A 437813-nucleotide genomic window follows, 5' to 3' on the forward strand; every position below is an offset into this window, starting at 1 on the left:
AAAGTTATGAATAATAAATTTATCTATGTAAGTGAGTTCACACAAATCTTTAGGAGTTGCATTAAATTTTCAGATGGTATTAAAATACAAATAGCACCCAGGCCCGTTTACCTACGTGGTTAAAGCATTGGCCACAGACAGAAGGGTTGAGGGTTTGATTCCCAGTCAAGGGCACTTACCTCAGTTTCAGGTTAGATCCCAGGCCCAGATTGGGGCACATGTGGGAGGCAATCAATCGATATGTCTCTCTCAGGTCGATGTCCCTTTCTCTCTTTCTCTCTCTCTCTCTCTCTCTCTCTCTCTCTTTTTCTCTCTCTTTCTCCCCCTCCTCCCTCCCTTCCACTCTCTAAAAATCAATGGGAAAAATTTCCTTGGGTGAGGATTTAATGAAATAAAATACAAATGAAAACTTCCAGCCCATTCTAATTGTTAATTACAAACTTCAGTGTAGCTCACTGAGGTATGAAGTAGATGAGTTATATAAATTGACCACACAAACAAAACTACAGGAGCAATAAAGAAAAAAACATACACAATACTTCTGCCTTAGGAGTACTATATAATTTGCCTCTGATTCATCAGTAATTCACTCCCTTAAAATTCTAAATACTTGAGAGCCTTGATTACATCTCAAGCAAAATAAGGCTTCAGTAGCAAAGCCTTCACTGATTTCCAAATTTGATTTCTGATAATCTAGTGAAAAAGCTGACTGTGTAAAATACCAATAGTATATTTCACAGATCTAGAAAGAACTCTCCAAAAATTCATCTGGAATAAAAAAAAAACAAAAAACACCCGAATAGCTGCAGCGATCCTGAGAAAGAAGAACAAAGTAGGAGGGATCTCAATACCAGATATCAAGATGTATTACAAAGCCACTGTTCTCAAAACAGTCTGGTACTGGCACAAGAACAGACATATAGACCAATGGGATAGAATACAGAACCCAGAAATCGACCCAAACCACTATGCCCAATTAATATTTGACAAAGGAGGCATGAACATACAATGGAGTCAAGACAGTCTCTTCAATAAATGGTGTTGGGAAATTTGGTCAGACACATACAACAAAAGATGAAACTAGACCACCAAATTACACCATGCACAAAAATAATCTCAAAATCGTAAAGGACTTAAACGTAAGATGGGAAACCATAAAATATTAGAGGAATCCACAGGCAGCAAAATCTCAGATATATGCCAAAGCAATATCTTCACCGACACAGCTCCCTAGGGCAATGGAAATTAGGGAGAAAATAAACAAATGGGACTACATCAAAATAAAAAGCTTCTGCACAGCAAAAGAAACCATCAACAAAACAACAAGAAAGCCCACTGTATGGAAGAACATATTTGTCAACGCTATCTCCGATAAGGGTTTAATCTCCAACATTTACAGGGAACTCATACAACTTAACAAGAGGAAAACAAACAACCCAATCAAAAAATGGGAAACGGATCTAAATAGATACTTTTTGAAAGAAGACAGTAGGAAGGCCAAGAGACATATGAAAACATGCTCAGTCACTAATCATCAGAGAGATGCAAATCAAAACGACAATGTGGTACCATCTCACACCTGTCAGAATGGCTATCATCAACAAATCAACAGAGGACAAGTGCTTGCAAGGATGTGGAGAAAAAAGAAACCTGTGCACTGCTGGTGGGAATGCAGACTGGTGCAGCCACTGTGGAGAACAGTATGGAGTTTCCTCAAAAAACACTAAAAATGGAACTCCTATTTGACCCAGCGATTCCACTTCTAGGAATATATCCCAAGAAACTAGAAACACCAATCAGAAAGGACATATGCACCCCTATGTTCATAGCAGCACAATTCACCATAGCTAAGATTTGGAAACAGCCTAAGTGCCCATCAGCAGATGAGTGGATTAGAAAACTGTGGTACAACCAAAGGACTTATATGCATGCATATAGGCCTAACCAACGGACACAGACAACAGGGGGATGAGGGCATGAGTGGGGGGGATGGAGCGAGGTAATGGGGGGGGGATAAGGACACATATGTAATTACTTAATCAATAAAGCAATTTTAAAAAAAACTGTGGTACATCTACACAATGGAATACTACGCTGTGGTAAAAAAGAAGGAATTCTTACCATTTGCAACAGCATGGATGGAGCTGGAGAGCATTATGCTAAGTGAAATAAGCCAGGCAGAGAAAGATAAATATCACATGATCTCACTCATTTGTGGATTATAATAAACAACATAAACCAATGAACAAAAACAGATCTAGAGACAGAGAAGCATCAATCAGATGCTCAAACCTCAGAGGGAAGGCAGGGGAGGGTGAGAGTAAGGGGGAGAGATCAACCAAAGGACTTGCATGCATGCATATAAGCATAATGAATGAACACAGACAAGATGGGGTAAGGGTGAAGGCAGGACTGGGGGTATGGGGGAACAATGGGGGGATAAGGACACATTTGTAATACCTTAATCAATAAAGAAAAATCAATGAAAAAAAAGAAGTGGGGAAAAAAAGCTGACTGTGTGCCCCCATCACTCTTGAGATGTGCTTATAAGTTTTGTATTGTGGTTTGATGGAAAGTACCATGGCTTTGGAGCCACACAAACCTGGATCTCAGTACCTCTTCTGCCACTTTCTGTACCCTAATGTGTTTGGGCTCATTTTTTTCATCTGTAAAATGGATATAAGAAGATATGTCTTCTATTTTGTGAATAGTAAATGAGATGAAGGATGTAAAAACAGTAGCTGTTACATAACAGGTCTATAAGGGAGGACAAATTCTTTACCTGCTTTAGGCCCCGAACTGGGTCTAAGAAATAAACTGACATGAGACAATAGGAAAAAAGAATACATGTTTAAAGTTTTACTGGTACATGGGAGCCTTCACAACATAATGAAGACCTGAAGAAGTGACCACAGCAGAAATCTCTTATACATCTGAGACAAAGAAACAGTCAACTTATGAAGAATTGGCAAGACAGTGGGGCTTGGGCATGGGTAATAAATTATGGGAAAGTGATTAGAAGATATATGGTGTGGATGGCGATGGCAAAACTGCTAGAAGATAAGGGATATTTCAGTAACTTTGTGATGGTCATTTTGCAATACATACAAATATCAAATCATTATGTTGTACACCTAAAACTAATACAGTGTCATATGTCAATTATATCTCAATAAAATATTAGGAACTTCTATTCATCAAAAGACAACATTAAAAAATTATGAAGGCAACTTTCAGCCCAGAAGAAGATATATGCAGCACATACTATATCTTGCAAAGAACTAATATGTAAAACACACAAACAAGCTTATGTACCCCCTCAAATTTTTACCAAATAAAAAATATTTTTAAATAAGTATAAGTCCCATATAGACACATCACAAAAGAGAATATATATATGGGCATTGAGCATTTGAAAAGGCCCGGAACATCCATTAATCATAAAAAAATGCAGATAAAATAAAATGGGTCTGCCCCACCAGAATGACTAAAATGAAAAGGATTGACAATAGTGAGTGGTGGCAAGTAATACTGTGTAAATAGTGGAAGTCTCAAACATGGCTAGTGCACGTGCACATTGGAACAACCACTTTGAAAAACTTTGGGCAGTTGTCCAAATACTAAATGTATATGTGCCCTATAACCCAAAAGTGCCATTCCTAAATGCATACCCAACAAAAATTAGTGCTTGTGTACAATAATGTTAGAAATGTTATTCACAGTAGCCCCCAGATGTAAACAAGCCAAATGATTATCAATAATAAACCAATAAATTATGACATGTCCATTTAATAGGAATCCACATAGCACTGAAAAATCACTAGGGAGGTTTTATACATGTTTAAATGTTTACTGTTCTGTATTTTTAAGACTTCTGCACCTTGTGGTATATGTTATACCACAGTAAAAAAAGGGAAAAGTATTCAATTAAATTTTCAAAATATCTTTGATATAAAAATACATGTATATATATATATTTCAAGTGTTTCTTTTATACCTTCATAGTGTCCTGTTTTTTGTTTGTTTGTTTGTTTTTTTTTAAATATATTTTATTGATATTTTACAGCGAGGAAGGAAGAGGGATAGAGAGCTAGAAACATCGATGAGAGAGAAACATCGATCAGCTGCCTCCTGCACACCCCCCACTGGGGATGTGCCCGCAACCAAGGTACATGCCCTTGACCGGAATCGAACCTGGGACCCTTCAGTCCGCAGGCCGACGCTCTATCCACTGAGCCAAACCGGTTTCGGCGATAGTGTCCTGTTTTTAAAATATGAATATCAACTAAGAACTTTTATATATCTGGATTAGAATTCATTCAACAATATATCAATATTTCCCAGAGTAAAATCTGTTCCTTATTTTCTATTTTAAACTGAACAATTACTGATCCATTTGGACTTAAATTTAAATTTTTCTGTTGTTGCTCTCAGTAGCTACTTAAATACTCATAAGAGTTTTAATAAATTATGGCAACTTCTGCACTCAATTATTTTTTGAAAGAAAAAAGAAATTGACCTTAATCATTAGGAAAGAAAAAGTGGGAGGGAAGGAAGATAAATAATTGTGACATTAAACACCTCATATAAGAAAGTGTTAGAGTTTTCTAATTAAATATCCAGGAAAGTATGGCATATACTACAAACTATAAAATGATTTAGGTGTATAGAAGGATCCTTTTGGGGTCCTTTGCAATTCTGTGATTGTGGTTATACATTAATAACAAATATTTTCATCCTGATTATTATTGCCAAATATCTATAAAATCTATAAACAGATGACTTAATTTTCATGTTGATCTTCTTAAATTAGTTCTATAACTCTCTGTCTGACCTAATGATATTCTTACCCTCCTCTATGGAATTTCCCCTAACTTTCTTCACACATTATTCATTTTTTTCCCTTTCTTCTTCTTCTTTCTTTTTTTTAAATTTAAGGCAGAAATTTAGTTGAGTGAAAATTGGCAAGAGCCAGTGAACAGGTCCTTTATCAAGACAAAACTTTGCTCCCAAGGGGCTTGAAGCTGTTCAGGATTCCATGCTTGACAGAAGCAATGACAGCATAACTAAACAAACAAGGATGTATTCAGGGAAGCTGAAACCAGATCTTCAAAGAAGATTCAGTGGGTGATTTTTAATTTCTGTGTAGCATTACAGAGCTTAATGCAGAACATATCAAAAACTTGGAAAGGCACTGGTAAGGTCATGAACTTCATAAAAGAGAAAGATTCTTGAGAAGAAAAAAATAGAAGTCAAGAGTTTTATATTTAGACTAGAGGCCCAGTGAACGAAATTCATGCACGGGGGGGGGGGGGGGGGGGGTGTCCCTCAGCCCAGCCTGCATCCTCTCCAATCTGGGACACCTCGGGGGATGTCCGACTGCCAGTTTGAATGTCTAAACTGGCAGTCAGACAACCCTCTCCCAATTCGGGATCGCTGACTCCTAACTGCTCACCTGCCTGCCTGCCTGATTGCCCCTAAACCCTCTGCCTGCCTGCCTGATCGCCCCTAACCCCTCTGCCTGCCTGCCTGATCGCCCCTACCTTGCCCCCCTGCCAGGCTGATCGCCCCTAACTGCCTCTGCCTCAGCCCCCAGTCTGGCCTCCCTCTGCAGGAGGTGACCTGGCAGATCAGGGGAAGGCACCGCCCCCATTACCCTGCAGCTGCTGCCACCCATGGCTGCCTGAGCCTCAGCTCTTGCAGCTGCTGCTGCAGCTTTGTCTGGAAGGACTCTGGAAGACATCCACTCTAATTAGCATATTACCCTTTTATTAGTATAGATTTGGGGAACATTACAACCACGCAGAACTTAAAGAAAACACATGGCCCTGGCCGGTTTGGCTTAATGGAGAGAGCATCGGCCTGTGGACTGAAGGGCCCCAGGTTTGATCCTGGTCAGGGGCACATGCCTGGGTTGTGGGCTCAATCCCCAGTAGGGGGCCTGTGGGAGGCAGCTGATCAGTGATTCTTATCATTGATGTTTCTATCTCTCTCTCCCTCTCCCTTTCTCTTTGAAATGAATAAAAAAAAATCTTAAAAAAAAGTAAACACATGATCTTCACTTTGGGCTTTGTCATTTTACAATATCCTTTGTGCAGTATTTTAACTTCCCTCAACTTTCTTTTACCCACCCTTAAAATGCAACCTGTTTTGTGGAAGATGATCAGGAAAGTGATTCTAGTGGGTAGACGTTTTTATTTGGAGGGGATGGGGTCATGAAAATATTTAAAAATTGAGCATGGTGATGGTTGTACCACTCTGAATTTACTTTAAAAAACCAGTTCACTGTACGCTTTAGGTGACATGTACAGCATATGAATTATATCTCAACAAAGCTGTTCTTTTATTTCTTTTTAAATAAAGACCAGTCTTATAGTCAATTGCAGATGTTTTCAGAGGCCCCCCAGGATTTGCTTACCACATCCCAAACCATGGCTGTGACCCCCAGTTGCTTCCAGTCCTGGTGGATCTGGATGGTGTGGTTTGCAAAGGAGAAGGTGGCAAGAGGCTTGTGGAATTTCTGCAACCCATTCCCGCGGTCTCCTCAAAGGGCACCAGGGCCATTTCCACTGTGCCAGTTCTCTGCTTCCTTTAACCTGTTGGAAAAAAGAATCCTGCATGCTCTGGCCAGAAAGTGCATTCTCTCTTAGGAGGCCCAAATGCTTTTTTTTAAAGGTTGTTTTATGGATTCAAAAGAATAAACAGAGGTGTGGAAAGCTTTTGTTGAAATTCTTTTACACGGTTCTTCCAGTCTCATGGGCAGTGAGCTGTGGCTCTGAATTCATCCCAAAGGGTGTCTTTGGGCAAAAGCACCCAGAACGGCACAACTCCCACAGGATGCCCTACATACTTCGCTGTCAGGACTCAGGGGGCTTGAGGGTGAGCGAGGCAGTGCTGCCAGCACAGGACCCGGGAGAAGGTAGCGCTTTCGGCACTGCCCAGGCCCGCGTGGACTGCAGCTGCACCCGCCGAGGTGGGCAGGGTGTTTCTGCTGTTTTGTTTTGGTCTGGCCTCCACCCCGTCAGACATGGACTCGTGCCTGCACTGAGACTGTGAACGGTTCGATGGTCCTGCTTTTTGGTGGATGGTGGACACACGGCCACCTCCCAGAGACTGGCAGTTAGACACTGGCAGCTTCTGAGCTGCTCGTGGGGAGAACACAGCCCTAGGTCCAGAACAGACTCAGGCATCCTTGGCTAGGAGGCCTCCCCGGGCTAGGGCCACCCATAATTTGGAGGCTGGCCATGCCCTCCAGTCATGGTGGGGGTCTCCTCTGGGGCACTGGCCGGCCTGGGCTAGGTCTGCCCGCGGTTTGAAGGCCCACCATGCCCCCGATCCAGGCAGGGGTCCCCTCATGGTGACCGTTTTTCCCTCTCCCTCAGCTCCCTAGCCTGCTGTTCGGTTATTCATCTGGTCGTTTTGGTCATTATGGCCCTGGCTTTTTATATATTAGGATAAGACTACTAATTGGGAAATACCATTAAAGCAATAATGCCTGGAAAAAAACGTCTTCCTCCACAGGAAGTCCTTTTAACCACCAATCCAGGGCTATTTGGCTGTCAAGCACTTTATTATCCTATCTAATAAAGAGGGAATATGCAAATTGACCATCACTCCATCACAAAGATGGTGGCACCTATAGCCACAAGATGACGGCGCCCAGTCCCCTCAGCCCCGCCAGAGACCCCCAGTCCTTTCAGCCCAGCCAGGGGGGCAACAGGTGCACAGTATGGCCGGACCTGCCCTCAGTCCCCCAGCCGCCCAGGGCTGGCCTGAGGCACAGGCAAGCCTTGGATGTCAGCTGCCCAGCTGCCCAGGGCCACCCAAGGCTCAGGTAACCAGGGCCGCCCGAGGTTTGCGCTGCCCACAGTGGCAGCAGCAGGGGTGTGATGAGGGTGTCACCTTCCCCTGATCGCCAGGTTGCCTCCCGCCCCTGAGGGCTCCCAGACTGTGAGAGGGGGCAGGCCGGGCTGAGGGACCCCCCACTCCAGTGCATGAATTTTCAGGCACCGGGCCTCTAGTGAAATATAATAATAAAATAAATATGGTTCAGGAGTTCTTTATAAGATCCACTTTTCAAAGGTTCATATTGTTGCAGTTTAAAATCTTTCAGTGGAGCCACATTACTAATGAAGTAAGTCCAAATCCTTAGAAAGGCATAGTTGGCCATTGTGATCTCACTCCTGCCTGATTTCCCATCTTACCTTCCACCACTCCACCACCCTACCTGAGTTACTCTATGGCACAGCTCCTACTTTTAGGGTTTCAAGTCCAGCCATGCTCTTCCTGCTCTTTACTTCTCCAAAAAATTAAAAATAGAACTGCCTAATGACCCACTGATCCCACTTCTGGAAATATATCTGAAGAAACCCACAAGGTTAATTTGAAAGAATATATGCACCCCTATGTTCATTACAGCATTATTTATAATAGCCAAGATTTGGAAGCAGCCCAAGTGCCATCAGTAGATGAGAGGATAAAAAAGCAGTGGTACATTTACATAATCAAATACTACTCAGCCATAAAAAAGAAGGAAATCTTACCTTTTGCAACAGCATGGATAGACCTGGAGAGTATTATGCCACCTAAAATAAGCCAGTCAGAGAAAGAAAAATACCATATGATTTCACTTACATGTGGAACCTACTTAACAAAATAAACTAACAAACAAACTCATAGATACAAAGAATAGACTGACAGCTGTCAGAGGGGAAGGGGGTATGGGGGCTAGATGGAAAAGGCAAAGGGATTAAGGGAAGGAGAAAATCTGGGTGATTTTTTTTTAAGTCTCTTTGTTGGAGGGAAAGTCAAAGTGAAGAGAGACAAAGGTCTTAACCAATTAGGTTAAATATGTCAGTTTTGAAATTTTACAAAAACTAATGAATATGTGAATGAACTAATAGGGCCTCTCCCAAAGCCTAGAAAGGAACCCATGGAAGATAAGAACCCTAATACTTAATCTTATTAATTTCACTAGAGGCCCAGTGCATGAAATTCGTGCACGGGAGGGGGGGTGTCCCTCAGCCCAGCCTGCACCCTCTCCAATCTGGGACCCCTCTCACAATCCAGGACTGCTGGCTCCCAACTGCTCGCCTGCCTGCCTTCCTGATTGCCCCTAACCGCTTCTGCCTGCCACCCTGATGACCCCCTAACCACTCCCCTGCCAGCCTGATTGATGTCTAACTGCTCCTCTGCCAGCCTGTTTTCCCCTAACTGCCCTTCCCTGCAGGCCTGGTCACCCCTAACTGCCCTCCCCTGCAGCCCTGGTCCCCCCCAACTGCTCTCCCCTGCAGGCCTGGGTCCCTCCCAACTGGCTTTCCCTGCAGGACTGGTCTCCCCCAACTTCCCTCCTCTGCTGGCCTGGTCACCCATAACTGCTCTCCCCTGCAGGCTTGATCGCCCCCAACTGCCCTCCCTTGCAGTCCTGGTTCCTCCCAACTGCCCTCCCCTGCTGGCCATCTTGTGGTGGCCATCTTGTGTCCACCTGGGGGCAGGATCTTTGACCACATGGGGGCAGCCATCTTGTGTGTTGGAGTAATGGTCAATCTGCATATTACTTTTATTAGATAGGATAGAGGCCTGGTGCATGGGTGGGGGCCAGCTGGTTTGCCCTGAAGGGTGTTCCGGATCAGGGTGGGGGTTCCCTTGGGGTGTGGGGTGGCCTTGGCGAGGGGCCTGTGGTGGTTTGCAGGCCGGCCATGCCCCCTGGCCACCCAAGCAGAGGCCCTGGTATCTGGGGTTTATTTATCTTCTACAATTGAAACTTTGTAGCCTGGAGCGGAGCCAAGCCTTCTGCTTGCTCCATGGCAGCAGCCATTTCTGTTGGGATTTATGTATCTTCTATAATTGAAACTTTGTAGCCTTAAGTGGAGGCCTGGGCCAGCCAGGGTTGCAGAAGCTTGGCTTCCTCCATCGCCGGGGGCAACCCTAGCCTCCTGCTGTTTCCAGCTCCGTGGCTGCTGCCATTTCTGTTTGGGTTTATGTATCTTCTATCATTGAAACTTTGTGGCCTTGAGTGGAGGCCTAGGCCGGCAAGGGCAGGCAGAAAGCTTGGCTTCCTCCATTGCCGGGGAAACCCAAGCCTCCCTCCTGCTCTCTGTGGCTGTAACCATCTTGGTTGGGTTTATTTGCATATTCGCTCCTGATTGGCTGATGGGCATGGCTTGTGGGTGTAGGGGAGTGATGGTTAATTTTCATATTACTCTTTTATTAGATAGGATGGTAAATTTGCCTGTTTCCCCTCGTATTTGTATAGTTTTTTTTCAAGAAATATTTTTAAATCTATTATGTACCTGGCATCATGGACTAACAGGTTAATTTATAGTTTGGGCGAGTTCAGATTTCTTGAAAACCTACTTTAAATTTTTATTTGTTGGCATCTTCAACACTCTTTCAACATGCATCTTTCACATGCATTTAAGCTTCATGGTAAAATTAAAAGCATCACCCTTGTCTTAAGGCAATGAAATGCATGTATTAACTCTATAAGTACAAAATAGTTTTTTAAATAAAATATGTTAGAATACTAAGGGAATGAATGTTGTAGAACTAACTTATATAGGTTAAAAGTCTTGGAATTATATTAAAAGAAGTGGTCATCACACAATGAGGTAAAGGATGGGAAATGATGGGCAAATAAATAAATATATATGTAAATAAATACTACAAAGATAATCTTGTCTGAGCTCCTTACTATCTACATTTGAGGAAACTGAGGTCCTTGGAAACTAAGTTACTTGCTCAAGCATCCATAACTACTAGAGAATGAACAACACTCAAACTGCAGCAAAGATAAATCGTTCATTTACCATGCACTTTTAAGTATCTACAATGTAGCTTGTTAAAAACTGAACACTAGCAAAACCAGTGACATTAATTGTCTGGAATACCAGTATATGAAAGGCAGCTGCAGGAGCCTATAATATTATATTTTTGTACTTCATAAAGAATTTAGTAATAATTATTATGAACAAAACTATACTTTTTAATAAAAATACTTAAGATTAGAATATGAGTTCTGACATATATTTTATTTTTTAAATATATTTTTATTGATTTCAGAGAGGAGGGGAGAGAGAGAGAGAAAAACATCAATGATGAGAAATAATTATTGATTAGCTGTCTCCTGCACACCCCTGCCTGGAGATCAAGCCTCAACCTGGGCATGTGTCCTGACCGGGAATCTAACTATGACCTACTGGTTCATAGGTAAATGCTCAGCCACTGAGCCACAGCAGCTGGGCAATATTTTTTATCTTTTTAAAGACACCTCCTAATTGGGGGCACAGAAATGCTTGTAATGTAGTTAAGTTCCAGCCATTTCCTTAGTGTTAAAATTATTGTACCAAAGTGCTAAATATATTAAAAGTAGAAAAATAATACAAAGTAAAAGAAAAGACCAATAAAAGGAAGTTTGAGAAAAATGATTTCGATTAAGTCTCATCTATAGACTTGTCAGTCATTTTAGAATAAACTATTTGACTTACTAAGTACATGCCAAACTACCTCCTAGAATGTTGAAAACAAAACAAACCAATGCTTTTAAAATATGGCAGGTGCTAAATAAATGTTAGCTATCTTTATTTTACTGATCATTAAAACATTAATTCTATCACATAAAAAAAACATTATAATGGGAATATCCTCTAGCATATCTCCTCCTCCTTTGTTTACTTTATATTTTCTTGTGTCCTTTCAAATTTGGGTAAAGTGAGTAACCCTAACATACAGTTACTATGAGTAACCTGGACAAGACCAGAACTCATAACATTACAGTCAGCGATTCTTTCCCTTGAACCAAGTTGCTCCTTAAAAGGAAGCAAAAGGGGGACATCTATAATACTTCCAACAATAAAGATACGTTGTTTTTTTTTTAAAGAATCTTCTTGAGAAAAAGACACGCATTTCTTCTTGACAAAGTTTTCTCTAGTCATTGCTTATACTGATAAATGAAATACTGTATTTAGTTTCCCTAAATACTGGACATTTTCTTTGACATTAAGGACTCCAGAATTCAGACTACCATGGCTCAGAATGATCTAGATTCTTTCTAAATTCCCCATTTATCACCTACTGGGATATTCCCTCCCTAAGCATCAGTACACTCCCTAAAGATTCTTTTTCAGAAAGCCAGACAAAAGACAACATTTCTATATAAAGAGTTCAGAGCAGAGAAGAAGAAAGAGGGGCTGATATAAAGGCCAGCAGAGAGAGAGAGAAAGAGAGAGAGAGAGAGAGAGAGAGAGAGAGAGAGATCAGTCTATATTTGGCTCTTCCTGTTGACCTTGTTGGCCAAATTGTGAGTTCTAAAAATTGATAATTTCCAATATTATTTGCCTCTTAAATTTTTATTGTTTTCTCTCCTTTTAAATTAACTGTCAACGGGTTATCACTTAATTACACTTACCTGTACATACATTAAAACAGATGTGTGTATTCTAATATGTTCTGAATGTGGGGACAACATTGTCTCACTTTTTGCCTGCTCTAAAATACCAGAGGGAAAGAAGGAAAATCAAAAGTCAGTATGATGCCATATTAATGACTGTTAAGACATGCCCAGTACTGAAGGTAGGTCGGTCAGGCATCCAGTGACTTTGATATTACAGCAATTTAGGTGGGAAAAACCAGAATGTGGGCTAAATTCTTAACCATACATTTTTGCATAATATATGCCAATGAGATATGTGGTATGGGAGGATGAGGAGGAAGGTGAGAATTTGGGAGAAGGAAAGGAAAGAGATATGTGAGGATTCTGTGTGAAGTTAAGGGAGAAAACTTTCCAAAAGGCCTGCAGACTTTGCACATGTTTTGTTGTTGTTGTTTTATAATGTTATTTCTCCATCAAGCAAAAGGAAGTACTTTTCTGGAAAATAAATAAAATCTGAACCCCTCAGAGATTTGTATTTATTAAAGATTACACAGTATGTGAAGAGCAAGGTGTGCTAATATCCTCACATCCTGGTCAAATTTCAACTCTAATAATTTTATTCTCCCTGCCTAAATCCTCTGCTGTTTAAGGGAAGCCATACTTCACTGGGCTTCCTTTTTTTAATCCTCACACAAGGATATTTTTCCATTGATTTTTAGAGAAAATAGAAGGGAGAGGGAAAGACAGAGAGAAACATCGATCTGAGAGAAACACATCGATTGGTTGGCCCCTGCACGCGCCCTGACCAGGGCCTGGGCCAAAAGGAGCCTGCAACTGAGGTTTGTGCCCTTGACCAGAATCGAACCCAGAACCCTTTGGTCTGCAGGCTGAGGCTCTAACCACTGAGCAAAACCAGCTAGGGCTCCACTTCCGTAAAAGCTAATAAAATATGTCTGGAGTTGTTCACACTACGCGATATCATATAATTGTTAGATTTTTAAAAGTCCACAAACTATCCCTCAACAAATACTCTTAATATTTAAGTTGTTAGCATTTTTCCCAGTAATAACATTTCAGATCTTTGTTTTGTTAGTAACATATATTTATGGAGCATCATGATTAGGGAATATACTTTAACAGTATATTTAATGCGATCTTTCCTAAAACAACAGAAAGCAACTTTATACTTTTCTTGTATTTTACTTGGTCCTCTTTGGAATGCTTCTTGGGCTCACCATAGAAATTCAAGAAAATGTCAACTTCTGCTTGCTTCTTTACTTCACCTCTCAGTTGTCAGTTTTTCTGAATTCTCCATTATATGAAGGCAAGACTTAACTTGGCTTGGTTGTAGGAAAATCCAGGCATCTTAGGAGGGTAGAAACTTGGCCCTAATCCAATTAACTTTCATGATAACACCCTTTCAGCTTCATTTGGGTGGTTTTATCTGATAACCAGAAAGAAAGGAACTACTTAAAAACATGTCAGCGTACTATCTGGTTTGGTTCACATGTCTAAAGTGTAAAATTCTATCATCCATTGCTAGGATAAATGTCACATTTTGCAAAGACTAATCTTGTTCAACGGATACACTTTTAAAATGCAAATCTACTTGAAAACCAATCTGATAACAAAGACGTGCCTGCAGAAGGATGATTCAGTTGTATCAATGTACTTGTCACTCAGACCTCAACCCCCCAAAAAATAATGTGATGGGGCTGGGTGGGTGTTAAAAACATGCAAAGTCTTGATAATAGGAAAACATTAGCCACAAAATGAAAAGAAGAAACATTTTTTTTAAACACCCAGGCAAAAGATCATCTAATAAGTTTTTTCAGACTTTATTACATGAGTACAAAGAGACAAACTGTCAATTTGCCTGAGAAATTAGTAAAACTTAGAAAGGTTTTGTTTACTTTGGGCTTTATCATTATTTTAAAATTGAGGTTATACATATTGTTCTGACTCATTCTCAAATGGCATGTTTGAAATTGGGAATATAACTCTTCCTTGCTTCAAACATTGTAGTCCATTTTGTACACTAGTGGGGAGGAAAGGCTTTCTCTTAACTATACTTATAGAAAATGTATTCTATCTCCCCAACATTTCCCAGTTTCTTTTTTTTTTTTTTTTTTTTGCTCCAGAATCTTTATTTAGCTATTTGTGAATATATTATAATACAATTTTACCTGTAAAAACTATTGGCCAAGTCCAATCGCCTATAACTAAAAATGAAGATTATTTTCTATATTCTTTAATAGGACACTTTAATTTAACTATGTCCAATTTTACATAAGAAACTGTTCCTCTGAAAGCTAAACTATTCTAAGATAAGAACATATTTGAAAGTTTGCAAAGTCTAGCCTCCCAAAGCCACACTTTCCTAATTTATTCAACCAGCATCTCCCTACCTCAGAAACCAGATCTACAATAAAGTAAGAGTATTATTATTTGACTAGAGGCCTGATGCACGAAAATCATGTAAGAGTAGGCCTTCCTTCCCCCAGCTGCCCACACCAGCTTCCCTCTGGCATGCAGGACCCAGGATTCCCTCGCAGAGGGAGGCCCCACCCACCCACCGTGATGGCCTGGGCCTCCCTCTTTGGGGCCATCGTGGAGCACCTCCCCACTGATTGATCTCCCTGCCAGCCAGTAGCCTCGCAGCCAGTAGCCTGGGCCTCCCTTCGCAGGGCGATCATGGGCCAACAGCCAGGACCCTGACCAATCGCATCGCACTCGCCTTGGCTGGCCTGGCACCAGTGGGTGTCATAGTGTGGCCCCGGATGGTTGTCCAAATTGCTGTTCCACTGTTTGGCCATTTGGTCGATTTGCATATTATGCTTTCATTATACAGGATATATTGGTCAGGGTAGTCTATTATTCCTAGGGACTTAATATTCTTTAATTATAGTACATTAAGCTCTCTATCCTTACTTTGTAAATGTATAATTAATTGTTCTTCACCTGACTTTACTTACATTTGCTTGACCTGGACTTGATTTTACTATACTAGGTGACAGAAAGAGAAGTTATTCTTCCTTCCTTCCTTCCTATCTTCCTTTCTTCCTTCCTTCCTTCTTTTGTTCTTCTTTTTTGTTACTTACTCTAGTTAAGTAGTCAGGAATTTAACTAAAGGAATTATTTTGTTTGTTTGGTTATTGTGCTTGTGCTTATTTGTTTAGTCTAGATAAAAATTAGATTATATAGACTTGAGAAAGAGGTCATATGTTATTTTTATTATTATGATCATAGAATAACATTTCACCCATTAGCTTTGTAAGAATTTTGTTAGAAAAATTAGCATACAGACTAATAAGTAGCTTTCCATTCCTATACCCATTTAAAATGGAAACCAAAAAAATGTTAAATGAATTAGCTGCAAAGTTTTCTAATTCCATTTTAGAAGATTGAGCAAATAATACTGATATTTTATATTTGAAAGTTTTAGGTAAAGTTAAATATGACATCTGATTTTTCTTTGAAGTCCTAAACCTCTAGTGCCTCAGACAATTCTCAAATGCTAGTAATGTTTCAAATTTTTTTATTATTGACTGAATATGACTCAATGTATTATTTTTTTTGGTGGGGGGGGTGGGGGGGTGGGTGGGAATCTTTGGATTTTAAACTGGACTTCCTAAAACCTAAATATATGAATGCCTAATAGTTGGAATCTTGGTCACCAGGAAAATCAGTGAGGTTCAATATTTTGGGAAAAGGGAAAACATTCACTCATATATTTTTCATTCCTTTGTTGCAAACCTTCTATATGACAAGCCTTTCTTTAGAAGCTGGAGATACAAAATGAAAAATGAAAAATAATATAAAACTGTGAGGAGATTGCAGTCTAGAGAAAACAATATTGTCATTGAATAGAAACTGTTCTCTACCCGGAATATTCTTTTCCACTCCTCTTTCTCTTGACTCCCTCCCCATTTCACGCACACTGCCCCACTTCCTCCTGCACTCCCCCATCCCACTTCCTGTCACCTGTTCAACTCCTATTCCTCCTTCAGGTTTCAACTTAAACCTCACCTTCAGAAAGACCTCCAACTCCATAAACTCAATTAAATACATCAGCTATAAACTCACAATTTTTCCTTATAATTAAACCCAACAATTTTATTATGCTTATTTTTAGAAGTTAAAAGCAGAAAACATCTTGCTTTTTTTTTTTTTTTCAGTGATATCCCTAATATCTTCCACATTTACAGGCCCATGTAAAGTGCTCAATAAATACTTTTTGTGTGTGTGTGGTTAATTCTCACCCGAGGATATTTTTCCATTGATTTTTAGGGAGAGTGGAAGAGAGAGGGACAGACAGAGAGCAACATCCATTTGAGAGACACATATTGATTAGTTGCCTCCTGCAGGAGCCCCGACCAGGGCCTGGACTGGGGAGGAGCCTATAACCAAGGTACATGCCCTTCACCAGAACCTGGGACCCTTTGGTCCATAGGCTGACACTCTATCCACTGAGCCAAACCAGCTAGGGCTCAATAAATACTTTTTGAATTAACAAATAAATAGATGAAGTTCAACATTTCTGAAGAATAAAGTTTATTTATTTAATAAATAGGTTGACTAAAATAGTAAAATAATTTTTAAAGCATAAACTCTTGGATGAGATTCAGAAACCTTTGTAGGTTCCCATTGCTAATACACATCCCTGGTATGAAATTTTGATTCAGTCAAAATATGTGATAATTAAATTAGACATTACTAATTATAGGAAACTAAAGACACAAATATTGAAGCTAATTTAATATCATGCTTGTATTTACAATAAGCTTTATTTGGGGGGAAGCCATTCTCCCACTTAGTCTCATACATAAGGAACTGCAAAAGCCAGCAGCTTCTATGCATTAAGCATGTGTTTTACTATAAAAAGTGGTGTGCAAAAATTTCCGAAAAGAAACATGGAAGCTGTTCCACCAAATTCTAAACATGAGCTTTCCTTAAAACATTTTAAATTTAAATTAGATGAAATAAGCCTTTATGGATGCTCTTCATAGTTAGTGTCTTCAGAATTTTTATTAATCTAAATAACATTAAAGTCTAATCATGCTTTGGGGTATACACAAAAAGACATCAAATGCAACAGCACATTTAAAAACACTCTGAAACATTGCCACTCCATATGCCAGAGGGCATATTGTAGTATAATAGTGAATTGTTGGAAGCATGGTTTCCCTGTAAGATTTTTTTTATACTGTACTAATAATGATATTTAAATAGACAATCTGTTCAAGACTTCTGCCTGCTCAATTATTACACTCTAGTCTAATGTAAGCATAACATATTTATTTCTGTGAACAGCAAGTATTTTTCTGTAGAAAGAAGGCGTTTGTAAGCATTGCCACATGGTCCTTGATGTGTGAGCACAGTAAGACAGTCATTTTTTTAAAATTAGAAAACAAAGGCAATGCATAGACTAGAGAGAAGTAGCACTGAGTTTTGTTATATAAAAATGTTTGGGAGATTTTTACATTGCTTTTTAACTTAAGGCACAGAAGGTGCATGATATGGTATAAAAGTAATCTCTTTTTACATAATAAAAACTCTCTGCCTTAGAGTTGAAAGTATGCCTCTCCACACCCATATACACATATGTGTACATGCACACAAAACCCTTCAGCAAAGGGAAGAAATTTACTAGTTGAGACATTTTAAGAAAATCTGTGACCAATCGCTTGCTGACCACTAAGTTAACTGAGCAGGACTTTAGTAGCCACACACAACAAAATAAATAGACTTCATAGAATGAGATTGGGAAGTCTAAATACACAAACAGAAGTAGCAACAACAACAAACCCTTGGGTTTCAAGATTTCCATAGTTGCCCCATTATATTATTTGAAATGTCCAATTTTCAACATAAAAAATTACAAGACACAAAAAAATAGGAATGTATGGCTTACTTACAGGATAAAAGTAGTCAATAAAAACTATACCTGAGGGAACACAGACATTGAATTGCCTAGACAGGCTTTAAATATTATGAATTTGTTTATAGAACTAAAGGAAGCCATGTTAAAGAATTAAGGGGAAGTATGAGACTGATGTGTCATCAAGTAACAAATATCAATAAATAAGTATAAATTATGAAAAATGAACCAAGTAGAACTTCTGGAGTTGAAAAGTGCAATAACTGAAATGAAAATTTCACTAGAAGTATTTGATATCAAATTTGAACTAACAGAATAAAAAAAATTAGTGGACTTGAAAAGAAATCAATTGAGATTATCCAGTCTAAAGAACAGAGAGGAATAAAGAATGAAGAAAAATAAACAGAGCCTTAGAGATCTGTGGGAAAACATTAGTTGTACCAAGATAGATATAATAATGGAAGTTCCAGAAGGAAAGGAGACAGAGAAAATAGCAGAAGGAATATTTGAAGAAATAATTGTTTAAAACTTTCCAAATTTGATGAAAAACCATCTGCACGTTCAAGAAGCTCAATACAAGTAGGATAAACTCAAAGAGATCAAGACCTAGATAAATCATTATCAAACTGTCAAAATCCAAAGATAAAAAAAGAATTTTGAAAGCACAAGATAAAAGTAACAACATGTACAAGGTATCCGCAGTAACAACATTTGAATTCATGAAAGCCAGAGACATTGTAATAACATATTCAAGGTGTAGAAAGAGAAAGACTGTCAACCAAGAATTCTTTACCCTGCAAAACTATTCTTCAAAAAAATTAACACATTAAGACATTATAAAATGAACAAAATATAAAAAATACTAACAATATGCTTTCAAGCTGAAATGAAAGAACACTAGACAATAATTCTAATCCATATGAAGCTAAAAAAAAAAAAAATAGCACCAGCAAAGGAAAATACACGGGTGAATATAAAAAGACAGCATTTGTGCAATTTTTGTAATTCTTTTTTTCTCCTATTCAATTTAAAATACAGCTGTATAAACAACAATCATGTGACTGCATTGAGGGACTTATAATCTATAAAGATGTAATTTCTAAAACAATGAGAGCACAATGGAGGTGGAGGGATCAGAGCTATATTAAAGCAAAATTTTTGTATACTATTGAATGTAAATCACTGTTACTTAAAAAAAAGGTTTTACATGCTAATGATAAGCCCTAAGGAAAGCACTAAGAAAATAACAAACACACATACACACACACACACACACACACACACACACACACACACACACACACGGTAGGGCAAAAGTAGGTTTATAGTTTGTATGAAAAATAATACAATAATTAATAAATAATCATATAAGAATTAACTCTGTGTTTGATGTACCCACAGCTGTAAACTTACTTTTGCCCTACCCTGTATAAACAAGGGAAATAAAATGTTACATGAGAATATAGCAATTTAACATAAAAACAGGTAATTATTATTAAATTTCATTCAACTTTTTTGCTTAATGTGGTGAAATTAAAACACTACTATTAGGTAAGATGACCATATACTTTATCATCAAAATCAAAGTCGTTTTGAGAGTGACAGAGAACATCCTATCTAATAAAAGAGTAATATGCAAATTAACCACCACTCTGCTACACCCACAAGCCACGCCCACCAGCCAATCATGAGCGAGTATGCAAATTAACCCAACCAAGATGGCTGCGGCCACGGAGAGAGCAGGAGGCTTGGGTTTTCCTGGTAATGGACGAAGCCAAGCTTTCCACACACCCTGGCCGGCCTAGGCCTCCACTCAAGGCTACAAAGTTTCAATTATAGAAGATAAATAAATCCCAACAAAAATGGCTGCAGCCACGGAGCAAGCAGGAGGCTTGGCTCCGCTCAAGGCTACAAAGTTTCAATTGTAGAAGATAAATAAATCTCAGTTCCCAGGGCCTCCACTTGGGTCACCAGGGGGCATGGCCAGCCTGCAAACCACCACAGGCCCCTCGCCCAGGCCACCCCACACCCCAAGGGAACCCCACCCTGATCTGGGACACCCTTCAGGGCAAACCAGCTGACCCGTACCTGTGCACCAGGCCTCTATCCTATCTAATAAAAGTAATATGCAAATTGACCATCACTCCAACACACAAGATGGTTGCCCCCATGTGGTCAAAGATCCTGCCCCCATGTGGACACAAGATGGCCGTCACAAGATGGCCAGCAGGGGAGGGCAGTTAGGAGGGACCATGCCTGCAAGAGAGGGCAGTTGGGGGAGACCGGGCCTGCAGTGGAGGGCAGTTAGGGGTGACCAGGCCAGGAGAGGAGGGAAGTTGGGGGAGACCGGGCCTGCAGGGAAGGGCAGTTAGGGGGGACCAGGCCTGCAGGGGAGGGCAGTTAGGGGTGACCAGGCTGGCAGGGGAGCAGTTAGACATCAATCAGGCTGGCAGGGGAGTGGTTAGGGGGTGATCAGGCTGGCAGGCAGAAGTGGTTAGGGGCAATCAGGAAGGCAGGCAGGTGAGCAGTTGGGAGCCAGCAGTCCTGGATTGTGAGAGGGATGTCTGACTGCCCGTTTAGGCCCGATCCTAAGTGGATTGGGCCTAAACGGGCAGTCGGACATCCCTCGAGGGGTCCCAGATTGGAGAGGGTGCAGGCTGGGCTGAGGGACACAGACCCCTGTGCACGAATTTCGTGCACTGGGCCTCTAGTTATTAATAATTATGACAAGTGGTATATATTGGAACTCTTTCTGACTAACAAAGAATGTAAAGTTACCCTATTTTTTAAGAGAAATGTTTAGGTATTTTGAATAATTTAGTTTGCACTGTATCAAACAGTGTTTGGTATTCATATTTGACAACTAACTCCTAGGGCAAATTAAGCATTATGTTTTAACATTCTGATACAATCTGATTATGAGAAATTACTTTTAATTATTCAAATATGGCCACTACTATTAAGTAAATAGTGTGTTTGATATTGTATTGGCTCTATGGATCAATTTGAGGAGAACTATTTTGTAACTTTCATAATACAGGTCTTCCATATATATTGGTAAACTTACCCCTAAGTGTTTCATGCTTTTCAAGCTATTGTTATCTCTATGTTTTCAACTTGTTTATTGCTAATGTAAAGATATACAACTGATTTTTTATATGGACTTTATATTCTGCAACCTTGATAAATTCCCTTATTAGTTCTAGTAGTTTTTACAGATTTCATTTTACTCTGTCAGATAAGGTTAAGATTTAAAAGTACCAATGTTTACTACTGGTGATGTTGCAGAGAAATTGTATTTGGAAATGTGATTTCTATACATTCTTTAATAAGACACTTTAATAGAACATATTAAAACATGTTTTTGGAAAACATTTTGATAGCTTCTATTAAAATTAAAATATACACATATTTTTAACTCAGCAATCTCAGTACTGGGAATCTATTTCATAGCCAGTATAAGGATATGTGTACAAAGATGTTGATTGCAGCTCTCACTTGTAATGGCATAAAATGACATGGATATAACAATAGGTGAGTGGTGAACTTGTGTTACATCTACCCTTTGTTTAAGCTAGCTTGATTGGGTTTCTCAGACCAATAGGAAAAACCTATTTCAGGAGAGGAATATATAGTAAATAAATAATATTTCACTTCTAGATTTCATAATATATTTTCTGAAAACTAAAAAAATTTAAAGACCTATTACTATCCAGTAAAAACTCCTTTACTCTTTCTGAATCTTTGTCTTGTATTTGTCCTAAAGCTGTGAGAAGTGGTATCCACAGTGTGCAAGACAAGTATTTGTCTCTTTTGAATTTTCATAATGAACATACAACTATGTTTACTCACTTTTTTATTCAATTACCAGGAAACTTTTCATGACTTATTCAATAAGATTTACTCAAATACAACAATGTATTTATTTAACCTATTACTAACATTTAAAAAAACTCTGGTGTCTATCTCTCCTCCATTATTACTTTCTTAAAAAGAAGAACAACAAACGAAAACAAAGAAAACTTTATTATGGCAGGTGATGAGATGACCATGGTTTCCCTATATCTCCTTGTATCACATTCTTTCACACATGCTTTTAGTGTTGGATACAATCTGAAATTATTCATTATATCACTAGGTATCATTTTAAAAGTCTACTTTTGTTGCTCTATAGATTTCATTGCCCTTTGAAGAAATATTGGAATACTTTTTTAATAAAAGTGAAGAGGTATTATGGTCAGATCATCTGCAGGGCCATCAACAGCATGCTAAAGTTATCTTCCAAAGGCTTGACACATGAGAAGACTGATTTATAGCAGATTCTTGGAACAACTACTATCTGGAAGACCTAGCAGAGAGAAAAAAAAACAGAGATGTAAGAAATTAAAAAAATAAGCCACTTTTGCATAGTCATTGACTGCAAAGAATATGCTCTTATAAATAAGTGATTTGAAGCATCCAATGAAAAGGGAAGGTCAGAAGCAGTGACAACTGTCTCAAAGGAGGGCTTAGAGAGGGACACAGCATGGACTGTGGAAACAAGCTATTATTTCTTTTTTTATGTTTTAAAATCTTATAATTATAACGAAACTCCTTTTTTTCTTTATCTAACACCCCTTTGCCTGAAATGTCTTTATTGTGCTCTAGTATCTAGTTCTCAGAAATACTCTATTTCCTCATCTTTTGCTATGACCCAAAGAGTTTATATAAGAATATACTTAAATTAATGCTAAGTACATTCTTAGAGATAATTTCTAGTTCAGCAATCCCAGACTGCAAGGTGTTGTTATAAATACTCAAAATTCCTAGGACTATTCACTGAGGTAACCTTTCAGTCTAATCACTGAAGATACTAGCTTGATTCCTCTGTGAAAGATATATACAATCATAATTTTTTAAGTGTTTTCATACATTTGATCAGTAAATATGATGGCTTAAAAAATTGAAGAATACTTTCTTCAGTATTTTGTAGGTTGCATTTACACAGCTATTCAACCCTTAATCTATTCATAAGAAAAAATAAATATTTACTTTAAATCAATATATTTTATCGGTAATGTAATAGTCACGAAAACAACCTAATTAGAAGTAGTGTTTCTAATAGTAAAATATAGAAAAGCATAATTTGTTAAAGAGGGCAAAAATAAATGAATGAAGGAATGAATAAATAGCAGTTTCTGAAATTCAGTCTTTACACTACCCAGCCTGTTGAGAATGGAATGTACACTGCAAATTTAAAGCGTGGTCTCCCAGAAAATAACAAAATTAGTGAAAAATCTTGTAAATTTGGTGGAGATGCTGTAATCAGGCAAAAAAAAAAAAAAATCACTCTAACCTCAGAGGTATTTTTTATTACAAATTATATATAGGAAATATTTCACCAAGAAAACCCTAAGAAAGAACAACTATCTATGTTATTGGCTTTGGGTTGTCAAAGCAAAGGTTATCCAGGATAAACAAGGGGTGGAGGAGGAGGATTACAATGTGTTTTTTAAAACAGCAACACTGGTATATGTCTTTGAGTCAAACTTGGAATTTCCTCCTCCACACAAATAAATAAGCCAGGCTTTGAGATTACTTCCAATTAAGCTCTTGGTTTAGGCCTGGAGGTCCCTCGCCAATTTCAGATCTGCCTTATCCTTCCAGGGGCCAGCAGGGAGCCCCTCAGCAGGGGAGTCTGGGATGGCACATGCTGACTTGACACCCCTGGCACACTTCTTTCCAGTATTACCCATGGCTACAGGCACAGAGGGATGTGCTGCCATGGATTGACTTCACTCTAAGAATCACCTGATCAAGATCACCTAATTCAGAATTATGCTTTAATGTATTTCTGCATATGCAAGCATACCACAGACAGACAAATTCAACTGATTTCACTTTGCTTCCCCACAAAGCAGTTCTCTTAATGCATTTTCTCTTTTTGTTTATGTAATAACTAGAGGCCTAATGCATGAAATTCGTGCAAAAGTAGGCTTTCCTTCCCTCTGGCCGCTGGCAAGCACCCAGGACCCAGGCTTCCGTGGCAGCCCTGGCTTTGTCCAGAAGGTCGTCCAGAAGGATGTCTGGCCTAATTAGCATATTACATTTTTATTATTATAGATTTCCTCCAGGTTGACTGGGATTTGAGTTTATTATGAATTTTATAAAGTCTCTCAATTTTGTGTTTCTATATTACACACCTTGTGTCTGTTTTTACTGTTGTGGTTCTACACTCTGGATTTTAAAGCCTCAAAGGTAATCATGTTAAGTTCCTGCTCGGCACAGATGACTTTCACTTGAACATGCCAGGCACTCAAAACCCTTAAATACCTTTATATTTAAACTAGAGGACCAGTGCACAAAATTCGTGCATGGGGGGAGGGGTGTCCCTCAGCCCAGCCTGCACCCTCTCCAATCTGGGACATCCCTCTCACAATCCAGGACTGCTGGCTCCCAACTGCTCACCTGCCTGCCTTCCTGATTGCCCCTAACTGCTTCTGCCTGCCAGTCTGATCACCCCCTAACCACTCCCCTGCCAGTCTGATTGATGCCTAACTGCTCCCCTGCCAGCCTGATTGCCCATAACTGCCCTCCCCTGCAGGCCTGGTCACCCCCAACTTCCCTCCTCTGCCGGCCTGGTCACCCCTAACTGCCCTCCCTTGCAGGCCTGTTTCCCCCCAACTGGACTCCACTCCTGGCCTGATCACCCACAGCTGCCCTCCCTTGCAGGCCTGGTCCCTCCCAACTGCCCTCCCCTGCTGGCCTGATTGCCCACAACTGCACTCCCTTTCAGGCCAGGTCCCTCCCAACTGCCCTCCCCTGCTGGCCATCTTGTGGTGGCCATCTTGTGTCCACATGGGGGCAGGATCTTTGACCATATGGGGGCAACCATCTTGTGTGCTGGAGTGATGGACAGTTTGCATATTACTCTTTTATTACATAGGATAGAGGCCTGGTGCACGGGTGGGCCTGGCTGGTTTGCCCTGAAGGGTGACCCGGATCAGGGTGGGGGTTCCCTTGGAGCGTGGGGCGGCCTGGGCAAGGGGCCTGTGGTGGTTTGCAGGCCAGCCACTCCACCTGGTGACCCAAGCGGAGGCCCTGGTATCTGGGGTTTATTTATCTTCTATAATTGAAACTTAGTAGCCTTGAGCGGAGGCCAGGGCAGGCCAAGGTGGGCGGAAAGCTTGGCTTCCTCCCTTGCTGGGGGCAACCCAAGCCTCCTCTTCTCTCCAGCTCTGTGGCCTCCACCATATTTGTTGGGTTAATTTGTATACTCGATCCTGATTGGCTGGTGGGTGTGGCTTGTGGGAGTAGCAGAGGTTCAGTCAATTTGCATGTTTCTCTTTTATTAGATAAGATGATGTGTTAAAAAAAATGACACTTACTTTTACTTAACTTCAGCCACATTTGGAAAAGGAAAAGGAAAAGGAAAAGGAAAAGGAAAAGGAAAAGGAAAAGGAAATTTATTCTCAATCCATCATTTGAATATTATTGTGGTTACTTCTTTGCTAAACTGGTGGAAATTAGTCTTAGATTTGGAAAGAGCAGCTAAGTAATTTATTCCAAATTCTTATCCACAATGACTAGACTATTCCCTCCCCCCAAGAAAAAAGCCACACACACACACACACACACACACACACACACACACACACACACTGTTTTATCATGGTAGGAAGAATGCAAGCTTTAGAGCCACATATTCACACAAACCCTTGGGTAAGTGCATTGTGTTAAGCCATTTAATATCATTACACTTTAGTTTACTTATCTATAAAATGGAGATGATACCTCCTTCAAGGTATGTGAGAGTTACAGTATGATGGATGAACCCTAATACTTGGCACACATCATACACCCAATATATGGGTGCCATTAGCATTAGGAGGGCCTCTTTCTGCTCATTATATAAACAGTGATTAAGAACCAGGCCATGGTATTAAAGATGACTATGCAGAAAAACTTTGGCTTCTTTGGCAATGTCATGGTCATAGGAATTAAGACATAAAACTGTCTTATACTTTTGTGAGACACAGTGAAAAAGAAAGAGCTGGGAGTGCCGAGGGCTAAACATCAGAGCAGTGATGGCTGAATTACACAGTGGGGCCAGATGGTTAAGGGCAACCATCTCCTTCCCCTTCCTAACCCATCAATCTCAGAACCTGTGCCTCTTTGCATGAGCTTTGTCCATTGATGAGGCAGCTGGACTCTCCCACAACAGGTCCCAGTTGGCATATCTACCAATGACTTTCACCAAATAACACTTGTGTCCTGCCTCCTTTCCACGCCTTCCTGCCCTTCCACTAAACAGTAATAAACAACTTTACTATTTATTATTATGATGATTTTTTTCTTTAAGCAAAATATTCTGACATCCCACATATAATTACATACAAACCTTCCTTAAGTTCCACTACTTTAATAATGGTCGTGAGGTGGTTGTTGATTTTTCCTTGAGAGAACTTTACCTCTGTAAACCACATTGCAAAGGGACAAGACAGAACATGAGTCACAGGACACATGGGAACAAACAGCCAGTCATAAAGTCAGACAGCGTCACAACAACTCCAGAGCCTGGCAGTTTCTGGACTTCTAAGGTAGAATTTTTTTTAACTAGGCAAACCACAGCTACTTGTGTGGTTGGTGTGTAGCTAAAGGCCATGTCTCTCCTATCACATGATCTCACAGAGCTGGAGGACTTCCAGTGAGCAGGTGCTAACGGACCCTGAAAACAGTTTTTGAAAGAGACAATAGAGAAGCCAAAAAGACACCTATGGTTCTTATCCCAGAATGAGATGCTTTTGAAATAGAAAGAAACCCAGGTTTCCCAGAAAATTACTACCAAGGGTGAACAGAGATTCCAGTACATGAGCAGGACACCATTTACCCACCATTTATCTTAATTGGGCATCTACTGTGTGCCAGGTACTGTGTACCTCCCTACCTATTTACCTATTTAAATGCTGCTGTTTCTTTAAATCTCAGGTAATCATCACTTAGGAAGGCCTTTCCTGGCCAGGTCACATCCTCCTGTTATGCATGCTCGTAACTATTTATATCTCCTTCACGGCTCTTACCACACTGAATTTTACATTTATGTATGTTCTTCATTGAATAACATCAGTCTCCACTACCAAGTTGTAAGCACCGTGAGAGCAGGGACTGTACCTGACTTTGGTTATCACTGTACTCACAGTGTGTAGCAGACACTCCATATGTATTTATTAACTACTGCAGGTCTTTATGTTGCCTACAATCTTACAGGCTCTTACGGTGATAGCTCAGCCTACTGGGCTTGGGGTCAGCTGAGATGAAGTGAGTAAATATTAATTGGGGAATAGTGCATATTTATTCCTTTGGGGTATAGAAATTACCTATGCCAGTGGTGAGCTGGTGAACCAGCTCTCCAAAAGCTAGCGCTTTAATCCTTTATTAGCCAACACCTTCACTATAAGTGAGAATAAGAACCAGTAGAAATAGGCTCGGTGGGCCCCAATACAGGGGAGCAGAAGTACTGGAAGGGGAATTGGAAATTCACATAAACAGGTTATCTGCTTCACACTTTTTATTTATTTCCTCACAACCTAACCGGCAACTTCTCTTTAGATTTTTGCAATGCCTAGTAGTATTTTACTTTTTTAGTCATGTATTTATGCTCACATTTATTGAGTAATCATATTTGTTGAGAAAATCTATAGGAGCTAGAGATTTAGCTCTAAAACATGGTTAGTTTTAATCACTTGCAACTCTCACACTAATAGGACTAAGAATTAATATTGATTTTGTTTTTGCTAAAAAATGCACCAGAAGCCAATTATCTAAATGACTATTGTTTTCTTAAAAGCATTGAGAGGCTCTATATGCATTACAATATTTCTAACATTTACCAGAGTCTTTGGAGGTTTCAATAACTTCCATGTTAGCAAACCTTTGAGTTTGAAATTGGAATAGGATTGATTACTGAGTACAGCCAATAGCACGTGGAACCAAGTCTAGACTATAGCTGGAGTGAGTGTTAACCTGGTGGACACTACTGGGAGCAAATGAGACCCAGCTCCCAGTAATGGGATATACACCTCCTGGACACACTCAGGGTTAATGCCATACACGGACACAAATTGAAGCCTCTAGCACAGGTATGTACTCAAAAAGCCTTTATTTAATTAACTATAAACTTACATATATGAAGCAAGACCTCTGTAAAAGACCTTAAGGTTGAGAACATATTTTATAATAGATACAAGGCTGAGGCAGTAAATGGGAGCAGATATGACAATAGAGTCTTTGATGTCGATAGAAAGTCAAACTGGAAAATAGTCATCCTTCTGAAGCTAAAATCCACCCACACTGGAAATTGTCAGTAACGTACCCCTGCCCAGGAATAACACATACTCCGACTCGTAAGGCTTGTCTGGTTCCTTTAGTCTCACAACAGTAAGAGGTCAAGGAGCAGAGAGAGGGCAATTTACAGTTCTAATAAAGGCAGGTTAAAATAGGTTAGAATTTAACTGGGCAAAAAATACTGAACAAATGCAGACACCAAAACAGTGAGAAGTTATGCGGCCCAGATTTTAAATGGTCTAGAAAATCATTATCCTTCTGCTATTCTAAATCTCTATCAGGATAACCTCTTGGCTTTGAAATACTTTATGTCTGTTCTGAGGGATTAGGCACTTTCCCCTTTATTTAGTTGCACTGCTTGGCTTGTAATAAAATCTGCAAATATCTCAGTAACCAAATACAATATAGTTGCATCTGCTTTATGATAACCTACTTTTTGGAGTCCCATAAAGTATTGGTTGTTGTTTTGCAAGAAAATATGGAACTGTGGTCATTTCTCAAAAGATGAACATGGTAAAACAGAATAATGGCCTCCATAGATGTCCAAGCCTAATCCCCCGCACCTGTGAATATGATTAGTTGACATGGAAAAAAAGAGACTTTACAGATGTGAAGATTAAGGTATAAAAATATAAATATCAAGGTTACTAGTAAGGTCCTTGAGATGGGTAGATTATCCCAAATCAACTAGGTAGACCCAACCTAGTCACACAAGTCCTTAAAAGCAGAGAACATTCCCCAGCTGAGGGCAGAGTGAGAAGGAAATGTGAATATAGAAGAAGGGTTAGGAAATGTGATTTGAGAAGTCAATCCGCCATTGCTGGTATTGAAGATGGAGGAAGAGACCTGTGCCCCAAAGGAATGTGAACAGCCCTAGAAGCTGGAAATGTATTTTCTCCTGGCAGCTCTAGAAAGAAAGGCAGCCCTACCAACACCTTAATGTTAGCCTGGTGAAACCTGTGTCAGACTTCTGATCTACCTATAATAATAAAAGCGTGATATGATAATTAGCCTGACATCCTTCCAGACCACCTTCCGGATGAAGCCAGGGCTGTGAGGGAAGCCCGGGCCCCAGGTACCAGAGGGAAGCCGGTGCTGGCAGCCGGGGAAAGGAAGGTCTCTACTAGTATATTTAAAAGACATCATATGTGACAAGTAAGCTCATGTAGTGTCAACAATGCATGTAATTAAATTGAATCAATCATAATACAAACAACTATGACAAGTTCGTGCATGCTCAGGCAACGGTAGGTACATTACAATTGTCACCTCACTGACAGTGACTATAGGATTGTAAGATGCATCTGAATTTCATGCATTGGGCCTCTAATCTCTATATATAAAATCCTAAGCGACTGGAAGACCGGGTGACCGGCTGGTAGCTATAATGCACATTGGCCACCAGGGGGCAGACGCTCAACACAGGAGCTGCCCCCTGGTGGAGTGTGTGCTCCCACAATGGGAGCTCCGCTCAGTGCTCAGCTGACAGCTGGGGAGCTCAGCTGCAGCAGTGGGAGCCTCTCCTGCGGACACTCCCCCTACGCGCCCCAGCGGCAGCGGTGGCAGATGCAGCTGGGCCAGCCTAGGGCTCCTCCCCGGCTGCCTGCTGCTTTGCACACTACTTCATGCTGTATGGGATCGATGTGGACAGCGGGCTGGAGCTTGACCAGCTGGCGGGTAAGGCCGGGCTATGGCGGCGCAGAGGTCCACTGGTACCCGCAGGCCAGGCCAAGGGACCCCACTAGTACACATATCCATGCACCGGGCCTCTAGTAGAACCATAAGATAGTACATTTGTGTGGTTTTAAGCCACAAGTTTCTTTAAATTTGTTATAGAAGCAATAGAACATGAATGCAGCCATTATCAAATATATGTCCCAGTGCTTTGCTTACCTGCCTTTTTTGTACACACTTACCTTCACTTTCAATGCTAAATAATATTATACTCTTTTAAAAGACATTGTATGTGACAATTAAGCTCAATACATGTAGTGTCAACAATGCATGTAATTAAATTGAATCAATCATAATACAAACAGCTGTGACAAGTTCATGCATGCTCAGGCAATGGCAGCTACATTACAATTGCTCACTGACAGTGACTATAGGATTGTAAGATGCACCCCAATTTCAGAAATGTTAAAATGCAGACAAATAGAACCTGTGAAATATGGAAGATAAGATCTGTGCCTCCCAGTTTTCCACAATCTCCACCACTCCCTACCACTAACTTCCTGTGTTCACTGGCATTACTGGCCTGGCCTCTGGGTCTCAGGTTTAACCTCTCAGTTTCTTATTTCATACATAGGAAAAATGACAAATACTCCATAGGTTCATAATAAAGTTGAAGGCTGAAATAACATCATAAATATGGAGACGGGTGGATACTACAAATTATGATGCAGATGGCCAAGATGCCCCGAGGCTGCTAGTTAGCAGACTGGAATCTTAGCACCCTTTTTCTCTTTTCCCTCTCCTCCTCAACCCCTGTCCAACTGGGCCTTAGATCTTTCCATCTATCTTTCTTTTTCCACTGCCCATTCACATGCCAATGCTTAATTATCTTAATAGCCTCCTAATGATTCTAACTCTAACTCTTCTGCCCGTTTTACAAAAACAAAGTCTTTGTCTGTGTCTGTCTTTCTTGACAAGCAACTCCAAACTTTTAATGGTATACATTTTAACTGAAAAAACACAATCCCCTTAGCCTGGAATCTGTAAGATAATGAAAAAAGATGTCTTTTTAAAGGCCCACAGCAATGCTGTTCCCTAAAAACACAGCATAAACCCTGCGTGTCTTTACTGACAGTATTCTCCCTTTATTCTTCTATGCATATCTAAGTTCTAGGAATTTGTTAGAATTGAGCCGAAATCAGCTCATTCATGAAACCTTTATCAACCAACTCGGGTCTTGATTGCCTTCTCTGACCCCTCGTATCACATGCCAAATGCCTCTGAATTTTTAACTTATCTAGTACTATGCCCTAAATCATGTAAGATGCCAGTTGTTAATGATCATGACTATATTCCCAGGTGTTTTATTGTCCCTTAACTCAGTTATGTTCACTCCTGTATTGGCAGTTAGTTCACTGATGCATTTCATTTTACCTGAAACACCTTTCCCTTACATGTACACTATTTAAACCCTACTTACCATTCAAAGGTCAGCTCCAGTTTTTCACCTCTTCTAAGAATTTAACCACTCTAGCTCAGGCCATACATATTCACTGTTTGAATCATTAATTTGGACACGAGTTTGCTCTGTGCTATGACTCTGTTTATATAGTTGATGTGTGGAATTCATTGTTTTTCCTCCAACCAAATTTCAAGTACTTCAAGACAGGAACCTCTATCATACTTTTTGAATATTAGAATTCCACCCCTGCCATATACTTGCTGTGTGGCCTTGGGAAAGTCATTCAGTCTCTAAGAGCTCATTTTTTTTCATTTGCAAAATGAAGAAAATGTATGACAATAGATCTATCCAAGTGTCTGGCCCAAAATAAGTCCTCATTAAATATTTATTGTTTGTGTAATATTAGTTTATAAGTTTCTATCCCATCCAATTCCCACCATTCTGTCCTTGTATACATAAAGGCTAGTAGTTGGATTAATTATTTCATCCCTAAACTGATGTAGTTCTAATCTCTGGAATGGTTTGTTGCTCACCACAATGGCCACAACTAATGATATGCTGCCGGAGACAGACATTCCAAGAGGTTGGGACTTTGTTAGTGAGATATTGAAGGAAAACACTGTCATCTTTTGATCCTGAACCTTATATTTTCCACCTATAATAACACTTGCCTCCTTAATAAGAGTTTTGTGAGGTTGAAATGAGGTAAATTATGTGAAAGTGCTTAATAAATTTTATAACGTACAATTAACATGTTATTATTCCAATGTCCTTATTCACAATTTTGTTTTAATTAAATTGCTTTCTCAATTACAGTAAAAGAGGCTATGTACTATTCTCAAAGATTATTCACTTATTCATTCATTCTATTTGTCAACAAATATGTACTAATGTCCTGTTATGGGCAGAGTAGCTGCTATCACAAGGGGATAGGTACACAGATGTAACACATCTACCTTCAAAAAAAACTTCATATGATCCCTTTTCCCTTCTCACTTTTCACCTTAAACCATCCTGTTTATCAACTGAATATTTTATGTTTCTGCACATAAGACAGGATGGGGTGGAGAAAGGAGCTGTATAGGTGACATGGAAGGGGACTCATCTGTATGATCAACTTGTGAGCCACAAGAACTGTACTTACAGTGTAGTGAATCTTCTGGAGATGAAGAGTCTCAGCCCCAGAACACAATGCCAAATTATGAAAACTCCAAACTTTTAAGCATACCACCAAAGGGTATTCTTAAAAAAAAAAAAAAAGTATACCTACTAAAGACTCAGACCACATATCATTATGACTCACAGTAAAATGGTCCTTGGTGATTCACTGCAACTTATTTTTGAAGTATGATAATTATCTTTACTGCTTAAATTAAGCTTTTTTTTTTAATTTCCAAAAACAATTTTTTTAAACCCTTGAGGCTTTGTTGGATTTTTATTCCATTGTTTAATTTAAATAAGATTAAATACTCTGAGTCTTTCACGTCCAACATGAGTTTTGGTTACACTTTGGTAATACAGGAGGTATTTCAAATTTCCATTCTTGATCAGTTTTGGAAAGAATAAAAATATTTTTTAAAATAGCAGGTTAGCTATGAAGTAAAAATTTTAAAGATATATTATAAAAATGCTATTTCAATGTATTTCAAACATTGAAACCTTAAAGATAAGCAAAGGAAGAAAGGGAGAGAAAATTCTATGAAATATTTTCTCTGCCTTTACTTAAACAAGTATTAACCTATTTCAAAACCAATATCAGTTTCATAGTAAATGAGTTTTGACATGTGCATTATTATGGTTAAATTTTGTGAAAATAGCCTGGCCTGAGGCTGGCAATCTTCTGAGATACTAACCACTTCAGATATTCCCACTACTGCATAATGAGTGAATTCATCTGATAGGAGATTGGATGCAACTGAACTCTACACTAAGTAATTGAGTTTATTTTTTTAAATGACTGATTATTCTAAATAAGGAAATAACCTGAAATACTCTAAAGAAAAGAGAAAATATGTCCTCCAAAGACCAGATTCTCTCCTGAATGTGGGCCTTATTCCCCTTAACTACCATGGTACTTGACACATCATAGTTTGCTGTTGCATGTGGTCTTTTTAAATTGCAATGAAATCATAGAAAAATAATCCAAACTGAGAGAGAATATGTGCATTTCTTCATATGTATTTTAACAATGTTATCTGACTTAGTAAGCTGAAAACAGTACTTTGCCAAGAATTTAATTAATTAATTAATTAATATGTATAGGTGACATGGAAGGGGACTCATCTGTATGATCAACTCGTGAATCTTCTAGAGATGAAAAGTCTCAGCTCCACAAAGCAATGCCAATTGCTACTAATTTACACCAAGTGCTTCACCAAGTCACTACTTCTCTGTTTCTTCATGTTTGTTTAATAACTCTTTTATTATTTATGAAATAGGACTTTATAAATACATGGTTTAATCAAAAAGTGTTTCAGATATCTGTACCATTTAACCTAATCAATGAACCAATGAGTTTGGTAACATTACTACTCCTATTTTTCAGACACTCTAATCAAGTCAAGGACCAGGTAGTAAAAAGGCATAAATTAGTTCATTGTATACACAGGACCCTTCCTCAAGAGAAATGTGAATGTGGCCAGAAGGAATTACACATGTACACAATTCAAAGAAATGCAATTCTTCACTGAACACTATCAACATTACATAATTAGCCACTAGACTGGTTATATATATTTATATGTTGTTTAATCAATATATATTAGCTCTTCAATAAGTGCCAAATAGTATTCTAAGTATATTACATATAACTATTTTAATTCTTCTAACAAGTTTTGAGAGAGGTATTATTATTTATCTCATTTTACAGATTAAGAAGCTGCGATACACAGAAGTTAAAGCCCAAAGTACACACAGCTCATATGTGAAGGACCTGGGGTCCAAAGGCAACACTCTGGATTTTAAGCCTCTACAGAGAAAGGATCCTTTTAAACAATCATGTACTCCTGCCATAATTAACGTAGTACTTTGTATTTAGAGGTATTTGTTAAGTATTTGCTGAATCCTATCTAATAAAAGAGTAATATGCAGATTGACCATCACTCCAACACACAAGATGGCTGCCCTCATGTGGTCAAAGATCCTGCCCCCATGTGGACACAAGATGGCCACCACAAGATGGCCAGCAGGGCAGGGCAGTTGGGAGGAAACAGGCCTGCAAGGGAGGGCAGTTGGGGGTGATCAAGCCTGCAGGGGAGGGCAGTTAGGGGTGACCAGGCCGGCAGAGGAGGGAAGTTGGGGGTGACTGGGTCTGCAGGGAAGGGCAGTTGGGGGGGACTCAGACCTGCAGGGGAGAGCAGTTGGGGGGTACCAGGCCTGCAGGGGAGAGCAGTTAGGGGTGACCAGGCCTGTAGGGGAAGGCAGTTAGGGGCAAACAGGCTGGCAGGGGAGCAGTTAGGCATCAATCAGGCTGGCAGGTGAGTGGTTAGAGGGTGATCAGACTGGCAGGCAGAAGTGGTTAGGGGCAATCAGGAAGGCAGGCAGGCAAGCAGTTGGGAGCCAGCAGTCCTGGATTGTGAGAGGGATGTCCGACTGCCCATTTAGGCCCAATCCCAACAGGATCTGGCCTAAACGGGCAGTCAGACATCCCTTGAGGGGTCCTGGATTGGAGAGGGTGCAGGCTGGGCTGAGGGACACACACCCCCGTGCACGAATTTCGTGCACCGGGCCTCTAGTAGAACTATAATAACAGTGAAAGTTTTGGGGTCAGTATAATGTAGCGAGTCTTTCTTTGTAAGCCACTGCCACCAAAGTAAAAGTTATTGCCTTTAACTGATGTTTATTGGGGGCAATCAGTGAATGAAACAAACGGGAAATATCATCATACCTTTCTCTGCAACTTAGAAGTCAGCAAGCTCTCTGAACTTCAGTTTCTTCATCAGTAAAATAGGGATACTTAATACCCTGAGAAAGAAGTTTGAGGATTAGAGATAATACAGTAAGCACTGCAGAAAGTAACATATTATAATCAAACTAGTGGCCCGGTGCATGAAATTCATGCACGGGGGGGAGGGAGGGTTCCCTCAACCCAGCCTGTACCCTCTCCAATCAGGAACCCCTTGGGGGATGTCTGACTGCTGGTTTAGGCCGGATCCCTGTCTGCCTGATCACCCCTAACTGCCCTCCCCTGCTGGCCTGATCTCACCCCCAACTGCCTCCCTTGCAGGCCTGATCTCGTCCCCAGTGGCCCTCCCCTGCTGGCCTGGTTGCCCCCAACTGCCCTCCCCTGCCAGCCTGATTGCCCCTAACCCCTTGCCGGCCTGATCTCACCCCCAACTGCCCTCACCTGCCAGCCTGATCACCCCTAACTGCCTCTGCCTGGGCCCCCACCACCATGGCTTTGTCTGGAAGGAAGTCAGATGTCCAAAAGATGGCTGGTCTACCTGGTCAAATTAGCATATTACCTTTTTATTAGTATAGATAGATTATATAGAATAGGATTGCCTAAATGGGAGGGGAAAGCCTTTTTCAGCAGGAGGAGATGCTCTTGGCAGACAAAAATACATAATCCCTATATCTGGACTGATAGCCAGCCATATGCACTATACTGCCAAACTGGTCATTAAAAAATTGAACCGCTTTCTTACACCTTACACCAAACAGCTGTTGCCCTTAAAACGCCTCCTCAGCCACCACCTTAGGTTCTGCCTTCTCAGTTCACCCAAATTAGGTTCTGATTGGTCGGTTTCTATGCCAGTCAGCGTCAACAGCTCCTCCTTCTAGGCAGCCATTAGCTCCTCACAGTTCACCCAGATTTAGTTCTGATTGGTTGGTTTCTATGCCAGTCAGCATCTCCAGGCCTATCTCCAGGCCTGATCAGAGAGGCGGGGCTGATCAGCAGCTGCCTCAGGCTGCTGGCAATCACGCTGAACTGCTGACCTCTTGGAGAGAGAGAGAGAGAGAGAGAGAGAGAGAGAGAGAGGCGCAGCTGCTGGTGAGGCCCGGAGAGAGAGAGAGAGGCAAGGGCTGATCAGCAGCTGCCACGGAGGCTGCAGATATGACCCTGCTTCTCTCTCCAGGCCTTGCCAGCAGCCGCATTGGCTGCTGATCAGCCCTGCCTCTCTCTCTCTCTCTCTCTCTCTCTCTCTCTGGGCCTTGCTAGCAGCCACGCCTCTCTCTCTCGAGAGAGAGAGGAGTTCAGCCCACTCACCAGTCCCTGCCCACCCAAACCTACTGCATGCACAGCCTGGTGTTCAGTCATTTTGGATGTTACAAACGCTGTCTCTTTATATATATAGATGGTTAATGATAATAATGCCTTTAGTTATTATTTATTTACTTATTTTATTTAATGCATTTTTGTTGATTTCAAAGAGAGAGCGAGAGATACTGTACACCCCCTACTGGGGATTGAGACCTCAAACCTGGCATGTGCCCTTGATGGGAATCGAACTCGGGACCCTTCAATCCACGGGCTGATGCTCTATCCACTGAACCAAACTGTCTAGGGCAAAACTTGCAATTATTATTATTATTCTCATTAGCTTTCAAGCATACTTCTAGTTGATGGAACAAATGGAACTACAATGTAGGTCTTCAGATTTCCAATCCAGCCTGTGCAGACTCATTGCTATTCTCCTCTATGTTATTAGGAGAGAGTTAAATAGCCTTTACACCTATTTAATACCAGCATCATACTTTCAATGCTCTCCATTTTTCAGTTCTGTTTTTAAGCCTGATTGTGAAAATAATTTTGTGTTGTTTCAGAGAACAAAGCAATTTGGTCTTTCTGATTAAGGAACTCTCCTGACACTACATCAGGATTAAATTCACTCTGGAAAGCAGATGTTATTCTATCAAAACCACAGAATGTTATCAGGGTGGTTCCTTCAGAAGACACTTACTGGCACAAACTTACACCACTTACTATCAAACATTTGCCATTTTTCTCTTTATAAGAGTTTATGGTAGGAATTTTAGAAAGTACAAAGAAAAAAGAATAAAATAAAAATCTCCAGAAATACTGTCACTGAGAAAAGCACATGCCTGTGAGGGGGAGAGGGGAATGGAAATTTTTAAAGTACATGCAATATTTCTAATTTGCATTTTATTTCTACAATAGACTTTTTATGTCATTAAATATCCTTGTACAAATCAATTTAAAAGGCTGTTTGAAATTCTATTGTATGGATACACAGTAATTTACTTAACTGAACATATGTTGTTCACAATTTTTTCACTTAATAGGCAATATTGCTGTGAAGATTCTTGTGCACAGATATAGTCAAATTCTTGGGATAAAATTATGGAAGTGAATTATTTGGTCAAAGGTTTTAAATATTTTTAATGCTTGCCAAAGTTTTCCCAGCAATGAATGAACCTTGCCAACAATAAATGTTATCACTAAAAAACTGTCTTTGCCCATTTCTTGTTTTTTAAAATAATACCTTTCTAGGTTTTTAAAGCCCTGTATTTTTTGGTTACTAATGATACTCAAAATGTAAAATATATTTATCTCTCATTTTATAATCTTTTATGTGTGAAATAACTATTAACTACCTCATCACTTTTATATTTATTACTATTTCTGTGCACTCTCTAGGTAGTACTCCTTTGTTATATTTGTAGCAATATTTTCATTAGTCTCTTTTCTTTTGATTTTTAATTTTTGATATTTTTACCAAAAAAATATCAAGGTTTTCATTCATTTTTGTGTAATTTAATCTGTTAACTTTGGCACTAAACTTAAAAATTCTCACCCTACCCAAAGACTGTAAAAATATTTAACACTTGTTCTCTGGCACTTAAAGATTTTAGGTGTCATTTTTTTTCACTTTATTTTTATTTACACTATTACAGATGTCCCCATTTTTCCCCACTTTGCTCACTCCCACCTCCACCTCCCCTCCCTACTGGCCATCACCACACCGTTGTCTGTGTGCATGGGTTGTGCAGATATGATCTTTGGCTAATCCCAAACTTAAAAACATAATATCCCTGGGACCTTTTTTTTGGACCTTACTTGAGGTAGAAATATAGATTTCTACATAAAAGGAGTATATAATATATATTTTATGTCTTTTCCCTCAATGATTAGACACTGGTTATAGGACCCTTTACTGGATAACTATCAATCCCCCCATTGATTTGAAATGCCAATTTATTTACATATTACATACTTATTTTCAGTTGTGTTTATGTACTTTTTATGTCATTGCTGTTTGCTCATTCTTATAATAATTCCACATTATTTTAATTATGGTTGCTTTATATTACTTTTTAAAAATCTCACGAGACAAATCTCTCCCAATTCTTTTTATTTTATAAAATTTCATAGCAAGTGTCACTCAGATTTTCTTCCAAATAAATTTAAAAGTCATTTTAACATACTTTTAAAGCTAAGGATTTTAAATATATGGTAATGGAGGGAGACTAGACTTTGGGTGATGAGCACATAATGCAATATACAGATGATGTATTATAAAATTGTACACTTGAAACTTACATAATGTAATTAACCAATATCACCCCAATAAATTTGATAAATAAATAAAGCTAAGGATCTACAATATTTTATTAGAAGTCTAGTAAAATATTTTTATTCCATAAAGTGCTTAAAATTGCAATACTTTTGATTGGTTGAAAAAAATAAGGTTGTAGATTATAGAACATGCTAGTAGAAAAAGCTGTGAATTATTTTTCTCTATGCCTTTAATTCCAAGATAATAATTTAGTAAAAACAAGGTGTTAGACTCATTTCTACTTAGTCCTAAAATTTTGCTGATTTTCCCCACAATATTTCTGAAAGTCTGACCTATGTGATATAGGCCCAAAATCATGGTATGTTTGAAATAGTGCAATTTATGAGCCAAGAATAATATTTTTAACTTAAAATCATGAAACAGATATATAAGTTCTATGTCTCCTTGAAGATCCAGATCACATTCCCTTTCCTATAGGAAGTCTTCACCATTCTCTCTAGACCTTGGAGTCCTCTCTTCCAATGAGAACTTGTTATATCACCTTTTACTGTGGGAGGACGTGAGTGTGTGTGTGTGTGTGTGTGTGTGTGTGTGTGTGTGTGTGTGTTGTATCTAGCCTCTCTAGCAGATTGCAGACACTCTACCAGCCCCATTCCCCAGAGACATTGCATAGTCAAAATGTGTCTTTCAAGGATCATTTCCAATCCTGTAATTCCCTATTTTTGTTTTGATTTTCCCAAGATTATGCTGCCTATTTAACTGTTGTCATGATTCCAAAACAGTCTGGCACTGGTATTTAAGTACTATAATACTTATTTGATTTAAATTATCACTGCTATTGTAATTAATCAACACTGCCTAGCATTGTGTTGAGGTAGATCACATAGAAATATTTACTGTGGAGATATTTTTTTTTCTTTCATTTCTGGAGAATTTTGAAAAAAGTAGGAAAAGAGAATAAACTTCAACTATAAAATTAGAAAAGGCATGAAGAAGGAAAAAATTTTGATGGGCACAACATGACACTGTATAGCTTTTAATTCTTTCCCAGACATAACCAGAAAGGAGTAGAAAAGATGAGCTAAAAATTCCGTAGGGTAGGCTTAAGGTGCCTATAGGTAGATGTAGGAGAAGTCAAGAGAAATCCCTCAAGAGTAGAAGCACCTAAAATTAACAGAAGCTTAGATGACCAGAAGGCTTACCAACTTATAGGGTAGTCAGACAAAGCCCATAGATGGGATATACTTCTGGCTAACTGGAGTGGGCCATAGAACAGGACATTTAACACCCTAAAAAGACTCTGCAGAACAAGATTTCCCAGCAAGGACTGTACCAGTCCAGGTTAAGCTCTCTCTCTCTCTTCCCTCATCTCTTTGTTGTTATGTTAGAGAAAAAGTGAACTGAAAAAATAAAAATACCCTCAGGCAGCCCAGAGGGGAAAGAATAAATAAGGAGAATACACCCACACTATACTATAGAAGACAGAGTAAACTAAGCTGTCTAAATAAAATACGAACAAGAGGAAATGAAATGTCAGGGCAAGTAAATAAATGAGAGAGAGAGAGAAGGAAGGAAGGAAGGAAGGAAGGAAGGAAGGAAGGAAGGAAGGAAGGAAGGAAGGAAGGAAGGAAGGAAGGAAGGGGGAAGTAAGGGGAGGGAGGGAGAGAGGAAAGAAGAAAGGGGGCAGGAGGGAGGAGAAGAAAGCAAGAGAGAGAGAGAGAGAGAAGAAGAAGAGGAGGAGGAGGAGGAGGAAGGAAAGAAACTATATTAGCAGCAAAATTAGGTGAAGAACCTGGTTTGAAGAAAAATAACAAAGAAACAGAAGCAGATTTTTCAAGAGTATGAAGCAATGTAACAATGTATAGATTTAATAAAAAGAGAAAACTGTCAAGCTGATAAACAACAGAATGAGATGATAAAGTGATTCAACAGCTGGGGTCCACAAATTATAGGTGTTTTTGTATGGCCTGTGATTGCAGCCTAAGATTGTTTTTACATTTTTATTTATTTTTTTCTTATGTATCAAAGTTTTTATTTCAGTGGGTGGGTGGTTTGTTTGTTTTTGTTTTGTTTTTTACATTTTTAAAGGGTTATAAAAAACATAAAACAGAGAATATGTGGCAGAGACCATATGTGGCTCACCAGGAATAAAATATTTACTCTCTGACCCCTTACAGAAAAAGCATGCTGACTCCCGCTCTTGAGAAATGAAATAAATTGAAAACCAAAATTATACCATTATAGATTATAATATCTATAGATCACAATGTATTTATATACATATGCAGATATTTTTTCATATATATGAATGTTAATTACCTGACATTTGTACAAAAAGAAGCTTGAAATATTCATTGTAAATCCAAAAGATAAAAAAGAAATTAAAATAACTAGAAAAATGGGGGACAGAGGTAATTGGAAAATTAGAAAACAGATAATTTACCTAATGTAAACATAACTTTGTCCTTGAAATAGCATCTCAACAAAGTTAATAAAAAAGTTATTAAATGATGTAATTCATCTATATCTTTCTAAAATGAAGGAATAGCTAATCCTACACATCAAATGGACACCCTGTATACTAAGAAAGATTGATACAGATTACCAACACTGGGACATATACTGGTTAAGTCACTGAGCTTTAAGATTAAAGAAAAAATTCTTCTGCAACTCAAGTAAAAAGAGAAGTTATCTACAGGTGAGGGGACAGGGGTCATCAGTCAGGCCACAGGTATCCTCACAGCAATATTCAATACCATAAGACAGTAGAGTAATGCTTACAGTGCTCAGAAGGAGAAAAGATATGATTCGGGAATACCGTACCCTGCAATTTGACATCCAATGTACAGGCATTCTTCAGTGTGAAGACATACAGGGAATAGAGCCCTTCTTGAAAAGCTTAACTTTAACAATAAAAGCTAACCAACTTAAAGGTGAATCAAAACTAAAGACGACATAAGAGTATAGGTAAAAAAGACTGATAATGATCACTAAATCTATTTAAAAGTAAATTTAAAACTAAAAAATTTGGCAAACGATATTTTTTCACAATAGAGTGCAAATGCTATAAATTCCAATAAAGTAAAAGTAATATAAGCGACAAAAATGGAGAGATTGGAGTAGAAGACCTGGAAGAGTGTTAATAACCTTTCTTTCACGGCATGGAGTCAGTTATACACTATCCTAATATGTGTTTCTAATCTCTATTTTTAACCAGAGTGCTCTTGTGGAAAAAGAAACATTTCTCTGAATCCCAGAAATTCCTTCAGTTTTCTTTTGTTTTCTTGTGTTATATTTAGGTCAAATCAAATATAATATTTCTATTTTAAAGATAGTATGTATACTATGACCTCATTCCTATTAAATTGTTTAAGTTCTATCTCTCCATCCATACAACTGCCAACCCATTTATTTATTCATTCAATCATCTTAAACAAATGCAAAGGAAGATGTCTGAAATTATGCTCATCATGAGGAGAGGCAATCGGGAGACTTGTTGCTTTCTACCTGGTACTTTTCTCTATTGCTTAAAATTCATATGTATATGTTACCACGTTAAAAAAAAAACTAATAAAGTCATTATCTTTTTCTGACCAAGTAAAGGATTTCTTTTTTAATTTGGGTAAAATATACATAACATAAAGTTTACAATTTTCGCCATGCTAACTGCACAGCTCTGAGGCATTAAGTTCATTCACATTGTTGTGCAACCATCAATATTATCCATTTCCTGAACTCTTTCACAATCACAAGTGGAAACTCTCTAATCATTAAATAATAACTATTTCTCATTCCACCAGCCCCTAGTAACCACTATTCTACTTTCTGTTCAAGGTTCCTCATATAGGTGGAATCATACAATATTTGTCCTTTTGTGTCTCTCTTATTTCTGTTAGCATAATGTTTTCAAAGTTTATCCATGTTGTAGCATGTGTCAACTTCATTTCTTTTTAAAGTCAAATAATATTCCATTGCATGTATATATTGCATTTTGTTTATTTATCATGGACATTTGGGTTGTTTCCACCTTTTGGCAATTGTGAATAATACAACTATAAACATCGGTGTACAAATATTTGCTAAAGTCTCTGCTTTTAATTCTTTTGATCATATACCTACAAGTGAAATTGCTAGATCACATAATAATTCTGTTTATTGAGGAACTACCATAATATTTTTCAACAGTGGCTACACCATTTACATTCCCACAGCTATGTGCATTGGCTCCAATTTCTCCACTTCCTTGACATTTGCTATCTTTTTAGTTTTTAGGATAATAGTCTTCCTAATGGGTGTGAAGTAATATCTCACTGTGGTTTTGATTTGAATTTCCCAAGTGATTAGTGATGTTGAATATTTTTTATTGGCCACTTATGCATCTTCTTTGGAGAAATGTCTGTTCAAATCCTTTGCTCATTTTTTTAATTGAGTTGCTTGTTTTTTGTTGTTGTTATTGCTATGTTGGAGGAGTTTTATACTGGATATTAATCCCTGATCAGACACATGATTTGCAAATATTTTCTCTATTTTGTGTGTTGCTTTTTCATTCTGTGTCCTTTGTTGCATAAAACTTTTTAATTTTGATAAAGTCTAATTTATCTATTTTTTCTTTCATGCCCTGTGCTTTTGTCTGTCTTATCTAAGTAATAATTTTCAAGTTCAATGTCATGAAGCTTTCCTGTGTTTTCTTCTAAGAGTTTTATAATTTTAGCTCTTACATTTAGATCATTCATCCATTGTTTATTAATTCTTATATGTGATGTAAGGTTAGGGTTAAATTCATTCTTTTGAATCTAAAGTTATTACTTTTAAAAAATTATTTGTGTGTGTGTGTGTGTGTGTGTGAGAGAGAGAGAGAGAGAGAGAGAGAGAGACATTAATTTGTTGTTCCATTTATCCATGCATTCATTGGTTGACTCCTATATGTGCCCTGACCAGGGATCCAACCTACAACCGTGGGCTATCAGGATAATGCTGTAACCAACTGAGCTACCATGCCAGGGCTAAAGTCATTACTTTTTAATAACAGTTATCATCTACCAACCTGACCTCTGACATTGAAGGCTCATGCAGAAGAAAGTGCAATGAGAACCTAAGTGCTTGATGTACCTTCGAGATGTAGTGACCCAGAACTGCCAATGAGCCAGTTTTCCCATTGCTCCCACTCATCACTTCCTGAAGGTTGCTATAGACTGGTACAAGAGCTGCGTTTTTCTTTTTTAAACATCTAAAGGCACCTGTTCTTTGAAGTGGGTGTCAGCTGCAGATGTAACACCCATCATCACATGGCATCTGTTTTTAGCTAGTGGAAAATGCCACAATATTTTACTGACTTGCCACCCTGGTTGAAAGTCCACAAACCAAAATTTCCCACAAGGGATAATTTTTTTCCTCAAATAATTCTTTCTTTTCTATATCAAAAAGCATCTTTTTAGAATTTCAATGTACTATTTTAAATCTCCACGATACTAAATGGAAATAAAGTAAATGGCGTATTTTTAAAATAGCATCTCACATGCCAATTGTCAAACTGGTAATACCAAAAATTCTTGACTGCCTTCTAGCTGGAAAGCCAAATGAATGATCAATTAAAAGCCAGAAACAGAAAACAGGATACATACCACAAAAACGGAATATTACAGATCAATGAAGATGACAAATGTGACCTTTTTGTTAAGTATTCTATCAAAGTTTTTCTTGTTAGTATCAAATGTATTTTTTCTCTGAAAAAAACAACACTATAAACTAAGAATATGTATTACATACAATCAAAAATTTTTTCATGATTTACACCAAATAATTAGTACCATGAAATATTGCTAGTTTACTTATTTCTGGTACCAAGACTGCTATAATTATTGGAATGAGAAATTAGCACTCTCAATTAAAGTAGACAATGGGAAGATCCTGAAAATTTCTTAGTGACCTACCACCTATAAAATCTATTTCTCTCATTCCAAATCCTTGATATTCTGTTCCTCTGCCTCAACTGTAATGCAAAACTATGGTATACACCTAGGCTCAGCTACATTATTTGTGGGGCCCAGCATAAAATGAAAATGTAGGGCTCTTTGTTCAAAAATTAAGAATTTCAAGATGTCAATAGCAGAGCATTAAACCAAGTAGAGGGTCATTCTGAGCATGGAGCCCAGTGCAACTGCACAGGTTTCACACCCATGAAGTCAGCATTATGTGTACTTGTTTCTGTGTTTAGTCTTGTAGGTTTTTGAGAACTCAATTACAGATACAGATTCTCAGATGCTGCCAAGAATCCATTTTCATTTTACCCATAGTATGAACATCTTGTCTGCTTTCTATTGCTGATAGCAGTATCTCCTGGGTGCTTAGCTAACTTTCCACCTTCCATGAATCTATGCTGCAATGGTCCACTCTTCTGCCTTTTTTTCTAAATATGAATCTAGATTTACTGTAATCCATTTAACAATAACCAATATTTAGTGTGTTGGTTTGGGTTACCCCAAATAGTTTAGTTGAAGGGTGCAACCTATAGGGGAATAGAGAATTGATAGAGGGAAGAGAAGGCAGCCAACAAGCAGTGCATTGTGAAGACAGCTATTTCAGTCTTAGAAGTACTCCCCCATGTCCTTACTCCAACCCCCTTCATGGAAGGGCAATAGAGCTATAGTATTTATGCAGCAAATGCTAAGAATAATCAATTAAGGGTCGCTCTTTGCCAGGAGATGATTGTAAATCTTTAAGCCTGATGCATAGGTGGGCAAAATGGTTTTCTACAGTCTCTGAAAAGCATCCTCAAGCTAGGAGATGCACATCTTGGCAGTTGGAATTGGGCCAGAGAATAGTAGGTAGGAGTGAAATCATGTAGGGTCCCGTAGACCGCTAAAAGAACTTACTTCATTTTGCTTTGTTGTGTTGTGAGATGGAAAGAAGATGAAGGCTTTTGAGCAGAGAAGTAATTTGATCTGTGGTGTCACCAATCAAAATTGGTGCTTGCCATATTTTTTCTGTGTCTCACCATACAATAGTAGTAACAGACAAAGGCTGCCTAGCTCTTTTATGTTGCCTATAATCTAACTTCAAAAACAAAACACTAAAAATAGTAAAGTAAACACATGATCACCCATCCATTCATCCATACATTGAGAAAGCCTTTCAGAGTTGAGTAATTCCTGCTGCCTGGCCCCCACTGCCATCTGGGACAAGCTGCTGTGGGGTGTGGCAACTAGGAGAAAGCACATATGAAGGAACATAAGGCAGAATGAGAAAGACAAAGATATCGGCCAGCCTAATCATTGCTGCTTTGCTTTTCATTTTTCCTTTTTTTTTTCTTTCCTTTTGATTTTCTTGGAATATCTATCATAAAGAGTGCCTATATAGCAGAGGTGGGTAAGAACCATTTGGGTATTTATAACATAACTTACAGGCCATACAAAATTATCAACTTAAAAATTAGCCTGCTACATTTTGTCAAACATTTCATTAACTCGCCCCTAATGCCTTGGCAGGGCCAAACCAAATGTTTTCTCAGGCCTTATACAGCCCACAGGCCAGACATTCCCCACCCCTGCTATATATGGCATACCTCATAGTTCTTAACACACAAAAAGTATTCAATAAATGTTTACGGATTATAAAAATCTGCTAATGAAAAAACAGTCATTCTTGCACTGCTGGAATGTATTTCTACTAGTTTGTGATATTTCAATTTTTCATATACTATTGGAGACAAATATATTCAAGAATGTATTATATGATAAAGGTCACTTCTCAATTCAGTGTGGAAAATAAGGACTTCTTCAATATGTGGTGCTGTGAAAAGTGGGCAGTATAATAGAAAAACATTAAGTCAGATTCACCTTTTACACTGTACACCAAGATACTCTACAAATGTGCCAATAACTAAATGTAAACTATCAAATAAAAGATAAAGGTACAAGAAGAAAATTTCTGTGCATTCTTTTTTATAACTTTGGACTTGAAAAAGCCTTTCTAAACCAAGTTTTAGAATGCAGGAACCAAGGTTAAGAAAAAGGTTGACACATTGACTACCTATGAATGGAAAAATACTACATGGCAAAAGGCACCATGAGTAAATGTAAAATCAAATGACAAATTGAGATACAGCATTTGAAATTCACTACTTTAAAGGCCCCTGGATTATTTCTCTAATCTTTCAAAAGCCCCTAGAAATTGAGAAGAAAAGAGATCAACAATCTGAAAGAAAATCTACAGTTCACAGGAAAGGAAATACAAGGAATCCCAACATATGAAAAGATGTTAGATCTTACTCATAACAACAAAAATGCACACTAACACTACTCTAAGATAATACTGCTCACTTACCAGATTAGCAGACCTCCAACAGCAAGCTGGGGGAGAATATCTGTTCATGTATTTTGGGTAGGTGTGGAAAAATGGAGCAAACTCCACAAAGGGCATTTTGGCCAGACTTGGCAATTTGCATCCCACTTCTGCCATTTTTCCCCCTAGAAATTTACCTGTTTATATGTAAAATTCTATCACATTGTTATTGTTTATTAGAGAAAACAATTGTAATGGGGCAAAGGGAACCCAAGTGTCTTTCAAAAGAGAACTACTAAGCCCAGCCAGAGTGGCTCAGTGGTTGAGCATTAACCTATGAACCAGGAGGTCATGGTTTAATTCCCAGTCAGGGCACATGCCCAGGTTGCAGGCTTGATCCCCAGTGTGGGGCATGCAGGAGGCAGCCAACCAATGACTCTCACCATTGATGTTTCCATCTCTCCCTCTCCATAATCAATAAAAAATATATTTTAAAAAAGAGAACTGCTAAAATAAATTAAGATAAATCCAGACAATGGAATACTAGGCTATTATAAAAGCAAATGAAGACAATTTTCTTGTATTGATGTGGAAAGATCTGCAAGATATATTGTTAAGTGAAAAACAAGCCTGGTGAAAAGTTATATAGAATACCACCTATAATGCTATTAATCGTCTATGGGAATAATCGCTGTCATAGCAATGGTTTTCAAAGTGTGGTCTTCCCAAAATCCTTTCAGGGATTCATAAGGTAAAACTATTTTCTTGATATTACTAGAAATGTATTTGCTCAGTTTTGTCCACTTTCTACAATTTGTGAAAGCACATAAGCGAAACTCCAGAAATAACGGAAGCCTTGGACTTAACTGATTCAAATTAATCTGGCTGACATTTCCCTTGCTCTGTCACGCCTGTGCCATTATCAGCGGCATTTAGGTCAGGCTGTGAAGAAATGAGCAGACACTGCCAGGCAAGTCTAAGGAAACAGACCGCAGAAGCAGACCACTTGCTTTTGAAGGCTTGTCCTTTTCACAAAGAAATTTATGAAAAGAAAAAGAGGATCACAAAATAAATGGTCCCAGAAGTCAAGTCCAAAAATGTGTGTCGAAATTAAATTTATCTTTCTTTAGACTTAGAATGGTAAAAAGCAAGCCAGGTAAACAAGGTCTAGGTTATGATAAATAAAAATTTAAGTGGGCAATTTATTTCTGTTTAACAATTTAGTATAGACCTACTAAATACAGGGTTTGTGGTCATTGCTTTGTGTGGCTGGGGACCAGATGCTTGGTCACAAGGGAAACTGAATGAGTGTGGAAAGCCACCTCTACTATTGACAATTAAAAACATATGGCATTTGCTGTTTATAGAATATTTCTCCCTTGTGTGAAATGTTTCTGAACCACGGTCTCCAGGGCACACACTTTGAGCTGTTTTTTCCTGGAGTGGTGCTTCATTCACACAAACTAACCCACATTTTCTTCTGTGATTCTCCATATGACTAATGAAGCATCGCTTTGAGGTTATGATTCAGGGAATATCTGTGACCATGGCGTACATAGCACCGACTGGACCCATACCCTGATTATAAACATGTGCTACACAACTGGCTGACCAGTCCCTGCTCTCCTCTTTTCTTTTCCAGTTTGATTTTTTTAAATGATCTATTTAACTGTAATCGTGTTGTTAAGAAAAACTGTGTTTTCTATACTGGCTCTTTCTTAAGCCTCCAATAAAAATGTACAAGCAATTAGTTCTTCAGGTTCTGCACAGACATTTCCTCAGGAGATAGCCTCAGGCTTGATGGCTTCATGCTAGGCCAGTCTATCAGCTACTGGCACGCCCCAAATGTTCAAGACTCCAAAACTGAAGAGATACTGTAATATATGCCCTCCCTGTAACTTATGATGACTGTTATCCCATTCATCTAACTTATCTATTCTTGTGTAATAGCTCCTTAAGCAGATATATCTATGTATCTATTTACTCACATATACCAGTAAAATGAGTGCATGTGTGTAATTTAAGTTGTAAATGTGTTTATTTTCACAAAATAATGAAACAGCTTAATGAGCAAATGCATTTCAAACTCATAAACTAATATATAGCGCTTTTAAGGGTATATTAAAATATTATTTGTATTTCTTCACTTAAACATGAATACGTGCAATAAACACAAGAATGAATGGATTTCCAAAATTGGAGCCTCGGTTCCTTAAACAGGCAAAATGATTATAGTATCACAAGGACCTCTGAGTTCAATTTCTCTGCAGGCCCCATATCAGATTTAAATAATATTTCAATTTCCAGCATCATTCCATTTTTAGCTCCTTTGTATAATCTAGAATTTAGTAATCTTAGTACAATTTCATTTTAGACATAGTTTTAATACATCTTGAATATTTGTCTGAATGGCTCAGTCAAGAATGGGTTTATAACCTGTGACCTCAAGATGAAAGTTTCTGAATGACAGTGACATTGGCTGGAGGCAATCTAATTCTCATGATGAATATGAACACCTCATTTTAAAATGTGTCATTTGATTACAGGGAATCCAAAGAATGCAAGAACAAGAAAAAAACTAAGCCAAAAATAAAATCATCAATTGTGCTAAAGTTTATTTCATCTCATACAGTAACTGCCTCTTTATCAGAATGATATTGTCCTGAAATGCTCATGTCTATAGTTTACTCATACTATCTTTGGATGTCACATTCTCCAGCAAGCCTTCTGTAAATCTTCTATGTTCAGGGAAAGGTAGGGTGATCCCATCATTACCTTTCCTTTCAGCCCATCCTTCCTCACCACTAAGCTAAAGGCAGAGTGCTGGTAGAAGGTGGGCACATCAAGCAGTGATAAAAACAGTTAATTCTGTGGGACATGTCCACTGTGCTGGTAAGATTAGAAAGCATACAAAATACTATTGTGCAACTTTGGTCATTCCACGTACAAAGGCAATTCTCTTAGACTGGCTGTGCACAAAATAAATATAAGTGGTAAGATTCCATGCTAATAATTTCAAATTTTAATTTTTCTTTACTTAAAATTACATTAAGTAAGAAATTAAAAAAAAAAAACAGCATAAATGGAGCAACCCTAAAAGCAAGAAAAAAGCCTAATGTAATGTCCCTTTAACAGCATTTTTCTTGCTTTTTGAACTAGGGTTTCCACCTTTTCATTTTGTGCTGGGCCTCAGAGATTAGATGGTGTTGGTCATAATTATGCATCAAACAGGGTCCTTTGAAGTCTGAAAAAGTTCAATATCTTCCAGAATGCCTGCTCTATTGAAAGATGATAAATAGATGATAGATAGATAGATAGATAGATAGATAGATAGATAAAGAGACAGATATTATTTATTCATTTTGTTAAAGCAGCCACTATGCATTTCTGAAGTATGATTACTTGATATATCACTTTCTTAGAATCTGCTCACCAATATTCATTGCCTTCATATCATTTCTAGTGTTAGGACTAGGAGGTTTTCATTTCTTTTCTTTTCAATTGTACACCTGTGCTGGGCTTCCTCAGGGGCTCCAGAGCATTTCATCACCACTATGCAATGATGACCTTTAGGGGCAGGTCAGGTGGTTCCTCTGTTCTTCACACTGGGGAAGGAAAGATCTGTTTGTAAAATGCAACAAATGTTTCCTGGGTTGAAGCCAATTTATTTTTGATCTTCATTTGATCTTTATTTCAACTAATCCTTTCCTTTGTGTGATTTCTTTTTGTTGATATGCCAAAGTTCTGCCAACTTGTTTCCTTTCTCAAAAAAAAAAAAAAAAAAAAAAAACCCACCTCATTTCTGTTAAGTTTAACTTAGTATCTGACTTGTTTGCCAAAAGTAAATTAAATCTCCTCTGCCCTAGCACCAACCCTAATCAGGTGAGAAAGGTGAGAAACATATCTTGTAAAAGTAAAGCCAAAATAAACATATTATAGGTGATTGGCTCATGTATTGATCTTTATGGATATGTTTAATGGAGAGGGGGACCAGAATTCTCTTTCTAGTTATTCATTCTGATAAGTAAGAGAAAAATTTTTAGGTGATCAAATCTATAGATTACCAATTATCTAGGTAATACAGGTAACACATTCAGCTTTAATTTGAATTGCCCAGATAATCTGTCCAAGATGCCTATAATCCCAATTCAGAGATGTGACATAAGAACTTGATTGATCCTTCCATAGCCTGCTTTAGCAATCTGGCATTCTGGCAATTTGTGACAGATACTGCAGATTATCTGTCAGCAAGAGCAAAGACCTCTTGCAAAGCTTTACTAAACTCTACACATGCTAAGAGAGACCTTCTTTTTCCGGATGAAACTCTATTTAAAGGTTTGGGTAAAGCAAACTGAAGCACCAATTAGCATTATTAGCTCAGCATTTTCAACATGCAAGTTTGCTTCCAAATACCTCCCTTTGAGCCTGAGTTTGCAAGAGATTCAGATCTCCTGAGTTTCGCTTTGAGTGTCAAGTTCAAGCAGAACCCCAAAGAAACTCAAAGCAAAACCCACTTTGGACCCTTAGAGTTTCACCTGTCTTCTACCTGAAAGAACTACCCAGTGTTCCCTTGAAACTTGACCCAAGTTTGCATGCAATTCAACTGAAATCCAATTCAGCTTTGCTGAAAGGTTTGCAAATCTCCATAAAATGGGCTGTGAACCTAGTATGACTTTTGGGTATCTAAGGAAGTTTACCAAAGTTTCCAACAAACTTCAACAGGACTTTTAGGACCTGGTGAAGAATGGTATATTTTTAAACTGTAATTTACCTCCAGGAAATCTATGAATCACATTTAATTTGCCCCAAGAAATGAGTTATTTCTACTTTGTAAAATTATTTTTCATCTGTGTATACTCTTTTCAATAGGAAAGATTGTGGTTAATTGATGAGAAAGCAGGTGGCTATCATCACATGCTGTTTTCACCTCGTCCTTGCATACAGCACACTCCACAAGCTCAGGCACGTTAATTAAGCTTTGCCTATAAAGTGGCCTGGGGAACCTACACATTTCTAATGGCAAACAGTTGAGATAATCCAATATCTTAGCACAACACAATGGGTTGGAACAGCCTGTCACAGAAGACTAACTTCCACTTTTTCTAATGAAGATAAAACTGCAGCTTACTCTTCTTTGTTCTTCAGGCCAAGTTTCTTCCTCGTCTCATCTCTGCCTTGCCCTCCACCCTTTCCTCTCACCACAAAGCCCTACTTGTGCCTTCCTGATAATCTTCATTCACTCTCCCATCTCTAACCATTTACCACTTTCCTCTTGCTTCCTCTGCATTACCTGCCCCCTCCTTTCTTCATCTGACTCTGCTTAACTTCCCTGATGGGATTTTTCCACTGGCTTTCCACAGCACCTACTTTACAACCGTGTTGTCAATGGGTCTCTGATATCCTTTTCCAAGGTTCCTGTGCAGGATTCCTACTTCCAATCCTGTGCGCTTTGTGTTCAGAGCTGGCATTTTGGGGACTCCTCAAGAGGGGAGGTTGCGCCCCGGCTGGTATGGCTCAGTTGGTTGAGCGTGGACCCATGCACCAGAAGGTCCAGGTTCCATTCCCTGTCAGGACACCTGCTGGGGTTGCTGGCTTGATCCCCAGTAGGGGGTGTGCAGGAGGCAGCCAATGGGTGCTTCTCTCTTACATCTATGTTTCTCTCTCTCCCTCTTTCTCTAAAATCACTTAAAAAAAAAGAGGGAAGGTTGTGAGTGTATCCTCAGTGAACAACACTCAGTGAACGCTCTGCCAGTGAGCCACAGTTTGCAGCAACTGTGGATGACAGAGTGACTTTATTACATAGATGGAAACAAAAAAAGGAGGAAGAAAAACAATATGTAGTGGGAAAAGCATGGATTTTGGAGTCCAATAGACCTAAGTTTGAATAACATTGGCATGATGATCTTAGACAACCGACTTAAACTTTCGGAACTCTGGTTCCCTCACCAGTCTAATGGGGATACTAATATCTACCTCAGAATGTTAAAGGAATAAATGAAATGATGTACCTCATAGAGACTCAGTTCATGTTAATTCTTTACCCTTAATTGTTCTTTAAAAGAAGATACTGCAGCTCACATTTTAGGCTTAAACCAGTATAGGCTGGTGGGAAATTTAAAAAGTGATTATATTTAGCCTTCTCATGTGGTGTAATTTCTCTGTTTAATGTCCTAAAGCGATGTGATAGTTTTGCATTGAGGCACAAACAACACCAGACTCAAAGAATTCTCCTGTTTTCTCATTTGAGATGCATATTCCAAAATTCTCATTTTGCTAGAGCCAGGGTGATTTTATGCTGTCCACTTGGTTTAGAGTACTTGTCTAGCTAAGAAAAATCTTACTAAAAATAGTATATTCATAATTCACATCTGTACATTGCTTCACAAATAAAACATGCATTGTTAAATATTATCTAAAAAGAAGACCAAATTAAAACTTGACAGTGCTTATAATTATAAACAATTTAATGGCATTGTTATTTTTAACATACAGATATTAAAATTAAAAGAAGTTGGCTCAGATCTTTGGGGGTTGGAGTAACAAAGATACATAGTAAGGAATGTTGAGCATAGTTTTTGACTGTGAGTCAAATTAAAAGCTATTCTTTCTGGATGACCAAGGATCTTAATGTCCCGTCCATTCACTTCACCACACAGAGCTTCTAAAACTTTATTTTTCTGCTAATGGGTGCACTTTGAGATAAGTCAGATTCCTCATGGACATCGCAATATCTTTCATATAGTGTTTTCTTATTTTGGTAGATACATAATAATTGGGGAAAATATACTTAATACTACATTCTCATTGCACCTATCGAAGGCTTAGGCCCTAAGCAAGAACAAAATGTCTTAATCAAAAATGAAAAATTCTGTAAATTTTCTTTTGTTTAATTTTATAAGGACATCATACTTAGAGCGAATGAAATGAAATGAATAAGTGTTTGGTGCCATGGAAATTATACCTTACTTTAAAAACTGTTAGGTTTAATTTTGTGTAAAAATTAATTATCTGGCATTGTTTGAATGTGGCTAGGTGAAATGTATAACAATATCTGCTTTCTTAGATTCAGTAGAATTTATAGTAGAAAACTCAAGAAAACATGCAACATATAGAAAAAGAAAAGGTCTCTTGCCCTTAACTTTATTATTATGTGTAGGGTTTACTACATATTTGTGGAATGAATATCATCTACACTAATAAAAGAGAAACATGCAAATTAACCATCACTCCGCTACACCTACAAGCCACACCCACCAGCCAATCAGGAGCGAGTATGCAAATTAACCCAACTAAGATGGCGGCCGGCCATGGAGCGAGCAGGAGGTTTGGGTTCCCCCAGTGATGGAGGAAGCCAAGCTTTCTGCCCGCTCTAGCCTGCCCTGGCTTTCACTCAAGGCTACAAAGTTTCAATTATAGAAGATAAGTAAATCCCAACAAAAATGGCTGTGGCCACAGAGCAAGCAGGAGGCTTGGCTCCGCTCAATGCTACAAAGTTTCAATTATAGAAGATAAATAAATCCCAGATACCAGGGCCTCCGCTTGGGTCGCCAGGGGGCATGGTCGGCCTGCAAACCACCACAGGCCCCTCGCCAAGGCCACCCCACACCCAAGGGAACCCGCACACTGATCTGGGACACCCTTCAGGGCAAACCAGCTGGCCCCCTCCCATACACCAGGCCTCTATCCTATCTAATAAAAGAGTAATATGCAAATTGACCATCACTTCAACACACAAGATGGCTGCCCCCATGTGGTCAAACATCCTGCCCCCATGTGGACACAAGATGGCCACCACAAGATGGCCAGCAGGTGAGGGCAGTTGGGAGGGACCAGGCCTGCAAGGGAGGGGAGTTGGGGGCGATCAAGCCTGCAGGGAAGGGCAGTTGGGGGGGAACCAGGCCTGCAGGGGAAGGCAGTTGGGGGGGACCAGGCCTGCAGGGGAGGGCAGTTAGGGGTAACCAGACCTGCAGGGGAGGGCAGTTAGGCATCAATCAGGCTGTCAGGGGAGTGGTTAGTGGGTGATCAGGCTGGCAGGCAGAAACATTTAGGGGCAATCAGGCAGGCAGACAGGTGAGCAGTTGGGAGCCAGCAGTCCTGGATTGTGAGAGGGATGTCCGACTGCCCGTTTAGACCTGGATCAGGCCTAAACGGGCAGTCGGACATCCCTCGAGGGGTCCCAGATTGGAGAGGGTTCAGGCTGGGCTGAGGGACACAGCCCCCATGCACGAATTTCGTGCACTGGGCATCTAGTAATAAATTAATTGCTGAACCATTCAGCTTAGAAGGTGAAGCTGACCCAGCAAATATCAGGGAAGGGAAGAAGTGAGCTGAAAAGATGGCTTCTCCCACCTTGAAGAAGGTTGAACAGGCCCTGTTGGGACCAGAGGACAGCTAGATAGAAGGGTGGCACAGAATGTGATACAGAGCAGAATGCTAAAAGTAAGGAAGAGATCACACACAGATGCAAAGCATAAATGGGTAGGTAGGAGCAGGCTTGTAAAAGCGAGAGAAAGTCAAGAGCTAAAAGCTATGCTACAACTAAATACTATGGAAATAGGGCAAGTAAGCAAGAACAAAAAAGTCTACCTAAATTAATATTTTAGCCTTAGTTCCTTAATCTTGTAAGTAGCGGTTTGCATTTTGGTTTTACAAGCTGCCACAGAATTGCCTAGATTGCAATAAATGGAGGAATAAGACAGAGTGGAAGGGTGAAGAGAAGGGAGGAATTAAGAGATGATAGAAGAGAAGAAGAGAAAGTATAGTCACCCCCCTTATCTGAATGGCATATGTTCAGTGGATGCCAGAAACCATGAATAGTACCAAACCTTATATATACTGTATGTATATTTCTTATATGTACATACCTATGATAAAGTTCAAACTATTCTTGAAATCTGAGGCCATTATTAAGTACTTGAACACAAGCACCATGATACCTTGACAGTCAATCTGATACCTGAGATGGCTACTAAGTGACTACCTGGTGGGTAGCATAAACAGTGTGGATATGGTGGACAAAGAGATGTGTCACATCCTGGTGGGACAGAAGGGAAAAGCTCAATATTTTATCACGCTACTCAGAACAACACACAGTTTAAAACTTATGAATTGTTTATATCTGGAATTTTCCATTTAATGTTTTAGGACCACGGTTAATAGCAGTTAACTGAAACTGTGGAAAGCAAAACAGATTAGGAGAGACCACTATAAAAGAAGATAACAATATGAAGGGAAAAGGAAATAGACAAGGGAAGGTAAAAATGAAGGTAATAGACAAGGGCAGAAAGGTGGAAAGGAAAGAAATTCCCGAAGATTGGGAGGAATCTTGATTATATCCCCACTGGTCTCAAAGACATCACAGTCCATTGGCTCATTTACTCACACTAATTTCCCAGTGTGTCTGGCCAGGCTTCTCTGAGCTTTATAGCTTTGGATCAGAAATGGCTCCAGCTTCAGATGCTAACTCTGAAATAAATATGAGGGATGTTTCATTATAACCACAAATCCGTAAGAGTGAAATTCAAATAAAAAGGAAAATGAAAACATTATGTTTTGTTTGAAAAAGTGTGTCCTGAGGTCATTATCCAGTAATGATTCATTTTACCCAGCAAGGAAACTTAGGGGTAACCCTTTCATGAGTCACAATCCTTTTCTTGTGGATTTCTTTGTTTCGAATATTTTATTTCTTGGTTTGTTCAACAATATTAATGTCAAGTGACATAGCAAATGGAAATGTAGTTGAAGCCATAACTACACAGGGCATCAATCCTACAGGGTACACTTGATAAAGATGACTAAAATTTTCATCTTCTCTAATTAATAAATTGTTGACTGGTAGTCAGTTGCAATAAAATGCTTCAAATAAATCCTTATTTTCTTTAGATTTGAACTTAGGGTACTGAGTTTCCAGATGTCACCCAGAACATACACTTGGGGAAAAATACAACTTTTCAATAATAGAGGGTAAGGTCAGGTGTATTACCTGCTCTACCAATGCCCTGGACTCAGCAAAAATATAAGAGAAAATAATGAATGAGAGATCTCAAATGAGCTCTCAGAGATCATTGGGAACATAGTTAACCTTCCATAAAACAGTTCTTGCTGCCACTATTGTATTAAAATGCAATACTCTCCCAAGAAGATCATTGTTATAGGCCATTAATGCTTATGTTAATAATAATAATCCTATCTAATAAAAAAGTAATATGCAAATTGACCATCACTTTAACACACAAGATGGTTGCCCCCATGTGGTCAAAGATGGTTGCCCCCATGTGGACACAAGATGGCCACCACAAGATGCCAGCAGGGGAGGGCAGTTGGGAGGGACCAGGCCTGCAAGGGAGGGCAGTTGGGGGCGATCAAGCCAGGAGTGGAGGGCAGTTAGGGGTGACCAGGCCAGCAGAGGAGGGAAGTTGGCGGTGACCAGGCCTGCAAGGAAGGGCAGTTGGGGGAGACACAGGCCTGCAGGGGAGGGCAGTTAGGGGTAACCAGGCCTGCAGGGGAGGGCATTTAGGGGCAATCAGGCTGGCAGAGGAGCAGTTAGTCATCAATCAGGTGGCAGGGGAGTGGTTAGGGGGTGATCAGACTGGCAGGCAGAAGCAGTTAGGGGCAATCAAGAAGGCAGGCAGGCGAGCAGTTGGGAGCCAGCAGTCCTGGATTGTGAGAGGGATGTCCGACTGCCCGTTTAGGCCCGATCCTACCGGGGTCCCAGATTGGAGAGGGTGCAGGTTGGGCTGAGGGACACAACCCCCCGTGCAAGAATTTTATGCACCAGGCCTCTAATAATGATGATAATAGTTTAACTTACTGAATATTGCTATGGACTGGGGGCTATCCTAAACATTTTACAATTTAATACAGCCAATACTGTTCAACTCTAAGTGACAGATACTTATTTTTATTCTCCCTTCTTTTGGTGAATTGATAAGCCTAGACTGATTCCTAGTGAATTAGGTATTAAAATTTAGGTCACCAAATCACAACAACTGATATCAATAATAACTATTGGTAATGTTTAATGTTCAATTCAGCAAGGTGGTAAAAAGGTATGATTACTAAGCTGCAAAACTTTCCTTTAACTGTGAAATAAAGAAAGATAGCTCCTGAAGATTGTCATAAACAGTTAATTGTTTCAGAAATTCAAAACACAATATAGGATTATTTTGAATAAGACATTATAGTAAGAATTTTTATTGAGCCTGCCAGCATGGCTCAGTGGTTGAGCATAGATCTATGAACCAAAAGGTCAGGGTTCCTAGTTTCCCTGATGCTTTTAAACTCCTCAAATCAAAGTAATTGTTACCTATCATCTACCTAAATGCATATCTGACCATTCATTCACTCATCCTCAAATGTCTATTTAGTGCTTACTGTCTACCAGGTCAGTAAAAACAATTGTTGAGCAAAAGAAGATATGCTCTCTGAGCATCATGGAGACATCATGGTGACAGATAGTAACCAACTATCCTTACTAATGCTAGGTTAAAGTAATGTTGAGCGTAGCTTTCTAAACCTCAGTTTCTCCATATTCAAACAAGAGTGATGCAACCTAGCTCTGTTATGAGATTAAAATAAGGTTACTGTTATGAAAAGACCACAGAGTAGATGCTTGATAAATATTTACTTGTTTTTGAAATCAAATGGTAGCAATCTGCCCAAAGGATAGAGCAAGAGATATAGATCAGAAAGTCAGTGACAGAGGTTAAGTGGAGGTAAAGTCATAAGAGTGAAGGAATTCTCCAAAAGAGAAGATAAATCTAAGGATCAAGCACCAGCTCTAGGGATTGGAAAGAAGGAAGAGGAAACATAAGAAGGAGACTAAGAATTTGTAAGAGAAGAAGCAGAAAAAACAGAGTCTACTGTTATTAAATACTAGAGGCTCGGTACACAAAATTTGTGTCCCGGGCGGGGGGGGGACCCCTCAGCCCAGCCTGCACCCTCTCCAATCCGGGACCCCTCAGGGGATGTCCGACTACTGGTTTAGGCCCAAACAAACTGAGGAGGAGATCATTCTAGAGCTGTGGTCGGCAAACCACGGCTCGCCAGCCACATGTGGCTCTTTGGCCCCTTGAGTGTGGCTCTTTCACAAAATACCACGGCCTAGGCGAGTCTATTTTGAAGAAGTGGCGTTAGAAGAAGTTTAAGTTTAAAAAATTTGGCTCTCAAAAGAAATTTCAATCGTTGTACTGTTGATATTTGGCTCTGTTGACTAATGAGTTTGCCAACCACTGGTCTAAACTAATGGAAATTGTGAACTATATTATACTATTTAAATTAATGCCATGTTATGGTTTCATATCTAAACAATGATGTCCTATGATATCTATACAATGATGTGCAAAAAGAGTACTGCCAAGTAGATATTTTTATAGACTTGCTTTCAAAAGCAACAAGAATTACTTTATTAATATATAAGTTGAGTGTACATAAACAGATATCAGACTGCATACTTGAAAAATGTATCCCCTTAAGTAGATTAATTATATTCTTGCAATCTTTATACTACTTTTTGTTTATTGAATCCACTTAGCATAGGGAGGCCAAAGATCACCTTTATCTTAGTCCCCTGGCAACTACTAAAAATTTCAAATCAGCTAACCAGACCACTGAGGTTTTACCAAACATAGTGCTCAAGCTAACGTATGAATATTTTTCTCTGAAAATCCACAGTTATATTCAAGCTGTTTCTCCCGGGACCACATTTTCAATGGCTAACTGAAGTTCTTCAAGTAAATAAATGTATTTAATTTCATTAGTGGTTTCTTTTATAAGAAATACACTATTTCTGCTTAAAAGGAGTTGTTTCCTTCTTTTTGTCCCATGTCCCACCCCCCTCTCAGGGCACAACTGGAGCTTTATCTTCAGTTCTGGGAATCACATTTTGGGACAAACTTTAATAAAATAAAACAGTTCAAAGAGAACGAGACTTGGAACCATTTCACATGAGGGACACTGGAAAAAACTGGGGCATTTGGTTTGGAGGAAAGATGACATGGTCAAGATGTCAGAGAAATGAGTGTTTCACAAGCAGATGGTTATACTACATGGAAACCAAGGAATCAATTGCTAATGACAATGTTTATTTCTGAATTTGTTAAATAAAGATGCCAGTTCTGATCATTCTTCTTTATATGGAAGTTACTTGGCAATGGGACAACTAAGAAAGCAGAGTCTATAAAACTCAGGTTAATTTTGAATCAGGGACTATGATTGGTCAATTCACTTTTTTATTTCCTTGAAGGACCCTAAATTAAATTAAGCAATGATTACAGGGAAAATATTAGAATATTTAATTTTAATTTTTTATTATGTATTATCTTTGCCACAAGATGAATTCCTGGGCCTTGTAACTTATTTAGCATGTGTTGATGAAAGATGATAAAAAACCCTGAATGACCCAAGTATATGGAATAAAGAACTGAGGATGTGGTAGCAGGGTCTCCCCCAGACACCGTTCCTTGGGAGAAAAGGAGCAAAGAGATGAAGGGGGAAGGAAAAAATGTAAAAAGTATCTCTTATATTTGCTTTTCACTGACTTTGTTTTCTAAATTTCAGTTGCCAGCCTTACATTTACTGCTGGCCAGGAGTTCTAAGTCAAAATTAATTGTTCTAAAGAGAGTAAAAAAGAAACAGGAAGAGAAGTGACATCTCTTCACATCCTGAACAAGCCAATTTTGATATTGATAGGGGTGGGGGGCTGATTCACAGTAGGTCAGATGTGATGGGAAGCTATAATGAGACATTCATTCCACTTGTGGTTTGGCTATGTGAATTGTCAGGCCGCAGGTTGTGAGAGTAAGCTGAAGCCTCAGATTCACACCCTTTCCTTTTAACATAAAATGTCTTTCATTGGTGAGGTAAAAGTACATGCTTTTTTTTAAAATAAGGAAACAAGTTTAAGAAAAGAAGGGTGTCAATGCATCTCTTTATCTGAGAATAAGGACAACTGTGCTGGTCATTGGAAGGCCTTTCTGAGGAGGTAACATTTGAGTTGAGCTCAAAATGACCCCCCAAAATCCTGATATTTGAAGACCACAAGAACTTCCTAAGAAGCAGAGGGACTAGTCAGTGCAAAAAAAATAAAGTACTTGCTTCAAACATACAAAACAGGTTACTTTGCTGAGGGAGCAGCAGCTAGTTTCAGGGTTAGGGACACTGAGAAAAGTTGATAATATGACTCACATTATCCCTGTGGCTGTAAAGCCTGGGCCACAGTGGCCACTGAAGGTAAGGGAGTACTATGCTAGGCTCTGCCCAACAGGGAGAGACCACCAGACCTGCACACTGGCTGGATGGGACTCATGGAGATTCTGACTTTTCTAACAGCTTCCTGGAGGGCCAGCTAATACAATTCAGACATATGAGGAAGTTACAACCCATGGGTCAACTTTGACCAGTGAAAGATTGGAGATAGGAAGTAGTCAGCAGATAAATGGCTTGCTGGTCTTCTTCTCTGAGGACCTGTTTCAAGATGTTTTCACCCAACCTTTTGGAGAAGTCCACAATGAGACCAATAAACTGTGGCCAGCCCAGTAGCACAACCTCTTGTATTTGCTCTTCCTCCTTTCTTCCCTTGCCAAATTCCTTTTCCTCTCACTCCAGTTTCCTGGGGTTGCACTCCCTAAAAGAGTTGGTACATGAGCTTTCCCTCAGGAAGTTTTCTAGAGAACCTACTCTAAGATGCATATATTAATTCATTTAATCCTCACAGAAATCTCATGAGGTAAGTACTATGAAAATCCCCATGATATAGATTTAAAACTGATCATAGAAGCTATCTAACTTTCCCAGAGTCAAGCAGCTGGTGAGTGCGTGAGCTGACCTTTAAACCCAGATGATCTCATTCTACAACCTTCCTGCTTTATGGTCATGTAGACACTGGTCATGTTCACGGGCAGGAGCTGCATTCAAGATGGGCCTGCAACTGCTTATACTAGTATGTAGTGAATGAGCCTACTATTCTTTTTTACCTTTTAAAAAATTTTTAATTACAAATGACATTTAATATTATATTAGTTTCAGCTATACAGTATACTAGTTAGACGTTTATATCTTAAGAAGTGATTTCCCACCCTACCTGGTTTGGCTCAGTGGATAGAGCATCAGCCTATGGGCTGAAGGGTCCCAGGTTCGATTCCGATCAAGGGCACATGCCCAGGTTGCGGGCTCGATCCCCAGTAGGGGGCTTGCAGGAGGCAGACGATCAATGATTCTCTCTCATCATTGATGTTTCTACCTCACTCTCCCTTTCCCTTCCTCTCTGAAATCAATAAAAATATATTTTTAAAAAGAAGTGTTTTCCCCAATACTAGTAAATCTAGTACCCACCTCACAGCATACATAGTTATTATAATGTTATTGTCTATATTCCCTATACTGTACTTTACATCCTTGTGATTATTTTGTAACTGCCAATATGTACTTCTTAATTCCTTCACCTTTTTTACCCAGCCTCCAAACCCCCTCCCATCTGGCAACCATCAGTTTGTTCTTCGTATCTATGAGTTTGTTTCTGTTTTATTTCTTTTGTTAGTAAGATTCCACATATAAGTGAAATCATATGTTATTTGTCTCTCTCTCTCTCTCTGTCTGACTTATTTCAGTCTAGGTTCATCTATGTTATTGCAAATTAGAAGATTTCATTTTTTTATACATATTTCACTGTATATACAGCAGTGGGCAAAAGTAGGTTTATAGTTGTGAGTATGCGAAACACAGAGTTTATTCTTCTATTATTATTTATTAATTATTACATTATTTATTTGTATTATAACTGTACACACCTGTATGTACCACATCTTCTTTACCCAATTGTCTATTGCTGGACACTTAGGTTGCTTCCATATCTTGCCTATTGTAAATAATGTGGCAATTAATGTAGGGATGCATATATCTTTTCAAATTACCCAGCAATCCCACTTCTTAGTATTTATCTGAATAAATCCAAAACAATAAACCTACTCTTCTCAGAGAGAATTACCCCTCTCTCCCCACCTCCTAACAGAGGTCATGCAGTTGATTGTTAGGGTCCTTGGTCCATGTTACTAAATTCTTTGTATTGGAAGAGACCGGGCCTGAACAATTAGCTAGTCTTTATTGGCAAATCATTAACCACTTATCAAACATCCATTCTGTTCTGAGAACTTTCCCAGCTACTAGGTATTCCAAGTAATCAGAAATGGCCAAGTAATCTTCAGAGTTAGAGAAACAAAGCAAAAACAGAAAAGTAGGATCGGGACTAGGATGAGGTGAGTGAGGCACTTCCCTCGGGCACAAAATTTAAGGAGGTTCCAAAAAACTCATTAATCCAGAGAAATCATATTTTAATACAATAATTTTAAAAATCTAATTAATGCCAAAAATGGCATGAATAACAAATTATTGAAATTTTAAATGAAGATGGGGTCAGTACCAATGCCCTACCAAGCCATACTGGAGCCTGTGGCAAAAGGCATAATCAGGAATACTGATCCTTTATACAGGACTAAGATCTAGTGGTCTCTCCCTGTTGGGCAGAGCCTAGCATAGTACTCCCTTACCTTCAGTGGCCACTGGGGCCCAGGCTTTACAGCCACAGGGATAATATGAATCATATTATCAACTCTTCTCAGTGTCCCTAACCCTGAAACTAGCTGCTGCTCCCTCAGCAAAGTAACCTGTTTTATATGTTTGAAGCAAGTACTTTATTTTTTTGCACTGACTAGTCCCTCTGCTTCTTAGGATTTCCCTGGTCTTCCGAGCCATACTCAACCCTAGAGTAGAATCAAGACTCTCTTTTAATAACTTCAGTGTATAGACATCACTAATGCACACATTTGAATGCTTTATACAAGGACTAACATGAACAATTACCATCTATGCCCAGCATTGTACTCTCCTATAGCTAGCCTAGAAGCATAAAATAATATTATTCACAATTAAAATTATCTTTACACCCATCTGGTCCCATACATGGTTCTCACGATATTGACTATATTCCCCATGTGTGAAATAATCTACATCTCCGTGACCATTCTGCAACTACCAATTTGTATGGCTTAATCCTTTTACATTTTTTATTTTTATTTTTTTTAATTTAATAAATCTTTATTGTTCAGATTAAAAAAATAAATAAATAAAATTATTTTTAATTATCTCTATCTTTGAAAATAAAGAAACAATTACTATTTTCTTATTGATGATTTTTTTTTACTCTTAGTGGCAAATAAAAAATATAATTGCAGGTGATGGAAAATGTCAATATCCAATAAACATTCAGTAATGTTCAGTAAATGTGGAAACTGAAAAGCCCTAGTTTATTATCTATATTAATAAAAGCGTAATATGCTAATTAGACCTGACGAAGCCAGGGCTGCGAGGGAAGCTTGGGTCCTGGGTGCCTGCCATCGGCTGGAGGGAAGCCCATGTCCCGGGTGCCAGAGGGAAGCCAGTGCTGGAAGCCAGGGCAAGGAAGGCCTACTTTTGCACAAATTTTGTGCATCGGGCCTCTAGTCTTTATATATTATTCTATTCTGTCATAATGAATGATAACAGTTAATACACATTAATTTAAGTGTTAAAATTACAAAACTAATTTAAAGTACAAAACTATATGTCTTTGTATATGCTGGCTTTGAGAGAGTCAGCTGTGAAAATGTCCTTCTGTGCCTATGAAGAATTGTCTTCTGGGTTGGGGGGAAAAAGATTCTTTGAAGGATAAAATTGTGCCTGAATTTTTGTACTGTATCCAAACACATCAAAAACGTTCTGTTTAGGCACAGATTCCCTGCAAGGAAATAGATCTAGGGAAAAGCTGCTCCACTGCTGTGGGGAAGGGGGGCAGTCTGGAGAAAAGGAGGGAAATTCCCAGCTCTGGAAGAGAGCAAGAGGGAATACCCACAAAACTCAATGATAACTTGGCATAGATTTAACTTCCCCTTCCTAAACTTGCTGAAACACTTCTTAAAAGCAAAACACAACAGAGCAATAACAACAAAAAAACCTTCTCTTCTTTTATAACTGAACAACAGTGATAATTGTGAGACAGGTCAGGCTGTGACTTGATTTTTGTAACAGCTTTTGCACTGGGACAAATGGAGAGAAAGTGACTACTATCTTCTCCATCTCATCCAACCAAGTTTTACAAATATGCCACATTGTAGGGACTTTCTTATTGCTCCTGTAGCCTATATTCTGGAAATCCTTTGGCTTTTCTTCACCCCTTTATTTATATGCCATGTAACTGAGTCCCAAATGTTCCAAAGAGATAAACTCCTCTTGTAGTAAATAATAATTGGTGGGAAAGTACTTTTCAATGGGCATTCAAAATGACTTAAGCAGTAGTAAAATTTTGATTATTGGGTTCCTGTGTGCATATTGCAAAGGTTTGCTAGTCAAAAGTCTAGAGCATAAAGAGTAAAATAAATGAGCTTTAATGCCTTTACTATTATGCCTTTAGGAGTTTAGTCAGTGTAACCATTCCCTTGGGTAAGAGTCAGTTTGAGAATGCGCGCACACACACACACACACACATACACTTTTCTATTATGTAGTCTAATCTTCTTAATCCAAGGAGAATGGACTGTAAATTTCATAAGCATTGATTTAGTTATAAAACTTCCAAATTTTCCCACTAATCCAGTCATATAAATATCGTTCTAGAAAAAACTTGGGAGACCAAATTTTAATGCTTTTGTTTCAGTGCTTTTAGCATCCCGAAACAGAATGTTGCAAAGAACCCAAGAACACCATAATACATCTTTATGGTCTAATGAGGATGTGTTTAAAACCCTTGTCTAGATATGTGATAAAGTCTCCAGTTCTTCGGGCCCCTGTTTGGGCACAGAGATCCTTCGAAATTATGGTTGAGCCAAGCATCCAGCTTTCAGAGTGAGCACTGTGGTGTGCGTTCAGTTCCTGTGTTCAAGCTCCATGAAAACTCTGCTCTGTGCAAAATATCAAATATAGTACCTGGGTAGTAAGTAAGTAGTCTTCTAGGTATTTCAAGCCAAAAAAAGAAAGTGAAATCATTTTTCAGGTGTTATACCCTGCATAAACTGACTAATCCAGTTTTCAGCACTGTCATTAGCCTTTTTTCTCCAAGGAAGAAAGTTTTTCACACTCTGAAATTTAAAAAAAAAATTGTCAATTAGTCTCATTTCCATATATAAATTTCCACATATAGGATCATTTCTACCCCCCAAATGATTATATAAAGCATTGAAACAAAGACTTCTCAGCTATAAATAAGGACATTGTTTGGCCTAATAAATACTATGATCTCTGAAACTTTAATTATGTATGATCAATAAATATTTATTTTTTAGTTTCATTCTCATTGGCTGTAAGGGGAAGGAATAGCTACTGTAAACTGGAACACCACTCATTTATTAAATGAAATCAATTTAGTCCAGCCATTCAGCTGATTTATTTTAAAAATCCTATATAATAAAGAGGTAATAAAAATTGACAGTCACTCCAACACACAAGATGGCCACCCCCATGTGGACACAAAATGGCCACCACAAGATGGCCAGCAGGGAAGAGCAGTTGGGGGTGACCAGGCCTGCAGGGGAGAGCAGTTAGGGATGACCAGGCCTGCAGGGGAGGGCAGTTCGGGGGGATCAGGCCTGCAGGGGAGGGCAGTTGGGAGCAACCAGACTGGCAGGGGAGGGCAGTTAGGGGCGACCTGGCTGGCAAGGGAGGGCAGTTAGGGGTGACCAGGTCAGCAGGGGAGGGCAGTTGGGGGTGACCAGGCCAGCAGGGGAGCAGTTAGGCATTGATTAGGCTGGCAGGGGAGTGGTTAGGGGTGATCAGGCTGGCAGGCAGGCAGACGAGCGGTTGGGAGCCAGCAGTCCTGGATTGTGAGAAGGATATCCCAGATTGGAGAGGGTGCAGGCTAGGCTGAGGGACCCATCCCCCCTCCCCACCCCTACCCCCGTGCACAAATTTCGTGCACTGGGCCTCTAGTTTTTAATAAAACCTCACCTTGAAATGATGTTTATATTTATTAACTTTGTCTTAATGTTTTTTACTTCACAGTTATATCTGTATGGGAAAATAGGGAATGATGACTAATGATGTCTGTGTTCAGCCCACTATTCAGACATGACTATTATTCTAGATTAGTTGCCTATCACAGATCATTTACATAAATGTCTGAGGTGTCTCTTGAGGAAGTCTTGTGGTACCCTTAAAAAAATCAGATAAGCATGATAGTTATGATCCAGTTTTTCTTTTTTTAAACTTTAGTGGTCAGAGGAGAGAGGGTTCTAAGTACAGCGCCATAATTTTCCCTCAGTATTTTCCCCTGATCCAGCCTCCAAGTGCTGTGTTGGTCTTGAATTTGTTATCCTCAAAACCTTGTGACACAGAACACAGGAAGAAGAGCCATCAGGAAAGGTGTAACCCAGCTGAGGTGGACAGAAGCCCCTATTCCTGTTTAGGACACAGCTTTGCTGTGATAATTAGGAAACTCCAGACAACTCAGTGCCCCTCTGGCTCCATTAGGAACTCAGCATCCCGGTGCAGTGGAGGCCATGCCCAGTGAACATTAACTGTGCCTGGTGTGGTGACTTCTCATGAGCACCACAGGGAGAGATAGGGGACACGACTGGGTGAGGAGAAAAGCTTGGAAAGGAAGAAAATGACAGAACAGTGTGGTAGCTAGTAGGACATTTTTTTATTATGAGCAACAGGTGAGACTGTCTGAGGGTCATGAAATAATAGGCGAAAGAAAGTATGGAAGACATTAATTTATGCATACATTTACTGCATTAAAATCTTATAAAATCTGCAGGAAACAATGATTGGCTATTTTGATTGCACATTTTGAAATAATCTAGATCAGTGGTCGGCAAACCGCAGCTTGCGAGCCACATGCGGCTCTTTGGCCCCTTGAGTGTGGCTCTTTCACAAAATACCACGTGCGGGCACGCACGTACAGTGCGATTGAAACTTCGTGGCCCATGCACAGAAGTCGGTTTTTGGCCTGGGCGAGTCTATTTTGAAGAAGGGGCGTTAGAACACTCAAGGGGCCAAAGAGCCGCATGTGGCTGGTGAGCCGCAGTTTGCTGACCACTGATCTAGATAATAAAGTCAATTGATTTATCAACTTTCACATTTGTGTTTATGAATTTCAACCTCATGATTATAGACTTTACCCTCTGGTACATTAATGTGATTGGACATATTTCACCATGTGCCATAACTTGGAAAATACATTACTTTACCTAATCCAGCAGCTTTGGGGCACATACTTCTTCTTTTTTAAATTTTTATTTATTGATTTGAGAGGGAGGGGGAGAAAGAGAGAGAGAGAGAGAGACAGAGAGACAGAGAGAGACAGAGACAGAGAGAGAGAGAGATTTGTTGTTCCATTTATTTATACACTCATTGGTTGATTCTTGTATGGGCTGTGACTGGGGATTGAGCCCTCAACCTTGGTGTATCAGGACAATGCTCAACTGAGCTACCTGGCTAGTGCTGGGGTACATACTTCTAATCTAACCCTGTTTTAAAGTAGAGGAACTAATTCGAGAAGGTTCAGCGACTTGCTCAACATCACACAGTGAGTGCAGAAAGGCGCAAACTCTTGGACCCCTGGCTCAGAATCCTGCACTTCTTTCATTGCCCTGCATGACCTGCCAGCTCCCCCAAGGCGACTTGGTGAATCCAGAGTCAGCAGGTGAAAGTTCTGAGGCTGACAATTGGGAAACCCCAAATGGAATCCTCCTGGCTCTTGTTCAGCTCCTCCTTGACCTTGGGAAAGTCATTTAACTTTCTGTTTTATTTCAGACATCTGCAAAATGGGTTGGGTAATAACACCTGCCCCACCCAAACTTACACGAATGTTACCAGGAAGAATTAGATAATGTCTGCACTGTTTTTCTCTCCTTAAAAGAAAGTCCCTATAAAACACAAGGCAGAAATTCACAAGGACTGATGAGATCAAAGCCTGGGGCCATGAGCTGGGAAGCTTTCCCCTGAACAGCCAGCATTTACTGCTCTACACTCTAATAACATTCCTCCCTTAAGATTCTAAAATGATTTGCAGGTAGTCATTAAGTAAATCTTGCTGCAAGGTGCAATTTGCACTATAACAGCCTAAAGCTTTATGAAAAAGAAAGCTTAGGTGGAGTAATGGCAGTACTTAAAAATAATAATCCAGGAATTAGAGTCCTTAGTTCTATTTTCTAGTCACCTACTCTCTATGTCCACATAATACAATTTTTATTTAACTTTTTAGTTTTTCCATTTGTAGCAGCTAAATAGTGTCATTACAAGAAAATCTTCTGGAGGGAGACCCTACGCAAAAATAAAGGAAAACAAATACTCCTAAATATTAGTAACCTTTAAAAGCTTTGGGCAACTCTAAAACTTTATATGATCCTTAGCTTAAACACTGTCTTCTCTCCTCTTTGTTTTGCAGGTTCTTTCCTTCAGAAAGTGGATAAGACCATCAAACCACAAAAGAACCCACTACTGGGCTTTAGGGAATTCATCTTCCCAAAGTGTCAGGATCTATTAACCAGGTCTTGAGATGCTTGCATAATATTGCCTAACCTCGTTTTCTAATGTCTCAACTTGACTGCATTTCATTTTAATTTATTAAACTATACTGGCAAAGTCTCAGAGTAAAATGCTGTGCTATCTTATTTTTGAATCTACATGTTAATCATGTCTAATTGGCCTTCCTTTCCATCTGCACAGGTCTCTAGTCCCCATTTCTAGAATTAGTAGATCAAATTGCCAAATCCAACCCAGTCATGACCTCATGACGTTTATTTGACTTTGCCTCAATATTCTATCAAAGCCTTAAAATGTAAGTTACCAGTGTGAACAAGGACTGCGCAATAAAAAGATGAGTTTCTGCTTTTGTAGTATTTCTTGTTTGAATTCAAACTGTTGAAAAATAAGGGTTAAAAGCAGTAGGGGCCCTGTATTCTCAGGGCAAGACTGGCATAGACTTTCAATGTTCCCTTTCTACACCTCTGAGGTTTACTGGCACTGAGACCAGGGTTGATGGGCACATTAATAAATATTGAGCAGAAGTCACTAACTTCTTTCTCTCGACCTCTCCAAGAGTTGTGCCTGAAAAAAGAAAGGCTCATTCAATTTAATTTTAAAAAGGAAGCATGACTTTATATATCAGTGATGAATTAAATATAATGGAAATGTCCCCCTCCAAAACACATAAGCTTTCTATTTCTGTTCATATTGGTGGCAAGGAGTAATCCTTAAAGTGGGGGAAATAATTCTGAATGTCTCATGAAAGGTGCCCTTTTGACTAAGTGCTTTTCTCTTGATGGAATGCTAAGAGCCATAAAACAGTATGTCTCATAAGTCATTTATTTATACCTTAGTGTGAACGCATTGAACAAATTCTCTGGGCATGAGGAAGGGACTGAAAAGCCTAAAGGAAGTCCGAGGGGCTGAGGACAAACTTTTCTAAATTTTACCTGGATGGGTATTTTCTCATTAATAATGCAGCCTTCATTTTGTCATCCTGTAGCAGTTTCTTTCTTCTGCAGCTGAAATGGCACATAGAATCTTTTCTTTAAAGTCTACACAGGAATTCTGTGTTAGGAGAGTAAGAAGGTGAAGAGGTGGAGGAGGCTGACCCAGAGGTAAGTTTTCCCTCCATGCCCAGGAGGACATGCAGCTAATAGCTTACAAGCTGGCTGAGTTGGTGATGAAAACCTGCAGCAACATGCCAGCGTCCAGGATTCAAGACCCAGGGAGGAGGAGGAGTGCAGAATGTTTCATTCTAATTGTGCCAAGGAGTCTGAACTAAAATAATAAAGTAAGAGCTCAATAACAGTCTAAAATGAACTGAAGCTACTAAGGTTTAGGGAAGAAATAGTGTTTCCGGTTCTCCAGCTATAACAAACTTATAGTTGTGAAGGAAAATTAATGTTTTGTAAAATGAAGACTAAACACCCAAGGCAAAAAGCCCTTGGTTAGTAGAGAAGTGAACTGTGCTTAAAAATATGATCTTGCCTCAGAGGGGAAGAGGGACTAGATGAAAAAAGGTAAAGGGTTTAGCCAAAGAACATAATATGCATAGCCCATGGCACAGACCAGAGGGAATTGGGGGTGGGGGCTGGATGGAGAGGAGCAAAGGCAGGGAAAATGGGGACACCTGTAATAGCATCCACAATAAAAATAAAGAAAAAAAATATGGTCTTGCCTAAGACAAAGAAAATGATCATTTCAAATATATTGTTAGCTGGTTGAAATGTTCTTTGGTTTAGCAAACAATATGATGAGCTTTCTGGAAAAACAAAGGTACACATTGTACATATTGACCCTAATCTGGAACAAAGTTTGCAAATTAAAACTTTCCAAATAATAATACAAATATGCTGGGGGGTGGGGGGGATGATGGGGAGAAGGAAGAGGAGTGGAGGAGCCCTAGAAGAAGACCACCAAGGCAGGAACTTTAGGGCAGGAAGGTTGAGTCCTGAAGTTCAAGGTGATTTCTGTTCCTGGTGTTGGTGCTGCTTTGGGTAATGAAAGAAGATGGGTGATGGCCTAGTAATGAGTGATGACTTGGTGAAGGTAAAGCAGTGTGGACAGACACTAAAAGGCAGAGGCAGCAGGATAAAGAGAGCATGCAGAAAATTCAGCAGGAGTATAAGATGAGAGGTGGCCCTGAGGAAAAAGGCACCATCCTTGGAATTCTTGCTGATCTCAGAGAGAGTACTAAGATTCCCTCAGTATTTGACATGAATGTTTGAGTCATTTTATTTGTAAAAACAGAAAGGAAAAGAAAAGAGTAAAGCTAGAATACTAGAGGACATTCTTCATACCTAGTTTGATCTTGTTGTGTAAGGTGTGACAATTGCTGGAAATCAGAACCTCTTTCTCTCCCAAGACCAGTCTCTCCACTTCTTCAATTCTCAGATTAGGAACCATCTAAAATGGTTGGATTCTGGCCTTGGCCAGGTAGCTCAATTGGTTAGAGTGTCATCTGGATGCAATGAGGTTGTGGGTTCTATCCCTGGTCAGGGCATCCTAAAGAAAAATAATAATTAAAAAAAATAAAAGAAAGTGGTTGGATTCTGAATCTGGGCATAGCTTTCCATAATACAATCTAGTAATCTGGCTCTCTGGGGGGAGGAAGGGCAAAGAGTTGCTGATTTTTATGATGTAAACACACCCGCCTTGGCCAATTTTACACTATAAACTTTGCATTACTCAATGTGGATTGGGGAAGAAGTGTATGGAATCAGGTCTCAGGACCTGGTATAAGTATGCTCCAACACACCACTGGCTCAATCCATTTGACAACAATTCATTCCACTCTGTCACAGGACCAGCCACCTGGCCTTCTTTCAATTCCCTTTATTAGCTCTGCTTCCTCCTGCCTCAGAACTTTTGTGCTTTCTGTTCCCTTTGCCCTGGAAGCACTTTCCTTCCCTTTCACCTAACCAGTATCTACTCATCCATCTGTTTTCAGCACAATTGTGACTTCCTTAGGCAATCTTTCTCTGACCTCTCTGGCCAGGTCAAGTGCCTTTGAAAGGGCGGGGAGAGACCGACTCCATGTTCCTTTTGTTCCATGTCCTCCACCTTGTGGAGTCAGGTTCCCGCCCTAGAACCTCTCCAAGAGCCCAACCCACAATTTTGAATTAGCCAATAGAAATACAAGAGGAAAGTAAGCCGCGCCCTGCCCCCATGTGCAACCTGACCCCGACCAATCAGCGGAGGCCACACTACCTCACCCCTCCTACCTCTCCCAGGCCCCCTATAAATCATCACGTTTGGGTTCTGGGGCTCTCTCTCTCTCCACCTCGCCGCTGAGCCGGTGTGTGTGTGGGGGACTGGGCTCGAGCTAGCTCGATTTAAGGCTCTTTGCTTTTGCATCGGACTCGGCTCCCTGGTGGTATTTGGGGATCACGAAATCTGGGCATAACACCTTAAGTCTGGACTCTCATTGTACCATGCATCTTTCCTTCTTAGAATATGTTGCAGGTATAATTTTATACCCATTCAATTGGCCATTTGATCGATATTTGCTTCTCCTCCCAGATGGGGAAGTCAGGTCCCATCTGCTTTTGTTCACATTGCATAGCCTGGTAAGTAACAGGTGTGCAGCGACAATTTGTTGAATGAATGAGCATCACAGATCATCCCAATCCTAGTAAGTCCATCAGCTGAAGACTGTTCATTTGCAGGTAAAATGTTTAGAGCACAAAGAGTTAATCTTATCTCTCTTCTCATCAATGCCATCCCTGGAGGTGCTTCAGATAAAAACAAACAAACAAATAAACAAACAGACTAAATTAGACTCAATTGAGTGAGAGTCTACAACTTCTTCATCTCTGAAGAACCATGCAGTAAACCAACAGAGATTTAGAAATTATTTTGTAAAATCTTGAGATGCATAACCATGTCTTGTGTGGTTGCCTAATAATGCCTCCATCAAATGACCATATTTTTTCATTCTTTTCTATCTATGCATACCTGCTCAATACTCAGATATATCCAATTAAATTTATTTTAATATGGAAAATAAAAGAAATTGGAACTTTTAGGACCTGTGTAATTTCTAGTTCTCAAAATACTAACATTTCATAATAGAAATTACATTTCATAGTAAATATTACAATGGAATATTTAAATCATGTAGCAACTTGAAAGGTTACCAAACATTTTTTAAACAGTAGCTAAAAATGTATGGAGTGTCTGTGTACTAACTCCTCAGAACAACTCTGTGAAGCACAGAGCAGTTAAAGGAAGTGCTCAAGGTCATACAGCCGGAGTGGTGGAGACTTGGAAGGTGAGCACCCTGAGGCTGAGCCCACGCCTCTAATTACTGATCTCTGCAGCTGAAGGGGAAAACAGCAAATGCAAATTAGGTACAGTGGCCCTTCAGTCAGGGAAGACATAATATAGATAAAGGCATTCAAATAGAATTGGAAGAAAGCAAGAAAGAATTTAAATAGCCATGCTAGTGTTTAGAGGATGGGAAAATAGGTAGACTTTTTTTACTTTTAAATTTTCATTTGAGATTGTTGCATAGCAATTTTTAAAGGATTAAAACTCCAGCTTGGACCTATGAAACATACCCACACACTGTCATTAGCCTGTTGTTAAGGATTCTAAGAGGAAAGCTAGATTGCTGCTTTTTCCTCTGTAGCTGTATGAGATGAGCTCTGTGCCCTTGCCTACTCAAAGTAGTAGAAGCATTTTTTGGCAGTAAAATCATAGTTAAATTTAGTTAAACTGCTTAGCTATGCATCAAAAATCAAGAGTTTCCCATATGCAGTTTAATACAACTTTCTGCAAAGAATCTATTAGGGGATAAAGCCAGGCATAAGCAAAAATTTAAAGAACATTTTTAGAGGCAAAAATACATCACTCACCAGAGTACAATTCCCTTTATTAATAATTCTAACTTTCACTGAGAACTTGCTGTGTGCCAGGTACCAGGCTCAGTGTTAGTTTAGGGAGGGCCATGCATTATTTCATTTAACTCTTACAAACCCCTAGGGTCTACCTACTATTACTATCCTCATCTTAGAGTTAAAAAATGAAGTAACTAGCTCACATTGACACATTCAGGGAAAGGAGGAGCAGAATTTTGAACACAGTTCTATCTTATTTACACAGTTCTTCGAATAATACAAAAAGTTAAAAAGGACATTTTTTATTTGAAAGCTTTGACTGACCATCCATATTCAGGAGGGAACTTCTGCTTTGTAATATGCAGCCACTTTGCTTACTAGGGGAAAAAAAAAAAAACCTCCAAGAAATAAAAAGCAGCAGAATCATAGCAGTAGTTGTCAACTCTGACATAGTCAGATCGTCTGCACAGTTTAAAAAAAAATACTGATTCGGGGCTAGATGAAAAAGGTGAAGGGATTAAGAAGTACAAATTGGTAGTTACAGAAATGACACAAGGATGTAAATTACATCTCAATGGTATCATGATAACTATGTATGGGGCCAGGTAGGTAGTTGAAATATCGGGGACACCACTCTATAAAGTACATGATTTCCTAACAACTATGCTATACATCTGAAACTAATACAGGATAAAATTGAATGTAAACTGTAATTGAAAAATTGAAATTAAAGTAAAAAAAATTTAAAAACCTGATATTTGGGCCCCATCCCAGAGCAATTAAATCAGAATTTCTTAGGGAAGAGGCCTCGGCTTGGGCATTTTTAAATGCATTCTAAGTGCTTCATATGCCTTTTCTACTTCTTCCACCCCAACCATGCAGTTAAAAAAAAAACACAACCCACTTTATTGTATAAGTAAGATAAAAGGAAATTTTTGTTGATGTTCTTAAATTCTTTTTGTTAATAGGCCTAATTTGTAAGTTGATGTGGCTGCTTGTAATTGTTGTTTATTTTATAAATTTATCTAAGCTCTGCAACCAAAGTTCCCTAGTTTCAAAAGTTATACCAAAAGGCAACAGTAGATGGCCCACCTCTCTCAGAAAGAAAGATAAAAGAATTGTGTACGAAATGGAAGGATCAAAACTTTCCTTGTAAATTAGCTTGAGGTAAGGAATGAGAAGAAGATAAAAAGCATGATGAGGAAAATAAGAAATTAGAGTCTTTCCAAGAATAATTGAAGATTGGGTCAAAATAATCACACACACACACACACACACACACACACACACACAAGCTAAGAATGGAAATGAGCAAAAGTGATTCCAGTGTATACAGTCTTGATTGATACTGATAATGAAAGTAGTGAAAGTCTGAACAGGGAAGTTGGCAAACCATAAAAGTTGAGTCCCAAAGTTCCCCCTAATCATGGAAATGTTTTCCCCTTTTTCGGTGAAAGTGAGAATGGAAGATTGGTTTATATGGACAACATCTGTGAGGAAAGTTGCTTATGTCTTCCCCCCGACTGTCAATATGCACCATACAGAAGGGCCAACAGGCCAGAAATTTTCCATTGCATCATCTATTCTTAAAATTGTTTTCATTTTCACTTTTACCGCTTATATTTTACTTCAGAGACACAAAGTAAATATATCACTCATTAGAGATGAATGAAAATTAAAATCTAGCTAAAGGCTAACTTTTATATGGTCAGTCTTCTAAAATGAAGTATTTGTCATAATTGAAATGGAATGTAAGGGGATTTTCTTTACTTTTTTATACAAGTGTAAATCTTAACTGAATAATAATATCCTCCTTCAAGAATTTTTTCCTGCAGGTCTCAGTACATACTCAAGGGATATTCATTTTCATCGAATAGAAAATAACAGATTATTATTTCCATTTTCCAACTGGACCAACTGAGAGAAAGAGGAAAAAAATGATTTCACAAAGATCTTCAAATGAAGCTAATCTTGTCACTCCCAATCCAGACTTCTACTCTAAAATGCCTTTTCTCACTTTACTACCTCTAGGCCAATAAAGATTTGATGTTACATTTTCAATGGTAAGTATAATTATGTCCTAGTTCAAGGACCTATCACAACTAAACGCTCACAGTCCAACTTTAGTCATTCATTTCAACATTTGACCCAAAACTCTGGACCTGTGTAAACCCAGCTACCCACTTAAAGCTGTCATGGGGGGGCCAAGAGAACACATCTTTCCCACAGTGCTTATAACCCAACCCATGACTGAACTCTAAACCACACTAGTAGTAAGATTCTGCCATACACGCGATAGTACATCATCAATTTCCATTTCAGTAAGCCTAAAAAATTGTTGAACTTTAATTTTGACCTACAATCTGGCAGTGTTTGTGCAGTTACAGCCATGCATTGTCCCTACATTAAGCTCTGATAGAGAAGAGACCTTTTCCTTCAAGTCCATTCATTACCAGGACTAGTGAGTAGAGAGAATGGAATAATGTGGTTGGCCACGGGAAGACAACTGTGGCTAAAGCAATGCCAGTAGCCATGGCCATGAGGACAGGTAAACAGTGGGTTACAGCTTAACCACATCCTTCTAGCATGAGGTCACTGCAACTTTGGCTCAGTTCTGCATACAAATAGTAAAGGTCTAGGGATGTGTTCTGATTTATTTATTCTACCTGTGGGTGTCAAGTTACTTTTAATGAGGCTGATTCCCATTAAATGCTCAGATGGGGGCTGGCTGACAAGCCTTTTTAACAGTGCAGAAAATTTTAGCCAGTTTACACAAGTGCTTCTGCAAACACATGTGGTGGTGGTGGATAGAGTTGTCCTATGGTTCATTTAATTCTTGAGTACTTGATTAGTCCCAGTTGTAACTACAAACAAGTACTACTGGATCTACTCCTCTGTACACTACATCTGTGAACAGATCATGTAAGTGCATATTTGGAATTGGTTTTAAATCTTAAAAAATAAATTATTCTGAACATTTTTAGGAAGTTTTAATAAATCCAATTATCATAGCATTTTTCTACATAAAATTATTCTGTTGTCCTCTGTTACCTCTAGAATAATGATTTTCAACCAGTGTGCCACAAAAAATTTTTAAACATGCAATACCTGACTTAGTGGTACTAACCTCTCTTCCCTTCGATTATGAAATAAAAAAGACAACAGCCGACACAACAATAGCTGTCCAGTATGTATGAATCAAAATTATACCTATTTTTTGTCAGGTCAGCAAAACACATTTTTTGGTGTGCCACAGAATTTTAGTAATTAGTTTATGGGTGCCATGAGATAATAGAGGTTGAAAATTTCTGCTCTCGGAATGAATTCCGAACTGCCAGATAAGGAAAGGAGGCTTTTTATAAACCATCTCCAGCCTATCTATCCATCTTTATCTTTTACCATCCTCCCATTCCCCAGAATATACCCTCTTCTCCTGCTACCCAGAACTAAGCATTTCTGAAGTGTGTGATTGGCCAAGATTGCCAGCTGAAGGTCTGTGGACCCATCCATCCTATAAGACATGTTTTGTTTGAGCTGTACAATGTTTAAAAAGATTTTTGTTTGGACATTTCACAGGACGTATATTTACTTGTGAAAAATGGAAGATTCCCCAAGAGTGGGCCAACATTCCTGCATGGCATCAACCTGCTGAAGCAAGGAAAGGGTTTTCTGCTTTCAATGTAACATGAGTCTCTAATTCTCCATAATCCCCACCCCTTTCCTAGACTAGTCATTCATTTTCTTATCTGCCTGGTCCCGCTTGGGCCATGCACTTCACACTTTCATGTTATTCCCTCAAACTAGTGCCTCACTGGGAAATGTTCTGTGTTTCTCTCTGGTAGACTTCCACCAGTCCTAATTCAATGACTCCTCCACTGTGAAGTCTTTTATTTGTTTCCTTCATCTATGATCCCTTATACACATGCTTATCATAGGACTGCTCATAATATTTTAGAGTTTATTATAAGCATCAACTCCCTATACCCTCAAGTTCAAGAATCTGGATCTATTTACTTCTTCATTGCCAGTATTTAGCAAGGTGCTGATAAACTAGTAAGTATCCAAGAGGTTCATGATATAGAAAAGAGTAAACTAATTCCCATGACATTAAAGGAGAGAATTTTTTCTGAGGCAGGCATCATTTGTACCAACAGTGGTTGAAAGTGGGGCAAAAAAGTAGTGTAGCAAAAAAGTTAATACAAGCAGAATTCTTGCTTAAGAACAAATTCATAAAGCAGGAAACATTGTACATATCTTACAAATACAAATAGGTAAATAATAATAATAATAGTGTGAAGGAATCATAGACATGAAAGTATTTATACTTATAGTCTCTAGCTGAAAATATTTTCAACTGTAATCATATTGTTCTTACAATTAAGGAAGGACAATTTCTGGAATTGTTTATAAACCTATTCTTTTACATTATAGAGATAAGAGGTTCAAATTCCCAGATGGGTTGTGGAAGAAAAAAATAAAAACCAGGAGAAAGTAACTTATTTTTCTAAACCTTTTACTAAAGAATGAAGGGGAAGAAAATACTGAATTCATTAGCATCTTAATATTTTGACTCGTAGGTAGACCAGAGTCAGTTATATTTTTCCAAAGCAACAATGACCATTACATGGTTTGTAGATCTCTTGTGCTTGCATCCTAAATGAATCCCAGTAAGCAATAAAAATAGGGAAACAGTTGGACAGTTGTTGACTGGGTGAGGCATATGAAAAGTAAAAATTATTTGCACACATCATAACAACATAACTAATGCTCTGTACTAATAAACAACAAGTCTGGTTTGTGTAATGGAGTCTTCTTTAGTACTCTAAGAGATACACATGCCCTTTTGTATAATTCTAGAGCATTTCCTTTAGCCTCTAACTGAAGTGCTCTGACACATGTGTTCTTACATGCATTTAGATGTTTCCTTTACATTGCCTACTATTACTTCTACTCCTACTTCTTTTCCATTAGCTACATAAAAAGGAAGAAGAAAGAAGCATAGTAATTGACCTAGAGAGACCATTTGCCAATTTTTTAAATGAAGGCAAGGAAGTGTAGTGTCTATAAGGTGACAAGTTTATGTGGGAGTGTTATTTTGAGTGACTTCAAGGAACCTCATATTTTCTGGTATAACAGCAAGTTAGTGGTGTGCTCTTAATTTTGAAAAAAAGTGTTCTTTCTCTTACAAAATCCTGTTGAAGAAATAAAACATGCACATCTAAGTATAAGATACTAATTTCCTCAAGTATCTTCTATGGGGTTACAAAACTCATGATGAAATAACAGCCTCTTTAAACACTGTGTGCAGTATCTCTGACTTCAGTTTATGCCGTTAGAAAGTGCCTGGCAAACATTCATTCTCAATCCCAGGTCCCCCAAACCTTTGCTCTATAAGCAAATAAGAAGTAGAAATGTTAAGAGGAAGCACTGAAATGTCTTATTCTGGGAAGAAGAAAGTATGTCTCCATGTTATCATTCTAAAACATCTATTATCATGGTCAAATCCTTTCCTGTCACCAGTTTTTTTTTTTTAATTAAATGTTTTATTTTACTTGCATGAATGGCAAAGTATCAGCTTTACAGTCTATAAATATTTTTTAAAAACCTAACTTCTCAAATCCATTTTCTTGATCCTAGGGAGTTAAATTGTTTCCTTTGGACAACTAACTAAAGTTTCACCAGGATATTTAAGACATAAAGACATTAGTTATAGTTTTATTTCTGTTCTTTAACATAGAAAAAAATTCACCTTTGACTTTTAAGAAAAAACAGGGTGTTTTTTTCCAATAAATTAGTCAGCATGGGATCTTATCTATCATTTCCCATTAAATAAACGACCTCCCAAATACAATAGTGCCTACCATAATTCAACTTATTTGACAGCATATGCTTTTAAAAGAAAGCTTCATTTTGTTTTTGTAGCTTTATTCTGTGTTTGGGGGTTCATTGCATTACCTGTTAACATGTGGCCCAAACTATTTGCAAATGGCCCCATTTTATATGTATATATCAAGTATCCAAATATAAATCTAAAGGAAATTAGGGATGGTAGCAATCTGAGACTTTTTTACTTTGCCACTTACTGTGTAACCTTAGACAAATTATACATCAGAAGGTGGTTATGAGATAAAGAGAAAAATTTAACAAGGAAGGGGCATTGGAGATGTGGGAATGGGGAGCAGAAATATCAGAGTACACAGGAAGGCCTCACTGAAAAGGGAAATTTGAATGAAGACCTAAAGGAAGGAAGGGAGCAAGTCATGCAGATACAGGAAAGAACATCCAGGCCCAAGAAAAAGCAGGCCCTGAAGTAGGAGCATGCCTAGCATTTTGCATGATCAGCTTAAAGGCTGCAGAGATCGGAGTGGCCAGAGCAAGAACAACAGGACTCAGGTACAAAGCTGGCAGTGGGAGCACTGGGAGAGGTGCAAGGGGATGGCGAATCATACACTTGTCATTTAGGGACTTCGGGTTTTACTCTAAAATGGAAAACCATCAGGTTTTGAGCAGAACTGGACTGACTTCTTCTTTAAAAAGATCTGGCTGCTATGTTGAAACTAGACTGAAGGCAGCCAGTCTGGAACAGTATAATATTATGGATGAGAGATGATGGTGGCCAATAACTAAATACCGTAGTAGCAATGTAGGTGATGAAATGTGGCTACATCCTGGATTTTTTTTAAATTAAATTTATTGGGGTGACATTGGTCAACATAGGTTTCAGCTCTGGGTTTCTATGTTACAAGATCTGTATGTTGCACTGTGTGCCCATCAGCCAAAACATCCTGGGTATTTTTTAAAGGTAGAGCCAATATGATTTCTTTATGGATTATGCAGAAATCAAGGATACAGTAGTCCCTCCTTATACAAGGTCCACACATTCCAAGACCCCCAGTGAATGCCTGATATCACAAATAATACCGAACCTTATATATACTATGTTTTTCCTATACATACAATAAAGTTTAATTTATAAATTAGGCACAGTGTGAGATTAACAACAATAACTAGTAAAATAGAACAATTATGATAATATACTATAATAAAAGTTATGTGAATGTGGTCTCTCTCTCTCTCTCTCTCAGAATATCTGGAATTTTCAATGTAATATTTTTGGACCATGGTTGACCCCAGGTAACTAAAACGGCAGAAAGCGAAACCACGGATAAAGGGGGGACTACTGTAATCTCCAAGTGTTATAACTGGGAAAATGGAGTTGCCATTTACTGAAAAAGGAAAGACTTGAAGGGTTCGGAAATGAGGACCAGGCTTTTAGCTACACGAGTCTGGAGTTCAAGAGACAGATCCAGACTGGAGATAAAATTTCAGAATCATAAGTATATAGAGGTATATAGAATATAGTATATGTAAGAAACTCTAAAGCAACAAGGGGATAAACACCTAAAATAGACTTAGCAAGCAGAGGAGAGGAGAGCAGAGAAAAAGAATATAGAAATGCAAGAGGATGGGTTATGAGGGTTTGCTGCAAGGGGCTTCAGGGTCAAGGGTGTCAAGCACACCTCAGTGTAACAGGAAACTGGCCATGGGGCAGGGCTGTGAACAAAGATGAGCAATTCTGCCTTCTCCTTGCCTGCCAACAGGCCCTGATGATCTCACCTTACTGTTAGTTCTTACACCTCAGCCTACTCTCCATATTCAATGAAGGAACACCTGCTTCATTATTTAATTCTAACTTAATTTTTCAACTGAACAGATAACAACTTACTAGAGGACCTACTACATAAATAAATAATAGTTCTAAAGTTTAGAAAGGGAATGTTTATCTATTTACTTCATATGTAAAGAAAATGTAATGCTTTTGTGAAATTTGGTTGCACTTATTAGGAATCATTCTTATGGATTTTTAAAGCAGGATCTTGGAATGGGCTATGCTCATTTATCACAACACTAGAGGCCCGGTGCACGAATTCGTGCACGGGTGGGGTCCCGCCCACCAATCCCAATGGTGGGCCATTGGGCTGGGCTGGCTAGGAGGAGGGGCCGAGGGCAGATTGGCTGGCTGGCCCTGCCCCCGATCGGGGTGTTGTGGGCCGATCGAGGGCTGGGCTGGCGGTGGAGGGGGAGGCAGAGGCTGGTCAGGCCCTGGATCAGGCTGGTTGGCTGCCACAGTGTGCGTCATAGCCACCAGTCGTTCTGCCATTCAGGTTGCTGGGCTTTTATATATATAGATGGCCTGTGACACACAGAGCTCCTGGGATTTTTTGCTCATACTCTGCTTTCAGCTAACTTTTCCTCCCCACCCAAGGAACTCTGTTCTTGGGCTCTTTTCCCTCTCATCTTGCAGACATTCTCTTGGGGAGCTCAAACACTCCATACCACCACCACCCAATACTGATGATATTGATGCTCCTTATTTTCCACTGCTCTGCATCAAGCCAATCAAAACAGTACCTCACTGGGCATCTCTCATCTTCCATAGGCATTTCAAAAGCCACATATCCCAAACCACTATTTTCTCTCCTCCTTATCCAGAATTACCTCTCCCACAAGATGCATCATCATTTTGTGAAGTCTTCAGAGCCAGAAACCTAGGAGTGACCCTTTACCCCTTTCTCAATTTAATATCCAGTTAATCTTGTTAATTCTACAACTTAAATGTTACTTCCTCCCTTATCCCACGTCTGTAATTCCTGCTTTAGCAATTATGTGTTTCTATGTCTGTGTTCCCTATTAGCCTGTGAATTGCTTAAGGAAGGATACTGGATCTTATTGTGGAGATGACTGGCTAATTCCAGATTTCAGCAGAGGGAGACTAATTGGTAAGGGTGAAGCTAAAGATGTCTGTGACTGTAGCAAGTGGCACTGAGAAGAAAGGGGCTGATATTTTGTAACAGGAGAAAGCATTGCAAAGATGATGTTGGATGGTGCCTCCTCGAGTGGTACATACACAGCCTGCTCTGCCACATGCAAAGATCGTCATTAAATACACTTGAATTCATTAATGAGAATTTACTAAATGCCTGCCATGTAACCAACACCATGGTAAGCACTGGTGAGAAATGAAGAAGTGTTAGGCATAGTCTTCCTCCCTCCAGGAGCTTTTCATCTAGTTGGAGAAAAGAGATGGATGCACAATACATGAAGTGCAGAATTAATTGACTTACATGATGTAGACTGTGTCCATTGAGATTCATAATGAAAGACATCAAGAGTCATTAATATGAGCAGATTATAATTAAAATTTGATCCTATTTGCTACTTAAGATTGATATTTCTTTTGGCTCAATTGAATTGCCTTCAGTCTTCTTACACAGGAAGCGCAATGACATGGATCCAGTAGTCTGCAAAAGTAAAGGAAGGGAGAAGGCGTGCCTGATGTCAATCAACCAAGGGAAACACACCAGCTGATTAAGGAGGGGCATCATTTCACTTTAAAAGGAGCCTCTTGCTTCCTCCTAGGGACTAAAAAAGTCTGATCACTTCGACAGGAAAGGCCACATCGAAAGGAACTGAGAGGTGGGCAAACAAGAGTTAGAACTCCACATTAGAACTTCAATTATAGACCCTACATATGTGTGTTTAAATACAGAAAGAGCACTTAGAGCCTGGTCCAAAGAAACATCTTTGTACGTGAGTGTGATGAAAACAGAAGCTTTCAGTTAAAGGAAGGACAAGAAAGGAAATGAAAGAGAGGTGTCAGGTTTGTCAGCCTTTTCCCTAAGCACCATCTTCAGTTCGCAGTGAGTGCAGTGTAACTCCCCAACAAGACAGAAAACTCATCATGAAACTCGAGCCAGTGGCAAAGCAGAATGAGCAATTTCATAGAACAACAACGGACATGAGCTCTGCAGCAGAACTACAAAAGGAAGAAAAGTTAACTGTTAAACCCCCAACTGTTATGTTCTGCCTGGTTTAGAAAGAACAAAATTTAGAAGCCATGTAGTTTTAACTTTAATCCCCAGATGTAAATGTTTTCCTTTTATAAGCTTGCTTAGAAACTGAACATACTAGACTCTAGGAGATTTTTTTTTTCTGTAATTTGTTGTGCATTATCAGCTATTTACATAATTACTCTAATTAAGCTAGTTATAGCAGTTCCTGTAAATATGTGAAAGATCACTAAAACATGTAATTATGTCCTTATATCATTAATTAAACTATATCAGCTGGGAATTACTGTAAATATGTCTGGAGGTGTCATTAGTCTGTGTAATGGAGACATAGACCTCTTTATTGAACTACAATAAAGTGTTCTGCACTAATAATCCATGTAAGGCACCACTTATGATTTTTAAAGTTCCAGATCTCAGGCATAAAAGAAAAATGTACCTTTCATACCCATATAGTTTGAAAAGCTGATACAGGTTTTAGACTATTAGCAATCTGGGTGGAATGCAAATTGACAAGTGGGCCCAGTTCCCTAATGGCCATTCCTGGAATTGCAACGGCAGGGGGCAGAGCCTGAGCCCCGAGTTCTTCCCCTGGAAGAGGCCCAGCCAAGGCCCATCCTGGAGGACTGCCCCCAGCTGTTCCCTCCTGGGTTCTCCTGTACCTACAAACCATCCTCTTTTCTCAGCGTTGACGTGTGCATAGCTGTCCCAATGTCCCAGCCAAAATACTAATTTAATAATAGTAGGACTGCCAGGTAAGACTGTATTTTGAAGGACACAAACATCAGAAGAATGAAAATCTCAAAGTACTACATTTCTAGAAATAGAATTTCAAACCTTGTGAGCATGATTTGTGAGACTGAGAATCCAGCCTTTTGTCCCTTCAAATCAGACACCTTCTGCCTCCCTTGGAGGCGGGCCCTGCAGTCAGCATTTGGAGGTACTTCAAGCCTTATACCAGGAAACAGTACACTGATTCAGTGCAGAAAAGTCACAAATAGCTCTGCCCGGGGATGGCAAATGGTGGCCACAGCAGCCCTATCAATTCAGAGGATGCTTGTCATGAAGGAAAAAGCAGCTAGGACTGAAAAGATGAGGGGATCCCCAGAGCTTCAGAAAGACACACAGGAAACCCCCTCCCTCAGAAAATAACAAACAGAGAAAGCTTTCAGTTCTTCAAGTGCAAAAAATAAAAGCTTATGACTATAATTCTGATTCTCTTTGGTTTAATGTTTATTTCTGGGGCGAGGAAAACTTTGTTCTTATAGCAAAATCTTACAAAACTTTCCATGTTTTTTGGAAATCAACATTCACATTTTAAAGGTTTCGATTCTTATTTGGCTTTGGGTGATGAACCCACAATGTAATATATAGATGCTGTATTATAGTTATACACTTGAAACCTATATAATTTTATTAACCATTGTCACCACAGTAAGTTTAATAAATTCTTTTAAAATTAAAAAAATAAAGTTTTAATTCTTTGAGGTGGACATTTCTAGGTTTGGGAAGAAAGCACATGATTTTATTTTTCATAACTATAAAATATAATACTTCCATTTGTCTCTAATCTGTGTATGTAGTGGATAACATACCTGACCATGGTTTCATCAAATTCACATTTGTGGACTAAATTGTTATTTAAAAACTAGATTTAAATGAGGACTTCTGCCTTCTATCAACTTCATTCCCTGAGGCAGAAATAAACTCATTCCACAAAATAGCACATAATAATATACCTCATTTTGGGGGTGCACTAATGACTTCATGAATATAATGACTACTATGAAAATTCTCCCCTTAAAAAATAAAATGAATATATTCATTATAATTTATTGAATTGTGAGTTTTCAGAGTTAGAAGCTTTGGAGAAAAGTGACAAATCAACAACAAATAATCCTTTCATGAAAGAAAATCATGCGATTATAATGTGTAATACAGAATACTGGCAATAGTATAATGTAAACACTGGTTTAGAAATTAAACCAACTTTTAAGTATACAGATACTACAAACGCTGTTAGTTCTACTCCCCCATCTTTTCTTCCTTTGGTGAATTTTCACACAGGCTCAGAATAGTTTACATATATAAACTATTTTCCCACATATTCCTGAGGCAACACTGTCTTCGATGTGTTTTGCCATATCTGAGCCCCCACAGTGAGGTGGCCTCAGCAGATCTCTCAGCAGGATTCAGATGGGCAGGTTCTGTCTTGACCTCAGGACTCACCTACCTTCAGAGCAATCTGGTCTCAGGTGAAGCATGGCTCGGGAGGCAAGTTCCTTCCCAAATGAACCCCAGTAAAGGCTGGGACTGGAGGAGCTGTGAAGAGAAAGCAGAAAACTGGAGAGATCTTACTAGTGTTTATCATCCCTAAGGTTGTAACTTGCTAACCAGAGCATCCCAGCAGCGGACATACAACAGTTTCAGAGAAGGGATCTGAGTCTCCTAGAAATATCTGCGGCTTCTCCTTTGCTTGGCGACAGACAAACCATGGTCTCATTTGAAAGCCCTCAGTTAAGCTGTGTGATGCTACCTTCAAAAACCAAGGTTCTCGCACATCTATATTGAGGAGAAAAAGCAAAGTGAAAATAGCATTTTTCATACTGACCTGAAACTTTATTCCTTGTGGCAAGTAATTGCAGGAGATAATCTCTTGGCCAGCCCAAGTACTAGTAAATAACACTTTAGGACAGCCGTGGGCAAACTACGGCCCGCGGGCCAAATCGGCCCGTTCGGCTGTTCTATCCGGCCCGCGGAGCCGAAAGAGTGGAGGGTTCTCTTGCTCTCCCCTCCGCTCCTTCACCAGCAGCAGTGTTAACCTGGCAACGTCGGGAAACACGGCCGCAGCTCCTTCTTCTGAGTGGGCAGATTTATATCCGCCCATTCAGTAGAAGGAAGAACCTCTCAATCTTCCAGAGGCTCCTTGTAATGCCCGCGCACGCGTCCCCCGACATCACCCTGGGAATGCGTAGACACGTTATCGTGGTGATGTAGAGAGACACGCCCCTGGAGAGCACAGTATCAGAGCATTAGCTAAAAAGGAGACCAACAACACTGTTCCCACTGAAGTTGATGTTTTAAAGACCAAAAACCTTTCAACCCAGTCTACATTGCCATCTACATCTACGTCCCGGGCATAATTTGGAAGTTGCACTAAAGAAAATGTTTAATTTACTGTTTACACATTTTGTTCTTTTCTATTTGTTTTATTTTTAAATTATTTTATTATATTTAAGTTTAATTTGAAAGGCTTTTGTACCTTTCCTTTGTTAGGCAATTTTATTTTGCCTTTGCCATCTTCAGTATAAGGTATGTTATTGTGCTATGATTCCTCCATTTTTTGAAGTTTCAAATTATAATAATTAGTGTTTACATTCTTCTTGTTAAAATGTTTGAAATGAATAAAACTATTGAAGTAAAAAAAAAAAAAAGACCGTACCCTTTTATGTAATGATGTTTACTTTGAATTTATATTAGTTCACACAAACACTCCATCCATGCTTTTGTTCCGGCCCTCCAGTCCAATTTAAGAACCCATTGTGGCCCTCGAGTCAAAAAGTTTGCCCACCCCTGGTTTAGGATCACATACCTGGCCACAGAATTCATCTCAGAATATTGGACTACAAATGGAGTCCTTGATACCATCAATGAATTAACACCTCACTTAGGTAGGTAGTTGCTCTCACACAGTAGTTCAAGTGGCATTGGCATGAATGTTTACATTAAGAAAAACAAGAATCTAATATGTAATTTTATTGACTTCAGTTTTGTTGTTTTTTAAAATATATATTTTCTGAAGAAAATTGAATAAAACATTTTACAGCATGCTGAGTATAATGTGCACATTATGGGTACTGTATTTATGTTAGATAGAGATAAGACCTGGGCAAAATTGAAAAAGCCAGGTTAATTCTAGGTTTCTTCCCAAGTCCACCAAATGGGATACACTCACTATTTATCTTTTACTGAATGAGGTTTTTTATTCCAGTGTTTAATCTGATTCTCAACCAAACAAATCCCAACTCAAAACTGAATGAGCACTAACATGTAATAGTTATAAATGGACCAATACGCAATAGTTTGAACAGGAGTGTGATATTACCTTAGGGTTACTGTCAGGTGGACAGGGAAAGTATCCTTGGACAGGCCAGCCTACTGAAAACACATTAGACTGGGTTATGCAGGGGAAAGCCTCATCAATGTCTTCTCTGGTTGTTTTATATTATGGATAACCTAAGCTCTCTACCACAGAACTTTATGCACCTTGTATGGTAATTGCTATACTTCCCTCACTGAGCTCCTTCAGGGAAGGGACTTGTAAAGTTCACTATTGTCGTCAATGCTGCAGGACTGGCTGGCAGCTGCGCTGACCTTCAAGGCATTACTCTGCTGCTGATCCTGCTCCTGCTGACCCTGAGAAAGGTGCTCAAGGTCTTCCAGCTATGCTGCCCCTTGACTGCCTGGGGACCATGCTGGGTGCAGGGGATGGGCCCCGGCCTGCCCAGAACCCAGGAAATGAGGCCCTGGGGAGGGCAGCAGACAGACTCTCTTCTCAGGAGGAGATTGATGAGGTGTCCCAATCTATCATGGACTTTACATATTAAACCCTGAGTGTTTGTTGGCCCCCCAAATAGTAAGAAGATGCTTTATTATATGAATTTGGCCAACACACTATTATAACTGTGAATCTTAAAAATTATTTTCTAAATCTCAGAAAAAAGGAAAAACAAATATAATTCTTTTCTACTATACCAAAGCAACATAAAATTTGTAAGCCACATTGCCAGAGCTGCCTTACATCCTTTTGGTATAAAAGGAAGATCAAGAAGGTATCTAAACAAAACAAAACAGAACAAGACAAAAAAAAGAAGGTATCTAAATCTGTAAATGTAATTAAAGCCTTACCTCTTTTATTTTTGGAATTAACATTGGTCATCTCTGATTATTTGAGTGTTTGCTGTTGATTCCTTCTTCTCTGAACATTAAATTATGTTGTCCCTAAAAGCAAAGCTTTCAGATGTACATGAAACCTGACTACAGTACTACTAGAGCCCAGTTGTTTTCTTTAATGAGTGTATGTCTAATTGCTGCCAAGTAATTCCCATGGCTTCAGGCATGAATCACAGCCAGAAATGCCAATAATTGCTGACCTCAGAAGGTCATATAGCCTTTCTTTGGGAAATTGTTTGGAGTAAATCACACTCAAAATCCCTGCAGAGTTTTGCTTCATTCTATTTGTTGCAATGAGTAAGCCCTCTTAGAGGCCTGGAATTCCTCAACCCCTCGAAAAATGAGTTACAGTCTCAGCTCATTCATTAATTCCAAAAAATTGTAATTGGATTATCTTTCCCCATTATTGAAAAGAACTTAAGAACCTTACCTTTTTGCTGGGGGTTAGGGAAAGGAGCAACGTTTCTAGGAACTTTTTCATAGGCTTTGGGATCAAAAAAGCTTACGTTGAAATTCTGGCTCTAAACTTGAAAGATCATGTAACTTTGCACATGAACTTAAACTTTCAACTGTTTGTTTCCTTCTCAGTCAAATGAAGAGCATATCAGTTACCTGGAAAGAATTAGAATTAGAGCTAGCTTGCAAAGTGCCTGCCATATAGCAAATGCTTAATAAATGATAGCTATTAATCTAGTGTTTCAATTTATAAACTATATTTGTGTTCTTATATTGTTATCCATAGTTTATAAAACCTCTTTTTACAATTTGATCCTCACTTTGATTTTATAGGATTGTGCATAGAATAGGTACCATCTCTATTATGTAGATGAAGATACAGGCAAGATATTAAACATTTTGCTTGAAGTAACACAATCTGTTTAGGAATACTAGGACCACTCAGAGACTCTGACTCCAATCACATACATATTTCTGCCCTCAGAGTACCCTGCCTCCTCTCACTGACCCAGTCAGCCTTTTCATTCATTTAAGCTAAAATGCTAACTATTCAAGTAAAATTCTAATGGTAGATAATATAAATAAAAACTATTGGAAAAAAAGTCCTCAATTTTAGCATTCAAAAATTCTGCAAACCTTATTCATAAGAAAACAATGAGGGTGAGGATCAACAGCTTGAAGACAGCTGATTAATAAGTATCTGATATTAAACAATTCCATGTTCTATAGCCACACTGTCTAATATAGTAGCCATTAGGTACATATAGCCACTGAGCAATTGAACGGTGGCTTGTGTGACTTCAGAATGGAATTTTAAATTTTATTTCTTTTTAATTAATTTAATAATACATTTAAAACCCGATACTTGCTTCAGTTACTGGAAAAATTTTAAGTATGTTTTGAAACAACTTGGGTATGTAAATGGACATTTTATAAATTCTAATAATGGATCAAGTATTTCTGGTGAGAATTTAACACTTGAGTTGAGATGTTCTGTAAGTATAATATCCACACTGGATTTCAAAGAATTACTACCAGAAAACAAGGATGCCAAAAATCCTATATAATAAAGAGGTAATATGCAAATTGACTGTCACACCCTCACAAGATGGCTGCCTATGACCAGGCCAGCAGGGGGGTTAGTGAGGGATGACCAAACAACTGAACAAGCAGGCTGCGTGGGGCAACCAGGCCGGCCGGGGGGGGGGGGGCAGTTGGGGGCAATTAGGCTGACAGGGGGGACAGTGAGGGGCAACTAGGCTGGCAGGGGAGCAATTGGGGGGCACCAGGCCGGCAGGGGGGGCAGTAAGGGGTGACCAGGCCGGCGGGGGGGGAGGGCAGTTAGAAGCGACCAGGCCAGCAGGAAAAGAGCAGATGGGGGCGACCTGGCTGGCAGTGGGGGGGGGGGGCAGTTAGGGACAACCAGGCTGGCATGCAGAGGCAGTGAGGGGTGATCAGGTCAGCATAGGGGGGCAGTTAGGGGTGACCAGACAGGCAGGCAGGTGAGCAGTTAGGAGCCAGCGGTCCAGGATTGTGAGAGGGATCTCGGAATGGAGAGGGTGCAGGTTGGGCTGAGGGGACCCCCCCCCATGCACAAATTTCATGCACCAGGCCGCTAGTGTTATTAATAATTTTTAATACTGATTTGCATTGAAATGATAATATTTTGAATATAGCAGGTGAAATAAAATGAAATTATAAAATTATTACAATTAGGATTGTCAGTTTCTTTTTACCTTTTATAACATGGCCACAAAAACAATTTAAAGTAAATATGTAGCTGGCATTAAACTTTATTTGGTAGCACCACTCAACAGGAAATCCAATTATCTATGTAACTAGAGAAAAGCACAGATAATATCACTTTTCATTTTATTGATAAATTTTAATTTTTGACTGGCCCTAATCTCAGGTTCTTCATTGCTAACATCTTTCAGGGATGCTACTTCCTCTGAAACAGTCAAACAGAAGGCAAGGACGTGTGGGGTGTTTTGTTGAGGTAAAAATGGAAAGATAGGCAAAAGGCCTAAAAAAAATCCTGAAATTGACATAATTCTTTATTTAAAAGCTCTGTTCAATTTAACCCAGTACATCAAACATTTATGGAGTATCTACAAAGTGAAAAGTAACTTGTTACATGGAGATTAATAGAACCCCAAATATTGACCTCTAAAGTGCTTGTCATAAACCATCGCATCAGCATCACCTGAATCCCAGTGAGGCCAGTTGAGTTAGACTCTCTGGATATGTTTACTTAGGAATCTCTGTGCTGAATGGCAATTCTTATGCCACTAAAATATGAGACCTGCCCGGCCGGCGTGGCTCAGTGATTGAGCATCGACCTATGAACCAGGAGGTCACGGTTCGATTTCTGGTCAGAGCACATGCCCGGGTTGTGGGCTCAATCCCCAGTGGGGGGATATGCAGGAGGCAGCCAGTCAATGATTCTCTCTCATCATTGATGTTTCCATCTCTCTCTCCCTCTCCCTTCCTCTCTGAAATCAATAAAAATATTTAAAAAAATATATGAGACCTACTATTCCAAAGGGTGAGAGAGACATGAAACAAAGGTTAGATGTAATTTAAGAATTCTGTAAAAGGCACTGAAGCATTCACAGTGTGCCATGGAAGTCTTTCTCGAGCAGAAGGCCTCCAAACTGAGGCTGGGGTGATGATAAGCAGGAATTAGTCACCAAAGCCGGATGAGAGGAGAGCAGCAGACAGAGGGTCAGAATGAGCAGGGTACCTGGGCACAGATCCTCATAGCATAGGTAGTGACACGTAAGCAATGGACTCTTACTAGCTCATAAGTATGACATGAAGAGTCTTAGATATAATGCTAAGGATTTTGATCTTTAACCTGTAGGTCGGTTGTTTTTTAAGGTGAAGGGGACATTGGTCGAGGTGGTAAGGAAGACACATATAGTGTGATGACCCAGATATACTGGTCAAGAACCACTACTATAAGCAGGATTTTAAGCAAAGGAGTATTATGACCAGGTTTATGTTTACAAGTTTTTCTGTCTGGCAACTATAACAAGAATGGTTTTAAGGAGGCTAACCCAACATCGAGGAGTAGGTAAATGTCTAAACTGAGGTGGTGGTAGAGGGGATAAGAAAAGAGTGAAACTATGGAATAAATTTTAAAGAAGTGAACTTAACAGGAATTTGTGCTTAATTGAATGTTGGAGCAAGAAAGAGTTTAGAGTGGTTCCCCAGGTTCTGGCCTGACTAAAAGGTGGTGATGCCATTCACTGAGAGAGAACACCAGCAAGTCAGCCTATTCCAATTTCAAAACTTTGCTTGGCATGTTCTTTTGAATGAGTCATTCTGTGCAAAACCTGTTGACAGTCTTCAAAAGGCACCAATAAAGCTATAACATGGCACAAGATTATATATCACTCCACAGGAGCTGAATCAGGTATTGCATTAATAAAATCTGTTCCCACATTACATTTACAAAGAAACCTATTTACTATGAAATGCTTTGGGAGTTTTTATCAACATTATCATCATGAAAATTCTGTTATTCACATTCTGAAAGATACCTTTAAGTATATTGCAGTGAGATTTTTTTTCTAAGAAGGAAGGAAGGAAGGAAGGAAGGAAGGAAGGAAGGAAGGAAGGAAGGAAGGAAGGAAGGAAGGAAGGGGAAAAGAAAGAGGAAAGTCACAATAGTGATTGGAAAAAACGTCAGTTCTTACCAAATGAATTTCACAAAGACTAAGAAAGCTTTTCCTTGTTGCTGGAATTAAGCATTCATTGATTTTATGACTGGTTTCAAAATGGATGGATCCTTGATGTAAAAAAAAAAGGAATTCAATATTCTATAAAGATATATTAAAGTAAATAAATGGAGATAAATATGTAATGATAGAGTGGAAAGGGAAGAAATAAGATACAGACAAACAGTGTGTGAAAAAAAGCATTTTTTTCTTTATTGATTAAGGTATTACATATGTGTCCTTATCACCCCATTGCCCCCCACCTCCCTGCTTGTGTCCTCACCCCCTAGTGTCTGTGTCCATTGGTTATGCTTATATGCATGCATACAAAAAAGCATGTTTTGAAAGAAAGTCTGTTCCAGACTCAAGTTGCCAAAAGGACAGCAATCTATGCAAATATTAGAAAGAAGGCACTACTAGTAAGATTAAGCCATGGTTTTGATATAAGGTTATCATCTTTTACTTGAGGACTGAATTGAATCCATGTGAGGTATTCACAATTTGAGTAGAATTACAGGGAAAAAATGTAAGAATGAAAAGTTGGAGGCTACCATAGAGTAGTGGAAAGAACTCAGCATTTAGAATGAAAAAACTGGGTTTCAACAATCCCAGCTCTTCAACTTATGTGCGTGTAACCTTGGCCAAATCACTTCACCTCTCTCAACCTTAGTTACCTCCACCTGAAAATGGGGAAAATAATATGGAGGGGGACTATAGACAGAAAGACAAGAACTACTATAAGGATTAAATGAGGTAATATATGACAAAAGCTTGTTGTATCTCTAAAACCCAAATATAAGACATGGGGGTGGGGGCAAGCTGGGGGGGAGTGTCAGTGGGGGAAAAGGGGGATATATGTAATACTTTCAACAGTAAAGAATTAGAAAAAAACAAATATAAGGCATTATTGAGTATATTTTAAAAGCGCACACATATAACAGCTCCAACTAATCCAGTGGTTCTCAACCTTTCTAAAACCGCCACCCTTTAATACAGTTCCTCATGTTGTGGTGACCCCCAACCACAAAATTATTTTCATTGCTAGTTCATAACTGTAATTTTGCTACTGTTATGAATAGTAATGTAAATATATCTGTGTTTTCTGATGGTCTTAGGCGACCCTGCTAGCAGTTCTCAACCTGTGGGTCGCGACCCACAGGTTGAGAACCGCTGCTGTAGAGCCTAAGACCATCGGAAAACACAGATATTTACATTACGATTCATAACAGTGGCAAAATTACAGTTATGAAGTAGCAATGAAAATAAATTTATGGTTGGGGGTCACCACAACATGAAGAACTGTATTAAAGGGTCGCGGCTTTAGAAAGGTTGAGAAACACTGAACTAATCCCTCATGAACTGTCATCAGCACTACAGATATTTCTGTGTATACTTGTGCTTAAAATCCTGATCCAGGAACTTAGTATGTAGAAAGGTAGACGATACTGTCTCTCCCTTCCAGTTTGTAACCAATAATCAAGATGAGATAAGGCACGTTATAAAATATAAAGTGACAGACATATAGATAGATAAATAGGTAGGTAAGTAAATAAATAGCAAAGGAAGGTATTAAAGATCATATGCTCAGTGAAGGGCAGGAAAGTAGGCATTATCACGGCTGACATGTGCGAGCAATGATTGTGGATTAGGGAAGTCTAAGATAACTTCATGAGAAAGGTTGGGCTTTAGCTGGGCATGAAGGATGGGGCGGGCGGGGGGCACTTATGTAAGCAGAGAGGAGGAAGGAAGGCATTGCAGGCAGGAGGCATGGTGTAAGCAAAGGCCCTGAGATTGCCAATGGTTTTTTAGGGGGAGGAAACAGAGTGAACAGAGGGTGGTAGGAGATAAGGTTGGAAGGTAGGTTGTGTTGTGAAGTAGAATGACGTGCAGCCAGTGCACTCCAGTCAAGTTACACAGGTTGTCTCTAGCCCAGGCCCATTCTGATTGGTCAGTACATGAGCCACCAATTATTAAACACCATCACCCCTGAGGGCAAGGTTGTGTGGGCACAGAAGCCAGAGCAAGCTCAAGACAGGGAATGCCAAGTTAAGGAGTTCAGATCTTATCTTTTCAACATTAAGAGGCCAATTATGAGTTTTTAAACATATGACTAAACCGCCAAAAGTGGTTATAGTGAGATTGATTCAGCAGTGAGGTGAGAATGGGTGGGGGAGAAAGAGATCATAGAGTGGAAAATAAGTTAGAAGCTGTGAAGGTAGTTCATGATGAAGTAATGATAATCTAGAAGAGCGTGGTGACAATGGAAATGGAAAAGAGGCCTATAATGTGCAGGAATCACCTAGCAAAGGGCCCGGGTCTGTCTTTCTAAAAGCCCAAGCCTAGCACAGTGTCTGGCAATGAGTAAATACTGTGTGTTTATCAATAAAAGAAATTATGAAAACATTGTCAGGCTTAGACACCTTATTGTTCTGTTGCTTATATAAGCTCCTAAGTGTTATTGTCATTGTTGTTTCTGTTAGTATTTCTATTAATAAAAATTTGTTATTTTTTTGACTGACTTGGAAAGCTGCCCTTTTACATTTATAACGTACTAGAAGCCCGGTGCATGAAATTCGTGCATGGTAGGGTCCCTAGGCCTGGCCGGCAATCAGGGCTGATCGGGGCCTTCCTTCCCTGGCTGCCAGCTGCTGGCCTAGCTATCCTTCGTTCCATGACTCCCCCTGATGGTCAGCACATGTCATAGCAAGGGATTGGTCTCCCAGTCGAACTCCCACAGGGACAATTTGCATATTAAGCATTTAGATAGATAGATGTGAGGAAGTGTAGAGAAGGAGGAGGAGTTGGGTAAAATAATTGTGAGAAGAGATAGGAGAAAAATAAATCCTGTAAACTGGTTTGAGGACTTTCCCCCAAAGTTTTGAGAAGATAGGACTGTCACTTGAGGAAAAGTTAGCTATTCCAAAAAGCATATTTTCTAAAGTAGAAAGAGGTAAGGCCTTAATCCTTTCAACAGTGTTTTTCAAACTGTGGTTCACTATCTGTAAGTAGGACACAAAACAATATAGGGTTCCTGACCAGGAGTTATTTAGGGTAGAATAGAACATAATAGATCAGATTACATGGTTGGTACTATGAGGTGAGTAGTGTTTAGTGAAACTTTTTTTTTTTTTTAGCTCTGCATAAATATGTGTGTGTTTCTGTGTGTTGAGATGAGATGAAAAATGGGTTTCTTATTGTGAGTCACAGCCAAAAATATTTGAAAACCACTGCCCCAAATACTTTTCCTCAAAGTAAATGAAAACCTGTCAAAATCAGTTGACAAACTACATGAGTCTATCTAAAGAAGAAAAGGCATACACATACACACACACACACACACACACACACACACACTGAGTGGCCAGATTATTATGATCTTTGAATGCATAATAATCTGGCCACTCAGGATAGATAGATAGATAGATAGATAGATAGATAGATAGATAGATAGATAGATTAGAGGCCCGGTGCATGAATTCGTGCATGGGTGGGGTCCGGCCAGCCTGGCCAGGGGAAGGAGACATGGGTGGTTGGCTGGCCTGCCTGCTGGTCGAATTCCTGGTCGAGGGGACAATTTGCATATTAGCCTTTTATTATATAGGATATACACTGAGTGACCAGATTATTATGGGTTCCGAGATCATAATAATCTGGCCACTCAGTGTATAATTTCCTTTGCTCTGTAACAGATGTCTCCACCTAGCCCCTACAGCCAGTCTCACCTTTGAACCTCTGAAGTATTCTCCAAAGTCTTTTCCTTGATCATCTTTCTATACAAATGTATATTAGCAAACCCATTGGGTTGCGCAATTGTTGCCTTCATGCAGATAACTCTTAAACATAGCATTTACTCAGTGTTGCCCTGGTCAAGGTTTAACCACCAGTATTCTGGGGGAAGGCCCTATTTATAGCACTTGCTGCTATTTGTGGTATAAATACTACAGCCTTAGCCCATTGCAAGCTACCCACATGACTTCACTGAACACAGAATTGGAAAGATACACAGATTAGCATACATTACACAGTATTTCTACCATGCAGATATGAACCTCAGGAGCATATGTAATAGTAAAGTGTAGCAAAATAATTAAGAAATTATTAGTTTTAAATATTTATTACCTTTAAATATATATTTAATTGTAGATTTATATAATTTCATTTTTAACAATGTATGTGTCTAACAACTGGCTCACTCTAGTAAACCACTGTCTAGTTCCACCTCTCCAGCAGAGTCTGATCCCACACTCTCTACCACCTGCCGAACAACTCTACCCAGATCTCTTCCATATGAAACTACAGACTTAACATACTGAAATCTAAACTCACTTTCCTCTTTGAATCTCCTTATTGCACACTTCTCTTCCCCTCTTGACTTCCCTATTTCTCTTAATGGTGCCTCCAAGAGCCATCCAATCAGTTACTAATCTTGAAGGTTCTGCCTATGTAATGTTCTTCTGATCTGACCCCTCCTTTTTCATCCCAATTAGGGTTACTGTCCTAGTCCAGAACAATTAACTGACCTCATCCCCTTCATGTTCTTCTCATTCTGATTTATGTGATGATGCTATTAGATTAATTTTTCAAATGTAGGTCTTCCATTACACACACACATACACATACACACTTCTCTCTCTAATCTGGCCTTTAAAGTGCTCCTTGCTCCAAGCAATCAGGACATCTCCTTGTTGCAGTGCTGGGAATATGCCTCGTGGTTCATGACTGTGTGCGTTTGCTCACACTTTTCCCTTACACAGGAGTGTTCTTCCCTCACCATGAAAAAACTCATACCTTATATTCAAAACTCCATTTAAATGGCGATGAAAATATGCAGGTTGGTTGTCATAGGAGTATATAAGTTTATGAGAATCAGGAGGTTGGGAACACACAGAAAATGCAAAATCCAGGAATCAGTAATTTAGTCACTATCTCATATGGAGGCTCTAGGAAACATTGTACTTCCCCTGTGGTTATTACTAAAAGTTTACTGCTAGCCAACATGAGGTTTATCTCAAACCTATGGATTGCAATTATGCACGATCCAGCTGTCTGTCATTCATTAACTGAAATGATCAAGAATTTTATGTGTTTTCACCATTTGGTGTTTACTGTAATTATCTCCCTCTTAATGCTCTGACCCAAATTGTATTGAGGTGGTGGGGAAAGGTGAGCAGTTAGAGACATAGAGTCCCTAAAGCTTTGTCTGTCACCATCATTGATAAAATTCATTCATCTTTGAGACACTGATCACAGGTATTAAAGAGCTACCATATGCTCAGGATTTCTCAGTAATAGAAGCAAAAACGTTGGACTATGTACCTTTTACACATCTTTCTTCCCCAGTGTTCAGAGTAAAATAAAATGCTTTACATGCTTGCTTTCTTGAGGAAAATCAAATTTCAGAGATGAGGCTGGCGTTTTGTAGTAAAGGAAGAAGGAATAGACTGACACGGCCCCGTGATCACTTGGTATCAACTTTCCCGTGGACTTGAGTTAATTTGGGTTAGTGAGAGCCCGAATCCTTAGCACAGGAGAGGTGACAAAGAATAAAGTAGGGGAAGGTGGTGAGAGACTACTGGCAAAGGTAAAAATGTATTGAGCCAGATTGACAGTCAGTGGTCTGGACACCTCTTCCACCATAATCACTTGGGTACTGTCTAAAAGGCATATTCCTGGGCCCTGCGTCAGACCTACTGAATCATTGTCTCCAGGGCGACTACCTGGGACTGCGCATTTTTCATGGCCACACCCAGTGATTCTGATACACACTGGAGACTGAGGATCACTGGTTTCATGTAGGCCTGCAGCCTGGATACAGCTTTTGAGCTTAAAATGATTTTTACATTTCTACAGTGTTGGTAAAAGAGAGGGGGGGGAGAAGGGAAGGGAAAGGAAGGGAAGGGAAGGGAAGGGAAATAATACGGAACACAGCCATCTGGCCCTTTCTAGAAAAGTTTGCTGACTCCTGTCTAGTGCTTTGCAATTAAAAGCCTGTGTCTGAAGTTAGAACTATCCTAGCCCTGCCACAGCTAAAATAACTGATTCAGCAGATTTTTTTAAATTAAGAGTAATGAAAAATAGATAAAGTCATCTAAAAATGTGTGTGTAGTTTAAGTGGAAAAAGGAAATGTATATAGTTACAGTGAACATTCTGCAATGTTTTTGAAAATATATTTTATATGCACAAGAATTTATGGTAACTCCATTATATTCTATCCTCCCATATACTTATCAGGTGGCAATATATCCCAAATTAGCCTAGTAAGAATCATTGCATGTATACTCTTTATTGGACTAAGCTTGCCCCCAAATATATTTTTGTCACACATATGAGGAAAAATGTGAACTGATACCCCAAAATGTCTGGGAATGAAAGTAGTATAAATTCTCAAAACAACACATAGGAAAATGATGCACAAAGGAAATAATGGAATTTGGTATCTTTCCCCTTAAAAGGAGTTTAAGAATCATAGAGCCATTTTAACTCCTAAGAAACCTGGGAAAGAGGCTATGAACTCATTTTGGGAAGGGTTCAGATATTCTCAATGTGGCAGAGGCTCAGCGTTGGGGAATCATGCCAGTTAGATTCATAAAATAATCCCAAAGACAGAATGCAATTCCTTTACGGGTGGTTCCTAGATGTCTGTTCTAGATATTTTTTAAATGTGTTTATTTTTTATGTGGAGAAACTTTGTTAAAGAACCTAGCAATAAATACCGGTTTTGAAAATATATAAACTTACAAGTGACTTGTCTTTCAGAATTGTGAACTGAAATATCTCACAATAATTTTGTTTCAGTGTTGTTGTTTTTCTCACAAAGAAAGGAATGTTTTAATCTTACTAGCAACTGACATTTTTTATAAGAATTTAGACTATATTTCAATTTTTAAGAAACAAAGTTTAAAACACCAGATAAAGTCTTGAAACCTAACATGCTTCACCATTTAATAAAATTATGACTCATTTCAGTAAGAAAATGCTTTTTTAGTAAGAAAAAATGCTTTCTGAGCTAAGTTTGAACTGCTGGGGCACATGGGACTCCCACAAACCCAGTCAGCAGAAGTCTCAAACTCCTATAAGATTAAAGGAAAAATAAATTAGTGTATACAGAGAATGAAAAAAAAATCCCCAATGGTACAAGTCTATAAACGGAAGTAAAACTAAAACTCCCCTAAAATCCCCCAATCATCAATCCTTATAAATGCAGCACTTATCTTCTCCCTTCACTTCTTCGGGAGCCCCTAGTTAAATGAACACGAAAGTTTTGGACGATTTTTATCTAGTAAAACACTAAGCATGGATACCGACCTCCGTATTACAAATTGTTTAACTTTTAAAACCGCGCGTGCAAACGTGGGGTTTCTTGAGTTCTGCTAGGGGAGCGCTGTTAGGAGCCCCGTGGATTTTGCAGGTGTGGGATCCAGCACGCGATCCAAGAGAGGTGCAGGGGCGGAGGCGTGCCGTGGGCGCCGCCCGGGCCGGGCAGCGTGGGTGGGGCCGGGCGTGCACCCGGGTGAGAGTGAAGGGTCTGTGACTGCACGAAGGTGGCGTGTGGGCTCCAGGATCCAGGAGGGGACTAAAAGCTCCGCGGGAGTGTCCCATACGCGAACCGTGATCGCTCCGGCTCCACTCGAAATTTGTGTCCTTTTGCACTAACGGGTTAAATTAGATTTTTTTTTTTAAAAAAAAAGACCTAGCCTAACTTCCTATGAAAATATATGCTACCATCCCTACTATCCGCCACCCCCCCGCCCACCCTCCGTCCCCATTTCCAGAAATCTGAGTTTTAAACCCGGCCTAAAACCCAATCCCTAATGCGGCAGTCGCGCCCCCCTCCCCGCCCGGCTGCGCGCCCATCGCCGCCCCCGCAACAGTGAGTCAGAGCTCAGCGAGCTCTGGTTCTGGTGCCCGGAGCATGCCGAGTGGGAAGGCGGTGGTGTGGCCACCGAGCAGGAGTGAGGCGGCTCCAGCGCGACGTGGCGCGGGCCCTCGCGGCCGGGGCCGAGAAGCGGGGTTTGCGCAGGAAAAGGCGCCGCCGCAGTCCCCGGCCACCCCTCCCCGGTCCTGGGCTCCCCGCCCGCGCGCCGCTCGGGCCTCGGGGCGCGCCAGGCGCAGCGCGGCGGCGCGGGAGCCCGAGAGGAGCGGCGGTCGGGCCAGCCCCGCTGCCCGGCGGGCGGCAGCCAAGGCGACCGTGGAGGCGGCTGGCAGGGCGCGTGCGCACTGCAGGGGCGCCAGATTTGGCGGGAGGGGGAGTGTCCAAGGCTCTTTGTTTGATGGCATCTCTGTTTACAGAGTTTACACTTTAATATCAACCTGTTTCCTCCTCCTCCTTCTCCTCCTCCTCCGCGACCTCCTCCTCCTCCTCTTTCTCCTGAGAAACTTCGCCCCGGCAGTGCGGAACGCTGCTGCGCAGCCGGGGAGGGACGCAGGCAGGCGGCGGGCAGCGGGAGGCTGCAGCCCCTTGCGGTCCCCGCGGCTCCCGGCGGAGCCCCGCGCCCGCCGCGCCATGGCCCGGAGACCCCGGCACAGGTAACGGGGAGCCCGAGAGGGCGGCCGCGGGTGGGGGCGCGCGGGGCGCGAGGCTCCCGGAGAGCAGGTGGGAATTCGATCCCGGATCTGGTGCGGGGCTGTCAGATACTGCGAGTGCTTAGGACCTCTGCCTCCGCAGCAGAAGCCGCTGGAAAGACTGATGAATGGGAGAGTCTGTGCAGGAAATGTGTCAGGACGTCGGGAAGCACTCCGTGCGGCTCGTTTTGCAAGTTGCATTTCTCTGTAGGGGAGAAAAAGCAGCACGTTCCTGCGGGGGAATGAGCGGTGCCCACCAGCCCCTGGGAGCCCACTAGGTCCCTGGCTTGACGCCGCGGCTGTTGGCGAGGGAGTCGCAGCATAATTGCTGGATGCATTACGATTTGTTTGGACTTGGAAACGCCGAGCATATGGCAGATATAGGGGAAATGCCGGATTGTGTAGTAGCTGCAGGTAGTTCATTTAAATTTCATTCATTCTTTATGGAGTCTAAGAAGAGCGTCAGCTGACAGGCGGCTGGAAAAAAATTTTTTTCGGGGAAGGAATGAGTCTCTACATTTGCAAAATTGGTTTAAGCCCTGGCTTTGAAGGCTCTAATCATTATTCGCTGGGAAAGTTATTATTTCTAATGCAAACATTTCACACGCGCCGGCGCCGCACATGTCACCGCGCTTGGGGTGGATGGGTGAAGTCCCCTTGCATTTTGGCCGGACGGAGGGGACAAGGGAACAGAGCGGGAGGAACACACGGGTCCGAACTGTCAGTTGCTGGCGCTCTGGCTTCCACCCGTCCCTGGACTTCCCAGACTGGACGCGCGGGAGCCCACTCAGAGAGGCCGGGTTCGGGGGCTGGCTCGGAGGCCGGCAGCGTTGCCACTCAACGGAAAGGGACAGAGTCGGGCAGCACCCAAGGCGCTGCCGCGCAACCGGGACGCGGTCCCCGAGGGCTCTCGCCCTGGGCTACAGGTTCCTGGCGAGGCGCGCACACGTGGATGCGGCCGAGGTCGCCGGCTCCTCCCCGCACAGTGCTCCCGCCGCCTTGGGTCGCCGGGGCGGAGGAGGGGTGACCGGACCGACCCCAGCAAAGAGGTCTGGGGAAAAGTTCCTGAAGGCAAAGCAAACCCAACCCTTTTTCCTCCGGGTTGTTTGATTTTCTTGTACTTATTTGTCTTTGAACCGGCTATTGCCGGTCCCCGCGCAGCCCTGGGAAGTTGCAAAGAGCGTGGGTGTGGGCCCTGCAGCAGCACCCTCGGACCCTGTCTGGCCGGATGGGGAGCAGCGCCGAAGCATGGCTGGGCGCCGGAGGGAAAGGGAGGCGACTTGAGGGGGGTGGGGGGGGTGCTGACTCCCTGCGCCTGAGCGGGGCGAGGGTTTTGCTCCTTAAGTGGTTTCACCTTCGCTTTTGGGACTGAACAGTAGAGAGCCAAGGTCGCCTATTTTTTTCTGAGAGCAGAAACTGGGAGGAAGTGGATGAGAGCTGGGAGGAGGCTGGGTGGACGCTCCGCGCGGGGAGCTCTAGGTTGTCCCGGCGGGGCGGGGCGGGGCCTCTGGTTCCCTGCGGCTCCCAGGTAGCGGAGGGGTGAGGCGGCCTGGAGGGGCGGGAGCCTTGAACCTGCCTCAGGGGGGAAGAGAAACCCGGCTGCGGGCCCGAAGCCGTTTCTTGCAAGGCCGGCGTCAACTGGGCAGGGATTATTAACCAGGTCAGCGAAATGAGTCTGAACCCCATTTCTAGAATCACAGTAGCGGCCACAAGACACTTCCTCCCGCTCCCCTCCCTCTTCCCAACCCCCAACACCTCTTTTCTTTTTCGTTTCTTTGCACGGTTTGTTTCCTTGACAGAATGTAATATTCATAGTTGTACTCTTGTAACCACACCAGGTCTAGCAGGTGGGGGAGTCGAGTGCATCAAGCCTGAAATCAGCCTTTGAAAGTTCTCTGACTGTTGGGTCTGAGATCTTGTCAGTACAGATGAAGGAAAAGTTATTTCAGGCCCTTAGTAGAAATTAATCATGCTACTTAGGCGACCCGGACAACTCAGAGCAAGGAAATCACATGCAAATCTCAAAGGCGAGCCCCCGTGCCTAATCTATTGATGGACCCAGGAGCGTGTGAGCAGCCCTGGCCTCGCCCTGCTCCCCTCACGGCTTCTTCAGGACCTGCGGAAGTCACACGCCACGTTTCCCACAAAACGTTGCTTTAGCACATCTCTGCTTCTGTGCTTAATTTTTAAGAGGCACGGAAGTCATGGAACCATTATTTATTAGCACTGGAAAGTACCTTAGAAATAGAATCCAAGCCCTTTAGGTAGACGCAAGGAACTGAGGTCCTGAGAGAGAGAGGAAGTGATTTGTCCAAGTCATGCAGCTAGGTGGAGGCAAAACTAGGACTGGCACCTTTGCCTCCAGAATCCTAGTCCTATTTGATGCCTGTTCTCTCTCAACTGATGTTGGCTGCCCCCTATGGGTGGCTGAGTATGTTGCTTGTTTCTGGGAGTTGAACTGTTTTAAGAGAGAAGTTCTGAAAATGTAATCTCCAGATCTCGCCAAACCTAAAAAGTTAAATTGAGTTGAATCTATGGGTCACTTTCAGATTTACTCTGATTATCTTGGTATTCCGGATATTTCACAAGGGTGCCACTTTATTTAGGGGATTTCCAAGGAGTTCCCTGTGAATCTTTCAAAAGATGCTGACCTACAGCTCTGAGCTTCTAATCATGGTTTCATTTACTATGCTTGTATTTTTTTTTATTAAAGGAAACTATTGTAATTATTGATCAGAAATTAAGAGCCTCTTGTTGACACTGCAGAACTTCAGGCTTTTGCTTGAAGGGACAGACACTAAATGAAAGAAATGGTTATAGATTATAAGTACAGTTTAATGTCCTTTTGTGTGTGTGATGCCTTTTACTTTGGGATCACATCCTGCTTGTCAACATGCATCCTGGACCTTCAGATTGTTGCCCCAAGTAATAGTTTTAAATTATTAGAACCTCAAATTCAGGATTTTTGGTAAGCACTTTTGTTTGACTTATAAAGGGTGGGTAATCTATACTTGTAAAATAGTTTGGGAAGACATACCCAATATGAATATAAACTTCCTTTTTAAAAAGAATAAGTTACACTATGATATTGCTTTATATCATTATTTTATTAGTCTCAGTGTTACAATAAAAATTTTATTGAAGTTTTTCAGTTAGTACAATTTTTCTTCATATCTTAATTTGATAAGTAAAAATTGTAAGTAAAAGTAAACTGTGACTGCAAAATTACTCTCATCTATTCAGAATATGATTAATAAACATTAAGTATAGAATAACTTCAAAAGTCATCAAAATTCATAGTTTGGATCAACTAGGTAAAAGAAAAGGCTCTTTTAAAAAGAGTAATGGGTTCTTTTTAAACCCATCTGGAGGAATTCCTTAGTTTTGAATTAGGTACATTTTAAGATATTTCAAATACCATTCAGTCAGAGATTTTTGAAAAAAGAGTTAATAAGATTCTGACTATCAGGTGGCCTAATTATCCACTTAGTCACTCTGGAAACTGAGTATTGTAAATGTGGCCACAAGTTGGATCAACTGGCCTAAAGTTTTGAAGTGTTTGATATTAATGTTATTTACAAAGTAGATCACTTGAATGTTTTATTCTTCCTCAGGTTTTTTAAAGTCCTTTCCTCTTAGATTCTCTTAGTCTTCTAATCTTGAAGGAATGACTATATATTGTTGGGTATATTACTTCCTGAATGTTTTTCTCTTAATAAAACACCCGTCCCATTGGAACAACATAACCGAATTATTTATTGTATTTGGGAAATATTGTTTAAATATTGTGATGTATGCCGAAGATCTTGAGTGTATACTTACATAAAGGACATGGGCTCTCATACCTTTTATTGTCCTTAATATTAAGTTTTAAACCTAAACCTTCATTGGTTGGAAGGTTGCCTGCCAAGTGTGTAACTTGTCACCGGTCTAACAGTAACAGCAGGTTTAAACATGCAGAGCAGTAAGAAAGTGCCAGGTCCTTTGCTGTATCTGTGGAGACCAATAACAGCAGAACCAGTTTCCAATACTAGAGCAACAGAATGCAGAAAACAATCTTGTGCAAGTTTTCAAAGTTTTATCATCTTAACCTTTGAAAAGATTGTTGAGTTTTTGTGGAATGTTTGTAATCCAGTAGTTTAAACCTTCTTGTTTCAGTCTGCATCTGCCCATTTTTTATTTCTGCAGCATATACAGTAGTGATGAGGATGATGAAGACATTGAGATGTGTGACCATGACTATGATGGGCTGCTTCCCAAGTCTGGAAAGCGTCACTTGGGGAAAACTAGGTGGACCAGGGAAGAGGTAACTAATCATGTTGTTAAAACCTGGGGAGTAAAACCTAGAATGTATTAATTTATTAAAAACAAAATTTCAGCTAAACTACAGGTGCTCCAACTCATTGTCAGGCTCTTTGAAATGGTATCCTAGCCTGCATGTGCAGCCTACTCACAATTACCTCTAACCCTCCCCATATGTGCACTATTCCATCAATATCCAACCCTTTCGTAGTTCTTCGAATGTCCTCTCCTCTTAATTTGTTTCATCTGTGCTTCCTGATGCCTATCCTGTTCTTATCCTTTTGCTCCACAACTTCTTACTACTTCTTCATTACCTATGAAGATATCACCTCTTCTGCGAAGACATCCTTCACTTTTCCAGGATGCATCCTGCAATCATTGGACACATGTTCTTATTATTGCTGTAACATATATGCCTCTTCCAGGAGGCGACAAGTCTACTGAGGGCAGGGCTACACATCTGTTCATTTTTGTGGTCCTTGAACCCAGAAGTGCTTAACACAAAGTGGCCTATTAACAAAATGTTCCCTGAACAAATAGATGAATTGCTATTTCCAAAAACAAAACAAACAAAAGAGTAAAAAAAAAAACCTCATAGAACTTGTTTTAATGAATTCACTTAACATTCTTGAAATATAATCTATAGTATTTCACAGAGCCATATACATGGAGATCTGTTCAAAAAGTAATCAATAAACTACCATTTGACCCAGTGCTCCCACTGCTAGGAATACATCCTAAGAAGCCTGAAAGAATATATGCATCCGTGTGTTCATAGCAGCATTATGTACAATAGCTGAGATCTGGAAATAGCTCAAATGCCCATCAGTAGATGAATGGATTAAAAAAACTGTGGTACATTTACCCAATGGAATACTATGCAGCTATAAAAAAGAAGTATCTCTTACCCTTTGAGACAGCATGGAGGAACCTGGGAGTATTATGCAAACATAAGCCAGTCAGAGAAAGACAAGTATCACTTGATCTCACTTATATGTGGAATCTAATGAAGAAAATAAATTAATGAACAAAACAGATCCAGAGACATTGAAACATGCAACAGACTGACTTATTTCAGGAGGAGTGGGCCGAGAGAGATTAACCAAATAATTATATGCATATATGCATGGCCCATGGACAAACAATAGTGCAGAGAAGACCTGAGGAAGGGCTAGCAGTGGAGTGGAGGGGGTCAACAGAGCTGGGGGAGAAAAGGGGACATCTGCAATACTTTCAACAATAAAGATTTTTTAAAAAGCAATCAATAATGGAAGGAGATAAATCTGCTTACCTTTTTTCTGATAGCTTATTGAAAGCTTGATCTTTGTAGGAATGAAAACATATTTAAGGAGAAAATTGTTAATGTATAGGAAAAGTTGCTTTTTTTGAAGTTTCAAAAATTTTACAATTGGTTTTTTTAAGATTTTATGTTAGAATTAATAGTATTGGCTCTTCTGCAGTTTCGTTCCACCCTGCTTCACATAAACCAGAGCTCCTCTTGTTAGGCAGGCGGGATTTCCAGTAAGGTCCATGGGAAATACATAATTTACTTATGGAGATTTTGACTTAGATGTTTCTTAGACATATCGAAGTTCTATTGTTAACACTGGTTTCCTAATTCCCATGTCTGTGTCATACCAGGGATCCACATTGTGTGTGAAGTTACCTGTGCACAAATGTGAGGGTTCTCTTTCACTGGGTAGATCATGCTTAGAAAGAGCGAACTGAAAGATTTGCCCCTGACGTTTGGTGTCTTCTGTATTCTAACAAGTTTGTTCTATATTCTAATAAGTTTAAATTATGCATATCTTGATACAAAAACTAAGTGACTTTTCTTACATCATACATACCTTTAAGTTTAATTAAGAAAAGCAATCTTCCATTTTTTTATTTGTAAGCGGTTAAAATAACTAAATGTTAGAATGGTGGTTGAGCTAGTTCTTACTCGAGATCTTGTCTATTGCCATGTCTAGTTAAATGTCTTGAATCTAACATTGGAGTTCTTTTTTTCCCCCACAGAGCAAAACGTTTAATAGTTGCCATGTTTTAAACATTCAATGAGCCAGTATTATGCTAAATGTTTTGCATAGTTACTTCATGTGATCCCCAAATAACCCTGTTGACATCAGCACTCCATTATATAGATGACAATACTAAGGCCCAGAAAAGCAAAATGATATGATCAAGCTTATACAAATAATTAATAGCTGAGTCAAGGTTCAGTCTTTGGTCTCTCTGACTCTAAATAAATCTATGTTCTAAATCAGTATGTCACATTAATTATCTGTTGTATTTGGATATTTTGAGATATTTTTTTGTGTGTGTGAATTAGGTTATTGAATTGATTCCCCTTTAACTTGAATAGAGTTTTACAGTAAATGACTGATGTCCTTGGATTACCTTTAAATGTCTTAGGATGAAAAACTAAAGAAGTTGGTGGAACAGAATGGAACAGATGACTGGAAAGTTATAGCCAATTATCTCCCGGTAAGTTAGTAATGTTTTCTTTTTGTAAAAGGAAATCTCCCAAAGATTTAAGATATTTTGGAAGAGTATGTTAAGACATTATTTATTTGCTATATATAAGAAGTTGGGGGAGAAATGCCTCATCCATAACCTGTAGTGCATATTACAATACATATAATTGGGGTTTCTGAATCTGTTATTAAAGGATTTACAACATTTTCAAATGTTTGCTTCTTATTTTATCTTTTCATTTGTTAGATCATATAAATATCTTTTCATTTATAGGATACTATAAATTAGCACTCTGGTGATTTGTTATATGGTAGATGACTGACCTTGTGATATTTCCCCAAGCCAGCTTCTTTTAAATTTCCTTTAAAAAAATAGCCATATTTTGGTACCCCAGTTTAAAATTTCTGAGTCCTTCTAGACTTGTTTCCCTCCCCATCCCCTACATCTAAGTAGTGACTAAGGGTTCTGGAATTCCTTTGTCATTGGTCTTTTAATTCTCCTCACTATTCTCCCTTCCCTCTTCTCTGGATGATTACAGTGGCTTCCTAACTGGCTTCCCTACTTATAGCTTTCCACTTTTTTATCCTTTAGCAGAGGGAGCTTCCTAAAATGCAGCTGTACCTTATCTTTTCAAAACCAACAACAGTGACCTGGTTTCACAAATTAAGTGCACTGCCTGGACCTGGCACACAGGGTCCTCCCATATGGCCCCAACATTCAGCTCCAGTTCTGTTTCTGACTTCCTCTCTGTAAGCAGATTTAGTTGAATTCATGTCTGCTTTCCCTCCTCTGGGCCTTTGTCTGGTGATGCCACGTCCTAGAATGTTTTGCATAGTTACTTCATGTCCTTCAAAGTCCATGACAAGAGCTTTTCCGGTCTCCTCCTAAGGAAACATCATTTCTCCTTCTAAAGAGGTTTCTTTTCCCACCCCAATATCATTTTGCTTTGATTTCTTCTTGCATATGAATATGAATCAAATTCTGCTTTCTATTCATTATGTATTTGTCTTTTCCTTCTTATAAGATTACAGGCTCTTATAAGGTAGGGCCTATCTTTATTCATCTTTGTTCTGAATATTAACACTGGTGGCCCTAAATTGAAGCACATCTCTTAGTTGGAATGGGAGTCACTAGAGTGGGTTTCCATAAAAGCTTGACCTTAATATGGAATCCCTAACACAGTGGTCGGCAAACTCATTAGTCAACAGAGCCAAATATCAACAGTACAACGATTGAAATTTCTTTTGAGAGCCAAATTTTTAAACTTAAACTTCTTCTAACGCCACTTCTTCAAAATAGACTCACCCCCAGCTGTGGTATTTTGTGGAAGAGCCACACTCAAGGGGCCAAAGAGCCGCATGTGGCTCGTGAGCCACAGTTTGCCGACCACTGCCCTAACAGGCTTAGTCTTAGTCCTAGGTACTTTCACATGCAACAGACTGAGGTTAAGGTTAAGTTAAATTCATAGCCATACATGCAATATGATTCTCCTTTTGTTCACATGGCAGGACTGTTGCCCTCAGGAGGAAGAACTTATAATTTTAGATGCAACTTTGATATATTCTTTGTATGTTCTTTAGCTGTAAATAATGAGGGATAGGTGGGCTCTCCAAACATGCCCTAGAATGTTCTTGATCATTGTCACTGTATATTATCTATGTATGATTCATATTATAACAAAATCTTAGTGTGCACTTATCACATCATATCTATATGACAATGCATACTTTGTCTTATTTGTCTAGAATCGAACAGATGTGCAGTGCCAGCATCGATGGCAGAAAGTGCTAAACCCTGAGCTCATCAAGGGCCCCTGGACCAAAGAAGAAGATCAGAGAGTAAGTTCCTTCTGCATTGTTATGTGAATCATAATTAAGAATATTCCTCAAACTACTTCCTTGAATGTTTCCCAACTTGAAGAAACAGGTAAAGTGTGCAAACAGGAAGCAGAGGAATTCTATTTCCATATTTTAAATGAATGAAAGCAGGTTTTTAGAAATTTTCTAAAGATCTTGTAACAGAATGATTACACTGACTCATTACATAACATTAAAACATAGGTTATTTTTGTGTTTATCTGAAGGTGATAGAGCTTGTACAGAAATACGGTCCGAAACGTTGGTCTGTTATTGCCAAGCACTTAAAGGGGAGAATTGGAAAACAATGTAGGGAGAGGTGGCATAACCACTTGAATCCAGAAGTTAAGAAAACCTCCTGGACAGAAGAGGAAGACAGAATTATTTACCAGGCACACAAGAGACTGGGGAACAGATGGGCAGAAATCGCAAAACTACTGCCTGGACGGTAATAATCTGTCAAAAAATATATTGATTGGGAGGAATGAGGGAGTGGGTATTGAACAGTCTGTTTTAAATGTATGGTGAGTGAATTACATTCCATCGATCGTGTTTCATTCATTAAACCAGATCCATAGCTTTTAGAACCGGAGGAGATCTTAGAGTTAGTTTATCTGGTTGAGTACTTCCAGAATCCACCCAACGGTGAGCCTTGAGCCAAGTCATTGAACTTTCCTCAGCTTCCCTTTGCTCATATTTAAAATGAGTAATAACTTACTTCACAGGGCAAGTGTTAGTGTCAAGTAAAATACATGTCAAAGCAGATTGTAAACTACAAAACTCTAAACATACAGAAGGAATCTGAACTAGACAGTTTGTCTCTGCTCTAAGTTCACATAGCTGGTTAAGTGACCAGAAGGGCCTCCCTATCATTTTCCTGATACCAGCATTTCATTATACCACTTGGCTTAATTTTTCTCTTTTAAAGAAAGAAATAGTATAATTATAGAATTATCATACTGCTTCCAGGCTTTTAAATAATGTCAGTGTTATCCTTTCTTTCTAATGAAAGAGGCACAAAAATGACCTCATTATGAGGGAAATATATGGAAGCTCATTTTTGCCCTTTTCCCTATTGAAACAGTTATGACAGATTTTTTTTTTGGGGGGGGGGGGAAGCTTACATAAAAATATGTAAGACAAAATATTTTAAATATTTTTGTTCTTGAGCTTTATAATCCAAAAGTGGAAGAAGGGTCATTTCAAAGAAGGCCATGGCTCTGATGGTTTATCTGGTGTTCTCTTGTGATGTTCCAAAGCATTTCCTCCCAAGCTTAGAGAATTCAGGAGGTTGATAAAAGGACACCTTTTCTCCCATATGGTCTGAGAGGATATGCTGTTGATTCTTCTAAAAATTTAAGGGGCGATTGAACTTCCTCTTTCTTTAGCATACATTCCCCACCCCCATCAAAATAGTAAAAGGGAGGCTTTTAAAACGGTTTTTTAAAATTGAGAAACTGTTTTCCTAAGAATTGAAACACTTTAGTAAAAATGCTTTGCCGTTTGAAAATACATTGGAAGTTAGCATTTCTCCCTTCTGGATCCTGTTTTCCATTCTCACCTCTGTCTGGTTACCAGAATAATTTGAAATGGTTTTCAAAAGATGGGAGTTTTTTTCACTCAAAATGTCTGGCTGGTGCTATTGGCGATAAAGAGAAGACAGTGAGGTGGCAGCCGTATCATTATCATTCACCCAACTTTACTGAGGACCTGTTGTGATGTCTGTGTAGCCCCCGCTAAGCCAAATCAAAGGAGTAATTTTCTAGGGCAGCTGGAACTTTAAGTTGTATTACAGTCTTATACCAGTCAGAATAGATATGAAAGGTAGTTGTATTGAAAATACTCTTATCAAGGAAACAAAATGGTTTAAGAATTTCAATATTTATAGAAAACTACAACTCCATATTATGTAATTAAGAGAAATGTATGGAATTTAAATTAGGTAATAGGGAAAGCGTGATTTTAGGAGGTAGAAAAGACTGAAATGATTAAAAAGAAATGACACTATTAGTGGACCAAAAGAAAAGGTCTCTGTTAGGAACAGTTTTCTGTCATTTAACTCTAATCTGAATTGAAGTTTTTGTTTGTGAAATTTGTATGTGATATATTTCTGTGCAGAACTGATAATGCTATCAAGAACCACTGGAATTCTACAATGCGTCGGAAGGTGGAGCAGGAAGGTTATCTACAGGAGTCTTCCAAAGCTAGCCAGCCAACGGTGGCCGCGAGTTTCCAGAAGAACAGTCATTTGATGGGCTTTGCTCATGCTCCACCGTCAGCTCACCTCCCTCCAACTGGACAGCCCTCAGTGAACAACGACTATTCCTATTACCACATTTCTGAAGCACAAAATGTAAGCCATTCCCAAGAATTTTGTTTAACAAGAGAGGTGGTTATTTTAGCCCCAGGTAATAATACCCTGTAGTTGCATACTTTTCAGAGAGCTTTCATAAACAGATCATGGCATAGGTATTGTTCTTCCTGATATGGTTCTGGGAACAAGGGCATTAAATGATTTGTCCATGGTTACACAACTCATAGAGACAGTGTAGGCTACAATCCAAGTTGTTAGATTCTGACGCTGCTTCTAATCTAATTTGGAGTTTAGTGTTTGAATGTGAACTTACTTAACAAGGTCCTGCTGAAGAAGACTGGGGAAATAGGGATGCAGCTGTAGACAAATATTTTTGTCTTCCAAAATGAAAGTGAACATAATATTACATTTAAAGAGCAGATAGTTCAACATTGAAATTCAGCAGATAATTGTAAGTTCCATTTTGGTAGTGATGGAACAGAAATGCCCTAATTTATTTATCCTGTGTTTACCTTCATACTCCAAGACAGGAGCAATGTTTTTTTTATTTTTAATTTTTATTTATTGATTTTAAAGAAAGAAAGGAAAGGGGGGGGCAGAGGGGGGGAGGAGAGAGAGAGAGGTGGGGGTGGGGAGAGAGAGAGAGAGAAGAGAACATTGATTTGTTTTCCACTGACTTATGCAGTCATTGGTTGATTCTTGTATGGCCCTGACTAGGGATCAAACCAGCAACCTTGGCATATGGGGACGATGCTCTACCCAGCCAGGGCTCAGGAGCAGTTTTGTGACACTAATCTCTGGTGTCTCCTTTTATCCTTCTTGGATCAGTGTGATTCCTTTTTCATTTCATGATATTTATACTTAGGGAAAGAAATAATCTTAGTGGGTGGAAAGAGAAGAATAAAGAGAAAAAAAAGCAAGAAGCTTTTATCTTTATATTAACAATAAGAAACAGTGAAATTTACCCAAGAATACAGAGCTCATATGCAAATTCTACGCAAAGCATATTTGTGAAGAGTTTTGACATGTATTTGACTACAGACTTTCCAGAAAGGTCTCAGGTGAATGAACGATCTTAAGCAGTTCTGTGCTATTTACTAAAACTCATATTATCCCCAGAGAAACGTTTTTATTTATAAATAGCTAGTGCCATCAGTTTTTCCCACCAAAACTCCTTTCATGCATTTATGAATGTATTTTAGATGTATCTTTCTCTAAGGAATACTTCCTGTAGGGATCAATGATGAGCACTTAAAATTTTTTTTCACTATGTTGCTTTAGCTATTTAGCCATTATTAAAAGCCTGGCTAAAATTTCAAATTAGAGGATTGTGTGTGTGTGTGTGTTTAATGTTTAGTGAATTTGATCAGTGAACTAATCTTTTTCTCAGTCCTCGAGCAAGACAAGTGCCCTGAAGCATATGTAACCATGAATGATTCGTCCTCTGTTTTGCTTTTTTTTGTGTCTAGGTCTCCAGTCATGTCCCATATCCTGTCGCATTACATGTCAATATAGTCAATGTTCCACAGCCTGCTGCTGCAGCCATTCAGGTAAGACCATTTTAAGGTCATTTCCTAAAGAAACTCACTAGCTGTTTAAGGTACCATTTTTGAGACATGCTTTATTTCTTTCTTCTAAACACATATTGTCACCTGACCAACTGAAGTAAAAAAAAAAAGCAGGGACAAGTGGAGAGGTGGGGGAGCTCCAGCCAGCCATCTACCAGTCTTCACTTCTAGAGTGAGTTTGCTCAGGGATTCTCGGATTCTCTCATATTATAAACAACTCATCAGTCAGCATCCACTTAAGCCTCAGATGTCACATCGCTCTCTTACATCCAGCATAACATTCACGAAGATTTCAACTGTGGCCCAGTTCAGTTGGTATTGGTTTCACAGCCAGGCTTTTTGGGCTGTATGTTCCCTCCTGACTACAGGCCACAACCATTGTGTTTACAGCTTCCATTCAGGCCCTTTTCTTTTTTTTCTCTCTTAACTTTTAATTTCAGAGACACTATAATGATGAAGACCCTGAGAAAGAAAAACGAATAAAGGAATTAGAGTTGCTCCTAATGTCAACTGAGAATGAGCTCAAAGGACAGCAGGCACTACCAGTAAGAATGTCACCGTGGGCTGAAAAGGGAGGAGTGTGGCTTTACCCCAGTGCTCTTCTGTATCTTTTTCCTTCTCTCCTAAATATTACATAGTCAAGACTCTATATATCCATTAGTGACATTTAAACATGAGAAGTTTTGTGTAATAAAACCCAGTTGGTATAAGAATGTTGACTAAATTGGAAGTAGTCCTTTTATGTTGCAATAGAAACTCAACATCTATTAGTGATTGTCATCATTGATTCTTTTTTCTTTAGAAGGACTGGAATCAACTCGAAGACTATCAAAGATAAAATGAATGAAACTATTTTTACAAAGCTTTGTATTTGTATGATGCCTATTCATTTCATTTTTTCTTTATTATGTTTCTTAACCTAGATTTTCATACTTTATTATTTCATACATGATTTGATGCATGTTCAGTGTATACATGTGAAAAAGATGCATATATTCTCTCCATGAATAACATTAGCTGCTCTCTTTTGTTTGCATATGTGAAAGCTATGCGAACCATGACTGAACGTTGACATCTTTTTTAGTGATTGAGCAGCAAACTGGGAAAGCAGCTTGTAATTTGTAACATATGTAGTTAACCAGCCAAGTAAATAAAAGAGATGTGATACAGAGTAGGTATTCTTAGGAGTAAAAACTTTTTTGGTTAAATAATACAATTATTATGTGCTTATGTTAGTTCGACCACTTTTTAACTTGAATGTTTTGCAATTTCTCCTGTTTCGTGGTCATGCTGAAAGGAGACGTCTGTTAATTTGCTCTTCTGCTTTCCTAACCACGTTGATTTGGCACCCCTTCTCTGCATCGGTGCAATCCTTTGCACTGGAAGAGGGTAAAAGCAACAAGAATATGTGCCGAGAAAGGCAACTCTAACTCTTGCATTCTCCAGCCTTTATGTAGGTTAGAAAGAATAGGAGAATTCTTAATTCAAAGCAAACATTTATGGTTCTATTGGAAATTATGTTAATAGATTTTTAACTCCATGTGAGAGTCATGCTTTGTAACATAGTCTCCCTGTTTGCATTTTTAACAAAAGGATGACAATTAAGGTCATCGTGTAGATGACAGACTATACCACTATTAAAAAGCAGGGTCTTGCATTGATAAAAGGAAACATCTTGACAACTGTTTTATAGGCGCAAGTTCTGGATGATGCAACTACTTTTATCTTTCCTCCAACAGCATCTGATACCTTGTGCAACTTCATTGCTAAGTTCCTTCTCCCTTTCTTCTCCCCACTCTTTCTTTATTCCCCCACCACCCCCCCTCCTTAGACACAGAACCACACATGCAGCTACCCCGGGTGGCACAGCACCACCATCGCCGACCACACCAGACCGCCTGGAGACAGTGCACCTGTTTCCTGTTTGGAAGAGCACCACTCCACGCCATCTCTGCCTGTGGATCCTGGCTGCTTACCTGAAGAAAGCGCCTCTCCTGCAAGGTGCATGATCGTCCACCAAGGAGCCATTCTGGATAATGTTAAGAACCTCTTAGAATTTGCAGAAACACTTCAATTTATAGATTCTGTAAGTAGATTATTCAGGCATGTTAATGTTTTTAGAAGGGGAGTGAGGAAACCCATTTCTCAAATCTGCCATTTTCTGGAGCAACTATCATGTAATTAACATATATTAATGTAAAGGTAAAATATTATTTTAGTTTTTGTGTGTATGTTTTTTTTTCAAAGATCTGATTTCATAGGCTACCCAGACAAAAGCTAGCTTTTCACACATTTCCTTCAAAGTGCATATTTTTTAAAATAGTGAAGTTAATGACCTAAAAGAAGAGCTTGGGTTATGGGAATGATGTTTGAGTTATCTTTTATTTTTTAATTTGTTTCATTCTTCGTGTTTCTCTAGAATTGTGCCTTGCTTTTGGACAGCACATTCAGAATTATGTTTGCTCAGAGCTTAAAGCAGTCTTTCAATATATTTGAAGTAGTAATAAGTTCATAGGTGGTGCATGGCTTTCTCCACAAAATATTGATTATTGATTACCAGTCTCAGACAAACCACCTTCAGTGAAACAGACTTGGGTTCATCCCCTCAAAAGCAGACACTCCATTCATTTCCATTGTTTCCCAGGTTAAAAAGCCTTTCTTGTAGTTCAGCTTCCAATCAGTCCCCATCAGACAGGGGGTAAACATTGCCAAGTATGTCCTCTAGAAAAGGGTTTCCTTTTGCTTTGGATTGCATGCAAATGCTAGAGTACCCAGAGGTCCCTGCATCGCTCATGTAGGACCAGCAGTGTATCAGAACAACTGTGAATCCTGAAGATGTTAAACAAGGGGGCCTGGCAGGTGTTTTCTTTGCATTTAGCATCTCTTTCTCAGTGCTGTTTCAGGTGATGGCACATATCATGCACACACTGTCTCAGAGTTCTGCGCCTCCTACATTCTTTCAGGATTCTTCATCATGGTGTGACCTCAGCAATTTCGAACTCTTTGAAGAAGCAGAATTTTCACCTAGCCAGCAGCATGCAGGCAAAGCCCTACAGCTCCAGCAAAGAGAGGGCAATGTGAATAGACCCGCAAGAGAGCCTAGTAAACGCACGTTGAGTGAGGGTTCACTTGGCCCGCTCAAGCTCGTACCGCCTGCGAGGCACAGCACAATTCCACTGGTCATCCTTCGAACAAAGCGGCGCCAGGCCAGCCCCTTAGCCACTGGAGACTCTAGGTCCTTCATATTTGCTGACGTCAGCAGTTCAACTCCCAATCGGTCCCCTGTCAAAAGCCTGTCCTTCTCCCCCTCACAGGTAGAGCACAGTTTCTGCGCAGCTGTTACTAATTTCCAACAGACAATCAAGCCTTAATAATCTAGAAACTAATCCTTTGGAACAAATGACTAATTATTTTTACCCTCACTGATTTCGTTCTGTTGTTGAATCTAGCTGTTGCTAAGTCATACTGCCTCCCAAAGTTCAGTCTGTCTGTATATTGACTGATGATTTTGTCATAATTCTCTCTTTTGGGTGATTTGAAAGATGGTTAGTTGCATGAGATGTGCTTTTATTTCCTCCACTACTAGTGTTTAACATTTCTATCCCTTTCTCTTCTCCCTTCCCTTCACTCCCTTTAAAAATATTCACAGATTTTTCTGCCTCTTTGTTCACTTAACGTGATTCACTGACCCAGGGGTGGAGGGAAGCAAACTATGCTTGGGTTGCAACTAGAAATTTTAAAGGTTCCATTCCATCTTTAAGTGGAAAAGTTTGGTAAGAGGATGAGGGATAAATGCTTAAGTAAAATAATTTATGTTTTAATTTCAATTTCTCAATTATGGCATATTGAGTTGTGCCATAAGATTTTATTAGCATAGTTTTTTGCCAATAAATATTCTTGTTTCATATAGTATTTTTTAAAGGCATGGAAATTATAATTCTTTTCAAAAACTTGTGCTTCTTAATTATTAGAATAATTGAAATTAATAGCTAATTTGGCACTTTAAAACATTTTTCCAATTATGTATGTTGAGTGTTAAGAACAGCTCTAAGTATGAACAAATGTGATGCACTCACCAAAACAATTTATCTTGCTTTTTGCTTGTATTTTCCAAATTGTGTTCTAGATAATATTCATTTTGCAAGATTTTTATAGATGTTCCAGGAAAACATCCACATATAAAATATATAAGTTTGGGAAACACTGATTCAAACTAAGTTAAAGATTGATTTTAATACACTGATGTGCATTGTGAATGTCCAGGAGGAGATTATGATATGTGTGTTTCCCAAATTTATTTTACCTTGGAACTGTTTGAGGAACACCTATTATTTTCCTAGAACATTAATGTTCTGAGAGAGACAGCTTATTATTAAAAAATGTTCCACCTAATGTAAGCCTTCTATAATAATGGCTCAATGATCATTAAAGAGAGACAACAGAGTATAAAAGAAAAACAATCATTACTTTCCCCAAATCACTGTAACACTTTTAATCTTCATGAAGAGTGCATCTTATTTCTTTAATGGCAAATGTCATTTATTGAGAATATTTTCTTAGGATTTTGCAATTTTTCCAGCATTGACCCTAGGTTTTGTTTTTTTGGAAATCAGACTCCAAATCTTGGTGTTCAATTAACATAAAATGATACCCTTGTCCAACACTACATGTTGTGAGCATCTTTATTATTTTATATGGTGGGTCAGTAAAACGTATTTGCTTGTTATCACAGTGTGATTTTTAAATTTGGCTCAATAAAGAATGACTGTTTGATCGAAGTAATTTTTTTCTTCCCATATTTAGTTCTTAAACACTTCCAGTAGTCATGAAAACTTAGACTTGGAAATGCCTTCTTTAACTGCCACCCCTCTCAGTGGTCACAAATTGACTGTTACAACACCATTTCATAGAGACCAGACTGTGAAAGCTCAAAAGGAAAATACTATGTAAGTCCTTGGTTCAAGAATAAAATTATTGATCTTATGTACTTATAGTTATTTAAGAGAATATAGTCTCCAATGTCTCAATATAGTCCCCAGTGTCTGGCATCAACACTGTGATCCATTTGAATGTATATAATGTTATGGATCCACTTGTATGTATTTAATTATGTATATTCCACATTGAATATATGCCCTGGGCCTATTATAACTATCCAGAAGTAGATGGTGGGAGGATAAACTAAATTAATTTTTGTAGTTTACCTCAAATTTTCCCATATATGCAGAGGTAGTTTTTATATAACTTTTCCATTCAGTTTTTCTGTTTGTTCAATAAGGCCTTTTCTTCATTGAAAATAACATTTTAAGCCTCCTTTTCTCTTTGATTATACACTTCAGAATAAGAATGAGAATAGTTCTTTTTAGTTCATATTTTATAATCTTATTTTTTTCTTTTGAAATTTATATAGATTAGGACTGCTTCTGACACCCCCAGTAATAGTATATGATACTAGAGGCCTGGTGCACAAATTTGTGCATGGGTGGGGTCCCTCAGCCTGGCCAGCGATTGGGGCCAATGGGGGGCGGGAGGAGGACGGCTGGCCACAGGAGGTTGGCCAGCTACAGGAGGTTGACTGTGGGAGCACACTGACCACCACGGGGCAGCTCCTGCATTGAGCATCTGCCCCATGGTGGTCAGTGCACATCACAGCAACTGGTCAACCAGTTGTTTGGTTGTTCAGTCGCTTAGGCTTTTATATATAGAGATTATAGGAGTGATTAAGCAGTCATTTATGTTCAATAAAGACTTAACCAATTCAAAGAAATGGCAGAGAACATCAAAATGAGTTATAATCAACCTTTAATCTTATTATTTCCAAGTACAATAAGCAGTTTAAAATATTAACATGTTTTCTACTGTGGGCCCTGTTTTAATAATAGGTGAAATGTATTTGTAAATGACATCAGATCATCACAATGCTTATGATCATTATAGAAACCCAGGGGCAGGCAGTACATGTGTTTTCAGAATGATTGATGTATATAATATCTCTTTTTTAACAATACATGTGTGATTAATCAGCATACCCAATTCCATATCAGTAACAGAGTATTTTATTCAGCAGAAAAATAGTAAATGTAATAGGGAGAGCAGTGTGAGGGACATATGTTCTTGTGTATTGAGCCAACACTTGTTTTCTTTCTAAAGTTTCAGAACTCCAGCTATCAAAAAGTCAATCCTAGAAAGCTCTCCGAGAACCCCTACACCATTTAAACATGCACTTGCAGCTCAAGAAATGAAATATGGCCCCCTGAAGATGCTAGTAAGTGTTTGCAAAATTCTTGAGTTAGTTGGTTTGTTAGTTCAGGCAGAACTTTTCCTCTGATGCAAACATGTCCACTCTTCCCTTCAGCCTCAGACACCATCTCATCTAGTAGAAGACCTGCAGGATGTGATCAAACAGGAATCTGATGAATCTGGAATTGTCACCGAGTTTCAAGGAAATGGACCTTTACTGAAGAAGATCAAACAAGAGGTAAATTCACGATCCTTTGAAAGGAATAGGCTGTGAATGCTGTTCCCTTTGTTCCTTATTGACGAGTCTGCATCATCACTGTGGAACAATACCACTTTTCCTACAAGATTTTCATGCTAGAGGCAGTTCAGAGCTGCGGTCAGATTGCAGGCATGTGGCCTGTCATTTGGGAAGCCAAGCCACTTCTATCTACTTCATGTTTGAACATGCTGGAAAGGATAAAGGAATGAGAAGGAAGGAGCTTTTTACTTATTTTTGTCCCTGGCTACATAGATAGAAAGACTATTGATACATATATATATATATATATATATAATTTTCAGATGTCATGGAGAATTGAAATTAAAATAATAGTATTTTTAATTCATGGTGTAAAAGAAAGGGAATCTAAATTGCAAGGATCAAAGTTTGAGCTTGGTAGCAAGAAACGTTTCTAGCAGCTTAGATATGGTGCCTCTTGAATTTATTTTCATATAAGGATAAGTGATTAGGAGACTGGCTAGACATTCACTCTTTTTCAGCCTAATTGAGATGTAATTGACAAGTGAAGTTGTAAATTGTTTAAAGTGTACAACGTGAGGATTTGATATATGTATATATTGTGAAAGGATTCGTCCTCATTGAGTTAGTTAACGCATCCATCGCCTTACATATTTGCCTTTATAGGTGAGAAAATTTCAACTCTACTTTCTTAGCAGATTTCAATTATACAATACAGTGACATTAACTATAGTTACCATGCTATACATGAGCCTATCAGACCCTATTCATTTTACAGAAATTTACTCTTGAGTAGAACTGTTTCCTGGGAAATTCTGGTTCTAGAAACAACAAAGCACTTCCTGTTTGCTTTTAGGTGGAATCTCCAACTGATAAAGCAGGAAACTTCTTCTGCTCCAACCACTGGGAAGGGGAGAGTCTGAACACTCAGCTGTTCACACAGGCATCACCTGTGGCAGATGTGCCAGTAAGTACACGTCCATGAGGAGATGTTGGTGCACACACGATTTTGTGTGTGGCACGTGGGCTACTGTGGTTTCAGCACTCCTCAATGCATCATCGGAATATTCTCTTGCATGAGTATTTTCTTACCGTTATTACTGTTGAATATAAAGTAGAGGTTTTGTTTATATATTGGAAATAGATTGTATTCCATTGTAGACTTTGTCATTATTTGTTTTCTTAGGATTTGAAAGTCCTTGCCATTTAAAAAATCTGCTGTATGAATATATGTATTTTCCATGAGAACAGAAAGTTAATTTTTAAATTTTCTTTTCATTTATTTGTCTTTTAAATGTAGTATTTCCTTGTTAAGTTGTCACCTGGTTGGTTCTATGTAGCATGTGGCATAGAGCTATAGTGTCTATAGTGGATGCCCTTTAGTGTACCCTATACTGGATTGCTTTGGTTACCACCATTTTTCAAAATAGATTTTATTTTTTTGTAGTAGTTTTTGGCTCACAGCAAAGTTGAGCGGAAGGTACAGAGATTTCCAGAATACACACTGTCCCCACACATGCACAGTCTCCCTCATTATCAACATCCCCCACTAGAGTGATATATTTGTTATAGTTATCACCCGAAGTCCATAGTTTATATCAGGGCTCACTCTTGGTGTTGTAAATTTTATGAGTTTAGATAAATGGTATCCACCATCATAGTATCATACAGAGTAGTTTCACTAAAAATCCTTTATGCTCCACCTATTTGTCCCTTCTTCCCCCTCAGCCCTTGGCAACCAACTGATCTTTTTACTGTCTCGATGGTTTTGCCCTTTCCAGAATGTCATATAGTTGGAATAATATAATATGTAGCCTTTTTAGACTGGCTTCTTTCACTTAATAATACGTACTTTTGTTTCCTTCATGTCTTTTCATGGCTTGATGGCTCATTTCTTTTTTTAGCACCAGTAACCACCAATTTTTAAAGTTTCTAATTTGTAAATGATTGTCCTTTATGATGAATCAAAGCTAGTAACAATTGCTAATATTTTTTTTCAATGTGTACAAAGTGATAAGTACTATTCTAAGAGCTATAGATACATTAACTCATTTAATACTCTCAACATCCTTACAAGGTTGGTAACATTATTTCCATTATACCAGCTGAGAAACTGAGGCACCCGGAGGCTTAGTCACTTGCTCAAGATCATATAGCTAATGAGTGGGGTTCTGGGTTAAAACTCAGAAAGCCTAGTTTTAAATTACATACTTTTAACCATTATTTTATACTGCCACTAATTTGTACCTCTGAAATATTTTTGTGTCAATATATAAAATAAGTAGTTCTCTCACTAGAGATTAGTAAAACTTTCATTTTTAAAGATGTATTTAATAATTCATTTAGCAGATGTTTTCTGAGTGCCTATGTCATGCCTAGCTTTTTTTCTTATTGGTGTTTGCCGCAGTGGAATTAGGGTTAGTACATAGTTGAGTACTCCTTTTAGCTCACTGAGAAGAGAGTTTCTGGCAGATACCTGGATTTTTCCCCACTAATGTGTATCATCTCATAGCAATCTACTCACTATCGTGTCAGAATTGTGTTGGCTTTCATATTATCCAACTTCATTTGAATTTCAAATTATTCTCTTTCCTTTTAGAATATTCTTACAAGTTCCGTTTTAATGACGCCAGTATCAGAAGATGAAGACAATGTTCTCAAAGCTTTTACAGTACCTAAAAACAGGTCCCTGGCAAGTCCCTTGCAGGTAATTACCATTCCAACATTGGTATCTTAAAAGTCATTCCCTAGGGGTGAGGGCTGGGCAAGCCTGTCCCTCCCCCTGCCCAGGGCTGGGTGCAACTGGCAACAATTGAGATGGACTATGCAATCCCAATCAGGACTCCTCTCTCATGTGAGGTGAGGAGGACCCCTGTGAGCTACTGAAGTAAAGTCCACTTTGACAATCAACCAATTAGTCCATTGATAAATAATCAATCCTTTGATAAGAGTTTTTAGACATAGAGGAGAGGTATTTTTAAACAACTCTTGATATAAAAACTCTGTTGTGGCTTAGTGGTTCAGCATCAACCTTTGAACCAGAGGTCAGGGTTCGATTCCCAGTCAGGGCACATGCCTGGGTGGTGGGCTCGATCCCCAGTGTGGGGCATGCAGGAGACAGCTGATCAATGATTCTTTCTCATCATTGATGTTTCTATCTCTTTCTCCTTCTCCCTTTCTCTCTGAAATCAATAAAAATATATGTTCAAAAAATTAAAAATTCCTTCCTGCCACTCATATGAGACATGCTGGAAATTTTTATTAGAGCAGGTTCCCAATGCATGATGAGATGAAACATTTCTTACTGTGTCTGAGACTAAGATCATATATTATACATGTGTCCATATCTCCTCTGCTTTTAAAAATTCTATAAAGTTCATTGGTATAGTTTACTTTTTGTTCCAAAAATTTTTTTTGTTCCATCACTAAGCCATCAACTCAAGCCACTATTTAGAGTTTAAATTGAGTTTGAAATGAGCTAGCTAAAAAAAAATTACAACCTATTTGACTATGAGAATAAGAAAGTCAAGTGTCAATATCATAGGGCTAACCTGTTGTGGACCATCTGCTGCTGGGTTTTCTTACCAAAAGAATTTCTCTTGTAACTCTGAAGTCAGTATGTGTTAGTGAAATACAACAAATTCCAAATTAATCCTGCACCAGATGTAAATAAGAATGCAAGTTTACTCCCCTAAATTATTTAAAGCAGTTCCCAACATTAAATAGCCCCTTGCCCAGCCACCTGCAGGGTGCTCCCCTCCATCTCCCTGAGCTACACAGAGGGGAACCTCACAAGCCTTGGAGCATATACATAACCTGGTTTAGAAGTGGAGGGTCACAGCTGTACTGTTAGTTAAGTGCACTGGTATAGGATGTGTGCTTTGGAGCTTGCCCTTTCTGTAAAGGGCTTTCCCATCTCTGGGAGGCCTTCTCTCTCCAAATTGTGAGTATCTTAAAATTTCCCCTTTTTAATGATTTGTGATATTATTATTTTTCAAGTGATACAAATAATGTAATGCAAGTGATACAGCTGGAAGGGCTCTGGGCACATTTTGATGCTTAATCCGATCAGATTGCTTTCCTGTGGCCTCTATCTGATCCAACAGGCATTGGTGAAAGGTGACTATTGACCGAAGTGTGGATAGGCAGAGTTGGTGCCTGGGGGGCACCCGGGGTGGTTCCTGAGTCACTCGGGCCTGGGTAGGTCCCATGTGCAGAAGATTCAGAATATCACAAAGAATTGGGAGATGACAAAGGGAACGAACTCCACCAGGGCACAAGAGGGACACAGAAGGTGGTTTGGAAGGGTGTGAAGGCAAAGGGAGCTACTTCTTAGTTTCACCTAGCGCTGATCCTGGCTCCAGAAGGAAGATGCCTTCCTTGTTTTTCTTTCCCCTTCCCTTCCTAAATTACTTGGCCCTAGGTTTCCACAGCATAGAACTTGACTACGTGCTATTCGTACATTAAGGTAGATTAAGTTTTGCATATATTTTGTAACTTAGCTTGGGACTCAACCCACATTTATAACAGTATATAAAAAGGGCATTCTGAATTTCAAAAAACAACTATGTAAAGTATACTTAAGTAGTTATGATTAAGGTGAAAACCCTTGGTTATTTTTCTAAAATCGAATCCTAAAACTGTTTGGCATAACCAAATAGTGGTTAACCAAAACCATTGGGTTGAACATGGTACTGATAAAAAATATATGTTATCTAAAATTAGCAAGTTATCAGTACAGTTGACCCTTGAACAACATGGGTTTGAACTGCTCTGTCCACTTATATGCCGATTTTTTTCAATAAATATATAATAGTAGGCCCTATGTATCCTCAGGTTTCACACCCACAGATTTAACCAACCTTGGATCAAAAACAGTATTTTCAACCAGTGATTGGTTGAATCTATGATTGCAAAGGGCTGATCTACACTATCCTATATAATAAAAGCCTAATATGCAAATTGTCCCCTGGGAGTTTGACCGCTCGCTGTGACGTGCGCTGACCACCGGGGGCGGCGTGGAGCATGGTGGGTGTTGGTGACAAAGTGATGGCAGCGGGTGGCAGTGGAGGCACTGCTGGCCCCGATGGGCCCCGATGAGAGCAGAACCACAGCGGGATTGTGGAGCAGGTGGACAGGCTGTGCCAAGCCAAGGCAGGTGCGAGCAGGGCCCAATTGCCCTGCCAATCTCCCCGCAGATGGTGACCAGCGGGGGGCGGGACTGTTGCCCAGCTCCCAGATGCTGGGGGAGCTGGACGGGGGCCTGATGATTCAGGCAGAGGGGAGCACACAGGGGCCCAGGTGCTGTCCAGGGCCCAGAGGTCAGCTGGGACCCGCCCCTCCACGCCAGATGCTCACACTTCGATCTCCAGCCAGGCCTAGGGACTGCACCCATGCACAAATTTCATGCACCAGGCCTCTAGTTTTATATAAAGTACTTGAGCATCTGTGAATTTTGGTATCTGAGGGGGTCCTGAAACCAATTTCCCACGGGTACCAAAGGACAACTGAGTTTTGGAGAAGTCAAAAGTTATACACTGATTTTCGACTGTGCAGGGGTCAGTGTTGCTAGCCCTCACATTGTTAAAGGTCAACTGTATTTATAAAATATGGATTGTCCATATTTTTACATAAAGTTTTTAATGCTATTGCATTTTTTAAAAATCAGTATGGAACCTTATTCTCAGTATATTTATATTTTATTTCAAGAAAACATTACTTATTTTTGAAATTCAAAATTAAGTAGTAGCTCTGTTTTATTAATCTTCTAGAGGCCCGGTGCATGAAAATTCATGCACTGGTGGGGGCGTCCCTCAGCCCAGCCTGCCCCCTCTCACAGTCCAGGAGCCCTCAGGGGTGGGAGGCAACCCGGCAATTAGGGGACGGCAATGTCCCATCACACCTCTGCTGCTGCCACTGCCGGCAGCACAAGCCTCAGCCGGCCCTGGCTACCTGAGCCTCGGGTGGCCCTGGGCGGCTGGGGGGCTGAGGGAACTGTGGGACTCTGGAAGCAGGCGCCCCAGCGGGAAGGGAACTGGATGCCACCATCTTGTGGCTGTGGGTGCCGCTATCTTTGAGGGTGTGGCACTCAATTAGCATATTCCCTCCTTATTGGCTGTGGGTGCCGCCATCTTTGCGACGATGAGAGGGTCAATTAGCATATTCCCTCTTTATTAGATAGGATATTTCCAGCATGTTAACAAGTCTTATCTGGAACTCTAGCAATTCTGACATCTGTATACTAAGATTAAGCCAGCTGTGTACATCCATCGGTGAAGGTGGTATTTGTCAATTCTACTAAACTGAATAACTGAGACCCAAAAGTTAATTTTAGAGTCAATCTTTCTGTCTGCACTATATGGTTTACTGATTTACACTGCTCAAATTTACTTTAATAATCTGTTATAATAGGTAACCAATTCATTTTAAGAAATATTTGTTAAATGAATGAATCTACACACCAAGTATCTCCTTTGTTTTGTGACATGGAGATCTAGCTTCAGATACCATAGAAATATGTGATTTCTAAAATTCTTCAAACTTTTATGATAAACATTGAAAAATGCATCAAATAATTCTAAATATTTAAGCACATATTGCCTATACTTCATATAATCCTAGTTCAACAATATATAGGTTTTTATGCAATTTGGTAATTTTATTTGTTTAAAACAGTGCTTTATCATATGTATCCATTAATAATTTGACCTAATGAGGCAGATCTCTCATGGATGGTATTATTGAACATATTGTGCCTTTGTTAAATGATGTCGCTATTTGATTTAATAGTACTTTATATACATTTAACTTCTATAAACTTTATTTATACTTACAATAAGTCCAATATTAAGTGAGATTTTAGCAATCTCATTTAGCAAACTATTTAGCAATAGTTTTAATTAAAACTATTAAAATATTTACCACTTGTAATAGTGCAGTATTACATAACTATTATCTATCCATCTAATTGTCTAAATAACTTTCCTTAGGTATAAGAATAGTTTATTGAAGACTACATAATTGTGCTATTCTGGCTTCTATCATTTCGGTTTTAATCATTCCTGGCTTTATTATGGCAGTAACACTTTTACAACCAATTACTGTTATTGAGGCCCAGATACTGGGCCTTAAGGTTCAGCTTTTCATGTACATATAAATGCACATGATTATACAGAGATATGTGTAAATACATATGATATCTTCAAACTAGAACTGCAAGAAGCTATGAGTTTAGCATTTCATTGATATATCTCAAACATACATAGAAGTATAAAAATATTCTATGAGTTAGATTTAACAATTACTAACACTTTGCCATATATACTTCATCCATTTTTTATGAAGCATTCTAAAATTCCAGACAATGCAACATTTTGTTCTCATGTATCTCTAAAAGTAAGAACATTTTCATATATACCTTAATACTATGATGATGACGTTATTAACAATACTTCCTTGATATTCTAATTCCTGGGCTATATTTAAATTTCCCCATGAATCCAGAAAAGAATCTTTTTATTGTTTGTTTGATCAAAATTGAAACTGTTTCACACGTTGCATTTGGTGTTTAAGTCTCTTAAATCTCTCTGAATCTTCTGACCAATGCTGTCCAATAGAACCTAGGCCGTGACGAAAATGGTCCCTATGCTGCTGTCATGTGTGGCTAGTGCTTTTGAGGGACAGAATTTTCAATTTTATTTCATTCAAATGGCTTTAATTTAATAGCCACATTTCCTTCCTCTCTTCCTAGAAACCAACCATTTCCCCAAGGTTGGCCATTTTCGTGGGAAATGTCTGTAGAGACCAGTCAGGGTACTAAATATGCCCATTTCTTATGTGCGTTGAGAAGCAATAAACTTTATAAATCAGAATTCTCCATGTACCTCCTAACACATAAACTAGAATGCGTAAATAGCGGCAATGATTAGCCATTATGCACAAATAACAATATATTTGTTGTTAAAATTATTTATGTTGAGTATTTGCCAAAATTAGTTTGCGGCAGCTACATAATCTTATAATTGTTGGGTTTCTTGTTCGTTTTTAAGGTGCTTTAATTTTAAATTATAAAAGCAGACAGGGAATCATAACATAAATGTTCTGAGACATGTTTGATATTTGTGTCTTTTGTGTAGCTTAAAATATGTGAGATTTTCACCTTGGACCATTCTCCTCACGTTGTGTGGGGGTAGAGAATGGAGTCTAAAAGCTCAAAAATGATCACAGTGTGGAAATAAACATTCAGCCTAGAAAGCTTGAGCTGTTCAAAAGTTACCCTGAGAGAGCCTGTGGCGTACACACACACACACACACACACACACACACACACACCCTCCTCGGCAAGAAGAAAAGAGGTGCCTATTTTCCTCAGTATGCTTTCAATTTGCTTTACATTTTTAAATAAATACATTTTACCGCCAAGCATTTCTTAAGATCGACATTTTTATTAGTAGATCTGAAACTGTACTTAAGTTATAAGCCTTCTGAACTTCTGTATTTTTCTCTTAAATTATAATTTCCTTTCATTCCTATTTAAAACCCAAGTGTAAAAGATGTATTCATATGCTTCTTACTCACTCACTTTCCTCTTTTTGGTAACCACAGAATGACAGCCTTAAATTTTAATTTCCTGACTTGGCTTGTCATGGCCTTACTTTTCTAAAAAGTGAGTTTGAGTCAATTTCTCAAGCCATTATAATTTAAACACATTTGCACAGCATCAAAAAATCTTAAAATATTATTGCAAGCAATTAAAGCTCACCTTTTTCAGCTTCACGTGTTTTGGATTGCTCCTATTTTTATATGAATTACTTATGACTTTTTTTAATAGGGCAAAACATTTTTGCATGATCGGCTTTGCTGAGGAGTGTAATAAATTACCATGCAAGCAGCAGGAACCTGGGTTCTCGTCTAGACACCATCCTTTTCTAATTGCATGCATGCCTTTAATTCATTAACCTCTTCAGATCAAAATGCTCTTGTCTGAAAACTAGGACCATGGCACATCCTTCACTCATCCCACAAGGTTGCTGTGAAGTTCAAGTGGATATTATAATGCTTTCAAAATGGCAGCTCACTTGCCAGTGTACATAGGTGGTGTCTGTTATTAGGGAAAGGGCATGTGCAGCCCTGTCCTTAGAAACACAGGCAAGGAGGCCTCACCAACGGCCAGTCTTCTTGCACTGTGGTGTATTATTTCCTCTAGCACACTCTGTCTCATTCCTTGTTCCACTCATGCAGAACTGTGTCAGTGGGTCACCAAAAGAAAGAGCTGATTCAACTGATTCCTGAAATAGAGGTAGTCAGATCTCATTGGTGTTATGGAAATGAAACAACTGATTTACTGGTTTTCTCTATTTTTTCTGTTACTTGTGCTGGCATGTCAACAGATATGGAAACAGTCTGTCTCCATGTGACATCGATCTTTCCGGGCATTCTTTAGTACAGTGTGTTGTCGTATATGTTCATATGCATTTGGTTCTCCCTTTGGGTCACTTTTCCCACTTGTCCTGGCAAGAATTTTGCATAACTGTCAGTAGTACTCCAGCAACCTGCTTTTAAGATATGTTATATAATAAGCCAGTTTGGCGTGTGGGGAGGGAAGGGGGGAAAGGGTGGATAAATGGTGATGGAAGGAGACTTGACTATGGTTGGTGAACCCACAATGCTATATACAGATAATGTATTATAGAGTTGTACCCTTCAAACCTACTTAATTTTATTAACTAATGTCACCCTAATAAATTCAACAAAAATTTTTAAAAATAAATTAAGCAAGTTTGCTGGGTATAGTTTTAGGGTTGACCTGACAAAGGCTAAATGAGTAGGAAGGTATGTCAAGTTCTCCAATTCAGGATGCCCTGACCCAGATATTACAAGATGTGGTGATTTTCTTTGGGTTGGTTTGGTAACACTAGGACATTGAATCTTCCTCAGGCCAGCAAAGATAGACTTACTTTAGAGCAATTTGGCACTGGGCTTAATCTTAATAGTCTGGAACTAATATGTGACTAAGGAAAGAGCTATTCTTCCAAAAATTTGTAACACCCGGGCCTAGGCTATGAGATATAAATGGTTGGAAAATCTATAAAGATGTAAGGTGAAGAGACCCCTAGAGATATCTGGGACAAACTCCAAATTTAGGCAAAGTCCCTGCATATTAGCAAGTGTTAACTTAGGCTTGGATGGGAAGTGGAGGCACTGGTGGATTGGGCAACTTCCTGGGCCTTCTCTCCCCTAACTTTTAGGGCTCTTTACTATGAAAAGTTAACAACCCTGAAGTCAGGGAGAGTTCATTGTTTTGTGCATGTATGCATAGGGTGGCATTTATGCCTGAGAAAAGTCTGGAAACCATTAACCTTATCTTAGTGACAGTTCATCTCAGGTTCATCCTTGACTTTCAAGATACAACTAAATATTTCTTTGTTATCTCTTATAACTGATACATTTTAAAAGCATGCCCCTTTGGGAAGGAAATCTGACTTTTATAATTTTAGCCCAAACTATTTTCTTCAGATGGGTTAAATAGAATAATCAGATCATTCTTATTCATACTCTTTTGGACATCTTTCATATCTGCTTATAATTTAAAAGAAAGACATAATATCATCTCACAAGTTGCTTTGGTTTTTATGACTTAATGCAAATTTCTTATTAGGCCTGCGGATTGCAGAGCACATATCTTGCCAAGGCTTTTGACATCAGCAGCTATTGTGTGAAGTTGCTATTTGAACGTAATGATAATAGTAGTTGTTGTTCAGCATGATGAAAAAACTGTTCGTGTTCTAAATGGAAAATGTGAAGATAATCTGACAGAAAACCACCTGCGGACATGGTCTTGTCTCCTTTATTTCTTCTGTTTTCTGCAGAGGCTCTGAGTATTTATGTAAAGTGCTTTAGCAGGATATCTCAGTGAAAGCTCTGACAGTCTGTTTACAGTTCACTTCTGCCCAGGGGCAGTAAAGGTAGATTATAGGATAAGCAAGGTGACTTGCAGGCAAGAGGAGGAGGATGTGCGGTAGGATTATTAATGTTTAAATAAATCTGGGTAGAGTGACATGTCTGCAATAGTACCATGGGTTAGTAACTTAACAAGAATTCATGTGCACAAATCTGTAATTCTTATCAATTCTTTATTGTAAATGAAACTAAAATTTAAAGAGGGGGAATGAGGAGGATGCTCAAAAATCTACAAGACAGTATTAAAAAAATCTTCTTCCAGCACAAAGACATTTAATCCTTGTTTGTCAAGACTATTCTGTCTGCATGAAAAGTTGGCCCAGGGCCCCAGGGCTTCAAGTTAAGGAGGGAGAAGGAAATAGCACAAGAAGAGGCAGCTGCCATTTGGGCTGTTGGACCTGAGTGTTTCTTTTCTTACCCAAATACTCGGCCTTCTGCTCTCCCTTTCCTGCTGTAGGTGTGGGTATGTGTCCGCTCTGACCAGTTTTACTCATTCATTGCTGTAACAAGTGTTTGCTTTGTGCGCTCACGGTGCAGAAAAGGAGGTACCCGCACACTTACCTGTGGCTTACTGTTCTGCACACAGTGGCTCCTGTACACAGTGGTACTCTGTCCTGGTGTTTGCACTGGGAGAGTCAGGTGTTCCCAGTCGTCTTGCCCTTCTTAGGCCCTGAGCTTCAGGGCTTATATGCCCCTGAAATGCTCTGCTTTCTGGAATTAGAATATTTCTGTCCATTTGATTTATTTCTTGGTAAATTCCATTTTGATTTAAGAAAAGTTGACTGAAAAGTTTATCTCAAAATCCTAGTTTAAAATATATGGTACCGCCGAAACCGGTTTGGCTCAGTGGATAGAGCGTCGGCCTGCGGACTGAAGGGTCCCGGGTTCGATTCCGGTCAAGGGCATGTACCTTGGTTGCGGGCACATCCCCAGTGGGAGGTGTGCAGGAGGCAGCTGATGGATGTTTCTCTCTCATCCATGTTTCTAGCTCTCTATCCCTCTCCCTTCCTCTCTATAAAATATCAATAAAATATATTTAAAAAATAAAATAAAATAAAATATATGGTACCTTCCTTATACTGATCATATTTTAAACATCTGGTCCTGGAGGAGAGCCAAATACGAATAAAGTGATAGCGTGTGGGATACCCAGCAAGAACACAGCCACATTTCAAGTTGAAAATATATTAAACTGATAATACTTGGAATTATATTCTCCTGAACAGATTTTGGGAATTCTGAATTAACTTAAGTATCATATAGCCAAGGATCAAAGCTTGACTTTAACCAAGAGGTGTCGTAAAAACAAGCATAAGACTGTTTCAACATAGTATTTTAGAAATTAATTCTATATTAACTGAAGCACAATTAAGAAGAAATATTCTTAACCAGGAAAAACAGAAACATTCTTCCCTGCTTCTCACTTTTATCTCCATTCTCACTTAGATTCCCTTTCCCTCCATTTTTTGAATGCGCTTTTCAAAATTTGTAGTTTTGGTTTTTGTGTGTATCTTCAGGTAATTTTAGATTTACATATAGGGTATTAGTGTATTAAGATATTTCATTTTGCTACTTCTTCAGACACTAGCTTTGTAAGATCCAAATACTTCAAGCACTGCATAATACTTCATGGTAGACATCCACCATAGTTAAGCTGTTTGCTCTCAAATGGTAGTTATTATATGTCACACTGCTATAGTGACTACAAACGCCAGCTCAAGATTTCAAATTATAGCATTGCATTTTATTTTTTAATTGGGTTTCTTGTGTCAATTTGGTGTTTCAATACTGCACTGGAAAATATTAACACTCAAGTAACTAAAACATGAAATTTGTATGAGAATTATCTATTTGTTCAAAACTAGAGAAACATAACCTATTCATAACTATTTCATAGGTGGCTATAACTACCCTGATAATTTTTGTTTAGGAAAACATTGAAGTGGCTCAGTGGCAGAAGTCAGCCCTGATGCCTGGCATCTTTGTCCTGCCATCTTTGTGATCCACTTCCAGGAAAATATTGCGATAATAATCCACCTTGCTATGTTGTATAGTTCAGGTTACACGTGGAGCCTCTAAGCCTTCAGAGTAAACATGTGTAAACTTGGCCGGTGCCTTTGATGGTGGTGGTGGAGGTGGGTGGCAGATTAGGCAGAAGTGAGAGAACCCAGTTTGTGTCCTATGAAAGTTTGCAAGTTAGACACATGGTGCTATAAACCTTATGTCACTGAAATTTTGTCCCAGCCACTAGATGAAGAACCCCCATCACCATGTTCATTCAGAATTATCATACTTTTTGCTAAAGTCTGATAACTTCGACACCCCAACTAAGTGCTTCTTTCTGCATTCCAAGGCCTTTCTGGCCTGACCCCACAGTTGTCCACTGATAAGAACTCTAATGGAAGCAGCTTCTTACACTCACTAGGGCCTGGGTTCACATTCTTGCTTCATCACTTCTTAGCTGGGTGACCTTGAGGATGTTCCCTAAATTCTCTCTTCCTTTTAAATTGCTGGTCTGTGAAACAGGTGCAGTGTTTCACGTGTGTTGTGTGAGAATTAAATGAGATGATCATGTAAAACACTTGGAAGCATGGGAGTGTGTTGTAAGCACCTGTGAAGGGTCATTTAATGCACTGTATCTCTTCCTCTCACCTAGATCCTCCCACAAAGAGCGCACAGATCTCAGCTCCCGCACTCCTTCATGCTATTTCTCCATCTGGGTTACATTCCTCTCTGTCCAATCTGTCTAAATCCTGCCTATTCTTGCCCTTTCCCTAGAGCAGTGATTTTCAACTGGTGTGCTGCAGAATTTTTAAAACATGCAATACCTGACTATTTAGATACTGACCACTTTTCCCTTCAATTTTCAAATTTTAAAAAATGACACAGCCCTAGCTGGTTTGGCTAAGTGGATAGAGCACTGGCCCGTGGACTGAAGGGTGCCAGGTTCAATTTCAGTCAAAGGCTCAATCCCTGGCCCTGGTCGGGGCATGTGCAAGAGGCAACCAGTTGATGTGTCTCTCTCACATCGATGTTTCTCCATCTGTGTCTCTCCCCTTCCCTTCCACTCTCTGTAAAAATCAGTGGAAAAATACTCTTGAGTGAGAATTAACAATAACAACAACAACAAATGACACAATAGCCATCCAGTGTGAATGAATCAAGTATACCTATTGTTTTGTCAAGTCAGAATTTTAGTAACTAGTTGATGTGTGCCATGAGATGGAAAGGGTTAGAAATCATTGCCCTAGAGTGTTGCCCTGGCAGTTCCTGGGTGTCCCTTCACCTCCTCCGCTGGGCCTGGCACCACACTCCATTCACACTGTTCCGGCTGTTTCACATGTGTTCATTCTGTCTCCTGAAGGGAACATGAGGCTCTAGAAAGCAGAGGCCTTTCTTTTCTTATTCTTCTTCTGTCCTGTGGAAAAGGAAAATCTCTTTGATGTCAATACCAGGCATAGTTGTGCTTTTTTAAAACCATTGGTTTAGATTTGAGTTTGTGTTTCTATTTCCCTCTTTGCACTGACTGCTGGGGAGATCAGGGCCAAAACTGAGGTTTACACTTAGCATGTGCATTGTGCTTCATGGGAAGTACAATTATTATTAATTTTTATACATTTATTTGTAACCCTGCCTTGTCCACTTTTAAAACTCTGTTATCTTGTCTTTATTTTGTGAGCATCTCAGATCCTTTGGGAACTAAGTTGGGCACAGAGAATACTTATTTTGGTTTGGAGCAACACGGAGGGAAGGCAGGAGCCGGGGCTGTGTAGAAGACAGACCTAGACTCAAAGCCATGCCATCGTTTACCCTGGCAGTGGCCTCGGGCAAGTTATCTCCACTACCTGAGTGTCCGTTTTCTGCCCAATTCAGGAGAGAATGAACCCCCCTCATGGGGTAGCAGTGCTGTGCAAGTGAGATCATGTGTGTGAGGTGCCAGGCACTGGACCTGGGTCTGGATGCTGCCCATTCCATCTTCCATGTGCCTTTGAGAAGTAAGCTATCCTGAGGCAGCATGGAGGGACCTGCAGAGTATTATACTAAGTGAAATAAGCCAGTCAGAGAAAGACAAGTATCACATGATCTCACTCATCTCTGGAATCTAATGAACAAAATAAACTGAGGAACAAAATAGATCCAAAGACATAGACCTATGGAACAGACTGGAATCTCAGAGGAAAAGCGGGAGTGGCTGTGTGGGAAGAGATCAACCAAAGAACTTGTATGCCTAATGCATAACCCATTGACACAGACAATAGGGTGGGGAAGGCCTGGAGTGGGGGATGGGGGATAGAAAGGATCAATGGGTCAATGTGGGGGGGAAGGGAATATATGTAATACTTTCAACAATAAAGATTTAATTTAAAATAATAAATAAATAAAAGTAAGCTATCCTGGTAAACAGATATTCTAAATTATTTATTTAATTGCTATTAAAAAACCATATGCCGTGTTTAGTAATTGATGATCAATTCTAGCACTTATAAGAGCTTCTTCTTTCAGAGGACTCACGCACTCACGAGTTTGCTTAATGAGTATGTAGAGCTCACCTTTGGTGTCTGGGGAATTTTTATCCCATTCTTGTCTTTGTAAAATGGCCTAATAGACAAAAGGCACTCAAGTATGAAGATGTGGCTATATCTTAAGATACTGATTGGAGTGGGTTTTTTTTCTCTTAGGTATAAACAATTTCTGCTGGATTCCTGGGTGTCAGAGAGCTAAGGTTTTATCTGACCAAGGCCCCCTGGTGTCCACCACTTGCTATCTGGAGGTCAAAATTCCCTCTGCTGGCTGTGCTAAGATTGGGACTCCATTTGTGTGCTAACGTATGTGCTTCCTGTCTGACCTTGCTGTTGCCCTCTTTTCCCCACCAGCCTTGTAGTGGGGCCTGGGAAGCTGCATCCTGTGGGAAGATGGAAGATCAGGTGACAGCCTCCGGTCAGGCTCGGAAATATGGGAATGCCTTCTCAACCCGGACTCTGGTCATGTGAGACGTTCCCAGACAAGCATTATGGTTTTCAGAACACTTCACTTCGACTTAGGATATGTCGTTCCTCTACATGAAACTTTTCATGAAAGGGAGAAGAACCTATTTTTGTTGTGGTACAACAGTTGAGAGCGGCACCAAGTGCATTTTAGGTGGATGAAATCTTATCAGATTTCACCCAACTAAAAGGATTTTTTTTAAAAAAATAAATAACAGTCTTACCTAAATTATTAGGTAATGAATTGTAGCCAGTTGTTAATATCTTAGTGCAGATGTTTTTAAACATAAAGCGATTTACCTGTATTTTAGAGGATCCAACAGACCAGTATTTTTTCATGATGAGATTTTTGAAATTTTACGCAAAATATAGTACTCCAATATTTCACTTTTCTCAATCACTAAACACAATGCATTACTATAAACATTGGTTTAATACCATGGGACAATTAATCGAGATTGTAAATGCTCATTTATGGTTACTAACATTGGAGGTACACTTATTGTACTAAACCATTTGATGAGATTTTTGTGGCTTGCTTTAAAAATTATTACTGTATGAAATAGTTTTATAAAACAAATTATATTTTTATTCAGTAATTTAATTTTGTAAATGCCAAATGAAAAGATGTGTCTTGCTGCTATGGTCTTAGCCTGTAGACATGCTGCTAGTATGAGAGGAGCAGTAGAGCTTTGGACAGAGACTTGGTATTAGGTAATTGACTATGCACTAGTATTTCAGACTTTTTTATTTTTTATATGTATACTTTTTTTTTCCTTTTGTAATACATTGGAAAACTTATTTGGGAGACTTATGCATTTGTTTTTTGTTATTTTTGTTGTTGTTGTTAACTGTGGTTCATAAAGGTTGCACTTCTTTTTTGGGAGATCTATGTTATTGGTGTCCTACGTTTTGTTTTGAGTTTGGCCTGACTGTTCCTTAATTCAGATGTTATGTGTTTGATCAGCATTCCCCTTGGTTTTGAAGTGTCTGGTCTCAGAACTGCCACACAGAACCTGTGTTTGCAGCTGGGCCAGAGAGACTAGGGTCCGGAGCCAGTAGCTGCCTTAACAACGTTTGGTACAAGATCACTAGCACTGAACTTTTGATACGACAATGTACTTACTGCCTTGTAGTGAAATAAAGCTGTGCCCTTATTTACTTACTTTTGACTTCTGTCTTACTTGGGGTTAGTGGATGTTCTTATACTTTTAAGAAAAGGGAATGAACTCAGAATTCTTTCTTCTGCTAATTTTCGCACCATCTGAACTTCACTTGAAAAAGCCAAGGGTCATTACTTTGGAGAAAGAACAAGAAAACCAAGTTCAGTAGTTCACACATAAGCATGTGTACAATGACAGCTGGGAGGACTCCTGCAGTATCAGCAGAGTTCCAGCGGCATTTGAATTGGGATAATCCGAGGGGAGTTCATTTGCAAGAGTCCTGATACCACGGATATGAGCAAGGCATAGGAGGACTGCAGGAGTAGTGCATGCCTATTGGGTGCCGGCCTGGAGAACACCGCCCCGTGCAGGGCGAGAGTCATAGAAAGCAAGAGGCCTTGAGAGGATCCACACTTTTGGGACCTTACAGGGAGGTCCAAGTGGAATCCCTAACTTTCTTTCCCCTACCCCTCCTGTCTCTGCCATGGGTCCTCCTCATTGACAGAACCAAGCAGAAGTTAGAGGGCAAGGGAGCACCTGGATGTAAGGCAACCGGCCAGCCTCCTAGGGCAGAGCCAGAGGACATTATCTGTCGGGGCAAGGACAGAGTGTCCCCGCCAGTCATCCAGTCCAAATCCCTGTTTTACAGATGAACTTCCACTGGCTGCCATCTCTCAGCTCAGTGTTCTTTTCATTGCTTTACAATATCCCCTGCACATGGGTTTCTTATAATTTCCTGTAGTCACTCTTTTCCAACTCAGACTTTGAATTCTCATATACATGATGCACTTGGTGCTCCTGGAGCCAAGGATTTGTTACTCATCTTCAAGACTGTGTAGTGTTCTTTGATCATATTTCTGATAGGTGATAACATGCCATGCCAGTGTTAGAAAGCGTGTAATATTCATGCACTCTCCAAGTATTTTCCAGGTGCCACTTACTAGCATTTTGGACTTGGTTAGACAAGTCACTGACCTCTCTGTGCCTTGTTTCTTCACCTGTGAAGTGAGTTCATTCTTATAATGAACTCTTGTTAAATAATGCACTATACAAATGTCTGTTGTTACATATGCCTTCCATAACTAAGTGGTGCATATCATGTCATATGTTGAATGTTCATATGGCTGATAATGTGCATTGTCAATTACAGAGTTAAACTCAGTGGTCATAATACAACTATTAAAATAAACTAATGGTAAGAGTGAACTCAGCATTATACAGAACTGAAGTAAATATTTACTTTTCCAACCAGTATGTAACCCAATAACTAGAAACTAAAAACTTAAACTAATAAAAAAGTAGTGTAAATTTATGTTTTATGTACAAATACATTCACATAACACCCATTTCACAAGCATCTGTAAAACATTTATTTGTCCTGGTCATTTTTTTTTTAATCCTCCTGCTTTCTACAGCAGAGATTCCAATCCTAATATATAAAAAGTCAGGGGCCGTCACGACCAAAACAACCAGATGGATGACCAAACAACAGGCTGTATGGGGCAGTTGGGGTTGACCAGGCCGGTGAGGGGAGGGGGGGCGGTAAGGGGTGACCAAGCTGGCAGGAGGGGCACTAATAGATGACCAGGCCAGTGGAGGGGGGGCAGTTAGGGGCAACCAGGCCAGCAAGGGGGACTGTTGGGGGGCAACCAGGCTGGCAGTGGGGGGCAGTTGGGGGTGACCAGGCCGGCAGGGGGGGAGTTAGGGGCTATCAGGCTAGCAGGCAGAGGCAGTTAGGGGTGATCAGGCTGGCGGGGGGGAGGGGGGACAATTAGGGGTGATAGGCAGGCAGGCAGGTGAGCAATTAGGAGCCAGTGGTCCCGGATTGTGAGAGGGATGTCTGACTGCCAGTTTGGGCCTGATCCCAGTGGTCCCAGATTGGAAAGGGTGCAGGCTGGGCTGAGGAGACACCCCCCCATGCATGAATTTTGTGCACCGGGCCTCTAGTAGTAAAATAAATGGAAACAGTATTACTGCTCAGAGAAATGTTACCCTTTGAGTCACTATATGTATAGCTTGTGTCCACATGTGCACATCAGGAGAAGAGGAGAGACACTGAGAAGACTCTGAAGTATCTCCCAGCCACTAGTGAGACTGATAACCCAAGAAGAGACTATGTGCAGTGAGGAACTTTGTTTCTTTAGAAATTATCCAATATTAGAACTGGAAAAGACCTCAGCCATCATAAAGGGCTTATGATAAGGGGCTTGTCATATTGCTTTCTTGAAAGAAAACCCATTTTGGAGCCCAACCAGTCTTGGTTTAAATTCAGACTCTGCTCTTTACGAGCTCTGTGATTTGTAGGACCTTTACTTAATCTATCTAAACTTTGTTTACTTATATTTTACTTATATTGGAGATAAGCTCAGCTAGTGTTGCTCAGTGGTTGAGCATTGACCTTTGAATTAGGAGGGCTCAGCCAGTGTTGCTCAGTGGTTGAGCATTGACCTTTGAATTAGTTTGATTCCCAGTCAGGGCACATGCCTGGGTTATGGGCTTGATCCATAGTGTGGGGCATGCAGGAGGTAGCCAATCAATGATTCTCATCACTGATGTTTCTATTTCTCCCTCCCCCTTTCTTAGAAAAATCAATATATATATAATTTTTAAAGTACATCTCAAGATTGTTGGGTGTTGTGAAGATCATGTAAGCTACTACATGCATTCTTGCATCTTTGTAAAATGTCACAATACTTGTTGATTGGGCAAGTTACTCTGATGACTTACAATCAAAGGAAAAACATGTCTGTTACTTAACAACAGAGATGAATATCCCTATTGGCTGTATGCTAAATTTATTCTTTGTATGAAAACTAACTTTAAATCTAAGTTAGGTCTTCTCAAAATATTCCTAATCATTCTAACATGTATTTAAATATGCGGGGAATATGGGGTATGTTTTTTCTTAAACTTGTTGGTTTCTAATTTGAAAAAGAAAAACTACTTAGTAGGTAAAATGTGATGTGCAGTTCTACTACACATTTAAATACAAGTTTTGGTGCTTAGTTTTTTCCTTTTACCATTGCTACTATATGATAAAAATCTTCCTTAATCACCAATTTTAGAGGATAGAGTTGAGGAAAGGAAGTCAGCTAAAATGCAAACTTCTTTTTTAAATTAAATTTATTGAGGTGATATTGGTTAATAAAATTATATAGATTTCAAGTGTACAATTGTATAATACATCATTTGTATATTTATTGCATTGTTTGCTCACCACCCAAAGTCAAATCGCCTTCTATCACCATATATTTGATCCCCTTTACCTTTTACTACCTCTTCCCACTTCCTTTCCCTCAGGTGACCACCACACTGTTGTCTGGCTTATTTGTTCATTTGGCAAAACTTAATAAAATGAGGTTGACTTGTACACTATCATACATAGTGACTTTGGGAACTGCAGCAAGAGGATCTGAACTATAAGTCTCAAGGAACTTGTTAGTGTTTTGGTAATAAATAGGTAAGAATTCTTTTAAATTAACATTCAATGCAAATGTTCTTGATGCTAATGTGGAAATTGGAGACATTGGCATTTGCCCTGTGAGCCATATTTCTTTTATTCAATTAGTATATGTTCAGCACGCACTGTATGCTAAGTGCTATGTTTGAAGTTGGGGTAGAACTTGAACAACATAGATAAAAAAGTCCTTGCCTCCTATGACCTTATGCTCTGCTGGCAGATACTGGTAAGTAAGTGGATTACAGTATGGTCCTAACAGAGGTAACGGAGACCAAGGAGAGCATCAGATCTAGACTTGGAGAAGCAACACAGGTTTCCCACAGCGCTGGCATCCAGCAAGACTAACAGATGAAACCAAGTTAAAGTAGGGGACAGGAATTGGAGGGCGTAGCAGGGTGAGGTTAGATTTGACATTTGCTGGAGGAAACACATCCAAATACCAGTATAATGGCTTGTCTTATTTCAAATTCATGAGGACAAATTGCAAATGGCATTCAGGCAATTCTGCCTGAGGATATTCTCTAGTGTATTCTTTTCCCCATGCCCCAGACCACATTTTCACACCCCTTCCTCTCACACCTCTCCATTGCAACTCCACTCAATTCCCAGCTGATAACCTCAATTCATTCATCAAGGAGAAAACAGAAGTATTCACCTTCCTACACCAAAGCATTCACAGACCTGCACACGTACTGAAGTCCTTGCCTTCCCTCTTGTTAGCATAGAAGAGCTGCACTCATTGGCCAGCCCTTCCATTCGGCCTCTACAAAGCCATCCCCTTGTGTCCTTCAGGGCCTCATACTGCAGATACTATCTCTTTATCCCATATTATAAATCTTCCTCTCTCTGAAACGATTATCTCACGAACACGGTCTATATCTCCCAGCAGTAAAATATAATCCTCCCTTTATGCCCTATCACCATCATAGGGCTCTATTTATCTGCTCCTCTTCTCAGCATAACTGCTTAAGGGATCTACGGTCAGTCGTGGTCACCACTTTCTCTCGTTGCCTCTTCCTACAGCCCACGCTGCATGCACTTTCATTGCCCCTACTCCACCTTGCTTGCCCTTGTCAGTGTCACCAATGGCCTCCATGTGGCCAAATTCTGTGGTCACTTCTGAGGCTTCATTTTACTTCACCTGTTCGCAGCCTCCAATAGACATGGCACTCCCGCTTCCTTGAACCACTTTCAGAGAACCACTCTTGCAGTTTTCCTCCTTTCTCGCGGCTTCTTCTGTTTCCTACTCCACCTCCTCTTGGCCTTGAAGTGGCTATTTCCGCTTTCTCTCTATATCATTTTTTCACTGAGGGATTTCATGATTGCTGTTGCTTTAAATACCAACTCTATCTTCAGTTCTTACCCCCTTCTGGGATTAGAGGCTCCTGTATCCTATTTCATGTTAATATCCTCCTAACTTATGCATCTGAAATTTAGTCTAAACAAAATAAAATTTGTAATCACTCAATGCTTCTATTTTTCTCATTTGTAGTAATTAGCTCTAATTTCTTAATTATTTTTTTCATTTCTCAAGCCAAAAATGTATCATCTTTGATTTCTCTCTTACACACAAGTACTCAGAAACACCTGAATACTCTGCCTTGAAAATATATTTTGAACATGTCCACTTTTCTTTATTGTCAGTAATAATATTACTAGTAATGAAATAGTATGTATTAAGTACTTACTATATGCTGGGAAGAAGGGAGAGGGAGGGAAATTTGAGAAGAACAATGGTGATGTCTGAGAGGTCAGAATGAGGAGTAACTGAAAGAGAAACCGGGGTGGTGTGGGGGAGATAAGAGACTGGAGAGGGAAGCCCTATAAATGTTCTTCAAGAGTTTGAGCTTTGTCCTGAGAGATATGGGGGCCCATTAAATGGCTTTAGGCAGGGAAATAAAGTGATTAATTTACTCTGGGTTTATATAAGTAGTTTTGTTCATATTTCTTTTTCATAGATAGTATATAAAATTAGACCTCGTGTTAACAGGGCCAGATAATTGCAGAGTCTGAATTTTATACCCAGTTAATTGGATTTTACATAGTACATTTCATACTGCTTCTTAATGTCAAAAGAATGTGCTTAATTCCAGAAAATCTTATTGAAACTATCCTTTGATCTGAAGTATGCAAGAGACTTTTTATGTTTTATAGTATATAAATTAGTACAGGAAGAATTGTTTGCATTAAACACTTTTCTTCTCTAAGAGCAGAATATTTCAACCAATAACCAATAATTTATCCACAACCTTCCTTGTTTTCAAGACCATTGACTTTTAAAAATGTGGCATAAGACTGCTGCAACCATTATAGAAAACAATATGGAGTTTCCTCAAAAAAAAATCAATATGGAACTGTCCAGTGATCCCACTTCTAGGAATATATCTTAAGAAACCCAAAGCACCAATCAGAAAGAATGTATGCATCTCTATGTTCATAGAAGCACAATTTATAATAGCTAAGATCTGGAAACAGCCCAGAGCCCATCAGTAGATGAATGGATAAAAAAGTGTGGTACATTTATACCATGCAATACTATGCAGCAGTAAAAAAGAAGAATCTCTTACCCTTTGAGACAGCATGGAGGGACCTAGAAAGTATCATGCTAAGTGAAATATGTCAGTCAGAGAAAGACAAATATCACATGATCGTACTCATATGTGGAATCTAAGTAACAAAATAAACTGATGAATGGAGAGGATCCCAGAAACATGGAAGCATGGAACAGAGTGTGGAATGTCAGAGGGAAGGCAGGGGAGAGTGGGTGGGTGGGAGGTAATCAACCAAAAACCTTGTATGCATATATGCATAACCTATGGACACAGATAATAGGGTGCTGAAGGCATGGGGTTGGGAGGTGGGAGCGGGCTGGAGGGGGTCAATGGGGAAAAAAAGGGGACATATGTAATACTTTCAACAATAAAGAATCCTATATAATAAGAGAAGAATATGCTAATTATCTGTTACTCCATGAGGCGTAACAACCGACTGCGCAATGACCAGATCATGGATCTGCAGGAGGGTGGGGCAGCGAACTACAAGCGGGCGGCGGAGAGCTATAGGAGGGAGCAGGGCAGCAAGCTATGGGGGAGGGGGGGACAGGGAGATCTACAGGAGGGCGGGGCAGCAGGCAGAGAGCTACAGGAGGGGGGCAGAGAGCTACTGGTGCACGGATTCATGCACAGGGCTACTATTTATAAAAATAAAAAAATAAATGAAAATGTGGCATAATCTTTGATTTGCCTGGTATTTTGTCCATTAAAGAATCATGCCAATATTAATTCTTGAAGGTATCTTCAGCTTTTATATTTATTTTATTTATACTCTCTAATCTAGAACACATTCTTATAGCCAAATGGTTTTCAGACTTTTGGGGGCATTAGAAGCACACTGGGAACTTGCCTAAATGGAGAGTCTTGGCTTCATCCTCAGGGATTCTAATTCATGAGTGAGGTGTAGGCCTAGGAACATTTTAACAAGCTTCCAAATGATTCTCCTGCAGGTGGTCTGAGGGGACCACACTAAAATACCTGCCTTGGGAAAAATCTTTTACTCCCCCAAACCTGTGCTCTTTTTCTAACACTACTCATGGCTTTCAATTCCTGTGGAGTCCATAACTCATTATATTGCCCACCGGTCTATAGAATATTAGAAAAATATTAAACCCATAACTATAAGTAGAGAATTTCTTAACTCTACGAAATCATATGATACAGATCTTAACTAAGGTAACCTTAGCCTTCAGATCCATCTTTTTCTTGATTTTTACAATATGTAAGGAAGCAGAATTTTACACACAACATATCTCTTTATTGATATGGTTTTATTGCACATGATCTATCAAAAAGGAATTTATATCTCAAGAAGCTTAGCACATAAATAAACTAAAACAATGTTTTCATCCAGAAGTCCCTGGTTCTAAACCAGTCTCTAATCAACTTGCAGAAAAACCCTTGTTCAACTCACTTTGCAGCTCTGTGCTTTGGGATGTCTATTTAAATGGAGGAAGTATTTAATCCTGTATACAGTCACAAAGCACATGGAAGTCCTCAAATCAAAGACAAAATTCAAGGTAGCCCTAAGACATCAGAATAGTTAGAATTGTGAGGTTTTCCTGCTGGAAAATATCCTTGGAAATAAATTTGTAAGTTAATAAATTACCTGGAGCCTATGGGGTAGATGTTAAGAACAGAACTAGGATTTGTTTTCATTTGGTCAATTTTCTAAAGAATGTAAATCCTTCCACCTATTCTTTAATGGTCCAAAATACCTAACAAGGAAACATCCTCGCTGTTCCTTCCTTGGTCAGTTTCAGAGTCAGTGCAAGCAGTGACCAAGGGAAAAGGCACACTAGGAAGATGGTCGTTGGGTAAGATAATACTTGTCTTTACTCAAGTCATCTCCAGTCACTTTCCCTCCCCTATTGCAAATCAGCCAAAATGAAAAGACATTAGAAATGTGCTCTGGTTAAACATAGTGCATTGAAGACATGAATTAATGCCACTCCATCAGGAAATTCCAGCAACTGACAATGAAGGGGGAAATAAAGGGCATAAATATGTAAGTTAAAGAGAATAAAAAATGACAGGTAAGAGGTTATTTGCCAAGAACCTAACTCACTTATTCAACAAATATTTATTGAGCACTTCCCATGCAAGGCAGAATTCAACACTATACATAATTTGATACATATAATTTTTGAATTACTAGTAGAGCAATATGGTCTTGGATACCCCCAAAGTACTAAGAAAATGGCCTGTTTCAGATTTGCTGTTTTAATAACTATCTCTTTAAGTCTAACATGTCCTTTTTCATGTTTTAACATTTCTGACATCAGGCTGTATCTTTAACATAACCTGATTTTTATTTGTTTGAAAATTGTTGGCCCTGGCCGGGTAGTGCAGTTGGTTAGGGCATCATCCTGATACACTAAGGTTGAGGGTTTGATCTCCAGTCAGGGCACATACAAGAAGCAACCAATGAATGCATAAACAAGTGGAACAATAAATTAATCTCTCTCTTTCAAATCAATAAGTAAAATTTTAAAAATTGTTATTAAATCCATTGAGCCTTATAATTGATGATACCATAAAATAAAGGAAGAGCTTAGAACTTATAAACATAAATTTCAGAAAGTACTCCTAGCTTTTTATTAGCAATGAAGCCAACAAATGTTCAGCCCTCCACTTTCCCCAGTCACATCAGAGCCACATGCTTAATTATGGGGCATGGGTTGGTGTGCATCCCAGCCGTGGGCAAACTACGGCCCGCGGGCCGGATCCGGCTGTTCTATCCGGTTCTCTTGCTCTCCCCTCCGCTCCTTTACTTTGAATTAATATTAGTTCACACAAACACTCCATCCATGCTTTTGTTCTGGCCCTCCAGTCCAGTTTAAGAACCCATTGTGGCCCTCAAGTCAAAAAGTTTGCCCACCCCTTGGGGGAAATAAGAGATCAACTGAAGGACTTGTATGCATGCATATAAGAGTAACCAACGGATGCAAAACATTGGGGGGTGAGGGCAGGTATGGGAGTGGGGTGGGGGGGGGGCAATGGTAAGATATGTACACATATAATACCTTAATAAAAATTTGGGAAAAAAAAAATAAAGTTACTATAGCAAAAAAAAAAAAAAAAAAGTTTGCCCACCCCTGACTAATTCAGGTGGGAAGCCCATTATTTCTCCAGTGTCTAAACCAATGCCCCACATGTGGTAGACGCTCAAAAAATATTTAGAAAACCCATGAAAGAATGTGAGTTAGCAACCCTACATGGTCTCATCTCCACCTATCCATGTGACTATGGCCAACCACTTCATCTCTCTTGGTCTATGTTTGCTCAGCTATAAAATGAATTTGGATAACCTCAGCTATAGATACCTTTCAGCTCTAACCATCTCTGAGTAAGTGAGGTCATTAAGACATGGAAAATGGGAAATCATGGTGATTTTAGAGGATTGCTCATGAAGGAAATGCATCTGATAATTGTTATGGGCTGAATTATGTCCCACCCCAAACTCATGTGTTGAAGTCCTAACCTCTAGTACCTCAGAATGTGATTGTATTTGTAAATAGGGCCTTTATTTTTTTTAAATATATTTCTTTATTGATTTCAGAGAGGAGATAGAAACATCAATGATAAGAGAGAATCATTGATTGGCTGCCTCCTGCATGCCCCCTACTGGGGATCGAGCCCATAACCTGTGCATGTGCCCTTGGTCATAATCGAACCTGGGACCCTTCAGACCGTAGGCCAACGCTCTATCCATTGAGCCAAACCAGCTAGGCTAAATAGGGACTTTAAAGAGGTAATAAAGTTAAAAAGAAGCCACATAGAGGGACCTAATTCAACATGATGATGTCTTATAAGAGTTTAGGACATAGAGCAGCCGTGGGCAAACTATGGCCCGCGGGCTAGATCCGGCCTGTTCGGCTGTTCTATCCGGCCCGCAGAGCCGAAAGAGCAGAGGGTTCTCTTGCTCTCCCCTCCGCTCCTTCACCAGCAGCAGTGTTAACATGGCAACATCGGGAAACACGGCCGCAGCTCCTTCTTCTGAGTGGGCGGATTTATATCCGCCATTCAGTAGAAGGAACAACCTCTCAATCTTCCAGAGGCTCCTTATAATGCCCGTGGACGCGTCTCCCAACATCACCCTGGGAATGCGTAGACACGTTATGGTGGTGATGTAGGGAGACACGCCCCTGGAGAGCACAGTATCAGAGCCTTTCTGAGGTAAGATTAAGAGCTCTAATCAAACACAATTTTTTCCTGTTCCCACATTCTGTACATCACAATGACTTGTTAATAAAACAACAAAGACTTTCAGCTTTTAGGGCTTGTATCCACTGCAGTTTTTTTTCCCACTGCGGACGCCCGCAGCAGGGAAAAAGACACACAGAGGACATGTCACACTAGCCATGCTGCGGCTGCATTTTTTTGTTGATACAGATGCGGTATCAGTAACACTACCATGGCCACTAACCGCATGTGTTAGCGGCAAAACAAATGCATTTTGTGCTGTGTTTGCTTCTCCCCCTTGCGCCTGTAAAAATGCGTGCTATGGGGCATTTGTGTTAACATGCACCACTGCACATTAGCATCAACGCAAACATGATGGAAACCTGTGTACCCTGCATTAACCCTAGCTGCGCTGCATTTCAGTACTGCACCACACTGCAATGGCAGCACGGCTAGTGTGAACGAACCCTAATTCAGTGGGTTGAACAAAAAGATTGTATAGAAATGTGATGAACTAAAGATTTTATTACAAAATCGCTTAATTACAGGGTTTTAGAAGTAATTGGACAAATGAAAAACTGAAAATCAAATGTTCATATCTAATACTTGGATGAAACTTTTTCCTGGTAATGACAGCCTGAAGTCTTGTACTTATGGACATCACCAGATGCTGGGTTTTCTCCTTTGTAATGCTCTGCCAGGCTGTCACAGTAGGGGTATATATATAAATATCCTGCCATTTCCAGCTTTTAATAAGAAAAACTGTTGCAATGGGCATTTAAAAGTGGCACTTGGTTGTTTTTATAGAGTCCAGTGGATGCAATCTGACATTGATAATGGGCTCTTTCACACTATGTGCACTGTGGCTGTTTTTTGCCAGTAACGGAAGTGCTAGTGGTAACTACTGGTTACCCATGTTTTGCACTGCCCTAGCACCTCCCATACAAGTGTGTCTGGAAGACACAGCAATGTGCTGCTATGTGTGTTACCATAAACAAAGGGCCTGTGTGAAAGATACACAGGTTTCCTATGGAGGAAAAGGGTTGTTCTCTATGGTCAGGGTGTGCCTCTGTCCCATGTCTGAACTTTTTCAGATGATTTTGTTAAATATATATTTTTTAGAAGACCAAAAATGTTATAGTAGAGCAAATTTAATCACTTGTTTTTATACTTTACTGTCTTATTTTAGTAAAGAATTTAATAAGAGAACGGTACTGTTGGTTTTAGCCCAATATTAAACATGAGTGGACCAAAGAAAAGGAAAGTGGACAGTGAATGCGGAGTGTTTAAGAGGGAGTGGACAACAAAATATTTTTTCACCAAAGTCCGATCAATGCCGGTATGTCTGATATGCCAGGAAACACTTGCAGTCTTCAAAGAGTACAATCTCAGCCGTCACTTTGCCACAAAGCATGGCAACTATGCTAGCAAGCAGTCACCTCAAGAACGGGAGGCTACTGCACAGAGGTTGATGGCTAAATTACAGGCTCAGCAAAATGTCTTTCACAGACAAACTGCAATTCAAGAGACAACTACCAAAGCAAGTTTTATGCTATCATTCAAATTAGCAAAAGCTAGCAAACCTCTCTCTGAAGGCGAGTTTTTGAAAGAATGTATGATAGAGACAGCAGGTCTCTTGTGTCCAGAGAGCAAAGGCAAGTTTGAAAAACTCAGCTTATCGCGCAGGACAGTGACTCGTCGAGTGGAACTGATTGATGAAGACTTGGCCAGCAAGTTAAATAGTAAGGCAGAGTTCTTTAAGTTTTATTCACTAGCATTGGATGAAAGTAATGACGTAAAGGACACTGCTCAGCTCTTAATTTTTATCTGAGGGATTAGTGACAATTTTGAAATTACGGAGGAGTTTTTAGCCATGGAGCCACTGAAAGGAAAAACACGGGGAGAGGACTTGTATGACCTGGTGTCTACTGTCATCGAGAAAATGAAGCTACCATGGAGTAAACTTGCTAATGTCACGGCAGATGGATTTCCAAATTTAACTGGAAAAAATGTTGGACTGCTAAAAAGAATTCAGGATAAAGTGAAAGAGGAAAACCCTAACCAAGATGTTATTTTTCTTCACTGTATTATTCACCAGGAATCATTGTGCAAGTCTATATTACAACTTAATCATGTTGTTAATCCAGTCGTAAAGCTTGTTAATTTCATTCAACCAAAGGGACTTCAGCACCGTCAGTTTATTAAGTTTCTGGAGGAAACTGATGCGGATCACCAGGACTTACTTTACCACTCTCGTGTCCGCTGGTTGAGTTTGGGCAAAGTTTTCCAACAAGTGTGGGAGCTCAAAGAAGAGATTGGTGCATTTTTGAAATTAAAGGAGAAGTCTGATGAATTTACTGAGCTGAGTGACAAGAATTGGCTGTGTGACTTTGCATTTGCTGTAGATATATTTTCACATTTGAATGAGCTAAATGTGAAGCTACAGGGAAAAGATCAGTATGTACATGACATGTACACTAATGTGAAAGCCTTTAAATCGAAGCTGATTTTCTTTTCCAGACAAATTTCAGACAAAGTCTTCACTCATTTTGCCACACTAGCCACACAGAAGGAGACCATCCAAAATGGGAAGAAATACAGCAAATCACTGGATGACCTGCATGCAGAATTCTGTCGTCGGTTTTCTGATGTTGAAAAAAATTGACCAGTCACTTCAACTGGTGGCCTGTCCTTTGTCACAAAACCCTGAAACAGCACCAGAAGATGTGCAACTGGAACTCATCGATCTTCAGTCTGACTTTGTCCTAAAGGAGAAATTCAGCTCTCTTGAACTAAGAGACTTTGATGCTTCACTTAATGAAGCCACTTTTCCAAACATCCAGAGGATGGCACAGAAGATACTGGTGCTGTTTGGGTCAACCTATGTTTGTGAGCAGACATTTAGCATCATGAACATCAACAAAGCCCCTCACAGGTCCAGCTTAACTGACGAACACCTCAGATCTATCCTGAGAATAGCCACAACAAAACTAACTCCAGACTTTGATGCATTAGCTAAAAAAGGAGACCAACAACACTGTTCCCACTGAAGTTATTTTAAAGACCAAAAACCTTTCAACCCAGTCTACATTGCCATCTACATCTACGTCCCGGGCATAATTTGGAAGTTGCACTGAAGAAAATGTTTAATTTACTTTTTACACATTTTGTTCTTTTCTATTTGTTTTAGTTTTAAATTATTTTATTATATTTAAGTTTAATTTGAAAGGCTTTTGTACCTTTCCTTTGTTAGGCAATTTTATTTTGCCTTTGCCATCTTCAATATAAGGCATGTTATTGTGCTATGATTCCTCCATTTTTTGAAGTTTCAAATTATAATAATTAGTGTTTACATTCTTCTTGTTAAAATGTTTGAAATGAATAAAACTATTGAAATAAATAAAAAAAGACCGTACCCTTTTATGTAACGATGTTTACTTTGAATTTATATTAGTTCACACAAACACTCCATCCATGCTTTTGTTCCGGCCCTCCAGTCCAGTTTAAGAACCCATTGTGACCCTCGAGTCAAAAGTTTGCCCACCCCTGACATAGACCCACACAGAGAGACAATGTGAAGATGCAAGAAGAAGACAGTCATCTATTAGTCAAGGAGAAAGGTCTTGGAAGAAACCAATCCTTCCAACACCTGGATCTCAGACTTCCAGCCTTCAGAACTGTGAGAAAATAAATTTCTGTTGTTTAAGCCACTCAGTCTGTGGTACTTTGTTATGGTAGTCCTACCAAACTAATACAATAACATTTGCTCAATACCAATAGTATAAGAAGGGAAAAGGAGTTTTCACACTTCAGGGCTCCTTCCATCTCTGTCCCCAAGCCTCATAATGGCTGCTTAAATGGGAGTCCTTCTAGTTCAAAGAAAATACTCTATTGTATCACTTGAAAGCTACTCAACATATGGAAGTTCTCTGTGTCTTACAGCTACTTCGAGTAACTTTACCTAACTCAACTAACCAGCTCTTTCATCATGCAAAAGTCTTAGGCAACTTAAATGTATTCTCTAGCACTCTTGTGGAAAATCCATACCATAGAGCTGGGCTTGGAAAATGATGGACTTTGGCCAAATCTGGCCCACTGCCTGTATAGTAAATACAGTTTTATTGGAACACAGCCTCGCCCTTTCACTTACACATTGTCTATGGCTGGTTTCCCACTATGATAGCAGAATTGAACAGTTGCAAGAAAGACACATGGCCTGCAAAGTCTAAAATATATATTACCAGGCCTTTTGCAGAAAAAGTTTGTGACCCCAACCCTGGAGGAAGAGTAACCAAAAATCACAATAACACTTCTATTATTAGTGGTGAAGATCATGGATTCTTCTTCAATTACACAAACTAATTGAGCTTATTGATTTCTTCATATCCTCAGACCTTTTGTTAGTTACATGCCATGACTGTTTTGTTTGGGAGTTGAGAACACTATTAGGTAAAATCATATATAATTGCCAACATTTGACATATTTTGATCTACAACAAAGGCAACGTTATGTGACTCAACCTAATAATTTGGCCTACTTCATTGTGCTCAGTTTCCATATATATATGCCCAGTGCACGAAATTTGTGCACGGCGGGGGGGGGGAGGGGGGGAAGGGGCGTGTGTGTCCCTCAGCCCAGCCTGCACCCTCTCCAATCTGGGACATCCCTCTCACAATCCAGGACTGCTGGCTCCCAACCACTCACCTGCCTGCCTGCCTGATTGCCCCTAAACGCTTCTGCCTACCAGCCTGATCACCCCCTAACCACTCCCCTGCCAGCCTGATCAATGCCTAACTGCTCCCCTGCCAGCATGGTCACCCCCAATTGCCCTCCCCTGCAGGCCTGGTCACTCCCAACTGCCCTCCTCTGTAGGCCTGTTCCCTCTCAACTGCCCTCCCCTGCAGGCCTGGTACCTCCCAACTGCCCTCCCCTGCAGGCCTGGTCCCCCCCCAACTTCCCTCCCCTGCAGGCCTGGTCCCTCCCAACTGCCCTCCCCTGCAGGCCTGGTCCCTCCCAACTGCCCTCCTCTGCCGGCTTGGTCATCCACAACTGCCCTCCCTTGCAGGCCTGGTTCCCCCCAACTGCCCTCCCCTGCAGGCCTCATCACCCACAACTGCCTTCCCCTGCAGGCCATCTTGTGGTGGCCATCTTGTGTCCACATGGGGGCAGCCATCTTTGACCACATGGGGGTGGCCATCTTGTGTGTTGGAGTGATGGTCAATTTGCATATTACTCTTTTATTAGATAGGATATATACACACTAGTGGCCCAGTGCACAGATTCATGCAAATTGAAAGGAAATTAATTAGAAGAAAGATTCATGCGGTAATTACGTTACTGCAAAAAATTACATGTCAAAATAGTATATATAATATAGTATTATAAAATTAAAATACTATATATTTTAATATTGCTATTAGCCCTTTCTCTATAACAGAAGTGTCAGAGATGAAAGAAAATTAGTAAAATGTATATGAAAATAATATATAAATTGATTAATAAATAAACAAAAACATGATATAAAAACAACAGACATGATATAAAAATAATAAAAACATGATATAGAAACAACATTGATAAAAACAATGATTGATAAATTGATTAATAAACAACAACAACATGATATAACAACAGACATGATATAAAAACAACAAAAACATTTTATAAAAACAAAAACATGATATAAAAACAACAAAAACATGATATAAAAACAAAAACATGATATAAAAACAATATATAAAATCAACATTGATAAAAACAATGACTGATAAATTGATTAAACTTATTATAATATCTCCCTGTATACCACATTAAGAGTAAAAACACTTTCAGAGTGCTTGACTAATTTCCCTTGTGATGAAGTATTTACAACTTTAACTTTAACATCACACACTCTTTGAACTTGAATCAACATTTATTTTTAAATTGCTAGTGTGCGTCATATGTACCGGCCAGTTGGTCAGACAGTCGGATGGATGGTCAGTTACTTAGCCTTTTATAATATATATATATATATATATATATATATATATATATATATATATATATATATATAATTTTTATTGATTTCAGAGAGGAAGGGAGAGGGAGAGAAAGATGGAAACCTCAATGATGAGAGAGAATCATTGACTGGCTGCCTCCTTCACACTCCCCACTGGGGATCGAGCCCTCAACCTGGGCATGTACCCTGACCAGGAATTGAACCATGACCTCCTAGTTCATAGGTCGATGCTCAACCACTGAGCCACACTGACCAGGCCAGTGTGCTCAGTTTCAATTCCATTTCCCCTTTGTAGTCTTCCTACTATCTCAGGAGTTCTCAACCTTGGCTACCTATCAGGTGGCAACATACAAGGTGATGCTTATGCTGTTGGTTCAAGATCCACACTTTGAGAAACACTGTACTATTGCCATCTTCCATGGGCACGGTGGGTGCCTAGCTCATAATGTCTTTCATGAGTGTTTATTGAACATATAAACGGGAGAATTGGACCAGAAGGTAAAGCTGGTAATCTCTCTATGTTAGACACACAGCCTTTGTCTTCAAGGTGAATATGCTCTATGAAGAAATACAAAACTTCAAGGGTAAATATCAATACTGTAAAAGGGAAACAAGGAATACTCGGCAGCACACAGAAATCCCCTAGCCTAATGGTTCCCAGTCCTCTGAAAAAAACCCTTTTAAATTTCATGCTGTTAAGTCCTATCGTCACTAGATCAGCTGGAATTCAAAAACAGAACACTCCATTAGGAAAAAAGATAAATAGATAGAGGTGAGAGAGGGAGGGATGGAGAGAGAGAGAGAGAGAGAGAGAGAGAGAGAGGAGAGAGAATATGCTGTTTAAAAAAAAAAAAAAAAGAAGAGCAAAATGTATTTGACCAGTAGTCAGATTTAGGTTCCTACTTTGGTCTTAACTACCACTGCATTAGTCAGCTTGGGCTGCCATAACAAACTACTACAGACTGAGTGGCTTAACAGAAATTTATTTTCACACACACTGGAGGCTGAAAGTCTGGGATCAGAGTGCCATCATGGTCAGGTTCTGGTGAAGTTTCTCTTCCTAACTTGTAGATGGCCACTTTCTCGCTGTGTTGTCATGTGATATTTCTGTGTTGTGTGCACATGGAGGGAGCAAGAGATCTGTCTTTCTTTTCCTCTTCTTATAAGGCCACCAATCCTATCTGATTAGGACCTCACCCTTATGACCTTACTTAACCTTAATTACCTCCTAAAAAAGTCTTATCTCCAAACAGAGTCACCTTGGGGGTTACAGTTCCAACAAATGAATTTTAAGGGTATACAATTCAGTCCCTAACAACCACTGATTATAAACATAGCCTATTAATCAACTATAAAACTATATTATCTCTAATATATCTAGGATCCTAATACTTTCTAGGAGGAAAGACATGGAGTGTGAGAGATTACATAGCTCACCTCTCTGTTCCTCTCACACACATACAGAGAGCACCTTAGAATAAGAGGAGGTCTCCATTTTTAGTCCTTTGAGTTGATTAAAAGACCAAAGACACAATCAGACTTACTAGTAGGTCTTGTGGAGAGATGAGGGTTGTCTGGGATATCATGGCAGTTGTGCTGGTCCAATTGCCTCAAGTAGCCTTGCATTCCCACAGCTCAGCTGCTGCTCCTCCTGTCCACTGTGGTTCTACAGCCCTTCCCACCACAAGTGCCCCTGCCAAGCCCCCTTTCATCTCTTTTTCAATGGTCACAGCCTCATACTATCTCCATAACCAATTAGGATGACATGATTGTTTTCATCTTGAGCTTACTTTTTGAATTCTTTTCTACAAACTATTATCTGACATTCTTATTTTTCAAGCCAAGGACCAAGTAATCTTGTCCATAGGGAAATCCATAAATAATGTACAGACTTAGATGAAGTAGAATTTTTCCTTACTCTTCACACAGTTGCTTAAATGCCTCCAAAATGTCCTCTTTCCATTCCTCTGATTGCTCCCCTTTGAGTGCTCGCTAGGTAGGTGGTATCTTTCTGTTAACATGTGCTTATCCCCAAATAGGGTGGCTGTGGTTTACAGGGGGAGGAGAAGTCACTGGGCTTCACTTACTGGAGAAATTCCCAGCAGCCAGAGTCAAGCAGCCACAGGACTTCCCCCACCTGATACACAAAAGCTGTTAGCAAACACTGGAATGTGTGGGGCTCCCAAACCGTTAGCTTTTAAATCCTTTGGTTCAATATTTGTATTAAGAGAGTAGAATAAGGCATGGCATAGCATGTTCCGGGTACAGAAAATCAGTGATCGGGATACATGGTAGGCATTATGGCTTGAAACTAGTAGAGGGGCATTTCCAGGGACCCTTTTCCAGAAACCCCCTCCCACGCTCATCCTCCCATGGCACATATTGACCATTCTTCCTTCTAACATCGAACTGTATCACTCTTCTGGGGTTGTTCTGCCTCTTCTTTCCATCACTATACCTGTTTTTCAGTTTTCTGTGTTCAATGACTTTACCCTTCATCTATCTGCCCCTTTGGCAGAGTCACAAGATGGTCTCCTGCCTTCTACATCCCATGAGTCCATGATTCCTTCCATGTCTTATTTTTATTTATATCACAATTGAGAGGGAAGTCCCAGGAGAAAAAAGGAAAAAAAAGAGAGAGAGAGAGAGAGAAAGAGAGATGCCCAAAATATGACTCAGAATTGAAGCTGCAGTAAAGGAACGTTCTCTGGGCCAGTGGGCAAGAGTTGCATTCTTGCCAACCCTTCCTATCAGCAGACAGGCAGTGACTCCATTCAGACTATGCAAGTCATTTTGAAACTGACTACAGTTGGTGCTTTAATTGGCATCCTGACTTTCAGATCATCAGTGGTTTTGTCTGCAGACCCTGGTGCCAAGGTGAAGTGACAAAACTTTGCTCACAAACCAATATTCTTGACAGTTTTCTCCTGGGCTAGTGAACTGTCTAACTAAAAGGTGAATACAGAAGAATTGGTAGATGAAGAGGAATAGGTAGATGGGTAGATGATATGATAAAGCGAGTATTGCAAATTAATGATAGAATCTAGCAGTGAGTATATAAGTGTTTGCTTAAAAAATTTTTTCAACTTTTCTGGATGTTTAAAATACTAGTAGTCACAAAATGTTGGGGGAAAAGATGAACACAATGTCAGCAGTGAGGTTAGTGGTAGATTATAAACACTTGAAAGCTGAGGGTGCAGATAAGACTGTAGAGGTTCAGTGTGTGTGTGTGTGTGTGTGTGTGTGTGATTAAATGACATTGTTATAGTTAATTATCTTCCTACTCAATATTTTCCAAATTAAAGACATTAATGTTATGCAAAAGGAGAAGTGATTAGCATTTTGAAGCCCTTAAATGAAACATACTATCAGATTCCAAACCACTGGTCATTTTTTAACACATGGAGAAAGCATAGGTTTTGGTATCAGATGGGAAAAAGGAACATGCTGTGCCTCTTCCGTGAGGCCAGATTCTCTCTGAGCCTTGGTTTTCTCATGTGTAAAATGGAGGTGAGAAAACAATGAGGGGCAGGGAATTAGTTAAGGTTATAAGGCTTAAGTGTTCTATAAAGAATAAAGTGCCTTATAATATTACTTATAAAAAGAATGAAACAACCTTTTTTTTTGTTATCCAGATGTTTCAGACAAAGGCTCCCTCCCCAGCTGCCACCAAATTTGGCCAATGCTATGTGAATAGCACCACTGGAGCCTTTGAAAGGTTGGAGGTCCAGGATTAAATCCCTTCTTTTCTTCTGAAGCCCCTGAAACGCATCATACATTTAATGGGTGTTTTTTTTTTTTTCACTCTTAGGGGAGAGAAGATGGAAATACAATTATGTGACATACTAGTAACTGTACTTCTTGAGTGAATTACACAAAATTTGTGTGTACCTATCACAGAAAGATAATTGGCACATTATTGAAACAAATGAAATATGTCATGCTGGCAACATTCCTGTGAGAAGTCTTTGTCCCAGATCATTAATTAATGTGGCTACTAAAGAAGAGGGTGGGACTTGGCATTTTAACCTGTCCCAGAAGAGAAATGGAACTATGATAGTATAAGGCAACCCCAAACTTAGTATCTTAAAATGACAGCCGGGAATTATTTCTTGTGAACCTGCACTTCTGCTGCTCTCAGCTGGGTTTCCTTAAGCACCTGAAATCCTGGCTTTGGTTCAGGGTGCTGGGCTTGCTCACCTGGTGGCTTCTCAGAGCTCCAGAAGAACAGGCAGATAGGCACAGTCTCTGGAGACCAAAGCTCAATCACCTCTTTTTTTTTTTTAAGGATGTGTTTTATTATTGATTTTAGAGAGAAAGGAAGGGAGAGGGAGAGAGAAACATCGATGTGAGAGAGAAACATCCATCAGTTGCCTTTCGTACTGGCCCCCACTGGGGATGGAACCCGCAACCTGGGCATGTGCCCCAACTGTATTGAACCCATGACCCTTAAGTGCACAGGACGATGCTTCAACCAACTGAGCCACAGGAGCCAGTCACCTTTTTTGCATTCATTGGTCAAAGCAAGCCACAAGGTCAGCCAAGAGTCAAGGGAAGGGAAAATAGGCTCCACCTTTCAATGGGAAGAGCTACAAAGTCACAATGCAAAGGGAGCCATGTTTGCAGACATCCTATCACTCACTTTCACCCCAGAAGATGCTACTAAAAATGGTCCCTACATCTTCCTCTTTAAAGCAGATGTGCAGCTGTGGACCAAATCCTGTTTTAGGATCGTCCATCAAAGGTGAGAGGCCTGAAACAAAGATATTTTGTGAACTATGGAAAACCAATGTGATAATACCTGAATATCCTAGATAATAAAAGGCTAATATGCAAATTGTCCCCTGGACTGGGAGTTCAACCAGGGGGCTGGGATGGGCCAGGCAACCGCCCACAGCCCTTCCCCCACAGCCAGCCGGACCCCACCCATGCACGAATTCGTGCACCGGGCCTCTAGTTTTATAATAATACTTGGGACAGAGAATAATATAGCAACAGGTAATCTATTGCCTAGTCTCTGAGTTTCTTAATTCCATGAAATTGATGTCTTGAGTTCATGGTTTATCTTTAACCACAATTAGATCTAACTCTGCATTATACATGAAAGAACCTTTCCAATTTGCCAGAACCCCAACATGCATGTTATACTGGCAGAATCTTGATAAATTGCTTCTCTTTAGTTGAGACTGTGACAGACCTGGGAGGCCTGGTCTCCACAGGCCTCACTTCCTGAGCTGCGCTGCCATGCAGTCTCTGGATTCCTTGGCTGGAAATAATCTTTCTCCCTTCTGACTTCCCAAAACATTTTTTTCTTCTCTCTCTTTTGACACTTATGAATTTCTCCATTATCTTTACTTATGTAGCTCATCTTCCTCACGAGATTTTCATGTCAGATCTTTTTGCATTTATCTTTGTATCTCCCATAGCACTTTGTAAAGTGCCAGTTAGATATTGGAGCATAGAAGGCTACTATTTATCTGCACTGGACACTCATGGCTAGCGTCCATTCTGATTGCTCCATTCTGTAGCCATGCTGTACCATTGACAAATGTGCATGTGTGTGGACACACACACACACACACACACACACACACACACACACTTGATTAATGTATAAAGAATCAATGGACATCATTGAATCCATCATTATGGGTTCCATATACTATAAAGTGCTCTCCTATTAAAACATAACTAGATCTTGTATAAATTTTAACAAGCATGATTTTAAATAATTTTTAATCTAACAAGAAAGTAGGAGGAATCTCTAAGTCCCCAACACTCCCAACTCAAAGAAGACAAGATGATGAAGCATAGCAGACAAAATCTAAATAGTAAGCAGCAAGTAACTCCAGAAGCAGAAGTTGCCCCAGGAGGAAATACTCACACCAGCCTTGGAATATGGGGCTTCCATGTGATTTTAAGACCCTCAGAGGGGACTGAAGTGCTTCTAAGTTCGATATGTGGTAGGCATAATTCTAAAGATGCCCCTTCCCCCAAGATTTCTGCACCCTGGTTATGCAATCAAACGCTGGTCCTAGTGCTGCTAGGGAAGGATTTTGCAGCTATGGGTCCTAAGTCAGTGGACCGTAATAGAGATTCTATTGGTGGGCTTGACCCAGTCAGAGAGATTTGAGATGTGAAGGGGACTCACATTGTTAGCAATGAAGATGTAGGGGGTCCTCATAAAGGACCATAAAGAATCATCTAGAAGTTGAATTGTCTCCACCCGACAGCCAACAAGAAAATGGACCCTAGTTCTAATCAATCACAAGGAACTGAATTCTGCCAACCGCCTGGATGAGCTTGGAGAACCTCCAGATAAAGGCTCAGTCCGGCCAACACCTTGACCTCAGCCCATGAGGCCTTGAGCAGAGAACCCAGCCAGGCCCTGCTGGACTGTGCACTAATAAATGGGCGTTGTTTGAAGCTGCTATGCTTGTGGTCATTTGTTATACAGCAGCATATGACTATGTAGTTAAAAGGTGTGACGTTTAAGGAGGAGAGAGAATATGAGCAGTCTGTTCTTGAGAACTGCTTCTAAGGAAAACTGTCATCAGGCAAAACCGAGTTCCAGTTAAGGCCCAGAGATGGAGGCAGCATTCAAGTTTAACGTGTCAAAATGAGAAGCTGGTGTGATTAACAGAAAGATGCCGCAAATTTCATGATCAAATACAGAGTCTTGCTTTCTCTTCTTTTTCTTTTGTAAAATCAAGGGGTATATAAACATACGTCTATATGATATAAAGATAGTTTTTCATAAAGCAGGAGATAACACAGTCTGAGGGAGGTAAAGCTTCCCAGGTTCCAGAAAGTTCCAAAGTTCCCCAAAGGGACACATAGCTACAGCCGTGGACTGTACTGCCATCCTAGAGTGGGGAGTCGGCCAGGCATGAAGACCTTCCTTGTCCTCTCCTGGCTCTGCTCCTACCCGACACTGTGAAAACCCTGCCTTCCTGCCTACTCACCAGGGCCGGGGAACTAGTGCAAAACAATCCCAGAACATTCTCAAATGCCTGCCGTGGGATGTGAAGACGAATGTCCCAAGAGCACCCCTCAGCAGGCCAGGCAGCCTGAGGTCCCACAAGAGTCCCTTCATTAGAGGGGAGCGCCTGAGGGCTCAGAGCAAGCAGTCTGAGGCACAGCTAAGCACGGGTCTAGGAAGAAAAGAGGAAATGCAGGTCCTGTACATGGTGCTGCCACTCTGGGCCTGGTGATGTTAGGCCACGTAATCCTTGTGATACAATATACTGTGTGTGAGGTGGGGGCAGGGCTGCTGTGGGGTGCAGGGCAGGGAGAAGACAACAGCTCTTCCAACGCTCCTAAGAGAAATGTATTGTTTTGTTTTTCATTTAGACACATGGGGGAATTGACAAAAATACATTAAAACAGGTAGGTGAATTGTGCAGCATAAATCATGATTCTATGGATCTTGTACCAGTGTAAACTTCCTTTTTCCTAATCTAAGAAATACTACCATCACTTAGATCGGCTCAATGTAAGATGACAGCTCAATGATACCATCTCTCCCTGTCCTGCCCACTCGTTCTCATGAACTTTCAGTTCGCGTGGACACTTACGCATCCTTGAATAGGAACTCTCTTTGGCAACATACTTTTTTTTTACTTCCTTATTCATTGACTTGATCAGTTGTGATTTCTAAATTGGTCACTGTGTTTATTTGGGGAAATATCCGAAACAAAAGTCCTACTTACTATTTTTCTCAAAAATGTTTAAGAGATTACCCAGGAAGACAAGCACTATTACGAGGAAGAGTAAAAGCCAAACTGTGAGTGTTTAACCGTCATAAAATCAGTCGTGCCCATGTAATTCTAACATAGGTGGGGCTAACAATAAAGAATTCAGGAATGTGAACTTCAGAAATGATATGCAAAGTTTTGAGTACCTGTGCTGTTTTCTTTCCTTATAGAGGGTCTTTAGCGTTTGAGAGCTCTGCAGTCTCCATGACATTAGTTGGGATTTTCTTGGATGTGAATGACAGGAACCCAGTTTAACTGCCTGAATCACACCTTCTAGTCAATCACACCTTGGAGGGCTCCTGAGATGCCTCCAGGGCAGCTGGAAGCAGGGTTTTCTCTGCTGCTTTCTGTGGGTGACTTTCATTCTCTCCAACCACCAGCAGCTCCAGTGCACCCTGACAAGCTTTCTACCTCCCAGCTCCAGGCACAAAAATCTCAGGCAGAGACACTGACCCAGCTGGAGTCCATGCTGGCTCGGGTCAGGTTCCCTAGGAGCAGCCCTGTGAAGAGGCTGTGTGTTCATCTTTCATAATGAAAGTGCTCTCAGGAGAAAGGGAACGGGAGAGCGGGACAGGAAAGGGGAAAGAAACCAAACCAGGGTGCTATTTAAGGTCAACTTTCTGGCTTCAGTCTAATCCTACAGGGAGCTCTGGAGTGCAAATGGCTCTCAGAGTTTGTCCACACACAAGGCAAGTTTGCGGCACTTTCAAACTCCCACACCAGCTAGTCCTTGGCTGTAGGCCACCTCAAAAGCATACATTCCTCATGCTCTGATACTCGCACTTGCTGGCAGATGCTGTGGAAAGCAAAGACTCTCCAGTAGCACAAGATAGGCCTCCAAAGAGAGTCACAGATGTGAGCTCTTGCATGCAAAGCACATCAAAACTCAGACACAGGCACTCAAAATAGATACCCGAGGGACCCGTGCAAAGAACCAAGAATGGCTGTTGCACGTGGCTTTTTGATGATCAAGCATTACTAGTATATGGATCTGGAATCCTCTTCTTGGCTATAATTTATGCTGTCCTCTTAAATTCATCTCTGCTTCAGCCTGTTCATGAGCAAAAACTCATGAAACCCATTTTGGCTGAGGACATCCGATGCTAAACTATTCTAGTCACCTTTTCTCGAGTAGTACAAGAAAGAATTTGTCAGGTTTAAAGAAATCCCATCAAATCCCATCATGATATTTAAAAATATGATTCCATGATTTTAAATTTCATTTCAAAGACCAAGCTAAAATATCATGTTGGTATTATTCTAGAAAATAAAAGACTAAGAAGGGGAGTCGGCACTGCGCTCTATTAGCAACAATAAGTACATGTGTACAGCGGGGCTCGGACAGTTTCAACAGTAATAAGAATTTAATACGTTAAAGGGAGATCTCATAAAATGACCAGGAAGGCAAGCAATAGTGGATAGTGATCAGTAATTGAAGGAGAAAATCCATTGATACCTGTATCACCCATTATATAATACAGTAAAAAAACTAAATATTTTAATTTATAGAAAAAGCGTTGAATGTTTATCAAATAATCAATGCTGAATTGCTTTATTAACCTTAGAAGAGAAAGACTAAATCACAAACTGTCAGTTAATAGACTTAGCTAAAGAGTATGAAAGACTTCATATTTCCAAAAATTAAAAAAAAATCTTCTTTAACCAAAGTAAGAAAGCATATAAAAGGCGGCAAAAAGATGTATACAGAAAATATGATAAACACAGCACCTTCTTTTATACAAATTGGTAAGATAAACAAACAAAATCTATTAGATATGAATGATTTGAACAAGAGGAAGCATAATTAGCAAACAGAAAGACTTAAAATTATGAACCTCCTTCAAAATAAAAAACACACATAAAAATAATGTTGTAGCATAGGAAAAGCTAGAAAAGTTCCAGGACAAGCAGAAAAGGGAAATTGAGACAGATAGTTAAACAGTAGTTTGTGTCCACCTAGTACATCCTCCTTTCCCTAAACCAAGGACACTTAAGAGTAGTTTGCACTTCTCCCCAACCAGAGGGTAAATAGCTTAGATCACCCTACTCTGGGAGACAGCAGAAATCCAATTAGTGCCATTTGCCAACCACACCCAAGACAGACAAGTTAAGAGAATAAATGTCATTTTGGTACATCAGCATAAAAGCTGATAAATATTCTATTGATCTGCCCTCCCCTAAGACCTCTCCTAAATTCCCAGCCTTTAAAAGTCCTGAGAATTAAGGTCCCAAGGGCACTCTCCCTCCAGGGAGCATGCCCATGCCATTCCCTTACCCCCTCTACTCCCCCCACAGTCATGTGTCTCCTGACCTCAAGGGACCCCATGAGACTTGCAACCAGGGGAGCAATGGGCAGTGGCAGCTCCTCCCAGGCTAACCCTCCCCCCCACCCCCCACCCCCGCCCTGAACCTGTCTCCAAAGCCCCCTTTTCTCTGACTTCCTAGTCTAGGCTCTCATGTTGCTTGTATGCTCTTCCTTGATTCACGTTCCTAAGTATATTTTTTTGCTGTGGTCAATAAATTCTTGCTTGCTTTTCTATACTGTCTCTTGATTGAAATCTTTCCCTGAAAAAAAAAAATAAGAACCGAGGTCTCATAGTTTCCCCTGTAACAATAACAATGAGTTTTTGTCAATTCAAACATACCTCAAGCTATTAGGAGTAGCGTGTGGAACTTAATCCACTCATCTACAATAGTTGACTGTGTGATTTGCTACAAATATTTTGGATGACAAGTTAGCACTACATGTATAGAACAACCAACATTATCACATGTCTTGACACAATGATCCCATTTCTGGAAGCTTGGTGTAAAAAAGCCAAAATAAATAAGAAGCAGTAGAATTTATGACAGGAAGAAAGGAAGACAGAAAGGAGGGCAGGAAGTTAAGAAGTTGGAAGTAGGAAAGGAAGAAGACAATAGGATATTAATTAAATTAGGGCACAATGCAGCCATTTGAAATAATATGCCAACTACAAAAAGCAAGTAAAGCAGGGTACATCCTTTGCACATATGAAATTAGCTACTGTGCAAACGTTGGGCATGAATACCATTAGCATAAGAAGGGCATTTTCAAAAGCGAAAGTAGTTGGAATTTGCTCTGTCTTCCAAATGCTCTTTACTGTTACTGTATCTCCCTAACAAGAGCAGTAAAGCGCAAGCAATGCTGAGGAGAAAGCCCGCACAGTCACCAACTCTTCTGGGCCAGCAGGCAGCCCTAGTCTTCTTTGTTCATAGAGACGTGAGAACAGCTTTTCATGGACCCTGGAAGATTCCGGAATAGGGGTAAAAAAGAAAAAATATGTAGAAACAAAACCCCATTTTAATTTACTTATTTCTTTAAGCCAGGAGAGGCCTAAGAGCATCCACTTTCTATATACACATGAGAGAAGATTATGCAGGTAAATGATTATTCCCATATTTCCACAAAAAAGAAGCACTTGATAACATTTCCCGGATAGGGACTGAGTTTTGAGTCACCAATGGGCATTTTGTTGTACTAATCATCACCATCAATAAACAATCAGTCCCTCTGTCGCACAGACCACTACATTGATAGTTGTGCAACCCACCCTAGTGACAGAAGACTTTTTCCTAAGAAAGTGGGAAAATCTGGCCTTGGACAGACGCTCTCCCATGTCATCCATCGCACATTTGTCTGAGCACTTTGGTGCCCGAGTTTGGCCAGAGAGGAGGGGGCAGAGAGATTGCCTGCCCTGCTGGTATCAGGGAACAGGCTTTCCTTTTTAAAGATTAATAACAACATGGTGGAATTTTTCTATTCTTCGATTGTCATTGCTAAGCTTTCCATTGCTATCAGCCTGCAGCCAAAATAAAATAAAATAAAATAATTTAAAAAAAAAAAAAAAGCCCTTTATCAACCCCAGAAACCACGGCTCTGGCTCGGGATCAGTGGGCCGCAGAGTTTCTGAAATGACAACTTTCGGTGGAAAGGTGTCAGAGTTAGAGCCATACCTGCTTTTTTGCCTCCTCAACTGTGAAAAGCTACAAGTGCCTATTTCCTTTTAACACCTAAGCCCCAAGCTACAGCATAAGAAAAAGACTCCTTCTTCCTGCCTCCCACTCCCAGAGTGGCACAACTGTCTTTTTGACATGTTATTAAAATCTTTAAAGTTGAGATGTGGGGTGTGTTTTAGATTTTTTTTTTCTTTCTTTTCTTCCTCTTCTTTTTTTTTTTTTTTTTTTTTTTTTTTTTTTTTTTGAGCACTCACATTGATGGTTTTAGAATATCTTGAAAAGCAGGGTACGATTGAGCTTTCTGAGGACAGCATTCAGCCACATAGCTCTGTCCCTGGTTTCCCAGAATGCCACTGGGCCCTGAGGTGGAAATTCCAGAAAGGAGCTCTGCAGAAAGAGTTGGTTATTAGTTAGCAATAAAAATTTTATATAAATAACTAACTGTAGGCCTTAAAAATAGTTCTAGTACAGTCTGGCAGACAGATCATCTGCAGATCTATGTTGTATAGGTGATAGGATTTGGGTCTTGGTAAAGAATTCACTCCCTTATAGAAACTGATAATAATTGGGACAGTAACTGGAACAGGGCAAGCAAGAGCCCTGACTGTCTCAGTACAGGCTGTGGCCAGGACTATTTAAAAATCCACATACATATTCAGTGAAAAAGATGAAAAATTGTGTTTTATATGTGGAATATTGGGTGCAATTTCTTTTTTTTTAAAAAAATTGATTTTTAGAGAGAGAGGAAAGGAGAGGGACTGATAGAGAGAAACATCGATGTGAGAGCATAACATCAATCTGCTGCCTTCTGCATACCTCTGACTCTACTGGGAATCTAGCCCACAACCTGGGCATGTGCCCTGACCGGGGAATCGAACGGGCAACAGGGTGACACCTAACTGAGCCACACTGGTCAGAGCTGGATGCAGTTTCTTACCTGCTTCATTGAGGCAACCTATTTTTATAAAAGCGCTTTTTTTTAGTTGATTTATTGTCCTTATTGTTTATGCAAATATTTCATAACATAGCAGACATTTTTAGGCAAGAATAAAAATTTCCAGATGGTATCGTGACACTAAAGGGCATTAAAAATGGGTTTAAGAAATCTTTAGGTCCATGTAAAATTACTGCAACTTTAGACAAAAGCAGTTTAGTTGGCAGGGAGTGGCTGCAGGATGTGCCCCTGACAGGACGTCTTGGCAGCCTTTACCGGTGGCTTTTTCACCGAGGGCTGATGAGTACCTGCCTTCACTTGGGACCTTGACAGCTGATACTCCGCCTTTCCAGGCTCCAAATTCTCGCTCCTGGAGCCACACTGGCCAAGCTCTCCATGAAGAGTATCAGGGAAGAGGCCCCAAGAGGCAGGAGTTCCCAGGACCTGCCTCACTTTAGGGCCTGTTTCATGATGAATTTATTTCCCATCTTGTTTATGGTTTTTCCTGACGTAGCCAGGTCTCAGTGTCCTCTTCTGTAAAATGATGACAATAACTCTTATTTCATGGAATGGTTTTGAGGAATAAAGATTTTCAAACGAGTAGAGTACCTGGCACAGTGTATTGCCAATGGTAAGGACTAAACAAATGACAGCTAAAAAGAATGAAAAAAACTTAAAATATCATAATCTGGTTGTGATTAACCAGTTTAGTTAGGAAATCTGATTTATATTTTCCACATGTGATAGGTACAGATCCTTTTACAAATCTGGAATATAGATGCAGTAGGTTCCAATACATACATTTATTCATATGTTATATACCTAAACCTAGGATCCCTTGGATTAATATGGGAGATTATGCAAAACTATATTTTATTACCAGGGTCCATATCTCCTTTTCTTTTCTTTTCTTTTCTTTTTTTTTTTTTCAAATGGAACTTCAGAATCCAGGAAAGGCTTGAAAATACACAGAACTCTATTCACTGATGCCCATGTATTTTCCTATTTATTTGTATTGTATCCTACAAAGTCATACAGATTTTGCAGGAATAAAGGAACAGTGGGAGTGGAGTCCTCCCTTATAAACTCCATCATTCAGGCCTGGTCTCAGCTTGGAGATATGAGAGTTCCACTAAGTTTGACCTCTTTCCTACCCTTCCTGCTCTGCTAACCAAAGCTTATTCTCAGACTCTCGCTGGTAATTTATAAACTTTACAGAGCCTCTGGGGATTTTAAATACCTCATTCTTTGAGGATCATTTTGATATCAAGGCTGAGTTAGATTTTAAGTAAATGAATTCTGTAGTTAGTCATTCTGTGTTTTAAACTCCTTTAGATATTTTATTTTCTCCAGAAAAGTGTTATTTGGTTCACTGGCATTACATTTAAATTATCAATAGTTAATACTTAGAAGAGTGCAACATATAGAATGTTGACAAATATTATTTATTAATAATATATATAATAATTAAACTTGTATTCCTACTTCCTTGAGGTAGTTCTAGAAAGTAAACAGAGGTAAGTTAAATTCATGTTATCTCACTATCTAGTGGGACCCACTTGTAGGCAGAGTTCTATTTCAGTGACTGTGGGAAATCACCAAAAATGTGGGGAAGATGATCCCTGCACAAAAAGTGACTCATGTAAATTAAGAAGGGTGGGGACTTTCAGGAGATCTTGCTGTCCGGGTTCCCTGTTTCTAGGTATGTCTGTAGTTGTGTCACTAAGTAAGGGATGTAGCTCAGTTTTCTCAAGTCTGTGGATTGGGGAACACTAGTGCTTAAGAACCACATAGGACTGCTCTGGAGTAAATGAAGCAGAGCAACTGTGTGTGTGTGTGTGTGTGTGTGTGTGTGTGTGTGTGTGTGTGTGTGTGTGTGTGTGTAAAACACTGGACCATGGTTTTATATAAATACTAGTGTTCAAGAACCATAGGATTGCTCTAGAGCAGTGGTTCTCAACCTTTCTAATGCCGCGACCCTTTAATACAGTTCCTCATGTTGTGGTGACCCCCAACCATAAAATTATTTTCATTGCTACTTCTTAACTGTAATTTTGTTACTGTTAATGAATCGTAATGTAAATATCTGTGTTTTCCGATGGTCTTAGGCTCTATAGCAGTGGTTCTCAACCTGTGGGTCGCAAGGCAGGGCAGAGGCAAGGCCAACTGGACCTACTCCAGCTCCGGCTAGCTTCTAGCTTCTGTCTTATCAGGTAGTCAGGAGATTGCATTCAATAGGCACAGTTTCTTTTGGGTTTCAAAAGAGGAGACTGGTTCCTTCCCAGTTGAAGTGCTCCAATATTTCCCTACTTGAGAACCACTGCTGTAGAGTCTAAGACCATCGGAAAACACAGATATTTACATTACGATTCATTAACAGTAACAAAATTACAGTTATGAAGTAGCAACAAAAATAATTTTATGGTTGGGGGTCACCACAACATGAGGAACTGTATTAAAGGGTTGTGGCATTAGGAAGGTTGAGAACTACTGCTCCAGAGTGAATCAAGCAGAGCAACCCTGTGTGTGTGTGTAAATCACTTGATTATGGGTCTATATAACTTCCAGATTCTTTAGCAAAAGAACTTCCTCTCACCTCTCTGGCCTCTGGCATTAGAATCACCTGTGTGCACACTGCCTTGAATCAGGGGATAAACACCTTAGGAAATTAAAGGTCTGTTTTCACTGTTTGACGGACAGTGAAGAAATGTGTCAGCTGGTACACAGGATTTGGTTTTCTGGTGAGCTCCTTCGTGGGCCCAGCAGGCCTGTGGGGCAGGCCAGCAGCAGGTTCTTCTAGACATGAGGCCTGAGGATGTGGAGGGGGGCACTCCCAGCAAACAAGCGAAGCTTCTCCTAATGAAATGTGACAGTGTTCCTACTGGTGGGAGGCCACGGGGACAGGGCCAAGAGAGGACTGGTAGTTAGGGAAGGATTTGCATAATTACATTCACCTGAGGGGCTTCATTTACCCAACAATGAGTCTCATTGTGGTAAAGCCTGCAGCTGGCCATACTGTAGAACAATATGAGCCATGGCCTTATTCTTCCAAAACAAATGCCTGGACTCTGAAAAATGACAATTAGCATTTCAAATGCTAGACAGCTAAAATAGTACAAAATGTTAGCATGGTGTGTAATACTACAAATTTGAGGGCATGTATTTATATGTGATGCATGTATTATTTCATACAATAGCAGAAGAATTACTATTAATAATACCACATTTACATATGCACTACCTATACTGTACACAGCCTGATTTATATATAAACATATGTACATATATTAAAGTGTTAATGTGTCCATGAACACAGTGAGATGACCCTTGAAGTATTAGTTTTCTCTTGATGTTTGGAAAAGAATGATGTATTAAAGACTTTTCCTGTGTAGGGCACTCTCTGTGTTAAGTTCCGGCACAGTGTCTTTTGTTCTTTGATTCCAAAAGCTTACAAGGGATTTGAGAGATGCTAATCAGACTCAGAGAGGAGGCACTTGATGGAAGAGGCTGCAGGCTCACACACAGCCTTGCTCCATGGCTGGAGGCATGTTTACCTAAGACTCCAAATAGACCGAGTAGAGATATGAAGACAGCAAATATTGTGCCCGGCTCATTTCCTGGTATTGCCCACATTTACATTAAAAAGGGAGGTGCAGAGGGTGGAGGTTGGCTGGTTTAGATGCTGTTCCTTTTAGTAAGCCCAGTAATTGTTATATTTTGTCCCTCAAATTTAGAGCACAGGAAGCAATTCCAAGTGGAGAAAAACCACTAAATGGGCTTGCCTATTCTCAGCTTTAATTAAGTGCACATTTAAGATATAATTTTGTAAGCACAGCAGCATCCAAATTTCATTTCAGCGTTTTACTAGAAAGTAGGGAAATATTGGAGCATTTCAACTGGGAAGGAACCAGTCTCCTCTTTTGAAACCCAAAAGAAACTGTGCCTATTGAATGCAATCTCCTGACTATCTGATAAGACAGAAGCTAGAAGCTAGCCGGAGCTGGAGTAGGTCCAGTTGGCCTTGCCTCTGCCCTGTCTTCCAGAGATGGTGTCCTGATCCTGATGAAAGACAAACATGCTGGCTTTTATATTCCTTCAACAACAGGTGGTGGAAATTACAAGTGAGAGAGACACCTTGCAGCTACAAAAATGGTCACTGCAAGGGAGGCAAGGGTAACACACAATGGCAGCACGATGACAGATGTGCACACACACAGGAAGCCTCAAGAAGACCCGTGGCTCAGGCCACCATCAATTCTCATGACCAAGCTTTGCCCTCCAATGTCTGCCCCATCAACTCACCACCACCCCATCACTAAGGTGAGCTTTCTAAAGCAAAACAACAACAACAACAACAAAAACAAAAAACACATTTCCTTGAAATTCTTCTGGGGCTCATAGTCCATGGCAGTGGTCACCAGGCCTGGTGGCACATCAGAGCTATCTGGGCATGACTCCACCCCAAACCTTCAGACAGGGGTAGACAGACACGACAAAGAAATCTGTATTTATACTTTTCAATTCTTCCAGCTTTTTGGAATCGGAGGTATACAGAACATCCTCAAATAACATAATTTTGTTCAAAGTCATTTCATTATAACAATGATAACGTTAAGATGCCATAGAAACTTAATTCTTGTTTGTATCAATTAGCCTGTGGCAAAATTTGGTTTTGTCAAGTCATTTCGCTTGAAGTCGCAAAACCAAGGGACAATGTTAAATGAACACTTGCTATAACTCTGACTACATGAAGGAACTCAAGCTTCCATGATATAAATTTTCAAAGGAATTTTATTTCCCTCCTAAATTCTTCTGAGGTTTCCTGGGTTAAAGGGGAGAGAGTTCTCGTATTTTCTGTGCTTTATACTCTTCTCATTACCCAAACTTAGAACTCCTGCCTTTGACTTCTTCCTTTGATCAGTTTGGTAAATCTTCCTGACCTGTCTTCATCTCACTTGACCCCAAGTCACCACTACCAGACTGATACTAATTAGTGGATAATTAGTCTTAACTAATGAAGAGAGGAAGACTAAGAAGAGTACAAAATAGGAAACAGAGTAATATTCAATATTAGACATCACTGCTCCTCAAATGACTTGGCCCTTCCCATCATTAGATAAGTAACTGGGTGCATATCACTGTTCTTATGCCCTGACCTTACCTGCCCTCTGCCTCAGAGACCCTTTGTCCCATTTTCTCTTCCCTCCCCTCCCCCAGTTCCACGTTCCTTCCTGCTGTCCACCGAAAGTTTCTGTCCCCCCAAATTCATATGTTGACACCCTAACCCCTAATGTAATGAGTATATATTTGGAGGTAGGGCCTTTGGGAGGTGATTAGGGTTAAATAAGTTTATGAGGATAGAGTCCCCATGACGGGATCAGTGTCCTTATAGGAAGAAGAGAGACTAGATTTCTCTCTCTCTGTCTCTTTCTCTCTCTCTCTGTTTCTCCTTCTCTCTTCCAGGCAGGAAAAACAGCAAGAGGCAATTGTCCACAAGCCAGGAACTGAATGCACTGACACCTTGATTTTAGATGCCCCAGCCTCCAGAACTATAAGAAATAAATGTCTGTTGTTTAATAAATGTCTGCAGTTTTCCCCACAACGTCAGATTTTTAAAATTGCATGTATCTCCCTTGCTGAAAAGCTTTCCAGATGATTCTGATGGAGCAAATCCCCTGACCGTGACAGGGAACCATGGCTGTCCTCTCTGTGGAACATCTTTCTGGGAACATCTATCCATCTTGGAGAGTCCTGCTTACCCCAGAAGAGCCTCTCTGCTTTTTTCCTCCCAGAAGTTTTCTGTTATTTCGCCCAGAGCAGCTTTTCCTTTTGTCACACCATTATACTTTGTACCTATCAGTATGAAAGTATTCATCATGTGGTAATGGGATTTGGGTGTGTCCCTTCAGACTCCCCTACTGGTCCAAGGGCACCTAGAAGACAAGTCTTGCTCATTATGGTGTCTGGAATCCAACATGCTTGGTGTAGAGTGGAGTGTATTGTGGGTACTGAATGAAGATGTGGAATAAGTATGGGTTGGATTAGGAAATTAGGACATCACTGGTGATGGTGGTCATGCCAAAAGAAATACTCACTGGGGACAGCCTACCATTGGGGCTTCAGACTGGGACCTACACCCAAGTGCTTTACTGATAGGGCTGGCATGACAGAATCATACCCACCATCTACTCTCCTCTGGCTGGTGTGCCTCAGCCCAGTGGAAGAATGCCATTTACTAGTACTTATTGATCTATCCAGAGTGTCCAATTTCTGCAGCTTGTTAGCTGGAGGCACTGCATGTTCTAGTAGAGTTCCTGTTGCTGTTAGCTCCTGCCTCCTGAGAGTGGAGCCAGCGGTTGGAACCCTACTGAGTCATTTCATTCCTGTTTCTCTGTGAAGGGTGAAAACCTACCACAAAATTAATTGAAGTACTTTAGGAGGATCATTATTGCCACATATTTGGAAAATGTTCAAAGAGCTCAAGATATTTCTATAAGTACTTCTAACTGAACGTGTGCAAATGGAAGTCAGCACCTCTTCTGGATGTCTTCTCTTGCGTTTCCTTCAATGGGTACATCTAGTTGCCCAAGCTAAAAGCCTTCCTGCAGTCTACTCACAGGTCCTGCTACTGGGTTCACTCAAATAATTAATTCCAATCCTCTGTCATTCATTCTTCAGCCACTGCCCTGCTTCAGTCCATCATCTTCTCTTGATTATATTATTTCAATAGCTTCTTGTCATCTCCTGTTATCTGGTCTTTTCTCACAAGTTTATCCTCCAGATGCCCTCCAGATAATTTTCCAAAAAAAGAATTTTGCTCCCCTGCCTAATCCCTTGCATGTCTCCCTAATACTCTCATCCCACTGGATAAGTCCAGATTCTAGTTCGGTACACAAGTCCATTCACTTCTGTGCCAGCCTAGGATTCTGCCCTTTTTGCTCCATGCCATGCATTAGTCAGTTTCCTAAGGGTGTCATGTTCCATCAAGCTTTCTTGGTTTGCACTTGCTGTTGCTTTATTCTGTGCCTTCCCCACCTTTTCTGTCAGATTCATCCAGATGAATTTGAATCCCCCTCCAAGTTCCTAGTCCTTCCCTGTATAACTGTATACTCCTATATGGAAGCACTTCATGTTCACATGAAATCATTTGTTTAATCTCCCTCACAGGAACTTGACCTTGACTTCATCAAAGGTAATGTGTCATTCATTTTTCTCATCCTGGCATTAATTAAAGTGTCTAGCACTTATTTTGTGCAAAGTAAATGTTTGTTGAATTTAAAGTCTATCAACAGAGACATCAAGAGATCTACCATGGAATAACATGCAACTACTAAGAAGAATGAGTTGGATTCACCCATACTGATTATAGTCTCAGAATGATATATACACACCTCTATTTTTTTTTGTAAAAGGTAGAAAAAATAATTCTACTTTTGTTTTTGCCTAGATGAATATGGCAAAGTGGATGGAAAAAGTCCTAAATGTAATCCTTGGTTAACCCAGCAAAGAAGATTGTGTGTGTGTGTGTGTGTGTGTGTGTGTGTGTGTGTGTATGTGGTGGTGGGGGGTGATTTCCTTTATAGTTAGTTATACAAGTTTGACTTGTCACAAAGAGCTTATCTTGCTTTGTATAGTCGATTAAGGAAAATAAAGTAAATGGTTGATGAATGAGTAAATAAGCTTGAGGGAAGAAGTTTTCAGAAAAGAGAGAATATTGTTACTGTTGTGCAAACCAAAAGAAAATAAGAAGAAAATAAAAACATATAAATGGAGTATGATTATTCACATTGTAAAGGATTCTTCTCTCCTCTGGAAGATCTCTACAGGCTCCTTTTTTTAAAAAAGCAGTTCCATGAAAGCTCTTACCCATTGTTAACATATCATTAACTGTAGTGCTTGGTGGACTGGGTGGGACAGGTGGGGCCGAGAAAGGGACAGTTTTAGGAGTCGGTGCCAATTGAAGGTCAATTAGAAAGGAAGATAAGCTACATTGATATTAGAATGTAATTATCAGGGAAATTATTACATTGAAAAAATTCAAAGGTCACACATTTCTTCTGGAGAAAGGGCACCCAGTGGTTCAGGGAGAAGGAAAAGTGCCTAACTTCCTGGGGTGGGGAAGATGGACAGGCCATAAATGTGAAAGCACTACACTCTCCTGGCAGGTACAGCATCCAAGTCTACACCCCACTAAGAAAGCAAATCCTCTTTCAGTGTCTGCAATTAGTCACTAATGAGGAGAGGTGGGTGGTAGTGGGAGAGAAGAAATCTTTTTTTCTTTAATAAAGGAGATAAAAACTAAATTAGACCTGGCCATTACCATGAAATAGAAGAAACTCTAAGAACACTGTACCATTAGAATGATGTGGGCCTATCTTATACTTTTGTCATTGAAGCAGAGAACAATGAGTACTACTGAGTCACTTTTGGTATTTAATAAAAGAAAAAAAAAGCAACTGAGCTTGCGTTTGTGACTAATCACATGCTTGTCACCAAGGGATAATTAAATTTTTTCTCTACCAAAAGAAAGAAATCAATCTATAGGTCTCTTGGATTCCCACCCACATTTTTATACAGTAAAAATCAAATCAACTTAAGAACAATAAGAGCAGCCTTGAGGGCGAGAGGAAGAAGGCACAGAGTGGCAAGAATACATTTTGACTTCTCTGAATCACATGAAACAGGGAAGGCAGACTTTTTCTGTAAAGAGCCAGATAGTAAATATTTTAGGCTTGCTGTGCCAAGAGATAAAATCTAGAATATTATGTAGGTGCTTTTATAACAAGAGAAAAAAAATACTTTTCCCACTACTTTTTTATTTATTTAAAACTTTTTTAATGGATAGTTGAATTTGAATTTCATATTATCTTCATGTGCTACAAAATAATATTCTTTTCAAAATGTTTTCAACCATTTGAAAATGTAAAAAGCATTCTTAGTTCTTGGGTCATACAAAAATAGGGTGGGCTAGAGTGTGCTGATCCCAGACATAGAACATTGCTGAGTCATGACGGGGTTCGCACTGAGTCAAAGCCCTAGCTTAAGTTGAGTTTAAGCATGACTTCAGAATCCTTCTCAACACAGCAGTGTTGCCAGTGACAACCATAAGTGGTGGGGAAGGGCAGCCTCCCTGCCATGCAGTAGCCATTTCCTTAGTGACTACTCAAAAAACAGTTAACTCAGATCAGCTGGGTTCTCCTTTACCTTTCAGATCTGGGAGCAAGTGACTTAGTCCTCCATCCCACAGGAAAGTCAAAGATTTGGGCTATTCCTCAAGAAGCTTACAGACTTGTGTCCATGAGCAATTGCTTCTGCTGCATGAGGTCAGTTTATGGATTTGCTTCTTGTTTGCACTACCATTTCAACCAGAATCGGTAATTCAGTTATTAGTATCTATATTAATAAAAGGCCCATGGGTAACGCCGTCATGACCAAACGAGCAGTGGCTCTCGCAGTGGGCAGGGTGGGGCACGAGCTACCAGCAGGGGAGAGCTAGGAGCGGCAGAGGGTGGGGCAGCCAGCTGAGGCAAGCAGAAGCGAGTTACTCGCGCACAATTTCGTGCACACTGGGCCTCTAGTTTTAAATATTTTTTAAGACAAACCCACAGATTTTTAGCTGAAGATCTAGGGAGACAATGATGATTAACATGGCAGCAGAAACAGTAGCTGCTCAGCATCAGCATCATAGCCAACATTTCCAGATAGCTGGCTTGTTTTGTCAGATACCTTTCATACATTATCTTATTTAATCTTTCAACAATCATTGGAAATATACTATTTTAAAAACAATTATTATTCCATTTTACAAAAAAAAAAATGAAGCTAAAAGAGATTAAGGACTTTGTCAATCACAGAGCTAGTTATCGGTAGAGCTGAAGAGTCAGCAAACCCAGATGCATGTTCCCCAGCACTTCAAGTGAACATCATCATACATGTTTGTCCTTATAATTCCTTCCCCCATCTCAGACCACCTTATGGAGTATCGTGGCTTCCAGCCATTTTCCTGGCCCCCTCTCCTCACCCATGTCTCTCTCACCTCTTCTCCCAGATTGTTCCCAGGGACTTCCAGTACCTTGATACAGTTCTTTAGAGTAATTAGCTCTTGTCAGCTCATATTCTCAAAATGAGCCCTAGAAAAAGTCTTTGAGAAGTGATGTCATTTTACAGGAAGAAAGCCTTGATAAGACAACTGTTGGGTATGGAAAGATAAGACATGGTCAAGGTAGAAGGAATGAAGCACATTAGGAAATTAGAAAATTAAAGAATTTTCTTTCCTTTCTGAGAGACAGGGGCAATGAATAAACAAGAAAGGATGAAATCAGAGATTGCTGAACTGAATGGCAGAGAAGATACAGGACTTGTGTGTGTGTGTGTGTGTGTGTGTGTGTGTGTGTGTGTGTGTGTGTGTGTTTTAAGATTTCCTTTGTATGTAACTGTTCAGTATTTCTTTTATGCATAAAAAGGCCTTGTAAGAATATGCAGGAGAAAACAAGATGGCGGCATAGGTAAACACCTAAACTGCTGCCTCGCACAACAATTTCAAAACTACAACTAAAAGACAGAACGGACACCATCCAGAACCACAGGAAAGCTGGCTGAGTGAAAATTCTACAACTAGAAGGAAAGAGAAAAGCTCACAGAGAATTGGAGGTACGGCAAAGGGTCTTTGTGCACGCAGAGAGGAAGGGCGGCTGAGAGCCTGGCTGACTTTCTCTGGCGGAAGGGGGAAGGAAGCCCCCGACCGCACTGAACCCCAGTTCTGACTGCACTGAACCCCAGTTCCGGGCGAGCCCCTGGGGCCCACGCTCTTATGGGGGGGAGTCTGGACTCTCGGGCGGAGACTCGGGAGCCGGGGAAGGCGGAGGACTGAAAGCGCGCGTGTGCCAGTGCACACAAAGGCTGCGGAGGTTGCCACAGGCTTTCCCTAGTGGAAGGGAGTCGGAGGCTCCTGACTGCACTGGGCCCCAGTTCTGACTGCACTGAACCCCGGTTCCAGGCAAGCCCCTGGGGACCCACGCTCTTGTGGGGGGAGTCTGGACTCTCGGGCAGAGACTCGGGAGCTGGGAAGGCAGAGGTCTGAAGGCGCGCACCTGCGCGCAAGGGCAAGGCTGACGGGAAGCCAAGACTGAGACTCCACCCCATCCAAGCTGAGCACAGAGGCTATTGCAATTTGGCAAGTCTAATCCTATAAGGCTGTCTCCAGCACCGAACTTCTCCCAGCATAGACACAGCTGATTCTTACAGCCAACTGGCCTGGAGGTCAATTCTTCCCAGTGATACCAACAACAATCAAGACTTCATTACAACAAGGCTGTACACACAGTCCACAAAGGGGTGCACCAAGAGTGTCCACCTCAGGTTAACTGGGGAGGCAGACCCACTGGGCCATATTGGAAACCTAGCACACAAATCTACCTTACCAACTCAGGGAAGCAATGAAAATGCGGCGTCAAAGAATCAGATCACAAACGAAAGAAATGGAGGAAAACAAACGACTGGATATAGAATTCAAAACCACGGTTATAAGGCTTTTTAAGAATATCCTAGAAAAGGCCGATAAATATAACGAGATCCTCAAAGATATGAAAAAGGACCAACTAGAAATTAAACATACACTGACTGAAATAAAAAATATTATACAGAGACCCAAAAACAGACAAGAGGAACACAAAAATCAAGTCAAAGAATTGAAATACAAAGAAGCAAAAAACACTCAACCAAAAAAGCAAAAAGCAAAAAAAAAAAAAATCCAAAAAGTTGAAGATAGTGTAAGAAGACTCTGGGACAACTTCAAGCGTACCAACATCAGAATTATGGGGGTGCCAGAAGAAGAGAGAGAGCAAGATACTGAAAACCTATTTGAAAAAATAATGACCAAAAACTTCCCCCACCTGGTGAAAGAAATAGACTTACAAGTCCAGGAAGCGCACAGAACCCCAAACAAAAGGAATCCAAAGAGGACCACACCAACACACATCATAATTAAAATGCCAAGAGCAAAAGACAAAGAGAGAATATTAAAAGCAGCAAGAGAAAAACAGTTAGTTACCTATAAGGGAGCACCCATACGACTGTCAGCTGATTTCTCAACAGAAACTATGCAGGCCAGACGGGAGTGGCAAGAAATTTTCAATGTGATGAATAGCAAGAACCTACAACCAAGATTACTCTACCCAGCAAAGCTATCATTCAGAATTGAAGGGCAGATAAAGAGCTTCACAGATAAGAAAAAGCTGAAGGAGTTCATCACCACCAAACCAGTATTATATGAAATGCTGAAAGGTATTCTTAAAGAAGAGGAAGAAGAAAAAAGTAAAGAGAAAAATTATGAACAACAAATACATATCTATCAACAAGTGAACCTAAAAATCAAGTGAATTAAAAACCTGAGGAACAGAATAATCTGGTGAATATAATAGAATCAGGGGCATAGAAAGGGAGTGGACTGATAATTCTCAGGAGGAAAGGGGTATGGGGGGTTCATGAAGAGACAAAAATCATACACCTATGGATGAGGACAGTGGGGGGGGGGGAGGTATGGGCAGAAGGTGGGGTGGGAACTGGGTGGAGGGGAGCTATGGGGGGAAAAAGGAGAAATAATTGTAATAATCTGAATAAAGATTTATTTAAAAAAAATAAATAAATAAAAAGAAAAAAAAAAGAATATGCAGAATGTGCAAAATCAAGAAATGGAGATGGAAGGTAGAAAATGAATAAAAGCTCCTTGAGATTTTAAGGAGATTTCTATAGACTTTCCATATTGGATGTTTGACATTGGATTTCCCACAGTATGTGCTAATGTTATGCAAATATTTGGAAACAGGATGAATCAACACAGTGAAGTGTCAGTCCACAGAAAAGAGGACAATTCTATCTGAGTGGGGAGTAAAGAATGCAGAAAAACATAAATGTGTAGAGGGTAAGTTAGTGTTCATCTTAAAACCATCTTAAAAACCATACAAAGGGGGCCTGTATAAGGGTAGGATGGTGGGGCTGGAAAGGATGAGATAAATATGAGATGATAGCACTGGTTGAAGTTCTGGTGCAGGAAACAGCGACTTCTCTGGTATTTTAACAAGAAAGGGACGTAATGTAGGAAACTGAGTTCTTTCAAAAATTTTTTTGCAAGGGCAGAAGAACCGATTCTAGCACAACCTCTAGGAATGAGCAACAGTGTAGAGTGGCCGATATGGGGGTTGTACCCCTGCCTCAATAAGAAAAGTGGGGAATCTAGAGGCCACCTTCTGCACTGTAGAATTCAGGAAAGGCCCACTGTACCTGTGACAGGAGCTGCAGTACCTGCAAATAGTGGCTCTATACTGTACCTGCTCCATCTACAAGAGCAAAATGTGCAAGCCCAGCCCATGATTTGCAACCCTCACTCCAGCAAGTGACTGGATGCTGGAGAACAGCTATGCTTGCCAACAGAAACCAGCATAGAAAGATACCTTCCACCTCATTTCTGTCTTTCAGACTTCACACAAATGCATCTTATTGGTGGAAACTGATTACATTAAGAACCTAGTACCATGCCAAGCCATATTGGAGATAACGGCAAAAGAAAAAAACCCAGTAATATCGCATTATATTTTAATTTTTAAAAATACTCCATTAACAAAATTTATCTTAATTGCTGAGTTTTTTGGATGCCCCCTTAAATTTTGTGTCTGAGGTGCCTTACTTGCCTCACCCTAATCTCTGCCCTATTAAGAACCATAGCTGCAAGGGAGTCTTAGAAATACAGTTTTTAGCTTTTCGTTTCCTGCAGTACAGAAAGCACACTGGAGAAGGTTGGGAGGGAGACTGAGAGGCATCTGTGACAGTCAGTTGAATGTGTTAACTTGGCTAGGGTATGGTACCCAGTCTAGATGTTGCTGTGGAGGTATTTTTTTAGATGTGATTAACATTGAAATCTTTGACTAAAGCAGATTACCCTCCATAATGGGGGTCTCTTAATCTCTTGAAAGCTTTAAGAGAAAAGACTGAGATTCCCAGAAGAAGAAATTCTGTCTCTATAATTATGTGAGCCAATTATTTAAAATAAATCTCATATCATATGTGTGTATGTGTACATCTGTACACATATATACACATACACAGCAGCAACTCTCTCGGTATTTCAACCAGAAAGGGACATAATGTAGGGAATTGTGGTTTTTTCAAGTGTTTCTGGAAGGGCAAGAGAAGCAGACTCTTACACATTCTATTAATCTCATTAGTTCCTTTTGCTGGAGAACCCCGGCTAATACACTTGGAAGAGGTAGGGATGGAGATAGAGATCAGGTCCAATAGATCTACCATTATTGAGGTAGAGGAAACAATACTCAGTTATAGTGACAATGTAGAGGGAGAGAAAGAGAGAAGGAGGAGACTAAGTTGATTCCCAGGTTGCCAGTGTGGATGACCAGCGGGTGCCCCTGACTGAGATAAGGAAGACACTTACAGCACCAGATATCCCCATGAGAAAACGGAGCACATGCTCGTCATCCTTAGAAGACACAGTTAACATCTTCCAAATGCAGCCATGCTCCAGTGCATGAGATCCACCCCATATATGTCACAGGTTGCCTGGGACAGGTGTTTTGGTTGTTCCCTCATTTATTCATTCACTTTCTCATCCATTAGATAAATACAAGGGTGGGCAAAAGTAGGCTTACAGTTGTTCATATGGAAAATAATACAATATTTAATAAATAATACTATAAGAATAAACTCTGGCGCACTCATTACTGTAAACATAATTTGCCCACCCACCCCTGTATTTCAGTGTGTACCAGTGTCTGGTACTGTTCTGAGCTTAGAAGGTAATATGGTGAATTAAAGATGAGTTGGCTCCTTTCATAATGTTTTCATTCTAAATTAGGAAGATATGATAAACAAGCACACAAGTAAACAAAGGACACAATTCCAGATAGTGAGATGTGCTGTGAGGACCAGGAAACGGGGCAATATGATGGAGAGGGTCAGAGAGTGGGGGATACGCCGGATGTGGTGATGCAAGTAGAATACACCTGGACCCCATATGGAGCTTAGGGCGAGGGGAAAGCTGAGCTGCTGTGTGTGTGACTCAGCTGGAATGAAAATAAAGAACTCCAGACTTATGTGATGAGTTATTAAAGGGATCTCAAGCACAATACAAGTGTTTGTAATGCCTTCCTTGGTTCCCCATACTGAAATACAGTAGATGGTAACTGGATGAACCTGTGTAAGGTGAGAGATGGCGAGCTGGACAGCAGGGTTTGGGTCCAGGGCTGAGTCCAAGAGCAGCATCTGGATTCCGACCAGAGGCTCCCCGGGTTGTTAAATTCTCAGAACGACCGTGCTTTGGCACATGGTGGATCCTCTATAAATATTGGTTGATGAATTAAGGAACCCCTTGACTAAAGATGGAGGGAGTGTCTATAGTCGTATCAGGAGCCTTTGCATTCTGTGTGATTTCTTCACACTTGGGAGAAGCATTTGGCTCCCTCCATAAAACAAGTCCCAGAGATGTCTCTAATTCTGTGCCCTTCATTTCAGCACTTGCTATCCCCCTGGGGGACTGTGACTTGCTTTTTAAAAAATACAATTTTATTGTTTTCAGAGAGGAAGGGAGAAGGAGAGAGAGAGAAATATCAATGATGAGAGAGAGTCATTGATTGGGCTGCCTCCCGGACAGCCACAACCAGGCATGTGGCCTGACCAGGAATCAAACCGTAGACCTCCTGGTTCATAGGTCGAAGCTCAACCACTGAGCCACACCCAGCTGGGCTGTGATTTGCTTTTAATGCTCCTGTCATAGTCTGGCCCCAAATCCTTTCCTTACAGTTGCCTCTTCAGTAGCTGAAGTAGCCTGGGAATTCTAGAAGACTTTCAATGTTAAGGGAGTAGAAAAGATTAGTGAACCAAGAGCACAGAGGAAGAACAAACTATCAGTTTTACATACGCTATACAGTTTTCTGATCTTTCTAGACCTACTGGCTCTGGTACCACATACTATGTAGAAAGACTGCTCACATTCAACCCCAAAAGATGAGTATAGTTACACAAAGGACAAGACTCCACTGTAGGCCCATCTCCACACATGGAACAAATCTTACTTCCTCTCCACACCGATGCTGGTATCAAATAGCATGACAGACCTAGCAAATAAAATTTCAGGGCACCCAGTTAAATCTGAATTTCAGATAAATAACAAAGAATTTTTTTTTTTAGTATAAGTACATTTCAAATATTGCATGTTCCAAATGTTGCATGTGACATACTTATATTAAGAATGATTTGTTTGTCTGGAATTCGAACTTAACAGGAAGGCTCCTATTTTACCTGGCAATCCTAGTTAAGACCACGAACGAGATTTAAACTTGCCACCTGATAAGGCTTTTCCACTGCATCCTTATTCTGGGTTCCAGCCTGGGGTCTCCAGGGAGCTTTTACAGAGTCCCGGTAAGTGATTTCTCCCTTTCAGACCCTACCCACTTTCATTTCTACATGCACAGGGGGTCCTGCCTGTCTGGATAGATTCACAGTATCTGAACAGGTCATGAGCACACCACAGGAATTACACACCCTGCCATGCTTTTATCTGGCAGCATACAAGAACTTGATGCCTTTCTGTGGGCAAACTGAACTCAGTTCCCCAGGAGCCACGCTAAAAAATCCCAAGGACAGTAAAGCTTCATGGACAGTTGGTAGATAATCAGACTAGAACACTTTCATTTCTCGTACATGTCAGGGGATTAAATAGTCAGCCAACCATATGACATGCCTAGCAGCTATTTTCAGCTGTATTTTAACCTGTTGAACTCCAGATAGAAACTTCTGTATTTTTATCTTAGTTTGTGCTTCCTTCAAGGCAATAAGTATCGGGCAGTGAGGTTACAAAGAAATAACTAACAACGTGAAAGAAAACAATCTAAATTAAGCACCTGTGTTGTGATTATAAAAATACACAGATTTCCTTTGCTTCTGCTGGCAATGCTGGAGCCCACACATTTGTGATGTGTCTGCACGTGATGCGCATTTACCCACACAGTTCTTTTCCATTTAACCTTTTAGGTCAGATCTGTTAGATTTCCTCCCTCCCCCGCCACATGATTGGTGCGGGATTTCTTGCTTTCTCACACTGAAGCAGAGTGATAAGGCTGTTTAACCCTTCATTCAAAATACAAAGGCTAATGGCCATGTGTGCTGTCACAAAAATACGCCCCCAAACGAGCTGGAATTCTTGCTCCTGGGGCTTTGGCTAACTCCGGTTGTCTAGGCAATGCTTGGAAGTGCCACCAGTCACCTCCCTTTCTCCTTGACTTGAATGGACACGAGGCTGTGCGTTCTTCAAAAGACTTCAAGTTCACCGGGACCATGACACTGTCTTGTTCATTGCTGAACTCTTTTGCTAGTGCCGCCAGGACAGACTAGGTGGCTTGCGAAACCGAAATTTGTGTTCTCACAGTTCTGGAGGCTGGAAGTCCAAGGTCAAGGTGCCAGCAGGTTTGGTTTCTTTTGAGGCCCATCTCCTTGGCTTGCAGATAGCCGCCTTCTCCCTGTGTCCTCACATGGCTTTTCTCTGTGCAAGTCCTGGGTCCCTTTGTCCAAATTTCTTCCTATGAAGACACAGTCGAATTAGCACCCACCCTAATGGCCTCATTTTTAATTTAATTACCTCTTTAAAGGCACTCCAGATACAGTCATATTTCCATATTCTGGGAGTTAGGACTTCCACATATAAATTTTGAGGAGACACAATCCAGCCCCAAACAGCCACTGTATGTCTAATCCAGGGGTGGGCAAACTTTTTGACTCGAGGGCCACACTGGGTTCTTAAACTGGACCGGAGGGCCGGAACAAAAGCATGGATCGAGTGTTTGTGTGAACTAATATAAATTCAAAGTAAAGGAGCGGAGGGGAGAGCAAGAGAACCCTCTGCTCTTTCGGCTCCGCGGGCCGGATAGAACAGCCGAACGGGCCGGATCCGGCCCGTGGGCCATAGTTTGCCCACGGCTGAATTTAGTGGCTGCCACATGGTAGGCGATACATGCCTGTTGAATTAATACAAGAACTTTGATAATGTCATTGGTGGGGCACGTCCCTTAAGAGTTTCTTGTACGAATTAATCCAGCATCTGATTTTTAAGCTTTGTTGTACCTGCACATTTTACTGGTCATTGACTGTGTAATGGAAAGTAATCGGACCAGACTTAAAATCGGTGACATCGAGCTTCCACAGAGATGAGGCTGCATGTCAGGGCATCCCTCCCACTCCCAGGCCCAGAGCTTGTCACTTCCATGTCATCTCCACCTGCTCCCCATCAGGCTGGGATGGCGGCCGACTGGAAGCGCAGTGGCAGTAATGAGGCTCCCAGCTGTCATTCCCCGGCCTCCTTTCAGCAGATGCTTGACCTCTCCCTGTGGAGGCATGCATCTCCTGCTTCCGTTATTTCCTTCCAGTTGGGAAGAAAAAATATTACTCCCCAAAGATCTCCTGTTCCTTTTCCAGGGGAGAATGGGCATCTCAACAACATACCCATTGTCTGATCTGAGCTTTGCTCTACTAGTCTTTCAGGGGAAAAAATAAGCCCCAAAACTTTGATCCCCGGGGAGGTGAAGCGGAAGTTGATCTTCACCATTAAATTTTTTTATAGATAGCAAAGTCCATGCTTCCACCTGCATCCAAAGCACAGAGGCAGGCAGCTGGCAGAACAAAGCACCAGGGAAATAGCTGGCCAGAGTCTCTTAAATTGCCCATGGACAGGTGCAGCTTGTTTTTCATCTCGGTGGCAGTCACTAGTGATTGACAATGTTTTACCCAGAGGATTTTAACCCCTTTTTCTCCTAGAAGAACCAGAGTCAAGTCTCATGATTTAGAAAACAAGTCTGTTCTAAAGAAATTTAACCCAAATGGCTGGAGACCGTGTTGTGAACCAACGTTACCCTCCATGAAAAAAGGAACTAAACCATTTCAGACAAAACCTTTGAAAAATGTCCACTAGGTCTTTCCAGCTGTTGCCAAGGCTGACAGACACCCAGCTAGAGATGGTGCGGGAGGGATGCTTCTATAGAATGTGAATGACCTGGGCGTTGGATGTGCTGGATGTTCAGTAAGACTTGAAGTACCTGACCTAGAAAACCAATTCCTGTTTGCCTTCAGCTTTTTTCCATTACCATCAAACAAGCTGTTTTAGAGGGTTAGCCGCGGAGAGGAGAGACACTGTTGTGCAGCCAGTTTTCAAACTTTCAAAGATGGTGAATTCAGCAGTCTCTCTGGTTCTGTGCTGGTTTTTCTGTTTCTCCCCCGATGACTTCCACTGCATCTCAGGTGGGGTTCCTTTTCAGAGTTGGCACAAGGACATGAGCCATATGGGGAGTCCTCTGGAGGGGGTGAATTGATGAAGAAGTCCAGATAGGCCATTGGCCTGGTGCTCTCTCTGGCAGTCTTTGGAACTTGCATGGGAGATGAACTGAGCGGTCAGATGGGGATGAGGGCAATCTTTAACAAATGAATGAGCAAACATCGGGAGGGTTGCATGAAAAGCTCTTAGAACCTCCACAAGAACAGTTGGAAAGAAGCCAAGTGCACAGGGGGAATTATCTCCTAAACTGGGAGCCTCCAGGGGTGAGAAGGGAAGTTGGTTACTGCTGGTTACAAGTTAGCACTTCAGGGGAAGGCTCCAGAGTCTTGGGGTGGACCCCTCAGTTCTCTGCCTCCTCAGCAGGGTCTCGAGCCCAGGGAAAGAGATTTGAATAAAGTAGTCATAGTGTAGATAGGATGGTTTCATGTTCTGGTAGGTGCATTATAAATCACCTCTGCTTAGCACAAGAAACCTCACAGATGAACACTCTTGATAATTTAAATGCCTGGAACACACTGTAGCATGAGCACAGAGCGTGACCTCAATAACTCTCACAGCCATGGAGCAATGGTTTAATTTCTGAATGGAAAATGACATGCAGACAACTCCGACACTTCCTCTGAGAGTCTCAGTACGTTGCCAATTACCACGCATGCCCAAGACGCCTTCCTCTCTGTATCTTTGGCTTTGACATGGCCTTTGAAATGCTCGGTGGAGGGCATCTGTCCAGTTAATCTGGAAGTAAAATAATCAAAGGAACTCTGTGGCCTGGAAACCAATCTACGTCATTCATAAATCAAACCTTTTGTATGTGTCTTGATATATCTACATGGCCAAAAGCTATCGAATTTAAACATTTTGAATTTTCACTAATTGTTTTGATCTCAGACGTAAATAACAGCTACTAATGGTTGTGCATGAAATAAAATACCAGGATTATTGCAGAAATTAAAGCCTCAGCGCCATAGTGATCATCTAATGAAGCGAAAGCTTGGATGCATGTCGGCTTAATCAGAACAATAGTGCTGTCAACCAGCTAGGGATACTGTAGGAAGTAATGCCTCAGAAACAGCACAGTCTAGGATTGGGCAACATAGCTCCTCTCCATCTGCATTTATAGTGGGCATATGGAATATGCTTCTGCGTCGATGTGATTCACAAAACCTTGTGTGTGAGTGGTGAGAATAAATTCTAAATTCGGCTTCAATATTTACTCCTCTCACTGGCACTCGTGTCTCCACCATGATCTGGAAGCAGGAACTTGCAGGCCCAGAGTGATCCATGGGCAGCTGAGTGCTGTGACTTTTTGACTTGGGTCCTTCCATGGGGGACGAACACTTCCTAATCACCACACACATTCTAACACACTATACACAAGGGGTAAGAGACAATGCTCTAGATTATGGATATTCTTGGCCTTGGGAAAAAAATTTATTTTCCCCTTAAAGTTTGTAAAGGTAATTACCATTATTTACAGTGCTGAGGGCAAAGCCCCACCCTGGGCTTCGGGCCAGGGGATCTCAGACTAGAGTGTAGTGAGGTGAGCCAACTCCAAGACAAAAGCACAATTATGTTCACACAAAAACCAGCACTGGTGGTAGTGGGATGGAGGAAACACCCACGCAAGGGGGAGGTGTGTGGAGGGAGGGGCTTCCTTTGAAGTTTTGCATAAATCTGGTAATTTCCCCCCTCCCCCCACAGCTGGGAATGGAGATTCTGGGTTTTCATCTTGGGTCTCTTATTAAGCCGTGCCATAAGGAAACGGACTTCCTCCTTACTTGATTTGCCAATTTAAAAAACTGAACTTCAAATAAAAGAATTTTGGAAGAATTAAGAAAACGGGAAATGTTATGCAAGGTGTTGGTGGAGTTTTCTTCATTTCTTGGCAGAAAGGAACTAAAGGAAAACCAAAAAGAAGGCATCTTTGCTCTGTAAGCCCACCTCATTGTCAGGCACTTCACTTTCCCTTCCGTTCTGATTCACGTCCATTGTCCACTTAGGAAAGTTTCAAAGCTGTGGGGTTGGGAGAAGTGTTGCCACAGTACACCTGGTTCTGCCAGTCAGAAAATAATTAGCTAATAACTGCTCGCACACATTACCTTTTTGTTATATCTTTTTCTTCCTGCCAGGATTAGGGCCAGATGATTATTTGTACTAATGGTGTGAATCAGTGACAAGAAAAGCGTGTAATGGAAGTGTTGACGTGCCTTGAGATACCTGGGCCTGACAAGGGAACCATGGGGAGAATCGGGACCCACTGAGCACTCCCCACCTGGCCCTAGACTGGCTGAGTGCCCTGGGTCCCCAAGCCCAGACTCCCAGGTCATCTATAGCTCAGTTGTTCAGAAGGAAAACCATAGCAAGTTGGATTTTCTCTTTAAGTCCTGGAGGAAATGCTCTTCGGGAAATAGATGTGGACACGTGAAGACCCTTGGCCATGACCTCGGTGAAGCCGAGGCTGAAGACATTTTGGAGCACCAGCCTGCCTCTCACTCCTGCACACACAGAGGCAGATACCTGACAGAACCCAGCAATCAGCTCCGCACACCCAGCTCTCAGTGCTGGCAGCAGAGAGGAAAAGGGGAATTACAGGCGGGCTGGATTTGAAACAGTGCTGTGGCCCCACCTGAATTTCAGGTGCCCCAGGGAGTGCTTTCAACCACCTGGAATGGAGGCTGTTTCAGGGTACAGATGCAATATGTGTTTGTCTTGCTTTTGTTTGCACCTGAATGCAAGTACCAGGTGGAAGCCAGAAGGTGTGGAGCATTGCAAACAATTTTGACTGTAAATAAAGAGAAGGTAAGAGTTTAAAAGCCTGAGTCCTGGAGAGAGAGAGAAAGGAGGGGGAGGGAGGGAGAAAGAGAGAGGAAATGAGAGGGTAGGGTGGAGAGAGAAAAAAGGGGAGAGGAAATAGATTTACTATTAAAGGCAATAGGAAAATACCCAGAGATTTGTAATGGTATGATACTGCTACATATTTCCCATGATATGTTCATATCCCTGCATACAACTCATTCTCACTTTATCTATATATAGCTAATAAGCCCTTGGACCTATGATCTGCCTTGTTCAGTACAGAATATGCCTACTATGTACCAGGCACTAAAGTAAACACTAGGAATAAATGATGAAAGATTGTCAGATAGCAAGTTAACACTTATGATGTGATGGCTGCTATGGTGATGTTCCACGGCCCATGACAACAAAAAAACCATCTATGTATCCTTTGGACAGTGAAGGAAGACTGACGAGGAAACACATAAAAAAAGGAAGATCTTACATAAACCTCTTCTTTCAGCCTCCGAAGCAACCCCAACAGATGCAGTTCCCACAGCCATGAAACGCGTTGGTTTTTAGGCCTTCCTTGTGGGTAGGACATGTCTCTGTAGTATATCAGATTTGGAAACATAATATTTTACTTTAATGCTAAAGGTTGATGTGAATATTTCAAGGGCAATACGCAACTTCGAGACTCATTTTTGATCATCTTATTTTGTTGAAAATTGTTCTGCAAAAGGCATCGAAATTTGGAAAATATGAAATATTTAGCTTTCTTATTTTTTAGTAACAGAAAGTCATTTTTTTTTGTCAACTGTGAAAGAAAAAGGCATTTTGTAAAGTAAGTCCTTGCATTTTAAAAGAAAATACAGTATGTATTATGGTTAAATACATTTTTGAGTGAGATGACCCAGTAGTGCTGAAGAATAATTTACTCAATAGGATAAATGTCATCATTGTACTTCCCCGGCTATGTAGACAGTGAGTGTCACAGCGAGGTTACCCACAATGGCCTCCATTCTCAAGAAGCTGACCAGGATAATGTTTATACTCAGTGGTAGTTACACTAATCCTAAGGGGACTTATAAGATCAGAAGTTGAAAGCACATCAAGAGTGAAAGTTAAAGGTGTTCAATAGCATCTCTAACATCAGTCAAACAGAAGTCTGAGTGCAAAGTGTCATGACCATAAGCAGACCTGACAGAGTTGGACCCATGCCAAAAGATGTGATCCCCCCATCTCTCGCTCCAGCCCGCCCAGTCTGTGTGTGATTCCCACACCTCTGCCTCGGGGTCCCCGGGGGGCTCCTGACACTTCTTATGTAAACACTACTCCACAATATTGGGTTTTCTTGTTGAACAAAGAGTTGTTTGAAGCTTTCAGACTTTTTTCCCCCCTGTAGATGATGAAAATATGGGTGATGAAAATGACTGGATTCACTTGACCGGCATGAAATACATAACCCCAAAATCCTTAGAATTAGACGCTCAGACTCAGCATGAGTGTGTCTGTGGACTTTTGTATATGAGTCTAGGAATCTTTTCTCTTAGAAAATTATGGAAATTTTAAGAAAAGAGAGTCAAGATATCTAATTCACAGACCACAGGATTCAGATACACACATTTTAGAATGCTGTTGAAGGCTTTTTACCCTCAGATGATGGGAATGCAAAATATTATGCAAATCAGACTTAATCTTCTGAATGATTTGCTTCAATAAAAAAAGTTAAAGATACAACAAGAAGACTACATCCACATTTTTAGGTTGTGTTTTTATGCAAATAAAGTGTTGCTCAGAATATCTTGGGAGCTTGAGCAGAGATACCTAATCACTAACCATGGGTCCTCCAGGTTTCCTTAGCATGAACAGCAGACTGAGATGAGATGAGTAATGGTTAATCTGAACTCAGTGAGTGCCACTGAACTCAGTCAGGCAAGGAAGAAGAAAAAAAGGGAGTCAGAAGAAAGAAGAAAAGCGGAGTGTGAAAAGGGAAGAAAATGAAAAGAGACGACGGATGTGACTATGACTAATGACATTTTCTTAGATTCCTTCTGTAAATTCCCTATTCTTGCTGGACATTTACAATTTTTAAAAATATTATATTCCATTTGAGACATCCTTTGATATCGAGCACAAGCAGATTTATAAAAGTTATCCCAGGCACACCAGAAATGTTAAATAATAGATTATGTGTTAATTTTTAAGATTGTCAGTTTCCAAGACATGTGCTCAGTGCCTTTATGAGAACACAATTACCCATCATAATTAGGAAAGGAGCCTCAGTGCATGTGACATTGGGGGTGAAACTCGAGTGGCAGTATTCAGCAAAGGCTTTGGGAAAAAGGTTTTCAAGTCAAGGCCTTGAGTAGCAATGGTCCTGGGGGGAGGAGCATGTTCTTGCTGCAGTGTGAGCAGAGGAACACCACTGCCGTCATGAATGGGGACCAGAAGCAGGGGACAGATCATGTGCTCAGTTCTTTGGGCCTTCTTTCAGGGATGAAGTAAGTTTCTTAGTTTTGCTGACATTTCCAAGGCAACTGGATTTCACCTGAGAGTTTCCTGTGGTATCAGAGAGCACAGGACTAGGTTTATAGAAATTATTCTTTTTTTTTTTTGTACTTTCTAAAAATAATATATTTTTATTGATTTCAGAGAGGAAGGGAGAAGGAGCGAGTGAGAGAAACATCAATGATGAGAGAGAATCATTGATTGGCTGCCTCTTGCATGCCCCCTACTGGGGATCCAGCCCGCAACCTGGGCATGTGCCCTTGGTCAGAATCGAACCTCGGACCTTTCAATACGCAGGCCGATGCTCTATCCACTGAGCCAAACTGGCTAGGGCTATAGGAATTATTCTTAAACAAAGAGTTAAAGTTCAATGGATTCAGTGGTAATGGATGGGGGCATCAGTGAAGCTCTAAGCAGGGCACGATGTGGTCAGGTTTGCATTTTAAGAAAGGTTCTGTTACTAGTATACTTGCAAGACGGTCAGTTAATCTGATGAAGTTCTAGGTCAAATGGAAATTTGTTGTTCTTTAACAGAAAATGTAATTAATTTGATGACTTGAACAATAGTCATTTGGCTTGAATATATAATGCATAAAATGATTTTGTTTTACTTGGGTTACAAAAAGTTTTGGAAAAGGGATTCTGGCATTTTCTGCAGACCTCATTCTCCCCTGTCTACAAAATACAATTGAAATTGTTTATATGCTGTTATTTGGATTCTGACCCAACTCCACATTTGTTTCTTGTATTTTAAAAATATTTCTAAATATAGGATGGCAGCACAAACACAAATACCTTATAGTTGGCTACAGGAGCTCATAAATTACTTCCGAAAGACACACACCCAAATTAGTATTAACTTATTACAGTTGTTTCTTGCACAGGGAACATATATTGGCTTTCCACATATTTCTACATTTCCCACATCAGAAGAGTATTCCTGGGTGGAAAGGACAGTCCTGGGAGGACAGTTGGACTCTGATCAATAGTTGTTGGGCAAGTCATTTAGTCTTTTTGTGATTGGTGTAAAATATGGGGTAATAATATGGCCTTTTCTGTCTAACAAAGGTTGTTATAAGCCTTAAGTTAGCTAACGTGTGTGCAGGTGCTCTGGAAATCACGATAGGGTGTTGGTGGCCGTTAATGTGACAATTTTAAGGTGAAACAGAGTATTAGAGCAGAGGCTTCCAGTTCAGTGGTCCATGCAGCTCCTGTCCAATGCGTGGCAAACAAGTATTCGATAGATAGTGTTGAATAAGTGAATATCCACGTACACGCATTTAAAAAACATTAAAAGTGTTAAAACTATTCATGATCCTGAATTACAAAAATGTTTAAGGAAGTAGTTAATAACTCTAGCTATTGATATGTAAATAAAATCAGTCCCTATCTAAACCCAGTTTTCAATATAGTAAAAAAACACACACACAAAAAAACAAACTCAAAGCAACCCTACTCCCTCCCCATGCATGCACAGAAATGTCACTTTTCCAGACCCCATGTCACCTTGTTTACATTTTTCCTACTTCCAACCCTAACTCATTTAAATTTATCACTTGTAATAACCTAGTTTTGAAGGGGAATTTATCTGAATGTAGACATGCTCTATATAGGACTTTTCCTTGTAATTGTGGATGAGGTTGAGAAAATTTATGACTTGTTCTGAGAATTAGGATTTAAGGCTGCAGCTTTCAGTTCAGTGAGAATGTTCTCTAGTAATGGCAGTAGGAGTAGAACCTGCTCCTGGTTTGTGATTCTGGAGAAGTCACTTACCTGGGGTGCAAGAATGGTCTTTGCTTTTATTTTGGAGGGATACACACACACACACACACACACACACACACACACACACACACACACACACATTCACACACACTCACACTCCTACTCCATCCTATTTCAGAGTTTTATGTAGACGAGCTCTGAAAGGAGTATTTCAGATGGAGGGCAGTGGAAGGATACGAAGGCTTTTCTACGTGTTCTCTTGTTCATTTTTCCCTTGGGTTATTCAGCCTGGAGTCCTGCTGTTTTTTTTTTTTCTTTTCTTTTTTTAACTTAGGCCCAAGCAACAGACTGCTCAGGGTCCCTGAGAGAGCATCCATTTTCAGTAGCAAGGATAAAGAGAACGGCTATTACTGGAGAAAATACAATGAATATAAAGTGTTTACAGTTAGCGTTTAGTAACTGGGCTGGAGCCATGACCCCTTGCCTGGCTTCTCACGTGTTTCCTCTGAGCAGGACCCATCTTATTCTCTACCACCTGGGACCTTTTCCCTCCCGCTGAAACTTCCGGATCAAAGTTCCCAGACCCCTCTGGGTCCTCCTGTCTGTGGACATTAATACAATGTAGATTTTACTTTTTAGGGGGAGGTATCTCTACCTCCCCAGCAAGAAGGAGCCTGTTTACTGTGATCCACCCTGAACATAAACCACTGTAAAACCTGTATCAAATTACACACAAGTAAACAGATCATTTTTAACACTGATATGAACTGACAAAGAACTTACTGTTATATAGAAATACCTATTCTATTTTGACCAAAAAAAAGTTACGTTTCTTTCTTTCTCTGGATGAGAAGGGATTGGAGCAGATTTATCTGTGTTCTAAATTTGCAAAATGGCAGGACTGTGCTTCCAGAAGAGGAGACAGATGGAGGAGATGGTCTTGTGAGTGTTGTCTATAGGAAAGGATGTGTTCTTGAGGCTACCAAGAGAGAACTGACCTTCAAATCTCCCTGGCGAGAACCCTGTCCTATCTAGCACCGGGCAGGCATGCTAGGGGCTGACCAGACTATATCAATCCCCTCCCCAGGCCCATCCCTCTTCAGGAAAAGACCACACAATCCAGAGAACAGACCAAACTCATGGTCTCAGGCCAGGATCTTTTCTATATCCTAGATATTCTTATTTTGAATACCAAAGTGGGTCTGCCTTTGGCTATAGGGCAATGTAAATATAATAGTGCTATATTCGTGTTTGCAAGAAAAGTCTACCTTCACTCTTTGTGACTGTAGGATCTCCAGCAATAGTCTAGTATGAAAGTCTGTCGCAAGTGTATTGGATGTTTCAGTTTGCCAGACCTGTCAGGATAAATTAATTACAGGATGTTGCAGACATGGCAGGGCTCCAGCAGCATCTTGCATAGTTTAATATAGCCCCGTTTCCCCATTTCAATGTATTTGTGGTTAGATAAATCCTCAGAAATTTACAGCTGCTATAGACGAGTTTATTATGTACTCTGCCTGCACACATGATAAGTACAATAAGAATTTGTGTTCTTAAGGTGCATAGATTTTACTGACATTTCTTTACCACGATGGAAATATTTAGTTGCTAAAAGTAGCATCTGCAGATACTTTTGAACATTAACTTCTGTGTAACAGGCAGGGATGGTTAAAAACATTACCATGCTCAGCCATCTTCCCTTCACTTTAAATCAAAGAACTGTAGCTCAGAAAAAAAAAAAAATTATGTGAGCATTGATATCAAATGGTCCCATGAACACACAGAAAAAAAAGAATTACTATTAATTTTCAGTTGAAAACACTGAAAAATAACAAACTGAAGCTACCATGCTTTTCTCCAGGGAAACTTCTTCCTTTGGTCTCATGAGTACTTTTTCACAAGCTTCAGTTGTTCATTTTTGCTCCAGCAACAAGTCCTTTTCCTAATTTTCTTGCTTTTTTCTCCTTTTGGACTCTTTTTTTCTTAACTTCATTAAGCAAGTCATGTCCATTCCAAGCATTTTAAATGATTGACAATGTGTTTATTAGATAAATGTTGTAGAAACAAACCATTCCTACATTTTATGCTACCATATTCTTTCAAATTCTTGAAAGAATCAAATGATGATTTAAGAAGAAATGAACTAGATTAAGTATAAATCAGATTCTTCAGTACTTTCAGAAATGACACAAGTATATACAGCTGGACAATTCTGAATAGGAGAGGTAGAACATGCATGTTATAGATATTTTTTAGACTGAGAGCAGGAATTAAAATTGTAGAATCTTAGCAGCATTATCCTAAGTTTTCAAGACAATAAAAAATAACTCATCTATAATCAGAATGAATTTGAGGTGTTAGAAGAGCAATTTCAGAAAAGAGAGGGCTCACAACATATGCTTGATGTAGATTTGAAGAGCATCATTAGAAAAAAAAGTATTCTTTGTGTTTACAAAACAAATGTTTTTATACTATCTAGTTCCTGCCTTAACTTGAAGTATTTCCTATTCACTTTAATAATTAGAGCAGAAGTATATGATGAATGAAGGGCCTCATTACCAAGTTTGCTTTCTGGGTCTCTACAGAGAGTAGCTGTCTGCTTTTGCCTACTTGGTCCATTGTTAACCCTAAATGATACTGACATTCAATTCTCCTGCAGATAATTGGGTCCATCCATAGAGTGAGTTTGCCAGTCAACAGAACCTTTTGATTGACATGATGCTTGATGTTTTATTATCTTATATGACTGGAATGGCGCCCTTTGCTGCTTCTTGAATAATATGCTACTGTATATGTATTAGTTTGATTCCACAGAATCTATTTCTTAAGAAAATGTAAAAATTATAGCATGGAGTAAAGATTTATCAAAGTAATTATGAATGAACAAATTACCGGTAAAATGAGTAACAAAATACGTCAGTAAAAAAATTTTTTTTTTTTTTACTCAGATGTATTGCAATTTTTTTAGGTCACTGTTGCATTAAAGACATAATAGATGTTTCTAGTACCTGAAAGTGGCTATAGGTACATCCAAATTACTTCTTCAGTGAGTCTTGCCTGTGCTGGAGTGTCCAACTACCACCACTTGCTGGCTCACTCTACATAGCGACTGAGACCCAGCACTTCAGAGACCTCCCAGTGGACGAGTCTGACAAACCTCCACATACAGCCAGCACTCATGTATACTGGCCAAGTGCCTTACCCTCTAAAGTCTTGGTTTCCTTATTGGCAGGGCAAAAAAGATTTTATCTACCTCTTGGGTTTGATGTGAAGAGTAAATGAAGTCATGCACATAAAATGAAGATTTGTGGAATATTTTCTGTAGTTAAGTTCAATGAAAAGTGCAATTGTTGAAAAATGTTCCCATAATTTACTTAATAGAGATGGCCCTCAGATGGAAATAATTTAAATATTTATAAAAGTGTAAGGTCACAGATTTTTGTTATAGTTTCTAGAATTTTCTAAATATTTGTGAGTTAAATAAACAACTAAAGTGATGTCATATAAAGTTATAAAATGATGTTATTTCCCAGATACAGTCCTGCTGAATTTTTAAGGAGAAAATATCTTATAGCTTAAGAATAAAATTAATTTCAACTATTTACTTTTATGGAAAGAAACTTTACACATAATTTCAAAAGCACCAAGTATTAGTACATTTAAAAACACTGATTTTTGAAATGTGCATTGTAAACATAAAATTGTATTTATGATATAAAATATTTCATGCTTTAATTTTTTTAAAAACTTGATCTTTATTCTAGTTTTGCAAATCCAATTCATTGATAGTTTTGATACTGAATAATCTTTAATCATCAAGATAGAGTAGAATCAATAATTGGGAAACAAATTTCTAAGAATGGTTTAAAATATTATTTCGATCTAGAAAAAGTATCAAATTGTTACTTGTTTGGAGAAAAAAAAGACTTCAAAAATGGGATAAAATTCATTAATTTCAGAATGAAGATAAAACAACAACAATAAAAACCCCACATTTTTTACTAAGAAAATGTATGGTTGTCATAAATCTTCAAATGGATTATTTTGTCTGATTCCTCTACTTGAGTATAATTTGGAATTATTACTCAAAGGGCATGCGTATGATCGCTCCCATCCGATCTCATCTGAGAGAATGTGGTAAAGATGTTTTATTAACCAATCTGTGAACATAACCCAATCTGGCTTTGTTAACAGGGACAAAAAAGGACTGGGCTTTGAGCAAACCAACTTTTCCTGGTGTTTGCCTCAATTGTTATTTTTGTCTTCAGTAGTTGCAATATAAAAATAACCCTTTAACTTTCTATGAACATTGAAATCTCAGTATATGTTTAGGTACCCCAACATATTATTTTACTTGGCATTATTTAAAATTGTCTACGATGTGTTGAAATTCTTTGTGATTAAAACCAAAATCAAAGAATCAATACATATTTCAAAACTATGAGCTAAAACCATAGAGAGACACATATTTTTATTTCTTAATTACCAAGGGCAGTTACAAGACAGAAAAAACAAGCTTGTCCAAGGGTGACTCAAGCTGGCTGGGCCCAGCTGTACCTGAAGCACAGACACCCACCAGAACACTGAGGACTCAGCTACCAGAACAGACCTCTGTGCCGATCGCTGAGGCGTCAGCAGCCATCATGACCACCCACCACTTTAAAAAATGCCCCCTCCCGTAAGTTCTGCACAGCAGGGGCCTGTTTACCACTTTTCATGCCACTACCACATGTGCAGAGATGAGAGCCAAATATGTTTTTACTAGAAGCTATCTCACATCGGGCATACATCTGGACAAATTCACACCTCGATGCCCAGCACTGTTTTCTCACTTCTTATTTTAATGGAATCAATTGTCTAATTTGGTAAATAAGTTTTCTAATTTTATATTAGTTTTGACCTCTGGGGGTTAAATATTTCACTGAGAACCTGGCTGGCATGGCTCAGTGTTTGAGCTTCGACCTATGAACCAAAAGGTCACGATTCGATTCCCAGTGTGGGACATGAGGAGACAGCTGATCAATGATTCTCTCTCATCATTGATGTTTCTATCTCTCTCTCTCTCCCTTCCTTTCTGAAATAAATTAAAAAATATATTTAAATATTTCATTGAGAGATTTATAATGGCATAGCTGAGAAAAGAAAAGATTATTAAAAAAAGGAATAAACTTTCCTATTATAACATCACACTTCAAAATATATAGTAACATAGTAATGATGACCGTTATTCTGAAACATAATAAACTGTTATTCTGGAAGTAAATAAATAAATAATGCAATGTAATAATTTAAAAACAAATATTAAGACTAAAATACATATTAAACAATGTTAGCCTAGAAATCACTTATATTCTTAAATATGAAATGATTTTTTTTAAAGTAAAGAAACACTGTTTCCAGTGTAGCCAAAAGACATTTTAGTTTATATGTATCAAGCTACATATATGACTCATTAAAAAAATTTGTTCCCTTTTAATGCTTTTCTTACTGGAACCATTTTGAATGCATAGTATTCTCAAACTGCTTATGTTTTTAAATAAAGTTAAATTTCAAAAGCAGATACTTCATATTCTGAGCATAACATCACACATATTATCACATGGAAGATATAATAATATTAAACAATTACATAGTAAACATCTTAACAATGTAAACACTTTTTCTTCATATTTGCTGGGTAGTAATTATGGTTTTAACTTTACTGGTTTTGAACAGTGGTAATGTAATTTTGAGGCAATTATCAATAAATACAGGTACCAATACCTTGTTCAACAACAATCAAAATGGTTTATAACAATTAAGCTCAAAAGGCCACATTTCTTTGCCACATTAATTTTTCCAAGCGTCCCTTGCTTCTGATATTTCTAGATTCTTTCATAAGGACAAGAATACTGGATATTTCATTTCTTCCTTAGTTTCTGAAAATTCTGAATTCTGAAGAGAAATTCCACTTGGTTTAATTTGTCATTTTATTTCTGTGTATTTGGTTCTTTGTCTCTTCATTCCTCTTCAACTGTTTACTAGGAGAAAAGTACACAAAATGTACTTAATGAACTTAATGTCTTTTGGCCACGATCAAATCTTGGCATGCCCAGGCACAATGGCACAGGTAATAAAACACACTGTGCAATGCACACACACACACAACTACCCAAACATTAAATACCCATCTTCTAGTTTGCCTTGTGACCAACATTTTTTAGTATCATCGGCAATTGCTTAAAGCCTGCTCCAGCATAGGCAAGTCAATATAAGCAAAAAATACACTTCTCAAAAACAGACACTAAGTACTCCAAACCCTGGATAACTTTCAGAAATTAAGAGCGGGCAATCAGAGTTTACAAAATTATTCATTCACTGGGAAATAAAATTATTCATTCACTGGGAAAAACAATTGTCATGGATCATGCTTCACAGTCAGTGACTGAAAAACATATGGGCCATTTTATTAAATAGCATTCTTTCATTTAGTCTATGGCTGTGTTTAGTTTTACAAGTGGGTAAACTATTATATATTTTTTCAAATAAATCTAAAAACTGTTGTGTGTTATTTTCGATGGGCAAAGATAGTGATGATTAATTATGCATCTAGATGCAGCTTTGAAATAAAACAAATTATACCATTAATGAACACCAAGAATCAATACAGAGATGAAACAAGAAGTTGCTACTTTAGAGACACGTAGTAAGCATACTACAACCGAGGGTGATAAAATAGTGGGGTTGAACCTGAAAACGTTAATGAAATTATTCATACACTAGTGATGAACAGAGGTATCTGGACTTACACAAAAATGTTGTCTTTTCTCTAAACAGAAAGGGCCTAACACTTGGTTGCTCTTAGAAAACAAACTGAGTCCTAAGAATGATGGCATTCTGGTTAAGGTGGTCGTCAATCCACTGATCACTCCTGATAAAAGTAAAGCCTAAAGCAACATGGCAAGACAGGGCAGGCCAACTACTTCCTCAGGGCCTTCCTGGTGACAAAGGAGGGTTAGGGAACATCTGTGCCTTTAGGGACAGACAGTTCCAATCTTAAGTAAATGATTGCGCTATATTTTCATATGAAGAACATTTACACATGAGGGAAAAGAATCCTGTTAATCCTTATTTCCTTTTTTAAATTTGTTAAACAGAGCTACCACAGATAAGCTGGTATCAGACAGAGAAGCCCAAAAATGTTTTAAGTGAAGCTCACGAAAGCAAGTGAAGTAGCGGATAAAATGGTACAGGTATGATGTGCATAATTTTTGTCCCTGTGTGGATACAGGTCAAGTACATAACACATGGGAAAATTAGGGTCTGATAAAAATGGGAAAGAAAGTGGTAAAGGCTCAAATGGATGCTGGGCACAAATCACCCAGAGACTCTACAACATGTGCAGGGGTAGTGAGGACGGTGAGAATCTCAGAGCACCAACAAGGCACAGCAGAGGGGGAGGAAGTTCATGACAGTGGCAGGACAGAATCGAAAAGGGAAAGGGTGGGGAGAACAGCTGGAAACAGTGAATCTTGCAGGTGCAGAAAGTGTAGGGCAAGTTAAATTAACCAGGTGGAGACTGCACTGTGAGAGGTTAGTAAAGAAAGAAGCCAGGAGGACCCTCGAGGGAGGGAAGCCGAAGAGAAATTTTACTAGGAAAAGCTGAAGTAGGCAGTAAAGACAACATCTTTAAGGGAAATGAATCAGACAAGAAGAGGAAGGAAGACTGGATAGAGAATGACAAAGACTGCCCATGAAAGGGAGAAAACAAATAGAATTAAAGGAAAATGAGAAGACATAGTCAAGTGTACACTTCTGACAACGAGGGAAAAAGCAAGAGTGGCACAAGTGATCAAATTGAATGGTGACAGCATAGGGACTGGAGAGCTAAGAGGCAGATTTGCTGCAAGAGGGAAGGAATGTCACCTAATTAAAAGACACAGAATAAATCCAAATCCATTCTTCTCCTAAAGAATCCCAGTAAGCTAATGGAGGAAGAGAGTAACAAAGTCTGGGCCTCTTTTCATATGAAAAGAAAAAGAAAAATTGCACAGCAAGATTTTGAAAATAAATATGAAACAAGGTTAGTGTTTGTGTGTATGGTGCATGGAAAAAAAGGAGATTCATAAAAATACTGGGTTCTACCCCACAAGAAATTCCATCCAATAATATTCCCTGAAGGTCTACTATTGGCCTTCACCAGGCTAAGTACTGGGGAAAAAAAGTGGGAGCATGTTCTAGTCCCTGCCTGCAAGCACTCATCAGAGTTAACAAAGTATTGTGTTACAAAAATAACCCTGTATTGCATGTAATATTATTATATTTAAAATCGTTTTTCTTGAAATATTAATATTTATTGCATGTAACATTATTATACTTAAAATCATTTTTCTTGGGGGGAAACCAAGATGGCAGCATAGGTAAACACCTGAACTTGCTACCTCGCAAAACCACTTCAAAACTACAACTAAAAGACAAAACGGACATCATCCAGAACCACAGGAAGGCTCGTTGGGTGGAAATTCTACAACTAGAAGGAAAGAGAAAAGCACACTGAGACTCAGAGGAGCTACGGAAGTAAAATGCAGAGGTACGAAGGTGCGGGCACAGAGAGGGCTGGCAACTAAGTACGCGGCTGGCTTTTTCAATCTGGAGGGAGACACAAGCTCCAGACTGCTCTGAACTCCAGCTCTGGGTGGGACTCTGGGGATCCAGACTCATATGGGGAGAAACTGGACTGTCTGGCATCGGGCCAGAACACGAGGGCGGCTTTGTCTCAGAGGTGCTTGCAGCGATCATTGTTCCTCCACTATGCCGCAGGACACAGAGACCTGGGGAACTCTTCGGGGCAGGGCTAACGGTCAGCCATTTATGTTTGCTCTACCCTGGTGATTCCCGGAGACCCCGCCCCAGCCAATTTACAACCCCACCCAAGCTGTGTGCAGAGGCTTTTGCATATGAATGGCCTGGCCCTTTGCAATCTAAATCCTAACATACTGCAGCTGGGTCAGAGAGTCCCAGAGCTTCCAAAAGAAGGCCCAAGGCCCCACAGCAGCTTGCATTGCTTCACAGCTGGGCCTCATCTGGGCACCTCAAACCCCAAACAAAGAGGAGGAATCTGCAGATCTCTCTGTAGCTCCTGCTGGGTGGCCTCAGGCAGTGGCTGACTTTGCACCTCCTTGGATATCCAAGAGCCAGTGTACCCAGTAGTCAGAGTGAGACCATCCAGATTACAACTCTTTAGAAACATGAGAGACACACTCAGGGGGCAGACTCAGTGAGCACCAAAGCCCCACTGAAGTAAGTCTTGCCCCTATAAGGGTGTCTCCAGCACTGAAGTTCTCCCATCACAGACATAACTGATCCTCACAGCCAATTGGCCTGGAGGTCAATTCCTCCCAGTGATACCAACAACAATTAAGGCTTAACTACAACAAGACTGTGCACACAGCCTACAAAGGGGTGCACCAAGAGTGTCCACTTCAGGTAATTAGGGAGGCTGAGCCACTGGGCCCTATAGGACACCTAGCACACAAAGCCACTCTATCAACACAGGAAAGCAGCCAAAATGCAGAGAGAAAGAAACAGGTCACAAATGGAGGAAAGCAAACTACTGGATATAGAGTTCAAAACCACGGTTATAAGGTTACTCAAGAATCTTCTAGAAACCTCCGAGAAATTTAGTGAGACCCTCAAGGATATGAAAAAGGACCAACTAGAAATTAAGCATACACTGACTGAAATAAAAAATAACATACAGAGATCCAACAGCAGACTAGAGGATCCCAAGAATCAAGTAAAAGATTTGAAATACGAAGAAGCAAAAAACACCCAACTGGAAAAGCAAAAATAAAAAAGAATCCAAAAATATGAAGATAGTGTAAGGAGCCTCTGCATACCAACATCTGAATTATGGGGGTGCCAGAAGAAGAGAGAGAGCAAGATAGTGAAAACCTATTTGAAGAAATAATGACAGAAAACTTCCCCTACCTGGTGAAAGAAATAGACTTACAAGTCCAAGAAGCACAGAGAACCCCAAACAAAAGGAATCCAAAGAGGACCACACCAAGACACATCATAATTAAAATGCCAAGAGCAAAAGACAAAGAGAGAATCTTGAAAGCAGCAAGAGAAAAACAGTTAGTTACCTACAAGGGAGCACCCATACAACCGTCAGCTGATTTCTCAACAGAAATTATGCAGGCCAGAAGGGAGTGGCAAGAAATATTCAAAGTGATGAATAGCAAGAACCTACAACCAAGATTACTCTACCCAGCAAAGCTATCATTCAGAATTGAAGGTCAGATAAAGAGCTTCACAGATAAGAAAAAGCTAAAGGAGTTCATCACCGCCAAACCAGTATTATATGAAATGCTGAAGGGTATTCTTTAAGAAGAGGAAGAAGAAGAAAAAGGTAAAGATAAAAATTATGAACAACAAATACATATCTATCAACAAGTGAATCTAAAAATCAAGTGAATAAAAAATCTAATGAACAGAATAAACTAGTGAATATAATAGAATCAGGGGCATAGAAAGGGAGTGGACTGACAATTCTCGGGGAGAAGGGATGTGAGGGGTTCAGGAAGAGACTGGACAAAAATCGTAAACCTATGGATGAGGACAGTGGGGGGGGGGGGTAAGGGCAGAGGATGGGGTGGGAACCGGGTGGAGGGGAGCTATGGGTGAAAAAAAGAGGAAAACTATAATAATCTGAAGAATAAATATTTATTAAAAAAATAAAAAAAATCATTTTTCTTGAAATATTAATGTTTATTGCATATACAAAACAAACAAACAAACAAACAAAAATAATAACCCTGGACGTGGAGCCAGAAGATCAAGGCCTAGTTTAGGCGCTTTTTAGCTGTGACTCAGACCATGATTTCTTTACAGGTAGAAATAATAGGCTGTGGAAAATTTCTGAAATTACTTTTATTTTAAAAGAAATAATCAAGTAGTACATATCAAATAGGTTGGCCATGCAAACACATTTTGTCCCACTTGATTCTCTCAGTGGGAAAAGTGCCCCCCCTCTGGTTTCACATTTTAATCCTGTGTTTCCTTAGGTCCCCTGGGACTTCCCTCTTATCATATACCTTCAATGCTCCTCTCAAGGAACTCTTTCCCGTTTGTAAATATTCTTCTCATTCCCCTCTCTATAATGCCCTTCTCTACCTCCTGTGCTTTCCACTAGTTACTGCCCCGCATTTCATTTCCTTTGAAGTCAGCTTCTTGGAGAAGCGATCTATTCTGACCATCTCTCCCTTCGGGTTGGAGACAATCTGATTCATGCTTCCAGGACTCTCCATCAAACCATCCTCTTCAAAGTCACAATTGCTGCTTCTCGGTTACCAATCCTGAAGGGCACTTTTCAGTCCTGATTTAACCTCTCCTCTCTTTGGCATTTGTCACTGTTGACCACACCCTTCCAACATCTTTTCCTTATCGACTCATAACACAACTTTCTCCTAGTTTTCCTCTTACCTCTACTAGGGTGACTTTTCAGCCTGTTTGCTCATTCCTCCTCACCTGCAAATCCACGGCTCTGTTCTTTGCCCACTTGAGAACTAAAGGAGGGAAAGATCAGCAATGGGGAGCCAGTAAGAATGCTGCTAGCTCTTATCTAAGACAGTGGCAATGGAAATGGGAAGGGAAATCAGTGGGAGGACCTGAGAGAAAAACATTTGACGGACTATAGGAGTGATTGTATGGGGGGTGGGGGAAGGCGAACAGACAGGGAGTTGCTCAAAATAATGCAGACATAAAACTTTAACTGGTTGGGCTCTTCCTTAACCAAGACAGGGCCATTAAGGAGGTAATTAAGTGTAAAATTAGGTCATAAGGGTGGGGCTCTAATCTATAGGACTGGTGTCCTTATAAGAAGAGGAAGAGATGCCAGAAATCTTTCTCTTCACACCTGCTCCAAGGAAAGGTCACATGAGGACACAATGAGAAGGTGGCCACCTGCGACCCTGCTGCAATCTTGAAGTTACAGCCTCCAGAACTGTGAAAATATAAATTTCTGTTGTTGAAGCCACCCAGGCTGTGGTATTGCTATGGCGGCTTGAGAACACTAATGTGGAGATGCATAGATAAGTAAAATGAAGTCAGATGACTGAGAAGAAAAAGGTCAGAAATTATAAAGATGAAAGAATGAATAAAGTATATTTAAGAAAACAGTAGACTGATGAGTGAGAAAGGCTGAAAATGAGTATGACACCAGGTTAGTGTTCTAACAGCTCTGAAAAAAGGATTGATGATTTACAATCTTAATCAGTCTGAAGTCCATCCTTTTGGCCTATCTCCGGAAAACCTATGCTATAACATTAAAAGTAAACTCAAATGTCTGTGCAGGCCACAGTGTAAGGTGAATGAAGGAAGTTACAGACAATACAACAGCACTGTGACAGGCTGGAGGTGGGCGACCAGCCACGGGAGCAGCCCACTGTCTCAGCTTCAGCTGGCGGATGTCACGGAAGAATGCACAGTGTGGATTATTTTCAAAAGAAGTCAGAAGTCTGCACTTATGTAGACTCTTTTTATATCTGGACAACTAATGAAATTACACACATGCACAGTGGACCCAACCAAAGATACCAGGAAAGAAAACTTGAAAAGACATAAAACATCCAGACCTTTGATTGCAGCTAACAAAGTAACAGGAACCAGATTTACCTCTTGCCTAAAACAACCAAGAAAACTGGACAAAATATATGAACCAACAATTTTCAAGACACTAAATCAGAGGCAACAAAGAATAGCGTTCCCCAAGATATGGAAAATAAAGGAGATGAGCCCTATAATGGCCCAGTTTATCACATGTTTATCACATGTTTCCAGGCCATGGCACAGCGAGATTAAACCTGCATGGAGCCTGGTGACAACATGAGTAAGAGCTGACAGTCTGGGAAAACTAAAATGGGCAGAGTTCAAGAATGCCAGAGGACACAGGCTCCTGGTGAGCAAACCTGAAGACCTGCAGAGCACTGATGAGCGCATGTATCTAGAAAATTCAGGAGCAGGGCCTGTACCCACCAGCTGGCTCGGAGAGCCTCACCACTCAGAGGGCACTGGGAGAGGGATCATGTTAGTAGTGAGGAATAAGTAGCCCTAGACTAAACATGGTTCCAGTCCCACCCTAAAGGCAAGACCTGAAAGGATTACACAGTTTTCAAGCAGCTTAACCACATTCCAGACAGAGCTCAAGAATATTTCTGGGAATACAAAAATATCTAGCAGCTAATGATAAAAATTTCAGTGTGGCATCCAATACAAATTTACCAGGAGTGGGGGGCAAAGAATAGGAAAATATAACCCATAATAATAATAAAAACACACACACAGGGAACTAACTCAGAAATGACACAGATGTGAGAATTATCAAAGACATTACCACAGTTGTAATTGTATTCCACCTGCTCTAAAAGTAAAGTAGAGACAAAAACCAAGATGGCGGCACAGGTAAACACCTAAACTGCTGCCTCGCACAATAATTTCAAAACTACAACTAAAAGACAAAACGTCTATCACCCAGTACCACGGGAAAGCTGGCTGAGTGGAAGTTCTACAACTAGAAGGAAAGAGAAAAGAGCATTGAGATGTGCACAAGCACTGAAAAGCTGAGGTACGGAGGCGCGCGAATCGGGCTGGCAGCGGGCGACTGGGTGCACTGCTTTTCTCAACCCGAAGGGAGACAAGCTTCCGATTACTCTGAACTCGTTTCTGGGGAGACACTGGGGACCCAAACTCCTACGGGGAGAAGCTGGACTGTCTGCCATCGGGTCCAAAAGTGAGGGTGGCTTTCTTGCAGAGGTACGCCCAGCAATCATTGTTTATTGCACTGGGGCACAGGACGCGGGGACTTGCAAACGCAGAGATGCAGAGACGGCTGACTGGCAGCCATCGCTGTTTGCCACGCCCTAGCCTAGTGACTCCCTGAGACCCCGCCCCGCACAATCTACAAACCCACCCAAGCTCCACGCAGGGGCTTTTGCATATAAATGGCCTGCCCGATTGCAGCTTAACCAAACAAACTGCAGCTCTGGTCAGACAGCTCCAAAACCTCTAAACCCCAAGCAAAGAGGAGAAAACTGTAGTTCTCGCTGTACCTCCTGCTGGGTGGCCTCAGACAGTAGCTGACCTGCACGCCATTGGAGATCCAGAAACCAGTGTATCTAGTGGTCAGTGTGAGACGACACCAGATTTCAACTACTCACATCCATAAGTGACACATTCAAGAGGCAGACTCAGTGAGCACCAAAGCCCCACTGATGCAAGTCCTGCCCCATAAGTGTGTCTCCAGCACAGCAGTTCTTCCATTATAGACACAGCGGGTCCTCACAGCCAATTGGCCTGGAGGTCAATTCCTCCCAGTGTACCAACAGCAATCAAGGCTTAACTACACCAAGATTTTGCACTCAGCCCACAAAGGGGCGCACCAAGAGTGTCCACCTCAGGTGATAGGGGAGGCTGAATGACTGGGCCCTATAGGTCACCTACCACAGAAAACCACTCCATCAACACAGGGAAGCAGCAAAATGCGGAGACAAAGAAACATGTCACGAATGAAAGAAATGGAGGAAAGCAAACTACTGGACATAGCGTTCAAAACCACATTTACAAGGTTACTCAAGAATCTTCTAAAAACCGCCAAGAAACTTGATGAGACCTCCAAGGAGCTTAGTGAGACCTTCAAGGACCTTAATGAGAATGCCAAAAAAAAAAAAAAATGGAAAAGGACCCGTCAGAAATTAAGCACACACTATCTGAAATAAAGACTATAGAGAAATTCAACTATAGATCAAAGGACCCCAAGAATCAAACCAAAGATCTGAAATATGAGGAAACAAAAAACACCCAACCAGAAAAACAAAAAGAAAAAAGAATCCAAAAATATGAAGATAGTGTAAGGAGCCTCTGGGACAACTTTAAGTGTTCCAACATCTGAATTATTGGGGTGCCATAGAAGAGCAAGATACTGAAAACCTATTTGAATAAATAATGACAGAAAACTTTCCCTACCTGATGAAAGAAATAGACTTACAAGTCCAGGAAGCGCAAAGAACCCCAAACAAGAGGAACCCAAAGAGGACCACACCAGGACACATCATAATTAAAATGCCAAGGGCAAAAGACAAAGAGAGAATCTTGAAAGCAGCAAGAGAAAAACAGTTAGTTACCTACAAGGGAGTACCCATATGACTGTCAGCTGATTTCTCAACAGAAACTATGCAGGCCAGAAGGGAGTGGCAAGAAATATTCAAAGTGATGAAAAGTAAGAACCTACAACCAAGATTACTCTACCCAGCAAAGCTATCATTCAGAATTGAAGGTCAGATAAAGAGCTTCATAGATAAGAAAAAGGTGAAGGAGTTCATCACCACCAAACCAGGATTATATGAAATGCTGAAAGGTATTCTTTAAGAAGAGGAAGAAGAAGAAAAAGGTAAAGATAAAAATTATGAATAACAAAATGACAACAAATACATACCTACCAACAAGTGAATCTAAAAATTAAGTGAATAAAAAATCTGATGAACAGAATGGACTGGTGAATATAATAGAATCAGGGACATAGAAAGGGAGTGGACTGACAATTCTCAGGGGGAAGGGGGTGTGAGGGGTGCAGGAAGAGATTGGACAAAAATCTTACACCTATGGATGAAGACAGTGGCGGGGGGTAAGGGCATGGGGTGGGGTGAGGAATCAGGTGGAGGGGAGCTATGGGGGGGAAAAAAGAGGAACACCTGTAATAATCTGAACAATAAAGATTTATTTAAAAAATAAAAAATAAAAAAATAAAAACACAAAATACACAAAAAATAATAAAATAAAAGTAGAGAAGAAACATGGAAGATATAGAGAAGACCCAAACTGAATTTTTAGAGATGAAAATTAAAATGTGTGAGATGAAAAATATTCTGGATAGGATTAAAGGCAGAATAGATATTGCAAGGAAAAGATTAAACAACTTGGGAGACATAGCAATAGAAACAATCCAAGATAAAACACAGACAAAAAAGAATTTAAAAAATAAACAAAGCATTAGTGAGCTGTGGGACATCTTTTTTTAAAATATGCTTTTACTGTTTTTTTTTGGTTTTTTTTAGAGAGAGAGAAAGAGGGAGAGAGAAACATCAATTGGCTGCTTCCTGCACGCCCCCCACTGGGTACCGAGCCCGCAACCCAGGCATGTGCCCTGGCCGGGAATGGAACCAACAACCTCTTGGCACATGGGATGACGCTCAACCAACTGAGCCACACTGGAAACATGGGACATCTTCATATGGCTTAACATACATGTAATTGGAATCTTCAAAGAAAAAGAGGGAAACAATTGGGCACAGAAAAAAGAAAAAGACAGAAGAAAAAGTAGCCCCAAATGTTCCAAATTTGATGAAAACTATAAACCTACAGAACCAAGCTCAATTAACCCCTAGCACAAGAAATACCAAAAAAAATCATAACTAAGCACATCATAATTAAAATGTCCAAAACTAGTGATAAAGAGAAATCTTGAACATAGCCAAAGTGGGGGAAAACATGCTATGCAGAGGAACACAGATAAGCATAACAGCCTATTTCTTGCTGGTATCTTTCCATAACAGACAAACAAACAAACAAACAAACAAACAGCAAATCTTTCAACACAGAACTGTATACCAGATGAAAACAGCTTTCAAAAAGAAAGGTGAAATAGACCTTCTTAGACACGCAAAAAGTAAAGGTATTCATTTTTAGCTAGCCAACACTACAAGATGTGTTAAAGGGAATTCTTTAGGCAGAAGAAAAAAGATAGATGGAAATGTGAATCTACATAAAAGAATGAAAAACATTGGAATTGTAACAAAATGGGCAAATATGTAAGGCTGTAATTTTTTATCTCTTCAAAGGATGGCAGTTTAAGCAAAAAGAAAAATAATAGTGCAGTGAGTGGCTTATAGCATCTGTAGAAATAAAATATATGAATACAGCAATATATACATATTGCCATGTATAAAGAACTATGGGGAAATATGAGAAAACTGTCTCACCAAAAAGAGAATATCAATAAAGAAACAGAATTTACAAAAGAAAGAACACCAAATCTATGTAAACTCTTCCAAAAAACTGAAGGGATGGGAATTATTCCCAATTCATTCCACGTGGTTAGTTTACCCTGATACCAAAACCAGAGTAAAATATAACAAGGAAAAACACTACAGACCTGTGTTCCTCATGAACAAAATGCAAAAAAAAATTTAAATAAAATTTTAGAAATCAAGCCAATTTATGCTAAGAATGAAAGTTGGTTTACTATTTAAATATCTATGTAATTTACCACATTAAAACATTTGAAAAACTCATATGGGTATCTTAACATGCAGAAAAAGCATTTGACAAACATCCAACATCCATTCCTGATACAAACTCTTAGAAAACTAGAAAATGGAGGAAACTACCTGAAAGGGCATTTATGAAAAACAGCTCTGTAATAATATCATAATGAATGGTAATAAAAAGAGACTGGATGCTTTCCCACTTATTTTCCATAAGGTCAGGAAGAAGAATGTCTACTCTCATTATACTTGGGTACAATGGACTCAGTTAAGTTAAAGAAATAGAGATGACTTTTTGGGTACATACTGGGCTATATAAATAGTATTCACTAGCCTATGGTTTTCAGACATGAGAAATGTATCTTAATTCCTCCTTATTCTAAGAAACTATGAGTACAGGGAAAGCACAAAGGCTTTAGATGCACTGGAGCATTTAGACATATCTGAACTTCTCATGAAAATTTAGTTTCAGAAGCTCCTCAAACACTCTATGTTCGAAAGGAGAAGCCAAGCTGCTCTGACAGCCTTGAGAAGCTGGGATGTTTGTGAGGCTTTTTGAACTTGAATCTGGAGAGTATGTCAAGGATCTCTGTATCACCCAGAAACAGGTATCCAACATAGTCAGAGTGACTATAGTCTTTCATTCACATATTAGGTAAAAAGTTTTAAAAACCTGTTCAAGCACACCAAGAGTATTGTTCCCATGATATATTAAATGTGGTCATTTTTTGTTGTTGTTGAAATAGTTTGTCCTTATTGTTCCAGTTTTTTTTTTAAGATTTTTTATTGATTTTTAGAAAGAGAGGAAGGGGGGGCGGAGAGAGAGAGAGAGAGAGAGAGAGAGAAACATTATGTGAGAGCAAAACATGAATTGGCTTCCTCGTGCACACCCCTTTTTGGGGATTGAGCCCGAAACCTGGGCATGTATCCTGACGGGGAAATGAACCCGAAACCCTTCGGTGCATTGGATGACACTCAATCCACTGAGCCACACTGGCCAGGGCCAGTCTATTTTTTCATATGTATCATCTCTCATTAAGTATCATCTCCTCAGGGCCAGTGACTATATTATCAACTATTATGTACAATGTCAATTATTCAGAGACTGAAACTGAAAACTTACCTGGCAGATAAAACCAAAACCAAAACCAGAAAGACCTGGGATGTGTTTGGACCTTTTGACAGATAAGACGGAAAGCCTGGAAAGAAACACATATGAGGAAAGAGAGGGCCTATGATCTGGTACCAGATCACAGCCCCTCAGATCTTGTTTCTCCTCATGGAAAAGAGGGTTCAGAATACTCGTCTGCATCTCTCCCAGGGCAGTGGGGGACTCAAATGTGATAATGTCAGTGACTGTGCTCTGAAAAGATACAGGGCTATATATAGTGAATAGATTTTCTCTGTCAAAAAGAAAGATTTTAAACTTACAGCAAAATGGTATGTTACCAAGGAGCTTGACAACACTGAATATAGTTTAACACACACACACACACACACACACACACACACATCTGGGAATCAGGAGACACAGGTCTTGGTTCGAGGCTGACATAAATGTGCCCTGTGCAATTTGCACAAGACCTTTCCTATTAGTTTTCTTGATTATAAAACAAGGGATACAGAAAGAATTTCTAAGGCATCTTCTAGGTCATGATTCGGTGACTCTTTTAAATGCCATTTAAAACTCATGCTTATCTCTTGTCTACAGACTGAAATACTATCTTGTAAAATAATGCATGCTTTCATTTGATAATTCCTGTAAATTAGACTGTAATCTGAATCAGAATTTTTGAGCCGGAAGACATTATTTTTCAAAATGTCAAAGTGTGTAACAGGGTTAACTTGAAAAAGTATTTCCCTGAAAGAAACGCAGTAGGGATTATCTGTATGCATGTGTGTAAGCATGCACTCATGTGTTATGGGGGTGATGGAAGGGCACGACAGATAGCTAATTTGTTCTAGGCATGTTTGAGGCATGTGATAGTTTGCTAATAAAGTTTGGGCTTAAAATTAGGTACAAAATAATCTGCAATGAAAAAAATTGAGAAATATTTGGGGAATGTTTTGATGTGATTTTTTGAATTTAAAAGAGGGATTTTCTATTTATGTATTAAGTGATTCAGCAAGTAGCAAATAAAAATACAAAACGTCCTAGAGATCTTTTAAAATAAATACCTCAGAAAAGATTGCTCAAATACATTAGACATTTGTAGAAAATGTACAAGGCTAATGTTCTGGGTACTACCTTTTTTTCTTTAATGCCTAAAAATAGACATTTCATAATTTTTTTTTTTTTACCACATAACTTACTTGTTTTCAGTTAATGTCATTTCAAAAGTTACTTAAACTAAGATAAATGGCAAAATGGGTCCACAGAAAGAAAACTTTATTGTGATATTTTAACTTAATTTTATTTCTTACAACTTTTCATACACTTCCTCAACGTCCAACCATTAAAATATTCTCCTCACAGCAGCTAAGCTCTTTTATTTTTTAATTATTATTATTATTTTTTTGTTAATCCTCACCCGAGGATATTTTTTTATTGATTCTTAGAGAGAGTGGAAGAGAGACATCAATGTGAGAGAGACACATTGATTGGTGGTTGCCTCCTGTACACACTCCGACAGGGGTGGTGACTGAGACTGCAACCAGGTACGTGCCTTTGGACCCACAACCCTTCAGTCCACAGGCCAATGCTCCATCCACTGAGCCAAACTGGCCAGGGCAACAGCTAAATAAACTCTTTTAAAAATCAATGATCTGAAACTTAACAAGAGTGTGATTTTTTTTTTTTTAAAGATTGTGTGTTTTTTTTGTTTTTTTTGTTTTTTTTTAATATATTTTATTGATATTTCACAGAGAGGAAGGGAGAGGGATAGAGAGCTAGAAACATCGATGAGAGAGAAACATCGATCAGCTGCCTCCTGCACACCTCCCACTGAGGATGTGCCCGCAACCAAGGTACATGCCCTTGACCGGAATCGAACCTGGGACCTTTCAGTCCGCAGGCCGACACTCTATCCACTGAGCCAAACCGGTTTCGGCAGGAGTGTGATGTTTTGAAAAGGAAAATGAGAAACTGTCCTTAATAAAAAACAAGCACTATTTATCACTGTAAATTATTTAGGAAGAGAAGTTGCTTACTGTGTCATAGATTCCGAGCCCCATCTGAAATCCTGAGACTTGTCCTTGTTGACTGACTGTTGTAAAAGAAGAAGAAAAAACAAACAAACAGTAAATCAAAAATTAGAGAAGATGACCAGGTAATATTCACATGCTGATAACCCACCAACTTGCTGAAGGAGGAGAGAGCATGCCAGGTTCTGAACACAACTACACCAACAGTTCTCTTAAGCGCTCTGTAAGGAAAGCCAACTTACAGGTGTGTGGCAAACAGAGTCCTACAGCATCAGCCTAAATCCTATCTAATAAAAGAGTAATATGCAAATTGACCATCACTCCCAGACACAAGATGGCCACCCCATGTGGTCAAAAATGGCTGCCCCCATGTGGACACAAGATGGCCGCCACAAGATGGCCTACAGGGAAGGGCAGTATTGGGCAGTTAGGGGTGACCAGGCCAGCAGAGGAGGGCAGTTGGGCGAGACCAGGTCAGCAGGAAAGGGCAGTTGGTGGAGACCAGGCCAGCAAGGGAGGGCAGTTGGGGGGGACTCAGGCTTGCAAGGGAAGGCAGTTGGGGGGGAATCAGGCCTGCAGGGGAGGGCAGTTATGGGCAATCAGGCAAGCAGGGAGGGCAGTTAGGGGTGACCAGGCCGGCAGAGGAGGGCAGTTGGGCAAGACTAGGTGAGCAGGAGAGGGCAGTTAGGGGGGACCAGGTCTGCAGGGGAGGGCAGTTAGGGGGGGGGGGCAGGCCTTCAGGTGAGGGAAGTTGGGGGGACCAGGCCTTCAGGGGAGGGCAGTTGTGGGCGAGCAGGCCACCAGGGAGGGCAGTTAGGAGTGACTGGGCCAGCAGAGGAGGGCAGTTGGGAGAGATTAGGCCAGCAGGGGAGGGCAGTTGTGGGGACTGCCCTTCTTTCCCGCCTGTCCACACAACCTCTCAGACAGTTGTTTCGTGACTTCCATTCCTCTTCATGGATACCTGGATTTGGAGAGGAAGGGATGAAGAGAGGAAGATGAGCAAAGCAAAAGAGATGAATAAAGGGATGAGAACCTAGAGACTCCTGCTTCCCCAAACCTCTCAACTTCTTACTGATGCTTTTAAATTTAGATGCAGAGAGACTTAAACATGAAAGGAATGATTAGTGGAATGATTTTAAGTGCTCTTAATGATTACATGGAGATTAACCAAGAAGAAAATAACTCATAAATAGCTCTGTAAAAGAGAAATGGGCCATGCAAACAACTCATCCCAATATTTCTTATACACTTGGAGAATGAATGGAAAATCAAGTAAGTGTTCAATTAATGCTTGCTGTAACTAGCACACCAGCTTTAAACAAAGCAAATTTGATATAAAAATAGTATAGCCCTAGTTTTACATACTGTTTATAAAATCCCGATATATACCTTTACCATATAATTCAAATCCATAATTTGTTTACATCCACTTTATAGGAGTTTTTTAAAAAGAGAGAGAGAAAAACAACAACAATCAGGGTTGGTGGTTAAATTCTAGCCTTGGTTCTGTCATTAGTCCTCTATCTGACTGAAGTAAGCTGCTTCTCTTGGGGGTCTGTTTTTTACTTGAAAATGGATAGCAGGGGCTCAGAATGGAAGCAAGAACTATCACAGCACCATTCTCTACAGAAGAGGAAGTGGAGGCCCAGACTCACCAAGGGTATAGAAGAAGCCTGAAGGTTATGGTCCTGCCTTTCAAAATGATTTAACAGCAAAACAATTTTTCAGTACAAATTTGTTTGAAAGCCTCATATATAAACACTTAAAGGTAGAGGTACTCTAGGTAAAGCAAGGTTTGGTGGCCTGGCCCATCCTAGAGCTGAAGAATCAGGAACTACACAGAGTTCACAACTGGACTAGACAACTTCTTCAGGTCTCCTCTATTGCTCAAGTTCTGTTTCCAGGAGCACAGTTTTACAATTTTAAATAGTCATATAGATTTGATGTTGATTCTTTGATCTTAAAATTTATTATAATAGGAGTTGTATTTGATGCTAAATCCTCCAATTACAATGCTTTCACTTAAGGACAAAAATATTCCTCTGTATTAAGATGCAGTTTCTACAAATTTACTAAAAGGTGAAGACCTTCACTGTGATTCATGATTTGTACTTTTGGATACAAATATTACCCATTAAACGACACATACTTGTGGAACACCACTCTACCAGTGAGGCACTGCGCTGGACACCAGGGATACAAAGCCGGGAGGCTCAAGGAGCTTGTACTCAAAAGGGGACAGGCATGGACACAGCTAACAAGGCAGAGGGAGATAGATGCTATGACAAAGGTGCACAGAAAATGTGTGGGGAAAAAGAACAGAAGACTTGAATTGTAACTGAGGCTTTTGAGAAGGATTCAGAGGAAGGAGCATTTCGTTAGATCTTAAGGGATAAATTGAAATTCTGATAATGGGAGAAGCACCAAAAACTACATAGTTTGAGAAAAGAGGGTGAGCAAAGGTTTGAGGGCTGTGTCTGCAGGGCAGCATATTCAGGAGCTTGTTTTGGAGGATGAGGAAAAGTAGGTCAAAACTTCTACTGGGATCTCAAAAAATTCAGGAAATTTGGACTATGTAGACAAATGTAGTCAACTAAGATTTCTGAGCTAGTAAGTCATGACTTCCATTTTAGGAAGGTTTCTCTAGCAGGCAGGTAAAAGGTACATTGAAGGCTGGAGCATGGAAGAATGAAGACTGCTGTAGGCAGAAATCAGGGGTCTGTTTCATAGCAATGCCCTTCCCAAGCTCTTGCCCCTCCAAAAAATCTGGAATCCTTTATTGACTTCTACTCTTTGTCCTTTTCATTCTTTACACTTCATTATTCCCATGGATTCACCAGCACATTTATTCTAATGACTTCCAAATCTATACAATGAACTCAGATCTCCTGTTTTCTTCATAATGATTTGCAATAGTTAGTTTTCACCAAATCTTATAAACATAGTAGTTTTTCTAAAACAGCTGGATCCATAAAATTTCATCAAAAGTGCCCTGTAAGTCTGAGTTCTCTCTTTTTTTTGGAAAGAAATATATTTATTGATTTTTCGGAGAGGAAGGGAGAGGGATAGAGAGATAGAAACATCAATAATGAGAGAGAATCATTGATCGGTGCCTCCTGCACATCCCACACTGAGGATCAAGCCCGCAACCCAGGTATATGACCGGGAATCGAACCGTGACCTCCTGGTTCATAGGTCGACGCTCAATCACTGAGCCACTCTAGCCAGGATTAAGTCTGAGTTTTCAAATCTCTCCTGAGTCCCATAGAAGCCTTTAAGAGATATGCAATTGGCTGCTATACATATACTCAAACTTCAACTGTCTCAAAAGTGAAGTTCTTATTTTCTTATACATAGAGGTGTTCAAATTGGAAACCTAGAATTCTCCTTTTCCTGCATGTGGATTTAGTTACCAAATCCTACTTTCTCAATGTTTGGCTTGGATCACTGCAATAGCCCTTCCTGCTCTCACTTCTTCCAGTACTGCTTTTTCCTAGTCTTTTTAGAGTTTCTAGAATGAGCTTTTGTTGATGTCATCTTCCATGCTTTATATCAGTGGTTCCCAACCTTTTTCTGGCCATGCCCCACATAAGCATCTCTAAAATCCTGGTGCCCACCCCGCTCCATGACTTATAAATCTTATTATTCAAAAGTGAACTTCTAGCCCTCACCGGTTTGGCTCAGTGGCTAGAGTGTCGGCCTGCGGACTGAAGGGTCCCAGGTTCGATTTCGGTCAGGGGCATGTACCTTGGTTGCTGGCACATACCCAGTAGGGAGTGTGCAGGAGGCAGCTGATCAATGTTTCTCTCTCATTGATGTTTCTAACTCTCTATCCCTCTCTCTTCCTCTCTGTGAAAAAATCAATAAAATATTTTTAAAAAAAGTGAACTTCTATTCATGTGGAGGAAGCCTAAAAGGCCATTAACTTGGTCTAAACAAGCTTCCAAAGAACATGGCATCCAGGAAAGAGAAAAATAAAAGAAAAGGACAGTTAAAGTACTGAGGAAGAAACCACTAAGAAATAGTTAAAAAATAATAATAATATGAAGTGATATGAAAAATAGCAAATAAAGTTTCAAAACATATAATAGAGAACTGAAATGCATAAATATGCCACAATATGTATTGATATACTGTATATAAGGCTCCTAGAACCATAAGAAATGCAAAAGATTCACTGTTAATAACTCATTCTTGAATTGCCCCCCTTAAAAATCAAATTGCCTCCCTATGGGGCATGTGTCCCACGACCGGATGCTTTACATCCTTTGTTGTCTCCCTACTGATCTTTAGGATAAAATCCAGCTCTTAAACATGCCATATAAGAACCTTCCTGATTCTGTCTACTTACTTGTTGAGGTTCAGCTCTGTTTTTTATTTTGCATCCTAAGCTTCAGCCATGATGAAATATTTGTGGTGGCCCAAGTGTATAATCCCTTAGAATATATCTGCTCAGTTTGCCTCAAAGTCACTTTCTCCTATAAAGCTCAATTTAGAAATGAACTTCTCTGAAAAGCCTTTGCTGATTTCATTATGCTTAGGTCAGAAACCATTTCTATTTGTTCCCCTAGCATTTAATATAGAACTCTATCAAAACATTTCTATTATACTGTAAATCCCCTGATGTTTGACTACCAACCTGCTATTTTAAGAAAGAATAACAGAATTACAGAAATACAGAGAAGGCAGGCATGAGAAGCTGAGGCAATTAATATTGAATATCTTCTCTTTAAGAAAGCATGGAGACAAAGTCAAGTTGGAGTAAGAGCTTAAGAGCTTGAGAAAGGTGGACATTATTTTGACCAGCCAGGCACTGTAAGGAATGGGACAGGGAGTCAGTCAGAAAGAACAATGAATGAACGGTCAAGACCAGGGGTGGGCAAACTTTTTGACTCGAGGGCCACAATGGATTCTTAAACTGGACCGGAGGGCCAGAACAAAAGCATGGATGAAGTGTTTGTGTGAACTAATATAAATTCAAAGTAAACATCATTACATAAAAGGGTACGGTCTTTTTTTTTTTATTTCAATAGTTTTATTCATTTCAAACATTTTAACACCAGCGTTGATGCTAATGTGCAGTGGTGCATGTTAACACAAATGCCCTGTAGCACGCATTTTTACAGGCGCAAGGGGGAGAAATAAACGCAGTGCAAAATGCATTTGTTTTGCCGTTAACACATGCTGTTAGTGGCCACGGTAGCGTTACTGATACCGCATCCATATCAGCAAAAAAATGCAGCCGCAGCATGGCTAGTGTGACATGTCCTCTGTGTGTCTTTTTCCCTGCTGCGTGCGTCCGCAGTGGGAAAAAAAACTGCAGTGGATACAAGCCCTAAAAGCTGAAAGTCTTTGTTGTTTTATTAACAAGTCATTGTGATGTACAGAATGTGGGAACAGGAAAAAATTGTGTTTGATTAGAGCTCTTAATCTTACCTCAGAAAGGCTCTGATACTGTGCTCTCCAGGGGCGTGTCTCCCTACATCACCACGATAATGTGTCTCCGCATTCCCAGGGTGATGTCGGGGGGGACGCGTCCACGGGCATTACAAGGAGCCTCTGGAAGATTGAGAGATTGTTCCTTCTACTGAATGGGCGGATATAAATCCGCCCACTCAGAAGAAGGAGCTGCGGCCGTGTTTCCCGATGTTGCCATGTTAACACTGCTGCTGGTGAAGGAGTGGAGGGGAGAGCAAGAGAACCCTCCACTCTTTCGGCTCCGCGGGCTGGATAGAACAGCCAAACGGGCCGGATCCGGCCCACGGGCCGCAGTTTGCCCACGGCTGGTCAAGACCATGGGCCTCATTAAGGCTGGAATCAGAAATATGACACAGACAACCAATACAATTATGTGACTTTCTTCGGCATTGATAAAATTTCAGAGTAGAAGTGAGAAAAATGGATAACTGGTTTACTCTCAGGCCTGGGGACTGGTAAGACAGGTGTGTAAAGTCACACACACCAAGCACAATGTATGCATCTGGCATCAAACAGATAAATAATTGCTTCCATGCATTTATTTCCTGGTGGTCTAAATGACCTGGTTTGAGGAGAGTGAAAACTGATTGCAGATAACCGAGAAGGCAGGAAACATCAGAATACCACCCCCCGCCCCACTTTAAAAAAAAAAAAGAATGTTTTTATTGATTTTAGAGAGAGAAGAAAGGAGAGGGAGAGAGAGAAATATATTTATTGGCAGCCTCCCACACACCCCTTACTAGGATTTGAGCCCACAACCTTGGCATGTGCACTGAACAGGAATTGAACCAGTGACCTCTCAGTGCAAGGGGTGATGTTCAACCACTTTAGCCACACTGGGTAGGCCCTCCCCTCACCCCCTTTTGAATTTGTGCACACTGAAGAATCATTTGGATCACCCAACTTATCTTTTAGACAGAACCATTCCCTAGAGATGGGAGATTAGGGAAGGAACCTGGAGACACTGGAGGAGACCTGGCAGTTTTATGAAGTCCATTGTCACCCTCTATGCACTGCTGAACATCTGCCTGTGTGCAACTCCATCACTGCTGATGTCCCCGACAGGGGTCAGGTCTGACCTTAGTACAGCTGCTCCTATTGGTTTACCCGATCTTTTATTCAGTAAACATTTATTTATACCTGCTTTGCACCTGATACTGGTAATTCAATTTTGAACAAAACAGCACCTGTCTTCAAGGAACTTTTAGCCCTTCTACTTCTATCCAAAAAGAAAGGAATAGAAGAAAAAAGTCATATGCATGAGCCATGGGAGGAGAAGCAATAAGTGATGCTTTTCCTTTGGACCTAATTTCCTTTACCTAATCTTTTCCTTCTTCAATCTTCATTATACTTAAAGTCTGTCAGCAGTCCAATCTAAATGATTCCTTATTCCTCATCATCTCAGTATGTGTACATGTGTGTCTGTCTGTCTGCCTATCTATCTATCCATCCATCCATCTACCTACCTATTTATATTAGCTTAAACAAAATTGTTTGGCCATGTGGCTTTTAAATTTGTTCTTCAGTTGCCTTCTTTAACAGGTTTATATCTAAGCACAAACCATTTTGTTTTATAATATTTATAACGTACAAATTTAGCAGCTATAACGGACTAAATAATTACACACAGTATTTGTGGTAATTATAAAAGTTGCAATAAAAAAACCTTAATCCTGCCAGTGAGTTTAAGGACGGGGTAATATGTAGCCTTCCTGATCTTGGAGGAATGCTTTCCCACAGTTATCCTGGGAATGATGCTGCTTTCTAGTCAGTGACTCTGAAGCTGGCATAGCAGGGCAGAGAGCATGTTTCACAAAGGAGATGCTGACCTTTGGAGATACATTCTACGTATCTCCTCTGTGTAAGGTACACCAATGTATAAGAGGCTGCTGCTTAAGCGCACCCATAGTAATGGGGAAGCAGAAACAGGGGTAAAAGGAAAGAAAAGACTCAAGTACAACAAAGCTCAGTAAAAGAGTGATAAAAGCAAATCTGTTGTACTATGTTGAATGAGATCTTTTATGGTATGTGTGAATAACAGAGACACTTAAGTAAAAAATGTTCTTCCTTTTTATGTCAACTAAAGGAGAATGACATTAAAACTAGAGGCCATTATGACACTCTCATTGTGACTGCTAAATAATAACAAGAACATTAGCATACAGTTCATTTTCAATGGCCTATGGGAAGAGTAGCATACAGTTAATTTATCAAGCAAAGGAAATAAGTGGTAGTCAAGAGCTATTTAATTAAGAGACATTTTTATATAACCTCATCATGTTGAGCCTCGCACAGCTGGCTGGATACATCTCTACGTGAATCTGCTGTTTTAAACGAGGGCAGTCTACAGCTGCAATACAAATATTTACATATTTGCCAGTAATGAAAAACACGAAAGCAAAATTTCATGAACAGGATCTTAAAATAAGAAAAATTTTTATTTAAGGAAAAACATATATCCACACACAATAATAGATACTTAAAAAAAATTAAAATAGAACAGTTCTCAATGGTGTGTGTGTGTGTGTGTGTGTGTGTGTGTGTGTGTGTGTGTCAGAGACAGATTTTGAAAATTTGGCAATGTCTGGAGAACACTTTTCATTATTATAACTGGAAGGCGTTAGTGTTTCTGGCACCTAGTGGGTAGAGGTAGGGATGCTGTTAAACATCCTACAATGCACATTCCCCCCAAAGAATTATCTAGCCCCAAATGCCAATAGTGCCAAGGTTGCAAAACCCTGGGGTGCTTGGCGGAACACGAGGACAGCAGATTAGGGTGTCTGAGGACTTCTGAAAAAAGGTCATGCTGATTGCCGAGTCAGAAGACAGGGTGACTGATAAGCATCAATTCTGCCACTATCTAAAAGGACGATTTACAACTAGGAATGATTGGTTGGAAGCTCTCCCAATAACATCTTTCACATTTAAGATCTGTGATAGATTGTGAGAGGAATTTACTCATATTTAGGTTAACCTTTGAAAATATAACCATGAAAAGCAAACACTGTATCATTTTATAAAACAACCCTTACGTCACTGTCAGAAGGGTAGTAGTGGGCCAAGTAGAACATTGGTTTGATGCAGCACATTACTTATTTTATACTTTTTGTACACTCATTATTCAAAGAATAAAATCTATACTTGACTTCTCAGAAGAAATGTCCTACAAATACATTTCAATGGTTTATTGGAACAATTATGAACTCTTTATTGAGAATTTATACTATTCTCTAAACTGAGTTTTCATGGAAGGTCTGTATAAGAAAACTAGAGGCTAGGCTCAGAGCCTCAAATCAGCTGAAAAATCAGTGGGTTGCTAAAATTGAAAACAATTTCTCCCTTTTATTTTGTAAAAATATTAAGTAACTTAAGTTAGAAAGACATCAAGGAAATGATACATACCTAGTTTTGGGATGGAGGCTGAAGAGGTATTCTCTCACAGTCCATTTATTTCAGAACCACTGGCAGTTATCTAGCGCCTACCCCAGGTTAGGTAAATTGAAAAGACAAGCAGCCTGGGAGGGGGGTTATTCAGTGTGTTGAGGGTAATGGGGTCCTGAAAACTTGGAGGGGAAGTACCCAAAGGAAACTGGAGGAAGAGACCAAGCAGAGACAGAAGTACACATGCCAAACACAACGGCCGAGGCAAAGGTATAAAGAAGAGAATAAGTAGCAGAATTGGTCCCCAGACCTTTAAGAAAGTCAAGACCTAATGAGTTCCTTTCAGGGTAAGAGAGATTGTGAAGGCTTTTAAAGTTCCTTTGAGTAACATGGCCAGTGAGGCTCAATAATTGAGCACCAACTCATGAACCAGGAGTTCTCGGTTCGATTCCCCATCAGGCACATGCCTGGGTTGCGGGCTTGGTCCTCAGGAGGGGGTGTGTAGGAGGCAGCTGAGTGATGTTGATGGTTCTCTCTCATTGATGTTTCTATCTCTCTCCCTCTCTCTGAAATCAATATATTTTTTTAAAAGTTCCTCTGTGTAGAGCAATTAGAGACTATACTGTTGGGATCTGTGGTGTGAGCTGACACACTGGCTTTGCTGTCACATCACTGGGGTCCCACACACTTTTTTTGTGGGACAAATATTTTTCAAATGTAAATGACATTTTTTTAAATCAATATTTTTCCCTCAAAATATTTATGTTATTGAAACAAATTATGGGGGAAAAGAAATACATATCAGTGTTGCCTATACTGAGACTCTTTATGGGATACAAATAAGTTCTTTAGTTTTACTTATAAGATTTTGATTTTGTTCTCTTTGGATAAAGAAAAAACATTCAACTATTCCTGAAATTTAAAAGCAAATCCAAGCATGGATCAATTTTATCTATTTAATATATCACATAACTGTATTTTCTTAGATAAAATTACTAAACTAAAAAAGATATAAATTGATATAGGAAGGAGGCAATGCTAATTATGATTGCATTTTCAATGGTTCAGTGTACATTAACTAACTTCTGGGTATTTGGAAAATCTATTTTGCCATACCAAAAATAACCACTGTCTACTATAAATTTGTTGTTGGATTTAACACAGTAATAAAATCATATTATTCCTCTGGTTAAAAATAATTTAGATGAACTCCTGGTATAAGGAACAGGAGATTGAAAAACATTTTTTTTCTATATGAAGTGATTTTTTAAGATAGTGAAATATAGCACAATTAATCCAGGCTTTAATAAACTGTCTACTTTTGAGATGAAGAGGGCAAATGAAAATTAGATATTTTGTGAACACACACATGCTTACTGTTTTTCTGAGAGGTTGACAAAATTGCCAATGTAAATTTGTGTGTGTGTGTGTGTGTGTGTGTGTGTGTGTGTGTGTTTGGCTGGCTGGAAGCAAAACCACCATTGTTATCTGATCCTTTTGGGTTCTCTCCTCTTGTTCTGTACTAGACAAAAAAGCAGCTGGCCCTTAATAAGTGAAATATGCATGCTGGTTTATGAACCAGCTCTCTTTTGAATTGACCCAGCCTGTTCTCACTAACTACATGCTAAATAAAAAACTGAAAATAATTACAACTCTTACCACATGAAGAGATGAGTTTTAATGGATATTTTAATAATTGTCTTAGAATAACAAAACTAATAACTATTATTCATTTAGTGAGTTTTTAGATAGACATAAGCAAAAATATCATAGCAATTTCTCCACATTCACATATATAATCTAACATTCCTGTGCATAATTATTACTATATGTCTGGTATTTAAAAAAAAACATGATTTGGTTTTGTCAATGTTTAAACATTTATAGAAGATAGAGGGTAATTTTCTATTTGGATTTAAAAAAAATGTTTTTATTGATTTTAGAGAGAAAGGAAGGGAGAGGGAGAGAGAAACATCAATCAGCTGCCTCCTGCATGTCCCTACCAGGATCAAGCCAGAAACTGGGTCAACCCAGGCATGTGCCCTGACCGGGAACTGAAATGGTAACCTCTCAGTGCACGGGATCACACTCGATCAACTGAGCCACATTGCCAGGGCTGGGTTTTGTTTTTATAACAATAAAAAGAGGAAACCAAGCATTTTCAGAAATTAAAAAAACACCTGGGCATTTTAGGAATTTAAAAAAAAAGGAAATTGGCCATTTTAGTAAATAAAACTGTTAAACAAACAGAATTGTCTGTGCTAATAAGAAAAGATATCCAAAATATATTATGAACGAAAATCATCAGAATGTTAAGTATGATTCTAGTTTCATCAAAACATAGACATGAATTAAGACATGTATATTTACATGTGCAGAGAACATTTTACACAAGAAATGCAAAATATAGTGGACATGAATATTAGGACAGAGTTTTATTTTTTATTTACAGTATTCTTTACTGGTTGAATTTTTAAAACTGTCAGCATATATTACTTTAATATAACAAGCTAAAATAATTACATTTAAAAAAAGGAATTTAACAACTTTCCTCCCCAAATAAATGAATGATATAGGTATAGCAAATGATAAAGGGTAGCAAAAAATAAAAAGCCTTAAAAAAATGTCCTCAAAAAAACAACAAAAAACCCCCACAGAGTTGTTAGAATGATACATATTTTTTAAAGCTATCCTCCCAGATAGCAAAAATATTCTTCCTCCTATTAGATCCAAATTTACAGCACAATGTGATAAAAATGTTCTGGAATGAGCTTGAGGACAAGTCTCCTACTCTCATGTCCCTGTGGTATAGACAGTTACTGATTCGTTTGGGGATTCTCTAGCCTACGGTGAAGAATCACTAACTCAAGCCTGTCCCTTCCCCCTGCAGTGGGAGAGCGAATGCTTCCATCACCCAATAACATTTCAATGAACCAGATGAAATGTTGGAAGGGACCTGGCACATTTAGCAACAGAACAGGTGTGTTCCACTTGGAAGAACTTAATAAGATCCAGCAGCTGCCAAGCTATTAAAAGGTATAATTTTACTTCTCATTCTGTAGTTTGAACAGAAATAATTTAAAAAGAAAGAAAACAATTCAGGAGGTTTCTTTCCTTTTTTTCCTTAAAAGATATAAAGACTAAAATTCTAAAGATATCCACATGAAGAAGGGTACAATTAAACAAACATAATACAGGGATGTGAAAAATAAATGTTACACAAAATATGGCTAGATGTCCAGGTGACAGCTATTGGTGACTTGGTGACTCGGTGGTGGAGGGAACAGGGCTGGCCTGAGAACATGGGGCCGAGCTCCCAATTAGGAGTGGTGTTTTGAATGTGATTCTTCCAACCCTCTTGGATCTCGATTTCCTCATCTATAAAATGAAGGAAGTTGACTAGAATCACTGGGGATGATCTTTAAGTTCCTTCTATGTCACCAATTTTCTAATTCTATGAACTTAGGACCCTCCTCCACTTAAAGTCACTTTTCAGAGACAACTTTTCATATTCTTCTTTTTTAAAAAACATATCTTGCATATGATAATAAAAATAAAACTTACATATGAAATTAAACATCTGATAGAATTTGTGGTAGGTTTATAAGGCAGGATCTTGATAAAATCAAACCATATATATTCTGATAAAGAAAATAAACTGAAGACATGCAACTGTGCCAGGTGTTGAGGAAGCCCAGTTACACATTTCTCAAGGGCTGGCTGTTTGTGTCATCACTCAGAGCGTACCTGAGGCATTTTGAATACCTGGGACAACATTACCGGTTCTCAGGGACTTCTTTTTACATAAGTGTAGATCATTCTTTATACTTTTCCCCACAGGGAAGTAAAACATTATCAAACTCTACAAGGGGTAAATTCCTAAGAGGAAAAATATATGTAGGAGTCTATTATAATGCATGGATTCAGACAAAGCAGACCAAATCAACAAAAGAAATTATGTATGTTAAATGTTAAAGTCCAATCTCAGTTCCATCTCCTCCATGATAACCTTTCTACTCCTTTGCCCAAATGGATCCTATCTCTGCAACTCCCTTGTGTTACCTGTTTCATGTTTTTCAATGTTTTACTTTGAGATCTATTAGGATCAGGGTTTGGACAGCAGTGGATTAGCCTGAAGCACTCCTCAAGAGTCAAAAAGAATTGGTCTGCGGTGATATGGATATAAAGGTGTATTTTAAGCATGAAGATGAGTCTGTGAGAGGAAAAGGCACACAATACTATGATGCAGTGAGTTCTAAGTAGAGGAGTGGCATAGGCAGTGAGAACTGGGAGTCTTGGAAGCTGGTGAGAGGTCTCTATCATGGTATCACAGGAGCATCAGGAAGAGGAAAGGGCAGTGCCAACTGCAGAGGCAGCCAGTAAGAGTTCCTTATATCTCCTCTGGCTGAGTCAGAATTAGTTCAAGGCTATTGACCAGGAACACACAGGCGGGGGTTAGGTTACCCCAATGTCAAAGATCAGCATGATAAAGCATCAGGGATACTGGTAAGCCACTGCACATGAAGACTGTATCTACAGCCCTAGCCGGTCTGGCTCAGTGGACAGAGCTTCAAACTGCGACCGAAGGATCCCGGGTTCGATTCCGGTCTAAGGCATGTACCTTGGTTGCAGGCTCCTCCCTGGCTGGGCCCTGGTCGGGGCACATGCAGAAGGCAACCAATAATGTGTCTCTCTCACATCGATGTTTCTCTCTGTGTTTCCCCCTCTCTTCCACTCTCCCTAAAAATCCATGGAAAAATATCCTCGGGTGAGGATTAACAAAACAAACAAACAAAAAGACTATATCTATCATAGCGTCTCACACAGTTCCTGATGTAAACTACAAATATCATTAGCTGTCTCAATGACTATGCCAATGTTATAAATATTTTGAAAATTTATAATATCATTTTCCTAAATTCTTAAATCTGGTGAATTCCAAACAGTGGATAATATTACATATATAGCATTTGACCATAGTCAAATTCCTTGCCAATCCTTTCAACATGTATCCCAGGCTATCAGAGGTAACCATCACCATATATCCTTGCTGTATGTGAACCTGGCTTTTTATTGAGAAACCATTTTTCTTTCAGTTCCATACAGGATAGGCTGTTCATTCTCACATAATCCAACCATGAACCACTGGGACCTGGAGTTAGCACTGGCCTCTTGGCTCTCTGTTGCTGATTTCAGGCTGTTATACATTCAAAGCACTCCTCCTTGGCTGCCTTCACACCTGGCTATAATATCCTCTATCTTTGCAGCTGTTATCTGCAGACATTGTGATTGTGGTCACTCTAACAATGGTTGTCAATGTTGGCTGCACAGTAAAATAACCTGGAAAGCTTTTGAAATACACCCAGACCAATTAAAACAATTTGTGGGCATGGGGACAAGCACCAGCATTTTTGTTTTATTTTATTTCTTAGGCGATTTCAATGTAAAATCAAGGTTGAGACATCTGCTCTACCACAAGAATTAAGGACTTCAACTCTTGATTCACCCCAACTTTTGCAATCATTCTTGAATTTTAATATCAAAGAGGAAATATATGCAACACTTGGTCCTAGTTTCCTGGGCAGGTCCTTCAATTTGACTTCAACTCTTATATTCAACTCCATAAATTTATCATAACCTTGAGCTGCTTAACATCTGAAATACTAATTAAGCAAGTTTCTTGATTTACAGGCCATAGTTCCAGGTTAACTCCTTTACTGCATGACATTATGCTTCCACCTGGGCATGGGTAGTTTAAGGCAACCTTGAAGAGAACCCTGCTTTCTAAGTTGACCAGTCTCTCCTGATTCCACATCCTTTCCAATCTGACTGATCTTCCATAATGTGTCATTTCAGCAACCCTCTAACCAATGATATCAAGTCTCTAATCCTCTTGGCCTCTATCACACCAACAACTCCAATTATATATCAAACCAAATTTGTCTTCTCCAGTCCTATGTCCTAGATGCTGAGCACTACTGAAGAAAACCATCCAACTACATATAATTATGTTCCCCACACTTTCATGGTATTCAAACAGCAGCTCCCAGAACTACTCAGAAATCTCTTTATATGTCCCAAATGATTTCCTGCTCCTACTGTCCTCAAGGTATTCTTACGGTCACTATTCTTCTTCCTACCTCACACCTTTTGCCCTCACATTTGAAGTGAACCTTCATTTCTGTTTTTGAGAACATAAAGGCATTCTTAATTTCTAGACTCCCACTTTATTAACTTATCTGCATCCTCATTCATATTTATCTGTCTCAGAGGGGTACTGCTCTAAGGCAATATTAACCTATCAACCTGTTTTTTCCAGTAAAAACCTCCTGCTTTCTCCAAGATCCATGTGTGCTTTCTTTATCTATCTTGAACCTGATCATGTCCATTAGCTTTGTCTCCTTAGAATATAACTGTATGTGTCACTCCAGTATTTAAAAAGTCATTTCTGGAACCAGGTCTCCCTCCAGTCACTGCTTGACTTCTTTTAAGTGAAGCCCTGGGAAGACTTCCATGTGTTCACTTGCTGAGTCCACATTCTACTCTTCAACCTTGTCATACTATTGATACCAGTGCAGAGATGCCAAGGTCCTCTTCATTATCAAATGCTTAGACAACCTCAGTGATCAGCCATTTCTCATAACTACTGACTATATACTCTCCTTGAGCCTCTCTTCTCTCTGGCTTCCATGGCACTTTTTTTTCTGGATCTTTCCTTCCCCTTTGACTATTATTTCTTAATCTTCTCTTCCTTTGATTGTCCCTTAAATACTAGTGTTCAATTGGAATTCTGTCCTTAGATTTTTCTCTCAGAAGTCTACAGTGTCTATTCTATCTCCTTCATTATGAGCTTCGACTCTACTGATGCAACACAATGAATACACTAGCTCCTTCCCTGTTTTATTTTGAAGCCCTACCTTCTCTCAAATTCCAGTTCTGAATGTCTGGCTCCCTAGTGAATATTTGCACCTGGGAGCACTATAAAGACTATTAACAAATCAAGATATCTAAAACTGAACTCATTACATCCTACTCCCTACCATTCCTTGTTTCTATCTCCCCAGATCTTCCTTATTCTTTTATTATTTCTGTGGTACCACTATCCATTTACTTATATAATAAGTCAGGGCACTCAGCACAATTCCTAGATTCCAATATCACTAATCACATCCAATCAATTACAAGATCCTGTCAATTATAACCTTCCCCTTTATCCCCACTAGCTCAGGCTTTTATACTTTATTTTGAACTTACTTTTTTGTCCCAGGTCTTAGCTACCTCTAATTCAATTACTATGCTGCCGCTAGAATATTTTTAACATGCAGATCTGTATATGACACTTCCTGGATTCCCTTCTCCAGGGGATCCCCTTTGCCTGAAGAATACAATCTAAGCATCTTAGCAGAGTACACTGGGATCCTACATTTCTTCTGTCCTTCTCTCCATCTGGCTCTATACTCCACAGAATAATTACACTTTATCACACCTTACTCAAGTTGTTCCCTCTGCTAGAATGCTTTTTACAAGGTCATCTACCAAGCACATACTTTTTCATCCTATAAGACTCAGCTCAAGCATGACCTCCTCAGGGAACTCTTACTGGACTCCCCAAGGCATATTCAGAGGGTTTCTTGCTATGTGCGTTCTCAATACACCATGCACATATCTTCACTATAGTTCCTACCATAGTCGGTTGGAATTGTCTCTGACCAGATTGTATGCTCAGCCTCAAAGGCAAGTGCTTTGTCTACTCAATCTGGTTTCAGTGAGGACTAATGGTCAGCATGGAAATACTAGTAAGCATTCAATAAATATAGGCTGAATGACTGATGATACATGATAGGTTCAATTGTTAAAAAACTCTATGCACTACTACTTCATGTTATTAAGAAGTGAAGCTATTCCATCTAAGGCAAAAGCTAATGTGACAGAATAAAATAAGTTCAATAAGTAATATATGTGATATGGCACACTGCTTATTAAAACTTTGCACCAAAGTATTACTAATATCAGATGAATACTGACTGAGGGATCTGAAGGCCCAGGCTAAAAAACATGACATTTCTCTGGCAGATAATATATCCATATTCATTTTAATCTGAAAATACTTTAAATTTCTAGCAAGTAAAAGGAATGCTTTCGGAAGATAGGACATCTTTATTCTGTGGGCCCCAATGACCTTTAGCACACATGTGTATCCCTCAGGTGGGGCTAATTAACAATGTCAGTATCGTCATTACAGAAACAAGTATAGGATGGAAATAGCATCACACTTGAGGTCACAAGTTCTTCTATGGATCCTTATCCCATTACTTGGACTGTGACTTGAGGTCTACTTTAATCTCCGAGCCTCCTCAGTTTCCTTATCTGGAAAATGGCTACAGTAATATTTGCCTTACATATTTCATAATATTGGTGCCACTATTACAAGAAATAATAATGTAAACAATAAAGGATATAAGCATGAAAAATACAGTAATATTTTATCCAGAGAGAGTGAAAATAAAAGTACATATGCTATACATTTTCTTGAAAACATTTACCTTTTGAGAAGATAAAGAAGGTTTTTCTATTTTGTTTTTTTCCTTGTGGGTTAAAGGAGGGGATCGTTCCTTAATCTCTGGAGGCAGTTCTCGGTACAGTGCTGGAATTTAAAAAGAAATTTAAGTAATCAAATTGAGAAGCACTATTTCATGGGGGAAAAACAACAGTGGGGGCAGATAGAAAACCAAAGAATTTGGTGTAAAAATAAGCTACCTGACACTTACAGTTAAGGCCATTTTAAATCTTACACATTAATTATCAAAAGAAAATAACTTATAATTGTAAAGTTTTGATCAGCAGGATTTCAGAAATGTAGAAGGTGTCATTTCACTTATTGTGTGGTCATGCAGATGCTTATTTCATTTTATCTTAATATACATTATTCAGGAACCTGCTATATGCATGTTATATGCTCGGTACTGATGGAGGAGACACCAAAGTGATCAAAACAGTCTTTGCTCTTAAGGAGCATACAATCTGGTCAGAGACATAAGTTCACAAGGAACTGTAATATAAAATAGAATGTAACATTATTTAAAAGAGAGAGAATAACAAACTCTGATGTGGGGATGGTAGATGCTTAATGGAAGAAACAGTAGGTGTGTCAGATTCTGAAGAATGGGTAGGATTTTGTCAGGTAAAGGTGTGGAAAAAGGATAATTTGGGAAGATGGTATGAAATAGATAAGCATGGGGCAAAGACTATACACAATACTGAATCTATTCAGAATGCTGAATCTGAGGTTCTTATAATGTAAAACTAGAGGCCCAGTGCACGAAATTCGTGCACGGAGGCGGGGGGGGGGTGTCCCTCAGCCCGGCCTGCACCCTCTCCAACCTGGGACCTCTTGGGGGATGTCCAACTGCCGGTTTCAACTCGACTGCCTGCCTGCCTGCCTGATTGCCCCCAACTGCCCTCCCCTACCAGCCTGATCGCCCCCAACTGCCCTCCCCTGCTGCAACCTGCCTCCTCTGCTGGGACCTGCCTCTTCCGCACCGTGAGGAGCCACAGGACCCCCAGGCCTCACCGCACAGAGCGGCTGCCGGGCCCTGCCTCCGCTGGGCACATGGCCATCTTGTGGCAGCCATCTTGTGACATCACGCCTGAGGACCACCTAAGCCAGTGGTCGGCAAACTGCAGCTCTGTTAACTAATGAGTTTGCCGACCACTGACCTAGGCTTTTATTAGTATAGATTATAATCTACATAATCTGGTTAGTCTACACACAGTGCAGAATCTAAAAAGTCAGGTGGGAATTTTAAAGAGCTAAAAAGAAAATCTATCTTGGTTAAATGACTTGAACAACTTTGAATTGAGAGAAATTGTTCAAATACACCTAATCAAAATTCTAGGATTATGAGATGTATTAACTGGCTTTGTATATGGGTTGATTTCATTATTGGCTTTATTTATCTCTTACTGGAAAAGATGTGATTAAGGAAAGCTGATCATGCTTTTCTTCCAGTGGCTTAAGATACAAAGGGAAGAAATCTTTATAATAATGGGATACCAATGTCTTCTATTGTAGTTCTTTAGCAGACCTGGCTCTCAATTGAACAGTTGATACAAATTCTATTCATATATATACTTCCTTGGATCATTTGCTTTGTATATTCAGCTTTGGATAAAGATAAAGGACTTCTACTATTTTTAGAGTGAAATATGCTGTTGACAGTAATTTTTTCTCTAATGTTAAAACAGCAGGCAAGATTTTCTTAAATTCAGGAAAAAAGTGGGATAAAAGGAGAAAAAAAAGTCCCCAATGAAGTGAGAATTCAATTATATTCTCAGGTATCTGAGGATTTGTTCTGTTTATTCTGGCATTTACAAGACTTTTCCCACAAGCAATAACTAATGCCAAAATAAAATATCAATTATTTTGGGATATAATAAGGAATTATGACTGTTGAAGAATAGTCACTATGTGAGACCATTAATTTCTGTACATATCCACTAATCATCATTACAGTATGCTTCAGAAGTCTCACTTGGGATATCCTGGAAGAAAAATTTATTGGATTTTTAACCCACTGTAATCAAATATCTATAACCTCTCCAGATTTGGAAGCCTAAGAGGTTATTTCTGAAAACTAATTAGATTATAAAGTTAAAGCACCTAATACCATCCTGCCTGGAAATACATAATCTTTTTATATTGTCAAGTGTAAAACAATTATGCTTTCATTTGCATTTGGATTAACAATGAATGGTAATATCTAGTTAAAATGATGGATATACTCCAGAATGACTTTGTGTAGGTAGCTCTTGATTTAAGGGCAGAAGCTGGATTCCAGGTATTGACCATGTGGGAAGGAGAGAAAAGAAACCTGGATATTAGAGACAATCTGGAAGTTAAAAGTGCAGATTTTTTGGGAGATGACTGGGTATTAACTTGTCCTAAAATTTCTTCCACATTGCCTGATTTTTTTCTCCATTATGCATCTTCTTTTAAACATAAAACTATACCTGCAATAGAGTTTAAGAGCTATAAGTCATTTACTGCTCAAGGAAAGATAATTAAAACAATGGCACAGAGGAACTACAGAATCTTGTTGTGTGAGAGAGAAGTGGGTGATTTTTGAGACATTTGGAACTTTTGAGGGGAGGAGTTTGCTGAAAGCAGCAGATAAGCTGAGGAAGGAAGCTGCAATGAGACTGGGAGCCCTTGCGAGGCTGGGCAGGGGAACACTGGGAAATACCAGGGTGCAGACAAAGTGGTAAAAAGTGCCAAAAAGAAAATATTTTATCTGGGCTTAAGCCAGCGCCCAGTACTCAGGGAAGGAAGGAGTTCTTCCTATGCCATCTCCTTTGCTCTCAAAAATTCAGAACTTAGTTTAGGAATCAATAGTACTTTTGCTCAGCCATTATTTGGGTTAAATGGGGTTTCACAGACTAACCTGAAAAACAACTATTATCTATAATAGTTACTTCTTTGCAGAAGCAAAAGACTGAATAATTATTCAAAACAGAGTAATCTCTAGGCTTTCTATACTACATTTTAAATCATAACTAAATGATTTTAGTATTTTTGGAAAAAACACTTAGAGATAACAGAGTTCAACTTTCTCACTTTATAGGAGGAAACTGAGGCACATCTGTAATAGCTGTGGAGGAGCTAGGATTAGAAATTAGCTTCCCTGACCCCTGAGCATTGTTTTTCATACCACATGATGGAGTTAACTGCTGATAAAAGGATTCTTCGGAAGAAGCATTACTGTATTTCACCCCTTCCTTCTAGTCTTTCTTCACAAGCTCTCTGTGTTCTATTTTCATCTCTCAAGGTGAAATCTACCACTTTCAGAAACTGTATTTAGAATTCTTTCTCCAGCTCCTTTCTTTTCCCTTTCACAAATGAGGGCTTAATTTTCTTGAGAATGAAACAACCTACTGTAGGTAGGTAATAGGTAACAGTTAGGCCTGCGGTATATAAAGTAAAAGAATGGAAATTGGGGAACTAGAGGTTCTTAAAGTGCCTGTCAACTGAGTCACTGTGGCAAGAGAAGAGCTGACATACTAGTAATTGTGCTTAAAGGGCATGAAGCAGGTGCAGGGAAAAGGGGCTGAAGAAGAAGGTTGTAGGAGGATGGGCAGGTCCCCTGGGATGAATGTAATAGCTTTCTGGTATACTAGTGCCTCCCCTTTTATTTCTTTTGCATCATGAAAATGAAAATCAATACCCACTGGTAAACATATGCAAAAGTTACAAAGACAGTAAATTAAAGGGTACAACATGATAAAATCTTGTACTATCAGTTATACCATACTAGTAAACCAGGAAGGGAGCATAAAACTTACTTTCACTAGCCACATGATTAGCTGGAAAATAACCTTCCTGTCCCTTTCCTACGCTGCCATACCACCAGTCTTCATTATCTTTGAAAAACACTCGGATAATGTCTCCGCGATGGATGGTTAGTTCATCTGATCGATTCGCTGTGTAGTCATAAAGAGCCACTACCTAAGAGAGAGATAAGACCACCACAGCTTTATCACAACTGTACCACAGAGAAAACCCCCAACATTCACTTCCTCTTGCAGAAGAGCAGCTGAAACCAAAGCAGTACTTTGGTAAGTCTGAGGCGGTCTCAAGGTTTGCTAATGGGATCAAGGGTGGTGGGAACACAGCAGGAGAAGCAAGATAAAAGGCTGTGGGATTGAGAAATGGTTAAGAGCATTCAATACACTAAGATTAGCTTCAAAATAGCAGATGTTAATTTTTTTAAAATAAATTACTTATGAAGCAAATTAAAAAAAAAGGTCACACAACATTTACTTTCTTAGAATTGTTTTATACTACCTTTAGTTCTCATTCTCTGTGCTAAGCAGATGCATCTGGAAAAAAAAAATCCTTCAGAATGTCAACAATTTTATAAAAAGGAAAGCTCAATGGAACAACCCAATTACGTAACTTCATCTGATCACTTGTATATTGTTAACGTCTCTTTTTGAGATATATTTCTCTACAAACATATGTTTCTGATATTTTATATCAACAATCTAAAATCTTCTGACTGCCTTTTAAAATCTCTCATAAGCTCATTTTCACCAGATAGAAATTTAAGAGGAAAAGCCTTTCTATGAGAATCCTCTTCTCTGTGTTGTTACAATAGTCACTATATTTGATTTTTTCCCCCCTTTGGAAAAATCCAAATCAAAATGAATGACTACAATGGCATTTACGAATCATTATAGCAATTATAAGAAGGAAGCAGACATCGACCCATTTTAAATGTGATACATTGTATAAAGTGGCATATAATATAAAGAATAAACTACTTCTACTTTTTTCTGTTTAAATGAGATTTGAAAATTTATAGGTTATACAATAATATATGCAATAAAATTATTATATAATCTTTGCATTTAGGCAGAATACTGACTCATTTACTTAAGTATTTACTGAATTCCTAGTGAGCCTGGGGCCGTGCTAGTGGTTAAATATACAATGATAAAGATAATTTCTGGAAGGGAATACAATTAGGCTTTGCAGAAAAATAAAGGATAATTAAGAAAAAGCCAGGTGAAGAGATCAAAAGTGCATCTCAGGCCCGACTTGCTTGAGTCCAGAAGAGAAAAACCAAAAATAGTTCAATATGGTGGGAGCCAGGGAGTAAAGCTAAGAGCCCAGAAAGGTGGGGGAAGTTGGGGCTACAGAAGAAAGAAGTGGCCAGATCACACATGCTGAGAGTTCAGAGGCCTCGTAATATGGGCAACAGGAAGACAGAAGAATTTTAAGCAGAGGATCTTGAAGAGTTTACAAGACTCTTTTCAGTACCTTTTAATTTATGATACAGCATATGTGAACACATTAACCAGGATATTTTGTTTTATTTTGTTTTGTTAATCCTCACCCAAAGATACCCCCCCACACACTGATTTTTAGAGAGAGTGGGAGGGGGAGACAGAGAGAGAGAAACATGGATGTGAGAGAGACACATTGATTGGCTGCCTCCCGCACACACCCTAATCAGGGTCAAGGATCAAGCCTGCAACTGAGGTGTGCCCTTGACCGGAATCGAACCCACAACCCTTTAGTCCGTGGGACAATACTCTAACCACTGAGTCAAAACAGCTAGGGCAACCAGGAGATTATAATGGGTAAATTTGGAATTAACTATTCTCACCATATTGTACTAGAGGAGGCCCGGTGCACGAAATTCGTGCGGGGGGTGGGGGGGCGGGGGAAGAGTGTCTCTCAGCCCAGCTTGCACCCTCTCCAATCTGGGACCCCTCGAGGGCCGTCGGACATCCCTCTCACAATCCAGGACTGTTGGCTCCCAATTGCTCGCTTGCTTGCCTTCCTGATTGCCCCTAACCGCTTCTGCCTGCCAGCCTGATCACCCCCTAATCACTCCCCTGCCAGCCTGATTGATGCCTAACTGCTCCCCTGCCAGCTTGTTTGCCCCTAACTGCCTTTCCCTGCAGGCCTGGTCACCCCTAACTGCCCTCCCCTGCAGGCCTGGTACCCCCCAACTGCTCTCCCCTGCAGGCCTGGGTCCCCCGCAACTGCCCTTCCCTGCAGACCTGGTCACCCCAACTTCCCTCGTCTGCCGGCCGGGTCACCCCCAACTGCCCTCCCCAGCAGGCTTGATTGCCCCCAACTGCCCTCCCCTGCTGGCCTGATCGCCCACAATTGCCCTCCCTTGCAGGCCTGGTTCCTCCTAACTGCCCTCCCTTGCTGGCCAGCTTGTGGTGGCCATTTTGTGTCCACATGGGGACAGGATCTTTGACCTCATAAGGGCAGCCATCTTGTGTGTTGGAGTGATGGTCAATCTGTATATTACCCTTTTTATAGATAGGATAGAGGCCTTGTGCATGGGTGGGGGCCAGCTGGTTTGCCCTGAAGGGTGTCCCGGATCAGGGTGGGGGTTCCCTTGGGGTGTGGGGTGGCCTGGGCGAAAGGCCTGTTGTGGTTTGCAGGCCGGCCACATCCCCCGGCAACCCAAGCAGAGGCCCTGAGATCTGGGATTTATTTATCTTCTACAATTGAAACTTTGTAGCCTGGAGTGGAGCCAAGCCTTTGGCTCGCTCCGTGGTGGCAGCCATTTCTGTTGGGATTTATGTATCTTCTATAATTAAAACTTTGTAGCCTTAAGTGGAGGCCAAAACAGGCCAGGGCTGCAGAAGCTTGGCTTCCTCCATAGCCGCGGGCAACCCTAACCTCCTGCTCTCTCCAGCTCCGTGGCTTCCACCATTTCTGTTTGGGTTTATGTATCTTCTATCATTGAAACTTTGTAGCCTTGAGTGGAGGCCTAGGCCGGCAAGGGCAGGCAGAAAGCTTAGCTTCCTCCATTGCCAGGGAAACCCAAGCCTCCCTCCTGCTCTCTGTGGCTGCAGCCATCTTGGTTGGGTTTATTTGCATATTCACTCCTGATTGGCTGGTGGGCGTGGCTTGTGGGTGTAGCGGAGGTATGGTCAATTTGCATATTACTCTTTTATTAGATAGGATAAGGGCAGTAATGATACTTTAATTCAAATGGTACAAATGCAATTCCTATTGAACTGCTTTCTTAGGACAGTATCTAATTTACAACATACTATGCAGGATATTGTTTAAAGATTACAAATCTTTTATACCTTTTAGTATATTGATGCACAGTTACTTATGTAAAAGTGGAACTTTTAACTTTTCCCTTTGTTCCTTCTTCTCCAAATCTCTTCTTTATTCTCCTACCTGGTGCTATCATAGAAGAGGAAAGCAAATTAAAATGTTTTGAGTGCCAGCCATGTTATATGTACCATGCTAGTTGCTTATGTAAGTTATCTCACTCAACCTTTATGACAATCCTGGCAGGGTATAAATTCCTATTTCAATTTTAAAAATGAGAAATTTGATGTACAGAGAAATTTAATTACTTGCCTAAAATCAAGTAAACTAGTAAGTTGTAGAATCAGAACTTAAAGTGAGTTTTTTCCAAAACTGAACACATTTATAGGCCTTGTTTATCTAGCATCAAACAGGGGGAAGAAGCAAAAGAGAGGAAAAAATGAGGAACAGGAAATCTTACTCACTCATGAAAGATAAGAAATATTTTTGGGTAGCAGTTCTAAAGTAGTCAGCTGTGCTGAGAAGATCAACTATCCTCAGTCACCTGCAGGCCCACTGTTTTCCTTTTCATGATAAAATCCAGTATCAGAAAACTGAGGGTTTGTTCCTATTGTTCCTCTGCCTGGATTTGGTACACTGAGACAGCACGACTTTGATGACCTTAAGCAAGTATGAGGTCAATGTATGCTTATTTATCTGGAACCAGAGGTGGCTGCTGGGAAGGAGAGCAGGAGAGATCCAGCTTAGGCAACAGATTCATTCAGGAAGTCCCACATCAGGCTTAAACGCTTGTGTGGCCTACTGACAATCTGGAACTCATCCAACCGGAGTCAGAAAACTTTTCCTGATTGCTCACCAGGCTCTGTTGAAAAGGAGCCCCTTCAGAGGGGGGTCCAAAAGACCTATGACTCTACAATTCAATTTTCCTATTAAAGTATCCACTGATTATCCTTGTTACACAAATACAGCACACTACTTTCGCATGGCCCTTTAGTCCTTGGAAATACGTTCCATACTCTGCGTCCCTGTCATGGACTTAACTGTGTAACACTCCTCCCCAAATTCATAAATTGAAGCCCTAATCCCCAATGTTTCTGTATTAGGAGACAGGACCTTTAAGGAGGTAATTATGATTAAGTGATATTATGTGGGTGGGGCCCTAATCCAATAGGACTGGTGTCCCTATAAAAAGAAGAAGAGGTACCAGGACCACACATGCACAGAGGAAAGGCCACATGAGAACACAGTGAGGAGGCAGCAGTCAGCCAGCTGAGGACAGAGGGCTCAGAAGAAATGGTTACGGGGGGGGGGGGAGAAACCAAGATGGCGGCATAGGTAAGCACCTAAACTGCTGCCCCGCACAACAATATCAAAACTACAACTAAAGCCAAAACCGGTTTGGCTCAGTGGATAGAGCGTCGGCCTGTGGACTGAAAGGTCCCAGGTTCGATTCCGGTCAAGGGCACGTAACTTGGTTGCGGGCACATCCCCAGTAGGAGGTGTGCAGGAGGCAGCTGATCGATGTTTCTCTCTCATCGATGTTTCTAACTCTCTATCCCTCTTCCTTCCTCTCTGTAAAAAAGCAATAAAATATTTAAAAAAAAAAAAAAAAAAAAAAAAAAAAAAAAACTACAACTAAAAGATAGAACGGACACCATCCAGAACCACAGGAAGGCTGGCTGAGTGGAAATTCTACAACTAGAAGGAAAGAGGAAAGCTCACGGAGAAGGAGCGGCAAAGAGCTGAGGTACGGAAACACGCACGCAGAGAGGAAGGGCGGCGGAGTGCCTGGCTGGCTTTCTCTGGCGGGAGGGGAAAGAAGCCCCCGACTGCACTGAACCCCAGTTCCGACTGCACTGAACCTCAGTTCTAGGCGAAACACTGTGGGCCCAGGCTCATACAGGGGGAGTTTGGACTGTCAGGTAGAGAGAAAGGCACACAGAGACTCGGAGACTCAGGGGAGCTGCAGCAGCAGGGGTCTGGAGGCGCGAGTGTGCACAGACAGACTGCGGAGGTTACCACAGGCTATCCCTAGGGGAAGGGAGTCAGAAGCTCCTTACGGCACTGAACCCCAGTTCTGATGGCACTGAACCCCAGTTCCGACTGCACTGAACCGCACTTCTGGGAGAGCCCCTGGGGACCCACGCTCTTGCGGGGGGAATCTGGACTCTAAGTCGGAAACTCGGGAACTGCGGAAGGCAGAGGTCTGGAGAATCGTGCGCAAGGGCAGGGTTGACGGGAAGCCAAGATTGTCTGCCCCGCCCTGAGAATTCACCCCTTCCAAGCTGAGCACAGAGGCTTTTGCAATCTGGCAAGGCTAATCCTATAAGGCTGTCTCCAGCACCGAAAATCTCCCAGTGTAGACACAGCTGATCCTCACAGCCAACTGGCCTGCAGGTCAATTCCTCCCAGTGATACCAACAACAATCAAGACTTAACTACAACAAGGCTGTACACACAGTCCACAAAGGGGTGCACCAAGAGTGTCCACCTAGGTTAACAGGGGAGGCCGATCCACTGGGCCATATAGGAAACCTAGCACACACTCAGGGAAGCAGTGAAAAATGGGGAGACGAAGAAACAGATCACAAATGAAAAAAATGGAGGAAAACAAACGACTGGATATAGAATTCAAAACCACGGTTATAAGGCTCTTCAAGAATATCCTAAAAAAGGCCGATAAATATAATGAGACCCTCGAAGATATGAAAAAGGACCAACTAGAAATTAAACATACACTGACTGAAATAAAAAATATTATACAGAGACCCAACAGCAGACTAGAGGAACGCAAGAATCAAGTCAAAGATTTGAAATACAAAGAAGCAAAAAACACTCAACCGGAAAAGCAAAAAAAAGAAAAAAGAATCCAAAAAGTTGAAGATAGTGTAAGAAGCCTCTGGGACAACTTCAAGCGTACCAACATCAGAATTATGGGGGTGCCAGAAGAAGAGAGAGAGCAAGATACTGAAAACCTATTGGAAGAAATAATGACAGAAAACTTGCCCGACCTGGTGAAAGAAATAGACTTACAAGTCCAGGAAGCGCACAGAACCCCAAACAAAAGGAATCCAAAGAGGACCACACCAAGACATATCATAATTAAAATGCCAAGAGCAAAAGACAAAGAGAGAATATTAAAAGCAGCAAGAGAAAAACAGTTACCTACAAGGGAGCACCCATACGATTGTCAGCTGATTTCTCAACAGAAACTATGCAGGCCAGAAGGGAGTGGCAAGAAATTTTCAAAGTGATGAATAGCAAGAACCTACAACCAAGACTACTCTACCCATCAAAGCTATCATTCAGAATTGAAGGGCAGATAAAGAGCTTCACAGATAAGAAAAAGCTAAAGGAGTTCATCACCACCAAACCAGTATTATATGAAATGCTGAAAGGTATTCTTTAAGAAGAGGAAGAAGAAGAAAAAGGTAAAGATAAAAATCATGAACAACCAATACATATCTATCAACAAGTGAACCTAAAATTCAAGTGAATTAAAAACCTGAGGAACAGAATAAACTGGAGAATATAATAGAATCAGGGGCATAGAAAGGGAGTGGACTGATAATTATCAGGGGGAAAGGGGTATGGAGGGTGCAGGAAGAGACTGGACAATAATCGTACACCTATGGATGAGGACAGTGTGGGGGGAGGTAAGGGCAAAGGGATGGGTGGGAACCGGGTGGAGGGGAGCTATGGGGGGAAAAAGGAGAAACAATTGTAATAATCTGAACAATAAAGATTTATTAAATTAAATTAATTAATTAATTAATTATTAATTTAAAAAAAAGAAAAAGAAAAAGAAATGGTTACGGCAGTCCTGGCACACTAATAGTCGCACAACCCGATGGTGTCAGATGAATCGCTCATTACTAGCCCATGTTAGTACTACCAGTGGGCAATGCCACACTCATACCCATTATAGGTTCCCAGCTTACATTACTGTGTTCTTCAGTATTACAATGCTAACTCCTGATATAGAAATAATGTCCTTGTCACCAAACTCCACAACCAACATCCAGGAAGGTGATAATTGGGAGGTTACATCCCCCAAAACAAAGGAACAGTCTTGAGAGCATGTCACCATCATACCATTCCTCACATTTAAGTGCAAAACTGCTATACAATGAGGAACCAGTGTGTTTCACATGCCGACAGTCCACATCTGGCAGGGCAGTTATGACCATTCTCACCACACTGACGGAAGCCACGTGGCTCCTGAGAATCTGCTTGTATTCTAGTGTGTGTCTCATTTGAAGACCAGTTAGTCTCTTCTGAGCATCACTGTACACATAGTAACTTCTTTGCTTATTTTAATTTGGCAGTGGATGCTGCATAAATCATGTCTCCCCCATCTCCAACTAGAATTTGTTATCTCACTGTTTTAGGGTAACTTAAAGCAACCCGTAAAAAATGTGGGAGACAGCAGATGGAATTGGAACCTCTGGCTTCAGTGTGATCAGGCTTCTCTAGCATTACCTCAAAGAACAGGGAGCCTTGTTTTCCACCCTGAGGAAGTCTGCCCCATAGGACAACAGACCTGCTTGGCCCATGCTGCTTGGTTCTCCCAAGACGACAAATACTCTCTGTACTGAATCATCATCAAGAAATGTTTTGAGGTGCTGATGACCCAGCAACCATGCCCTGTCCTTAAATTACATTTTTGTCCTGCTGCCTGCTACTCCTCTGAAACTTTCTGAAACCAAGATCTTCGATCAGTGAATCTTGAAGCCTTCTTACCAGTCTTGCTCTTTGGAATGTGGTATCATCATCACCTTTAATCATGCTTGTGTGAGACAACTCTATTTTTTACTCACTGCCTGGTTATTAAAATGACTTGAAAGAAAAAAGAAAGTTGGGAGACACAACTATTTCTATTTTCTTCTTATTCTGCTAGGTCTTGTCATAGAAAACCTGTCTTGACCATTCTCTTGATCATTACCTTCTATAACGTACCATTCCTTGCACACAGTAGTATGGCATTGTAGGTATGACAGAGTATCTTCAGCAATATGTTACAGAAATCTTTCTGCAACGGAAGTTTAAAAACATGAGTTTATGTGCCCATGTCGGTAATGACAGGTCTGGGAAATGAGATGTTCCATAAAATCCACTTGATCAAATTTTGCCCACTCTTCACATATTTGAAACAGAGTTTCTTCTCTTTCTCAAAGCTTGCCGAGTTGCTTGGGCATAATCATGGTGGAAGTGCCATTTTTTTGGACATACATTTTTCAGTCTTTCTAGTAGTGCTTGCCAGATACTATTTCTTGGTTTAACCAGTCTGACAGGCTGTTATAAGCCATTTAAGGGAATTCCTCTTTGTAATGGATTACCTTCTGAGAGATTTTTTCATCATTACAGTTCTCTCTGAAGAATTCTCAATGGTTCTTGAAACTAGTGTACTGAAGAAACATTAACCAGTATTGTCCAGCGGATGTTCCCTACATGTTTATCCATAATACAATCCAAAAATCAATATTCATAATGGCCCCAAGCCATTCAATAAGTTACATTATGTTGAATAAGCTCCTGTATTTGGTACTTTCTCCTCCAGCACTGCTTCAGGTGGGCCCATAATGGTTGGGGAACTTCCTGCAGCCAATGCGGCATCTGGATCACACCACTTTCCCTCTGCTTTCTCCTGGCTTAACTTAATTTTAGACACTGGCCTCCCAAGCAGTGAGAGGATAAATTTCTGTTTTAAGCCACACTGTTTGTGGTAAGTTGTTTCAACAGCCCTAGAAAACTAATATAAGTGAATTTTACCTTGGTGACTGCTGGTAATTTTACCTTGTATTCCTTAAAAGAGTGTTGGACCTTTTCTTTGGCATGTACTAGTAGTTACTTGAGATCATTTCAAACCTTTCCAGGTTTGCTTTTAAACTTTGTTAGAGCAGATTTAGGAAGACTTTCCTCCAGGATTCAATAAACCCCATTTCCAGGGTATAAATTATCCTCTTGGTTATTCTACTTGATGCCCCATATATTAGGAGGTTTTTCCATTCTGGATGTCAGGAATGTGAATTATTCCCATTCTGCTATGCAGCCTACTACTTTCGAATGGTTCTTTCCTTATGGAGTTTTATTCTATGCATATCACGGCAGTGCAGTTAGGTGCACCTCAGCCAAAGACTTGTTAGGTCACTACTTATGGTTACTGGCAGGATTATCAATCAATATAAGGTGAAAGAAAAAGTAACATCTTAGTAATTATTCTATGCCAGAAGCCTTGCTACAGTTTAATTCACATTAACTGAAATGTGTACATTTTTTGTGTTCATGATAAATGCAATTATAACCTTACTAGAGGCCCAGTGCATGAAATTTGTGCACGGGGGTCATGGGGAGTGTCCCTCAGCTCAGCCTGCACCCTCTCCAATCTGGGAACCCTCGAGGGATGTCCGACTGCCCGTTTAAGCCCGATCCTGGTGGGATCGGGCCTAAACGGGCAGTCGGACATCCCTCTTACAATCCAGGACTGCTGGTTCCCAACTGCTTGCCTGCCTGCCTTCCTAATTGCCCCTAACCGCTTCTGCCTGCCAGCCTGATCACCCCCTAATCACTCCCCTGCCAGCCTGATTGATGCCTAACTGCTCCCCTGCCAGCCTGTTTGCCCCTAACTGCCCTCCCCGGCAAGCCTGGTCACCCCTAAATGCCCTCCCCTGCAGGCCTGGTCCCCCCCAACTGCTCTCCCCTGCAGGCCTGGGTCCCTCCCAACTGCCTTTCCCTGCAGGCCTGGTTGCCCCCAACTTCCCTCCTCTGCCAGCTTGGTCACCCCTAACTGCCCTCCCCTGCAGGCTTGATCGCCCCCAACTACCCTCCCTTGCAGGCCTGGTCCCTCCCAACTGCCCTCCCCTGCTGGCCTGATCGCCCACAATTGCCCTCCCTTGCAGGCCTGGTCCCTCCCAACTGCCCTCCCTTGCTGGCCAGCTTGTGGTGGCCATCTTGTGTTCCCATGGGGGCAGGATCTTTGACCACATGGGGGCAGCCATCTTGTGTGTTGGAGTGACGGTCAATCTGCATATTACTCTTTTATTAGATAGGATAGAGGCCTGGTGCATGGGTGGGGGCCAGCTGGTTTGCCCTGAAGGGTGTCCCGGATCAGGGTGGGGGTTCCCTTGGGGTGTGGGGCGGCCTGGCCGAGGGGCCTGTGGTGGTTTGCAGGCTGGCCACACCTCCTGGCGACCCAAGCAGAGACCCTGGTATCTGGGGTTTATTTATCTTCTACAATTGAAACTTTGTAGACTGGAGCGGAGCCAAGCCTTCTGTTTGCTCCGTGGTAGCAGCCATTTTTTTTTGAATTTATGTATTTTCTATAATGAAACTTTGTAGCCTTAAGCAGAGGCCTGGGCCGGCCAGGGTGTGTGGAAAGCTTGGCTTCCTCCATCACTGGGGGCAACCCTAGCCTCCTGCTCTTTCCAGCTCTGTGGCTGCCGCCATTTTTGTTGGGCTATATTTATCTTCTATCATTGAAACTTTGTAGCCTTGAGTGGAGGCCTAGGCCAGCAAGGGCAGGCAGAAAGCTTGGCTTCCTCCATCACCAGGGGCAACCCTAGCCTCCTGCTCTTTCCAGCTCTGTGGCTGCTGCCATTTCTGTTTGGATTTATATATCTTCTATCATTGAAACTTTGTAGCATTGAGTGGAGGCCTGGGCCGACAAGGGCAGGCGGAAAGCTTGGCTTCCTCCATTGCCGGGGAAACCCAAGCCTCCCTCCTGCTCTCTGTGGCTGTAGCCATCTTGGTTGGGTTTATTTGCATATTCACTCCTGATTGGCTTGTGGGCATGGCTTGTGGGTGTAGCAGAGTGATGGTTAATTTGCATATTACTCTTTTATTAGATAGGATTACATTTTTGGCATCCTTTAAGAAAGCATATTAAGGTTCAATATAGAAGTATTTGTTACACTTAACTTGTGCTCAATAATAAAACATTTGTTCTTTTTTTTATCTCATATATTTACTCCTCAGGTATGGCCCATCTCCTGTGCGCTTGGAGCAACCTTTGGTTTCGTGACTGGCCCTCTCGACATACTGGAATAGAAAGCAACTTACATACAAAAACAATTAATTGGAGAAAAAGGAGAAGATATTTCTTTGTGCAGATTACATAAAGACTATGCAGAAATGTATATGGTCAAGCCAGGCAGTTCCATTTACAGCATGGTTTGTTACATAGAACATGATGTGATTGTAGTTTTTTTAAACTATGAAACCCTTAAGAGATTGTATACCTCCTGGTTGAGATAAAGTATTTATAATAGATTGTGGTTTCAGATTCTGTTTGTTGCTTCTTGGACATTTAGAAAACATGCTTAATGAATTCTATAGAATTCTGAGGACAGCCTCTCCTCCCCCTTCAAGTTTTAAATTACTTCATTATTTACAAGAGGTCTGGGTATAACTTGTAGCATTTCGTATGCTTGCCCAGAGAAATAGACAATTTCCTTGGCCAATAATGATGTTTCTCACACAACCAAACAACCGTTTCTACATCTTGATCCTATTTTTCCCCCTGTGTATTTCTTGAGCGTTAAAATGGTTTCGATAGCATCACCAAATACAGTCTTCAGTCCCTTCTGGGTTAAAGCACAAAACAGCATGCTCCTATCTTGGAACTGTTTCTGTTATCGTTCCACACATATAGGTTTTTCTTTCATATCATTCAGTCTTGCTAAAGTTTTGGGATCACCTCAGAGATCAATCTGAGTTGCTATTAATAAAAGAGTATATTTGGTACATATTCCTTAAATTCGGATACCTACTCCTTTTACATTGAGAAATGAGGCTAGCCTGACCACAGAGAAGTATATAAGGAAGATATCAGTCACTGGATGAGATAAAGGTCTCAGACGATTACAGTCTTCCTGTGTGATCATAATTTTCTTGTCCGGCTGTGTTCCCGAGTCCCAGGAGGTACTGCTTGACTCCTAATGGTGATGCTGACTGTGTAGCAGTGGAACAAGGTGGACACTTACCCCACTGGGAAGGCATCATTGGCATAGCTCATGAGTAGCTCGTCTTGCCCACTGCCCTGTGTTGCCAACCACCACACACTAGACTAGAGGATCACTGCGCATGGCAATGAGACATGCTGCTACTGAACAGTTTCTGGGCATAGTATCTAGGCATGGTCCTAGCTCCCACCCCAGCTGTGCCTGCTCCTTGCCCCTCAGTAATTACTTAACAAGTGAAATAAAATTAGCTTCAAGAAAGTCTTATTTCTCAATAATGTCAATAAAGGAATATTTTGTCTTTACTATTAAAATAGAAAAATACAGCAAATAAAAAAAGTTACTAGAAAACCAATTTTAAAAATAAATCCTGAGTTGTACAGAAGAGCATCAGAACATTATTAAATATTCAAATTACTCCTCTATTAGTGACACTGGGACTATATTTTATTTCACCAGAGGAATAAAGAAACATACAGCCCTATTTCTAGCATCATGTGATAGAAATATATATAGTCTCTTATAATTACTTCCATGAATACTATGTATGATGACCCTAAACATATTTATAAAAAAGAAACAAAGGTCCTGTAATTTTTAATTGATCTTATCTGGATAATAATAGATTAAGACAATAAGATAACGAAAGTAAATAATTGCACAAAGTTTATTGTCTCTGTACCAAACTATTTGTTCTTATCCTGCTGTATAATGCTAGTATATGTGAACCTTAAACACTTCATCAAACAAATATTTGAAAATATTTGATTCCAAATACCTTCCGGTAAAGTAAATACCAAGGTTAATGGAAAGAATACCAAACTAGGAATCAAGACAGTGAGTTTCCAGTTCTGTCTGGGCCTCCAAAACTAAAGTATATCACAGAACACTCAGACTGAATGTCTGTAAACTAAGGGGAGTGAAGCAGATGGTAATTTGGTAAAAATTCGATCAGACCAAGTAGTCTAATAACTATCCCAAAAGAATTAGCATTCATAAATTTTAAAGGAAATTCAACATTTTAAACCTGGTGGATAATAGTGTGCTGTATTATCTGTAATCATACATGAATCAGAAAAGCTAGTTTGATTGCTGCAACTCTACATAGGAAAACCTTGTAGCAATAATTAAAACAAAGCATTTCTTCTGAATTTACCATGTGGAAACACTTCTTTCTTCTTTGACAAATAGGAATGGCCTGACCTTTGGAGTTCACAAATAAGATGCTCATTTTATATGGTGATTAGTATCAATTAAAGCTTTTCTTACATAAATCACAATTCACATGATGTTATAGTGAGTTATTCGTGCTTCACGATGGCTCTAATGTGTATCTTTTTATTGCTTATTTCCTTAAAAAAATCAAGACAATGATGCATCTTTATAGGCTAGACTATATATTTGTTGTTATTAGCAAAGAAAAATGATAGTGTACTTTAATTTTTTTTTATTGGCAGAGTTAGTAAACAGAGGATTTTGATCATTGGTTTACATTAAAGTGAGGTTTCCAGACCACAAGTGACACATTACCTGGAAACTTGTTAGAAATGCAAATTCTTGGGCCCCATCCCAGACAAACTGAAATCATATAGTCTGAGTTTTAACAAACCTTCCAGGTGATTCTGATACCTAAAGTTTAGTTAATACTTTACTTTAACGTATTTTATAAAACATGTATACTATTTTTTGCACATATTAAGTGATGCAACTGAATGGATAAGAAACAATTTAAAATATAAAGCCAAATCTTATAACAAATTGTTACTGGCAAAACTTAAAAGTAAACCCGTTCCTCCTTTCCTATTAGTTTTACTTGCCTTTCTTAGTTTCCCTCTTGTCTCACTGAAATGCTGACCTGCTCTAGATCTTAGTAATTTAACATCGACTTTGTCATTTTTTCAATGAGGTCATGCTCAAACTGCAACCAGGAGTCATAGTAATCACTTCTTAGGTTTTCCTACAACCTCTTAAAAATTAGCAAAATTTTTAAAATAGAAAAATAAGCAAAATTGAAAAATTAAATCTGTTTATCCAGCAATAATTATTAGGTATCTATTGTATCTCAGCTACTCTTACAGGCTGGGAAGATAGTAGTGAACAATAAAGACAAAAATCTCTGCCCTCAGGGAGCTCCCATTTTATTGGATGTTTCATTGTTTTTTGTCTGGAGGCCCTTTAAAAAAAAGCAATACCTTAAATATTTTTAGTAATTACTCTTTGGTTTCTCTACTTAAAAAAATATGTTGTTATTGATTTTAGAGAGAGAAAAACATCAATGTGAGAGAGAAACATGGATTGGTTGCCTTCCAAGTACGTGCCTTGACCAAGGATTGAACCCACAGCCCAGGTATGTGCCCTGACAGGGAATCAAACCGGCAACCTTGCGGCACACAGGACAATGCTCAACCAACTGAACCACTTTGGCTGGGTTGTTTCTCTACTTTTAAGTTGACAATGAATAGTAACAGGGTGCACACTAATATTGAATATTAAAATAATTTATAAACAAAAATAAATTCAAGTATTTGCAAATATATTCATAATTTATAGATACTCAGTTTTAGTAGTTATAAATTTTATACTTCATAGTTTAAAGCCATGATTTATAGAGATTGTGCAGAGAAATATATCCCTTATAATCAATAATATATATATATATATATATATATATATATATATATATATGTACATATATATATATGTATTTACCCTACTGCATTTATTACTTGGTTTTATTTACCTATAGATGCTACTTTCCTGGCCAGGTCCTTTCCATAGCCACAAGTGTTGTGAGAGGTAGTAAAAACTTTAAAAATATATGTATACATACAAATTTGTAAATATTAAAATACAAATATTGTTAATTAAAGTTGGTTAAGGATATAAACATATGAATACATATATATTAAAAACAAAAATAATATATATAGAGATATGTAAGTTATGGAAGGATCTTCAAAGAGATAGAACTGTGGTATTGCTACAGAACTACTTTAGAAAAGCCCTTTCTAAACTTGAATAGGTACTTATAGGAACTGAAAAATGTCTAAATGAGTTACAATTTCCATTGTTCTCTTTTAGAGTGAGGTATGGGTCTATTTCTCTGTGCTTAAATACATAAATAATAGAGATAACAGACCTATTACTTAAAAATAACATGAGGTCTGAAGACAAGTCTTTTGAGAATAAAATTAAATCTCTCAGTTGCAACTTAGGTGGTGATACAAGATTTCCTGAAAGAGCACTCCTAATGACTTTTTAAAATGTATTAACAGAATTAATTAAAATTATAAACAATTTCTAAAAACATAAATTAACACCTCATTCCTATAATAAATATCTCCAGTGTGTGCTACACATATGGCACTTCACAAAGATAGTAGGGGAAATAAAGACATAAAGAATACAGTTTTTGACCTAAAGGATATAATTAAGAAAAATATATTGTTTCAAATATTATTTTCTTAAAATACTTATTCTTAAAGTTTAGCATAAATTAATACCTTTATAATTATCTGCTTTGTTTTATGAAATATTTTGTTTAAAAACATCTCATTTAGATATTTTATTCAACCAAGGTTTTAAAATTCACTAGTTCTAAAACAAACATATAAATCTTAGTTTGTGTTTTTCTCAGCATCATGTACATCAACTGTTATTATGTCCATACTACCCAAAACAATCTGTAGATTCAATGCAATCCCTATTAAAATACCAACAACATATTTCACAGGACTAGAAAAAATACTTCAAATATTTATATGGAATCAAAAAAGACCCCAAATAGCCACAGTAATCTAGAGAAAGAAGAACAAAGTTGGAAGGATCATAACACCAGATATCAAGCTATACTACAAAGCCACTGTAATCAAAATAGCCTGGTACTGGCACAAGTAGAGGCAGATAGATCAGTGGAACAGACAGAGACTCCAGAAATCGACTCAAGCCATTATGCTCAATTAATATTTGACAAAGGAGGCAATGGAGTAAAGACAGTCTCTTCAATAAATGGTGTTGGGAAAATTGAACAGGTACATGCAAAAAAAAAAAAAATGAAACTAGACCACCAACTTACACCATACATAAGAATAAACTCAAAATGGATAAAATATATAAATGTAAGTCGTGAAACCATAAAAATCCTTGAAGAAAATGTAGACAACATATCAGTCCTTTCACATAGCAAAATTTTCACTGATACAATGCCTAGGTCAAGAGAAACGAAGGGAAAAATAAACAAATGGACTGCATAAAAATAAAAAGCTTCTGCACAACAAAGAAACCATCAACAAAATGAAAAGAGAATTCAATGAATGGGAGAACATATCGGCCAATAATACATTTGATAAGGGGATAATTTCCAAAATATATAAGGAACTCATACAACTCAACAAAAGGAAGACAAACAATCCAATTAAAAAATGGGCAAAGGACCTAAATAGACACTTCTCTAAAGAGGACATACAAATGGAGAGGATGCAGAGAAAAAGGAACCCTAGTACACTGCTGGTGGGAATGCAGACTGCTACAGCCACTATGGAAAACAGTGTGCAGTTTCCTTAAAAAAATTAAAAATAAATAAATAAATAAATAAATAATAAATAAATAAATAAAAATAGAACACTGGTCAAAATAAACTTTTTAAGAACTCTGACAATTAGCCAAAGGTTTATAACAATTCAAGGAGCAATTCAAGAAAAACAGTTAAATTTTGATAAACACAGCAAGCTCTGTGAAGTTTAAACCTGCCCTATTCTCATAACCCTCTTGCCAAGTTCCATGGTAGCCTTAGAAATCAACAGACTCACAACTATGGTAACTCTGAAAACCAGCAGGCTAGCAGTCACGGGAGAGGGCAGAACAGGTTCAGAGTGCCCATCTCCAGAGAGGTACACTATGTGACCTATGTGGCAACAGCTCCATTCTCAGGACTTGTCTTAAACTGATGTGACTCAGAACCAGCTGTGTGAACAGCCACATACCTAGGGTATTTGTCAAAAACAGTTGCAACTTAGGTGGTGATACAAGTTAGGACAAATGAGGGAATAACCAAACTATTAAAAGGAAAATGACATGTGTATATGGTACTCTGAAAAGCTCCAAGACACTCCTGGAAATCTAAAGGGCCACATGCATGTGCAGGACTGTGTGTGTGCCCAGGAAGACCAGAGAAGGCTCTAAACCTTCACCTCTGGCTGACCTGACCTTGACAGTCTGCGTAATACTCAGGGGTCCTCAAACTACGGCCCGCGGGCCACATGCGGCCTGCTGAGGACATTTATCCGGCCCGCCGGGTGCCATTGCCTGTCCTGCTTAGCAGCCGACTTGTCCCGGGCCTGCAGTGCGCATAGGAATTTGTTCATAGGTTTTTTTTTAAACTATAGTCCGGCCCTCCAACGGCCTGAGGGACAGTGAACTGGCCCCTGTTTAAAAAGTTTGAGGACCCCTGACAGTGCGTGAAATCTTTGTAAGGCAGAGTTAGAAACTGCCTACTGAAGCACTGAAAACATGTCCCAACACACACACAGAGCCTCTTGGAAAAGGTTGCAGGATGTGGTTCCAGGCATATAAGGAAATCTCTGTCCAGTCATTAGCTGACCACTAAACTAACTAAGTGGACACTCCAGTGGTTGCACAACACAAAAAAATATAGACTTTATACAGAATTACCCCAGGGGATTCACTAACTAAAATTAGTAGTAAAACTAACAACAAAAGTGAGAAACCATGGAAGCGTGGGGTAGAGAATCTGATTTCAAGGTTTGCCACATTATATTATCTCAAATGTCCAGTGAGCAACAAAAATTTACAAGACATAAAAAAACAACAACAGTAAAGTATGACCCTACATGGGAATTAAAGAAGTCAATAAAAATTGTCCCTAAGAAAGCCCAGATATTGAATTTATTAGACAAAGACTTTTAAAAGATTTTATATGTTAAGAGACCTAAAGAAAATCATGACTAAAGAATTAAGAGGAAGTATGAGAATATCTTAGCAAATAGAAAATATCAATAGAAAGATAGAAATTATTAAAAATATATAAATTATGTAGTTCAAAAGTACAATATTCAACAGAGTGACTAGCTCAACAGTAGTTCTGGATTGGCAGAGGAAAGAATTAGTAAAGTTTTAGGATAAGCAAATTGAATTATCCAGTCTAAGGAACAGAGAGAAAAAAGAATGAAGAAAAAATGACAGAAGCTAACATCCTTTCCCAATAAAAACACTCAACAAATTAAGAATACAAAATAACTTCCTAAATCTGATAAAGGCTATACAAAGGATGGTGGATCTTGTTAAATGCTTTCCCTGTATCTGTTGAAATTATTGTGTGAGTTTTTGTGCTTAATGCTATTAACACTGCCTATCACACTGACCAATTTTCATATATTAAATCTTCCCGTCATTCCTGGGACAAATCCTATTTGGTCATGATGTATAATCTTTTCTACATGTTGTAGATTATGTTAACTAGTATTTTACTGATGTTTTATATTAGTATTCATAAGAGATTTTGGTCTGCAGTATTCTGGTCCAGTTTTGGGATTATAGTAATGCTGATTCATAAAAGGAATTGGAAAATGTTCATTTCTCTTTTAATTTTTGGAAGAGTTTGTAAAAGATTGATGTTTTTCTTCTTTAAAACATTTGGTGCAATTCACCAATGATGCATTCTGTGCCTGGGATTTTCTTTGTGGGAAGGTTTTGCATTGCTATTTCAATCACTTTACTCTTACAAGCCTATTCAGATTTCTTTTTTTCTTCTTCAGTAAGTTTTAAGTTGGGTCTTTTTATGAATTTATGTCCCTATCATCTAGGCTATTTAACTTGTTAGTATGCAGTTAATAATAGCACTCCTTTATCATCCTTTTTATTTTTCTAAGGTCAAAAGTGGTATCTCCTTAATCATTCCTGATTTTATTAATTTGAGTGTTACCTATTTCCCTTCATTGGGTCAGTCTAGCTAAGGGTTTGTTAATTTTCTTGATCTTTCAATAATCCAACTTTTGGTTTAATTAATTTTCTCTATTCTGTTTCTATTTGTTATTTTATTTATTTCCATCCTAGTAGATCTGCTAACTTCAATTACATTTCTAAAAACAAAAATTTACTTCTACATTTGATATAAACTCTGAATCCAACATATACATATATAACAGATATTTAAAAAATATATCTAACATATGTAATTATATAGTACTAGTAAAATATAATAATTTGCAAAATTAGAAAATGGGCAAAGGATTTGAATAGATTCTCCAAAGAAGATATACAAATAGAAATTCCAAAGATGCTCACATCATTACTAACTAAGGAAATACAAAACCAAATTACCAGATAACACTCCCTTCCCACTAGGATGACTATAATAACAAAGACAATAACAAATGCTGATGAGGCTGTGGAGAAACTGAAACCCTCATATTTGGCTGGTGGGATTGTAAAATGGTCCAGAGCCACTTCAGAGGACATTTTGACAGTTCTTCAAAATGTTAAACATACATGTAACATGACACAGCAATTCCAGTACTAAATATATACCCAAGGGAACTGAAAACATGTCCACATAAAAACCTGTATGTGAATGTTCATATAACATTATTCATAACAGCTAAAAATGGAAGCAACTCAAATGGCTCATCAATGGATTAAAGGATAAATAAAATGGTGTGTCTACATAATAGAATCTTATTCAGCCATAAAAAGGAATGAAATTTTGATGAATGCTACAACATGGAGGAACTTTGAAAACATTATGCTAAGTGAAAGAAGTCAGATAACAAAAGGTCATAAATGATATGACTACATTTATATAAAATATCCAGAACAGGCCAGTCCATATAGACAGAAAGAAGTTTAATATTTGCCAGAGGCTAAGGAGAGAAAGCAATGGAATGAGGATGACTACTAATGAATATGGGATTTCTTTTGGGGATCATATTGAATATGTTTTAACATTAGAGTGGTAATGGTTGCAAAACTCTCGTGAATATATTAAAACCCAATGAATTGTGGACTTTAAAAGGGTAAATTTGATACCATGTTGAATTATATCCAAATGAAGCTATTAAAAAAACATCATAGAAATTATGGCCATGAGATGTGAAGTTGGTTATAATGAATAAAGAACACAGAAGAGACCATCTCTCCTAAAATCAGAGAGGAGAGCCTTGATCCCAGTGATGGAAATGGAAATATAACACAATCAGAAAGTACTATCCTATATAATAAAGAGGTGATATGCAAATTGACCCTCACACCCTTGCACAAGATGGCCACCTCCATGTGGTCAAAGATGGCTGGCAGGGAAGGGTAGTTGTGGGCGATCAGGCCAGCAGGGGAGGACAGTTGGGGGTGACCAGGCCTGCAGTGGAGGGCAATTGGAAGGGACCAGGCATTAAGGGGAGGGCAGTTAGGAGTGACCAGGACAGCAGGGAAGGGCAGTTAGGGGTGACTGGGCTGGCAGGGGAGGGCAGTTAGGGGCGACCAGGCTGGCAGGGGAGGGCAGTTAGGGGCAACCAGCCCAGCAGGGGAAGGCAGTTGGGGGGGACCAGGCCTTCAGGGGAGGGCAGTTGGGGGCAACCAGGCCTGCAGGGGAGGGCAGTTGGGGGCGACCGGGCCAGTAGGGGAGGGCAGTTGGGGGCAATCGGGTCAGCAGGGGAGCAGTTAGGCGTCGATCAGTCTGGCAGGCGAGTGGTTAGGGGGTGATCAGGCTGGCAGGCAGGTGAGTGGTTGGGAGACAGCAGTCCTGGATTGTGAGAGGGATGTCTGACTGCCGATTTAGGCCCGACCCCACAGGGATTGGGCCTAAACCGGCTGTCAGACATCCCCTGAGGGGTCCCAGATTGGAGAGGGTGCAGGCGGGCCTCTAGTATAAGAGAAACAGATATACTTCACAAATCACCAAGGTTGTGCTGGTAAGAACTAAGCTGCTGGTAGTACCCCTGACAGAAAATTAGAGTGGAAAGGCATAATGTAGTTCCTGGGGAAGACAGCAATTTTAATGAACTGAACTCATGTTTAGGTTCTTTGGGTTTCCAAATGGTTAACAGCCTAAGTGCTTATTATAAATATATTTTTTTTCTAATAGAAAAGGAAAGAATAATTAAAATTAGAAACATCAACTGAGAAGTCATTCATACTTAGGTCAGCTGAAACTGAAGGGTATACAATGAGCTTTATAAGTAGGTTTCAAGGGAAAAGTGAGAAGTCCAATCATCTCATTCTTGGGTGATATTCAAAATTACCTTCTCATTCCTCCACTCCTGTTCTTCAAACAGCTGTCTGTGGCATGTGGGTAGAGTAGTTTGAAGTGTAGCAGGTGTTTGTAATTTCCTTTCTCAAGGTCACAGGTGACTTTGCCAGTGCACTAGAAAAACCACAACTTCTGGGCCGCTTTCTTCCCACCAAACCCCCAAATCCCCTTCTCACATCCAGATTACTCTCTGCTACTTACGTCTTTTACTTACCTCACAGTTATCAGAATTGAAGTGCCATTACTCCTAGGATATCTACAAGACTTTATCCACTAACCTCAAAACATATCTGATTAAAATTTCTTGGTGGGTGAATGGGATATTTTCCAAGAAAAATTTTTAAAACTGGCTTTCTTAGATAATTTCCATGGCAGATCTATTAAGGGCCGGGTTGGGGGGGGGGTGCGGGGCGGGGATCTGCTGCATTGGGCGATGTCCCTTCTCAAATCAAGACCTTCATGACCCTTTTCATCTGTCATTCTGGTCAGCCTTTCCAGGAGTGCTCCGTTATCTACACCCTTCATTACCACTCCCTGCCTAGCCCCATACAAGTTACAGTGATGATATAAAGATCAGATGAGATAACATACAGTATGTAGCAAAGCTTTTAAAACTATAAATTGTTTTTATAAGTGTTAATTGCTGTCAATATTACCTGAACTACTTTCAATTTCCACTGAATCTTCTTTGTTCCACTGAGTGGCATTACAGCTTAATGGTTTATTCACATAAACTGATTCTGCTTTTAGGGAGTTAATATTGTTGGTTCAGCTATTATAATGCATTAACACATTCAATTTAAATGTTTCTAAGGAGACCCTTAAAGACCTTTTGTGTTTCAGTTTCCCTACAGGGAAATGATGATAACACTTTTATCTTAGAGAATTATTATGACACTCAAGTGAGATAACCCACATAAAACACTTTGCACAGTGCCTGGTACAGAGTAAATGCCCAGTAAATGTTACATATAATTATTATTAGTCAATTCCTAAAGTTCTTTGTGTCATCATAGAGAAATGGTGCTTTGTAGTAAAATATTTATGTACTAGTAAAACACCCATCACTATAAAGATGACCATATTTTCCAAACAAAATGTGGATCTAATAACATTTAATTCCATTTCTGAAAAAAATTTATTTCTAGTTTTGGCATTGCTCTGAATCAAAAACATGCCCTCAGAAAAGTCTGCTCATGTTGCCATAAGATACTGCCAGACAAGAAAACTTTATGAAGCTTCATTAAAAAGAGAACAAAAAGTTTCATTTCCTTCAGGAATTTCTCTCAATCGTTATGCACATACTAACCTGTGACCCAGTTATGTGGTTATACCAAGAGGTGTCTGCGTTATTGACTGCTATGCTGCTATCTCTGCCAAAGTCTGATCTCTGGGGACACTGAGATGATGGCAGAATCAAGAGTATCACAGAAAGAAGAAGCTGGGTGAACTCATACACATTTATCAGGGCAGAAAAAGAATCTACGGAGCTCTATTAGTGGCAGCTGGTAGATGTTCAACTACGCAGGAAAAACAGAGCACTAGTTTAATAACTTTTGATTAAATTTCTCCCAAAATGGATGATGATGGTTAAATTATTTCTTTTCTAAATGATTTTCTTCATTTTATGTCATGATCTACTCAAGTTTTACTTTCTTCTATGGGGTACATTAATGCTTCCTTAAAGGGGCTGTCGAACCTCGGAGGGAAGGTGGGGGAGGGTGGGGGTAGGGGGGAAGAGATCAACCAAGGGACTTGTATGCATGCACATGGGCCTGCCCGGTGGTCACGGACAGCAGGGGGGTGGAGGCATGCGTGGGGAGGGGTTTGGGATGGGAATGGGGGGATGAGGACAAATATGTGATACCTTAATCAATAAAGAAATTTTAAAAAATAAATAAAATAAAAAGGGGGTCAAATTTTATATTGATAGGCAGAAAAATTTCAAATAATCAAATCATATTTTAAAAACTATGCAAGTAAATGATTTGATAAATACAATGCCATGCAACACTGTAATAGCTTTTAAATAATAATACTCCTCAAACAAAATGACATAAAAACTTAAATTACCCACAGGTAATAAAATTTTTACTGTGTTTTGGTTCACTGTTTAATATTTTTCTAATGTTCTGAATAAAGATAATTAATAAGGGGCATTATTAAATTTGTCAATGTTACAGAGTTTACAGAGCTATTATCATGACTATAAAAAAAGCCAAACAAAACAAAACAGGATTGAAAATAATTTTTACTGGCTGTATAATGAGTCAAAAATAAACTGATGAACCCAGCTGGCATGGCTCAGTGGTTGAGCATTGATCTATGAACCAGAAGGTCACGGTTCTATTTCCGGTCAGGGCATATGCCCAAGTTGCGACTTGATCCCCAGTGTGATGCATGCAGGAGGCAGCTGATCAATGGTTCTCTCTCATCATTGATATTTCTATCTCTTTCTCCCTCTCCCTAACTCTGTGAAGTCAAATATATATATATATATATATATATATATATATATATATATATATATATATATAAATAGATGAAACTCAACAAGGAGAAATGGACAACTTTGCACTTAGGGTTCAATAATATTAGCTAAGAGATTACTTAGTGTTAGACATGTACCTGAAACAACAGAACAACACTAAAAAGTAGATATTATTATTATCTCCACTCTGGAGATGAGCATACTGAGATATAAATTTATAAAGAGTGGGAAGATATGCCTTGATAGCACATCTTTAAAACATCAAAGAGTTATGGTAGGTCAAAGTTCAATATCAGACACAGTAACCAGATTACAGGAATCAATGATAATACTACATTTTTCATATCACAATTAGAATATTAACTCCAGTTCTGGATGCCCATTTTTCAAAGAATGTGAACAAACTGCAACAAAATCAACACAGATTAAGATAAGTGAATAGATATGACATAGATACTCTCAAACCTCGTAAGTGCTGCATTTATGGAAGAAAAATCTGATTAGTTCTAGAAAAAGAGTAAGCTAAGATACTAATCATTTGTAGTCATGTACAAAACCTGAGTAATTAATGAAAACAGTGTTTTAAGGTAGAACTAGTTTTTGTTTTCCAGGAAAGGAAGAATCCACAAGTAAAGGGACTTTTTCTTTAGTAACTGTTGACACATCTTTCTCTTATGTTGAAACTGAATGACTGGAAATGTGTAGAGATTAGAAATGCCTCAAAACTCTTCTAGCAATATCCCATTATTAGCAGATAATGTAGTCTTTGGAAAAGGTCTGAGGCAAATATCAAGAACTCCAGAGGCTCTTAGGTAGCATGTTAATTAAAAAAGAAAAAGAACTCCTGACTCTGTGTTTACTAACTATGTGATCCTAGGCAAGCCTCTTCACTTTAGGAATAATAATACGTAGCTAAGAGTTATGCAGATGAAAAGAAAGTAGAGATACAGATATACTGGTAACATAGTAAGTATTCAATACATGTATATCATTAATCTTCAGAAAAAAAATTAATAAATTAAATAACAATAATTTTATATTATTATGATTAGCTTATTCAGGGTCATTATAAATACTGGGACTAAAAAATGGTTAGTAATAATATGTGCAATGCATTGCAGAGTGCTCAGATCACAGTGCTGGACAGGAAGGAACATGCAAAATCCCTCTCTTGATCAAGTACACATTTTACTAGGGGAGACATTTACTGAGATCTAAAGAAAAAGAATTAGGAAGGATCACGAAGACCAAAAATGTGTCATTACAGACCAAGGCAAAGATAATCCACACCCTCATACAATTACTATGTGTAAATGAAGAAGGCTGATAGGGAAAAAAAATGATCCATTTGAAGTATGCATTAGAGAAGAGCTCTATGAGTACCCTGGACCATCGGAAAGATGTACAATTGGGTCCTGGAGCAAATTAAGCTTGAAACGTGTCTGGAGGTGAAAATGACAAAAGCTATCCTACTTTGGGTACATCAATAAGAAGGTGGGGTTCTTTGCAAAAGACAGTAACGCTAGAAAAATAGAAGACAGCAGGAAAAAGGAAACCCAATATGAAATGGATTGACTTAATAAAAGAAGCCATAGGCATAAATCTACAGGCGCTGAGCAGGGCTGTTAAGGACAGGACACGGTGGACATTGCTCATTCACAAGGTCATCAGGAGTTAGAACCAACTCAACAGCACATAACGTGTGCGCGCGTGCGCACGTACACACACACACACACACACACAGAGCCTTTTATGCACAAGGGTGGGTATATTCCTGGCAGAGAGATCAAATGTTCACAGGTCTATGGGTGAGTAGGTAACAGCTTGATGTTCAAGAAACTTAGCAGAGAGTATCATAAGGTGATACTGAAGAAGTAGGCAGAGATCAGATCATGAAGGCCCTACCGGTTCCTGGGAAAGAGTTTGGGTTCTATTCTAAATGTAGGGAGAAATTATTGAAGAATGTTAAGCAGGAGGAAAACCCATTTTAAATTACATTTTAAAAAGATCAATCTGGCTGCTATGACTTATTGAATTCATGAATAAGGTGATCACATTTAGGATTGCCCACGATAGTCCTAGTTTATGCCTATTATCCTGGTGTAATTGAACTTCTGCATTGATTCCAGGCAAGAGTCAGAATATGCAATCTATATATATAAAAGCCTAAGCGACCATTACGACCGGACAACTGGACAACTGGCCGGTAGCTATGATGCACACTGACCACCAGGGGGCAGATGCTCCAAGCAGGAGCTGTCCCCTGGTGGTCAGTGTGCTCCTACAGCCAACCTCCTCCGAGCCGGCAGTCCCCAATTGGGACTGAGTGAGACGGCCCCGATCGGCCCTGATCACCGGCCAGGCTGAGGGACCCCACCTATGCACAAATTCATAAATAAACAAGTGCATAATAAAACAAGCTTTACAAAATAAATAAAGAGAAAGAAATAAGACACAGGCAGGCCGGTACGGCCGTATCCATCAGATTTCCTTGTTCCTTATGTTCCTGACCTATTTGGGACCTTGGGGTCCTCCCTTTGGTTCTTGACCTAAAATATCTTCTCAGGCCTGGGCTATGTTCTTGTCCTTATTATATGGTGATCTCTTGTGATTAAATATGTAATAATATCTAGTACACAGTAATATACTGAGTGGGGTGCAATATGTCTTAACTCATCCCTTGCAACAATCCTTGAGGTAGGTATACTATCCCCACAGGGGAACTGACGCACAAAGTCACATGCAGCAAAAGATGCCAAACCAGAACTTGAAGCCCAGTGATTTGGTTCTGCTCTCAGTATTCTTAACCCCTCTTCTAATATTACTGCTCAGTGTGAAACACCCAGGGAACTGCAAGTAGCTCAGAGTGCACATAGTGAGTATTGAGGAAGAGATAGAAATAAGTTTAGAAAGGTAGCACAAGGTCTCAAATGACATGCTAAATAGATTACTTTTCAATAGGTAGGAGATGGGGTGCACCACAGGATCTTGAATGCATGCTAATATTTATGTTTTGGATAAATAAAATAGCTATAATGGATTTGAGAGGTGAGTAGAGAGAGACTAGTTCCTGGCTCAGCTTTTTCTAAGGATTGGATATCAGTCTCCTTCCTGGATGGGGAATTTTGGATAACCCTCTTATGAAGAATCTGCTTGCTCCCACCCATGATAAACAAATGATTTCCCACAGCTGAAGCCCGAGCCTTCTGACTACTGGGTCTTCCTTCTGCAGCTGTAGAGTGTGGCTTTATCAAGCATAATAAATTTATATCTTCAAACTCATCCTCTTTTCTGAGATCCCAGCCTATATTCTCAGTTCTCTGCTGGGCATTTCTACTTGTTCATGGCCTTTGGTTAACTGAAATTTAACTTCGAAAGCAGAATGCATTATTCTCTAAAAATAAGCCTTCATTCCTGTTTTGAAAAATAATGTCAATAGAGTCATCATTCAGTAACCTATGTCTGTCTGTAGTTTTGGAATACTCTTTTACTACTTTTCTTTTGAGTCCCTATTATAAGTTCTAATTTCCAAATCTTTCTCACAAATATACCTCTATTTCCATTTCCATTGCCCTTTCTTTAGTCAGATTCGTAGGACATCAAATGTGGATTATAGTAGCTTCACAACTCACATTCCTCCCATCTCCATCCATCTACAGTTTCATGAGCTGCTCTTCATTATTCACAGATGATATGATATTGTACATAGAAAATCCTAAAGACTCCACAAGGAAACTACTAGACTTAATAAATGAATTCAGAAATGTAGCAGGATACAAAATCTACATCCAGAAATCAATGGCATTTTTATACACCAATAACAAACTCTCAGAAAGAGAAACTAAAAAACAAACAAAAAAACCCACCCATATCCCATTTACCATTGCAACAACAACAAAGTAAGATAGCTAGAAATAAACTTAACCAAGGAGGTAAAAGATCTCTACTTGGAAAACTATAGGATATTGAAAAAAAGACATAGAGGAAGATACAAACAAATGGAATGTATACCATATTCATGGATTGGAAGAATTAACATCATTAAAATGTCCATAATACCCAAAGCAATCTACAGATTCAATGCAATCCTTATTAAAATACCAACAGCATATTTCACAGAACTAGAACAAACACTTCAAAAATTTATATGGACCATAAAAGACCCTGAATATCTGCAGCAATCCTAAGAAGAACAAAGTTGGAGGGATCACAATACTGGATATCAAACTATACCACAAAGCCACTATAATCAAAACAACCTGGTACTGGCACAAGAACAGGCATATAGACCAATGGAACAGAACAGAGACACCAGAAATTGATCTACATCATTATGGTCAATTAATATTTGACAAAGGAAACAAGAACATACAATGGAGTAAAGACAGTTTCTTTAACAAATGGTGTTGGGAAAACTGGAAAGACACAGGGAAAAAGATGAAACTAGACCACCAAGTTACACCATACACAAGAATAAACTCAAAATGGACAAAAGACTTAATGTAAGCCATGAAACCATAAAAATCTTAGCAGTAAAATATCAGACATCTCACGTAGCAGAATTTTTGCCGATACATCTCTTAGGGCAAGAGAAACAAAGGAAAAAATAAACAAATGGGACTAGGTGAAAATAAAAAGTTTCTGAATAGCAAAAGAAACCATCATCAAAATGAAAAGGGAACACACTGTATGGGAGAACATACTTGCCAATTATACATCTGATGAGGGGTTATCCAAAATATACAAAGTACTTATACAACTCAGCAAAAGGAAGACAAACAATCCAATTAAAAAAATGGGCAGAGGACCTAAATAGACACTCTCCAAAGAGGACATACAAATGGCCAAGAGGCATATGAAAAAATGTTCAAAGTTACTAATCATCAGAGAAATGCAAATTAAAACCAAAATGAGATATCACTTCATACCTGCCAGAATGGCTATCATCAAAAAATCAACAAACAACAAGTGCTGGAAAGGATGCAGAGAAAAGGGAACACTAGTTCACTGTTGGTAGAAATGAAGATTGGTGCAGCCACTATGGAAAACAGTATGGCATTTCCTCAAAAAATTAAAAATGGAACTTCCATTTGACCTAGCGATCCCCCTTCTGGGAATATACCCTAAAAACCCCAAAACACCAATCAGAAAGAATTTATACACCCCTCTGTTCATAGCAGCATTATTTACAATAGCTAAGATTTGGAAATAGCCCAAGTACCCATCAGTAGATAAATGGATAAAAAAAGTTGTGGGACATTGACACAATGGAATACCATGAAGCTGTAAAAAGGAAGTATCTCATACCCTTTGGGACAGCATGGATGGACTTGGAGAATATTATGCTAAGTGAAATAAGCCAATCTGAGAAAGACAAATATCACATGATCTCACTTATTTGGGGAATCTAATGAACAAAATGAATTGACCAACAAAACAAGACCAGAAGCATGAGGGCATGGAACAGACTGACAAACCTCAATGTGAAGATAGGGGATGAGAAGAGATAAACCAAAGAACTTACATATTTATATGCATAGTCCATGGACATGGGCAGCAGGGTGGTGAAGACCTGGGGGGATGGGTAGGGGCTGGGCGGAGGGAGAAAGATGGGAGACATCTGTAATACTATCATGTGTGTGTGTGTGTGTGTGTGTGTGTGTGTGTGTGTGTGTATAATAAAAATAAAAACATTACCACCTTACATATATATATATATATATATATATATATATATATATATATATACACACACACAATGGAATATTACTTGACCATAAAAAAGAATGAAATCTTACAATTTGCAACAGCATGAATGGACCTAGAGGGTATTATGCTAAGTGAAATAAGCCAGACACAGAAAAACAAATACTATATGATTCCACTTATATGTAGAATCTAAAGAAAATAAACAAATGAACAGACTGATGGATGCCAGAGGAGAGAGCTGTTGTGTGGCAGGGTAAAATAAGGTGAAGGGATTAAGAAGTACTAATTGGTGACAACCAAAATTGTTACAGAGGTATAAGATAAAGAAGGCATAGGGAATATAGTCAACAATGTTGTGATGACTGCCTATGGTGCCAGGTGGACTCTTGAATTATCGAAAGGAACACTTTGTAAAGTATACGAATGTCTATTTGCTGTGCTATTCATCTGAAACTAATACAAAATAGTGTTAAAAGCAAACTGTGATAGAAATATAAAATAACAAAACAACATTACCATGTTGGTCATATTCTCATGCTCAACTGCCTTACTATTGCTTATATTGACTTTATCTAAAGTCCAGCTTCTTTATAAATCATGCCCAAATTACCTTTTCTAATCTTCTAGTTCATGTTCTTAAATACTCCGCTTCACTCAAACTGTCTATCCATCTGTCAATTGTGTGCATTTTCCTTCTGTGGATCTTTGGTCACACTGTTACTCTGGTCTAGAATATCCTATTCCTTTTTAAATCCCATCCTTCCTTATTATCCAGTAGCACCTTCCCAAACAGCCTTCTCTAAACAGCCTTACCAAACCACTCTAGTCCTGGGAATTCTGTTAACACTCAAGGCCTAACCCACATTCCTTTACTTGAGCACAAGCTGCCTTGGTGACTGGCATCTGCTTCATATTGCTCTGAACTTTTATCCATTTCATGTATTGGGATTTTACTGTTTACAGCTAACTTTTCTAATGAGACCAAGAGCTACTCAGAGACACAAAGCATGTTTTACATTTTTTTTTATTTCTACTTTTGCCTCTCATACCTACCTGGTGCTTGATGCTATACTATCCTATGCATATATCTAATGTTTACTGATAATTTAGAAAACAAAATCAGATTATGCACTGTTATGTTACAGTCTTCAAGTAATCTAAAATTTTCAGCATTTTAAAAGTTTGCTAGGTGGAAAAATTTAGAATAGTCAAAAGAGAATTAAGGTGAAAAGTCTGAAATACATAAATGTCAGTGGAGTGACAACATAAATTTCATAATTTACAATGTCTGGATAAAAAACCACTGTGCAGATACTTAAGAAAAATGTTATATTACGGACAACTTAGAATAGTCTTAAAGGAGAATCTATTTTGTATTTATATTTGAATTTCAAGAGAACTGCTTTGAATTGCTACTTCATTGATAAGTGAAAACAGATTCTTTTATGGCTTAAGCCATAAAAACTTATAGTTTATCAGTTCCCTCTCCACCCTACAATTACCTGCAGGAAGAGATTGGCTTTAGGTTTCATTTTATGAGTTTTATAGGGATACATTTACCCCAATTCACATACTATGAATTCCTGGAAAATGCTACAAATTGGAGAAAATAAGTGCTTCCTTTGAATCAAAGACATTCCATTTGAACTCATGCATTTATCCATAAACAAGCTGCCCCAAATATTAAGTTAAAATGTGAAAGATATATTTTACATGCATAAAGTATATTATACTAATGTGTAATAATGCAATATGGGATAATTTGTAACCCTAGAGAGTGAGCTAAACAATAACAATCTAATAACAAATCAAAATGTGGTAGAATTACTACAGATATCATAAAAATTAAAGAATCTCAGATTAAATTTACAGAATTCAGTTAAGTACATTTGTGAATAACATTAGTGTTAAGGGCAAGCAACATCACAAATATCTCAGATAAATTTTCAGGATAGTAAAACACTTTAAAATGTTCAAGTTTATTATTAGTGAAAAATTACATGACAAAAATTTATCTATCAAACCCTTAGAAGACCTAGAAGAAGTATAACTGCAGAATGAATGAATAGCTTGCTAATGGATTGGTGTTATAATGAAAAAGAATAATGAATCAATATTTAAATTTCCAATCAAACTAGGATATTTTAATTCCTAACAATTAAATACTTAGATGAATGGCAAGAGTGTTCCAGAGATAGCCTGAATTTTGTCTCAACCTGTTGTAAATGTGAAGGCTTCTGTGAAAATGCAAGCTGTAGTTTTATAAACTGCCAAAAAATCCACTTGTTAAAAGAAAAATTGTTCTCATTAAATGGGGGTTGTGTAATCACTGAATAAAATAAGAAAGAGTAATATTATTTAGTATTACAGGTTTGGAATTAAAGAAGCTTTACAAAAATCAGTGACTTATACAACAGGCCACACTGATGCTATTTGAATTTTATCACACCTGTTTTCATTGGAAGACATTCAAAAATAATTATCCTCAAATCACAAATAGTTATTTATATATTCAGCATGGCTTACCATGCTTGAATTCCACTAGACAATATGAAAAGCTATGGGAACTGCTGTGCATATGGCTGAAAATTAACGGGCAGGTATGTTTTAACTATATTCCTCATGTAATCATCTCAAATAAGAAAAGACCAAGCATGTGAGAGAAGACTTCCTTATGCTAGTTACTATTTCTCTTTGATTTGCAAATAAGTCCTTCATTTAAGGTAAATATGGGACTCAAGCCTGAAGTGACTTAACTATTAACTAACTTTTATACTGCCTTTCAGGGTTCAGACAATGTCCTCTGATTAATGTCTGATAGTACCCTTAATTTGCTGTAGGTTATAAGCAGGTGCACAACTAGTTCTTAAAGTGGCATGTTGTAATTATTTTCATATAATCGAATATTATGATTGTCTAATGTTTTATTTGCTTTTCCTATAGTACTAAAATGTCTGAGTGAATACCATTCAGGACAAAAGTCAGGGAAAAGGAAGCCACACATATAAACATCAGATCTTAACTAGAACATTAAGAGCACAGAATGAAGAAAAGAGTAGTGACTGTGGCTAGTAAAGAAGAAAAGGTTTGCTTGTTTTTGATGGCAGGGGGCAATGCCATGTGGAGATATGTATCAAAGACATCTCAAAAAAAAGATATGGTATTATTTATATCAGAAAGAAAAATATTCCACACAAAAATATTAAAGTTCATATAATAAATGAAAAGAAATGAAACAAGTAAATTAAAAAGAGAGTGAGAGAGAACACAGAACAAAGGCACAGAGGTGGTTCTGTCTCAGGATAACCTATATTTTCTTAGAACACTGTATCACATTACAATGCTATAGGATCAAACAATTCTCTGTAACCGTACTTTCAGTGAAAAGTTCATCCTAACTTAGAATGTCGAAATACGCATCATTCCCTGTTATAGAGGCTTGAGAAAGTCTCATTTCCCTCACCTGATGAGTACTTGTAGCTACCATCTCACATGCTCCTAGACCCAAGCCACCCATGGTGGTACCAAGCCACTCATGGTGGTACCTGGAGCAACAGGGAAATGGGGTGATAATGTGTAGAGAAATAAGCTGGAAATTGCTAGTTAAGTACAGGGTAAAGAAGTCACTCAGGGCCCCACACTCAGCCATTCTGAAATACCACACTCCTTTTTCTATTTTTTTTCTTAGACCCCAGTAATATCTCTCTTTTTTGGGGCTAATATAGTACAAAGTTTGAACTTACAAATAACCCACCTTAAATTTTTGGACAGTCTTTTTCCTATATCTTCTCTCTCTAAATATTTTCTCATCTTAATCCATTTAATGAAAATAAGAGCATATAGATCAGTGGTTCTCAACCTTTCTAGTGCCGCAACCCTTTAATACAGTTCCTCATGTTGTGGTGACCCCCAACCATAAGATTATTTTCGTTGCTACTTCATAACTGTAATTTTGCTACTGTTATGAATCGTAATGTAAATATCTGTGTTTTCCGATGGTCTTAGGTGACCCTGATAGCAGTTCTCAACCTGTGGGTCGCAACCCACAGGTTGAGAACCGCTGCTGTAGAGCCTAAGACCATCGGAAAACACAGATATTTACATTACGATCATTAACAGTAGCAAAATTACAGTTATGAAGTAGCAAGGAAAATAATCTTACGGTTGGGGGTCACCACAACATGAGGAACTGTATTAAAGGGTCACGGCCTTAGAAAGGTTGAGAACCACTGATACAGATCCAAAGGGCTGAAATTAGGTAAAATTATACTTTCTGTGAAAGTGAGACTTTATTTTCTAGGACAATGGGTTATGAACACACTTGTGATCCTATTTAGAGGTTATGGAGAAAGGGACAAAGTTAACTGACAGTAAGCAGGAGGACCCTGGGGAAGAGGGGGAGTAGAATATGCTTAATTTGCAGCAATGAGAGAGGAGAAGAGCTTTAAAACACACAAAAAGGAAGCTTGACTCAAGTCAAAACCTGGATTACTGAATGTTTGGGGAGTGCCTGTATAAACCAAGTATATTAAAACTTATTGATTGCACAGAGTGGAAATGTTATTAATAGGAACTACCATTTAATAATCCAACTGGAAAAACATAATCAAAAGACCAACAGCACCTGAACTATTATTATTAGCTACTAGAGGCCCGGTGCACAAATTCCTGCATGGCTGGGGTCCCTGGGCCTGGCTGGCAATCGGGGACCGAGTGGGACCATCTTGCCCAGTCCCAATTGGGCCAGCTAGTGGGAGGGACTGTGGGAGGTTGGCCAGCCGCAGGAGGTTGGCTGTGGGAGCACACTGACCACCAAGGGGCAGCTCCTGCATCAAGCATCTGCCCCCTGGTGGTCAGTGCACGTCATAGCGACCGGTTGACCAGTCGTTCGGTCACTTAGGTTTTTATATACACACTAAAGGCCCGGTGCATGAAATTCGTGCATGGAGGGAGGGGGGTCCCTCAGGGGATGTCCGACTACCTCTCGCAATCCAGGACTGCTGGTTCCTAACTGCTCACCTGCCTGCCTGATCTCCCCTAATCCCTCTGCCTGCATGCCTGATCGCCCCTAACCGCCTCTGCCTCGCCCCGCACCTGGGACCCAGGATTCCCTCCTCCGGCCGGTCGCAGGCACCCGGGACCTGGGCTTCCCTCCCTCTGGCCAGCCGTAGGCACCCAGGACCCAGCCCAGCTTCGCCTGAGCCAGCTACAGCCACAGGGGACCACAGGGTGGGCAGCTTGTCCCTCTCCCGGGCCGCAGCCACAGGCGCTGGTGCCCGGGACTGCGGGGTGGGTGGTTTGTCCCTCTCCTGGGCCGCAGGTGCAGGTGCTGGTGCCTGGAACAATGGGACGTGCAGCTTGTCCCTCTCCCAGGTCACAGTCTGGCTGGTCCTCATTCCTCTCTTGTGAGCTCATTTGTGCCTGGCTGGTCCCCATTCCTCTCTCCCCAGTGTTGAGTGTCTGAGCCTTTAAGGCATGATGGTGTGACGGCAATTTGCATATTAGCTCTTTATTATATAGGATAGATTGTTCCTAATTCACTGGAGTTATTTTGAGATAACTACTGAAAAAGTTAATATCATTATTTCTCATGAGTTCATGAGGATTCAGTTCTTTTATTTTATCATTTAAATAACATAGGAATCTATAATTAGCCCACAGGTTAAGACAAATAAACTCTGCCAGGCTGTTCTTTTCTGAGTTCCAGAATATACCAAAAAAAAAAAAAAATATATATATATATATATATATATATATATATATATATATATATATGTAAACACCAGTGCCACAGGAATGCCTACATGAATAACATAAATTTCAAAAGTATGAAAAATAATCCAATGATTCAAATACATTAAAATAATTTGTTTTCCATAATTGTTATCTTTAATTTTAAATATTAAAGAATAAAATTTATAAAATGTTACTGCTACTAAAGATAATTGGAATATACACTATAATCAAGTATTTTTTATGATTACACTGATTAATTCCTCAAACACTAGTCTTTTCTGGAGCACCACATAGTAAGTCATCAAATATGTTGAATTAATCATATGGATTTATTACAAATAAAAAATGGAGTCAATTTTCCCTAGAGAAAAATATTAATTATCAATAAAACTCAGACATAGTAGAATATTATCTTCATTTTCTTAAAAAGATATTTTTTAGTAGCAGGAAATAAAGAGCTATATTGAACAGAAAGGACAAGAAGTAAGATTATGCTTTGAGAAGAGGAAGATATACTCTAGCCTATATCATCTTATAAATCTGTCTAGTGAGAACTATCAATTGATATATATTTCATATAAATATTATACTCAGATACTAATTTTAGTCATCTCCCTTCTTTATTATCTTTTATAATTATTTTTAATATAGTAAATGATACTGTGATTGTTAAATGCCTTTAGTTGCCTGGTAGTACTATAAGAGGGATAAAACACAGGATTTTACTTTGATAATAATAAAGCCTAGTAGTGTATAATAAAATGGAAGCATAATTCCACTATTACAAATCATTCACTCTAAATGATGTTAGTGCTCAAAATAACACTCATTTTAAAAAGGGTGTAAATCAATTTCCCTATATATATTTGCATTACTTTATCAAAAGTATAAAGTATTTTTTAATATGTTTTTATTGATTTTAGAGAAAGAGAAAGGGAAAGGGATAGAGAGACAGAATGATGGATGAGAGAAAAACATCAATCGGCTGCCCCTGCACGCCCCCTACTGGGGATGAAGCCCACAAGCCAGGCATTTGCCCTGACCAGAATCGAACCTATAACCTCTTGGTCAACACTCAACCACTGAGCCACACCAGCTGGGTGAAAGTATAAAGTATTCTTAAATTTAAAAAAAACATTCCATATATAACATTAATATAAATAAGTACCTGTAAAAATGATACAGATCTTATTTTCCCATATCGTGGCAAAAATTAGTAAATTTTCTTCATTAATTAAAAAACATGAGGGATATAACTACTGACGGAAGGGAGGGTAAGAGTTTTGTACAATGACATTATTATAACCAGTATCATCGTAGCTTCTTATCAGTTTTAATAATGCAGAAATAGACTGCCTTACCGTTGGTGCTGTATCTGCATGATGGTTACAAGGCATCCTTTCTATGTTGATAATTCCTGTGAAAAGAAAAGAGTGTGAATATCTGCTTATTATACCTACCCATTTTATTTTGAAGACATTTATGTCACAAAGACATGACTCCTACAGCTTACATATAAGAAAAAAGCCTCATTTGTATGGCAGGATCCTTTAAAGTTGTATCATGAATACTATGGTCAGAAACAGTTGGAGAGTTTAGCTAAGACACTTGACTCAAGGCGAGCTAAGCCAGTTTTTCCATTCCAGCAATAGAGCAAGGTGTGTCCACATCCTGCTCTAGGCTCAAAAATTATATATACTATTATCCCTGCTCTGCTGCATTTCTTCCTTGAAATATTTATTTCTGACTTGAGGTCATCAAGTTTTCATAAAGAAGTATCACAAAGACTAGAAAGGAATCACTTCATTTTCTCAAAAAGACTAAATAAATCTATTTGAATTTCTCTTTGACCTGGCTTCCTTCTATGACATATTGTGCTGTTTCTTCATTACCATGGAATATCTGGGAAATTAAAATTCCCTTTGATTCTCTCCTTTAAATGATAATAGTGACTGAGAAACTTGAAAAAAATCCTTTTATCATGTGTGGATTTATCTTTTTGTTCCCAATGCACTTTACTGCATTTCTTTGTAATAAACAGCTTCTAAGGATATAACCCACTGCATCTCATCTGCAAAGATACTGGTTCAAAGTCAAGCTCAAGTTAAAAATGAACACAGTGTGGGTCTCATTTACTTTACAATCTTTGTCCATCAGCGAACCAATGAGTTAGGATCTCAGAAGAGTTTGTTCAAATAATTCTAAAGGCTATCATAGGCAGGGCTGGTTAGAAGTGAGAACTGCAATGTACTATTGGCATCAATTAGCAAAATTCATAGTTGAAACAAAACACTATTCCCTCTCACAGGGATTTAACTTATTTTTCTTAAAATATTATTAGGATCAACACAAAACAATCATTTTTTTTATCACTTTGTAACAGTATATCCAAAATGAACACAGTACCATAAAACATGATTTAAAAATTTTTTTTGGTTCATTTAAAAAATTCTCTCAACATCTACTTTTAGCCAGTGAAGGCCAATACTACTTTTATCCAATCAACTAATATTTATTGAATGGCTACTGGGCATTCAGTAATAAAAGATAAATTATGAAGGATAAATTATGATTTCTGACCTCGAGTCTAGAAAAAAAGATATCCTTTTCTGAAGAAATATCACACAGCAAATCAATAGTTTTGTCTTAAGTGTAATGAATCTTTACAGTAATTTTGATGGGCAGACACATTTTTATGCCTATATTAACATTGACCTTGAATTAAAAAAAATTAAAAACCCAAGTAAAATATATTGTAAAATATTCAAATAATGCCTACTCTTAATGCAAGATATATTTTAGTATATACAACAAATGGTGAAATTCCCACTTTCCAAGCCCCCACATCTCTCTCTAGCTGCAACCATTAAGAACAGTCTAGTGTGACACGCTGGCTTTTAAATGAAAGTAGTCATAATGTTCAGGAATTAGCAACATCTTACATATGTGGTACTATTGTAATCTGCTGTAAAATTAACCTAGGCTGATTACCGGTTTTTAAATTCTTATCCAATTACAAAGTAACTTCAAAATGATGGAAATCAACAACAACAAAAACCAATATCTATTATCTTTAGTTTATAAAATTAGGGGGAAAAAACCTACATATTTTACAGTTTCAATTTTGGGATGTGTTAAAAATAGGTTTTAAAAGTAGATTATCCAAAGATATAATCTTAGTATTCAATTTAGATTGCCTGTTGAAATAATATCATTTCGAAATATAATCATAAATGTCTGTTCAAACTTTCAGTAAAGAATATACAGAAAGATATGTTTAAGTAAAAATAGCACTGTTTTATGTAAATTTTAGCTGAAGAATCTATATTTACCTACATTTGTACCTTATTTCACTTTTATTAAGGTGAAAGCTCATAATGAGTAGTTTGCTGTTGTAGCTATTTTTATGTGCCAACTTGGCTAGGCCACAGTACCTGGATATATGGTCAGTCAAACATCTCAGATGTTCCCGTGAAGGTATTTTTTTTTTTTTTACTTTATTAACATTTAAATTAGTAGAGTCTGTGTAAAGCAAATTGTGCTCCACAATGTGGGTGGGTCTCATCCTAATAGTTGAAGGCCTTAAGAAACACTGACTGCCTAAAAAAAAGAGGGAATTTTGCCAGTAGACTTCTTTAGAACTTGATCTGTAACTCTTTCCTAGGTTTCCTGCCTTTCAGGCTATCTGAAAATTTTGGACTTCCTAGCCTCCACAATCCTATGAACCAATTCCTTAAAATAAATTTATCTATATATACATCCAACTGGTTCTCTTTTTTCTGTAGAATACTGACTGATACACTTTCTTTATGGAAAACATCCTATATAATAAAAGCCTAATATGCTAAGTGTCTCGTTGACTGGTTGGCCATTCAACCAACCAAAGTGTAATAGGCAAATGATATGCTAAGGCTGCTCAACCGCTCGCTATGATGTGCACTGACCACCATGGGGCAGACAATCAACCAGTCGACCAGTTGCTATGACGTGCACTGACCACTAGGGGGCAGACACTCCAACCAGTAGGTTAGCTTGCTGCTGGGGTCCAGCCGATCGGGACTGAGTGAGAAGGGCCGGACATGCCCTGGAGACCTCCCGCAGTCCCTCCCCAGCTGGCTAACCTTCTGCGTCCCTCCCCGGCCCCAATTGTCCCTCCCCAGACCCAATCGTGCACCAGTGGGGTCCCTTGGTCTGGCGTGCGCCTTCTCACAATCTGGGATCCCTTGGGGGATGTCAGAGAGCTGGTTTCAGCCCGATCCCAGAGGCCAGGCCAAGGGACCCCAATGGTGCACGAATTCGTGCACCGGGCCTATAGTTAATAAAATAAAACAATTATTTGTATTTATAGTCTAATTTAAATTTTCATTCACTAAATATATTAATAATGTGGAAGTATAGTTAAAATGTACAATTTACCCTGGGTATTTTAAAATTAGAATACCTCAAAATGAAATTAAGAATATATAATACCTATAGAATAAATCAATCTATCATTAAATTAAAAAAATAAAAAATCACTGTTTCAATAAATATTTACTGCTATAGTGTCTAGTCTGACAATCTGTTTTTTTTTTTAAATATATATATATTTATTGATTTCAGAGAGGAATGGAGAGGGAGAGAGGGATAGAAACATCAATGATGAGAAAGAATCATTGACTGGCTGTCTCCTGCACACCCCCTACTTGGGATCAAGCCCGCAACCCAGGCATGTGCCCTGACCTGGAATTGAACCATAACCTCCTGGTTCATAGGTCTATACTCAACCACTGAGCCATGATGGCTGGGCCAATCTCTGCTTTTTAATGCTTGACCTATTTATGTGTAATGCAATTCTGGTATGGCTATGTTTAAGTCTGCCATCTTGCTATTTTATTGCATCTATACTTATCCTTTCTGCCTCCTTTTCTGTATTCTTTTGGAATAATAAAATATCTTTCCTATTCCATTTCATGTCCCCTCATTGTTAAATTTTTAGATATTCATGTTTTTGTTGATTTTAGAGAGGGAGGAAGGTAAAGGAGGAGAGAGAGAAACATTAATAAGAGGGAGAAACATCGATTGGCTGCCTCCTGCATGCCCTGTACTGGGGATCAAGACCACAATCCGGGCAAGTTGACTGGGAATCAAGGCAGCGACCTCTAGGTGCATGGGAAGACACACAACCAGCTGAGCCACTATATTTTTTAATGGTTAATTTAGAGATATAATAGACATATTTAATTTATTACAGTGTATACTGAATTAGGAATTTCTATTTAACAAAAAATGCAATCACCTTAAAACAGTATTACTTCATTCATTAATCCTACCACTCTTTATGCTACTATTATCTTTTTTTTACTAGTAAAATACATTTCATTTTCAAAATTGAGCTATCAGCTGTTAAAGTGTGTATACATTTTTTATTAAGGTATTATATGTGTACATATCTTACCATTGCCCCCCCCTACTCCCATACATGCCCTCACCCCCCAATGTTTTGCATCCGTTGGTTACTCTTATATGCATGCATATAAGTCCTTCGGTTGATCTCTTATTTCCCCCACCTCCCCATAACCTTCCCGCTGTAATTTGACAGTCTGTTTGATGCTTTACTGCCTCTGTATCTATCTTTTTGTTCATCAGTTTATAATGTTTTTTATCATCCACAAATGAGTGAGATCATGTGGTATTTTTCTTTCAATGCTACTATTGTCTTATATTTTACTTCTACGTGTTATAAATTCCACAATATATTGTCAGTATACTTGTTTTAGTCAGTAATCTTTGAGAATTTTAAAAAATTAGTCTTTTATATTTAGATATATATTTTTCCTTTCTAGTATTTTCATTCCTCCTTGCAGATCCAAACTTTCATCCGAGATCATTTACCTTCAGACTGATAAATTCTTTATGAAATCTGTTGTAGTTTAAATCTTCTGGTGACTATGTTATTTTTTCCCCTCCCGAAAAGTCTTTAATAGGCATCATTTATGATAAATATGTTTGCTGAACACTGAAATCTAGGCTGATAGGCATTTTCTTTTAGCACTATTTTATTCCATTAAAAAAAATAAATTTATCTTTATTATTGAAAGTATTATAGATGTCCCCCTTTTACCCCCATTGACCCCCTCCACCCTGCTCCCACACAGCCACTCCCCCACCCAGGCCTTCATCACACTATTGTCTGTGTCCATGGATTATGCATATAAATTCTTTGATTAATCTCTTCCCACACCCCCTCCCCTCTTCCCTCTGAGATTCTTCAGTCTATTCCCTGTTACCAAACCCCATGCACTAGGGATTAGTGTACCTGGCAATGAACCATGCTGGCAACAATAAAAAAAATTATTAGAGAGAGAGAGAGAGAGCGCGAGAGAGACATCAACATGAATGCAAAATGTTGATCTGCTACCAGGAATTGAACCAGCAACCTTTTTGGTGCACAGGACAACATGAACCAACTGAGCCACACTAGCCTGAGCCTCAACTGTTTTCTTTATTTTTTGAATAGCAAACATCTAAGCTGTCAACTTCAGTCATCCTAATGCTTCCTAGTCACTTGGCCTCTTTTCATTCAATAGCTTTTGCCAGCTTATCTCATTAACATCTGTGAATTCTAAGACTATGCATATGCCACTGAATCCTTAATCTACACTTATGCTCCAAGCTTTATTTCAAAGTCAAATTCCTAGCACAGAGCCTGACTCACAGTGGGACAGTTAATAAATAAGGTTCAAATGAATGACAAGCTATTAGATACCTCACTCCACATGTCTTCCAGTATCTGAAACTAAATATATCCCAAAAGGTACAGTTCACTAACTTTTCCCCAATCTATAATAATAAAAGTGTCATATGCTAATTAGACTGGACAACTGAACGACCTTCCGGACAAAGCCAGGTCTGCGAGGGCCAAGGCAAGCCACTGCGGCTGCAAGGGCCCAGCCCCTTGCACGAATTTCATGCATCAGGCCTCTAGTATTTCTATATTTTCCTATTTTAAAATAGATTGCCACCCACTCATTCACTGAAATTATGTCTTAGTTACCCTTAAATTTCCTTATTCCTTACCACTCACATTCCAGATCTCTAATACTTAATGATTTAACATCTATACGTTCTTATTTCAGTCCTATTCTCCCACCTCAATAATCAAAATCATCTTTTAACTAGCCTTCCTCGCTAGAATGTCCTAACATCTCTTACGATTATTAGTTTTCACATCTGATAACTGTTAGTTTACCAAGTGTACCGGTTAATAATGAGGATTTTGTAATCAAAGAAAATGCCCATTGCTAGCTACACATTTCCCCCGTCTTTCAGGTAATTTGTGGATAACGTCCCAATAGAACTTTTCTTGTTTTGAAGCAAACCATTCAGAGACCCAATTTTCCATTTCTTCGTATGTTTTGAAGTGCTGCTCAGAACGTGCGTGTGCCATCGATCGGAACAAGTGATAATCTGAAGGAGCAAGGTCTGGTGAATATGGCAGGTGGGTTAATACTTCCCAGGCAAGATCTTTTAATGTGTCTTTAACTGGTTTTAAAGTGTGTGATGGTGCGTTATCATGAAGCAAAATTACTTTGCCATGTCTTCTGGCACATTCTGGTCGTTTCACAATCAAAGCGTGGTTCATATTGATTACTTGTTGTCAGTAGCGATCAGTATTAACGGTTTCACCTGGTTTTAGAAGCTCATAATACACCACACTTTCCTGATCCCACCAAACGCAGAGCATTGTCTTTTTTCCAAAGCGATTTGGCCTTGCAGTTGATGTTGATGGTTGACCTGGATCAACCCATGACTTTGTGCATTTGGGATCCTCAAAAAAAATCTACTTTTAATCACCAGTCACAATTTGATGCAAAAAGACTTTCTTTCGTGCTGTAGAAGCAACATTTTACTGATGACTTTTTGGTTTTCCATTTCTTTCATTCAGTTGATGTGGCACCCATTTTCCTTCCTTTAAAATCTTGCCTGTTTCTTGTAAACGATCAGAAATTGTTTGCTGAGCAATGTTTAATCTTTCTGCAAGTTGTTTTTGAGGTTGACACGCATCTTCATCCAATAATGCTTGTAATTGTTGGTCTTCAAACTTTTTCGGTTGACCTGGACGTTCTTTGTCTTTCACATCAAAATCATCACTTTTAAAGTGTTGAAACCAGCGTTCACAAGTGTCTTGAGATGGAGCATGTTCATCATAAGCTTCCCAAAGTATTCAGCAGCACTTTTCTTCAAAATAAAGTAATGAATTAAAACTTCCTGCAAATGCTCTTTTTTGGCACGAAATTCGACATTTTTAAGTGTAAAACTATCTATGATGTGAACACCTTCAGAAAATTTGACATATGAAGTGTTGAAGCTTGTTGTCAATACAACAAAATAGCATACATATCAAATCGCATATATATCAACATGTGTAACTCCATCTATTGAAAAAAAATCCGATTAACTGGTACCCTAGTAAATAGCCTTCTCAATGAGGAACTATTTGTCACTACATTAAATATACTCTGCAAAACAGTTTGTTCACTTTTATTAATATAGCAAGTATCAAACAGCACAACCCCACCTACCTCTCCCTTTCAAAAATATGTCTCTTGTGAATATTGCCAGTGCTGGGGATGGGCAGTGCTCTGTACTTCATTTATACAAGGTTCTGTACAACCTGGCCCCTCGCTACCCCTCTGTCCTCACTGTCTTCTACTTTCTCCCTCATTCCTTCTACTCTAGCCATACTGGCCTCTTTTTAAAAAATATATATATTTTTATGGATTTCAGAGAAGGGAGAGGGAAAGAGAAATAGAAACATTAATGATGAAAAAGAATAATTGATTGGCTGCCTCCTGCACGCATCCTATTGGGGACTGAGCCGGCAACCTGGGCATGTGCCCTTGACCAGAATTGAACCCAGGACCCTTCGGCCTACAGGCCGACACTCTATCCACTGAGCCAAACCAGCTAGGGCCATCTTTGCTGCACAAAATGCACATCAAACACATTCCTGACTCAGGATCTTGGTTGGAGATGCTTTATTGCCCAGACACCATGGTTTTTTTTCTTCAAAATTCTACTTGTCAGCTTCTTTCTGAAGCATTCCTTCACCATCTCATTTAAAACAGCAACTATCCCTTTTCCCTGCTTTGCTTGCCCTTTATTCCATATTTGTTTTCTTATTATCTGTCTCCATTGGACAGTAAACTGAACCAAGTCTTGGATTTTTACCTGTTTTTGTGTGTGTTTGTGTTTTATAGATACATTTACATAACACATATAATAGTGCCTGACACAAAGTAAGTACTCATTGGGTATTTACTGAATATGTGAATGAATTTTGCATTCCCAGTATGTGCATATGCAGCAATTAAACATCCTTTAGAATTAAAAAACAGAAAATAAAAAAAAAAGAACAAAATTAGAAAGGATTTAATTGGGGAAAAAAAAGTATTTTTGTTTATTACACTGGTATGGTATGGAGAATGTAGGAAGGAAATAACTCATTTTCTCAGTTCTATCCATAAAATATATAATTTAAATTCTAGGGGAAAATAATAAATTTAGCCAAAACTGGTTTGGCTCAGTGGATAGAGCGTCGGCCTGCGGACTGAAGGGTCCCGGGATCGATTCCGGTCAAGGGCGTGTACCTTGGTGGCGGGCACATCCCCAGTGGGGAATGTGCAGGAGGCAGCTGATCGATGTTTCTCTCTCATCGATGTTTCTAGCTCTCTATCCCTCTCCCTTCCTCTCTGTAAAATATCAATAAAATATATTTTTTTAAAAAAAGAAAATAAATTTAAATTCTGAATGAAAGCATGATAATTTAGAAAATGTTTTGCATACTCAAAGCAAAGCAAGGTCATTTAAAAACATGCTTATCATGCTATATACATTTTTCCCCTGTAAAAGTTCAATGAGTATTAAGTACATTAATTTAACTAACTGCTATACTATCTATATATATAAAAGCCTAAGCGACCAAACAACCGAATGAACGGTCGACGGGTTGCTATGACATGCACTGACCACCAGGGGGTCTTCCCCCCTGGTGGTCAGTGCGCTCCCATAGCCAACCTCCCATGGCCAGCAAACCTCCTGCAGTCCCACCCACCTGCCAACCTCCTGCAGTTCCTCTCCTCCCCCCCCCCCACCCCGCAGCTGGCCGGCCCTGATTGGCCCAATCGCCGGCCAGGCCGAGGGACCCACCCATGGGCAAATTCATGCACCGGGCCTCTAGTACATTTATAACTACCTTTAACATTGGCTTTTAAAGTGTTTTACTTTCAACTCTTTGTTAAATCTTCTTTTGAAAATACATAGATTAAAAAGATGGAGATGACATTAAACATCAAGCCTCATAATGTTACTATAAAAATAAAGAAGGAAAAAAGAAAAACAAAAGACAACCTCCCTAAAGCTCCCCTCCTCCCCATGGCAAACTTTGTTGATTTTGAATTAGCCAAAATATAAAACCTATTTGGCTCACACAAAATTTAACAGCTATGAAATGTGAAAGACTTGATTCCTGAGAAACCAAGATGGCGGCATAGGTAAGCACCTAAACTGCTGCCTCGCACAACAATTTCAAAACTACAACTAAAAGACAGAATGGACACCATCCAGAACCACAGGAAAGCTGGCTGAGTGAAAATTCTACAACTAGAAGGAAAGAGAAAAGCTCACAGAGAATTGGAGGTACGGCAAAGGGTCTTTGTGCGCGCAGAGGGAAGGGCGGCTGAGAGCCTGGCTGACTTTCTCTGGTGGAAGGGGGAAGGAAGCCCCCAACCGCATTGAACCCCAGTTCTGACTGCACTGAACCCCAGTTCCAGGCGAGCCCCTGGGGACCCACGCTCTTGTGGGAGGAATCTGGACTTCAGACCTCTGCCTTCCTCGGCTCCCGAGTCTCGGGCGGAGACTCGGGAGCCGGGGAAGGAGGAGGACTGACGGCGCGCGCGTGCCAGTGTGCACAAAGGCTGTGGAGGTTGCCACAGGCTTTCCCTAGTGGAAGGGAGTCGGAGGCTCCTGACTGCACAGGGCCCCAGATCTGACTGCACTGAACCCCGGTTCCAGGCGAGCCCCTGGGGACCCACGCTCTTGTGGGGGGAGTCTGGACTCTCGGGCGGAGACTCGGGAGCCGAGGAAGGCAGAGGTCTGAAGGCGCGCACCTGCGCGCAAGGGCAAGGCTGACGGGAAGCCAAGACTGAGACTCCACCCCATCCAAGCTGAGCACAGAGGCTATAGCAATTTGGCAAGTCTAATCCTATAAGGCTGTCTCCAGCACTGAACTTCTCCCAGCATAGACACAGCTGATCCTTACAGCCAACCGGCCTGGAGGTCAATTCTTCCCAGTGATACCAACAACAATCAAGACTTAATTACAACAAGGCTGTACACACAGTCCACAAAGGGGTGCACCAAGAGTGTCCACCTCAGGTTAACTGGGGAGGCCGACCCACTGGGCCATATAGGAAACCTAGTACACAAATTTACCCTACCAACTCAGGGAAGCAGTGAAAATGCGGCATCAAAGAATCAGATCACAAATGAAAGAAATGGAGGAAAACAAACGACTGGATATAGAATTCAAAACCACGGTTATAAGGCTTTTCAAGAATATCCTAGAAAAGGCCGATAAATATAACAAGACCCTCAAAGATATGAAAAAAAAACAACTAGAAATTAAACATACACTGACTGAAATAAAAAATATTATACAGAGACCCAACAGCAGACTAGAGGAACACAAAAATCAAGTCAAAGAATTGAAATACCAAGAAACAAAAAACACTCAACCGAAAAAGCAAAAAGCAAAAAAAAAAAAAATCCAAAAAGTTGAAGATAGTGTAAGAAGCCTTTGGGACAACTTCAAGCGTACCAACATCAGAATTATGGGGGTGCCAGAAGAAGAGAGAGAGCAAGATACTGAAAACCTATTTGAAGAAATAATGACCGAAAACTTCCCCCACCTGGTGAAAGAAATAGACTTACAAGTCCAGGAAGCACACAGAACCCCAAACAAAAGGAATCCAAAGAGGACCACGCCAAGACACATCATAATTAAAATGCCAAGAGCAAAAGACAAAGAGAGAATATTAAAAGCAGCAAGAGAAAAACAGTTAATTACCTACAAGGGAGCACCCATATGATTGTCAGCTGATTTCTCAACAGAAACTATGCAGGCCAGACGGGAGTGGCAAGAAATTTTCAATGTGATGAATAGCAAGAACCTACAACCAAGATTACTCTACCCATCAAAGCTATCATTCAGAATTGAAGGGCAGATAAAGAGCTTCACAGATAAGAAAAAGCTGAAGGAGTTCATCACCACCAAACCAGTATTATATGAAATGCTGAAAGGTATTCTTAAAGAAGAGGAAGAAGAAAAAAGTAAAGAGAAAAATTATGAACAACAAATACATATCTATCAACAAGTGAACCTAAAAATCAAGTGTATTAAAAACCTGAGGAACAGAATAATCTGGTGAAAATAATAGAATCAGGGGCACAGAAAGGGAGTGGACTGATAATTCTCAGGGGGAAAGGGGTATGGGGGGTTCATGAAGAGACTGGACAAAAATCATACACCTATGGATGAGGACAGTGGGTAGGGAGGTAAGGGCAGAAGGTGGGGTGGGAACTGGGTGGAGGGGAGCTATGAGGGGAAAAAGGAGAAACAATTGTAATAATCTGAATAAAGATTTACTAAAATAAAAATTAAAAAAAATAAAAAAGATTCCTTTCGATTCCTTTCAAAAGCGGGGCAAGTATACACAACACACACACATACATACACACACACACACAGAGTCAGTCACACACATTAATATGAAAGAAACTGGAGTGCTTTATAATTATTCACTCATTCCCAGAATATCAGAACACCCCTGGGAGGCATGTTTGAAGCATGTAGCATAGTAACTAAAATTATTACATGACTTCTGACATATTAACCTGCAACAAAATCCAGATTCCTAGTCCTAAACTATCATTTGGAGGAGTCCTAAATGGACAATATTGTTCTGTATTATGTAGACAACAATGAATTCTGAGCAGGGCCATGAATCTGAGTGCATTTTACAAGGATAATATATTTAATCAGATTGATTCCTTTCTCTGTGCTCCGTGTTTTGTGCTTATCTGCTATTGAACTCAACCCCATTATACTGTAACTATTTCTTTGCCTGTTGAATTCTTCAACTCGTCTGGGAGGACTTTTGAGGGTAGTTTTCATTTTCCATTTCTCCAGGGCTTGGCTTAGTCCCTATTACATAGTAGACTCTACAGAACATTGGATGATGAACTGTATGGATTAATTTTTGATAAAGTATAAAAAAGCTTTTATTTTTTAAAGTGGGTAATAGCTTTTGTTAGGGTGCTTTTACTAAAGAAAAAAGTAAATTTTTGGTTCTGCTAAAAAAAAAAGAGCTGGATATTAGTCAAAAATCATTTTCAATTTTTATTCCTTGTAAAATTATAGTTGAATTTTTATAGTGGAGAAATTTGAAAAAGTAAATTGCCTGAAATTAGAACAATGTTCTACTTTTTACTTAATGAACATTTACAATGCAAAAACCTCTGAAATTATTTTTAAAAATGACCAGTCACTCCATTTACTCATTTTTGTAGTTTCCATATTTATCATAAACTTTGCTCTCAAACTCATAGGTAAGTTACTAAGAGCAATACCGAGATAGATTTTTTTACATTTTCATTCACTTTTCATTGAAGGGAGCTTCCTGCAATCACACATTTAAAATTCTGGAAAATACAAATCAACATTACCTAGCAGTCTCTATCATCACCACAAGGTCTGGTCCTTAAACCTAATTTCCATCGTTAGCTGACACTTTCAATAAGTGGTAGGTATTCATTTCCAGAAAACACTGCCAGTAAGTTCTATGATATCACAGTCTGCTCGCTCTCCAGACCAAACTGACTAAGCCACAAAACGCAAAAGCATGCACTCAGTTGGTCCAAGGGAAACCTTAAGGCTATTCTGACCACAGTTTTAGAAAAGTATAACCTAACTAAGAGTAAATGAGAACTTAATTTAAATGGCCCTTTCCCTCTGAATTTCCAGGGTTTTCCTCTGCATTTCTAGGGCCTTCAGTAGACACAAACCAAAAAGTTTGAAAACTAAAGTGTTTCTTGTCATAGATTTAAATTTTAAAAAGTTACTTTGGGACATAGTAATTTACAAAGAAAACAAAAATTACGATTTTTACAATATAAAGGGTATTTTATTTTTCCCCTTGACCAGGGGAGGAAACATTAAGGGCTACTTCTTTGGTTCCAAGCAATGCCCATCTGAAGCAGAATTAGTATAGAAAAAATTATTTCTAGTTTAAAAACTCTTAACCTTTCACAGAATCATAGAACTAAAGGTTAAAATGGACAGTGGTTTGAAAATATGTACAATGTTAATGTGTAAGTATATACAGGGAAGAAATGAGTATATGTGATTAATAGGGAGTAAATTTGACCTTTTATTTTAAACATGAATTAAAATATTTTTCATTATCAGAGATGTGGTCAACATTTTGATGTACGTATTCCTTATGCTGATAAACTAAAGATAACCACAATATTTAGCAATTGAAGAAAGGCTTCAAAATTATGGAATACTCATTTTCTTCAAGACCATATATTAAGTTATTACCAGAAAAAAATTATGGGAAAATATATTTTAAAAACTACATATTTGGAAGTATACCCTACATTAATATTTTATATACCCAATTGTCTTAATGATTAAAAGTTGTCAATTTCAGTTTGAGATTATAAAAATAGTGAAATGCATCATATGGTTGATATTAAACAATATTCAATGTATTCTTATTCTCAAACTATAAAAACAAATAAAGGAGTACCTGATCAAAAATAATTTGGACATTTTATAACCTACTCTCTCCTCTTGCCTGCTGCAGCCATGTAGTTATTGTAATTCTTCCTTTAATTCTCACCTTTGAGTGAACTGACACACTGACAGTTTCATTTTAACTTGGAGGCACAGCAGTAAATTCAAAACTTTCACTAGTTTCATCATGATATAAATAATGTTCTGATAAAGAAGTTGAAACCTTCAAAGTCTCGTACTTTAGAAATCCTATATAATCCTATATAATAAAGCCCTAAGGTGTAAATCGACCGAATGGGGGAACGACCTGCGGAACGACCTGCTGAACGACTGGTTGCTATGACATGCACTGACCACCAGGGGGCAGATGCTCAACACAGGAGCTGCCCCGATGTTGAGCGTCCAGCCCCTGAGAGGAAGGCAACCGGAGGTGGCGATCAGGGTGTGGGGCCGGCCAGTGGGCAGTGCCAGACCGCCAGCCAAGGCGGGTGCCAGCAGGGGCTCCCTGATTGCCCTGCCTGCCGGTCATTCCATAGATCGGCCCTGATCGCCGGCCAGGTTTAGGGACCCTACCCTATATATTGGGAACAGTCTCTTAGATATAAAAATTAAAACCTGGCAAGGCTACTCTAACACTGAAAAAGCAGGATGATGCAGAGATGACATACATGAACTCTGGCTTGCACATTTTGTGGTCAGCCCTGATTCTGACACTTATAACTGTTTGACAAAGCCAATTACTTAACTTCTCTCTGCTTCAGTGTTTCCACCCATAAGATGGGGAAAATGGTACTAGCGCTTCAGAAGAATCATGTTATGTACTACTTTTTATAATCAGGGTAAAAAACTGTAGCTGCCCATACAACAGCAAGACGCCTTTCACCTGTATGAAAAGTATGGTCACTGGTGCATGCAGCATCCCGGATTGCGAGAGGGATGTCTGACTGCAGGTTTAGGCCCGATCCCGGCAGTCGGACATCCCCCAAGGGCACAGGCTGGGCTGAGAGACCCTCCCCCCGACATGAATTTTTTGCACCGAGCCTCTAGTCTATAATAATAAAAGCGTAATATGCTCATTAGACTGGACGTCCTTCCTGACGAAGCCGGGGCTGCAGCCACAAGATCGAGGCAGCTGCAACGGCTGTTAAGGAGGGATCCAGGCAGCCGCTGCGGCTGCAAAGGCCTACGCTTGTAGAATTTGGTGCATCAGGTCTCTAGTATATTATAAAAATCACTATTATCATGGAAATGCTTAGCAGTATGCTTGGAATTTGTATTTTGAAAAAGAAATGTACCAGAGGAATATGGATATAAGACATTCACTAAGTTTGATTCTAAGAAGACTGTGATTTTTCTTTCTAAAATTTAGTGGGAAGTTGGATAAATTTAAAATAAAAAGGTTCAATAATTAAAATAGTCATGCATATAGTCAAAGATACTATCATTCTTATTGCATTATAAGTCAAACACAGGTAGGTATTTGCAAACTTTCACTGGCACTAAGCACTTTCCTCTATTGTCAAATGACGTGCTCCAGTATAAAATGACTTGCTCCCAGTCAGAGCATAAGTAACGGAATCTGGATCTAAATTCAGGTGTCTCCAATTACTTGGCTAAGTGCTACTGCAACATCATGTATTGATTTAAATACAAAAAAATAAGAAAATTTTAGAGTCCCTATTCAAGTTAAAATTGCTTTTTAATACATCTGCACAATTATGATGCTGAAATGTGAAATCTCTTTTTAAAATATATTTTTATTGATGCCAGAAAAAAAAAAAAACAGATTAGAGATGGAACAAATTTATGGAAGATGAGAAGTGATTCAAAACATATCTCTGAAAACATTATGATAGGCTGCAATAGATATAGGCTCTATCTGACAATGAGACTCAGAGTGCCTGTGGACACAGATGCAGCACTTTGGGTAGACAGCAAAACAAAACAAACCCCAGGAGAAATAACTGAATGTCTGTATATAAAAACACGTAAGCCAAACAAGATGCAGATTCCATATAAAATGGATGATGCTGAGCATTCACCCTAGATTTTAAAAAAGTGAAAAAAAAAAAAGTGGATGTGTCTCTAAAAATAATACTGAGCAAAGCACTTGGGAAGAGTAAAGACTTCCAGAACTGTTGTCCCACTTATTCTCATTCTGACAAGTGTCCGACAGCCTGACTCATTTATCTTGCCTGTTTACCCTAAATATAAGCTGCCAGTTAATATGTCTTAGCTATATATACAAAGTTCTCAACAGACTTCCTGGTAAGGTGAACAAAACAGTAAGATTACAGAGCTACTTACACAACAAAGAGGAACACCATATTTGTACCAGGTCCTTCATTAAAAAAAAAAAAAAAAAAAAAAAAAAAAAAAGACAGATGCCAAGGTTCACCAGAAAAAAAAAATCCATTGGCATGAAAGAAAAAGACAGGATACATAAACAGATGAGAAAATTGAACACAGAGGAAACATCAATTCAGAGAAAAGAACTTTGCTTTGAGATTTAGAAAGATGTAATGACATCTACCAAACCATGATACTAGAAAACAGGACAAGAAAGAAACCATAAAGATTAAAGGGATGATTGGTGCCCTGGCTGGTGTGGATCAATGGTTAGAGCACTGGCCCAAACACCTAAGTGTCGAGGGTTTGATTTCTCGTCAAGGGCACATACCTGGGTTGTAGGTTCCATCCCTGGCCCTGGTGCAAGAGGCAACCAATTGATGTTTCTCTCTCTCTCTCCCCTTCCCTCCCTTCTACTCTCTCTAGGAAATCAATGGAAAAATATACTTGGGTAAGTGTTAACAAACAAACCAACAGGATGATTGGTGAAGAGAGACTGAAAATAATGAGAAGACTCTGAGAATGACTAGTTCAAAAAAGGAAATGAGAAGGAGGAGTCAAAGATGCATGGTTTACACCTGAAAGAAGGGTAATGCCATCATCAGAAATCAGACAGAAGGGTAAAATATAGAAGCTTCTTTCAGGAAACTTAGGCTCACTCATGAAAATGATTACATTTCTGTCACACGCATGACAAAAAGTAGTTAGCTTACCTATCTTGCTACACAATTTTGAGGATGAATTATCATTTCTGTGATTAGATTTCATACTTCAGAGCCATATATATGACAATAACTCTCAAAAATTTTACATTTGAGCCCTAACCGGTTTGGCTTAGTGGATAGAGTGTCGGCCTGCGGACTGAAAGGTCCCATGTTCAATTCTGGTCAAGGGCATGTACCTTGGTTGCAGGCACATCCCCAGTAGGAGGTGTGCAGGAGGCAGCTGATCAATATTTCTCTCTCTTCGATGTTTCTAACTCTCTATCCCTCTCCTTTCCTCTCTGTAAAAAATCAATAAATTATATATTTTTTAAAAGTTTACATTTGACCTTTTAAAATAAGATGCTATATGTAAATAATTCCTATAAAATTCAAAATGTAAAAAAGACAAATTAAGAAGTTGTTAAAACATCAGAATATCTCTAAAATACAAATTCAATAATCTGGCATATACTTTGGCTACATTTACATTAAATTATATAGTTTTCATATTTATTAAATTTTAGTTTATGGTTTCAGTTACATTTTTTCTTATTTTCACTAAATATAATTATTTCACTTTTAAAATTAATATTCTGGGCAAATGCTACATATGCTTGGACAACCAAATTTAGTAGGTTCATAAACCCAACACACACACACACACACACACACACACACACCACAGAAGTGTGACTGAAAAAGAATAGCTTCAAGTAAATTTTCTGTGTTTAATAGATTGGAGAAAAGGGCTGAAAATTGTAAGGTTGGAACTATATATACTATATAAATATCATATAAAAATAACTCTTTACAAAATAAGTGGCCAGGAAATAGCAAATTTAAGCTCATTCACATCAGAAGATTTAAATGAGAAAAGTTTGCATTCATATTCTCCCCTCAAAACATATTAGGTGAAATTTCGTATCTCAATGGGGACATTAATACTAAATGCATGTCCCTGTGCACGAAGAAGCATTCATTACATTTGTTAATAATTAATAGAGCTGATTAAAATGATTTTTAAATTAAGGAATGATAAATTTGTAGAATATACTTTATTAATAGGGCTCAGAACAATTTACTAATTCATATGACATTATTTCAGTAAATAAAAGGGCTTTTATTCCAAGTGAAGGTTTTAAACTTTAGTAAGTGAATTAACTTAGATCACTGGAGAATATTTAGTACAGTACTGATATTGGTTACTAAAATGGTACCTTATACTTTTAATTTAACAAATATCAATTTTAGATATCTAATTATGAACGATACAAAAAAAGTCAAACAAATGAAGTCTCAGTCTTTGTGGGAGGGAAATATAAAATAGTCGTATGTTAAAGGAAATAAATCCACATGATCAAGGTCTTTCACTCAGTGTCCAGAAAAATCCAAATACGAAAATAGTTCCACCTGCAGGGTTTTCATGTTGACTGGCATTAATATGGAAAACCAAAGTTTCACAAGTGGGTTCTAGTGGATTATTTAAAGTTTGAGATGCTTGTTTGAAAATTTTCCTCTTAAAATTATTTCATCTTAATGTCTTTTTTGGCATGCTTCTAAAAATCCTATGTCCATTATTTGCTTCTCTGACATGTTCTTTTTTTCTATAATAATCACTTAACATGTTTTATTAAGTCATGTCTTAAGATTTCCTGCATTCCTTTGGGCACAATGCAAATTGCGTAATTTCAAACTTAAAAAAAAAATCAAAATAATCTCCCATAAAAATCTCATGTTGTTTAGTCTCACAATATCTTATCCATTTCAAAGTATTTAAAATACTAGAGGCCCAATGCATGAGATTCGTGCAAGAGTAGGCCTTCCTTCCCCTGGCTGCTGGCACCGGCTTCCCTCTGGCACCCGGGGCTTCCCTCTGGCACCCGGGACCTGGGCTTCCCTCATAGCCCCGGCTTCGTCCGGAAGGATGTTCGGTCTAATTAGCATATTACGCTTTTATTATTATAGATTTTTCAGATCCTCACAATTCTATGAAGCAGGAAATTCATCTTACATAGAAAATAGAGACACTATGCCTGGAGAATTAAAGTCAACTCCCAAGATAATACTAGGAAGTGGCTGACTAGGACTCATGCCCAACCCTTTTGGCCTTCTGAACCCAGGTCTACTGTGTTTTCCACCATAATGCACATGTCCTCAATTCATATTCAACAAATTCTTGCTTTTAAAAATTGCATAATAAAAATATTTTTCTGTTTAGTACCATAAAGTACATTTAAAGAGATCTGTCTACAGAAAATCAGTTAATTCTGTATTAAGTAGATTATATTTATTGTAATAAATTCATTCCTTTCACCCATCCCAATATCTACACTTACATCTTGGATTTCTGGAGGTTTGAAATCAGCATTCAATAAAACATTCTTTTTCAATTAACAGTTTAAAGTTCATTACGTAATACTAACAGAACACTCTGCCAATTCTGATGCGATGAGAAAGATCTTTGAAGTTCATTTTAGCTTCCTTAAAATGGAAACCCCCTTTTAACATCAACTGTGTTTATTGAGAGTCATTCTGATTCCTAATTTTTGCCAAAATGTTTTCTTTTCTTCTTTTGAAATACAAGAATCATCTTGTTTCCAGCTTACTTGTAATCTACCTTCTACAACTGGTTATAATCGCAGAATCTCTGGTGAAATTATGACCAAGGCAGGATTCATTTTATATTTCAGTAAATTATTTTAAAAGTTTTGTACTTCCCTGTAAAAATTAAATCTTAAGAAATAATGAAATGTTGAAACCAATAAAATTTAACTAGAAAAATACCTAATTTTAAGAGTTAATTTTTTATTCCTGGTCAAAGGAATAAGTATACACACACACACACACACACACACACACACACACACACACTTGGCAAAGACGTGCAAAGTAAATGGAAAAATACAGCTCTTTAAATAATATTCAAAATGTAAAAGCATGAAAGTTAACTGGACAGATCTAGTAACCAATACTGAAGTCATTAGAATGATGTTATGATGTTGTCTAAATCAAGTATCTTGACCATTTAGGATGTGGTAAAAAGTTAGATTTAATGACTGGCTATCAAGTTTAATACCTGTTTATATGATCTAATGGAGAGTGCAAAAAATATGAAGACAGAAGCTATTGGTTGTTTTTAAAAACCATGTTACACTCTGCCTCCCCCATCAAACTCCAAGTCTATAACTAAAAAAGGTAATATGAATATTATGCTAATAAAGTCATACTAATAAAATGATTCATTTCATTCTGTATCACTCATCTATTGAAAATGAACTGAACTTCACAAAATACTGTGAAAAGATATACCACATTCTTAAAAATGAGACATGCTGTCCTTCAAATACAAACATGCAAAGATGATACAATTACCCCACTGCTGGTTAATTACCTCCCACCCCTCCCCACCTATTGATTAATTGTATTTTTTACTGAATAACTCACATTTAAAAATTTACTCCTATTATAAGAACTCCTGAGATGATTGAATGGGTTCTGAGATTTTGACCAGCCGTCATAGAACAAAATTTCTCTGCAGAGAACTTGCTGAATTCATTGAAGATATAGTACAGCATGTTCACTACATGCTGACACATTATAAGGTATAAATTACAATTTAATGTAAAATGTTAAAATTACGATTTTCTTTCCTTTTTCCCTAGCTTTATTAAAGTACTAGCGGCCCGGTGCATGAAATTTGTGCATGGGGGGGGTGGGGGGTGTCCCCTCAGCCCAGCCTGCACCCTCTCGCAGTCCGGGAGCCCTCGGGGGATGTCCGACTGCCAGCTTAGGCCCACTCCCCCACCTCCCCAGCAATCAGACATCCTAAGCTGGCAGTTGGACATCCTTAGCGCTGCTGCAGAGGCGGGAGAGGCTTCCGCCACCACCCCTGCACTCGTCAGCCATGAGCCTGGCTTCTGGCTGAGCTCCTGCATTGAGCATCTGCCCCTGGTGGTCAGCGCATGTCATAGCAACCGGTTGTTCTGCCATTCAGTCGATTTACATATTAGCTTTTTATTTTATAGGATATTTAGAAAATAAAATTATATAATTTTCTTTCTTATACAAATTACTCATGATAGATGTACTTTTGTTAATAGAATTAACAGATGTATTATTTTCTAATAAGATAGTGACAGCCTAATGAACAGTTCCTAAAGTATCTCTTAAAAGTTGTATCTAGGTTTTTTCTCTCTACCCCACCCCTCATTCAGATACCAGTTGTATACTAGTATATATTTTTTAAAATCCTCACGCAAGGATATGATTTTTAAATTGACTTTAGAGAAAGGGAGAGAAAGAAATATTGATGTGAGAGAGAAACATCGATTGGTTGCCTCCCATACGTGCCCCAATCAGGAACTGAACCCACAACCTTTTTGGTGCATGGGACAATGCTCCAGTCAACTAAGCAACCTGACCAGGGCAGCAGCAATATTTTCAAAAAACACATTTTATCATCTCTTTCATACTCATACCTTTGGAGAGTCTATTTTTTTAGAGAATAAAATGTGAATTCCTCAGGAGGGCACAATTTGACCCAACCTACCTTTGCAGATTCAGTTTTTCCTAACACATCTATCTCAGCATTGCCTCCAGCTAAACTAAGACTCAAACCATTCCCCAGCTATGCCAAGCTCTCTTCCAGGCGTGAGTGCTTGGTTACCAGCTTCTTAGCTCTGTGGCTCTCCCAAAACCCCACTTGCTGATGAGGGCTATGATGAAGACAAGGGCAAGGCCATGGAAGGTTTTATAAGACAGGGTAAGGACTCTGGAACCCATTATAATTGTGACAGCCCTTTAAGCAGGGTAGTCACCTGATCTAATTCATCTTTCAAAGGAATGTGTTGGCTCCCATGGGGAGAATAAGCTAAGAGACAAGAGTGGAAGCGGGAAAGTGGAGGGAAGAAGAGGAATTAGGAATGGCTCCTAGTTTTACCTAAACAACTGGCTAAATATGCTCGGATTGGGAAGAGCTGGAGTGTGGCAGGGGAAGTAGAAGTGAAAGGAAGGGTTTTAGGGGCAGGAAATCAAGAGTTCTGTTTGGACATGTAAAGTCTGAGAAACCTCTTAGCTGTTCTGTCCCTCTATTCAGTGACATTTTATTTAAACTGTGATTTCAGAATTTATCTCACTCTGAAATAATTTGCTGCATGCTCACTTGTCTCCCCAGCCACTGTAAGCTTCCTGAGAGCAGAGACTGTAATGTTTAGTCCACATTCTTAGATGAGGGCTTTAAACAAAATAGTCACTTAATTTTAGAATGAATAAAGGTAATATTCTAGAAACTCTTACAAATACAAACCAAAGGGAAAAAATACTTTATTAGCAGTTTACACTATCTAGAACTCACACTGAATAAGGTCAATAGTAGTTACAACAGACCACAGACTATAAACCCACCTTCCTTCTAGCATATAAACACACACACACACACACACACACACACACACACACACACACATCAATCCCTGCTTTTTAAAATTTATCTTTATTGTTCAAAGTAGTACATATATCCCCCTTTTCCCCACATTGACCCTGTCCTCCCCACTTCCTTCCCTTCCCCAGGCCTTCACCCCACTATTGTCTGTGTCCATGGGTTATTCACATATACATATAGCTTCCTTGGTTGACCTCCTCACCGATGCCCATTTCTTCTGAGGATCCTCATGCTGTTGCATGCTTCTATGTCTCTGAATCTATTTTGTTTGTCAGTTCATTTTGTTCATTGAATTCCACATGAAAGTGAGATCATGTGATACTTGTCTTTCTCTGAATAACTTATTTCAATTAGCATATTACTCTCCAGGTCTCTCTCAACCCCTGCCTGTAAGCTTCTAGCTAGCAAGATGGATAGTGGGCTAGCTCTATGTAAACAGCTTTTATTTATACTGTACAAAGCCAAACACCTACAGATATCACTTGAATGTTTAGATTGATGTTCAAAAATAAAAATCTTGCTAAAAACCTATCTATATTCTTTGTTTTCATAATCCTATATTTAAGATTCTAATAGATTACTTGTAGAGTTGAGAACACTTAACTAGTTATCCCTTTTTAAAACTGGTTTGACTATTAAATAGAATCACAGAATTTTAAAGAGAGAAACTCACAAAATCCAGAGCCCTTATTTACCTGTAGGGATAAGAAAACTGAGGCCTGAAGGAATTATTCAACACTCTATAATCATTTAGAAATGGAGTCAGTTGTAGAAACTAGTTCATCTATTTCCTAGTGCAAGATTTCCCCCTGAAAAGATTGGCTTTTTCATGAATAAAATTGATTAATTTGGCAATTTTGCAACAAACTACATATTCTGCTTTTATAACTTTTCTATGCAGTGATATATCAATGAATTTTATAGGAAGGATATGCCTTAAAATGAGGTCAGGCATATTAACAACTAAAATAAAATCAAGTGAAGTATTGTCATCATGTATAACATGGCTTAATGGTAATGCTTCTGAGGTAGAGGACACATGGGGGGACATGCATGATATAAATACCCCAATGCAAGGCCTATTTGGCCAGAGAAAACTGAAGGCAAGTGGAGCTAATCCTATGTACAATGGTGAAGCTTGTAAGACTTGTTTTTATCATACCCAGCTTTCCTTTTATTCTTTTTCTTTATTCTTTATCTGTCCCACTGATAATTCCTCTTCCATTTCAAAGGCCTTCCTATCTGTCCTCTCTTTGCTTTCCCTTTACAGAAAAGAAAGAATTTTATATCTATCATCTACACCTTGTTGGCTGACAAACGTAAGAATCTACTTGAATGAATTTTAATGCATTAACTCAACCAAACATTTCCGTTCCATGCCTTTAATCCTAAAGTGTGGAATGAAAAATTTGTTCCCAGAAGAATTTACATTCAGGAGAAAGATGATAGGGATCAAGTGGTAGAAACAGATTCTCTCCCCCTAGTCATTAAAATGACATTGTCTGAAGGCAAACCAAGTATCTAGTTAAGGGGCAGAGAAGAAGTCTATAGGGAGAGCACATGGTGTGTCCCCCCCCCCCCCCCCCCACTGTACATAAGAAGCAAATAGCACTTTGATCCAAATTCTGGCAGATATATGGAACATTAGAAATTTAAAATTGCTAATGTTGGGATAACTTAATCATTATACTGTGCCGGAAACCAATCATTCTACCACTAATAGAAAGATGTGGACAGGAAACTGGGAAGGCTGGTCAACAACCTTAATTGTTTTGATCACTCACTGTTTAGTTGAAACATTGTTAGCTGAAGCAGCCTCCACCTCTGTTTCTCCTATGTAAATTTCTGTTATTGGAATTTCCTGCCTAAAGGTTATGGGCGTATCCCATAGTCTCAATAAAAGGGATTGCAAGGCCAGAGCAAAGGGTAGTCCTTCCACTAGAGTTGGGCTCCCGCCTGGCCCCCAATATTTCCAAATTAATACTTTTCCGAGTCTCTTTTCATTTGTGTGCGGCCTTCTCCAGAACCCGAACCCTGAACCAGAACCCTGAACCACGCGGGACGTGAAAGGGGTTCCCACAATACTGATTTGAAATTACAGCAAAATGTATTTTCAAAGCTAGCTTACATATACTCATGTTTACAGTTTAAGTATGTTATATTTGTACTAGAGGACCGGTGCACAAAATTCGTGCACTGGGGGGGGGGGGGGTGTCCCTCAGCCCAGCCTGCACCCTCTCCAATCTGGGACCCCTACTGAGATTGGGCCTAAATGGGCGGTCGGACATCCCTCTCACAATCCAGGACTGCTGGCTCCCAACCGCTTGCCTGCCTCTGCCTGATTGCCCCTAACCGCTTCTGCCTGGCAGCCTGATCATCCCCTAACCACTCCCCTGCCAGCCAGATCTATGCCTAACTGCTCCCCGGCCGACCCGATTGCCCCTAACTGCCCTCCCCTGCCAGTCTGGTTGCCCCTAACTGTCCTCCCCTGCAGGCCTGATTGCCCCCAACTGCCCTCCCCTGCTGGCCCAGTCACCCCTAATGCCCTCCCCTGCCAGTCTGGTCACCCCTAACTGCCCTCCCCTGCAGGCCTGGCCCCTCCAACTGCCCTCACCTGCTGGCCTGGTCCCCCGCAACTGCCCTCCCCTGCAGGCCTGGGTCCCCCCTAACTGTCCTCCCCTGCAGGCCTGTTCCCCCCCCGCAACTGCCCTCCCCTGCTGGCCCAGTCACCCCTAATGCCCTCCCCTGCCAGTCTGGTCACCCCTAACTGTCCTCCCCTGCAGGCCAGATTGCCCCCAACTGCCCTCCCCTGCTGGCCCGGTCACCCCTAAATGCCCTCCCCTGCTGGACTGGTCACCTCTAACTGCCCTCCCCTGCAGGCCTGGCCCCTCCAACTGCCCTCCCCTGCTGGCCTGGGTCCCCCCCCCCCCAACTGCCTTTCCCTGCCAGCCATCTTGTGGTGGCCATCTTGTGTCCACATGGGGCAGCCATCTTTGGCCACATGGGGGCGGCCATCTTGTGTCTTGGTGTGATGGTCAATTTGCATATTACTATTTTATTAGGTAGGACTAGAGGCCCGGTGCACAAAATTTGTGCATGGGGGTGTGTGTCCCTCAGCCCAGCCTGCACCCTCTCCAATCTGGGACCCCTAGAGGGATGTCCGACTGCCCGTTTAGGCCCGATCCTGGGACTGCCTAAACGGGCAGTCGGACATCCCTCTCACAATCCAGGACTGCTGGCTCCCAACGGCTTGCCTGCCTGTCTTCCTGATTGCCCCTAACCGCTTCTGCCTGGCAGCCTGATCACCCCCTAACCACTCTCCTGCCAGTCTGATTGATGCCTAACTGCTCTCCTGCCAGCCTGTTTGCCCCTAACTGCCCTCCCCAGCAGGCCTGGTCACTCCTAAATGCCCTCCCCTGTAGGCCTGGTTCCCTGCAACTGCTCTCCCCTGCAGGCCTGGATCCCCCCCAACTGCCCTTCCCTGCAGGCCCAGTTGCTCCCAACTTCCCTCCTCTGCCGGCCTGGTCACCCCTAACTGCCCTCCCTTGCAGGCTTGATCACCCCCAACTGCTCTCCCTTGCAGGCCTGGTCCCTCCCAACTGCCCTCCCTACTGGCCTGATCACCCACAACTGCCCTTCCTTGGAGATCTGGTCCCTCCCAACTGCCCTCCCCTGCTGGCCATCTTGTGGTGGCCATTGTGTCCACAGGGGGTCAGTCATCTTTGACCACATGGGGGCAGTCATCTTGTGTGTGGGAGTGACAATTTGCCTATTATTCTTTTATTAGATAGGATAGAGGCCTGGTGCATGGGAGGGGGCTGGCTAGTTTGCCCTGAAGGGTGTCCCAGATCAGGGTGGGGGTTCCCTTGGGGGATGGGGAGGCCTGGGCAAGGGGCCTGTGGTGGTTTGCAGGCCGGCCACGACCCCCGGCAACCCAAGGGGAGGCCCTGGTGTCTGGGATTTATTTATCTTCTATAATTGAAACTTTGTAGCCTTGAGTGGAGCCAAGCCTCCTGCTCGCTCCGTGGCTGCAGCCATTTTTGTTGGGATTTATTTATCTTCTATAATTGAAACTTTGTAGCCTTAAGCGGAGGCCAAGGCAGGCCAGGGCAGGTGGAAAGCTTGGCTTCCTCCATTGCCAGGGAAACCCAAGCCTCCTGCTCTCTCCGTGGCCGCAGCCATCTTGGTTGGTTTAATTTGCATACTCGCTCCTAATTGGCTGGTGGGCATGGCTTGTAGGTGTAGCAGAGGTACGGTCAATTTGCATATTACTCTTTTATTAGATAGGATATTGCCTTATGCTTCAAAGTGTTTCATATGTGCTTTGTAATTTGAACTTCAACAGAATGTAATGTAAATATCATTTCTACTTTCCAAGTGAATATTCTTACATTCACAGGTAATAAGTTATAATAAAAGGCACAGCCAGGAGTGAACATAAGAATTCTTGATCCAAATATTTTCCCACCATAATATGTAATGTATAAAGCAATATTAAAATAACTTCTATATGTAAACCGCAAACACTTTCAAACTGGAAAAGTAATATTGTCCCCAAATTTCTAAGTAAATTATGTCAATCTTTTCAAGCTAAAGTTTCTTATTATAATCTTTTTGTTGAAGATAATTAGGTGTTCTCAGTTGCCTCAATTTTTAAAACAATTCAATAATATACAAAATACTGTAAAAAACATACAGCTAGTGAATAGAAATGGCCATCTTTCCATCTCCAAAGTCACATTCTCACATAAATACTTTATCTTTGATGTCCTTTGAAAGCCTTATTCAAATTATTTTAAAACATTAGCCTAAAAATTTGCATTGTATAGTTCATTTCAACTCAGTGATTCATGTAGATTTTTACAACTAGCTTCTTTGCATATCTTATTAATTTGCCAACTTTGAAGAAACATGATATCACTGACAGGTTGGAGCCTGTTTCTGCCAAAACACATTTTACCTTGAATTCCTTGAAGTAGATTATAACATATAAAATCAATTATGGTTATTTTACCTAAGGGAAAGAGAACCAGATTTAATAGTATACACGTTTAAAACTCACGTTTTGCTATTTTTAGTTTGTTATCTGTTCAATGGAATAGAGGTTGAGAGTATTTACTATTAAAGTTACCAAGTTCAAATTTGCTTTTGAAATAACTTTAGTGATTTTTGAAGAAAAAAAGATGCTAGAATATAATTCAAGAGTGAAAACAGACCATTACAATGCTATGAGCTATATTTCTAAAATGAAATAAACAACATTCATGAAGAAAATAGCATGTGAACATTTAAAAGAATAGTCATAAGAAAGGGGCTCACCAGTCTGAGCGAAACCAAACTGACGCAGAGGCTGAGTGTCCAACAAGTCTGACTGTTTTAACTTAGACTGTTGTGAGGAGGCTGATGTTGAAGTAAACGAGAGATTTTTGTTGACCTGTAATAGGAAAGGCAAATCAGAAACAAAAGCGTAATTTCCTGGGTTACTGATGCAAAAGCTGTATGAGAAAAATTTGCTTACGATGCAAACCATGACACATGGTAGGTGAAAGGGAGTGGTAATGATTTATATGCTTGATTTTCAAAGTTTACAAAACAGAATAGTATTTTTATTAAGGAAAGAAAGCAATGGCAATGAAAGTATAACTATATTAAAGTAAACCAGCCTTATTAAATAAAACAAGTTAGCTTATCATGGAACTGACATTATTAATTTTTTTGGGGGGGGGGGTTCTGGTTACCTCACAACTGACATTATTCATAACCCAAAATGGAGTGGTCTTAACAGTTATGCAAAGAAATGCAAAAAATGAAAGTGACTCCTTGACAGCTTCCAATTAAGAAAGAGTTAAAATGTTTCAGACCCACATTTCTCTAGCATTTGTGAAATAGCAGGTACTTCCTTTAAAAAGCCTGCACAGAAAACACCTGTAATATTCTTGTTTATATACAACATGGTGACATAGATAACACAGCTGCAACCTAACCTGCCAAGTGAAACAATTTCCACTGCATCGAAAAGCCTTATTCTTAAGACACTATTTAAAAACAGCATTAAAGTAATGATGAAGCAATATTTCTGAAATAAAAACAATGTTCCATAAAACAAAAAAACCTGATTACCTGAGTACAATGGTCTCACAGAAATGAAATGCATAAAAGTACGATAGTATAACTTCAGGAAAATAAGAATAACTCACAAAAATGTATTAAATGTTTATTAGTAAATTCATCTTATAACTTACAATTTTGGCAATGACCTAGTTTTGTTCATTATTAATAAATTATTCATTACATCTTTATTATTTTTATCACTTTCAAAATCACAAGAAAATGTGTTCTAATTTTGAAAAATCTGAAAGTTTGAGTTTCTAATTTTACTGACAAAATATAATTTATGAATTAACAAAATGTTAAATGATAGTTTATGGTATATAAATCCTTGTATATGAAAATAGCTGGCTTTTTCTCACTTTTCTTAAAAATGATCAAACCACATAGAAGACTTCCCTGTATAAGCATTTAAAAATCCCCTTTTGATGTTTTGTATTAAATAGTAGATTGCGGTTACATGCCCTTTATCTGACTCATTATTTGTAAACACTTCTCTTCTTTCAAAGTGATAGTAAATGGTATTTCTTAGATTGAGATTTTCTCTTGAGGCAAAGAGCTATTTACATAGTTGGCAAAATAGTCAACTAATTAAGACCATATAATAATACAGTCTTAAAGTTTTTAAACTCTTATGCTAACATCTCATAAAAGAGAAAAATATTTTTCAAAGTAGTTGGATCAGGTCAAATACCACATCAGTGCTAAAAAATTATCCAACTTTAAAAACCTATCAAGCCCTGGGCAGGTGGAGTGTCATCCCATACACCAGTGGTCGGCAAACTCATTCGTCCACAGAGCCAAATATCAACAGCACAACGATTGAAATTTCTTTTGAGAGCCGAAAACCGACTTCTGCGCATGGGCCACGGAGTTTCAATCACATTGTATGTGCGCGCCCACATGTGGTATTTTGTGGAAGAGCCACACTCAAGGGGCCAAAGAGCCGCATGTGGCTCGCGAGCCGCAGTTTGCCAACCACTGCCATACACCAAAAGGTTTCGGGTTTGATTCCCGATCACGGCACATACAAGCAGCAACAATGAATGCATAAATAAGTGGAACAACACACCGATGTTTCCTCTCTCTCTCTCTCTCCCTCCCTCCCTCCTTCCTTCCCCCTTTTCTCTCCATCTCTAAAAAAAATAAATAAATATGAAAAAAATTAAAAATTTTATGAGCCATTGAAAAAATATATTTTTATTTATTTCAGAGAGGAAAGAAGAGGGAGAGAAATATATAAACATCAATGATGAGAGAGAATCATCATCGATCTATCAGCTGCCTCCTGCACACCCCCCACTGGGGATTGAGCCTGCAACCTGGGCATGTGCCCTGACCTGACCTGGAATCAAACCGTGACCTCCTGGTTCCTAGATCGATGCTCAACCACTGAGCCATGACAGCCGGCAAGAGCCATTATCAAACACTGATCAAAGTTAATGTTGACTATTTATATTAATATCATACCTAAGGTAACAATGAAATCATCTAACATTTTTTAGGTTTGTTTTCCATCTTTCCATGGAGATAATAAAAGTAGTATGTATGCTTCAATAGGAATGTGCTGTGGGAGCAATAAAGATGAACTGGATAGAGTGCTAGTCACATATGCTAACCATAGAGCACTAGGTAACATGAGAGAAGAAATAGATTAGTCCTGGAGGTGTGGCTCAGTTGGTGGGTGTTGTCCCATTTACCAAAAGGTTGCCAGTTTGATTCTTGGTCAGGGAACATGCCAGGATTTCAGCTCGATCCTCAGTGGGTGGTGTGCAGGAGGCAGCCAACTGATGCTCCTTTCTCTCTCTCCACTCCTCTCTCTTTAAAAATCAATAAAACACTTAAAAAAGAAAATAAAAGCAATGGATTGAATAGAGTACGTTGGCAAAGGAAAATCATAAAGTGCTATGCAAGAGCTATATAAATATTAGTTATTAATGTCACTATAAGAGTAATGAGATACCTGTAATGCAGTATGATGATGCAGGAAGTTTTACAGAGAGCTATACTTTGAATGAAACTACGATATACAAAATGACATATTTATCACTTAATTCTTTAGTCCACTTCTCTTTTTAGAATCATTTTTCAGTTTTACTTCTGTGTTCTTGAAAATTTTTATCCTACATGGCAAACAATGCATTTTGAAATCTGGTGCAAAAGAACAGGTGTATTCTGGGGACACACACACGCTTCAATTTTCCTCTTCAGAAGTTTACTCGTGATACAGTAAAAAGAACACCAGGAAGCCTAGAATAGGATACTTAAATGCTTCCACTCAAACAGAAAGACTTGTCACACTTTTTAAATAAAATGCTGTTAAAAAACCCCAACTATAATCTACAACTATATGTTCTTCCTAAAGCATTTTTTTTTTCTAATTCTGCTCTTTCCTGACACATTTCTTTAGAGACTATCAAATGTTCAGGATGAGTGGCAACATCCAGCAGATAATTCATTTTTAAGGTCTGAGATAACTAAATATTATAGTGATGTGAAATTAGAGCTCAAAGTATTTTCAAAGTTAGCCTACATATATTCACTACTTCATTTAGAGGAAGAAAAGTAATAATAACCATTAAAAAGAGTGAAGCAATCTCTATTTTTGAAATACATGCTGTGGAAAAGAATTGCTTAATAATTTTACAACAACAGAAGGATTGGCTAAGATAGTCTACCCTACACCGATCTACCCTCTTTTCACAACGCACTTTTCTGCTTGCTTCATTCAAAACCACACTCTGCCAGCGTCAGTTTACGACCTCCATGTTGGGGAAACTAAAAGCATACAAATTTAATCAAATTCCCAATAGAGAAAAAGGGAAAGAGCTCACCTGAACTCCTGCCAAGTTCATTACAAAACTGTTTTGCCTACTCTTACTGGGCATAAGCACCTTTGCACAAAACATGCAAATACTAATTCTCTAGGAGGGGAATCATTTTCATGTTAAAAAAGTTAAAACATGCTCACAAGTAGTCTCTTTTTTAGTGATTAAATTTAAAAACATTTGGGAGAGACATTTCATTTTGTATATACTTATGCGGGGACTCAAAAGGTAATTTTCGCCCACATTCTAAATCCTTCTAACTGGCTAACAATCGAAGTCACCGGAGAAAAGTGGCCACTGCACGGGCTGCCGTAACAGGGCGGCCCAGAGCGGCACTGGGCAGCGGAGGCGCTCTGGGCCCTTACGGACCAAGAAGGAAGCAGGGATGGGAGGGAACCTCACACGGAGCTAACACACCCGCAAACATTGCCGCGTGGCAACCAGACACCACGGCGGTGACAGCCCTGCCGCGCCCCCCCCATCCGGAGCGGCGGTCCACAGGCGCCCCTTACGCAGGAAAGGGGGAGGCTCCGAGGGTCTTTTCTTCGTTTTTTGTTTCTTAATAACCAGCTTAAAATCAATTGCCCAGAAGGCATATTTTGGGTGGCAAACTTGGCTCCCCTTCACTGACAAGACTAATCACTGTAGCTGACTTCAGGTAATATTTACCTGAAGTAAGAGTCTGTGAAGTTTCAAGCTGCAAAGAAACTTCAAATTAGTTTTAAATTTTAACGCGAAAGATGCTTATACTATCCATATACTTAGGGTCACAAACATGGCCCCCTCCCTCCAGGCGCTGCTTGTTTTCCACCGTTGTTCGGAAGGAGTCCATTGTGTGGAGTCGCACATGGCAGGGAGCCACAGTGGGCGCTGGGCGCACAGCCCCTGCCACAGGAGCCGGGGAGCCCCAGGAGTAGAGGCCAGAGGGGAGAGGAGAGAGGAGGCGTGCTTCTGCGTCAGGCAGTTTAAATATTCAGGTTCCGCATGCCCGCAGGTGTGAGTGACAGGGATGTGGTCGCCCTGCTCTGGCCCCCGGCTCTCACTGCCAGGCTGACCGAGGAGCAAGCACCTCCCTGTCACCCACACCTGACTGGGCATGCGCCCTGACTGACTTTGTCCTGCCTCTTCCCCCCTCCATCAGTGCGACAGCGGACCTGGAGTGCTAAATGCAGCTTTTTGACAAAGCTGTATAAGTGGCATGCCTATATTAGCTAGTCTTCCCTTTAATCCTTTTCTGTTAAATAGTAACCAGATTATTACAATGGTGTCAAATCTACTTCCAAAATATATCCTAAATCTATGACCTGCATCTTCATTTTTACCAATGTTAAAGTTAATTAAACAAGGATGCCTTAGACTGAGTGTGAGAATAAACAAGTAATCTTTTTGTCAAATAGTTTAGGCAGCCGCCATTTTGGACTGCGTGACTTGGCAGCCACCATGGTGGCCCCGTGACTTGCAGCTCCCCTGGGCGCCGCCATCTTGAAATGGCAAAGGCCAACTCCTCCCTTTGAATTAGCCAATCCGGAAAGACTGTGCGCCTGAGCTCCAATCAAGAGTGAGAGACAGGTCACGTGAGTCAGGATTAAAAAGGGGACCAGACTGGACCACCTGCTCAGTGTGTGCCTGCTGCCAGACCATGTGCTGCGCACCCTCCTGCAGGAGTAAAGAGATTTGCCTTGCTGCCTGGCTCCTGAGTGTGCTTTGTGTTCTACCAGGACCCCTAAATTTTGGGGCTCACCTTACTTCTTACACTGAGACGACTCTAATGCTATGACACTCTCCATAAGCAAACCAAAATCTGGTCCTGTAAATGCCTCCAGGTTACAAAACTGAACCTAAGGACAACCAATCACAAACAGCTAACTACTCTTTGCTTTGCTTACATCTTTACCCAGTTCCTGTAGGTGGACTGCATTTAACCATTTAACCATTTCCTGTTTGGTGCTGCCCAATTCAAAGAGACTTTTGCTCAAATAAACTCTTAAAACGTTCAATATGCCTCAGTTTATCTTTTAACATCACCCTAGTCCAGGCTAACCTCCTCTTTCTTGGACTATACAAGTTTGCTAATTCGTCTCTGCTTAGAAGATTCTTGCTCTCCTTTAAAATCCCTGTCCACATTTTCCCCAGCCTAACACCTCAATGGCTTGTATCTCTAATGAAAACATCCTAACTCCTTAGTGAAAGGTAGCATAATATGCCAACCACAACATGCCTCTTTGGCATAAGGGTTATTTTGAGAACCTGAAGTATAAAAGCATTTCCCCCATATTCCAATTAAATCTAAACCCAGGGCCGGAGTGTGAGCTGTGCTGTGATATACCTTAAACTCTCTTTCAAAGAAGCAAAGGAGAGAAAAAGAAAGTATAGTCAGAACTAATGGTGTCTCAATGTAATTCCTTGTATGTTTGGTTTAAAACTGGTCAACAACAACAAAAACTGGTCAAGAGTCCTATCAAAGGAGCAGGGAAAGGGATAATATTTATTAAGTGCCAGACACTGTGCCAAAAGGTAAGACAGCGAGGCACAAGCCTGCAAAGTCCCTGTCTTTAAGAAGCTCAATGCTAATTCTAACCAAAAGAACTATTAAGGTCAAACATCATAAATATTGTTAAGGACTTAAGCTTTTCAATACATTTTATCACTTATCTTTGAGAAAGATTTTATAGTCATTTGTCACTAATAGAATACTACACTAATTTTAACCAAGCATCCTCCTCCTTATTTTCATTATCTATTTTATAGTTTTATAGGCACTACCTGGTTTCTAAAGTACTTCTTTTCTTAGCAGTGAGATAGAACTTTTAAGTATGTTTATGACACATTCGTATCTACTCTTTTAGGAAGTACATGTTTCTTTTATACAGTTCTTTGTTGAAGTCTATTTCTCTTTGTTTTTACATACTAAGGCTGTTCCTTTATGTATATACTAGAGGCCCGGTGCACGAACTCATGCACAGGTGGGGTCCATCGTCCTGGCTGGCATCTCGCCCAGTCCCGATAGGGGCCTGCAGACCAGGGGGAAGGGCTGAGGGAGGTTGGCCGGCTGCAGGAAGTTGGCTGTAGGAGCACACTGACCACCATAGGAAAACTCCTGCACTGAGCATCTGCCAGTCATTCAGTTGGCTGGTCATAACAGTCCCTTAGGCTTTTATATATAGAGATTTTCCCAGGTTAGTGTTTAGTATGTGTGTGTGTGATGTACATATGCACACATATACACACTGATATATATACATATATATTTTTTAGATTGACTTTTAAAGAGGGAAGAAGGGGGGGAGAGAGAGGGAGGGAGAGAGAGAGAGAGAGAGAGAGAGAGAGAGAGAGAGAGAGAGAGAGAGAAACAACAATGTGAGAAGGAGACCTCAACTGGTTGCCTCCCACATGCCCCCTTACTGGGAACCAAACCTGCAGCCTGGGTATGTGCCCTGACCGGGAATTGAACCAGGGACATTTTGGTGCATGGGATGATGCCCCAAACAACTGAGCCACACAAGCCAGGGCCACACACTGATATTTTTAAATAAAGAAACACATCCTGAGCTGGTCTTTACAGAGATATCAAGTCAGGAAAACATGATAGATTATCCTAAATTCAGTCTGTTTACTGAAGTTAGTGATTTTATAACAACTAGAAAAAAACTATAAGAAAGTCTAGTTTTAAGTAAACTAACTTACTTCATTCAATTAATATTTATTGGCATGACAATGCAAAATAGGATAGAAATGGTTTTAAAAATTCCAACTTCTCAACTGCATAAAATAAACATACTGTGACAGAATTGAGTCTTTGTATCACTTGCTGCATCTTCACTGAAGAATCTTTTGTGTGGACATAGTCCTCAACCTGAAAAGAGCCTTGTTGAGGCATGTTAGAACAGATGCATAAAGCATCCTGACTTTGGTGTATTCCGGGGAATGGAGATGTTCCATTGTAGCGGTTGAACGTGTCAGCCTCCTGCTGGGCAACTAGAAAAATGAATCCATATTAGTTCAAATCATAATAGCAAGAGTGTAATGAAATAATTTAGCCACCTACTAGTAATTGTAGCATTAAATAAATATGAAACTGAACAATACATTTCAAATACTGGGTAATAAGACAACGTGACTGTCAAAACGTATAATTACTAAATACTATAAAACCATAAAGAAGACATTTCAGATTATTTCAAGCCAGGCAGTATTATAATTGAGCCTTGAAAGCCATGCATCATCTTGGTCTGGTAAATATAACAACTGCACGGAAGCCTAATTTGAAATATAAAAGTATAGAAAAAAATGATACACAAAATCAAAGGCATCCTAGCTGGTTTGGCAAAGTGGATAGAGTGTCAGCCTGTGGACTGAAGGGTCGTGGGTTCAATTCTGGTCAAGGGCACATACCTCGACTGCAGGCTCGATCCCTGGCCCCAGAGCACAATGGAAGGCAACCAATGGATGTCTCTCTCACATCAATATTTCTCTCTTTCAGTCTCACCCTTCCCTTCCACTGTCTCTAAAAATCAATACAGAAAATATCTTTGCATGAGGATTAATAAGCACAACAAAAAGGCATACTGTAACAGAATTAAATAAAATGCAAAAAAACACTTCACAAATCTCCCTAAAGCAAAATGGTGAAAACCATTTCTCTATCCCTCCTAATTCTAATATACATTTTATGTAAGGTATCATGGTGTAAATGTAATTTAACATTTTAACAACTTAAATGTAAATATCTTTCATATTTCTACAATTATGTAATTACCATTTTCATTTATTTACTTTATTGACTTTTTTAAGAGAGAGAAGGGTCGGGGGAGAGAGAAACACTGATTTGTTGTTCCACTTATTTATGCATTTACTGGTTAAGTCTTGTATGTGTGCCCTGACCAGGAACAGAACCCACAACTTTGGGGTATGACAATGCCCTAACCAACTGAACTACCCAGCCAGAGCCTATAATTATCATTTTTAAAAGCTTTACAATATCACATCTAATGAAGCAGCGTAATTTATTTGTGCATTCTTCTATTATTAAATATTTACAATATTTTCTGTTTTCCCTCATTACAGATCATGTGTGAATAATTACTTTCATAATTTAATTTGTTTCTTAAATAATTATTTCTTTGGATTTAATCACTAGAGCAGAATGGCTGACTCAAAGAATGGAAGTTTTTGATGATGATGATGAAAACACCATCTGTGTCGCACTTTATGGTTTTTAAGATGCTTCAACATATATTATCTGATGATTTAAAATAAGTTCATTTGAAAAAATTTAAATGCCTATCTATTTATACAGAGGAGAAAAAAATATAAAGTAAGCATTTTAAAAACCAATTTCCTTAATGAAAGGCATTTCTAAGCATGACACGAGAATAAATAAAACAAAGATTCATAATATGGAATTAACAGAAGAGCCTTCAGAGACTCTGTAGACTCTTGAAGTTACATACAGAAACATGATTATGTTGTATGTAAATGTTTCTGGAAATCAGATCCATAACTTTTATCAGATTAGCTATCAAAGGACTGCAGGAGTCAGAAAACACTAAGAATCATCAACATAAAATACTAGAGGACAGGTGCAAGAAATTTGTGCACTTGGGGGGGGGGGTGTCCCTCAGACCAGCCTGCACCCTCTCCAATCTGGGACCCCTCGGGGGATGTCCGACTGCTCGTTTAGGCCCGATCCCTGTCAGATCGGGCCTAAACGAGCAGTTGGACATCCCTCTCACAATCTGGGACTGCTGGCTCCCAACTGCTCGCCTGCCTGACTGATTGCCCCTAACCGCTTCTGCCTACCAGACTGATCACCCCCTAACCACTCCCCTGCCAGCCTGATTGACGCCTAACTGCTCCCCTGCTGGCCCGATTGCCCCCAACTGCCCTCCCCTGCCGGCCCGGTTGCCCCCAACTGCCCTCCCCTGCCAGTCCAGTCACCCCTAACTGCCCTCCCCTGCAGGCCTGGTCTCCCCAACTGCCCTTCCCTGCCAGCCTGGTTGCCCCCAACTTCTCTCCCCTGCAGGCCTGGTCCCCCCCAACTGCCCTTCCCTGCCAGCCTGGTCTCCCTTAACTGCCCTTCCCTGCTGGCCTAGTTGCTCCCAACTGCCCTCCCCTGCCAGCCTGTTCACCCTTAACTGCCCTCCCCTGCAGGCCTGGTCCCCCCCCAACTGCCCTCCCTCCCCTGCTGGCCTCATCGCCCCTAACTGCCCTCCCCTGCTGGCCTCATCGCCACAACTGCCCTCCTCTGCCAGCCAACTTTGGTGGCCATCTTGTGACCACATGGGGGCAACCATCTTGTGATTACATGGGGGCAGCCACTTATGCAAAGGTGTGATGGTCAATTTGCATATTACCTCTTTATTATATAGGATAGACAAGTTTTGCTACCTGAACATTTGAAGAGTCTTCATTAACATCAAATAAAAAACTCCAGTAATCAAAATTAAAAAGCAAATGACAGGTAATCGATTTTTTTTCACCCCTGACTAAAATAGAACAAAAGGACCAGATATGCCCTCCTGCTTGAAACTACCAAAAAATGGGCAACACACAGAGGGAACAAAGCTTTCTTTCCTTATAGATATGATTGTCTATGCAGAGATAAGACTATGCTGAGGCAAGTGAAAAATGTAAGGAAGAAAACTGAAGTAGGTTTTCATTCTCAGGTCTTGGCCCCACATTTGTGTAAAAAATCTGAATGGAATCTTAAAAATAAGTCACTGGAACTAATAATCTTTAGCAAGATTTCAATATACATGAGAAATATAAAAAAATTAATTGTATTTCCACATACAAGAAGCAAAGAAACAAATAGAAATTTTTTAAAAGTGCCATAAAAATATGACATATTTTGGGTAATATCTGATGAAACATGTGAAAGATATGCACACTGAAAACTACAGAATGCTGAGAAAAACTGAAGAACCTAAATATAAAGAGATATGTTGTGTTCATGCTTGGAATAGTCAATATTGTTAAGATGTCAATTCTCTCCAAAGGATCCGTATATTCAATGTAACCCCACTGAAAATTCCAGCAGGTTATTTTTTGAGGAATTGTCTAATTCTAAAAATCTAACGAAAAACCTAGAATAGCCAAAACAACTTTGAAAAAGATCAAAGGGAACTTATACAACCTGACTTCAAGTCTTATTGTAAAGCTATAGTAACCAAAACATTTTGTATTCATTTAATGAAAGGAATTTCAGCCACTAAAATTATGTATAGAAATATAATTATAATGATGGGAAAATTGCTCCATAATGTATTATTCATTGGAAAAAAAATAGTTTATAAAACAGTATCAATATACAACAAAAATATAATATACAAAAGGGTGATTTTTAATTAATTTTTAATTATCAACATTGGTTTTACCAACCATGAATTTGAGAAAGCACATATAAAAAATTTTAGGGTTTGTATTTTTATATTCATGTACTACTTCATTCACACACTCTAAATGAAGACTAGCTTAATAATTAGTGTTTTCTCCATACTGACCTTGATGGTGGTATTAGAGAACATTATTGAGGGAGAAGACCTGCTTGTAATCACCTTTCAATGATGCATTCCTTAATACCAATTACTGTTCTTAGATGTAAGTGTAGCTGTTTCTACACTCAAAGACTTTTGTGGGTCTGACTACTATTTTCCAGCATGCTCAGAAAATTAATTTTGCCCTAGCTGGTTTGGCTCAGTGGATAGAGCGTCAGCCTGCGGACTGAAGTGTCCCAGGTTCAAGGGCACATGCCTGGGTTGTGGGCTCGATCCCCAGCAAGGGGCGTGTAGGAGGCAGCCAATCAATGATTCTCTCTCATCATTGATGTTTCTATCTCTCTCTCCCTCTCCCTTCCTCTATGAAATCAATAAATAAATTTTTTAAAAAAGAAAATTAGTTTTATTCTCAAATATTCAAAGATAGTTTAAAGAACAAGAGAAACTTTAAAGATATAAAAGTGACCTATGGTTTATAATTTGGAAGGCTTAACATTAGTAGGTGGGTCAGGGATGAATGAATCAACACATGAAAATCATGTTCCATGATCTGTATTTGCTGTACAAAATTGTCCTTTTAACATTTCATTGATTTCTGCTTCTATAAATGGAAAGTAAAGCTGAGTTTAACTACTTAGTGGCATTTTTTCACTCTCTATGTTTTTGAATTTGCCAGATACATATTAGCCACGATTTCACTTTAAGCTCTGAGTGAGAAAGCATGCACAGAAGCATATATACTGATGTAAGCAATACTTATACAGGATAGCAAGCTTTGGGTATTTATTTTATTCTTTTTGCCAAACTGTATTTTCTAAGTATTATGCTATGCTAAGCATGATTTATTTATTTTTTAAGATTTTTTTTAACTAGTAAAAAGTAACAAAAGCCTTTTCCTAAATATTTATGTTCCTTTATTTTTCCAGGCAATAAGATGGTTTTCAGAAAGGATTAAAATGGTCTAAGTGGATGCAGATACATAATAAACCCCAAATTATGAATATTCGTTTCCATTGTCTAAAGGGAATTTTCTATAAAAAAGACATCTGACTGGATTTAAAGGAGTCCAATTAACACCCTACTCTGTCTTCAGCACTTCTTATTCTGTAACTGTGCCAAGACAGATAAAAAAAATATTCACAAAGACCTAGTTTCTCAGATACTAGAAAAAAGAAGCTGCTTGCTTCTGTTCTTTCATTCTTCCCCCACCCCAACATTACACAAATTATTCATCTATTTGTATAAGATCATACAGATTGTAAAAATAGGTTTTGATAGATGACTTTGGAAATTCCTTCAAGTTCCATGCATCTAACATTTCAAAGGTTTTCAAAACACTTTTACATAGGCCATGACTGGAGTATAATGTTGCAACTAAATAACTGTATTTCTTCACTATTTTCTTTTCTTTGTGCTAACTTAACTTTGTACATTTAAAACTTAGCCCTAATCTAACCTGATATGTTTAAAACTCACAATTTTTACAGTTTTACCCCCTCCCCCCTCCTTGTGAGAAGTGCACTAGAGCAGGCTCTGAGAATGCAAGGATACCAAGCTCTGCTTGGGGTCTGAATCTTTGGAGGTCAGTAAGAAATGACTGCTATGTGCTTAGCAGCACTGCAGAGAAATGGACATGGTGCTAAGAACACAGAGGTGGCAACTACATTTGCTTAAAGGAATGTTTTATCAATCAAGTACTTCTAAAATTATTTCCATCAGCTATAATTTGGGATTCTAAATTTTACAAAATTAAAAAAAATTTCTTAAAATGTCTTCAGAATTGACAATCCTTTGATTTATGTAAGTTCAGTGCTTATGTATATCTCTTGGACTTTAAATAATTATAAACAATAACATGGTTTTCTCAGGAGATTTTTATCTTTATAAGAGGAAGAAAGGAGGAAATAAGATATTTTAATCCAGTGCCCTTTGCATTTGGATTGAATCCAGGGTTTGTTATTATTACTATCTATGTGTACTTACATTATTAACTTTAAAATAAAGTACAACTAAAAAACAGCTTATTATTTCACTTACACTACATTAACAGCAAGATTTCCTTCTAGTTCAACGTTTAATTCCTTTGTTCAAGACCTATTATTATATACTAGAGGCCCGGTACACAAATTCGTGCATGGGTGGGGTCCAGCCGGCCACTCCGATTGGGGGCGGGGCCGGCTGGCCAACCTTCCTCATCCCTTCTCCCTGGCCAGCCTGATGGGCCCCAATCAGGGTGGCCGGCCAGACCCCACCCATGCACGACTTCATGCACCGGGCCTCTAGTATGAAATAAAATTCTGTTGTTTATAAGCTGTCTGAATGAACTAAAACAACAATGATCAAGGGCTTACATTGTTTCATATTGTATTTTAGTGGGCCTGACTTGTTCCTGCTTCAGCAAATCTTAAAATACTATGCGGATGAATCCAAGAAGTTCTATTGAGTAGCACTTTAATTCTAGTAGCCTAGGTAATTTTAGGGCCTGTTAGTAATCTTGTATTTTCCTGACACATTTTATATATCAAGTAGAAATAATGATGCCATTAAAAAAAACTGTTCAAAAAATTATAAAAGTGTAACAGATTCATGTCTCATAGCCAACCAAATGGGAGAGCAACTAACATCATTTGGTAAATCCATTAGTTAAACACCAATATATAGTAATTATTACTAAACTAGAGGCCCAATGCACGAAGATTCGTGCAAGAATGGGCCTTCATTCCCCTGGCTGCCGGCACCGCCTTTACTCCGGCCTGGAGCCGCCTTTCCACCTTCCCACACTGCCCAGAGGCCCGGAGAGGCTGGGGCAGTGCGGAATGCTTGCGTCATCGCCATGGTGTCCTGCCCCCAGCCGCTTGGCGCCTGTGTATGTAAATTAACCCGCCATCTCTGTTGTGTTAATTTGCATACTCACTCCTGATTGGCTGGTGGGCGTCGCAAAGGTACGGTCAATTTGCATCTTTCTCTTTTATTAGTGTAGATTCCCTGAAGTACATGCTATTGTTCTTTTGTTGGTTTCCTTTTCCATTATCAACTCATTATCACACATCATGCTATTCCACTGAAAATGTGTAATTCATCTATTGCTACAGAAAATAGCTAGAATTTCTCAACTGCAGCCTCATTCATGAACTCTAAAATATCTAAACTTCGTCATGCTTTGTACTTTCATTTTAGCCTTTGACAAAATAGTGAGATCAAATAGAACAGGTATTATTTAAATTCAACAGGTGAATAAAACAGATGCAGAAACACTAAATTAGTTAACCAGGAACAAACAAAATGTGATGGCATTTTGTCTAGAATCCCAATACTCTAACTCCTACGCAGGCCTTTCCCACCCTACTGCTATTTATTTTTGCACCACACAATGCTTCTTTTTTTGTGCACATTAAAAAGCACCAATGGAAGCATTAAAAAAATGCCTGGGTAAAGAATTCAGGGCTATGGTTTATGCTCAAAGCCATTCAATTGACTAAGGTTTTCATGTCTTCAATCTTTAAATGACATAAGCTTTCAAATCAAAGTATCCATTAGTGAAGAACACTAAAATAGATTCTTCAGGATATGATCAAGAAATAGGTAGTACAGCATGTCTTAAAATACGGCATTTTATTTTTAATTTATCCTACTAGGCTAATAATAGATATTTAAAACTCTAACCTACAATCAATTACTTTTATTACTGCATGATCTTATACAAGTATGACAATTATAGTATCTGAGTTTGTTTTCTAATCATTCATCATTAGAACTTTAAGAATATCACTGTTATACATAAAACTATGGATATCAAATTTATTTCAACTAGACATTATCTTATTGCAAAAATGTTTTTATAGTAGTTACATTAAAATTTAATGTTTCATAATAAAGAACGTTTGTATTTAGGACTACATTGAGAATGACTTAATACATTACAATTACCCCGCAAATTTGTAAAGCAGTAAACCATTAACAATAATACTAGAGTAGCAAAGTTCCTTTTAATCTTAAGGGGTTCTCCTAAATATTAAAAATGAAAACAACACATTTCACCAGAGGAATATTTGGCTTCATTCTTAAATTACTTCAGGATACTAGAAATGCAAAGATTACATGAGTAGCTGTGACAGACAGCTTAATGGTTAAGAGCATGGGCTCTAGAGTTGAAGAGCCTAGAATCAAATGGTAGCCCAATCACCAACTGTGTGGCCTGAGGCAAATTACTTTACTCTCCCTGTACCTCAGTTTCATCATCTGCAAAATGAGGACAGTTAATAGTATCTACCTCATGGAATTTGGGGAGTTCTGTATTAGATAATATATGTAAAATGCTCGTAAGAATAGGGGACATATAATAAATGCTTGATAGATGTTAGCTACTACTACCACTATTATTATTAGCCCCAAATCTATTAACTACACATGCCTTTCATTCTATATTTTTATACAATATAAGGAAATAATTCTATTTTACAGAATCTGTAATTCTTATTTCATATATTTATTGCACATCAGTAATATACCAGGTACTGTGTTACACATAGGGCATTATAAACACCATGGACTTTTGGTCAAAAAGTTAATATAACAAAATTTTTATAGGCGCCTGAAGGTATACATTGCCCTAAACTCTAGTAAAGCATGTCACAATGTGAAAAATAAAGCTATCGACAATGAAAATATAGGTGGTCATTAATGAATATGAATTCTATAACGAAAATAATTTTAGTGTCAATGGAAGAGAGTGCTTTTCAGTTTAAAGTTTTCCCAGAGGTTTAATCAACTACTTAGGAAACACAAAGGATTGGAATACAGCATGAAAACCTGAGTGTGATTCCTGGCATATTACAGGTGCTCAATAAAGATTTGTCTTGTCTAAGACTAGGACTGAAAAGCATCTCAGACTTAATGCTGACTCAGGAGATATTGCCACCTAGTGAAATATTAGACTCATTACCTGAAATTATCAAGTAATGCTGAGAACTTCCCTAATTTGATCTTACTTAAAATACATACATGTACATTCATCACAAGTCAGTATTCAGACTAGGTAATGCACTGGTAATAAAAAGACAAATAAGCTGCTATATCTGCTTCCTACAAACTATAGCTGATACAAAGAAATCACAAACTCCACAGAGAGATATAAAGTAAATGGTATTGTAGGGAAAAAGGGTTTGCTTAGTAGATAATCAAAAGCTAACATTTCAGAAAATCTGCTCAAAAAGGCAGTTCAGTGTAGCAAATAAAATCATGGTCTCCAAATACAGACTGTATGGATCCAAGTCCTGGCTCCTGTGAAGTGGGGTAATTACAGAACCTATCTCATAAGATTACTGTGACAAATTAAATATGTGTAAAGTACTTAAAACAGGACCAGAAATACAGAAAGTGCTTTGTAAGTATTAGCTATCATTATGATTAAATGTAGAGCAGGATCCTAGAGACTGAGGTAGATAAATATTGATTAATAACATAACATTATTGCTAAAATCTACCCTTGTAAATGTAATTCAGTAGAAGCCGTTTCTGAGACTAGTACTCTGTTATTATGGGAATCCTTAAAGTACATTATTTGTGGTATTCTGTGACTAAATTTTGTATTACTAGATGATTAACCCTTTCAACATCAGGCAAATAAAACTGCCTTCTGAAAGTAAAAATCATATTTCTTACCAAAAAAAGCAAAAAGTCAGTAGAATGAAAGACCCAAAAGACCACAACTGAACATATACTTAACAGGGAAAGATGCTTGCTGACTCTTCACAGGTTCTGCTAGAACTGAAAGATGGATGATACATTTTGCTACTATTGTGGTCTCATTCGCAGCTTATTTAACTTGTAAAAAAAAAAATCTTGCTCCATTTTCCTTGAAAATTACCTGAACATATCAGCAGCTCTGATAAATACTATTTAAAAGCCATGTAACTGTTCTATAACCTTCAAATTTTGTACCATTAATACGTTTATGTAAAGCTACATGTAAATTTTATTTTCAGATCAGAAAGTCTGGGCAAATATATATATATATATATATTAGAGGCCTGATGCACGAAATTCGTGCGGGGGGTGCTCAGCCCAGCCTGCACCCTCTTGCAATCCGGGACCCCTCACTCCCAACCACCTGCCTGCTTGCTCCTTACCGCTTGGCAAACCACTTCTTAGCGCTGTCACGGAGGCGGGAGAGGCTTTCACCACCGCCACCGCAGCTGCACTTGCCAGCCGTGAGCCTGGCTTGTGGATGAGCAGCGCTCCCTCTGTGGGAGCACATTGACCACCAGGGGGCAGCTCCTGCGTTGAGCATCTGCACCCTGGTGGTCATGCAGTCATAGCGACTGGTCATTAGTCTGCAATAACAGACGCTGGGCTTTTATTATATAGATACACACAAACACACTATATTTTCAATAAAATATTTAAAGACTATTTGACTTGATGATTCTGGCCTGTATTTAATGAGTAAAATCTTTTAGCCTGAAAACTTTCATTTTCTAATGGATATATACCATGCACAAGAACTGTACTAAAACTTGGATTGCTTGAGATTATGTAACCTCTTCCTCAGCTTCCTCTTTTTAAAAATAAGCAGCAAAGAGTTGGGAAAATATGTTAAAAACATTTTAAGTTTTCATTTGTTTTTAAAGGTGAGAATGTAAAAAATCATGTTCTAAATACACTGCACAAATTTTAATTTCATATGCATTATTAATCATTTCTAAAATACTTAGAATTCCTTCCTCTTCCATGTTAACATAGTGTGGCTGTAACACAATGCTCTTAACTTCACACATTTATTTTCTATTACAACTGACCTAAAAATTTACACACTCTAATAATTAAAAGGCTACCTAAAGAGCTTGTAAGAGAGGGGGAAAAAAAACCCTTTTCAATTCTATTCAATATATAGATGCTTATCAGCATATGAAAACATAAGTTGCCATAAAGTCAAGTATATATTGTTTGGATGAGTTTGATAACAATCCACTTTACTTTGTTTGTTTGTTTTAATCTAGTGCTTATTAATTTACAAAGTACTTTCCCAGTCCCTGTCTTATAGTATCTTCACAAATAACAGGTAGCACAGGTATTAATAGCAGGAGTACTATTTACTAGATAAGAAAATGGAGCTTTAGGAAGGCAAGAGCCTTGTGCAAGGTCACTAAAGAAACAGAACTGAACCCAGCCAGAATGGCTTGGTGGTTGAGCGTCCACCTACGAAGCAGGAGGTCACAGTTCAATTCCTGGTCAGGGCACATGCCTGGGTTGCGGCTGGATCACAAGGGCGTGCAGGAGGCAGCCGATCAATGATTCTCTCTCATCATTGATGTTTCTATCTCTCTCCCTCTCTCTTCCTCTCTGAAATCAATAAAAAAAAAAAATTAAAAAAAGAAACAGAACTGAACCTTAAACCCTGCTCTTTCTACTGACATTTCTAGAATGAACCTCTTAGTTGGAAACCTATTGTCTAAAAGCCATATGGGCAAACCTGACTGGGCTAATCTAATGATGAAATCCTTCTATCAATGACAAAAGAAATAACTGAAGGAAAAAAAGAGTGGAACTTGCATTTGTAGTGAAAATTTCAAAAGCCTAAAAAAAAAAAAATTAGAAATTGAATGAAGACTGTTGTGAAACCTCTTGAGTCTGAGGAAATAACTGTGGAGTCTATTTCCTATATAACAGTTCTAATTATAAAGTCCTTAGGTAGAGTTCTTCTCCTTTATGTGAAGATTTGGGGGAGTACATAAAAAGACCTATTTCAGGATACAAGTTTTAACCAGACACCAGATTTGGGCACTGGATGACTTGAGAAAGCCCTTTGTCTTTTCCTATAATCAGGCAGTGTTTATTTTTGCTAATATTTGCTTGTAATAGTAAATGGTATTATGTTGTTTAACAATTCTACTACTAGTAATAGTGTTCCGTAAATCTGAACATGTTAGAGAAATTCATTATTAAATTCTCCGCAAAGTAATTTAAAATAAGATAAGTCTCAATTTTACACATTATTTTCTTATATAATTTGCCTGAGAAGTCATAATAAAATCCATACTATAATCAAGAACTTCAAGTTTAGAACTTAATTGTTTAATAACTTAGGACTTATCACAACCATTACCAATTCAATCTGTATTAATGCAAATAACTTAACCATTCACATTTCATTAATTTAAAACACTCTGTAACGAATACTTAACCACCCGGCGAGAGAAACAAAGATGGCGGCATAGGTAAGCACCTAAACTGCTGCCCCGCACAACAATTTCAAAACTACAACTAAAAGACAGAACGGACACCATCCAGAACCACAGGAAAGCTGGCTGAGTGGAAACTCTACAAATAGAAGGAAAGAGGAAAGCTCACGGAGAAGGAGCGGCAAAGAGCTGAGGTACGGAGACACGCGCGCACCGAGAGGAAGGGCGGTGGAGTGCCTGGCTGGTTTTCTCTGGCGGGGGTGGGGGGGGGTAGAAGCCCCCGACTGCACTGAACCCCAGTTCCGACTGCACTGAACCTCAGTTCCGGGCGAAACCCTGTGGACCCAGGCTCATACAGGGGGAGTTTGGACTGTCAGGTAGAGAGAAAGGCACACGGAGACTCGGAGACTCAGGGGAGCTGCGGCGGCGGGGGTCTGGAGGCGCGAGTGTGCACAAAGACTGACTGCGGAGGTTGCCGCAGGCTTTCCCTAGTGGAAGGGAGTGGGAAGCTCCTGACAGCACTGAACTCCAGTTCTGATTGAACTGAACCGCAGTTCCGGGCGAGCCCCTAAGGACCCATGCTCTTACGGGGGAAATCTGGACTGTAAGGCGGAAACTCGGGAACCGCGGAAGTCAGAGGTCTGGAGACTCGCGCACAAGGGCAGGGTCGACGGGAAGCCAAGACTGTCTGCCCCGTCCTGAGACTCCACCCCTTCCAACTGAGCACAGAGGCTTTTGCAATCTGGCAACACTAATCCTATAAGGCTGTCTCCAGCACCAAAAATCTCCCAGTGTAGACACAGCTGATCCTCACAGCCAACTGGCCTGCAGGTCAATTCCTCCCAGTGATACCAACAACAATCAAGACTTAACTACAACAAGGCTGTACACACAGTCCACAAAGGGGTGCACCAAGAGTGTCCACCTCAGGTTAACTGGGGAGGCCGACCCACTGGGCCATAACCTAGCACACAACTCAGGGAAGCAGTGAAAAATGGGGAGATGAAGAAACAGATCACAAACGAAAGAAATGGAGGAAAACAAACGACTGGATATAGAATTCAAAACCACGGTTATAAGGCTCTTCAAGAATATCCTAGAAAAGGCCGATAAATATAATGAGACCCTCGAAGATATAAAAAAGGACCAACTAGAAATTAAACATACACTGACTGAAATAAAAAATATTATACAGAGACCCAAAAACAGACTAGAGGAACACAAAAATCAAGTCAAAGAATTGAAATACAAAGAAGCAAAAAACACTCAACCGAAAAAGCAAAAAAAAGAAAAAAGAATCCAAAAAGTTGAAGATAGTGTAAGAAGCCTCTGGGACAACTTCAAGCGTACCAACATCAGAATTATGGGGGTGCCAGAAGAAGACAGAGAGCAAGATACTGAAAACCTATTGGAAGAAATAATGACAGAAAACTTCCCCCACCTGGTGAAAGAAATAGACTTACAAGTCCAGGAAGTGCACAGAACCCCAAACAAAAGGAATTCAAAGAGGACCACACCAAGACACATCATAATTAAAATGCCAAGAGCAAAAGACAAAGAGAGAATATTAAAAGCAGCAAGAGAAAAACAGTTAATTACCTACAAGGGAGCACCCATATGATTGTCAGCTGATTTCTCAACAGAAACTATGCAGGCCAGACGGGAGTGGCAAGAAATATTCAAAGTGATGAATAGCAAGGACCTACAACCAAGACTACTCTACCCAGCAAAGCTACTATTCAGAATGGAAGGTCAGATAAAGAGCTTCACAGAGAAACCAAGATGGCGGCATAGGTAAACACCTAAACTGCTGCCTCGCACAACAATTTCAAAACTACAAATAAAAGACAGAACGGACACCATCCAGAACCACAGGAAAGCTGGCTGAGTGAAAATTCTACAACTAGAAGGATAGAGAAAAGCTCACAGAGAATTGGAGGTACGGCAAAGGGTCTTTGTGCGCGCGGAGAGGAAGGGTGGCTGAGAGCCTGGCTGACTTTCTCTGGCGGAAGGGGGAACGGAGCCTCCGACCACACTGAACCCCAGTTCTGACTGCACTGAACCCCTGTTCCGGGCGAGCCCCTGGGGACCCACGCTCTTGTGGGGGGAGTCTGGACTCTCAGGCGGACACTCGGGAGCCGGGGAAGGCGGAGGACTGAAAGTCCTCTCGCGCCAGTGCGCACAAAGGCTGCGGAGGCTGCCACAGGCTTTCCCTAGCGGAAGGGAGTGAGAGGCTCCTGACGGCACTGAACCTCAGTTCTGACTGAAGTGAGCCCCAGTTCTGACTGCAGTGAACCCCAGTTCCAGGCGAGCCCCTGGGGACCCACGCTCTTGTGGGGGGAGTCTGGACTCTCGGGCGGAGACTCAGGAGCCAGGGACGGCGGAGGACTGAAAGTCCGCTCGCGCCAGTGCGCACAAAGGCTGCGGAGGCTGCCACAGGCTTTCCCTAGCGGAAGGGAGTGAGAGGCTCCTGACGGCACTGAACCTCAGTTCTGACTGAAGTGAGCCCCAGTTCTGACTGCAGTGAACCCCAGTTCCAGGCGAGCCCCTGGGGACCCACGCTCTTGTGGGGGGAGTCTGGACTCTCGGGCGGAGAATCGGGAGCCGGGAAGGCAGAGGACTGAAGGTACACACGTGCGCGCAAGGGCAACGCTGACGGGAAGCCAAGACTGAGACCCCACCCCATCCAAGCTGAGCACAGAGGCTATTGCAATTTGGCAAGTCTAATCCTATAAGGCTGTCTCCAGCACCGGACTTCTCCCAGCATAGACACAGCTGATCCTTACAGCCAACTGGCCTGGAGGTCAATTCTTCCCAGTGATACCAACAACAATAAAGACTTAATTACAACAAGGCTGTACACACAGTACACAAAGGTGTGCACCAAGAGTGTCCACCTCAGGTTAACTGGGGAGGCAGACCCACTGGGCCAAATTGGAAACCTAGCACACAAATCTACCAACTCAGGGAAGCAGTGAAAATGCGGCGTCTAAGAATCAGATCACAAACAAAAGAAATGGAGGAAAACAAACGACTGGATATAGAATTCAAAACCACGGTTATAAGGCTTTTTAAGAATATCCTAGAAAAGGCCGATAAATATAACGAGACCCTCGAAGATATGAAGAAGGACCAACTAGAAATTAAACATACACTGACTGAAATAAAAAATATTATACAGAGACCCAAAAACAGACAAGAGGAACACAAAAATCAAGTCAAAGAATTGAAATACAAAGAAGCAAAAAACACTCAACCAAAAAAGCAAAAAGCAAAAAAAAAAATCCAAAAAGTTGAAGATAATGTAAGAAGACTCTGGGATAACTTCAAGCGTACCAACATCAGAATTATGGGGGTGCCAGAAGAAGAGAGAGAGCAAGATACTGAAAACCTATTTGAAGAAATAATGACCGAAAACTTCCCCCACCTGGTGAAAGAAATAGACTTACAAGTCCAGGAAGCCCACAGAACCCCAAACAAAAGGAATCCAAAGAGGACTACACCAAGACACATCATAATTAAAATGCCAAGAGCAAAAGACAAAGAGAGAATATTAAAAGCAGCAAGAGAAAAACAGTTAGTTACCTACAAGGGAGCACCCATACGACTGTCAGCTGACTTCTCAACAGAAACTATGCAGGCCAGACGGGAGTGGCAAGAAATTTTCAATGTGATGAATAGCAAGAACCTACAACCAAGATTACTCTACCCAGCAAAGCTATCATTCAGAATTGAAGGGCAGATAAAGAGTTTCACAGACAAGAAAAAGCTAAAGGAGTTCATCACCACCAAACCAGTATTATATGAAATGCTGAAAGGTATTCTTAAAGAAGAGGAAGAAGAAAAAAGTAAAGAGAAAAATTATGAACAACAAATACATATCTATCAACAAGTGAACCTAAAAATCAAGTGAATTAAAAACCTGAGGAACAGAATAATCTGGTGAATAGAATAGAATCAGGGGCATAGAAAGGGAGTGGACTGATAATTCTCAGGGGGAAAGGGGTATGGGGGGTTCATGAAGAGACTGGACAAAAATCATACACCTATGGATGAGGACAGTGCGGGGGAGGTAAGGGCAGAAGGTGGGGTGGGAAATGGGTGGAGGGGAGCTATGGGGGGAAAAAGGAGAAATAATTGTAATAATCTGAATAAAGATTTATTTAAAAACTGAAAAAAAAAAAAAAATAAAAATAAAAGCTACTGGTAGCCCAAAAAAAAAAAAAAAAAAAAAAAAAAAAAAAAGAGCTTCACAGATAAGAAAAAGCTAAAGGAGTTCATCACCACCAAACCAGTATTATATGAAATGCTGAAAGGTATTCTTTAAGAAGAGGAAGAAGAAAAAAGTAAAGAGAAAAATTATGAACAACAAATACATATCTATCAACAAGTGAACCTAAAATTCAAGTGAATTAAAAACCTGAGGAACAGAATAATCTGGTGAATATAATAGAATCAGGGGCATAGAAAGGGAGTGGACTGATAATTCTCAGGGGGAAACAGGTATGGGGGGTGCAGGAAGAGACTGGACAAAAATCGTACACCTATGGATGAGGACAGTGTGGGTGGAGGTAAGGGCAAAGTGTGGGGTGGGAACCGGGTGGAGGGGAGCTATGGGTGGAAAAAGGAGAAACAATTGTAATAATCTGAACAATAAAGATTTATTAAATTAAAAAAAATACAAAAAAAAAATACTTAACCACCCAAAAAAAAAAAAAAAACCACTTTGTCCCAATAGTGCCACATTAATGTGTAAGCTATCTCAGTTTGGCAAAAACAGTGAATGATGATACATGACATCTTAAACAAGTCAAAGAAATGAAGAAAGTTTTTAATATATGAAAAAAGTGAATTTTGAGAGTGACAGCACTGTCAGTACAATGCAGAACAATGAAATCCTAATATTAGGACATAAATTAAAGAAATGTATAAAAAATAGTATAAATCCATATATTCTAAGAATCCCTTGCTATTCCTGAAAAAATGTGTCTAGTCTTTATTTCCTTATCTCAGAATGATAGAACAGTGTAATTTTAGAGTAGCAAAGATATCAGATTTGTAATTCTGGATCTTGTTTTCACTGACATTAGTTTTTTGTCTTCTTTTCATGTTAAAACTCTACAACTTATTAAAACTATGTGCTTTAGTAAAAGACAAAAACAGAATAAGAAATTAACTCAATATTCAATGGAACACATTAAAGATCTATATTTCCTAAATGTTATTTGTTTGTTTATTTATTTCCTCACTGAGGATATGTTTTTATTGATTTTAAAAGAGAGGAAGGGAGAGAGAGAGAGAGGGAAGGAGGGAGAGAGGGAGGGAGGGGGAGAGAGAGAGAAAGAGAGAGAGAGAGAGAGAGAGAGAGAAAAGGAAGAAGGAAGGAAGAGAGGGACGGAGGGAAGGAGGGAATGAGGGAGGGAGGGAGGGAGGGATTGGTTGCCTCCCATACCCTGACCAGGGATCAAGCCTGCAATCTGGGTATGTGCCCTGACTGGAAATCGAATCTATGACCTTTCAGCGTACAAGACGATGCTCAAACAACTGAGCCACACCAGCCAGGGCTACCTTTTAAATTTAGTTACCATTCCCAAATAATTTTAGATGCATCTTGCTTATTTAAATTGACTTATAAAGAAAAGTGATGATTATTTTTCAGAGATTCCAATGTAAGGGCACAACTGTTATGTGTACTTTTGCTGATATTTAAACTCCAGAATAATAATGCTTATGGACAAATAAAATGCTATAATATAATAATTATATAATCTATTTAGGTGCGTGGCTCTTACAATATGTTCAAGAGAACTTTGTTAATACAAAGAATGACAGTTGTCAGAATTCACGATTCCTGGTTCAGTATAAATGTAAAGGTTACTTTAAATATTCTTTACTTATCAAGCAGTGGACTTACCATGGAAATCATAAATATACAGCAGAACTGGCTCATTCTGCCCAAATGCACAAAATGCAACCATATTTTCAAGTGGATGATAAGAAATGTCTCGAATGGGTGACTTGAATGGCAGGTCAGAATATATTGCTACTTGTTCTCCTAAATAAGAAAAGATTCAATAATGTGTATTGTTATTTTTTATTAGAAGATTATTCTGCAACTTATCGAAAATATTTATAGAAAGTAATATGAAGCTCATGTTTTCTACATGAAAATCTCATATACTTATAAATATTTGAGCACTACTGAATTACATAATTATATTTACTTTTCATTCTGTTGGCCCTCCTCCTTCTACTTCCCAATCCAAACTCTTCAACAAGATTTTCAAGGCACAAAATGGACCGAGTTTGGAAGTACCTGACTCTGAGATTTGACAGGGCTGAGCAAATGCCAGCTAACAAAGAACTCCAAAGAGAATTAGGGAGGAACTGCAGGACTCTAAAACTGAAGAAACTCTCTGGTTGGGGAAGGCTTGGTGGGGATTAATTTTTTTCCAGAGGCTGTTTGAGGTACCATCTCCTTTAAAAATATATATGATTACTACTGGCTAAAAAAGGCCTACAGCAAACGTCTAAGAAACCTCTGTAAAGCAGAACTCAAAAAGCAAAAACTCTAGATCCATTTATTTAAGGGGAAAAGAGATTTAACATTTAAAAAAATACACACACACACACACACACACACACACACACACTTTATGGATTTCAGAGAGGAAGGGAAAGGGAGAGAGCGAGAAAGATCAGTGATGAGAGAGAATCATCAATTGACTGCCTCCTGCACACTCCACACTGGGGATCGAGCCCGCAACCCAGGCATGTGCCCCGACTGGGAATTGAACCTTGACCCTATGGTTCATAGGTCAGTGATCAACCACTGGGCCATGCCGGCCAGGCTTAACATTTTTGAATTTATGCTAAGATATAAAAATGCAGTAAGAAAATAAAACCTAAGCAAATTGACTAGTCAAAAATGCCTAAAGGAAACACAAACAGAATAAACAAGGGAAAATTAAATACTGTTTTTAAGAAATTATACAGTGAATTTTATAAAATTCTCTCAATTTATTGCTAAAAATGTTTATGCAGTTATAGCTTTTTTTAAATAGCAAAGGTAAGACACAAATATCCCAATGTAATAGTTTATTTTATTGGAAAAGAAGTGAATTATAGTAATTCAGGTAAATTGCTACTGAGTTTCATACATCAAAAGCTTTAACAGGAATGTTTCTAATGAAAATATATTGTAGATGTTTCACCACTCTATACCTATTTATAACCCAAATTGAGCTTGTAAAACTTGTTGTATTTCACATTACAGTCCTCATTAAATACTTTTATAAGATCCACCATATCTCATTACAGACAAGGAAATAATAAACCTTAAATCATAATGTGGAATTCAAAATCCATGCATATATCAAAATAATAAAGAACAGAATTTAATGTAAATTTAGACTGCAGCTGATTTCCATTATCAGCATTCCAATTCTAGAAAACATAATGGAGAACCTGCAATCAGAACTTCCTTGAAAATTATTCCATAAAATGGTAGTTTTCACACTTCTTCAAAAATAAAATTTAATTAAATATTTACCTGTTTCTGGGTTCCAAACATATACTATACCATCCTCACTTCCAGCAAAGAGAAAAGTCCCACAAGGTGTCAAAGTACTATGAATCTTCTCCCGATAATTTGCTGCTCCTACAAATTTCCTTGCTGCTAATCTTTAAACAAAAAAGATTTTACAAATGTAAAATCTGGGTGGTAAAAGTTTTAAATACTTGATTTGCACTGAACAGACAATTTTTGAAAATCTGCTAAGTGGGAAACATTCTATGATGGATGCAGACTAAAGAACAGAGTACCGAGCTCAGGGAGTTTAGAATTAGTAGGAGAAAGAAGGAACGCATCAATGTAATACAGTAAGTAGATATAGAAAGTGCCACATGAGAAGAAAAGAAAGAGTACTTTGTAGGTTTGGGTAAGAAAAATTATTTCTAGCTATGAAGAGAGACTACATTATGGAAGTAGCATTTGAGTTGGTTACTAAAAAAAGGAACAGAATTTTTGTATTTTTTACATGTGATGAATTTTTAAAATTACACTTGATCCTTGCAGAAACATTAGACAGCCATATTATTAAATCATCTATTAAATATGACATACAGGCTTCTAGGTTTTTTTGCTTATGAAAAATAGTTAACACGGTTTTAATTTAATGCTTGCTATGTGCTAGTCAGATGCTATTATCGTTCCTGGTTTACAGAGAGGATATTACATACACTGCTCTGTTATCTGCTTTTTTCTGTAAGCAAAAAATCACAAGTAATGGCCCTCCATGTCAGAATATATAGATTATGCAATATCCTTTTAATAGGTATATGTTATATCATTGTCTAAGTGTATCTTCAGACATTTTCTATTGTTGGACAACACATGCTGTTTCCAGCTTTCCCCTACCACGAACATGATTCCTATAACAAATATTTTATATATATATATATATATATATATATATATATATATATGTTACTATTTTATTTATTTTTATTAAATTTATTGGAGTGACACTGGTTAATAACATTATATAAAGTTCAAGCGTACAATTCTGTAACAAATCATCTGTATATTCCATTGTGTGCTCACCAGCCAAAGTCTAGTCATACCAGTATATTTGACCTGCTCTTTATCCCCCACCCCATTCCTCTCTGGTAACCTTCATACTATTGTCTAATTTTTTGCACTGTTTTATATTATCTTAACAAAATTCTGAGACTTGAGGTTACAAAGTCAAACGTTTCTGCAGTCCTTGTCATCCTATATAATGAAAGCCTAATATGCGAAGTGTTTGACCTTTCGTTTGATTGTTGAACCAGTCCCTATGATGCGCGCTGACCACCAGGGGGCAGACTCTCTGACTGGTAGGTTAGCTTGCTACTGGAGTCCGGCTGATCCGGACTGGGTGAGACGGCCCAGACACGCCCTGGAGCCCTCCTGCGGTCCCTCCACAGCCCCTATCGTGCACCGGTGGGGTCCCTTGGCCTGGCCTGCACCCTCTTGCAACCCGGGATCCCTTGTGGGATGTCGGTCTGCTGGTTTCAGCCCAATCCCAGCAGGCCAGGCTGAGGGACCCCACCAGTGCATGAATCCGTTCACCGGGCCTCTAGTATGCTATATTTTAAGTACTTTACATATATAAACTAGTTTATTCCCCCCAAACTCTTCTGAGTATATGTACAGGCAGTCCTCGGTTTATGTTGGACTCGACGTACGTTGGTGCTTCATTTCGTGGTTACGTTGCCATCTCCCATTTATTTATAAAAAAAAAAGTTCCATCATTTTGACGTATGTACATATGTGTTTTATGTTTTTTATTATTTATTTACCACAAGTAAAGGTCAGGAATTGTTATCTTTCTTTCAAATTTTTTTTACTGTTTCACTTCATTACTGCTGTGTATGTGCTCCATTTGAGTGACATAGGTGCTTACGTAGGTGGGTTCCGACTTACGGCAAAAATCGCATTATGTCGTGAAATAGGAATGGATCTCTGATGTAACCCAAGGACCTACTGTATTATCTCTCCCATTTGAGTGATGAGAAAAGAGACACACACAGGCAAATCAGCTGGCAAGGGGTGGAAAAGGCCGTATTTTATTCTAAGTTTGCCTCCGAGGCCAACTTAATGTTGAAAACTGTATTGCTTAAAAAGAGAACAACAAAATCATACAGACTAACTCCTTCTGCCTAGAATACAACTTATATTATCCCACCTCTGAACTTTATTCCAGGCTTTTCATGTTTTCCTACTGAATACACTTCTACCTTATCTAAATTCTATCTCTTCTTCAAGATTGAGCTCAAAGGCCTGCCTCTCCATAAAGCCTATATTACAGCCACCACCTTTATTGTCAGAAAGACTGTATCATAGCCACCACCTTTATTGTCAGAAAGACTGTATCATAGCCACCACCTTTATTGACATGAAAAATGTAATCCTTATATTATATATTTATATTCATTAAAAATACATACTGAGGCCCTAGCAGGTTTTGTTCAGTGGTTAGAGCATTGGCCCTATAACTAAAGAGTCTCAGGTTCGATTCTAGTCAAGGGCACATACCTTGGTTGCAGGCTCGATTCCTGGCCCACGTGCCAGAGGCAACCAATCGATGTGTCTCTCTGTCCCTCCTCCCTCCCTTCCACTCTCTCTAAAAAAAAAAAAAAATCAATGGAAAAAATATCCTCAGGTGAGGATTAACGAAAAACAACAACATACTATTTGCTGTCTGCCAGGCATAGCTTGGGTGCTACGTATAGAAAAAAGCATAAGCAGATTCCTGTCCTAGAAGATTTCAGATTAACCTAATTAAATGTTTTGTGTGTCATTCTGGAGGCAGTACACCCAGATTGTAAACTCCTGATGGGCTACTTCTCCTAATCATGCTCCAGCAGCACCCATGCCAGTGTCTTGGACAATTATACATAACTATTTAAGGGCTTACCTGTTAGCCCTAAAAGGAGAACTGCAAAATAAACTAATATAGATCGCCACATTTGCCTTTCTAAAGGCAATAATGAAATCTGATAACATAGCTTCCTCCCCTTTGTTTTGCTGGAACTCAATACTGAAACAAAGCACACCAGAAGTCCATGCTGACTTTCTCAGAACTCTACTTCTGCCTCTTACATTAGAGGTATTTCCCTTCACTGGCCTTTTTCAGAAATAAAACAAACAAAAAACAAGGATGAATTATTCAAAAGCCCTCTCGTTCAGTTATGACAGTGTATCATAATACTACACTGTATCTGTATCATAGAGATAAAAGATATTCCATGACAGAAGTTCTTTTAAATTGTGAAAATAAAAACCAACTAACTACATTTCAATATCAAAACTATTCACATTTTGGGCCAGAGAATTCTTTGTTGCTGGGGGCCATCTTATGAACTATAGGATGCTTAGCAGTATCTCTGGTCTCCATCCATTAGATAAACAACATTCAAAAATGTCCCCAAACAATACCAGATGTCCCCTGAGGGACAAAATTGTCTAGGTGAGAATCACAGCTGCATTTTATAAATATGAATTAATTCATTACTTATTCTATGAGTGCTTAACCTGTCAATAGTGAAATATACTTACATTCGAAGATCCATAATTCTCAATGTACTGTCTTTAGTATGGATTAACAAACGTTTTCCATTGGGATGAACCTCCAAATAATTTATTGGAATCCCCTTAAACTCACTTTCTTTAATTTCCTAAAATGATACAAAAAGGACTACATATTACCATTGTAAAGTTTGTTTAATGTTAAACCCTTCTTAAAGTACAAAAGTAGAAAATTGATTGTAAGATATAATTTTTAATTATACTATACAGGATGCTTTAAAATTGTTTAAAAAGATTCCCAGTAATTTCAGTTTAAGGTTGAAAATAAAGCTGATGAAATGTATTTTTGGTTGTTATCTAATACCATGTTAATATGATTCTGTAGTATATTCCCAAACAAGAAGCACTTCCTATAAACACATTTTTAACATTGCACTTTTTGTTTATCATCATGTCAGAAAGCTTCCATTTTTTTAATAAATTCAAAGTGCAGAATTAACTTGCAAGTTCTGTTTCAGTCTCAGATTATTTCTTCACACACTTACTTCCACTTGTTCTGAAAAAGATATACCATCAGCAAAATATTCTGAAATAATTTAATTTAGGTGTTTTCTTATAGTTATTTAAGGCAGCTATAGAAGACATCGGACTAATCGTGTCAAGAAATACATAAAAGCTAATGAAGAATCTGCCTGAACAAGCCTGGCATTAATTAGAATAATGACCAAAGGTCCTTCTTGTTTGGATTACCAGGAGGAAGAAAAAAATTACAAATGCAAAACCGCTTAGACTAAAGTCCACAGAGTCTACGAGAAGTCTGCTTTAACGCGCTGGCAGAATTACAAATTATCCTTCTTCCCCCTTGAGGACTGCGTATTGATTTTTGCCTCTTTCTCCTAGCGGGTATCCTCTTCAGAGGTGGGCTGGCCTCAGCAGAGGTAGGGTCCAAACTGCTACAATCCAGTTGAGCCTCTGCTTTGCTATTTGACACTAAGACCCGCTGTCCGCTATCTTTTTAAAGTTGCAGGAAAAGTCAAACACTGACACCATGGATGGAGACTTTACTAAGCTGAAGAACAACCATTTGAAGGGGGAGATGCAGTGCTGGAGATTTCAGCAACTGGAATAACACTCACCCAGATGCCAATGTGCAAAATACAAAGAAAACCGTATAACAAATGCTAGGTACAAATTCTAGAAAAGTAGAAAAGTGCTGGCAGACTTCGTGTTTGTAATATTTTCTTCCGTATTTTTCCTATTTATTTATTGATTGATTGATTGATTGTTGGGGTCCTCAAACTACGGCCCGCGGGCCACATGCGGCCCGCCAAGGACATTTATCCGGCCTGCTGGGTGCCGCTGCCTGTCCTGCTTAGCGGCCGACTCATCCCGGGCCCGCAGTACGCATAGGAATTTGTTCATAGTTTTTTTTTTAAAACTATAGTCCGGCCCTCCAACGGTCTGAGGGACCGTGAACTGGCCCCCTGTTTAAAAAGTGTGAGGACCCCTGGTAAAGTATTACATATAGTATTACGTATGTCTCTTTTTTTCCTCATTGGCCGCCCCCAGGCCCCAACACATATTTTATCATATTCTTGCTTAAACTAGGAGAGGCCTAACTGTGAAGTCCAGGTTCTGTATCAAGGCAGCACATGGACACTTCATCTTAAAGGACAGAGGAACACAGCTTAGCATCCCTCACACTGCTGGTTGAAGAGAACCAGTAAGAAACTGCAGTCTCTGTCTCGTCCTGGGGCATTAAGTACAAAAAAAATCCAGTTCAATTCCTAACTTTTGACTGTCTCAAATAACCACACCAGGCTGCAGATTTTCAAGGTAAATTTTCATTTTGGTTAATACACTGAGATAAAGAAACACATGCTTTTTAACACAAATAACAGACTCTGCATTGTAGACTCAGATGACTGGAATTGGTGCCTTCAAGGACTGGCCAATCCTGCAGATAGATAAGTAATTAGAATTCTTTTCAAATTGTGTGAAATTAAGCTACATCATGAATCCCGAGCCATCATTCATTAATCCAGCCTTGGGCAAACTACGGCCCTCGGGCCGGATCCAGCTGTTCTATCCGGTCCTCTTGCTCTCCCCTCCCCGCTCCTTTACTTTTAATTTATATTAGTTCACACAAACACTCCATCCATGCTTTTGTTCCGGCCCTCCGGTCCAGTTTAAGAACCCATTGTGGCTCTGGAGTCAAAAAGTTTGCCCACCCCTGCATTAATCTGATGATTTAAAATAGAATAGATGGTTTCTTAAACAGATCTGATAGATTGAAGAGACTTAACTAAAGTTCATGAAAATTCTTTTACATGTACAGTGTCTTTTTATCACACAAGGACAACTGTTATAATCTATTATGAGGAATAATAAATTGAAACATAAATTACTACTTACAGATGGTAATGTAATATAACATGCACCTCATTTAAGCATAAATTTCAGTGATGAAGCACTGAATGCCACAGTGCAAATTAGAGCTCAAGAAAATTAAAGGAAAGCCTGGCCAAAATAAAGAAAATTTTCACTAAGTTACTATATCATCAATTAGCCATCAGAAAGACATGGTAATTAACCAGTGATAACAGACTTTTCGGGGACTGAGAAAACCTTAATGTTTTTGAAAAGAGAGAACAGAATGCCCTGATGCCTTATTTTAAGGCCGTGTTATTCAATGTTTTTTTCTAATTTCTTTAATTAATGAAATGTGGTTTTCTACCTTATTTACACTCCAGTGGCGCACTGACTGCTGCAAATCATTAACTTTGATGTAGGTATTCCAAACAACAATCACCCCCATGCAGTCTCCCGAATACATGTGGTGACCTATTTAAGAAAATAAAATTACTCACTGATTAATGTTATGCAGAGGGTAGAGAGAAATACTATGAAATTGGGAAAAAGCATTACAGTAAAACAAAGAATCCTAGGACTACCAGAAGGTATTTCAATTTAAAGAGCCAGAAAACCAAACACAACTAACACTCAAATCCCAATTATCTTTAAATGAACTTTTCACTTGAATTATTTTTGATGACTTCTTTCCCTTTGGATTTCCTTGATTTTAATATAAAAAGAAATGAGCATCACAGTATATATGTACATTGCTCAAATTCCAAAGCCAAACAAATTACCTGAATTATCCAATATGTCTCTGTATTTTATCAACTTACATAATTTGTTTTATATTCCTAGAAAAGCAACTTTACTCTAATACATAATGTTAGCATAATGCCCAAGACCCAGTAGGTACTCAATGATCAGAGAATGAATAAAATAAATAACAGGTGTTCCAATTTAACATTAATTCTTTTTAAAATTTTTTATTTATTTATTTTAGAGAGAGAGAGAAAAAGAGAGGGGGGGAGTCAGGAGAGAGACAGATAGATATTGATGTGTTGTTCCACTTACTCATGCATTCATTGGCTGATTCTTTTTTTTTAAATATATTTTTATTGATTTCAGAGAGGAAGGGAGAGGGAGAGATAGAAACATCAATGATGAGAGAGAATCATTGATCGGCTGCCTCCTGCACGCCCCCCACTGGGGATCGAGCCTGCAACCCGGGCATGTGCCCTTGACTGGACTCAAACCTGGGACCCTTCAGTCCACAGGCCAACGCTCTATCCACTGAGCAAAACCGGCCAGGGCTATTGGCTGATTCTTGCATGTGAGGGGATCACACCCACAATCATGGTGCACTGGGATGATGCTCTAACCAAAAGAGCTGCCCACCCAGGGCAACATTAATTCTTAAAGTCAACCCCTCTTAAAGTTGAATGGAACATTAGAGACCATCAAGTTCAACTTCATGCCCTCAGAAATATTTTACACACCATTATGAACAGATAGCCACTCAGAAACTGAATTTCATATTTTAAAACGCAGCTTATTCAAATGATAAACTGCTCTATGTATTAGGATGCTTTTTTTTTCCAATTCTGAGCAAAGAAAATCCGTCTACTGTAGCTTCGGCTTTATCTTTATCCACTGGAGCAACACAACTTAGCCAAATAATGAAGAAATTCTTCATCTCCCTTTTATAATCTGAGCTACTTCTATAATGACACAGTTTTCAGATACCTTTCTATCATTGGCTGACTTTTCTGAATGTGTTCCAATATATTCACAGCCTAAGAGTTGAACAGAGTACATTAGTAGTATAACATTAATCTGGGCCAATAATAATTAATTATAGCTATAGTCTACATATCTAGTGTCTTAAATAATATAAAAAAGTGACTATTTGATAGATATAATACATTTCTCTATTTTTTCAGTTAACAAAATAATCTATATTTTATATCTGAAAATCACCATCTACACTATTCATATACTGAGATAAACCTTTAAATAATTGCAAATTTCCCTTCTATATGCTTCTGAATTAAAAAAAATAATGATGTTGGTACATTTAAAATTTATATTTTCAATATCCTTTTGGGATTTTCTCTTCATCTTCTTTCTACCATTTAACCTAAAAGGCCATTTTTAAAAAAGTACTGAGAGAATAATCACCAACCCAATAAAATATAGTTATGAAATTTGGAACATGACTGGTTGTTACAGCAAAGATTAGTTAAATCTAAATGTTTAGGAACTTAATGACTTCAAAATTACAAACACAACTCCTTCAGTGCCAAATCTATGCCCAGGTCTATCATATAATCTGCAAAACATGCATAAATCTCAGTATACACAAACAATCATCAATACATAAACTCTCTCTCATGCTTAAATATTTATTATCCTAGTAAGATAAAGCAAATTTTAATTCTTCATACAACTAGCTTTAATTTGGAATATGTTCACTGACATACCTTCAATATCAAAACAGAGAGAGTTGATGAAACTCTTGTGAGTGTCAAACTGACGGATCAATATAGCAGGATCCTCTTTCATATCAACTTTCCATATCCGTACCACAGCATCGTAGCATCCTGTAACCACCAGCTCTTTTGCAGCTGGATGGAACTTTGCCGTGTAGACAAAACAAGGATGAGGTAAAAGTTTGAAAGTATTTGTATTGTTTATTTCATTTTTCCATATCCTGGAAAAGGATAAAAAGTTATATGTTGCTTCTAAAAGACACAAGTTTCTTTAAAAGTTTCTCTAGGAACCAGTATAGCCAATGGGATGTACATAAGCAAGTGACAATGATAAACTAAATTTAAATTTTGTAACTAAAAATTAATCTAATCACATATTTGATGGCTGGGATTCTTTACATTTGACAAAGCTATTTCTTACAGTTATTATCAAGTGTAATGGTGAATTTGTTTACTAATTATAATCTATACTATCAAGTTAAAAACTGTATTTGTCTTTTTAAATCTATCTACTTTTGACATTGACTAAACAAATACACATCAAATAATTGGTAAAATATTGCATTTAGTACAATATACATAAAAATAAGATACAGGGAGAAACTTTAATGATTTCTCATTTAGATTATGATTATGCTTTTGCAAAGTACTTACTAGCAGACGGTTAGATAATAGGATACGCTATAAACTTTATATTAGTAATATAGATGATAAACATGAAGACCTATAAGCCATAATGAAATTACATTATAAATACTTCAGTAAAATAAGATTGAAATACCAAAAAACAGACAATTCAATATTAAGCACTCTCATTATCTCTACCTATAAATAATGGATGATTAAAAATATTAACATTATTATCATTGCTATAGTCTTGACAAAAGAGTAAACTCTATGGGTTAAGCTGTTATATCAATTCTAATCAATGTGTAAAAACAGGTAAAATCTAGCAACGGACAGGTGCTATATGAGTGTGGAATATTGCATTTTTAAAACATTAAGTTACTAGAATTTGAAGAATATATTAATCTTTTAATATGGGGATTTACAATACATCCTTTTAATTACTGTCTAAGAACTAATGAAAATTAAGTCAATAAAAGAAAAAAATACAGTTGCTATTAGAGAATAACATTCTATGAATTTTCTCAGCATCTGCTTAAATACAGAATATGGTCTTCAATTACTAGGAATCCAAACTAAAGATGAAGGAGTGAAAGAACATGTTTTCAAGTATAAACAAAGCACATGTGTCAGAATAGAAACACTTTAACCATAGTAATACTTTCAGTGAACTTATGTTAGATGAAATATAACACCTCCCCCTGCTCCTGAGGGGCGATTGGGGCCAGCAGCCCGCCTCTCACACAGCTGCCGGCACCATCAGCACATGGGAGAGGCAGTGGCGGGAGTGGGGCTGCCAGCTGATAGAGGAGGACCAGGAGCCGAGGCGGGAGGGGCCGGGCAGGGGCGTGGAGGATGGGCCGAGACCCACCCCTGTACCCACCACAGCCTCGTGGCCCACAGTTCCTTTCAAGGTGCATGAATTTGTGTACTGGGCCCCTACTTTTAAAATAAAAATGAAGCCTTTTATGGGAAAACAAAGCTGGTATCAATGGTAGCTTTAGTCACCCAATCAGTGGTAGAATCCAAGATCAAAACAAATGTATTAATAGGTTTTGGAAAAAATCAGGCTCATCATAGACAGAAAAGAAGAATACAGTAAGTCTTCCGGTTATGTCGGAGATCCGTTCCTATGGCACGACGTAACACAATTTTCACCGTAAGTCGGAACCCACCTACATAAGCACCTACGTCACTCACATGGAGTACATAAACAGCAGTAATGAAGTGAAACAGAAAAAAAAAATCTAAAAGATAAAAATTCCTGACCTTTGCTTGTGGCAAATAAATAATAAAAAACATAAAGCACATATGTACATACGTTGAAATGACGGAACCTTTTTTTTTATATAAATAAATGGAAGATGGCAATGTAACCATGAAACGACATACGTCGAGTCCAATGTAACCCGAGGACTGCCTATACACAAATTTGTAAAGACCAGATAACAAAAATGTTACTACAATTGGAAAAGAAAAACAATACCAAAATTAAAACAGTACACGAAGAGAGAGGGGGTGGGCCTATTTGGGACCATTACACATGGAAAAGTGTTTGATTACTGAAGATAACTGGAAAAGGAGATTTGAATTAAATCCTTATGGCCTGGAGCTATCCAGTAGGAAACAGTTATAAAGAAATACGACTGATGACAAGTGACAGTGATCCCAAGGAAGACAGAAGTAGAAGACAAGGGCAGACACCCATACTGCTGCCACTTTCAAGCATCGAAACTCTAATGCTCTTCCTTTCAACTTGGGCCTACTCATTGTATGTATTCCTTCCCTCTTTCAGAACCTCACTGCCTTTTTTACTCTAGTCACCATGTTTCTTTCTTCACTCAGTTAATTCTTCACAATATTTTTATGATGTAAGGAGTCCTAAATTAGTATCACTTTCAAAGCTACATAAAGAAAAAAGCTTACTTTATTACAATATATTACATGTTGTGTGGGGAAACCAAGATGGCTTCAAGAAATGGTGAAATCTGACCTGGGTTTTGAAGGATGACTATGAGCCCACAATGGCTCACAAAAGGCACAGAAATGTTTATTGTGTGAGTTGGGCAGGAAGGGCATTTAAGCATAGGAAGAACAGGTAAAGTAACAGGGCATGGAGATGCCAAAGAAGATGTCAATGGTATTTCAAAAGTTTGTGTGGATAAGGCAGAGCATAAATGGGAAGTGCACAAGAGAGGGATGTAAAGCCAATGAGGGACAGCCTGACATGCCATGCTAAGGAACTATAACGTTTTCTAAAGGGCAGTGGTAATCAGAAAATTTTTAAAATCAAGACATCATGGAAGATGATTTTGGAGGAGGGTAAGGTAAAAAGGCTTGAATTAAGGTCACAGCAGTGAGGATAAAAAGGATGATAGAATGGTGAGCCTTTTAGGAGAGAGAATTGACAGACTTTAGTACTACTTAGATGTAGAAATAAATGGTGGAAAGAAAAGATGAGGACTACTCTTGAGTCTCAGCCTGGGAGACAGGGTGGATAAGGCTGTCATTAAAAATATCTATCCTCCTACCTAATAAAAGAGGAATATGCAAATTGACCACCACTCCAACACACAAGATGGCTGCCCCCATGTGGTCAAAGATGGCTGCCCCCATGTGGACACAAGATGGCTACTACAAGATGGCCAGCAGGGGAGGGCAGTTGGGAGGGACCAGGCCTGCAAGGGAAGGCAGTTGTGGGCGATCAGGCCAGCAGGGGAGGGGAGTTAGAGGTGACCAGGCCAGCAGGGGAGGGCAGTTGGGAGGGACCAGGCCTGCAAGGGAAGGCAGTTGTGGGCGATCAGGCCAGCAGGGGAGGGCAGTTGGGAGAGACCAGGCCTGCAAGGGAGGGCAGTTGGGGGCGATCAAGCCTGCAAGGGAGGGCAGTTAGGGGTGAACAGGCTGGCAGAGGAGGCAAGTTGGGGGCGACCGGGCCTGTAGGGGACAGTAGTTGGGGGGGACCAGGCCTGCAAGGAAGGGCAGTTAGGGGTGACCAGGACTGCAGGGGAGAGCAGTTAGGGGTGACCAGGCCTGCAGGGGAGGGCAGTTAGGGGCAAACAGGCTGGCAGGGGAGTGGTTAGGGGGTGATCAGGTTGGCAGGAAAAGCGGTTAGGGGCAATCAGGAAGGCAGGCAGGCGAGCAGTTGGGAGCCAGCAGTCCTGGATTGTGAGAGGGATGTCTGACTGCCTGTTTATGCCCAATCCTACTGGGATCAGGCCTAAATGGGTAATCGGACATCCCTCGAGGGGTCCCAGATTGGAGAGGGTGCAGGCTGGGCTGAGGGACACACCCCCCCATGCACGAATTTCGTGCACCGGGCCTCTAGTATATATAAAAGGTGAATATGCCAAGTGTCCCCTCGGGAGTTCGACTGGGAGACCAGGAGTTTGATCGCTCGCTATGACATGCGCTGATCACCAGGGGACCAGTTAGGGGGCGATCAGGCTGGCAGGCAGAGGTGGTTAAGGGTGATCAGGCAGGCAGGCAGGTGAGCGGTTAGGAGCCTCCCTGCCAGCCTGATCACCCCTAAATGCCCCTGCCTGCCAGCCTGATCGCCCCCAACTGCCCTACCCCCACCGGCCTGGTTGCCCCCAAATGCCCACCCCCCACCAACCTGGTCACCCCACACAGCCTGTTGCTCGGTTGTTTGGTCACCGCTCACTAACACCCCTGCCGGCCTGGTCGCCCCACGCAGCCTGCTGCTTGGTTCTTTGGTCGCCCCTCACTAACCCCCCTGCCAGTCTAACTGCCCCACACAGCCTGTTCGGTCGTGCATTTGGTTGCGACGGTCGCTTAGGCTTTTATATAGATAGATGAAACAGATGACAGCTGGTGACAATGGATTTTTACCTCTCTGTCTAGCTGGGACTCTACTACTATTAGTCACTCTTAATAATATCCTCAAGAATGGCATAGCTGTTCTATCAGATGCCAGGTTATGCCAGAGAAAAACACATAACCTTACTAAGACCTTACTGGATCTGTCAATCTGAAAATCACTTGAGTTTTCATCTCTCCCAAGTAATTCTTTTACTCATCTTTATTCAGCTATCCTTTCTCTGGTAGCAGATCTAAACCTTACCATGCTTCAAGTTCTCTACACTAAACCATAATCTTCCTATTTTCATTAGATAACTGCCTTCAATTTACAGTGAAATTTAGCCAGACATGAACTCCCTATATTTCCCTCTGGTTTCCCATCTAACATCTATAAATGTACCCACCTTTACTCTGTCCATCTCTCTTAGCAAAGAGGTATGAGTGCCTTTAATCTCAGTCCTTTAATCTACAGTTCTGTTAACTTCTATTTCCTACACCTCTTGACTCTTTAGTATCTTTCTCTCTATTGATTTTGCACTCTCATCTTAGAAATACAACACATACACGATCTCCAACCATGGATCAAAAATGCAGTTTCAAAATACGTTAAAAAATGTGCGTATAAGTAAGTGGACCATCATAGTTCAAACTTGCATTGTTCTAGTGTCAACTGTATGCTCAAATCTCCTGATCTTTAAAAAATCTTTTTCTCAACTCTTTCTGCCTTCCAAATACCACAAAATTTTTCTTTCTACATCAAGAGTATCCTACACACAATTAACTTTACTTCAGCCCAGTTAGTCTGGCTTTTACTCCCACCATACTATGGAAACCTTCTTCAAGAGGTCAGAAGTTACTTGCTAATTTCCAGATCCATTGGCCAGTTTTAGTTCTTACTCTCTTGCCTTCACTACAGTATTTAATTATTGAGCAGTCTTGAAATATTTTCAAATTGTGGCTTTTATTGACAGTTTCTTTTTTTTCTTTTTAGGACTCTGACTAATTCTCATTCTCTTTCTTTAGTTCCTTTCCTCTGCCTATTCTCTATAGATGTTTATCTTCAATATTCTTTACTTGATTGTCTTCCCTGGCTTTGAATCCACTTATATGCTAATGACCTTTACCTCCTACTTTTTTCAGAGATTGACTTTCTATTACACACTTCTGTCTGGATTGTGTCCAGTGGCACCTCAAGTCCAAAACCAAACTTACCAAAATCACCAAACTCTGTCTTTCTCTTTTAGTCCTTTTATGCTATACTAGTGACCCGGTGCACGAAATTCGTGCACAGAGGGGGGGGCGGTCCCTCAGCCCAGCCTGCCCCCTCTCACAGACTGGGAGCCCTCAGGGGATGTCCTACTGACGGCTCGATCCCCACTCGGGTAGGAGTGTGTGGGAGGCAACCAATCGATGTGTCTCACAATGATGTTTCTGTCTCTCTCTCCCCTTCCCTTCCAATCTCTCTAAAAATCAATGGGGGAAAAAATATCCTCAAATGAGGATTAACAACAACAACAAAGACATTTATAAAGGACATATTTAAAAGCATCTTAAACAGCTGCCTAACAATATTTTTAAATACATCCAAGGCAGATCAAGCAGCTACAAAAAAATGTAAATGAAACTTTAAAAAATAGCTCTTAAAATATTCTATTGTGAAACTTACTAAATTGAAAAGGGTTATTTTAAGACTCACAATTGGAAAAATACAAATATCTGACAAACTTTATAAAGTTTTTAAAACATAGGTGATATTCATTTATTTACCCTACACTATGTACTGAGCACCACTGTGTCCTGGGCTCTGCATCCAGCTAAGAGTGAAGATGGAATCCCTTCCATCAAGAGCTTATATTCTAGGAAATATTTCAGTTGTTTAATAACCGTATCTCAAAGCATTAATTGAACAGTGTACATAATGATCATTTAAAGACAGTGAGGACTAGAAATATTATATATCACATAAATAAAATGTATTTTGCAAATATGTCTTCAAGAAAAGTTTCCACTACTTCTTATTTAATTAATCAATAATCCTGATAATCCCTTGATAAACAAACATATTTGAAGCATAAGAGTAGTTCTATCTCTTTATATTCTCTCTGCTTTTCTTGATGGCAAACAGTGCACACATTGAATACTACACAAATATACTAACCTGGCAGTGCCATCAGATGATGCAGTAAGGATATAGTGATCATCCTTTGACCAGCAGAGTTCATAAATGATATTGAGGTGGCCATACAATTTTCTCATGAAACGTCCAGAAGGAATTTCGTATACTAATGAAAACATTGAAAAATTAGTAGGTTTCCAGACAGAGGATCCTTAATACAGTAATATATAAATTCATAATTTATAATAATTTGTAAAGTAAGCACTGTCTCTAAGAATATGACCAAAGATTTTCAGCATAAAACATTTCAAAATCTACTCACAAATAGTTTTTCACTTGTTTTAGACACAAGAATTTACATATAAAATTTTATATATACTATAATTAACAATTATTCTCATTTCTCCAAAACAATTTTCCTAATAATCTTTGAGGGTCAATTAATCATAAATAACATTTAAATTACAATTCAGTTAAAAGGTTCTATAATTTGGGCTTTCATTAAAGAGGTATTATTTTACCTGAAAATTGATTCAATTTTATTTGAAGTAACCAAAATTTTATTTGAAGTAACAAGAAATTTAAATTGTATTATTGTCAGAAAAAAATTCTAACACTAAAATTTTAGATTTAGTAAAGGAATTAACAGGCAACCAATTTGATAAACAGTATAGTATTGCTATATTAATGTACACAATAACATCATCTAAGACAGCGATTTTCAACCTTTTTAATCTCATGGCACAGAGAAACTAATTGCTAAAATTCTGCAGCACACCAAAAAAGTATATTTTTTGCCTATCTGACCAAAATAATAGGTATACTTTTGATTCATTCACATTGGTGCTATTGTTGTGTTGGCTGGTATCATTTTTAAATTTCACAATCTAAGGGTAGAGAGGTCAATGCCACTGACTAAATAGTTAGGTATTACATGTTTTAAAAATTCTATCAGCACACAAGTTGAAAAATCACTGATCTCAGATAATGACTTAACAGAACAACAAAGTTTCCAAGTCTCTACTTCCGCCTAGTGGTCAAACTAATTGCACTTAAGATACTAAGAAGTACATAAGTACTTCTGGCATAAGCAAAGGCTGTGTGCGTGGAGGCTAAGGCTGACTATTGAAAGTATATTCCAATACAACACTTTCAGAACCTCTCAGCAGACACTGTGAGACCTATAAACTCAAAAGCATTTTAAAAAATCTCCTTTTAACCATTAGCTGACTATAAACTAACCAAACAGAGACTTCAGTGGCAACTCATGACAAAGGCAAAAGACTACAGAATTAATCCAGGAAAGTCATAAACAAACAAAACAACATATCCTGATTGACTAGGTAGAGTGGGGGAATATGAATTCCAGAGCTGCCATACTTCAATATTTAAAGTATCCAGTTTTCGACAAAAAAATTAAGGGGGTGTGAAAAGAAAACAGAAAAGTATGACCATACACAGACAAAAAGCAGTCAGTAGAAACTGTTCATGAGGAAGCCTAACGTTAGTCTTCCCTTTAAATCCATGCTTATAAGTATGTTCAAAGATCTAAAAAAAAACAATGTCTAAAGAATTAAGGTGTGAGAATTTCTTATTAATAAAGAAACAGAAATTATAAAAAAAGAACAAACAGTAATTATAGAGTTGGAAAGCACAATAACTAAAATAATTCAGAGGGGCTCACAGCAGATTTGAAATGATAGAAGAATTAGGACTTGAAGACAGCTCAATCGAGAGATTATGTAGTTTAAGGAACAGAAAGAAAATGAATAAAGAAAAACAAATGAAAATGCAGAGGCTGTGGGACACCATCAAGTGTACCAATACAGAAATTACAGGAGTCCCTGAAGAAGAGAAGAAATATAAAGAGGCAGAAAGAACACTTAAGAAATAAAGACAAAAATATTCCTAAATTTGTGAAAAACATTAATTTGCATATTCTACAAGCTAAACAAATTCCAAGGAGACATCATAATCAATCAAAAATAAAAAAAGATTCTTCTTCTGTATTTTAAGATTTAAGCAGTAAGTAAAGCTAAATTTATATAGCATTTTGAACAAGGTTTTTTAAGCATAAAGTAGCACATATTTATCACAGAAATGTTGAAAACATATAAATCAAAATGAAAATAATTCTTCCATTACCACAAAGAATGGAATCACTATTAATATTCTGGAGTATGTTTCCTAAGAATCTTTTTTCCCCCTATGCATAGGTTTTGGCGAATTTTTAAAATAACATAGCTATAATCAAACCACACAAAGAATTTTGTATTTTTTAAAACTAACATTATTTCATAAGGAAGAATATTTATTTTAATAAATGCTAATCAAGCTGATTATAAATCCCTGCTGAAAAAAAGCAAATCAACAAAGAAATAACTGTGTGAAGCTGAGGAATGTTCAACAGGGTTGTAGTGCTTAGAACAGACACCCATGAGGAGCTGAGGTAAGCCGGTTTTCATTACTAAGCAAGAAGTAAGGGAAAGTAGCAATGTCTCTAAGTCTAGAAGAGTATGATAATGCTCATTTATATATATATAAAAAAATCTCTGAAGAGATATAGATATTTCTTAACACAGTTTCCTATAGTTTTTAAAGGCAAATTAAGAATGGGTTTTGGCCTTTCTGCTGACTTGTCTATCGTAATAATAAGTGTTAATTCAGGTCCTCTGAGCCAATTATTATTATTCTAATGCATTACAAATTTGAAGACTTTCATAATTCAAATTATTACTGCTATTGACTGACTATACTAGACTAAAATTCCTCCTGAGATTTATTATCCTTCTGGTTCTAAATTTGTATATTTAAAATATAAAATGCTTACAAAAATCCTCATACATGTTTGAAAAATAATTTACCATCCTTCAGTATACATCTGAAAACATATTGTATAGAAAAGTATAAAACTCTACTTCTGAAAACAAATTATCTAGGAAAGTGTAAAATTATTAAAGAGAACTCTTACTTTACTTGAAGAAATCTATTTAATTTAGTAGTGCTGGGGGATTATTCAAATTACAGTTTCAATGAATTTTAAAAACCAAAGACCAATAAAGACCAATAAAATTAAGCAAATAGGATTATTACTCACAAATAATTGGATATCCATCTCGGCTGGCACAGGCTGCTGCTAATATTCTTCCATTGTGAGAGAAAGAAAGACAAAAACATCCTCGTTCTCCTGCATTTAGTGAGAAGAGGTGCTTGTTTGGGATACGGCATGCCTAAAAAACATACATTTAAAAAACAAATTAAAAAACATTAAAGGAGAAACCAAGATGGCGGTATAGGTAAACACTTGAACTTGCTGCCTTGCACAACTATTTCAAAACTACAACTAGAAGACAAAACGGACAACATCCAGAACCACAGGAAGGCTGGCTAAGTGGAAATTCTACAACTAGAAGGGAAGAGAAAAGCACACTGAGACTCAGAGGAGCTGCGGAAGAAAAGTGCAGAGGTATAGAGGCGTGCGCGCGGAGAGGGCTGGCAACTGAGTACGCATCTGGCTTTTTCAATCCAGAGGTTAGACATAAGCTCTCGACTGCTCTGAATTCCAGTTCTGGGCAAGACTCTGGAGACCCAGACTCACATGGGGAGAAACTGGACTGTCTGGCAGGGGGCGGAACTCAAGGAAGGCTTTCTCTCAGAGGTGCTTGCAGCGATTACCAGGGGACACTGAGTCCCGGGGACCTCTTAGGGCAGGGCTGACGGGAAGCCATTGCTGTTTGCTCCACCCTGAGACTCCGCCCCATCCAAGCTGTGCACAGAGGCTTTGGCATATGAATGGCCTGGTCTAGTGGTCGGCAAATTCATTAGTCAACAGAGCCAAATATCAACAGTACAACGATTGAAATTTCTTTTGAGAGCCAAAAACCGACTTCTGCACATGGGCCACGAAGTTTCAATCGCACTGTACGTGCGCGCCCACACCTGGTATTTTGTGGAAGAGCCACACTCAAGGGGCCAAAGAGCTGCATGTGGCTCGCAAGCCGCAGTTTGCTGACCTAGGGCCTGGTCCTTTGAAATCTAAACTTACCTAACAAACTGCAGCTGAGTCAGAGAGACCCAGAACATCCCAAAGAAGGCCCAAGGCCCCACAGCAGCTTGCATTGCTTCACAGCTGGGCCTCATCTGGGCACCTCCAAAATCCAAACAAAGAAGAGGAATCTGCAGATCTCTCAGTAGCTCCTGCTGGGTGGCCTCAGGCAGAGGCTAAATTAGCACCTCCTTGGAGATCCAAGAGCCAGTGTACCCAGGGGTCAGAGTAGGACCATCCAGATTACAATTCCTCAGATCCATAAGAGGCACACTCAGGGGGCAGACTCAGTGAGCACCAAAGCCCCACTGAAGCAAGTCTTGCCTCATAAGGGTGTCTCCAGCATAGAAGTTCTTCCATCATAGACACAGCTGATCCTCACAGCCAATTGGCCTAGAGGTCAATTCCTCCCAGTGATACCAACATCAATCAAGACTTAACTACAACAAGACTGTGCACACAGCCCACAAAGAAGTGCACTAAGAGTGTCCACCTCAGGTAACTGGGGAGGCTGAGCCACTGGGTCCTCCAGGACACCTAGCACACAAAGCCACTCTATCAACTCAGAGAAGCAGCCAAAATGTGGAGACAAAGAAAGAGGTCACAAATGAAAGAAATGGAGAAAAGCAAACGACTGGATATAGAGTTCAAAACCACAGTTATAAGGTTTTTCAAGAATTTTCTAGAAAAGACTGATAAATTTAGCGAGACCCTCGAGGATATAAAAAAGGACCAACTAGAAATTAAGCATACACTGACTGAAATAAAAAATAACATACAGAGATCCAACAGCAGACTAGAGGATCGCAAGAATCAAGTCAAAGACTTGAAATACAAAGAAGCAAAAAACACCAAACCGGAAAAGAAAAAAGAATCCAAAAATATGAAGATAGTGTAAGGAGCATCTGGGACAACTTCAAGCATAACAACACCTGAATTATGGAGGTGCCAGAAGAAGAGAGAGCAAGATACTGAAAACCTATTTGAAGAAATAATGACAGAAAACTTCCCCCACCTGGTGAAAGAAATAGACTTACAAGTCCAGGAAGCGCAGAGAACTCCAAATAAAAGGAATCCAAAGAGGACCACACCAAGACACATCATAATTAAAATGCCAAGAGCAAAAGACAAAGAGAGAATATTAAAAGCAGCAAGAGAAAAACAGTTAGTTACCTACAAGGGAGCACCCATATGATTGTCAGCTGATTTCTCAACAGAAACTATGCAGGCCAGATGGGAGTGGCAAGAAATATTCAAAGTGATGAATAGCAAGAACCTACAACCAAGGTTACTCTACCCAGCAAAGCTATCATTTAGAATTGAAGGGCTGATAAAGAGCTTCACAGATAAGAAAAAGCTAAAGGAGTTCATCACCGCCAAACCAGGATTATATGAAATGCTGAAGGGTATTCTTAAAGAAGAGGAAGAAGAGAAAAAGGTAAAGATAAAAATTATGAACAACAAATACATATCTATCAACAAGTGAATCTAAAAATCAAGTGAATAAAAAATCTGATGAACAGAATAAACTGGTGAATATAATAGAATCAGGGGCATAGAAAGGGAGTGGACTGACAATTCTTGGGGGGAAGGGGGTGTGGGGGTGCAGGAAGAGACTGGACAAAAATCATACACCTGTGGATGAGGACAGTGGGGGGGTAAGGGCAGAGGGTGGGGTGGGAACCGGCTGGAGGTGAGCTAGGGGGGGAAAAAGAGGAACAATTGTAATAATCTGAACAATAAAGATTTATTTAAAAAAAAGAAACACTAAAATATGAAGGCTAGTTGTTCGTTTCAATGACTATAGTTGGTTTTAAGTCCCTTTACAGTGATGAAGAAGAAGAGAAAAGCAAGTAAGCAGAATGATGAAAAACCACAGTAATTTATTTTACTGTCTGAAGAGAAAAATTAATTCTCCATAAAATTAACTGAGTTTATACTCCATATCTAACTAGTACTTAATTCACCTAAAATGAGTAGAAAATTTCAATATCTGACACTCCAAAGCGGTCACTACCCTATAGTTTTCATATAACCACACAAAAAATGTAGTTCACATTCTTATTCCATGACAGCAACTAATACGTGATGTTTGCTGAGCCATAAAGTTGTTCTGAGGCCATAAATGCCTTTAGGGACTACGTGAAGCCCAGGATGTGTAACTTATTCATTCTCTCTCTTTTTATCTCTTAAAATAACCATCATTTGTGGCTACCTTCCAAAATGTATTTCCAAAGTAATGAATCACTTCCTATTGGTTTCCAATTCACTAATTTATTAAAATTTCTTCATTAATTGGTCTTCATTCCCTATTAGCAGATGAAACCAAAAATTTTCATGTATTAATATCTATTGTTCTAATTCTCCCTCTTCCAAACTTCAGTGAGTCTTAGTTCCTGTATTTCTTATTATTCTAAAAGTTTAAACATACTAGTATATTGGGCCCTTACTATATGCCAAGAATGTGGTACTTTATTACACACGAGGGGCCCGGTGCACGAAATTCATGCATTGGTGGTGGGGGGGGGGTCCCTCAGCCCAGCCTGCCCCTCTCACATACTGGGAGCCCTCAGGGGATGTCCTACTGAGGCAACCAGGCTGATCAGGGGAAAGCACCATCCCCATCACCCCACTGCTGCAGCCACTGCCAATCACCAAAGGCACCCAGGTGTTTTCATCAATATGGACAGCAGTCCCTTCACCATGAAAAAATGGCAACTTTCTTTAGGCATTTTCAAGATGTGTCTTTCATAGGATATGACATTCCTTTCTTTCTTTTTTTTTTTTTTATCCTCACCTGAGGATATGTTTCCATTGATTTTTAGAGAAAGGGAAAGACAGAGAGAAACATCAAAGTGAGAGCAACACTTTGATTGGTTGCCTCCTGCATGAGCCCTGACCTGGGCCCCAGCCAGGGAGGAGCCTGCAACCTAGGTACATGCCCTTGATCAGAATCGAACCGGACCCTGCGGTCGGCAAGCGTAGGCATTATCCACTGAGCCAAACAGGCTAGGGTAGAATATGACATTTCTTAGCCATCCAGCAGCAGACCTTCCCTTTTTTCTCCAGGAGTGTGGTGGAAAAAGCCTAGATCATCTTTTTGGATTTTTATACCCAAGTTACTAAGAATATTACCAGTGGCAAACAGGGAGCTTAGCCAATGAGCAGTCAGAAAAGGTATTTCCTCTGTAGTTCACACTGATCGCCTCTGATCTCTGGCTCCGCCCCTGCCTAGGCCTAAAGCCTCCGGGCCTGGGCAGGGGCTCCCCAGCTCCCTCTGATCGCCCAATCGCCCGGCTCTGCCCCTGCCAGGCCCCAGCCTCTGGCCCGGACAGGGGACCCCCAGCTCCCTCCAATCACCCGGCTCCGCCCCTGCCCAGGCCCCAACCCTCTGGCTGAGGCTTGGGGCCTGGGCAAGGGACCGCCAGCTCCCTTGGATCACCAGCTCCACCCCTGCCAGGCCTATAGCCTCGGGGCCTTGGCAGGGGCCCCCCAGCTCCCTCCAATCACCCCGGCTCCACCCCTGCCCAGGCCCCAAGCCTCTGGCCTGGGCTTGGGGCCTGGGCAGGGGACCACCAGCTTCCTCCCATCGCCTGGCTCCGCCCCTGCCCAGGAGCCCCCTGGCTCAGGCCCTTCCCAGGTTGCTCAGGACCCATGTGGGGCCTACCTTGGAGTGACCTGGGTGCTGAGAAAGTTCCCGGGACCCAGGCTGCTGGGCGCCTATGTATGCAAATTAACCTCCATCTTTGTTGGGTTAATTTGCATACTCAGTCTGATAGGCTGTGGGCGTAGCTGAGGTACAGTCAATTTACATGTTTGTGTATTATTAAGGGTCTTTTATTTTATTTTTTTTATTTTAATAAATCTTTATTCAGATTATTACAATTGTTTCTCCTTTTCCCCCCCATAGCTCCCCTCCACCCAGTTCCCACCCCACCTTCTGCCCTTACCTCCCCCCCACTGTCCTCATCCATAGGTGTATGATTTTTGTCCAGTCTCTTCATGAACCCCCATACCCCTTTCCCCCTGAGAATTATCAGCTCACTCCCTTTCTATGCCCCTGATTCTATTATATTCACCAGATTATTCTGTTCCTCAGGTTTTTAATTCACTTGATTTTTAGGTTCACTTGTTGATAGATATGTATTTGTTGTTCATAATTTTTATCTTTACTTTTTTCTTCTTCCTCTTCTTTAAGAATACCTTTCAGCATTTCATATAATACTGGTTTGGTGGTGATGAACTCCTTTAGCTTTTTCTTATCTGTGAAGCTTTTTATCTGCCCTTCAATTCTGAATGATAGCTTTGCTGGGTAGAGTAATCTTGGTTGTAGGTTCTTGCTATTCATCACATTGAAAATTTCTTGCCACTCCCGTCTGGCCTGCATAGTTTCTGTTGAGAAATCAGCTGACAGTCGTATGGGTGCTCCCTTGTAGGTAACTAACTGTTTTTCTCTTGCTGCTTTTAATATTCTCTCTTTGTCTTTTGCTCTTGGCATTTTAATTATGATGTGTCTTGGTGTGGTCCTCTTTGGATTCCTTTTGTTTGGGGTTCTGTGGGCTTCCTGGACTTGTAAGTCTATTTCTTTCACCAGGTGGGGGAAGTTTTCGGTCATTATTTCTTCAAATAGGTTTTCAGTATCTTGCTCTCTCTCTTCTTCTGGCACCCCCATAATTCTGATGTTGGTACGCTTGAAGTTGTCCCAGAGTCTTCTTACACCATCTTCAACTTTTTGGATTTTTTTTTTTTGCTTTTTGCTTTTTCGGTTGAGTGTTTTTTGCTTCTTTGTATTTCAATTCTTTGACTTGATTTTTGTGTTCCTCTAGTCTGTTTTTGGGTCTCTGTATAATATTTTTTATTTCAGTCAGTGTATGTTTAATTTCTAGTTGGTCCTTTTTCATATCTTCGAGGGTCTCGTTATATTTATCGGCCTTTTCTAGGATATTCTTGAAAAGCCTTATAACCGTGGTTTTGAATTCTATATCCAGTCGTTTTTTTTCCTCCATTTCTTTCGTTTGTGATCTGATTCTTTGACGCCACATGTTCACTGCTTCCCTGAGTTGGTACGGTATATTTGTGTACTAGGTTTCCAATATGGCCCAGTGGGTCTGCTTCCCCAGTTAACCTGAGGTGGACACTCTTGGTGCACCCCTTTGTGGACTGTGTGTACAGCCTTGTTGTAATTAAGTCTTGATTGTTGTTGGTATCACTGGGAAGAATTGACCTCCAGGCCAGTTGGCTGTAAGGATCAGCTATGTCTATGCTGGGAGAAGTTCGGTGCTGGAGACAGCCTTATAGGATTAGACTTGCCAAATTGCTATAGCCTCTGTGCTCAGCTTGGATGGGGTGGAGTCTCAGTCTTGGCTTCCCGTCAGCCTTGCCCTTGCGCGCACGTGCGCGCCTTCAGACCTCTGCCTTCCCCGGCTCCCGAGTCTCCGCCCGAGAGTCCAGATTCCCCCCACAAGAGCGTGGGTTCCCAGGGGCTCGCCTGGAAGTGGGGTCCAGTGCAGTCAGAACTGGGGTTCAGTGCGGTCGGGGGCTTCCTTCCCCCTTCCGCCAGAGAAAGTCAGCCAGGCTCTCAGCCACCCTTCCTCTCTGCGCGCACAAAGACCCTTTGCCGTACCTCCAATTCTCTGTGAGCTTTTCTCTTTCCTCTAGTTGTAGAATTTTCACTCAGCCAGCTTTCCTGTGGTTCTGGATGGTGTCCGTTCTGTCTTTTAGTTGTAGTTTTGAAATTGTTGTGCGAGGCAGCAGTTTAGGTGCTTACCTATGCCGCCATCTTGGTTTCCTCCTGTTTGTGTATTATTAGGTATGATGTGTTTTCATATATTCATCACAGCAACCCTATGAGTGACCATTATTACTATATATTACGAATAAGGATTATTCAGAGGGTCAAGACTGGCTTAATGAGCCTCATCAAAGACTATTAGTTCAAGGGCCTGTATTCTAGATAGGGACCAGGTTTTTCACAAGTAGTATCAAGATTTAGCAGCATTATTAGGAGGTAGCATTATGAGTAGCTACCTGGAAGGTGAAAAATTCAGTAGACATTTATTAGGTACCTATAATGTACCAGGCACCATGCTACCCATTTCCCCCTCCACTCTCCATCTGAAAAGAAAGATGAGGTTAAAAGAGGAAAAAACTGAAGGAAAAGTCAGGAGGTTTTACAATGAGATGCTGCTGCTCTCAGAAAAACTGCCTAATCACCTAAGCTAAAATCACTGAAAACCACTATCATTTTCTTTGTATTCCCAGGGTTTGACACTGTATTTAGAAAAGCCAATGAAAGTTTCATAGCAATAAAGGGCCTCAACATCTTTAACTCTTTCCCCTTCTTTACTATCTTGTCAGTCACTAAATGATGCTGCTCCATTCTTTCTTTCTTATATTCATCTCTTATTTTTCATTTTTGCCACCATTATCCCAAGGTTAGACTCTTTCATCTCAAATCAATGATTGCAACTGCCTGCCATCTGGTAGGTTTCTCTCATTCTGATGTATCCTACTTCAAGATCTCCTCTATGCCACTGCCAGCACTAATCTGTCCTAAGATATGATTGAGACAATGCTTCTCTCCTACCCAAAAATCTTCCATTAATTTCTCACATCCCACACAATCACATATTAGGCTATCATTCAACACACTCCACAACATGGGCCTGCCTAATCTATCATACAGCCCTATATCTTATACAAACTCTCATTTCCAGCCAGCCAAGTTTTTGAGTGCCTGATGAATACCTCAGTCCTTTCCCATCTATTTACAACTTTGCCCCCAGATGAAGTACCTTTCCCTAGCCTTCTTCACCCACACCTAATTTGGCCATCCTTTAAAGTCTACCTTAAGCCCGGCCAGTGTTGCTCAGTGGTTGAGCATCAACCCATGAATCAAAAGGTCCCGGGTTCAATTCCCATTCAGGGCACATGCCTGGGTTGCCAGCTTGATCCCCAGTGGGGGGTGTATGATGGGGCTCTATCCCCAGTGAAGGTGTACTCCTTTAAAATCAATAAAAAAACACCAAAACAAACACCAAAAATAATATATCTTTTATCTTTAATTTTAAAAAATGATTCTCTCTCATTGATGTTTCTATCTCTTCCTCCCTTTCCCTAAAATCAATAAAAAGAAAAGAATGTCAAAAGTGATGCATAACACAGACAATGAGAAGGTCTGGGAAAATAATCATCCTTATGTATATACTGAATGTTTGCATAAGTTAAGATTTTACATAAACTGCATTGGTATTGGCTCAAACTTAAAATAAACCACTCCACTCTTTGTGGAAACAAGTGATTTACAAAACTGTATCAGCAATGCTTCTTGCTACTGCAAAATACACTAACCAAAGTAAGAAAAATTTAGAACAAGCTTAAATACTGCTCTACTTGTGGTAGAAGAATATACATGTACATATCTCTACCAAAATGTCATTAAGGAAGGAGCCAGGGACTGCAAAAAAATTTTATGAATCCATTAAATAACATTTTAAAATAATAAAATCCATTAGGAGACATACCTCTTATAGATATAAAAAATGTATGCTTTTTACTTGTTATGGGCTGAAATGTGTACCCCAAAATTCATCTGTTAAAGCCTTAACCCCAGTACCTCAGAATGTAACAGTATTTGGAGATAAGGTCTTTAACTAGCTCAGGAGTGAGGAACGTCCAGCCCACAGGCCGTAGAAGGCCTGTGAAATAATTTTGTTTGGCCCTGCTAAGGCATTAGGGGTGAGTTAATTAAATGTCTGACCAACTATAACAGGCGAATTTTTATGTTGATAATTTTGCCCATGAATGATGTTATAAATATCCAAATGGCCCTTGACAGAAAAAAGGTTCCTCACCCCCTGAACCAGCTGATTAAGTTAAAATAAAGTTGTTAGGGAGTGTCCTGGTTAGAAGAGGAAGAGACACAGGGATATACAGGCAAGGGGAAAAGACCATGAAAGGGCAGCAAGATGGCAGCCATCTGCCAGGCAAGAATAAGGCTTCAGAATAAACGAACCCTGCCAATCCTCAATCTTGGGACTTCCAGTCCACAGAGCTATGAGTAAATAAATTTCTGTTGTATAAGTCAAGCAGTCTGCACATTTTTTGTGTGTGTTTTTATAATGGCAGCTCTAGCAAACTAATAAAACTGCCCAGTTCCTAAACAAACAATCTAGATAGTGTTTTTATGCAAATGATAAACCCTCTATCATTACTTGTTAAATGAATTATTGGAAAGACAATATGTGATTATAAATAAGGATAATCTGAGAGTTTTAAATAGCAATCTAATTACCCTAGGAGCGGTTGGAGTGTTTACTAGTAAAGAAGTAAATATCTAAATGAACTCAACATTAACACTTCACCTGCCCAGGCAATCGTTTCCACTTCACTACTTCCTTTGAATCTTCTAGTCCAGGTTCTGTGTCTAGTGAACTTGACTCACGCTGTTGCTCACAATACACTGGTTTACCTTTTTCCTCCTGAAGAGCCATCACAGAACGGTAAGATGGCTTTACCTAAATATGTACAGAAAAATATATATCATGTTAATTTTTTTCTCTTTTCTAGCATAGATGGTTTTTAAAATATTGAAACAGACAATATGGAAATGTTTTCAAAATGTAATCCAGAAAAAATTCGACTTTTATTTGCACATTATTCTAAATAAAGTGAAAGTTGCTTGAAATTATTTTCCTATAACCAAAAAGCCTTAGAAGCTGGGAGAAGAGAGAGAAAAACAGAACTCAAGTGGTAACATGATACTGTTTGAATAACTGTTCCTTTGTTTCTGCCTCTTCACCAACACCTATCAGATGCTATGTCAAGGCTCTGATATAAGATGGTATCTCTGGCTTTAATAACACAAAACTGTTATCATTAAGATCTAAAGTTTTTTAAATCTTTCATTTCTTAAAAATAGATTTAACTCAAATCAATGCAAACCAACTCTGTAATCACAGTTTATAATATTAACTACAGAATATGCGACTGTCCTGAAATACGTTACAGCAAGTAAGACAAAAGCAAAAGTTTCAGCTCCTTTTAGGACATATTCTTTGCTAAGATCATTATAATTTTTTAAATTAAATGTATTGGGGGTGACATTGATCAACCAGGTTTCAGGTGTGGGTTTCTATGTTACAAGACCTGTATATTACACCGTGTGCCCACCACCTAAAGTTAAATCCCACCATATATATTAGGACCCCATATATAATGTCACCATATATTAGGACCCCCTTCTAGATCATTATCTATATATACAGAAGCCTAAGCGATTGGCCTACTGGCTGACCAGACCAGCCAACAGCTATGATGCACACTGACCACCAGGGGGCAGACGCTCAACACAGGAGCAGAAACCACAGGCATGGAAACATGGAACAGACTGATGAACCTCAGAGGGAAGAGATTAACCAAAGATCTCATATGCATACTAGAGGCCCGGTGCACAGATTCATGCACCATTGGAGTCCCTTGGCCTGGCCTGTGGGGATCGGGCCAGAACTGGCTCTCCGACATCCCCCGAAGGGTCCCGGATTGCAAGAGGGCACAGGCCAGGCCAAGGGACCCCACCGGTGCACGAATCCGGGCCTCTAGGAATTTTAACATATGGAAAACAGCAGGAGAAATACTGTTTACTAACTACTTAAATAATATTGTGAAAAATGTGCCTGTAAACCATGTCTGCAAACTATGGCCCAAGTCAAATCTATCCTGCTGACTCTTTTTATAAATAAAGTTTTATTGGAACACATTTTCAAATTGTTTTGTTATCACTTACATATGTTTATGTAGCTACTTTCATGCTACAAAGGCAAAGGTGAGTAATTGCAACACAGACTATAAAGTCTGAAAAGCTTTAACTCTCTGGTCCTCTATGAATAATATTTGTCAACTCCTGCTTTACATGATTCTTCTATCTTTAATTTTTTTAAAAAACAGTATTATTGCCATGGCCGGCCGGGTGGCTCAGCTGGTTGGAGTGCCATCCTGTACACCAAAAGGTTGCTGGTTTGATCCCTGGTCGGAGCGCATATGGGAGGCAATCAATTTATGTTTCTCACATCAATGTTTCTTTCTCGCTCCCTTCTACTCCCTCTAAAATCAATAAAAAGACATCAAAACAAACACCAAAAATAACATATAGACTCGGGTGAGGTTTAAAAACAAACAAACAAAAACACCACAGTTTGAAAAAAACAACACATTTTTCCTAACAATGAAATCTATATTTATTATTTAAATCTCATTTAAGTATCTTTTAAGTATCAGCTATTACAGGATGAATACATCATCTCTGAAGGTAACTTTCTATTCTACAAATTCATTAAAATAATTCTAGAGATCTTATCTTTTTAGAAATAGAAAACATGCCACCATTTAATCTCAACAAGAGGACATACGCTTACATGTGCTATTAACTTACACATTCTGGAACTTTCAGTCCTCTTACAGTCACATACAATGTTGACGGATAATGATTTCTTGGACATTTTAACCACCATTCGAAAACCTCAACGACATTTACATGGGGTCGAGGCTTAGGAGGTGGATAGTACAGCTGCAAGCGAAGTTTTGAATTGATGTTTACATTTCCATTGGCTCCTAGAAGCTTAAAATAACAATTCAAATAACACTTTATGTTCGTTGACAATAAATGAATCAGATAAAGCAATAGTATACAGTCACAAACTCATTTTAAAAAGATGAATATGGCATACAGAAATTCCTTAAGGTTTACAAAGCAAAGGAAACAACATTGACACAGTTGGCTAACCACAGTTCCAAATCACTTTGACAAAAGGTAATCCAAATAAAGGACTTTTAAATTAAAATATTTTCCTGACAGTTATCTTTTTGCCTATACAACTTCAGATGGTTGGTAAAAAAAATTTATGTTTCAATGCAGAACATTACTTTCCACATAGAAGGTGGTCAATATACCTTTGAGATAACAATGATAAAAATCAAATACATATTATTTAAACACAGAAATTTTCCATTTGTTTAGTATCAGTATTTTTAATGGTAAAATCTTATGGTTTTAATTTTTAAAAATTCAAAACCATTTTCAAATAGTAATTAACATGGTTAAACTTATTAAATCCATTCATTACATTTAAAAAATGTTTTAGTCTACCTTCTTCAAAAGGATCTAGTTAGCCCTGGCCGGCATGACTAGAACAGTGACTGGCACACAGAGTTTAATAAGTATTTGTTAAGTTGAATAAATGACAACAGAGCTGTGTGTTTCTTTTTTATGCTGTATCCTTACAGCCCAATCATGTACCTGGCACAAACTAAGCACTCAATGAATGTTTAAGAATCTGAATGAACATCACTCAAGCTTGAATTAGTAACTCTACCACTGCAATCTTACCTTAGATCATAACTCCTTATATGAAACCAAAGTAACTAGGGGAAAAGCAACCAATCAGATTAGAAGATTATTTTAAAGTGTTTGAAACAGAATAAAAACATACCTTGAGAAATGCCCAGGCAATTTTCCGAAAGCCACATTCTTGGTTTTGAATTTCAGAGTTATTCCTAATTTCATCCATGCTTAAGAAATCAAGAATCTGTAAATAAATATTTAAAAATTACTTCACAGAAGCCGCTACCTAAAGTTTAATACTTTCTAATAATATATTAAATGGAAAATGGAAAAATCATTTGTTCATTTTAAAGTTTTCCTTACAGGAAGGAAAAGTATTTTCATCTAATTTCATTAACCTTTAAATTAATTCACACTGTTAGTGAGGTCCATTTTTTGACCACTTTCTTTTATTAATAAACTAGAGGCCCAGTGCACAAAATTCGTGCACTCGGGGGGAGGGAGGCGGTCCCTCAGCCTGGCCTGCACCCTCTCGCAGTCCGGGGGCCTCGGGGGATGTCTGACTGTTGCGGAGGTGGGAGAGGCTCCTGCCATTGCCACTGCACTCACCAGCCATGAGCCCGGCTCAGGGCTTCTGGCTGAGCGGTGCTCCCCCTGTGGGAGTGCACTGATTCGGGGGCAGCTCCTGTGTTGAGCGTCTGCCGCCTGGTGGTCAGTGCGCTTCACAGCAACCGGTCGTTCCACCATTCGGTCGATTCGCATATAAGCTTTTTATTATATAGGATCTTTAATTAAGATTTATTTAAAATCCAAGACAAAATACTAGTTACCTTAAATATAGTCTAGGCACAAATACTAGTACACAAGGTTTAGAATACTTAAACTTTGATCATTTTTTAATGTATGAGAGCAGACTTCGAAGGACTGTTTATTCAAAAACTCATGGTCTTATTTGTCTCTGGGTCCTTCCTTGGATCATCTTCCTGAAATAGGGAATTTTCTCTTTGTATAAATGTTGTAGTTAGGCTTCTCAAGAAAATTTCTTTCACATATCTCCATCCTGTCTGGATGCCAAAGCTCATGGAATTATTACCAACCTGCCACAGAGACTATCTATATTCTAGGTACTTGTCAAAAATTATCACTTTGAACTTACTGGTATTTATCAGAAGTTCAGCTGAGGTAACAAATCGTTATAGAAGAATGCTTTAAAAAATAATATGGACTCCACTCATCCCTGTTCTTTATATTCTTAAACCTGTCTTCAGATGTAATACATGTTCAATGAAAAAGTACTGACAATATAAAAAAATTACAAAGTAAAAACAACTTGTAATCCAGATTCAGAGATGATCAACATTAACATCTACATGTTTACGGGTTTACACATATCTAAACCTTTTTCTGTGCATTCCTAAATACTTCTATATTACTACTATGAATCAAATGCTATTTCATAAACTATTTTGACATGCTTTATAGTGGATATCTCTTCAAGTCAGTATGTAAATATACCATATTACTACTACCAATCCAATACTATTTCACAAACTATTTTGATATGGTTTATAGTGGATATCTCTTCAAGTCAATATGTACATATACCATATTACTACTACCAATCCAATGCTATTTCACAAACTATTTTGACATGCTTTATAGTGGATATCTCTTCAAGTCAATATGTACATATACCATGTATTACAAATACCATAAATTAAATAAAAAACCGTATTATTTAAACAAACCTCTTAAAGATTGAAAAGACGTATCTAAAATTTTTGCTATTATAAACAGTGCTTAAGTGAATACCCTTGCACATACATCTTTGTATAGTTGTCATTTTTCCCTTAGTAGAAATGCCTAGAAGTGTAATAAATTTTAAATACTTCTGGTAAATATTATCAAGTTGTCCTCAAAACACCCTTAAAAAGTGGAAATCAAAAATTAGTCTTGGCCCCAGCTGGTTTGGCTCAGTGGATAAAGTGTTGGCCTGCAGACTGAAGGGTCCTGGGTTCGATTCCAGTCAAGGGCACATGCCTGGGTTGCAGGCTCAATCCCTGGTGGGGGGCGTGTAGGAGGCAGCCGATCAATGATTCTCTCTCATCATTGATGTTTCCATCTCTCTCTCCCTTTCCCTTCCTCTCTGAAATCAATAAAAATATATTTAAGAAAAAAAAGTTTTGTAAACAATAACACATTATACTAAAACTTAAGAAGCAACCAAAAGTGTTTATAATCCAAGAATCTTTCTTAAATTTCATATTAATAAAATGAATATGAAAGAATATTATAGTAACAAATGACAAATTTCTATGACAAAGAAAAAATTCCTTGACATACAGATTATATCACTTAAAAAAATCACAGCTTTGCATAAATCATACATAATCAGATGTAAATGGTGGAATATTTGCTTCCTAAACACACATAGATCACCTAAAAGTTAAAGATCATAAAAACAAGTAACTACAAAAGCAATCACTGGTTCTTGTCATGCCTTGCTCTTCCCATGCTAAAATTCCCCATCTTGCTTAAACTGGAAAATAGGTTTTCTCGACTTCCTTTTGCTTATGGAGAGATAACATGAATTAGTTAAAAGAAATGTGGTATTTAGGTTTAAACTAACTTCAAATACAAATTACCTGCACTTAAAATTGGAATAACTGAAAAAAATCACTTTACACTTCAAAAAATCACTTTACACTCTTTGATTTCCTTTGCAATAAAAAATTAAAATAGCATGTCAGCTCAAAGGCCATTTACTCCACAAAGCTTTCCCTAACAGATCAGACCCTCCACTAACCTTCACATCTAACAAGTTCTACTTCATTTGGTTATATATTACATTGTATTAGTCAAGCGATATGTGTACGTTCACCTTTTTCTCTTAGTAGTATACAAACTCTTAGGCAGTCTGATATTGAGTTTACACTCCATGAAATAAGTTAAGAATGTAGAATAACATAGATACAGATTAGATTCAACACTTCAGTTAATAGTCATGGCATTGTTGTAAGGATTAAATAACAGAGTAAATCCAATGGCTAAATACTTGCACTAGTAAATGCTCAACAAATATGCTATTACTTTTATCTCTTACTTGTATCTCCACTGCATGTTATAACACTAAATAATAGAAACTAAATTCTCACAGTACTTGGTTGTATATTAAACTACTAAAAACAACAGCTTACATTTTTGCTATGCAATTGGCCCTCTGTATCTGTGGGTTCCACATCTGAAGATTCAACTAAACGCACATCACAAATATTTTTTAAAAATCCCAGAAATTTCCCAAAAGCAAAACTTGAATTGGCCATGCACTGAGCAATATGCTGAATCAATGTGAATGAAGTGATGTGTAGGCATACCCTGATGCAGCCTATATGCAAATATAGGTTGTATGCAAATACTGCAACATTTAATATTATAAGGGACTTCAGCACCCACAGATTTTGGTATCTGCAGAGGGTCCTGGAACCAATCTCCTGTGGATACCGAGGGACGACTGTAATAACTAAAATTTAGTTTAAATTGCTCTATTCAATTCATACCTCAAAGAACAGGATGACTTTAGGGCTCTCATCAAAATCTCGAAGCAAATAGGGAAAGTTTTCATTAAATATAATTTGTTCTTCCCACTCTGGAAGCCTTGATTTTAACTGTTTAAAATCATATGGCTGGGTCATAATAGGAAGAATATAATCCACATTGTCTTTTTCAAAGTAAGATGAAACAGGCCGTTCACTGTTCAAAAAAAGATATTTCTATTAACACAATTCTTTATAAATTTGAGAATGTGAGAAAAAAATAAAAAATATGGTATTCAAAGTGAGGCAACTAGAAATAATGAATAGCCATGATTCACAAGGAAAAATTACTTTGTCCATCTAGAAAATTATAAATTTTATGAGACTTAAAAGTGGTAGTACTTCATTTTGCACTTACATACTATCAGTTGGTTTCACAGAATTATTTTATTATAGAAATATAAAGTGAGAGGTATGGCTATACCTTCAGCATTCAAAGCTGGAATAAAGTACCTCCTTCAGAATCTTAAATGAGTTTGTCATAAATAAAATAGTACCGTACATTTAAATAAAAATGAACACAATAGGATTGTAAACCTTTCAAGGTTTATATGCCCTAAGACAACTGAATAAGTGAATGACCTTTTTGATAATCCTCATGTTTCTCATCCTTGCCATCTTTCCAAGTAGATAGCTTTTTAAATTCTAGTATAATTGTTTATTTTATTGTATTTTTTTATTTGGGTCTTCAAGCACACATTAGCTATGGGAGTAATAGTAGGAATAAAATTAAATTCAAGATTCATTTATCTCACCTGAGATCCAGGTAACATAATAACTTCAAAACAAAAATATGAAGTTAGAAAACAAATGCATTTACAGTGCAACGTAAAAAGATTTACAATGCTAGTTTAATGTCATAAATCAGTCATTAAGCTTGGCAGAAACTCTCTCAACTCTCCTCCACTTAAAATGAATCACTAAATTAACAGATGCTCTCCATTTCTTCTATAAAACATACTGATCAGTGTGAATTGTTGGTGAATACCTAAAACTGGTAAACTGTTCTCCAATACAAATCCATAGCCCTACTCACAATGACTTTCAATGGCAGAAAAGAGGACTTCTACTATAGACATTTTCAATTCAATGGGTTGGCTATACAATTAAAAAAAAAATTACCTATTATCTTTCTTGACATACTGACCAGTAATCTCATCAACCACATGAATTTTTACCATGGGGCGAGAAATCTTAAAATCTGACTTAAGTCGATCAGTTCGGTGAATGTAAATTCCCAGGACAAGGTCATCATCAAGCAAACATTTGGGATAAACTGGACTATCTCGATTTGTTATTTCATGAACACCATCATCACCATCAGTGTCTTCATTATCATCTGAAACTACAAGTATGGAAGAAAATCAACACTGCAATTCATTTTTCCCACAACAATATACTCAACAATGTAAGTTGAATTTTCATATAGCCTAATCTTAATGATTCATGGTTATTTGTCTCTGTTAATAAAGAAACCTCAAGGAAAAATCTAGACAAGCCCAGCCAGTGTGGCTTAGTTGGTTGAGCACTGTCCCAAGTACCAAGAGGTCATCAGTTTGATTCCCGGTCAAGGCACATGCCCAGGTTGCAGGTTTAATCCCCAATAGGAGGCATGCAGGAAGCAGCTGATCGATGTTTCTATCTCCCTCTCCCTTCTTCTCTCTCTAAAAATCAATTAAAAATATATTTAAACAACAACAAAAGAAAAATCCAGACAATATCAGACAACACTCTAAGAATAAAACACTGCATTTCCTAATATATTAAAATAAGGAATCTTTATTTTCCCTAACAAGGACCAACAACAAAAAAGAAAAAGAGAGCAAAGATAAAAAATAATTTTATCTAGGTCTTTTCCAAGGGGAATATATATCACTCAATTCATTTATAACTGTAATTTATGCTTCTGAGCAGGATGTAGTAGGTCAATGCTTCTGGTAATAAATACTTGAAAAGCCAAATGAATTAAAAAGACTTTATTTTTAAAGGCATCAGAAAAGTATTTTTTAAAGGCATGAGAAAAGTAGAGAAACAATGTATGGACTAACATTCCAGGAAAGGAGAAGCATTCAGAGGTAAGCTGAAGGATTTGTAGCTATATTTTTATGTAAGTAAAGACTAGTGTCTAGCTATATAAATTATTCTCACAAATTAATAAAAAAGACAGACAATTCCATTAAAAAATATACACTGAAGACTTGAACAAATTTACCAATGAAGAAATCCAACTAGTCAAACATGAAGAAGATGCTCAACTTCACTAGTTATCATGGAAATCAAATTAAAGTCAAGATGAAATATACACAACTAAAAATGGCTAATGTTTCAAAATACTAACACCAATGTTAGTGAAAATGTCGAGCAATGGAGGCTCACAAATACTGCCTGTATCAATTGGTAACCAACTCTGGAAAAATGGGATCCACCTATTAAAGTGTAAAGTCCACATAATCTATGACATAGTAACTCTACTCCTAAGAATCCTATCTAATAAAAGGATAATATGCAAATTAACCATCACTCGGCCATAAAGATGGCGGCACCCATGGCCACAAGATGGCGGCGCTCAGTCCCCTCAGCCCCACCAGAGTCCCCCAGTCCTGGGGGGGTGGCCACTGAGAGCGGGTAGCATCAGAGGCCTGGTGGAATGCTTGCTTCGTTGCTGCAGCGACGAGGCAAGCGTCCCGCCCTGGCCGCAGAGAGCCTCTGGGCAGCGCGCACGCACGAGGAGCAGCCGGGGCACAGAGAGCCTCTGGGCGGTGGGTGCAGAGTGGCCAGACCCCGCAGAGAGCAGAGAACCACGGGGAGTGGGCCTAAGCCGTCATGGCTCCCAGATTGGAGAGGACTCCCCTAAGGGCTCCCAGTTTGGAGAGGGTGCAGGTCGGGCTGAGGGACCCACCCCCCATGCACAAATTTCGTGCACTGGGCCTCTAGTATGCTCAATAAAAATGTATACATACACTTGCCAAAAGACATGACTAGAATATTCATTATAGCTTTATTTGTAACCACCTAAAACAGTGGTTCTCAACCTTTCTAATCCCGCGACCCTTTAATACAGTTCCTCATGTTGTGGTGACCCCCAACCATAAAATTATTTTCGTTGCTACTTCATAACTGTAATTTTGCTACTGTTATGAATCATAATGTAAATATCTGTGTTTTCCGATGGTCTTAGGCGACCCTGCTAGCGGTTCTCAACCTGTGGGTCGTGACCCACAGGTTGAGAACCACTGCTGCAGAGACTAAGACCATTGGAAAACACAGATATTTACATTACGATTCATTAACAGTAGCAAAATTACAGTTATGAAGTAGCAACAAAAATAATTTTATGGTTGGGGGTCACCACAACATGAGGAACTGTATTAAAGGGTCGTGGCCGAAACCGGTTTGGCTCAGTGGATAGAGCGTCGGCCTGCGGACTGAAGGGTCCCAGGTTCGATTCCGGTCAAGGGCATGTACATTGGTTGCGGGCACATCCCTGGTGGGAGGTGTGCAGGAGGCAGCTGATCGATGTTTCTCTCTCATCAATGTTTCTAGCTCTCTATCCCTCTCCCTTCCTCTCTGTAAAATATCAATAAAATATATTTAAAAAAAAAAAAAAAAAGGTTGAGAACCACTGACCTAAAACAAGAAACTCAAATGTCTATCAATACAATAGGTAAATTAATTGTGCTATATTTATACAATGGATATCTATACAATACAAAAACAGAACTGATGATGAATAAGCTTAACTGCATGCAATAATAGTATAAATCTCACAAAAATAATTTTGAGTGAAAAAAGCCAGACACAAAAGAGCATAGTATTTATGATTCTATTTATTTGAAAGTAGAAAAGCAGGCAAAAATAAACTATGCGTTTATTTTTTATGTCAAGACAGTGTTTATATGCCAAGATAGTGTTTACTCCTAAAGGGCAATGAACTGGAAAGGGACTTGAGAGGACTTCTGGGTGCCGATGATGTTCTGTTTTTTTATTTGGATGATGATTCTATAGACATGTTCAGTCTGTAAACATTCACTAAGCAGTATATTTATAATATGTATATTTTTCCAAAATTTAATTACAGAAACCACAAAACATCATCAATTGCATAATCCAATGAATAAGTACCATAAAGTCTAAAATTGCCTATTATAGTGCCAGTTTTTTTTGCCAATTAAATAGAAACTGAAAACAACAACAACAACAACAAAAGGATGTAGGAAAAAGGAAAGAGTAATAAGTAAAGGAAAATACGAGGAAAGATATGAGTAAAGGGGAAGATCAAAAGCAAGAGGGGAAAAGGAACAATGAGAAGGACATAAGCCAACTTAGGCTGAGGAATTGGGAAGACCCCATGTTTGACAGAAGCATGCAGCCTCAACATCTGAAATGTTTACTGGCTGTTGACCATTTATAGCTTTCAACTATGAGTCTAAATTATTTAGGGTTCTAAACTCAATGGTAGAAAGAAGAAATCTTCTATGCTATAATAGCAACTACAAAGTTAATGTCATTCTAGAGTTGAATTAAATTAAGTCAGGAATTAGAGATGAGTCAAGCAGATACTAACTTATCACAGAGACAGAGTCACAAATAATTAACTGTTTTAATCTAGATGAATCCAAGAACAAGTACCAAATATTCTATATTGGATTTTTTCAATTATATCTTTATAAGATTTTTAGTTTTAAGGACTGAAAGTTCTAAAATCAAGTTATTTCTACCAAGGAACACATTTTTCAATTAATCAGGATAACAAACCTGCTTTAGGCTTCTTTTTCTTTTTCCTTGGTTTGAATTTTGTCTCATCTTGCATGCTGTCTTCTACATTTTGTTCCACAGTGGTTATTTCATCATCTTGATGATTATCTGAAGTAACTAGACTTTCCTTCTTTTGTTCACCTTGAATTGTGTCATCAAAGGGCAATGTCCTACAAGTATAACCCAAGTATACGTCATTACCTATATATTATCATTATTCACACTGCAGCAAAGTGAACAGTGACTAGAGGCAAGGATAATCCTAAAATCAATATTATTTCCAACTAGGAGATACATATGCTTTCTTTTGCACTAAAATGGTTAGCTGTCAAACTGGGCATATGGATATTCCCCAGGAGTCAAATTAAACTGAGCTCTAAACTCCAGGGGAAAATGAAATTGTATTTTATGAGCAATGGATCTGTTTTTACATAGGATTGATCAAAGCATCCTCACCTTGCTGTCAAATAAAAGACCACATTTCTAAATTACTTTATTTAATAAAAGCAAAACATGTGTTCTAAGTTTGTTCTGTTTTCAAAAGGCTTCAGATATTCAACCTTTGATTTCTAGTTAAAAATTGCTCATTTTCAAGTTGCTGGTGTGCCACTACATTTTCAGAAGGCTGAAAATGAAAATGTGCATCATATTAGCTAATAAATAGTAAAAGGGTAGCATCCCAGAAGTAAATATTGTTGTAGTAAGAAACCAGCCAGTAAAGTTTGTGCCGGAAACCAATCATTGTCTCACTAATAGAAAGAGGCTGGTCAACCTTGAAGCTCTGAAAGGTCAGAGCCAACCACTCCCTATCTAATTGAGACAATGGTAACTGAGGCAACTTCCCCATCTTGTAATCATGTAAATCCTTACTGATATGATAATCCACTTATTACCTGCTTAAGGGCTATGGGTGTTTCCCAAAGCTGCTTAAGGGTAATGGGTGTATCCCATAGCCTCAATAAAAGGGATAGCAAGGCCAGAGCCTAGCGGTAGTCTTCCCACTAGAGGTTGACTCCTGCCTGGCCCCCCCATTTTCCCAAATTAACTCTTTTCTAGTCTCTCTCTTCATTTGTGTGCGGCCTCCTCCAGAAGCCGAACCCTGAACTGGAACCCTGAACCATGAGGGACATGAAAGGGGTTCCCACAAGTTTGTAATTTATCAAGTAAAAAATCTGCATCTAAATAATCAAAAATTGACTTCCATTATATATAAAATTATATTTCAAAAGAGAGGTTGAGAAATAAAAAAATTAGAGAATATTTCAATTAGTCATCTCAGAAAGCCATGATATTTTAGTACATCATCGAATACTATTACTTAAAGAGAACAATAGCCTTTGCATGTCACTGTCATATCAACCATGGTTTTATTTAAAATTCATGAACTAAATTTATTTACTTATTTTATTTATTTTAAAAATATTTTTAATGATTTTTAGAAAGAGGAAGGGAAAAGGAGAGAGGGAGAGAAACACCAATGTGAGAGCAAACATTAATCGGCTGCCTCCTGCACGCCCCCTACTGGGGATCAAACTGGTAACCTCTCAGTGTGCAGGATGACACCCAACCAACTGAGCCACACAGGCCAGGGCCATGAATTAAACGTATCTAATAGTGAATATGGCTTCCCGATTCATATGGTAGCTATGAGAAGAAAATTTGTAATATACTGTGGTAACAGCAGATAGCCCCCAATAATCCCTACCTCCTAATATTCATAGCTTTGTGTAATTCCCTTCCTTTGATACTTCTAAGTAGACAAGTGTATGACAAAAGTAATAGATGTTATGAATAGGATTAGATTCCAAAAAGACTGTGAATTCTCCCTCTGGAGAAGCAAATGCCCACTGTTGTGAGAAGCCCACATTAATAGGTTTGAATAGCAAGGAACTGATGTCCCTGGCCAAAAGCCAGTCAGGACCTGAGATGTGCCAGCAGTCACATGAGTGAGCTTAGAAGCAGATCTTCCAAGCCTTCCACAACAATGTCATTTGGCAGATCCTCCCCGACCCAGTCAAGTCTTGAGATAACTGCAGCCCCAGCTTATCCTGGCTATAGCCTGTGAGAGACCCTGAGTCAGAGACACCCAGTTAAGCCACACCCAGATTCCTAATTCACAAAACTGATGAGACAATAAGTGCTTGATATTTTAAAGTACTAAATTCTGGAGTAGTTTTTTTTTTTAATGCAGCAACTGATAACTAATAAATAATACTAACATGTCTCTCTAGCAACTCTATTTGCCCTCTCTTTGTTACCACTGGTTATCTAGCTTTTGATAAGAGGAGAATTATTTTTAGATGAGGACATTAGGGGAAACTGCCTCTGTATTCCAAGCAATAGTTGAATACTGAATGCTCCCGCTTCAAGGTATTTACCTAAATATGGATTTACAGAAAACAAATTATGGTAGTTAAAGGACATTTTTTGTTTTCCCCAAGCAGAGACATATTTATATGAATATAGGCACAGTTTGTATTATTTAAAAAGCAGATGTAAGTGAATAGTTAAGGTTAGTCTTTGAAGCAACACTGCTAAGGTTTTGGCTCAGCTTCTTACTGGTTCTGTGACATAAACCCTTCAGTTTTCTCATCTACAAAAGATAATATTACTATTCCCTAGAGAGTTGGTATAAGGAATAAATGAGTTAACTTCTGTAAAACATTTAGCATATGCTGTATTGGCAATGTGTCCAAATGAGAGTCTTAAGAATTTTCTTTGTGAAACTACAGATATCATTTAAAGCTGAAAATAATAGGTATGTTTTTTAAGAAAACATTTTATATTTATTACTAGAGGCCCGGTGCACGAAATTCGTGCATGGGGGGGTGTGTCCCTCAGCCCAGCCTGCACCCTCTCCAATCTGGGACCCCTCGAGGGATGTCCGACTGCCCGTTTAGGCCCGATCCTACCGGAATCAGGCCTAAACGGGCAGTCGGACATCCCTCTCACAATCCAGGACTACTGGCTCCCAAATGCTTGCCTGCCTGCCTTCCTGATTGCCCCTAACTGCTTCTGCCTGCCAGCCTGATCACCCACCACTCCCCTGCCAGCCTGATTGATGCCTAACTGCTCTCCCCTGCAGGCCTGATTGCCCCTAACTGCCCTCCCCTGCAGGCCTGGTGACCCCTAACTACCCTCCCCTGCAGGCCTGGTCACCCCTAACTGCCCTCTCCTGCAGGCCTAGTTCCCCCCAACTGCCCTCCCCTGCAGTCCTGGTCACCCCCAACTGCTCTCCCCTGCAGGCCTGGGTCCCCCCCAAGTACCTTCCCTGCAGGCCCGGTCGCCAACTTCCCTCTTCTGCTGGCCTGGTCACCCCTAACTGCCCTCCCCTGCAGGCTTGATCGCCCCCAACTAACCTCCCTTGCAGGCCTGGTCCCTCCCAACTGCCCTCCCCTACTGGCCATCTTGTGGCGGCCATCTTGTATCTACATGGGGGCAGCCATCTTTGACCACATGGGGGAAGCCATCTTATGTGCTGGAGTGATGGTCAATCTGCATATTACTCTTTTATTAGATAGGATTATAAAGTACCTTGTTTCAGCTTCAGGCAGGATTGGAGCTTTCTTTTTTTTCTTTCTTTTTTTTTCACTGCTCAATTTGTCATCATGCAAGTAAGTATCTGAGGGAAAGTCAGTCAACTGTTCTTTGAGTTTCTTTCTTATTTTCTTCTTAATCTCCTTTGCCATTTCTTCAGCTACCTGGAGCTGGTATACTTGCTTCAGTTGTTCTTCATCTAAATTATTTCCTTTTTCTTCATTTGCCTTCTCACTTCTGTGATAAGCAAAACCTGGTTGTAACCTCATCGGAACTTTCTGATGTAGAAAGTCCACCTTCTCCTCAGAAGTTTCCTGTTCCATTTCTCGTGTAGTCACCTGGCACACTGCTTTTGCAATCTTCTTATTTGCCTGTTCTTGCTTGTCTTCCTGTACACTCCCATCATCATCTGGGTTTTCAGTTGTTGACTGTGGATTGCTTGGTCTGTTTTTAATGACTCGCATGCTCTTCTTTGTGTTGTTAGTGTTAGCAGCAATTATTTCATCACTTTTAGTTTCTTTAATTTTCCGAGGATTGCTTCTAACAGTGTCAAGCTAGGGGAAGACACAGTAACAAAGTTTCAGCTAAGCATAGTTTAGTTATGTAAAGATAAAACACAATGATTAGTGCTCAATAATGTGTAATACTGGAAAAATTATATAATATTTTTACTTGAAAAGTAACATTCTAGAGCACCTGATAAGCACTCTCCTAGTTCATTCTCCCAACATTAGATTGGCAATCTCTGAGGGTAGCTTCTGATCAAATGAGTTAACATGTGAAAAAGTCTTTAATGACTTTTAAGAAGTTAATTGCTCAAATTTCAAATGCTATTTCCTCTTTGGCAGAATGATCCATACCCTAATGAGAAGTTGGTAAAAGAGCCACTGAGCTTACTTCAGGTTCCCCATCAGAAAACATGCATAGGTCATTTATCTTGCTTCATAATCACATTCTAAAACCAACAGTGTATAGCTCTAGGATCAACCTGCAATTAGTCCAAATGTAGCACTGAAAATACTGCAAAGATTAAATATTACCAAGTTCAATTAAATGACAAACTAAGCACACACCAGTACCTCTTTCCCCAATCAGAAACCTTTCGGTGCTCAACCAACTGAGCCACTCTGGCCAGGCTGAAGGATATTAGTAGCTAGAGAATCTAGAATATTTTCCACCCTTTAAAGTTAATTTAACATACAAAATAAACTTTTTAGAAATTGTCATTCATAGAAGCAGATATCACCTCAATGAAATAAGTTATAAGAATAAAATGAGATAGGAGAAACTCAAGATGATATAGGCTAAACCAGGGGTGGGCAAACTTTTTGACTCGAGGGCCACAATGGGTTCTTAAACTGGACCGGAGGGCCGGAACAAAAGCATGGATGGAGTGTTTGTGTGAACTAATATAAATTCAAAGTAAAGGAGCGGAGGGGAGAGCAAGAGAACCCTCCGCTCTTTCGGCTCTGCGGGCCGGATAGAACAGCCAAATGGGCCCGGATCCGGCCCGCGGGCCGTAGTTTGCCCACGGCTGCGCTAAACAATGATAATGAACAAAACGTAATTTAAATTTCCCCCAGGAATATTCCCTTTCTTTTGACCAGAAAAATATTTCTAAGTATTTTTCCTAGGCTACTTATCTATGAATGAAAAGATACCTTAAATGGCCTGGCATTTGCCAAAAGAGACTGAGTAGATTATGCTTAGTCACCTCACAATTAATTGTCTGTCCATCCCCAACATCTAAATTGAACTTTAGGTAAGTGAACTATCCTCTGCCCATTTCCTGAGTATCCATTTAATTTAGCATATCTGGCCTGAAATACAAAAGCCAAGTTCTGACAGTGAGAGAAAATATCAGGCTCTACTTTGACTGAGTCCATAAAAATATCCTGCAGACAATTGTTTCCAGCATTCTTTCTGTTTTTGACCAATGTACACCACCTTGCCCAAGGGGAGGGCATATACCAATATGCAATGTTCCATCCCCTGAATGTCACTATTCCCTACCATACTGTATACCACCAGAGGAAGCACATTCTATTTTAGGACAGTATGCATTAGGGGAGACCTCGTCTTCCCCATTCTGCCAGTAATTCTAAATTGGTATGCAGTAGTACACTGGTGTACTATGAACCTCTCACTATGTGCGGCTGGTTTCTAGCCAATGTTAGCACTTATTGTTGCCTCACTTGAGAATATACAATGCTAGTGTACGCTGATGTCCACCAGACAGAATATTAAAATAAACAAGTCACATTACAATAAAGAATAGGGTAAATTTGCTATAAGTGAAATGTAGGATGTCTACAACTCATCATTAAACTACTGCCCCCCCCCCAAAATAAACTAAGTACCAATTATCAGAACATGCATGAAATGTTTATGTGTCTGTGCACATAAGAGACTGTGGTCGAAGAAGTAAAAGGTGCAACTGAAATAATGAGATAGGTTTGAAGACTAAATAGATCTGCACTAATTGTGGATACTATTATAGACTACTAGAGGCCCAATGCACAAAAATTGGTGCGCTGGGAGGGGGGGTCCCTCAGCCCAGCCTGCACCCTCTCACAATCCAGGACCCCTTGAGTAGGGTCCCTGTGCCTGGCCTGAGATCAGGGCCTATCAGGGCTTTCCTACCCTGGGCTGCAGGCAGCTGGCCCCCACCCCGCCACTGCCGCTGCTTGCCATCTGTACAGCGCTGCCCCCGCTCCCCTGCCACCGGTGGCCTCCCTCTTTCTTTGCTGGGAGGTGGGGCCAGCCCTGCAAGGGGCCATCTGCCTACCTGATCACCCCTAACCACTCCGCCTGCCTGCCTGATTGCCCCTAACCGCTTGCTTGGGGGCGGGGCCAGCCCGGTGAGGGGTTGTCTGCCTTCCTGATTTCCCCTAACAGCTTGCCTGCCTACCTGATCACCCCTAACCGTTGGTCTACCTACCTGATCACCCCTAACCACTCTGCCTGCCTGCCTGATTGCCCCTATCCCCTTGCTTGGGGATGGGGCCAGCCGGTGAGGGGCCACCTGTCTACCTGATCACCCCTAACCGCTGGTCTGCATACCTGGTCACCCCTAAACGCTGGTCTGACTACCTGATCACCCCTAACCCCTCTGCCTGCCTGCCTGTCCCTTACCGCTTGCTTGGGGGCGGGGCCAGCACTGACTTCCAGTTGATCAGCCTCTGGTCATTATTGGTCGTTACGACCAGGGTTTTTATATATTAGGATTGTACCCAGGGAATCAGGTTGTAGCTAATTGCTGATTTGTTTAGTATTGCTTTGAGTTCTGTATTTTTAATCCTTCCAACTGTGCTGGCAAAAATTCTATCATTTGAAGTGTACCTTAAGTACAAAAGGATAATTAGTGCCTTAACTTTCCATGGATTTCTCCTGGTTCTGCTGCATAAAACCACACAAATAAGTCTAAATAGAGATAAACCATTGAATATATGAAGTAAGATATTATATTCTAAGTTGTTCTGGGTTAAAGATTTTTATTTTCTTCAAATATGTGTAATATGGCTAGTTTTGATTTCCCCCATTACCCCCTTGTCACTCTCACCAGTTTGTCTATGTCAGTGGTCGGCAAACTCATTAGTCAACAGAGCCAAATATCAACAGTACAACGACTGAAATTTCTTTTGAGGGCCAAATTTTTTAAACTTAAACTATATAGGTAGGTACATTGTTATTAACTTAATTAGGGTACTCCTTCAATCGCACTGTACGTGCGCGCCTGCACATGGTATTTTGTGGAAGAGCCACACTCAAGGGGCCAAAGAGCTGCATGTGGCTCGCGAGCCGCGGTTTGCCAACCACCGGTCTATGTTATTCTTGTAGGACAGCACTCAAGGCTGAACTCAATATTCCAACAGTGATGTTGATTCTAATGTAAATTTCATTTTACCACGTATTATTGTCCATGATATAAATTTATTGTTTTTAATTTCCAAAGTTCCTTAGAGTTTTAATATGAAAAGTCATAACTTTATGCAGATACATAAGTCACCATTACCAAATAATCAATTACTCACTGAGATTTTTTCTCCAGATGTGCCAATATTTTTCTTCAGTTTTTTTCTTTCGTATATTTGATTATTGTGAGTCTTAAGCAATTCCTCAAAATGAACTTCGGTTTTTACCTTGGCTTCACTCTCAACTACAAATAATAAAGACTCATGTCATTTTCTAAATAACTCTACTATAACATAGCTACATTATTAATATGTTAAAGAATACAGTCTTGTAAGTACCCACGTGCGTTCTTCAGCTACATTAGAACAACTAACCAGTCCTTTCTTCTTATAAAAAGCTTTCCTTTTGGCTTTGATGACACCACACTCATCTGTATCCCTCTTACCTTTTGGCTTACAACCTCTAAAAGTTTCCTTTGATAAGTTAATTATTTATGATGCATAGTAGCACCTACTACTCTTAGTTATATGGCCTTAGATAAGTTAGTTAACATTTCTAAATGTCTTCCTTACCTATAATATTAGAATACTCTTATGCCAAAGATCATTTTCCATGAAAAACGGCTAACACTTGCCTAGTCAATAATCAACATTCAACAAATATTAAAAGTTTAAAGTTGCTTTTTCCTTTAAAATATAAATCAAATCCTGTTATTCTCTTACTTAGGACCCTGTGAGCTTTCCATTTCACTTAAGACAGAAATAAAAAAATAAAACAAGTCCTCTCTATGTGCTGCAGGATTCATACTTCCTGGCCTACCCACCTCCATAGCTTCAAATCAAGACAAATGTCCCCTGAGATCCCTACATTCTGGCCATACTGCCCTTCTAGATCCTCTGTCAGAACAAGTTCCTCCCCATGTGAAGCTGTTTCTTGGTGGTGGACGCTGCTCACTCCTTGCGTGGCTGGTATTAAGCTGCCTGTTTAATAATACTTCTAAAGTACAACCGCTACTGACAACTTCATTAAATTTCTCCACTTCTCAAGCAAGCAGACGATTCTTTTCCCTCACAGAACTTAACACAACTTGAAACTGTGTAATTACTTTGTATACCTATAAATAAATATACCATCTGTGTCTTCCACTATACTGTGTGGTTTACAACTATATCCTTAGCTACTATTATGGGGTCTGGCATCGAATAAATACTCAAACATGTATTAAATAAATGCTGAATGAATGAATGAATGTCCCAGAGGAGATGTTGGCAAACAAAGCCTGCATGCCAGTCACCTGTTTATGTAAATAAAGTTTTATTGGAACAAAGCCATGCCCACTCTGTTAAGAATTGTTATGGCTGCTTTAGTACTTCAATGGCAGTGTTCAGTAGTTGTAGCAGAGACCAAGCTTAAAATATCTACTGGCTTGCATTTTAAGAAAAAGTTTGCCTCTGACTGTTTAAAACATTCACTTTGATGATTAAAAACGAAAACTAACCATTTGTTGTAATTATTATTTACTTTGTCCAGTTGAGTCCTAAACTGCCATCCATTGAATACATGCTAACCTTAATTACCAACATCAAGTAGAAGATAGAATATCAAACTCTCAAATATCTCTAAATGTTAATATTTGGTTGATAACATCTACCTTATTCAATAATCTGTTAAAGCACCCATTAAAATAATCCAAACTTTAAAATAAATAAATTGTATTGTATACATACATTTTATAAAAGTCTCACCAGTGGGCATAATCTCAGTTTTATGGAGAGCACTGAGTTGCAATGTATTAACTCACAGGATCCTATTAAAACAAAGAGGATTTATTTGGAATATGGAAGTTCCAAATAAAAATTATAATATACTCTTTAGGCAAAATGATGTCATTAGTTTTATACCAATCTCTCTTACCTCAATCTTATGTAAATAACTTGAATACATTTGAATCAGTTTAGAGTCCAACATAAAGTAAAGCAAACTGGATCACATTTGAATAAAATAGTCACATATTTGAAATAAAAATTTTAAAAAATTGAAAGGCAATAAACATGTAACTTGGTATGTTATATTTTTTATACACTTTTAATAAAGTGTTTCAAGTAAAAAAATGAACATTTCAATTCATCTTTAAGAAACCAAATTCCTTCTCAGGATTGACTTTCCCAAGAGCACACACTCTTATGTTAGTCAAGTATGCTTGTGGGGAGCACATTCACAGATAATGAATTTAAAAATCGCTGAACCTGCCACTGAAAATGCTGCTAGAATAGAGGTGAGCACAAGCATTCATCCCATCTTTCTCAAATAAATATATGTGGGTGTGTGATATTGTGTATCAAAACTATGGGTAAATTCAGTATATATATATATATATATATATATATATATATATATACACATTTATTTATTTCTGAATTGCCAACTTTACTTAAAGATGGGAGTGTGTCCAAAACAAACATTAATTCCTACATTAGAACAAATATGTGCAATAGTTTTATTGATTTTTTAGAGAGAGAAGGGAGAAGAGAGAAACATCAATGTGAGAACATAACATCAATCAGCTGCCTCCTGCCAGCCTCCTACTGTGGATCGAGCCCAAAACCTGGGCATGTGCCCTGACTGCAATGGAACCAGCAATCTTTTGGTGCACGGAATGACACCCAACTCACTGAGCCACACCAGCCAGGGCCAAGATGCAGATGTTTCTAAGAATAAAACTAAACACGCTTAAAAGAAAAGGAAAACATTACTTGAGTTGGCTCAGCAATTATCATTTTCTTCTGGTATTATGGTACTTCGGACAGAAAACTCTTGAGAAAAAATGCTTACAAAAGAAAAGAGTGATTATATAAATACACCTAATTATGTGAGTTAGGTAACAACTAAGTAGTACACAGGCAAAAAAAATATCCCTACATCCACACAGTAAAAACTCCTATACTTCGGTGATAAGACCCTATATTTACTTTTTAGTAAATACAGATTTAAAAGCCTCGTCATCTACTTTCCAATTGACCCCAAATTAGAAAAGAGAAAGGCTGCAAAGGCAAGTGAAATAACAAATCAGTAACTGAAACCCGACTTCACAGAGATAGGAAAAATATAAAGCAGAGAATTATTTAATATTTATAAAATTCCATGATCATTTAATATATAGGAAAAGAGCTGAACTATGACTATGAGTCAGCAAAGCTTACTTATATTCAACTTAACCTGTGTTCTTTTCTCTTGAGCAGAAAATTTATGACATTTTAGAAAGACTAAATAAAAACAACTGAAGAGGCAGGACAGAGATTCAAGGATGATTCTTATGTTTCTGGGAATAGAATAATTAGAAAATAGTACCATTAAATGGAATACAGTGCATTATTGGAGAAGTACAGTGGAGTAGTTTAAAACCTTAGGCCTGGAATTTGCCTCCGATGCCTAGAGTGGTTACTTGTGATCTTAGGTAATCTGTTTCCTCATCTGTAAAATCAGTTCAACAGGGCCTATTCAAAGGGTTACTGTAAGGGTTGAATGATTTAGAACAGTGTCCAGAACAAGCATCAATAAACATTAGCTACAACTGTAACTGATACTTCTTATGGGGACACTTAGTGAGCTCAGTGGGCATGTTAAGATGGGTATCTGAGAGGCACTAAGCGGCTATAAGCACTTGCTACATCGTCAGATCTCTGGATTCAAATGTTAGTTCTACCTGCCAGTAGATTAGTCTCTGTAGACTTCCATTTCCTAATCTTTCAAATAACAGTAAACCACTGATAGCGTTTCTGAAAAGATTAAATAAGAATATGAAAGTAAAACACTTAGCACAATGCCTAGTGGCGAGCCTTTAAAAAATGACAGCTATTATTACTATTTGTGTGTGTGTACATGTATACTATAATCAGATTATGCTTGGTAGGCAACAGAATACAGGCATACCTTGTTTTATTGCATTTTCATTTACTGCGCTTCACAGATGTGTTTTTTACAAATTAAAGACAAGAACCTCCACCAGCAAAAAGATACAACTTACTTTATTACAATGCTTGCTTTATTGTAGTGGTCTGAATGAACCCCCAAAATCTCCAAAGTATGCCTGTATAGTAATCCAGCAAGGAGACCTAGGATAAAGTTTTGGGCATCATTTATATCTGTGATGATTGCAAGAAAAAAAGTGCCAAATACAGAACTCTGGGAGCCCACAAAAAAAGTAAAAAGACAGTCTCTCTCTAAAATCAATAGAAACAGGAGGACCAAGATGGCAGCATAGGTAAACACCAGTACTCGCCGCCTCCCACAACCACATCAAAATTGTAACTAAAATACAGAACAACCATCATAAGCATATATTTATTACCTATGGACACAGACAACAGGATGGTGAAGGACTGGAGCAGGGCAGGAACTGTGTGGAGGGGAGCAATGGGGGGGAAAGGGGAACATCTATAATACTCTCAATAATCCTATATAATAAAGAGGTAATATGCAAATTGACCATCACATCCTCACACAAAATGGCCTCCCCCATTTGGTCACAAGATGGCCGGCAAAGGAGGGCAGTTGTGGGCAATCAGGCTAGCAGGGGAGAGCAGTTAGGGGTGACCTGGCCTGCAGGGGAGGGCAGTTGGGGGCCACCAGGCCAGCAGGGGAGGGCAGTTGGGGGCCACCAGGCCTGCAGGGGAGGGCAGTTAGGGATGACCAAGCCAGCAGGGGAGGGCAGTTGGGGGCCACCAGGCCTGCAGGGGAGGGCAGTTGGGGGGGACCAGGCCGGCAGAGGAGGGAAGTTGGGGGGGACCAGGCCTGCAGGGGAAGGCAGTTGGGGGCGACCAGGCCGGCAGGGGAGGGCAGTTGGGGGGGACCAGGCCTGCAGGGGAAGGCAGTTGGGGGCGACCAGGCCTGCGGGGGAGGCAATCGGGCTGGCAGCGGAGCAGTTAGGTATTAATCAGGCTGGCAGGGGAGTGGTTAGGGGGTGATCAGGCTGGCAGGCAGAAGTGGTTAGGGGCAATCAAGCAGGCAGGCAGGTGAGCAGTTGGGAGCCAGCAGTCCTGGATTGTGAGAAGGATGTCCAGCTGCCAGTTTAGGCCTGATCAAACAGGGATTGGGCCTAAACCGGCAGTCGGACATCCCCCGAGGGGTCCCAGATTGGAGAAGGTGCAGGCTGGGCTGAGGGACAACGTCCCCCCCCCCCCCCCAGTACACGAATTTCATGCACCTGGTCTCTAGTAAAGATATAAAAAATAAGTGAAAACATTTTTTTTTAAGTAAAAAGACATGAGAGATAGGTGACAAATTGGGAGAGGTAAGTAACCAAAGGGAAAAGAGTTTATATTTTATGGTGCCAGGAGTTGCAGCTGATGCTCTATCCACTGAGCCAAACCAGTTTCGGCAAGTTTTGTTTTTTTTTTAATATATTTTATTGATTGTTTACAGAGAGGAAGGGAGAGGGATAGAGAGTTAGAAACATCGATGAGAGAGAAACATTGATCAGCTGCCTCCTGCACACCTCCCACTGGGGATGTGCCTACAACCAAGGTATATGCCCTTGACCGGAATCAAACCTGGGACCCTTCAGTCCGCAGGCCGACGCTCTATCCACTGAGCCAAACCGGTTAGAGCTGCAGCAAGTTTTGAAGTGAGTTCACTGGATCTGCAATCAGAAAGTCACATGTGCAAAGCTGTTCATGAAGGGGCGGAAACCTGGCAGCCACAGGTGAGGAATGAATGGAGGGTGAGACTATAGAAGAAACATGTAAATCATTGTTTCAGCAATTTTGCTTTCCTCTGTTCCTCCCCACCATCCCCACCCCCAAAGGCAGTGACAGGTGGCAGTAGCTTTGAGACAAAGACAATGGAAGGATTTTGCAGGGTTTTGAGGTTTTTTTAAAATTGTTTCCATACCTCCATCACCCTACCCTTAAAAAAAAAAAATCATCCTCTACACTGCAACCAGAGCAATTTTCTCAAATACAAATATGATGGTATCATTTCTTTGTTTGAAACTCTTCATTGGTTCCCAATCACCCAATGGGAGCCTAAAACTCCTTATGAAATGACCCCTTGCCTTTCTTCACCTCCACTTTCTTCACTACACACATTCTGTGCTCTAGCCATGTGAAACTACTTGCAGCCCTCAAATGTGACAAACTCATGCTTTTGTACCAGTACACATAAACCTCTCTCTCATGAGAAATGCCCTTTCTCCCTGTCCATCTAACATATGTGTAAGTATCCTTTGACGCTAAATGCAATTGGTATCTCTGCAGGAGAGCACTCTAATGTTGAGGGGCAATTAAATACTTCTCTGTGCCCCCACAGTGCAGTGATCTTCATACCTCCCTCTAGCAGCTAGTAAAATGTTCTGTTAGCCTTTTGGAGGGCTAGACCTATGTTCTCTTCATCTTACGCATTCTCATTTTAAAAATAGGGCGGAGGTGTCAGTAAGAATGGTTCTAGGGTCAGAAAGACTCAGGCCTAAGCTCTTGTTCTGCCACTTACAGAATGTGCCTTGGGCAAGCTACTTAATATCACTAAAGCTAGTTTCTTGGTTGTTTTTTTGTTTTTGTTGTGATTTTTTTTGCCTGAGAAATTAAAATGGCACCAACTTTACTGTAAGGAGAAAAGGAAATACTGAAAAGCAAAGTGATCAGCACAGTAGCTGACACGTTGTAGGTACTCAAGAAAATTACTTTATGATCATTACTACAGTATTAAAATAATTATGTGATAGGTAGAATACATTAAGTAAATTACGTATTTACATTATTTACTATTTAGTATTTTAATGCACAACTGGTAAACATTAGTTAACAATGCACCGGATACATTACAGAAACAATCTAAGTGTTAACATATACTACAGCAAATACATTATAGGATGACCAATATTTGACTAGTAACATCAATGGCAAAAATTAAAGTCAGACTTAAAAGGACATTCCTGAAACTCACATGTGCCATTATTTTATATCTTCTCCCTCACAACCCCTTTAGCAGGTGCTATTAAGAGATACGGTATAGGAAAATTAACTGCATTATGTTTCATCTCATTGTAGTTTTTCTCAAACCACCTGATTATTTGCCAATATATGACTAAAGATTAAGGGGAGAAAAAGTTGTGAGGTTTGGATAACTCTTTAAAGAATTTTATAGCATAGGGGAAAAAATAAACAAAAACCTTTATACAAAATTCAATTAATAAATCAATGATAGTCTACACAAATAAACAAGATTCTAAACATGGTTTGAAAATACCCTTGGTATTTGAATTATCTCAAATATCTTTTTTTAAATTTACCATAGTAAATATCTGATCTTCTTCCTGAAAGCTCAAGCAGTGACAGCAATCAGTGCAACAGGTGAAGAAAGAGAAAGAGGCCATACACTCCAATCAGCAGATGTTTCACAGGAGAGGTTCTTAGTCTACTTTTTTTCCCTGTATTTATACATATCGAAAATACCCTACTAATTAATTTGACTTTTTCCTTAAAAATGAAACACCTCAATCACCTTTTCTCAGATGTCATAAAAGGCATTCACAGGTTCAATATCAGCACCAGGGCGACATCCGAAAAGGGATTAAACGTACTTATTTTGAAAGCGTTTACCATAAACCAGAACCGGGAGTAGGAAAAGCAAAGACTGCATTCACTCCATCGGGACTCCACGCCGAACACTCCAGATCCCTGGAGCCCAGGGAAGGAAGGGAGCGGGAAAGTGCGTCTATTGCCCAAAACCACATCCGTCCGCTGGGCGGCGCTCCGCCGTCAGCCTGCGGTGGCGCACGGCCGCCCCTGCGCCCAGAGCCCCGAGCAGCCCCAGGCCGCCGGTCCCCGGGCGGCGCGGCACAGGCCTGCCGCGTACTCACGGGGAGGAGACGCAGGGCGGCCGACAGCCCGTCCCACTGCATCCGACGCCGGGACGGTGCGAAGTGGCCCCGCGCGCCAGGAGCGGCGGGCTGGCAGTTTAGCGGCCACACAGGCAACGCAGCCGCCAGAAACCCGGGCGCCCAGAGCGGGCCCGGTGTCTCCTAGCTGGCAGCGCGCAGCCGGCTGACGTCTGCACTACTGCCCCGCGGTTCCCAGGACAACCGACGCGGCCGGGCCTGGACCGCCGCCCCTGCTGTGGCGCCCCTCACGGCTCCGCCCCGGCGCTTCCCAAGGCCGCGCCCCAAGGTACTGCGGAGGGGCGCGCGCCCGCCGGTCCGCGCGTCCTGAGACTGCGGCCGGGTACGCGCCCCGAGGGCCGCGCGCCGCACCCCTAGAGCCCGCGCGGTCCTGCGAGGGAGAAGTATCCGCAACCGCCGGAGCGGAAAGGGACCCCGGAATGCGCCGGTGCCCCGAGAGCCTGAACTCGCCCCCACAAAGCACCTCTGCAGCTCAGAACTGTAGCCAGCGCTGCGAAAAACGGGACAGGGCAGAGCGAGCCGGGGAGGCTGTCGTGGACCCCGCGAAAGATGAGAAACCCGAATGCGGGAAAGAAACATTCGCCACGCCCCCACGCGATCGCACCCACCTGCAAGCGTGCAGAAGCGTTGCACCACAGACCAAATGTTAAGGAAAAAATTATCCACGAATCGTTTGGCGCTAAGTTATCAGTATGTGTTTGAAGTAGAACAAAAAGAAAAACGTCATCTTTTCTACGCCCAGTGCCCCCTCCCACTTTCTAATTTCTGCCACAGGCGCCATCTTTAGTTCTGAGTCACCGGGGCTGGAAAAATACCAGACAAGTCACTCCTACACGTCAGTTTTCTGCAGCTTTAGTCACGCAGTGTGACCTGTTGCGTTGGTTGTACGGTGGGAGCGTTAAGCGTATCTCTTTGGAAGCTAGCTTTTTCCATTTCCATTGGCATCGCCGTACCTTACAGAGCATATCCCATTTGCTTCTCAAAGTCCTGTGAGAAGGCAGAAATTACCAATCCAATGTGTCTCAAACCAAAGTGTTTCGCCTTTCACTCAAACACTTTCTGGGTTTCTATCGCGGTTTAAGTCGCCACCATCCTCCCAGTATTGTAGTCAGTTACCTGTTGAGCGTCCTAAATACATCTCACACCGAAATCATGTGCATTCTACCTTTATAACCCCCGTGTATAGTTTATCCATCTCAATGCCCACTGCCTAATGCCAGCCTTCACGGCATCTCCCAAGGATTATTGTAAGAGGGCCTCTTTGGGAGTCCCCTGATCAAGTTTTGACCCCTGGAATCCCATCCCCACATCACTAACCAGAATGACTTCACTGAAAATGTAAATCTGATAATGCCACGCTCCTGAAAATTTTCCATGATCTGAGAAGAAAACTAGTTATTTTGCCTAGTCCCTCTGCCTGACTAGTTTCATTTCTCATTGCCTCATTGCAATGTTGTGCTTCAGCAATGTTGAAGTAGGTGCACCACCACAATTGATATCTTTTCATGCCCTAATTCTTGCATACTTTGTCCCCTCTCTCTGAAAATCCCTCCTTGTAAACTTCTACTGTTGCATATCTCAGCCCAAATGTTGTCCATCCTTTGACTCTTAAGTAGGTTGACTAATTCCTCTAAATACTACTGCTGTGTGTGTGTGTGTGTGTGTGTGTGTGTGTGTGTGTGTGTGTACATATATCCTGTTAAGCTTTGGACACTCATTCTATAAAATGTTTTAATTGTTTGCATTGTACTTTAATTTTTTAGCCCCAGCATCAACCATAGTATCTATCAAATAATTGGTGCTACTTCATGAACATTTGTGAATGGGTATAGATGACTTATACAGGGGTGGGCAAAAGTAGGTATACAGTTGTGATGACACAAAACAGTTTATTTTTGTATTATTTATTTATTGTATTACAATTGTAAACCTGTTTTCCCACCCCTATATTGAGCTCCTCCTAGGAGCTATGCATTATAGGTGTTTAATGTGTTTTTCATCTGTCATAATAACTGTGATGTAAGTACCTACTTTTACAAAGAGAGGTTATAACTCTGGTGGTGCATTCTGATTCAGGTATCCTATATAATAAAAGGGTAATATGCAAACAGACCAAACGTCAGAACAACCGAACAACCAATCAAAGCATAATATGCTAATGATATGCTAAGCCTGCTCAACCTCTTGCTATGATGTGCACTGACCACGAGGGGGTAGACAGTCAACCGGTGGACCAGTAGCTATGACGTGCACTGACCACCAGGAGGCAGCTGCTCCAACTGGTAGGTTAGCTTGCTGCTGGGGTCCAGCTGATCGGGTCTGAGGGAGATGGGCCAGACACGCCCTGGAGCCCTCCTGCAGTCCCTCCCCAGCCTTATGGTGCCGGGAGCCAGAAAAGCAGAGTTCGGTCTCACTTCCTAGTCAGCCCTATTTCCTGATTAAGCAAGAATAAAGAAAGCCCCCGCGCGCCAAGGGCCAGAAGAACCTCCCACATCAGAATAACCAATCAGCTAGGACAGATACCAGTCCCCAACCAATCATCCCATGGCAACTCCTTATCCTACACCTCCCCTCCTGAGTGCTTATATACCGCAATGCTTGAATAAAAAACGAGGCTTGATCAGAACCCTGTCTTGCCTCCGTTCTTCGAGTTCCTTGTTTGTTTCATTCTCTTAGGTGGTTCCTGCGTGCCCTCGTTGCTGCCCCGCGGGCCGGGGCATTATGGTGCACCAGTGGGGTCCCTCAGCCTGGCCTGTGCCCTCTAGCAATCTGGGACCCCTCAGGAGATGTCAGCCGGTTTCAGCCGGATCCCGCAGGCCACTCCCCTTGGGAGGGCACCAGACGCAGGGCTCATGGCTGGTGAGCGCTGCTGTGGCAGCGTGAACCTCTCTCCATCGGGACTGACTGGGCGTAAGCCCGAGGCAGTCACAGTGGGGCCGGGATGAGTGGGAGCGTTAGGTAGGAGCTTGGACTGAGGGTTTCGGCCTGATCCCTGCAGGCCACCTAGAGGGACCCCACCCATGCACAAATTTGTGCACTGAGCCCCTAGTTATTTTAATAATACATTCCCCAGTTTATCAGACTGGCTGAGATGTACACCTGTTATCATCTCTTGCCTAGACCTTTACAGCAGCTTGCAGAAGTGTAGTTGAGGTGGGGAGGTAGGGAATATTTTATAACAGGAGTGACATTTAAAAATACATGGCGTTATCCAGGTCGGGAAGGGTTTCTGGGTAGAAAGGTACGGTTTAGTGCTGAGTAAAAGAAAGCTTGACGTTATCTAAGAACTGAAATAAATTCAGCATGACAAAAAGTCAAGAATAAGGCTAGGGGCATTGGGGGGAAGTAAGATAAGAGAGATAAGCAAGTTTTGAAGAGAGCCAGACAGTATTATTGGGTCAATGGGGTACCATTAAGGGGTTTTAATCCTGGAGTAAACTGGTTAAATTGTAATTTCAGAAAGAAACTCTGGCTGCAGTGTGGAAAGTGGATGGGAAGAAAGCAAATTTAGATACAGGGATATGAGGTAAGATGCTGTTATTGTAAACCATGTAGGAGAAGTCCAAGACTAAGGTGTCAGCAGGGTTGGTTTCTTCTGAGGCCTCTCTCTTTGGCTCTTATGTGGCTGCCTTCTCCTTCTGTCTTCACATCGTCTTCCCTCGGTCCTTGTCTGTGTCCTAATCTCCTCTTAGCAGGACAATAGCCATATTGGATTAGGGCCCACCCTAATGACCTAATTTTAACTTAATTACCTCTTCAAGGACATTATCTCCAAATACTACAGTCTCATTCTGAAGTACTGGGGGTTAGGATTTCAACATAGGAATTTTGGGGGTACAACTCAGCCCATAACACTGCTGGAGTAGGATTCTGAAGGCAAAACAGAATGTAGCCAGTGGTTCTTGTTTTGATTCTCATTCTTCACAAACCAACTATATAAAGACATTTTGTAGGTACAGATTTTTCAGTATGGGCTATGTATTAGATAGTAAGGAATCTTCGTTAATTTCTTAATAGATGAAATAATGGTATTGTGATGATGTAAAAATATGACTTTTTAAAATACATAGAATAGATTTCGCAAGATATCTGAGATTTGCTTTAAAATACCACCCCCCCCCCAAAAAAAAAACACACCCACACAGATTGACACATGCATATCTAAAATTTGGTGGTGGTTGAAGCTGATTGTAGATATCTGGTATTTTATTATACTTTTTTCTTTATATCCTTAGAAATTTTCATGGTAAACAGGAATAATAAAAGTAGAAATACGTACATTATAGAGAATTTGAAAGATATAACACCAGGAGAAAAGGAAAAAGTACTCAGTACCACTACCCCTATTCTAAGAGCATCTCAATCAGCTTTTCTGGGGAACTTTACAGTCTTTTTTTCATGCATATTCTAGTATTGGTCATACCATATGTAAGATGTTTATTTTTGCTTTCTTGAATTAATATTATGTTATATTTTATTTCCATGCAATTATGTATGCCATATAAATTTCATTAAAATTCTAACTTTGTTAATAATGTTCATATGTGCTCAGACTAAAAATTCAATCATCCAGATGTTTATAAAGCAGAAACTGAAAGCCTGCCATATGTTAATCACTGATAAGAATCTTTTATACATTCTTCCAGGCTTTCTTTCATGTATATATACTAAACATACTAAATTATAAAGACAGTTTCATACTATAGTTTTTGTCTCACCACCTTTTTTTTGTCTTCATCAAATGTTATTATTCTAAAAGGTTTTTTATGTCAGTAATATGTATCTATCTTAATCATTTTAATGGCTTCATTCTACAGCATTTCTATTCCAGGGCTTCTTTATCAATTATAATAAAAATGTCAAAAGGTGTTATGGTGGGTTTTTTAAAATTGAGAGCTTTCATATACATCTCTCATAGTATTATTAAATTTATAATAATACTTCAACTGCATGCTAGACATTTCCACTTAGAAGTCTAATAGGCATCTCAAACTCAGCTTTTCTGACACTGAACTCCTAATCTTGGCCTCCTCAAACAAACCCCACTTGAAGCTTTCTCTATCTCACATAGTGACCATTCTGTTTTTCTAGCTACTCAAGCCAGACATCAAACATCTTGGAGTAATCTTTGACCTTTTTCCTTTCTTAACAAACTATCAGGTTAGTTTAGATTTGAACCCAAGTCACATGTAAGAGAAGCTGTGTTTATAATTCCGAGGGGAGATATTTTTTTCCTCTACCCAAACTTTAGCCCAGATATTTAAGCTTCCTTGCATCCTTTTGCTGGTGTAGTCTTCTGAAGGTTCCAGTTTGAGGTGAATATCTTAGTACCCACACTGAACAAGGACTCATATCCTGTACATTGGGAGGCCATTACATTCTAGGACTACATTTGTTGTAGAAGACCAGAGAAAAACCAAGCAATGCTTTAGAGAAACGGAGTTACACAGTGTATTACGCTGGTGGACTCAGCAGAATAACTTCCAAGTCTGAGCAAAGTAACATGCAGGGAGCTTCTCTTTTATATTTTTCTGGGGTCTTTGTCCACCAAATATGGATTATGCTTCCGGTCCTTTCGTGGGCTTTGCAAAAAAGCCCCCAGGTGTTGGGGGTCTTGAGACCATATCTAATGGTCTGGCCTGGCACCAGCGCTAATAACCCCACCTCCCCTCCGGGACTGTGCACTGTTCATAGTTTATGGCCTCTGAAAAATGTGAGCATTTAGGTAACAGGTCTTGCAAGACCAGTTTCTGGGAAAGAGGCAGTGACTTAATTATAGGTTATCAAGAATGTACACTGGGCTTGCTGGCACAGATTCAGATTGCTAGCTCCCTCCTCCTCCCCCAAATATCAGGGTTACATTGGAATTAGTCTTTTAGCCTTCTCACATTTAGGGTATTAGCAAATGCCCTAGGGCAGTGGTCGGCAAACTCATTAGTCAACAGAGCCAAATATCAACAGTACAACGATTGAAATTTCTTTTGAGAGCCAAATTTTTTAAACTTAAACTTCTTCTAACGCCACTTCTTCAAAATAGACTCACCCAGGCCGTGGTATTTTGTGGAAGAGCCACACTCAAGGGGCCAAAGAGCCGCATGTGGCTCGCAAGCCGCAGTTTGCCGACCACTGCCCTAGGGGAAGGAATGCCTTCAGTCCCTGTTTATCACTTCTTGTTTAAGTTCTCTCTTGCCTTTTGGGTCCCTGGAAATTTCTATTACTTTTCAGTAAGCTCAATGATGCAATTTAGTCAGCCCTTTTAGCTGATTTTCTGGGGAAAAATTTTTTTCTGCAGAGTATCTCTTTCACATAGAGCATAAAGAGGAATTTCTTCTCTTTCAAGTTGTTAATGTAAAAAAAACATTGAAACCTGTAAAGAATTTTTGTGAGTTTATTTGAGCCAAACTGTTGACATATGCTGGGAAGTAGAACCTCAATTGATTGAAGTTATGCTCCAGAGAATGACAGGTTACACCTGTATTTATACATTGCAATCAAAGGAAAGGGACATAGGTGGGTTAAATGAAATCCATTGGTGATAGACTAGAGAGGCGGGAGAAAGCAAAGCAGGGAAACCCCTGGTATTGGATAAAAAGTAAATGATAGACACATACTTAGGTGGGTGCAGGAACAATTAATAGGATAATGAGGGAATTTGTGGTATCTATCCTGGCGCCCCGCACATTAAGTTGTGCCCCAAGGGGTCCAGAGAAAGAGAAGTTACAAGTTACCCATACATTTCAAAGGGTATGTTATCATAGATGCAAAAAGACAGATAGGCTCAGTTAAGGTAAAGGTTGACCTTGTCAGTGAAGATACCAGCCTAGGATGTAACTACCCACCATAACTGCTTTTGGTTAACGTTTAATTTCAGACCATCCCTTTGTGGTTACTTTAGGTTTCTGAGTTTGCAAGACCACCATGCAGGCCTTCCCTGAGCTTGTCAGGTTAGCATGCGGCCCCTTTTGTTCACAAAGTCTTAATACATGTTGCCGGGAATTTTATGAGTTAATAGTAATTGCCTTCACATTCAAATTTAGCAGATGACTTACTGAAATAGTTAAGCCTTCCTTATAAATTTTCTGTGGGATGACATACTAAGATACCTCAAACCTATAGATATGGATTAGGTCAGAGTTCACTGAACTTTCCACAGTGTATAAAGCTATTTATAAATTTGTTGTCTACATGAATACCATTTTATTAGGAAAATGTTTTTATTTAAGTCTCAGAAGTCTCCATAAAAACAAACAAACAAACAAACAAACAAAAAACAGGAACTACTGCAGAGACTAAGGAATGAATTTTAAAAATTTAATTTCAACTATGCTCATTCTAGATCTCTACAGCAATGAGCACTAGATGGCAGCAAATCAATATATATCATTATGGGTCCTAGAATGTCACAGTTCAAAGGTATGTAAGGCCTATATTAATACAATGTTATGTACCCATTTGTTATCCAAACCATTTAATTTACTGATGCTTAATCTACTAGTTCAAATTTATAATATTCTCTGAGCACATTTATTATTATTTTGTTTCTATTTGCATCAGAGTGAGATGCATTAAATCCCAGGACTGAAAAATACAGTTTCTACATTAATAAATACAGCATAGAATGGTGCCTATACCACCAGAGTTTATATAGAGCACTCACAAGAATCTAGAGCCTTTCCTGTCCTTAAAGACTACTCTCTACAGCTCATCTGTCATCTATGATGAGAGGCCCTCTGACTGAACAAAAGGCATGTTTCAGGTGCTCATTGCTGTTCCTGAGTTGTAAGGCCTTTTGTGGCTGCTAATGCTTAAATTTTCACCTTATTGTTCAAATGGTATGCATTTGCTAGCTTGAGAATCAGCTTCATCTCTCTTGTGAAGTGTGAGAAGAGGGGCTTCCCAAACCCTGCTATGGGTAACGACCAGGCCTACGTGTGTCTGAGGGATGCAGGCCAGATATCTCTACCACAAGTGAGAAGGGACTTTCCTTGTTTTCACATATAACATTACCTTTATGTAATGAGTATGTAAAATTAAAAATACATGATTTTTGTGTATAATTTAGCTTCATGATTCCATTTTTTTCCTCTCCTAACCTGGCATAATTTATCCTTTTATGTCTTTTTAAATGTTTAGAATAAATTATTATTAAAGTGAGACATTAATAGTACAGAAAGACTTGTAAGGGAAAATGATAAGTCCCTGTTCACCACTTCCTTCCCAACGTGCTGCTCCTGAGAGTAAGAGAGTAATCTTCTTTAAACAGTTTCTGCTTTTGTTTCTTCTGGTGATTACTTAAAGACAAAACCACAGGCCTACAGGCCCAAAATGGTGTCACTTGTGCCAAAGCTCATGATAACAAATCTAGATTTAATACCTGACCTAACTGCTGTTTTAATCTTTTTTAGAAATATAATCTTAAACAAACAATCTGGGATTTTCTGGTCAAGCACCAGTAAGGTAATTAGGAATTTGGGCCCTCTCCATCCCTCATAGAAAAAAGCAATCTGCATGATAAAAACAAACACAAAAAACCTTGCCTACCCTCCCCCCGCCCCCCCCCCGCCCCCGCCCCAAGAAAAAGATGTTATCTTGGTTTTAAAATAATCCATTCTTTTCTTTTGTTAATAGACTGGTTCATGAATCACCTAATAAAGTCAATTAGATCTTTAAAAAATTTACTCAGCTGAATTTTGTTTTTATCACTATTTCTTAATTCATCACTTAAATATTGCCTTAGTCTACTGCTAAGAGATACAATTTAACTCATTTGCATCACTCCTACCTTCCTTACCCATCTCTTCCCAATAAAGTCATATAAGGAGACAACAGAGCGTAATAAACAAGAGCACACACCCTGGAATCCCACTTCCTCATTTACTAGCTGTGTGACCTTAGGCAAATTACTCAATCTCTCTGAACATTTTTTTGTAATCTGTAAAATGGCGATAGTAATAGTCCATTCCTTGGAGCAGTGGTCAGCAAACTCATTAGTCAACAGAGCCAAATATCAACAGTACAACGATTGAAATTTCTTTTGAGAGCCAAATTTTTTAAACTTAAACTTCTTCTAACGCCACTTCTTCAAAATAGACTCGCCCAGGCCATGATATTTTGTGGAAGAGCCACACTCAAGGGGCCAAAGAGCCACATGTGGCTCTCGAGCCGCAGTTTGCCGACCACTGCCTTAAGGATTATTATGAAGATAAGTGGGTCAACATATTTAAAGCACTAAACAAGTATTACATTTACTGTAGTTAATATCTCTTTTGGTTATAAGTTTATGTAATATATTTACCCCTCCATTTCTGATCAACTATATATTGCATGTCTTGTCACCCCACTTTTTAGGATGAAGATATTGGCTACCTTACAATTCCCTTTCACTCTCCCCCTTTCCACCTCACCCCCTATATTTTTCATCTCTTAACTGGTTGTTCCATTTCTCCCCTCAACCTCACCCCCTATATTTTCCATCTCTTAACTGGTTGTTCCATTTTCTGGGAGATTTCCTCACCTTTATCTTCTAACCAGTCATTGAACATTTGACTTTAGCAATTTGAGAGTTTTACCTGATGTTTAGTGTTTATTTTTATAGAATTTTAAAGGTTCAAATTTTTATTGACTATTATGTTATCCAGGGTCTTGTCAGGGACAAAATGACCACACCAGTAATTTGAATGGAGAAAATAATTGTGAGCTAAGTAAAAGATGTAGTAGCTACTAAAATTGGTAAAAGAGAACTCTAAGGTATACAGAGATAGTAACTGCAGACTTAAAGGAAAAGTGAGTAAGGAACTAGGAACCTCCCAGGAAGGATGCCCAGAGGGGGAGATTCAGACTTTAAGCAGTGGGCGTGGTTGCCATACTAGCACAAAGCACTGCTGCTGAGAGAAACACCGGCAGGACCCCCCTGCTGGACCATAGGAGGAAAACACCACCAAAACAATACATGCCTCCCTTTTCAAACTCGCAGAGCCCTCTCAGTGTCCTCTGCAGCACAGCCTACATCTAGCCAGCCATCAACGTTGATGGCAGAGCCCACTTTCAGTATCACTAGCAGGGAAAAGAGGGATGAGTTAAGTGTTTATGTTCAACATTTGCCTTGGGCACAGTAGAGATCTACAAATGTTTGGTGAAAGAAACATCAATAAAAAATGTAGTAATAATGCTATGATATATAGTAATCGTTATTTTTTTACGGGTTAACTAGGGTCACCAATGCTACAGAACTGAACAGGGGGTTATTTTTCAACTCATTATTTTCTGGTGTTTTTAGCAAGGTTACTTATTCTCCTGTCTACTTTTTCTGTGGGTACAAATCCTCTTAGTTAAAAAACTTACCAAATAATCAAGATGCATTTTTTACTGAAATTAAATTTTCCCCCAAGCTAACTAATTTAAACAGATTTCTCTGAAGGAAAATCTAGTTAAATTTTTTATATAATACTAGAGGCCCAGCGCGCATGAAATCGTGCATGTGTAGCTCGCTTCCACTCGCCTCAGCTGGCCGCCCCGCCCATCACCACTCGTAGCTCTCCTCTGCTACTAGCTCGCGACTCGACCCACCTGTCTCCAGAGCCGCTGCTCGTTTGGTCATGACAGCATTATGGCGTTATGGCCACAGGCCTTTTATTAATATAGATTATTCATTCATACTCGTCAATATTTACCAGGTATCTCTATGTGTTTTTTATTAGGCACTAAATTAAAACATACAAATATATACAAATGATGCAGAATATGTAGACTAGGACAATATAATAACAGTAATGCTTCCTTGCCTACCGTGTGGTTATGTTATATTAAAATCTCTAACATGAAAAATAAGAAAAGTAATTTATTAACAGAAATCTGAAAAAATAAACTCAAGTAAAGCAGAATTCTGAAATTCTGAAAACCAATATCTTTATTAATGGTCATTGTTTTTTAATGTGGCTATTTATAAAGGTAACAAATATTAAATAGTAACTGGCAGAAAAACCAAATTTGACTTATTCTTTGAATTTGCCATATGAAGTACTTGCTAATCAGAAAAGACAAAATAATTGCTATAGTGATTACTCTACTAGCTAGAACCCTGGTTCATCAGCTTAGGATCTTATCCGTGTGTGTGTGTGTGTGTGTGTGTGTGCGTGTGTGTGTGTGTGTGTGATGCCAATGGACACTTTGTAGATAAGTAAATTTGTTCTTCCCATCAACCCATCAACCAACAATCTAGCTGGAAGATGTCCCAATTTATTTTATTACTCATTATAGATCTAAAGATATTAATGTTAACTACTAAGGAGGAAGATAATTCTTCTTATTTACTTTTTGAGTCTCAGCAGGCCCTTTAGTATACTTACTAGACCTACAAAGAAAATGCCTCAGATTCCATTCTGGAACTGTTTTATTATGGACTATTAACAAATTACCCCACAAGAGGTCACCAAAGTTCCAATATTTTGCAAGTGTGATTTTTCAGACTTTTCATCCTTCTTGTAAAGGAATTGTAAATGTTTTGTGTCCTGTTTTTTTTTTTTCCTACTCAGTAGAAAGATCTGCCCGTCTGCTCCAGCTAGACATGAAGATAAGTAACTGAAAAGCGGGGTTTATTTAGTGCCAAGGAAATTTATGGACATTTGTAGCCATCTGTTGTATGGGCCATCCATCCTATAGATAGATATCCATTGTATGAACTTAAAAGAATGGGAAACACAAACAGACACCTTCTGACCTCAATAACTAAGCTCCTTTTGCCAGAAATTAGACCCTTTTTAAAGGCACAGTAACACTCCTCAGGCCCTGGGTTGACAATTTCAGGTGTCACACATTCCAGAATAATAGAACAGGGACCTAAAAGAGGCTGCACTCAATAACTATCTGCTTGGGGAAGGTTGAAGAAAGAAATACCACAAGTACACGGTGATGGAAAATGTGGCTAGATCCACTTCTTGGGAGGATTTTTATAGTAGTCCGATGCCTGTAAAGAACTGGGTTTGCAACAAAGTGTTCTTTAAGGAACACCCTCTGTTTTCTTTACAGCAAATGTGAATATTAAAAGAAAAAGAATTAAATTATGTTTTAGAAAAAATGTAGCTTAAAATTTGAGGATATTTGCCACATCTTTATAAGCATTTCCCTCACCCTTACAAATATATTTACCCTAATATAAAAATGGAATTTGTATTTGATTTCTCATTCTGTAGATGTTACAAGAAATAATGTTACTTCTAGTATGCTTGAGTAGTAACATTATTGGATGTATATCTTTCTAGCCTTGGTCATTGGTTGCATTTTTTTTTAAATTTAATAAATCTTTATTGTTCAGATTATTACAATTGTTTCTCCTTTTTCCCCCCATAGCTCCCCTCCACCCGGTTCCCACCCCACCCTCTGCCCTTACTTCCCCCCACATTGTCCTCATCCATAGGTGTACGATTTTTGTCCTGTCTCTTCCTGTACCCCCCAAACCCCTTTCCCCCTGAGAATTATCAGTCCACTCCCTTTCTATGCCCCTAATTCTATTATATTCACCAGTTTATTTTGTTCCTCAGATTTTTAATTCACTTGATTTTTAGGTTCACTTGTTGATAGATATGTATTTGTTGTTCATAATTTTTATCTTTACTTTTTTCTTCTTCCTCTTCTTAAAGAATACCTTTCAGCATTTCATATAATACTGGTTTGGTGGTGATGAACTCCTTTAGCTTTTTCTTATCTGTGAAGTTCTTTATCTGACCTTCCATTCTGAATGATAACTTTGCTGGGTAGAGTAATCTTGGTTGTAGGTTCTTGCTTTTCATCACTTTGAATATTTCTTGCCACTCCCGTCTGGCCTGCATAGTTTCTGTTGAGAAATCAGCTGACAATCGTATGGGTGCTCCCTTGTAGGTAATTAACTGTTTTTCTCTTGCTGCTTTTAATATTCTCTCTTTGTCTTTTGCCCTTGGCATTTTAATTATGATGTGTCTTGGTGTGGTCCTCTTTGGATTCCTCTTGTTTGGGGTTCTGTGTGCTTCCTGGACTTGTAAGTCTATTTCTTTCACCAGGTGGGGGAAGTTTTCGGTCATTATTTCTTCAAATAGGTTTTCAGTATCTTGCTCTCTCTCTTCTTCTGGCACCCCCATAATTCTGATGTTGGTACGCTTGAAGTTGTCCCAGAGGCTCCTTACACTATCTTCAACTTTTTGGATTCTTTTTTGTTTTTGCTTTTCTGGTTGAGTGTTTTTTGCTTCTTTGCTTTTCAAATCTTTGACTTGATTCTTGCATTCCTCTAGTCTGCTGTTGGGTCTCTGTATAATATTTTTTATATCAGTCACTGTATGTTTAATTTCTAGTTGGTCCTTTTTCATATCCTTGAGGGTCTCGCTAAATTTATCAGCCTTTTCTAGGATATTCTTGAAAAGCCTTATAACCGTGGTTTTGAATTCTATATCCAGTCGTTTGTTTTCCTCCATTTCTTTCGTTTGTGATCTGTTTATTTGACGTTGCATTTTCACTCCTTCCCTGAATTGGTAGGGTAGCTTTGTGTGCTAGGTTTCCTATATGGCCCAGTTGGTCGGCCACCCCAGTTAACCTGAGGTGAACACTCTTGGTGCACCCCTTTGTGGACTGTGTGTACAGCCTTGTTGTAGTTAAGTCTTGATTGTTGTTGGTATCACTGGGAGGAATAGACCTCCAGGCCAGTTGGCTGTGAGGATCAGCTGTGTCTATGCTGGGAGAAGTTCGGTTCTGGAGACAGCCTTATAGGATTAGCCTTGCCAAATTGCAAAAGCCTCTGTGCTCAACTTGGATGGGGCGGAGTCTCAGGGCAGAGCAGACAGTCTTGGCTTCCCGTCAGCCCTGCCCTTGCGCGCACGCCTCCAGACCTCTGCCTTCCGCAACTCCCCTGAGTTTCCGCCTGACAGTCCAGCTTCCCCCCGCAAGAGCGTGGGTCCTCAGGGGCTTGCCTGTAACTGGGGTTCAGTGCAGTCGGAACTAGGGTTCAGTGCAGTCAGGAGCTTCCAACTCCCTTCCACTACGGAATGCCTGCAGCAACCTCCACATTCAGCTTTCTCTGTGAGCACTCGTGTGTGCGTGTGCGTGCGCGCACCTCCAGACCCGCCGCGGCTCCCCCGGGTCTCCGAGTCTCTGAGTCTCTGTGTGCCTTTCTCTCTACCTGACAGTTCAGACTCCCCCTTTATGAGCCTGGGTCCACGGGGTTTCACCCGGAACTGGGTTTCTGTGCAGTCGGAACTGGGGTTCAGTGCAGTCGTGGGCTTCCCTCCCCCTCCCGCCAGTGAAAGTCAGCCAGGCACTCAGTCGCCCTTTCTCTCTGCACGCATCTCCATACCTCAGCCCTCCTTCGCAGCTCCTCTGATTCTCCGTGAGCTTTACTCTTTCCTTCTAGTTGTAGAATTTCCACTCAGCCAGCCTTCCTGTGGTTCTGGATGATGTCCATTCTGTCTTTTAGTTGTAGTTTTGAAATTGTGTGCGAGGCAGCAGTTTAGGTGCTTACCTATGCCATCTTGGTTTCTCCCTTTGGTTGCATTTTTTAATGGGTTCTATTATATAGGGGTACAGGGTGCAGGCAAAACCTTCTCTAATGATCTTTTCACTTCCTTTCCCTAAATGGGGAATATTTAACTTAAAATATTTGTGAAGTTAAACATATATATTAAAAAAAGTTTTATTGTGAATCAAGTGTTTGGCAAATCTTACATTTTCATATGAATAAAGAGTGCTAAGATTATAAAGAAAATTAGAATTGTAAGGATGGAAAGACCTTTAAAGATCCCTACCCTATGAACATGAAGGGATTTCAACAAGATGATTTCTATGGTCCTTTCCAGCCCCCAAATGTAAATTCTCTATTTAAATTCTCATGCTTTTGTACTGTAAACATCCATTTCTATCTCAAAGAGATTGCTTTAGGTGGAGGGCTTTTCTTATTTGAATTATCTATCTTGTTATGCAACATGGTTTGGGAGTTAAAAATCAGGTCCTGAAAATCTAACTAATTTTCTGTAGTTACCAAGATTTTACATGATTTCCTCAGCATTATTTGATGCATATTTCCAACTTGTGTTAATGAACATACTGTTTCATGAAATGCTTTTGTAATGTGCTAAATATAATTTTCCCCTCATTTCCTTTTGGCGGTGGGAGACTGACATACTTGTATCAGAGATGCTCATGAACTAAAAGGCCCAAGTGAATAATAATATAGGGACAATGAATTTCTATTTGACTTGAACCATCACCCAGAATAACACAGGTTATTCAGGGCAGTGGGAGTGAAGGAGTAAACCAATCATAATGTATGAAAAGGCAAATTATACTACCAGAATCTCAAGGAATTACACAGTAAGTTTTTTTTTAGATGAACATAACTGAATTTTTAATGTTTAAATTATTGGGACTAGTTTAAATGTGAAATCTGGACCAACTGAACTATGACTCAGACTTCATATTGTAAGCAAGACCTTGATTTCATACATTAAATCACACATAAAAATCTGTGCATTGTCCAATTGCCATGCTCTGCCTTAAATGACTAGACAGAGTCTGCCCAAATCCAAAAAATAATTCACTGTCACTCAAGTGCTAATTAATCTCAGTTTTGATAACAGAAAATCTCAGTTGTGCCTTTTGGTACAACTACAATGGGACATCTATTTACTATCAGTGTGGTTAATATTTAGAGTTGGAGGGTTGACCCCCATTTCTTATTTTCTTGCAAACTAATAAAATGCTTGATGTGTCTTAAGAAAGGAAAATACTTACAAATTGTGTAAGGTGTCATGGCAGATATATGCAAAAGCTTGGCTATCACTTTGCTAAACTATGTGTGGTCTCTGGACCAAGAGCATCAGCATTACTTAGGAACTTGCTAGAAATGAAGAATGTTAGGCCCCACCCCAGACTTAAAAATCAGAATCTGCATTTTAAGAAAATGCCCTGGTGACAAAAATACATATTCAAGTCTGAGAAATATTATTATCACATGCAAGCAATTCAACTAAAGGCAGGAGAAATTGCCTAATCCTTTTGAAGACATTTCAAAACAAAAAGGAGTTGATGTGACCGATTCATCACGCAGAACTATCATTTGCATGTCAATCACTAATATCAGAAACTTCCTTTTCAGTTTGAGCAGCAGTTGCTTTACTTTCTGTGACAGGAGATTCAACTGAAGAAAAATTGAGACTATTAGTTGGTTAAATAAGAAGTGCTAACAAAAACCCTGGGCTCTTTGATATATCTCAAAACTGCACTAAAAGAATTCTTTCAATATGTTTGAAAGGAAAAGTTTTGTCTTAAGAAAGCATTGCTATAATTTTGTTGACAGCGTTTTTTTTTTTTGGTTCCTTAGCATTCTATGAAATAATAGTGTATCTCATCATTGATAGTGTCTTAGACTTAATGTAAAGAAGTAACACATAATGTGCTAAGTGCTATAATAGCAAAAAAGCAGGGAACAGTAAAAATTTGTAGAGCAAATAGATGGTCATTTCTTGTAATCAGGGAAGGTTTATTGTCTTGAGCAAAAGTTAGTAAGGTAACAAAGGGAAAGGAGTAAAGTGCAAACTAGAGATTTTCAACTTTGCACACTATGATCACCCCAAGGGATGCATTCCAAGGAGGAGCAATTACAAGGGCAAAGGCAACAAGACTGCTTGTCAAGATGCAGACAGAGAAACTAAATCAATTTTTTTTTTATTCTAGGGGGTGGGGAGTGGGGAATAGGCAAGGGATGCTGGGTTTATAGCTTTGCTTTAGCTGCAGTGTTGCAGAGCAAAGGCAAAGGGAAGAACCTCCATACCTCCAAGGAGAACCGGCCTTGCCTGGGACCAGTTTTCTGTTGAATTAAGTTCAGGGACAAAGGTTGCTCTGTCCTTGAATTTTCTTGAATGATTGCAGCTCCCACTTAAGAAACAGGAACATTAATTTTGATAACTAAGGGTGAGATTTTCAACTTTGCACACTATGATCACCCCAAGGGATGTTTGAACCCCCACCCCCCACCCCTTCACAGAAATTCCTTGTTAACTCTTTGGGAGAAGCACAGGCATTGGTAATTTATTTTACCCTCATCCCCCTCCCCCCATGATACTACTGTTCATCTTATTTTAAAAACATGGGATTAGGGTTAGGGTAGATGAGCAGCTGGCTTCAGGCATAAAAAGAGCATCATTCAAATCCTTGCCTTGTTTGGGTAAAGATGGTTATTTGGGCAGATAATGTGGGGGAAATGAGGAATGACTTTCTGCCATTATCTCTGAGCCCCAGGATTTACCAAATATCTTTGGTCATCTTGAAACCCTTTCATTGTATAATGATAGATCTCTTTTCTAGCATCATATGGTGGTCTGGAATATAAAAACTTCACATGCAGGCTCTCAGATATGCACTTCTCAGAGTAGCCTCCAGGTGGCGCTGCGAACTGGTGGTTTATCATGGCTTGGCCAGAGGGGTAGAGGCCTGGTGCTGTCTTTGACAAAGAATATGGGGCCAAAAAAAATAGGCTAATGTTGGTATCTGGTGACATCTCTGCTACCTCTTGGCACAAATATTATCCCTATTGCTCAATCCCAGCAGTGAGAAAGGCAGCTGAGTAAGGAACTTAAGCGAACGTGCACAATGCTGGCACTAGACATTTCAGCCAAAGGGTAGGATGGACATATTCCAGAATGAGAGAAGTACGGTAATTGGTTTGCAGAGGCAGAATGTAACATTAGGCCGCAGGGCACAGACAGCACTGTTCTCTCAACGGCTTTCGTGCAGTGCTAGGGGGTGTCAGCTGGCCTCCCATGATGATGTCTGCTTACACAGGAGTCAGCTTGGGGCAGGTGATATGTGACCTAACCATTCTTGCATTTGTTCTGCAAAGCTATTTGATGCCTTAGTTTATTATAGGCTATACTTGGAGGCTTGTTGTTTTGAAGACAGATTTGTAGTTCAACCAGTGAAATGTTCTGTGCTTGAGAGTGGAGGCCAAGACACCTAGTTTTTTAGAGAAGACATGATTTGACTCAGTCTCTTAGATGATTATTTACCACTACTCAGAGTAAAATCAAAGTTGGTACAATGGCCTCCAAGGGCCTTTGTGATTTGTGACCCCTTCCTTGCTACTTCTCTAACTTCCTCTCCTCTTACTTGCCTGCTCCCTCACTCTGCTCCAGCTAACCTCTTCTCCTTAAATATGTCACACTCCTGCCTCAGGGCCTTTGCACTTGCTAGTCTCTTTGCTTAAAATAACTCTTACCCCAGATGTTTGGAGAGCTCACTCCCTCTTCTCCTTCAAACCTTTGCTTGAATGTCATCTCTGCAGTAAGGCTTTGCTTGACCACCTATTTAAAATGATACCCAACACTCCCTAACTCCTTTCTCTGTTTTATTTTTCTGTTTTCTCTATTTACTTTTAATTAATTAATAAGTTTCATGGCTTTTCAAAAAATCTTTTGTTCTCTGCTTATCCCCAGAGCCTAGGTTGGATGGTGATCAATAACTAGTTTTTTGTTGAGTAAATGAAAGGACACGTGGATTTCCCCAAAACCATATAATTACTTGGTGTCAGTACTGGGGCTGAGCACTGACCAAGTGGTCCACATTCAGATGTGCAGCACTATCCTGACTGGGAACTTGTGTTGCTGATGCCACAGAAAATAAGTAAACAGTTTTATGGGATCAACCTCCTTGACAACTCTAGCGGTGAGTGGTATGGGGTAGGAGCAGCAATGAAGAGCTGAAGGTGGGCCATTCATTATACTTCTAGCTTCAGGATGAGTTCTACAAGTTCACTGGGCTGTACCCTCTCAAGCCCTCATGGCCTAAAATTGTGAAGCGTCACAGTGCTGGGGTGAACGTTTATAATGTTTGTTGCTCAGCACTCACTACCCTAATTTGCTTTGAGGGACCCACTTGTCCCTCAGTCCCAGTCTATATGTTTCAAGTGAAGTGGGTACTCTAGAGTAGGCTTTGCAAACTACTGCCCATAGACCAAATCTTGCATGCCACCTGTTTCATAAAGTCTGCGAGCTAAGAATGGATTTTACATCATTAAATGGCTGCAAAAAAAAAAAAAAAAAAAATCCAAAGAACAATGGCATCTCATGATATGTGAAAATTATGTAAAATTTTTATTTCAGTGTCCATAAATAAATTTTTATGGTAACATAGCTATGCTCATTCATTTATATACTAGAGGCCCAGGGCATGAATTCATGCATGGGTGGTGTCTGGTCAGCCCGGCCCCAATGGGGGCTGATTGGGGGCAGGGCTGGCCGGGGGAGGGGCAGTGGGAGGTTATGGGGGGGGTGGCGATTGGGGCCCCGATCGGGCCATTTGGCCACCGCAGTGCACGTCATAATTGTTCAGTCATTCCGGTGTTCCAGTTGCTTGGCTTTTAAATATATAGATGGTTGTTTTGTGCCACAATAACAGAGTTGAGTAGTTGTGGCCGAGGCCACATGGCTGGCAAAGCCAGAAATATTTACTCTCTGGCTCTATACAGAAAAAGTGTGCTGACCTCTGCCCTTGACTATCAGTGTGTGATTCTATTTCCATGATTGCAGTGCATAGTTCAGCAGAAGGCCCAGGATCAAATGTCTGGGCCAGCGAGCAATTGAGGAAGCTGGCTATTCCCTCTGCTGCTGCCAGTGAGAGCCTGTGATGTCAGGAACCATCTCGCAGCCCCTAAGGATGAGGTTCTGATCAAGTTTGTATGAAATCATTCTAGCTCCGGGATTTCCAGCTATGGGAATCAGTGCATTCTTTGTAATCTTGAGTTAGAATTGGTTTCTGTTGCTTGCAGCCAAAGAAACTTCACTGTTAAAGTTGCTGGGGGAAAAACCAAGATGGCGGCATAGGTAAGCACCTAAACTGCTGCCTCACACAACAATTTCAAAACTACAACTAAAAGACAGAACGGACACCATCCAGAACCACAGGAAAGCTGGCTGAGTGAAAATTCTACAACTAGAAGGAAAGAGAAAAGCTCTCAGAGAATTGGAGGTACGGCAAAGGGTCTTTGTGCGCGCAGAGAGGAAGGGTGGCTGAGAGCCTGGCTGACTTTCTCTGGCGGAAGGGGGAAGGAAGCCCCTGACCGCACTGAACCCCAGTTCTGACTGCACTGAACCCCAGTTCCGGGTGAGCCCCTGGGGACCCACGCTCTTACGAGGGGAGTCTGGACTCTCGGGCGGAGACTCGGGAGCTGGGGAAGGCAGAAGTCTGAAGGTGCGCGCGTGCCAGTGCGCACAAAGGCTGCGGAGGTTGCCACAGGCTTTCCCTAGTGGAAGGGAGTCGGAGGCTCCTGACTGCACTGGGCCCCAGTTCTGACTGCACTGAACCCCAGTTCCAGGCGAGCCCCTGGGGACCCACGCTCTTGTGGGGGGAGTCTGGACTCTCGGGCGGAGACTCGGGAGCTGGGGAAGGCAGAGGTCTACGCGTGCGCGCAAGGGCAAGGCTGACAGGAAGCCAAGACTGTCTGCTCCGCCCTGAGACTCCACCCCATCCAAGCTGAGCACAGAGGCTTTTGCAATTTGGCAAGTCTAATCCTATAAGGCTGTCTCCAGAACCGAACTTCTCCCAGCATAGACACAGCTGATCCTTACAGCCAACTGGCCTGGAGGTCAATTCCTCCCAGTGATACCAACAACAATCAAGACTTAACTACAACAAGGCTGTACACACAGTCCACAAAGGTGTGCACCAAGAGTGTCCACCTCAGGTTAACTGGGGAGGCCGACCCACTGGGCCATATAGGAAACCTAGCACACAAATTTACCCTACCAACTCAAGGAAGCAGTGAAAATGCGGTGTCAAAGAAACAGATCACAAACGAAAGAAATGGAGGAAAACAAACAACTGGATATAGAATTCAAAACCACGGTTATAAGGCTTTTCAAGAATATCCTAGAAAAGGCCGATAAATATAACGAGACCCTCGAAGATATGAAAAAGGACCAACTAGAAATTAAACATACAGTGACTGATATAAAAAATATTATACAGAGACCCAAAAACAGACTAGAGGAACACAAGAATCAAGTCAAAGAATTGAAATACAAAGAAGCAAAAAACACTCAACCAAAAAAGCAAAAAGCAAAAAAAAAATCCAAAAAGTTGAAGATAGTGTAAGAAGACTCTGGGATAACTTCAAGCATACCAACATCAGAATTATGGGGGTGCCAGAAGAAGACAGAGAGCAAGATACTGAAAACCTATTTGAAGAAATAATGACAGAAAACTTCCCCCACCTGGTGAAAGAAATAGACTTACAAGTCCAGGAAGCGCACAGAACCCCAAACAAAAGGAATCCAAAGAGGACCACACCAAGACACATCATAATTAAAATGCCAAGAGCAAAAGACAAAGAGAGAATATTAAAAGCAGCAAGAGAAAAACAGTTAATTACCTACAAGGGAGCACCCATACGATTGTCAGCTGATTTCTCAACAGAAACTATGCAGGCCAGACGGGAGTGGCAAGAAATTTTCAATGTGATGAATAGCAAGAACCTACAACCAAGATTACTCTACCCAGAAAAGCTATCATTCAGAATTGAAGGTCAGATAAAGAACTTCACAGATAAGAAAAAGCTAAAGGAGTTCATCACCACCAAACCAGTATTATATGAAATGCTGAAAGGTATTCTTAAAGAAGAGGAAGAAGAAAAAAGTAAAGAGAAAAATTATGAACAACAAATACATATTTATCAACAAGTGAACCTAAAAATCAAGTGAATTAAAAACCTGAGGAACAGGATAAACTGGTGAATATAATAGAATCAGGGGCATAGAAAGGGAGTGGACTGATAATTCTCAGGGGGAAAGGGGTATGGGGGGTTCAGGAAGAGACTGGACAAAAATCATACACCTATGGATGAGGACAGTGGGGGGGGGGGGAGGTAAGGGCAGAGGGTGGGGTGGGAACCGGGTGGAGGGGAGCTATGGGGGGGAAAAGGAGAAACAATTGTAATAATCTGAATAAAGATTTATTAAAAAAAAAAAAGTTGCTGGGAAGAAATCCTATTCCAGGTGTGGGGAACATTATTAATTAGTTCCCAAGATTTTGCCTTTATGGTAGAAAAAGAAGCTGCCTAGCAGGAGACAGGAAATCTGTCTTAATAGTACCCTCTATGACCCAAATTTGTCTTGTTTTGGGAGAAATATTAGATGCTGAGAGATGCAATTGGTGTCTAGGACTAACTTTACAACACATGTCCTATATGTTCTTTAGGTATAAATACTGAGAGACTTCAGGACTTACGATTTTATATCCACTTATTGGAATTACCTACATAATATATGATTTATCTCTTATAGACTCTTCAATTTCTATGTACACAGTAGCAGCACTAATGAATGTTTTAATTTAGATGAAATGCGCAAAGGTGTTCAGGTGGGAAAAGTATCATCATATGTTTTATTATTCTATTTGGATTGAGTTTTCAAAACATCAGACATCAAATATAGGCTCATTATCAAATAAGAATATAAAAATACATGTAGTATTTTGATTATAATATTTTTAGGAATATAAATCTTATTGATTAATCCCACTCCTAGACATTTAAACTGTGAAGTTGCTTTCTGCTTGGTATCTCAGGAAAAGGATGTAACATGGAAAAAAAACCCACAGAAAAACAAAACAAAACAAAAAAACAATAATCCCAAATCCAAGAAACGTTCTGGCAAAAGCTCACACCTTTAAGACAATGGAGAATCTCTGTGTATAGACAAAATATTGGAGGGAAATATCATGGGTGAGTGTTGTTTCCCCTTCTGGAGAGGAAAATATTCTCGAGTGTATGTAGGAGACAAGAGTAAAGGAAAACAATAGGATGTGATGACAATACTAATGGGTGGGCCTCAGTCACACCTCAGACCACGGAACCCCTGGAGGCCTCGTTAGAGCCTCTCCTTTGAATTCTGCCAGGCCCACCTGTCCCACCCAGAATCCCTGCTGGCTGGGCTGCACAAGCTGACTGAGACAACTGGGGAAAGGATGAGGGAGAGGAGGCAGACTGCAGCCCCAGGGCCTCCATTTGTACCTCCCCTTCTCCCTCAGTGTTACAGACTAGCCTGAGGGCCCTTTCTTGGCAGAAACCCAGGGAAATGGCAAAATTCCCAGATAGTGTTGGGAGAGAGGAGAGTTCTAAATGTACTGAATAGAATTTTCACAACCTCCTAACCCTGCCTTCAGCATCAGGGCTTGACATAGAAATTAGGTTGAGTCATAAAAATAAATTTCTCATACACTTGAGTTTATAGATGGAGATTGATGACCTTCTAGGTCAGATATATTTGTCTCCATTAGCGTGGAAAATCAAGAGTTGATTTCACTCCTCAGTCATTCCAAGTGCGACAGCTAAATTTTGGCTGCACACCAGCAGCCAAAGGCAGGCAAGTATTAGAACAGGTTATTTGTGTTTTGTGTTGCTAGATTTTGCTTCATTACAAGGTATTGTTCATTTAGAAGAACTGCTTTTTTTTCATTTGATTGTGAAGTCTATTCTTGAGAAATGGTGAATCACTGGGTTCCATTAGGAAACCCTTGAGAGAGATTTTCATTTTCTTTAACATATAACCAATGAAATAATAGAACAAGAACACGTTTATCTTTTATAGTTGGTTCCCTTCTCTAATAAACACCAAGTTTTGTTGAAATGTTAATAACAACTGTGCTGAATAATTCTCTGTCAACCAAACAAAACACAATATAATTATTCTATTTCTAAAATCTCCATTTTTCTGATACTGTTTTGCTCATCCTTCACGTGGGGAAAAAGTGAGGTGGGAAAATGAAGTGAACTGTGATAAAAGCTTTTCACTGGCAACACAGAATGAAGCCCTTGATGTTATTATGGCCCAAGGGAATATGTGAATGCTTTATAGGTCAGTGGTTCCCAGCCAGGGGCTATTTTGCACACTAGGGGATATTTGGAAATTTTTGGAAACATATTGGCTGTCACAACTGGTGTTGTGAGGAAAGGAGGAAGGTGTGCTACCAGAATCTAATGGGAAGAGAGCAGGTGTGAATATTAGAATGCAGAGGAGCATCTTTACCCCCTAGCAAATAATTATCTGGCTAAAAATGTCAACAATAATACCAAGGTTGAGAAACCCTGATCTACACTAATAAAAGGGTAATATGCTAAGGGTAATACACTAATAGACTAGACATCTTCAGGACATCCTTCCAGACAAAGCCATGTGGCGGGGGCTGAGGCTGAGGCGGTTAGAGGCTATCAGGCCGACAGGAAAGAGCATTAGGGGCAATCAGGCAGGCAGAGACAGTTAGGGGCAATCAGGCAGGCAGGTAGAGTGGTTAGGGGTGATCAGGCAGGCAGGCAGGTAAACGGTTAGGAGCTAGTGGTCCCGGATTGTGAGAGGGATGTCCGACTGTCAGTTTAGGCCTCATCCCTGCAACATCCCCCTAGGGGTCCCAGATTGGAGAGGGTGCAGGCTGGGCTGACGGACCCCCCCCCCCCCCCCCCGCCATGCATGAATTTCATGCACCGGGCCTCTAGTATTAAGATAATCAGGAGAGGTAGTAAGATTTTAGCAACTTAGGAAGATGAGCACAATTTTTATAGATTGAGAAGATATATGTGGACATTTGTTGAAAATGGAGGAAAAAAGAGGTAAGTATCTGAAGAGTTAGGTAAATCTTTAATATTTGAAGCAAGTTTTAAAGGCAGACTGTCTTAACAAAGTGTGTTGTTACTAAATTTTTAAGGAAAGGATAAAGTTCCATGAAATCAATATTATGGTTATTATAATAACAAAAACAAGACCATGATTATGTTTTACAACTTGTGTTGCTAATTTTATATACTATAATATTTTTATGTATGGAGTGGAGAGAGATAATGTGTAAACAAAAATATGGAAGTGAGGAAGCATGAGATATTTCCATCTGGAAAGATTGTATAGGCCAGTGAATGCCAGGAGAAAGGTGAGAAAGGTCTTCAATGGTGGATTATGGAGTTTGAATCCACTCCGTATGTGTGTGTATGTGTGTGTGTGTGTGTGTGTGTGTCCAAACTTCCCCTTTTTCATAAGGACACCAGTCATATTGGGTTAGAGCCCATCCTACTGACCTCATATTAACATAACTAATTACATCTGCAATGACCCTATTTCCAAATAAGTTCACAATCTGTGATACTGGGGGTTAGGACTTCAAAGTAGAAAATTTTGGAAGACAATGCTTAACAGAAGGTTTGAAAAGAGGAGTGACATTTTCTGAATTGTTATTGTACTGGAAGCATTGCACCGGTTTTCCAGGAAATTCAGTTATAAAAAATGCAGTAAGGGCAAATGGGACAGTCTTAAAATATATATGAATCTTTATTTTTTCTTGTTATAGTAATAAATGTAAAAACCCCCACAACATTGCAAAACACAGAAAGCAGAATTCTTTTTGTATTGTTCCACAGAAAGAAGCTATTTTAGCAGTAATGGGTATATCTTTATTTAAATATCTATATAAGAATGTGTATTTTTAATAAAAATAGAAATCATACTCTACCTACTGTTCTCCAATGAGGCCTCTTTTTTCTTTTTCCTTTGAAGTACATTTTGGGCATTTTTAGATCAGTACATAAAGAGCTACTAATTCTTTTTTATTGATTGCCAGTATATTCCACTGAGTGAGTATGCCATATTTATTTAACCAATCTCTATGAGGACCATTTGAGTGATATCCATATTTTTAGTTTTACAAGAAATGCTATCATGAATGTCATTGAATATTCATCTTTGCACACTGCTACAAGTGTTTCCTGCTGAACATATTTCTAGAAATAGAATTATTGAGCCAAACACAAAGGGTATGACCATTTTAAATTATAATAGACATTTTTAAATGCCACACAAAAATGTTTCAAATTTTTTTTCCACTAAAAACATAGGAATCTTATTAATAATCCTACTAATTATTAATCCTACATAGTAAAAAGTAAATAGGTATAGTAATACTGTTTTTAATGATTCCTATATTAGTAAAATAATAGTTACCATTGTTTTATTAATATGTACTTATTTATCCTTCATAGAGCTTTTGGCATGCTAGAATTCACCAACAGCAAAAATTTCATTTAAAACTATGAGACTAAGTATTTTTAAACCCTGAGAAATACAGATTGAAATCCTATATAATTCAAATTGCTGCTCAGAGGACATGGAGGGAGGAAAGGACATTTCCTTATTGGGCTGTGGTCTGGTCATCCAATGGTTGTTCGAATGGCAGATAGGACTTTAAGAGGCCTGGCAATGCCAAACTGGTTTCCACCAAGTTTTTCACTGGCAAGGAGGAAACACATGGGAACCTGCTGAAACTCTACCTGTAATGTGCTTTGGACACAAAAATGTTCTTCTTGATTTTGTTCTGAGAGTGACAGCTCATTTACAAAATATGGAAGTGACTGGAGAACTCTGGAACTCCCGGGGAGTCTGTAAAGAACTCTCTCACTCTTTAGCTCAGACAGGAAATGGGAAAGGAGTGGTGATTGAAGGGAGTTCCCTGCTTTTGCAACTCTTCTCCCTAATTTGCCACCCCACACAACTTTTGTTCATTTTCTCTATGCAGTCCTTTGTAGTAATATAATCAAGATGCATTATCTGCAAACAGGAATGAGATGTTGCATGCATTTGTTTTGATATGATACTAACTTCTTTACAACCATTACATAAAATAAAAGTGCTTCTCAGCCAATTTGCATCTTTCATATTTCTTGTCTAGAACATAATCAGTGGAACAAAATCTTTCACTTCTGCTCTAGACTCCTTTTATTTTCTTATATTTTTTTTACTGCTACTTGATACTTAGTCTCACACATACATAGTGATAAAAGCATCACAAACATATAATTTGTGAAGATTTAATTTGGTCTTGTGGAAAATTACATAGCCAGACCATCCTATTAGTATCTGGGATAAAATAATGTAAACTGCAAGCCTCATTCAAGAGATATGGCTAGAAATTGAATGAGCTTGAAAACCCATTGTATATGCACACATTCGAGACATCCATTAGGCAATACACTATAAAATTGCTGGTTTAGCAGACTAAATGCAGTAAAAGCATTAGGTTTTTAGATTGTTTGAGATAATCTTAGATTAGTTCCAAATTAGAAAAATAATCCACATGCATTAAAAAGCAACTACAATTATTATGTATAAAAGAATATGTATTAATAATCACTTTAAAGCTATTTTAATAATTTTACATGGCTAACCATTTAAAAATGCCAGACACTTTTTGTTATAAAAATAACGCAATGTTAGAAACTACTCAAACAGAGGCAAAAGCATAGTGCCACTACCTTAACCCACTGTTGTGCAAATTTTGCTATTCATCCTCACAGGTTTTTGTATTATGCAGATTTTTACATAGTTACAGTTGTATTTATCTGTATTTAGTTCCCTAGTGCATTTTTACATTTACTATGTTTCACAACCTTATTTACAATGCTAGACATAGTAATAGTCCAAGTGTTTGTATTGTAATTTGCTTAAACATTGCTCATTTGTTGGCTAGCCACTCATTTTTTATTAAAACATCACTACTGCAAATATATATTTATATATGTATATATATACACATTCACCTTTTATCCATTTTGTATTATATTATTAGGAAGTAAAATTATTAAGTTGAAGTATGTAACTTTCTGATGGTTCTTCACATATATAGCCAAATGGTTTTAGAAAATAATGACACACTTTTAGAGTGCAATTAATAGTGCATGCAATTGCCAGCTTCACTGAACCACCACCAAAACATATTTTATTAAAGAAACTAATTTAATAGATTTATTAGTATTTTTCTGTGTTTTGTTTTATATTAATGGCCTTGGCAGAGTAGCTCCAGTGTTGTTGTGGAAATACAGTGGTGGTTAGAGAGAATGTAACAAGAGATTGAAGGTTTTTGGGGTGAAGTTTCATAGTAAAGGTAAGGAGAGTGTGAGACATAAGGTCTTCCAATGGGGTGTGGAGTAAAGTGTGTAAGGATTTCTAATTAAAAAACCCAGGGGTTTCTCCTACTTTTTGGATTTGGGCTTTAAAATTTGGCTTGTTCTTCTATTATCTTATTGTGATTTTGTTGAAAGTAAAGAAACACTTTCTACCACCTGCCACTTTAATGAGATTTATCCTTTCATCCCCAAATACTGTTTTGCATGCAGTAGCTGGCGATAGGGTCTCATCTGAAGCTCAATCTTGACCTGCCTTTCACTACACTGCCACAGCTCTACAGCCAGGGGGAGTAAGCACATGATTTGTGAGCATGTCTGGTGAGGATACAACTACTGAATTAAAAGTCTGACTTTGGAGACTCCAGTGGGTTTTTCGAAGCATGGTTTATGCATTTTGGTTCTTGGAAGGCCTGAGACTTCAACCAGCCTCAGGCCATTTGGCCATTGGTCAATTTGAGCAAGTGATTCAACTGCTTCTGCAATTGGCAGCAGGCAGGACAAAGGGACCTGGCCAGGGATTTGTGCTTTAGGCACGAGCGAAAGTCTGAAACAGGCTGCTACTTTGAAAAGTGTGTGTGTGTGTGTGTGTGTGTGTGTGTGGAGGGGGGTGTGCAGGGTGTGTGTGTGTGTGCATGTCCACACAAGCACACGCATGTATATATGCATGTGTGTGTGTCACTGAAAAGGGAAGTATTTGTTTGGAAGTATACATGTTATCTAAATAATAAAGGGGTGAGGAAAATAACACAGCCCTGTTTTTAATCTTGAGCTGAAAAACCTCTTATTTTCTGTCTCAGTTGAAAACTAGGACTGTTTCCCTGGTTATTGGGTCTACTAATTAGGGTAAAATGTAAGGTGAACACACCATCCCACTCATTAATTAAAACAAAGGCCAAGTGTGTGTGTGTGTGCATGTGTGCATGCAGGAGCCTATGTTTAGCATTTAAAATAGGTTTGGTGGACCATTAAAAGAAGAAACGTGGGCCCGGCCAGCATGGCTCAGTGGTTGAGTGTCAACCTATGAACCAGGAGGTCACGGATCGATTCCCAGTCGGGCCACATGCCCAGGTTTCGAGCTTGATCCCCAGTATAGGGTGTGCAGGAAGCAGCCCATCAATGATTTTCTCTCATCATTGATATTTCTGTCTCTCTCTCCCTCTCCCTTCCTCTCTGAAATCAATAAAAAAATATATTTTTTAAAAGAAGAAACATGGGCTTCAATGGTTTTGCTTTCAAATATAGCAGGAGTTTCTGTTTTTAAGCAGTTACAGCCTCTGAGGAAAGAGCTGATGGAACCAGAGAGGTCGAAGATCCAGGGGAGAGAGGAAATGGCTAATGGAACGATGCTCCTGGGAAATAAGCTTATTCATTCACAAAGATATGGCTCATCAGACAACAGAAATTGGAGGAGATAGTCCAGGGCTTGAAGGTGAATTTGGAAACTCTGAGCAAGAGAAAATAACTGAAGTAACGGGAATGGTGAACTTGTCATGGGAGAGCATGTTGAAAATGGAAAAAACAAACAAAACCTAAATGTAGAGATCTGGAAGAAAAGAGCCAGAAGAGAAAAGTCACAAATCTGAGGTCAGTCTTACACTTGTCACTTTAAAAAATCAGCATGAAAATTCTCAGGTAAAATACAAACAGACATTCCTTTATCTTATTAAGAGTCTTTTAAGAATTATAGCAATTTCATTCTGGCCACATATCCAAAAGAATTGGAAGCAGGGATTTGAACAGATAGTTGTGTATCCACGTTCATAGCAGTATAATGCACAATTGTCCAAAGGTAGAAGCAACCCAAGTGTCCATCAATGGATTAATGGATAAACAAAATGTGATATATACATACAATGGAATATTATCCTGCCTTAAAAAAGGACATTTTGACATATACTACAACATGAAGGGACCTTGAGGACATAATGCTGAGTGAAATAAACTAGTCACAAAGGACAAATACTCTATGATCCCACTTAAATGAGGTACCTAGAGTAGACATACTTGCAGAGACAGAAAGTAGAATGGTAGTTGCCAGGTCATGGAGGGATGGGAGAGAATAGAGAGCTGGTGTTTAATGGGTAAAGATTTCAATTAGGGAAGACGAAAAGTCCTAAAAATGGATGGTGGGGATGGTCACACAACAATGTGAATGTACTGAAGGCCCCTAAACAGTGTACTTAATATGGTAAATTTTGTTAGTATATTTTACCACTATAACAAAAAGCAGAGGGCTGTATATATAAAATTATATCTCATAAAATTATAGTAACATCTTGCCAACCACAGTTTTTGGAACTCTAGGGTATACTTATAGTGATTTGAATTTTTATAACAAATTTTTAATATCTGAAATCTTTTACATATGTAAGTTTTAGTTCTGTCCTTTACACATGCTCCCAAATCTGGATATCAAAATCACTTATTAAGCTTTGCAGATATACAAAATACTAATTTCTGGGTCCTGCCCCAGACCCATTGGCTCAAAATCATCGGGGACTGCAGCCAAAAATTAAAATTTTAACAGGTGCTTCAATGATCTTTATACAGAAAAATAATGCTAAATCCTCTTTTCTCTTTCAGACATGTAGGTTTATGGATGTATGCCGTGAGGAAAGCTCTTTAAAATTTTATCCTTTCAACAAATGTATGGAAGACTAATCTGGGAAAATAATACTTCTTAATCATCTTGATAACATAAAAAGGCACAAGCATTTTTGTAAAAGGGAGTAAGCACTAATAATCACTAATATACAAATTATTGCCATCCTTGGGGAGGGGGGTTCAGTCAGGCATTATTCCATTTAGAAGAATAAAGAAATTTGACACCTCTATCCTATTTTTTCTTTTAATTGCCTTTCATGCCTGTGTAGAGAAGGGCTTTTGGGTTTATATATAGGAAGAATACAATGCAAGACCTTACGTTTCAAGCAAGTAGGTGATAATTCCTCATTTTTAAAAAATATATTTTTATTGACTTCAGAGAGGGAGAGGGAGAGAGAGATAGAAATATCAATGATGAGAGAGAATCATCGATCAGCCACCTTGTGCACACCTCACACTGGAGATCAAGCCCTCAACCTGTGCATGTGCCTCAACCAGGAATCAACTGTGATCCTGGTTCATAGATTGACACTCAACCACTGAGCCACACTGGCTGAGCAGTTCCTCTGTCTTTTTAACCAGCTCATGAGTACATATTCCTCAACAGATCACAGGGCAGTGGTGGTTCTAAAACAACTGAAAGAAGCTCATGAAGATATCCTACCAGAACATGTTTTTAATAATAAGTATGATTTGTTTTGGACAATACTTTATTTTGCTCTGCCTTTGAATATTATATATACTTAGCCATTTAAACTTCTTTCCCTGTCCAACCTTTTATTTTCTATGAAAAAGTATTGCCAACCATTTTGACAGTTCCCGAACTGTTCATGAGCATGGTTGGCAAGGGATTACTGTAATTATTTCAAGCACGAAAATAAGTATTTATACATGCACTCTTTATTACCATAAGGAAAATTGGACAAGCAACCGAAACATTTTAATAACTGTGACAGGACAAGATATTAATAATTTAATGGAGCAGTTTCCTCCATGCCCCACCTCTTCCCTGCTCTAGTGGAGCAGACTTACCCCCCAAAAAACAAAAAGGAAAAACAAATGGGAGCTGACTGGTCCCATGGAGAATTATCACAAAGGCATTTGTGAAAATGAAATCTTAGAAATTGCTGCCTTGTGGGCAGCATCAGAGTTCCTGTTCCTGGGGTGATGCCCCTCGAAAGGCTCAGGAAGGGACTGCCTTGCCATCTCTAGGCTGATCATCAGCAGTGCCTGATGATGGGGAAGGAGAAGCATGCTGTGGTGGATGCTGTGCTCAAAGAAAGACAATAAGATGGCAACCACCATGGAATAAGAACCTGGGTCCTCCCCATTTCCTCTTACCTTGTCAGCCCTGAGGTCTTTGTTCAGCCCCTTGAAAGGAGAGGGAAAAAATACCAATGACCGATATTGATCAGCTGCTTCCTTACTCAGGTGGGTGAGGACTCAGATCCAGGAATAATTTGATATAAAAGATAAATGGAATAATTCTAGCACCTCATGTTATGGAGCAATTTATACATGGCACATATAATGATAATATTGCTTATCATTTCCATTCAAAACTGAGTTTTGAAAAACCTGTGGTTTTTTTTGTTTGTTTTATTTTGGTTTTTTTTTTGGGGGGGGGGGCAGGGGGAAGGGTTTTGATTTTGCCTTCTGGGCAAAGAGGCTTTTCCTGATCAGGTGTGAAAGAAAGAGGGAAAGACTGTGGCTGTAACCAAAAGTGTGACACTATTGTGGAAAAGGTCAATGCAAATTTTGGGACTAGAGGATTTTTCAGAATTATTGACATCATACAAATTCTCTTTTTAAGGCTGAATTAGCAGCAATCAGAATTCATATAAATTTTATTTTGTTCTGCACTTAAAATTTTGCTATAATAGGCTTGCTGTGTGAAAATACCAGTGAGGGAGCAGACTTTTTATAAAATTGATTAAAATGTGTGGAGCTGCTGTGATGATTTCCTCTGTGTTTCCTTTGGCCTCAGATAATACCACAAAGCGAACTCAGTGACGCACACAGGCAGCTGATAACAGCTGACACATGTGGATCTTAAGCCAAGTGTGTATTATCAGAAAACGAGCTAAAAAGCCCATAAAACTCCCCACTGCCTGACTGAAAAACATTTAAAAAATCCCTTAACACCATGAGATGATATTTTAAAATTTGCATTCTAAAATACTTCTAGTGAAATAAGAAATTAGAGTAAAAGCATTAATGAATGAGCTATGTATACAGCATAAATATTAATGTACTTTTCAATGGCAGAATATCTGAGAAATGCTTGAATCATTCATTAGAATTTACAATTAAGTATTAGAAGTGTCTATTTCCTTTTAAAATTTAATTTAAATATTTTAACCAAAGGTAAACATGAGAGAGTTTTAAAAAGTGAAGTAATATCATAGGCTTAAGTTTAAAAGGGAAAAGGGCAGCAAAAAATAAAGAAAAAGAGCAGTCCTCTGCTAAACCTCTTTGCATCATAGATTTCTGCTTCCGAGTGATACCACTCTCAATCATTTCAGTTGTTGCTGCTATTATTTATCTTAATATTTTAAAGTAACCGCTTATACTGTTAGTTCTAAATTATTAATTTCTAGAAATTTTCTACTGACATTTTATATGGAAAATATAAATTTTGGTCTCTTCTATTCCCCACTTCTCTGTTTTCACATTCCCATCCTTCCAGTGTAGTTTTTGATTAAATCCTTTTGGTACATTTTTCTTGGTTAAATTATCTTCTTATAATTATTCAGCTATAATTCACCACTGAACCACTGTGAATCAGAATCATATTTCTTTCTTGTACAGCTTTTCATTTTCCCCACTATATGCTCATCAATTTATTCTCAAAGTCCCCAAGAGGACTGAAGATCACCTGCCATTTCTCCGTGTGTTCAAACACACCAAGTGTGGCGGCCAGAGACATGCACTGCTCTGAGCTCCCTTGAGAACGCCAGCTATAGGGAGCATGGGGGTCGCCTTCGGTGACTGTTCTTGTGAATGCTTAGGCCATGGATGCGCCAGGGTGTTCCTGGCCAAATGACTGAGCATCAGAGGGGCTTTTGGGCAGCTTACAAATAAGACCTTGTCTTCTATAGTGGAGGGCCAGACCCAGCCAAGGAGTAGACATGAGAATTTGGAAAGTCACAGAGCCTCAGAGGTGCTTAAATTTTCAGCCAAAGCAGGTCCTGGTTCCCTGAGAAGGGAATGGAGACATCTGGGAGAATGTCCCTGGCGATTGGGTCCACAGGTCCTCAGAATGCTCAGAACTTACAGAGATGGCTCTTTTCTCCACATCAAGTACTATCACTTCTCATTGTTGGAAGATGATGCAAAAGCCTCTCCCCCACAGCAACATGTGTTCCCTTCAGGAATGCGCCCACCCTCTCTCCAGGTTATCAAGCTGGTAACTGAGGTTAAATCCCAATGCAATCTTACTGTGCTGGGTATGTGCTGGGCCTGATAAGAGAGAAAAGAAATAACGCACCTATGGAATGGCAAGAATTACTTAACATGTACTGGTAGGAGCTCAGGGAGTAGAGTTGTGATTGGATTTTGACGAGGCTTAACCTATGGAGCCCAGAAGTTAGAGCCAGGGGTCCTCAAACTATGGCCCGCGGGCCACATGCGGCCCGCCGAGGACATTTATCCGGCCCGCCGGGTGCTGCTGCCTGTCCTGCTTAGCAGCCGACTCGTCCTGGGCCCGCAGTGCGCATAGGAATTTGTTGATAGTTTTTTTTTTTAAACTATAGTCCGGCCCTCCAGCGGTCTGAGGGACAGTGAACTGGCCCCCTGTTTAAAAAGTTTGAGGACCCCTGAAAAAAAGCAAACAAACAAAAAAACTTACTCACTTGGGGTGCTCTCTGGGAGCATAGAATTTAACACTCTGGCAACATCCCAGGCAATGGAACAAACTTGCTGCTAGGGAGGATCTTAGACCCTAACTAGAGAAATCGTCTGAGTGTTATGGAAATGGCAGATGGAGAGGAAGGAATACAAAGGCTAAGGGAAATGGGCCTTTACAAGGAGTGAAGTTTTTTATCAGATGCTGATGCTACCAGAAAGCATACACCATGGCAGAGGCATTCATCAACAATTTTATTCTCATATTTGCTCTGAGAATTAATATTGCCTCAATTTTATGGAAAAGACATGATATGTTAATTGCCCAGTTCATTCTTTTACTCATTGTGCATATATTTACTGAGCTCTAATTACATGCCAAGCATCATTCTCAGCAAATAATATCAGTAATGAAACCAAGGACTATCTGATTTAAAAATCCAATCACTTTACAGTAGGTCAATAAAATGGCCCAACAATGCAAACATGTTTGCCCTATGAACCTTCTACTTGATTCCCCTATTCTGATGAAACAGAGAGCAACTGCTTTATACAACTTAAGCAAATAAATTATTTCACCACTTTTTAAAGTATTTTAAGTGCATTTCATCTATTAGTAAGATTACTACTAATTCATATTTCATAATTTAAGATACCTCACTTTGATTAAAGTTTACATTGACACTCACTTTGAAGAAATAATTTGATAATCAATGTAATAATTTACATAAAATTATAAGAAAGCTTGTGAATTTGAGGAGTGATGGTAGTTGTATTTAACTCATCTTTTAAAGCAAACTATTTTATTCATGCATATTTTTTGTTAATTGCTTTTGTCATTTATTGAAGCAGACTTGAATTATATTTACTTGTATAAAATAATTAGGGTTATACTACTCAATTTCCTTATAAAAATTGTGGTTTAGAATTTCCATTATGCTGAGCTTAGTTTTTGGTAATCCATACAATTTTTCTGTGTTCACATCTTCTAATTTTTAATTTTGAGAGACAAGAATTATTTTGTTTTTATTTTTCTACTAGAGGCCCAATGCATGAATTCATTGCACATTGAAAAGAAATTAATTAGAAGAAATATTTTAAAGGCCAGGGAGGGACCGAGGGAATTGGCTCCAGGGTGTGTCTGGCCCATCTTGCCTAGACCCGATCGACTGGACCCCAGCAGGAAGCTAACCTGTCAGGGCGTCTGCTCCCTGGTGGTCACTGCACATTATAGCGACTGGTCGAATGGTCGACCAAACAGTTGACAGAATGGTAGGACACTTAGCATATTAGGCTTTTATATATATATATATAGATTGGTTGCAATTGAAGAGGGACAAACATTATTGGCCATCTTGTGCCTGTGGGATTTTTGTGGGAAAAATGAAATGCTCTGGTACATTTAAAACCATACTAAAAAGCAACAATGAGGCCACAAGGGTAAGTGCTATCCCACATTGGTTACTGCTAAACCATCAGTATGGCACTATTTTGGCCAAAAGACTTATAGAGCTGAGCACCTCTCAAAGCATCTCTTATCTTGTAACAAATATAGAGATGGATCAGCAGAGTGATGAGTACATCAAGGGCTTGGTGAGAAGGATGAATTACTAGGAGCAAATGCTGGTGAGTTTAATGACTCTTTGGGGGTATGTAGGCACTTAAGAGTCTCTGGGGTGTAAATTTGGGTAATTCACAAGTATGAAATTTCCAGTCTAAGTTGAAAGAGGCAGAAATTATGCAATGCTTTTAGGAAGCAATTTTAATATGAGAGGAACACTGTAAACTAGACATAGGACATAAAAATATTATGTTAATGACATTTCTTTTGTCAATGTGGAACAGTTAATTGATTCTGTGAGGAAGATGGAACAAAAGTGACTTCCTAGAAAACTCTTTCTCCTTCTAGGAGGAGAAAATACAATTAGGGCAGGATTTCTCACTTTAAGTCTCTTTGAAATAATTGTTTTTTCCTGATTAAAAATTATTTCTCTAATTAGTAGGGATTCAGAGTTTGGAAAAGTGTCATTTGACTAAAGAGAAAAAGAGTTCTAGGAAATATCCTTATTCCCTTAAACAACTAAAATTAGATCCAACACACCCAGATATGTTTTTTCTAGATGCTAGGATGTTTGAAGGGATGATTTAAAAAGCATAACACTGTTTGGTGTTTCTCAGTGTATTTCACTTTCCTGGCCTTCAAATATTGTGCCTTTTACTATTCCTGCATTTCACCATTGAAATGGAGTCAATGCAAATACAAAGTTTTTGAACACAATTTTAATGCTTTTTATGTGTCCCTTCCCTTCCATCCAAGATGGAGTAAAAGGGATAGTCCACCTGAAGCAAATAGAAAACGAGGTCATCTATAATAATAAAAGCGTAATATGCTAATTAGACCAGACAACCTTCTGGACGAAGCGGGGGCTATGAGGGCCGAGGCAAGCCTCCGCAGCTGCGAGGGCCAAGCCACTTGCACGAATTTCGTGCATCGTGTCTCTAGTATACTAACAAAACAATGGACAAAAGATAACAGGATTGTGATCCCCTAAAGAAAAAAAAATGAGGTCTCCAATTGCATAGTTTACTGCTTAGCTTAGGGAGGGTGCAATCAAAGACCAGGGGGCTTGCTAAATTGAGGAGAAAGAGGTTTAAGTTCACAAAGGCCAAGTCAGCTAGAATTTGTAGGATGGTGGACCAGTGAGGAGGTGGCAGAATAAGGACAGGGCTCTGGAGATCTGCAGGGTCTCCCACAAATCCTTGGTTAAATACTGATCTCTGTAAAGCTAACTGAAATGAGGGTAAAGGGTGGGAACACTTCACATAGAGAATAGGCAGAATAAGTTCTCAGAGCTCAAACTGGCTGTTCATGTTTCCACTATCCAAGTGGAAATAATCTGTAATACAAAGGGCATTGGGTAATACGCTCAGAAGAGTTTCACCTTAGTTGTAGGGATAAATTGGCTGTATGCAAAAGGCTGATATTGACATGCACCTCAATAAGACTTGAAAACAAGCCACAAAATGATTTGCCTAATTCAAAGGAACTTAACTGCATATCAGAAAAAAAAAAAATCCAATCCTATTTAAAGGAATACAACAGAACGCAGCAAAAAAACAACATAAAATTGATAATGATGACATAAAACACAAAACTAAGCAGGCATGCAAAGAAGCAGAAAATGTGATTATAATCAGATGAAAAGAAAAAACAGATCCAGAAAATCACCCAGAAATTAGATGAAACTAGCAGACAAGAATGTTAAAACAGTAATTATAAGTGTGCTCCATATGAAAGTAGAGGAAAACCTAAACATGATGAGGGAGTTAAGAGGAAACTCAGGTTATTTTAAATTTTATTTGAAAATCCATTTGGAAATCAGTAAGTACTATTTTGCAAGAATAGGAATATCTCTAGCATTTTCAATTGGTATATTTTTCCCTGGTTTGGCCTGAGGCATAAGAACCACAGGGTCAAGTTTTAATAGTTGTGGCTGAGACACTCCTCCTATGAGAAATAGATGAAAAAGAACAATAACATAGAAATAAACTTATTCTAATCTAAATAGAGCTACCACAACAGATTTTATAAATGCCTAGGTTTTAATTTTAAACTAGTATTCTACCTGACCACAGCTTTCTCATTGTAGAATAATTTTGACATTTGACACATGAGATTATTAGATATTCCTAACAGTTTATTCCTTTGGCTGTCATGGCTCATTCTTTGAATAATAATTCAAAGCCTTGATAGGCCAAGCTCTCTTTTGGTCCTAGGACTATAGTTGGGATAGACAAGGTTTGTTGCAGACAATCTCCTGGGGCGAAATAGCCAGTAATCAAAATTATATATATTTATATTTCTGTTCGTGATGAGCGCTTTGAAGGAAATAAAGCCCAGTCCTATGATAGGGAGGGACACCTGGGGCGCCTTTGGAGCAGGTAGAGAAGACCCAAATGTCCAACAGCACCCCCTTGTGCAAAATCAGTGAAAGAGGATTCCAGGCCGGGGAACTGGCAGATCCACCCACCAAAAACAAAGAAGCAGGCTGTGCAAGAAAGAGATTGTACAAAACAGACTACTTTATCTAGACAAAATAACCAGGAAATAACCCTTCTGGCTAGGCTCCGATTCCATCCTCACGTATGGGTCCACGACATACTGCTTGCTAACACTGGTTTTTATGAACTACTCACAAAGATGGCAGAGACAATAGAATTGCCATTCTTGCACAGTGAACAGGAGATGAGTCTATAGGCGACCTGGTTGGTAATATAGATGTGTCCAGTCTGATAGTTAATAGGTTAATGCTATTAATTTCAGTTAAGAGTTCATAGTTAATCCTCTATTAAAACCCTGCAGGAGAAAAAAAATATATAGTACAGGTGACAGGAAGCTCAACTTTTTGTTATCACTTGTTGCTGAGAAAACATGCTAGCTAACATACAGGTTAAATGCTGTTCATGAGGCTTTATTTGGAGGGCCATGTTTTTGGATGTTTCTATCACAAGTACAGTTCATCGGGACTGACCCAAGCCTGTTATTTCCACTTTGTAGCCTATGTGGTCTTATTATGGTGCTGATGTGCGTAAATGTGTTTTTTTCTGTGGTTTTCTTACAGGTTCTGGAGAGTTACAGATAGTGCAAAAGGTCTTAGGTCAGTTTATCTTTCCAGATACAGAACAAAGTAAAAGTGCTCTAATATGCTGGTGCTTAAAGTAATATCATAAGTTTAGTTTGCCTTTCCACGAGTAAAAACAAAACAAACAAATAAACAAAAACTTAAAGATAAAATCAGAAATCATTAGCACGGAATAATACTCTGGAGCCTACAGAGAAAACACACACACACAATCCCTCAATTACGCCAGTTGCTGTTATCTATCTCTTCTCAGCTGTGCTTGTCAGAGTGTTTGTGGTGTTTTTGATAGGAGAAAGGATAATGTAACAAACTATAGGTTTTTAATTCATAGTAACTGGTGGAAAAGAGAAAGATAGAGTCCTTATAAGTGAGCAAGGATAAGTGATCCAGGTTGTAAATCTATTAGGTAATTCAAGAATTTTTAGAAATATCTCCTTATTAATTTAATTAAGGGAGTAGCCTAGTAGATGTAGTAAATTAGTTGTTTCCAACATTAAAGTTTCCTTTTAATATTTTAAAAGATATTAAGATTTTAATGAAAAATGTTCCCCTTTTGAGGATTTCCTCAAACTTCATTTGTCTCTTTATGGTAAATTCTTTCTAAAGGAGTAAGGTGACTCTCCATTCTATCCTATTTCATTATTTAAATTGAGTTTGTTAGAGGTCTAAAGTTTAACTTTTTAAATCTTCACCCGAGGATATACTTGTGTGTTTTTTAAATTTTTTTCATTCATCAAACATTTATTGTATTTTTTTAATTTAAATTCTTTATTGTTGAAAGTATTACATATGTCTCCTTTTTCCCCCATTGACCTCTCCCCGGCCAGCTCTGCCCGCGCCCTCCCCTCCCCCCGTCCCCGCTCTCCCCCACACTACTGTCTGTGCCCTTTGGTTAGGCTTATATGCATGCATACAAGTTCTTTGGTTGATCTCTAACATTCCCCCCGCCACACACACACACGCACACACACACACACACACACACTCACACACACACACCTTCCCTCCGAGGCTGTCTCTGGATCTATTTTTGTTCATCAGTTTATGTTGTTCATTATATTCCACAAATGAGTGAGATCATGTGATATTTATCTTTCTCTTTCTGGCTTATTTCGTTTAGCGTAAAAAATATGGAATGTTTCATGAATTTGTATGTCATCCTTGCACAGGGGCCATGCTAATCTCTGTATCATTCCAATTTTAGTATATGTGCTACCGAAGTGAGTATGGATATGCTTTTATTGATTTTTGGAGAAAGAGAGAGAGAGAGAAACATTGATGTGAGAGAGTCATTGACCAGTTGCCTCCCATATGTGCCCTGACCAGGGATTGAACCTGCAACTTAGGTATGTGCCCTGAAATATTCTAAATTTCATTGGTATAAAATTATAAAATAATATATGTTGCTATGTCCACATAATAGGTTACTAGTGGACCGATAAGATAATTATGCTTATATCTATTGTCATGAAAGAAATTCATGCTCTATTGACTAAGTGAAAATTAGGGTTCTGTTTTAATTATTCATATAATTACATGTGCATTAAATATATGAAAATATATTTACCAAGGTATTTCAAAGTAGAGGATTGTGGGTGATTTTATATCTTTACTGTTTTAAAATATATTTTATTTGTACTTTCATGTATTAACAGGTATTTTTATAACCATAAAAAGACTGAAAATCTATTCCTATTTTTTAAAAGTGATACTGAGTATTTCATTATAATTAGATTGAGGGAAAAGATATGGGTAATAATACTTCATTTCGTGAAATCCAAACAACCCATGGAAAATAGCTACAGTTTTTAAAGGAATGACTTGTCCAGTCACATCACAAATGATAGCTTGTTTCCTTTCAAGCAAAGGGACCTGGCTCAATAAAATTAAACGGAGAAATTCAAATGTATAGAAAGTAGAGTGTAATAAGGAAGGCATGGATACTTTTATACTGTTATATACACATACACACCCAGCCATGGTTTTCATAAAACTAATGCTTGCTTGGTTCTGTAAAAAGAGGAAATATTTCAGGTTTTATGGTAAAGACATTTTGGAGGTAGAGAAGGCTGGTTTGGAAAGGATTCCACATTTGTCATGCTTTCTTTCATGCTTAATAAAAAAAATGAGTCTGACCTGATGAATGGAACATTGTTAGAAGTCAGAAAACATTCATGCTTCTCATTATACTTTCATTTGTCACATGACTTTGATGAAGGACCCTCCTCTTAGTAGGAGAGTCATTAATCAACCAAAGGTATGCAGAACATTTCCTTTTTAATACAGACATTTAATAAACTAAACCAAAATAATGAATACCAGTTAAAAATAAAACTCTTAAGAATCACTTTGTTTATTATATACTTTGAAAATCCACTGAATATTTTCTGCTTTTTAGTACAAAGTAAGAGAATTAATTTAGAGTTTAACTAGCCATAATATTCTTTTTAAGCAAAGCAGCAGCAGCTAATTTTATTTTATTTTTTGAAGCAATAAGAGACTATTGGGGTGGAAGCAGGCATGCAAGTAATGAATTCTGTGGGGGTTTTTTTCGACCCACTCCGGGTGTGAGAGAGACACACAATCTCCCGCACACCTGCAACTGAGATACATGCCCTTGACCAGAATCAAACCCAGGACCCTTTAGTCCGCAGGCTGACGCTCTATCCACTGAGCCAAACGAGCTAAGACAAAGCATTTGAATGTTGTTATTGTATTTTGGTCTTCAGATAATTGTAAGTTCTCTTGAGTCTAGAGCTTAGCAATATGTTTGCCAATATCAATAAGCAAAAGGTGGGGTATTTTATTTTTTCTTTTGATTAAAGATTAACTTCTTTCATGTTTTCTTTTTATTTGCTGATAAAGGAGAAAAACAAGGGGATAACAGATGTGGACACTTAGTCATGTTGCTTATTATTATAGAGTGACATTAAAACATGGTTTGCTTAATCTTTTTTGGTTGACTTGAAGAATAATTATGCACACATCTGGAATTTACTTTCTGGAAAGGTCAATTTGACTTCCAGTGGATATCATTAGGCATTTATAATTTTTCACTTCCAGATTAATGTGCTATAGGTTGAGATATAGTTAACTCTATTTTGCTGAAAAGGAAAATGTTTAGTGGAATAAGGTAGTTGCCTAGACATTGAGTTGTAGTTACCTGCAATAATTACTTGTAAGCCTTCTGAATTCTCCTTTCAAAATCTGTAGCTCATTCTTCCTTCTTTGTGTTTTCAGGTATCAAGAAATAGGGATTTCCAATGCATTTAGCTTATGCCCAGTAGTGGCTAAAGGAATTAATTGATTTAGTATGTCTATGATAACACTATGTTAACACAATGTTCTGATCACAAAGCCTACTAACTTTATAATTCAGCCTCGTTAAAATTTCAGCAAATGCTGAATTACTTTTTAAAATTCAATCTAGGGAATTGTTTGGAATGGGTGGTCCATCATTAAACAGTAATTAATCACCAAATGCTTGTAAAGGCTCATCACAGACTTGAGAATATACATTTTATATAGTAACTATATGGTGATAAATACTTTAATATTTCATTATTTATGAACTCATGCACATTTGTACTTTTATACACTGGTTATGTAGAACTGTCTACTGTGTAATGATGAATAGTAGGATACTTTGTATTGGTTTATTTTCTTTAAATCCCTATACAGGATAAACACTTAATATGGATTGTTTCTATAACACAGTTGAAAAGATTACTTTTTAAAATCATGGAAATATTGAAAATATCTGAGATTTTCAAACCCAAATAAGATATTTGTTATAATAAGTTTGTTCTCGGTTATCTGAAGCCATAATACTTGGTCCTTAGAGCCCTTCCGCTGTATGTAGACATGCATAATGCATGCAAGGAAGAATATTTTTATTTGTATGTCAAATTGTCAAACCTTGTATCTTTAGTATATGGCAGGTGAGGAGAACTGGAAAAGTAATCAGATTTATTAGGACAGTGGTGCATCATGATATATGGGTCAACCAGTGCAAGTAGCATAGCATTTGGGATTGATCCATATGCCACCAGCACATCTCTTCCCAGATCAAATATGAATAACTCAGGAATTAAGATAACTAAATTTATTAGTGGCTAATTATGTGTCAGGCATAGTTCTAAGTGTTTAAGGTGTATTATGTCATTAATCCTCATAAAACCCTTCTGAAATAGGTACTGGTATTAATTAAACACCAATAGATAAAAGTACCTTATAGACACAGTATACTGAGGTAAGGAGTGTTAGTAACTTGCTATATAACTAGGAAGTGGTGTGGCTGGGATTGAACCTTGGCAATTTGGCTAACCGTCAATACTCTTAACTCTTTTATTTAATAAACTAGAGGCCTGATGCACGAAATTCGTGCAAGTTGCTCTGCCTTCACAGCCCTGGCTTCCTCTGGAAGGTCATCCGGAAGGATGTCTGGTCTAATTAGCACATTATGCTTTTATTATTATATATGTCTCCCTTAGGACTTAGATTTAAATCTAACTCATAGAAATAGTTTGTTTCTTGACCTTTTTCTTAAGATGTAAGTTTTCTATTCTACATGTCTAATTTAGCTGGAACTAGTATCTTAAGGATATTCAAGTCCTAGAGTTTGTTTTATTATCCCAGTCGTCAGTCTAATGTGAGTTTAAGTCATTTCTGAATTCAGCCCTTTTGTTTGTTTTTAAATAGATACAGAGAATGTTTTATAGCTTTCTTATGGTTTACTCCCAAGTCCTCCAAGATATCTCTCCTATCTTTCTCTTTTTCCATGCTTACAGCCACCATTCTAGTTTAGGCTCTCTTTAGCTTCCTTAGTGATAGTCCTAACTCTAGTCTCCTTACAATTTAGTTGCTAGATTACTTTAAGCAATGTTCTGATCACAAAACCTGCTAATATCTCTTCATTTTTCACTATATACAACCCAGACCCCTTATTGGATATTCAAGGCCTTGGTGCTCTGGATTTACCTTTCTTGTATAACTTAAAAATCCTATCTAATTAAAGAGTAATATGCAAATTAACCATCACTCTGCTAGACCCACAAGCCATACCCACCAGCTAATCAGGAGCAAGTATGCAAATTAACCCTACCAAGATGGCTGCGGCCATGGAGAAAGCAGGAGGGAGGCTTGGGTTTCCCTGGCGATAGAGGAAGCCAAGCTTTCCGCACACTCTGGCTGGCCCAGGGCTCCCCTTAAGGCTATAAAATTTCAATTATAGAAGATAAATAAATCCCAACAGAAATGGCGGCAGCCACGGAGTGAGCAGAAGGCTTTGCTCCACTCAAGGCTACAAAGTTTCAGTTGTAGAAGATAAATAAATCCCAGATACCAGGGCCTCCGCTTGGGTCACCAGTAGGCGTGGCCGGCCTGCAAACCACCACAGGCCCCTTGCCCAGGCCGCCCTATGCCCCAAAGGAACCCCCACCTGATCCGGGACACCCTTCAGGGCAAACCAGCTGGCCCCCACCCATGCACCAGGCCTCTATCCTATCTAATAAAAGAGTAATATGCAGATTGACCAACACTCCAACACACAATATGGCTGCCCCCATGTGGTCAAAGATCCTGTCCCCATGTGGACACAAGATAGCCACCATAAGATGGCCAGCAGGGGAGGGCAGTTGGTAGGGACCAGGCCTGCAAGGGAGGGCAGTTGGGGGCGATCAAGTCTGCAGGGGAGGGCAGTTGGGAGGGACCTGGCCTGCAAGGGAGGGCAGTTGTGGGCGATCAGGCCAGCAGGGGAGGGCAGTTGGGAGGGACCAGGCCTGCAAGGGAGGGCAGTTGTGGGCGATCAGGCCAGCAGGGAAGGGCAGTTGGGAGGGACCAGGCCGGCAGAGGAGGGAAGTTGGGGGCAAACAGGCTGGCAGGGGAGCAGTTAGACATCAATCAGGCTGGCAGGGGAGTGGCTAGGGGGTGATCAGGCTGGCAGGCAGAAGTGGTTAGGGGCAATCAGGAAGGCAGGCAGGTGAGCAGTTGGGAGCCAGCAGTCCTGGATTGTGAGAGGGATGTCCGACTGCCCATTTAGGCCCGACGGGCAGTTGGACATCCCTCGAGGGGTCCCAGATTGTAGAGGGTGCAGGCTGGGCTGGGGGACATCCCCCGCCCCCGTGCACAAATTTCATGCACTGGGCCTCTAGTACATTATAATCATGGAAGCTAATGTTTATTGAGCATGTACTATGTTTCAAGCATTGTGCTTTCTTCTCGTCGTATAAAGATGAATTCAACATACTTTCTGCCTTTGTGATCATCACAGGAATTATCTCAGTTTTCACAGAAATCATATGAAATATAAGGTACTATTATTAACTATATTTTACTGAAGAGGAAATGGAGACTTGATGAATTTATACAATTTATTCAAGATTACACAAGATTACTAAGTGATAGAGCTGGGATTCACATTTTGACTTTCAAGTTCAATACTTCTCTCTTTGTCATTTTTCTGAACCTAACCCATCTTTCACTATATGGGCCACTCATTGCTCTCTTTTCTTTCCAGCTTTATTAAGACACAATTGACACATAACATTGTGTGACTCACAGTTCCCTTTTTATATCACACTTTTTCTACTTCATGATCTTGTCTTACTGGCATTCTACCCTCCTTGAATTTTCTTTTCCAATCCTCTTCCCCATCTCTGTCTGTTAAATAACAATTGCCCTTTAAGGCAAAGGAAATAATTGACCTTTCCAACTACAGAACCAAAGTTTCTTTTTTGGTGAACTCACATAGTACTGTAACCTTGTATTTTGGTTATACAAACTATATCTCTCTACTATATTTTGAGTGTTTTTTGAGTTTTGAGATTTATCTTTTCAATCCAAAAAGACCATAGCAAAATTCAAAGGTTAACCAATAATTTTGCATAAACTCATGCTTTTATATTACTAGAGGCCCAGTGTACGAAATTCTTGTACTGGGAGGGGGCGGGGGTCCCCAGCCTGGCCTGCGCCCTCTTGCAGTCCAGAACCCCTCGCTCCTTACCGCCTGCCTACTGGCTCCTTACTGCTCTGCTAGCTGCTCCTTAGTGCTGCCGCGGAGGCAGGAGAGGGTCCCGCCACCACCACTGTGCTCACCAGCTGTGAACCCAGCTTCTGGCTGAGTGTCACTCCCCCTGTGGGACCACGCTGACCACCAGGGGGCAGCTCCTGCTTTGAGCATCTTCCCCCTGGTGGTCAGTGCTTATCATAGCGACCAGTTGTTCTGGTTGTTTTGCCGTAACAGTTGCTTAGGCTTTTATTATATAGACTAGTAGCCTGGTGAATGAAATTTGTGCATGGAGCTGGGGTTCCCTTAGCCCAGCCTGCAACCTCTCCAATTGGGGACCCTTTGGGGGATGGCCAACTGCCAGTTTAGGCCTGATCCCTGTGGAGCAATGGGAGGTTGAATGTGGGAATGCAATGACCACCAGGGGGCAGTCCTGCATTGAGCATTTAGGCCCACAGGGATCAGGCCTAAACCGCTATGCAGTCAGATATCCCTCTCGCAATCTGGGATCACTAGCTCCTAACTGCTCACCTGCCTGCCTGCCTGATTGCCCATAACTGCCTCTGCCTGCCTGCCTGATCACCCCTAACTGCCCTCCCCTGCTGGCCTGATCTCGCCCCCAACTGCCCTCCCCTGCTGGCCTGATCGCCCCCAACTGCCCTCCCCTGTTGGCCTAATCTCGCCCCCAACTGCCCTCCTCTGCCAGCCTGGTTGCCCCCAACTGCCCTCCCCTGCCAACCTGATCTCGCCCTAACTGCTTCTGCCTGCCAGCCAATTTGGTTCTGATTGGTCAATTTCTATGCTAGTCAGCGTCAAAAGCTCCACCTCCTAGGCAGCCATTGGCTCCTCACAGTTGACCCAGATTTGGTTCTGATTGGTCAGTTTCTATACCAGTCAGCATCAAAAGCTCCACCTCCTAGGCAGTCATTGGCTCCTCAGACTTCACACAGATTTGGTTCTGATTGGTCGGTTTCTGTGCCAGTCAGTGTCTCTGGGCCTATCAACGGGGCCTGATCAGAAAGGCAGAGCTGATTAGCAGCCCCAGTGGAGGCCTGGAGAAAAATGGACATCAGGCCTGGAAAGAGAGAGAGAGGAAAGTGCTGATCAAGAGCTGCCACAGAGGCTATGGATCAGACCCTGCTTCTCTCTTCAGGCCTCTCTCCGGGCCTGATTTGCAGCCTCCTCAGCAGTTAGTGCTGGGTCACCACGCCTGCAGCTGCAGCAGCCAGTGCTGGGTCGCCATGGCAACCCAGCGCTAACTGCAGGACTGACTTCCAGTTGGTCGAGCCTCCGGTCGTTGTGGATGTGATGGACCCAGGGTTTTTATATATTAGGATTGTCCCTTATAAGAAAGAAACAAGAATAGATTCTAACTCATTATTCTATTGACAGTTTCAGGATTTAAAGAATTTTCATTAGCAGCCTTTTAGATCATACTAATGATTTATTTGACCATTTAGGTATCAAGCTGGGCTTTATCAAGAGTGCTATATTTATTTTATTTTACTTCATTTTATTTTTTTTAGCAATAAATGCTTCTAATTCTGAGACAATAAAGAAAGTTCTCTGAGGAGCTGATTCAGACTTTCCACCAAAGGGCTATGCTGGGCATAGAAGACATAAACATCAACCACATTTTAGCACAACCTTCATCATTCTCTGTGGTTTGACTTTTCTGATGATGTCTAAACTTAAACATAAAAGGAAACCCCACCTTATATGGATGACTTGGAATGGAAAAGAAGCTCCACGGCTTTCCTGTTTGGCTGGTGGGTTTGACATTTCTCACACGTGCATTTGCTTTGAACTTCTCCTAAGTTAGGTGCTATGTAAATACAAGTTATAATTAGCTTGCTTTCTTTGGGTTCCTTGAACAAAACACTCTCCCTCATGATATACTGTGCACATTGACTTTGAATGAATATGAGTTTCGAATTTAGATTTAGAAAGCCAATAACATGACTGAGATTCATGTCTTTTCTTTGCCTTTAATCTGAGGCTGCAGGATTGGGCCCAAATGTGAAGGGAGAAACTTTCGGTTTAGCCATGAAATAATCAGGGATGAGAAGTTGAGCTTAGAGCTCTAATTGAATGTGCTATTTTTCATTTTTATGAAAACTGGCCCATGTTATTACTGTACAGCTCCTAAACCAATGTTCCTTTCTATTGTGCTTCTGTGAGTCCTCTGCTTTAAATTTGTATATCACTTGGGATCCTGAGGGGTGAAATAATACTCGTAAGATTCAAGGTAGTGATTGGAATTTTGTTTTTAGATTTTTAATGTAATCCAACGTGTTTAAAATGTTTTCTCTTAATTGCTATTATGCATATGTGAATGTTTGTTTAAGCCTCCAGAATGGCCTCCATGCTCAGGTGAGGAAAAATACTGAAGAATTAAAAGGCTAATTAAAACCTTAAAACAGGGGTGGGCAAACTTTTTGACTCGAGGGCCACAATGAATTCTTAAACTGGACCTGAGGGCCAGAACAAAAGCATGGATGGAGTGTTTGTGTGAACTAATATAAATTCAAAGTAAAGGAGCGGAGGGGAGAGCAAGAGAACCCTCCACTCTTTCAGCTCCGCGGGCCGGATAGAACAGCCGAACGGGCCGGATCCGGCCCGTGGGCCGTAGTTTGCCCACGGTTGCCTTAAAACCATGTTCTCACTACTCTCACCTGCCCTTCACTATTCTGCCATGCTTGTATGATTGCCTCAGTTTCCCATTTAGCACTGGAGTTGTAGACATGGGCCCTGAGGGCAGAAACATTTATATGCCTACATGTTTACACATAATAATAAACATTATGTTCATGTAACTGCAGCTTCAATCATTTTATGCCTTCACTGGCTTGATGACAGAGTTTCACCAACAGGAGAAAATCCTTCAGTTTGTCACATTGGGAATGGTCTGGGAATGGTCATTTTATTATAATGTCACATGATTATAATAAAAACAAATTCATGTGCTAATGTTTGATTATGATGAATTTTTATGGCAAACTTGCTAGTTATTTTTCGATTAATAAAAACTAAAATGAGAGGCTTGGAAACCAAGATGGCAGCATAGGTAAACACCTAAACTGCTGCCTCGCACAACAATATCAAAACTACAACTAAAAGACAAAACGGACACCATCCAGAACCACAGGAAAGCTGACTGAGTGGAAATTCTACAACTAGAAGGAAAGAGAAAAGCACACTGAGACTCAGAGGAGCTGCAAAAGGCTGAGGTACAGAGACACGCGAACACAAGGAGAGGACGGGCGGCTGAGTACACGGGCGGCTGAATGCGTGGCTGACTTTCCCAAGTGGGAGGGAGATGGAAGCTCCCGACTGCGCTAAACTACAGTTCCCAGCGAGTTTCTGGGAACCCAGATTCATTCGGGGAGAAACTGGACTGTCAGGAAAAGAGAAGGCACACTGAGACTCAGGGGAGCTGCGGAAGCAGAGGTCTGGAGGCACGTGCATGCCGAGAGGATGGGCGGCTGAGTGCACAGGTGGTTGAGTGCGCAGATAGTTGGCTTTCTAAAGCGGGAGGGAGACAGAAGCTCCCGATTGCGCTGAACTCCAGTTCCAGGTGAGTTTCTGGGAACCCAGACTCATTCGGGGAGAAACTGGACTGTCTGGCAGCAGGTGAAACTCGAGGGCGGCTTTCTCTCAGAAGTGCTTGCAGTGATTACCAAGGACACTGAGACCCAGGGGCCTCATAGGGCAGGGATAACGGAAAGCCAAGGCTGTCTGCTCCGTCCTGAGACTCCCCCATCCAAGCTGAGCACAGAGGCTTTTGCAATTTTGCAAGTCTCTCATAAGGGTGTATCTAGCACAGAAGTTCTCCCAGCGTAGAACACAGCTGATCCTCATAGCCAATTGGCCTGGAGGTCAATTCCTCCCAGTGATACCAACAACAATGAAGATTTAACTACAGCAAGGCTGTACACACAGTCCACAAAGGACTGTGTGTACACCAAGAGTGTCCACCTCAGGTAACTGGGGAGGCTGAGCCACTGGGCCATATAGGACACCTAGCACACAAAGCTACTCTACCAACTCAGGGAAGCAGCAAAAATGCAGAGACAAAGAAACAGATCACAAACGAAAGAAATGGAGGAGAGCAAACGACTGGATATAGAGTTCAGAACCATGGTTATAAGGTTTTTCAAGAATTTTCTAGAAAAGGCCAACAAATTTAGTGAGACCCTCGAGGACATGAAAAAGGACCAACTAGAAATTAAACATACACTGACTGAAATAAAAAATATTATACGGAGACCTAACAGCAGACTAGAGGAACGAAAGAATCAAGTCAAAGATATGAAATACAAAGAAGCAAAAAACACTCAACCAGAAAAACAAAAAGAAAAAAGAATCCAAAAAGTTGAAGATAGTGTAAGGAGCCTCTGGGACAACTTCAAGTGTACCAACATCAGAATTATGTGGGTGCCAGAAGAAGAGAGAGAGCAAGATACTGAAAACCTATTTGAAGAAATAATGACTGAAAACTTCCCCCACCTGGTGAAAGAAGTAGACTTACAAGTCCAGGAAGAGCACAGAATCCCAAACAAAAGGAATCCAAAGAGGACCACACCAAGACACATCATAATTGAAATGCCAAGAGCAAAAGACAAAGAGAGAATATTAAAAGCAGCAAGAGAAAAACAGTTAGTTACCTACAAGGGAGCACCCATACGATTGTCAGCTGATTTCTCAACAGAAACTATGCAGGCCAGATGGGAGTGGCAAGAAATATTCAAAGTGATGAAAAGCAAGAACCTACAACCAAGATTACTCTACCTAGCAAAGTTATCATTCATAATGGAAGGTCAGATAAAGAGCTTCACAGATAAGAAAAAGCTAAAGGAGTTCATCACCACCAAACCAGTATTATATGAAATGCTGAAAGGTATTCTTTAAGAAGAGGAAGAAGAAGAAAAAGGTAAAGATAAAAATTATGAACAACAAATACATATCTATCAACAAGTGAACCTAAAAATCAAGTGAATTAAAAATCTGATGAACAAAGAGGAGAAACAGTCCAGAGATGGGAGACGCTGAGGACCCCTTGCCACGCTAGCAGTCAGAAGCTGTGTGACGCAGCAGCGTGCCTAGGACCAAACCAGAGAGAGTTGGACCTGCATTGCCACCATGTGCCCACCATCCAGATATCATTGCTGACATGTACACATAAGGAACTGTTTGACATTGAAACGGGGAATCAGAACTGTTGGATATTGAAATTGGGACTCAAACATTTTTTGTTATTATATGCTTATTTCTAGTCTGCAGAGGCAAGATTTTTTAAAGGAAAGAAAAGGGGGAAAAATAGATACAGAAGCAAAGAAGCATTGAACAGACTGTCAAACTACAGTGGGAAGGCAGAGGAGGTTTTGTGTGTGTGTGTGTGTGGCGGGGGGGCCTGTAAGAGATCAACCGAAGGACTTGTACGCAGGCATATAAGCATAACCAATGGATAAAAGACACTGGGGGGGAGGGGGCAGGTAAAGGCATGTACTGGGGGGGAGGGGAGGGTGAGGGGAGGTCAATGGGGGGAAAAAGAGACATAGGTACTACTATTTTTAATACTTCAGACAATTAAAAAAATGTAAAAAAATAAAATAAAATAAAAATCTGATGAACAGAATAAACTAGTGAATATAATAGAATCAGGGGCATAGAAAGGGAGTGTACTGACAATTCTTGGGGGGAAAAGGCTTTGGGGGGTGCGGGAAGAGACTGGACAAAAATCGTACACCTATGGATGAGGACAGTGGAGGGGAGGTAAGGGCAGAGGGTGGGGTGGGAACCGGGTGGAGGGGAGCTATGGGGGGAAAAAAGGGAACAATTGTAATAATCTGAACAATAAAGATTTATTAAATTAAAAAAAATAATAAAATGAAGTAACCAGAAGTAAAATAAAGAGTTGTCAAAACTCAGTCAAATCTATTTAGATCTAAGTAAGATAAGTTCTCACCAACTCTCTGCCCCCTTATCCTTCAGAAGTGCTTGTCTCAGCACATGTCTTTCCTATCTAATCCTGCCTTGGCACTTGGTTTTTGGAGGGTCTGAACTAACGCAGTAATAAAAGTGCAATAAATATTAGCTATTTTATTTAACTTTTAGCTATATTACTCTTTTCTCTATGGCTCCAAATTTATTTGTTTTCTTTCTGTTTTCTAGTAGAAAAATGGAAATAATCTTTTTGATAGTTGTAAAATAATTCATTATTTTAGGAGGACAGTAATGATTTAATATGGAAGAATTTTTAAAAGAAATGAATATTTTAAGTGGAAGTATTTAATATCTCTTGATATTAGGCTTCACATTTAAATGGACTAGTAAAATTTATGAGTGCGTTATAAGGTCACTATTAAGGTGTAGATATGACTTTGAACAGGAACAGCAGGAGGAAGTGAAGGATGTGAAGAAAGTCACCTGGCCAGGCAAAGTTCCCCCACTATCTGGATGTGGTGGGAGCTCCTCCTCTGTCTCTTCTGCTGGCATTTTCAGCCAATACATCCTGGATGAGCCAAAGCCAGGCATTTCCTGCAAGGTAGCAGGAGGGACAGGAAACACCATGTGCTTCCTGGTTTTGGAGGTGGCACAGGGCTGTGGGGCGGCCAATAAAAGCAAACACGCAAGCCAGGAAAGGATTTGGTGACCTTGTCAACTGAGTTCTGCTTTTCAGCAGAATGAAACAATCACTTGTCAAATTTAGTCTGGACTCAATAACTACTGGGAGCACACTTACTGCAGAACCTTTACTTTCAGGGCTGCAATTTAATAATGTAGAGAGAACAAATACCAACTCAGTCAGGGGAGAGAAACAGACAGGCTCCCCCTCAGCAGCCTCAGAGCTTAGCAATGCTCTCGACAGTGATAAGCAAATATTTTTTGCCCTGGAGTGAGCTGTGGCCATTTAGGAATCACTTCACTGAGAAGAAGAGTCCTGAGCAGAGTTGAGAAGTAAAGGTATAAAGTTATGTCTTTGATAGGGAGAAGGGTGCAGTCATTCTAGTTAAGGCCACAGTGCCAAGACATAGAATGATTTGTGAATGGGAACCAGGATCTTGGGTAAACCTTTTAAGTTCTTAAACATAGTATAAAACTCCATATTTGAAGAAGTAGAGGGAGCCTGTAGGGAAAATATATTTAAACATGTTTCTCTTAGGAACAGGGAGGAAGGTCACCACTTCTCCTGGTGCTGATGGCCTCTTGCGAGAATAAGACAACAGTCAGTTTTTGAAAAAGAAGGGCCTTTAATTCCTGCGTGAGAAGCTATATAATATATAAATTAAAGTCAAGGGGTTGGGATGCAGCCTGGGTATGAATTATAGTTCAGCTCTATCATCTATTCGTTATGTCACCTTGGAAAGTTAAATCTTTCTAAGCTTCAATTTCCTCATGAGTTAAATGGGGTGAACAATAGTACCCATCACAAGTGTGGTGCGGTGTTTCTTCCTTTTCCGCGTCCCGCACGGAAAGGGAGAAAGACAGGTTCCTGAGGGGAGGAGCTGGGGATTAAGAAATTAGAGAAAGAAAGAGACAAGAGACAGAAATAGATTCAAGCTGGGTGCCGGGTGGCTTCCTGTCCTCTGATAGAGAGACAGTCACACTCACCTCAGACAACACAGCATATTTATTGGTTTCCAAAAGGGATTTTATGATCAAAAGGAGTTTGGGGTGTGCCCAAATCCTATTCATCAGGATCTGAGTAAGCTCCTTATTTTGAGTGGGTCAAGGTCCTTTTTGTTCCTCATTCCAAGTACCGGTACATGGGTACTGATAACAGGATTCTGCCAGTGCCCTTGGGCTCGGCTGATAAGAATTAAAAAAGTATCCATGTGCCTTCCCAGACGGCTCTCTACAAGGATGTCTGTGAGGATCACATGAGATGGGGCATACAGTATTTAATGCTGTGCCTGGAATTTTTATGGGAGCTCAGATTCAAAAGTGACTAACTAGGGGAGCTACTGAGGCATCTTGCTTGCTTGGGTACGTGTGGCTTTTCAAATATTTGGTTCAAAATCAGTAATTTATTATGGCTTCATCAAAATACATGGCTGATATAATTGGCTTTCATTACATAACTAGAGGCCAGGTGCACAGATTCATGCACTGGTGGGGTCCCTCAGCCAGGCCTGCACCCTCTCACAATCTGGGACCCCTTGGGGGATGTCAGAGAGCCGGTTGCAGCCCAATCCCCACAGGCCAGGCTGAGGGATCCCACTGGTGCACAAATCTGTGCACTGGGCTTCTAGGTCTTTGGTTAATCTCTTCTAACCCTCCCCCCTCCCCCCTTCCCCTTTAAGATTCATCAGTCTGTTCCATGTTTCCATGCCTGTGCATGGAGTGTCTGCCCCCTGGTGTTCAGTGCGCATCATAGCTACTGGCCGAACTGTCAAAAGGTTGACCAGTCGCTTAGGTTTTTATATATATAGATACAATTTATATTTTCAATACATGAGATCAAAAGGATGAAAATATTTTCTGGATCCTGAATTAGAGCTATCATCTGCTAAGAAAGTTTTATGATTAAGAAACAGATAAGTATTTTTACATGATAGGGGCTTAATAAATATTTTTAAAATGAATAAACTCACCCATTTATTCAACACACATTTATTTTAAATAGTGATCCATGCTATAAGAAATAGGATGATGTGATAGTGAGTGGGCTATATGTGTATAGGAGGGATGGTGCTCTGTGATTTAGATTGGGAGCTAGTTCAAGGTCTAAATTCCAAAATTGTTTGAAAACTGAAATTCCTATTTGGTATGGCTATCTTACAAATTGCCAGAAGGTGTATAACAATATTCAAATTTAAATTCAACATTTCCTTGAGGAAAGTTAAATTTTGTTTATTTCGGGTTCACAGACTTTCCCTGGGGTTTTATTTTCATTCTGGTTGAAAATGAACCTGGGAAAAAAACCAAAGTTACTTTCAGTAATTAAAGGTAAATCCTTAAGTGTGGATTTTTCTCCCTTTGGCTGATGTTTCATTGACTTCTGCAACCCTGGCGTTTCTAGAATGCTAACAAAGTGATTATTCTGGACTCTCTCCAGTTGACTTCCGTTGTTACTATCAGAAACTGTCAACAACTCTTGATAATTATACATTTTTGTGTTTGTACAGTAATTAATTTGCAGTCATATGCTGTTTTGTTGAATATTTCAAGCTGATTTGTTGATGACACCTTTCCTATCATGCATTTCCCAGATAGAGAGGGATTCATGCCTGGATTGTTAGGTTCATCATTCATTTAGTAAGAGTCTATCAAGTACTTATCCTATCTAATAAAAGAGTAATATGCAAATTAAACATCACTCCACTATACCCACAAGCCATGCCCACCAGCCAATCAGGAGAGAGTAAGCAAATTAACCCCAACCAAGATGGCTGCGGCCACGAAGAAAGCAGGAGGCTTGGGTTTCCCTGGCAATGGAGGAAGCCAAGCTTTCCACACACACTGGCAGGCCCAGGCCTCCACTCAAGGCTACAAAGTTTCAATTACAGAAGATAAATAAATCCCAACAAAAATGGCTGGGGCCATGGAGCAAGCAGGAAGCTTGGCTCCACTCAAGGCTACAAAGTTTCAATTATAGAAGATAAATAAATTCCAGATACCAGGGCTTCTGCTTGGGTCTCCGGTTGGTGTGGCCAGCCTGCAAACCACCACAGGCCCCTCACCTAGGCCGCCCCACGCCCCAAGGGAACCCCCACCCTGATCTGGGACACCCTTCAGGGCAAACCAGCTGGCCCCCACCGGTGCACCAGGCCTCTATCCTATCTAATAAAAAAGTAATACGCAAATTGACTGTCACTCCAACACACAAGATGGCTGCCCCAATATCATCAAAGATCCTGCCCCCATGTGGACACAAGATGGCCAGCAGGGGAGGGCAGTTAGGGGTGACCAGGCCAGCAGAGGAGGGAAGTTGGGGGCAACCAGGCCTGAAGGGAAGGGCAGTTAGGGGCAAACAAGCTGGCAGGGGAGCAGTTAGGAATCAATCAGGATGGCAGGGGAGTGGTTAGGGGGTGATCAGGCTGGCAGGCAGAAGCGGTTAGGGGCAATCAGGAAGGCAGGCAGGCGAGCAGTTGGGAGCCAGCAGTCCTGGATCCCAGATTGGAGAGGGTGCAGGCTGGGCTGAGGGACACCCCCTCTCCCCATGCATGAATTTCGTGCACCGGGCCTCTAGTCATGTGATAAGTGTTTGTGATAATAAGTTGAATCCTATGCAACTATTGATATTCCATCCTTTTAGCCTGAAAAATAAAAATTTGATACAGTTCAACTTGCTAAAAACAAGTCTTTAAAGAGCATTCAATTGAATATAAAGTTTTAGACATATAAACAAATGAGTGCCTTTAAAATTTTTATTTGTGCATAATTAGACATTTTGTGGTCATGAAAATATAAAGTTGTATAGGACAAAAATATTTCTGATGGACACAAGATGGCCACCATAAGATACACAGTCTCATCTAGAGGAATTTGTTTTCTATACTAAGCATTCCAGAGTAACAAATGGTTTGGTTATCCTTATACTGTACTATAAAGAATTACTTATTTGTCCACTTGCTTATAATTTTAAAAGCTAGAATTAAAATTAAAGGAAATTAAGATGAGAGTTGAACAGTAGCTCAGGCTTTGCTCCTGCTTGGAAGAAGTAATTAATCCTTTAAAATTTTTTATTTTAATTGTTGAGACTATTACAGATGTCCCCTATTCCCCCCTTTTTGTCCCCTCCACCCATCCCTACTCCACCTCAGGCCTTCACCTGTCTATTGTCAGTGTCATCTTGAGTGTATAAGCAAACTTCAGCTCCAAGTTATTTCTTTTTTCTTCAAGTCAAGTTCTCATGCTGAGAAAGAAATAGAGAGAGTCCCTCAGACAGCCATACATTTGGATGGAAAGGGAAAATACTTTCAGTGTTATTCTGAAATTCTCTTATAGGGTTTTCAATATAACTTGATACTTGTTCCCTCTCAACCCCAAGTAGCAGTTGAAATATTTTAAAATTTTCTTTTGCAATATATTTTTTCTAACGATTTGATTTATTTTAAATTCAGGAATCTTATCACTTGAAGTAAAAAAATTTTCCTGGATAATGTGATGAGAAATGTCTGTTCAATAGGCTAGTTTCTGCAGACATTCTTCACCTTCAAAGCATTCAGCAAAATCCAACCTGCTAATATTTGGAAGGTGGTCCTATAATTCTTTTCAGTTCATACATGCTGTGGAGAACGGTCTCTCTGTTAAGCCACTGGATTTCTGTATGTAGAAGGTGTAGGTGCTCCTTTTCTAGATTGTCATGCTATCTTAAAACTATCTTCAATGAACTGGTCTTTGTTTGTTAATAATTTTTTAAAATGTTTTTATTGATTTTTAGAGAGAGAGGGAAGTAGAGGGATAGAGAGATAGAAACATTAATGAGAGAGAAACATCATTGATAGGCTGCCTCCTGCACGCCTTCTACTGGGGATCAAGCCTGCAACCTAGGCATGTGCCCTGACCGGGAATCAAACTGGTGACCTCTTGATTCCTGGGTTGA

The 437813-nt window shown here is 39.5% G+C and overlaps 2 protein-coding genes across 21 annotated transcripts; one reads left to right on the plus strand and one right to left on the minus strand.

Annotated features, from left to right (window-relative positions):
* Positions 1-102295: 102295 nt before the first annotated feature.
* MYB (MYB proto-oncogene, transcription factor) lies at positions 102296-138460 on the plus strand (the record flags this gene model as incomplete). 8 transcript variants are annotated; one of them, XM_080665779.1, is made up of 16 exons in its annotated part: positions 102296-102318; positions 106543-106660; positions 109072-109143; positions 110880-110972; positions 111218-111438; positions 113109-113343; positions 114774-114854; positions 115313-115417; positions 116704-116958; positions 117836-118186; positions 119676-119818; positions 121023-121137; positions 121228-121350; positions 122207-122317; positions 123950-124057; positions 137184-138460. In XM_080665779.1, the coding sequence occupies 16 exons, from the start codon at positions 102296-102298 to the stop codon at positions 137298-137300; spliced, it is 2271 nt and encodes a 756-aa protein (XP_080521905.1). In that variant the 3' UTR covers positions 137301-138460. The 8 variants fall into 8 exon arrangements, with proteins under 8 accessions (XP_080521905.1, XP_080521907.1, XP_080521906.1 ...); XM_080665781.1 differs by having other exon boundaries at positions 116704-116910; XM_080665780.1 differs by having other exon boundaries at positions 115313-115408.
* Positions 107588-380919, minus strand: AHI1 (Abelson helper integration site 1). Of its 13 annotated transcripts, none has more exons than XM_080665768.1 (26): positions 380179-380719; positions 376348-376435; positions 374051-374130; positions 372443-372567; positions 368406-368962; positions 364872-365041; positions 361239-361461; positions 360081-360273; positions 356672-356767; positions 355615-355800; positions 353549-353701; positions 344238-344370; positions 341183-341306; positions 334570-334799; positions 332469-332575; positions 329762-329880; positions 326210-326340; positions 324572-324712; positions 306760-306956; positions 299365-299479; positions 272072-272127; positions 235306-235468; positions 231510-231610; positions 214114-214169; positions 107948-107978; positions 107588-107659 (listed from the first exon to the last, which is right to left on the minus strand). In XM_080665768.1, the coding sequence occupies exons 3-25, from the start codon at positions 374076-374078 to the stop codon at positions 107963-107965; spliced, it is 3420 nt and encodes a 1139-aa protein (XP_080521894.1). In that variant the 5' UTR covers positions 374079-374130; positions 376348-376435; positions 380179-380719; the 3' UTR covers positions 107588-107659; positions 107948-107962. The 13 variants fall into 13 exon arrangements, with proteins under 13 accessions (XP_080521894.1, XP_080521901.1, XP_080521900.1 ...); XM_080665775.1 differs by lacking the exons at positions 107588-107659; positions 107948-107978 and adding exons at positions 120837-121257; positions 132871-133037 and having other exon boundaries at positions 355615-355749; positions 380179-380919; XM_080665774.1 differs by lacking the exons at positions 107588-107659; positions 107948-107978 and adding exons at positions 120838-121257; positions 132871-133037 and having other exon boundaries at positions 374069-374130; positions 380179-380918.
* Positions 380920-437813: the final 56894 nt, after the last annotated feature.

The sequence above is a fragment of the Plecotus auritus genome (genome assembly GCF_963455305.1).
Source record: "Plecotus auritus genome assembly, chromosome: 4".
Taxonomy (NCBI): Eukaryota; Metazoa; Chordata; class Mammalia; order Chiroptera; family Vespertilionidae; genus Plecotus; species Plecotus auritus.

Excerpts from the sequence above, each read along its gene's own strand:
- AHI1 (XM_080665771.1), bottom strand. The coding sequence starts at position 374,078 with ATGCCCACTGGTGAGACTTTTATAAAAT. Across the intron at positions 306,957-324,571 it reads GTATATTTATGATTTCCATG|TTGCCCAGCAGGAGGCTGAC; the intron begins GTAAGTCCACTG and ends TCATTTTTCTAG. Across the intron at positions 231,611-235,305 it reads TAATCATGTGGCTAGTGAAA|CACTGTACCGAGAACTGCCT; the intron begins GTAAGTTTTATG and ends TTTAAATTCCAG.